We start from the raw sequence: 576716 nt of genomic DNA, 5'->3' as shown, positions 1-576716 counted from the left end.
AAGCCCTGGTCAAAACACCCAAAACATTCCGAGGATACACTAAACTGACCCTGATGAGCATTGTGTTCTGCTCAAAAAGCTCAATCAAGCTCAACTTGAACCGACACCCTGCTCCTGCCTCACTTGCGAAACACCAGCGGATCTTCTACAAACACAACATTCCTGTACATTTCAGACCCAGTAACACTCTGAGGCAGAGATTGGTCCACCCTACAGACAGGATACCCAGACACAAACAGGACAACGTAGTGTACGCAATTCTTGGGTTTCAGTCATGTGACTTTTCTTAGTGGAAAGTTTTACCGGAAGTGAAATAGCTGGCGGTCTAAACGGCTGCCGTAGTGCAAACAACTAGCGATAAGTTATCAGAGTACACTCGTAATCTAGAAGCCACTGCTGGCTTTAGATATATTCAGAAGATTGCTATGTGCAATGGAATCGACCCCTACAGTCTGGGAAAGAAGGATTTGTCATACGATCTCGAAAACGACCCTTCAGTCGAGTTCCCCGACATCTCGAACTATCTGGTGTTGCAGACGTCCTTCTACACTGCAAAACAGATGAAAGCGTGGAAGAGTACGGAGGCTTATGGCTTTTTTGTATGTGGCTGGGTAAAGGACCTCGCTATCAAGTCGCCGCCAAATGAATCCTGGATTGTTTTTGCCCATGGAAGTATGCTTTTTTAAGCATTTCGTTTGCGTCTTTACAACGAAGCGCTGCAAATTGAAGTGTAAACAAACAACAGTTGGCTTGATTCTCACTTGTGTTGGCTTTTATCTCTCAGGTAAATCGTTCACAAAGATCATCAGAAACCCCTTTAAAGACCTGGATCTTAGTTAAACAAGACGGAGAAGTGATCACGGCGCATTGTAACTGCACGGCTGGGGAAGAATTTTGTCGCAACCTTCATGCATATGGACTTTGTGAGGAGTAAACAAAGAAACAGCTGGGGACTTTAGCGCTTCGTGACTAAAAAAAGTACCGTAAAATAACGACATATAGCAAGAAAAGCACTTGGGAAACACTAAGGACAGAGCTGAGAGGGAAATACAAACCTTTCACCAAGTGATCACTGCAAACTCGAGCATGCTTCGACTCGGCTCCCTTCGATTTCACTGAGGTTCAAAAGCCACCTTTCTCAACGTCTTTTTGTGAAATCCTGTGTTCATTCACCCTTTTTTATTAGTTCATGGGGAACCCTGAAGAAACTTTTATCATCAGTTTCACAGTTTGATCGATTTGAACAACCTAAAGCAACGCAAGCGTAAGGCATTTTTCATGCGAGCAATCCACCTTCTCCGTACAAACGCTTTGTCAACTGAGCTTTGGTAGACCACCAGCTAAAGTTTTGAATAACTAATGAGGCGGATGTGACGTCATGTGAAACCCAAGAATTCAATGCAGTGAGGAATGCACAGACCTGTACACTGGGGAAGCAAAACAACCACTTCACAGGTGCATGGCTCAATGCAGGTGAGCCAGTTCCTCAGACAGGACTCTGCAGTCTATCTTCATTTCAATAGCAAAGGACACTCGTTTCAGGACTGCAATGTACGCCAGAGAAAACTGGTGGCTTGAAAGAGGAGTAAAAGAAGCCATCTTTGTCAACCTGGAATGACCATCACTGAACAGAGGAGGTGGTCTGAGACACCACTTATCAGCCACCTACAATGCAGTCCTTTGCACACTTCCCAGAAAACTGAATACACATCCACACCAAGGCTCAGCTGACTTCCATGACTCACATGATGGCAGAGAGCCAACAACCAACAGATCATCCTAACGACCCTCTAGGTTGCTAACACTGTTGACACCTGGCCCACAGGATGACTGACCCAGGTGACCTTAACGACTCTCCTTAGGGCTGCTTTTGGTCCACTAGAGGATAAATACCTGGAACTGCCCACTAGTCAGAAAGAACTGAAGAAGCCTTTCGGATGAGAGGTGAAACGTCTTCAAGAATTTCAAGCAAGTCCAGTTGCCTTCTTTAGCACCTACGGTTTACTATGACCTGGATGACTGAGAACCTTTATAGACAACGGTGTCAACCGTTCCGCTGCTGCACCATCTGAATAATAATAATAATAAGAAGAAGAAGACTTTATTTGGTCACACATAGACTCAAGCACAGCTTCTGCATTTAACCCATTTGAAGCAGTGAACACACACATACCCAGAGCAGTGGGTAGCTATCATAATACTACAGCACCCAGAGAGCAGTTGAGGGTTCGGTGCCTTGCTCAAAGGCACTTCAGCCATGATACAGAGGGAGGGGAAAGAGCTGTTCATTCACTCAACTCCCCTCACATTTTTCCTGCCCATCCTGGGAATCAAATCGGCGACCTTTTGGGCCCCAGGCTGCTTCTCTAACCTTCAGGCCATGGCTGCCCCAGTATTTTGGCTATACTACCACTGGTCAGTCTGATTCCTGCCTCAGGATTTCTGCAAGGGATGTCTAAAAAAAACCCTTAGAACAAAAGAGTTCTTCAAGGGTTCATTGGGTACTAAACATGAATGGGGGTTTATGACAGGAACCCCCTCTCCCATTCATTTTTATTACCCAATGAATGCTTAAAGAACCCTTGAAGAGCCTTTGGGGGGGGTATGATGGGAAAAACCACAAGTTGCTCTAGTGGTTAGCATATGTCCACATTTTGCTCATCCAGGAGATCATGAGGTCTACTCACAGATGGGTCATACATTACATTAATGACATTTAGCAGACGCTGTTATCAAGAGCGGGGCGGCACGGTGGTGTAGTGGTTAGCGCTGTCGCCTCACAGCAAGAAGGTCCTGGGTTCGAGCCCCGGGGCCGGCGAGGGCCTTTCTGTGTGGAGTTTGCATGTTCTCCCCGTGTCCACGTGGGTTTCCTCCGGGTGCTCCGGTTTCCCCCACAGTCCAAAGACATGCAGGTTAGGTTAACTGGTGACTCTAAATTGACCGTAGGTGTGAATGTGAGTGTGAATGGTTGTCTGTGTCTATGTGTCAGCCCTGTGATGACCTGGCGACTTGTCCAGGGTGTACCCCGCCTTTCGCCCGTAGTCAGCTGGGATAGGCTCCAGCTTGCCTGCGACCCTGTAGAAGGATAAAGCGGCTAGAGATAATGAGATGAGATGAATGTTATCAAGAGCGATGTACAACACACCCAGGACAGCCTGGGGAGCAGTTGGGGGTTAGGTGCCTTGCTCAAGGGCACTTCAGCCATTCCTGCTGGTCCAGGGAATCAAATCAGCAATGTTTTTGGTCCCAAAGCTGCTTCTCTAACCATTAGGCCATGGCTTCCCCCAAAGACCATCATAAAAATGGCTAGTGCCATCTGATGAGGCACGCTGATGGAAGCTAGGGCTATGGAAACGGAGATCCTGGTAAGTACTTGGATGGGAGACTTCCTGGGAAGACCAGGGCCTGGCACAGGAAGGATTCTATGATAGGAAAACATGCAAAGGGTTCTATATTGAACCTTTTAAGGGACAAGTGAAGACCTTTAATTCATAACATTTTAGTTCTAATAAGGAAAGAAGAGGAAGAGTAAGAAGGACTTGATGTGCAGAAAGGAGCAAAGAAAGAGAGTGAAGGAGGACAGAGATGGAAAATACAAAGAAGAGAAAAAGACACAAAAAGGAACATAATGAAGGAAGGAAGGAAGGAAGGAAGGAAGGAAGGAAGGAAGGGAAGCATGAAAATACTCCCTCTCCAAAAGGATTTGGTGCACAGGAGTGGGAGGAAAACAACTCAGAACCTCGCTATCAACACTTTTCCTCTGGTTTTATTTTTTACACACCAGAAAAGGAAAATAAAATGCCATCTAATACTGACAGCAATAACTATGGATTATCCAGTCCAGTGGAAATGATAATCAGTGCTCCAGCTGTAGTCCAGAGCAAGGAGGGATTGGAGGATACTTAACTTAGCATTAGCCTGATTAGCAAATGTTAATAAATTTCCCTAAAATCTCTTTTACAGGAAGAAGGAAGCTTTATGACCCTGGTGTGAGTCAGGTACATCTACACAGTGCTTGGGCCCCTAATAAGAAAAACTTCACCAAAATCAATAGGTTTACGTCACCTTCAGTGACTCAAGCCCAAATAATAACAATAATAAATACAGCAGCAAAGAGCAATCTGTGGGGCCCAAGCATTTTTTTTTTTGCAAATATTGTTTCATGCTAAAGAGACTTTAGAGTTTAGCACAATGATTTCAGATTAAGTTATGTAGCTAGTCTATTAATTTAGTAGGAAGGCTGCCATTATTTTTGAACAAGGGCAAGATTGCATCTGCATAATCCCTGATCAGACTGAATGCTGAGCTCATTTATCAACCGCACAGAGATCGACAACTGGGTGTGTCTGGAGAGATGCGAGCCAGGGATTAATACATACATCTGTTTGGTTTTGTAACGTTACCATGGTAACGATCAATAATGCCACCAGTAGTTCCACATGTGAGCAGATGTGTTGTGTAAACTCAACACTAACCCTGACACGCAGACCCTGACGACGGCTTCAATTAGTCCTGATTGAGGCGTTAAAGCGAAACGCAGTGACCTCGAGCCGAGTAAACAGAGGCGAGGGAAAGTCATTAGCTGAACTGTCAGGGTGTGTTTCCACACGACACACACACGGGAAAATGATGCGGTGAGCCACGATACACTGATGTGTAAACGAGGATCGCGTCTTCATTACACAGAATAAAACTAATCACATGACGAGGTAAAGATGAGATCAACCTGATAAGAGGAGCGGGAGGAGGCGGTCTCAGCTTCGGCCATAAACACCTATCACAGGGCCAGAGGGGATGTGATCCTGCTTACTAAAAAATAAAGGATAGATTCACAAAGAAAGAAAGAAAGAAAGAAAGAAAGAAAGAAAGAAAGAAAGAAAGAAAGAAAGAAAGAAAGATGGGAGGAAGACAAGAAGGACAAAAAAGTTGAAGAAAGAAAATGAAAAAGAAAGGAAGACAGGAAAGGAGGAGAGAAGAAGGAAAGAAGGGAGGAAGTAATCAAAGAAGAGGAATGAAAAGGAAGAGAAGAGAGAAAAAGGAATAAGGAAAAGCAAAGAAAGAAAGAAAAAGAAAGAAAGAACAGTAATGGGACACGAAAGGAGGAAGAGAAAGAGTATAAAGAAGGAATGAAAAACAAGTATGGAGGAAGAAGATTAGAGAAAAAGAAAGAAATGAAGGAATGAAAAAATGAATGAGAGAAAAGGCAGGAAAAAATGAGGGCAAGAAAGAAAGAGGGAAGAAGAGAAAAGGAAAACAAGAAAGGAAAAGAAGGCATCTAACAACACAGGATCAATATGGAGAAAAAGAAAGAAAGAAAGAAAGAAAGAAAGAAAGAAAGAAAGAAAGAAAAGCATGGAATGAGCAAAGGAAAGAAGAAGGATGGGAGGAAGAGAGGAAGAACAAGAAGAGACTTGAAGAAATGAAGACAGGAAAGGTCAAGAGGAAGGAAAGAAAAGTGAGGAAGTAATTCAAGAACAGGAATGAAATGGAATAGAAGAGAAAAAGGAGAAGAAAAACAAGAAAGAAAAACAAGAAAGAAAGAAAGAAAGAAAGAAAGAAAGAAAGAAAGAAAGAAAGAAAGAAAGAAAGAAAGAAATGGAATGAGCAAAGATGTAAAGAAAGATGGGAGGAAGAGAGGAAGGACAAAAATAGAGTTGAAGAAAGGAAGAACTAAAAAGGAAGCAGGAAGATAGGAAAGGAGGAGAGAAGAAAGAAAGAAGTGAGTAAGTAATCAAAGAAGAGGAATGAAAAGGATGAGAAGAGAGAAAAAAGGAGAAGAAAAACAAAAAATGAGAATAAGGAAAAGCAAAGAAAGAAAGAAAGAAAGAAAGAAAGAAAGAAAGAAAGAAAGAACAAGGAAGGGACATGAAAGGAGGTAAACAAAGTGTGTAAAAAAGGAATGAAAAACAAGTATGGAGGAAAAAGCTCTGAGAAACAGAAAGAAATAAAGGAGGATGGAAGGGAAAAAAGAAAGGAGAGAAAAGGCAGGACAAAATAAGGGCAAGACAGAAAGGGGAGGAGAAAGGAGGAAGAAGAGGAATGGGAAAAGGAAAACAAGCAAAGAAAGGAGAATTAAAAGAGAAAGAAAGAAAGAAAGAAAGAAAGAAAGAAAGAAAGAAAGAAAGAAAGAAAGAAGTGGGGAAAGCATGGAATGAGAAAAAGAAAGAAGTAAAGAAGGATGGAAGGAAGAGAGAACGGACAAAAAGAGAGTTGAAGAAAGAAAGAATGAAAAGTAAGAAAGGAAGATAGGAAAGGAGGAGAGGAAGGAAAGAAAAGAGGAAGTAATCAAAGAAGAGCAATAAAAAGGATGAGAAGAGAGAAAAAAGAAAGAATGAATCAGAAAGGAAGACAGGAGGAAATGAAGGATGGGTATTATTACAAAGGAAGAAAGGAAGGAAAGAAGGAAGAAGAACGACAGCGACTCAGCTTCATCTCACCACGCCGCGGTTGATTGTTTTCCTCCAACAGCACCACACGGTGTTTTATTTCTTCCATGACGTGCTCGGTGTGGTGATTTTTGTTGCACCGTCACTTAAACAGTGAACCATTCCATCGGTGAGCTTCCAGAAAGTTCTCCTCACACACTCCATCTCGGTATTAATCCCACAACCTCCTGTCCACATTTCACTTCAAATTTACATTCACTGTGTGACATCATACTCGCTCGGCACGTACGCTTATGGACAAAATCTGAACTATGATGGCAGAGTGATGGCTCCGCCCCTTCCACTGAGGAGTGTGTTGAGCACTTGACACTAATCACCCCAGGCGTCATCTTCTGTCTGTCCTTCAGTTTTTGACACAGGTGATGAGTCAGCAGATCTCACGACTAATTTCAGCTGACATTACACACTCTGCTCTCTCCACAGAGCGTCTCAGAGGAACTCGGCTTCAGAATTGCTGAATCAGAACTGAGCTCATATCGGTAACGTCTCTGTGTCCACATCAGCGCATTACTCTAACGTCTCTGTGTCCACATCAGCACTTTACCCTAACGTCTGTGTCCACATCAGCACTTTACCCTAACGTCTGTGTCCACATCAGCACTTTACCCTAACGTCTGTGTCCACATCAGCGCATTACTCTAACGTCTCTGTGTCCACATCAGCACTTTACCCTAACGTCTGTGTCCACATCAGCACTTTACCCTAACGTCTGTGTCCACATCAGCACTTTACCCTAACGTCTGTGTCCACATCAGCACTTTACCCTAACGTCTCTGTGTCCACATCAGCACTTTACCCTAACGTCTCTGTGTCCACATCAGCACTTTACCCTAACGTCTGTGTCCACATCAGCACTTTACCCTAACGTCTCTGTGTCCACATCAGCACTTTACTCTAACGTCTCTGTGTCCACATCAGCACTTTACCCTAACGTCTGTGTCCACATCAGCACTTTACCCTAACGTCTGTGTCCACATCAGCACTTTACCCTAACGTCTCTGTGTCCACATCAGCACTTTACCCTAACGTCTCTGTGTCCACATCAGCACTTTACCCTAACGTCTGTGTCCACATCAGCGCTTTACCCTAACGTCTGTGTCCACATCACCGCTTTACTCTCACGTCTGTGTCCACATCAGCACTTTACCCTAACGTCTGTGTCCACATCAGCACTTTACCCTAACGTCTGTGTCCACATCAGCACTTTACCCTAACGTCTGTGTCCACATCAGCACTTTACCCTAACGTCTCTGTGTCCACATCAGCACTTTACCCTAACGTCTCTGTGTCCACATCAGCACTTTACCCTAACGTCTGTGTCCACATCAGCACTTTACCCTAACGTCTCTGTGTCCACATCAGCGCATTACTCTAACGTCTGTGTCCACATCAGCACTTTACCCTAACGTCTGTGTCCACATCAGCACTTTACCCTAACGTCTGTGTCCACATCAGCACTTTACCCTAACGTCTGTGTCCACATCAGCATTTTACCCTAACGTCTGTGTCCACATCAGCACTTTACCCTAACGTCTGTGTCCACATCAGCACTTTACCCTAACGTCTCTGTGTCCACATCAGCACTTTACTGTAACGTCTGTGTCCACAACAGCGCTTTACTCTCACGTCTGTGTCCACATCAGCACTTTACCCTAACGTCTGTGTCCACATCAGCACTTTACCCTAACGTCTGTGTCCACATCAGCACTTTACCCTAACGTCTGTGTCCACATCAGCATTTTACCCTAACGTCTGTGTCCACATCAGCACTTTACCCTAACGTCTGTGTCCACATCAGCACTTTACCCTAACGTCTGTGTCCACATCAGCACTTTACCCTAACGTCTGTGTCCACATCAGCACTTTACCCTAACGTCTGTGTCCACATCAGCACTTTACCCTAACGTCTCTGTGTCCACATCAGCACTTTACCCTAACGTCTCTGTGTCCACATCTGCACTTTACCCTAACATCTCTGTGTCCACATCAGCACTTTACCCTAAGGTCTGTGTCCACATCAGCACTTTACCCTAACATCTCTGTGTCCACATCAGCACTTTACCCTAACATCTGTGTCCACATCAGCATTTTACCCTAACGTCTCTGTGTCCACATCAGCATTTTACCCTAACGTCTCTGTGTCCACATCAGCACTTTACCCTAACGTCTGTCTCCACATCAGCACTTTACCCTAACGTCTGTGTCCACATCAGCACTTTACCCTAACGTCTGTGTCCACATCAGCGCTTTACTCTCACGTCTGTGTCCACATCAGCACTTTACCCTAACGTCTGTGTCCACATCAGCGCTTTACTCTCACGTCTGTGTCCACATCAGCACTTTACCCTAACGTCTGTGTCCACATCAGCACTTTACCCTAACGTCTCTGTGTCCACATCAGCACTTTACCCTAACGTCTGTGTCCACATCAGCACTTTACCCTAACGTCTCTGTGTCCACATCAGCACTTTACCCTAACGTCTGTGTCCACATCAGCACTTTACCCTAACGTCTGTGTCCACATCAGCACTTTACCCTAACGTCTGTGTCCACATCAGCGCTTTACTCTCATGTCTGTGTCCACATCAGCACTTTACTCTAACGTCTGTGTCCACATCAGCACTTTACCCTAACGTCTGTGTCCACATCAGCACTTTACCCTAACGTCTCTGTGTCCACATCAGCACTTTACCCTAACGTCTGTGTCCACATCAGCACTTTACCCTAACGTCTGTGTCCACATCAGCACTTTACCCTAACGTCTGTGTCCACATCAGCACTTTACCCTAACGTCTGTGTCCACATCAGCACTTTATCCTAACGTCTGTGTCCACATCAGCACTTTACCCTAACGTCTGTGTCCACATCAGCACTTTACCCTAACGTCTGTGTCCACATCAGCACTTTACCCTAACGTCTGTGTCCACATCAGCACTTTACCCTAACGTCTCTGTGTCCACATCAGCACTTTACCCTAACGTCTGTGTCCACATCAGCACTTTACCCTAAGGTCTGTGTCCACAGCAGCACTTTACCTTAACATCTCTGTGTCCACATCAGCACTTTACCCTAACGTCTGTGTCCACATCAGCGCTTTAGTCTCATGACTGTGTCCACATCAGCGCTTTACTCTCACGGCTGTGTCCACATCAGCACTTTACCCTAACGTCTGTGTCCACATCAGCACTTTGCCCTAACGTCTGTGTCCACATCAGCACTTTATCCTAACGTCTGTGTCCACATCAGCACTTTACCCTAACGTCTGTGTCCACATCAGCACTTTACCCTAACGTCTGTGTCCACATCAGCACTTTACCCTAACGTCTCTGTGTCCACATCAGCACTTTACCCTAATGTCTGTGTCCACATCAGCACTTTACCCTAAGGTCTGTGTCCACAGCAGCACTTTACCTTAACATCTCTGTGTCCACATCAGCACTTTACTCTAACGTCTGTGTCCACGTCAGCGCTTTAGTCTCATGACTGTGTCCACATCAGCGCTTTACTCTCACGGCTGTGTCCACATCAGCGCTTTACCCTAACATCTCTGTGTCCACATCAGCACTTTACCCTAACGTCTGTGTCCACATCAGCACTTTACTCTAACATCTGTGTCCACATCAGCACTTTATCCTAACGTCTGTGTCCACATCAGCACTTTACCCTAACGTCTGTGTCCACATCAGCACTTTACCCTAACGTCTGTGTCCACATCAGCACTTTACCCTAACGTCTGTGTCCACATCAGCACTTTACCCTAACGTCTCTGTGTCCACATCAGCACTTTACCCTAACGTCTGTGTCCACATCAGCACTTTACCCTAAGGTCTGTGTCCACAGCAGCACTTTACCTTAACATCTCTGTGTCCACATCAGCACTTTACCCTAACGTCTGTGTCCACATCAGCGCTTTAGTCTCATGACTGTGTCCACATCAGCGCTTTACTCTCACGGCTGTGTCCACATCAGCACTTTACCCTAACGTCTGTGTCCACATCAGCACTTTGCCCTAACGTCTGTGTCCACATCAGCACTTTATCCTAACGTCTGTGTCCACATCAGCACTTTACCCTAACGTCTGTGTCCACATCAGCACTTTACCCTAACGTCTGTGTCCACATCAGCACTTTACCCTAACGTCTCTGTGTCCACATCAGCACTTTACCCTAATGTCTGTGTCCACATCAGCACTTTACCCTAAGGTCTGTGTCCACAGCAGCACTTTACCTTAACATCTCTGTGTCCACATCAGCACTTTACTCTAACGTCTGTGTCCACGTCAGCGCTTTAGTCTCATGACTGTGTCCACATCAGCGCTTTACTCTCACGGCTGTGTCCACATCAGCGCTTTACCCTAACATCTCTGTGTCCACATCAGCACTTTACCCTAACGTCTGTGTCCACATCAGCACTTTACTCTAACATCTGTGTCCACATCAGCACTTTACTCTAACGTCTGTGTCCACGTCAGCGCTTTAGTCTCATGACTGTGTCCATATCAGCGCTTTACTCTCACGGCTGTGACCACATCAGCGCTTTACTCTCACGTCTGTGTCCACATCAGCACTTTACTCTCACGTCTGTGTCCACATCAGCGCTTTACTCTAACGTCTGTGTCCACATCAGCGCTTTGCTCTCATGTCTGTGTCCACATCAGCGCTTTACTCTAACATCTGTGTCCACATCAGCACTTTACCCTAACATCTCTGTGTCCACATCAGCACTTTACCCTAACGTCTGTGTCCACATCAGCACTTTACCCTAACGTCTCTGTGTCCACATCAGCACTTTACCCTAACGTCTGTGTCCACATCAGCACTTTACCCTAACGTATGTGTCCATATCAGCGCTTTACTCTCACGGCTGTGTCCACATCAGCACTTTACTCTAAAGTCTGTGTCCATATCAGCGCTTTACTCTCACGGCTGTGACCACATCAGCGCTTTACTCTCACATCTGTGTCCACATCAGCGCTTTACTCTAACGTCTGTGTCCACATCAGCGCTTTGATCTCATGTCTGTGTCCACATCAGCGCTTTACTCTAACGTCTGTGTCCACATCAGCGCTTTGCTCTCATGTCTGTGTCCACATCAGCTCTTTGCTCTAACGTCTGTGTCCACATCAGCACTTTACTCTCATGTCTCTGTGTCCACATCAGCGCTTTGTTCTAACGTCTCTTTGTCCACATCAGTGCTTTGAACTAACATCTCTGTGTCCACATCAGTGCTTTGAACTAACATATGTGTCCACATCAGCACTTTACCCTCATGTCTCTGTGTCCACATCAGTGCTTTGAACTAACGTCTGTGTCCACATCAGCGCTTTACTCTCACATCTGTGTCCACATCAGTGCTTTACTCTCACGTCTGTGTCCACATCAGCGCTTTACTCTCACGTCTGTGTCCACATCAGCGCTTTACTCTCACGTCTGTGTCCACATCAGCGCTTTACTCTAACGTCTGTGTCCATATCAGCGCTTTACTCTCATGTCTGTGTCCACATCAGCGCTTTACTCTAACGTCTGTGTCCACATCAGCGCTTTACTCTCATGTCTGTGTCCACATCAGCGCTTTACTCTCACGTCTGTGTCCACATCAGCACTTTATCCTAATGTCTCTGTGTCCACATCAGCACTTTACCCTAACGTCTCTGTGTCCACATCAGCGCTTTACTCTCACGTCTGTGTCCACATCAGTGCTTTACTCTAACATCTCTGTGTCCACATCAGTGCTTTACTCTCATGTCTCTGTGTCCACATCAGTGCTTTACTCTAACATCTCTGTGTCCACATAAGTACATTATTCTAACTTCCCTGTGTCCACATCAGCACTTTACTCTAACATCTTTGTGTCCACATAAGCACATTATTCTAACTTCCCTGTGTCCACATCAGCACTTTACTCGAACATCTCTGTGTCCACATCAGCACTTTACTCTTATGTCTGTGTCCACGTCAGTGCTATACTCTAACATATCTGTGTCCACATAAGCGCATTATTCTAACTTCTCTGTGTACACATCAGCACTTTACTCTCATGTCTCTGTGTCCACATCAGTGCTTTGTTCTATCGTCTTTGTGTCCACATCAGTGTTTTGAACTAACGTCTCAGTGTCCACATCAGCGCTTTACTCTAACGTCTGTGTCCATATCAGAGCTTTGAACTAACATCTCTGTGTCCACATCAGCACTTTACTCTTATGTCTGTGTCCACATCAGTGCTATACTCTAACATATCTATGTCCACATAAGCGCATTATTCTAACTTCCCTGTGTCCACATCAGCACTTTACTCTAACATCTCTGTGTCCACATCAGCACTTTACTCTTATGTCTGTGTCCACGTCAGTGCTATACTCTAACATATCTGTGTCCACATAAGCGCATTATTCTAACTTCTCTGTGTACACATCAGCACTTTACTCTCATGTCTCTGTGTCCACATCAGTGCTTTGTTCTATCGTCTTTGTGTCCACATCAGTGTTTTGAACTAACGTCTCAGTGTCCACATCAGCGCTTTACTCTAACGTCTGTGTCCATATCAGAGCTTTGAACTAACATCTCTGTGTCCACATCAGCGCTTTGTTCTATCATCTCTGTGTGTACATCAGTGCTTTGAACTAACGTCTCTGTGTCCACATCAGCGCTTTACTCTAACGTGTCCACATCAGTGCTTTGAACTAATGTCTCTGTGTCCACATCAGTGCTTTGTTCTAACGTCTTTGTGTCCACGTCAGTGTTTTGAACTAACGTCTCAGTGTCCACATCAGCGCTTTACTCTAACGTCTGTGTCCATATCAGAGCTTTGAACTAACATCTCTGTGTCCACATCAGCGCTTTGAACTAACGTCTCTGTGTCCACATCAGCGCTTTGAAGTAATGTCTCTGTGTCCACATCAGCGCTTTACTCACACGTCTCTGTGTCCACATCAGTGCTTTGTTCTATCATCTCTGTGTCTACATCAGTGATTTGAACTAACGTCTCTGTGTCCACATCAGCACTTTACTCTAACATGTGTCCACATCAGTGCTTTGAACTAATGTATCTGTGTCCACATCAGTGCTTTGTTCTAACATCTATGTCCACATCAGCACTTTACTCTAATGTCTCTCTCTGTGTCCACATCAGCGCTTTACTCTCATGTCTCTGTGTCCACATCAGCGCTTTGTTCTAATGTCTCTGTGTCCACATCAGTGCTTTGAACTAACGTCTCTGTGTCCACATCAGTGCTTTGATCTAATGTCTCTGTGTCCACATCAGTGCTTTGAACTAATGTCTCTGTGTCCACATCAGTGCTTTGAACTAACGTCTCTGTGTCCACATCAGTGCTTTGAACTAACGTCTCTGTGTCCACATCAGTGCTTTGAACTAACATCTCTGTGTCCACATCAGCACTTTACTCTAACGTCTCTGTGTCCAGATCAGCGTTTTTTTCTAATGTCTCTGTGTCCACATCAGTGCTTTGAACTAACGTCTCTGTGTCCACATCAGTGCATTACTCTCACGTCTGTGTCCACATATGCGCTTTAGTCTAACATCTCTGTGTCCACATCAGCGCTTTGTTCTAACCTCTCTGTGTCCATATCAGTGCTTTACTCTCACCTCTCTGTGTCCACATCAGCACTTTGTTCTATCGTCTCTGTGTCCACATCAGTGCTTTGAACTAACGTCTGTGTCCACATCAGCACTTTACTCTAACATCTATGTGTCCACATCAGCGTTTGTTCTAACGTCTCTGTGTCCACATCAGCACTTTGAACTAATGTCTCTGTGTCCACATCAGTGCTTTGAACTAACGTCTCTGTGTCCACATCAGCGCTTATTTTTAACGTCTGTGTCCACACCAACGCTTTGTTTTAACGTCTCTGTGTCCACATCAGCACTTTGTTTTAACGTCTCTGTGTCCACACCAACGCTTTGTTTTAACGTCTCTGTGTCCACATCAGCGCTTTGAACTAATGTCTGTGTGTCCACATCAGCGCATTACTCTCACATCCCTGTGTCCACATCAGCGCTTTGTTCTAATGCCTCTATGTGCACATCAGCGCTTTACTCTAACGTCTCTGTGTCCAAATCAGCGCTTTACTCTAACATCTTTGTGTTCACATCAGCGCTTTACTCTCACGTCTCTGTGTCCACATCAGCGCTTTACTCTCATGTCTCTGTGTCCACATCAGCGCTTTGTTCTAACATCTCTGTGTCCACATCAGTGCTTTGAACTAACATCTCTGTGTCGACATCAGCACTTTACTCTAATGTCTGTGTCCTGATCAGCATTTTTTTCTAACGTCTCTGTGTCCACATCAGGGCTTTGAACTAACGTCCCTGTGTCCACATCAGTGCTTTGAACTAACATCTCTGTGTCCACATCAGTGCTTTGAACTAATGTCTCTGTGTCCACATCAGTGCTTTGAACTAACGTCTCTGTGTCCACATCAGCGCTTTACTCTAACATCTGTGTGTCCACATCAGCGCTTTACTCTAATGTCTTTGTGTCCACATCGGCACTTTACTCTAATGTCTCTGTGTCCACATCATCACTTTGTTCTAACATCACTGTGTCCACATCAGCACATTACTCTCACATCTCTGTATCCACATCAGCGCTTTGTTCTATCGTCTCTGTGTCCACACGTCTCTGTGTCCACATCAGGGCTTTGTTCTAACATCTCTGTGTCCACATGTCTCTGTGTCCACATTGGCACTTTACTTTAATGTCCCTGTGTCCACATCATTACTTTGTTCTAACATCACTGTGTCCACATCAGTGCATTACTCTCACGTCTCTGTGTCCACATCAGCGCTTTGTTCTATCGTCTCTGTGTCCAAATCAGTGCCTTGAACTACCGTCACTGTGTCCACATCAGTGCTTTGAACTAATGTCTCTGTGTCCACATCAGTGCTTTACTCTAACCTCTCTGTGTCCACATCAGCACTTTGAACTAACCTCTCTGTGTCCACATCAGCGCTTTACACTCACGTCTCTGTGTCCACATCAGTGCTTTGAACTAACGTCTCTGTGTCCACATCAGTGCTTTGAACTCACGTCTCTGTGTCCACATCAGTGCTTTAATCTCATGTCTCTGTGTCCACATCAGCGCTTTACTCTAACATCTCTGTGTCCACATCAGCTGTTTGTTCTATCGTCTCTGTATCCACATCAGTGCTTTGAACTAACGTCTCTGTGTCCACATCAGCGCTTTGTTCTAACATCTCTGTGTCCACATCAGCGCTTTAATCTCATGTCTCTGTGTCCACATCAGCGCTTTGTTCTAACATCTCTGTGTCCACATCAGTGCTTTACTCTAACGTCTGTGTCCACATCAGCGCTTTACTCTAACGTCTGTGTCCACATCAGTGCTTTGAACTAATGTCTCTGTGTCCACATCAGTGCTTTAATCTCATGTCTCTGTGTCCACATCAGTGCTTTGAACTAATGTCTCTGTGTCCACATCAGCGCTTTACTCTAACGTCTGTGTCCACATCAGCGCTTTGTTCTAACGTCTCTGTGTCCACATCAGCACTTTAATCTCACGTCTCTGTGTCCACATCAGCGCTTTAATCTCATGTCTCGGTGTCCACATCAGCGCTTTACTCTAACATCTCTGTGTCCACATCATTGCTTTACTCTAACGTCTCTGTGTCCACATCAGCACTTTACTCTAACGTCTCTGTGTCCAGATCAGCGTTTTTTTTCTAACGTCTCTGTGTCCACATCAGTGCTTTGAACTAACGTCTCTGTGTTCACATCAGCGCCTTGAACTAATGTCTCTGTGTCCACATCAGCGCTTTGTTCTAACCTCTCTGTGTCCACATCAGCGCTTTACTCTCACGTTTCTGTGTCCACATCAGTGGTTTGTTATATCGTCTCTGTGTCCACATCAGTGCTTTGAACTAATGTCTCTGTGTCCACATCAGCACTTTACTCTAACGTCTGTGTCCACATCAGTGCTTTGAACTAACGTCTCTTTGTCCACATCAGTGCTTTGTTCTAACATCTCTGTGTCCACATCAGCGCTTTAAACTCATGTCTCTGTGTCCACATCAGCGCTTTGTTCTAATGTCTCTGTGTCCACATCAGTGCTTTGAACTAACGTCTCTGTGTCCACATCAGCGCTTTGTTCTAACGTCTCTGTGTCCACATCAGCACTTTAATCTCATGTCTCTGTGTCCACATCAGCGCTTTAACCTCATGTCTCTGTGTCCACATCAGCACTTTACTCTAACGTCTCTGTGTCCAGATCAGCGTTTTTTTCTAACATCTCTGTGTCCACATCAGTGCTTTGAACTAACGTCTCTGTGTCCACATCGGCACTTTAATCTCATGTCTCTGTGTCCACATCAGCGCTTTAACCTCATGTCTCTGTGTCCACATCAGCACTTTACTCTAACGTCTCTGTGTCCAGATCAGCGTTTTTTTCTAACATCTCTGTGTCCACATCAGTGCTTTGAACTAACGTGTCTGTGTCCACATCGGCACTTTACTCTAATGTCTCTGTGTCCACATCAGCACATTGTTCTAACGTCTCTATGTCCACATCACTGCTTTACTCTAATGTCTCTGTGTCCACATCAGCGCTTTGTTCTAACGTCTCTGTGTCCATGCCAACTTTACTCTCCATTGTCAGCTACAATTACACTCACTACAAAAAAGAAAAAAAAAAAAACATGAAATGCACTTCTGTCTTTCTTGTCTCTTTCTTCCTTTCTGTCTTCTTTCTCTCTCTTTTCTGTCTTTGTTTTTTCCCTTTTCTGTGTTCTTGCTTCCTTTCTTCTCAGTGCCTGCTTCTCTTTCTTGCTTTCCTCCCTTTTTCCTTCATTTGTGCTGTCCATCTTTCCTCTTTTTATCCCTCATTTCTTCACCACATCCTTCTTTCCTGCTTTTGATGTTCCTATCATCCTTTTTCTCTCACTGACTTCCTGTCTTCATGCCTTATTTTTCTTTCTTTTTCTTTCTCTCTTTTCAAAGAAAGTCTAAAATCATTCCAAGATTAAATTATTAATTTTATAAATTAAAGGTAAATTAAATCTGCAGATCTATGCATATTTAATTAGGTGAAGCCTTATTTATATCAGTAAATGCAAACACTTTTAAAAATAGGAGCAATCCACTGCTATTCATTGTTTTTTTTTTCACCTGCTCTGTCTCTCATTATGATTTGTCATTTTCATCATTTATTTGTGGATTGAATCAATTTTCCTATATTTTTCTAATAACGCAATGCAATGATTTCATTTGCATCATTATAATTTCATCATTAATATTTATTAAAATATTTAAATGTTACATGAAGTCCTGTGAATTAACACATCATTTATAGTTCGGTTGTACGGTGATCTCTGATTGGTTGAGCAAGAGAACACCATGATATGATAATGACAGGGATATTATCTCACACACACAAACACAAAGGTATCTAAGTTCGATCTGCTGATAAAGCAGTGAGTGTGTGATAAACAACACTGCAGTCATGATGTGATAAAAACATAATGGAGAAATTGCTCAGCCATGGCAGTACAAAAATTTTGGCACCCTTATTTCTGAGAGTGTAGCTTCAGTCAGTTTCTGTTTTATTTATATAAGTGCGCAGAGTGAATTGTTCTCCGTCTCTGTAGGTGTGTGCACAAGCCATGCACCTGCTCTCTCTCTCTCACACACACACACGCCAGCTTAAAAGCAGCAGACACACTATTGAAAAGGTAAAAAATGATGCAATTTAAACTTGTGCATACATCGTTTTTAAATTCTTTAAATATCACGCATCACAATTATTGCCAAAAGTAATTACACCCCAAAACAAAGCCATATCAGTGTTATAGACTGTAATAATATGAAAAAACTCATATATAGACTACTTTTTTGTGTGCAAATGCAACAGTGAGTGATCCTGAAGACTAAATGAGGTTTAAAACACACAACATGTTTGTTTGTGTTCATCCCAACTGCAATTTGTTCTCATTTCTCTTTAAACACGCATCATTTTTGCACATTAGCTGTTTCTCGGCAGTATATCTGTGTGAAAAGTGTCTCAGATCTGTTTCAGAAGTCGCAAACTTCACATTTGTTTGGAAATTACAAAGATGCTCATCAAAAAAATAAATAAAATTAAAAAAGAAAAAAAGTCGCTCCTGTTGGTGCAGGCGCTTTCTCCGAGGTGCGCGCTCTCGCTCTTGCTCGTGCACGCGGTTGTCGCTGTCCGTTCAGCACCAGCGAGCAGCGCACTAACGCAATCTCCAAACAAACCGGTTTAAAACTCGCACTTTTCAGATTGCATCGATTTCATAAATGGGGATCAAAATAAGCAGCTGTGCATGTGAAATGCAAAAAAAAAAATCTTAATATGTTCAGGACTCCTGGACAATAAATTTCCCAACAAATGGGGGGAACAAAAAAAAAAAAGAAGTGTGGAAAAATGGACAGGGCCGTGGTGCTGATCAGGAACACCTGCGTGCGTGTGCGCTTCCAGCTGATTTATCCCTCTTATTTATTCATTTACATTCACGAGTAATAAAGAAGTGAGAACTCCTCCATGCGTCCTTGGAATTTATGAACATCCTGGCTAATGCTCCACATTCCTCACGAACCCTAAGGCTCTGTTTTCCTCCTTATTAACCATCTATAACTCTCTCTCTCTCTCTCTCTCTCTCTCTGGGATTAGGTTCATGTTCCATTACAGTCCATCCGGTTTCGGATTAAAGATGCTGTTTACCCTTTTTTGTCATTATTTTAGAACTCATTGCGACAACAACGATCACTTACACACCTGTAGTTTGGAGAGAGACCAGATGTGAAAATAAGATTAGCTTTAACCCCGAGGTGAGATTTTTGGTTGTTGTTGCTTTTTTAACTCCTACACCCTCATCATTCTGGCTGTTCTTTGTGGTTTCACTGCTCACTAGTGCAGGATGAAGCAGTGCGTCGTGTGAAATTCACCTCCAGCCTGCAGCACAGGCACATTTAGATGCTACATGTTGCATTTGTATGACTGCAAAAGTGTTTTTCGAGGTTGGTTCGTCTTTTTTTTTGGTCACACAGGAAAAGGCCTTGATGTGGCCTGAACTCCAGCAGCTGTGCTGATGTAAGAGTTAGCAGGGCGCGTTGAGTTTGAGATAGATAGATAGATAGATAGATAGATAGATAGATAGATAGATAGATAGATAGATAGATAGATAGATAGATAGATAGATAGATAGATAGATGTGTTGATTGAGAACTACAGGTGTTATGGGGCGTAAAGCCTGTAAGTTTATGGAGCACTAGCGCGCAGGTGAAGTGAACTCCGAGGGGAAGGAGAAGCGCGTGCAGCTCGGACTGACTCACCGATGGTGGTGATGACGGTGATGGCGAAGTAAAAAGATCCGGCGAATTTCCACTGCACTCCGGCCCGGTGCGGCTCGGCTTCCATGATGATGGTCTCGAGTTTCCGGTAGTCGTCCTCGCTGATGTTGTACTTGCCCTGCAGCCGCTTCTCCTCGGCCTGCAGCTGCTCCTTTTCGCGCATCTCGAAGTCCGACTCGAGCGCGTCGAACACGGCGGCGCCGACCAGCAGGTAGGTGAACGTGCAGACGATCAGGGACAGGGTCCGCACGTTCTGCCGCTTCATGGCGCCCCGGAGCCAGCCCGCGTGGGGCTCATGTCCCCGCGGATCCGCCGGGAGTGCGCGGCGGCAGCGGCACGGGCAGTGGCGACAGTGGCAGTCGGGAAAGCTTGGGCACGGGCGCTTGCAGTCGAGCGTCCCCGGGTCCCGGTCGTGGCTCAGGGAGAGGCACAGCAGGCTGCTGGAACGCCGCGAACGCGCGCCGTGCAAGCGCGGCACTCTGCGCAAGACGTGGCCGATGCAGGTCGCGCCGGCGCGCAGTGCCATCAACCAGCCGCGCGGATCCCACCGTCGCTCATGTCACCGATGATCGCGCGCGTCCTCGTGCTTTTGGATTTCCCTCGCTTTTGGGCAGCAGACACGGCGAACGCGCGCCACGAAAACATCTTCAGACATGTTCCCTCAAAGTTTTCGACCTGTTCATCGAGCCCGAAAAACGGCGTCACGAGACACAAATCCAGGAACGACCAAGAGGAACGACGGTGACGCGCGCGCTTATCTTATTCCCTCTGCTGCCTGAAGAAAAGAAAAGAAAAGAAAAACTCTTGGGGAAGATCTCCAGGTGAAGGGCTCCGTTTACCGGTCAGCCCGTCCGTCCGTGGCTCTCTCCTCCTCCTCCTGCTGCTGCTCGTGCTCCGGTCCGCCGCGGAGAAAAGCGGATACACGGTCCCCGGTGCGCGCCACTGAAAAGCGGCCACATCACCAAACCGACATCATGCGTCGCCGCTCCTCCGCGCGCGGTCTGTCTTCCACACCGGGGAGGGAGGGCGGGGGCCGGGGGTGGAGAGAGAGGGGGGACACACCGATTACACCTGAAACGTTCAACTGGTGCAGGAGAACCTTAAAGAGAAAGACGAGCTGCAACAACAGGTTGCTCCTGAGAATAAAAAAAAAAAATCCTCTCCCCCCCTCTCTCTCTCTCTCTCCCATATCAATCACCAATATTATCCTCTGAATAAATCACGTGACTAAAGACCAAATCTTAAAATCCTCACCAGTTTCACCTCAACACGAGCCTCTCTCTCTCTCTCTCTCTCTCTCAGGGTTGCCAGATTGTGCACTCTATGGACTTATTAAGCCATTTGAATTGATCTGGAGAGGGATTTAATCTTCAACACATCAGTAAAGTGAAATGTCTGCACTGTTCCTCTTAGGCAGAATAACATACCTCATCCAGGACGGTTTAAAAGGTTACAGCATCACTTTTCCTTCACAGTAATTTATCGAACAACATTGGAGAAAGGGGCGGCACGGTGGTGTAGTGGTTAGCGCTGTCGCCTCACAGCAAGAAGGTCCTGGGTTTGAGACCCAGGGCCACCGAGGGCCTTTCTGTGTGGAGTTTGCATGTTCTCCCCGTGTCCGCGTGGGTTTCCTCCGGGTGCTCCGGTTTCCCCCACAGTCCAAAGACATGCAGGTTAGGTTAACTGGTGACTCTAAATTGAGCGTAGGTGTGAATGTGAGTGTGAATGGTTGTCTGTGTCTATGTGTCAGCCCTGTGATGACCTGGCGACTTGTCCAGGGTGTACCCCGCCTTTCGCCCGTAGTCAGCTGGGATAGGCTCCAGCTTGCCTGCGACCCTGTAGAAGGATAAAGCGGCTACAGATAATGAGATGAGATGAACATTGGAGAGTGGATCGGTGTCTGAACCTGCTACTCAACCAACAGGGAACGGGTTCTCAAACCGGTTCCATTCAGGATTCTTTGGTGTTAGTGAACTGACCTAGCCTGGGCCCGCCCATCCTAAGCATGACGCAATATGCGGGCCTGTTGCGAGATTAGTCTGGCCAGGCAAGCTATCTCCAGCTCTTCCAAGCTCCCGAAAAATCGGGAACCAATCAACTTTGAGCATCTCCAACGGCCCTGGGTAGAGGCGTGTTCAAGGCACTGACGTAGTAGAACTGCGACCGGAAGCCATAGATTGTTTACAGAATCTATGCCGGAAGCGCTTCATTCACGCTTCCGCATCTATTACGCATAGATGCTGTATTGAAAGCATTCAACGGGAAGTTCTCATTGAAAACGGAGCGACGAGCAGCCCTGGAGGTATTTATCTTCTTCCTGTTACTCAAGCAGTTTCCGTCGCGTCACATACGTCAGAGGAAAGAGTGATGTGATTGGTTTAAGCTTCGTCACAGCCTTTTCTGGCTTCGACCAGTAGCAAACTGAGGCATTTCAGGGAGGCGGGTCAACCACGGGCTCTGGGAAACGGTTGGGCTTAATATCTTGGCCAGACCAATAGCTCGGAGAGCTTTGAAGTCGCGTTAGCCAGGCTAGAACCGACCCATGTTTTCACCAGTTTTAATCAAGAATGCGTCATGACCGGAGGGCGTGGCACAATTCATAACAGGAGTAAAGAGTAAGAGCAAGATGGCGGTGCACACTGATTACCTCTGAGTTGTGGTTTTGTTGTTGCAGATATTTGTTTTTGGTCCTTTTTTTTTCTGAAGATGTATCATTTTCCGCTGCGTTCTGCTTCCTCTTCAAACTAATGGCGTGCCCACTGATGTCATCACGGTTCACGGTTTTGTTACAACTTTTCACTTTCCGTCAAAATGCTCCGAATGGTTCAAAATTTGGTGCACAGACAAGAACAGAACCCGTTCCCTGTTGGTCAAAATTTGTATCAGATGTGCTGATGTGGTTCCAGAAAAATTAGATGAACTTCACATGTGAATAACGTGTTGGTGTGTTTTCTTTCAGTGATGACTTTAAGTCTACAAGGTGTGTCAGAAAAGAAAGAGAACTGGGGTCACAAAAAACTGTCAAATTCCAACTACAAACTACAAGTTTTCCCCTTTGAAATAACCCCCTTGAGTCTAAAGCAGGGCGGCACGGTGGTGTAGTGGTTAGCGCTGTCGCCTCACAGCAAGAAGGTCCGGGTTCGAGCCCTGTGGCCGGCGAGGGCCTTTCTGTGTGGAGTTTGCATGTTCTCCCCGTGTCCGCGTGGGTTTCCTCCGGGTGCTCCGGTTTCCCCCACAGTCCAAAGACATGCAGGTTAGGTTAACTGGTGGCTCTAAATTGAGCGTAGGTGTGAATGTGAGTGTGAATGGTTGTCTGTGTCTATGTGTCAGCTCTGTGATGACCTGGCGACTTGTCCAGGGTGTACCCTGCCTTTCGCCCGTAGTCAGCTGGGATAGGCTCCAGCTTGCCTGCGACCCTGTAGAACAGGATAAAGCGGCTACAGATAATGAGATGAGATGAGATGAGATGAGTCTAAAGCACTTCCCCATCCTTCTCCGCCATGCCTCCATGCACTCCTGGAAGGATTCTCCTGGGATTCTCCACAGGTCCGTCATCACAGCCCTCTTGATGGCTTCACCATCCAGAAAACAGGTCCCCTTGATGACCCCCTTGAGCTTGGGGAAAAGGAAAAAAAAATCACAGGTTGGGTGAGTAGGGAGGTTGCTCCAGCACGGTGATGTTCTTCTCAGCAAGGAACTGCTGGATGCTCAGGACGTTATGAGCCGGCGAGTTGTCCTGCCACAACTCTCGCCTCTTCTCGTGCACTGAACAAAGCAAATGCCACAGGATCTCTTTGTAGACATGCTGGTTGATCGTCTGGCCCTGTGGCAAGAATGTTATGTGGACGATGCCCCTCACATCGAAGAAGCACACTAAGTCCTGTTACTTTTCTAACACACCTCGTATGGTGTCTGTTATTTTTATACCTGATGCAATAATTTCTTGAAGAATTCCCACAATACCGATAACTGCAACTATAACGATAACCGTAAATAAATCAGTCCCTTGCAGTTTATGGGGTTGATGGTCACACCAGGCTGATAACGAAGGCCAGAGGCGATTCTAGAGTCTGTTGTGGCCCCAAGCAAAAATTTCCAGGGGGCCCTTCTGACCAGTGTTCATTACCAATATGTTATAAATAATCTGACACCAACGAAAAATGTATGAAACCAAAGTTTTTTAAATTCCAAATGTGAAAATACAATGGTAAAGAACAATAAAAACAATAAAAAACAAAATAAATAAGCCATCGGGACCCGACTCTCAGGGGGCCCCTGGGCCAGGGGGCCCCAAGCAGTTGCCTGCCTTGCCTGTTCACAAGCTGCGCATCTGACGAAGGCCTTTGATTCTGTAAAACATTGTTTATAACCTGAAAAACTTTCCGTTAAATGCGTATATTATCAATCTGTATTTAAACTTTTTGAAACATAGGAAACAAAGGGTCATCTACAATGCCTTTGTAGGAGATTGGAAGGAGGTAAACCACAACACCACCCAGGGCAGTGTTAGTGGCCCATACCTCTTTAATATTTTTCTAAATGACCTAGAGATTAAAAATGGCTCCACTACTGTTTTGTATAAATATGCGGATGACTCCACTATTATTGCGCCCATGTGGCGGGAACTCACAGTTCCGGTGAGTGAGTAATGCAGTTTTTAGAATGGTCAAAAACCAATTCTATGATCTGTAATCACAGTAAATGTAAAGAGCTTACTTTTGTGAAAAAGAGCAATGTAGAGAACTTTGATAGGATAGCCGGAACACCTCAGGTGAAGGAACTTGTTTTGCTTGGTTTCACTTTCCAGTCAGACACCAGATTTACCACTCATATAAAGAATAAGTTATCAAAAGCTAACAAGTACCTACATGTACTTAGAACACTTAGAAAAGAAGGGCATAATCAAATGGGAATTGACTATTCAATACCATTGTACTCCTGAATATTTCATATGGGCTTGCAGTGTACGGGGCCGCAGAAGCCAAATTAACAACAGATCAGTGTTTTTTGGATCGATGTAAGAAATGTAGGTACATCTTAAATAGTATAGACGTTCATAAACTCCCAGAAAAAACAAGATAAGAAAATACACTGTAAAAAATGTCCGTAGAATTAACAGTGAATTTATGTAAAATCATGACATAAAAAAACTGTAAATACAAAAACAATGAAGCAGTGTGTAATTTACATCAATATACTGTAAAACTCCTAACCAAATACCACTGTTAATTTAACAGTAGGGCGGCACGGTGGTGTAGTGGTTAGCGCTGTCGCCTCACAGCAAGAAGGTCCTGGGTTCGAGCCCCGTGGCCGGCGAGGGCCTTTCTGTGCGGAGTTTGCATGTTCTCCCCGTGTCCGCGTGGGTTTCCTCTGGGTGCTCCGGTTTCCCCCACAGTCCAAAGACATGCAGGTTAGGTTAACTGGTGACTCTAAATTGACCGTAGGTGTGAATGTGAGTGTGAATGGTTGTCTGTGTCTATGTGTCAGCCCTGTGATGACCTGGCGACTTGTCCAGGGTGTACCCCGCCTTTCGCCCGTAGTCAGCTGGGATAGGCTCCAGCTCGCCTGCGACCCTGTAGAACAGGATAAAGCGGCTACAGATAATGAGATGAGATGAGATGAGAATTTAACAGTAAGAATATGTTGAATTGATCTCTTTTTTTTGTAGAATTTACAAATTGTTGTAGTTTAAACACAGACAAAGTGTAATACTAAAACAGAATGTGATAGTTAAAATTACATCATTGCCCTGTTAAAAATTTTTTAAAAATGTCAGTAGAGGCTCTCCGGCACATTTCGTTAAACTCTAAATCAAATAAAATATCTGTCTAGTAGATCATTGCTTGTAACCATCATTTTGGAGCCACAAAAACCAATAATCGAGAACACTCGCAATTCATTCCTAGATGCTTTTTTATTGTACAGTGAATATCCGTAAAATTAAATTAGTTATGTATTGATTATTGTACATTGAATACCTATTTACATTTAGTTATCATTAATTGCACATGGAATCCCAGTGAAATGTACAAGTTTTTCTGTAATGTTGTTTACATTTCATTGTATTTTTAACAGGATTATTCTGGCAACCACAGCTGCCAGTATTTTTCCGTAAAAACAACGGATTTTTTTTTTTTTTACAGGGTATACACAAATGCTACAGTTGTGGTCAGAAGTTTACATGCGGTGACATGAATGTCATCTTGAATATGAATGTCATGGCAATATTGAGGCTTTCAAAGATTTCTCAGAACTGTTCGTTTTCTGTGGCAGAATGATTGTACAGCATACATATTTTTAAAAAAAACATACGCTCACTTAGATTATTAATTCAGAGGTGCTGAAACTTCCAAAATGTATTTTATCTTGCCAAGACCGAGGTCTCTTAACTTCCTGTTCATGATTGACTACAGCTGGTAGCTTCTCTGTGCCTTCATAAAAAGGGTTTGTTTACAGCACTCATTGGATTGACCAAGACACAGTAAAATGGGAAAGTCCAAGGAGCTCAGTGCAGATCTGAGAAAGAGGATCGCAGATGTACACAACTCCAGAATGTCTCTTGGACCCATTTCTAAACCACTGCAAATTCCAAGATCAGTTCAAACAATTGTATGCAAGTTACTGTGAGGTGTAGTCACTTTGCCAAGCCTCTTTGCTTCGAGAAAACCCAAACTGTCACCCTCAGCTGAAAGGAAATTGGTTTGGATGGTCAGGAACAACCTGGGAACCACCATGGCGCAGCCCTGCCATGAACTGGAAGCTGATGGATCACTGTCTACAGTTCAGTGAGTTTTACATCACCATGGACTAAGAGGCTGCTATCCAAGAAATAACCCCCTGCTCCAAAATTAACACCTTCAAGCTTAACTCAAGTTTGAAGCTGACCACACGGACAAAGAAAAAGCCTTCTGGAGGAAAGCTGTATGGTCAGATGAGACAAAGATTGAGTTGTTTGGCCACAATGACCACCATGTACAGAGGAACACTGTACCAGCTGATGGTGGTGGTAGGATCATCATGCTCTGAGGCTGTTTTGCTGCCAGTGGAACTGGTTCATTTCACAAAGTGGATGGAATAATGAAGAAGGAGGACGACCTCAGAATTCTTCAGCATAAACCATCAGAAACTTGAACATGACTTGGGACTTACAACAGGACAATGAACCCAAACACGCATCAGAGCTGGTTGTGGAGGATAAAGCAGGCTAACATTAAGCTTAAAACAAGTCCTGACTTCAACCCTATTGAAAATATATGAACCGCGCTTATAAGTCGAGTCCATGCCATGAAAAATAACTGATTTAATTGAACTCTACCATGAAGAGTCGTGAAATATCCAGCCAGAATTCTGCCAGAAGCTTGTTCATGGGAAACAAAAATGTTTGGTCAAGGTGAATCTTGCAAAGAGACATTTTACCCAAATATTAGGTGTGCTGTATGTATAATTTTGACCCTGTGTTGATTTCAGAAAACCTAAAGAAAATTAAAACTTGTGCACCAAATTCTAGCGTTTATTTTTTTAATGAAAGCTGTATGCTGTACAATCATTCTGCTGCAGAAAAAGAACAGTTCAAAGAAATGACTGAAAGCCCAAATATTGCCATGGCATTCATATCCAAGATGACATTCATGTCACTGTATGTAAACTTCTGACCACAAATGTATGAGCTTAGAGAGTTATCCATTATACAATATAATGCCTAAGGTTAAAAACACCTGATATCAGTTAGAAGAAAGTGAATTAAGAAACATGCAGCATTTTATGAGCTCTTTTGTAAACCACCTAATTTTTTTTATTAGAAGTTGTATTTAATATATATATTTCATATCAATATAATTATTAGTTATTATTGATTTCATGTAGTATTCTATTACTTGTACTTTTGCATTTATATATTAGTTTGTACTTAGATTTTATATATATTTTTTTATTATATGGTATTTTCCTTCCCTTTTTATTTTTATATTCTCATTGTAACGTGTTTTTATCTTATGCAATAAAGACCTATTATTATTATTATTATTATTATTATACCTATAGCTCAGGCCTCCGTTTATCTGTATCAGTGAGATTGCTTCTAGAGCCATTTTTCCAGACCTAAACCTGATCCGATAAAACATCTGACCAATCAGGTCATTGATTACATGTGACGTCATCTGAGCACATGCTCATCTCATTATCTCTAGCCGCTTTATCCTGTTCTACAGGGTCGCAGGCAAGCTGGAGCCTATCCCAGCTGACTACGGGCGAAAGGCGGGGTACACCCTGGACAAGTCGCCAGGTCATCACAGGGCTGACACAAAGACACAGACAACCATTCACACTCACATTCACACCTACGCTCAATTTAGAGTCACCAGTTAACCTAACCTGCATGTCTTTGGACTGTGGGGGAAAACGGAGCACCCGGAGGAAACCCACGCGGACACGGGGAGAACATGCAAACTCTGCACAGAAAGGCCCTCGCCGGCCACGGGGCTTGAACCCGGACCTTCTTGCTGTGAGGCGACAGCGCTAACCACTACACCACCGTGCCGCCCTGAGCACACGCTATTTTTATTATTTATTTTTAATCTGTTGACAATATTAATACTTACTTGAGCAATAAAGCTAGTCTTTCCTTGCCGCTGATGGGTCTTCTGTATGTCAAGTCAAGTCAAGTTTATTTGTATAGCACTTTTAACAATAAACATTGTCGCAAAGCAGCTTTACAGAATTTGAATGACTTAAAATATGAGCTAATTTTATCCCTAATCTATCCCCAATGAGCAAGCCTGTGGCAACGGTGGCAAGAAAAAAATCCCTCAGACGACACGAGGAAGAAAACTCGAGAGGAACCAGACTCAAAAGGGAACCCATCCTCATCCGGGTAACAACAAACAATATGACTATAACATTAACAGTCCTAACAAAGTCAGCTTTGTTGATGCTATAAACCCCCCACCGACGGAAACCCGAGCGCAAAACCGTTCACGACAACCGCAGTCCCAAAATCAGCAAGTCAACTGCAGTCCCCAGCCACAAAAGCACCACTGCAAGAGTCCAGAGCGTCCTCCAGGCGCGACCCCCAACTGTCCACATGGAGCGATGTGATGAGACTCCAACCAGACACAGGGCACCAGGATGGACCAGGCAGGTCCGAAGAGCAGAAGAGACCAGCACCTCGATCCCAGGACCGACATGTAACTCAGAGGGACAGATTTGGGGGGGAGGTAGAAGAGAGAGAAAACAGGTTGTTAGGCATGCCCAATGTCACCTGAATAAGTAGGAACAGTATACATATACATCTAGTGTATGTGGCAGGTTGTTTTGTCAAATCTCTTTACGCCAAGTGGAGAATCTGCATAAACTGCACCATTCAAAAGTATTGGAAAAACTTATCTTCATGGGAAGACAGTTCCTGAACAAGATGGTGGAATTCTCACAGCTTCTCTCTGTGCTGCAGGATTTCATGCCCCCAGAGTCTCCTGTTCTTCTGCTTTCAGCTTTGACTTCTGTGCAAAATGAGACTCAAATGCAGCTCTTCCTTGCTGTCACGGTCAACCATTGTGTGCTGCTGAGTGCACTGGGTGTGTGTGCACACAAACAGCATGCAACCACGACTTTTTCCCACGAAAACCAACAACCACTCGTATTTATTTCCCTGAGTGTCAGGACCAACCGATATTATAGTGGGGATTATAGTTGTGGTGTGACTGCTCCAGACTGGAACTAAATTCAGGCAGAGGTATAGCCAGAGCTGTAGTGATAGCTATCGGTGTTGTGGGACCGGGCCCTTAGGGCATACATTGACTGTACCCATGACTAATTTCACACATTTTAAAGTAATGTTAGCAAATGAGATGAGCTTCTGAGCTAATGAACTAATCCAGTTTCACACTCTGGATAAGCGCTTTTCCTTTGTCTTTCTCGTGAAGCTCCAGTGTTTGCTCGTTCACCCGTGCAGTTTGAACGCCATCGTCACGAAGGCGTGAGGTTTGAACAGTCTCCTGGGTCTATCTGACTCTCTAGCAACATTGATTATCTGACCTTCACCTTTCCTAGAATCCATCCACACATCTCGTCACTTCCTCTGAGAGGTTCACGTCCACTTTTACACCCACACAGTGACAGCGTCTGCTTTTAATAAGAGATTTTACACAACAGTGCTGTTGAACTCTGGCTTGTGGTTGACTGATTTATTTCTAGTGCAGCTACAAATCACAGGTTTGCGCTATATGGATATAGTCTTATGGTATCTATAGCAACAGCTCCATCGGGTACTTTGTATCATTGATGGAAGGCGTCTCCAGTGTCAGCGCTTTGTAACAGTCAGAGGAAAAGCTGTGACTTTTTGTACATTTTCAGACACCTTCAGGACGGAGGGGTTTGCACTTTACAGTGGGGCTTGATACTTTGTGAACCCTTTAGAATTTTCTATATTTCTGCATAAATATGACCTAAAACATCATCAGATTTTCACACAAGTCCTAAAAGTAGATAAAGAGAACCCAGTTAAACAAATGAGACAAAAATATTATACTTGGTCATTTATTTATTGAGGAAAATGAGCCAATGTTACATATCTGTGAGTGGCAAAAGTATGTGAACCTTTGCTTTCAGTATCTGGTGTGACCCCCTTGTGCAGCAATAACTGCAACTAAACGTTTGCGGTAACTGTTGATCAGTCCTGCACACTGGCTTGGAGGAATTTTAGCCCATTCCTCCGTACAGAACAGCTTCAACTCTGGGATGCTGGTGGGTTTCCTCACATGAACTGATCGCTTCAGGTCCTTCCACAACATTTCCATTGGATTAAGGTCAGGACTTTGACTTGGCCATTCCAAAACATTAACTTTATTCTTCTTTAACCATTCTTTGATAGAACGACTTGTGTGCTTAGGGTCATTGTCTTGCTGCATGACCCACTTTCTTTTGAGATTCAGTTCACGGACAGATGTCCTGACATTTTCCTTTAGAATTCGCTGGTATAATTCAGAATTCATTGTTCCATCAATGATGGCAAGCCGTCCTGGCCCAGATGCAGCAAAACAGGTCCAAACCATGATACTACCACCACCATGTTTCACAGATGGGATAAGGTTCTTATGCTGGAATGCAGTGTTTTCCTTTCTCCAAACAAAACGCTTCTCATTTAAACCAAAAAGTTCTATTTTGGTCTCATCCATCCACAAAATATTTTCCCAATAGCCTTCTGGCTTGTCCACGTGATCTTTAGCAAACTGCAGATGAGCAGCAATGTTCTTTTTGGAGAGCAGTGGCTTTCTCCTTGCAACCCTGCCATGCACACCATTGTTGGTCAGTGTTCTCCTGATGGTGAACTCATGAACATTAACATTAGCCAATGTGAGAGAGGCCTTCAGTTGCTTAGAAGTTACCCTGGGGTCCTTTGTGACCTCACCGACTATTACATGCCTTGCTCTTGCAGTGATCTTTGTTGGTCGACCACTCCTGGGGAGGGTAACAATGGTCTTGAATTTCCTCCATTTGTACACAATCTGTCTGACTGTGGATTGGTGGAGTCCAAACTCTTTAGAGATGGTTTTGTAGCCTTTTCCAGCCTGATGAGCATCAACAACGCTTTTTCTGAGGTCCTCAGAAATCTCCTTTGTTCGTGCCATGATACACTTCCACAAACATGTGTTGTGAAGATCAGACTTTGATAGATCCCTGTTCTTTAAATAAAACAGGGCGCCCACTCACACCTGATCGTCATCCCATTGACTGAAAACACCTGACTCTAATTTCACCTTCAAATTAACTGCTAATCCTAGAGGCTCACATACTGTTGCCACTCACAGATATGTAATATTGGATCATTTTCTTCAATAAATAAATGACCAAGTATAATATTTTGTCTCATTTGTTTAACTGGGTTCTCTTTATCTACTTTTAGGACTTGTGTGAAAATCTGATGATGTTTTAGGTCATATTTATGCAGAAATATAGAAAATTCGAAAGGGTTCACAAACTTTCAAGCACCACTGTATGGTTTCTCAGTAACATTGCAAGTTGAGGGTTGGGTTTTTTTGCCATTAACTTCAAGAGAGAAGAAAGACAGTCTGGTGAGGGGACGGCTGTTTATAGCTGCTATAACGTAAGTGATATCAGGAATTAACGTTTTGTAAGCATCATTATATTCAACTATAAAGTGATAAAAAGAAATATGGCATCATTCTTGTTATTATACACTCACCATTTTATTAGGAACACCCCTACATCCACCTGTTGTTTGATGCAGTTCTCTAATCAGCTGATTCCTTGATGCATCAAATCACACACATACAGCTTCAGTTAATATTTACAATGTTCAAACATCAGAATGGGAAAAATTTAGCCTGGCAAGCCAGACTAAATGTGAATATTTAGTCTGGCCTCGATCCGTAGACATTTCTGAAGGGTGTGGGAGGAACAAACCGCTGTTTTTCAAACTGTCTCTGTGCGTATAGGCCAACGCTCTGACCAATCAGCGCAACAGTGACTGTGACGTAGTCAGAGCGATAGAAAGCAGTGGGGGAGGCCTTGAAATAAATAATTTTTCAAAATGCGTATTAATTAATAAACAGGTTCTAGATATTAAGAAGCTTGGAGATAATGACCACAAGTTTGGAGTCTGTACCACATACACATTTTTTTTTTCAAATGTTTTTCAAGGGTTTGCTTAAACTGTTTTTGAGAGTTTTTATTTAGTGGTGTTTGGTGAAATAATTTCCCTTAAATTTAAAATAACGGGAAAATAAGAAACAATCAAAAAGTAATGTTTCAAAGCTGTTTATTAATTCTTCGTACTGCACAAACTAGCCCCATCCTTTTGGCTACGAGTGGAGCCAGCTGGTAGATCAGACTTTTGCCATAGCCGGTCGGCAAAACAGCGAAAACGTCCTTCTTGAAAAGGAATGAGCGGAGAGCCTCTTCCTGCTCATGTTTCAACGAAAACTCCAAGTCTAATTCTTCTAAAACTGATTCCAAAGCGGAGTCAAACGCGCGCTGTTCACTAGCCGTAGCCATCTTTCCTGTTGCGCTTTCTCCAGCGTCGCGCAGCTTTGTCGTCACTCCTGCAAAAGCCCGCCCAAAGAATCCAAACAAAAACCTTGCGTTGTGATTGGCGGGCACGATTTGATGCCCGGGGTGTTTTTGTTTATATGGTGCGAGGCTAGACCCATTCGCTAGGCAAAAATATTTTTGGCCGCTAGGCGGGTGGGTCTAGTTTACTAGGCTAGGAAAAATTGTGATCTCACAGTGACGTGTGACTTTTTTTCACTGTGGCATGGGTGTTGGTTTGAGCCAGATGGACTGGTTTGAGTATTTCAGAAACTGCTGATCTCCTGGGGTTTTCACACACAACAGTCTGTAGAGTTTCCACAGAATGGTGTGAAAAACAAAAAACCACCATTGAGTGAGTAAGCGATAGTTCTGTGGGTGGAAACAAATGCCTTGTTGATAAGAGAGGTCAGAAGAAAATGGACAGATTCAAGGTGGTTTGAGCTTTTTGGCCAGGAAGGAACTCATAGTAACTCATATAATCACTCTTTACAACCATGGTGAGCAGAAAAGCATCTCAACATGCGACAGCAGAAGAGCACATTGGGTTCCACTCCTGCAGCCAAGAACAGGGACCTTAGAATCAACAACAAGTTCCTTTTAAAGTGGCCGGTGAGTATGTGTGGTACAATGAAACTTTGGTCAGCTTCCTCTCAGATGAAGGCATTTAATTAAAAAGGATAAAATAATAAGATAAATATGATTTTTAAAAAAATAAAAGACGTCTTCAAAAAGCTGACATTTTACTAGAGCCATGGCTACAATTATCAACAGTCCATAATTATCGACACCTTTTCAGATTTACCAATAAAAAACAATTTTACAAAGGTGAGTTTCAGTTCCAACAGTTATTATTGGTTAATTAATCAACCAGAAGACCCGCCTCACCCTTTGAGCTTGTCGTCTGATGGCACAGCTCGTTACCTGAGATGGAATTTTTTCAGCGTGATCAGCAATTTTTTGGAAAACCCAGATATTATCATCACAGGTAAGCATGGTGGAAAGATCATGGCCATGTTTTTACTGATCCTCTGTCCTCCACTCATTACCTGTATTAATGGCACCTGTTTGAACTCGTTATCAGTATAAAAGACACCTGTCCACAACCTCAAACAGTCACACTCCAAACTCCACTATGGCCAAGACCAAAGAGCTGTCAAAGGACACCAGAAACAAAATTGTAGACCTGCACCAGGCTGGGAAGACTGAATCTGCAATAGGTAAGCAGCTTGGTGTGAAGAAATCAACTGTGGGAGCAATTATTAGAAAATGGAAGACATACAAGGCCACTGATAATCTCCCTCGATCTGGGGCTCCATGCAAGATCTCACCCCGTGGGGTCAAAATGATCACAAGAACGGTGAGCAAAAATCCCAGAACCACACGGGGGGACCTAGTGAATGACCTGCAGAGAGCTGGGACCAAAGTAACAAAGGCTACCATCAGTAACACACTACGATGCCAGGGACTCAAATCCTCCAGTGCCAGACGTGTCCCCCTGCTTAAGCCAGTACATGTCCAGGCCCGTCTGAAGTTTGCTAGAGAGCATTTGGATGATTCAGAAGAGGATTGGGAGAATGTCATATGGTCAGATGAAACCAAAATAGAACTTTTTGGTAAAAACTCAACTTGTCGTGTTTGGAGGAGAAAGAATGCTGAGTTGCATCCAAAGAACACCATACCTACTGTGAAGCATGGGGGTGGAAACATCATGCTTTGGGGCTGTTTTTCTGCAAAGGGACCAGGACGACTGATCCGTGTAAAGGAAAGAATGAATGGGGCCATGTATCGTGAGATTTTGAGTGAAAACCTCCTTCCATCAGCAAGGGCACTGAAGATGAAACATGGCTGGGTCTTTCAGCATGACAATGATCCCAAACACACCGCCCGGGCAACGAAGGAGTGACTTCGTAAGAAACATTTCAATGTCCTGGAGTGGCCTAGCCAGTCTCCAGATCTCAACCCCATAGAAAATCTTTGGAGGGAGTTGAAAGTCTGTGTTGCCCAGCGACAGCCCCAAAACATCACTGCTCTAGAGGAGATCTGCATGGAGGAATGGGCCAAAACACCAGCAACAGTGTGTGAAAACCTTGTGAAGACTTACAGAAAACGTTTGACCTCTGTCATTGCCAACAAAGGGTATATAACAAAGTATTGAGATGAACTTTTGTTATTGACCAAATACTTATTTTCCACCATAATTTGCAAATAAATTCTTTAAAAATCAAACAATGTGATTTTCTCAATTTTTTTTCTCATTTTGTCTCTCATAGTTGAGGTATACCTATGATGAAAATTACAGGCCTCTCTCATCTTTTTAAGTGGGAGAACTTGCACAATTGGTGACTGACTAAATACTTTTTTGCCCCACTGTATCTCATATGCTGTGGAGAGATGAACTTCCACAAGGGGATAGTTTTCACAATGTTCTGTATGTCATCATTGGTATACGCATAACATTAATGATACTGAGCAGACGCTCTTATCCAGAGCGACATACAACATACCCAGAGCGGCCTGAGGAGCAGTTGGGGGCTAGGTGCCTTGCTCAAGGGCACTTCAGCCATTCCTGCTGGTCCAGGGAATCGAACTGGTGACCTTTTGGTCCCAAAGCTGCTTCTCTAACCATTAGGCCATGGCATGAATTGGTCTTCTCCCTCTTCCAAGTTACATATTCTCCATTCACCTTTCACTATACCTCTCAAACATTGAAACCAACACACTTGCATCATCTTTATCTGCCTTTCTTTTGGAAGCCAAACTTGTACTCCATACACCAGGCGAGATCTAACATGTGCATCCAATATCTTTCTTATTATTGACATGTTAACTTTGATGTCTGTAAACACCGATCTAAGCTCATTGAATGTTGCTGTTGCCTTTGATATTCATTGCTCTATTAGAGTATTTGAAGAACTAATGAACACAAACCCCACAGCCATGCTTTGAAATTTAGTGGAAAGCCAAAATTCCCAGAAGAGTGGAGATTGTTATTATTATTATCAGGAAAGGGGAATATATCTGGAATGAGATATATTCCCCTTTATGAGATAATGCTTTTGGCTGTATAGTGTACATCATAGGAGCAGCCTCTCAGATATTTTCTACACCACTCCGAATCTGTTCCAACAATGTCCAGTTCTTGTCCGAGAGAGCCAGATTGGTGGGAGTGTTTGGTAATGTTACTAGGTTTGTTGAATGTGTTGGAACAGGAAAAGGACCAAATGTTGCTGGATTTCAGCCCGCATGGATTCCATTTTGGTGCCACATACACTTTATTTTTGTTTTTCTTCATCTGATTTTAGACCTAAAACAGTGCTGTGAAAAAGTAATCCCCCCCAGGCTGATTTCTTCCATTTTTGCTTATTTGTCACATTTAAATGTTTTAAGTCATCCAACTAAGTATAATATAAGATAAAGATGATGTAAGCAAACACAAAATGCAGCTTTTAAATGATCATTCCATTTATTAAAAGTCAAGGGTTCATCAAAACCTGTAGGTCTTCAGCTTATTGGCTTAGCCTTTGACTGAAGCCTATAGAGGTGCCTGTCTGTATGTGTATGTTTAACCGAGTTCAAGCATGTTTAAGAATGTAATTGGTGTGCCAGCCTCAGGTAGCAATTCCACAGTCACAGCGTGGCACCATGGCATACTGACTATGTAAGTGTCATATTACATACGTAACCTCAGTTCGCAATGTAATCTTCAATGACAGAGCAGTCCAGACCGCTGTCCAAGAAAGGAACAGATTTTGCAATGTTGGTTTGAATTCTGCCATTTACGTAAAAGGCTGAGCTCAGACCTGCACAGGTCTCTAGTGATATTCTTTAAAAAAAAGGCTAAAGTCCTTCCCACACTATATGGTGCATAGGGCAACACCAATCTCTATTTCTGTAACCCTCAGCCTCTCGCATATCTACGGTTACACTGGGGGGCTAAGTCCTCTGGTAACCACAAGAATTTGACTCCCTACTCACATCTGTATCACAGTTTGCCTTGCCAGACAGTAGTAGGTACCATTTTTAATGATGGTCTTTGGTATGGCCAGACCGTGAGTAGAACTCACCATCTCCCAATCAAGAGGTGTACATGCTAACCACTAGGCCAACTCCCTGTTGTTATATTAGCATTTATTCATTTCACTGTCTCATGTTTTTCCATGAAAATCAATGGACAAATGTATATAGCGTCATATATATCACTCTATGGTGCGTTCCCTTCTTAATTCAGAGTCCTATGATCTCAATGCCTGCAAGGGGGTGATTCCGGGAATCACTGGTGGAAGGGTGAACACAGGCTAAAAGCCAGGTGGTCCAAATGCTCTGGTGATTCCTGTGGCCAATGTAGACATGTACCCCCATCCTCCTGGGAACCAACATTGGAGGTGCAGACCCCAATCAGCCCTAGTCATCCTGCTCCTTTGCTTGTCACCTGGATCCCTGGTGGGGAGCAAAGTGGTGCTGATGAGGACCGCGCACCCTCATCACCATCATCAACAACAAATCCTTTGCACAGGCTATGTCCTCTCCTCCTTTCATAAGTCTCTTTCTTCTTCCTGTGGTGTGTTACACTAAATGCAGGAGTTCATCAACTTTTGGGGCAAACAAATCCCAACAGACCCCCAGCCTTGACCACACTACATTCATTTTTTTTTAATCCAGATTCATAATGTAGGACAATTGTGTTGTATTTGAACATTTTCTCAAATGTCAGTAACATTGAGGGACTAGTCAGATACCTGACAACTTTTAGAAACCAGAGGAATATTCCTTGCACTGAGCTTACCAGTCCTGTGGAAAGCACAGGGTTGTGTTTCTTGACATAGCTTTATGAAGTCAGTTGTTTTTTGTTTTTTTTTTGAAAGGGCATGTCTTATTTACTCGGTCACAATCAGCTTCAATCCAGCCTCACACAGATATGAAGACCAAATGTCAATAAATATCAGTGCTCGCAAGATATTTTGGCTCATCCTTATTTACCTCCACACTTGTAAATCCATCTTCAAGAAACATTCCAGTACATTTTCATGTTTACTCTCTTGACTTCTGTTGTTCCACTCAGTTACAGTTCCACACACTTGATGTTTCCAGCAAGCTAGTGGAGGAAGATGGATGGAGAAACTTGTCCATTTTTATTGCTAAACTCCTACACCACTGCAGCATGTCAGGATAGCAATGGCAATAAAGATGAAAATAGCACATTTACTCAATGTAAATGTAGCTTGTTTGACTGTAACTCACAGTAACATTTCAGAACAATAACAAGCAAAGTCCTTATTCATTGTTAAAGCGATATTCATAATATTGGGCATTGTGAGTTTCTTTCATAACCCTATATGGGGTGTGCCACCATAAAATGAGTCTTGTGGAGCAAAATTTCATGCTGAGATATAGCGATTTGGAATGAGAGTACATCAAAAAGCAACCCATATATCATTACCAAAATATTATACTGTAAAACCTATAAATATGACTAAATTTGACAAGTATTTGGTTGCTATTCATTAATAGCTAGTAATGGCTCAATTGAACTGGAACTGTCATACAGAATCGGCAAAGTCTCTGCCGCCTTCAACTCTTTCAACAAAAGCTGGTACAGCTAGATGATCACAGGACAGCACGGTGATGTCGTGATTAGTAAAGTCACCTCACAGCAAGATGGTTCTGGGTTCAAGCCCAGTGGCTAACAGGGGCCTTTCTGTGTGGAGTTTGCATGTTGTCTGCATGGGTTTCCTCTGGGTGCTCCTGTTTCCCCCACAGTCCAAAGGTTAGGTTAACTGGTGGCTCTAAATTAACCATAGGTGTGAATGTGAGTGTGAATGGTTGTTTGTCTCTATATGTCAGCCCTGTGATGATTTGGCAACTTGTCCAGGGTGTACCCTGCCTCTTGCCCATAGTCAGCTGGGATAGGCTCCAGCTTGCCTACGACCCTGCACAGGATAAGTGGTTATGGATGGATAGAAGATGATCACAATAAAGACTAAGATCAGGATTTACAAAAGTGCGGTCCTTACCATTCTTCTCTACTCCACTGAAACTTGGCAAACTACAGGTCGACAAGAACAGCAGCTTGAAGTTTTCCATCAGTCATGTCTCTGTAAAATATTGATTCTTCTATTGAGTAAACAATATTGAAGTGCTACAGAGAACCAGTCAAAAGCCAATCCGAATCCACCTGGCAGTGAGACATTTGAGATGGCATGGGCATGTTGTCCGCATGGACAACTCACGCCTACCAAAGTATCTACTAGAGTGGATGCCACAGCACTGCTCAATTTGAGCACAGCGAGTCACTTGGTTGAAGTACATTGAGGAGGACTTGGAGTTAGTGACTGGCTGCACTGGCATCTGACATCCATCCATCCATAACCTCTTATCCTGTATAGGGTCACAGGCAAGCTGGAGCCTATCCCAGCTGATGAGAGGCAGGGTACATCCTGGACAAGTCACCAGGTCACCACAGGGCTGACACATAGAGACAAATAACCATTCACACTCACATTCACACCTACAGTCAATTTAGAGCCCCCAGTTAGCCTGGACTGTGGGGGGAGACTGAAGCACCTGGAGGAAACCCATGCAGACACTGGGAGAACATACAAACTCTGGGCCACTGGGCTCAAACCCAGAACCTTCTTGCTGTGAGGCAACAGTGCTAACCACTACACCACCATGCTGCCCTGGCATCCGACATGAGCAAGGCAAAGTGATGGCTCTGAACAAGAGAGCTTGGTTTGGAAGGCCATGCTGCAGAATGTGACCAGTTTCAATGGTGGTCAGCCATATCCAAAATGATGGATGACAGCTTCTCAAGTACAAGTAAGTATTCATTAATTTCACAAAGTTTCCAGCTGATTTTCTCCAAACTTGATTTTCTGTTAAGATGATGACATTTTCTTCAACATTTCTGTTAGTTTCTCTGGATTGGCTGCACCAAATTCCCCTTTATTTTAAAGAGAATTAAGTGTAGATTTAGAATAACACTTTTCAATTTTTGATGATGCCCCATTTATAAAATCAAGCAGCCCAAGTTTGGGATCTCCTGCTTTGGTTGGTGTTTGTATTTATACCCTGTGGCTTCTGTCTTTTTCTTATTTTTGAGATGAAGATGTCATCTTGCATGCATTTCTAAACCATGTTCGATAATCATTCCTAGTTTTGACCTCTGCCTGTTTAGCTCTTTTAATCCTGTGTGCTTGCTTGTCTGATATTTTCTGCTTTTTGAGAATATTTTCTTCGCATATCCCAGATTGGTAGAAATTTGCGGTTAGAGCACAAGGTCAGCTACACTCATGATACAGCACCCCCTGGAGTACAGAGGGTTAAGGACCTTGCTTAAGATGGTGTTGGGGCTTGAACTCCTGAGCTACTTATCAATAACTGTTGAGCCACTACTGGCCTATTCTTTCATCATTAGTAAACAACACATGCATTTGTTTCCTGTCTTTAAATAGCATATTTGTATGTGAGTCATTCTAGAACTCAGGCTACATTTCGTGTCTCCGAGATAAACCTTTTGTTATTTTCCACAAAAGAAACCTTTATTGAATCAGTTTTGAACAATAATGCAAATTGTGACAAACTTCCACCAATAGCTATGCTTGATCTACATTTTAGACCCAATTTATCCATAAAACATTAACTAAATGGCTCCCACCCCTCCCCCCACATTATTGGCTGTCTTTGACTCCTGATTAATTCATTCAACTCAAATAAACAGGAAGTGATTCAGTCTAACAATCTGTTTTTGGGGGCTTATTCTATTAACTGTTATAAAATCAATTGCATAGAAAATCTATTTTGTGTGTTCTGTGAAATTTCAGTAATAAAAATTGTTTGATCTATCCCAATGTTCTTGTCAACTCTGTTAACTCTGTTAAAAAATCCATAAAGACTTTTAATAATATGCATGACATCTGCACCGAGTGATGTCACTTCCTCTGGCAGGAAACTTCAGAAAGGCAGGGAGGTATGCTCTGTTTCTTCTCTCATTACTTTGAACAAAATGTTGAGGATTTTACACCAACAGTAGATTAACTATTCATCAACTCTGTTACTGTGATATTGGAGTGAATCTCTCACTCATTTAAAAAAAATGAATAAATAAATAATATTATTAAAATCCATAAAATTGTTTTTATACGTGCCACCTGGTAGCTAGTTTGAGGTTAGCATGTGGAGTTAGGATGCAAAACGTCAACTCTGTTATCGTCAATTCTGTTAATGGGTTGCCCAGTTTGACGACAACAGAGTTGACGATGGCCAACAGAGTCAACGCTTGAAATGCACCCGCAATTGTAGAACGGGCCATGGAGAGTAAAACTGAAGGTAATATCTGTGGTGAACGTGTGCAATAAATTTTGTAAAAGAGGCTGTTAAAGTAACAGTCGGAGTACACAGGAGTTTCACTCGCTACCTGTTCAAAGTTCTTCCTGAGATGTAGGAGGTGAAACCAGTTGATATTCATCATTCTTAGGTATTTGAAGCATTAGTTCTAAAAAAAAAAAAAAAAACTAAAATCACCTTCCAAAACATTGTGTTTACCTTGAAATTGCTCTACAGAGATTGTAGAAGTATTGATGTTTTGGTACTCAATGTTCCGAAAGAAACAAAAAGTCTATTTTGTTTTCTTTGTGTCTTTAAGTTATTCATTAAAATGCATAACTTGTCATTGATCTGAATCAAAATACTGCACTAACTTTATATAATCATGATGCCTTGGTGTCCAGAGTCAAATGTGCCAGCCAATCAGAGACAATCTGGAGCAAGACTTCAGTCTTTCACATCAGGGTTCAGCAAGATGGAAGAAACCGATGGTGGTTGGTGCTGACATCCAGAGGTGTATTCTCTGAGATCATCCATCTACAGTGTCTTGCAAAAGTATTCATCCCCCTTGGTGTTTGTCCTGTTTTGTCACATTTCAAGCTGGAATTAAAATGGATTTTTGGAGGGTTAGCACCATTTGATTTACACAACATGCCTACCACTTTAAAGGTGCACATTGTTTTTTTTTTAATTGTGTGACAATAATTAAATTTTTAAAAAAAATCTGGACTGTGCATAAGTATTCACCCCCTTTCATATGAAACCCCTAAATAAGAGCTGGTCCAACCAATTCACTTCATAAGTCACATAATTAGTTGATTAAGATCCACCTGTGTGCAGTCAAAGTGTCACATGATCTGTCACATGATGTCTGTGTAAATCAACCTGTTTTGGAAGGACTCTGACTCTGCAACACCACTAAGCAAGCAACATGAAAACCAAGGAGCCTCCAAACAGGTCAGAGACAAAGTTGTGGAGACGTATAGATCAGGGTTGGGTTATAAATAATATCCCAAACTTTGAATATCCCACAGAGCACCATTAAATCCATTATAGCAAAATGGAAAGAATATGGCACCACTACAAACCTGACAAGAGAAGGCCCGGCCCACCAAAACTCACAGACCGGGCAAGGAGGGCGTTAATCAGAGATGGAACAAAGACACCAAAGATAACACTGAAGGAGCTGCAAAGATCCACAGCAGAGATGGGAGTATCTGTCCATAGGACCACTTTAAGCCATACATTCCACAGAGTGCGGCTTTATGGAAGAGTGGCCAGAAAAAAACCATTGCTTAAAAAAATAAAAATAAGAAAACACATTTGGAGTTTGCCCAAAAGCATGTGGCAGACTCCCCAAACACATGGAAGAACATTCTCTGGTCAAATGGGTCTTTTTGGTCATCATGGGAAATGCCATCCTGAGAACACCATTCATACAGTGAAGCATGGTGGTGGCAGCATATATATATATATATATATATATATATATATATATATATATATATATATATATATATATATATAATCAGTCCTGTGCAAAAGTCTTAGCCGCATGTAAAGAAATGCAATCGAGCAAAAATGGCTTAAAAATAATGAAACGTTTCAACATTTAAAAAAATACTATAAACCATAATCAGTAAGCCAGAATAAATGCAACAAAGTCAATATTTGGTGTGAAATGACCCTTTGCTTTAAAAAAAATAGTAGTCTCATGGCCAATGAATACAGTTTTATGCGGAAATGAACTGTAGGTTTTACTGAGCATCCTGCAGAACCAGCCCCAGTTCTTCTGGACACTTTGACCGGCACACTCGCGTCTTCATTTTGCACCAAAACCCAGTAGCCTTCATTGTTTTCTTTTTTAATCTGAAAAGTGCTCTCTTATGGAATATGCTGCTCAGACACAAACTTTTTTTTTTTTTCTGTGATGAGTAATTTTGTGCTGGAAAAAAAACCCCAAATGTTTGGAACTCTAAAATGTTTTTGTAATGTTTTGAATTGATAACGTAGAAGTCATAAAATAGAAATCTATAACAAAGTTTGTATGAAAAAAATATGGGGGGCTAAGACTTTTGCACAGTACTGTGTATATGTGTGTGTGCTTGGTCTGATTTTCATTCTGATTTTAATTATATCAACTTTTTTTTTTAAAGCACAAGCCATATCATACTTTTATTTGAATTAGCTTCGTTATTTTGGCATGACCAGGTCCTGATCCATCTTTCTCTCGTCAAAAAAATAAAATGATAAATTTCCTTTTCATGTCACAGCATGACCCCTGGATCATAGATAAACTGACTCAGTGCATAATAACCAGGCAACAATCTTTAAAACATCAGGTGCCGTCATGATGCTGTCAGTTTAATGTGTTTATAATAACACAAGAGGTTCTGGATTTGTGGGGGGGGGGGGGATACTGGTGGAACGATGTGGAACGTTGGTTTGGATGGAGATGTAGTTGCTGAATGAGCCACGTCCACACACTGCGCTTGAACTGCAGTTATGTTTAGATTCATTTTCTCACATTTCAGTTCCTCCGCACCATTCGCCCACACACGCTATTTCTAGAAGTGTGAAAGAAAGAAAGAGAGAAAGAGAGAGAGAGAGAGAGAGAGAGAGAGGAGATTGGATATTGATGAAAGATTATTTCAGTCTGAGATTTTGCCATTCAGAGAGCAGTTCCCGGGTCAGGAGGTCGAAGTTGTGGAAAAGTGATGCTAACATTTTTACTATAGAACTGCTTGAATGAAATCAACCCCTTCTGACAGTTTGAATAAGAGGTCAGTTACAGGTGCATGATTCCTCAACAACAAAGCACAGGATATTGATTGATTCATGCTGTTCCACTTCCCTATATCGAGGTGCTGCAAGCTCAAATTTATAGGATCTGTCATGAGTTGACTTTTCTGTAATGCTAACAATGTGTAAGGGTTGAAGGGTGAAGGTCAGGGGTTAGGACCCGTTGCATTGCATCACCTGACTTGACCCATTACAGAATGGTGTGTGTGTGTTTATGCCGAGTGAGGTGTATGGGGTATCCAGGGAGGGATAGTACCTCCGGTCGGGAGGCTATTGAATCCCTTCAGGGCTGTTTGTCCACCATTGGTCCTCACCTGGCACCCAGCTCTCACCTGTGGCTCCCCATAACTGCCAACATGCAACAGTGGCCACACCCTGGGCAACAGCTTTGACAGGCTGACTAAACCAGTTGAGGGTAGCCAATGGAGGAAATCACAAGTTGTTTCAACAGGCAGGAAGGCGAAGGCCAGCAATGTGTCATGGAACGCAGAGAGCGAGAGCATGATGAGACACAAAGAACATCACGGTCATCCACTGCATTTGACTCCATCTTGACTTTGTCTTGCTACTGGACCAAGATGGTTTCTGGACAAGAGAGTGTGGGCGATGATCTGTGTAACTCCTCCACACTATAAACCAATTCATTAACTAATATGTATATATTCTATCCACATTCACTGGATATGAGCAATCGAGCGCTCTGATTGGCTACTCTACTACTAGGCTATCAGCTCATATACCGCGAGTAGAGGAAAAACAAAATGGCAGAGCGTGTTGCTGAACCAACCGAGGACGAAATAAAAACTCTACTTGAAAACAAAACCTCAAAAAAATTAAAAGAAACAGAAATAGTGGAAAGAATATAGCCTTTTGTCGTCAAAAACCCTAAAGAGAAGAAGACGAAGAAGACCTCCCAAAATAAAAAAGCAACAAAATATGGAATGAAAGTGTTTGATGGTAAGAATGTATATATTTTTTTATTTCTCAAGAATTATTTCCGGTGGCACGGTGGTGTAGTGGTTAGCACTGTCGCCTCACAGCAAGAAGGTCCTGGGTTCGAGCCCCGTGGCCGGCGAGGGCCTTTCTGTGCGGAGTTTGCATGTTCTCCCCGTGTCCACGTGGGTTTCCTCCGGGTGCTCCGGTTTCCCCCACAGTCCAAAGACATGCAGGTTAGGTTAACTGGTGACTCTAAATTGAGCGTAGGTGTGAATGTGAGTGTGAATGGTTGTCTGTGTCTATGTGTCAGCCCTGTGATGACCTGGCGACTTGTCCAGGGTGTACCCCGCCTTTCGCCCGTAGTCAGCTGGGATAGGCTCCAGCTTGCCTGCGACCCTGTAGAAGGATAAAGCGGCTAGAGATAATGAGATGAGAAGAATTATTTCTGCATTTTTCACAAACTGCTCCTGTCATTTCGCCAGTTTGTTTACATTCTAAGCGGAAATTATTTTGTCGGACATTTTGTATGAAGTTTTTATTTAGCGAATTTGCAAAAAAATAAAAAAGAGTCTGTTTCTCAAAATCCAGTGAATGTGGATAGAATAAAACAATTATTCCACTCAATCTCGGTGCTTTGCAACCAGCTCATGCATGACTCGATTTCATGGAATAAATTATATATATAAAATCTGCATGTCTTTGGACTGTCAGATGAAACCAGGGCACCCAGAGGAAACCCATGCAGGCTCGGAGACATGCAAACTCCACACGTACCTCTTTTCAACCAACAGGGAACAGGTTCTTGGAACACTTCCATTCAGGATTCCTTCAACAATGGTGCCAGCTGATGAACAAGCCCACATTTTTACCAGTTTTGATCAGAACCATTGTAATCAAGGATGCGTCATCAATGGAGGGCATTGCACAATTCACAACAGGAGTAAACAGTCGTCGCAAGATGGCGGTGTGTACTGATTACCTCTGAGCTTTTGTTCTGTTGTTGCAGATATTTGTGTTCAGTTCTTTTTTTTTTCTGAAGACGCATCTTTTTCATTGTGTTCGCCATTGTTCTTCTCTGCTTCCTTTCCAAACTAATGACATGCCCACTGGTGTTCTTATGGTTTGTGTTGGAAAAAGCACCAATATTTTGATTCCAGCTGGGATTCTTCTTGCTGTGAGGTGACAGTGATGACCACTACACCACCATGCTGCCTCGCTAAGCCATTACTTATCAAACAAATCCCTAAAGAACCATTGTACAATGATTATTATTTTTTAAGTGAATATGTTGACTGGCTCCATTCTTTAGACCACATCTATGGAAAATTGAAAATTCTCAAAGGCAGCATGAGAAATTCCCAAAAATTTAAATAACACTATGAACCCCTTAATTATTCAGTGAACACTGAAATACCCTTTTTAAACTACTAGTGTATGTATGAACAGGGATCCCATTTTTGGAAGCTAAAAATGCATAGTTACAAATCAAACCCTTAAAGAACCCTTTGTAAGAGTGTCTGGATTAACTGGGATTCCTTTTTATAGACCATGTCTGTGGAAAAGAGAAAATCCTGATGATATCACCAAATGGAATATTGTTAATCTTCTTCTTCTTTCAGTTGCTCCTGTTTGGGATCACCACAGTGGATCTGTTCCATATATTTGATTTGGCAAAGGTTTTACACCAGATACCCTTCCTGATGCAACCTTCCCCAATCTATCTGGGCTTGGGACTGGCACTAAGTATGCACTGTCTTGTGCAACCACAGTGGCTGGGTATTTTACCTAACCTGCATGTCTTTGGACTGTGGGGGAAACCAGAGCACCTGGAGGAAACCCACACAGACACAGGGAGAACATGCAAACTCCACACAGAAAGGCCCCATCGGCCATGAGATTCGAACCTAGAACCTTCTTGCCATGAAGCAACAGTGCTAACCACTACCTTCCAGCTGCTGCAAGTTGCAGTTATTTGTTGTGAAACCTAAAATCCTTGGGAACCTTTGGTTGATTGGTCCCTCTGGCGAAACCTTTCACTGTTCTCTCTACCAGAAGACCAAAACCTTCCAAGTAGAACCATTTTTGGAAGCTGTGAATCGTTTATCCAATAAACCTTTAAAGAACTAATTTTTCTACAACTGTATGTATGTGTATGAACTAGGGTTTTATTTTTGGAACCTAAGAACCCTTGATGAATGCTTTTTTTCTAAGAGTCTTTACTGAGCTCTCTTCTTTTTTTTTTTTTAGATCTAATCCATGGGAAGTCCAAATTCTGAGGATTTCACCAAAAGAACTTAAGAACTGTTTTTTTGGTTTGCCCCTCTGGGCAAACCCTGAAAGTTTCTCCCTATTCAAAAGCCTCCTACTTAGAACCCTTTGGGAAGCTAATAACCCATAATTATCCAATGAATCCTAAAATAACTCTTGACGAATCCCCTCATCTAGGAGTGTATGTATGAACTAGGACCCATTTTATAAACCACATCTACGACAAACTGAAAACTCTGAAGGTTTCACCAAAAATCCTTCCCATGGTTATGATCAGTAGATGGTTGTGGTCCTTTCTTTGGTGAAATTTAAAAATATTTAACAACTCCTCTTTAGTTTTTCCTTTTTGGAAAACCCTTAAAGGTACTTCTTATTAGAAGCCCCTCCAAGTACAAGCTTTACTGGAAGCTAAAAGCCCTTAAATATCCAATGAACCATTAAACAACTGCTTTTTCTCTGAGTGCATTTACAATTATTATTTTGGATAACATTTTTGGAAGCTTAATTATCCAGCAAACCCTTAAGAACCCTTGAAGAACCCTTTTTTTTAACTATATGTATTACCTGGGATGCATTTTTTTAAAGCTCAGAATTGCTAATTATCCATTGAAACCTTTCAGAACTTCTAAAGATTCCTTTTATTTTCCCTCAAAATATACAAAGGGATACCTTGCTTCACCCAAAATGGTAATTTTCCTCTATCTGCTGTGATCAATATATTGTCGTGGTCTTTTTTTTTGTGAGATTGAGAACTTAAGAACCCGTCTTTGGTGTGTCCCTCTTGGGAAACCCTTGAAGGTTTTGTCTATGAGAAGGCCTTTCCAAATAGAGCCCTTTCTTGAAGCTAGACCCCGAAGCTGTTTGTTTTCAGGATAATGGCTGGCTGATGAAATTATTGGCTGGCTAGCTGACTCAGCCAAAACCTTAATGGCTGCTGCAGCCACCAAAATGTTTATGGCTACAAATGGCTGATACTGGACGTCACTGTGTGGCATATATCTGGGCGAACAGATCAAACAAATGGGGGGAATAAATAGCAAATTACCACAGGTCCCCTGGTCTCTTACTTCATTGTAAATATAAATCTAGCAAGATTGTAGTTCAATGCTAATAATAAGCTAATCTGGATTGTTCGAGGAAGGCATCTAGCTATCTACTCTCACTAGCAATGACCAGTGAAGGACTGGCAGCTATCTTACTATGATGAAAGTAGAGTGGTGGAGTACGTTTTTTTTTTTTTATCAATCTCAAAGTATGTGAAACAAAAAAAAAAAAAACCTTTACACTTTCCCTCAGCAGCGGCAAAGAATGCAGCCATCTCGTCGATATCGGAGTCGATTGATGCTCTGGGTGAGTTCCCGGGTTCCCCAGTGTATCGTGGTAACGGTGTGAGGGGCGGGAAGCCAGACAGGTAGTCACAACGGCAAGCTTGTGGTGGCTCTCTGTGCTGTGATATCAGTTCTAAATCTCTACAGTGTATGCCTATACGTCTCTATTGTGTTACTACTAGTGTGTACAGTTGATCATGTTTGTGTCACTTTTCTTGTAGCTCATGATGTGGATAAACCCATTGTTTGATGTACACAATTCTTAGTGGCTCAGCCAAATTTTATTAGATAGCGGCTCAAATTGGCTTACAAAATTATTGGCTGGCGGCGGCTCAAATTCTAAATGGCGGTTTTAGCGGCGCCTGGCGGCGGCTTCGGGGTCTACTTGAAGCTAAGTCAAGTTTATTTTTCTAGCACTTTTAACAACAGATATTTTTGCAAGGCAGCTTTACAGAAATTTAAAGACTTTAAACATGAACTAATTTTACCTCCAGTGAGCAAGCCTGTGGTGATGGTGGTGAGGAAAAACTCCCTCAGACAACATGAGGAAGAAACCTTGAGAGGAATGAGACTTAAAAGGGAACCCATCCTCATCTGGGTGATAACAGACAATGTGATTATAAATAAGCTAAGCACCCTTAATTATCCAAGGAACCCTTAAAGAACTCTTGAAAGACACTGTTCTACGAGTCCATTGACCAGATTTATGGAAAAAGGAAAAAGCCAAGGATGCCACCACAAACTGTAATTTCTTATTGAAATTTGGAACCATTGACTCTTAAAGGTACTGACTGCAAAGTCATCTGAAATTTTTTATTGTGCGTGTAATTTTCCCATGTCCTGCAAGAACAATATCATGCAGACAAAATGTGATCATTTTGATGTGCTGAGGGTCGCTTTTCTCCATTTTTGGGACTGAATATCCTACCTTTTGGAGCCAAACAGTATGGCCCTACAGAAACAGGAAATAGCCGGACGCAAGGAGGTTTAACTAATTAGCATAAGTATGGAACTGCGTCACACCAAGATGGCGATGCGCAGAAAACATCATGACACTGCATCGACCTCGGAGAGTTTTGAGTCACAGGGATGTAATTTGTGGTTGATATTCGCAAATATATCTGTGAAACAAAAGACAAATATTGATTTTTTTTCTCTGTTTCTGCTTTTGTTCTAATTTCTTTCTCTGTAAGATCAGAACATTAGGTGTACAACTCCATACTTGCTACCGTGGAGTCAAGCCCATGCATTCTATGGTTAAGTGCTAGCTAGAATGATTTCGTTATCTGTCCAGAAAAATGACACGCCATTTAACCTTGCTCTATCTTGCAGTTGTACTCACCAGGCAGGATTTCCTTTTCTTTTCCGCTGGAGGGAGAGCCGAGTCCGCCATGTTCACCCACGCCGACTTGTTTTGGTTAAAAGTAGGTCAAACACGCCCCATGTTGGTCATGTGATGATGTCGCTCAGTTGCTTTGGCGAACTCCGGAATCATAAAATGCGGAACGCTTTTTATCTCGGCAATATATTTACACACAGGATACACGGTGTGTGTGCAGCAGTGAAACATCTCGAAACTCCAACAGCTATAGAAATAGAACATTTTACCCAGAATTCAACTTTGCAGTCAGAACTTTTAAATTTACAAAAAAAATTTCACATAATATATAAAACTGACGGTGCAATAACTTCACTGTTACTTTTTCCATAACTATTAGTCCATTTTTTATGTTAAAATTCACTACTCAAGCATGCGCTTTATGTATTTTGTGGACCGGTTCAGATACGTCACATCCATAACATGAAAATATCACTTCCATAACACCAGTTTTCCCAGAATAATTTATTCCAAAAATGACAAATATTTTTAAATCTACACTTTTTTTGTGTTCATTCGAATCTCTTTCCTAGTACATATGTAATGATTTCACCAACTGTCTTTGAAATTCACAGAGCTTGTAGAAAACCAGTCATCATCCATTAAGGTTTGTGTGTTTAATGTCACATCTACAACCCCGATTCCAAAAAAGTTGGGACAAAGTACAAATTGTAAATAAAAACGGAATGCAATGATGTGGAAGTTTCAAAATTCCATATTTTATTCAGAATAGAACATAGATGACATATCAAATGTTTAAACTGAGAAAATGCATCATTTAAAGAGAAAAATTAGGTGATTTTAAATTTCATGACAACAACACATCTCGAAAAAGTTGGGACAAGGCCATGTTTCCCACTGTGAGACATCCCCTTTTCTCTTTACAACAGTCTGTAAACGTCTGGGGACTGAGGAGACAAGTTGCTCAAGTTTAGGGATAGGAATGTTAACCCATTCTTGTCTAATGTAGGATTCTAGTTGCTCAACTGTCTTAGGTCTTTTTTGTCGTATCTTCCGTTTTATGATGCGCCAAATGTTTTCAATGGGTGAAAGATCTGGACTGCAGGCTGGCCAGTTCAGTACCCGGACCCTTCTTCTACACAGCCATGATGCTGTAATTGATGCAGTGTGTGGTTTGGCATTGTCATGTTGGAAAATGCAAGGTCTTCCCTGAAAGAGACGTCGTCTGGATGGGAGCATATGTTGCTCTAGAACCTGGATATACCTTTCAGCATTGATGGTGTCTTTCCAGATGTGTAAGCTGCCCATGCCACACGCACTAATGCAACCCCATACCATCAGAGATGCAGGCTTCTGAACTGAGCGCTGATAACAACTCGGGTCGTCCTTCTCCTCTTTAGTCTGAATGACACGGCGTCCCTGATTTCCATAAAGAACTTCAAATTTTGATTCATCTGACCACAGAACAGTTTTCCACTTTGCCACAGTCCATTTTAAATGAGCCTTGGCCCAGAGAAGACGTCTGCGCTTCTGGATCATGTTTAGATACGGCTTCTTCTTTGAACTATAGAGTTTTAGATGGCAAGGGCGGATGGCACGGTGAATTGTGTTCACAGAAAATGTTCTCTGGAAATATTCCTGAGCCCATTTTGTGATTTCCAATACAGAAGCATGCCTGTATGTGATGCAGTGCCGTCTAAGGGCCCGAAGATCACGGGCACCCAGTATGGTTTTCCGGCCTTGACCCTTACGCACAGAGATTCTTCCAGATTCTCTGAATCTTTTGATGATATTATGCACTGTAGATGATGATATGTTCAAACTCTTTGCAATTTGACACTGTCGAACTCCTTTCTGATATTGCTCCACTATTTGTCGGCGCAGAATTAGGGGGATTGGTGATCCTCTTCCCATCTTTACTTCTGAGAGCCGCTGCCACTCCAAGATGCTCTTTTTATACCCAGTCATGTTAATGACCTATTGCCAATTGACCTAATGAGTTGCAATTTGGTCCTCCAGCTGTTCCTTTTTTGTACCTTTAACTTTTCCAGCCTCTTATTGCCCCTGTCCCAACTTTTTTGAGATGTGTTGCTGTCATGAAATTTCAAATGAGCCAATATTTGGCATGAAATTTCAAAATGTCTCACTTTCGACATTTGATATGTTGTCTATGTTCTATTGTGAATACAATATCAGTTTTTGAGATTTGTAAATTATTGCATTCCGTTTTTATTTACAATTTGTACTTTGTCCCAACTTTTTTGGAATCGGGGTTGTATAATGCTGGAAAAAATGCTATGTATTTTAGTTAATGTACATAATTAAATGAATTTTGAGGATTTGTCTCTATTCTGCTGCAGAGGTTTCATTAAAAGTTGTGCAAATTATATCATTAATACAAATCATATCCAAGCTCGAAGGCATTTTCTTGGCCAGTACGAGTCCAAATGTCACTTCATTGTGCTTGATTACAGCTGCAAAATCTTTTTTTTTTTTAAACAAAATAATTCTACCACAGGTTAGTTTCATAAATTTTCCAAATTAGTTTAATGGTAAGAACGTCATGTGTTGGAGGTGTTAAGAAGCTTCATCTGTAAGGGCTTTATGTTAATAAACTAATCTCCCGTTTCCTCATTTTCCCTTCAAACCCAACAAGTTACACATCTTTCTTCCAAAGTCACAACACTTTTTAATCTCTTAAAACTTAACATGGGCTTTATTTATGTTATGTTGTCACGGTGACCCAGACACAAGGATATTTTACACATTTGCCTGAGAAGTCGACAAAGCTGTAGGTGTGTGGATAAAAATTTTGTCATGAATTATGTAAAAGCCACCTCTGGATACCAAAAACTGACTGCATTTCAAAGATAACATCTGTGATTAAGGGCCCAGTCCCATAACACTGATAACTATAACTATACCTCTAAGTACAGCTCTGATTATCCCTCTGCCTGAATTTAGTTCCAGTCTGGAGCAGTCACACCACAACTATAATCCTCACTATAATCCCGTTTGGTCCTGACACTCAGGGAAATAAATGTGCGCAACTTAGCAATAGTCATGGAAGTTTTTCCAAGTAGTAGCACATTATTCTGGGTCATACTGTACAGCTTGAACTTCAAAACAACCCATGCGCACACGCTGATGGTTGATAAAATACGGATAGATCACGGATTACAGAAATATAATAAAAAAGGATACAAAATACGGAGTGGTTATGGATTTTAATATCATGGATGCTAATAATTTACGGATTGGTAATTGGATTTCAGTATAGTACAGATCAGTTACCGATTTCATACGGATGATGCATCACAGATAAAAAATGAAGAAGTCTAAAACAAATGTTTGGACTGCTGAAGTTCATCATTAAAATATCTCCTCTCATCTCATTATCTGTAGCCGCTTTATCCTTCTACAGGGTCGCAGGCAAGCTGGAGCCTATCCCAGCTGACTACGGGCGAAAGGCGGGGTACACCCTGGACAAGTCGCCAGGTCATCACAGGGCTGACACATAGACACAGACAACCATTCACACTCACATTCACACCTACGCTCAATTTAGAGTCACCAGTTAACCTAACCTGCATGTCTTTGGACTGTGGGGGAAACCGGAGCACCCGGAGGAAACCCACGCGGACACGGGGAGAACATGCAAACTCCGCACAGAAAGGCCCTCGCCGGCCACGGGGCTCGAACCCGGACCTTCTTGCTGTGAGGCGACAGCACTAACCACTACACCACCGTGCCACCCCATTAAAATATCTTCCCTGCATTTATATGTTTACTTTATCCATCCATCCATCCATCCATTATCTGGAGCCGCTTATCCTGTACAGGGTCGCAGGCAAGCTGGAGCCTATCCCAGCTGACTATGGGCGAGAGGCGGGGTACACCCTGGACAAGTTGCCAGATCATTGCAGGGCTGACACACATGTTTACTTTATTAATTTATTATTGATATTTCATGGAAAATCACATATCCATGAATAAAAGAGCCGTGCTTTGTATTTTTTTTCCCGTGAATCTGTATTCCGTGACTTCATGATGCAAAAAGGATGTACAAAGATGCCCAAGGAAAAATAGCACATGCTCAGGCAACATCACATGTAAACAATGACCTAATTGGTCAGATATTTTATCAGATCAGGTCCAGGCCTGGAAAAATGGCTCCAGAAGCAATCTCACCGATACAGATAAACCCAGCCCTGGGCTATAGGGATCATTATTGGTCTGGTGTGAGCACCAACCACGTAAACTGCAGGGGACCCATTTATTTATAGTTATCCTTAACTCGTAACTGCTGCCTCCCATGTTGAACTGTGGCATTGGAGAGACCTCTCCAGGGCACATGCCTGGGCAAAGTGTATGGTGATCCTGTGGTGTCCACTTGACAGAATCCCCCTCTCGACCTCACCAATGTGGTCCAAAGGAGAGCAGAGCAATACGTTTGGCATCAGCTTGGCTGCAAGAGCCGCTGGAAGGAGGTCAGTGGTGACGGTCTAACCACCTTAGAGGCCCCACTTGAGGTTTACACCTGAAGCCTTTTCCATGACTGGATATAGCTGCAAGGCAGCAGAGGTTTGAAATCAGAGTTTACCTTCTCCTAGATGGACTGCCTTCCCAGGTTAATGAGCTCCACCTACCCAAAGCAACTGGTTTTCAAGCACCAGAGACCCGCCCTCACCCCTTCTCCTGTCAGTAGAAGCAGTTCTGCCAGGTTTAGAGACCAAGTCATACAAGCAGGCCAGGAGTTAGACTAGGTTGTCAGAGGCTATTTGAGGTGAATGCCACGTGGGAGCACTTTATAGGCAGTGGGATCTTGTCCTCACTTCCACCCCTGGCTATGACAACCTTGGAACCTTATAATTATCCTTATTATTGTAGTTATAGTTATCGGTATTGTGGGATCGGGCCTTAAATGTGAAATGTTGCTTTTGTTTTCCCTTTGGACTATATCCTGACAGGAAACTAAGTCTTTATAAAACCAGATGCAAACTGGATTTTTATTACTGTAGGTAAGAAAGGCTAACATTTATAAACATCTGTTATTTTGGTTTAAACGTTATATGCACAGAAGCACATAAAGAGACAGACGACATAATGTACACAATGTAAGCCAAGAGTCTCCTGAATAATCCCATAACAGATTTGTGGTGTTAAAATATTTAATTCACTTATACTGATTCAAAATGTGCATCAAGTCCATTTGCATTCCGTTGGAGGAATGTAATGCCAGTGTCCTGATAAAATGGATGAAATTGTGGCCACATTTAAAATGAGGGAACGAATTGTTAAAGTGTTCCCACAATTTAACTAAAACAAAGGAACGAGTAAGAAAAACATAGTCAAGATATATACTCCTCCTCCTGAACCTCATGCCAAGATGGCATTGAGCCCACCAGTGCCACCAAACTCCGCCATCTCTCACAGTCTTGGCTGAGTGCCGGGATGTCCTCCAGTCTCAAATTAATCTTCTGGAGGTCTTGACAAACAAAATTGTTCCAACAGATGCATGATCCACTGTGAGAGCATCTCCATCCCACCGCTGGCGAATCAAACTCGCAAATGATTCTTGTGGGATAGTCGTCTGTGCAATGTAGGACATGTCCGAGCCAATGAACATGATGCTGTGTGATGGTGCGGAGGATATTTGACTGGTTAGTCCTCTAGCGAGGCTCCTCATTGGAGACACAGTCGTACCAATGCACCCCCTCAATGGTCCTGAGAGCACAAGTCTCAAAGCCGAGAACATGGGTGGCCAAGGTCTTGCTGAGAGACCAGGTCTCAGTGCCATAGAGCAGCACAGACAAAATCGCAGCATTGGTGCATTGGGAGAGGTAACATTGTCTCCAGAGTGGTCTCCAAAGGCTTCTCATGATGCCTGCTGCCAGTCCACATTGCCTATTAATTCCAGTGAGAAGGCTGCCATTGTTGATGACTTCTGATCCAAGGTAAACAAATGACATGATGAACTCAACGTGATCGGTGCCAATGACGATGGGTGGTGGGTCAAGACCGTCACCTATATGCATTAGCTTGGTCTTGGGCCAGTTAACACACAGCTCAAGCCTGGATGCCTCCTCATCAAAAGCATGAAGTACTGCTGCCAACAAGCAGCAGAACAACACTGTGTCATTGGCATAATCCAAGTCTGTCAAGAGGTCAAGATATATACATCTTTCTTTATATATGTCTGTTTCTTTTTTTTACATGATTGTTTGCTTCTTAAATGTAGCCACTGGGATTTTTGCCCATTCCTCAAGGCAAAACTGCTCCAACTCCTTCAAGTTGGATGGGTTCCACTGGTGGACAGCAATCTTCAAGTATGACCACAGATTCTCAGTTGGATTGAGGTCTGGGCTTAGACTAGGCCATTCCAACACATTTAAATGTTTCCCTTTAAACCACTCCAGTGTGGCTTTAGCAGTATGTTTAGGGTCATTGTCCTGCCGGAATGTGAACCTTCATCCCAGTCTCAAACCTCTGGCCGACTCAAACAGGTTTTCCTCCAGAATTGCCCTGTATTTAGTGCCATCCATCTTTCCTTCAGTCCTGACCAGCTTTCCTGTCCCTGCAGATGAAAAATACCCCCACAGCATGATGCTACCACCACCATGCTTCACTGTAGGAATGTTGTTCTCAGGGTGTTGGGTTTGTGCCACATATGGCATTTCCCATGATGGACAAAAAGTTAAATTTTAGTCTCATTTGACCAGAGAATCTTCTTCTGTGTGTTTGGGGAGTCTAACACATGCTGCTGGGCAAACTCCAAACATGTTTTCTTAAGCAATTACTTTTTTCTGGCCACTCTTCCATAAAGCCCCGCTCTGTGAAGTGTATGGCTTATTGTGGTCCTATGGACAAATACTCCAGTTTCTGCTGTGGAACTCTGCAGCTCCTTCAGGATTACCTTTGGTCTCTGTGCTGCCTCTCTGATTAATGCCCTCCTTGCCTGGTCTGTGAGTTATGGTGGGTGGCCATCTCTTGGCAGGTTTGTTGTGGTACCATGTTCTTCCCATTTGATAATGGATTTGATGGTGCTCTGGGGGCTCATCAAAGATTTGGATATTTTTTTTTTATAACCCAACCCTGACTTGAAATCCTCAACAACTTTGTCCCTGACTTGTTTGGAGAGCTCCTTAGTGTTCATGGTATTGTTTGGTTAGTGGTGTCTCTTGTTTAATGGTGTTGTAGCCTCTGGAGCCTTTCAGAAAAGGTGTATATATACACTGACAGATCAGTGGTGGCTGGTAGTCTTTCAAACAGGGGAGGCTGGTCGGTTACGATATTTCCAGATTTAAAAAGAAAAAACACATCAATTTTGCCCATACTCTTGCCTCTGATCTGGGTGATTGTTGGCAGGGTCACAAACTGTGAAATAATAGGTTCTTTTGGCCCATTAGCCGACTGTCCAATATACATGATGGTGGTGTTGGGGGGGTATATTTTAACATTTTATATTTTAAAATTGTGGCATGTTGTTTAAAAATTGATCATTATTGAAAGCAGCTCTTTGTCAGGAACCTCAGCAGTAACAGCAGAGTGTTCTGGAATAGGCACAAGCACTGACCTTGGGGAGCCAAACATGGAGCTGGATGCCACACATTTCATTCAATGACACTTTCCCTATATTTTACTTATTTTGACTGAGAAATGTTTTATTGACAATTTTGATAACCCTTCACTTTTAATCCAGGTCTGTAGTGTGAAATGTTCTCGGCTGCGTTTTTGTTTAAAAATGTTTTCCAAATTGTAGCTGTGTTTAATTCATATCCAGAAAAATATATATTCCAATATAATATACTCAGCATAAACATTTTAAATAGATTCTATATTTTTGGTCCATCCATGACATATTACTAAAGTAGCCTATTTACTGTTGTTGATGTGGGTCACTTGCTGTTAGCCAATTCACTTTCTCGTACCAGGAGAACTGAAAGGAACGAGTATTATTCCCTACCTTTTTCACCAAGTCAATTTGAGGCGTTGGTCTACCCTGCTCTTTAATTTTAATTTTTTCCTCAAAAGGAAGACTGGCAAATGGCTTCGCCAAAATTAAATCAGCAATGCTTGGCATCCGTGCGCAGCTTTCTTGCTAGCTGACTAGCCCCCTCAAGTTCAAGTTCAGTTACTCAAATTAATGAAATTTCTGGAACTAAGATAGCAAACTTGACAACACTATATTTACACTTTATTTACAGTGAAAATATATACAAACTAAAAAAGCTGGTAGAAACCGTATGTAATGAATGAAATTGAAATGTAAGCTGAGCTCTTACAATACACCACAGCACTTGCGAATCCGCATGGGACTGAACTGAAATTCACCGCTGCCTGTCTATAGTTGAAACGAGCTGTCAATCAAAGAAAATATCTGGCCGCTTTCACCAATCACCAGTCTCCTCGCAGAAACTGCCATGTCCCTCCCACTGTGAGGCTGGGAGTCCGGTGGGTGGGCGTTTTCGCAGAATTTGTCCAATAACTGTCTTGCATTTTGAGATTGAAAAGCACAGAGCTCTCAAATGCCATTGAAGTCCACCGAGGCTGGGCTGCATTGTGTTGTCACGAGGGGGAAAAACTCACGCACACATTAGGTGAACTGGGGAAAGTTATAACGGAATGATTTCGCACTGTAGTTGGGTTGAGCACATATATTTCTATGATTCTGGATCTGAAATAGCAATGTTATAAGGTCGGCTATAACATAAGCCTAGCGCAATTCATCCTACACGATGTTCGTCATTTTTAGAGGAGGCTGAGCCTCCCTCGTTGTCTTAGAGCAATCGCCCGTGTGACAGATCATGTGACACTTATGGTAATGATACACGGGGCAACTTTTTGGGCAATGTTGCCGAGCAATGTTGCTGGGCAATTGCGGTTTGACTCTTTTCTATTGAGATTGGGCAACATTGTTTCTTTCTGAATGGTTTTGATAATCTCTGGCAACTTTTTGAGATAAGCCAATCAGAATGCGAGTATCGAGTCATGTGACCTCCGGTGAGGTTCGGATCAGAAATTTCAAACAAATATGGCGGCCGCTCAGTGTCAGTGGAGTGAAGAGATGGAGAGACTCCTCATCTGTTTTTACGCCGGTAAGTTGTTATTTTAATATTCTATATGGAGGAATTTACCTCACCAAAGCTCTAAAAAACAACAGACAGCTTGATTAAATGGTCACAGCAAAAATTAAGACATCAATTTTTTTTAGCTAACTGTAAACTGCCGTTGCTAACTGTTGTTGCCCATTGTTAGTTGCCCTGAAAAGTTGCCCTGTGTCTCACCTAGTTGCCTGTTGCCAGCAACACTGCCCAAAATGTTGCCCCGTGTATCATCACCATTAGATTGCACACAGGTGGACTTTATTTCACTAATTATGTGACTTCTGAAGGTAATTGGTTGCACCAGAACTTTTTAGGGGCTTCATAGCAAAGGAGGTGAATACATATGCACACACCAATTTTCAGTTTTTTGTTTTTAATTTTTTTTTTCTCATTTCACTTCACCAACTTAAACAATTTGTGCAGATCCATTACATAAAATTCAGATTAAAAAAAAAAATTAATTACAAGTTGTAATGTAACAAAATAAAGCCAAGGGGGTGAATACTTTTGCAAGGCACTGTATTTACTGACTAAAGTTAGTGTCACCTTGCATATTCCATTCTGGTGCTCTTTCACCTGGGCTCAGTCTCACACACTGAGTTCCTGTAGCTCTTACTGCAGTCCATCATTTATTCCTCTATATGCTTATATAGCAGCAAACAAATAGCAGTTTGAAAACGTTCCAGAACAATTGGCTTTGTTTGCTAATTTAAACAACAGTGTAGCACTGTGCTTGTTAGCTGCTAGAAGCTGGCTGGGAAATATCTAACAAGCGAGATGTTTTGTGTTTCTGAGGTAATTTATTAGTTTGAATCACCACAAACAAAATATTCACCGATATTTACATGGCAAAACCCGACCACTAGTCTGAATCCAGTAAAGGAGTTGGACGCTTATTCCCTCCATGCAGTGAGGGAGGATATAACGAGGAAGGTCTCTCAGCTTTAATGACATCGCTACAACAAAATGATAAGATATGTATCAATGCAATGTAATACACACGTTCTACCAGGACCATCTAATATGGCTGCTGTTAGAGCAAAGTCAGAAACAGACCCTTTCTTCTCTCAATACAAAAACAATTATGCGACGTATCATCGTGTTTGGATTGACTTATTGAGTCTATAAATAAAAATTACAGAAGCGTGGCTCATGCACCAGGTCAATATGGTTGTTGCACACAGATAATATTGTGGAGCTTCAGATACTGGGTCATTTTTGCAGCTTGAGCCTTCCGTTAACAGAAAAAGACTGGTGAAGTAGGACATGGTTATTGATGCAAGATTTGCTTTGGTGTTAAATTGTATGTTATGCATGTGTAACCTGCAAAGAAAGTGAAAATATACTAATGGGGAAGCCATGGCCTAATGCTTCGAGAAGCAGTTTTGGGACCAAAAGGTCACTGGTTCGATTCCCTGGACCAGCACGAATGGCTGAAGTGCCCTTGAGCAAGGAGCCTAACCCCCAACTGCTCCCCAGGCTGCTTTGGATATGCTGTACATCGCTCTGGGTAAGAGCGTCTGCTAAATGCCTGTAATGTAATGTAAGCTACAGTATATAACAAAATACATGTGGACACCTGGCCATCACACCCAGATGTGGTTCTTCTCCAAACTGTTACTACAAAGTCTGAAGGACACAATTATCCTTCAGTAGAATGTCTTTGTATGCTGTAGTTTGAGAGTTTCTCTTCAAATCAAGTTTATTTGTATAGCGCTTTTAACAATAAACATTGTCGCAAAGCAGCTTTACAGAATTTGAACGACTTAAAACATGAGCTAATTTTATCCCTAATCTATCCCCAATGAGCAAGCCTGTGGCGACGGTGGCAAGGAAAAACTCCCTCAGACGGCATGAGGAAGAAACCTCGAGAGGAACCAGACTCAAAAGGGAACCCATCCTCATTTGGGCAACAACAGACAGCCTGACTATAATATTAACAGTTTTAACAGGTATAACCCTCAACTGTCCTCATGGGGCCGTCCTTCACAGGAGCGGTGCGATAAAACTCCGACCAGACACAGGGCACCAGGATGGATCAAGCAGGTCCGAGGGGCAGAAGAGGCCAGCATCTCAATCCCAGGATCAACATGCAACTCAGAGGGGGGGGGAGAGAGAGAAAGAAAACACAGGTTGTTGGGTATGCCCTAAAAATGATAAAAATGACTCTTCAGTGAAACTAAGATGTCCAACCCTTTTCCATCATGGCAATGCGCCTGTGTACAAAGCACAGAGCTCCATGAGGACATGGTGCAATAAGGTTGAAGTGGAAGAACTTGATTGTCCTGCACAGATCCCTGACTGAACTCACCCCCACTGAACTGGAACACTGACTGCACCCCAGGCCTCCTCGCCTAACATCAGCGCCTGACCTCATGAAGAAGAAGAAACCTTTATTTGTCACATGCACACTTCAAGCACAGTGAAATTCGTCCTCTGCATTTAACCCATCTGAAGCAGTGAACACACACACCCAGAGCAGTGGGCAGCCACACTACAGTGCCCAGGGGTTAAGTACTTTGCTCAAGTAAATATCTTCAGCCCAAGGCCACCCCACGTTAACCTAACTGCATGTCTTTTGAACTGTGGGGGAAACCAGAGCACCCGGAGGAAACCCACACAGGCACGGGGAGAACATGCAAACTCCACACAGAAAGGCCCTCACCGGCCGCTGGGTTAGAACCCAGAACCTTCTTGCTGTGAGGCGACCATGCTAACCACTACGCCACCGTGCCTCCGTGAGTGCTCTTGTGCTCCCTGTGAATGAGTTGCTGCTATAGTAACAATAACAGAAGGGAACTGCCAGGGCCTTCTAGGCCTTCAGAGAAGCCCAAACATATCAGCATTTCAAATGTTATATTTAATTTCTTTCATTCTTTCATAATTTCATTTTAATTCTTCTCTTCTAATTCGGCCTCATTTTCTGTCAAATTTGCTTCAGAAATGAAAGGGTTACTGTCCTGGAAACATTAAAATTGAGTTATCCAGTGAAATTGTTTTGTTTGTTGTCTCGAGGCTGAGAAGAGTTTAGAGCTGCTCACTCACTGGTTAGGACTTCATTGCCGGGACAGAAGGTCATGGCAGTGTACGTTTATGTAGGAAGTGACAGATGACTGATTAACCAATCAGATTTTGATTTATAGTGGTAGGGACCAAAAAATTATCGCCCTCAGCATTCTTGAAAGCCAGCACTAGCTTAACCACGAGTTGGCGCTATTGAGAGCAGGTAGCACAGGCTAACGACCAAGAAACTAGGATTTCTGTCTCCAGACTCTTCTTCTACACCCATATAGCAATGTCATAATTTTATATGAATAAAGTGTTTCCCCAAATCCCTCCATTGTAAAATATGTTAATTTGTTGGGTTCCACTATTGTATGTTAATGGTTCTACTGTTGTTTCTGATGGGGCATTAATTACTGTAACACACCTGTGGACATTATTGTGATTGGGAAGTCTGGAAAAGGGTAAGCTGGCTTCGTGAATCCCGCATGGACATTATTCATTAATACAGTATTTTTTTTCCCCCCAAGATATGTTGCGGTGGTGTAGTGGTTAGTGCTGTCGCCTCACAGCAAGAAGGTCCGGGTTCGAGCCCCGTGGCCGGCGAGGGCCTTTCTGGTGGAGTTTGCATGTTTTCCCCATGGGTTTCCTCCGGGTGCTCCGGTTTCCCCCACAGTCCAAAGACATGCAGGTTAGGTTAACTGGTGACTCTAAGGTGGGGTTTACATTAGACCGTATCAGTGGATCATCAGATTAACGTTTTTAAAACGATTCGCGTGCACACAGCAACACGGATACGCTCGGCTCCGCAGGCATCCTGCGCTCCAAATCACTCCGCCCTGAACAGCGAGTGCCCTCTGGAGGGTGCGCACTCCGGCCCTGCACAGCTCACAGAGCGCGCGAGTGAAGCGCACGAGCAGTGATTCGGGACTGAGCCGCTGTGTGTGTGATCCCAGCGCAGATCACTTACCATTTGCAAGTGGAAGGATGGCAAGCCTAAAGACAATCATAACTACACAATGGGCAGTATTTGCATCAGTATTTGCAGTATTTTCATACTTTTATACTCTTTAATGAAAGGTGATACAAGGCGGAAGTCCGCGCCGTTTTTCAGCAGTCGTGTCACATGACCAACGCCAGCGAATCAGGAAGGTGGATGTCACCGTGACGTTGTCCAATGACAATGCCAGCTAGAGCTCAGCACAGCGTATCTGCGTATTCTCAATGTTTACACAGCACCGGACCAGACACGATCTAGATTGAATACGTGGACCCTGGCGGATTCCCGTTTCCCGGCGTTTTAATGTAAACGGACAGTGCATCCGCGAAGAAAACGAGACAGATACGGTCTAATGTAAACTTGGCCTAAATTGAGCGTAGGTGTGAATACGAGTGTGAATGGTTGTCTGTGTCTATGTGTCAGCCCTGTGATGACCTGGCGACTTGTCCAGGGTGTACCCCGCCTTTCGCCCGTAGTCAGCTTGCCTGCGACCCTGTAGAACAGGATAAAGCGGCTACAGATAATGAGATGAGATGTTTGTTTTTTGATGTAAGAATATTTTGACACACATCCGCTGTTTGTACCGGATCAAATATGTAAATTAGAGTCGTAAAATTCCATGTGAAAAGTCGAGTGTTTATCTGAGTAGCCCTTTGGCTGGGTGCTAACTGGTGTATGATGTTGTCGGGATGCCAGAATTCTTTCCCCTGTTTCCGTGCATTGATTGCCCTATCATTCATTGTTCTCCAGAATAAATGGTGACAGATCGACTCTTCGCCTGGTCGTCATCAACTATTAGCCACACAGAGACTTTTAGTTGTTATTAGAGTAACTGACTGGTTCTAGTTGGTTACACACACTCGCCCCAATATTTTTCACTCAGACTTAAATATTCATTTCCCTGTGTAATTTACTGAGTTACTTTTAAAATCAACATCGACAGGTACACACAACGGTGCAACCTAGCAGCCTGATGCTAGTCCATTACAAAATCCTTTGCCCTGTTGCTTTTTTTTTTTTGGTCTGGCAAAGTTTTGGCTGAACTGAAGTCCCAGCTCTAATAGTAACGGTTCACCACCGAATGATAACATATTAGAACAAGTGTATTAATATAAACCTGTGATTTGCAACTGTTGTAGAAAATCAATCAACACTTTCTGACAACATGCCAGAATTTAACAGCGCTTAAACAGTATAAATATATAACGTTATGTCATTAACCTATTGCTGTTTCTGTTTAGATAGCTTGCTCGTTTTTAATAGGAACATGAATCATTTTCTACTGGCTCTGGCATGAAAAAATGGTGTGCACTTGATGCTGGTACAGAAGCTTGAATTAATTATCCTCTTTTAAACACTTCAGTGAATCTCTCAGGGGTGTTACCTGTCCTCCGATGAGACCTCATCCTTCTCCAGCGGTGTCTAACTCTGACAGAGCAGTTGGTCATTATTTTATGTAAAATGACACCAGAAGGCCGCTTTGTGGATCACAGTGTTTCTACATGTAGCTTTATGGATCATTAGAAGATTATTCACTATTCCACGTCCTTAATCATATTTAGCAGAAGAGTTACTTCCTTAATTCATTTTGTCACTGATCATGACTGAAATGGAGAGATATTTAACTGATCGTAAAAACACTTTTACGAGTTTATGCTTTGCCATTTCTCAGTAACATAAGCTTTGATAGAGAGAAAAAGAGAGGATGATGAGGGAACAGCTGTTTATAGCTGCTATAATGTAAGTGAGAACAGGAACTACTAACTTGCGTCGTGGTCGTTCAATAACTGGTCATAAATGTAACTACGAACAGATAATAAATATGATGTCATTGGCAATTTGCTGTGAAATACAATGAGACCGTCAGTGACGGTGTAGCTCACTCCAGCCCTGTCTAGTCCAGAAGCAACGATCTAATGATCTAAAGTGGGCCACCTTGTCCAATAAATGTTGTAAGCTATATCCACCCTAGGAATATTGACCTATTTGCCAGAAAGAATCCAAAACGGCGAGGAACTGACCGAGAAGAAGCAATTTTTGTTGAACTGCTCATTAAGACTTAATTAGTCCATAACTTCATTAATAATTGTAATTCAGCAAATCTGGGTCCAAGATATATGTGTCCCAGGCAGACCTACCTTCCAGCCAAAAAGAATACAAATCGGTGAAGAATTGAGAGAAGAAGCGATTTTCCGGAAATGTGGATGACACCAGACGGACGATGGACAACACATGATGGCATAAACCCATCACCTGTTGGCCAGATGAGCTAATCATCATCATCAGCTGTCCATCGCTAGCAATGATGACTGCTTCAATAAGATGCTCAGAAATGCAGATGGGCCATGAGCATACCTGTCAACTTTGAGGTTTGAAAAAAAGGGATATTTCCCAGATTTTTAACTCAAAATAAGGGAAAATTTCGGAAAGTCATACCCTTCACCAAAAGTGGGTGTGTAGTTGAATGGGGGGCAATTTTCTATCTAGTATTTGTGATTTCCTGTACTCTGGTGCATGTTGCTGATAGCCAAGACACAAACTCAATATGCTTATGGTTTATAGAGTGCATTTGTGAATAAACTATACATTTATTTTTATTTGCTTTCAGTGGTACCAGTTATTTCCCAAATTAAGGGCTAAAATACGTATCTTATGTTAAAATAAGAAAGGTCATTATATAACCAGTCAATAAATTCAATTCCATTGCAATTTATTATGGTTTTACCATAGTCATGGCCTCGGAACACTAGATAGATAGATAGATAGATAGATAGATAGATAGATAGATAGATAGATAGATAGATAGATAGATAGATAGATAGATAGATAGATAGATAGATAGATAGATGTAATAAAGAGAGAGTAATATAAGATATTAAACCAAGAGTGATTTAAAATGGGTAAGTTTCAGATAGAAAATAAAATAGACAATGAGTGGATAAAACAGTTAATACACCAATTAGTTTACACTAGGCTATTTATGAGGTCTTAGCCAGGACATACTTAATGTAAACATGTGTAGCTTACCTTTGATGATTTGGGAGGCTTTCGTTTTCCCCATGGAAAATTTCTTTGCGATGGAAGAGTCTGGGAACATTCCAGCCACGCACTTGTTGAAATCATCAAAGAAAGAGAGGCTAATGTTTTTCTTAGCTATTAGCATCGCCATCTTCACCTCAGACCTAATCAGTGTTGCCAGATACTGCTGACGTTTTCCAGCCCAAAATATGTTCAAAACCCGCCAAAATGCACTTGAAACCGCCCAACTTGGGCGGGAAACCGCCCAATCTGGCAACACTGGACCTAATCACTTGTTCAGCCTCGCCTCCGGACGTAGTTATGTAATTACTGATGCCTGAGAGGGCGGGGACATGAATTCACGGCCCGACTTCCTGCTGTAAACTCCTGTCAGAGGCGCGTCATGAATTCTGGACCTACCGACTTTTTTATATTGTGAAAATACGGGACTTTTATATAATGTGAAAATACGGGATATTTTCGGGAAAATAAAAAAACAGGAAGACAGCGGGAAATAAGTCAAAATAAGGGATTTCCCGGGAAAAACGGGAGGGTTGACAGGTATGGCCATGAGGCCCGCACTAGAGTGACAGAGTCGTCCACAGCGGCGGCACAAATGGCCCAGCCAAGCCGCCATGGAATGTCTGGCCTTGTGAGCTCTCGTATACTAGTCTCCTCTCCTAACAAAGTGCCTTGCACAGTAAGGTAAAACAAACAATGTTGTGCCCCCATCGTGTTGTCTCTCTGGACCTCCAGACCTGATGTCAAGTGGTGCACAAAAGTACCACAGACCTGACGGGTATGGAAGTCGCCCTGCAGTGACAACTGACTTACCGAGTGATGCCGTCCATTGGCCATTTGAGTGGCTCTTCTGTGTGCCATCTGTTGGTGTGCCATTGACCCTGTTGGGTTCATCTGCCACATCGCACTGAAAAGTGCCCTGCTGCCAGTGCCTTATTGGTGATGTACTATTTAACCCATAGCTGGAACCCAGGCAGGTGCTACCACTCCGGGTCAGAGTGGACCTGGGAACAATGGTGATTAAGGGGTAACTCCACTTTCTCCAATACTCATGATCCTAATTATGAGCTAATAAGAGCAGCAAAATGCTTTGGATTATAAGCTGTTTTCCCTTAAATGAACTGCAAACAAATTGCTAGATCTGAACAAGAAATATTAGCATGGCCCAACACTTAAAAAAAAAAAAATTTCTTGCTTCATTTTGTCATGTTATAACCTGGAGCCAAAGTGGACTTAAGTGAGATTTATACCTTTTGATTTACGCAATGTCTTACATTTGATTGTGAAAAGTATTTTATTGTGAAACACGTTTCTTTAAAAAACAAAGCAGGCATTTGGTAGATCTAGATCATGAAATTTCTGCACATACTTTTAGGGATAATTGCTCAAGCAATTACCACAGGTGGTGTAGTGGTTAGCACTGTTGCCTCACAGCAAGAAGGTTCTGGGTTTGAGCCCAGTGGCCGACGGGGGCCTTTCTGTGTGGAGTTTGCATGTTCTTCCTGTGTCTGTGTGGGTTTGCTCTAGTTTCCCCCACAGTTCAAAGACATATGGTTCGGTTAACATGGGGCAGCCTTGGGCTGAAGTGCCCTTGAGCAAGGTACCGAACCCCTAACTGCTCCCTGGGCACTGTAGTATGGCTGCCCACTGCTCTGGGTGTGTGCGCATGTGTTCACTGCTTCAGATGGGTTAAATGCAGTGGATGAATTTCACTGTGTGCTTGAGTGTGCATATGACAAAGGCTTCTTCTTCTTTTTCTCAAGCTCTGTCAGACTGGATGGAGAAGCTTGTTTGTGAACAGCAAATTATTTCCACATCGTTCTCAATCAGCTTGGGGTCTAGGGCTTTGACTGAGCCATTCTAACACGTTCAGGTTCTTGATTTTAGACCACTCCAGTGTAGCTTTGGTGGTACACTTTGGGTCATTGTATTGTTGGAAGCTGAAGTTCCACCCAAGTCTCAAACCTCTTACAGACTAGACCAGGATTTCTTCCAGAACTACCTTGTATTTGGCTCCATCCATTTTGCCCTCAATCTTGGCCACTTCCCCAGTCCCTGTTGATAAAAAAAGTATTCCAATAACATGATGCTACCACCACCGCGCTTCACTGCAGGAATGGTGTTCTCAGAGTGAAGAGCAGTGTTGAGTTTCTTAATGGGTTGAGTGAATACTGATGCAAGACACTGTAGCCTCATTGAAAGCCACTCTATGAAATATATATAATTTTTCCTGACAAATCCTGAAAATGTGATTTTTTTTTTCCCCATCCCTATTCATTCTCTGCCATTAAGAGTAAAAATGAAACCCTGAACTCGAGTTGTAAAAGTATGGCAGATATCAAATTATGCAGATGAATATTTCGCAATGTCGGAAAGTTGAGGAGGATTAAATGGAAATTATTAACTGAAATTGTCGTTCTTTCTCAGAGTTCATTTGCAGATATTACGCCAAGTTTTGAAAAGGGGAATTGCTTTTCAGGCAAAATAGTTAAATAAATAATGGCAGTGGTAATTTCATTTTTATCCTACTGAGAAAGAGCAGAAGCACGTTCATCATCCCCTGAGTTTGTGGCATGGAAGAAAATTAGATCCTTTACTCAAGACGTGTAAAAACATTACGCCAGTCATCAGAGTCATCGCAATATCTCTATAAATCAGAGCTGTCATTTCAAACACACCTCAGAGAGACACGGGGTGGGGTGGGGGGGTGAGTAAGTGTGTGTGTGTGTGTGTGTGTGTGTGTGTGTGTGTGAGAGAGAGAGAGAGAGAGAAAGTGAATCAGATTAACCTCCTTTTGTGTATTAATACTTATAATTTATTTATGCAGTGAACCAAATTCTCAGAGTCGTAGGATTTCCAGATGTGTTCAGGAAAATGATCTGATTTAAAGAGGAACGAAATGCACACAAACAACTCAGTCCAGTATGGCTGCCTTTCAGATCACATTACTGCCAGACCAGACTAGAGAACAAATAGGGCCGCCGTTATGATTAACAGTAACACCACTGGAGCAGTCCAACTGGGTTTATTTATAACGCCATAAACCTCAATCATACATGTCCATGTTTCAAAAATCATGTAGTCTGTAAAAACTGAAAACGAAACTGTCGGTAATGGCGTACCTCACTCTGGCCCCGTCTAGTCCAGAAGGAACAATCTAAAGTGGGCCACTTCACGCAATAAATGTTGCAAGCTACAGTGGTGCTTGAAAGTTTGTGAAACCTTTAGAATTTTCTATATTTCTGCATAAATATGACCTAAAACATCATCAGATTTTCACACAAGTCCTAAAAGTAGATAAAGAGAACCCAGTTAAACAAATGAGACAAAAATATTATACTTGGTCATTTATTTATTGAGGAAAATGACCCAATATTACATATCTGTGAGTGGCAAAAGTATGGGAACCTCTAGGATTAGCAGTTAACTTGAAGGTGAAATTAGAGTCAGGTGTTTTCAATCAATGGGATGACAATCAGGTGTGAGTGGGCACCCTGTTTTATTTAAAGAACAGGGATCTATCAAAGTCTGATCTTCACAACACACGTTTGTGGAAGTGTATCATGGCACAAACAAAGGAGATTTCTGAGGACCTCAGAAAAAGCGTTGTTGAGGCTCATCAGGCTGGAAAAGGTTACAAAACCATCTCTAAAGAGTTTGGACTCCATCAATCCACAGTCAGACAGATTGTGTACAAATGGAGGAAATTCAAGTCCATTGTTACCCTCCCCAGGAGTGGTCGACCAACAAAGATCACTCCAAGAGCAAGGCGTGTAATAGTCAACGAGGTCACAAAGGACCCCTGGGTAACTTCTAAGCAACTGAAGGCCTCTCTCACATTGGCTAATGTTAATGTTCATGAGTCCACCATCAGGAGAACACTGAACAACAATGGTGTGCATGGCAGGGTTGCAAGGAGAAAGCCACTGCTCTCCAAAAAGAACATTGCTGCTCATGTGCAGTTTGCTAAAGATCACGTGGACAAGCCAGAAGGCTATTGGAAAAATGTTTTGTGGACAGATGAGACAAAAATAGAACTTTTTGGTTTCAATGAGAAGCGTTATGTTTGGAGAAAGGAAAACACTGCATTCCAGCATAAGAACCTTATCCCATCTGTGAAACATGGTGGTGGTAGTATCATGGTTTGGGCCTGTTTTGCTGCATCTGGGCCAGGACGGCTTGCCATCATTGATGGAACAATGAATTCTGAATTATACCAGCGAATTCTAAAGGAAAATGTCAGAACATCTGTCCATGAACTGAATCTCAAGAGAAGGTGGGTCATGCAGCAAGACAACGACCCTAAGCACACAAGTCGTTCTACCAAAGAATGGTTAAAGAAGAATAAAGTTAATTTTTTGGAATGGCCAAGTCAAAGTCCTGACCTTAATCCAATCGAAATGTTGTGGAAGGACCTGAAGCAATCAGTTCATGTGAGGAAACCCACCAACATCCCAGAGCTGAAGCTGTTCTGTACGGAGGAACGGGCTAAAATTCCTCCAAGCCGGTGTGCAGGACTGATCAACAGTTACTGGAAATGTTTAGTTGCAGTTATTGCTGCACAAGGGGGTCACACCAGATACTGAAAGCAAAGGTTCACATACTTTTGCCACTCACAGATATGTAATATTGGATCATTTTCCTCAATAAATAAATGACCAAGTATAATATTTTTGTCTCATTTGTTTAACTGGGTTCTCTTTATCTACTTTTAGGACTTGCGTGAAAATCTGATGTTTTAGGTCATATTTATGCAGAAATATAGAAAATTCTAAAGGGTTCACAAACTTTCAAGCACCACTGTAGATACACGATATACAAGCTATACAGTGCCTTGCAAAAGTATTCATCCCCCTTGGTGTTTGTCCTGTTTTGTTGCATTACAAGCTGGAATTAAAATGGATTTTTGGAGGGTTAGCACCATTTGATTTGCACAACATGCCAAACACTTTAAAGGTGCACATTGTTTTATTTTGACACAAACAATAATTAAGATGAAAAAACAGAAATCTGGAGTGTGCATAAGTATTCACCCCCTTTCAAATGAAACCCCAAAATAAGAGCTGGTCCAACCAAGTCACTTCATAAGTCACATAATTAGTTGATTAAGATCCAGCTGTGTGCAATCAAAGTGTCACGTGATCTGTCACATGATGTCTGTATAAATCAACCTGTTCTGGAAGGACCCTGACTCTGCAACACTACTAAGCAAGCAACATGAAAACCAAGGAGCCTCCAAACAGGTCAGAGACAAAGTTGTGGAGAAGTATAGATCAGGGTTGGGTTATAAAAAAAATACCCCAAACTTTGAATATCCCACGGAGCTCCATTAAATCCATTATAGCAAAATGGAAAGAATATGGCACCACTACAAACCTGACAAGAGAAGGCCCCACCCACCAAAACTCTCAGACCGGGCAAGGAGGGCATTAATCAGAGATGCAACAAAGACACCAAAGATAACACTGAAGGAATTGCAAAGATCCACAGTGGAGATGGGAGTATCTGTCCATAGGACCACTTTAAGCCATACATTCCAACAGAGTGGGGCTTTATGTAAGAGTGGCCAGAAAAAAAGTCATTGCTTAAAAAATCATGTTTGGAGTTTGCCCAACAGCATGTGGCAGACTGCCCAAACACATGGAAGAAGATTCTCTGGTCAAATGAGACTAAAATTTAACTTTTTGGCCATCAGGGGAAATGCCATGTGTGGCACAAACCCAACACCCTGAGAACACCATTCCTACAGTGCAGCATGGTGGTGGCAGCATCATGTTGTGGGGATATTTTTTCATCTGCAGGGACAGGAAAGCTGGTCAGGACTGAAGGAAAGATGGATGGCACTAAATACAGGGCAAGTCTGGAGGAAAACCTGTTTGAGTCAGCCAAAGGTTTGAGACTGGGACGAAGGTTCACAGTCCAGCAGGACAATGACCCTAAACATACTGCTAAAGCCACACTGGAGTGGTTTAAAGGGAAACATTTAAATGTCTTGGAATGGCCTAATCAAAGCCCAGACCTCAATCCAATTGAGAGTCTGTGGCATAACTTGAAGATTGCTGTACACCAACGCAACCCATCTAATTTGAAGGAGTTGGAGCAGTTTTGCCTTGAGGAATGGGCAAAAATCCCAGTGGCTAGATGTGCTAAGCTAATAGAGACATACCCCAAGAGACTTGCAACTGTAATTGTAGCAAAAGGTGGCTCTATAAAGTATTGACTTTGGGGGGATGAATACTTATGCACACTCCAGATTTCTGTTTTTTCATCTTCATTATTGTTTGTCTCACAATAAAACAATGTGCACCTTTAAAGTGGTAGGCATGTTGTGTAAATCAAATCGTGCTAACCGTCCAAAAATCCATTTTAATTCCAGCTTGTAATGCAACAAAGCAGGACAAACACCAAGGGGGATGAATACTTTTGCAAGGCACTGTATATAGAAGCAATATCCGCCCTAGGAATACCGACCTATTTGCCAGAAAGAATCCAAAACGGTGAGGAATTGACCGAGAAGAAGCGATTTTTGTTGAACTGCTCATTAAGGTTTAATTAATCCATAACTTTATTAATAATTGTAATTAAGCAAATCTGGATAGAAGTTATATGCACCCTAGGTACCCCTACCTTCATGCCAGAAAGGATCAAAATCAGTGAAGAACTGAGGGAGAAGAAGCAATTTGTGTGGCAACTTCTCATTAGGGCTTAATTACTCCATATCTTCATTAACAATTGCAATTATGCAAATTTGAGTAGAAGCTATATGCACCCCAGGCAGACCTACCTTCCTGCCAAAAGGAATAAAAATCGGTGAAGAACTGAGAGAGAAGAAGCGATTTTCATGAAATGTAGACAATGGACAGACGACGGGCAACACACGAGGACATAAACTCATCACCTGTCGGCCGGACGACCCTTAACCCTCATTCTACCATGCTATTTTACACCTTAATCTTACCATGTGGGGTCCGTTTGGACCCCAATACTTTTCTTTAAAATGAAAGCTTATAAAGACAAAATCACCAGATAAGTTTTGTTCAGAACATCTTGTATTAATAACAGCAATACACTAAAGGGCCCAAGGCATAAAGAACACACTTAACCTTCATCCTACCAGCCAATTTTACATACACAAACTACCAGGCGGGGTCCGTATGGACCCCAGGAGGGAATACCTTGAAATCAATGCAGTAAGAACCAATTCAATGCAGCAAACAGACATAACTTTATTGAAGAACAAAATCCACTATGGCTGAATATCAATGATGTATTATAAATGCAATAACATTGCAATAATATTGCAATAACTAGCATACATGTAGCAAATTATAGCGCCACAAAAAAAATTGGCATTATATACATGATTTTTGCAGCTCATGCAGCTGTAAAACATTCTGGATTACAACTTAGGTCTTTTCTTACAGAATTTAAAACAAAAAAGTAATTGTAAAATAATTTAGGGCTTTTGCTTTGCAGCCTGTGCTTATTGCAGCAGTGGGGTCCACACGGACCCCAAGAAGGAATGCCTTGGTAGTTTCATTATGGAACATAAAAGAAATAAAAGAAGTTAACTTTCAGTGTGCTATTCAATTATAAAATGAAAGACAGATAAACTTTACTCTGGGGTCCGGTTGGACCCCAGTAACAAATTAATTATACCTTCACAATGCAAAAAGCTGATCATCCGGTGCTTTAGTGTTTTAATTAAGACATAAATTCCGACAAATTCATAAAACGGTGAGGCAGTGTGTCACATATTTTTAAAATGGCAAACAAACATATAGGTGCGGGGTCCAGATGGACCCCACTTGGTAGGATGAAGGTTAAAAATACAGTGAAAAAACAAAAACCGTGTAGGCACTTTATCATGGTCATAGTCCCAGTGGATCTGGAGTGTATCCTGGGAAAACTAGGAATTCACCCAAGATGGAATGGTCGTCTCTCACAGGGCACGCAATAAAACATCTGTCTGAAAAATGGAAGAGCAATTTACCAAAGTGTTACCGCCTCTGTCCTGAAGATGTCAGAAAACTTCAAGTCACAGCTTTACCTCTGACACTGGAGACTCCTTCCAGAAATGTTAAATAAAGAAAACTTCACCCTATCAACACTTAGGCATGTTTTTTGATCCATTTATGCGTAGCATCTGCTGTCCAAGTCCCTGTGAATGAGCTGTTACTATAGAAACAATATAACATAGTGCAGTAACAAAGTGCATTAATAGAAACCTGTGATTTTTGCAGGGCTGCTGCTATAAAAACCATTAATCACCTTTAAAGACCCACTGACAGTCATTTCGTATTCATTTTTAAACAAACAATATATGACTCCAAAGATAAATTCTGGTTTTAATTCTTGGTTTAACTGTCCGTTTTAAACATCTCATCTCTAGCCGCTTTATCCTTCTACAGGGTCGCAGGCGAGCTGGAGCCTATCCCAGCTGACTACGGGCGAAAGGCGGGGTACACCCTGGACAAGTCGCCAGGTCATCACAGGGCTGACACATAGACACAGACAACCATTCACACTCACATTCACACCTACGCTCAATTTAGAGTCACCAGTTAACCTAACCTGCATGTCTTTGGACTGTGGGGGAAACCGGAGCACCCGGAGGAAACCCATGCGGACACGGGGAGAACATGCAAACTCCGCACAGAAAGGCCCTCGCCGGCCCCGGGGCTCGAACCCAGGACCTTCTTGCTGTGAGGCGACAGCGCTAACCACTACACCACCGTGCCGCCCCGTTTTAAACATCAGAAGTAATTTTAAATTTCGCGCAGGGAGATTGACCTGGATATGAACTGGGCTCATTCAGAGGTGCCGGAAGTGACGTCACATCAGTGTGTCGTTTTTGTTTACAAGTCACTATGTTGGTTCAGTTCTCACAAGTCTTGTGATATTGAGCCGTGGTTTTGTTGTGATTTCCTTGCGTGAAAAAGTTAAATGGCGTCTAACCGAAAAGGGATTATATATGTGTGGCTTACGGGTGTTCTAACACCACGTCGGAAGGAGTGAAACTCCATTCCTTTCCTTGGAAAAAACACCTTGAAATAGCAAAAGAGTGGGAAAGAAACGTTTCCAAAACACGTGCGAACTGGAAGTCAACAAAATGGTCACGTCTCTGTTCAGCACATTTCGAGGAGCACTGTTTCACTTTGTCGTCCAGGACTCGAAGAACGTTTGATCCAACTTATCCACTGGTGTTGGAGGAGTCAGCTGTGCCGACGTTGTTTGACAGGCCCGGGCCGAATCTATCTGTCAAAAGAGAAACAGATGACAGCAGACCCCCCGAAGGGGCGGTCAAAAAGCGAAAGTCCGGTGGTGCCTTTGCCAAAAGAGAACGAGCCAGGGTACGTGGCCAGGGGCGGAGATAGGATTTTTGAACTGGGGGGGACTGCAGCAAATGATTCCATTTTGTGTGTAATATATATATATATATATATATATATATATATATATATATATATATATATATAATTTATATATATATACACACACTACCGTTCAAAAGTTTGGGGTCACTTTGAAATGTCCTTATTTTTGAAAGAAAAGCACTGTTCTTTTCAATGAAGATCACTTTAAACTAATCAGAAATGCACTCTATACATTGCTAATGTGGTAAATGACTATTCTAGCTGCAAATGTCTGGTTTTTGGTGCAATATCTCCATAGGTGTATAGAGGCCCATTTCCAGCAACTCTCACTCCAGTGTTCTAATGGTACAATGTGTTTGCTCATTGCCTCAGAAGGCTAATGGATGATTAGAAAACCCTTGTACAATCATGTTAGCACAGCTGAAAACAGTTGAGCTCTTTAGAGAAGCTATAAAACTGACCTTCCTTTGAGCAGATTGAGTTTCTGGAGCATCACATTTGTGGGGTCGATTAAATGCTCAAAATGGCCAGAAAAATGTCTCGACTATATTTTCTATTCATTTTACAACTTATGGTGGGAAATAAAAGTGTGACTTTTCATGGAAAACACAAAATTGTCTGGGTGACCCCAAACTTTTGAACGGTAGTGTGTATACATGTTATTTCACCTCCCTCGCTGCCATCACCAGGAACTACCTGCAGGCCAGGACAATGATAACATTTTAACATAGCCTATGGAAATCCAAAGTTTACACATTATCATCACGCACAGAAACTGCAAAACTAGTTTTAAAGCCGCTAAGTTCCAACTGTTAAACATAGCGAGAGGCTGGGCTACGTGTGTGTGTGTAAAGTGTAAACCAGTGCATCCTGACTTTCTAACTATGCCTGTGTGTTGCGTGAGCGGCAGTCAGTCAACAACTCTTCGCAAAGTTTCCTTATGAAACAATATGCTCGCTGAAATTATGGCAGGGAACGCCAGATTAAAGAAGGCATCAGAAAGGCTACCAGAAAGGCATCTCTACTCCGTACGATTTTACTTTCACTACGACATTACTTTGAACAGACTATCAAAAAATTGCAAGGTGATATGATAAAGTAAGGCACAGTTTACTTACAGTCATTGTTTTTTTTTAAACGATGCAATCGTTTTCTGCCTTTTGGCACCCTTCATCATGCCGTGTTGGGGTCCTGAACTAGGAGGAGCTGTCCCCGATATGCCTGTCAAACTTGTTGTGGGTAACCATAGCAACCAAGCTCGAGCTCGCAACCTGTGCAGTCTGCGCAGTTGCAACTATGTATGTATTTCGAGGACCACAATGGAAATAAGTATTTTTACTTTTTGTGTTATCCTCCTCAATATTTGTATTTGTTCACATGTTATGTATATGTTTCTATTGCGAAATAAATCAATCAAAAAAAAATGTACTGCTGTGCACCTCTGGTAATTAGTCTTTTGATTTTTCCGTGAGGTTTGCCTTATGCAAAGAAAGACAGCATAGACGTTTTTTCCTCCCTATAAGTGGGGGGGACCGAACGAGGTGAATTTAAATCTGGGTGGGACGAATCCCACCCGTCCCCCCCCTCTATCTGCGCCCGTGTACGTGGCTATGTGTTGTTATTCAATACATGTATGTTGTTTAAAATTTGTTGTAACGTCACAAATGCGTCTTATACCATTGCATATTACTTATCAATAGGCCAAAGCAGCTAATACCAGTAATGTACAACAACTGAAAGGCCAATACCTTGTTTCATATATTTAGTTAGGATAATATACATGATATATGTGTGGAGTGATAGATATAAGATGTCATCCGGCATGTTTTTTCCTATACCATAAAAGAAAAAAAATTACAACAAATTCCTTTCATCACCCCCTCCTCCGTGTCTTATTATAGAAATCGAAATACTGACAGACTATAATATAATCCAACTTTCTTCAAATTAGACGCTGCAAGAAATAGAAGACTCGGAACCCAATGTACATGTGCCAGATCATGCAGAGGAGGTTATACCAAATATTGAATCTGAGGTTTGTCACAGACCATGCAGACATTGTTTTCAACGTCTACATGCCATGAAATTGTTCAAATGTTCTTTTGTCTCTTTATGTTATTCTTATTTTTGTATTAATATTTTGTTGTTAACATGTATGTTGTAGGGCGGCACGGTGGTGTAGTGGTTAGCGCTGTCGCCTCACAGCAAGAAGGTCCGGGTTCGAGCCCCGTGGCCGGCGAGGGCCTTTCTGTGTGGAGTTTGCATGTTCTCCCCGTGTCCGCGTGGGTTTCCTCCGGGTGCTCCGGTTTCCCCCACAGTCCAAAGACATGCAGGTTAGGTTAACTGGTGACTCTAAATTGACCGTAGGTGTGAATGTGAGTGTGAATGGTTGTCTGTGTCTATGTGTCAGCCCTGTGATGACCTGGCGACTTGTCCAGGGTGTACCCCGCCTTTCGCCCGTAGTCAGCTGGGATAGGCTCCAGCTTGCCTGCGACCCTGTAGAAGGATAAAGCGGCTAGAGATAATGAGATGAGATGAGAGATGTATGTTGTACATGAAAGTGTTAAATAAAATTGAATTGAATTGTTGTTTTGTGGCATCTCTATTGCCTCATCAAAATACTTTTGAATTATTTCACATGCATGTAGCTTGTGAATTATTTTGATATATTGGCTGTTATATTTCAGAATTGTAGAGACTTTTTCACAGAAACTGCCAGCCAAACAGACCCCAAAATTGGACAAAGAAATAAGAAGACCAGAGTCCATCTATCTGGAAAATCAAAATGTAAATTTAAATTCATGAATCTAAATTATATGGTTGTGATGTCATACCAAAAATATTCCTAAAAAGAATTACTTTGTGATTTAGATTACTTGTGATTTGTTTTCATGCAATCCAGAACGACATACACTGATGTGACGTCACTCGCCCTAGCGGCAAAAACGGGCAAATGGCTCATGGCGCTTGTAGAAGCCGGGGCAAAAAACACAAAATCGGCTCTGAAATTCTTGATTTTCTACAAAGACGACCCTTTATTCAAGTTGAGTTTTGGATATTTTATTTCACAATACAGCAATAAAACAATAAATATACATATTACGTGGTGTAAAAAGTTGTGTCAGTGGGCAGGGGCGTGTTTAGCCTATTTTTGGGGGTGCTCAAGCACCCCCAAAAACGAGCTCAGCACCCCCTAGCTCAGCACCCTCAGAAACACTGCTTTTGGACGTAATTTTCAGAAATAAGTGCCCTTGCGCACTGCGCAATGAATGTGTGTGCGGGCGTGTGTGTGTTCTTGAATTCACCTGTTACGTGATAGTTCTATGACCAGTAAAATAGCTCTCCTCCTTGCGTCCCCTCTGATTGGGTTGCCTGTCCGTGCGAGTGCTTGCTACGACATGGTGTTTTTTTTAACTGGATTCCACGCCGATGAGGAACTCGAAGTAGCACCTGAGTATTACTGGCATAGCGAGATGTGAAGGTACGGACTGGAGTTACAATTGTTAAACACAACACAATAATATGCATAATGCAATATTGATGTTCCCTGGTCTATGAACAGAATGATAAAAACGACATTTATCATCCATATCGAGATACTTTTGTGCAGAGCTGTACAAGTGCTACGGTGCTAGACCACCGTGTGTTAGTCAATTTTATTTAATGTAACATAGCGTTTACTAATGTAAACTAATGTAAAATCATAATAATACACACTATTATTACACAATAACACATTAATTAACAATTACCACTGTTCAAAATGAATAGCTCCAACATTACAAATGCAGTAGTAGGTCTTGTTTAGTAAAAAATATAACGTAAATATTTGTGTCAGTGGTTGTAAATGTGTAGATATCATAGTTTATTGGGTCAGCTTCTGTTAAAACATTGCATAAGTCTAGTCTAGTCTTCTTGTCTAGTTAAGTCTAGTCTAAATGCGGAATAAACGTGGAAACACTGTCGTTCAAGCCAGGTGCCTCTGTCAGCTCTGGGGGCTAAGCACCCCCAAAGATCAGATGCTAGAATCGCCCCTGTCAGTGGGTCTTTAATGACCAATCAGAATCCAGAATCCAACAGCACTGTGGTGTAACTGGTGATTAATATAGCCTGTATTCATGTATCTGAATCTATTCTGCCTAAGTGTAAATATTAGCTTGGTTTAGCAGGTACGGGATGAGATCTGATGACTCAGCCAGTCGATGATGCCATCACATTCCTCTGAGGTGACTGTATATATAACCTCAGGTGACTGTGTATCAGAGGATAGTGTGCGGGTGGATAATTCTGTGTCACAGTCCAAGAGGCGATTACAGCATTAGTCATTAAAGCATTAGTCACCTGTAGGCCATTCCGAGTGCTGCATCAGAGGGACCTTTCAGTCCACGTCAACGGTGTAAATACAGAGTTACGGTTCATCAGGGCATGCAGTGTGGGATCTCTACACACGCATAATGACAAGATTACACAAACTCAAGACGCTATAAGTGTAGTCATTACAGGTCACGAGGTCACACAAGACTCCAGGGCTGCATCCAGGTAAAGTCTGATAGGCATTATGAAAGTTGTCACAGAATTTATCTTATCTTAAATCACACTCTGAGCCCTGTGATAGATTGGCGATCTGCCCAGATTGAACCCCGCCTCTCACCCGAAGACAGCCGGGATTGGCTGCTGACAGATGAGTGGTATAGATGAGGGATAGATATCACACACTGATGTGTTGAAATTCCCTAAAAGTGACCAAACTTGAGGAAAACTGTACTTATGCCTATCTGTCTCACTTGAGCCACACCCATCTATCTCACCCAAAGACACACCCATCTGTCTCAAAGACACACCCATTTGTCACTCAAAGACTCACTCACCTGTCTCACTCAAAAGCACACCCATCTGTCTCAGTCCAAAACACAGCTGTCTGCCTCACTCAAAGACACACCCATCTGCCCCACTCAAAAGCACACCCTTACGCCCCACTCAAAGATACACCCATACGCCCCACTCAAAGACACAGCCGTACGCCCCACTCAAAAGCACACCCTTACGCCCCACTCAAAGATACACCCAAATGCCCCACTCAAAGACACAGCCGTACGCCCCACTCAAAGACACACCCGTACGCCCCACTCAAAGACACACCCATACGCCCCACTCAAAGACACACCCGTACGCCCCACTCAAAGACACACCCGCACACCCCACTCAAAGACACATCCGCACGCCCCACTCAAAAGCACACCCATACCCCCCACTCAAAAGCACACCCGTACACCCCACTCAAAGACACACCCGTATGCCCCACTCAAAAGCACACCCACACGCCCCACTCAAAAGCACACCCGTACACCCCACTCAAAAGCACACCTGTACACCCCACTCAAAAGCACACCCGTACACCCCATTCAAAAGCACACCCGTACACCCCACTCAAAAGCACACCCGTACACCCCACTCAAAGACACACCCATACGCCCCACTCAAAAGCACACCTGCCTGCCCCACTCAAAAGCACACCCACACGCCCCACTCAAAAGCACACCCACACGCCCCACTCAAAAGCACACCCGTACACCCCACTCAAAAGCACACCCATACACCCCACTCAAAAGCACACCCATACACCCCACTCAAAGACACACCCATACGCCCCACTCAAAAGCACACCTCTCTGCCCCACTCAAAAGCACACCCACACGCCCCACTCAAAAGCACACCCACACACCCCACTCAAAAGCACACCCACACGCCCCACTCAAAAGCACACCCATACGCCCCACTCAAAAGCACACCCACACACCCCACTCAAAAGCACACCCACACGCCCCACTCAAAAGCACACCCATACACCCCACTCAAAGACACACCCATACGCCCCACTCAAAAGCACACCCACACGCCCCACTCAAAAGCACACCCACACGCCCCACTCAAAAGCACACCCACACGCCCCACTCAAAAGCACACCCACACGCCCCACTCAAAACACCCACACGCCCCACTCAAAAGCACACCCACACGCCCCACTCAAAAGCACACACACACGCCCCACTCAAAAGCACACCCACATGCCCCACTCAAAAGCACACCCACACGCCCCACTCAAAAGCACACTCGCACACCCCACTCAAAAGCACACCCGTACACCACACTCAAAGACACACCCATACGCCCCACTCAAAGACACACCCGTCTGCCCCACTCAAAAGCACACCCGCACGCCCCACTCAAAAGCACACCCGTACACCCCACTCAAAAGCACACCCGTACGCCCCACTCAAAAGCACACCCGTACACCCCACTCAAAAGCACACCCATACACCCCACTCAAAAGCACACCCGCACGCCCCACTCAAAAGCACACCCGTACACCCCACTCAAAAGCACACCCGTACACCCCACTCAAAAGCACACCCGTACGCCCCACTCAAAAGCACACCTGTCTGCCCCACTCAAAAGCACACCCGCACGCCCCACTCAAAGACACACCCATTCATCTCACTCAAACGCATGCTCATCTGTCACATTTGAAGCCCATCAGTCTGATTTTTCCACTGTCTCCTTTCATTCTTCTTCTTTTGGCTATGTTGAATATCAAACTGTGCACAATTAAACATTTCTCAGGATACACATGCAGCACAAGGCACCTTCTCTCCACATCTTTCATTAGCATGGACATGGCTGTCTCCATCAAGGCACTTCAATCCGGTTCTGAAGCCAGGCTAAGAGGCTGAATATAACCATCAGCTCTCTGATTAAAGATTCAATTTTCCTCGTGTAGGATAACTTCGAAATGATCTCGTACAACTGAAATAAAATGTCAGAATGAGATTCTGACGTTCAAAGGACAGAAAAAGTTACAAGGAACAAAAATACCTTTTCTATCTGTCACCAATTTATTCTCAAAGTCAGTTTCGTCAGTGGAAGTCGGGGTTTTGTTGCTCACAGCGTGCTGTTTAAACAGGAGACATGTGTAAACAGGAGAAAAAGGATGTGGGATTAGTGAAACAATAGAATCCTGACTGTAATTACTGCGGGGCAAACAAACAACAAGAAGCTCAACCATTTATTATATTCTCAGAAAAACATGCAGACTTTAATCCCACACTTCTGTCGCAGTAACAGGAAGAAGTAACATCAAACTCGAGGCCAAAAATAACCCTGGATCAGCCTGAAGTACGCCACAACCCGTTATCCAGTGCTTTGCATAAGTATTCGCCCCCTTTGAACTCTTCCACATTTTGTAGTGTTATAACCTAAAACTGAAATGGACTTCATTGGAATCTTTATCACTGAATTTACAGCAATATTATACATCATGTTGATATTTCTGCCTGTTCGCCACCATCTTTCCACTCCACATTACACGAGTTACAGCTGCACCTAAACATCACCGACACCTGAGCAATAAGGACAGAAAGCATGTCTAAGCTCATGGACTACATTTGATTTTTGGCTAAACTTTATGACATTCATTTCAAAACGCACTGTTGGCGTAATGAAAAAAAATACCGGAGTTAAGCCGTTTATGATTTCCTCAGAGATTTTATGATCACACTAAAACAGGGTGGGATGAAGTTGCCCTCTTCAGACAGAGCTCTGATTTCAACCATCCATTACATCCATAATGAACCTTAATAAAGGTCCAAACATGCTGATTTTGATTCTGGCCTGTGCTTTGAGTCTTATATTAGTATTTTAGAGCTTTTGATGAGCTCTGTGATATCACCTGACTCTGGCCTCTGATCAGTGTGGAGGATGGAGAAACACCACGGCTTTCAGATCATGATCAGAATCTACAAATTGTTCTTTTCGAAGGAAGACTGAAAATTGGCTTGAATTATAGCATTTAAATATTAAGGCCTAGTGTCAGAGGGGTTTTATTGTGTGTAAGATGCAAATCAGCTCATCACACGTAACTAATTTTGTGTGTTCCTCATCTCGATTTCTTTGAAGCAAAAGACAGCTGGAGCATGAAAAATGAGTTTTTAATTAATTCAAAGCACCAGCTTTTGCAGCTATCGACTGTGTGCTAAGATATAATACGTATATTGAGAGGGGTGTTAAGACACGCCCACCCATAACATTCAAAGAGACACCTACCTGCCCCTCTTAGACACACCCATCTGATCAAATGGTGCGTCACTGTTTGTTCATTTACTCAAAGCTTCACCCATCTCTCACACTAAGGCCAAGTTTACATTAGACCGTATCTGTCTCGTTTTCTTCGCGGATGCACTGTCCGTTTACATTAAACCGCCTGGAAATGCCGGGAAACGGGAATCCGCCAGGGTCCACGTATTCAATACAGATTGTGTCTGGTCCGGTGCTGTGTAAACATTGAGAATACGCGGATACGCTGTGCTGAGCTCTAGCTGGCGTCTCATTGGACAACGTCACTGACATCCACCTTCCTGATTCGCTGGCGTTGGTCATGTGACGCGACTGCTGAAAAACGGCGCGGACTTCCGCCTTGTATCACCTTTCATTAAAGAGTATAAAAGTATGAAAATACTGCAAATACTGATGCAAATACTGCCCATTGTGTAGTTATGATTGTCTTTAGGCTTGCCATCCTTCCACTTGCAAGTGGTAAGTGATATGCGCTGGGATCACACACAGCGGCTCAGTCCCGAATCACTGCTCGTGTGCTTCACTCGCGCGCTCTGTGAGCTGCGCAGGGCCGGAGTGCGCACCCTCCAGAGGGCACTCGCTGTTCAGGGCGGAGTGATTTGGAGCGCAGCCGCTGAGGAGGAAGCGATGAGCCGCACTGACACATTTCAACTTACGTGCCGAATTAGTCATGTGATTAGCGTATCCGTGTATTGGCGTTGCTGTGTGCACGCTAATCATTTTTAAAAACGTTAATCTGATGATCCGCTGATACGGTCTAATGTAAACCCCACCTAAAAAGCACACCCATTAACTCCCATTCAGGCACATCCAGCTGTTCCACTCAGGTGGTGTTTACATTAGACCGTATCCGTCTCGTTTTCGTCGCGGATGCACTGTCCGTGCACATTAAAACGCCGGGAAACGACTCCACAGGCGGAACAACTCAAATCCGCCAGGGCCCACGTATTCAACCCAGTTCGTATCTGATCCGGTGCTGTGTAAACATTGAGATACGAGGATACGCTGTGCTGAGCTCTAGCTGACGTCGTCATTGGACAACGTCTCTGTGACATCCACCTTCCTGATTCGCTGGCGTTGTTCATGCCACGTTGGTTATGTGACGCGACTGCTGAAAAACGGCGCGGACTTCACTTCCTGCTATTGTTTCCGCCTTGTATCACCTTTTTGTTTTTCATTAAAGAGTATAAAAGTATGAATATAATGCTTTGCTTTGTCATTCTTAATGTTGTTCATGGTAAGATGCAAATACTGCCCATTGTGTAGTTATGATTGTCTTTAGGCTTGCCATCCTTCCACTTGCAAGTGGTGAGTGACTTGCGCATGCCCGATATGCACTGGGATCACACACACAGCGGCTCAGTCCCGAATCACTGCTCGTGCGCTTCACTCGCGCGCTCTGTGAGCTGTGCAGGGCCGGAGTGCGCACCCTCCAGAGGGCACTCGCTGTTCAGGGCGGAGTGATTTGGAGCGCAGCCACTGAGGAGGAAGCGCTGAGCCGCACTGACACATTTCAACTTACGTGCCATCTAATTAGTCATGTGATTAGCGTATCCATGTATTGGCATTGCTGTGTGCACGCGAATCGTGTATTGGCGTTGCTGTGTGCACGCGAATCGTTTTAAAAACGTTAATCTGATGATCCGCTGATACGGTCTAATGTAAACACCACCTCAGACATGCCTATCTCTCCCACTCAAAGACACACCCATCTGTCTCACTCAAAGACACACCCATGTGTCTCACTCAAAGCCACACCCATCTGTCTTACTCAAAGACATACCCATCTGCCCCACTCAAAGTTACACCCATCTGTTCAAAGGCACACCCATCTGTTCAAAGACATGCCCATCTGTCCAACTCACAGATAAGTCAATCCATCTCAAAGACACACCCATGTCTTACTTAAAGACACACCCATCTGTTCAAAGACATGCCCATCTGTCCAACTCACAGATAAGTCAATCCATCTCAAAGACACACCCATGTCTTACTTAAAGACACACCCATCTGTTCAAAGACAAGCCCGTCTGCCCCATTCAAAGACACATCCATCTGTTCAAAGGCATACCCATCTGTCTTACTCAAAGGCACACCCATCTGTTCAAAGGCACACCCATCAGTCTTACTCAAAGACACACCCATCTCCCCCACTCAAAGACACCCATGTGTTCAAAGACACACCCATCTGTTCAAAGACATGCCCATCTGCCCCATTCAAAGACACACCCATCTGTTCAAATGTACATCCATCAGTCTTACTCAAAGACACACCCATCTCCCCCACTCAAAGACAAGCTCATCTGCTCAAAGACACACCCATCTGTTCAAAGGCACATCCATCAGTCTTACTCAAAGACACACCCACCCACCCCACTCAAAGACACACCCATCTGTTCAAAGACATGCCCAACTGCCCCATTCAAAGACACGTCCATCTGTTCAAAGACACCCATCTGTCTTACTCAAAGACACACCCATCTGTTCAAAGGCACATCTATCAGTCTTACTCAAAGACACACTCAACTGTCCCACTCAAGGACACACCCCTCTGTTCAAAGACACACCCATGTGCCCCACTCAAAGACACACCCATCTGTTCAAAAACACCCATCTGCCCCATTCAAAGGCACACCCATCTGTTCAAAGGCACACCCATCTGTCTTACTCAAAGACACACCCATCTGTTCATCTGGCCCACTCAAAGATATGTCCATCCATCTCATTCAAAGACAGATCCATTTCTCAGACACACCCCTCTATTCAAAGACACACCCATCTGCATCACTCAGACACACCCATCTGTTCAAAGACAAACCCATCTGCCTCACTCAACAAGGCCCACCTATCTCAGACACACCCATCTATTCAAAGACACACCCATCTCTATCACTCTATCACTCAAAGACACACCCATCTGTCTCAGACACACCCATCAGCCTCACTCAAATACACACCCATCTGTTTAGACACCTATTTGTCTCAGACACACACATTTGTCACACTGAAAGACAGACTCATCTGTTCAAAGACATACCCATCTGCCTCACTCAACTATACACCCATCCTTCTTACTTAGACACACCCATCTGTCCACTTAAAGACACATCCATCTTACTCAAAGACACACCTATCTGCCTCACTCAACTATACACCCATCCTTCTTACTCAGACACACCCATCTGTCCACTTAAAGACACACCCATCCATCTTACTCAAAGACACACCTATCTGCCTCACTCAAATATACACCCATCCTTCTTACTCAGACACACCCATCTGTCCACTTAGACACACCCATCCTTCTTACTCAAAGACACACCCATCCTTCTTACTCAAAGACACACCTATCTGTCCACTTAAAGGCACACCCATCCTTCTTAGTCAAAGACACACCCACCTGTCCACTTAAAGACACACCCATCTGTCCACTTGAAGGCACACCCACCCTTCTTACTCAGACACACCCATCTGTCCACTTGAAGACACGCCCATCCTTCTTACTCAGACACACCCATCTGTCTTACTCAAAGACACACCCATCTGCCTCACTCAACTGTACACCCATTCTTCTTACTCAGACACACCCATCTGTCCACTCAAAGACACATCCATCTGTCTTAGTCAAAGCCACACCCATCCATCTTACTCAAAGACACACCATGTGTTTCAGATCAGAAAGACAGAGTAAGAGTGCCGAGTTAAGCTCCATGTTTGTGTTGAAGAGATCACTTGCTAACACACACTCGTCCACTCAGAGACTAAACTCTATAAACCCGTCTCTAGTATCTGACATTCCTTTATTTTCATCACTTTGTAGCTCAAGTGTAAAACTCAACACGCATATACAATACAGATTAAAAATTTCCACAAAATGAGCTTCAGATCGTTTTATCTGAGCGAGTCCTGTTGATGAAAGGCAAACTGGAAAGTGAAATCTCAGTATACTTGGTGTAAAGGTGAAAATATTTCACTTCATTTCACTTTTCATTCAGTTCCTTTAATCTGGCGTCTCGTATCTCTCTCTTACTAAGTGCTAACTCTCTTAGCACATCTCCACTTCACTGTGGGAATGAAACCTCGCCATGCAGAAAGAGAGAGAGAGAATATGGAACAATAGATGAATTAAAGAAATGGACTGAGAGCCAATAATCCATTGCCACAGGCTATAAAGAGAAACTTTCATGTCTTTTTCTTTTTCTCTCTCTCTCTCTCGTAGCTAATTCAGAACAACCGGCTGTAGCTCTATCAGAGAAATAAAAGAGTGAATTTAGGTTTTGCTGAACCTCATCTTTTACACCTCAGAGCTGCTCAGATAAGGCAGCATGTCGGTTTTGTAGCACCACATCATATTTATTTTGTGGAATCTAAAATTGGCCATGAAATGCTTGTAATTGTAATAAGCAGGTCACTAGCATTAGCAAGCCAGCAGTAGTGACAGCTGGAGTCTGATCTACAGTGCTGAGCGTAAATGAGTACACCCCCTTTGAAAAGTAACATTTTAAACAATATCTCAGTGAACACAAACAATTTCCAAAATGTTGACAAGACAAAGTTTAATAGAACATCTGTTTAACTTATAACGTGAAAGTAAGGTTAATAATATAAACTTAGATTACACATTTTTCAGTTTTACTCAAATTAGGGTGGTGCAAAAATGAGTACACCCCACAACAAAAACTACTACATCTAGTACTTTGTATGGCCGCCATGATTTTTAATGACAGCACCAAGTCTTCTAGGCATGGAATGAACAAGTTGGCAACATTTTGCAACATCAATCTTTTTCCATTCTTCAACAACGACCTCTTTTAGTGACTGGATGCTGGATGGAGAGCGATGCTCAACTTGTCTCTTCAGAATTCCCCATAGGTGTTCGATTGGGTTCAGATCAGAAGACGTACTTGGCCACTGAATCACTTTCACCCTGTTCTTCTTCAGAAATCCAACAGTGGCCTTAGATGTGTGTTTAGTCATGTTGGAAAAGTGCACAACGACCAAGGGCACGGAGTGATGGTAGCATCTTCTCTTTCAGTATAGAGCAATACGTCTGTGAATTCACGATGCCATCAATGAAATGCAGCTCCCCGACACCAGCAGCACTCATGCAGCCTCACATAAGGACGCTGCCACCACCATGTTTCACTGTAGGCACCAGGCATTTTTCTTTGTATTCCTCACCTTTGCGACGCCATACAGTTTTGAAGCCATCAGTTCCAAAAACATTTATCTTGGTCTCATCACTCCAGAGTATAGAGTCCCAGTAGTCTTCATCTTTGTCAGCATGGGCCCTGGCAAACTCTAGGCGGGCTTTTTTGTGCCTGGGCTTTAGGAGAGGCTTCTTTCGTGGACGGCATCCATGCATGCCATTCCTCTGCAGTGTCACGTATTCCCGTATTGTGTCATGGGAAATAGTCACCCCGGTTTGGCTTTCTACTTCTTTAGATAACTGCAGTGAACTTGCATGCCGATTTTCTTCAACCCTTCTCATCAGAAGACGTTCCTGTTGAGGTGTTAACTTCCGTGGACGACCTGGACGTCTCTGTGAGATGGTTGCAGTTCCATCTTTCTTAAATTTTTGTACCACTTTTGCTACAGTATTCTGACTGATAAGTAAAGCTTTGCTGATCTTCTTGTAGCCTTCACCTTTGTGGTGAAAAGAAATTATTTTCTTTGGGGAATTCTGAAGAGACAAGTTGAGCATCACTCTCCATCCAGCATCCAGTCACTAAAAGAGGTCGTTGTTGAGGAATGGAAAAAGATTGATGTTGCAAAATGTCGCCAACTTGTTCATTCCATGCCTAGAAGACTTAGTGCTGTTATTAAAAATCATGGAGGCCATACAAAGTACTAGATGTAGTAGTTTTTGTTGTGGGGTGTACTCATTTTTGCACCACCCTAATTTGAGTAAAACTGAAAAAATGTGTAATCTAAGTTTATATTATTAACCCTACTTTCCCGTTATAAGTTAAACAGATGTTCTATTAAACTTTGTCTTGTCAACATTTTGGAAATTGTTTGTGTTCATTGAGATATTGTTTAAAATGTTACTTTTCAAAGGGGGTGTACTCATTTACGCTCAGCACTGTAGATCATTGTCATGTTGAGTAACATATCATCAGAGATCGATGAGGTCTAAATCACCACAGGAACTAAATCACCTTCCACAGTGAGGTCTGACTGTAATCTTTAACCATCATTATCTACCTTACATCAGCTGATCTACTTAAAAGATTGAGGCTTATTTGTATGAACGTTTCTTTAAGAAAAAAATGGAAACATTCACAGGAGCGACTGGTGTAAATGAGCTAGCATGACTTACCCTCCATTCATGCTGATGTTTGGTGCAGTCAGTGTTCTAGTTCATCCCAAAGGTGTTCAGTGGGGTTGAGTTCAGTCAGGGCTCTGTGCAGAACACTCAAGTTCTTCACTCCAACCTTAACACACCATGTCTTCATGGAGCTCTGTGCTTTGTGCACAGGAGCATTGTCATATCCACTGAAAGGAAATTGTAAAGCTACAGCATACAGAGACATTCTATACAACTGTGTCCTTCAGACTTTGGAGAAGAACCACATATGGGTGTGATGGTCAGGTGTCCACATATTTTTGTCCCTATAATGCATATCTATCTCCACCCTTGTAAAATTTGGGAATATTGGTGCTACAAATGCACTCCAGATCCAAAATAATTTCCTGAAGCATGACTGAAAAAGTGCGAACACAAAACTCCTTACTGTTCAGCTGAGGAGCTGAGGAGATCACGTGTATGTTCTCATGACGACACGACAGACTCCATTGTTAAAAATTTCGATAAAGTTTCATAAAATCAAGTGATGACCTTCTCCATGATGATGATAAGTGCTGTGATGAGGACCTGAGAGCCACGAGGTCAAATCTGTAAATGATCATCATGATTTGGATTTAAAATGCTCATCGTTCTCCGTGCAGAAAGCTCTTCTAGAGCAGGATGTGTTGTCTGCTTTGCATAATTTCTTCTTAAAATAATGTAAAAGAAGGGGAGAGGTGGAGGTCAGAGGTGTTCGTTTCGACAGTCCTGTACAATAACAAGGCTATGTTCGATTGTCCTCCTGTCCAAATGATCTGAAGTCAGACTGAACTTTACATCAGTGCATATATTATTTAAAGATACGCAATCTACTGCATGTGGAATCATCTTTAGAGGAGTCAGATTTATCACACTGATTTGCGGTTTGCATCTCTCTTTGGTTTTTATTTTAATTCTTTGTAAAATGATGTCACTATTTCCTGTGGATTTAAAGCATCTTCTTCTGACCAGCAGATATTTGAGGTGTACACTTTTTCTCACCATCACCCACCTCTGAAAAGTGCAGAAACGCAGAAGAAAAGGATGACCAGGAAAAAAAATAATGAATGGAAGTGTGTTGGAAGAAATCCATATGCAAAGGAAGAATTTCAGAAGGAGAGAACAAAAGTACATGCCACAGACAAAACTCCAGAAGCATAGAAAGAAATCTAGATGCAAAGAGAAAATTGTTGATGGAGAAGAACTACTGTACAGGAGCAGAGAAACTGTTCCAGCAGCAACAAGAGTATTTCAGAAGCATAGAAAAAAATCCAGAAGCAAAGAAAGACATCTAGAACAAGAGGGGGAAATCCAGAAGGAAAAGAAATAATTCCAGAAGAAAAGAAAAAATCCAGAAGCAAAAAGAATTCCATGAGAAAATGAAAATAATCCTGAAGCAAAGAAAGACATCTAGAACAAGGAGAGGAACAAATTCAGGAGCAAAGAAAGCATTCCAGAAGAAAAGAAAAATCCATAAGCAAAAAAGAAATCCTTAAGAAAAAGAAAAAATCCTGAAGCAAAAACAGAATTCTAGAAGAAGATGGGGGGATCCAGAAGCAAAAGATAGCCATCTAGAACAAGAGGAAGGGAATCCAGAAGCAAAGAAAGAATTCCAGAAGAAAAAAATCCAGCAACAACAAAAGAACTCTTGAAGAAGGGAAAAATCCAGAAGCAAATAAATACATCTAGAACAAGAGGAGGGGAATTGAGAAGCAAAGAAAGAATTCCAGAAGAAAAGAAAAAAAATCAGGAAGCTAAAAGAATTCTGGGGGGGGGCAGACGCAAAAGAAAGCCATCTAGAACAAGAAGAGGAAAAACTCTACAAGCAAAGAATTCCAGAAGAAAAAAATCTAGAAGCAAAGAAAGATCTCTAGAATGAAGGGGATCCAGGAGCAAAGAAAGAATTCCAGAAGAAACAAAAAAAAAATTCCCAGGATTTTTTTTTAATTCCAGAAACAAAATAATAATTCTAGAAGAGGGGGAAAATCCAGAAGCAAAGAAAGACATCTAGATCAAGAGGAGAGGAATCCAGAAACAAGATTATTCCAGAAGAAAATTAAAAAAAAATCCAGAAGCAAAGAAAGAAGTCTAGAAGAAGAAAACATTATTTATTTCCACATTTTTCTTTAACACACTTTTTTTATTTTCAGGTGTAATTTTTTCACTTGTAGGACATGTAACATGATTTTCTTTCACACAGATTATTCACATGACGTCTCGTGGAGTTTCAGTGTATAGCATATTGAAGTGACCGTTCACATCTTTAAACATATGATCGCATAATGCTCGCATAATTACATGTGAAATGTGAAATGCATGTGATTTATAAGGCTGGGAAATCTTCTCAAGAAAAAAAAAGACCTAGGACTTGACATGTCTCAGATGATGTCTGGTGAAAAAATTGGGGGGGAAAAACATCCAGAAGAAGAGGAGGAGGTTTTTCCCCGAGTAATACCTAAGATTAGCTCAGAGACTCAGCTGTAGGTGCAGATTGGATTCTCACTTGCTTTTCCCATCATATGAGTACACGTAAAACCCTCGGAGAGCATAATGTCCAAAATGGCTGATCTGGAGAGACACATTAGGTTATATAACACAACACGGTGATGTAACACTTTGAATATATTTTGCTCAAGAGTGTGTGAAGCTTCACGGCTGGAGAAATGTGTGTTCTGCTTTTCCTCTTCACAATTCTCACTGAGATCTTGTCCAGACATCAAACATCAAAGTAACAGGCTGAAACAGGATAATCTCATTCTGGCTCAAATGAAACAAAAGGCACAAAAATATACCCATAATGGCAGCATACACTTTTACACAACACCAGTGTTACAGAAAGGCTTTTTCTTTTTGAAAGAGAACGAGCTTCACTGCTAAAACGGCTATTAAATGGCCAGCTGTGGAAACTTTATATTCATTAGCACAGAATAACCCAGATTAATTATAAAAGTGAAAATACCATTAACTATGAGTCATTGGGCTCAGCTGCTTGTCTGTACAATCCAGAAAGAATGAGAGTTTGGTATATTTATCAAAGAAAAAGGGGGGGGGAGAGAGGGTTTTCAGTTTTGAAAAATAATAATAAATAAGTGAGGTCTCGGAATCACAGGACTGTAAAAAAAAAAAAATTAAAAATCATTAAATTTCACACATAGCACTGATTATACAGTGCATCCTCTAAAATCTTTACCAGTGTTTAAAAATCTTTCAGGGATCATTAACCAAAGGCTCATAAGTTCAAGTCCCATCACAACCAGAAAACCTTCCAACAAAACTTTCAGTACCTTCACACTGTGTTGGACTCCCAATCAGTAAATCGACAGCCTCCGAAATGGTAAGAAACATCCGACAAATCAACAAAAAATGTCAAGATATTAACAAACTCTCAATCATCAAGAAACTGGGAACTAATAGACAACCTCCTAACCATCCAGACACCAAGGACAAATTAACAAATCATTAATAAAGGCAAGAAATGTAGAACCTCATAAACATGAAGAGACCAAGGGCAAGTCAACAACCTCAAGAAATAAACAAATCAACAAATGTCAATACAAAAACAGCACCAAGAAACCATGAATCAACAATGTCTCAAACACCAAGAAACTGGCAATAAAGCAAGAAATTACAAAAAATATATATATATAATCAACAAATCAAAGATCAACAAACTGACAACCTTCCAAACACTAACAAACCAGGGACAAATAGACAAAAGTACTAAGACGTTGATAAACCAACAACCTCACAAACCCCAAAATATCACAAATCAACCACCTCTCAAATGTTGGAGAAACCAGGACAAGTCAACAAACTGACAAAAAAAATAAAAATCACCAAGAAATCAAGCAACTGGCAAGCTCACAACCGCTATGAAACCAGGGGTACCTGGTTCAACAGCCACCCAAACATAAAGACTCCAGGGGAAAATCAATACTTCGATGAAAAGTCGTGCAGAGCACGATACTTGCAAAAATCACAAAGAAACGGAAGTTATGGCCGATTAGGTGTTTTTACAAGATTTGACCTTGGTGACCCACCAAAAACTGATGATGTCTTTGTGTGACCCTAGTGAGTTGTCCTGTGCATTTTTTGTGAAGATTGGTCAAGAAATGATGACGCTAGAGCACCAACGAAAAACAAACAAATGGACAAACGGACAGATCTCCGATTTTCGCAAGTAACAAAGACCTCAAGAAATAAACAAACAAATCAACAAAATGACAAACATCAAGACAAAAATGATGAAATCAACAATCTCTCAAGCATCAAGAAACCAGCAATGAATCGAGAAATCACAAAAAAAATGAACAAATCATCTCATTATCTCTAGCCGCTTTATCCTTCTACAGGGTTGCAGGCAAGCTGGAGCCTATCCCAGCTGACTACGGGTGAAAGGCGGGGTACACCCTGGACAAGTCGCCAGGTCATCACAGGGCTGACACATAGACACAGACAACCATTCACACTCACATTCACACCTACGGTCAATTTAGAGTCACCAGTTAACCTAACCTGCATGTCTTTGGACTGTGGGGGAAACCGGAGCACCCGGAGGAAACCCACGCGGACACGGGGAGAACATGCAAACTCCGCACAGAAAGGCCCTCGCCGGCCCCGGGGCTCGAACCCAGGACCTTCTTGCTGTGAGGCGACAGCACTAACCACTACACCACCGTGCCGCCCATGAACAAATCAATGATCAACAAATTGACAAGCTTCCAAATGCGAACAAACTGGAGACGAAGACAAAACAACCAAAAATCAACACACTTCAACATTCACATCATAGACTGGTACCAAAATTCAAAAAAAGTGCTTATTTAAGGAGTTAAAGGCATTTTTGAGACAAAGTCGGCAAACAGTCTTATTTTGTCAATTTGGGTGTGCCGAATTCAAATCTGCAATATGCCGAGCTCTATCTGACCTCTGTTGACCTCTAGAGGTCATTGAACTTTGGGCCTGTAAACGTCTCAGCTGAACCCAGTTTCTCAGCTTTCTAAGGAATGAAATGTACTAAAATGATTAATGAAGTTAGCAAATGGCCTTGTTTGTTAAATGTTTGGGTGCTGAATTCATTTTTCATTTGTAAAACGACATATGACCTCTGATAACCTCAAGGTCATTAAACTTGGCCTATAGGCCTATGCATTTAACGGCATTTTTAAACTGACTTTACTCCCCCAAAAAGAATATGAACAGACAAAAAACAAATAGAAAGGAACAAATACAACATTAAATGGCAGTCCATGTACATGTGACTTACTTTTCACAATGATAATGCCGAGGCGATCACCTTACATAACATTGCATTACATTTAGCGGTTATTGTTTATACAAAGCTACTGAAAAAAGGACAGATTCAGCAGCATACAAAATGTGGGGGCGTACAGGGTATACAGGTTAATCAGGGTTAGTATATATGAGAGTTTTTTTCTTTGTTGTTTGTTTTTTGTAAAGGCTTTACCCCGTTTAAAACAAAAACAACAAAGAAAAAAACTCTCATATATACTTGTTTAAACTGAGAAAATGTATCATTTAAAGAGAAAAATTAGGTGATTTGAAATTTCATGACAACAACACATCTCAAAAAAGTTGGGACAAGGCCATGTTTCCCACTGTGAGACATCCCCTTTTCTCTTTACAACAGTCTGTAAACGTCTGGGGACTGAGGAGACAAGTTGCTCAAGTTTAGGGATAGGAATGTTAACCCATTCTTGTCTAATGTAGGATTCTAGTTGCTCAACTGTCTTAGGTCTTTTTTGTCGTATCTTCCGTTTTATGATGCGCCAAATGTTTTCTATGGGTGAAAGATCTGGACTGCAGGCTGGCCAGTTCAGTACCCGGACCCTTCTTCTACGCAGCCATGATGCTGTAATTGATGCAGTATGTGGTTTGGCATTGTCATGTTGGAAAATACAAGGTCTTCCCTGAAAGAGACGTCATCTGGATGGGGGCATATGTTGCTCTAGAACCTGGATATACCTTTCAGCATTGATGGTGTCTTTCCAGATGTGTATGCTGCCCATGCCACACGCACTAATGCAACCCCATACCATCAGAGATGCAGGCTTCTGAACTGAGCGCTGAGAACAACTCGGGCCGTCCTTCTGCTCTTTAGTCCGAATGACATGGTGTCCCTGATTTCCATAAAGAACTTCAAATTTTGATTCGTCTGACCACAGAACAGTTTTCCACTTTGCCACAGTCCATTTTAAATGAGCCTTGGCCCAGAGAAGACGTCTGCGCTTCTGGATCATGTTTAGATACGGCTTCTTCTTTGAACTATAGAGTTTTAGCTGGCAACGGCAGATGGCACGGTGAATTGTGTTCACAGATAATGTTCTCTGGAAATATTCCTGAGCCCATTTTGTGATTTCCAAGACAGAAGCATGCCTGTATGTGATGCAGTGCCGTCTAAGGGCCCGAGGATCACGGGCACCCAGTATGGTTTTCCGGCCTTGACCCTTACGCACAGAGATTCTTCCAGATTCTCTGAATCTTTTGATGATATTATGCACTGTAGATGATGATATGTTCAAACTCTTTGCAATGTTACACTGCCGAACTCCTTTCTGATATTGCTCCACTATTTGTCGGCGCAGAATTAGGGGGATTGGTGATCCTCTTCCCATCTTTACTTCTGAGAGCCGCTGCCACTCCAAGATGCTCTTTTTATACCCAGTCATGTTAATGACCTATTGCCAATTGACCTAATGAGTTGCAGTTTGGTCCTCCAGCTGTTCCTTTTTTGTACCTTTAACTTTTCCAGCCTCTTATTGCCCCTGTCCCAACTTTTTTGAGATGTGTTGCTGTCATGAAATTTCAAATGAGCCAATATTTGGCATGAAATTTCAAAATGTCTCACTTTCGACATTTGATATGTTGTCTATGTTCTATTGTGAATACAATATCAGTTTTTGAGATTTGTAAATTATTGCATTCCATTTTTATTTACAATTTGTTCTTTGTCCCAACTTTTTTGGAATTAGGGTTGTACTTGGAAGGCTGTTCCATAACTGTGGGATTTATAAGAAAAGGCTCCACCCCCTGATGTAGCCTTCACTATACGAGGTACCAGCAGATAGCCTGCACCTTTTGATCTAAGTAGGCATGGCGGGTCATAAAAGACCAGAAGTTTGCTCAGGTACTGTGGTGCGAGACCATTCAGTGCTTTAAAAGTCAATAGTAGTATTTTATAATCAAAACGAAATTTGATTGGGAGCCAATGCAGTGTGGATAAGACGGGGTGATGTGATCATATCTTCTAGTTCTAGTAAGGACTCTCACTGCCGCATTTTGAACTAACTGGAGCTTGTTTATGCACTTATTGGAACATCCAGACAGTAAGGCATTACAATAATCCAACCTGGAGGTAACAAAAGCATGAACGAGTTTTTTCTGCATCCTGTAGTGACATATTTCTTATCTTAGCAATATTTCTGAGATGAAAGAAAGCTATCCGGGTAATGTTATCGATATGAGTTTCAAATGAAAGACTGGAATCAATAATCACCCCGAGGTCTTTTACTGCTGCACGTGAAGAAACAGAAAGGCCATCCAGAGTTACTGTGTAATCAGAAAACCTACTTTTAGCAGCATGTGGTCCGAGTACAAGTACCTCAGTCTTGTTAGAGTTAAACAGAAGGAAGTTAATAAGCATCCAGTGTCTAATGTCCTTCACACATTCCTCAGTTTTATTAAGCTGGTGTCTCTCAAGTGGCTTTGCAGAAACATACAACTTTGTGTCATCAGCATAACAATGGAAACTAATACCATGCTTACGAATAATATCACCCAAAAAAGAAAAAAGCAGTGGGCCTAAGACGGAACCTTGTGGAACACCAAACTTTACCTTAGTGTGCATAGAAAAATCACCATTTATATATCAACAAACTAATAGCAGTCTGTTAACTAAGACCTAAACCAGGAGAGGGCCGTTCACTTAACTCCCACAACATTTTCTAGTCTATCCAGGAGAATGGAATGATCAGTGGTGTCAAAAGCTGCAGTAAAGTCGAGCAACACAAGCCGCAAGACACAGCCCTGATCAGATGCCAACAGTAGGTCGATTCAGTTTTGGTCAAAATGCTCTGAATGGTTAAAAATTTGACGTGCAAAAAAGAACAGAACCCATTCCCTGTTGGTCGAAAAGGGGTATGAAATAAACTTTCTCTCTCTCTGCCTGAGGGGAGTGATGTGAAGCTTTGCTAAAATCACAGCAGGAGCTGTAATCAACTGCCTGAGCACTCAATCCTGTGCATTATTCATCCTGCATGCAGAGATTTACTCAGGTATTTATTCTCATACATCACCGGTGCTGTCTCTCTCACATGGACTGAACCTAACACTTAGATCTAATTTCTAACAAGAACAACAAATCTGATTACTGTAAAATTTTCCATTTACTTTAAACATAGCTGAACATCCACGACATACTGTTCAAGTTTTGCTCTTTGAGCTTTGTCCTGAAGATAAATGGAAAATTCCAGGATTCAGTTTACAGCTTAGCAAGCATTTCCCTAGAACAGTCCAAGTGGATAATCCAATTGTTTTTTGTTGTTGCTGCTGTTGTTTTTTTGTCCAATAAGGAACAGATTTGAGTTTAAACTCAATACAAGTCACATATCATTTGTGTAAATGAAGTAGCAGCACAGGAGTTAGATTTGTAACTAGAACAAGCTGAATAATGTTGAGTCCTGATTCTGAATGCAAGGACACAGTGCTAGGTATTTTTAACATTATGCTAACATTCAATTTGTTGACCAACCTTTTGCCAACCAACAATTTGTCAACCAGTACAGCTCATGATGTCCAGTTGCTAAGTGCTAACTTCCAACTCCATCAACAGAACATATTCAGAAAACTATGAAAGAAGTAACAGAAATAAATAAAACAGAAATGCTAAAAAAACAAAAGAGGAAGTAGAAACAGTACTCTGAAGCTAAGTACTGTTTTTACACAATATACAGTGCCTTGAAAAAGTATTCATACCCCTTGAACTTTTTCACATTTTTCCACCTTACAACCACGAACTGAAACCTTTTTTATTGAGATTTTATGTGATAGACCAACACAGAGTAGCACATAATTGTGAAGTGAAATGAAAATGATAAATGGTTTTCAAAATTTTAAACAAATAAAAATCTGAAAAATGTGATGTGCATTAGTATTCAGCCCCCCGTGTCAATACTTTGTAGAGCCACCTTTTGCTGCAATTACAGCTGCAAGTCTTTTGTGGTATGTCTCTACCAGCTTTGCACATCTAGACACTGACATTTTTGCCCATTCTTCTTTGCAAAATAGCTCAAGCTCAGCCAGATTGGATGGAGAGCGTCTGTGAACAGCAATTTTCAAGTCTTGCCACAGATGCTCAATGGGATTTAGGTCTGGACTTTGACTGGGCCATTCTAACACATGAATATTCTTTGATCTAAACCATTCCACTGTTGCTCTGGCTGTATGTTTAGGGTCATTGTCTTGCTGGAAGGTGAATCTCCTTCCCAGTCTCAAGTCTTTTGCAGCCTCCAACAGGTTTTCTTCCAGGATTGCCCTGTATTTAGCTCTATCCATCTTCCCATCAACTCTGACCAGCTTCCCTGTCCCTGCTGAAGAAAAGCATCCCCATAGCATGATGCTGCCACCACCATGTTTCACAGTGGGGATGGTGTGTGCAGGGTGATGAGCAGTGTTAGTTTTCCACCACACATAGCGCTTTGCATTTAGGCCAAAAAGTTCAACTTTGGTCTCATCTGACCAAAGCACCTTCTTCCACATGTTTGCTGTGTCCCCTACATGGCTTCTTATGCCTGTCTTTCAACAATGGCTTTCTTCTTGCCACTCCTCCAAAAAGGCCAGATTTGTGGAGTGTACGACTTATAGTTGTCCTGTGCACAGATTCTCCCACCTGAGCTGTGGATTTCTGCAGCTCCTCCAGAGTGTTCATGGGCCTCTTGGCTGCTTCTCTGACCAGTGCTCTCCTTGCTCGCTCTGTCAGTTTAGGTGGACGGCCATGTCTTGGTAGGTTTGCAGTTGTGCCATAGTTTTTTCCATTTTTGAATGATGGATTGAACAGTGCTTCTTGAGATGTTCAGAGCTTGGGATATTTTTTTATAACCTAACCCTGCTTTAAACTTCTCCAGAACTTTATCCCTGACCTGTCTGGTGAGTCCTTTGGTCTTCATGATGCTGTTTGTTCTTTAGTGTTCTCTAACAAACCACTGAGGCCTTCACCAGGGGCGCAGTTGGGACCCTTGGGGGGGGTGTCCCCCCCAGAGTCATGGGGACGTCAATCCGTCCCCCCCGCTTTTACAGGGCAAAAAACCCTTAAACCACGTCTTGTGTTGTTGTTCAGGGCAGAGAGGGTAAAAGCGGAGCGAGGGGTGCAAATGTTCGTTACGTTGCGTGTTGTATTTTTGCAAGGGGATCCCCTTATATGCAGACCAGAGTCGAGCTCTCACTCTGACATAGTATGTCAAATTAGTTAGGCATCAACCATCTCTGGTTCAGGGGTCCTGAAGGAGCTGCCTCATTGGTGCCTGTGACAGTGATAGCGGTAACCATAGTGACCACTAATCTATCTGACTGACTGACCAACTTTAATGATTATGCCTATTCTCAGTAGTAGCCTAACAACTGCGTGTGAACTATGAAGCCAACGAAAAAACAAAAAGCTATTACAGCGTTTTTTCAAAAACCAAATCATGTAAGTAGGCTATCCAATCCCTTACATGTTGTCTGTTGACCGTATACAGTTCCCATACTGTGTCAGAGCCATGTTCGTTTGTAATGGGGAGCAGCTAACAGGCTATGGTAATGTAAAATGATCTTCTTTAGTGTATGTGTATCCATATTATGCTAATGTTAAAGGTCCCATGGCATGAAATTTTCACTTTCTGAGGTTTTTTAACGTTAAAATGAGTTCCTCTGACCTTCTTAAGTCACCCCAGTGGCTAGAAATTTCATAATGTGTAAACCAAACTATGCCCAACATTTGAGAATGGCGCGTCAAAACGGCGCGTTGATAAACTCTTCCCTTTACTACGTCAGCAAGGGAGATGATCCCCATGCCCCCCCTCTGGATTCCCACCCACTGTATGGATTGCCCGCCCAGCTCAAAAGTTGCCACCAAACATGGAAATTGCGCTGTACATGGATGTGACAACACAGAAAAGAGTCTGTTTTTACTGCCGACGGGAGAGCCCCTGAAGACGCAGTGGCTTAATTTTATTTACTTCAATAATACGCCGTCGAGTCTACCTAAGACGGTGTATGTTTGTCGGAAGCATTTTCCTGATGAATGTTTCCACAACTTGGGACAGTACAGGGCAGGTTTTGCACATCAACTGTCACTGAAGCCTGGGTCCGTACCAAGCATCCCTGCCGCATCAGCCTCAAACACCGAACAAGTAAGTGTATAACTGTTAAGTCATTTTGCCGTGTTTTAAAATCGGTGCCACGTTAGCCTTGCAATGGCTACATTAGCTGTGCAGCTAACCGCTTCCTGCAGTTAGCCAGGTACTCTGCGCTACAAAACTAAAGAGCATGCAGCATGCTCTGTTATAATAGCCAATCAAAACAGTTTTTACAAAGACACCCACATTCTTTTTTTTTAAGTCACTCGTTCATTTTATTTGTTTGTTTGTTCAGTAAAAACCCAAACATTTGTTGAATTTATTTTATTTCCTCGCGTTGCACCTTAATGACGTCAGCGCGCGGTATTTTTCCCTTCGCGGTTTGTTCCTTCTCTCTCGCCATAGTAAGACACCCACATCCGCTTGTTCTGACCCACTGGAGGTAGCGTCACAGTGCTGTTAGCCAATCAGAGGTAACACGTTTACATGTCATGAATATTAATGATAAGACCCGCCCCCACCCTCTACCCTTCCCCGCCTCCTGCTTCTCATTAGCAAAACGACGCACTGGGAAAAGCGCTGAAATGGGGCTTTCTCCCAGGAGGCTATATCTACGTGCCGAGGGTTCATTTCGAGAAAGGCTGCGGATATAACATCCGGAAACCTCCACGAGCCCGTTTAAAGCATCAACAAACCACCATGCCATGGGACCTTTAAAATTGTCAATGTCAATGTGTTAAGGCAGGTTTCACGCAGATTAATTTAGCTCTTCCTGACATAATTCCAGCAAGTGATGCGCCGTTTCGGTAGTCAACGTTGCTGGAAAGTGAGGCAAAGAATGCGAAGAGACGTCCAGGGCTGCTGCTCCCACACGCAACAGGCAGGCAGTAAAGTTAGGGTGCAGAACTGAGGCAGAACGCAGTTTTAGTGGGTTACGGAGATTGAAAACATGGTTGCGGTCAACCATGAGCCAAAAAAGACTGAATGGAGTTGCGGTGTGCCATACCCACCAGGAGAGGCAGGACAATTTGAACAGACAAGAAATTACCCAGCAGTATGTTCAGGGAAATGAAAGGAGGAGAGAGGTTTTTGGGTCCTTTGCATAAGATAATCTGTTTCTGGACAGTAAATTTGTTGTAAAGTTTGCACTTGAGGGAATCAATTTAAAACGGTCATGCGGACTACCTTTTTAGGCTACTATTTTATTTTATGTAAAAGTGCTGTTAAAGTGCTTGCAAGGCACGCTAAGTGGGAAACAAATAATTTCAATTTTATTTTATTTTTTTGTTCATAGGGCTTTTTCTGTTTTCTCAAAGAATTAGTCTGGTGAAATATTTAAATAAAACATTTTGCAGAAGGCATGAGGTTTTGGGTGGTAATTGATTGGCACACTAGACAAATGAAATATCTATCATGTATGGGTAGTGTTGATCAGGTAAGCCTTTGATAGTCATTGTTGCACCATAGTTTCAAATAAATATCTAATTTTTATTGTTTTTATTGCAAACCACTGGCCCAAATGACACAAAATAACTAATAGAGCACCAGTTAAGGTTAAAGTTAAAGTAATTAAATACTAGGCCTAAGTTAAATGTTAAAATAATTAAGTACTAGCCTAATTGAGGTACAGTTGAAATGCTGACAGCTTGTTCCCCCCAGTTCTAAAATCCTATCTGCGCCCCTGGCCTTCACAGAACAAGTGTATTTATGCTGAGAGTAAATTACACACAGTAGGACTCTATTAATTAATTAGATGACTTCTGAAGGCAATTGATTGCACTGGATTGTATTTAGAGGTATCAGAGTACAGGGGGATGAATACTAATGCACACCACATTTTTCAGATTTTTATTTGTTTAAAATTTTGAAGCCCATTTATCATTTTCGTTTCACTTCACAATTACGTGCTACTCTGTGTTGGTCTATCACATAAAATCTCAATAAAAGACGTTTAAGTTCGTGGTTGTAAGGTGGAAAAATGTGAAAAAGTTCAAGGGGTATGAATACTTTTTCAAGGCACTGTATGAGTATACCTAAAGGAAATACTCGTCTCTGATTGGCTGAGAGGTAAAGCTCTTGATCAACAGTGTATATTTATGGTTTGTGATTGTGCCATAAGAGGTTAATGCAGGTAAATGGTTTAATTAAAACCAGAAAGTGAGGCAATCCCATTGGAGTATTAGTTACACAGGTTCCATTTTGGACACCACAAGGGTTCTTTGGTTTGTCTTTCTGGGGAAACATGTGGAAATGTTCTGTATAAAAACCAAGAGTGTTTCTATTTCAGATAAGTTTTACTTCATTAGGAACACTATACTAATAAACCATGAGTTGGCCTAGTGGTTAGCGTGTCTGCCTCTTGATCACAAGTTCTACTCGTGGTCGAGTTGTACCAAAGACCATCATAAAAATGGTACCTACTGCAGTCTGGCAAGGCACGCTGTAATACAGATGTGAGTGGGGAGTCCGGCTTGCTCCTGGAGCGCACTGCTTAATTTGAGGGGGAGCAAGCCGGAGCGCGCTGCTTAATTTGAGGGGGAGCAAGCCAGAGCGCGCTCCGGAACCTCGGCCGGAGCACTCCGGGAGCAAGCCGGAGCGCGCTGCTTAATTTGAGGGGGAGCAAGCCGGAGCACGCTGCTTAATTTGAGGGGGAGCAAGCCAGAGCGCGCTCCGGAACCTCGGCCGGAGCACTCCGGGAGCAAGCCGGAGCGCGCTGCTTAATTTGAGGGGGAGCAAGCCGGAGCGCGCTGCTTAATTTGAGGGGGAGCAAGCCGGAGCGCGCTGCTTAATTTGAGGGGGAGCAAGCCGGAGCGCGCTCCGGCAGCTATTTACACTGGATCCGGTGTAAATAGCTGCCGGATCATAATTACAGTAAACTAGTAAATACAGTAAAGAAAAAACTTGAGACTGAAAGGTTTTAACAGTCATCCAAATGACTGAACGTAAACATTGCTACAGTAACATACCAGCTACTATGTTGTTGACATTAGCTAGTGCTAACAGCTAGCTGCTAGTGCACTGCTACAACTACACCGACCCTAATAATACAGTTCTTGGTCATTGCCTGGTAACAGCAAATTTATAACGGGCCATGTCTCAACAGACTAAGAAGTTATTTCAGTGACATTTAATAACATTTTGTTTATCCTGAGGACCGAAAGTAAATGAAAATGTGAACAAACCTTAGCTGTAATAAGATGGCGACCACCGGCTCCAGGGACGATCTGCTGATGTAGGCATGGTACCCAGCCTGGCACAAAATATTTGTAGGCATTCAAACTCTTATACGCTTTCAGATCAATACCTGTGTATGGCGACGGGTTTTTAACGACATAGGTATACAGATCCTGTGGGCCGAAGTCAGGTAAAGACGAGGGCTTCGTGTACTTCCGTACGTCAGTGAACAATCCTGGTGGAAGCAGGTAAACGTCGTTCTCTAAGCCTGCTAACCTCAATTTTTGCAAATACCTCTCCCTCTGCTCGACCTGTAAATGCCCTACGTCGCTGGATAGTGAAGGTGTTTTCTGCATCTCGCTCCTTTTTCTTTTATGTTTTTCGTTTGTCGCCTTCCTCGCATTCAAACCGATTCGAGCCGTGCCGTCCAAAATGGCAGCCTAACGATGCATCACATGACTTGGTCACATGGGTGAAAAACCTCAATAGGCGAGAGGCTGAGGGCTATGGACCCTTTTCACGTGACATCACGACAAACGCGGCCGCCATTTTGGACATGTACTACCAGTAGTTTACCACAGCCAGCATTGAGGAACGGCAGCAAAAAAAGTGTTTATTTTCAGCAAGACTTCCATCATGCCACTATATTGTTGTGCACCTGGATGCAGTAACCATCAACACACAAGGCAAGGGTTATCATTTTATCGGATCCCGACGGAGAAGATGGATAGCGGCCATTAACAGATTGGCAGCCCTCGGCATACCAGCGCTTGTGTAGTGACCACTTTGTTGGAGGTAAGACGAATAAAATTAGCCAGAAAAGGCATTACATTGCTGTTAACATTCTGTGGCGGCGAGTGTGTAACCAAATAGGCTAAAATAACCCATTGTAACCTCTTTGTTCTTCTGTAGTAGCTATTAGCTAACGACATTAGCTAGTGTTATGTTCCTTTGCTGTTGGTAGACTGTAGGACAGATCAGAGGCAGTGTCCTACAAACAGTGCTTAATTTGAGGGGGAGCAAGCCGGAGCGCGCTCCGGAACCTCGGGCGTTGGCTCCGGCAGCTATTTACACTGGATCCGGTGATCCGACACCTCTCTTGACTATGTAACAAAAAAAAAAAAACAACCCAAATAATTAAATAAAAAAAATGCAAGTTTATTTAGTGTTAATGTCTGATTTTGATATCTGTCTTGTTGGTGATTTCTCTCATGAAACGACATCCACAAAATATCTGCAGATGAACTTAATTTGCAGTGTTATTACAAAACATGCCCAGAAGCGCAGCGCAGCGCCCCGCCCCGCCCCCTTTTTTTCCGCACCGGAGCCGCTCATCCTCTGCGCTCCGGGAGCTCCCACTTTACAAATTAAGCACTGCCTACAAATAAGTGTTCAAAACAAGAGGAACATGTATTTGTCTCTTAAATCCAGGCCGTTCCCTGTAATCTGTAACAACGGTTGGAGAAAGTAATGGCAAATAGTGAGTGCACAAGCCGTAGAAGGTAAACTGTGCACACCGCCAGGGCAGTGTGATGGTATGTCTACTTTTAGATTGTGTTAGCTTATCAATGAACACACTCGTCACTCGATGAGTTTCACGTCTTTACGACGGATACTTAAATGTGTGTTAGGTATTATTGTTGCAGTCTAAGCAGTCATTGTAGTGGCTAGATGAGCGAGAACTGAAAGGGTCTGTGCCATAAACCGTTATTTCTGTACGGCATTGCTAATGTGTCGTTACTGTTGTTATTTCTCCCTCTGCTCGCCCTGTAAATGCCCTACGTCGCTGGATAGCGAAGGTGTTTTCTGCATCTCGCTCCTTTTTCTTGTATGTTCTCCGTTTGTCGCCTTCCTCGCATTCAAACCAGTTCGAGCCGAAGTCCGCTACATGTCCAAAATGGTGGTCGCGTTTACGAAGGTCACGTGACTGAAAAGGGTCTATAGATAGTTTTCACTGACGTCACGGCATTCTGGGGAACGCCCCCCAGCTGCCATCTTGGAGGGCAAACAAAATGGACCATCGCCACTACTGGCTACATTATCTCGGACGAATTTATGAAGTTATATCGTCAGTTTTCTAAAATAAAGATCAATGTCGGCAAAATCAAGCAAACAGAAGTATATAGATACATTAGACGACATCTCACGACAACGGTATGCAGCCAAACTGGCCTTGATTGGGGGAACGAAGTGGACAAAGATGCATTTTCAAGTGACTATGCAGGGCTGTCAAAGCCTGAAACTGCCAAAGCCTGCTCCAAAGCCTGAAACTGACTTCATCAAACTTTAAAGGCTGTCTGATATATACAACTTTATATATTCACAGCGCGCCTTTTGGCGGATGCCGCCTGAATCGCTCAGATCCGGGGTTTTTTTTTAGGGGGGGCGTTGGAGTGTCTGATTGTAATTTCAAAGTAAATTCTGTATTAAAATTACTAAATAAGCAAATCCGTTACAGTCCATGAAACAGGAAGTATAAGGATAAGAAAAAAACAGTTTAAATCGGGAAGCTGCGCACATTTGCGCAGTCCTGCACACCACTCGGGCTGCACAAATGTGCACAGCTTCCCGATTTAAACTGTTTTTTTCTTATCCTTATACTTCCTGTTTCATGGACTGTAACGGATTTGCTTATTTAGTAATTTTAATACAGAATTTACTTTGAAATTATAATCAGACACTCCAACGCCCCCCCTAAAAAAACCCCGGATCTGCGCGATTCAGGCGGCATCCGCCAAAAGGTGCGCTGTTTGCATCCCAAACACAAATTAAATCATACAGAATAGGCCTAAAATGTTTTTCAAAAATGACCCTTGCGTGAGTGAAGTGACAAGTTTCAAATAGAAACGTGACAAACGAGCGATATTAAGTGTACATTACAATGTAAACGTACACTCAGCGGTTCCAGTTAGGCATTCTCCAGAGATCGTTCACATGATGTTTTGGTTTCCAAAAACAAACTTAAACACAATTGATTGTTTATTTAAACAACTTACCACTTATAAAATGATCGGAGCAGACTTTGCTGTGTTTGGAAGGCTGATAATCCTTGCGGTTGATTTTCGCAAGCCATAGATTTCTCCTTTGTATGCTGAGTTTGTTTGCTCGCCTTCATGCTCCCGTACAGTGGGAATTCCATAAAAGCTCCGCTTGACTTCATCATCTGACCTATTACGACAGCCGTGAATACAACAAGTTTGCACCATTGCTAGCTTTAAATAGTAGTAATGTAACTATAAATGTAAATAATATATAAATGAATGTAACTCGCGTGCTACAATGTGTGCTCAGTGACCCGTACGGTAAGCTTGCCCTCCAAGATGGCCGCCACCAGGGAATCCCCGACTCTGTGACGTCATGTGAAAACTATCTATAGAAGTGAAGATCAGCGCTGCTCAATGTGTCTTAAGCAGGCCCGTTTCAAGCTATTTGGGGGCCCTAGGCAAAGGGGGATCTGGGGCCCATAATTATCCCCCCCTCAACGAAAGGCCCATGGAAGCAAAAACAATACAGAGACACAAGCGAAGCAAACTTGCCATGTCGTAGCCATTAGCCGTGCTGATCACAGCAGGGCTTCCTTGCAGAAAGTTCGGGTTTCTTAGCTGAATTACTGCATTAATATCCGACCAAGGTCACAAACGTAGCCTGTTTATGTAAAAAAGAGCTTTCTTGTGAGCCATCCCCTGTCCTACTCCATTCATGCTCACGACACACTAGCTACTTCTGATGAAAGCCATGCAGCTCGCTGAAACTAACTCTGACTATGACATTTTGATAAACACAATAAGTTAATCTGGGAGAAGTTGACAGTCTTTCACCTATTTGTGTGGCACATATTAGAATTTTTAGCCAGTCCTTGCAAGTTTGTAAGCCTGTTGTGCATGATGTTTACATCACTGTTATAAACACTGTCTACAAGATAACTACCATTAATGTAAGCTAGCTACCAAATTTGCTTGTTGACCCGCTAGGTATTAATGAGTGTGTACATTCTCACTTACCAGTGTCTTGTTTTTTTCTGTCTTCCTCTTCCCTTTTCTTCTTTCTCTTCTGGCTCCCTGAGGGGTAATTTCGCTTCATATTTGATTTTGTTTTTTTTTTTGCCACGGAGCTCTGCAACCACTTGACTGGATGGAGATGGGCATTGAGGAGTTGACAACAGACTGTCATTGCACTTTTTGGCCAAAGCATGTAGGGAGGCGCTGTTGTGCATTAGGGGGCCCCCTCTTGGAACTAGGGTATTTCAACAAGTGTCATTAGGCGCTGCGCTGCCGCGCTCAAAAAGTTGTCATTGCTATTGAATACATAACCAGTCGTTCGGCAGCGGGGGCCCTTCGAGGGCTGGGGCCCTAGGCAATTGCCAAGTCTGCCTACCTTGTTGCAACGGGTCTGGTCTTAAGGGCCTGGTTAGTACTGGGACGGGAGACCGCCTAGGGAGACCAGGTCCTGGCACAGGAAGGACTTTGACTTTTTTTGACTATACTAATACTGCGTAGGGCCTCTATTCACTCTCAGAACAACCTCAATTCTTCGTGGCATGGATTCCACAAGATCTTGGAAACATTCCTTTGTAATTCTGGTCCATGCTGATTGCATCACATAATTCCTGCAGATTTTTCAGGTGCACTTTCATGCTCTGAATCTGCTGTCCTTCCACCTCCCAAAGGTGTTCTGTTGGATTTAGATCCGGTGACTGAAGGCCACTGAACTCACTGTTATGCTCATGAAACTAGGATGACATGACTTTTGCTTTGTGACATGGTGCATTATCATACTGGAAGTAGCCATTAGAAGATGGTAAGTTGTGATCATGAAGGGATGCATATGATCAGCAAATAATACTCAAATAGACTGTGGTGTTCAAGCCATGATGACTGGTATTAACAGGCCCAAAGTGTGCCAAGAAAAAAACAAAAAACACATTCCCCACACCATTACACCACCTCCACCAGCCTGGATTGCTGACCCAAGGCAGGTTGCTTGGTCCATTGAGTCACCAAATTCTGACCCTACCATTTATGAACCTCAGCAGAAATCAAGATTCATCAGACTAAGGTACATTTCTCCAGTCTTCAACTGGAGTTTTGGTGAGCCTGTGAGCCCACTCCAGCCTCAGCTTTCTGTTCTTGACTGACAGAAGTGGAACCCAACATGGTCTTCTGCTGTTGTAGTCTATCTGCCACAAGGTTCAACATAGAGTATTGTGCATTCTGAGATACGTTTCTGCTCACCACAGTTGTACAGAGTGGTTATCTGAGTTACTCCAGCCTTTGGGTCAGTTCAAACCAGTTTGGCCATTCTCCACTGACCTCTCTCATCAACAAGGTGTTTCCGCTACCCACTGGACGTTTTTTCCTTTATTGCACCCTTCTGAAGAAACTCGAGAGACTGTTGCATGTGAAAGTCCCAGGAAATCAGTAGTTATAGAAATACTCAAACCAGCCCATCTGGTCCTCAGTCACAATCACTGAGATTTTTCCCCATTCTGATGGTTGATGTGAACATGATCTGAAGCTGCTGCACCACATCTGCATGATTTTATCCACTGCACTGCTACCACACAATTGGCTGATTAGATAATTGCATGAATTAATTCCTAATAAAGTGCTGAGTGTAAATGATGCAATTTTGTCCATTTTTATATGCTAATAAGCCAAATTATTTAGTACATGAAGCTAGCAGCTATGTGTAGAATAAAGTGTAAAGCTCCCACGGGCAAGTCTACATGAGACGAGACCGTCAATGATGGCATTACTCACTCCGGCCCCGTCTAGTCCAGAAGGAACGATCTAAAGTGGGCCACCTTGTGCAATAAATGTTGCAAGCTATATACACTATATACAAGCTATCTATAGAAGCTATATCCACCCTAGGAATACCAATCTATTTGCCAGAAAGGATCCAAAATGGCGAGGAATTGACCGAGAAGAAGTGATTTTTGTTGAACTACTCATTAAGGCTTAATTAGTCCATAACTTCATTAATAATTGTAATGAAGCAAATTTGGGTAGAAGGTAATATGCACCCCAGGGAGACCTACCTCAGGGATCAAAATGGGAATTTGGAAGCACTGGTCCATTTGGACCAGTGCTTCTCAGAGGTACTGGTCCAAATGGAGTAGCACTGGTCCGTATTTATAATTACAAATTTCAAGCTGATTTTATTCATATAATACAACCATATTATACATGAGTGATCGATTTCAACTGTCTATAAACTTCTTCCTCAGTCATCTCATTATCATCACAATCTTCGAAACCCTCCTCCAGATCATCATCATCATCTATCGGGTCATACACTACATCATGCTGCGCCTCCTCGTCATCTTCATCTTCCACCTCCTCATTCTGTCTCTCCTGGGGCTCTACATCTCCTGCCACATACTCCCTCTCATCACCTGCAGGCTGCTCTGGCTCATCATCACCCTCCTCCATACTTGTTGAGCGATATCAGTTTGCTTTGATAGCTGTCAGAAATGTCAAGCCAAGGACTTTTAAACTTCACGGGGGTCTAATCTATCTGACCAATAGCAGATCAAGTTACATTTGTCTTCACGGGCAGCAACGAAAATGAACGGGAAGAAACAAAACTTCGCGCAGCCATGCTGCATGTAGCAGTGTATACTGCGCACGTAAACAATATGGCGACGCCCGCGTCTATGCCAACTTGACAAATGTCTCACAAAATCTATTGAAATTATTGTAAAAAATGGTAAAATAGACCAAGTTCTGCTTAAAATGGGCGAGAATCGTTGATAGAAACCATCGAGGCAGTGAGTAGTTTGATATATATAGCGTGGCGAGCCAGTCGCCCACTCAGTCGAGTACATGTCACTAGTCGCCCGTACCCTTTCCAACTCGCATTGGCGAGTGGGCAACCGCCCGTTTCGATCCCTGCTACCTTCCTGCCAAAAAGAATAAAAATCCATGAAGAACTGAGGGAGAAGAAGCGATTTGTGTGAAATGTGGATGATGCCGGACGGACAACACGAGGGCGTAAACTCATCCCCTGTCAGCCGGATGAGCTAATAATGAAAACCTCAATCTGATTAATGATGACTTCAGCACGGATTTTGCTTTTCCAACACACATAATTTAAGGCTTGACATCTGTCTTGTTGAAGATAAACCAAATATGTTGAATGGGGTAAAACAAGACCTAGAATCATCCACATCTCGACCCCATGCAAGTATCACAGAGACAGTCATGGAGACACTCACAAAGACCTCACCAAAGTCCCAATCTCAGTCTCGCTCTTCTGACTTTATTGTACCATCTCCGTCTCCCCCCTGCATGGATTTCCCTAAAAGTATGCAGAGACTGCTGCCAATGGCTGCACTCTTTTTCCAGCCCAAATCATTTGCGACAAGCAGTGTACCCAGTTCATCGAAAATCAACCAACAGACTGAACTGTGTTCACCCAGGACTTTCAGCTGGCTACCAATCTTTTTCACCATCATCTAAAAAATACATGACATCTCCAATCCTTCCCCCTCCCAACCTCATGGAACATACAGAGAGTCTTGTATGATGTGCTGTGGGTCCCTGCATTGGGTGTAGTTTTGAAAACAAGCTGGGACCCAGTATGCCTATGCCATTCTCTATTCCTGTGTTGATAAGAAATAGAAAACATAGAGCATATTTAACCCAGGGGGTAAACCAGTCTAGTCTCCTTCCTGTTTCAAAACAACATCAGAGTGCCCAAGTGGATATTACTTCTAGACTTTCTGTAAAGCTAGCTCTTCTGAACGTTAGATCACTTTCAAACAAGTCATTTTTAATTAATGATCTTATCTGCAAACACAATCTTGATTTTTTGCTTCTAACTGAAACTTGGCTGGATCAAGCAAATAGTGCTACCACCCTTATTGAAGCAGCTCCCCCAAATTTTAATTTCATGAGTGCTACCTGACATGGGAAAGGTGGAGGGATCGCAAATATATTCAAAGCCTCTTTTCAATGTAAACAGTCCTCACTTGGTGATTTTACATCCTTTGAACACTTATATGCACTTGTTACATGCTCTCCTAACATATTGTTATTAACTATTTACAGGCCTCCGATACATTCAGCCAAAGTTTTTTCTGGAAGAGTTTGGTGAACTGTTGTCAGTCATTTGCTTAGAGTTTGACTGTCTTATTATATCTGGGGATTTTAACTTGCATGTAGATAATCTTGAAAACACTTATGCCAGAGAACTACTTGCACTTATTGACAACTTCAACCTAGTACAACATGTACAGGGGCCGACCCACTCTCGTGGTCATACCCTTGACCTCGTCATCACAAAGGGTCTTACTGTTTCTACTACTGTTGTTGACCTGGCCTTATCTGATAATTTCTGTTTTCTCTCTGATGTTTCTATGTCCCCTCACATTCAGAACAGCTCAATGACTATGGGTAGGAGAGTCATAAACGACATGTGTGTTCTCTTTGAGCAAGCTCTCTCTCGGATCTCAACCAAAATGTCAGACTCTGTAGATGATTTACTGGAAATTTTTAATTTAAACATGACCCAAATTATGGATGATATTGCTCCAACATCAACAGGAATATGAACAATGCCCGTGTGCTATTTTCAGCAGTAGAGAAGCTAACTAATCCCCCACCACAATTAGTACCTGAACTTCTCTCAGTTAATAAATGCAATGAGTTTGCATCCTTCTTCAAAGGTAAAATTGATAAAATACGGCAGAATATTGCTCATAATGTATCTTAGTTGCAAATAATTGAAAAGCTGCAATCACCAGTGACACAGACAGACAACTTCAACACAACGTCAGAATTTTGTTTAATTGATTACGAGACTCTTGAAAAAACTGTACAAAATCTCAGTTCCTCAACATCTGAATTGGACATTCTGCCCACCAACTTTTTTTTAAAAGTCTGTTCTTCACCTCATAATTACAGATGTGCTTCAGATCATAAATACATCCCTAGAGACTGGCATTGTTCCTGTGTCCCTGAAAAAAGCCATTGTAAAGCCCCTACTTAAAAAGAATAATCTGGATGCTTCAGTATTAAACAACTACAGGCCAATATCAAATCTACCATTCATCGGGAAAATCCTTGAAAAAATTGTCTTCAATCAATTAACTGCCTTCTTGAGATCAAACAGCTGTTTTGATAACTTTCAGTCAGGATTTCGTGCCAATCACAGCACTGAAACAGCGCTGATTAAAGTTATAAATGACATACATCTTAATACTGATGCAGGCAAAACATCGGTCCTGGTGTTACTGAACCTCAGTGCAGCTTTTGATACTGTTGATCACAACATACTGCTATATCGACTTGAACACTGGGTTGGGTTGACTGGTAAAGTTATCGATTGGTTAAAATCATACTTAAAAGATATAAGCTTCTTTGTTACCATGGGAAATTGTACCTCAACATCAAATGTCCTTGACCTGTGGTGTCCCCCAGGGGTTGATTCTTGGACCATTACTATTCAACCTTTATATGCTCCCACTTGGACAAATTATCAAGAACAACTCAATTTTGTATCACTGCTATGCAGATGACACCCAAATTTATTTTGCTCTATCACCTAATGATTATGACCCCCTTGAATGTCTCTACCAGTGTATCGACCAAATCAACAACTGGATGTCACAAAATTTTCTTCAGCTGAACACAGATAAAACAGAAATAATTCTATTTTGGAAAAAAGATGAAAGACTCAGGATTACCACTATTCTTGACACAAAGGGGATTAAAACAAAAGATACGGTTAAAAATCTTGGTGTTTTCATTGACAGCGAGCTAAACTTTGACAGTCACATGAAAGCAATCACTAAATCGGCATTTTATCACCTCAGAAACATTTCCAAACTAAGAGGACTTATGTCAAAAAATGATCTGGAAAAACTTATACATGCCTTCATCTCTAGTAGGGTTGACTACTGCAATAGCCTTTTCACAGGCCTGCCAAAAAAGACCATCAAACGACTTCAGCTGATTCAAAATGCAGCGGCTAGGGTTCTCACACGAACAAAAAGAACAGAGCACATTACTCCAATTCTAAGGTCCCTTCACTGGCTTCCAGTAAGCTACAGAATTGACTTTAAAGCATTGCTGCTGGTGTACAAATCTCTAAATGGTGCAGGGTCCAATTACCTCTCTGATATGTTACAGCGGCCTAACCCAACCAGATCTACCAGATCGCAGCAGCAAAATTTACTGGTAAAACCTGTTGTTAAAACAAAGTGTGGTGAAGCAGCTTTTAGCTACTATGCAGTACAGCTATGGAACCAACTGCCAGAGGACATCAAAAATGCTCCTGCTGTTGGCAGCTTCAAATCTAGACTAAAGACCAAGCTGTTCTCAGATGCTTTCTGCTAACTGATAAATATCATCTTTACATGTTTTAAACTTTCTTAACTTTTACAGTCTTTGCATGTTTTAAACTTTACTTAACTTTTATTCTATTTTATTCTGCTGTTTTTTTACTGAACTTTTACTTCATTTTATTATTTTATTTCTATTATTGTTTAATTCTTATTTTTTCCCCATTTATTTTATGTAATTTTATTTTCTATTGTTTACTGTTTTGCTTTTACTTCTGTAAAGCACATTGAACTGCCACTGTGTATGAAATGCGCTATAGAAATAAACTTGCCTTGCCTAGAAATTCTAAACTGGGCTACAGATACAAATTTTAAGAAAATCTACCCTTAAGTTCAACCAAGGAGCGATATTCTGCCATTTCCCTACACAGTGCGGTCTATTATTTAGTGTTTTTCAAGTTTGTATTTATTAAGCACATTGCAGCCCCAGTTATTTCCTCATCACTAAACAATAACCAGTTCTAGCGTGTGTGTGAGTGAATGATCTAGTTTGATCATCCTCTACCAAGCTGCATGCCAAAATCGTCCCACACTGCTCTCAAACTGTTTCAAGTTGTTAAGTAACCTGAAATAGGCCTGCGTATCTTCCATGACACACTGTTCTATATAAAAACGAACATCACGTAGCTGAAAACACCTACAGTGACAGCCAGTTTCAAACAAGAAACATTTAGTCCAAGGCGAGTTCTTCATCGCTTCTGCTGATTGGTTTAAACCTCATCGACAACACAAGACTCGTTCGGGTCACATGACAACCACTGGAGAATGGAGGTGCGAACCAGTGTGAAAGCTCTGGGAGGAAAGATGACGCATGAAAGAGCTGTAAATAGAGGATCAAAAGTGCCCAGATTTGCATTAAACCAACACTCGGTGTGAATTGTACCTTAAAATATCAGCTGTGAAATCATGCTGATGGTACACTGACTTGTAATAAAGAGAATGGCTCGTCTTCCATTGAGTCCACACCCGGTTCAACTCTTGTAGCACTATGCAACTCTGGCAGCGCATCCCTGAGTCCTCTCACAAGAACTGCATAATGCTTTACAGCACCCGAGCCAGCTTCCAAAATAAAATAAACAGTTTTCCATAAAAAAAAAGGTAAATCGGTATTCTCAGTATGGACATCATGGCAGACCAAAGAAGACACTGTTGGAGGAAGCCAGGAAGAGAAAATGAGAGTGACCAAGCAAGAGACTGGACAAGAGTAAATCTTGGACTGGAATTTATTCCTTGCCGAGAGCTAAAAGTCTGTGGGACAAACGGCAAGCTGGGCTTCTTTCTGTTGAACTCTTAAGTAATACTGACCGTGAGTTGGCCTAGCGGTTAGCATGTCCACCTCTCGACCGGGAGATCGCAAGTTCTACTTGCAGTCTGGTCACGCCAAAGACCATCATAAAAATGGTATCTACTGCCATCTGGCAAGGCACGCTGCAATACAGATGCAAGTAGGGAAGTCAAACTCTCGTGGTTACCACCAGAGGATCCGCCCCCCGTAACCCTAGCTGTATAGGCGAGAGGCCGAGGGCTATGGAAACGGAGATCGGCACCGCACCCATATGCCTCAAAGAGCTGGTTAGTACTGGGACAGGAGAGTGCCTGGGAAGACCAGATCCTGGTGTGGAAGGGACTTCGACTTTTTGAGTAAGTAATATTACACTAGCTACCTTGCTATGTGTTTTGTTGTTGCACTTGCTTGATGTTTGGTGGTTATCAATCAATCAATCAATCAATCAATCAACTTTATTAAAGTGTCAAACTTATAGCTGGCCACAAGTAGCCTATTAATTGGGGACACTAGCTATAAATAAATAAATATGAATACAATCTGAAATATATATGTCTATCTTTACTTACTTATGGTCCCCATCAATACTAACGACGGGGGGTTCTGTGTCGTCGGGTGTGCCGCTCCTCAGCTCACCGTTGAAGTCTCTGCTCGCACAGAAGCTTGCCATTGGCTATGTGGTGCCTCCAGGCAGGACGGTTGGCCATTAGGTTATGTCAATCGTTCCCCAGGTCAAAGATCTTGACGTCCTCCTTAATACAGTCCTTCCACCTTTTCTTTGGTCGGCCACGCGGTCTATTTCCATGAGCTAACTCACTGAAGAGGAGCTGCTTTGGCAGTTGATAGTCTGGCATCCTACAAACGTGGCCGAGCCACCTTAAGCAATTGCCGCGGATCATGGTCTCTATGGTTGTGGAGCTAGCCCTTCTCAGCACTTCGACGTTGGTCACCTTGCACCACCACTTGATCTTAAGGATTTGTCTTAGTGATCTTTGATGGATATGTCTATCTATAATCTTAAATATTAATGATAAATCTTAAATGTATACTATAAAACTTAGAAAGTAAGTCCTAACTTTGACATGCAGAGCGTGAAGCACAGCTGCCTTGCACACCAGATGTAAGATCCTTCTTTCTTATGCGTGACTTAAAGGGAGCTACAGAATTTGCTTTTCTCTCATTACTACCTAGTTTTGACCACAAATATGGGCCAAAGTATCTAAGTGAATGTTTCCCATGTTCAATGTTCCACTATTATTGGCACCCATGCATTTAATACTCTGTACAACCACCCTTTGCCAGTAAAACAGCCCCGAGTTTCTCCTGTAACATTTTATAAGGTTGGAGATCCAGAGCAGGACATCTGAGCCCATTCCTCTTTACACACTCTCTCCAGATCATCCAGGGTCCTCGACCCTCTCTTGTGCTCTCTCCTCTTCAGCTCAGCCCACAGATTTTCACTGGGGTTCAGCTCAGAGGACTGAAATGGCCAGGGCAGAAGCTCGATTCTGTGATTCTCAATAAACTATTGTGTTGATTTGGACATTGGATCATTGTCCTGCTGGACAATCCAACGACAGCCCAGTTTTAGTTTCCTGGCAGAGGAGCCAGATTCTGATTTAAAATGTCCTGGTGTTTCATGGAGTCCATGATGCCATGGACCCTAACAAGGTTTCCAGGGTCTTTGGAGGAAAAACAGCCCCAAAACATCACAAAACTTCCACCATATTTTACAGTTGGGATTAGTTTTTTTTTTTCATTATTGCCATCCTTCTTTTAACACTAAACCTACCACAAGTGTTTAGTGCCAGAAAGCTCAATTTTTGTTCCATCAGACCAGAGAACACGGTTCCAGTCAAAGTTGTCGTAGCATTTCACAAATTTCAGGTGCTTACGTTTGTGGTTAACTGACAGAAAAGGCTTTTTTCTCTCAGACTTTCCAAATAATCTGTTGGCAAGGGGGTGCAGTCTGATGGTGGTTTTGGAGACTCGGAAACCCCAAGATTTTTTTTTGTGTGTGTAATTCATCAACAGTGATCCTTGGGGATTTTTTTTGGCCTCTCTTACAGAAACAATGGGTTGTAGGATTTGGTGTAGAGCCTTGAGGGATCCTACTTATAGAAACACTTATTTGCAGGGTCCAATATAGAAGCTTTAAGGATCTGACTGATTGTATAGTGTTATGACCAGGCTCAAGGAAGTTAAAATAAAGGACGACAGTCCAATACAAAAAGACAGTTTTGTGCACAGGTAACTTGTCTATAGGTGCTTCAAATATCGACCTCCAAACTGCTCAACAAAGGAAGTGGGCATGTCCTCCAAATTGTGCTTACTCAAAAAGCCCCACTTATCCAATCAGGACTAATCAATCAATATTGCTTGTAAAACGTCAGCAAACAAATACAATTTAAGTCAATAACAAATCAAAAGACAAATAAATCAAAACCAAGTCATGTTTCAATTTGAATAAAGTCAGAGCCCAACAATGCCAATTCAAATCTAATTTGAATAGCTCACTTTCCATGAACAACAGGAGCTTGCTGTTGGTTAAGCTAATTAAAAAAAAAACAAAAAACCTAGCAATTAGAGCAGACGAGTCCCAATTCTGTTAGGACCCATCTCAAGGACGTAACAAAAAAGGAGGATGCATGCTTAATAATTCAAAAACTTAATGCTCTGTTAAAGAAACCTAAACAAACAAGGATGAGGGCATGATCAAAAATGATAAGGAATACAAAATTGTCAGTGGTAAGTCATCAGTAAAAGTCAGTGATGATGAGCACGTTTGGAACTAATGCAAGAAAAGAGGGTAAAAAAAGAAAAATAGAATATGGAGGAATACTGGCTGAGATTTTTAAAGAAGTAGGAACAGGTGAGGCAGATTTTCAGCTGACAAAATATGAGGGATCAAGTTAATGGGAAAGAATGCAATCTGTGCAATCAAACGCAGACGAGCCCATCGGGTGTCGTGTTTGGACACAGGGGCAGCATGGTGGTGCAGTTTTTTGTGTTTGATAAAAAGTTAATTATTCGTTGTGCTGCTGGACTGTTTCAGTGGAGTCTCTCATTTTCATTCAGCAAGCAGGGCTACATCAGAAGAGCCAACATACTGGTCTCCTGTGATCAGAAAACAGAGGACAGGAGACAAGATGATGAACAGAAACCAGCTGATTTGCCTGCTGCACCAAGTACACCATTGGCACCATGAACAAGAACTTTTTCCAGCATCTATGCTGGAGTACCAAAAGGTAGAGTTCAACGGTTAACAATGCTTGTTTTAGATTGGCACCAACAAGACCCACTATCTGGCGTCACCCAGAAAAGGATGGTTCCTCACAAGGTTTCTTACTCTTGTCGTTTGAGGGATTTTGGAGGGTGGAGCTTCCTTCTTGAATGCTTGGATCCTGCTTCCTCGTGAAGCATATTTGTACAATGTGCAACAATTATGATGATTTGGGGTGCAAATTAGAGCAAACCAAAGTTTGGAGTTAAAATTGTAGGTAGGGGATATTCCTTAGCCACTGCATCATGGGTTGTAAAACATCATGAAAATGGTGCAAAGAAATATGGCCTCAACTTTTGAAAAATAGAACTGGTGCATATACCTCACAGCAAGAAGGTTCCGAGTTTGAACTCCATGGCCGACGGGGACCTTTCTGTGTGGAGGTTGCATGTTCTCCCCGTGTATGTGTGGCTTTCCTCTGGGTGCTCCAGTATCCCCCTCAAAGCCAGTGCATACTTGGTGCTGTTCAGAAGCCCAGATAGATTGCATCAGGAAGGGCATCTGGTGTAAAAACCTATGCCAAATCATATGTGGATCATAAGGATCTGCTGTGGTGACCCCTAACAGGAGCAGCCAGAAGAAGAGGGTTTGGTATAGAGCTTTTTGGGGTTCTGCTTATAGAAACACCCAGTCACATAGAACCCTTTTGGATTTAGATTTTTCTTTCCAAGTGTGAACATGTGTGAGAAAAAAGTCTAGCATCCTAATGTGTTCTACAAGTGTGTGCCTTTCAGGAAACCCCTAAATGTTCTACTTAGGACCTTCAAAGGAACAAATCCATTACATTACAGGCATCTAGCAGATGCTCTTATCCAGAGCAATGTACAACAGGACCCTGACATACCCAGGGAGCAGTTGGGGGTTAGGTGCCTTGCTCAAGGGCACTTCCTGCTGGTCCAGGGAATCAAACCAGCAACCTTTTGGTCCCAAAGCTGCTTCTCTAACCACTAGACTATTAGAGAGAGTTACAAGTCGAACTCCTTCAGGAACTGGTAAATACCTGGTGTGCTATTTTTTTTTTCACACTTCAAGCTCTGGGTTGTTTCATGATCATATTGTACACTGTGATAAAAATTTATTGCTGTTCTGAACAGGCGGCATGAAAATAGATTTTTTTTCCCCTCACCCAAACATTCCTGTTAATTTTAGAAAGAACTCCAAGAAAACCAGACTTTCTGCAAAGATTATGTTTATGATTTATAATCCATGCGACAGCCATCGATCAAATATATTACATACCAACAGTGAAGTGAGACACAGGATATGAGATTCGTAATAATGAAGCAGCTCGAGAAAGGGAAAAAAAATAAAGAAAGAACAGAGTCAAACCGAAAAACAAAGTCATTAAAAAACAGTGTGATAAAGAGCTCAAGATAGGCAAGAGATTTTAGATTTTATAACCGTGTCAAACGACTAAACCTGTGAAGACCTGAGGAAATGAGAACATAAATATATCACATCACAATCAGCAGCACATTAGATTTACACACTTATCAAAGGTTCTACTGTAACAGCACTGGGCTTTTACTCACCTACACACCAACCACTATTCTCTACTAGACTCTATCACGCTGTCTCGCGTGGTTCTGCACAGAACCTTCTGGGTTGTAGATTTAGAAATGCTCAGTTGTAGGGTTCTGCATTGAAGCTCTATGGGTTCTAGGCTTTAAAAGAATTGTACGGTTTTGCATAGAACATTTTGCAGTTCTAGATTTGGACACAGTTGTAGGGTTTCTTATAGAACTTTGAGGTGTTCTAGATTGAGGAATGCTCAGTTGTAGGATTACACGTAGGATCTTTAGGACTTCTAGATTTATAAATGCTTTATTGTAGGGTTTCACATAAAAACGTTAGAACTGCTCAGTTGTATGGTTCTGGCTATGGAAACTTTTACGGTTTCTAGATTTAGAATCACTCAATTGTAGGGTTCCATACAGAGTATTGAGGCATTCGAAATTTAGAAACAGTGGCTTAAAGACTTCCGCAAGGAACTTTTAAAGGTTCTAGACTCAGAACTGCTCAGTTGTATGGTTCCATCTATGGAACACTTTACAGTTTCTAGATTTAGAAATACTCAATTGTAGGGTTGCATGTAGAATATTTAGGCATTCTAGATTTAGAAACAATCAGTGAAAGGCTTCTGCAAAGAACGTTTAAGGGTTCTAGACTCAGAACTTCTCAGTTGTATGGTTCCGGCTATGGAACCTTTCATGGTTTCCAGATTTAGAATCACTTAATTGTAGGGTTCCATACAGAATATATTGAGGCATTCTAAATTTAGAAACAGTCAGTTAAAGGCTTCTGCAAAGAACTTTTAATGATTCTAGACTCAGAACTGCTCAGTTGTATGGATCCAGATATAGAACATTTTGTGGTTTCTAGATTTAGAAATACTCAATTGTAGGCTTGCATATAGAATATTTAGGCATTCTAGATTTAGAAACAATCAATCAGTGAAAGGCTTCTGCAAAGAACGTTTAAGGGTTCTAGACTCAGAACTTCTCAGTTGTATGGTTCCGGCTATGGAACCTTTCATGGTTTCCAGATTTAGAATCACTTAATTGTAGGGTTCCATACAGAATATATTGAGGCATTCTAAATTTAGAAACAGTCAGTTAAAGGCTTCTGCAAAGAACTTTTAATGATTCTAGACTCAGAACTGCTCAGTTGTATGGATCCAGATATGGAATATTTTACGGTTTCTAGATTTAGAAATACTCAATTGTAGGCTTGCATATAGAATATTTAGGCATTCTAGATTTAGAAACAATCAATCAGTGAAAGGCTTCTGCAAAGAACGTTTAAGGGTTCTAGACTTAGAACTTCTCAGTTGTATGGATCCAGCTATGGAAATTTTTTACAGTTTCTACATTTAGAATCACTCAATTGTAGCATTCCATACGGAATATTTAGGTATTCTAGATTTAGAAACAATCAGTTAAAGGCTTCTGCAAAGAACCTTTAAGGGTTCTAGACTCAGAACTGCTCAGTTGTATGGATCCGGCTATGGAACCTTTTACGGTTTCTAGATTTAGAATCACTCAATTGTAGGGTTCCATACAGAATGTTTCTAAATCTAGAATGCCTAAGTAATCAGTGAAAGACTTCTGTAAATAACCTTTAAGGGTTCTAGACTCAGAAATGTTCAGCTGTAGGGTTCCACATAGAACTTATTACTGCCTCTAGATTGAGAAATGTTCAGGGTTCTGCCTGGAGCCTTTATAGCTTCTGCATGTTGAAATTTGCACATAGAACCTTTAGGGGATCTTGATTTAGAAACAGTTGAAAAAAGACCTTGGCTGCATTCCTGATACATTTGTACACTGCTGCAACAACCGGCTTCGCTTCTGACAGCCAAATACGTTCCATTTTCCCGAGGGAATTCTTCTTCTTTGGTTATTCTGAGGCTCCAGCTGAATTATGGGATATCGTAGTGTAGTGTGGTACATTTGTATGTAATGGATGTAGTAGATCATCCAGGTACCGGTCGACTGCTATTAAATGCCTACTGAGAATTCGGACACCGTACACAGTACTCCTTGTGTACTAATGGTACAGAAGTAGTGTGGGTATTTAGATGCAGCCTTTGAGTAATCACGCAATGAATCCCAGGAGTCAGGGGTAAATATGATGTGCCATTACATTATTAAGAAACTTTATTAATAAAGACCAGTAATGATTCAGATCTAGAGAGTAGAATTTTATATTTCAAACAAAATGGTTCTTGAGTAGCCACCCAGGATCATGCTCTGTCCAAAAAGGTCAGTGTGCCCCAGAGTCCCCAAGCTCAGGCAGCTGCCTCGACTGGTTCTTGTGCTCGGATGTGGACGCTGGGCAAGCAGAACCACGTGGGAGGAAGGTCTCGGCTCGTGCTGTCGTCCTGGAACTTAATATTCAGGTAGAAATCCCCAGTGTAAAGGAACAGCAATGCTCCAGCACAGATCGAGTTCCCCGCTGGACTCACCTGCACACGAGACGAAAGGAACAAGATACAGGAGGCGTGAATGTTGGTGAGTGAAGGTTCTGGACCAGTCAGTCTTAGTGAAGAAGGCATGGTCTATGTGCCGGTCAGTTTTGGTGAAGGAGGCATGGCCAATGTACCGGTTAGTCTTACTGAAGGAGGTGTGGCCTATGTACCTTTCAGTTTCAGTGAAGGACGTGTGGCCGATGTACCTGTTAGTCTTAGCAGAGGCATGGCCTCGGTATCTACCAGTGTTTGTGAAGGAGGCATGGGCTATTTACATGTCAGTCTCACTGAAGGAGGTGTGGCCCATGTACCTCTCAGTCTTAGTTAAGCAGGCGTGGCCTATTTACCTGTCAGTCTCAGTGAAAGAGGTGTGTCCTGTCTACCTTTCAGTCTCAGTAAAGATGGCATGGCCCAAGTACCTGCCACACTCAGTGAAGGAGGCATGGCCTAAGTTCCTGTCAGTCTTAGTGAAGGAGGCATGGCCTACATACCGGTACCTGTGAGTCCCAGTTAAAAAGGCGTGACCTATGTACCCATCGGTTTCAGTGAAGGCATGGCCTATTTGTCAGTCAGTCCTAGTGAAGCAGGCATGGCCTATGTACCTGTCAGTCCTAGTGAAGCAGACACGACCTATGTACGTGTCACTCCTACTGAAGGAGGCATGGCCTATGTACCGGTCAGTCCTAATGAAGGAGGCATGGCCTATGTACCTGTCAGTCCTAGTGAAGCAGACACGGCCTATGTACCTGTCAGTCCTACTGAAGGAGGCATGGCCTATGTACCGGTCAGTCCTAGTGAAGGGGGTGTAGCCTATGTACCTGTCAGCCTCAGTGAAGGGGGTGGCCTATTTACCTGTCAGTCTCAGTGAACGGGGGGTGGCCTATGTACCGGTCAGTCTCAGTCAAGGGGGCATGGCCTATTTACCTGTCAGTCTCAGTGAAGGGGGTGCAGCTTGTGTACCTGCCACCATCAGTGAAGGAGGCTTGGCCTCTGTGTCCGTCAGCCCCTTAACAGATCTGCACTTCATATTTGATCCCATTTTTTTCCCAGTTTAACTGTGCTTCCTGTTCGTGCTGTTTTGTTTTTACACATGCTGTGTTTTAAATGCACCAAAAGGTGCTGCAGAAATAAAATTATTATGATTATAATTAAACACAACACTCACAATCACAGCATTAACTCAACCGAGTGCAGGCCAGTTGCCAAATATCACGTTCTCTTGCCAGAAGGCTCGTGCATGCTTATTTAATTCTGCTGCATGAATACAAACTCTAATGAGACACACCCGACCCGGCTCATTACACAGAGATAACGGCCATAATCGGAGGCCTTAATCTCGAACCGGGTGTGCGAGAGCGGTTGGCTGGTTCAGTACTCGGTCCCACATCAGATGGAGAGTCAGAGCACAGTGGAGTTTAACGTTCTCCTGGCACAGGCCCCATTCAGGCCATTAAAGGTTTAATGATGATGATGAGCTGATGATGCAGGAGCTGCAGTTCAGTGATTTCAAGTTCTTGGCTAAGTTTCAATCACAGAATTAGTGGATTCTTTTAATATGTGGCAAAATTGGATCCAGAATTTTAAAAACAGAGGCAGGGGTAATATATGACTAAATATAAAACATGACTAAATGGGATATAAACATAGAATGGTGACTAAGCTGTACCTGTATTAATATACATTTAGCAGACTAATTTCACACAATACTTCTAGCATATTCTAAACTTGCTTAGCAACCTGGATGCTGATTGGTCAGAAGGTGTTGGTTAATTTTCTGTCGTCGCATCTCTAACATCAGTGCAGCTCCACACTAGAGCCCTGCACTCCCGCGGGAGTCCCGCGGGACCCGCCGCAAAGCAGTGTGGCGCGGGACAAATTTTGAAAGCTCATTGGGGGCGCAGGCGGGAGCGTGAGTGCACAATGTGGGCGTGAGCGGTGATAGGCTGCAGTCCCGCTAACTAAAAACGTGTTTAAAATAAAATTTATAAATTATTAATTTATGTCCATCATATAGAATTTGTGCTGGATATTTTATTTGGCATTAATAAAAACATTTTAAGATGCCTAAATTTGCAGAGAGAGTCAGATTGCCATTGATCACCCTAACGGGAAATCCTTTGAGCACTCTAATGACTCGCCGTTCACACCCAGCCTCCAGTGATCCACACTAACATGATGCCTCAATGACACCTTAGATGAGCTGGTCATCAGAATTCTGATTCTGATCCAGGAGAGGATAAATATCTCTCGTTCGTTTCCGATTCCTTTCCTCTTCCGTGTTTGAGATCTCCGATCATGGCAGAAGAGCAGAGCTCTACGCACCACGGGAGAGCGCATACTTAAATGATTAGCCTACTTAAATAATTATTATTATTAGGTCTACATGTTGCCATTTCAACATTCCGAATTCAGAAACAAGGTAAATAATAACAAACGTGAACGTGAGCTGTAGATATTTATGCTCAAATTCACTCAAAGTAGGGGGCGGGGCACCATCACGCTGTGTCAAGACAAGAACTTTCGTGAGAAATAACGCGAACGTCTGCATCATGCGGGATTTGCGGGTGGGAGCGGGACAAAATATGGCAGGCGCGGGCGGGAGCGGGACTGAAAATCATAATTCTTTGCGGGAGCGGGCAGGAGCGGGACTGCACAATGCGGGCGCGGGCGGGAGCGGGACTGAAAAATCCGACCCGCGCAGACCTCTACTCCACATGTTTATATGAATGAAAGCGCTCATTCTAATACAGTACGGTACTGATTACGCATATTGATAATGTTGATTATTTTTCCTACAACAGTACACCCTGACATTTTTATGCTTCTACATATCATCTTTGTTGCATTATGATTATGAAGGTGTGGTATTCGATCTAACTGTAGGTCTTTTGTGTGTGTGTGTGTGTATACACGTACCGAGTCGATGTAGAAGGAGTTGGAGCCAATGAAGGTGACGGCGTCCTGCAGCTCATAGTTCTGCGTGCCGTTCTGATAATCCTGAAACGGCACCACCGAGAGAGAGAACGGTCCCACGGCGCTCTTACTGCGATTGGTCAGCTTAACTTCCAGCGGCACGGCGTCACCCACCGTACACTCAGCAACCACATCACAATCACACGCCTTACCATTCACCGCTATATCTGTGCCGAGAGAGAGAGAGAGACAGCAGAGAGATGAGAAAACACAGAGAGATGAGAGAACACAGATGAAGGAACACAGAGAGAGACACAGCAGAGAGAGATGAGAGAACAGAGAGACGAGAAAACACAGATGAGAGAGAGAACACAGATGACAGAACACAGAGAGAGAGAGAGATGAGAGAACAGACACAGCAGAAAGAGATGAGCGAACACAGAACAGAAAGAGCAAGAAAGAGAGAACAGAAAGTGAGAGAGAACAGGAAGAGAGAACAGAGCGAGAGAGGCAGACAGACAGACAGAGAACAGAGAGAGACAGAGAGACACAGAACAAAGAGAGAACAGAGAGCGAGAAACAGAGAGAGAACAGATACAGTAAGAAACAGAGAGAGACACAGAACAGAGAAACAGGAACACAGAGAGAGAGAGAGAGAGGAATGACGATAAAGATTGAGACTGTGATTAAAATCAGCCAGGATGTTCACCTTCTCTGACACACACTGAGAAATGACATCAGTTTCAAGTGATGCTGAGGGTGTTAATGAAAGTGATAGTGTGTATACACACACACACACACACACACACACACACACACACACACACACACAGTCTGTTTATAGTGAGCTCATGTCTCTCTGTTACACCGAATCCTGCAGCCTGATCTGTCACATGAGTCTCATCTCCAGAATGATGCCTGCTGGGAAATCGAGTCCCCCAGGGCCTGGGGCAATGACAGAGAAATGACAGCCTGCCCCAGTAGACTACAGCTCACTGCAGGACAAGTTATACACACACACACACACACACCTTTCACAGGGGAAGCTTTGATTCTGAATGTCTTCCATTTGCTCAGCACCTTAAGTATTCGTCTTAATGGATGGAAGTTCTTAAAGCTCAGCTGTCAACCTATACATCCAGAAATCATGAATACAGTCCTCACAGATAATGTCCGAGCATCAGCAACCCCAATAACACACCTCGACATACAAATGACTCAGTCAACGCCTGGGATTATAAAACACGGCAGCATTCGTCATCTCCTCCTTCGACTCGGATGGGGCGTTCAATCACTTCAACCTAAATTGCATACAACACATACTCTACTCTTCTGTCCATATATACTCCAAAACACAAACAAAAACACACACACACACTTTCCTACTCAGTACAGCCTAATCAGATGAGACACTGTGCTGTGCGGTTATATTTAGTTTTTCTGTTGCTAAGTGATGTTCAAATAAGAAACCCGAGTAGAGCGAGACTAGATGTGATCTATTTTTACAGACAGAAAAATGCTGAACAAGGTGAAAAATAAAGACAACTTGTTGACAATATTGCCTTTTAAATATAGTTCGGAAACCATGAGAAGAATAGTTAGGAGAGGAAGCACTTTGGGAATTCTTTTGAATGATCTGGATTATCTGAATCAGCGACACGGTCTCCAACCATAAACCCACCTGAAAAGTGGACTTTAATAGTAATTTAACCATTATGAAAACTAGGACATTGTTGCCAACAATTCTGCCAGCCAGGAAGTTAATACCAACAATACTGCCAAGCAGGAGGTAAGTACCAACAATACTGCCAAGCCAGAAGTAAATACCAACGATATAGCCAAGTAGGAAGTTAATACCAACAATAATGCCAAGTAGGAAGTTAATGCCAACGATAATGCCAAGCAGGAGGTAAATACCAATGATACTGCCAAGCAGGAGGTAAATACCAACGATACTGCCAACCAGGAGGTAAATACCAGCGACACTGCCAACCAGGACTTGAATACCAGCGATACTGCCAACCAGGAAGTAAATACCAACAATACTGCTAAGCAGAAACTAAATATTAATGATCCCGCCAAGCAGGAAGTTAATGCCAACAATACTGCCAAGCAGGAGGTAAATACCAACGATACTGCCAAGCAGGAAGTAAATACCAATGATACTGCCAACCAGGAAGTAAATCCCAATGATACTGCCAACCAGGACTTAAATACCAGCGATACTGCCAACCAGGAAGTAAATACCAACAATACTGCTAAGCAGGAAGTAAATGCCAACAATACTGCTAAGCAGGAAGTAAATGCCAACAATACTGCCAAGCAGGAGGTAAATACCAATGATCCCGCCAAGCAGGAAGTAAATCCCAGTGATACTGCCAACCAGGACTTAAATCCCAGTGATACTGCCAACCAGGAATTAAATACCAACAATACTGCTAAGCAGAAACTAAATATTAATGATCCCGCCAAGCAGGAAGTTAATATCAATGATACTGCCAAGCAGGAGGTAAATACCAATGATACTGCCAAGCAGGAGGTAAATCCCAATGATACTGCCAACCAGGAAGTAAATCCCAACAATACCGCTAAGCAGGAAGTAAATACTAATGATCCCGCTAAGCAGGAAGTTAATGCCAATGATACCGCCAAGCAGGAAGCAAATACCAACAGTAATGCCAACCCAAAAATGGATTGCAACCATAACACAAATTAGAAAGTGTACTCAAATGGTCCAATCAAACCTTCACAAAAACCAACCAACAGTGGACTGCAAGAATACTGAAAACCAGAAAACGGACTCAAACAGTAAAGAGGTTGACTGGAAGGTAAAACCCACCCCGCCGCTGCCTCTGCTGTGTGTCACACTGCCCAGTGATGGTGGAACAGAAAAATCACCTCTTCTGTCCTTCCACTAATGAAACAGGAAGGCACAAAGCTCACATGATCAGATCAGCTACGGGTCACTGTTTCTTCAGGTGCTTATCTGAAACCTTTTATTTTCAGCTCATGCACAGCTGCACGTGACCGAGATATCGAACATCCGTGTCTTTAAAAATAAATCAGCATTTACTCTGTGCGTAAAAATAGAATGTTCCTGATGCACTTCTAAGAATCCACCCCCTGAGCGTCTCCTCTTCAGTGCACATGCTGGAGAAATTCACCTGGCTGTGACACGCCCGTCTGTCCCTGCAGATATTCCGAGTGTGCGCTCTTGATATGCTTAATGAGGGCTATTGTGCAGAGTGGATTCAGAGCAAAGCTCCTCAGAAGGGGTTGGAGGAAAGCTAATGGGGAACGACAGTGGAGCTAAACACGCTGTGAGCACAGAATGGCCCCTGGATACTGTAAAGTGTGCTGGGTGCGGAAGGCATCCATGATGGGTGTATGTGCACACACAGGTGGTAAACACGTGCACATGCTACGAACATGGACATACCTTAAAAAAAAAAAAAGACAGACAGTCTCTAAGGAAGATTAATATGATCCATGGCAGCTGTAACTCTGCAGCAGGTGTGTGTGTGTGTGTGTGTGAGAGAGAGAGAGAGCGAGATCCAGAAAGAGCAGGTGTATGAGTCAGAGTGTGTTGTCCTCAGGGTGTAAGTAAACACACTCATCTCTCTCTTGCTTGGACAGCACCATGATTGCTGGGGATGACCATCGTGTCAAGCTGCACACACTGACAGTACAAGTCCACGACGTTCACTCACCTGATTGTCCGCTGAATGACACGGTCATGCCACACACACACACACACACACACACCCAGTGCCACTCTTCCCAGACAGCATATAGGGCCAAGAATCTGTTTCCGTCAAACTTTCCACACATGTAATTTAGGGACTCTTGATATCCAGGCACAAGTTACTGAAACACAGCGACAGATGGGTGACCGTATACACTCACTGGCCACTTCATTAGGAACATACATCTGTTATTTTACGCGGTTCGCTCATCAGCCGATCCGTCGGATACAAATCAAGAGCTTCAGTTAATGTTCAAACATCAGAATGGGAAAAACTGTGGTCTCACAGAGAAGTGTGACTTTCTTTCGCTGTGGTATGGGTGTTGGTTTGAGTATTTCAGAACCTCGTGATCTCCTGGGGTTTTCACACACAACAGTCTCTAGAGTTTACACAGAATGGTGCGAAAGACAAAAAACATCGAGTGAGTGAGCGAGCTCAACAGTTCTGTAGGTGGAAACAAACGAGAGGTCAGAGGAAAATGGCCAGATTCAAGGTGGTTTGAGCTTTTTTGGCCAGGAAGGAACTCATATAATCAATCACTCTTTACAACCGTGGTGAGCAGAAAAGCATCTCATCAACATGCAACAGCAGAACACCACAATAGGTTCCACTCCTGCAAGCAAGAACAGGGATCTTAGAATCAGGGCTTTGAACCAGAATTTTTTTCCTATTGGTTCGTTCCGAACAGAAACGGAATTTTAACGTTTCCGGTTTTGGGTTCCACCATTAAATAGATGTTCCCGAACAAAAAAATTTCGTTCCCGGAACGGTTAATTACGTTCCCTGTCAGCTGTTTAACAAATGGCTATAAAATTATGTCTCTGTCTCATCCAGCTTAAGCCAAATGTAGGCTAATTCTATTACAACCTTCATTAAATAAGACAAGAAATGATTCAAAACAATTATTATTTCAAATGTTGGCGATTTGGATTCTCAGTATGTCTTCCCATCTACACAAACAGAAAAAGTGCCAAAAATGAAAGAGAATTCGTTTAGTGTGTTACCAAAGGCTAGTCAGGCCCTGTGCATTGATAGGCTAACAGAGGTTAACGTCATTTAATGTTCGCGAGCCTCTCATTAACGTGGACAAATATATTGAGATCGTGTTTGAAATTGACGTTTTCGAATAATGATAGACTGCAATATTTACCTCTTATTTAAGATGTGGAGACGTGATAGTAGTCCACCCTCCCGCTCTCTACATTCAGTCAGCGAACGTCACACAGGAAGTGAACCCCAGCGGGTCATAGAAACTTGCGCAGAAGAATGACTTTTTTATTTGTAGGCTACGGAAACTTTGAGGAATTAAATAAAAACCGGTATTAACCGGTTACCATTATTTTTAATAAGCGTTTCTGTTCCGGAACATAAAAAATAATAAAGTTTCTGGTTTCGTTTCTGTTCCATGTGAAATAGAAAAAGTTCCCGGTTTTCGTTTTCGTTCCTTGAACCGGTTCAAAGCCCTGCTCAGAATCAACAACAAGTTCTGATTCTTAGGATAGATTCTAAGGAGCTCGTTGGAGACTTCCTAAGGGTTTTTCTGCAAGGGTTCTCCCCAGGAGGCAACCGTCTCTTTAGTTCCTCTGGCGTTTCTACACGATATTGTGTATTGGTGTAAGACAGATATTGATGGAAAGGCTGTTGGATAAGACACACTTCTATTAATTATCTACATTCCCTTGAAGGCCCCGATGAAAAACTAAAAAAGTAAACTTGAGGCACCAAATGCATCTCGTCTCGACAGTTAAGGGAAGATTTTTTTCACTGATGCTAATACAGTATGTAGCACATGAGCTTATTTATCAAACCCTTTGCTTTTGCGTCGCTGAGCGCCTCTCTAGTGTGAGACAGGAGACCCTGAGGGTTCTCCACTGATCCATTACTGAGATGAGGAGACACACAGCTTCAAGGGCTCTTCTGCGAGCATGAGAGCGAATACAGGACGCCACCAGCAACCAGATTTACAACAGAGAAAGGGGCTTTTTTGAGCACTTATCCGAAGGCGGTTATTAGGAACGCGGCTCAAGGTTGGCTTTTTTTTGTATCCGTGTTCAAAAATAAACTGAAGAATTTGCTTATCATTACTGGAAATATGGGTTTGTAGAGCGTGGGCAGGTTGAGGTAAATGACTGGTCTGTATATAGTGCAGAAAGACTTGAAAGAAGAGTTTTGCATATAACCACAGCCTGGAAATAAAGCTGCCTAAATCCATGATAAACTCAAAGGACTCAGTCTTAAAATTAGTGAGTCAGGCTGTACAGGCGTGGAGTAGTAATACCACGTTTTTCAAGATTTGCTTCCTTTTATGTCCTAAAAACAAGACGACAAATATTCCACCACTGACCAACGCAATACAAGCATGTCCCTAACTCGTCGTTTGACGGGACCCAAATTGGGTTAATAATGCCATGTCGAGAACAATTTTCTGGAATTTTCAAATGGTCAAGACAGAGCGAGCAGAAAAGCCTCAAGTAACTGGTGTCTTATAATAATAATTAAAAAATAAAACAAATTAGTATTTACAGAAAGAAAAGATTAGATGAAATTCTTACATACTGTAATTATATTCACAGTTAACATTAAGCTACCTCATAGCTACATAACGTTACTTTGGTACTTCCAGCTAGTCAACTATGACCTATTATCATGTGACCCGTACAGACCCACACACTTAATAAAACCATTGGGAAAAGTCACATGATTGGGCAGATACAGATTTTTCAATTTGGTCCAGTAAAAGCTGCATGCGACCCCGGACCCTTTTCCCTCGCTTCCTTCCGCCGTTTTCATTTTGCTCTGAATTGTTACTCTGAAAAATGAGCAACACATCTGAGCACAGTGAAAGTGAGTTTTATTATCCAGATGATTTATCACACACAGACCTCATTGAACAAGCTGAAATTGTTGAAGAAAATGAAAAAAAGGCAAAGAAATTCACTTGTTTATATAAGGACAAGAAGAAAACACTGTAAAAAAAAAAAAACCTAAGTACGACATGAACGTTTTCAAAAGATTTCTTGCCAAAGTTAAGGAGGAGACATGACAGTCATCGTCTCTGAGGAGCTCGACAGCTCACTATGTAGTTTCCATTTACAAGCAAAGAAAAAGGGAAATTTAGACCGTCTTCCTGTCCGCGAAGTATTCAACACTACCTTGACAACAACAACAGTAAGATAACACTGTTGTTCATTGTTTTCCACCGTGTATGTTAATTTCAAAAGGTCGTATGATAAAATGCTTATTAACGGAGTTAGGTCGGGCTGGACGGGAAAATATTTGGCTCTCGGTCATTTGATGTGTTCGGTCCACGACCTCGAGCCGAATATTTTCCCGTCCAGCCCGCCCACTCAGTCAATAAGTGCGTAGTATTTCTGAGTTATCAGCAAGCTCTTCACTTGATATTTTTCATGCAGGATTTCAATATGATATCCAGCTATATTTTAATCAAGCAAAGGTGTTGTTGTAAAGAAAATGTGTTGCCTTAAGTTTCTTCTGTGTTTATATGAAAAAGGCTGCTGATGTAATAAATATACGGCGGCACGGTAGTGTGTGGTTAGCAGTGTCACCTTACAGCAAGAAGGTTCTGGGTTCGAGCCCAGCAGCCAGTGAGGGCCTTTCTGTGTGGAGTTTGTATGTCTGTGTGGGTTTCCTCCGGGTGCTCCGGCTTCCCCCACAGTTCAAAGTTCAAAGACATGCAGTTAGGTTAACATGGGGCAGCCTTGGGCTGAAATGCCCTTGAGCAAGGTACCTAACCCCTGACTGCTCCCCGGGCGCTGTAGTACGGCTGCCCACTGCTCTGGGTGTGTGCGCGCGTGCTCACTGCTTCAGATGGGTTAAATGCCATCTGATGCTTAAAGTGTGCATGTGACAAATAGAAGAAGATTTCTTCTTCTATACTGTAACCATAACGACATGGAGGTTCAGAGCCCAGCAATGTCATCAGTCATCATTTTTATCCACAAGCTGGGTTAAAAACCCAACCAGCATGCTGGTTCAACACCCTAACCTGACCTTGCTGGGTTAAAGCAACCCATACTGGGTCAGTCCATATGGGACCAAGATCCGGCTTTCCAAATTTACCCCAGATATATTTTTAGAATGCATGAAGATTGAGAACATTTTGAGTAACACCCATCCGCTTCAGTGATGACGCACCGTGCCCCAACTTGACCTCTGACCTTTGCTGCCTTCCAAGTTATGGGACATGCAAAGCAGTAAGAGTTTCCATTTGACGCTTTGTAAAGAAAAACACCGAGTGGAATTCAGGTTGAACCTCAGCTACGCCTTGTGCCGTCTGTTCCCAAATGAATAATACGCCATATTGTGCGTGAGTGTGAAGAGCAGGAGTTCTCCTGTCTTTCTTTGCCATGTTGAGTCATGCAGTTTCCATCCATGTTATTGAATTTCAAGCCAGAGTGAGTGAAGAAGAAAGGCAGAGTTTGGCTAAGCCTGGCTGTTTTGCTGCCTTGTGCAAGTTGGCATGGCCTCACTCCACTGAGACAGTGACAGCGATGAATAGAAGGATTTAATTTGAGCATCTTGTTGCGGTTGATATTGGAATTATCTTTCCTCTAATCTCCGAGCTCCGAATTAAACGCTGCTATTCCTCAGGTCCTGAACTGGGATCACACTCAGCCTGGTTTGGATCCCTCAGGACACGACTCGCTTTTGCTCTGCACCACAAGGCTTCTCTGAATAATCAAGAAAAAAAAAAAACATCAGCAGAGGATAGGCATTTTTCCCTCCTTCACCTCATCCCTGGATAATTGAAGTGTCTGTCAGAAACAGAAGAGGTTCTTGACAGGCCTTCTACTGAGCAAATAATTTGAAAGTGCACTGGATAGACTATTAGAAGACAAATAATTGGATTTGAAATATAGGTGCCCTTGCAATTCTTGCACACTCACCTGCATAACTCAACTAATTTAACTCATCTAATGCACTCTAAAAGGTGATTGTAAAGAGTAGTGCCGTTTTTCATGTTAACGCAAAAAAATCCTGACCTTGCAAAACTACTGATGTTAGTTATTCAGAAAGGGCAAAGTGGAAAAGACTCAGGGTTACTCACCTCATGAGCCCGGGAAGACAAATTATTAGCTACAAGTTTCATCCATACACTTGTGGACATTATTATCACAAATGTCTCAAGTTTGCATTTTATTAAGTATCTAGTGCTTACAGGCAACAGAGCTGATATTCTAGTGACTGTACCATCATACTCTTACATTCTGCTCTTGTCACTCAAGACCCCAGGGCTAAGATGATGTATTTACATTTATTAATTTGGTGGATGCTGTTATCAGAACCTGAGCCGGGCTTGAGGCGAACCATGTTTGGTTGACTTGGCCAGAATTGCAGCAGTAGGGTGGCCAGTTCCTTTCTGCACACTCACACTCATGGGCAATTTAGAGTAGCCAGTTAAACTAACTGCATGTCTTTGAACTGTGGGGGGAAACCGGCGCACCCGGAGGAAACCCACACAGACACAGGGAGAAGATGCAAACGCCACATGGAAAGGAGTTGGCCACTGGACTCAAACCCAGAACCTTCTTGCTATGAGGTGACAGTGCTAACCACTACACCACTATACTGCCCATTATCCAAAGTAACTTACCTCTAAACAAAGGCTACAATGCTCAGCAAATGGCCTAATAAGCAAGTGGTTGTGCTAGAATTTGAACATGTCTTAAAACACTTACAGTAAGTACCACTGCCCCGAACCACAAATCCAAGTTTTCAAAGCACATCCAGGTCTTCAGTGATGTGCCACATCTATAACCCATATAGGCCGTCCATGTAACATTTTGGACCAGCAAAATGACTTTGTAAGTAACTTCATAGTAGCAGCTAGAATGAGACAAAAGAAGTCTAAAGAGTGAAGAACAAAGTTCATTCATTCTTCTTTAGGAAGTTTGGACAAGGTCACATGACTGAAATGACTTGCTTGTTCATGTTCTGCAAAATTTAACCAGCTAAGCTCATCACAAAATAGTGCAGGCAGGTACAAACAAAATTAGGAATGGGTGGGAATGGTCAGAATTCCTTCAGTAATTACATTACAGGCATTTAGCGGACATTCTTATCCAGAGTGACATACAACGTACCCAGAGAAGCCTGGGGAGCAGTTGGGGGTTAGGTGCCTTGCTCAAGGGCACTTCAGCCATTCCTATGAGTCCAGGGAATCAAACCAGTGCCCTTTTGGTCCTAAAGCTGCTTCTCGAACCATTAGACCATGGCTTTCCATGAAATGGGGTGGGGGGGGGTGGGGGGTCAGAATGCCTTTTGGAGCAGACAGATAGTGGTCAAAAGTCACTTGGGGAATGGATGAAAGTGGCCAGAATCCCTGTGGGAGCAGGTGAGAATGGTCAGAATTCCTTTGGCAATGGGCAGAATTCTTCGAGCAGGTGGTCAGAATACCTTTGGGAGCAGGTGGGAACAATCAGAACTCCTTTAGGAGCAGACAGACAGTGGTCAGAGTCCCTTGGAAAGTGTCTGAGAGTGGTCAGAATTCCTGTGGGAGCAGGTGGGAGTGATCAGAATTCCTTTGGGATGGAGGGGGGGGGGTTAGTCATAATTCCTTTGAATGTGGGTGGGAACGGTCAGAATTCCTTTGGCAATTGGCACAATTCTTTGAGCAGGTGGTCAGAATACCTTTGGGAGCACATGGGAACAGGTCAGAATTCCTTCTGAAGCAGACAGATAGTTGTCAGAATCCCTTGGGTAACAGGGTGAGAGAGATCAGAAATCCTTTGGGATTGGGTGGGTGGGTTTAGTCACAATTCCTTTGAATTTAAGTGGGAATGGTCAGAATTATTCCGGCAATGGGTAGATAGTGGTCAGAATTCCTTTGGAAGGTAGTTACAATTCCTTTGGGACTAGGTGGGTTTTAGCATAATTTTCTGAATGTGGGTGGGAATGATTAGAATTCCTTCATAAATCTGCAGAGTGTGGTCAGAATTCCTTTGGGACTAGGTGGAGAGTGTCAGAATTCCTATGGGAGGTGGTGGGTGGTTATAATTCCTTTGGGACTAAAAGTGTAAAGAAGTGCATGAAGTATATGTTTTCAGACACGAATCACATCTACATTTGGGTTCAAGCTAAATGTTTCGCTGAACTATTCCTTCAATATGTAAAGTATAATTGCTAAGGAGGAAAAACTCACCTTGCAAGGTTTTCTAGGCGAGAACGTCTCATCTTGTCAACACACACACAAACTCTGTCAGGTACAAGGAATATTCTAGACAACAGTTTTCTCCAAACTGTCATTACTTCATTATTATCCCATCAGACTAAGCCCTTCACTGGGGTAGATGTGGAGATTATAATAGCTATAATACGGCTATAGTGTGTTCTGTATAAGCACAGCCTGCAGAACTGAAACTTAATTACAGACTCTTTGTTTCCCCAGCAGGAGAGCAGAACCAATGCACCATCTCTCTGTCTATCCGTCTACTGCTCTCTTTCGCTCTCTGTGTTTCTCTCAGTGAGATAGCAAGGCCTTAAATACTGTCTGCTGGGAATGGAGGGTGGAGGAGTGAGTGAGCTAAATGTCAGAAGTAATGGGAAAATAGAGGAGAGGAACAAGAGGTAATCGAAGGACAGGACAGAGATGGAAGGAGATGAGAATTCTGGTTAGGAAAAATATTCAGGACAAAGAAATGGAAGCTGGAAAGCAGAGGAAGTGAGAGGAAAGCATGCACATGACTGAAGGTGAAAAGATCAGAGGTCAGGAAGGTGCCAGAAAAGCGTGGTGGAAAAGTTAAAAGCTGCTGAGGAGACAGAATGAGGTTTCAAGGGGAAAGGATTGGAAAGAGGATTTGAGATGAGACATTTATGAGGTCATCAGATAGTCATACTACTGATCAATCCCACAGCACCCATCTGCCTCTCTCTCAGGTACTCTCTCTGAGATGTTAACATAACCGCTACACAGTTCACATAGACATGGAGACTAGGAATTAGAAGGAGTGGGAGGAGAAGAAGCAAGACGAGAATGGTGGAAAAGGTGAAGATGAAAAGGAGAACAAGACAAAGATGAAGAGGAGAAGAAGATGAACAAGTATCGATAAAGGAGAAGAAGCAGATGCATAATTATAACAAGATGATGGCAAATAGAAGAAGAAAGAGAATGATAAAGAAAGAAAAGGGTGAGAATGATGAGGCCAAAGATAAGCAAAAGACCTAAAGGCCCAAAAGAACTAAAACAGGATGATGAAGGTAAAGATCAAAGCTAATGACCAGAGACCATGAGAAGGAAGGAACAGCATATAATCTGAAGATGAGAAATGGAAGTTCTAGGACTGGCAGGAGGCCACTGTCAATTACTTTGAATAAACACATTCAGCAAATAAAGGCATGTGTGTAAACAAACAAACGAGAGGAAAACAACAGGCTGAACAACCACTTAGACACCAAGCATTTTAATGTGACTTGCGTTTTTATTGCCATTGGCCGCTCTCCTTTCCATCATCTCACAAGTGCCATGCTAAATTTGATAATTTCTCTATTACACACATGGATTCCTCCGTTACCCAAACTGCACTGTGAAGTGCTAATGGCCAGGCACCGCTCGGTCTACAGTGTCCACGCTCGTAGCCAAATCAATGCATCGCCATTTGTGTGGAGCCCAATTAAGGTGAAGTGCTGAGGCGATGGACATGCGCCCTCCCTGAGGAACTGGCCTCCAGGAGCCGAGCTCTGCTAATCCGGTTTGCTGATCATCCATTGATTAAAGATTTTGAGGGGGATTGATCTGCTTTCTTCACGCTCAATTAGTTTAGTCCTGCCAAGGATTTGTGTGTGGCAGTGAGACATGATAGTGTGAGGGAGCTAAATGAGACCAGGAACAAAGCAGAGCATCATGTAGACCTGCTGTGCCAAGCAGATTTTTGAGTTTACCCCCTCCCCCAAAACAAGTGGTTCAGTTCCTGATTGGCAAGAAAATGACTTGAGTAAATGGTTCGACGTATGGGGTTGTCAGTACTTCAGGTCCTGGTCTTGATGTTCAGGAACTGAATATATGTCTTTTTGAGTAAGCCTTGCAACTTTTTCGCCAGTTTAAGAGCCAAGCCATTACATAATCAGAAGTGATCTGTGATTGGCTGAAGAGAGCAACTGGACTTGCTTGAAGATTCTTGAAGACGTTTCGCCTCTCGTCTGAAAGGTTTCCTCAGTTCTGTCTGACTAATAGGGAGTATCAAGTATTTATCCTCTCATGGATCATCATAGAATCCGAATCAGAATGCTGATGGCTGCATTGTAGGTGGCTGATGAAAGATGTCTTAGACCCCACCTCTGTTCAGTGATGGTCGTTCCAGGTTGACAAAAATGAACGATCCTCTCTGGCTAAGATGTCTGCCAGTTTTCTGGAAGTCCTCTCATACTCCCGCACCAGTCGAAGGGAACTCATCCCAAAGTGCATAGAAACATATCTGTGAAGATACTCAGTCATCCAGGTATGACCTGGATGACTGAGTATCTGGATGACCTGGATGACTGAGTATCTTCACAGATATGTTTCTACGCACTTTGGGATGAGATCTTTTCGACTGGTGCGGGAGTACGAGAGGACTTCCAGAAAACTGGCAGACATCTTAGCCAGAGAGGATCGTTCATTTTTGTCAACCTGGAACGACCATCACTGAACAGAGGTGGGGTCTAAGACATCTTTTATCAGCCACCTACAATGCAGCCATCAGCATTCTGATTCGGATTCTATGATGATCCATGAGAGGATAAATACTTGATGCTCCCTATTAGTCAGACAGAACTGAGGAAGCCTTTCAGACGAGAGGCGAAACGTCTTCAAGAATCTTCAAGCAAGTCCAGTTGCTCTCTTCTACCAACCACAGATTACTATGTACCTGGATGACCGAGTATCTTCACAGATATATAATCAGAAGTGCTAATACATGACCCAAAAGTAGAACTCATGCAGAATTAAAGCTGCACTTCTGTCTTCAAGAATATTTCCAGATCCTGCTTGACTGGTGAAATGGTTCCAAGTTAGGAAGCAGCACCTTAAAAACAGAAAACCCTAATAAAGATACAAGCGTGTGCACACATTCTCCGCCATCCAAAACAACGCATCAAAGATCTAATTCTCAACTTAGCATACGATTCAGCTCATTAGGTCTTGTTAATCTCTGACCACGACTATTCTGTCTCTTATTAAAAGACTGTGATGATTTTTACCTTCTACAGATTGGAAAACAAGCTCCTCCCTTTCCATCACGCCACATCAGATTTAGCGCAGGCCTCAACAGATAATCTGTGCCGCGTTCACGCATGTCGTTAAACGGCAGCTTTGTTAACCAGCAGCTGGAACGGACGCCATGTATCATTAGAGCTAATTGGGGACAGTTTTGTACAGGCTGCCAATTCAGCGCTCATTTACAACCGCAAAACAGCTGAACACTGTCATCCATCACAGGCTCACATCTAACACACACCAACGTTTAAATCCCTGTTAGCACTGGAACACAGTGTGCATGCGTGTGTTTGTCGCAGAGCAGAATCTGTGACACAAAACCAAAAAAAACCCTCAAATTAAACTTGTGCTATGCTGTATATTAATACAACTTCCTGTTTTTCTGTATGTTCTTTGTGCAAATAGCTGTTTATGTGCTTTAACCTGTAGTACACTGTATATCTTTGCCTGTCTCACTGTCCATATTTATCTATACGCCTGTTTATTTGTTTGTCTGTCTGTATGTCTGTCTGCTCACCTACGACCTCAGAGAAGAAGCAATTACTGCTGCCCATCAATCTAGAGAGGGTCATAAGACCGTCTCCAAACAATTTGAAATCCACCAGAGAAGGACTGTTTACAAATAGCAATGACAGGCCATTTTTTTTTGAAGTATTTGTCATCGTGTTGTGTAATGTATCAAATTACCGTATTTTCCGGACTATACGTCGCTCCGGAGTTTAAGTCGCATCAGCCAAAAAATGCATTATGAAGACGAAAAAAACATATATACGTCGCACCGGACTATAAGTCGCACTTTTTTGAAGGGTTATTCTATCCATAGAATCTGTGATTGTATCTGATAAGCGGCGCGTGGTTACTGCACGACTGCATTGTTTATTTAATAAACGAACAGCTGAGCAGTGATAACGCGCCCTTTGCCCTGTAAGTAGCCTAGTCTGATTATTTTAAATATCTACTACTATCTTTAATACTATCACTATCATTATTACTAATAGCCTATATTATTATTATTATAACTAATATTAGTAGCCTATTACTGATGCATTAATCAGTTTGCTTTTAGAATATTTTTACCGGTAGGGCTTATTATCGCCCCATGGCTCTTTCATCTGTGTTATTAAAGCTGTAGTCATCATCGAGGAGTGTCATTCTTCATTTTTGTCGAATTTTATTTCATTAAATCAGAGGTCAAGTAGGCTATAGGTATATCATCTCCAAAGACAACCGTCTAGTGAAAAAAAAACAACAACCGCTTTTAAATCCCCTACTTAAATCCTTAAAAAGAGTAATTTAACTCATGTCTTGTGTGATCTGATCTCCAGTGGTGAAATAAACCGGTTGTGATATAAGTAGTCTGTTATTTTAGAAGATAAATTTAATATATAGCCTAATAAAAATATTTTATAACATATCACGACATATTACTGTCTGTAACTGTTCGTCACTAAAGTGTTTTCTAAGATCATAATGTCTGATATTATTTTTTTTTTTACACACAATAAGCGCGTGTGCGTAAAGTTATAGTAAACCACCCCCCACCTTTTTTTTTTTTTTGAGTCGCCGGACCCACCCACCTCCTGCGTTCCGGGACCTCCCACTTCACAAATTAAGCACTGCCTAAAATCACTACATAACTTATTTAAATAACTATAGGCCTATCATTAATAATAAAACACAGGTCAATCAAGTTTATCAAGCTGGCGATTTCACTCCAAATCAGCAAATCCATTGAATTCCTCATCCTCGGTGTCGCTTCTGAACAACTCTGCCAACTCCAGCGGCAGACGAAGCGCCGTTTCCTCTTCTTCTGCGTGGCTGTCGTCAGACTCAGCATCAGCTCCAGTTATTCCACGGTGAAAAAAAAACAAAAACAAAACATATATACGTCGCACCGGAGTATAAGTCGCATGGCTAGCCGAACCATGAAAAAAAGTGCGACTTATAGTCCGAAAAATACGGTAAAGAGCGTGAAGAGCTGAAGTGAAAACTTGTTAAATTTTGTAAATGTGTCTAAAAAACCAAAGTTATGAACATTTGAAAATCCAGTGTTTTGTAAAATTTCCATTTCTGTCTGTTGCTCCAGTCACAAACCAGCAACCATTTTCCAATGGTTTAATTTTCCATTCATAAGAGGGAAAAAAAAACAAAAAACAAACTCAATCAAATTAATAGGCCAAAAAGCCAAAAATAAAGTGATTTAGAGTTTTGAGTATCAGGGTAAGAATTACAGATAAAGGCTTCTTCTGGTAGATCACAATTCTGCATCGAGAAGACTTAAAAGCAATACATCACTGAAATTGGTCCATCCTTTGGGTTTAAACATAAAAGCCAGAATTTAGCGGGTACAGTGGTGCTTGAAAGTTTGTGAACCCTTTAGAATTTTCTATATTTCTGCATAAATATGACCTAAAACATCATCAGATTTTCACAAGTCCTAAAAGTAGATAAAAAGAACCCAGTGAAACAAATGAGACAAAAATATTATACTTGGTCATTTATTTATTGAGGAAAATCATCCAATATTACATATCCGTGAGTGGCAAAAGTATGTGAACCTTTGCTTTCAGTATCTGGTGTGACCCCCTTGTGCAGCAATAACTGCAACTAAACATTTGCGGTAACTGTTGATCAGTCCTGCACACCGGCTTGGAGGAATTTTAGCCCATTCCTCCGTACAGAACAGCTTCAACTCTGGGATGTAGGTGGGTGATGTTCTTTTTGGAAAGCAGTGGCTTTCTCTTTGCAACTCTGACATGCACACCATTGTTGTTCAGTGTTCTCCTGATGGTGGATTCATGAACATTAACATTAGCCAATGTGAGAGAGGCCTTCAGTTGCTTAGAAGTTACCCTGGGGTCCTCTGTGACCTCGCCGACTATTACACGCCTTGCTCTTGGAGTGATCGTTGTTGGTCGACCACTCCTGGGGAGGGTAACAATGGACTTGAATTTCCTCCATTTGTACACAATCTGTCTGACTGTGGATTGGTGGAGTCCAAACTCTTTAGAGATGGTTTTGTATCCTTTTCCAGTCTGATGAGCATCAACAACGCTTTTTCTGAGGTCCTCAGAAATCTCCTTTGTGCGTGCTGTGATACACTTCCACAAACATGTGTTGTGAAGATCAGACTTTGATAGATCCCTGTTCTTTAAATAAAACAGGGTGCCCACTCACACCTGATTGTCATCCCATTGACTGAAAACACCTGACTCTAATTTCACCTTCAAATTAACTGCTAATCCTAGAGGTTCACATACTTTTGCCACTCACAGATATGTAATATTGGGTTATTTTCCTCAATAAATAAATGACCAAGTATAATATTTTTGTCTCATTTGTTTCACTGGGTTCTCTTTATCTACTTTTAGGACTTGTGTGAAAATCTGACGTTTTAGGTCATATTTATGCAGAAATGTAGTAAATTCTAAAGGGTTCACAAACTTTCAAGTACGACTGCATGTTCACTTTAAACTGTGGACACCGAGCATGACTAATGACGGTGATATAATAGGGTCAAACTTTTGTTTATTCTCTTCAAAACACCATCACTGATATTTAGACACCATTTTTTCTCCATGAAAAAAAAATGAGGAAAATCATTTATTTTTAGGAAGGATACAAAATTTCCCTTGGTGATCCGATCCTTCGCAGGCACTAGACAGCAAAGTGTTTGGGCGATTTTATTGGAAAAACAAGTCAACATAAGAGATTCGACCACTAGGTGGGAATCACGAGTTTCAAGCTGATTGAACTAATAGTGATCGAGCTGGAAGCAACACCACCACACATGGACCGGTGACCAGTGAATATCGCTAAAAAACCCCAAAATGGTGGCACCTGTGAGTTTGGTGTATTGCATTACACAACGTTTAAACCCCCCCCCCAAAAAAAAAACGCTTCAAGTAAAAGCTCATCCCAACGCCGCACAAAATTAACAATATATTGCGTAAAATGTTATTTATTCTTGAATCGACACTAGTTTTATGTAAACAATTTTAAATGTCTTTAAAGGCCAAACGAAAGCATGCTGTTCTCCACAACAAACGTATGGGAGGTTCATCAATGCAACAGCACCCCATCAAGCCTATTACAAATATAGAACCTTCAAGACAGTTGCCAATTTTCCCAAGAGTAGGCATGCCAGGAAATTCAGTCCAAGGTCTGTACAAGGACTGTGTAATGCTCAGAGATATGAAGAAAAAACCCAAGAGCTACATGTGACCTTCAGGCTACTATAGGCAACTGAATTTCTTGGCATGCCCATTCTTGGGAAGATTGGCAACTGTCTTGAAGGTTCTATATTTGTAATAGGCTTGATGGGGTGCCTTTGCTTTGATGATCTTCCCATAGGTCTGTACAAGGACTGTGTAATGCTCAGAGATCTGAAGAAAAAAACCAAGAGCTACATGTGACCTTCAGGCCACTGTAGGCACATTTGTGGCAGATCACAGAATCCAGGGACACATGTCGGCCCGGGGGCATTTTGAGTTATTGACAGATTCAGAAAGTACAGTTTCTAAGCTTTCCAATGATGCCTTCCATGTGGAGATCTGACAATATTTGAAGAATGTGTGGCCTTTTGAAAGTGTATACTTCTTAAAACAGAAAAGGGAGAAAATCGCCCTCAGTCACAACCGGCCGTATGGTACGCACTCCTACGGCTGGTCTACATGCAAAAAACGCAAGAAACACACGGAGAGCGCGCAAGAAACACACGAAGAGCGCGCAAGAAACGCATGAGAGCGCGCGTGTGATGCGCTGATTTTCGAGCCGCAGACCGGCTGCAGAGGTTCGTTGTCATGTCAAACAAACTCTACGGGCGCTTACGTTTTTTTCAGGTTGCAAGACAAACTTACGGCCAACGCGCATCTTTCTCCATGAACAACAACAACAACAAAAAAAAAAACGCAGCGATTTGGGAAACGCCAAAAATCACACGGCCAAAAAATCGTACGTCCGGTTGTGACCTAGGCTTAACCAAACCACAACACTCTCCGTTACATGCAAAAATAACCACACAGCCTTAGATTAATAAACTTACCCCATCAGAAAGAGAAACGGCGCCTTGCACACACCAATGCCTCCGATGGAATGTAATCCTAGAACGGGCCGTGTATCATCCGATCATTCAAGTATTCCATTCAATCTGGAAAACGAGGTTGCGTTTTTTTTTTTTTGCTAGAAATGGTTATCTCCAATGTAAATATCGCGTGTCTGTTTGCTTCGCGGTGTTTCAGCTCCTCTGCGCTCTGTTTAGCTTCCTCATTCCATAGTGAAATCACACGCCTGTATGCAGTTAAGTAGCCACGACCTCAGCTCAGATCATACAGCTGATTCGCGAAAAAAAAACCCCAAAAGACTTAAATCATCATGTGAATGGCCCATATGGTAATTTACCCACACCCCCCAGCAGGCTACAGTCCTGACAACAACGAGACAATTTGCAACAAAAAATGTATGCTTTTCCAACAAAACAATCTATTATCTGAAATACTGATTGCATTCTTCAAGATCTCAACTTGCACATGATGGAAAAAAACAAAAATCACAAATTTCGAAAAAAAAATGCTTCTTTTGCAATTATCTCGGATTCGTTTCGGCCGACATGCGTCCCTGGATTCGGTGAGGGGTCACATTTATGTTTATGACACCACAATTCGAAAAAACACTGACCAACTACTGCTTTCATGGACCGTACCAGTCAAAAGTTTGGACACACCTTCTAATTCAGTGGCTTTTATTTATGTTTATTAATTAAAGGTCATTTCATGTCTTAAAGTAATGATGAATGTCGTTTCTCTTTACTTGGTTGAACGGTTCTTGACATGATACTGTATGGATTGCTACAGCTGTGGATGGAAAGGGCCATTTTATTTTTACTATTATTTACTGTTTGATCTCAAACACATTAAGGAGGTAAGAAACTCGTCCACTAATTACCTTTTGACAAGGCACCAGTTAATTGAAAAGCGTTCCGGGTGACGACCTCAATGAAGCTGGGTAAGAGAATGCCAATCGTGTGCAAAGCACCATCAAGGGAAACGTTGGATACTTTATTTCAAACATTTATTTTTGTTGTTTAACACCTTTTTGTTGACCACATAATTCCATACATGTTATTTCAGAGTTTTGATGTCTTCAGTATTGTTCTACAATGTGGAAAATAGTCAAAACACACAAAATCCTATGAATGAATAGTGTAGGGGTGTACAAACTTTTACTATAGTCCCATAGGACTGGGCGATCGAGCTGAAAAACGCATCACCATAAAATGTTTCACTTCAGTCAACAGTGATCATTTTTAATTACCTATTTTTAATAATTTCCAGGAGAAATAAAGGTCGAATTTAAAAGGCTTTATTCTGAATTGAAGGCCTTTATTTATTTAATTAGTTAGTTTTGGGAACAATTTCCTCATCATCTGTAAAACTGCACTGATTTTCTCACTTCATGCTGTTTTGGCGGTTGGGTCACGTGTGAATGGTGCAACCGAACAGTAAACCTGTAACTCGTGGATTCCACTGTGGCAGATGGCAGCCGCTCTAGACAATGCTTGCATTTCCACCAGACGTGCCGTAGCACATTTCAGAAGCGTCCCAGAAGTGACTTTCCACTCCGCTTTGCTAAAAATAAACACCTAGTCTATTTTTGGCAGAAGTGACATTCAGGACGCACAGAGCAGAAAGTGGTAGAAGCGCAAAATTCAAGAAAAATGACTAAATCAGGCACACAAAATGCTCTACTTCCGAAAGGCTCCTGGTGGGGTTTGAAGCCATGCGCAGGACAGGACAAAACCACACCGCAGGTGGAATCCAGGGGTTAAATGATTGGCTGTTTGCGTGTCACTCATAGCACGGTCCATTATCAAGGGATATGATGGGTTGTTTATGAGCCAGGACGGAGCACGATTGGGCTCTGTCATGCAACTGACCTTTGGCTATCCGTAACATTCTTTCCTGGTGGCTTGGATTTAATGCATTTGAGTGAAGCAATCAAACAAACATTCTATTGTACAATTTTCTTATCGCTATTAAAGAAGTGTAGTGCGGTACATATTTTATCACCCAGGCGTACTTTCATGGAAGGGTGGCTTGGAAAAAGCTCCTTCTCACCAAAAGAATATGGAGCATGACTTAGTTTTGTAAAAATACCTCTGAACAAGCCACTAAAGTTCTGGAACCGTATCCTTCAGGCTGATGAGACCAAGGTGGAGATGTTTGGTCATCACGCACAGTGACGGGTTTAGCAAAAACCAAACAGAGCTCATCACCACACACACCTCATACCACTGGTCAAGCTTAGGGGTAGAGGGCTGATGATCTGGGCTTGGTCTGTAGCTACAGGGGCATGGTCACTCTTAGGGGAGTGACCACTCTCAGACATGGGGTGACCCTCTAGGGAGCGGTCGCACTCAGGGAAGTGGTCACTCTCGGACATGTAGTGACCCATAGGGGAGGGGGTCACACTCAGGGAAGAGGTTAATTTTAGGGGCCTGGTCACTTTCAGACGTGTGGTGACCCTTGCTGGGTGTGACGACCCTCAGAGGAGGGGTCACTTTCGACATGTGGTGGCCTTCGGTGGAGGGGTCACTTTCAGGGCCATGGTCACTCTCAGACGTGTGGTGACCCTTGAGGAGGGGCCACTTTCAGGGGAGTGGTCACCCTTGGGGGCATGGTCACTCTCAGATGTGTGGTGACCCTTGCTGGGTGTGTTGGCCTTCGTGGGAGGGGTCACAGTCAGGGAAGGGGTCAATTTCAGGGGCGTGATCACTCTTGGGGGCAGGGTCAGTCGGTTTAGAAATAATCCTTCCCCGTGAGAGATTAAATGCCATTCTTTGTAGGGTTAATAACTCCTACGGCATTCACGCAGAGGAAATTAATCACACCCCGCTCATTAGTGCAGCAGTGTAGAGATTTACACTTCATTATCATCATTACAGAGCAGCGATGGAGCTCATACGCTGACATCATGTCGCTTAATGTAGCTCTTCAGCGTGATGCCTCTCACTGTATAAAGTACAACACACACACGCGCGCACACAGTCATGCTGTGTTCAGCAGGCTGTAGTAGACTCTGTGTGCTAAGTGAAAGATCGTCATTAGCTGTTATGCTAAAGCGCTAATCACTCAGGGCTGCTAATTAAACCACACTGAGGATCGTTCAGATCTGTACAGCGCCTGCTGCACCTTCATATGTACAGCTATACAGCAGGATTGAGCTTCTGGAAGGGTGTGTTTTAAAGCAGCGATGATGGTGACTGTTCCACCGAACATACACTGAGCGAATGGAAAAATAAACAGAGCACATCGGCAGGGCTGTCATAGCCATTGTCCACACACACGCACACAAAAACAAACACTAATCATTGGGCCATCGCTTCTTTGCCTTTGGAAATCAACATGTGCAAATTTAATGAGGTAAAGCATTTAAGATGATCACTACAGAGACAGAGGCTGGGTGTGTATGTGTAAGAGAGAGAGACAGAGCACAGGTGTGTGTGTGGTGAGGTGAAGAGGTGAATCATCATCATCCACATGTACGGTTTATCTGGCAGGATTCCTGCTGTATGTGTGTGTGTGTGTGTACCGGAGGAATCCCCTCCCTCGGTGGGCGACATCACTGTCACTGCCGTTACATAAAACCACACAACATATCCCACAATCCCTCACAAGCTGAGGCTCAGTCGAGGCTCGGGGGCGGCCATGCTTTGCAGAGTTATGCAACACACACACACCCCTATGGAAAGGGGCTCTATCTCCATGAATACAGTTTATTCCTGGCGAGAGTGTGACGGAGTGTGAATGTGGAAAATCAGAGGAGTGTTCGAATCCTCACGGCAGGAAATAAACACCTGTAACCGTTACCACGTTGCCGTGGAATAAGAGGCAGAAAACACTTTGGAACTAGGGCGTAATTTTGGGTAGGGACACTAGGGACGTGTCCCTACCAATATTCAGCCGCTACTGTGTAATCACGATCAATAAAACCGATGTCCTAACCTGAGCAATGATTATATGGCACACAAAGGGTTAAATGTATGACACTGCTAATAATCCCCCCTCTAACGTAGATATCATTCTCTGATTAGCTACCTGTTTCTCGCTAACTTACATGCTTGGCTATCCCAGCTGTCACTCCATCTGCTGTAAAAGCAGCACACTTCCCACAGCAGCCGTGACTACCCGCCCCGTATCTCACACGTACACACCTGACCTACCCCACGCACCCCCCACTCTCCGTCAGCCTACAAATTGAGCTGGACTTCGATGTCCATGCATGCCTGCCCTACGACTCGCATGCTGACTTGAGTATCATGGATGACGGCCCCCGTCCCAAGAAACGAGACATTCGTTCATTCTTCTTCAAAGTCAAGAATGTAAGTGCAGGGTTTCCGTCGAGCTTTAAAAACTCGACAAAATCCTTTTGATGTATGGAAACCCTTCATAAAAGTATTGCTGCGGCTCCTTAGGCAGGTTTAGCAACGTGACCGGATGCATCAGAGCTAGGCTACTGCATAGCTGCAGAGAAAAGGAACGCTGGAGCAATGTAACTTGGTGTTAGATAATATCCTCGATGAATGAATGTTAAATTTATAGACCTAATGGTTTTACAGAATGTAAGTAGTCAGATGTAGGCTACTGCATGGCCATGCAGATGTGCAACTTGCATTTCAGAATCAACAGCGCGACAGCCGCTGAGTCTGCTGCGTTCACCGTTTTACAGAGACCTCTTTCTACTACTACTAGGCTAGGCTAGATACAACAAATCCATGGTCCTTTACTGCCACCTACAGACAAATATTAAAGCTCTGCCTTGGATCACTTTTGTGTCCCCACCAATGTCAAAATCAAAGTTACTCCCTTGCTTTGGAACATGCTGCTAATCACCTTTTACATGCTAACAGTGACTCGGCTTTGCACCGTTGATTATTTTCCTATGACCACATGCAGCATCAGGACTTTTCCATCACTGTATGACAAACAAAGGACCTCGACAGGAAACAGTAAAAGCGACTCTTGCACTAAGGTACAAGGTAACTTGACATTTTCCCCTGGAACGCAAGTCCATCTGAATCTCCACCTGCTCCACTGTTTGAAGCGCATGTTCCTCATCAAGGTCTTCCCAAATCATCAGAGACCCACTCGCAGCAGGTTTCTCCACCTTTTTCTCCTGAAGTGGGTTCGGTAGATTCCTGCAGGACTGATCATGCAGCCAATCCATCACAAGACAAATGAAAAACACTACGCCTACAGCAAACTCCAAAAGAGAATCCAACACACACACTCACTGAAGTCACACACAGTTAGTTGACCAACAATGTGAATGCTGTTCTCCACTCTGGGGTTTTATTCCTCTGATTTCTGTGAAATGGACGATGAGGGCAGACAGAGAAGACAAATAAAAGTGTGAAGTGGAATGGGACTAGAGATTTAATGGGTCCTGAGTTTGCCAACAGTGATCAGAGCACAGCCTCAGATCATCTCTCCGAGACCAAGAGGACTAACTGGACATCTACAAGAGCAATGGGTGATTGATTTCATCAGGAATGAATGAATCAATCAATCTCTTAAAGCAAGAATCTTCTCTGTTCCAACAGCAGGTGAACCTACGAGAAGATAAACTTCATACACAAGTTCATTTCATCTCATTATCTCTAGTCGCTTTATCCTGTTCTACAGGGTCGCAGGCGAGCTGGAGCCTATCCCAGCTGACTACGGATGAAAGGCGGGGTACACCCTGGACAAGTCGCCAGGTCATCACAGGGCTGACACATAGACACAGACAACCATTCACACTCACATTCACACCTACGCTCAATTTAGAGTCACCAGTTAACCTAACCTGCATGTCTTTGGACTGTGGGGGAAACCGGAGCACCTGGAGAAAACCCACGCAGACACAGGGAGAACATGCAAACTCCACACAGAAAGGCCCTCGCCAGCCATGGGGCTCGAACCCGGACCTTCTTGCTGTGAGGCGACAGTGCTAACCACTACACCACCGCATACACAAGCTAATCAAAAGAATTTTAATTTTGAACCGTTTCGCCATTTCGACAACGTGCGTCCAGTCACCGGGAAAACACCGGCAGTGACGTCATTGGTGTGAAATATTGGGAATTATTATACAAACAGGACACTTTTTCAATGGAATAAAAACATGTATTCTATTCCCTTGTAGCAGGTTTCATTAATTTGTTTTGATGGCATGCAATATCGTTAGCATATCGCTTATCCTATGTGTATCACGTCACTCTACCAAATAGAGAATGAGCGTTGAATACAGGTTACGATATTGCATGGTTGTCAAGACATGACGTCACACATCGGAGATGTAAAACTCCCGCGCTAGCAAGTGAGCAACTGGGACAATTTGTAAACAAAACATGGCTGCCAGGTTCGCGTCGTTAAATACGAAAGATTTTGAGAGAATTTTGAAAGAGAACGATGCGTTGAACACCCGAAAGGAATATGTATGTATAATAATAATAACAACATTGGCTGGCTTTTTTTCATGGTCCATCAGATATATTCCATTCAGCTACTCGTCTTCGACTTCTTCAGTATCATGCTAGCTGAATGGAATAATATCGGCCAACCGATATGATTTAAACATGTTGCTCAGATCCGTGATGTAGTTCGTATGAAAAACGCGAGTTTTTCAACACGAGAAATCTTCAAACCAACGTGCGAGTTTCTTTTTATTATATTGACACATTCACAAACAAAAAGTCCCAAAACAATTCATCGATTTCCTCAAGAGTGACATATCAAGATTTGTGTCACGGTTTTGGGTTTCCATGTATGAAAAATATGAGTGGTGTATTTCCCAATAAAACACTTGCGTCCATATGATATTATATAAAACACGGTAAAGTCACAAATCCAGATTGGAGGTTCTCAGACCAATGTCCTGTTTGATTCATTTCAAATGAACCATCTTCTCATTCATACAAATCACTCTATTCATCTTTATACATGTGAGAGTATAGATCCTACCTCTGTTTATTTCCAATTAAAAAACAAAACAAAACCCGAGTTTCAGTTCTGGCTCAGCTCAAATGAAAGAAGAATGGAATAACGAGTGAGAATGCCGTTTATTCCTTGGACAGATGATCCACCAACCCAGAGTTCAACAAGCTTCACTGGTACAAAATACTAGCCTGGCTAACGCGACTTCAAAGCTCTCCGAGCATTTGGTCTGGCCAAGCTATTAAGCCCAACCGTTTCCCAGAGCCCGTGGTTGACCCGCCTCCCTGAAATGCCTCAGTTTGCTACTGGTCGAAGCCAGAAAAGGCTGTGACGAAGCTTAAACCAATCACATCACTCTTTCCTCTGACGTATGCGACGCGACGGGGCTAACTGGTAGATTAAACTCTTCCCGAAGCCGGTCGGGAGCGAGGCGTAAACATCCTTCCTTTCTATAAATACCTCCAGGGCTGCTCTTTGCTCCGTTTTCAATGAGAACTTCCCGTTGAATGCTTTCAATACAGCATCTACCGCTGTGTTAAAGGCTCGCCGCTGCTCCATGTTTGTGATGTGAATGAAGCGCTTCCAGCATAGATTCTGTAAACAATCTATGGCTTCCGGTCGCAGTTCTACTACGTCACTGCCTTGAACACGCCTCTACCCAGGGCCATTGGAGATGCTCAAAGTTGATTGGTTCCCGATTTTTCGGGAGCTTGGAAATGCTGTAGATAGCCTGCCTGGCCAGACTAAGCTCGGAACAGGCCCTCGTGTTGCGTCACGCTTAGGATGGGCGGGCCCAGGCTAACAAAATACCAGAACATCAAGGGAGCAGGAGCTCCTCTGGCCTGCCGTCAAACCAACCAGACGACCAAAACATCAAACAGAACTGAAATGTGACGATGTGAGAGAGGACCAACCTCCACGACAAACTCTTTACAACAGGAACATCAACAAAGGACTAAATTTTTGTTCCCTGATGGAAGATCGACCCAAAACATCGATCAGAACTGAATTCGCATGATAAATGAGGGAGGAGATACAATTCTAGTCAGGAGGAAATGTGTTAAGTTGAATTAATTACCAATTTGTTCACAAAAAAATTGACAATACAATGACCAAGGGTTGTGCAGAACGTCTAGTTCTTTCAAATAAAACAAATCAGAAATCAAATCCACTCAAACAGTTCTTGAGCACAAATCCAAAATCTTAGAGCACGAGTTCTAAAGTCTTGAAGTTCTTTAGACTCCAAGTTCTTTAGCACAAGATCCAGCAACACTTAATCTTTATTATGAACACTTCCTGATCATGTTTAAAGATGTTTGATGGCACCAAAGAATCGGATTTTCAGTCCACGTTTCAGGGATCAACAACTGATCCTTCACATGCACAGCAGCAGAAATTCCGGCTTCCAGTCTCTCAGCGATCGTAATAAACCCCTTCCTATATCAAGATGAGTATTTTTATTTTTTTTTTATTGTGACCATAATCCAGAGTTGTGCTAAGAGACTTTAGAACTTGTACTAAAAGGCTTTGGATTTGTGCCAAAAGGCTTTTGTGCTAAATAACCAGATACCCAAGTTCAAGTTTTATTGGTCACATATAATTACAAGTAATTACAGTGAAATTCTTATGTACCTTAGGTCATTGCGAGTGTAAAAGATAAATTAAAAACTATAGAAATAAAGGGGAAGGGGGGAAAAACTATATTAATGAGTGGAAGCATAGCAGAGATGTGATGATTGTGCGGTTACAAGTCCTTAAAGTCCAAAGTGCAGTAGTGTATCTTGTTATCATTGTGAACAGTTCAATAGTCTGATGGCCTGAGGGAAGAAGCTCCTCCTCATTCTCTCAGTGTTGGCCTTCAGCTGTCGGTAGCGTCTCCCTGAAGGCAGCAGGGAGAACAGTCTATTATTTGGGTGGCTGGGGTCGCTGGCGATCTTCCTGGCTCTGTCCCTGCACCGGTTGGAATAAATGTCCTGTAGGTTAGGGAGGGTGGTCCTGATGATTCTCTCAGCAGAGCGAACCACCCTCCTGAGAGCCAGCTGATCTCTCCTGGTGGTGCTTCCCATCCAGTTAGTGATGCTCCCACTCAGGACACTCTCAATAGTGCAGGAGTAAAAGTTCCTTAGTACCTTGAGTGGGAGTTTGAAGTCCTTCAGTCTCCTTAAGAAGTAGAGGCGCTGGCGGCCTTTCTTAACCAGACTGTTGGTATGACAGGACCAAGGGAGGTCCTGTGAGATGTGGACACCCAGGTATTTGAAATTGAGAACTGAGGGAGGAGACGTGATTTAACTGAAAATAAACAAAGCTGAGCCCTGCGATAGCCTGGCGACTTGTCCAGGGTGTACCCTGCCTTTCGCCCATAGTCAGCTGGGATAGGCTCCAGCTTGCCTGCGACCCTGTAGAACAGGATAAGCGGCTACAGACAGTGGATGGATGGATAAACAAAGCTGTAAACAAATGGTTTCCAACAAGAAAATCAACAAACAACTGACCAAAGTTTGTTCCTCATGGAAAGATCGACCAGAACTGAAATTTCACACACTTGTGAAATTGAGGAATTTCACAAGTGTGTGATGAATAAAGTTGTGCTAAATCGGATGAGAAATCAGACAGGAGATACAATTCTAGTGAGAGGCCTGGAAAATGCGTTGATTTGGCCTAATTAGTAACTCTTTAGCGAAACATTTGACAAAACAACGACAAAGTTTTGCACGGAGTGATGAGTTCTTTCAAACAAAAACAGTCGGAATGGAAATCCATGGAGAACTGATGGAGGAGATACAATTTAACTCAATTGTGGATGACGGACGCCATGCCATAACAACCGGCCTTATGGTCAGATGAGCTAAAAAGCAGTTCCTCTGGTTTACATTATTAAAAGATTCTACCTATTATTGGAAGATCATGTTCAAATGGATGAAATGATGGTGTAATCATGTGTGGCTGGGAGTCCAAGAGCTTACCCCTGGCCTCGCTCTCTGGACGGGAAGGACGGACTTGTTTCTTTCACGTATTCGGACGGAATATAGCGGTGCTGCTGTGCTCCGATATTCCTGACACTGAGAATCGGTTTTCTCTACAGTGAAGGAGCTTTGTGGCTCTTGAGGAAACATGGAGTAACCATCGATCTCCCAGATTGGTAGCAAATAGCAACAAATAAATCGAGGCATAATGATGAATTTGTTCTTTCATTGATCTTCAGTAAGGGCTTTATCGTGATCAGGGTGTCTATCCGGAGCCTATCTCGGGGGAAACATCCTGGGTGGGACGCTAGTCAATTTTCTAGCACACCATGCACTTTAGTATCTCTGATCCACCTACCAAGAGGAAGCTGAAAAACCTGGAGGAAACCTTTGTGGACCGAATCATTACCGCAAGCTGAGAATCAAACCAGGAACCGTCTGACTTTTATTGATAAGGATGATCTTAACATGCACCAGCTAACTATCTAATATTAAGACAGTCTTTTAATCAGTAGCGTGATACTTATACACTCACCGGCCACTTTAATAGGAACTTGTTTTTGATTCTAAGATCCCTGTTTTTGGTTGCGGGAGTGGAACCCAATGTGTTCTTCTGTTTTCTGTTGCATGCTGAGATGCTTTTCTGCTCACCACAGTTGTAAAGAGTGATTATACGAGTTACTATGAGTTCCTTCCTGGCCAAAAAGCTCAAACCACCTTGAATCTGGCCATTTTCCTCTGACCCCCATCAACAAGGCGTTTGTTTCCACCCACAGAACTGTCACTCACTCACACTCTCACTTGGTGTTCATCACACCATTCTGTGTAAACTCAAGAGACTGCTGTGTGTGAAAACCCCAGGAGATCAGCAGTTTCTGAAATACTCAAACCAGCAATACTCATCTGGCTCAAACCAACACCCATGCCACAGTGAAAGAAAGTCACACCACTGTGAGATTGCAATTTTTCCTGTTCTGATGTTTGAAGAGAGTGTAGATGAACGGTTTTGCAGCCATCACAGCAGTTGTGACACGCCCACGAGAGGAGAGACAAACTCGGAGTGACGTCGAACATGAGCACAACATGGAGCCTTCATGTATTTTCTGTCTCGCTGCATGTAGCTCATTCCCCTCTCGCATGTTCATTTCCACTCTCTCGCTCTCTTTCTCAACCTGCAAACAAAATAAAGCTGCGACAAAAGAGTCCAATTTATTTCCTTTGTTGAGCGAGACAGATGGAAACTGAGGGAGAAAGCGAGAGGGGACTGATTACAGGGCTGTATTTATAACCTGCACTAATTACATGCCTTCCTTCCATATCAGAGATGAATTCACTTCATTTCAGACATCAGAACAAGCAAACAGCCAGAGACGATCTTACTGTTGCCTCAGGGTGCGAGGACGCTGCAACAGTGTGTGTGTGTAAGAGAGAGAGAGACACACACACACACAGTGTGGCATGCTTAAGTAGGGGTTGTCAGGAGTAAACGTTAGCCTAAAGGAAGAGGGGGAAGTTTGTCTGGTACAACAAGAGCTGGTCGTGAGAACATGAGACAGATGCTTGCGGCGATTAACTGCTATTAAAAAAAAAAAAAAGCTAGGAAACGTGTGTGCGTTTGTGTTTTAGGGGTTTGGAGAGACAATTTTTAGACGTAGGCCCTGTTTTTATTTTTCGAGTAACAGATATTCATGGACCAACAACTTTTGAGCTGAAATTACGCATCAATATCCAACAGTGAAACTGATCACCATCAGAAAGCGCGCTCTATTTATCATCGTTTGTTTGAAGTACAGCTAAGCATGAAACGTGCGTTTAAGTTACACAATACCCTAATGTTCCCTCATGAAACAGAATTGATGGTCTTCTATATACTGTTAAGTCCTTGATTTCGTTTCCCCCCTCACATTTTCTAGTTTACAACCTGGAACTGAAATGGATTACACAAAATAGCTCATAATATTCAATTCGGGGGATACAGAACAATACAGCCAGATAATATAGCACTTTAGTATCAACACTGCTTGAAATAGGGGTACAGAAGGAGTCCAGTTCTGTCCCCCAAGGTACAATCTACACTAATGTATCCCCTAGGGCTCATTACTGGACTTCCATCCATCCACCCTTTGTAGCTGATTTATCCTGTTCTCCAGGGTTGCAGGCAAGCTGGAGCCTATCCCAGCTGACTATAGGTGAGAGGCGGGGTACACCCTGGACAAGTCACCAGGTCATCGCAGGGCATGGTCAATTTAGAGTCACCAGTTAACCTAACCTGCATGTCTTTGGACTGTGGGGGAAACCGGAGCACCCGGAGGAAACCCACGCAGACACGGGGAGAACATGCAAACTCCACACAGAAAGGCCCTCGCCAGCCCCTGGGCTCGAACCCAGGACCTTCTTGCTGTGAGGCGACAGTGCTAACCACTACACCACCGTGCTGCCCCATTACTGGACTTGACGGTAACTATTATTATTATTGGTGGGTTCTTACCTGAACTGATAATAGCATCATCAGTTTTTTTTTTTTGGCTATTAGACACAAAGTACGCCACCACACTTACTGGAGCAGTTGGGGGTTAGATGCCTTGTTCAAGGGCACCTGAGCCAATCCTGCTAGTTCAGGGAATCAAACCAGCAACCTTTTAGTCCCAAAGCTGTTTCTCTAACCATTTGGCCATGGATTCACTCAAGGGCCAAAAAGTTACATGCATGTTCCCAAACAGTATATAAAATGAATAAATAAGTACCTTAGAGGGTACTGCCCCAGTGACGAGCCATTGTACCCCTAAGGGTACAATAATGTACCTTCTTTTCTGAGAGTGAATACAGAGGTGATTATAGGAAATTGCATGCTGATTGTTTGAGAAATTTGGACTATTTCTCGATAATCACCTCAAGTGACTCAGCAAAATGGTGGCCAATTGCTTCGTCACCATAAGTGAGGAAGAATTAGATTATAAAAGAAAATACTGTTCCTAAAACATCTTAAATACCGAAAACTACTCAAAGGGAAGGTGGAAATGTGATTTCTCTCATTCATCTCATTATCTCTAGCCGCTTTATCCTTCTACAGGGTCGCAGGCAAGCTGGAGCCTATCCCAGCTGACTACGGGCGAAAGGCGGGGTACACCCTGGACAAGTCTCCAGGTCATCACAGGGCTGACACATAGACACAGACAACCATTCACACTCACATTCATACCTACGGTCAATTGAGAGTCACCAGTTAACCTAACCTGCATGTCTTTGGACTGTGGGGAAACCGGAGCACCCGGAGGAAACCCACGCGGACACAGGGAGAACATGCAAACTCCGCACAGAAAGGCCCTCGCCGGCCACGGGGCTCGAACCCGGACCTTCTTGCTGTGAGGTGACAGCGCTAACCACTACACCACTGTGCCACCCCGGAAATGTGATTTATTTTATCAATTTCAAAACAAAGCATTTTATGTGACTTGGCGTAGATAAGTGACAAGTCTACACCACGCCGTTATTACATTTGCAGGAAGGTTTTGAAGATTGAAATAAATTAATTTTTTTAATATGATTCGTCTCAGTTACCATCACCGATATTCGCCTCACCTTCAGCAAATAATTGTCAAATATTGCGAAAAAAATATTTAACTAAAATTAACATAAATATCACGAAACTCCTTAAATTAGTTCTTATGCAACAAGTTGCTGTGAAAAAGTTATAGAAGAGCATCAGAGCTCATCAAATATACAGCTTTGTTACAAATCCAAAAAGATCCATTTTGGTCTCATCAGACCACAGAACTCTTTTACACACATTTTCTGAGTCTCCAACATGCCTTTTGACAAACTTGACAAATGGGACTGAAATGGGATAATGGTTTTATTAATGAAGTTTTGCCAGTGCTTATATGAGCCTATTGTGTAACCCTGCCCTCAAACTGCACACAAGACAGACAGTAAATTAAGGAAAAGCATTAGATGTGACATTTTCATAAATTTAAATTTTCATGTGCTGTTGGAAAAGATATTACCATCGATACTATAATAATGGTTTGGTTTTATTCATTTTAAACAGGTTCCGGGTGACCTGCCCAGCCATATACAGGCAACTTCACCCTGTTTAACCTCAATCACACTTGTGTACTTTGACACACCCATTGGCAGATAGGTTAACAAAGCAAATCCAAGCGTGCTCGTAGCCTGCAGGGGTCATTAACCCTGCTGGTCCAATCAGTGTCCACTAATTAACAGTGCATGTCCAATGACAACACTGTAACTTCCGCCATAGCCAATTAAATCCTACAATCTGGGTGATGGCTATGATTCGAGATGGCTGAATAAAAAATTAATAAATGGCTGTGGTGAGCAAGTTGGGGAACTGAGCCCCAGTGCTGGTGATGACTCGTGAATGTTTCCACTCTATGCACCAACAGCATCTTGGTCAAGATGACCAAGTCAAGTCAATCACTAGGTTCAAGCAGCTTTATGGAGGTCTCAATGTGGGGCAGTGGTGGCTCAATGGTTAATGCTTTGGGTTCCTGATCAGAAGGTCAGGGCCCCAGCTTCAACCTGGTACAGTAGGGCTGTTGAGCAAGGCCCTTAACCTTCTTTGCTCCATGGGCGTCATGTCATGGCTGACCCTAACTTCCTAAGAATCTGGAATCATCATCATCTTCCAGCTTGTCCCACTTGTGTATGGGGTCACTGCCATCTGGACCTTGACCTGTCATTCAGCGGAGCATAGTTTTACACCGGATGCCTCCTAAGAATCTGGAATATGCAAAGAAAATAATTTCACTATAACATATAATACAAATATAAGCTACAACATACTGTACAAGTCTTCTTCAAATGAACAAGCCACAGGTGATGGTAGCAAGGAGCAACTCCCTGAGATGACATGACAAAGAGACTTTGAATGGAGCCAAAACTCAATGGGAATCCATCCTCTTCTGGGCAGTATCCAGATGAGATTATGAAGCAAAAGGTAATAGAAGTGATAATCTTTCAGGTAAGTCCTTAATGTAGGTCTGAAGCCAGTAGTCCTCAATCTCCAGGATGCTGTACAGTGCAGTGGACAGTACTGTACCCCAGAAAGTACCAGGTAATGAGCTTTATTAGGTTTGATACAAGTTGGATAAGAAATTTTTTTTTTGCAGCATCAGGGTTTTGAGTCCAAGTCCTTACAACTTACAAGCTTAAACTGCTTAGTGATACACACCATACCATGCAGACATGCATGAAACCAAAGATACTGGGTTAACCCCAGTTTGTTAATGTGAACCATTTCTTCCATGAAAAAAAGTCAGAAAACTTCACTCTGAACAAGCCTTAGATATCATTAGACACTGAAGTATCTTCCATCAGTATGTCCTTGCAGTAAGGGATTTGATGTCTATCATGCCATGTCATGTATTTATCCTTTGTTTCACCAGGATAACTTCTACCAGGGGTTGAAGCCTCAACTTGACAATCTGGTACTGTTGGGCCTTTGAGCAAGTACTTCGAGTACTGTTGGGCCCTTAACAGCTGTATGAAAGGTGGCTTCATCTATTGGGCAGCATGATGAGGTACAAGACCCATTTGCAAATCTCCTCAAGGATGTATGTCACGGTGTCCAGGTTGAGCCACATCTTCAGACTTTGACAGCAGAACTTCTTACCAGCAGTGCCAACCCTTCTGATGAAGCTCGACTGGATGTCAGTGCGAGTGGTTTTTGGCAAAAAGGAGCAACATTTTCAACCCTTTCGCAAAGAGCCACCTGAACCAGAAATTGGATCTGGCTTTCATAAGCAACAAGAAAGAGAAGAAGCAACAGTACAATCAATGCATGATAGAAGTCAAGCATGGTTCCTTTAGTCCTTTGATCTTCATACTGTATGGGGGAAATGGCAGAGAAGCTGAGTGCTTTATTACGGAACTTGCATCAAAATTGTCAGAGAAGAAACAGCTGGAATATAGTGTAGTAATGCATGGGTGAAGAGCAACGTCATCATTTAACTTACTCAGATCAGCAGTGTTACGTTTGAGATGTTCTGGGATAATCAAACAAGATATGAACTTTGACATTAGCAGTGCGGAAATCTCAAACACAATTGGTAAAATCGGAGTAGACATTTATTTGTACTATGAATATGTATTTTTACCCAAGTTCTGGGTCGCATTTTAATAGATCATCATCATAATCATATATAGTACTTATTTTAGGTTTTATAGATTATATTTGATCACAAGAGTGTTTTTTCCATCATGGTGCAAATATGAATTCTAGCTCAATATGTAGATGACTTGTAGTCGCATTTTTGCTAAGGTTAAACAAACTGATAATTTGTGCCCATCTTTGAAGCTCTTCATCTTTGTTTAGGGAACACCAGAGCCAAATCAGAGAGGATCTTATTCTGGAGTGTGAAACCCAAGGGGATTTTATTTATTTACTTGTTCTTGTTAAGCTTTTCCGGTATTAGTATCTGCCTGAGAGGAGGAACTCGGACTGGTTCTGTAACTTGCACATGAGTTCCAAGGCCATAATGTAGGTATAAAAAGAAGTAAAGGCAGCTGGCCTAAATCTCTAGGAGACCTATGGTATATGCTGTACATCAACATACCTCACGTACATACCACAAGTTTGTCCAATTTCCTGATAAACTTAATCAGGTATGCTGCAGCATTTTGTACTACCAGGGTTCTGAGTGTGCACATCTCTGTATTTAAATCAGGTAGGTATAGGAAGCCTGTTTCAGGGGAAGAAAATCTAGCTTACAATTTACAGTGAAGTACATCTGAACTTTGTAAAGAATTTAAATGAAGTACTATATGCCAAGGTAATGCTTTATAATTAACACCAACAAATGAGTTCGAAAAGTTAGAGGATCCAAAATTAGAGGTCTGGGAAATTAGAGTTCTGGCTGCTGTGCCGATTGTAAATGGAGGTTCTAGGTCTTTATGAGACTGGGAATTGTTCAGGATCCCCTGGGGTCATGACTTCTGGGTAGCGAGACTTAAAGATGCCACGTCCTTCAGCTGAGGTATTTATCAATTCAACAAGAATACAACTTATAAAGCCATTCAATGGAAGACATCTTCAGGACAGGAACTCACTTGTTGCAAGGACATTCCACAACATTAAATCAAAGTCCTTCCCATACCACAAGACACCTGTGGCACCAATCTCTATTTCTACAGCCCTCAGCCTCTCGACTATTACATAGCTAGAGTTACAATGGGGGGCTGGTCCTCTGGTAACTGCGAGAGTTTGACTCCCCACTCACAGCTATATTGCGGCACTTCGTCAGATGGCAGTAGGTACCATTTTTATGATGGTCTTTGGTATGACCCGATCACGAGTAGAACACCAGTTCTAGTTCTAGTGAGTAATGGCTCGGACACACTAAACACTAGGCCAGCTCATGGCTCCACAACATTAAGATGTGTCAATCTTGAATTATTTTAATAGGAATAAATAAAACACTTTAGGACAGTACAACACTAAAAGCAACCCATCTTCATCACACCACCCTTATACTGATTATTTCCTTACAACAGCATGACACATCGAGAGTTTTAATCTTTACTTAAGTTAGGAAATGCCTAGTATTCATCATCATCATCTTCAGGTTGCGGTCCATGTGGACCCTGTTGATCCACGTCATATTAATTGGAGCACAGTTTTATGTTGGATGCCCTTCCTGCTGCAACCCTCTCATTTCTGGGCTAAGGAAACACCCATTTACACACACACATTCACACCTACGGACAATTTAGAGCAGCCAGTTAAGCTAACTGCATGTCTTTGGACTGTGGGGGAAACCGGAGCACCCAGAGGAAACCCATGCAGGCATGGGGAGAACATGCAAACTTCACATAGAAAGGCCCCCGTCGGCCGCTGGGCTCAAACCCAGAACCTTCCTGCTGTGAGGTGACAGTACTAACCACTACACCACCGTACCACTCCAAGAAATGTCTAGTATTACCTTAATTAATTCCATTATCCTTTACTGTCAAATTTTATTAAAGTTGATCAACGTTTCAACATAATGGATCATACGGTATCATAAGAAGGTATAAATGAGGATTGACGATATAGAGTGTCTTAATGAGACACACTTATTGGTTCCAAACTTCGGAGCCTGGCTTGTGGACTGTTGTTGAGGTTAAAAAAAAAAAGACAAAAGAAATCCCATCCATCAGCAACACTGAGGTCAAAGCAAGCCCTAGTTTAGCCCAGCAGGTGAGCCGTTAACATCTAAACCCTGTCGAGATCAGTGAATGTGAATGCAGGCATCTCAGAGAAGAGAGGCAGAGTGGGTCAGAACACAGGAGCTGGAGGTTAAACTCGTAAATGTGATATAGATTAAAAATTTCTGGGATTTACACACACTGTGAGGTCACAGCGAGGGTCTAGCACACCGACCATAATAAAACCTCAGGTCATGTGGTGAACAGTTTCATCCTTGTCAGAGAGAGAACTGGTAATGGTTTGCATTAAACCGATGTGACTGATCTGAGCCAGACACCATTAGACATAAAAGCAGAGTTTAACCAGAACTGCCAAAATTATCAGCATGAGCAGACGTACCAGCAGACAGGATCAGTGCAGACAGAAGTGGAGTCTGAGTCGACAGACAGAAAACAAAACTCAATACACAGGAAGGAGGAATCTGAGAAACAATAAGAAAAGAAATTAGGTCACTTTGGGAAGTTGAGAAAGTAGAATACTTTAGGACACGAGAGCGAGAGAACGACAAAAGGGACTACAAGAAGTTAGGAAAACAGGAGACTAGAGCAAAGAAGTAGAAGAACTCTGAAACAACGACAGCGAGAAGAAACTAGAGGACTTGGAAATCTGTGACATAATGAAAGCAGGAGGAGAACTCTATAGGAGGACTAGTAGAATGAGGGAACGAGGAGAAAATAATAATGAGGTAAAAATAAGAAACTGCACAACTGGAGACCTCGGAAAATTCAGAGACTAAGTAATTGCAGGAACCAGAAATCTGGAAAAATATGGATTTCTGCATGATTCTGTAAGGAACTTGGGTAAATGAGTGTCAAAGCAGTGGCTGTTTCCATTAACCTGCTGAATGCACAATTTGAAACTGTGAACTTAAAAAAAAAAAAAGTAAAGGAAACGTGATGTTGAAAAAATTCTCAAAAATATCGCAAAATAAAAAAAGTCTTACTCGCTTGAGGTGGTTTTTCAGATGATTTTGCAAAATTGAAACGCAAACCATTTTTCACATTAAAGTCACATGTATGACAGGAAGCACAAATGGAAATGGTACCTTTCTGAAAAACTAGAGACCTGTGCAGGTCTGAGCTCAGTCTTTTATGTTGATACCAGGATTCAAACCGAGGTTGCAAAACCTGTTCCTTTTCTGGACAGCGCTCTAGACCGCTTGGCCACGGAGGATTACATTGCAAACTGAGGTTATGTAACGTGACACACAGTCATTACGCAGTGGTACCATACCACGACTGTGGAATCGCGACCCGAGGCTGGCACGCCAATTAAGTTCTTAAACACACTCGAACTCGGTTAAACATACACATACAGACAGGTGCCTCTATAGGCTTCAGCCAAAGGCTGAGCCAAAAAAAAAAAAAAGGAGAAATCCCAGCTTTACTTGCATAACACCAAACATGCACAAATGGATTTTGTTGAACATTTTTATATCATTTCTACTGTGCGTAAAACTGGAATGGAAACCCGAATACAGTAGTGACTAATTACATTACATGGCATTTAGCAGATGCTCTTTTCCAGAGCAACATACAAGTGAAAAAGTCAGGTACAAGAAGTGCTGAACTTCTAGACAAGAAAGTTCTCATGCCAACTGAACAAGTGACAGCAATAACTAGTGCAATATGCTTTTGAAGTACCAATACTCTCTGGTTACTCCTTCCAGGTTACCTGATCTGGTAATGTATCAGCACCACACCCACTTACCACTGGCATCCCTCAAGTTTCAGTCCTTAGTCTAAGGAGTCCTTAGTCTAATCTTTCATCTCAGGAGTCCTTGGTCTAATCTTTGGTCTAACCTTTAGTCTCAGGAGTCCTAGGCCTGACTATAGTCCTAGGCCAATGTTTGGTCTAAGAAGTCATATCTGTGATGATACTCAGTCATCCAGGTACACAGTAATCTGTGGTTGGTAGAAGAGAGCAACTGGACTTGCTTGAAAAGTCTTGAAGACGTTTCGCCTCTCGTCCGAAAGGCATCCTCAGTTCTGTCTAATAGGGAGTATCAAGTATTTATCCTCTCATGGATCATCATAGAATCCGAATCAGAATGCTGATGGCTGCATTGTAGGTGGCTGATAAAAGATGTCATAGACACCCACCTCTGTTCAGTGATGGTCATTCCAGGTTGACAAAAATGAACGATCCTCTCTGGCTAAGATGTCTGCCAGTTTTCTGGAAGTCCTCTCATACTCCCGCACCAGTCGAAGGGAACTCATCCCAAAGTGCATAGAAACATATCTGTGAAGATACTCAGTCATCCAGGTACATAGTAATCTGTGGTTGGTAGAAGAGAGCAACTGGACTTGCTTGAAAAGTCTTGAAGACGTTTCGCCTCTCGTCCGAAAGGCATGCTCAGTTCTGTCTGTCTAATAGGGAGTATCAAGTATTTATCATCTCATGGATCATCATAGACCATCACTGAACAGAGGTGGGTGTCTATGACATCTATCAGCCACCTACAATGCAGCCATCAGCATTCTGATTCGGATTCTATGATGATCCATGAGAGGATAAATACTTGATACTCCCTATTAGACAGACAGAACTGAGGATGCCTTTTGGACGAGAGGCGAAACGTCTTCAAGACTTTAAGCAAATCCAGTTGCTCTCTTCTACCAACCACAGATTCTAAGAAGTCATTGGTCTAACCTTTGGTCTCAGGAGCCCTAGGCCTAATCTTTGGTCTAAGGACTCGTTGGTCTAACCTTTGGTCTAAGGAGTCGTTGGTCTAACCATTGGTCTAAGGAGTCGTTGGTCTAACCATTGGTCTAAGGAGTCGTTGGTCTAACCATTGGTCTAAGGAGTCCTAGGCCTAATCTTTGGTCTAAGGAGTCCTAGGCCTAATCTTTGGTCTAAGGAGTCCTCGGCCTAATCTTTGGTCTAAGGAGTCCGAGGCCTAATCTTTGGTCTAAGGAGTCGTTAGTCTAAGGAGTCATTGGTCTAACCTTTGGTCTCAGGAGTCCGAGGCCTAATCTTTGGTCTAAGGAGTCGTTGGTCTAACCATTGGTCTAAGGAGTCCTAGGCCTAATCTTTGGTCTAAGGAGTCGTTAGTCTAAGGAGTCATTGGTCTAACCTTTGGTCTCAGGAGTCCGAGGCCTAACCTTTGGTCTAAGGAGTCATTGGTCTAACCATTGGTCTAAGGAGTCCTAGGCCTAATCTTTGGTCTAAGGAGTTGTTAGTCTAAGGAGTCACTGGTCTAACCTTTGGTCTAAGGAGTAGCTGGTCTAACCATTGGTCTCAGGAGTCCTAGACCTAATCTTTAGTCTAAGGAGTCGTTAGTCTAAGGAGTCATTGGTCTAACCTTTGGTCTCAGGAGTCCGAGGCCTAATCTTTGGTCTAAGGAGTCGTTGGTCTAACCTTTGGTCTAAGGAGTCATTGGTCTAACCATTGGTCTAAGGAGTCTTAGGCCTAATCTTTGGTCTAAGGAGTGGTTAGTCTAAGGAGTCACTGGTCTAACCTTTGGTCTAAGGAGTCCTTGGTCTAACCTTTGGTTTAAGGAGTCCTTGGTCTAACCTTTGGTCTCAGGAGTCCTTGGTCGAAGAGACGTCTCACTCTCTAAAAGAGTGTGAAACAAATAAGGGAAAAGATAAGGGGGCGTAACCAGGGCAGTAAACAAAGCCTTTGTCACAAAAAACCCCCACCAAGACTACTATTCTAGCAGTATGAAACAGTTATAATGTCCTAGCTGTGTTTTTACAATTAGAACTAATCTAGTGCCTCCTAGTGGGTGGAGTCCAGAGTCTTACATAATTTCTGAAACTACAGCAAAGCTCACTTATTCAGTGTGTGCGCACGCGCGCGCTCCTTCTACGAGAAACAAGAGAATCTACTGCTTCAACATCAAAGTCCGAAATGTCCACTGATCACTTTATGAGAGCTTTTTCTTCTGCATCTTTATGTGTGAGGAGAGAAAGAAAGCAAACTGTGCATCTGTAATGTTGATGTGTTTATGCCTGCTTTTAGTGCTAATGGCACACTAAATGCTCGGTGAAGAAAGATTTGTACTCGTACCAGAGCAGGACAGGCAACACGGCACGAATCAAAGCCCGACTGTGGAATAATTACAATAATGTAACGCATTAAAGGAGCCTTGGCTGGTCCAGTTCATGTTAAACTCAACTCCTCACCGAAACGAGCAATAATGTGCGATGAAATGCTTAGAAATGGGAATTTCACTCTTGACAGGAATACAAAGGCAGGGAGAAAAAAAAATATATTGTCGACTGTAAAGAGAGTACTCAGTAGGAGACGGAGTGCTGGGTTAGACATGCTAATGCACATTAGCAGCTTTAAAGAAAGCAACAAGAGACTGGAAATGGAATAAACTCAAAAATAGCAATGATATTAACAAACAGCTTCTCAAAGCAGACGAGGAAAAAAGAGCAGAAATTCACTCATCATAAAACAAGCCGTGAAACATCAGCATTTCAGAATAATACAACTCTATGATTATCATATCAGAGAAACAGATGATGATGATGATGATGATGATGATGGATCATAAAAAAAGGCGGCAAAATTACAAAGATAAACAAAGAGAAACAGGAAAAGCAGATGAAACCCAGAGGGAAAGGAAGAGAGGATGATGTTCGGGTCTTGTGCTGTGTCTCTGGTCTGTTGAGGCCAGTCGATGCTCTGCCGTTTGACTTTAAAGTCTTTTCATTAACTGAGTGACATCGCAGAATTAAAGAGCACCGTCTCTAACTGAAGTGGGAGCAGCGGCCGATGGAGGAGCGCGAACCACCGAGTGTGGGCTCATTAGGCGAATCTAAACAACACGTCAAAGCAGTGTGAGAGTCAGTGTAGGAAAACAGAACATACACACTGGAATAACACAAACTCCGTCAGAGTGACAGGCGCCGGACTGTTTCTACGGGGAAGTTTTCTGTAAAGAGATGATTTATTGATCGACTGATTTGTTTATTTGTGGAAGGAGTCTCCAGTGTCAAAGCTGTAACTTTAGGTGTTCTGACAACTTCAGGACTGACGAGCTTACACTCTCGAGAGATGAAAGTGGAGCAAAAAAAAAAACCCTGAACTTTTGAAAGTCAAACTAAGATATGGGGGGGAGCAACGTCCCCTGAAAATATTTTAATAACATAACACGCAAACCCCTGCATTCTAGTACTTATTTTCACTAAAACAAGTTATAACTTTTAAGCCTTTTTCTTTCATGTACATTAAAGATTAACATGTCAAAAATATCAAATTTAATTCCCAGAGTTAATGAGTAATTTTCAGGAGTGCATTTAGAAAGCGCGGTGATTTTCCTGCTACACAGTTCATTACTTTGAGAAAATCAGACAGTTGAAGGTAAACTCAGCAAAATCTCAAACCAGTCCTGTTAAAAAGTAAAGGTCTGTTATGCCGCTTTTCCACTACCAACGCGGCTGAGTTGGGCTGAGCCATGCGGTGCTGAGTTGGGCCGAGTCGAGCTGAGCGGGGCTGTTGGAGTTGCATTTCGACTACAACCGCGCTGGCTGGAAGTGGGTGGACACATTGGGTGGAGTTAGCGAAAGTGGGTGGACGTCACGTGATGTCGTTAGGCGGCGCAAACAGTGACATCAGTGACCTTTTAAGCGGTAGTCTCACAACCCGAATAGTAAACAATAAACATGGAGGACATGGAGTCGTTAGTGTTGCTGGTCTTGGTGCTGTGGCTTGTTGTCACCGACAACGCCAACAGATACTGGCAAGAGCGTATAGATGAGGCGAGGCGCATAAGGCTTCAGAAATTCTCGTAATTCGTAATTCTCCTTCTTCCGGGTTTACGGTGTTTACAGATCCCAGCGTGCTCGCGGGGCGTGTGTGGGCATGTGAGGACACTCCTTCTCACCAATCAGTGCACAGGGGAGTGTCTGCTCACGCCCCCAGCCTCACTCGGCTCGGTTTGGCTCGCGTCAGCCCTACTCCAAAACCGTGCGAGTTTTGGGGGCTGAGCAGGGCTGAAGCGAGCTGAGTGAGGCTAGGGGCGTGAGCTGTTCTTAGATAGTCGAAACGCGAGCCGTGTCGGGCTGAAGTGAACTGAAGCGAGCTGAAGTGAGCTGAAAAAGGGTAGTGGAAAAGGGCCATTAGAGTTTCTAAAGCTTTCAGGTTTCGATGTCGGGGACGCTGAGCCTTGTTTATCAATCTTTTAGTCGAGCTGTGCGTTTGCAGAAGCTAAAGTGAACTAAACATTTCCGATTCATATTTATGCGAGTTGAAGCCGATTGTTTACATTAGTTCGTATTGTCTGTAAATTTAAACACGCCAATGAATACCAAATTTCTCATGTAAATCATGGGCGTGGCTAGGATTTTTCAGGGTGGGGTCACACACTGACTGGCAGTCTGAGTGCATTATGTAACAAAAAATAATTCCCATTGCTAGTTTTAGGCAGCTTAGAAACCGGCTCTTCCATTATTGCTGTTTCTTCCACGTTTTCTTGATGCTGTGTTCTAGAAACGGCACTAAAACTTAACTTCAAAGCCAAAAAATGCAACTTTGATGGAAAAATATATATATAATAAATTGCTTACTTCTCTTCACGTCGAAAGAAGGAGGAAAGTTTTGCTTGTTTTGACATGGCGAATTATTAACAAGAGGAAATACTCGTAATTCGCAGCTAAAAAGACTGCAGCTACACCGGCAGCTTGAACACGCTTTCTAGTGCGATCGTGTTGCGCTTGCGCAGAACCGTGCCAGTCCTGCACGCGCGCACCTAACGAGCTCCAGCACGCGCGCCATTAACAAAGAACATCTGTCTTTAATCAGTGAACTGTGTTTGAGCCGTGCCCATGCAAGGACGATGCGAAGTATTACGCCGCGTCTAGGAACGCGAAAAATCCGAAAAATAAATTTCTCCATTCGGGAAACCAGAGATTTTCAAGAGTTTTGTCAAATATCCAGATTTCCGGGTAAATCTGGAAGACTTTCATCCCTGACTCTCACAAGCTGCGGTTGTTTTAGACTATTAACACAGAGAGAGAGAGAGTGTGTGTGTGTGTGTGTGGGGAGAGAGAGAGAAAGAAAGTGAGGGGGATAGATAGATTAGATAAATAGAGGGAGAGACATCGAGAGATAAATAGATGGGGCACAGAGAGAAAGTGTGTGTGGGAAAGACAGATAGAGAGAGAGGGGGAGAAAGATAGAGAGATAAATAGATGGGCAGAGAGATGGCGAGAGAAAATGCAAGAGAGAATGAGAAAGTGAGGGGATAGATAGATAGATAGATAGATAGATAGATAGATAGATAGATAGATAGATAGATAGATAGATAGATAGATAGATAGATAGATAGATAGATAGATAGTGAGGGGGAGAGAGATGGGTGGAGATAGAGCAATAAATAGATGGGGCAGAGAGAGAAAATGTGAGAGAGAAAGTGAGGGGAAGGGAGAGAGAGAGAGAGAGGAGTGTGTGGGGGGAGTGAGGGGGAGAGCCAGACATAGATAGATAGATAGATAGATAGATAGATAGATAGATAGATAGATAGATAGATAGATAGATAGATAGATAGGAGTGTGGAGAGACAGAATGTGAGAGAGAAAGTGAGGGGGAGAGAGAGGTATGTGTGGGGGAAAATGAGGAAAGTGAGGGGGAGAGACAGACAGACAGATAGATGGATGGAGAGAGAGAAAGTAGAGAGAGAGAGAGAGAGAGAGAGAGAGAGGGAGGGGTGTGTGGGGGGGAAGTGAGGGGGAGAGCCAGACAGACAGACAGACAGACAGACAGACAGACAGACAGACAGACAGACAGACAGACAGACAGACAGATAGATAGATAGATAGATAGAAAGTGAGGGGGACAGACAGAAAGAGGGTGGGGAAAGACAGATAGATAGAGGGGCAGGGGGAGAGACAGAGAGAGAGAGAAAGTGTGGGGGATCAATCGATAGATAGATAGGGCAGAGACAGAGAGACACAGGCTGGTGAAGGAACGACCGTTTATCGCTGCTATAACGCAAGTAAGAACAGGAGCCTCCTCACTGTGGAGACGTTAAACAGGTTTTAAAAATAAGGCATGTTGCTTGTTAGTCCATAATAACGTATAATCCTCTGCAGACGGCTGCGGGGCGGAGACACGGTGATCAGCTTCACTCTGCTTCCTCACACCAACCGCTCACTCATTCTTTTTCTCCAACAGCACGACACACACTGTTTTATTCCTGATCCTTATAACAGCCATACAAGCTGTGTCGGACTTGCAGTAAATTCTCTCTCGCGAGTTAGCAAGATCAATCTACGAGGGTACTTCAAGAAGTTCTCAGCCTCACCCGGAAACAAGGGGCGTACCTCCCGTTTTGGGGCGTAACCGTCTACTATGAAGCCTTACATCACAGTCCCCAAAAACTCAAATGAAAGACACAATCGGAGAAAAAGCAGAGTGATGTTATGCGATTAACTGCAACTGGAACCTGCTGAGTGACTCGCGCTCAGATTGGTCCCGCCATATGACGGCCAACTGGAGGCGTGTCCAGAACCCATACACACACACACAGCGTCTCAAATCAAATTCTCAACCCGATGGCGTGATTGTCCCGAGCGAGTGGACCGATCCGTTCCGACACTTGATCACGTGTTGTGGTGTGAGACGTACACATGTACATGGATGCTCTGGTGCACCTGGCCACGCCCTCTGCTGAATGAGGCGTGCTGGAGCAGGTTCCACAGAACAAGCCGCCGCTCACGGACGTCTCCGTGCAGATAAAATCACCATCTCGGACTTTCTCAGGGAGTTTCTCTCCGCCACCCTCGGCTCGTCGGCGGTCTGGACATTTCGGATCGGCTGCAGGACGAGTTGCTGAGAGGAAACCGACCCCAGTGACCTCCAGCTTTAATCACAGAGCCAAATGCATATTCAAATAAACCCCTTCCCGTTGGAATAAAGATGGCCTGGTGTGTGCCGTGGGGAACACACACGCGGTTTGTACAGATGCATTAACAGGAAATAAGAAAGCAGCTGCTGATGTGTGTGTGTGTGTGTGTGTGTGTGTGTGTGTGTGTGTGTGTGTGTGTGTGTGTGCGTGTGTGTTTTTTTCCTAGAATTACAGAATATTAATTCTCCTCTACAGACTTATAATTTATCCATTTATAAAATATGACAAGCAAACAAACATGACCTTTTGGACTGATGGTTTTTTGGGGTGTGCTGCAGATAATTACCACAGGGTGTGTGTGTGTGTGTGTGTGTGTGTGTGTGTGTGTATTCCATCAGTGAGTCTGAGACTCTGAAGTTGATGGAAAGTGAACCGTTGGCCACCTTTCCGTCGCTCAGCCGTGTTCCTCTCACATACACCCTGTACTTCCTGTGTGCCTTTTGGTTCGCTCAGTAACTCATCATTACCACGGTGATCGGTGATAAAGGTCACTCACGCAGATCTGATCTCAACAGCTCCTTTAGAACAGACTCCATCGCGAATACTCGCTCATGAACTCCATCACTCCGTCAGGAAGAAAGAGAAGGAAGAGTTCCAGAATAACAGGAAAGGACAGAAAGATGAAAGGAAAGAGAAAGCAGACGTCTGAGTTCAGCGAAAGAGAACAGTGCAGGAAGAAAAGAGAAAAAAAAGAAGGAAGGTGAGATTAAAACTCGCTTTGGTTCTCATGGAGGAGGTTGTGGTTCTCTCTCTTTCTCCCTCTCTCTCTCTCTCTCTCTGAATAATTCAGGTGTTGTGCACGTGAAAGAAAGGACCAGAAATAGTTGAGGCCCTGCTAAAACCAGCACACAGACGCCTAAATTTACTCCACACAGCTCCATTATTTATAGAGCGCAGCTCATCACAGGGATACACAGCGCTGGGGAAGGGTGTTAAACCCAAATCACACAACTGTACAGGGTTTAAAGAAAGAGAGAGAGAGAGAGAGATAGACTGTGTGTGTCTCTGTGTGTGAGTGAGAGAGAGAGACAGATTGAGTGAATGAGAGAGCGAGAGAGAGAGAGAGAGAGAGAGAGAGAGAGAGAGAGAGAGGAGGGGGGCAGTGTGAGTGAGTAAGAAAGAGAGACCGTGAAAGAGAGAAAGAGACAGACAGTGAGAGACAGCGAGAAAGAGGGGCAGAGAGACTGACAGTGATAGAGAGAGAAAGGCAGAGAAGCAAAGAGAGACAGACAGCGAGAGAGAGGGACAGAGAGACAGACAGACAGACAGACAGACAGTGAGAGAGAGGGGTGAGAGACAGACAGACAGCAAGCGAGAGAGAGGGGGAGAGAGACAGACAGTGAGAGAGAGAGACCAACCTTAGAAACAGAGAGAGACAGATAGACTGTGTGTGTGCGCGTGTGTGAGAGAGAGAGAGAGACCGACCTTAGAGAAAAGGGAGAGAGACAAAGAGACAGATAGACACCGTGTGTGTGTGTGTGTGTGTGTGTGTGTGTGTGTGAGTGAGAGACAGAGACAGACACAGACAGACAGAGCGAGAGAGGGGCAGAGAGAGAGAGAGAGAGAGAGAGAGAGAGAGACACACACACAGACAGACAGAGCCAGATAGACAGACAGCGAGCAAGAGAAAGGGGCAGACAGACAGAGAGAGAGACAGAGAGTGAGAGAGAGGCAGAGAGAGACAGATAGAGAGACACAGTGAGACCAAGAGACAGACAGTGAGAGAGAGAGCGAGAGGCAGAGAGAGACAGAGAGATAGACACAGTGAGAGCAAGAGACAGAGAGTGAGAGAGACAGACAGTGAGAGAGAGAGAGAGACAGATAGACAGACACAGTGAGAGCAAGAGACAGACAGTGAGAGAGAGAGGCAGAGAGAGAGATAGACACAGTGAGAGCAAGAGACAGAGAGAGAGAGGCAGAGAGAGAGATAGACACAGTGAGAGCGAGAGACAGACAGTGAGAGAGAGAGGCAGAGAGAGAGATAGACACAGTGAGAGCGAGAGACAGTGAGAGAGAGAGGCAGAGAGAGAGATAGACACAGTGAGAGCGAGAGACAGACAGTGAGAGAGAGAGACAGACAGTGACAGCAAGAGACAGACAGTGAGAGAGGCAGAGAGAGAGATAGACACAGTGAGAGCGAGAGACAGAGACAGTGAGAGAGAGAGACAGACAGTGAGAGCAAGAGACAGAGACAGAGAGAGAGAGACAGTGAGAGCAAGAGACAGACAGTGAGAGAGGCAGAGAGAGAGATAGACACAGTGAGAGCGAGAGACAGAGACAGTGAGAGAGAGAGACGGACAGTGAGAGCAAGAGACAGAGACAGAGAGAGAGAGACAGTGAGAGCAAGAGACAGACAGTGAGAGAGAGAGAGACCTTAAAAACAAAACAAATCTCAGTCAGTACTGAAGAAACACAGTAAATAAAATCATCTCTGTAAATGTGTCACTCGTCCACTCCGTTTTTATGTTTCTCTGTTTATTTATACTCAGAGTTGCTCAGATTCACGCAGACCGACACTAAACCTAAATGAAAGATTAAGTAAAAGCAATAAACAAATAAATCCATACATTTAGTTTTGCTCCTCCGTTACTATAATATACAGTAATAATACAGTAATAATACTCTTATTACCGTGTAGATCAATTTGTTAGTGTGTATGTACAATACAAACGTGGAGATATTTTTGTTTTATTGTTTCTCTTATTATATCTAAGTTCAGTGATCATCTTTTCAATTTTTGCCACCCACTCTCTCCCCCCCCCCCCCCCCATCATGTGCACCCCGGAGACTGAGGGTTAGAGCAGGTGCTTCCTCCGAGATGCTCCTGCTTCTGCTCCAGCTCAAGGCAGCCGGATTCTCTTCGACATACACGAGCTCACAGACACCCACAATCGACTCGTCTCTCTGTGATTGACAGAGGAAAGACAGTAAGCCCCTCCCACCCACCCACCCAGTTTTGCCCTTTTGGATGACTGTGGTATCGTCAGGATTCAGACGTGCTGATGAGGTGAACGCTGTTCTGGAGCCCAGCCCACGTGAGACGGTTTAAACTGTAAACTCTCGAGTTCACCATTTAACAAAGTTGACGTATTTTGAAAATATTCATCGTGGAGATACGATACCAGATTTCAACAGCACTTCTTACATTTGAATACTGGATTCTGATTGGTCAGTTACAGCATTGTACAACGGACAGCGTCATGAGTGGACGCGATGAAATCACTTTGTGCCAACTTACTGATTTCTTCAGGAAGCATTCATGGAATAAGTGGGTGATTGAAGACCCGCCCACTTCGCATCAGGGTCCTGGATCACCTTGTTGGGGTTCATTTCAGAATAACGACGAGCTTGCTGTACCTGATGAATTTTTGGGCCATAATTTTGATTGAAGGCCACAGATTAAGGGCGTATTCACAACTACGTTGTTTGGTCCGGACCAAACGACCAAGCGAACCAAATTTCCCTTGGTCCGGACCTTTTGGGTTGGTCTGAATACAAACCACCGAACTCTGGTCCGGACCAAACAAGCGGACCGAGACCGAGCTGCAAGGTCTGACTCGGTCCGGACCAAAGGAACCCTGGTGCGGATCTTTTGGAGGTGTGAAAGCAGACCGGACCTAATCCGACAGTTTTGCTTTTTTGTACCTCGGGAGCTTCCGTCGTTTGTCGAGCATTATGGGAAACAGAGTCTTGACACTCCACCGCAAAGTGCAAACACTGTTTCGGTTGTCAAGGGAACCTTACAACAGTCGTTCAGTCGTTCAGACCAGTGGTAGGCTAGACTACAGAGTACAAAAAATGAGTAGGGGTCAAACGTGGGCCGAGGAAGAAACGCGCACCCTTGTGGATATATGGGCAGATGTCCACATATCTGAGCTTTTGGAGAGAACACACAAAGATGCCGACGTGTTTGCTGTATTCAGTGAGAAAATGAAGGAGAAGGGGTTCACGCGCTCCCCAGAACAATGTCGGCTAAAAGTGAAGAAACTCCGTCAGACCTACATTAAAATCAGGGACATTCTTTCAAAAAGTGGCGGCACTAGCGACTTGCGTGAAGAGCCAGAACTGTCACAACATGATGTGCGCTCATCAGCGCTATCCTCCGTGACTACTTTTGAACTTAACGCTTTGTGCGCGTGTCGTCTCTGACCAATAGCTGAACGACCTCAGGGCGCGCGGCTTTGTTGACAGATTTTGGTCCGCTTACTAAAATGTACAGTGTGAAAGCGAACCGCACCAAAATGGAAAAAATAAAAAAAAACATTTGGTTCGGACCAAACCAAGTGAGCTATCAAACTATCCTGGTCTGAATACACCCTAAGAGGAGTTTCCCACAGGACGTTCACTGAAATACGGCTATTACATAACGCAGAGATTTGATCGGTCACCAGGACTGAAACTGACTGGTTCTTTGAGAGTCTCCTTACGCCATACTCGGGACGTGGAGAACCAAGACCGCGACATAAATCTCTATGTGTCACTCGTGAGGAAATCGATGAGCGAGTCGTTTTGATAAATTTGGGGACTTTTTTGTTTGTGAATGTGTCGATATAATACAAAAAAAATCACACGTTGGCTTGAAGATATGAAGTTTATCTTCTCGTGTTGAAAACCTCGCGTTTTTCATACGAAATACATCATGCATCTGAGTGACATAGTTCCTGATTCTTTCACTCCGATGACGTCCAGACGCATGCTGTCAAAATGGCAAACAGGTTCAAAATTAAAACGATTTTGATTAACTCGTGTTTTGTTTTGGGTTTTTTTTGGGCATGGACGCAGGGGCGCCGCTAGAAATCTTGGGCCCTATGAAAGATTACAATTTAGGGCCCCCCCCGGTAAAATTTTCAAGCTCAAGCAACTGAATTTGAAGTCTGTTTTTGGCTGGCACTTTTACTTTACTATGCATGTGATCGGCTACCTAGCAAGTTTAGGTGATACAATTATTTGGTATATGAACATTTTAAATGCAGAACTGTCAGGATTAGACTGAATAGACTGTTGCCTTAAAATGAAAATTCCATGATAATGATATGATATATATATATATATATATATATATATATATATATAATCATCTCATTATCTGTAGCCGCTTTATCCTGTTCTACAGGGTCGCAGGCAAGCTGGAGCCTATCCCAGCTGACTACGGGCGAAAGGCGGGGTACACCCTGGACAAGTCGCCAGGTCATTGCAGGGCTGACACATAGACACAGACAACCATTCACACTCACATTCACACCTACGGTCAATTTAGAGTCACCAGTTAACCTAACCTGCATGTCTTTGGACTGTGGGGGAAACCGGAGCACCCGGAGGAAACCCACGCGGACATGGGGAGAACAGTGCTAACCACTACATCACCGTGCCACCCATATTTTATATATATATATATATATATATATATATATATATATATATATATATATATATAAGTGCTGTCAAGCGATTAAAATATTTAATCGCGATTAATGTCGCGACTGTCATAGTTAACTCGCGATTAACCGCAATTTAATCGCACATTTTTGTCACATAAACATTGTAATTCTCTTATCAGCATAAAAAAGTGAATGGGCTTGCTTTGTGCCAATGTTTTTTTTATTGCAAAGCATAACACGTCTTGACACAGCCACTGCAACGTGAAACCTAAGCCGAGCACCGGTGCTAGTAAAAGAACCAGGAGTGAAGTGATCTACTGCTTGAGTTAGTCTACAACTCACAGTGACAGTAGGCTTGACATGCTTGATTATAATATAAAGTACACTATTATATTAACTTGAAGTTGTTCGTTGATAAATATTGCATTGAATCTGATCTTTACTGTTTCAGCTCACTTAACACATTTTGTACTTTTACACTTTCTGCCTGTTGATGCGTCGCGCTGTCCAATCAGAGGCGGCCAAATTTGCATATTACAGGAAGGATTTCTGGGATAGCATTGAGTTTACAGTTCAGAGGGATCTGGCTTCTTTAGACGCTGTCTTCTTAAAACTGAATAAATATTTAAAAAGAGCCAAATGAGCCAGTCTTTCGAACGGCTCTTTTCAAAGAACGGATCACAAAGATGCGGATCCCATCAAAGAGCCATAAATCCCATCTCTACTAGTGTGCCCTGCTCGCGCTGGTTCTTTGGGGGGGAGGAGGGCAGAGGACTCTGGCTGTGCGGGGCGTGGCATTACAGTCTAGCTGCTATTGGTTTTCTGTTCCAAGTTCCTGGCAGTTTCAAAAGCTTATGAAAAACCTACATCATGTCACAGAGCGTTAATCTTGCAATAAAAAAATTATCGCCGTTAAAATTGAGTCAAGTTAATGCGTTAATAACGCGACATTTTTGACAGCACTAATATATATATATTTTTTCCTTTCTTTTATGAGCCACTATTATTAGGCCACTCAGTAGCTTATGGAGTTCATTCAATCCAAATGTTTGTGTTGAGAGAAACTGCATGCATCACTGTATCAGTATGGATTTATAACATTCTGTATGCACATTATGGAGACTCCACAGCCCTCCAGCAAACATCATCAATAATCAGGATTACAAAATGTATTCCTTTGTTTCCTCCATTTATTGACTTATTGTATGTGATCAAATGTACGCCTTGATGAATAACTACACTAGTTTTTTGATACAATTACAGAGTGCACTGCAAGAAATCCACTAAGTGTTTTTGGTTTCTTTTAGGCATCACACATTTATTAGAAAACACAGCAAATGTTCAAATATTCAAGTTAAATACTTAGCAACAGTATCAATAAATCCACACATGAACAATAGCGACGATATCTCTGACCACAGCTAATGCGCAAAATATTAAAGTTAAATACTTAACAATATCAACAAATCCACACATGAACAATGGCAAAACACCTAGACTTAATTATACAATAAAGATACCTATGAAAAAAGGTGATTTTTTTTTTCACACACAGTGTGATATCCGGACTTCATAATTCATCACACCTGCTCCGGCTTAGCAACTTCTAGAATGTTCACCTCTGTTGCGCACATAGAAAAACTTACAGCTGATCTAAGCTGCGCTAATAGCGGCGCTGTGCACACACGGAGCTACACATTTCACGTGTCCTGCGCCCAGAATCAGAAAAAAGGGTGGAGGGGTGAAATGACAATATCATAAATAATTCAAGAAAAATGTTATAGCAAATCATAACCATGTATAATTTGCATATTTTAACAAACACTTACACAAGGCAATACTATTAAAATAATATTAATATCCCTCACAGGCCCCCCCGTCAGTGCCAGGCCCTTAGAATCATCCTAACTTTACCCCCCCCCAGCGGCGCCCCTGCATGGACGTGTCCATATAATATAAAGAACATTACACTGTGGTGCGAAGATATGAAGCTTGTTGAATATTTCACTTGTTCACTTCACACGCTCATGAATATATCCATTCACCACTCAAAGATGCACTTCATATCTTCACACCACCGTGCAAGATCATATTTTATATATATATATATATATATATATATATATATATATATATATATATATATGCATGCATACACAGTTCTGGTCAGAAGTTTACATCCAGTGACATGAACGTCATGGCAATATTTGGGCTTTCAGTCATTTCTTTGAACTCTTCTTTTTCTGCGGCAGAATGATTGTACGGCATACAGCTTTAATTAAAAAAATAAACGCTAGAATTTGGTGCACAAGTTTTCATTTTATTTAGGTTTTCTGAAATCAACACAGGGTCAAAATTATACATACAGCACACCTAATATTTGGGTAAAATGTCTCTTCGCAAGATTCACCTTGACCAAACATTTTTGTTTCCCATGAACAAGCTTCTGGCAGAATTCTGGCTGGATATTTCACGACTCTTCATGGTAGAATTCAATTAAATTAGGGTTTTTTTTTTCTTGGCATGGACTCGACTTATAAGCACGGTCCATATATTTTCAATAGGGTTGAAGTCAGGACTTGTTTTAAGCTTAATGTTAGCCTGCTTTATCCTCCACAACCAGCTCTGATGCGTGTTTGGGTTCATTGTCCTGTTGTAACTCCCAAGTCGTGTTCAAGTTTCTGATGGTTTATGTTGAAGAATTCTGAGGTCGTCCTCCTTCTTCATTATTCCATCCACTTTGTGCAATGAACCAGTTCCACTGGCAGCAAAACAGCCCCAGAGCATGATGATCCTACCACCACCACCAGCTGGTACAGTGTCCCTCTGTACATGGTGGTCATTGTGGCCAAACAACTCAATCTTTGTCTCATCTGACCATACAGCTTTCCTCCAGAAGGCTTTTTCTTTGTCCGTGTGGTCAGCTTCAAACTTTACTTAAGCTCGAAGGTATCAATTTTTAGAGCAGGGGGTTATTTCTTGGACAGCAGCCTCTTAGTCCATGGTGATCTGAACTGTAGACAGTGATCCATCAGCTTCCAGTTCATGGCAGGGCTGCGCCATGGTGGTTCCCAGGTTATTCTTGACCATCCGAACCAATTTCCTTTCAGCTGAGGGTGACAGTTTGGGTTTTCTCGAAGCAAAGAGGCTTGGCAAAGTGACTACACCTCACAGTAACTTGCATACAATTGTTTGAACTGATCTTGGAATTTGCATTTGTTTAGAAATGTCTCCAAGAGACATTCCGGGGTTGTGTACATCTGCGATCCTCTTTCTCAGATCTGCACTGAGCTCCTTGGACTTTCCCATTTTACTGTGTGTTGGTCGATCCAATGAGTGCTGTAAACAAACCCTTTTCATGAAGGCACAGAGACGCTACCAGCTGTAGTCAATCATGATCACTAACAGGAAGTTAAGAGACCCCGGCCTTGGCAAGATAAGAGACATTTTGGAAGTTTCAGCACCTCTGAATTAATAATCTAAGTGAGCGTATGTATAATTTTGACCCTAACTTGATTTCAGAAAACCCAAAGAAAATTAAAACTTGCGCACCAAATTCTAGCGTTTATTTTTTAATTAAAGCTGTATGCTGTATAATCATTCTGCCGCAGAAAAAGAACAGTTCAAAGAAATGACTGAAAGCCCAAATATTGCCATGACGTTCATGTCACTGGATGTAAACTTCTGACAACATTTTTTTTTTTTAAAAGCACTGCCTAAAAGTGTAGTCCTGATGAGTGTAAAATGTGTTAGTAAATAATCCTATGCTAGTTTTTAAAAAGCAAATTAAAAATAAGTGCTGGATAAAACCCATCTATCTTATGGAAATAAAGATACAAATTTTGTTGTCCAAAGATCAAGTGTTTGAGATACGTTGCCTTGGGCTTACGATCGCGTTCCCTGTGGTGGTTCACGTGTCATCCGTACGTACATCCAGACATCATACAGTCGCAAAAGGCATTAAAAAAAAAAATCAGGTTGATGCATTACCATATTCTCTTAAATACAGAGCTTTGCTCTGCAGGCTTCGTGCGCAGAAAGCTCCACTACGAGACTAGCGCAGTATTGCATCAGTATAACGCAAGCGCTAAAAGTGCTAGATTTGTAGTGTGCGCCAAAGCAAGGTTTCAGATCAAGCGGGGGGGGGGGAAAAAAGGTATGGTGAAGCTTACTTTATTCCCCAACCCTTTCTTACTGAGGTAAAATGCAGGACAATGGTGTTATAATTGTCCAGTGTTTTGCCCCTGGGAAATGGAGTGACCTGGGTACAGGATTAAAGTGTGACGCTGATGCATTACCAGCCAAAGTATGACTGGATAAGCCATCGGTGTAGATTAACATGAACACAGATCATTTTCAGACCACACGATTACACAGTGAGTCACCAGCAATGGACCGACAACAAATATTTCCTTCATCGGTAGCAATTTTTAGTCAGTGGTTTAAAAAAAGCTGTGAAGTGTTTTTCTGAGTCATATACGTAGTTTAGCCCATTTCTATAAACTATAAACAGAGAGAGAGAGAGAGAGAGAGAGAAAATAAATCACTGTCTCGGTTTCAACTGGAGCACCCAAATCATCCTGTCCCAGAAACAATGAAACCAAGACCCATATACCACACAAACACTAAGATGTCGCCTACACGCTGCCGGCTCCCGAGCGGTGCGGCATTAAAGCGTTCACCCCGTCATAGAGAGATGGTGTTCGAATCTGTGGTCATGCTGTCTGAGTGGGAGGGACAGGTTTCTCTCACTTCACTATCAGGCATGGTGATGCTGGTGAACCGTGGACAATGTATGTGGAAGAGGGCAAACAGCGCCGTCTTCCGAGTGCCGTCAGCTGCCTGTGATAAAGCACCATGATCTAGTATCTACTTCACATATCTTGGAGAAAGCATGTGTTCACTTTCACCCTCCGCAGTTTTGGAATTGCTACTGCAAGATCCTTGCGGAAGAACGTTTCGTAACGCGGGTCGACTCGTTCTTAACAGCGCAGGTTGATTTTGAAGCCTGAGAGGCGAGTAACAGACATTCAGCAAGAATTTAGGGTTGCATTCCAAACCACATTTGATGCACCAACAAGAATGCCTAAAAAGTATAGGCACCATTTCCACTAGCTAGAGTAGGCAACGTTAGCAAAACCAAGCTAGATTTTGCAAATATCCAACTGAAAAATCACACCCCCTCCGTATAAAGCCACAACTCTAAACTAGAGATCTGAGCAGGGCTGAGCTCAGCCTTTTACACTGATGCCAGGATTCGAACCGACGTTGCAAAATCTGTTTCTTTCCTGGACAGCGCTCTAGACCACTTGGCCACGGAGGATTACATCACAAACTGAGGTTATAATGTGGCACGTACATAGTCAGTACGCAGTAGCACCACACGGCGACTGCGGAATTGCTACCTGCAGCTGGTACGCCAATTACATTCTGAAACACGCTTGAACTCGGTTAAACATACGCATACAGACAGGCGCCTCTTTCGGCTTCAGCCAAAGGCCGAGCCAAAAAACCGCATGCGCACTGCCTGACTACTGCTGGAGGACGAGTCCACTGTTAGGGGGAGGAGTGTCGCACATCATTGTCATATCCAACTACCTCATGGAAGAAAACACCTAACATTATCACAATGACTGTAAACAATGAACATGGCTATTGTTAGTGCTCACAGCTGTCGACTAGCTCGCTAGCTTTAGCAATATGTCGGACTCGCCTTGCGGAAGACTCCGGTCAGGCGTAATGAGTGTGTGGGCAGATTGCACATAGGTAGATAGGCAGGCAGGCCATCGAATCATTTCACTCAGACCGAAAGAAGTGATTGGACGAGCTTTTTACTGTATTGCAATTTTTTTGTCTTTTTATTGTCAGAGCATCTGATTTGCTGTCAGGATGAAATGCAAGAAAAAAGGATTAGAAAATAAATTGCCAACCCTAGCCTTAAAAAAAAAAAAAAAAGACGACTTGTATGTGGATTGGGATAGAGCCAAAACTGGAAGGTATGTTCGCCATCATTATGAACCCACAGTGCAGTTTTGGGTGCAGCCGTGGCCTGAAGGTGAGAGAACCTTCGACCCAAATTTGATTCTCAGGACAGGTGGGGAAAAATGTGAGGGGAGTCGAGTGAATGAAGAACACTTTCCACTCCTTCTGTATCCTGGTTGAAGTACCCTTGACGTTAGTGGAAATGGTGCCTATACTATTTAGGCATTCTTGTTCGTGCATCAAATGTGGTTTGGAATGCAACTCCAAGTTCTTGCTGAATGTCTATTACTCACCTCTCAGGCTCGCACCCTTCGAAATCAACCTGCGCTGTGCAGAACGAGTCGACCCGCATTACGAAACGTTCTTCCGCAAGGATCTTGCAGGAGCAATCCCAAAACTGCAGCGGGTGAAAGCAAACACATGCTTTCTCCAAGATATGTGAAGTAGACACTACATCATGGTCAATTGCTGCTTTATCACAGGCATTTGATGACACTCGGAAGACACCGCCATTTGCCCTCTTCCACATACATGAGCTCACAGATGTCCACGATTCACCAGCATCACCATGCCTGATGGTGAAGCGAGACAAACCTGTCCGCTCAGGCGGCATGGCCACGGACTCAGTGAAAGTGCTGTTTGCCCTCTTCCACATACATTAGGTGCCTTGAACAAGATACCTAACCCCCAGCTGTTCCCTGGGCGCTGTAGCATAGCTGCCCACTGCTGCATGACTTAACTTTCACATATACTGAAGCAAATACCAGATAGCCATTTTCGGGACGGGGGGATGCATCAAACTATGAAAAAACATCCCCAAATCTTGAAAAAACCTCTCCCTTCCTTTCTTCATCCATTGCGCACACTCAAAACATGATGTTCTCTCCTGCCATTGTTAGCGAATCCCCTGGTCCACTCACTCACTCCCACACTCCATCAGTCACTCCTTCCCTCTCTCACTCCCCCCCTCCTCCGCTTATTCATGCCATCAAACGCTGAGTCAGAAATAAAACAAGTTTACTTCATCGCAACATCAAACGCATCACTAGATAACAAAGGACTTGAAGATTAAGTGTGAAAACACCACCAACGCTAATATTCAACAAAAAGACCTTTCTCCAAAAGGCTTTCTATTTAGACTCCATTACAAAACCCAAGGCGAAAAGAAAAAAAAATTCACACCAAACTCCTACTCGGAGCAAAATGACGGCGGCATCGCAGGGAAATCACGCCACTATAGCGCTACCATCACAGGTATCATGTCTCACTTCCTCTCTGCGCTAAATAAATCCTGGCTTTTACAGCACCTTTATTTTTTTCCTTGCGTGTTTGTTTATATGTTTAAGTAGGCTAATAAATCAGCCGTGCAGGAATTGTGTGTGAGCACCAGGTGATTTCACTATTGCAGGCGGATTGGCAAGATATTGGTACAAAATGGCCCAAACTCCCCCCTCCTCTCTCACACACAGTCTGACTCTCATTACAGCTAATTGCGCTGCTTCTGCCCAGGAGTTCTGATTAGCCAAAACAACAGCAGCAGAGAGATTACGGGTTTGTGCAGATGTCCCCTCTCTCCAGGCAGTCACATCCTTCTGCCTTGATACATCTCTCATCCCAGCTGCCTTTTTCTCTCATTTTCTCTCTCTCTTTTAAGAGGGGGTAAGAGTCAAATCCTCTTTCACTTTCTCTCATTCATCGGGTGTTTCAAAAGCAATAAATGACCCAAACAGAAAAGAAGAGAACAAGTTCCTGTTGGTTTTCCACGAACTGGACACTGTTGATTTGTACCCAAGGACTGCTACATCATAAAAGAGACACAATCTTCACATATCCCCCTGAACATCCTTTCAACTCGTTCAGTACTGTTTGTCTTTACTCTTCTACACCTGCATTGCAATCTTCTACATGCAGTGGAAGATCTATCATGGTGGAAGCTGGAGCCAATCCCAGCTGACTTCAGCTGAGAGCCGGGGTTCACCCTGGCTGGCTCGCCAATCTATAGTAGGGTTAACGGAGACAAACAGCCACCACCTCACCTCACATTCCTACCTACGGACAATTTAGAGCAGCCAGTTGACTGAATCCACATGTCTTTGGCCTGTAGGAAGAAACTGGAACACCTGGATGAAGCCCACACACAGGAACAAGAACAACAAGCAAACTCCACACAGAAAGACCCCAGTCAACCGTGAGGTTTGCAATAAATGTGGTGGGACTGGTAAGACTGTCCTTAAGAGCAGCAAAGATTGGTCAGAATATCAAGGTCTGGAAAAATTCACCACTTCTTCGTTTTCCGGTTGCTCCTGTTAGGGGTCACCACAGCAGAGCATCCTTACCAATTTTACAATCTGCATATTTGATCTGGCGTATCTTTTTACACCAGACGCCCTTCCTTTTACAACGCAACCCTCCCCGATCTATCCGGGCTTGGGACTGGCACTAAGTATGCACTGGCTTGTGCAACCCCAGTGGCTGGGTATTTTACCTAATCTACATGTCTTTAAAGTATGGGAAGAAACTGGAGCACCCGGAGGAAACCTACATAGACGTGTGGAGAACCTGCAAACTCCGCACAGCAAGTCCTCCATCAACCATGAGGTTCGGACCCAGAACCTTCTTGCTGTGAGGCGACAGTGTTAACCACGACACCACCGTGCAGCCACAAAGTATAATGCATCATACAAATAAGCTTCACCAGGAAGCAGGATCCAAGCATTCAAGAAGGAAGCTCCACCCTCCAAAATCCCTCAAAACAACAAGAGTAAGAAACCTTGTGAGTGATAACAGATAGTGGGTCTTGTTGGTGCCAATCTAAAACGAGCATTATTAACCATTCAAATCTACGTTTTGGTACTCCAGCATAGATGCTGGAAAAAGTTCTTGCTCGTGGTGCCAATGGTGTACTTGATGCAGCAGGCAAAAAGGCAATCGGGTGGTTTCTGTTGGTCTACTTGTCTCCTGTCCTCCGTTTTCTGATCACAGGAGACCAGTATGTTGGCTCTTCTGATGTAGGCCTGTTTGCTTAATGAAAACGAGAGGCTCCACTGAAATGGTCCAGCAGCACAATGAATAATTAACTTATCATTGGAATGGTCGTGGAGCCAAGTGTCTCTGCGCATTAGCATCCATGTGTGTGTTTGTACTTCTGACAGCACTGACCTGCTTTGAGAGTGCTCGGGTCCTCATGGTCATGCTTATATAATGTTGATGCATAACGAGCATCGTCATGAGGGGATGAATCAGACGAGTGTGTGTGCGCGTGCATGCTCTTTTGCTAATTAGAAGAACCCCTGAGCAAGGCTTTGCATGGAGTGATCATCACCAAAGGTGTGTGTGTGTTTGTGTGGGTGCACTGTGAAGTTATCAAAACCCACCTTTGTTAATGACTAAGGCTTCTTGCCAGTCTTGTCCTGAGTGCAGCACAACAGACGAGGCTAAGCATTGTTAAGGGGGTTAGTCTGAAGTGCTAGCAGTGATGCTCTTTTAATTAGCAGCTAGCACTAGCACTGCTGTGTGGTTAATTAGAGGGTAGTGCTAGCAATGCCACTCCATTAATTACCAGCTAGCATTAGTTCCAAGGGGAAAGGAAGTGGACACTGAAATGGACAGACAGACAGAGTACTGGGAGTAGAGCCAGAGAACTAAAGAGGTGAAAAGGTTAGTCCAGGTTACCTCAGGTGCACCTGATTCAGCTACAAGTAAAACCATCCACAAGCTGAGACCATCTTTCTGGAAAATACCAGACTGCACTACAGCAGTGGCAGGATGCCATCTTGGCTACATAAAACAGCTGCAAGAAGCAGTGCCAGGCTACGTGCTGAAGTACTGTAGTGTCCAGCTCATCAGTATGCGCATATGAAGGTTTCGATTTGTAAAGCAGGCAAGAACAAGACGACTTCAAAAGATGCAAAACAGATGTGTTCAACCTGAAGAGTTGAACAGAAGTATTATCCTCGAGTTGTGTTCACCAGGAGTTGTTACTTCAGTAAAATATTCTCGTACTGAGATAAAAGCCCGTAATTACACTGCCAAGTGTTCCAAACACACACACACTCTGAAAGGTTTACTTTTCATGGTCATTTCCAATACAGGGCAACTGATGAATGTAAAAATATCTATATTATTTTTATTCTTGCACCATTTTCTTCCAGTCTACCAATTCCCACTCCGACCCAGTACTTCCCAAAGGAGCGATAAATCTGTAAGACTTGATACTCAAGTAAGCGCCAACTTTTTCTGACTTGTAAGGTTGAGAAGAGACTTGATCTGTTCATGACTCACTGTGGCAGATTTCAGCATCTGTTCTGTTCTCGAGACCTTTCGCTCGGCTCCCCGTTGTTCGCCCAAGTTGGCTACTTTTGCATTCTTGTGCTTGGACAGATGGAAATGCGCGTTGATATTTCACAAGTCAAGTATAAGAATTTGCAAGCTACCCACCATGTTACAACCACAGTGGGCACTTGTACATGGAACCTCATGCTTGGTCATAAGCAGTCTTTTTGTATTAACATATGCATCCAATATGGTTCCCTGACGAAACGTGTAAAGAGAGGACAATACACGGTGGCACAAAGATATGAAATTTATCTTCGAGTGGGGAATGTATACCGTACAGTGCCTTGAAAAAGTATTCATACCCCTTGAACTTTTTCACATTTTTCCACCTTACAACCACGAACTTTAAAGTTTTTTATTGAGATTTTATGTGATAGACCAAGACAGAGTAGCACATAATTGTGAAGTGAAATGAAAAATGGTTTTCAAAATTTTAAACAAATAATCTGAAAAATGTGGTGTGCATTAGTATTCAGCCCCCTGTACTCTGATACCTCTAAATACAATCCAGTGCAATCAATTGCCTTCAGAAGTCATCTAATTAGTTAATAGAGTCCTACTGTGTGTAATTTACTCTCAGCATAAATACACTTGTTCTGTGAAGGCCTCAGTGGTTTGTTAGAGAACACTGAAGAACAAACAGCATCATGAAGACCAAAGAACTCACCAGACAGGTCAGGGATAAAGTTCTGGAGAAGTTTAAAGCAGGGTTAGGTTATAAAAAAATATCCCAGGCTCTGAACATCTCAAGAAGCACTGTTCAATCCATCATTCAAAAATGGAAAAAGTATGGCACAACTGCAAACCTACCAAGACATGGCCGTCCACCTAAACTGACAGAGCGAGCAAGGAGAGCACTGGTCAGAGAAGCAGCCAAGAGGCCCATGATCACTCTGGAGGAGCTGCAGAAATCCACAGCTCAGGTGGGAGAATCTGTGCACAGGACAACTCTAAGTCGCACACGCCACAAATCTGGCCTTTTTGGAAGAGTGGCAAGAAGAAAGCAATTATTGAAAGACAGGCATAAGAAGCCGTGTAGGGGACACAGCAAACATGTGGAAGAAGGTGCTTTGGTCAGATGAGACCAAAGTTGAACTTTTTGGCCTAAATGCAAAGCGCTACGTGTGGCGGAAAACTAACACTGCTCATCACCCTGCACACACCATCCCCACTGTGAAACATGGTTGTGGCAGCATCATGCTATGGGGATGCTTTTCTTCAGCAGGGACAGGGAAGCTGGTCAGAGTTGATGGGAAGATGGATGGAGCTAAATACAGGGCAATCCTGGAAGAAAACCTGTTGGAGGCTGCAAAAGACTTGAGACTGGGAAGGAGATTCACCTTCCAGCAAGACAATGACCCTAAACGTACAGCCAGAGCTACAATGGAATGGTTTAGATCAAAGAATATTCATGTGTTAGAATGGCCCAGTCAAAGTCCAGACCTAAATCCCATTGAGCATCTGTGGCAAGACTTGAAAATTGCTGTTCACAGACGCTCTCCATCCAATCTGGCTGAGCTTGAGCTATTTTGCAAAGAAGGATGGGCAAAAATTTCAGTGTCTAGATGTGCAAAGCTGGTAGAGACATACCACAAAAGACTTGCAGCTGTAATTGCAGCAAAAGGTGGCTCTACAAAGTATTGACGCAGGGGGGCTGAATACTAATGCACATCACATTTTTTTTTCAGATTTTTATTTGTTTAAAATTTTGAAACCCATTTATCATTTTCGTTTCACTTCACAATTATGTGCTACTCTGTGTTGGTCTATCACATAAAATCTCAATAAAAAACTTTTAAATTCGTGGTTGTAAGGTGGAAAAATGTGAAAAAGTTCAAGGGGTATGAATACTTTTTCAAGGCACTGTATATCATGAGTGAGCGTTTTGAATGAGTGATATATTTTTATTATATGGATGCATCCACAAAAAAACCCTCAAATTAATCCAAAGAATTTTCATTTTGAACTGGTTCGCCATTTTGACAATGTGCAGCTAGCCCGCAGGAAAACATTGGAAGTGACGTCATCGGAGTGAAATATTGGGAATTATTATACATACAGGATATGTTTTTCGATGGAATAAAACATGTTCTATTCCTTTCTAGCAGGTTTCATTCATTTGGTTTGATAGCATGCAATATTGCTTGCGTATCGCTTATCCTACATGTATTATGTCACTCTACCCAATGGAGAATGAGCGTTGAATATGGTTTACGATACTGCATGGTTGTCAAGACAACATGTCATACGTTGGAGCTGACGTGAATATCCAATGAGAAACTTTTCTGCTGGCATGTGCAGAAGCATGTCTGTGTTCGCCGGGAGAGAAAAAGATGCTTTAAACACCTGACAGGCTACCAAAACTTCATTAGATATTCTTCACGCATATTTACAAGAGAAAAACATACCAATGGACATTAAAAAAAAAACTGGAAAAGAGACACATCAGACACGTAAAACTTCCGCACTAGCGAGCGACTGTGACAATTTGTAAACAAACATGGCCGTCAGGTTTGCTTCATTAAATACGGACGATTTTGTGAGAATTTTGGCTGCCAGGTCGCTCCGCTGTGTGTAGCCGTCGATGTTGATTTTAAAAGTAACTAAGTAAATTACAGAGGGAAATGAATACTTAAGTCTGAGTGAAAAATACTGTCACGAGCGTGCAGCGTGGAAGAAGAGTCCGGGGGACAGAAATCTTAGTTTCTCGCTTGTTAGCCTGTGCTACTTGCACTCAACAGCACTGACCACTTTATTAGCATTCGCTAACACTACCGATGAACGCGACACCGGCCGGAAGGTGACTTCACTGCTGCGCTGATGGCGCTGACTCGCAGTTAAGCTCACGTTGGCCTTCGAGAAGGCCAAGGGCGATACATTTTTGGTCTCTCCCACTATAAATCAAAATCTGATTGGTTAAATCAGTCATCTGTCACTTCCGACATAAACGTACACTGCCATGGCCTTCTGTCCCGGCAATGAAGTCCTAACCAATGAGTGAGCACCTCTTCTCAGCCGAGACACAACAAACAAAAACAAACAATCTCATCGGAGAACTTGATTTTCATGTTTTCAGGACAGTAACCCTTTCATTTCTGAAGCACATTTGATAGAAAATGAGGCCGAATTAGAATTACAAGAGAATAATTATAACGAAATTATGAAAGAAATTAAATATAACATTTGAAATGCTGATATGTTTGGGCCTTCTCTGAAGGCCTCGAAGTCCCTGATGGTAACCCTCTGGTGTGTTATTGTTGTAGTAGTAGTAACTAGACAGGGACACTCTAACGAGTGCAAACCCCGCCTTTTCCCTATTAAAATACATTGGGCAAAAATTTCGAAGTTCTGCCATGACCTTGACCTTTGACCTCCAAAATTTAATGGTTTCCTTCCTGGGTGATTGGCAACACATGTACAAAATTTGGTCCAAATCGATCCATTGGTTCTTGAGATATCTTGCAGAGACACAGACAGACAGACACACACACACACACAGACTGACGCAGGTGAAAATAATAACCCCTCCGACTACTGTCGGCGGGGTTAATAATAATAATAATGGGTGGCATGGTGGTGTAGTGGTTAGCGCTGTCACCTCACAGCAAGAAGGTCCTGGGTTCGAGCCCCGTGGCCGGCGAGGGCCTTTCTGTGTGGAGTTTGCATGTTCTCCCCGTGTCCGTGTGGGTTTCCTCCGGGTGCTCCGGTTTCCCCCACAGTCCAAAGACATGCAGGTTAGGTTAACTGGCGACTCTAAATTGAGCGTAGGTGTGAATGTGAGTGTGAATGGTTGTCTGTGTCTATGTGTCAGCCCTGTGATGACCTGGCGACTTGTCCAGGGTGTACCCCGCCTTTCGCCCGTAGTCAGCTGGGATAGGCTCCAGCTTGCCTGCGACCCTGTAGAACAGGATAAAGCGGCTACAGATAATGAGATGAGAATAATAATAATAATGACTTTTTTCATGGTATATCATATGCTCCATTCAGCTACTCGTCTTCGACTCATTCAGTATCATGCGAGCTGAATGGAATATATCTGATATACCACTCAACACCAACCAGTATTATTTAAATATGCATGTCACTCAGATACGAGTTTTTCAACACGAGAAGATAAACTTCATATCTTCAAGCCAATGTGTGATTTTCTTCATATTATATCGACACATTCACAAACAAAAAGTCCCCAAATTTATCAAAACAACTCGCTCATCAATTTCCTCACGAGTGACAGAGATTTATGTCACAGTTTTGGTTCTCCACATCCCGGATGGAGCTCGTGTAAAAAATACGAGTGGTGTATTTCCCAGTAACACACTCATGTCTATGTAATACATTGAGTCGTGAGCTTGTACAAGGAATATTATCCATTGTTGGACACATTTCAAAAGTTGAGATGATTTTTAGATGATCTCGATTAAATTCCTTTGTTCTCCAAAGGTTTTGACACTTTCGACAACGTTCGGTAAGAACCTCATGACAGCCTTGTGAGGTTTGGAGGCAATTAAATGAGGGACCTGATCTGTGTTCCCTTTCACTTCATAAATCTGTCCAATCCAATCAAATGAAAGCCCAATTATTCTGCTGAGTCATCCAAGCGTTTCAGCATGCTCATTTTCCCAGTGGTGTGGTGAGGATTGAGAGGATGAGAAAAATGCTCCAAATCCAAGTCACGCTAGCTACGTTTGCTCTGTTTTTATTACCACGTGTCGCCATGTTTCTCCTGTCCATAAAACGTCATGTCATATCAAACAACGTACTGAACATGCGCAGAAGTCAATCCGATTCCTCTTGAATGGATTATCAGCGGTCTACACCACCTCTTTCAATCCGATTGGGTATTTCTTTTAAAATCAACATGCTTGAGTCCAATTATTAGGGTCCATGCAAACGTAGCTACCGAGTACAGATTCCACTTTTCCTTTCCTTTCACACCCGTACACGTCAGGATGGAAACATTTAAAGTGCTGATGACACGTTTTGGACATCTTTGGCAATGTTTTAGAACATAAAAAGTAATTCCCGATGATCCATATATTAATTCACGAAGGCGCCTATTTTACAAGTTATGATAAAAAACGCGGCTATTTGGGCAAATTTGACGGGGCTGCAGCACCCAGGAGACGAAAGAGGAGGAGGAGCTATATGACGTCAGTGAAAGAATCTTCCTCCTAACTTACCAGTTTGTTGTTGATGCGACAGGTGTTCAGTTTATCATTATTAGTATTATTATTATACATTATAATAATATACATATATATATATATATATTAGTTATTATGCCTTCGCGTTGTGTTGCCGGCTTTTGCTCCAAAACCCACAAGGATGGGGTAAGTTTATTCAAGTTTCCCAGAGATCCCGAGCTGCATGCGAAGTGGGTGAAGCAAGTCAGGCGCACTCGTGACAAGTGGGAGCCCTCACCAACATCCGTCCTGTGCTCTGAACACTTCGATTTGGATTGTTTTGACACCCTTCCCAGCTTAAAGGAATCTCTTGGGTGTTCAGTTCAGCACAAACGTGTGTTGCTACCATCAGCAGTGCCTACAGTATTCCGGAGGGGGTCTACTAGTAGCTATGCCGGATCCAGCAGTCGCCTGGGACAAGGCGACTCCTCCAAAGACAGTCCAACTGTCAGAACGTGTTGAGAAACGACATAAGATAAAGGTACGTAGCACTATAGAGTGCTCCGACATGATGCTAAAAATAGTAACCATGCGGTCAGCGCGGCCATCTTGGAAGTGACTCGCTCCAGAGCGCTCATACGCTACGTTCACACTGCAAGGCTTAATGCTCAATTCCGATTTTTTTGTGAAATCCGATTTTTTTGTGAGGTCGTTCACATTAACAAATATATGCGACTTGTATGTGATCCTCAGTATGAACGAAAAGCGACCTAAAAGTGTTCCGCATGCGCATTGCAGGATACGACGACGTCACACGCAGTGAGCATGGCCAGTGTTTACGGAAGTAAAACCGCCCGGTTGCGGTATGACCCATCCAATCTAGCTTGAATAGCTGTATCCCCCCAAATGGAAATCAGCTCCCTAACCTCTGCGTCCTTCCATTGAGAAGATTCAGAACCTTCACAGCCCGAAGCGTCCCTCGCATTGATGTCATGCGCAGGGGCGCAGATACGTTTTTTGAACTGGGGGGGACAAAAAACTGGGGGGGGGGGGGGGGGGGGGCAAAGCTGCCAGCAAACCAACCCCAACCCCGATATGCCTGTCAAACTTGTTGTTAGTAACCATAGCAACCAAGCTCGAGCTCGCAACCTGTGCAGTCTGCGCAGCTCAACCAACCGAATATCAGTCTTTGTTTTGTTTTATGTGAGTTGTTGCAACTATGTATGTACTGCTGTGCACCTCAATAAACCGAATGGTAATTAGTCTTTTGATTTTTCCGTGAGGTTTGCCTTATGCAAAGAAAGACAGCATAGACGTTTTTTCCTCCCTATAAGTGGGGGGGACCGAACGAGGTGAATTTAAATCTGGGTGGGACGAGTCCCCCCCTCTATCTGCGCCCGTGATTATGTGCCATGTTGTTGTAACTTTTTTTGAGAGACCCGCCGCCTACTTCAGCGCAGAATAGTGACGTTTGTGGCTTGTTGATGACGTGTAAGTCGGATGAATGCGACCTGGCGGTTCAGACTGAAGTCGCATATGAAAAGAGCGGACAGGAATCGGAATTAGCACCACATATCCAAACGGCCTGGGTCGGATTTGAAAAAATCGGATCTGTGTCGTTCATATTGTCAATAAAAGATCGGATACAGGTCACATATGGGCGAAAAGATCGGATTTGAGTCACTTCAGCCTGCAGTGTGAACGTAGCCATAGAGTACACATCATAGAGTACACATTCATGATAATCATAAATGTAATCATAAAGTCGGCGTGATATCAGTCATGTATTTGCTTGTGAAAGCTTGTTTCTCAAACAAGACACAAGGTCATCAGCCCTTTCAAGGGGCAAAGGCGTGATTTCTGTTCCACCGACACATCATCAGAGAGTTCTACCATGACTCGGAGGCAGCAGTCCACCATGTGCCATCTTGGATCAGCATTTGTGTGACTGCCCACACATCCCAGAGAGCAGCGAGAAAGGTCCTGCCATGTGAAGGACAGTTGGCTGGCTCTCTACACACCATGGCCTCTGTTGGCCTTGCAGGGCTACACAATCTACAAGAGAGTCTTGGCTTACTGCAGAGTAACAGTGCCATCCAATCAAAAGCAGTGCAATTTTTAACAGCATTTCTGTCCATCTCTTTCTGTCCATCAATTTCAGAGACAGTTTTGAGAGGTGGTGGTTCTGAATGCAGAACGTTTACGCTTCGTGTCATACGGTACCACCAGTTCGACGTTGATTTGGACATCATCTCACTGCAATGGATAGGACCGGGACAGCCAAGTTTTGGGCTGAAATATCCTTCGCAAAGTTCATGATGCCATTAGTCTTCACAAGAGCCACAAAACAGTCCCAGGGCACCAGAGATCTACCGGCAGATGTTACAACCCCGATTCCAAAAAAGTTGGGACTAAGTACAAATTGTAAATAAAAACGGAATGCAATAATTTACAAATCTCAAAAACTGATATTGTATTCACAATAGAACATAGACAACATATCAAATGTCGAAAATGAAACATTTTGAAATTTCATGCCAAATATTGGCTCATTTGAAATTTCATGACAGCAACACATCTCAAAAAAAGTTGGGACAGGGGCAATAAGAGGCTGGAAAAGTTAAAGGTACAAAAAAGGAACAGCTGGAGGACCAAATTGCAACTCATTAGGTCAATTGGCAATAGGTCATTAACATGACTGGGTATAAAAAGAGCATCTTGGAGTGGCAGCGGCTCTCAGAAGTAAAGATGGGAAGAGGATCACCAATCCCCCTAATTCTGCGCCGACAAATAGTGGAGCAATATCAGAAAGGAGTTCGACAGTGTCAAATTGCAAAGAGTTTGAACATATCATCATCTACAGTGCATAATATCATCAAAACATTCAGAGAATCTGGAAGAATCTCTGTGCGTAAGGGTCAAGGCCGGAAAACCATACTGGGTGCCCATGATCTTCGGGCCCTTAGACGGCACTGCATCACATACAGGCATGCTTCTGTATTGGAAATCACAAAATGGGCTCAGGAATATTTCCAGAGAACATTATCTGTGCACACAATTCACCGTGCCATCCGCCGTTGCCAGCTAAAACTCTATAGTTCAAAGAAGAAGCCGTATCTAAACATGATCCAGAAGCGCAGACGTCTTCTCTGGGCCAAGGCTCATTTAAAATGGACTGTGGCAAAGTGGAAAACTGTTCTGTGGTCAGACAAATCAAAATTTGAAGTTCTTTATGGAAATCAGGGACGCTGTGTCATTCGGACTAAAGAGGAGAAGGACGACCCAAGTTGTCATCAGCGCTCAGTTCAGAAGCCTGCATCTCTGATGGTATGGGGTTGCATTAGTGCGTGTGGCATGGGCAGCTTACACATCTGGAAAGACACCGTCAATGCTGAAAGGTATATCCAGGTTCTAGAGCAACATATGCTCCCATCCAGACGACGTCTCTTTCAGGGAAGACCTTGCATTTTCCAACGTGACAATGCCAAACCACATACTGCATCAATTACAGCATCATGGCTGCGTAGAAGAAGGGTCCGGGTACTGAACTGGCCAGCCTGCAGTCCAGATCTTTCACTCATAGAAAACATTTGGCGCATCATAAAACAGAAGATACGACAAAAAAGACCTAAGACAGTTGAGCAGCTAGAATCCTACATTAGACAAGAATGGGTTAACATTCCTGTCCCTAAACTTGAGCAACTTGTCTCCTCAGTCCCCAGACGTTTACAGACTGTTGTAAAGAGAAAAGGGGATGTCTCACAGTGGGAAACATGGCCTTGTCCCAACTTTTTTGAGATGTGTTGTTGTCATGAAATTTAAAATCACCTAATTTTTCTCTTTAAATGATACATTTTCTCAGTTTAAACATTTGATATGTCATCTATGTTCTATTCTGAATAAAATATGGAATTTTGAAACTTCCACATCATTGCATTCCGTTTTTATTTACAATTTGTACTTTGTCCCAACTTTTTTTGGAATCGGGGTTGTATAGTCACAGTTGCTACATGCCCCAATACACAATCCTCCTTGCTCTTCTTTTCCTACAAGTTATGACATTGGAAAAATCCCCAAAGCTGGGGGTTCCTGTTTTAGAAGTCATGTATTTCGTAAACTGCAAGCTCCACGGCCAATCTAACAGCCTTATTCTGATCGTGACTCAGTAAAGATTACTCGCCCCAACGTTATTCAATTCAAGTCGATAATATTCATCCGAACGGACGATTTTTTTCAACTAAGAAGAAAACTTGCAGTCTGCTCCGTCGGATGCATTTCGGAAACCACATGATGCATTGCTGCACACTGGTCGAAAGGTGAGCGATGTTGAATTCGTCTGCAAGAAACCCATGTTTTAAATGCACCAATGTTTTAAATGTGTACTGTCAAAACGAGGAACAAAAACGGGACTAAAGGCTCACACCGTGTCATGGTATGAAAGGGTTGGAAATTAAACTAGTACGCAATGTCTGTAGGTAAACCAGAACGGCACGTAAGGTTCACGAACACCGTTTTGAGCTTCGGCCAATCAGCACGCAGGAATGCAATCGTGTGATTTTCAATCATGGTGGCGCTGGCGGAGTAGATGAACTTTTTGGCTCGATTCAGAAAATCAAATATTGATTTGAAGTTGCTGACATGTTGATTCGGGAAACCTTTATTGTTTCGTGATCAAACGGAGACGGACAGATTGTATGTGGAGCGGAAAGTTCATGAATTACAGCTTTGGGGATTTTTCCGTGTCATAACTTGTAGGAAAAGAAGACCGAGGAGGATTGTGTATTGGGGCATGTAGCGACTGTGCTTATAGTGGGCCATCACATGCTCGGTCTTCGAGGTCGTGCCCTGTTGCTGATGAAGCGCATAACCAAAATGTTTGGTTTCAGCCGATCATGATACTCAATGCTGATTGTAATTCTAATGACACTTGAATTTAAATATTATGAGACTCTCTGATCCAAGTTTCTTTTTGGCAATGCTTCAAAGCAGCTTGATTTCATGAATGTGGTGTTTCATAGATTTTCAACCCTGACAACCAGAAGAATGAAAATAACGCAATGGTCAAATTTAAAGGACATGGGACATAGATTTTTTTCTGGGTATAATTATGTATAAAGGACATAAGAAATGCCATCTAAATCACTGCAGGGCGTCAAAAATGTGAAAATCATCACATTATTCAACTTTTTTATACATCAGCGTAAAACAATGATTCGTTAATTAGCTAAGCGGTCACGTGACCCGTGACGTCACAAAAACTTTCCAAGGAGCCAGCGCTTGGGAATCTAATGTAAACAGGTTACCGAAATGGACACCATCGACAGTGACATTCCCGATGTTTCACAGAGATCGGAAGTTCGACCCTATCAATTCGAACCGATAGCTGGAAATTCACATGAGCATGGATCTTGTCTTTACTCTGACGGGTCAGATGATTCTGAGAGTGAGAGTTCATTCAATCCCCGTGAAACTGAAAGCGGTCGGCTCGATAACACTTCCTGGTAAGTTAAAAACAATTCTGCTCAAAGGCTAATGATCTGTTGAAAGAAGTATTATTTTTGTATCATACATTGAAAGTTCATCATAGATCTAGCTAAAGTCCGTTGCAAGCTAGTTTTTTTTTTGCTGATATTTTTCGAGATTGATTGAGATACAATGCTTCCAGAGTCCGAGATGAAAACATTCAAAATGGAGAAACGAGTCAGAATTATGATAATCAATAATTGATACACCCAAAATTATAATACTAATCCTTACCGCATGAGGCCCATGGTAAAACCACACTTCCAGGAGGGGCTGCCGTCTGCCTCCCAAGCCGGCCGAGAGTGCTCCTCGTCGGGCACGGCCAGGCGGGCGAATGCCCTGGTCCGTCCGCCCTGTCTAAAAAATAATGGTACAACTCCGAGTGAAGGTATCAATGCGCTGTCGAAGCGCGCAGAAGGTGTTAGTACGCCTGTCATTATAGTGCCGACTTTCCATAGCATAGAAAATCGCTATGTTTCAATTTGTGTAACTGAACTTGTTTCATGTCACTGGTCATATAAACCTATGTAAACAGGAAAAACGTGGAAGAGTTTGGTCGCATCTAACTACAGCCCCAAAAAATACCATTGGCCATGCTGAGCCTAGCTACATTGCTAACAGGAGTGACAGCGCGTCTGACTGACTGGGAGGTCGCAATACACCATGATGTTCAATGTACGTTAAACACTCTAAAAACGAAACAATTTTCTTGTCATCCAAGACACAAAAACTATTTTGTCGCATTCGTCATCATCACGATTCACACTTCTCCATATTCATCTACCCGCTTGTGCTGTACCCGAAAGTTTTTGTGACGTATGATCACGTGACAGCGGCTCTTCCGGTTGTAAAATATGCATATCGGAGCTCGAGCAGAAATGCCATATAATCATCACGAATAGAACGATTTTGCTGAATTTAATAGATAATTTTGTATTTGTTGATGCAATTATTTCATATTTTTAATGGAAAGAAACTGATATAGCGTGCATTTATGTTTCATGTCCCATGTCCTTTAAACACTGATCTTTCCACTTTTCCCATCCTCCCTACTAGGTGGGTTTCTATTCCAGGGTTATGCAAAACAGAAGCAATGTTTAAAAAAAAAAAAAAGTCAATAACACACAATTGGGAACGATCTGGGTTTCCATTGAGTGATGTTATGCGATCAAAGCCAAGTTTTCTCCTCTTGTGATAGACCTTTGGATCTCTGAGAACTGATGTTTGGCACGGGACGTCGATTGCGTCCACCGAAATAGTTGTGATAGAGCTGAATCAAAAGTGCGAAAAATGTTTTCCCATTTCAATTTTGCAAAATACCGCCTTGTCAACTCCTCTGGAACTGCAAATGTAAACATTATGATATTTGAGAGTTTTCTTTTTTAAATTCAAGTGTTTCCATTCCATTTATTTTTCCCTCCCGAATTTATTCCTGAACAATTCCCACCCGGCAGATAGACACAACAGCTACCAACCAAGGAGGGACGGCAAAGGTGGCCTTTCTCCTGACCGCACCTTTTTGAACTGCTGCTCATGCAACGTAAAGAGATGGCGTAACACACTTGGAAGAAAGCACTATCCGCCCACTTCAAGATAAACAAAACCCAAAAAGTAAACTCCTTTATACTGACCGATAATATCTATACAAGACATGTTGAGTGTTCACTTCTATTATATTTGTACCTGTAAGCTGTGTAAAGATTTTATTTTAACCCTCTGGGGTCTGAGGGTATTTTCTGGCACTCTATGTTGGTATGTTCTGATTTTGTCATCAATTTCAATTAATCTAAGCAGTATTTTCAGTCATATGACTTTTTTTTGTGTGTTCAGCATACATTCAGCTACAATATTATCTCTGGAGTCTGTATGTCGTGATTGTACTTCAAAAAAAAAAAAAGAAGCTGTTGTAAAAAGCAGTTTTAGAACTGTGCTGGAATGTGTGAAAAAGCATGACCTTACCCATTGTGATGAACCGTTTTGGTCACCTGAGGTGATTCTGTTCAGTCTTAGGAATGTATCGAGCACAAAAACTTAAATTTGCTCCACTGATTTGGACAATTAACTATCCATCCATCCATCCATCCATCCATCCATATCTATTCCAAAAAAGTTGGGACAAAGTACAAATTGTAAATAAAAACCGAATGCAATAATTTACAAATCTCAAAAACTGATATTGTATTCACAATAGAACACAGATAACATATCAAATGTCAAAAGTGAGACATTTTGAAATTTCATGCCAAATATTGGCTCATTTGAAATTTCATGACAGCAACACATCTCAAAAAAGTTGGGACAGGGGCAATAAGAGGCTGGAAAAGTTAAAGATACAAAAAAGGAACAGCTGGAGGACCAAATTGCAACTCATTAGGTCAATTGGCAATAGGTCATTAACATGACTGGGTATAAAAAGAGCATCTTGGAGTGGCAGCGGCTCTCAGAAGTAAAGATGGGAAGAGGATCACCAATCCCCCTAATTCTGCGCCGACAAATAGTGGAGCAATATCAGAAAGGAGTTCGACAGTGTAAAATTGCAAAGAGTTTGAACATATCATCTACAGTGCATAATATCATCAAAAGATTCAGAGAATCTGGAAGAATCTCTGTGCGTAAGGGTCAAGGCCGGAAAACCATACTGGGTGCCCGTGATCTTCGGGCCCTTAGACGGCACTGCATCACATACAGGCATGCTTCTGTATTGGAAATCACAAAATGGGCTCAGGAATATTTCCAGAGAACATTATCTGTGAACACAATTCACCGTGCCATCCGCCGTTGCCAGCTAAAACTCTATAGTTCAAAGAAGCAGCCGTATCTAAACATGATCCAGAAGCGCAGACGTCTTCTCTGGGCCAAGGCTCATTTAAAATGGACTGTGGCAAAGTGGAAAACTGTTCTGTGGTCAGACGAATCAAAATTTGAAGTTCTTTATGGAAATCAGGGACGCCGTGTCATTCGGACTAAAGAGGAGAAGGACGACCCAAGTTGTTATCAGCGCTCAGTTCAGAAGCCTGCATCTCTGATGGTATGGGGTTGCATTAGTGCGTGTGGCATGGGCAGCTTACACATCTGGAAAGACACCATCAATGCTGAAAGGTATATCCAGGTTCTAGAGCAACATATGCTCCCATCCAGACGACGTCTCTTTCAGGGAAGACCTTGCATTTTCCAACATGACAATGCCAAACCACATACTGCATCAATTACAGCATCATGGCTGTGTAGAAGAAGGGTCCGGGTACTGAACTGGCCAGCCTGCAGTCCAGATCTTTCACCCATAGAAAACATTTGGCGCATCATAAAACGGAAGATACGACAAAAAAGACCTAAGACAGTTGAGCAACTAGAATCCTACATTAGACAAGAATGGGTTAACATTCCTCTCCCTAAACTTGAGCAACTTGTCTCCTCAGTCCCCAGACGTTTACAGACTGTTGTAAAGAGAAAAGGGGATGTCTCACAGTGGGAAACATGGCCTTGTCCCAACTTTTTTGAGATGCGTTGTTGTCATGAAATTTAAAATCACCTAATTTTTCTCTTTAAATGATACATTTTCTCAGTTTAAACATTTGATATGTCATCTATGTTCTATTCTGAATAAAATATGGAATTTTGAAACTTCCACATCATTGCATTCCGTTTTTATTTACAATTTGTACTTTGTCCCAACTTTTTTGGAATCGGGGTTGTGTCCTATTGTTTTTGGATAAAGGGTTGGGAGTGGGAGGGGTATTCAATGAGAAGAGTAAAAAATTCCATTCCATTCAATGAGAACAATGAAAACCTCTCCCAGTGCCAACTCTTAATCCCATCAAATCAAGTGACCAAAAAGGTTCATTACAATGTTTTTTTTTCCACAGATTCCAACACTGCTCTAAAACTGCTTTTTACAACATCATTTATCTGTTTTTTTTTAAAGTATGATCATGATATACACGCTAGAGATATTATTGTAGCTGAACTTGTGCTGAATACAAAAAAAAAAAGTCATATGACTTTGAAAATACTGCTTAGATTTGTTGAAATTGACAAAATCAGAGCATACCAAAATCATTAGAGTGCCAGAAAAAAACGAAGAAGAAAAGAGAGCAAACAATTGGCGGTGCGTGTTTTATGTACTCAATAAGCATGCAAAGATTATGCACTACACCGCACGCACATCAACCAATATGTTCGTAAGAAATAGAACAGATATTTACACTTACTCGAGTTGATCTTCAGCTGGATTGAGTCGAAATTCAAAAAGGCACCACTCATTCATCAGTGTCACAGTTCTCAAGACTGAATTGAATGGCTGTCCTGAATCATCCGAAGCATGTAAAATCCACATGCCACAAGTTTTAGCTCCAAACAGGTAGCCTAAACTGTGGCTGAAAGATTTTATCCTGTTTACGGTGGGCGTTACCACCACAAAAGAGAAACCAATCGAAACCAAAAGAGTGAAAGTGACCATCATGCCGTTACCATGTGAACAGTCTTTTATGAATGCGTAAGTGGGCTCTCAGTGCTCCAACTCCGATGTGACTGAGTAAGGTGACAAGTTTTACTTTTCATCTAATTTAGGTAATTTAAAACAACATAATATTTGGCAGTGGGCACATAGGAAAGTGTAAAGTTTGTCAATATGTTTATCATGCTTGTATGACAAAAAACTCCAAGATATTTATCTAAACACACGACCTACTCATGCTAAACCTGCCGAGCTTTGCCAGTGAAGCTCTTGACCCCAGAGGGTTAAAAGAAAAACAACGTCCCTGGGCGCTGAACATCTCGCTCTCTCCGAGGTTGAAATATCGCACTCCGAGGACAAATTGTGACATGACTTACCCATCACATGACTAACCCAGTCTAGAAGCTTCTTCAATCTGACAATTCCTAGTTATTCGACTTGTATATTTACGTATACAAGATGCACCATATTGCCAAAAGTATTTGCTCACCTGCCTTGTGAGCTTAAGTGACATCCCATTCCTAATCCATAGGGTTCAATATGACGTCGGTCCACCCTTTGCAGCTAGAACAGCTTCAACTCTTCTGGGAAGGCTGTCCACAAGGTTTAGGAGTGTGTTTATGGGAATTTTTGACCATTCTTCCAGAAGCACATTTGTGAGGTCACACACTGATGTTGGACGAGAAGGCCTGGCTCTCAGTCTCTGCTCTAATTCATCCCAAAGGTGTTCTATCGGGTTGAGGTCAGGACTCTGTGCAGGCCAGTCAAGTTCATCCACACCAGACTCTGTCATCCATGTCTTTATGGACCTTGCTTTGTGCACTGGTACACCGTCATGTTGGAAGAGGAAGGGGCCGGCTTCAAACTGTAAAAACAGTCTGCATGCCTAGGTGCTTGATTTTATACACCTGTGGCCATGGAAGTGATCGGAACACCTGATTGCGATAAGTTGGATGGGTGAGCAAATACTTTTGGCAATATAGTGTACTTTTGATCTTGAAAAAATTTTTACATCGACGGATCTGTTGGTCAAATTAAGGTTTTGGTTCGCTACCAAAACAATTTAAAAAACCTCTTTATTAATAGAGTACCTCAGCAGTTCAGGTGGGACTACGGAGTTATGCGACGTATTTAAAGGGCTGATGACACGAACGTGACTCTATGCAATTTCTTAAATAAACTATACAACATGGCAAACATGTTAGATTTCTGTTATAATTACGTGAAAAGAAGCTGTTGTTACGCGAATATCCAACTTTTAATTGCACAGCGCAAGAAAACTGGGTCCGTGGCTCGCGGCCATGTTGTGACGTCAGCGGGAGAACACGCTGCGGTTCACTGGCTGTTCTACTCTGGTTCTACTCAATGGAAATGACGCATGAAAACGCCGGTGAACTCTCTAGTGCTAGCTCTTCCTCTTCTGGGAGTCTAGAATTGTGTTGATCTCTTCCGAATAGAATCTATGATGGCCTACCCTCTTTACCCTTTGCCTCTCGTTGCTAGGCGGCAGTTACATGAAAGCCGCAAGCTTTCACAAGCAAACACATGACTGATATCACGCCGACTTTATGATTACATTTATGATTATCATGTAGAATCTATAGCTCTACGTACCTTTATCTTATGTCATTTCACAACACATGTTCTGACAGGAGGACTGTCTTTGGATCCGGCATAGCTACGGGTAGACCCCCTCCGGAATACTGGCAGTGTTGCCAGATTGGGAGGTTTCCCGCCCAGTTGGGCGGTTTCAAGTGCATTTTGGTGGGTTTTGAACATATTTTGGGCTGGAAAACGTCTGCAGTATCTGGCAACAGATACTGCTGACGTTTTCCAGCCCAAAATATGTTCAAAACCCACCAAAATGCACTTGAAACCTCCCAATCTGGCAACACTGTGTCGGCACTGCTGATAGTAGTAACACATGTTTGTGCTGAACTGAACACCCAAGAGATTCTTTTAAGCTGGGAAGGGTGTCAAAACAATCCAAATCGAAGTGTTCAGAGCACAGGACGGATGTTGGTGAGGGCTCCCACTTGTCACGAGTGCGCCTGACTTGCCTCACCCACTTCGCATACAGCCCGGGATCTCTGGGAAACTTGAATAAACTTACCCCATCCTTGTGGGTTTTGGAGCAAAAGCCGGCAACACAACGCGAAGGCATAATAACTATACATATATACATACATACATACATATATATGTATAATAATGTCTAATAAAAATACTAATAATGATAAACTGAACACCTGTCGCATCAACAACAAACTGGTAAGTTAGGAGGAAGGTTCTTTCGCTGACGTCATATAGCCCCTCCTCCTCCTCTTTCGTCTCCTGGGTGCTGCAGCCCCGTCAAATTTGCCCAAATAGCCACATTTTTTATCATAACTTGTAAAATAGGCGCCTTCGTGAATTAATATATGGATCATCGGGAATTACTTTTTATGTTATAAAACATCCCCAAAGATGTCAAAAACGTGTCATCAGCCCTTTAAAGTCAGGTTCCGTTCTAATGACAAAGTTGGCGAATTTAAATCCCAGAACTACTGGATTTTTTGAGCAGAACCCGCAACTCCAAATCACTCTGTAAATGTAAATTTTCCATTTAAATGTAAACTTGCACTGTTTGTACTGTAATAGACACCAAGGAGAACCCAAACACGCTGCCAGAGCAGCCTGGTCATCATATTTCTGCTGCCACTGTTTCAGTAATCTCATCCCTCCATCACCTTCCACACCACCTCAATATAACGGGCCTTTTCACAAAGCGATTACCGGAACCACTAGAGATGTGATTCTTGTTCCGAGGCAGTTCATTTTTCTTTGTGTTTTGAAATGTAGCTTGCGAACGTGCCATCAGATTTTATACGGTGTGTAATTTGTCTCCATCTATTTAAAGACAGCCAAGGACAAAGGCAATATGATATATATAACACATACACGCGTTGAAAATCTGTGTCAGCATTCAGAAATAAATGATCAGACTCGATACAACCAAGCATCTACTCGACTAATGTGTGGTGAAAGGGGAACTGAAGGCAAATTTATCATCAAAATTCTCTCATTTTATTAAATATCGGAATGCATTTCTGACAGCTATCTTGTCGCTGCTATAGCAAGTTATGAGTGTTTGAAATATGCTATGGAATATATCAGTCCGTATGTCAAAGCAACGGCCGTAAACGAGATTCGCTGAGACCTGTGCGAGACATCGTAGGACGGAAGTAAAACATGCAGCGGAAATCAAAGCGACCAACATCTGCCAACGTTGTCAATGTGCCCTCTTTTGAATGCTGACGTAATCAAGCCGCAAGTTCGATAAGGACGGACTCGTCCTTATCCTGTCGTCTTTCCAACTCTTCTCTACTCCACGTTGGTTCGAAGTCGTATGGAATAATCTCCACCACTGATGAAGCTAGCAAATCTCGAACTTGTCCGAAATCGATCCCTACTCACTATCGGTGGCGGCTGCTGGTTTTTAAAACAGGGGAAGCCCATTTTACGCATTCATCGTAAAACCTGTAGGCCAGATATCAAAGCATAGGAAGGTGTGCCCCATTAGCACAGTGAACTAGACAACCCCACCTAGTGGCAGAAAGTATTTTTGCTTGTACATTTCATGTTATAGTCTGGCTTGCCAGGCTAGTGCCTCATATCCTTAATCAAAAATATCAAACATCCAAAAATCACTGGCTATTCAACGAAGAGCCTTGAACATCATACCCTGATATGCAACACAGAGTCTTTAACACAACACCCAGCTGTGCAACACATCCTTGAACATCTTCTGCAACACAGTCTGGACATTCATAACCAGCTAGGCTATGCAACACACAGAACCTTGAATATTATACCCAGGTATAACCTATAACACAGAGCCCACCATTCTCTTAACATTACTGAACAATATACACACTTCACATTCATGAACATGAACACTATTTATACACAAATTCCGCCCTCTGCTCCTTTTCCAGAAAATGGTCTGTGACCCTGTCATACCAGCTGGTTGTGCTTTCCAGAGACTTCACCAATTTCTGTTAGCAGCTAGCACTGCAGATCCCAATAAGGCTCAAGCTAGCCTACAACCAGATTGAACTACAAATGAAATAAACAAGTGAATTCACGAATGATCAAACTGATAGAATGGATGAAAGTTAACGGAGCACAACGAGTAATATTTACATTTATTTACAGAGTAATGTACAGAGACATCAATGAGAAGAACCGTTTATATGAAAAGAAATTCGGACAGCACTTTGGCACACGACTACACTTTCTCGACATCCGCTAGGGACTGACTGATCATACTTCCGTGTTCCTCGCCGAAGTACCGCCTTCCTCGTGTCTTTCAAACACTACCTCCAATAATCCTTCATCAGCCCGGCTTCTTGTCCCTCCCACTGTCTCGTTTAGTCCCAGAGAAGCCCGGCTTCCCTGGAAGTGACGATTTTGTTGATTTTAACCAATAACAACTAGCCGAAATTGGCTGTTCAGAGCCGTCTCGTAGACTGCAACGGATACCCGGCTGCCAGTCAGTGTTGCCAGATACTGCTGACGTTTTCCATCCCAAAATATGTTCAAAACCCGCCAAAATGCACTTAAAACCGCCCAATCTGGCAACACTGCTTCCAGTCCATAGAGCCCATTGAAATAAGAAAGGTTACAGCCTGGCAGCAAAGGTGATTCTCGTAGCGAACTGCAAGTTCGTCAGACATCACTCAAATAAGTTACAGGATAGTTATGAACATAAATACAATCTTGGGCATATATTATGTGATGCAAGTTATTGTTTTAATGAGAATTCAACATCGTAGTCACCGCAGTTTGGGGAGAGAATTTTAGGGGAAGCTCGGCTTCCCTTGTTGTCTCTGAGAAATCGCCCCTGCTCACTATTATAGGGCACTATATCCTTATAATCCTTAGTGAGGATAATGTGGGAAATGCGCTCAGTATAATATGCATTTATCACAAAAATACACGCACGTATTTATTATTCTGAAAACCCACCAGCCGAATGATCGGGCACGTTTTAATTGTGCGACAGTCATGACGTAAATACCAGCGCGACGGACTCGTCCTTATCCTGTCGCCTTTCCAACTCTTCTCTACTCCACATTGGTTCGAAGTCGTATGGAATAATCTCCACCACTGATGAAGCTGGCAAATCTCGAAATTAATCTAAATTTGAATGATATGGCGATCTGGCCGCTGGGGAAGCAGTTTTCAAAATGGCGGCGCTGACATTTCACATGTGAAGTCTGGTGAAGATCGCGCGGACAAGCGACGCCTGCCGTGGACCAAGCGAACTACATTCAACATGGCTAAAAAACGAAAAGGCCGATAAGTATAATATAACGTGCCAAAACAGGTCACAATATAAGGTTAATAAAACCGAAAACGTAATTGAAAGATTACGTTTCTCCTCTTTAAAAGAGAGAGAGAGAGGATATTTCACCTTACAACATGAAAGACAAATGCTTTGACACTGTGCTATGACTCCTACTGAAGGATAAATAAGCTTGGTTGTGCTGCTGAAGGTCAAAGTTCATCCGTGGTTTCTGAGTCCTCGCTTGTTGAGGCTTCAAATCGCCTCGTTCCCCTTGAGGCGCCACAAACTCTCACTCCTCATTACGGAAATGTCACTCTATCGAGTGGTTAATAATAGTGAATGGCATAATCGATTCAACTGGTGCGTATCTGCCATTCTGCATTGCCGTAACGTGCTCAGTGTACACGAGCTTTAATAATAACACCAATAACTGCACAAAACAAGCAGCTCAGCTGGTCGACGCTGTTATATCCTGGTGCAGGATTGTATGGAAAAGAAAACTGGGTTAAGGGGAAAAGGAGCATACAGCAGTGACATTTCAATTAAGAAGAAGAGGGAGAGTGTTAGCGAACAGTTAGCGAACAGTGCTACAGGCCTAAGTGTGTAATCATCATTTTCATTAATCAGGCACCAGACAGAACACTACAACTCAGAAACAAACCTGTCTGAATGCAAGGAACTGTGTGTGGTGGTGGTGTCAAGTAGTGATCCAAAAACAAGTACTGGGCTTTCAGTGATTTTTGTGTGGCAGAATGATTGTACAACATACATTTTTAGTAGAAAAAAAACAATAATTTGCTTAACGTATTTTGGGTTGTGGCAAATCAACATACGGTACACTGTCAAAAATATCCAGTGGTGCTTGAAAGTTTGCGAACCCTTTAGAATTATCTATATTTCTGCATAAATATGACCTAAAACATCATCAGATTTTCACACAAGTCCTAAAAGTAGATAAAGAGAACCCAGTTAAACAAATGAGACAAAAATATTATACTTGGTCATTTATTTATTGAGGAAAATGACCCAATATTCCATATCTGTGAGTGGCAAAAGTACGTGAACCTCTAGGATTAGCAGTTAATTTGAAGGTGAAATTAGAGTCAGGTGTTTTCAATCAATGGGATGACAATCAGGTGTGAGTGGGCACCCTGTTTTATTTAAAGAACAGGGATATATCAAAGTCTGATCTTCACAACACATGTTTGTGGAAGTGTATCATGGCACGAACAAAGGAGATTTCTGAGGGCCTCAGAAAAAGCGTTGTTGATGCTCATCAGGCTGGAATCCAATTCCACCAATCCACAGTCAGACAATGGAGGAAATTCAAGTCCATTGTTACCCTCCCCAGGAGTGGTCGACCAACAAAGATCACTCCAAAAGCAAGGTGTGGAATAGTCGGCGAGGTCACAAAGGACCCCAGGGTAACTTCTAAGCAACTGAAGGCCTCTCTCACATTAGCCAATGTTAATGTTCATGAGTCCACCATCAGGAGAACACTGAACAACAATGGTGTGCATGGCAGGGTTACAAGGAGAAAGCCACTGCTCTCCAAAAAGAACATTGCTGCTCGTCTGCAGTTTGCTAAAGATCACGTGGACAAGCCAGAAGGCTATTGGAAAAATGTTTTGTGGACAGATGAGACCAAAATAGAACTTTTTGGTTTAAATGAGAAGTGTTATGTTTGGAGAAAGGAAAACACTGCATTCCAGCATAAGAACCCTATCCCATCTGTGAAACATGGTGGTGGTGGTATCATGGTTTGGGCCTGTTTTGCTGCATCTGGGCCAGGATGGCTTGCCATCATTGATGGAACAATGAATTCTGAATTATACCAGCGAATTCTAAAGGAAAATGTCAGGACATCTGTCCATGAACTGAATCTCAAGAGAAGGTGGGTCATGCAGCAAGACAACGACCCTAAGCACACAAGTCGTTCTACCAAAGAATGGTTAAAGAAGAATAAAGTTAATGTTTTGGAATGGCCAAGTCAAAGTCCTGACCTTAATCCAATGGAAATGTTGTGGAAGGACCTGAAGCGAGCAGTTCATGTGAGGAAACCCACCAACATCCCAGAGTTGAAGCTGTTCTGTACGGAGGAACGGGCTAAAATTCCTCCAAGCCGGTGTGCAGGACTGATCAACAGTTACCGCAAACGTTTAGTTGCAGTTATTGCTGCACAAGGGGGTCACACCAGATACTGAAAGCAAAGGTTCACATACTTTTGCCACTCACAGATATGTAACATTGGCTCATTTTCCTCAATAAATAAATGACCAAGTATAATATTTTTGTCTCATTTGTTTAACTGGGTTCTCTTTATCTACTTTTAGGACTTGTGTGAAAATCTGATGATGTTTTAGGTCATATTTATGCAGAAATATAGAAAATTCTAAAGGGTTCACAAACTTTCAAGCACCACTGTATATACGCACACTTAGATCATGAATTCAATGGTGCTGAAAGCGCCAAAATGTCTTTTTAAAGTGACACAGGTCAATGTATTAAAAAGATGAATAGTACCCTGTGGAGCTAGAATAACCCCGAAGTACTTGAATCGCACGCTGTATTGCCCGCTGCCTCATGCCTGTGTAGGAAAACGAGCTTGAAAAAAACAAAAAAAAAACAAACACGTGCTAATGTTTACACTTGGATACGGAAACAGCCAAAGTTTATCCTCATTATAATATTATAATGAGCGAGGTCGCAACAAACATGGTGGAACCAGCAGCCTCCGACACAGAAGCGAGCGCTCAAGAGCCTTCAAGCTCACAGGCGCGTTTAGATTTGGAACATTTCAATTCTCGATTTTTATTTAACAAAAAATTTCAAAATATTTCAATTTGTCTTGATCTAGGAGTCTTCGTTTGATCTGGGCAAGCCGCCATGTTTGCTGTGGCTCCGCGGTCATGACCTCTGACCCACGCATGAACTCACGGGACTTTTCCGAACTGGCTGCTGAGCGAGCGGTTTGTAAACAGACTAACACGTGGTTAGGACGCCCCGCATTAGGAAATGAAATGTACTGAAACGTGACGATGCATGTCAGCTACGGGGATGGGTATCAGCTCAAAGAATTCAGAGTACTGACTGCAAAGTCATCTGAAATTGTAACTTTCTTTTTTTTTTGTGCGTGGCATTTTCCTATGTCCCGCAAGAACAAGATCATGCGGATGAGACGTGATCATTTTGATGTCCTGAAGGTTTTGGGACCATTTTCCTCCCTCTTGAGGTAAACAGTATGGCCCTACAGAAACAGGAAACAGCCGAACGCAAGGAGCTTTAACTAATTAGCATAATTATGGAACTGATGGTGACTCGTGGAAAACATCGTGACACTGCATCGACCTCGGAGAGTTTTGAGTCGCAGGGATGCAATTTGTGGCTGATATTTTCGAATAGATCCGGGAAACAAAAGACGAATATTTATATCTTTTCTCTGTTACGGCTTTTTTGTCATCGTTTCTTTCTCTGTAAGATCAAAACATCAGGTGTATAACTCCATACTCCGACTCACCAATCCAAGACAAGCGCAGCAATTTCTTCATCAGATTTCGCGCCCGTTTCATCCTTCAGTCGATTCTCGCGGTTAATCTGTCCAGTCACGAAAATTCTCGCAGACAACCTTCTGGTTTCTGTTGCTTTTCTGGCATGCTTTCTAGCTTATTCGCTTTCGTATTTCCCTTTTCTTTTCTGCTGGCAGGAAAGCGGAGCGAACCATGTTTGCCTACGCCGACTTGTTTTGGTTCAAAGTAGGTCAAACACGCCCCATGGTGGTCACGTGATATTGTTGCTCACGTGCTTCGGCGCTCTCCGGGATCATAAAATGCGGGACGCATTTTATCTTGGCAAAAATATTTACAAAAATAAATACACGGTGTAGTGGTTAGCGCTGTCGCCTCACAGCAAGAAGGTCCGGGTTCGAGCCCCGTGGCCGGCGAAGGCCTTTCTGTGCGGAGTTTGCATGTTCTCCCCGTGTCAGCGTGGGTTTCCTCCGGGTGCTCCGGTTTCCCCCACAGTCCAAAGACATGCAGGTTAGGTTAACTGGTGACTCTAAATTGAGCGTAGGTGTGAATGTGAGTGTGAATGGTTGTCTGTGTCTATGTGTCAGCCCTGTGATGACCTGGCGACTTGTCCAGGGTGTACCCCGCCTTTTGCCCATAGTCAGCTGGGATAGGCTCCAGCTTGCCTGCGACCCTGTAGAACAGGATAAAGCGGCTAGAGATAATGAGATGAGATGAGAATACACGGTGCGTGTGCGCAGCAGCAAAACATCTCAAAACTTCGATAGCAAGAAAAATTAAACATTTTTGCCCAGAATTCAGCTTCACAGCCAGAACCTTTAACTTCCTGTTAGTGATCATGATTGACGATGGCATAAACGTACAGCTCCTGGTCCATCCTGATGCCCTGCATTTAGCTGGCGTTATCATCTCTTTGCTCCTGTAGAGGATGGTCCCATATGGACCGCCTAAAGGTACACTTCGAAGATGGCTTTGGACAAACAGTTTTACCGTGATTGCTTTAGGGCTGCAGTTACCATGAACGATTTTGCACACAAGTCTCCATCAGTGAACAGTTGATAACTTCAACCAAAGAGACTTCACTATAATCACGTTGATCATCCAGATGAGGATGGGTTCCCGTTTGAGTCTGGTTCCTCTCAAGGTTTCTTCCTCATGTATTTCTCAAGGGCTATATAAATCAAATTGACCTGACCTGACCTTGTAGCTTCTCTGTGCACAACATAAAAAGCTTTTGTTTGACAGGCATTGGGTTGACCAACACACAGTACAATGGGAAAGTCCAAGGAGCTCAGTGCGGATCTGAGAAAGAGGATCAGATTTACACACTCAGGAATGTCTCTTGGAACCGTTTCTAAACAAGTGCAGGTTCCAACATCAGGTCAAACAATTGGATGTACCGGTACGAACAAGCTATTAGGAGGTGGAGCCACTTTGCTGGAAGAAGATCCAAACTGTGATCCTTGACTGAGAGAAAATTAGTTTGGATGATCAGGAACAACCCAGGAACCACCAAGGCATAGACCTGCCATGAATTGGAAGCTGTTGGAGCACCAGTGCCACTGCTTACAGTCATGCAAGTTTCATATCTCCATGGATTGAGAGGATGCTGTCCAAGAAAGAAGCCCCTGCTCCAAAATCGACACCTTCAAGTTTCACATGGACAAAGAAAAAGCCTTCTGGAGGAAAGTTTTATGGTCAGATGACAAAGATTCGCATACTAACAACCTGTTGGAAATTTGTCTACGCCCCCTGCCCCACACACACTCCCCCCCCCCCCCCCCTTTTTTTTTTAACTAAACCTTGGTCTTGGATTACATCTGCTCTGAATGTTTTGTTTTACCTTTTATACCCCTTGTACATTCCTGAGTTGACAAGTGTGTTTAAAAAGACAGAAACTGCTGAATTGTGCAGGTTAGTGGTACAAATAAAACAGATTTAGAACTCACTGACTTAAGGCATGATATAATCCTTTCCATTCCTGTGTAAAAGAAGATAAACACATCTCATAGTGAGGAGAGACAGGTTAACTTTCCTGTCCTGGATGTGTTGCCATGACTATGTCAAGAGAAGGTAAAAGCTCGGGAACCAATAAAAGTACGAGCAGAAACTTCCTAATGACTTGCGTAGGGCTTTAGTAAAGGGGTGGATTGGGTGTGTGACTAACGGACATAAAGAAACGAGACCGTCAATGACTGCGTAGCTCACTCCAGCCCCGTCCATTCAGTCCAGAAGGAACGATCGAAACTGAACCACCTTGCGCGATAAATGTTGCAAGCTACATGTAGAAGCAATATCCGCCCTAGGAATACCGACCTATTTACCAGAAAGAATCCAAAATGGCGAGGAACTGACAGAGAAGAAGCGATTTTTGTTGAACTGCAAGACATTACGGCTTAATTAGTCCATAACGTCGTTAATAATTGTAATGAAGCAAATCTGGGTAGAAGTTATATGCACCCTAGGTACCCCTACCTTCATGCCAGAAAGAATCAAAACCGGTCAAGGATTGAGAGAGAAGAAGCGATGTGTGTGGAAACTGCTCGTTAGGGCTTAATTGCTCCATATCTTCATTATTAATTGCAATTATGCAAATTTGGGTAGAAGCTATACGCAGCCCAGGCAGACCTACCTTCCTGCCAAAAAGAATAAAAATCGGTTTAGAATTGAGAGAGAAGAAGCGATTTCCGTGAAACGTGGACGCCGCCGGATGGACAACACATGACGGCGTAAACTCATCACCTGTCGTCTGGATGAACTAATAATAATAATAATAGAAATTATTACGAAAAATATGTTAACGAGCAAAAGGAGAGTCACGACTAGATTTGGGTGCAGTTTACAAATATCTAATAACTTGGTGCCGTGACCCGGATCTTGAATCCCGTTATATAAAATACACACAAGTCTATATGCATATGCAGTATGTCTTCATTATTATTCAAATGATCGAAGAATAAAGTGGGCGTGTCCATTTTGACTGACTGTGTACTTCTCCTTCTATAATATTGTCCTTATTTATCATTAATATAAGCAAAACTGAAAACTCTGACGCTCTCTCTCGCTCACACACACACACACACACACACACACTTATTAGCCAATGGCAAAGACAGTCTGTCACCACGGCAACAAGTCCCCTCCAAATCCAAAATGCCACACAGTCTATTTTTAGACTGTTTTTCTTTCAAGTGGATATAAAAGAAATGTGAATTCCTGAAGAGCAATGTGTGTGTCAGATGTGATTGTTAAAAATTACAACCTGTGCACATGTGTGCACACACACACACCTTGAAGGAGGATTGTTTCTCCGAGTGTGACTGTCTTTCCCACTGAGAACTGCGACAAGTGACAAAACACTTCATCGCTAATTGGAGTGGAACAACGCAACAAATTCACTGTTTCACAACTGTACAACCTAATGCCAGGTTTTTATCCGTAATGGTACCAGCTTTCAACGCCATCCTTTTTTTTTTAGGACAGTAGATTTTATGCTGCTTATCCATGAACACGCCACATCACTGTCGATTTCTCATTGAAACTAAAACTGGACGGAAATCGTATTTTAATCCGTAAACTGTTGAAAAGTTTTGCGTCGGTCTCAGCTTTGAGTATCAGAACAACATAGAAATACCTCCCCCCCAAGTTTATAAAGTAGGCCAATCTGCACCACAACTGGAAATAACATTTTCAGCGACATCATTACCTGATTGGTCAGAAGGTGTTGGTGCTTTGTCTAACATGTTATCGTTTCTCCAGAAGCAGTTCGTACACAGGGACTTGTAGGAATTTCAAACGCGTGACTGCCGATAAAGGAAAGGACATGATCGTTTCAGAATTTGAGGCCACTGTAAGAATGTCAGAGGTCGAGCTGGAACTGCATCTTCCGATACAAGAAAGTCAAGATGAGTACAAAGGAATTTATGTGTAGCAGTTTTTTTTTTTTTTACAAGTTAATTCAGTCCTGGGTCAGTGATCCATTGAGGTCAGTCCTGCTTGAATACCTTTTATGTCGAGGTTTCGTCACAGTGGTTTTTTTACGTGGCGGGTCGCTGGCCCTACGCACAACCCCACAGACACTTGTATACTGCCCCCAGGTGGCCCTCTCCAGGTGGCTCGCAAAAGCGTGGATACCGAAACACAGCCACTTGGCCTGACGATCAACTGGCAAAAGACCAAGCTCCAGAGCCTAAGGGACTTTGAGCCTCCCCCAGCATGCCCGGTGATCAAGGGCCATACAGTGGAAGTAGTGGACAGGTTCTGCTATCTTGGTAACACAATTACCTCGGACTGCAGGAGTACAGTAACCACGAGTTGGCCTAGTGGTTAGCGTGTCCGCCTCTCGATTGAGAGATCGCGAGTTCTACTCATGGTCGGGCCATACCAAAGACCATCATAAAAATGGTACCTACTGCTGTCTGGCAAGGCACGCTGCAAGATGCGAGTGGGGAGTCAAACTCTTGCGGTTACCAGAGGACTAGCCCCCCACTGTAACCCTAGCTATGTAATAGGCGAAAGGCTGAAGGAAACGGAGATCGGCACCGCCCTATGCGCCACATGGCGTAGGAAAGACTTTGATTTGATTGACTGCAGTACAGTGGACATTCAGATCTGAATTGGGCGTGCTGCAGCAGCCATGGCCAGCCTACAGAATATCTGGTCAGACAAACACCTCTTAACCACCAACAGCCTGGTCCAACCAATCCTACTGTATGGAGCCAAGTGCTGGACCCTGACAGAGACACAGAAACAGCACCTCGATGCCTTCGACAACAAGTGTATTCATAGGATTTTTGGTCTCCACTGGCAAGACTTTGTCTCAAACAATCACCCTGCATCAGCGTGCCATCCAACCACCCATCACTAGCAAAATTCTGGCAGCCCGTCTCCGCATATTTGGTCATCTAGCCAGACTGTCACCACCACTGGAACCAGCCAGGCTACTTCTAGAACCAGCCCCTGAATGGAAGAGACCCAGGAGCAGACCACGGAATAAGTGGACCGACCAGCTGTCGTCTGACCTGAGGGGACCCGAGTCTCGATCTAACATGAGCCTGGGAGGCGGCCCAGAACAGGACAGACTGGAGAACCTTGTGCCGAGGCGCCACGCTCCTGCAGGAGCAAGCAGACTAGTGAGTGAATGTTTTACAAGAGGTTAAAGGTCAAAGGTCAGGTTGTATCATATTTGGGAGGACAGGATCGTGGCTGTTTATAATGTGTGTCGCTTTTATCAAAAAAAAAAAGAAACATTTCAACTAGAGCTGCTCTTGTGCTTCAAAAACAAAAATAAGTGCAAGAACAAATTAAAGCCGCAAGCGGCCTTGACGGGCCCTCGCGCCAGCGGCCAAGGGGGGCGGGGGCATGCGTCCCCGCGAAATACCTTCCACAGCTTCTTCGGCAAGAGACATTACTCCCACAATGGCGACAAAGCACAGAATTGGACACATGGCAACAATAGGGTCTCGCACTGTACGGTGCTCGGGCCCTAATAATAATAATAATAATAATAATAATAATAATAATCCTTCAAAAACAATAGGGTCTCGCACTGTACGGTGCTCGGGCCCTAATAATAATAATAATAACTAGAAACTATATGCCAAGCAGGCACCTTAATGCGAGAGGCAAAAATCACAACACGTTAGGGGGCGCTATAGAGGCCCTGAGGCCCGCCTGGATCTGGGCTTCTGGTTCTCAGTAGCGGTGGCAGTCTAAGAAAAAGGAGCCAAATTTCGTGCGTTGTCGACCATGGCAAGCGCCCCAATAAGGGTCTTGTAAAGAGTTTGCTTGCCAAGTTTGACAAATCAGAAGCTGCAATATCATTTTTGCCATAACCAGCACCCCCAGGGGCGAAAGTGCACAAAATTTGGCGTATATGTCAGGTGAGCTATGAAGAGTTTGCGTATGAAGTTTGATGACAATTGAGTAAATAGAACATGAGATATAGATTTTTGAAGAATAAATTTTTTGGTTTTTCCCATGTCAGTAGGTGGCGCTATGCTGTACATGAGCGATTATGAGTTGGAAAAATAAGTGTCTACAACAGCAACGTACTATCACAAGGTAGTGGTGTGAAGGAAAAGCATTATGGAATTATTTACCAAAAACCCGTTTTGGAGCAATTGCGTCGGCCAAAAACAGCGCCCCCCATGGACAAAAATTCCCAAAATGTGGTATACATGACATGGGAGGTAGTAAGAGGGTGGCCGTGAAGTTTGACCAAATTTGAGGAAAGATTGGATTTTTTGCCCAAAAATAGCGCCCCCAGTGGCGAAATATCACATAAATTGGGTAACATGTCAGAAGCCCAATGAGTGATTTGCGTGTGAAGTATGAGCAGGTTTGAGCAATCAGAAGATTTGTTATGAATTTTTAAGCATGTAAAATTTTGCATCGAAAATTGATTGACGTATAACTTCTGAACGGTTTATCCTACGTGAAACGTATTTAGTAACTTTTGTCAGTCATGTCTGTAGATGATGTGTATCAATTTTGGTGACATTCCTATGAACGGTCTAGGAGGAGTTGCGCCCTCTTCGTGGCCATGCATTTCGCACAAAAGTGAAATTACCTCACTTCCTGTTGGTCGTGGCTAATGCATTGGCATTACATTTTTGTCCAGCTTAGTGAGATACATATGCGTACCAAATGGCATGCCACTACTACAAACTACATGGCAACCAGGCACCTTAATGCGGGAGGCCAAAATCACAACGACTTAGGGGGCGCTATAGAGGCCCTGAGCCCCGGCCAAGTTTGGGATTTTGGTTCTGAGTAGCGGTGGCAATTCTCGGAACTGGTGCCAAATTTCGTGCGTTTTCGCCCATGGCAAGCGCCCCGAAAATGGCCCAACAGCGGAGAAAAATAAAGAAGAAGAAGAAGAAGATTAAAGCCGCAAGCGGCCTCGACGGGCCCTCGCGCCAGCGGCCAAGGGGGGCGGGGGCATGCGTCCCCGCGAAAGACCTTCCACAGCTTCTTCGGCAAGAGACATTACTCCCACAATGGCGACAAAGCACAGAATTGGACACAGAGTACACGGTGCGCTGAGATGTTGTCATGGACAGAAGATTTTATGCCATGGCTTCCCAACCAAATTAATGTATTTACCTCATCAGTCACCAAGCTATAGCTACATAGGATTGTCTTCTGTTAGACATCTATTAGTCTGTATGTAACGCTACAACACTTGCTCCCGACTGCCTACCCATTCCCCACAAGTCATGTGTGTTTGAGGCAACCAAAACAACATACTCCTGGTGCCTCATGATTGTAAAGACCTCTCCTGCAACTGCTACAGCGCAATGAGCGCCCCCAGTGGTGAAAGTTCACCAAATTTGGTATACATGTCAAGGGACCTATGAAGAGTTGTTTTGTCAAGTTTGATCAAGTTTGACCAATCAGAAGCCGAGATATAAATTGTTGCCTGAAAACAGCGCCCCCAGTGGCAAAAGTTCAGAAAATTTGGCACATATGTCAGGTGACCTGTTAAGAGTGTGCGTATCAAGTTTGATCAAGATTGAGAAAATAGAAGATGAGATATTGATTTTTGAAGAATAAATTTTTTGGTTTTTCCCATGTCAGTAGGTGGCGCTATGCTGTACATGAGCGATTATGAGTTGGAAAAATAAGTGTCTACAACAGCAACGTACTATCACAAGGTAGTGGTGTGAAGGAGAAGCATTATGGAATTATTTACCAAAAACCCGTTTTGGAGCAATTGCGTCGGCCAAAAACAGCGCCCCCCATGGACGAAAATTCCCAAAATGTGGTATACATGACATGGGAGGTAGTAAGAGGGTGGCCGTGAAGTTTGACCAAATTTGAGGAAAGATTGGATTTTTTGCCCAAAAATAGCGCCCCCCCAGTGGCGAAATATCACAGAAATTGGGTAACATGTCAGATGCCCAATGAGTGATTTGCGTGTGAAGTATGAGCAGTTTTGAGCAATTTGAAGATTTGTTATGAATTTTTAAGCATGTAAAATTTTGCATTGAAAATTGATTGACGTATAACTTCTGAACGCTGTATGCTACGTGAAACGTATTTAGGAACTTTTGTCAGCCATGTCTGTAGATGATGTGTATCAATTTTGGTGACATTCCTATGAACGGTCTAGGAGGAGTTGCGCCGTCTTCGTGGCCATGCATTTCGCACAAAAGTGAAATTACCTCACTTCCTGTTGGGCGTGGCTAATGCATTGGCATTACATTTTTGTCCGGCTTAGTGAGATACATATGCGTACCAAATGGCATGCCACTACTACAAACTACATGGCAACCAGGCACCTTAATGCGGGAGGCCAAAATCACAACGAGTTAGGGGGCGCTATAGAGGCCCTGAGGCCCGCCTGGATCTGGGCTTCTGGTTCTCAGTAGCGGTGGCAGTCTAAGAGAAAGGAGCCAAATTTCGTGCGATGTCGACCATGGCAAGCGCCCCAATAAGGGTCTTGTAAAGAGTTTGCTTGCCAAGTTTGACAAATCAGAAGTTGCAATATCATTTTTGCCATAACCAGCACCCCCAGGGGCGAAAGTGCACAAAATTTGGCGTATATGTCAGGTGAGCTATGAAGAGTATGCGTATGAAGTTTGATGACAATTGAGTAAATAGAAGATGAGACATAGATTTTTGAAGAATAAATTTTTTGGTTTTTCCCATGTCAGTAGGTGGCGCTATGCTGTACATGAGCGATTATGAGATGGAAAAATAAGTGTCCACAACAGCAACGTACTATCACAAGGTAGTGGTGTGAAGGAAAAGCATTATGGAATTATTCACCAAAAACCCGTTTTGGAGAAATTGCGTCGGCCAAAAACAGCGCCCCCCATGGACGAAAATTCCCAAAATGTGGTATACATGACATGGGAGGTAGTAAGAGGGTGGCCGTGAAGTTTGACCAAATTTGAGGAAAGATTGGATTTTTTGCCCAAAAATAGCGCCCCCAGTGGCGAAATATCACAGAAATTGGGTAACATGTCAGATGCCCAATGAGTGATTTGCGTGTGAAGTATGAGCAGTTTTGAGCAATTTGAAGATATGTTATGAATTTTTAAGCATGTAAAATTTTGCATTGAAAATTGATTGACGTATAACTTCTGAACGGTTTATTCTACGTGAAACGTATTTAGGAACTTTTGTCAGCCGTGTCTGTAGATGATGTGTATCAATTTTGGTGACATTCCTATGAACGGTCTAGGAGGAGTTGCGCCGTCTTCGTGGCCATGCATTTCGCACAAAAGTGAAATTACCTCACTTCCTGTAGGGCGTGGCTAATGCATAGGCATTACATTTTTGTCCGGCTTAGTGAGATACATATGCGTACCAAATGGCATGCCACTACTACAAACTACATGGCAACCAGGCACCTTAATGCGGGAGGCCAAAATCACAATGAGTTAGGGGGCGCTAAAGAGGCCCTGAGGCCCGCCTGGATCTGGGCTTCTGGTTCTCAGTAGCGGTGGGAGTCTAAGAAAAAGGAGCCAAATTTCGTGTGATGTTGACCATGGCAAGCGCCCCAAAAAGGGTCTTGTAAAGAGTTTGCTTGCCAAGTTTGACAAATCAGAAGCTGCAATATCATTTCTGCCATAACCAGCACCCCCAGGGGCGAAAGTGCACAAAATTTGGCGTACATGTCAGGTGAGCTATGAAGAGTTTGTGTATGAAGTTTGATGACAATTGAGTAAACAGAAGATGAGATATAGATTTTTGAAGAATAAATTTTTTGGTTTTTCCCATGTCAGTAGGTGGCGCTATGCTGTACATGAGTGATTATGAGATGGAAAAATAAGTGTCTACAACAGCAACATACTATCACAAGGTAGTGGTGTGAAGGAAAAGCATTATGGAATAATTGACCAAAAACCCGTTTTGGAGAAATTGCGTCGGCCAAAAACAGCGCCCCCCATGGACGAAAATTCCCAAAATGTGGTATACATGACATGGGAGGTAGTAAGAGGCTGGCCGTGAAGTTTGACCAAATTTGAGGAAAGATTGGATTTTTTGCCCAAAAATAGCGCCCCCAGTGGCGAAATATCACAGAAATTGGGTAACATGTCAGAAGCCCAATGAGTGATTAGCGTGTGAAGTATGAGCAGTGTTGAGCAATTAGAAGATTTGTTATGAATTTTTTAGCATGTAAAATTTTGAAGTGAAAATTGATTGACGTATAACTTCTGAACGGTTTATCCTACGTGAAACGTATTTAGTAACTTTTGTCAGCCATGTCTGTAGATGATGTCTATCAATTTTGGTGACATTCCTATGAACGGTCTAGGAGGAGTTGCGCCATCTTCGTGGCCATGCATTTCACACAAAAGTGAAATTACTTCACTTCCTGTTGGGCGTGGCTAATGCATTGGCATTACATTTTTGTCCGGCTTAGTGAGATACATATGCATACCAAATGGCATGCCACTACTACAAACTAAATGGCAACCAGGCACCTTAATGCGGGATGCCAAAATCACAGCGACTTAGGGGGCGCTATAGAGGCCCTGAGCCCCGGCCAAGTGTGGGCTTTTGGTTCTGAGTAGCGGTGGCAATTCTCGGAAGTGGCGCCAAATTTCGCGCGTTTTCGCCCATGGCAAGCGCCCCGAAAATGGCCCAACAGCGGAGAAAAATAAAGAAGAATAATAATAGTGAACTCTTACAAGAACAATAGGGCCTTCGCCCTATAGGGCTTGGGCCCTAAATAGTGAACTCTTACAAGATCAATAGGGCCTTCGCCCATTCGGGCTCGGGCCCTAATAATCAGTTGCGTCATTCCAGTGTGTTTTTGTCGTTAAGCTGCTAGTTATTTGTGTCACAGTGTGCATTTGCAGGTGTACATGTCAGGTAAATTCAGCTAAAGTGTGTGTTTGTGTGGTTTATCGAGTATGCAGGCAGACCTGTTGCAACAAGGTAGGCAGACTTGGCAATTGCCTAGGGCCCCAGCCCTCGAAGGGCCTCCGCTGCCGAACGACTGGTTATGTATTCAATAGCAATGACAACTTTTTGAGTGTGGCAGCGCAGCGCCTAATGACACTTGTTGAAATACCCTAGTTCCAAGGGGGGGGCCCCCTAATGCACAACAGCGCCTCCCTACATGCTTTGGTCAAAAAGTGCAATGACAGTCTGTTGTCAACCCCTCGATGCCCATCTCCGTCCAGTCAAGTGGTTGCAGAGCTCCGTGGCAAAAAAAAAAAAAAAAAAAATCAAATATGAAGCGAAATTACCCCTCAGGGAGCCAGAAGAGAAAGAAGAAAAGGGAAGAGGAAGACAGAAAAAAAACAAGACACTGGTAAGTGAGAACGTACACACTCATTAATACCAAGCGGGTCGACAAGCAAATTTGGTAGCTAGCTTACGTTAATGGAAGTTATCTTGTAGACAGTGTTTATAACAGTGATGTAAATGTTGTCATGCACAACAGGCTTACAAACTTGCAAGGACTGGCTAAAAATTCTAATATGTGCTGAATTTGCTGAAGCCAAAGCCCGCAAGCAGCAGCTTTAGACATTTTGCCCATGATTCTAGTTGTGTATTCTTAAATTTTTGTGTGTTTTTCTATACTTTTTGCACTTTCCTGTGTGTGCTGGTTCTTATTAAGATTCTTATTCATGTTTGTAATCATTTAATCACCATTTGAAGTTTTTTCTACTTGTGTATATACTGTAAATATTTAGTGTTGTGTTATTTGCACATTTTATATTACTTTGTCTTATTTTCATATTTGATTTTATATATATATATATATATATATATATATATATATATATATATATATATATTTTTTTGTCTATGCTTGTGTTTAACTGGGTTTGATAATTATTTATAATAATGTAAAGAGTTCATTTATTAAGTAAAAATCATAAGAATGATTACAATATGTGTGATGTTTATTTATTAAGTCTTCAGTGGGTAGGCGGCCATAAGGCCTTTCGTCGAGGGGGGGGATAATTATGGGCCCCAGATCCCCCTTTGCCTAGGGCCCCCAAATAGCTTGAAACGGGCCTGTATGCAGGCAGAAGCGCTGCAGGTATCCATAGGCATTTCAGATACGTGATCAAGAGTAGCCAGTTTGGGAGTCTCCATGGTTATTGGTGTGTGTGTGGGATTTGCTATGCCTCTCCAAATGGGCTGGTTCAAGAGGTGTGGTTGTGCCCCGAGCATGGCTAAGCAGTGTTTATGCTTGCGTATAACTGACTCATAGCCAGTGCGGTGTAAGGTGGTGTATTTATACACACATGCTGGACATAAAATTTTGGTCATGACAAATCCTGGAAACAGGGTAAGTTCCCGCCCCCAAAATCACTGTAACCAATCAGACTGTAGTTCCTGTCCAGAATCAGAGTGCAGTTCCTGTCCCCAACACCACTGTATCCAATCACACTGCAACTCCTTTCCCTACATTATTTGATTCCAAACCCAAATGTCTTCAGTATACAGCAAATAAAAAAAAAATAAGCAGCCCTTCCTGTTCCAATACTTTTGGAGGGGGATATTTTGTTTATTTCCTGTAGTGGTGTGATTGATCACTGCTCCGAAACACTCAAATACATCTTCCCATCCACAATATGCATAATGGACACGGAGTAGTTTGTCCCATGTCACTTTCTGCCCGTCTCTTTCAGCGCGCGCGCGCACACACACGGGCAGGGGGAGTAATTACTGCCTGAACTATATGCAGTGTTTTATTCATAGCCTTGCTATCTGTTCCAGAAGTGTATTTCACCAGATGACAAGACTTCCATCTCATCCACTCAAATCTCACACATCACACACATCTCTCTCTCTCTCTCTCTCTCATACACACACACACACGCCTCTCTCTCGCTCTCTCTCTCACACACACACACGCCTCTCTCTCGCTCTCTCTCTCTCTCTCTCTCACACACACACACACACACGTTACATCATCAGTGCATTTTCTGCAAACACTGTGCTGAGCAAAATACTGCAGAGTCCGATATCATTCATATTGCATGTGGTGTACGTGTGCGTGCGTGCGTGTAAGCATAATGACTCACAGTAATGCCATGAAATATGATGACTCAATATGAGAGAAGCTTAAAAAAAGCACAATAAAAAGACTTCTCACAGAAAGAAACAGCTGAACAGACCCATCGCATTGTTGAGTAAACTCCATCCTTAACGTTTATTTATTTAATTTGGTTCGGGTTTTAAAGACCAAGTGTGTAAATGATGAAAGACGCACCTGCGTGTTACAGAAGGACAACAGCCACACACCAAATCAGCTCAGTGGTCTGCTAATGATCATCACTTAATCCCTCTTTTTACTGTTCTTAATAATGACATCTTGAAAAAGAAGGTGTGGCCTCTGGACCCGTCAGTCCCAGTGAAGGAGGTGTGGCCTCTGGACCCGTCAGTCCCGGTGAAGGAGGTGTGGCCTCTGGACCCGTCAGTCCCAGTGAAGGAGGTGTGGCCTCTGTACCTGTCGGTCTCGGTGAAGGAGGTGGGGCCTCTGTACCTGTCAGTCTCAGTGAAGGAGGTGTGGCCTCTGTATCTGCCAGTTACAGTGAAGGCGTGGCCCCTGTACCTGTCAGTCCCAGTGAAGGAGGTGTGGCCTCTGTATCTGCCAGTTATAGTGAAGGCGTGGCCCCTGTACCTGTCAGTCCCAGTGAAGGAGGTGTGGCCTCTGGACCCATCAGTCCCGGTGAAGGAGGTGTGGCCTCTGTACCTGTCGGTCTCGGTGAAGGAGGTGTGGCCTCTGAATCTGCCAGTTACAGCAAAGAAGGTGTGGCCCCTATACCTGTCAGTCTCAGTGAAGGTGTGGCCTCTGTATCTGCCAGTTACAGTGAAGGCGTGGCCCCTATACCTGTCAGTCCCAGTGAAGGAGGTGTGGCTTCTGTATCTGCCAGTTACAGCAAAGGAGGTGTGGCCTCTGTACCTGTCAGTCTCAGTGAAAGAGGTGTGGCCTCTGTACTCCTCAGTCTCAGTGAAGGAGGTGTGGCCTCTGTACTCCTCAATCTCAGTGAAGGAGGTGTGGCCTCTGTACCTGTCAGTCTCAGTGAAGGAGGTGTGGCCTCTGTACCTGTCAGTCTCAGTGAAGGAGGTGGGGCCTCTGTACTCCTCAGTCTCAGTGAAGGAGGTGGGGCCTCTGTACCTGTCAGTCTCAGTGAAGGAGGTGTGGCCTCTGTACCTGTCAGTCTCAGTGAAAGAGGTGTGGCCTCTGTACCTGTCAGTTTCAGTGAAGGAGGTGTGGCCTCTGTACCTGTCAGTTTCAGTGAAGGAGGTGTGGCCTCTGTACCTGTCAGTCTCAGTGAAGGTGTGGCCTCTGTACCTGTCAGTTTCAGTGAAGGAGGTGTGGCCTCTGTACTCATCATTCTCAGTGAAGGAGGTGTGGCCTCTGTACCTGTCAGTCTCAGTGAAGGAGGTGTGGCCTCTGTACCTGTCAGTTTCAGTGAAGGAGGTGTGGCCTCTGTACTCATCATTCTCAGTGAAAGAGGTGTGGCCTCTGTACCTGTCAGTCTCAGTGAAGGAGGTGTGGCCTCTGTACCTGTCAGTCCCAGTGAAGGAGGTGTGGCCTTTGTACCCGTCAGTCGCAGTGAAGGAGGTGTGGCCTCTGTATCTGCCAGTTACAGCAAAGAAGGTGTGGCCTCTGTACCTGTCAGTCTCAGTGAAGGTGTGGCCTCTGTACCTGTCACTCCCAGTGAAGGAGGTGTGGCCTCTGTATCTGCCAGTTACAGCAAAGAAGGTGTGGCCTCTGTACCTGTCAGTCTCAGTGAAGGTGTGGCCTCTGTACCTGTCAGTCCCAGTGAAGGAGTGGCCTCTGTACCTGTCAGTCCCAGTGAAGGAGGCGTGGCCTCTGTATCTGCCAGTTACAGCAAAGAAGGTGTGGCCTCTGTCCCTGTCAGTCTCAGTGAAGGAGGTGTGGCCTCTGTACCTGTCAGTCCCAGTGAAGGAGGTGTGGCCTCTGTATCTGCCAGTTACAGCAAAGAAGGTGTGGCCTCTGTCCCTGTCAGTCTCAGTGAAGGAGGTGTGGCCTCTGTACCTGTCAGTCCCAGTGAAGGAGGTGTGGCCTCTGTATCTGCCAGTTACAGCAAAGAAGGTGTGGCCTCTGTCCCTGTCAATCCCAGTGAAGGAGGTGTGGCCTCTGTACTGGTCAGTCTCCGTCAAGTGGATTTTGGGTGACGAGATCTACTAGACTACTGTTCACTAACTTGCTCGTCAGGCGGTCATATGTGAGAAAGCTTTACATCGCGATCTGCACACAGACAAAGATAAACGCATCAGTTAACGAATAGGGAATTAAATTACACTTAGAAACAAAAACTTCCTTCAGAATGCGGTCCGCTACACTTCTCCGAGCCTCCACTGAACAGAGCTCCCCCGTGACCCCGCCTTCACCTCAAACCCAAATCAGGACTTCAGAGGGCTGCTGCATTCCAGATGAGATGGAGTTTATCTCTGAATTGTGCAAACGCTGCATACCTAGGGGCCTGGGTCCTGATTGGAACACAATGAGAGTAGGTATGAGATGGTGTGTGTGTGTGTGTGTGTGAGAAAAGGAGAAGCAGACACACATTGTTGCTTGACCAAGTTAAAAGCACAGTGTCACTCTGTGAGTCACCATTACACGTTCAAACAGAACGAAGTGAAGGATGAAATTAAACGGGCCTGAGTGGCTCCACGCCTGTGTTTCTGCACCGTTTATCCCCACCACGGCGCTCGGCTCTGACCGGTTCTGTGACTAAGCTCTCATCGCTAGTGTGTGTGGTTGAGCATCGATGTTTAAGTGTCTCTGAGTACGCTGCTGTACATGGTGTGTGACGGTGTAACAAAACTGTGGGTCAGAAAGATGCACACGAGGCCGGACCCGTGTACACACAGACCCCCATACACACTCCACAGCGAGCGCCCGTACCACTGGAGCACGGATTCAGCTAGCAAAGCCCGATTAATCCGACTGGAGAGTGTGTGTGTCTGAGAGAGAGAGAGAGAGGGAGGTGTGTGTGTGTGAGAAAATCACGGTGGGGCTAATATCGTTTGGTAATGTGATGTTTATGGTTTGATGAGACAGTATGATGTTAGACACTCCCCAGATGTTCTTTACGAGCTAATATGCTAACCACCTGTTTTCAGAGCACTCACACACACTCAATGCTGATAAACATATACACGCCACTGTGACACACACAGCTGATACACATATACACTACATTGAAAACACACACACGGCTGATTAACATACACTCCACGACAACAAACGCAGCCAAAACACACAGCTGATACTCATACACTCCGTGTGCGCGCGCTTATTGAGCTGTGGCTCGTTCAAATTCTTAATAAGGAAAGGTCAGATGATGCAGATTTCAAATCTGTATAAATTCTCTGACTCCTCAGACTTGTCCCTAAAATCAACAGCCATGGGCTCCTCTAAGCAACTCCCTCGCATTCTGAATAATAAAATAATTGATGCTTACAAAGCAGGAGAAGGCTACAAGAACGTAGCAAAGTGTTTTCAGGTAGCTGTTTCCTCAGATCGTAATGTTATTAAGAAATGGCAGTTAACAGAAACAGTGGAGATCAAGGTGAGGTCTGGAAGATGAAGAAAACTTTCTGAAAGAACTGCTCGTTGGATTGCTTGAAAGGCGAATAAAAACCCCTGTTTGACTGCAAAAGACCTTCAGAAAGATTTAGCAGACCCTGGAGTGGTGGTGCACTGTTCTACTATGCAGCAACACCTGAACAAATATGACCTTCATGGAAGAGTCATCAGAAGAAAACCGTTCCTGCGTCCGAGCCACAAAATTCAGCGTCTGAAGTTTGCAAATGAACATCTAAATAAGCCTGATGCATTTTGGAAACAAGTCCTGTGGACTGATGAAATCAAAATAGAACTTTTTGGCCACAATGTGCAAAGGTATGTTTGGAGAAAAAAGGGGGCCAAATTCCAGGAAAAGAACACCTCTCCAACTCTGAAGCATGGGTGTGGATCGATCACGCTTTGGGGTTGTGTTGCAGCCAGTGGCACAGGGCACATTTCATTGGTCGAGGGAAGCATGGATTCGAATAAATACCAGCAACTTCTGGAAGCAAACATCACACCATCTGTAAAAAAGTTGATGTTAAAAACAGGACGGGTCCTGCAATAAGACGATGATCCAAAACACACCGCAAAATCTGCAATGGAATCCCTCAAGAGGCCCAAGCTGAAGGTTTTGCCCTGGCCCTCACAGTCCCCTGACCTAAACATCATTGAAAATCTGTGGATAGATCTCAAAAGAGCAGTGCATGCAAGACAGCCCAAGAAACTTGTAGAACTGGAAGCCTTTTGCAAGGACGAATGTGTGAAAATCCCCCAGGTAAGAACTGAAAGATTATTAGCCGGCTACAAAAAGTGTTTACAAGCTGTGATACTTGCCAAAGGGGGTGTTACTAGGTACTAACCATGCAGGGTGCCCAAACTTTTGCTTCGGGCCCTTTTCCTTTTTTGTCATTTTTAAAATGTAAAAGATGAAAATAAAAAAAAAGGTTTTGCTTAAAATATAAAGGAAATGAGTCATCTTTAACTTTATGCCCTTTTGGAGATCATTTCATCTTCAACTTGCTTAACTGTTCACAGCAACAGCAATTTTGACCAGGGGTGCCCAAACTTTTGCAGACCACTGTGCGTGTGTACAGTGCCTTGCAAAAGTATTCATACCCCTTGAACTTTTTCACCACCTTACAGCCACGAAATTAAAAGTTTTTTATTGAGATTTTATGTGATAGACCAACACAGAGTAGCACATAATTGTGAAGTGAAACGAAAATGACAAATGGTCTTCAAAATTTTAAACAAATAAAAATCTGAAAAATGTGATGTGCATTAGTATTCAGCCCCCGTACTCTGATACCTCTAAATACAATCCAGTGCAATCAATTGCCTTCAGAAGTCATCTAATTAGTTAATAGAGTCCTACTGTGTGTAATTTACTCTCAGCATAAATACACTTGTTCTGTGAAGGCCTCAGTGGTTTGTTAGAGAACACTGAAGAACAAACAGCATCATGAAGACCAAAGAACTCACCAGACAGGTCAGGGATAAAGTTCTGGAGAAGTTTAAAGCAGGGTTAGGTTATAAAAGAATATCCCAAGCTCTGAACATCTCAAGATGTTCAATCCATCATTCAAAAATGGAAAAAGTATGGCACAACTGCAAACCTACCAAGACATGGCCGTCCACCTAAACTGACAGAGCGAGCAAGGAGAGCACTGGTCAGAGAAGCAGCCAAGAGGCCCATGATCACTCTGGAGGAGCTGCAGAAATCCACAGCTCAGGTGGGAGAATCTGTGCACAGGACAACTATAAGTCATACACGCAATAGTATTGCGTGTGGTGGTGGCAGCATCATGCTATGGGGATGCTTTTCTTCAGCAGGGACAGGGAAGCTGGTCAGAGTTGATGGGAAGATGGATGGAGCTAAATACAGGGCAATCCTGGAAGAAAACCTGTTGGAGGCTGCAAAAGACTTGAGACTGGGAAGGAGATTCACACACACAAATCTGGCCTTTTTGGAAGAGTGGCAAGAAGAAAGCCATTGTTGAATCTGGCCTTTTTGGAAGAGTGGCAAGAAGAAAGCCATTGTTGAAAGACAGGCATAAGAAGCCATGTAGGGGGGACAGCAAACATGTGGAAGAAGGTGCTTTGGTCAGACGAAACCAAAGTTGAACTTTGTGGCCTAAATGCAAAGCGCTATGTGTGGCGGAAAACTAACACTGCTCATCACCCTGCACACACCATCCCCACTGTGAAACATGGTGGTGGCAGCATCATGCTATGGGGATGCTTTTCTTCAGCAGGGACAGGGAAGCTGGTCAGAGTTGATGGGAAGATGGATGGAGCTAAATACAGGGCAATCCTGGAAGAAAACCTGTTGGAGGCTGCAAAAGACTTGAGACTGGGAAGGAGATTCACCTTCCAGCAAGACAATGACCCTAAACATACAGCCAGAGCTACAATGGAATGGTTTAGATCAAAGAATATTCATGTGTTAGAATGGCCCAGTCAAAGTCCAGACCTAAATCCCATTGAGCATCTGTGGCAAGACTTGAAAATTGCTGTTCACAGACGCTCTCCATCCAATCTGGCTGAGCTTGAGCTATTTTGCAAAGAAGAATGGGCAAAAATTTCAGTGTCTAGATGTGCAAAGCTGGTAGAGACATACCACAAAAGACTTGCAGCTGGAATTGCAGCAAAAGGTGGCTCTACAAAGTATTGACGCAGGGGGGCTGAATACTAATGCACATCAGATGTTTTCAGATTTTTATTTGTTTAAAATTTTTGAAGCCCATTTATCCTTTTCGTTTCACTTCACAATTATGTGCTACTCTGTGTTGGTCCATCACATAAAATCTCAATAAAAAACTTTTAATTAACTAAAATTAATTAATTAACTTTCCCTTCCGTCTCTCACCGTCTCCCTGTCTCTCCACCCCATCTCTCTCAGTCTCCCTGTCTCTCCACCCCATCTCTCTCAGTCTCCCTGTCTCTCCACCCCATCTCTCTCAGTCTCCCTGTCTCTCCTTCCCATCTCTCACCGTCTCCCTGTCTCTCCTTCCCATCTCTCACCATCTCCCTGTCCACCCATCTCTGTCTCCCTGCCTATCCCTCTCTCCACCCCATCTCGGTCTCTCCCTCCTGTCTCTCAGTCCCTCTCCACCCCATCTCTCCGTCTCTCCCTCCCTCCACCCCATCTCCGTCTCTCCCTCCAGTCTCGCTCGCTCTCTCTCTCCACCCCATCTCTCCGTCTCCCTCTCCCATCTCTGTCTCCCTGTCTCTCCTTCCCATCTCTCACCGTCTCCCTGCCTATCCCTCTCTCCACCACATCTCGGTCTCTCTCTCCTGTCTCTCAGTCCTTCTCCACCCCATCTCTCCGTCTCTCCCTCCCTCCACCCCATCTCCGTCTCTCCCTCCAGTCTCGCTCTCTCTCTCTCCACCCCATCTCTCCATCTCCCCCTCCCATCTCTGTCTCCCTGTCTCTCCCTTCAGTCTCTCCATGTTTCTCTCCCGTGTCTCTCTCTCTCTCCACCATCTCTCTCTCTGCGTGTTCTCTTTCCCCTTTCTCTTCTGCGTGTTTTATTTAGAGCGTGTTTTGCTTTGCTTTTCTCCTGCCAGCCACGTCTGTCACACACTAATTCAATTTACAACCTGGCCCAGGGCCGATCTGCTCACCTGCTTCCTCTCTGCGTCTGTGTGCACGCGAGTTGTATGAAGGCTGGCAGTCATTGAAACCATGTCAGAGGTGATGCAGAGTTTAAAGAAAACACAAAGTGGTTTAAACTGCACGCAGCGTGTGAGACTTACAGGTACACTCTCCGCTTCATTAGTCTCTCTCACACACACACACACACACACACACACACACACACAATGATAAATGTCAGTTTGTCATGTAAATGACAAAGCTTGAACTACTAACAATGAAAAACGAACCCTTGAGGAAATATTTTATATAGGTGTCTCATTAATGTCCCTTGGAATTCAGAAAATAAAATGCTTTAAAATACACAGCTTGTCATGTGACTGATGAACCCCAAAGTGTAAACTCCTCGGTCCTGAACATGATGTGAACTTACAACTCTCCCTCCGACACTGGAGACTCCTTCTGTAAATGTTAGATACGCACGTGTGTCATCCAGAAACCTCACCATATCAACGATTACGTGTGTTTTTAATCTGCGTGTGTGGGTCATCTGTTCACGTCCCTGTGTAGGAGCCGTTACCATAGAAATGACAATGCATTAAGACCGTGGGCATTAATTAAAGCTACTCTACTGTCAGGGAATTAATCAACACTTTCTGACCAATCAGAATCCCGTGTGTGTGTCCAAGCAGTTGACCTTTGTGAGCAAGGATAGTTGGCCCTGTGAATTGTGGCACCCGTTCCCTTATTAGAGAGAGAGAAAGAAAAATGGACAGTTACAGACCAGACAGGTAGGAGACAAAACACACACAGCTCTAGATTATCTCACCTGCTTGATCTGTCAGAAAGCCAGACACACACACACACGTGCTTCTGAGTAAAGTACATTGAATTACACCACTATTACCTCTTTAATCCTGCAGATGAGGAACAGAACATCTTCCTTACATCATCCTGAGTGCTAAAAAAGGAAATCAAAGTGCTCATCGGTCCCACTGCATGTCTGTAATCGCGACATTCACAATGACGTCGTCACGGTCACATAGCGGACAAGCGCCTTTAAACTACCCAGAGATTTCAGATGCAGCATTAAGGAAGAGCAGTGTGTCCATCTGCATATGATTTGTCCAGACCATGCGAATTCATTCAGAGGCCTGACTTTGGGGGAAAGAAATAAAAATGAGGACGGAGATAAAATACACGCTGCAGTCTGACCTTCCATTATGCTATTATTATAACATGAAGCATCAGGAACATCTGTGTCTCAGTGTACTAAACGCATCCAGGGCCAGTGAGTGGATCAAGATTACTACAAATTATACAATAATAAACAAGACTCTTGGCAAAATTTAACCAATAAACTTGTAGCGCTCTCAGCTCTGTAACAAATCCGAGCTCTATCTTTGTAGCATTATCACCTCTAACAAAGATCAGCTCTGTCACAAATATCCGCTCGACCTATGTAACATGATCAGTTCTGTAACATTATGAACTACATAAAGATCTCAACTCTAACATTATCACTTCTATCACCTTTGGAACAAATATCAGGTCTAACACCCTCACCCCCGTAACCATCCTCCCCCTCTAATCACCCTCACCCCCGTAACCATCCTCCCCCTCTAATCACCCTCACCCCCGTAACCATCCTCCCCCTCTGTAACCACCCTCACGCCTGGACCCACCCTCCCTCCCCTCTGTAATCACCCTCACCCCCCATAATCATCCTCCCCCTCTAATCACCCTCACCCCGTAACCATCCTCCCCCTCTGTAATCACCCTCACCCCGTAACCATCCTCCCCCTCTGTAACCACCCTCACGCCTGGACCCACCCTCCCTCCCCTCTGTAATCACCCTCACCCCCCGTAATCATCCTCCCCCTCTAATCACCCTCACCCCGTAACCATCCTCCCCCTCTGTAATCACCCTCACCCCGTAACCATCCTCCCCCTCTGTAATCACCCTCACCCCGTAACCATCCTCCCCCTCTGTAATCACCCTCACCCCGTAACCATCCTCCCCCTCTGTAACCACCCTCACGCCTGGACCCACCCTCCCTCCCCTCTGTAATCACCCTCACCCCGTAACCATCCTCCCCCTCTGTAACCACCCTCACGCCTGGACCCACCCTCCCTCCCCTCTGTAATCACCCTCACCCCCCGTAACCATCCCCCCCCTATAATCACCCTCACCCCGTAACCATCCTCCCCCTCTGTAATCACCCTCACCCGGTAACCATCCTCCCCCTCTGTAATCACCCTCACCCCCGTAACCATCCTCCCCCTCTAAACACCCTCACCCCCGTAACCATCCTCCCCCTCTAATCACCCTCACCCCCGTAACCATCCTCCCCCTCTGTAACCACCCTCACGCCTGGACCCACCCTCCCTCCCCTCTGTAATCACCCTCACCCCCCATAATCATCCTCCCCCTCTAATCACCCTCACCCCGTAACCATCCTCCCCCTCTGTAACCACCCTCACGCCTGGACCCACCCTCCCTCCCCTCTGTAATCACCCTCACCCCCCGTAATCATCCTCCCCCCGTAACCATCCTCCCCCTCTGTAATCACCCTCACCCCGTAACCATCCTACCCCTCTGTAATCACCCTCACCCCGTAACCATCCTCCCCCTCTGTAATCACCCTCACCCCGTAACCATCCTCCCCCTCTGTAATCACCCTCACCCCGTAACCATCCTCCCCCTCTGTAACCACCCTCACGCCTGGACCCACCCTCCCTCCCCTCTGTAATCACCCTCACCCCGTAACCATCCTCCCCCTCTGTAACCACCCTCACGCCTGGACCCACCCTCCCTCCCCTCTGTAATCACCCTCACCCCCCGTAACCATCCCCCCCCTATAATCACCCTCACCCCGTAACCATCCTCCCCCTCTGTAATCACCCTCACCCGGTAACCATCCTCCCCCTCTGTAATCACCCTCACCCCGTAACCATCCTCCCCCTCTGTAATCACCCTCACCCCGTAACCATCCTCCCCCTCTGTAACCACACTCACGCCTGGACCCACCCACCCTCCCCTCTGTAATCACCCTCACCCCGTAACCATCCTCCCCCTCTGTAATCACCCTCACCCGGTAACCACCCTCACCCTGTAACCATCCTCCCCCTCTGTAATCACCCTCACCCCGTAACCATCCTCCCCCTCTGTAATCACCCTCACCCCGTAACCATCCTCCCCCTCTGTAACCACCCTCACACCTGGACCCACCCTCCCTCCCCTCTGTAATCACCCTCACCCCCCGTAATCATCCTCCCCCTCTGTAATCACCCTCACCCTGTAACCATCCTCCCCCTCTGTAATCACCCTCACCCCGTAACCATCCTCCCCCTCTGTAATCACCCTCACCCCGTAACCATCCTCCCCCTCTGTAACCACCCTCATGCCTGGACCCACCCTCCCTCCCCTCTGTAATCACCCTCACCCCGTAACCATCCTCCCCCTCTGTAACCACCCTCACGCCTGGACCCACCCTCCCTCCCCTCTGTAATCACCCTCACCCCCCGTAACCATCCCCCCCCTTTAATCACCCTCACCCCGTAATCATCCTCCCCCTCTGTAACCACACTCACGCCTGGACCCACCCACCCTCCCCTCTGTAATCACCCTCACCCCGTAACCATCCCCCCCCTTTAATCACCCTCACCCCGTAACCATCCTCCCCCTCTGTAATCACCCTCACCCCGTAACCATCCTCCCCCTCTGTAACCACCCTCACGCCTGGACCCACCCTCCCTCCCCTCTGTAATCACCCTCACCCCCCGTAATCATCCTCCCCCTCTAATCACCCTCACCCCGTAACCATCCTCCCCCTCTGTAATCACCCTCACCCCGTAACCATCCTCCCCCTCTGTAATCACCCTCACCCCGTAACCATCCTCCCCCTCTGTAATCACCCTCACCCCGTAACCATCCTCCCCCTCTGTAATCACCCTCACCCCGTAACCATCCTCCCCCTCTGTAACCACCCTCACGCCTGGACCCACCCTCCCTCCCCTCTGTAATCACCCTCACCCCGTAACCATCCTCCCCCTCTGTAACCACCCTCACGCCTGGACCCACCCTCCCTCCCCTCTGTAATCACCCTCACCCCCCGTAACCATCCCCCCCCTATAATCACCCTCACCCCGTAACCATCCTCCCCCTCTGTAATCACCCTCACCCGGTAACCATCCTCCCCCTCTGTAATCACCCTCACCCCCGTAACCATCCTCCCCCTCTAAACACCCTCACCCCCGTAACCATCCTCCCCCTCTAATCACCCTCACCCCCGTAACCATCCTCCCCCTCTGTAACCACCCTCACGCCTGGACCCACCCTCCCTCCCCTCTGTAATCACCCTCACCCCCATAATCATCCTCCCCCTCTAATCACCCTCACCCCGTAACCATCCTCCCCCTCTGTAATCACCCTCACCCCGTAACCATCCTCCCCCTCTGTAACCACCCTCACGCCTGGACCCACCCTCCCTCCCCTCTGTAATCACCCTCACCCCCCGTAATCATCCTCCCCCTCTAATCACCCTCACCCCGTAACCATCCTCCCCCTCTGTAATCACCCTCACCCCGTAACCATCCTCCCCCTCTGTAATCACCCTCACCCCGTAACCATCCTCCCCCTCTGTAATCACCCTCACCCCGTAACCATCCTCCCCCTCTGTAATCACCCTCACCCCGTAACCATCCTCCCCCTCTGTAACCACCCTCACGCCTGGACCCACCCTCCCTCCCCTCTGTAATCACCCTCACCCCGTAACCATCCTCCCCCTCTGTAACCACCCTCACGCCTGGACCCACCCTCCCTCCCCTCTGTAATCACCCTCACCCCCCGTAACCATCCCCCCCCTATAATCACCCTCACCCCGTAACCATCCTCCCCCTCTGTAATCACCCTCACCCGGTAACCATCCTCCCCCTCTGTAATCACCCTCACCCCGTAACCATCCTCCCCCTCTGTAATCACCCTCACCCCGTAACCATCCTCCCCCTCTGTAACCACACTCACGCCTGGACCCACCCACCCTCCCCTCTGTAATCACCCTCACCCCGTAACCATCCTCCCCCTCTGTAATCACCCTCACCCGGTAACCACCCTCACCCTGTAACCATCCTCCCCCTCTGTAATCACCCTCACCCCGTAACCATCCTCCCCCTCTGTAATCACCCTCACCCCGTAACCATCCTCCCCCTCTGTAACCACCCTCACACCTGGACCCACCCTCCCTCCCCTCTGTAATCACCCTCACCCCCCGTAATCATCCTCCCCCTCTGTAATCACCCTCACCCTGTAACCATCCTCCCCCTCTGTAATCACCCTCACCCCGTAACCATCCTCCCCCTCTGTAATCACCCTCACCCCGTAACCATCCTCCCCCTCTGTAACCACCCTCATGCCTGGACCCACCCTCCCTCCCCTCTGTAATCACCCTCACCCCGTAACCATCCTCCCCCTCTGTAACCACCCTCACGCCTGGACCCACCCTCCCTCCCCTCTGTAATCACCCTCACCCCCCGTAACCATCCCCCCCCTTTAATCACCCTCACCCCGTAATCATCCTCCCCCTCTGTAACCACACTCACGCCTGGACCCACCCACCCTCCCCTCTGTAATCACCCTCACCCCGTAACCATCCTCCCCCTCTGTAATCACCCTCACCCGGTAACCACCCTCACCCTGTAACCATCCTCCCCCTCTGTAATCACCCTCACCCTGTAACCATCCTCCCCCTCTGTAATCACCCTCACCCCGTAACCATCCTCCCCCTCTGTAATCACCCTCACCCCGTAACCATCCTCCCCCTCTGTAACCACCCTCATGCCTGGACCCACCCTCCCTCCCCTCTGTAATCACCCTCACCCCGTAACCATCCTCCCCCTCTGTAACCACCCTCACGCCTGGACCCACCCTCCCTCCCCTCTGTAATCACCCTCACCCCCCGTAACCATCCCCCCCCTTTAATCACCCTCACCCCGTAATCATCCTCCCCCTCTGTAACCACCCTCACGCCTGGACCCACCCTCCCTCCCCTCTGTAATCACCCTCACCCTGTAACCATCCTCCCCCTCTGTAATCACCCTCACCCCGTAACCATCCTCCCCCTCTGTAATCACCCTCACCCCGTAACCATCCTCCCCCTCTGTAACCACCCTCACACCTGGACCCACCCTCCCTCCCCTCTGTAATCACCCTCACCCCCCGTAATCATCCTCCCCCTCTAATCACCCTCACCCCGTAACCATCCTCCCCCTCTGTAACCACCCTCACGCCTGGACCCACCCTCCCTCCCCTCTGTAACCACCCTCACGCCTGGACCCACCCTCCCTCCCCTCTGTAACCACCCTCACCCCGTAACCATCCTCCCCCTCTGTAACCACCCTCACGCCTGGACCCACCCTCCCTCCCCTCTGTAATCACCCTCACCCCCCGTAACCATCCCCCCCCTTTAATCACCCTCACCCCGTAATCATCCTCCCCCTCTGTAACCACCCTCACGCCTGGACCCACCCTCCCTCCCCTCTGTAATCACCCTCACCCCCCGTAACCATCCCCCCCCTTTAATCACCCTCACCCCGTAATCATCCTCCCCCTCTGTAATCACCCTCACCCCGTAACCATCCTCCCCCTCTGTAATCACCCTCACCCCGTAACCATCCTCCCCCTCTGTAACCACACTCAAGCCTGGACCCACCCACCCTCCCCTCTGTAATCACCCTCACCCCGTAACCATCCTCCCCCTCTGTAATCACCCTCACCCGGTAACCATCCTCCCCCTCTGTAATCACCCTCACCCTGTAACCATCCTCCCCCTCTGTAATCACCCTCACCCCGTAACCATCCTCCCCCTCTGTAATCACCCTCACCCCGTAACCATCCTCCCACTCTGTAACCACCCTCACACCTGGACCCACCCTCCCTCCCCTCTGTAATCACCCTCACCCCCCGTAATCATCCTCCCCCTCTGTAACCACCCTCACGCCTGGACCCACCCTCCCTCCCCTCTGTAATCACCCTCACCCCCCGTAACCATCCCCCCCCTTTAATCACCCTCACCCCGTAACCATCCTCCCCTCTGTAACCACCCTCACGCCTGGACCCACCCACCCTCCCCTCTGTAATCACCCTCACCCCGTAACCATCCTCCCCCTTTGTAATCACCCTCACCCGGTAACCATCCTCCCCCTCTGTAATCACCCTCACCCCGTAACCATCCTCCCCCTCTGTAATCACCCTCACCCCGTAACCATCCTCCCCCTCTGTAATCACCCTCACCCCGTAACCATCCTCCCCCTCTGTAATCACCCTCACCCCGTAACCATCCTCCCCCTCTGTAATCACCCTCACCCCGTAACCATCCTCCCCCTCTGTAATCACCCTCACCCCGTAACCATCCTCCCCCTCTGTAACCACCCTCACACCTGGACCCACCCTCCCTCCCCTCTGTAATCACCCTCACCCCCCGTAATCATCCTCCCCCTCTAATCACCCTCACCCCGTAACCATCCTCCCCCTCTGTAACCACCCTCACGCCTGGACCCACCCACCCTCCCCTCTGTAATCACCCTCACCCCGTAACCATCCTCCCCCTCTGTAACCACCCTCACGCCTGGACCCACCCACCCTCCCCTCTGTAATCACCCTCACCCCGTAACCATCCTCCCCCTCTGTAATCACCCTCACCCCGTAACCATCCTCCCCCTCTGTAATCACCCTCACCCCGTAACCATCCTCCCCCTCTGTAATCACCCTCACCCCGTAACCATCCTCCCCCTCTGTAATCACCCTCACGCCTGGACCCACCCTCCCTCCCCTCTGTAATCACCCTCACCCCATAACCATCCTCCCCTCTGTAACCACCCTCACGCCTGGACCCACCCTCCCTCCCCTCTGTAATCACCCTCACCCCGTAACCATCCTCCCCCTCTGTAATCACCCTCACCCCGTAACCATCCTCCCCCTCTGTAATCACCCTCACCCCGTAACCATCCTCCCCCTCTGTAATCACCCTCACCCCGTAACCATCCTCCCCCTCTGTAATCACCCTCACCCCGTAACCATCCTCCCCCTCTGTAATCACCCTCACCCCGTAACCATCCTCCCCCTCTGTAATCACCCTCACCCCGTAACCATCCTCCCCCTCTGTAACCACACTCACGCCTGGACCCACCCACCCTCCCCTCTGTAATCACCCTCACCCCGTAACCATCCCCCCCCTTTAATCACCCTCACCCCGTAACCATCCTCCCCCTCTGTAATCACCCTCACCCCGTAACCATCCTCCCCCTCTGTAATCACCCTCACCCCGTAACCATCCTCCCCCTCTGTAACCACCCTCACCCCGTAACCATCCTCCCCCTCTGTAACCACCCTCACCCCGTAACCATCCTCCCCCTCTGTAATCACCCTCACCCCGTAACCATCCTCCCCCTCTGTAATCACCCTCACCCCGTAACCATCCTCCCCCTCTGTAATCACCCTCACCCCGTAACCATCCTCCCCCTCTGTAATCACCCTCACCCCGTAACCATCCTCCCCCTCTGTAATCACCCTCACCCCGTAACCATCCTCCCACTCTGTAATCACCCTCACGCCTGGACCCACCCTCCCTCCCCTCTGTAATCACCCTCACCCCATAACCATCCTCCCCTCTGTAACCACCCTCACGCCTGGACCCACCCTCCCTCCCCTCTGTAATCACCCTCACCCCGTAACCATCCTCCCCCTCTGTAATCACCCTCACCCGGTAACCATCCTCCCCCTCTGTAATCACCCTCACCCCGTAACCATCCTCCCCCTCTGTAATCACCCTCACCCCGTAACCATCCTCCCCCTCTGTAACCACACTCACGCCTGGACCCACCCACCCTCCCCTCTGTAATCACCCTCACCCCGTAACCATCCTCCCCCTCTGTAATCACCCTCACCCGGTAACCATCCTCCCCCTCTGTAATCACCCTCACCCTGTAACCATCCTCCCCCTCTGTAATCACCCTCACCCCGTAACCATCCTCCCCTCTGTAACCATCCTCCCCTCTGTAACCACCCTCACGCCTGGACCCACCCTCCCCTCTGTAACCACCCTCACCCCCGTAACCATCCTCACGCCTGGACCCACCCTCATGCCTGTAACCACCCTCCCCTCCGTAACCACCCTCACCCCCATAACCACTCTCACACCCCCCTGTAACCACCCTCACCCCCATAACTACCTTCACGCCTGGAACCACCCTCCCCTCTGTAACCACCTTCACCCCCGTAACCACATTCAGAGGGGAGGGTGGTTACAGAGACGAAGGTGGTTACAGAGGGGTGGCTACAGAGGGAAGGGGGGTTACAGGAGTGAGGTGTAACCACCCTCACCCCCGTAACCACCTTCTCCCCTTACAGAGGGGGAGGGTGGTTACGAGGGTGAGGTGTAACCACCCTCACCCCTGTAACCACTCTCCTGCCTGTAACCACCCTCACCCCCGTAACCACCCTCCACTCTGTAACTACCTTCAACCCCTGTAACCACCCTCCCCTCTGTAACTACCTTCACCCCGTAACCACCCTCCTGCCTGTAACCACCCTCCCCCTCTGTAACTATCTTCACCCCCGTAACCATCCTCACGCCTGGACCCACCCTCCCCTCCCCTCTGTAACCACCCTCACCCCCGTAACCATCCTCCCCTCTGTAACCACCCTCACGCCTGGACCCACCCTCCCCTCTGTAACCACCCTCAACCCCATAACCACCCTCCCCCTCTGTAACCATCTTCACCCCCGTAACCATCCTCACGCCTGGACCCACCCTCCCCTCTGTAACCACCCTCACCCCCGTAACCATCCTCCCCTCTGTAACCACCCTCATGCCCGGACCCACCCTCCGCTCTGTAACTACCCTCACGCCTGGACCCACTCTCACCTCTGTAACCACCCTCACCCCCATAACCATCCTCCCCTCCGTAACCACCCTCACGCCCGGAACCACCCTCCCCTCCCCTCCGTAACCACCCTCACGCCCGGAACCACCCTCCCCTCCGTAACCACCCTCACGCCCGGACCCACCCTCCCCTCCCCTCTGTAACCACCCTCACGCCCGGACCCAGCCTCCCCTCCCCTCCGTAACCACCCTCACGCCCGGACCCAGCCTCCCCTCCCCTCCGTAACCACCCTCACGCCCGGACCCAGCCTCCCCTCCGTAACCACCCTCACCCCCAGACCCAGCCTCCCCTCCATAACCACCCTCACCCCCATAACCATTCTCATACCCCCCTGTAACCACCCTCACCCCCATAACTACCTTCACACCTGTAACCACCCTCACCCCCGTAACCACATTCAGAGGGGAGGGTGGTTACAGAGGTGAAGGTGGTTACAGAGGGTTGGCTACAGAGGGGAGGGGGGTTACAGGGGTGAGGTGTGACCACCCTCACCCCCATAACCACCTTCTCCCCTCTGTAACTACCTTCAAACCCTGTAACCACCCTCCCCTCTGTAACTACCTTCACCCCCGTAACCACCCTCCCCTCTGTAACTACCTTCACCCCCGTAACCACCCTCCCCTCTGTAACTACCTTCACCCCCGTAACCACCCTCACCCCTGTAACTACCCTCCCCTCTGTAACTACCTTCACCCCCCGTAACCACTTTTCACCCCCTGGAACCACCCTCAACCCTGTAACAAATATCAGCTCAACACAACTTAGTCTCATAACAGAACTCAGCCTTTGTAACAAATCTCAGCACGCTCATGAAACCCTGCTCTGTACCCCATCTTGGCACAGCAGCGGGATGCAGCTCCATAAACCTCGGTATTGTAACAGCACTCAAAGGCAATGATTGTGAGAGAGGAAAATTAAAGGAAGTGGGAGAACGCTGCAGAACGTTCTCTAATGGACTTTTAATGATGCTGTGTTAATGAGCTGCTCTGATGATGCTGTTTGTATTCGGAGACATTTTCCAGCACAAGTCAATACTTTATACACACGCAGAAAATCTAAGAAGGGACAGTGACACACTTCTGTGAGAACTTGTCACTAAGCAGTGTGCAACAGAAAGAAGAAGCAAAATATAAGCAGGAGTTGCGATGCTGTGTGTGTCCACTGTAACACAGATGCCACCTGTCGAGTATCAGCTGATCACCACTGAATCTGGGAATCAAATATTTATAAGATTTTCACTGTGCATCCAAACACACCCCAACTGTGTCTGTGTGCGCGCGCGTGATAGAGATGTGTGCCTATAGATAAAGAACGACAGAAGAAAGAGGGGAAAAGTACAAATGCATTTAAAAAAAAAAGAAGGTGGAAGGTAAAACGAACAGCGGAATCCCACCATCATTATAACTAACAAGCTGAAATGGCTTAGCATGAGGCACAGATGTAGGCGGTTTCTGCAAGCTCCGCCTCCACGTTCACTTCATCTCACTCAGGGAGATCAGCTTCCTCATCTGTTCCATCTTTAACCACTTTGCTCAGATTAATTAGGGAAATTGGGAAGGAGGAGGGGTGTGATGCTAAACGATCCTGGCGCTTTTGCTGCATGAGGGATGCAAAACGAGCACGCGCGTCTCCGGTGAGACGGAGAGTCAACGCCGCTCACCATCAGCTGTGAAAGTGAGCAGCACAAGGAGACGCATCTTCACGACACGCCGCTTATCTCAAGGAGCAAATTTTATTCGTTAACTAAAAGTCGAAGTGTCGCAGACGAGCCATCAGGAGACGGTTTTAAATTGACAAAAACATTGATTAATTTGACAAATTAAAACATGAAACTGAAAGCAGGATGTTGCGCACGAATAAACAAATACGAAATGACACGACGCGCTGGATCAAGTGCTATTTTATCAGTTGATGAATAATGAGCGCTAATTAAAGCAAAGATTAAAATCAATGATGAATACAGCCCAAAACAGCTTCGATTCAAATGTCTAATGATTTGTCTTGATGTCCTGAGGAGGTCGTGTCCACCTGCAGGAAATCTACAGCCATCAGGTTTTCGTTTGAGAGAACAGTTTGGAGTAAATGTGTTAAACAATAAGCACATAAGAAATCAGATGAGAATCACATCCAGTGAATGGAAAGTGTGTTGAAGTGCATGAGTATGCCTGATGGGAGTCTCGAACCTCATTTATCTCTGGATATTTCACGTGTCTCGAGGACTAGGGTGATATCCAAAAGGCATTGTTCACATCTGTGGGTGTAAACATACGCAGATTTAAATATTATCTGCTCAAAACCACAATGGGAGGTCGGAGACGCATTTGAACCACAATTAAAAGAAAAAAAAAATACATACAGTGGAACTTGAAAGTTTGTGAACCCTTTAGAATTTTCTATATTTCTGCATAAATATGACCCAAAACATCATCAGATTTTCACACAAGTCCTAAAAATAGATAAAGAGAACGCAGTTAAACAAATGAGACAAAAATATTATACTTGGTCATTTATTTATTGAGGAAAATGATCCAATATTACATAGCTGTGAGTGGCAAAAGTATGTGAACCTCTAGGATTAGCAGTTAATTTGAAGGTGAAATTAGAGTCAGGTGTTTTCAATCAATGGGATGACAATCAGGTGTGAGTGGGCACCCTGTTTTATTTAAAGAACAGGGATCTATCAAAGTCTGATCTTCACAACACATGTTTGTGGAAGTGCATCATGGCACGAACAAAGGAGATTTCTGAGGACCTCAGCAAAAGCGTTGTTGATGCTCATCAGGCTGGAAAAGGTTACAAAACCATCTCTAAAAAGTTTGGACTCCATCAATCCACAATCACAGATTGTGTACAAATGGAGGAAATTCAAGACCATTGTTACCCTCCCCAGGAGTGGTCGACCAACAAAGATCACTCCAAGAGCAAGGCGTGGAATAGTCGGCGAGGTCACAAAGGACCGCAGGGTAAATTCTAAGCAACTGAAGGCCTCTCTCACATTGGCTAATGTTCAGGAGTCCACCATCAGGAGAACACTGAACAACAATGGTGTGCATGGCAGGGTTACAAGGAGAAAGCCACTGCTCTCCAAAAAGAACATTGCTGCTTGTCTGCAGTTTGCTAAAAATCACGTGGACAAGCCAGAAGGCTATTGGAAAAATGTTTCGTGGATGGATGAGACCAAAATAGAACTTTTTGGTTTAAATGAGAAGCGTTATGTTTGGAGAAAGGAAAGCATTGCATTTCAGCATAAGAACCTTATCCCATCTGTGAAACATGGTGGTGGTAGTATCATGGTTTGGGCCTGTTTTGCTGCATCTGGGCCAGGACGGCTTGCCATCATTGATGGAACAATAAATTCTGAATTATACCAGCGAATTCTAAAGGAAAATGTCAGGACATCTGTCCATCAACTGAATCTCAAGAGAAGGTGGGTCACGCAGCAAGACAACGACCCTAAGCACACAAGTCGTTCTACCAAAGAATGGTTAAAGAAGAATAAAATTAATGTTTTGGAACGGCCAAGTCAAAGTCCTGACCTTAATCCAATCGAAATGTTGTGGAAGGACCTGAAGCGAGCAGTTCATGTGAGGAAACCCACTAACATCCCAGAGTTGAAGCTGTTCTGTACGGAGGAACGGGCTAAAATTCCTCCAAGCCGGTGTGCAGGACTGATCAACAGTTACCGCAAAAGTTGCAGTTATTGCTGCACAAGGGGGTCACATCAGATACTGAAACCAAAGGTCCAAATACTTTTGCCACTCACAGATATGTAATATTGGATCATTTTCCTCAATAAATAAATGACCAAGTATAATATTTTTGTCTCATTTGTTTAACTGGGTTCTCTTTATCTACTTTTAGGACTTGTGTGAAAATCTGATGATGTTTTAGATCATATTTATGCAGAAATATAGAAAATTCTAAAGGGTTCACAAACTTTCAAGCACCATTGTATAGTCACATTTTTTAAAATTCCCAGAATAATCCGTGTGTAATCAATCATTATTCTTGGTAGGAAGAAAAAAAAAAAAAACAGCTTCTACATCTACCATGGATTAGGTATGAGCAATATAACCATATAATATCCATTCAGGACACTTTTTCGATGGAATAAAAATGTGTGTTCTATTCCCTTCTAGCAGGTTCCATTCATTTGGTCTGATAGCATGCAATATTGTTAGCATATCGCTTATCCTACGTGTATTACGTCACTCTACCCAATGGAGAAGGAGTGCTGAATGTAAAACTTCTGTTCTAGCGAGCAACTGGGACAATTTGTAAACAAACATGGCCGCCAGGTTCGCTTTGTTAAATACAGAAGATTGAGAGAATTTTGAAAGAGAAAGCTGCATAGAACACCCGAAAGGAATGTATAATAATGGCTTTTTTTTTTCATGGTCTATCAGATAGATTCCATTCAGCTACTTGTCTTTGACTTATTCAGTATCATGCAAGCTGAAGGGAATACACAGTTAGGTTCATATATATTTGGACACTGACAGAAATTTTCTTTTTTTTTACCTGTTTACTGAAACATATTCAAGTTATAGTTATATAATGGACATGGACATAAAGTCCAGACTTTCAGCTTTCATTTGAGGGTATCCACATTAAAATTGGATGAAGGGTTTAGGAGTTTCAGCTCCTTAACATGTGCCACCCTGTTTTTAAATGGATCAAAAGTAATTGGACAATTGACTCAAAGACTATTTCATGGGCAGGTGTGGGCAATTCCTTCATTATGTCATTCTCAATTAAGCAGATAAAAGGCCTGGAGTTGATTTGAGGTGTGGTGCTTGCATTTGGAAGATTTTGCTGTGAAGAAAACATGCGGTCAAAGGAGCTCTCCATGCAGGTGAAACACGCCATCCTTAAGCTGCGAAAACAGAAAAAACCCATCTGAGAAATTGCTACAATATTAGGAGTGGCAAAATCTACAGTTTGGTACATCCTGAGAGAGAGAGAGAGAGAGAGAAAGAAAGAAAGAAAGAAAGAAAGAACTGGTGAACTCATCAATGCAAAAAGACCCGGACGCCCACAGAAGACAACAGTGGTGGATGATCGCAGAATAATTTCCATGGTGAAGAGAAACCCCTTCACAACAGCCAACCAAGTGAACAACACTCTCCAGGAGGTAGGCGTATCAATATCCAAATCTACCATAAAGAGAAGACTGCATGAAAGTAAATACAGAGGGTTCACTGCACGGTGCAAGCCACTCATAAGCCTCAAGAATAAAAAGGCTAGATTGGACTTTGCTAAAAAAACATTTAAAATAGCCAGCATAGTTCTGGAAGAACATTCTTTGGACAGATGAAACCAAGATCAACCTCTACCAGAATGATGGAAAGAAAAAAGTATGGCAAAGGCATGGTACAGCTCATGATCCAAAGCATACCACATCATCTGTAAAACACGGCGGAGGCAGTGTGATGGCTTGGGCATGCATGGCTGCCAGTGGCACTGGGTCACTAGTGTTTATTGATGATGTGACACAGGACAGAAGCAGCCGGATGAATTCTGAGGTATTCAGAGACATACTGTGTGCTCAAATGCAGCCAAACTGATTGGTCGGCGTTTCATAATACAGATGGACAATGACCCAAAATATAAAGCCAAAGCAACCCAGGAGTTTATTAAAGCAAAGAAGTGGAATATTCTTGAATGGCCAAGTCAGTCACCTGATCTCAACCCAATTGAGCATGCATTTCACTTGTTAAAGACTAAACTTCAGACAGAAAGGCCCACAAACAGACAAACTGAAAACCGCTGCAGTAAAGGCCTGGCAGAGCATTAAAAAGGAGGAAACACAGCGTCTGGTGATGTCCATGAGTTCAAGACTTCAGGCAGTCATTGCCGACAAAGGGTTTTCAACCAAGTATTAGAAACGAACATTTTATTTACAATTATTTAATTTGTCCAATTACTTTTGAGCCCCTGAAATGAAGGGATTGTGTTTAAAAAATGCTTTAGTTCCTCACATTTTTATGCAATCATTTTGTTCAACCCACTGAATTAAAGCTGAAAGTCTGAACTTCAACTGCATCTGGATTGTTTTGTTCAAAATTCATTGTGGTAATGTACAGAACCAAAATTAGAAAAATGTTGTCTCTGTCCAAATATTTATGGACCTAACTGTATACCACGAAAAAAAAGCCAGCCAATATTATTTAAATATCAAAGTCATGATAAATTACATCACGATACACTTTTCTACGATATCCCAGGCATCTCCTTTTTGGATTTTTTTTAAATCGACAAAACATATTTGTCGGCAATAAATAAAAGTATCATTGAAAATGCTTTTTAAAGTTTATTTTTCAACCCATCATGATGTTTCACAGTTTGTTAGGAAACCAATACATCACAAATAAGCGTGTAATGATTCACCCAATTTAATTCGATTCAAAGTTTTTGGGTTCATGTTTTGATTTTCTCATGATCGTTTCAAAAAAAAAATATCCAACAATAATATCAACTGTGAGCTACTGCTGACTTACGTATCCCCCCACTTTCACTTGCATCAGAACACAAGCGATCGAAGGAATAGGACACTTACTATGAATGTTGACTACAACAAATCATGAACCCTGAAACAAATAAGTAAAGAGCAGTCTCTCTCCCCAGGGACTTCACATAGCATCCTGGCAAACTGTCATTTTGCTTCTTGAAATACCATCAAAATCCACCCTAGATGGCTCGTAAATACGTTCAGTCGGGAAACAGGAAGTCGATGCGACAGACCTGAAAACGGTAAACATGGTATAAAACCCCAAGCTGAAGTTTGGTACCAAGTGGCTATGATTTGTGGTTGCTGAGAAAAAGGGTGTTTCGGACGGACAGAAATACGGAGATCTGGACAGATGGATCAACGGAGGTAAAAAACACTTCTTCAGTGTGGGGGTAAAATTATTTATACACGTGTAAAGGTTGGAGTAAAATATAATAGCCTATTAATTCAAATACTCATCTCATTAGCTGTAGCCGCTTTATCCTGTTCTACAGGGTCGCAGGCGAGCTGGAGCCTATCCCAGCTGACTACGGGCAAAAGGCGGGGTACACCCTGGACAAGTCGCCAGGTCATCACAGGGCTGACACATAGACACAGACAACCATTCACACTCACATTCACACCTACAGTCAATTTAGAGTCACCAGTTAACCTAACCTGCATGTCTTTGGACTGTGGGGGAAACCGGAGCACCCGGAGGAAACCCACGCGGACACGGGGAGAACATGCAAACTCCGCACAGAAAGGCCCTCGCCGGCCACGGGGCTCGAACCCGGACCTTCTTGCTGTGAGGCGACAGCGCTAACCACTACACCAACGTGCCACCCTAATTCAAATATCAATCAAAGATCGATTCAATTTTATTTATACGGTGCCTTCAACAATAGTCAAAAAAATACCTTTACAGAAATCCAGATGCACAATTAGGTCTCAAGGCAGAGGCGACAGTACTGAGGAACATCTCCCTGAGACGACTCCCTGAGAAGAACCAGAGGAGTCAAGAGGCCTGGGTGATACTGGATGGTGGGATTCGAACAGTACTGATTGTGTTCTAGTGCGAAGATTCCTGAGATGAGCACAGGACAGTCTTTATGATTGTGGCAGCAGCTCGACAATATCCAGGCGATTAGCCATGAAACCTCATCAGGACGCAATTCAGATACGAGATCTCTGGGGCACTTGGGGTCTGTCCTGGAACATCAAGTTCTCCTGAACCTTGAAGTGGTTTCATGAAACCAGAATTCCATCCTATCCTTCTGTACTGCTGCTTTTTTGTTGTGACTGAACTTCTCTCTTGTCTTTCTGTCAGGCTTCATTTCATTCTCTCTTTGCATCAGCCAGAGTGACATGATCTCATAATCTTGTCACTTTCGGCTCAACATCTACCTCTGCAGCATTTTCATATTGTTCTATCAAACCGCTACCATGAAAAAAGTTCTGATTCAATTATAATTCAGCAGATGATACGGACAAGCACCACTACAAACTTGCTGCATTTTTAATAATAAAACAAACAAATACTTTAAAAAAAAAAAAAGCAACAATCACTCTTCTTCTTCTTATCTCTACTTTGTCCATATTTTTAACACCCTGCTGTAAATCGGAGCCGGAGTAGACAGGGAGGCTCCAGACGTATGCGATGTGCCATGATGGACAGCACCTGGGTGAAAACTCTGAAAAACAAGCAGATAAATCAGCCCGAGCCAAGTCGCCAAGCTCCGCCCACTCCAGCCATCAATCAGAATGATAGGCATCTCCTGACACCGCCCTGATTTGTGCAATATGGTGCCGTACTGGGAGAGGTTCTGAAGAGAGAGAGAGATGAAGTATGTGGGCAGTATTTTATCACCACACGGCGACAACCAGCCCACATCACTTTCTAAAAATATCCGCGAGTTCTCTTTAGGTGAACGGTGTTGACAGAATCTCTGTTCCTGCAACCAAGCTGGATGATATAATCCTTCAGCTTTAGGAGAATGTGCCAGATATCTTCCACGGAACAGGCTGATATGGAACTCCAGACGATATCAGAACTCGCACCATCATCTTGCAAGAAGAACCAGAACGTCAAGGATGTAGTAGCTCTTCTGGCCTGCCATCAAAACAACCATGACGACCAAACCATCAAACAGAACTGAAATGTGGCAACGTGAGAGAGGACCAACCTCCACAACAGATTGTTGACAACAGGAAAATCAACAAAGGACTAAATTTTGTTCCCCGAGGGAAGATCGACCCAAAACATCGATCAGAACTGAATTCGCATGATAAATGAGAGAGGACCTCAAGCTGACCTAGTTACTAAATTGTTCGCAAAAAAGTTGACAATACAATGGCCAAGTTTTGAGCAGAAGGGCAAGTTCTTTCAAATAAAACAAAACAAAACTAAAATCCTTTGAGAATCCAGGGAGGAGACACCATTTAATTGAAAACAAAGTTGTAAACAAATTGCTGACAGCAAGAAAATCAACAAACAACCAAGTTTTGTTCCCCGAGGGAAGATCTACCTAAAACATCGATCAGAACTGGAATCAGATGAGAAATTCTAGCAAGAGGCCTAGAAAATTTGTTAATTCGGCCTAACTCGTTAGCCAAAAAATTTGACAAAACAACGACTAAGTTTTGTGCGGAGTGATGAGTTCTTTCAAACAAAACAATCGGAACGGAAATCCGTGGAGAACTGACGGAGGAGATACGATTTGACTGAATTGTTGGTGACAGATGCCATGCCGTGGCAACAGCTCATCGGTCTTATGGCCAGATGAGCTAACCAGAAATGGAACATGTTAAGTCCAGACACAGATGAAACAACCTGGCGAGGTGTGTGTACGATTCTGGACCAGTCATTCAGTCGGTATCATTTACACCATTCAGTTCATGCCAGTTATCGTCATTACGAAACACCGACCCGGAGAGTCTCCTTGAACCTGAATTTCTAGCAACACGTGCAACCGCAAAACTGATTAGCTAACTCTTATGAAAGCTAGCATTTAGCAAAATTTACAACAACCTAACAAGTCAAAACAAACTGCCGAAATTTATACCAATTCTGAATACCGATTGGTCAGAAAGTGTTGATTCATTTTCCGTAGTATGTTACCGTTTCGTTATTGACATGAGTTCTGGAGTCTGGAAGTTTCTCAATAACCAGCTGGGGAATTTGATAAATATGTACAGAAATAAATTCTGAAAAATCCTGAAATTAGACCAGTTTTCCCCTTGGCGGTGGTGGTGTTTATAAACTGAAGTCACATTACCGAGTCAAAGCTTTTCAAAGAAGTTTTCAACTGACCTTTGGTGACTTTAATGACTGACTGTTTTTAGAAGTCAGAAACTTGTAATTACTGTTATTTTGGCATGATGGGAACACACACCTGCCAGTGATCTAAATCACAACTGGAGTAAGGGAGGATAATGATGTACTGCATGTACCAGGCGGTGATGGACCACGTCTATCACCAAGCAAAACCAACTTGCACCAATGCCACCATGATGCAGGAACAGGGCAGCTCTGAAAGGGTCAAATTCCAGTCCCTTGCTCTCATGTATCAAATTCAGTACGACTCGCATTACAGCACACTGTATTTGCATAACGTCGGAGCTGACACTTTTGCCTCGAGCATCTTTCTCATTAGCCGACTGCAGGGATGAGTTTCCCCTCGAGCAAAGTGTGGTTAAGTAAGCCCCTTAAAGGCATCATGGCACAGAACAGCATCCAGTCAACACATGGTGCTCAGAATCAACCGTTTTCAAACACAGCTGTGGTATTAAACTCAGATTTACCCTGATACAAACATCGTGTTACTTTTGCCATCCTGAATCCCACAAGGTTCTGTTTCTGCCAAGTGGACCACAAGCTCCTCGTTTCTTCTTCCAAAGCTAGTACCAGCCTGTCTAATACTGACAGATAAATTACACTGTTAAAGTTACACTGATTTCATTCATAAATTCATTCATTAATCTTCACTAAGCACTTCGGAGATGTAGGGGGTTGAATCTGAAGACTATCCTGGTAACTGAGGTGTAAGGTTGGAACACAGCCATTCACACAGACTTGTATGGTGGATGTCTAACAAAATCTAAATCTAATAATACAAAGAATAAAATGTGCTGGATGGGGACACTAATTTAGAGTCAACAATAAATAAAATTTTATTGTATGCAGAGTTCCCCCCCCCCAAAGTTGTCCAGTCGAGATCCAGGGTAGGACCAGACAAGGAACAGGATTTGAGTGATGTTTAGTTAAATGAACTGAATGGACTGTTCATTTACAGCTACTGAACGCCCCATCCATGCACTTCACCGTGCCATCTGCCTGCCTTGGCATCAATACGACACAACCCGCCTCTTCATATGGACAGTGCTATCAAACGCATCAAAAAAAAGAAAAAAGGATGCACTTTCAATGCTCGATCCTTCTATGCATCTCTGTCAGAGTGCTTTGTTTCCATTTGCCAACCTTTCTCCTCCCCCTCCCCATCCCTCCATCCCTCATGACCAAACATTTGTCTTTCCGTCCATCGGGGTGAGCCGAGTTCAGTTACAGTGTGTCCTCTGAGGCAGCCTGTTGATTTAATGGGTGAAGTCATCCTCATCTTTGTCCCTCTCTTTCTGAGGACGCTTGGCTAAACATTCGAAATTCTTCCAAAAGATCGCCCTGATCTAATCGGTATGAACAGTGCAGATGGGTACGATTTCAGAGGGATGTAGATTTCAGAATCAGAGTGCTTGAAGCAATTGCAGAGATGGAGTTATGTTTACTTTGAGCTTGTTCATTCAAATAAGTCATATGTAGAAGATGTAAGACCTGCTCTTTCAACCTGCTGTTCTCGCTCTCCTTCCTGTGCACTTCTCACCTGTTCATCTACAGATTGCAAACCATGGAACATATGGAATAAGATACAACCCCAATTCCAAAAAAGTTGGGACAAAGTAGAAATTGTAAATAAAAACGGAATGCAATAATTTACAAATCTCAAAAACTGATATTGTATTCACAATAGAACATAGACAACATATCAAATGTCGAAAGTGAGACATTTTGAAATTTCATGCCAAATATTGGCTCATTTGAAATTTCATGACAGCAACACATCTCAAAAAAGTTGGGACAGGGGCAATAAGAGGCTGGAAAAGTTAAAGGTACAAAAAAGGAACAGCTGGAGGACCAAATTGCAACTCATTAGGTCAATTGGCAATAGGTCATTCACATGACTGGGTATAAAAAGAGCATCTTGGAGTAGCAGCGGCTCTCAGAAGTAAAGATGGGAAGAGGATCACCGATCCCCCTAATTCTGCGCCGACAAATAGTGGAGCAATATCAGAAAGGAGTTCGACAGTGTAAAATTGCCAGGAGTTTGAACATATCATCATCTACAGTGCATAATATCATCAAAAGATTCAGAGAATCTGGAAGAATCTCTGTGTGTAAGGGTCAAGGCCGGAAAACCATACTGGGTGCCCGTGATCTTCGGGCCCTTAGACGGCACTGCATCACATACAGGCATGCTTCTGTATTGGAAATCACAAAATGGGCTCAGGAATATTTCCAGAGAACATTATCTGTGAACACAATTCACCGTGCCATCCGCCGTTGCCAGCTAAAACTCTATAGTTCAAAGAAGAAGCCGTATCTAAACACGATCCAGAAGCGCAGACGTCTTCTCTGGGCCAAGGCTCATTTAAAATGGACTGTGGCAAAGTAGAAAACTGTTCTGTGGTCAGACGAATCAAAATTTGAAGTTCTTTATGGAAATCAGGGACGCCGTGTCATTCGGACTAAAGAGGAGAAGGACGACCCAAGTTGTTATCAGCGCTCAGTTCAGAAGCCTGCATCTCTGATGGTATGGGGTTGCATTAGTGTGTGTGGCATGGGCAGCTTACACATCTGGAAAGACACCATCAATGCTGAAAGGTATATCCAGGTTCTAGAGCAACATATGCTCCCATCCAGACGACGTCTCTTTCAGGGAAGACCTTGCATTTTCCAACATGACAATGCCAAACCACATACTGCATCAATTACAGCATCATGGCTGCGTAGAAGAAGGGTCCGGGTACTGAACTGGCCAGCCTGCAATCCAGATCTTTCACCCATAGAAAACATTTGGCGCATCATAAAACGGAAGATACGACAAAAAAGACCCAAGACAGGTGAGCAACTAGAATCCTACATTAGACAAGAATGGGTTAACATTCCTATCCCTAAACTTGATCAGCTTGTCTCCTCAGTCCCCAGACGTTTACAGACTGTTGTAAAGAGAAAAGGGGATGTCTCACAGTGGGAAACATGGCCTTGTCCCAACTTTTTTGAGATGTGTTGTTGTCATGAAATTTCAAATCACCTAATTTTTCTCTTTAAATGATACATTTTCTCAGTTTAAACATTTGATGTGTCATCTATGTTCTATTCTGAATAAAATATGGAATTTTGAAACTTCCACATCATTGCATTCCGTTTTTATTTACAATTTGTACTTTGTCCCAACTTTTTTGGAATCGGGGTTGTAAAATAATAAGAATTATTGGTGGGCGAGCCTGTAATTTGGAGCTCTTTTACTATTTTGAACTCTCCCTAGAAGGTAAACCCTTGTCCTTTAGGTCTGATATACAAACTTAAAGCACAGTCTAAAAGTATTATCCAACTCCAAACCAGAACATCAAGGACGTAGTAGCTCATCTGGCCTGCTATCAAAACAACCATGATGACCAAAACATCAAACAGAACTGAAATGTGACAATGTGAGAGAGGACCAACCTCCACAACAAACTCTAACAACAGGAAAATCAACAAAGGACTAAATTTTGTTCCCTGAGGGAAGATCGACCCAAAACATCGATCAGAACTGAAATCAGATGAAAAATCAGAGAGGAGAACCAATTCTAGTGAGAGGCCTGGAAAATTTGTTAATTTGGCCAAATTACGAACTCGTTAGCAAAAAAAAATTACAAAACAACCACCAAGTTGTGCACGTAGTGATAAGTTCTTTCAAACAAAACAATCGGAACAGAAATCCATGGAAAACCGACAGAGGAGATACAATTGAACTGAATTGTGGACGACAGATGGACTACAGAAGCCACGCCATGGCAACCGGCCTTATGGGCAGATAAGATAATCAGAGTGGTAATCAAAGGTAAAAATACCTTTCCCAAGCCCATGTAGAAATCACAAAACTCACCCATGGAGCATGGAGAACACGGGGTCAGTGCAAGTTTAAACTCAGTATCCAGGTTTTTTTTGGGGGTCCAAATCTCCAGAACACACCCTTTCTGCAAAGCTAAAACTCTGTCCTTTGGGTCAGTTTTGCAGCTTACATTTACAAAACGACAACAACGATGCAACCCAAAACACAGGGCACGTTTGATTCACTTCCTGCAGTTGAGCCACTTCAGGGTTGAATTCATAAGGAAGCAGACCGAGATCACTTCCCTTTAATGATCTCGGAAAGCCTATTTTGGCCCGCACCCAAGGCTTTTATATTCTCACCTGCCTAAAGATCTGCACCAAGGGTGAAAACACATCATGGTTACTTTTAGTCAGATTAAATGCATAATGCATACGTTAAAGTCCTCCAGGCTATCCACAAAGGGACTGCTGATGAACACTTGGAGGTTTCCAGAAAGAATTCATCTCGGGTTCTTCAGCTGATCCTTTCAGAGAAAGCCTGGCATTCTGTAGGTTTATCCTATTTTCACCAGGTATAGATATTCTGGGGAAGCAATGATCAAATGGTTAGCGAAACAGCTTTGGGACCAAAAGGTTGCTGGGCAGTACAGTGGTGTAGTGGTTAGCATGGTCGCCTCACAGCAAGAAGATTCTGGGTCTGAGCCCAGTGGCAGGTGGGGGCCTTTCTGTGTGGAGTTTGCATGTTCTCCCCGTGTCTGCGTGGGTTTCCTCCACAGTTCAAAAGACATGCGGTTAGGTTGATATGGGACGGCCTTGGGCTGAGGTGCCCTTGAGCGAGGCACCTAAATCCCAACTGCTCCCCGGGCGCTGTTAGCATGGCTGCCCACTGCTCCGGGTACGTGTGTGTGCTCATTGCTCACGTGTGTGCACGTGTGTGTTCACTACTTCAGATGGGTTAAATGCAGAGAGGAATTTCACAAGTGTGTGATGAATAAAGTTGTTGTAGTTCTTCGATTCCCTGAACCAGCAGGACTGGCTGAAGTGCCCTTGAGCAAGGCACCTAACCCCCAGCTCAGGCAAGTATGGTGGTGTACCTTGTGTCTGATTAGTCAAAGAGAAACTGATGATGAGATTATCAGTTTGAGCAGGTAACCTGGCCATAATAATAAAAACAGATATTCGCCAATCCCCTCCCACTAGGTCTGATTTATGATGTGAATGCTACTGACCACGGAGGCTTGAGGTACTTCCTTTGAAACCACCACATTGCCTCCTCACTGCTACCCATGCTGCTTGAAATGTCAGTGTAACTCACTTGGAGGAAAGTGCTATCTGGGCTCTCGGATGTCCTCACAGATGCCAAGTAACAGGAACACCTTTCTTAAAAGAAAACTTTTTAAAGATTCTCCCAAAGAAGTTGCAGCAAGTGGAACCATTTATCTGCCATCCCAAAGCCCTTAGTTGTGTCTAGGAACCGATCTACACTTCCCCAGCTGATACCAGTTTGGACCAATGGCTTTGTTGGAGCCATATACAGTCCTTCCCTCCACTAGCCTGGGGTGGTGCCTTGAGCAAGCACTAGCAGTCCCTTGCTCCGGGTTACAACCAAAGACTGGACTCTGTAGACTGGGCGGAGGAGACCACCACCTGGCAGTTCAACGGGCAGGAAGGCAGACCCAGCAAAGCATTTGTGGAGCGCAATCAGGGCACTGTGCAACACATAGAACACTGCTGGCCATCCACTGCATCCCAATCTAGCTCCAGCCGTCTTAATTCTGTCTTGCCCCTAGACCCAGTTAGGTCGGGACAAGAGTGAGAGTGAGTGGAGCTATGCAACTGTCCCTCTCCCTCACGCTAATCCAAGTCATGTGCAAGTCATGACTTTACATTCAACCAAACTGAAGTCAAGTCAAATTTATTTGTATAGCACTTTTAACAATCAACATTGTTGCAAAGCAGCTTTACAGAATTTGAACGACTTAAAACATGAGCGAATTTTATCCCTAATCTACCCCCAACGAGCACGCCTGTGGTGACGGTGCCAAGGAAAAACTCCCTCAGACGACATGAGGAAGAAACCTCGAGAGGAACCAGACTCAAAAGGGAACCCATCCTCATTTGGGAAACAACAGACAGCATGACTAACATTAACAGTTTTAACATGAAGTCAGTTTCGTTGATGTTATAACTCTTCATTGATGGAAACTTGAGTGCAAAACTGTTTATGACAACTGCAGTCCTAAAGTTAGCAAATCAACTGTAGTCCTCAGCCATAAAGGCATTACTGTAAGTGTCCAGAGCGTCCTCCAGGTGTGACTTTCAACTGTCCACATGGGGCCATCCTCCACAGGAGCAATGCGATGAGACTCCAGCCAGACACAGGGCACCAGGATGGATCAGGCAGGTCCAAGGAGCAGAAGAGGTTCAGCGTCTCGATCTCAGGATTGACATGTAACTCAGAGGGACAGATTTTTTTTTTTTTTTGGGGGGGGTGGGGTGGAACACACATTGTTAGGTATGCCCAATGTCACCTGAATAAGTAGGAACAGTATGTATATTGCACTGAGTACAAGCAGGGACTCCGGCAACTAACTATGACAGCATAACTAAAAGGGGAGAGCCAGAAGGTAACACAGGCATGAGGGAGCCCCGGGACATAAAGCAGCCAGGCACTACACCGTCAACAAACTTGAGTGAGCAAGCGAGTGGGGACTGACAGCATCCATACATCCCAGTTTACCAAAATACTCGATGTCTGAGGATCCTCCAGATCTACACCTTTACCTCATAAAACACCATTAACGAAAGGCTTGACTAAAAAGATACGTTTCAGCCTAGACTTAAACGCTGACACCGTGTCTGATTCCTCAACATTACTTGGAAGGCTGTTCCATAACTGTGGGGCTTTGTCAGAAAAGGCTCTGCCCCCTGATGTAGCCTCACTATACAAGGTACCAGCAGATAGCCTGCACCTTTTGATCCAAGTAGGCATGGCGGGTCATAGAGGACCAGAAGTTCACTCAGGTACTGTGGTGTGAGACCATTCAGTGCTTTAAAAGGTCAATAGTAATATTTTATAATCAAAACGAAATTCGACTGGGAGCCAATGCAGTGTGGATAAGACAGGGGTGATGTGGTCATATTTTCTCGTTCTAGTAAGGACTCTTGCTGCTGCATTTTGAACTGGAGCTTGTCTATGCACTTATTGGAACATCCAGACAGTAAGGCATTATAATAATCCAACCTGGAGGTAACGAAAGCATGAACTAGTTTTTCTGTGTCATGTAGTGACATTAAATTTCTTATCTTAGCAATATTTCTGAGATGAAAGAAAGCTATCCGGGTGATGTTATCAATGTGAGTTTCAAATGAAAGACTGGGGTCAATAATCACCCCGAGGTCTTTTACTGATGTATGTGAAGAAACAGAAAGGCCATCCAGAGTTACTGTGTAATCAGACAACCTACATCTAGCTGCACGTGGTCCGAGTACAAGTACTTCAGTCTTGTCAGAGTTAAGCAGAAGGAAGTTAATAAGCATGTCTAATGTCTAATAAGCATGTCTAATGTCCTTCACACATTCCTCAATTCTATTAAGCTGGTGTCTCTCATCAGGTTTTGCAGAAACATACAACTGTGTGTCATCAGCATAACAGTGGAAACTAATACAATATTTACGAATAATATCACCCAGAGGTAACATATAAAGAAAAAAGCAGTGGACCCAAGACAAAACCTTGTGGAACACCAAACTTTACCTCAGTATGTCGAGAAATATCACCATACTGATAGCGATCAGTTAAATAAGACCTGAGCCAGGAGAGGGCCATTCCCTTAACTCCCACAGCGTTTTCTAGTCTATCCAGGAGAATGGAATGATCCATGGTATCAAATGCTGCACTAAGGTCAAGCAACACAAGTAGCGAGACACAGCCCTGATCAGACGCCAACAGTAGGTCATTTACTACTTTAACCAGAGCTGTCTCTGTGCTATGATGAGGTCTAAATCCTGACAGATACATTTCATGGATGTTATTCCTATGTAAATATGAGCATAACTGCTGTGCCACAGCTTTTTCAAGGATCTTGGAGATAAAGGGGAGGTTTGATATTGGCCGATAATTGGACAGCTGACAGGGATCAAGGTCAGATTTTTTTTAATCAGGGGTTTGATAACTGCTAGTTTAAAGGATTTGGGTACATAGCCAATCCTAAGAGAAGAATTTATTATTTTTAGAAGCAGTTCAATTACTTCAGGTATTATCTGTTTAAATAGACGTGTAGGTAAGGGATCTAGTACACAAGTTGAGGCTTTTGATGCCGAGATTAATGAAAGTAATTCAGTTTTTCGAAGGGGAGTAAAACATTCTAATTGCTCATCTGATAGTTATATCGTTAACTACAGGGTCACTTACATTGTCTGACCTTAAATTAGTAGTTTGAATTTTTTGTCGGATATTCTCATATCATCTGTAGCCGCTTTATCCTGTTCTACAGGGTCACAGGCAAGCTGGAGCCTATCCCAGCTGATTACGGGCAAAAGGCGGGGTACACCCTGGACAAGTCGCCAGGTCATCACAGGGCTGACACAGACACAGACACCCATTCACACTCGCATTCCCACCTACGGTCAATTTAGAGTTACCAGTTAACCTAACCTGCATGTCTTTGGACTGTGGAGGAAACCGGAGCACCCGGAGGAAACCCACGCGGACACGGGGAGAACATGCAAACTCCGCACAGAAAGGCCCTCGCCGGCCACGGGGCTCGAACCTGGACCTTCTTGCTGTGAGGCGACAGCGCGAACCACTACACCACCGTGCTGGCAAGGCAAGCTATCTCCAGCTCTTCCAAGCTCCCGAAAAATCGGGAGCCAATCAACTTTGAGCATCTCCAACGGCCCTGGGTAGAGGCGTGTTCAAGGCAGTGACGTAGTAGAACTGCGACCGGAAGCCATAGATTGTTTACAGAATCTATGCCGGACGCACTTCATTCACTAGAAACATTACGAACATGGAGCAGCGGCAAGCCTTTGACACAGCGATAGATGCTGTATTGAAAGCATTCAACGGGAAGTTCTCATTGAAAATGGAGCAAAGAGCAGCCCTGGAGGTATTTATCTTCTTCCTGTTACTCAAGCAATTTCCGTCGCGTCACATACGTCAGAGAAAAGAGTGATGTGATTGGTTTAAGCTTCGTCACAGCCTTTTCTGGCTTCGACCAGTAGCAAACCGAGGCATTTCAGGGAGGCGGGTCAACCGCGCCTTTGGGAAACGGTTGGTTGGGCTTAATATCTTTGCCAGACCAATGCTCACAGAGCTTTGAAGTCGCGTTAGCCAGACTAAACATACCTCACACACTGGCCTAACGAAAATAATAATTGTTGGGGCGTCTGCTGATTTGTTAGCTATAAATTTAGGTCTAATTACTTCTGACAGTCTGCAAGCATTGCACCGTCGGGTCTTCAAGTCTGGCTGAAGCAGAGGAGCGGGCTTTCCGGGCTTTATTTTTAAACATGCTCCATTTCTATATGTCCAGGTTTGAACTAAGTCATTTTGGCAAGATTTAATTTAATACAAAACAGAAATGGTCAGACACAAGCACGCCAAGCACATGGGAATGGATTTTGCCAATTTTGACAGCGCATGTTTTTTTAATGCCGCACCGTAGACAGCGAACGTTTAAACATGATCAAACATAGGAAATGAACGACACACAGCATGGCTCAAAAACAAAAAAGTGAAATAAACCCTGCTGATAGTTGATGGTGTTGCAACACAGTGTTATAACCCGATCTCTACCCAACCACCCGTCATTTTAATTCTCCTCAGATCAGCACCGACCTCACATTTGGCCTTGCGAGAGTTCAGCTGACGGAAATTAATCCATGTACATGAAACAAGACTATGATCTTGTTCCTCATCTTCATCCTGGTGCGATGAGGAAATGTTTTGAACAATATGTGACCCCTCACCGAATCCAGGGACACATGTCGGCCGAAACGAATCCGAGATAATTGCAAAAGAAGCATTTTTTTTTTCGAAATTTGTGATTTTTGTTTTTTTCCATCATGTGCAAGTTGAGATCTTGAAGAATGCAATCAGTATTTCAGATAATAGGTTGTTTTGTTGGAAAAGCTTTCATTTTTTGTTGCAAATTGTCTCGTTTTTGTCAGGACTGTAGCCTGCTGGGGGGTGTGGGTAAATTACCATATGGGCCATTCACATGATTTAAGTCTTTTTTTTTTTTTTTTTCCGCGAATCAGCTGTATGATACGAGCTGAGCGCATGGCTACTTAACTGCATACAGGCGTGTGATTTCACTATGGAATGAGTTACTAAACAGAGCGCAGAGGAGCTGACACACCGCGAAGCAAACAGACACACGGTATTTACATCGGTGATAACCATTTCTAGCAAAAAAAAAAAAAAAACACGCAACCTCGTTTTCCAGATTGAATGGAATACTTGAATGATCGGATGATACACGGACCGTTCTAGGATTACATTCCATCGGAGGCATTGGTGTGTGCAAGGCGCCGTTTCTCTTTCTGATGGGGTGAGTTTATTAATCTAAGGCTGTGTGGTTATTTTTGCATGTAACGGAGAGTGTTGTGGTTTGGTTAAGCCTAGGTCACAACCGGACGTACGATTTTTTGGCCGTGTGATTTTTGGCGTTTCCCAAATCACTGCGTTTTTTTTTTTCATGGAGAAAGACACGCGTTGGCCGCAAGTTTGTCTTGCAACCTGAAAAAAACGCAAGCGCCCGTAGAGTTTGTTTGACATGACAAAGAACCTCTGCGGCCGGTCTGCGGCTCGAAAATCAGCACGTCACACGCGCGCTCTGTGTGTTTCTTGCGTTTTTTGCATGTAGACTGGCCGTAGGAGCGCGTACTGTACGGCCGGTTGTGACCGAGGCTTTACATGAAACTAGTGTTGTGTTAGTTGTGTCATCATCGTGCTATCTTTCTTTCTTACGGTGTGAGTAATTTTTCAACCACAAAACGTTAAAGTATACTTTAGGACTATTTTTGTACTTCATAATTGTTTGGGCATACTTTGCATGGAAGGAAAATTGACGTGGTGATCTTTGTTTACATGAAAGTAGTATCGTGCTAGCTCATAGGGGGTGGGGCTTTCCTTAATGTTATGCAGATGAGCAGCATTATGTGCCCGCCCTGCACCCAGAGTAGCTGAGATGGAAAACTTTGAGGGCGATTTTCTCCCTTTCCTGTTTTAAGAAGTATACACTTTCAAAAGGCCACACATTCTTCAAATATTGTCAGATCTCCACATGGAAGGCATCATTGGAAAGCTTAGAAACTGTACTTTCTGAATCTGTCAATAACTCAAAATGCCCCCGGGCAGACATGTGTCCCTGGATTCTGTGATCTGACACATATGTCTGGATACACTCCCTGTACCTGATTCCAAGTGCCAGCATGTTGTTGAAGGAGGTTGTTCCTTTCGTCAACCATTTTTCATTCTCTCTCTCTCACGTTCTCAGAGTCTCATTTGGAAACTGAAGTTGACAAATGGGGTTTACATTATAAAATAACCCGCACACACAGTCAGGTAATTCTCCTATAAGTCATTTTCACTCACAGCTTTAAAATATTCATGTGGGCTTACTTAAAATGAAACCATTCATGAGGTTCCATTGTCACGAAAGTACATTGTGTTTCAGCGGTGGAACGGTCGCCTCCCCCTCCCATTACACACCCCGCCTCCACTTTAAAAGCCTGCGGAAGGGCTGATCATTGACAGAACTTGTGCTAAGACCCAAGACTAATGGTTTTGAAATTCAATTTGACTAACGCCAGCTGGGTTCATCTGCCGCTGTCACTCATCTCACACAATTAAAGCTCATCAGCATTATTTCTGAGACTGTTAAAGCTCTCAGTCTCCTCTTGTTTTTCGAGCGTTTTCTTGTTTCGCTTTCTTTCCCTCTCCCCTCGATTATTCATGCTGCTTCGGGAGGATGATGAAAGAGGCTCGCATCTCAAGGCTGGCCCGTCGTTTGTCTCTCGTAATTAGCTAAAGCGGTAAGAAAAGCAATAGCGCTGAGGATATACATGCTATCCCGGTACGCCGTAATGCATGACACATCCGAACACACGGTGCCATCAGTGAAGAGTCATTTTTCACGAACATGAACACACGTGTGACGAATACACGCAAAGACAAGCGTGTGATCATTGATTTCCGTCCAGCTTTCTGGAAGGTGGTTTTTATTTGAACGTTTATGGTTTCCGACATCTTCAGTCAAGGGGACTTTGTCTTTGTGGTTTCTCAGGAACACAACATGCTGCACTTTTCTTGTCTTATTAACTTGGAGAGAGAAGAAAAAGAGATGCCGGTGAGGGAATGACTGTTTAAATCTGCTATAACAAGTAGAAACGTGTCTCACCACATAGAGCGTAATTTAAAAAAAAAAAAAAAAATGATGCGTCGTTTAAAAATTGCAATAGTTGGCAAATTTTTGTAGCCTAAGAAGTAGTAGTATCAATACGCAGGTGATTACAGAAAATCGCGAGAGATTCGGACTTTTTCTCGAGAATCACCTCGAGCGACTCGGCAAAATGGCGGCCGATCGCGCCGTCCCCGGAAGTCAGGAAGAATTACAAACGATGAAAGAAAATGCTGCTCCTAAAAGCACTAAAGATGCGACGAAGTTTGGTCTAAAATTATTCAAAAGGAAGGTGGAATTGTGATTTATTTTATTTATTTCAAAACAAAGTATTTTATGTGAGTCGGCGTAGAGAAGTGACAAGTCTGTGCCGCGCTGTGATTACAATTGCGTGAAGCTTTTGAAAACTGAAATAAAATCACCTGTGTAATTCGACTAAAAAAAAAAAAAAAAAAAAAAACACAATTACGCATCTCCGTCTCAGTGAATATCGGTGAGTAACCTCCTGGGAACTGAGAAAAAAAAATGTCTCTCTCAATTTCTCTTTTGTTGTGATTTCCTTACTAGGAATTTCCCAGCAACCCTCCTAGTCACATGATATATCATTGGAAAGCCCATGATGTACTCTTTACCACACACCAATAGCTTGAAAGAGTAAAGGCCAATTTATGCTGATAACCCAGTCCTCGCAGATAGCGTCGCAGACAGTGTCTGCGTAGCCCCCCCACCTTCGCAGACGCTCTGCGCGCACCTCCCAAAAATTGTGACCACCGCAGAAGCTTCTCAGACAGCGTCGCAGACAAGAGGGCTCTGATTGGTCCACTCTACATCCGCTGTACACGCACTTCCGCTTCCCTACTTTCCCGGTTTGGTTTGTTTTCACGACCGCCATTTTTAAAAACACGAGCGAAGATGGAGCAGCACGAAGAGCGGCTGATCGAGGAAGTGAGGAAGTACGGACATTTATACGACTCCAGTTCTAGTCATTATAAGTAACCGGAGGATAAACACTCCACTAACCACACCCACCAACTACTCCTAGCGATTTCGCGACTTCGCGCCCCCTTGCGTTGTGGCGGTGAATAACATCGCGCACGCCTATTACTCCCCGCTCAACGATAAATTACAACTGTCTGCGAAAAGCTATCTGCGAAAGCCTTGTCGCAAGAGCATGCAGAGGCCCTAAGAGGGTGTGCACGTAAAACACGTCAACTACAAAGGACACAAGTCTATGGGTTGGTTCTCAGGAGGATATTCTATCCACATCACCGGATATGAGCAATCGCGCGCTCTGATTGGCTACTCTACTACTAGGCTATCAGCTCATATACCGTGAGTAGAGAAAAACAAAATGGCGGAGCGTGTTGCTGAACCAACCGAGGAGGAAATAAAAACTCTACTCGAAAACAAAACCCTAAAAAATACAAAAAAAAAGGCAACAAAATATGGAATGAAAGTATTTGATGGTAAGAACGTGTCTTTTTTTGAATTATTTTTCAAGAATTTACATTCAAAGCGGAAATTATTTTGCCGGATGTTTAGTATCAAGTTATTTGTCGAATTTGCAAAAAAATAAAAACGCTCCGTTTCTCAAAATCCAGTGAATGTGGATAGAATAAAACAGTTATTCCACTCACTCAATCTCGTCATGCATGGATGACAGACGACTCGTCGGCTCGATCTCGTGGAATAACTTGATCACCATCCGTACAGGACACTTTTTCGATGGAATAAAAACCTTCTAGCGGGTTTCATTTGTCTGGTTTGATAGCATGCGATATTGTTAGCGTTTCGCTTATCCGACATGTATGACGTCACTCTACCCAGTGGAGAATGAGCGTTGAATATGGTTTACGACATTGCATGGTTGTCAAGGCAACATGACGTCACGCATCGGCGACGTAAAACTTCGATAATTTGTAAATAAGCAAAACAAACATGGCTGCCAGGTTTGGTTTGTTAAATACACAAGATTTTGAGAAAATTTTCAAAGACAAAGACGCGTTGAACACCCGAAAGGAATGTGCATGTATTATAATAATAATATTGGCTGGCTTTTTTCATGGTATATCAGATATATTCCATTCAGCTCCTCGTCTTCAACTCGTTCAGTATCATGCTAGCTGAATGGAATATAATCTGATATACCACGAAAAAAAGCCAGCCGATATTATTTACGATTATTAATTATTCACCGATATTCACGAATAATTGCTAATTAAAAAAAAAAAAAAAAGACTCCATGACGTGCTGACACAGGAAAACCGGCTGCGTCACGTCATTCCTTTGCGTCTCGTGTAACGTCATACACTGTAAAGTCAGAGCTTATGAGATGCTGATCTGATTACAACTTCCACAAAGACATGAAGTCAGAAGCTCCTTTTCACTGTAATTCTGATGTGCCAGAAGTATATTTGCATCAAGACACCTTGCAGCTCTTGCGTTGCACCAACCATCATTTCAAGATAACCAACAGAGTCCGACCGGTTCTATCGTTTGCGCTGCATTGTACGACCTCTACCTCCACAGGAACAGGAACGACCATACGAGTTTAAAAAAAAAAAAAGCAGGGGCGGCACGGTGGTGTAGTGGTTAGCGCTGTCGCCTCACAGCAAGAAGGTCCGGGTTCGAGCCCCGTGGCCGGCGAGGGCCTTTCTGTGTGGAGTTTGCATGTTCTCCCCGTGTCCGCGTGGGTTTCCTCCGGGTGCTCCGGTTTCCCCCACAGTCCAAAGACATGCAGGTTAGGTTAACTGGTGACTCTAAATTGAGCGTAGGTGTGAATGTGAGTGTGAATGGTTGTCTGTGTCTATGTGTCAGCCCTGTGATGACCTGGCGACTTGTCCAGGGTGTACCCCGCCTTTCGCCCGTAGTCAGCTGGGATAGGCTCCAGCTTGCCTGCGACCCTGTAGAACAGGGGTGTCAAACCTGATCCATAAAGGGCCTTGTGGCTGCAGGTTTTCATTCCAGCCATGCAGCAGCACACCTGACTTGGCTCATTCAATCAACTGAACTGTCTTCACACAGTCAAATACTTGCAGCCACACCCACCCTTGATTAAAGGGTGGGTGTGTCAGTTGATTGAATAAGCCAAATCAGGGTGCTGCTGCATGGCTGGAATGAAAACCTGCAGCCACACGGCCCTTTATGGATCAGGTTTGACACCCCTGCTGTAGAAGGATAAAGCGGCTAGAGATAATGAGATGAGAAAAAACAAAGCAAAGTCATGACTCGGAGCTGACTGAGGACCTTCATATGCAGGATTTACAAAGCAGAGGCTGCAAACCTCATTCGCGTGGCACTAAACAAAGACATGCTGGGCAAACAAAAGCCCTCTGTTGTCCAATAATTTTGACACACATGCAGTTTTCGCAGAGAAAGAACGGGTCATCGACGTGACATCCGAGAGGAGCCGGGTTTCCAAGCAATCAGATCGGACCGAATTCCCAATACTGAAGCATAAGTGCAACTGCAAAGAAGGAAGAAAGGATGACGAAGTGAGGCCTCGAAGTTGAGGCCTCTGTAAACACCGATTTGATCGCGGATTCGTTCGAGGTAGATAAAATCGAGACGGATAAACGAAGAGACATTTTCCAGCATACTGATCGAACCTGGGAGTGATGTGCGTTCACAGGTTTTATATCACGGCATGATTAAAACTTGTCGTTCTGTTTCACCAGACTCTCCGATACGCTCGTTTTGAATATCACACAGCAAGCTGAAGACAATCAGACAGAAAGAGGAATTATTTCTGATGAACTCGGCAAGAACAGCTCGCTAAAAGCGTTCTGTAATCTCGGTTCCTGTGGCATGATAATGCACTGCTTTTAAGAAATAAAGCTCCTATTGTGATGAGCGACAAGACAAAGGAATCAGTACGCTTTTATTTCTTATTAAATGTTAATCATGCGCGTTCTTCAAATTCAAAGTAAAAAAAAAAAAAAGCAATGGAATTATATTCAGCAGTGGTGTGCTGATTAGAGAACCCCCCTGCCCCTGCTGAGACCTTACAGAAATGAAGAAAAACTGACATTGTTTAAAAAAAAAAAATCAATGCAAGTCAGGAGGTGGATAATTAGCATCAGGGAAATACGTGCTCAAACCAGCTGGTGTCCGTGTACAGTGTGCAGAGATGGAGCAGGTAGCGATGAAGCTTCAAATCAAGGAATGTAGCATGTCATGTGTCAAACATTCATTTTTCATGGCGATCATTCCATATTTCTCTATCCCTGGCCACAAATTCCAGATCCCCAATGAGTCTCAATCCAACTCTTCGTCTTTCGGTTGCCCCCGTACATTCGGGGTCACCACAGTGGATTTGTTCCACATATTTGATTTGGCATAGGTTTTACACCGGATGCCCTTCCTGACGCAACCCTCCCCGATCTATCCAGACACTCTCTTGTGCATCCCCAGTGGCTGGGTATTTTACCTAAACTGTAAGTCTTTGGACTGTGGGGGAAACCTTGGCCATCAGCTTCGAACACAGAACCTTCTTGCTGTGAGGTGACGGTGCTAACCACAACACCACCGTGTCGCCCCAGCCTCAATCCAACCCCAAGATAGAATATCTCCAGCACATTCTAGGTCGGGCGGCACGGTGGTGTAGTGGTTAGCGCTGTCGCCTCACAGCAAGAAGGTCCGGGTTCGAGCCCCGTGGCCGGCGAGGGCCTTTCTGTGCGGAGTTTGCATGTTCTCCCCGTGTCCGCGTGGGTTTCCTCCGGGTGCTCCGGTTTCCCCCACAGTCCAAAGACATGCAGGTTAGGTTAACTGGTGACTCTAAATTGACCGTAGGTGTGAATGTGAGTGTGAATGGTTGTCTGTGTCTATGTGTCAGCCCTGTCATGACCTGGCGACTTGTCCAGGGTGTACCCCGCCTCTCGCCCGTAGTCAGCTGGGATAGGCTCCAGCTTGCCTGCGACCCTGTAGAACAGGATAAAGCAGCTACAGATAATGAGATGAGACATTCTAGGTCTTCCCCTGGTCTGATCAAGCTCTACCAAGAACCCACCCACCAGGACATATCCTTGTAACTTAAGGTGCCCAAATCACCCCAACTGACTCCTCTTGACTCCAGAGGAGCATAAGGTACAACCCCAAATCGGAAAAAGTTGGGATGGTATGGAAAATACTTTGACTTGTATTTCACCGTAGACAGAATGAACCCAAGATTTTTCATGGTTTGGCTGATCTTTATTTCATTTGTTAATATCTCTCCATTCCTGCATTTCAGGCCTGCAACACATTCCAAAAAAAATTTGGGATGGGAGCGATTTCAGGCTCGTAATGAGGTAAAACTAATTGAAATGGGTGATGTCAACAGGTGACATTTGGGTTTGAGATCAAGCAGAAGGTTTGATACTGACCGAGTCAATCACCAAAACTTTAACCCAACTGAGCAGAATTTCACCTCCTGAACAGGAGACCGAAGGGAGAAACCCCAAAACAAAGAGGCTGCTCTACAAGTCTGGAAAAGCATCACAAAGGAAGACAGTTTGGTGATGTCAGTGGGTCGCTGGTTTGATGGAGTCCTTACAAACAAGGGACATGCAATAAATATTAAGTGTTATTTGCTTTAATCTATTTTACTCCAATACGTTTTGCTCAATTAAAATGTGTGTGGTCTTCCACCAAAAGTTGCCATGTCCCAAGTTGCTTAACACACCTCGATGCAAGTATCAGGAAATGAAAGCTGATTTTCTTATCCGCATTATCATTTTAGGTTCATCTATTGCTCTCAAACCAAAAGGTCTTCAACGTAGAGCAAAAACAAAAGAACTGGCCTTTCTGTTCCAATACTTTTGAAGGAGACTATGTATTTAAAAAAAAAAAAACAGTGGTGGGTTTCCCAAAAGCCTCTTAACGTTAAGAGCGTCTTAAGAGAGCGAGCGTTCATTGTGTTGCTCGCGCTACCATTTAACGATGATCTTTGTGCTGCGAACTCGGGCCTGTCCTTTCTGTTCCAATACTTTTGAAGGCGACTGTGTGTAACAAAACAGCAGTGGTGGGTTTCCCCAAAAGCCTATTAACGCCAAGAGCGTCTTAATTAGGAGAGACAGCGTTCATTCTGCTGCTCGCTCTACCATTTAACGATGATCTTTGTGCTGCGATGCTTTTGGGACACTTGGGCCTGACCTTTCTGTTCCAATACTTTTGGAAGGAGACTGTATCTAGCAAAGCGGCAGCGGTGGGTTTCCCCAAAAGCCTCTAAAAGCTAAGTGTGTCTTAATTAGGAGAGAGCGCGTTTGTTGTGCTGCTCAATCTACCGTTTAACGATGACCTTTGTGCTGCAATGCTTTTGGAAAACTCAAGCCTGACCTTTCTGTTCCAATACTTTTGGAAGGGAGTGTGTATGTGTACAGTTTGGATGAGGGAAAGTGTTTATTTATTTACTTTTAAACTGAAAAATGGATGTCCTTTGTATAATCCCTGATTTCACATAAATTAGAATATACATGCTTGTTATAATATTCATTTTAAAAAATGCCGGGGGGGGGGAATGGCAATAAAAAGAAAAAACGCTGGAGCTTCACAGACCCTGGAAATCACCTCTGACCGTGGTCCAATCAAATGTGTAGTCTGTAGCAGAGTTGTAGTCAGTCGCGTGATGTGATGTGGTGCAACAGTGTTGACATCACTCACCCCACTGTAGCGGTGCGAGCTGTAGGTGCTCCAGGACGAGCTGGGTGAGGACGCCCTCCACGCTCGCTTCGCCCTGCCTCTTCAGAGACGGGTACACACACGAACAGTTAAGGAACGCACCAGAATATACACTGGAAAAAAAAATGAGTGAGTAACTCCAACACAGCTGAGGAGAGAGGAGTGGAGGGATTTAATAGAATGGTGTGTGTGTGAGAGAGACAGAATTGTCATTCAGGGAATGGCAAACAAACACAAGGCAAGGCCATCTGTCCTAAACACCTTAATCCACTCAGAGCAGAGTCCAAGTCCATAACAAAACATAACACACACAGCTCCCGGAGTGTGTGTTCTCATCACAAAGTCTATTCAGGCTGAGAGCGGCAGGACACGGCAGATCGCTGACTGACTGAATGAACAGCAAGAAGCCGATCTGGGATTTAAACTCCTGGCGTGATTCAATTCGATTCCTTTCATTTCACGTTGATTCAAACTAACAGAATTAAAACGCGATCCGCTCCTTGTGCTAGTGCCTTGGATCTCTGACGTTTATCTCCAAAGAGTGTGATCCCATGGCGTTCCATGACAATGGAAGCAGCTCGCATGCAGGGTGTCCCAAGGAACTCCGCTTGGACCAATTCTCTTCCTCGTCCTCACTGGCTGTTATTAAAACCCCACCCCTCCGGGTTTCACTCAACTTATCAATACTCAGGCCGATTGGTGTCCCGTGTCCTCTGTTAGCCTTGATGACGTCCTTCATGGCTGGAAACTGGTGAGTGGTGTGAATTGGGTCTATGACCGTAAAACTCTACTACTAATACAAATACGAATCCTACTGCCTGAACCCACGTGAGAACTAACTCGCCTGGTGGACGTCCAACAATCCCTCAGTGTTAAACGCAAGTGGAAATGGAAAGGTACGATGTGTCATTCATTAATAAATAAACTATCAAGTCAAGTCCCTTCCCACGCCGCACCGATCTCCGTTTCCGTAGCCCTCGGCCTCTCGCCTATTACAACCCCAAATCCAAAAAAGTTGGGACAAAGTACAAATTGTAAATAAAAACGGAATGCAATAATTTACAAATCTCAAAAACTGATATTGTATTCACAATAGAACATAGACAACATATCAAATGTCGAAAGTGAGACATTTTGAAATTTCATGCCAAATATTGACTCATTTGAAATTTCATGACAGCAACACATCTCAAAAAAGTTGGGACAGGGGCAATAAGAGGCTGGAAAAGTTCAAGGTACAAAAAAGGAACAGCTGGAGGACCAAATTGCAACTCATTAGGTCAATTGGCAATAGGTCATTAACATGACTGGGTATAAAAAGAGCATCTTGGAGTGGCGGCGGCTCTCAGAAGTAAAGATGGGAAGAGGATCACCAATCCCCCTAATTCTGCGCCGACAAATAGTGGAGCAATATCAGAAAGGAGTTCGACAGTGTAAAACTGCAAAGAGTTTGAACATATCATCATCTACAGAGCATAATATCATCAAAAGATTCAGAGAATCTGGAAGAATCTCTGTGCGTAAGGGTCAAGGCCGGAAAACCATACCGGGTGCCCGTGATCTTCGGGCCCTTAGACGGCACTGCATCACATACAGGCATGCTTCTGTATTGGAAATCACAAAATGGGCTCAGGAATATTTCCAGAGAACATTATCTGTGAACACAATTCACCGTGCCATCCGCCGTTGCCAGCTAAAACTCTATAGTTCAAAGAAAAAGCCGTATCTAAACACGATCCAGAAGCGCAGACGTCTTCTCTGGGCCAAGGCTCATTTAAAATGGACTGTGGCAAAGTGGAAAACTGTTCTGTGGTCAGACGAATCAAAATTTGAAGTTCTTTATGGAAATCAGGGACGCCGTGTCATTCGGACTAAAGAGGAGAAGGACGACCCGAGTTGTTATCAGCGCTCAGTTCAGAAGCCTGCATCTCTGATGGTATGGGGTTGCATTAGTGCGTGTGGCATGGGCAGCTTACACATCTGGAAAGACGACACCAATGCTGAAAGGTATATCCAGGTTCTAGAGCAACATATGCTCCCATCCAGACGACGTCTCTTTCAGGGAAGACCTTGCATTTTCCAACATGACAATGCCAAACCACATACTGCATCAATTACAGCATCATGGCTGCGTAGAAGAAGGGTCCGGGTACTGAACTGGCCAGCCTGCAGTCCAGATCTTTCACCCATAGAAAACATTTGGCGCATCATAAAATGGAAGATACGACAAAAATGACCTAAGGCAGTTGAGCAACTAGAATCCTACATTAGACAAGAATGGGTTAACATTCCTATCCCTAAACTTGAGCAACTTGTCTCCTCAGTCCCCAGACGTTTACAGACTGTTGTAAAGAGAAAAGGGGATGTCTCACAGTGGGAAACATGGCCTTGTCCCAACTTTTTTGAGATGTGTTGTTGTCATGAAATTTCAAATCACCTAATTTTTCTCTTTAAATGATACATTTTCTCAGTTTAAACATTTGATATGTCATCTATGTTCTATTCTGAATAAAATATGGAATTTTGAAACTTCCACATCATTGCATTCCGTTTTTATTTACAATTTGTATTTTGTCCCAACTTTTTTGGAATCGGGGTTGTACATAGCTCGGGTTACAGTGGGGGGGGGGCCTCTGGTAACCAAGAGTTTGACTCGCCATTCGCATCTGTATTGCAGCGCGTCTTGCCAGATGGCAATAGGTACCATTTTTATGATGGTCTTTGGTATGACCCGACCGCAAGTAGAACTTGCGATCTCCCGATCGAGAGGCCAACTCGCGGTAAGTAAACTATCTGCTGTGAAATCGTTGTGGTATAAGTGGAATAAACACTAGGGGCCATGCGGTCATGGGAAAATAACGAATGTGAGGGTGGGAACAGGAACGCTACACTCCGTGTGTGAGAGAGAGAGGGATATAATGTACTCAGGGCATGGTGTGAACTCGGACTCACTCTCCCACAGGGAGCAGTCAGACAGGACACTCATCCTTCTTTTGCTTGACTACTTCTCTCGTCTTTCATCCTGTCCGTCACGCTGTCTAACCCTCAGCCCGTCTTCTCCTCATGGCAAACAGTCTGCAATTTTTATTCAGTCCATCCATTACTCCTCCTTCATCTTCTCCATCACTTAGTCCTCTCTTTCGCTTCCTTCCTTCCCTTTTCCATCCGTCTTTTCCTCCTAGTGTGTTTACTTGTTTATTACTCACTCTTTGCCCTCTTCTTTCTTCCTCCTTTATTTAATTCCCTCTTGATCACCAACTTTCCAACTCTCTTTTCTTGACGCCGCTCTCTCCATCCTTCTTTGTCCATCACGCCACTCGTTCTCTCCATCACTTACCTACAGTATTCATACCCCCTTCACTCCTCTCCCTCCCCCCTCCCGAGTTGCTCCCTGTGCACTCCATTTAGCAGTTTATTATTTTCTAAGTGCCTCTCTGCCCACACGCTGCCACACAGCTCACATCCACAAACTCGCGAACCTGAGAGTAGCCGATAAACGTCGTCCTTAAGTGCCAATAAAGCGCTGAAATATGAAGACGACGGATTTTTCAGCGATTTTTCTCCGCGTTTAGTCCACTACCCTGAGCCGAACTCTCACAGTCCAGCACAGCTTTCACTCCATAGTGCAGCTCTCGCTCACGAGAGCAGCGTCCGTACAAACGCAACTTTACTGTCATAATCACAGCTATGAAAGTCCAAATGTTCGCAAGCTGATTGAATGCTGACGTTCCTCAACATGGTGGAACGCTAATGGAACGCTAATGGAACGTTTCTCCTGTAGATTCCACATCTCCAAAAGCAGATCGTTAAAATGAGATCGGGGTTCTGTGTTGGTGTAGAACAGCGCTCAGTAACTCGTCATCCGTCTTGAAGTAAACTGATAAACTACTGCGTGGTGATGTGACACTGATGTATTTCCTGAACCTGATGTCGACGCCAGTACCTGTTCAGTTCCACTGCTGCCCAATGAGACAGGAAACGTCACAGGATGTGGTTACTATGGCAGCGGTTCGAGAACAGAGCACTGCATTGAACTCTAAAGCTCTGTTCTGTTCCCTTACATCACACTTCTCTAACGTTCCACTCGGTTCGAATTCATCTTGATGTGACCGGGCATCATTATTATTATTATTATTATTATTATTATTACTACTACAACCTGAAACGCACATCTGCACAAACAGCAGCACATCCATCACACACTCATCTCCCTAACACTGATAACTGAGCTGTTATTAACACCTGGGTAATCTATCACACACACACACACACACACACACACACACACACACACACACACACACACACACACACAGAGAGAGAGAGAGAGAGAGGGGGCAGAGAGAGAGAGAGAGAGAGAGATGGGGGAGAGAGAAAGAGATGGGAAGGGGCAGAGAGAGAGGGCAGAGAGAGAGAGAGAGAGAGGGCAGAGAGAGATGGGGAGAGAGAAAGAGATGGGAAGGGGCAGAGAAAGAGGGCAGAGAGAGAGAGAGAGGGCAGAGAGAGATGGGGGAGAGAGAAAGAGATGGGAAGGGGCAGAGAGAGAGGGCAGAGAGAGAGAGAGAGAGGGCAGAGAGAGATGGGGGAGAGAGAAAGAGATGGGAAGGGGCAGAGAGAGAGAGGGCAGAGAGAGAGAGAGAGGGCAGAGAGAGATGGGGGAGAGAGAAAGAGATGCGAAGGGGCAGAGAGAGAGAGAGAGAGGGCAGAGAGAGAGAGAATGAAATAGAGACAAAAAAGCCAAATGAAAATGAGAAAGAAAAACAATAAAAAGAAAGCAAGAAAGAACAAAATAATAAAAACGGTGGAAATGAAAGAAAAATAATGAAAGATGAAAAAGAAAAAAGGTTAAAAAGGAGTAAAGAAAGAAAACAAAGTCTGAAATAAATACAAAAACGCACGAGCATCTCACAGTCACTCAATGGTGATCTCTCTCTCTCTCTCGGTCACTCTCAGTCTCTCACCGTCTCTTTCAGTCCCTCGCTCTCTCTCTGTCTTGCTCACACGCTCTCAGCGTCTGTCTCTCAGTCTCTCTCTCTGTCTCGCTCACGCACTGTGTCTGTCTCTCTCTCACGCGCTCAGTGTTTCTCTCAGTCTCTCTATCTCGCTCACATGCTCAGTGTTTCTCTCTCAGTCTATCTCGCTCACGCTCAGTGTCTCTCTCTGTCTCGCTCATGCGCTCAGTGTCTCTCTCTCAGTCTCTCTCAGTCTCGCTCACACGCTCAGTGTCTGTCTGTCTCTCTCTGTCTCGCTCACGCGCTCAGTGTCTCTCTCTCTCTCTCTCTCTCTGTCTCGCTCACGCACTCAGTGTCTCTCTCAGTCTCTCTCAGTCTCGCTCACGCGCTCAGTGTCTCTCTCATTCTCTCTCTCTGTCTCGCTCATGCGCTCAGTGTCTCTCTCAGTCTCGCTCACACGCTGTGTCTGTCTCTCTGTCTCGCTCACAGGCTGTCTCTGTCTCTCTCAATCTCGCTCAGTGTCTCTCTGTCTCTCTCTCTCTGTCTTGCTCACGCGCTCAGTGTCTGTGTCTCTCTCTCTATCTCGCTCACGCACTCAGTGTCTCTCAGTCTCTCAGTCTTGCTCACGTGCTCAGTGTCTCTCATTCTCTCTCTGTCTCGCTCACGCACTCAGTGTCTCTCTGTCTCTCTCTCTCTCAGTCTCGCTCACACGCTGTGTCTCTCTGTCTCTCTCAATCTCGCTCAGTGTCTCTCTGTCTCTCTCTCTCTATCTCGCTCACACACTCAGTGTCTCTCTCAGTCTCACTCACGTGCTCAGTGTCTCTGTCTGTCTCTCTGTCTCGCTCACGCGCTCAGTGTCTCTCTCTCTCTCTCTGTCTCGCTCATGCGCTCAGTGTCTCAGTCTCGCTCACGCGCTCAGTGTCTCTCTCAGTCTCTCTCTGTCTCGCTCACGCGCTCAGTGTCTGTCTCTCTCTCTCAGTCTCGCTCACACGCTGTGTCTCTCTGTCTCTCTCAATCTCGCTCAGTGTCTCTCTCAGTCTCTCTCTATCTTGCTCACGCACTCAGTGTCTCTCTCAGTCTCGCTCACACGCTCAGTGTCTCAGTCTCTCTCTGTCTCGCTCAGTGTCTCAGTCTCTCTCCCTCAGTCTCGCTCACGCGCTCAGTGTCTCTCTCAGTCTCTGTCTCGCTCACGCGCTCAGTGTCTCTCTCAGTCTCTCTCTCTCCCTCAGTCTTGCTCACGCGCTTAGTGTCTCTCTCATTTTCTCTCTCTCACGTGCTCAGTGTCTCTCTCAGTCTCTCTCTCTGTCTCGCTCACGTGCTCAGTGTCTCTCAGTCTCTCTCTCTCCCTCAGTCTCGCTCACACGCTCAGGGTCTCTCTCTTTCTCTCAGTCTCGCTCACACACTCAGTGTCTCTCTCTCTCTCTCTCTCAGTCTCTCTCTGTCTCACTCCCTCACTCTCAGTCTCACTCCCTCAGCCTCTCCCCCAGCCTCTCCCCTGCTCTCCCTCAGCCTCTCCCCCAGCCTCTCCCCTGCTCTCCCTCAGCCTCTCCCCCAGCCTCTCCCCTGCTCTCCCTCAGCCTCTAAAGAACTCAGCAACTGGATAAAGATACAAATTCCACAAGGATCAATCAGCTGTCATCTATCACTCACTTTCCTTCCACCAAAATTACACAACCAGTAAAGGCCCAGGCCTCCCATCGCATCGTATTACACCCCTCCCCCCGACTGGCTGACAGTCAGTGCTGTGGTTGAGCAGTATACTGGCACGCATACCTGTATCAAGAGACCAACAGATGAGCTTCAAGTAAAATATACACATTTTTGGTCTGTGTGTCCGTCTGTCTGTGTGTGTGTGTGTGTGTGTGTGTGTGTGTGTGTGTGTGTGGACACAGTGTCAGAACAAAGAGGGCACTGAGCTGACAAGAGAAAAGTTCAAAGGTCACTCCACAGGAACAAGGGGTCTGTCTGAACTTCAGTGGAGATGCCTCGATCCATCATTATGGGCTATGATACACCTTACACACACACACACACACACACACACCTCCATATGTCTGTACATGGCAGCTCAGCACAGCAGCAGATGCTAAAGGCAGATGTCAGATCTTCACCCTCAGAGAATATACACATCACACACACTGACATGACACGTACACACACACACACCTCAAAACATTTGAACGTCACAGAGTTAAATAAATAAATAAATAAATAAATAAACAACATTCTGAATGGTTAAATAAGGTTTTACTGAAACAGACTTTAAGAGCTTCACAGATTTAAATAAAGATTGAAGAATGAAAGGTCAAGAATTAAATCGAGATTTTATATTTAAAGAATTATATAATGTCATGAAAGCAGAGCTGATATGGGCTGGACAGAGAATAGATGGGTTTGAAGCCGACACATACACAGAATGGAGTTAAAACAGAACCGAGTAGAGTTTTTACAGAGTTAAAGAGAGGGAAGTGTTAAATAGAGCAGTGGTAGCTATGGTTGTGAAGGATAAGACTGGTATTTCTATTATAGATAAATCAGGTTGAATGGGTTTTAAAGAGATTTAAAGCAGATATAGTTGTGGATGTCAAGGAGAGAACCAAATTAAACAGAATGAAAGTAGAATTCAAGAGAATTAAAGCAGACAGTTGAGTTACAGCAGTTATGGTCACGACTGAAAATGGCTGATATTTCTACAAAGATATATACATTAAATCAAGCTGAAAAAAGTTGCATGAAGTTTAAATAGAGTTAAATCTGATAAGGCTGCAGTGGTGAAAGAGATGACTATTTCTACAAATAAATAAATAAGACAAGTTGAATAGAGTTTAAAAAGAATTAAAGCAGATGTAGTTGTGGTTGTGAATGATATAATTGATAATTTCTCTAAATAAATATCATAAATAGGGTTGAATAAAGTTTAAACAGAGTTAAAGCAGCATTTGTGGATATGACCGATATTTTTATAGACAGATTTATGGAGTAGAGTTCAGTAGAATTTAAACTGCATTCAAGCAGTGTTTGTGAAAGATATGACTAATATTTCTAGAGATAAATTGATGAATAGAGTTCAGTAGCATTTAAACAGAATTAAAGCAGTGTGTGAACAATATGACTAATATTTCTATCGATAAATTTGCATTGAGAGTTGAACAGAATTTAAACAGAATTAAAGCAATGCTTGTGAAGGATATCACCAATATTTCTAGAGATAAATTTATGATGTGCAGTACAGTTGAAACAGAATTAAAGCAACATTTCTGAAGGATATGACCAATATTTCTAGAGATAAATTCATGAACAGAGTTTAGTAGAATTGAAATAGAATTAAACCAGTGTTTGTGAAGGATATGATATTTCAACGGATAAATTTGTATACAGAATTGAGTAGAATTTAAACCGAATTAAATCAGTGTTTGTGAAGGATATGACCGATATTTCTATCGATAAATTCATGAATAGAGTTGAGTACAATTTAAATAGAAGTAAAGCAGTGTTTGTGAAGGATGTAATCGATATTTCTATTGATAAATTCATGGAGTGGGGTATAATTTAAATAGAATTAAAGCGGTGTTTGTGAAGGATGTGACCGATATTTCTAGAGATAAATTCATTAACAGAGTTGAATAGACTTTAACCAGAATTAAAGCAGCATTTGTGAAGAACATGGTCGATATTTCTATCAATAAATTCATGAATAGAGTTGAGTACAATTTAAATAGAATTAAAGCAGTGTTTGCGAAGGATATGTTTGATATTTCTAGAGATAACTTCATGAAGAGAGTCGAGTAGAATTTAAGCAGAATGAAAAACAGCATTCGTGAAGGGCGTGACTGATATTTCTATCGATAAATTCATGAACAGAGTTGTGTAGAATTTAAATAGAATTAAATCAGTGTTTGTGAAGGATGTGATTGATATTTCTAGAGATAAATTCATGAATAGAGTTGAATAGACTTTAAAAAGAATTAAAGCAGTGTTTGTGAAGGATATGATGGTCCAGCGCAGCTGCAGTGTGCTGTTGATGTGTCCTCCCTGAACCTGCTGCTTCTCCTCCTCCCGCTCATACACACTGCTCTGGTGCACGGCATCACGGGACGGCATCGGCAGGCTCTCAAAGTCAAACTTATCCACCCGAATGGCCATCCTGTACACACACAAAATCCAAAATGGCTTCCTTTTCACTGTTTGCTCCCTACATAGGGTATAATATAAAAGAGATGTACACTCCACCTAGTGCACTACAGGCAGAACTACGTTTAAAGGAACAGTCCACCGTACTTCCATAATGAAATATGCTGTTATCTGAATTGAGACGAGCTGCTCCGTACCTCTCCGAGCTTTGCGCGACCTCCCAGTCAGTCAGGCGCGCTGTCACTCCTGTTAGCAATGTAGCTAGGCTCAGTATGGCCAATGGTATTTTTTGGGGCTGTAGTTAGATGCGACCAAACTCTTCCGCGTTTTTCCTGTTTACATAGGTTTATATGACCAGTGATATGAAACAAGTTCAGTTACACAAATTGAAACATGGTGATTTTCTATGCTATGGAAAGTGCGCACTATAATGACAGGCGTACTAACACCTTCTGCGCGCTTCGGCAGCGCATTGATATCTGAGCTCCGTATCAATGCGCTGTCGAAGGTGTTAGTATGCCTGTCATTATAGTGCCGACTTTCCATAGCATAGAAAATCACTACGTTTCAATTTGTGTAACTGAACTTTGTTTCATGTCACTGGTCATATAAACCTATATAAACAGGAAAAACGCGGAAGAGTTTGGTCGCATCTAACTACAGCCCCAAAAAATACCATTGGCCATGCTGAGCCTAGCTACATTGCTAACAGGAGTGACAGCGCGTCTGACTGACTGGGAGGTCGCGCAAAGCTCGGAGAGGTACGGAGCAGCTCGTCTCAATTCAGATAAGAGCATATTTCATTATGGAAGTACGGTAGACTGTTCCTTTAAGATGCAGCCACTGAAAATACACTTGAAGATTAAAATTTAAAAACCTGTTATTATTTTTAGATTTATTCGTGTTTTAATAAAGGTGTCCATGATTTCCTGACCGGGTCTTCATCCTGTTCTTGTTTACTGCACTCCAAACACAAACAGGGTTAGATCACACAGGGTGCACACAGGTTCATCTGTCCATGTATGATGTAACCCCAGGATGGTGTATGATTTATGAGTTAGAAGGTTGGGTTTTTTTGTTTCCCCATAATTCACTTTGTGGAATTACTGAAGCACACAAAGTTGTGAGAGTCACACTGTGCACTTTTCCACCCACACGTGTGTGCATCCATGTGCAGAACAAGCTGCTACCATCCATATGCTTGCTCTGACTCAGTGACCTTCAGAGGGATGTGTGCGTGTGTACAGATAGACTGACCACATGCACGTGATGAGGTAAATTATTGACCATCCCTCCTCATGGACACTGTTCAGCAGTACACTTTCTTTCTGTGGAACTTTGAACTGTGAGTCTGACAACAAGCAACAAGGTGAGATTTCCTCAGTGTTTATACTGATAGTGTAGCGATGGTGTCGGTAGTGACATCCGGCTCATGGTACGATTTGTTCTTTTCGACTGATTCAAAAACTGGCCCAATGATGCACGCAGACTGAACTCATAAATAGAACAATTGGCTCGCTCAGTCAACTGATGTCATAGCTGTGGGCAACGTTCTAAAAGTACTATAACAATTACTGCAGCTACTGATACTACTATGATGACTACTACTATAAAAAAAAAAATAAATAAATAAAAACTCTACCACTACTACAACCACGAGTTGGCCTAGTGGTTAGCGTGTCCGCGTCTCGATCGGGAGATCTACTCGTGGTTGGGTTGTACCAAAGACCATCATAAAAATGGTACCCACTGCCATCTGGCAAGGCACGCTGCAATACAGATGTGAGTGGGGAGTCAAACTCTTGTGGTTACCAGAGGACCCACCCCCCCACTGTAACCCTAAATGGTATAGGTGAGAGGCCGAGAACTACTGAAACACAAATCAGCGCCGCCCGATGTGCCTTAAGGGCCTGGTTAGTACTGGGATGGGAGACTGTCTGGGAAGACCAGGTCCTGGCATGGGAAGGATTTATGACTTATGATGACCACCACTACAACTATCACTACAACAGCTAATAGTACCATTACAGCCAATTCTATTACTACACCTAAAACAGTTAAGAGTACTACAACAACAACAGTACTACTACAACTAATTCTATCACTACACCTACAACAATAGTACTATTACTACTACAACTAATTCTAACATGACCCCTACAACACAGCTAATAGTACTTCAACTAATTTTAACACTATACCTACAACAGTTAATACTACTACTACTAATTCTACCACTACAACTACTTCAATAGTACTACTACAACTAATTCTAACATGACAACTACAAACACCTAATAGTACTACAGCTAATTCTACCGCTGCAACCTTCAATCGTACTACAACTACAACCCCGATTCCAAAAAAGTTGGGACAAAGTACAAATTATAAATAAAAACAGAATGCAATGATGTGGAAGTTTCAAAATTCCATATTTTATTCAGAATAGAACATAGATGACATATCAAATGTTTAAACTGAGAAAATGTATCATTTAAAGAGAAAAATTAGGTGATTTTAAATTTCATAACAACAACACATCTCAAAAAAGTTGGGACAAGGCCATGTTTCCCACTGTGAGACATCCCCTTTTCTCTTTACAACAGTCTGTAAACGTCTGGGGACTGAGGAGACAAGTTGCTCAAGTTTAGGGACAGGAATGTTAACCCATTCTTGTCTAATGTAGGATTCTAGTTGCTCAACCGTCTTGGGTCTTTTTTGTCGCATCTTCCGTTTTATGATGCGCCAAATGTTTTCTATGGGTGAAAGATCTGGACTGCAGGCTGGCCAGTTCAGTACCCGGACCCTTCTTCTACACAGCCATGATGCTGTAATTGATGCAGTATGTGGTTTGGCATTGTCATGTTGGAAAATGCAAGGTCTTCCCTGAAAGAGACGTCGTCTAGATGGGAGCATATGTTGCTCTAGAACCTGGATATACCTTTCAGCATTGATGGTGTCTTTCCAGATGTGTAAGCTGCCCATGCCACACGCACTAATGCAACCCCATACCATCAGAGATGCAGGCTTCTGAACTGAGCGCTGATAACAACTCGGGTCGTCCTTCTCCTCTTTAGTCCGAATGACACGGCGTCCCTGATTTCCATAAAGAACTTCAAATTTTGATTCGTCTGACCACAGAACAGTTTTCCACTTTGCCACAGTCCATTTTAAATGAGCCTTGGCCCAGAGAAGACGTCTGCGCTTCTGGATCATGTTTAGATACGGCTTCTTCTTTGAACTATAGAGTTTTAGCTGGCAACGGCGGATGGCACGGTGAATTGTGTTCACAGATAATGTTCTCTGGAAATATTCCTGAGCCCATTTTGTGATTTCCAATACAGAAGCATGCCTGTATGTGATGCAGTGCCGTCTAAGGGCCCGAAGATCACGGGCACCCGGTATGGTTTTCCGGCCTTGACCCTTACGCACAGAGATTCTTCCAGATTCTCCGAATCTTTTGATGATATTATGCACTGTAGATGATGGTATGTTCAAACTCTTTGCAATTTTACACTGTCGAACTCCTTTCTGATATTGCTCCACTATTTGTCGGCGCAGAATTAGGGGGATTGGTGATCCTGTTCCCATCTTTACTTCTGAGAGCCGCTGCCACTCCAAGATGCTCTTTTTATACCCAGTCATGTTAATGACCTATTGCCAATTGACCTAATGAGTTGCAATTTGGTCCTCCAGCTGTTCCTTTTTTGTACCTTTAACTTTTCCAGCCTCTTATTGCCCCTGTCCCAACTTTTTTGAGATGTGTTGCTGTCATGAAATTTCAAATGAGCCAATATTTGGCATGAAATTTCAAAATGTCTCACTTTCGACATTTGATATGTTGTCTATGTTCTATTGCGAATACAATATCAGTTTGAGATTTGTAAATTATTGCATTCCGTTTTTATTTACAATTTGTACTTTGTCCCAACTTTTTTGGAATTGGGGTTGTACTACAACTAATTACACCATGACACCTACAACAGTTAATAGTACTACTACAACTAATTCTACGACTACAGTTAATACTACTACTACTAATTCTAACAACTAATTCTACTACAGCCAATTTTAACACTACACCTACATCAGTTAATAGTACAACAACTAATTATACGACAACACTTAATAGTACTACTAATTCTACCGCTACAACAGTCAATAGTACTAAGATGAGATAAGACAGCCTTTTATTATCCCACAAGGGGAAATTTACATTGCTAGAGCAGCAAAAAATAGAAAGAAAAGGCAATGAAGGAGTAGTACAAAAAGTACTAAGTATACAAAAAAAGGTAGATATAAAAAGAAATAAACTACGAATTTGAAGATAAAATTAACAAAATGGCATAAATTAACAGGTTTGCAAATATACAGTTAGGCCACACCAATTCGATTAGTTGGTTCTCGGAATCGCCGCTTGAAGAAAATGCAAAATGGAAAAAAAAAAAAAAATCGAAAATCAAACTCCCACCAACAGAAAAACATCATGGCTGATGGTTCAAAATACCGAAGACTGCAGGTTGATGTCACGTGACGTCGAAAACCAATCAAATCGCCCCTTTTACTTTTGATAAAGACTTGTGGAAGAAACATGCCTGTGGAGGGGAATCCTGCAAAGCCTGTTTGTAATTGTTAGGATATTCAGCAAACAGAAGCGTAAAATCTTTGACAGGTGTGTCGAAATTCAAGAGGGGGAAACTTTGCACAGTTGTACTCAAGATGCCGTGAGCTTGTTACCCTGTGTGGCAGCGGGGGCGTGGTCAAGCACCGGTCTGTGACAGGAGGGCGGAGTCAGGGAAGGTAAGTGGCAGAATCACTACACCTGATGTCAATTAACCTGTGTTCGTGTGTCTTCCCAGTGACCGCGCCCTATTTCAAGAGGGAGAGCAGAGAGCAAAGGAGCTCTTCCCGGAACCAGACGCCGAGTGTGTGTGTCTGTAAAATTATTCAAAGTTGTTAGACTGAAAAGTGTGACAATAAAACGGTTTATCAACCTGAGCTCTGTCCTGCTGTCTTCTGTGCTCCGCCCATACATAAGAACTGCCACAGTGGTGCCGAAACCCGGGATCTGGAGGGCAGAACGCCGAACCGCCCCCCATGGAGTCTTCCCCGTTTGCCGACCTGGTCCACGCCCTCGCCACGGCCCAGCAAAGCCAGCACCAGGCGCTCGTTACGCTCCGTAAGGAGCAGGAGCAGCGCTTCGAGGCCCTGGTGTTGGCCCAGCAAGAGGACCGACAGGCGTTCCGGCACCTCCTCGCGTCGGCGGGGACAATCGACGCTTCCACCGCGGGCCCGTCCCCCCTCACCCTGACGTCAGGTGTAGTGATTCTGCCACTTACCTTCCCTGACTCCGTCCTCCTGTCACAGACCTGCGCTTGACCACACCCCCGCTGCCACACCCTGCGATGTGCCAACTTGGACAACAACTATGTTGAGGTGGGTTTGATTGATATATTTCACTGATTGATGTGAGGGGCAAACAAAAAAATCATTCCAAGTACTTAGCCATCAGAAGTAGCCTACTCCTGGTCAAATCTTGTTTTTTTCTGCGCATTGTACTGTAGATGTTCAACTGACTGTAATTCAATCGTTTATTTAGCCCATCTGTTTACTGGTTTGCCTGATAAAAGACGTGCAGCCAGAGCTCGCCCTTAATGCATATGGGTGGAAATAAGATAAGCTATTAAAAGAGCCATATGAAATGTGTAACAGTAATGGATCGTCTTTGTTTTGTTTCTCCATTATGAAAGCCCACTATTTCCACCGCTAATTTTACCATCAGAGCATTTTTTTTTGGTACTTTATTCAAATTTTGGTACTCTGGCCCCCTTTTTTAAGCCATTCGTACAAAATCGTGGGGTAACGTTTGACAGTGGGCTTAAATTTGATAAACAGATTAGTTCTGTTGTTAGAACGAGCTTTTTTCAACTTCGTCTCTTGGCCAAAGCGAAGCCGTTTCTCAGTCGGCAGGATCTCGAGAAGGCGATTCATGCATTTATCAGTTCGAGACTGGACTATTGTAATGCCCTGTATGTTGGCCTCAGCCAGTCTTCAATTTTACAGAACGCTGCGGCCCGATTTTTAACAAGCACGTCGAGACGTGAACACGTTACTCCTGTGTTGTCGTCACTCCACTGGCTTCCAGTCCGTTTTAGAATTGATTTTAAACTTCTGTTTGTTTTTAATGCCATCAATGGCCTGGCTCCCTCTTACTTGTCTGAGATTTTAACTATTCGTGATCATGGTAGGGCCCTGCGTTCTTCGGGTCAGCTTCTGTTAGAAGTTCCAAGGTCGAGATATAAACAGTGGGGTGATCGTTCTTTTGCTGTCGCTGCTCCCAGACTGTGGAACAATCTACCCCCCGACATTCGCACCACTATTGATCCCGGCCTTTTTAAATCAAAGTTCAAGACCTACTTTTTTAGATTGGCGTTCAATCCTGACTAGGGGAGTCTTGTTTTTGAGGGGTGCTTCGTTTCGTTTGTTTTATTTCATGTACTTCTGAAAGGCTTTTGGTAATCTGCAGCACGGTGGCACCTTCCGCAGTCAAAACCTGTGTTTTTATGTGTTTTGGTGTTCTGTTTTATGGCTTCGATGTAAAGCACTCTGGGTACCTTTTGGTTATTGTAAAGGGCTATATAAATAAAATTTGATTGATTTTTATTTCGTGCGCTCGCTTCATTTTTCCTGAAAAAATCCGAGAACCAACTCTTTAAATTGGTGTGGCCTTAGCATAAGTGTATTACGCAGGTGGTATTGCGCAAGCAAGTGGGTATATTGCACAGGAGCCATTTTATCAGTGTGTAGCTAGCAGTTCGCTGCAAAGTACTGATGCTGATAGTCCGTGAACACAGTATACCGGGGCGATTTCTCAGAGACAAGGGAAGCCGAGCTTCCCCTAAAATTCTCTCCCCAAACTGCGGCGTCTATGACGTTGAATTCTCATTAAAACAATAACTTGCATAACATAATATATGCCCAAGATTGTATTTATGTTCATAACTATCCTGTAACTTATTTGAGTGATGTCTGACGAACTTGCAGTTCGCTACGAGAATCACCTTTGCTGCCAGGCTGTAACCTTTCTTATTTCAATGGGCTCTATGGACTGGCAGCAGTGTTGCCAGATTGGGCGGTTTTAAGTGCATTTTGGCGGGTTTTGAACATATTTTGGGATGGAAAACGTCAGCAGTATCTGGCAACACTGACTGGCAGCCGGGTATCCGTTGCAGTCTACGAGACGGCTCTGAACAGCCAATTTCGGTTAGTTGTTATTGGTTAAAATCAACAAAATCGTCACTTCCAGGGAAGCCGGGCTTCTCTGGGACTAAACGAGACAGTGGGAGGGACAAGAAGCCGGGCTGATAAAGGATTATTGGAGGTAGTGTTTGAAAGACATGAGGAGGGCGGTACTTCGGCGAGGAACACGGAAGTATGATCAGTCAGTCCCTAGCGGATGTCGAGAAAGTGTAGTCGTGTGCCAAAGTGCTGTCCGAATTTCTTTTCATATAAACGGTTCTTCTCATTGATGTCTCTGTACATTACTCTGTAAATAAATGTAAATATTACTCGTTGTGCTCCGTTAACTTTCATCCATTCTATCAGTTTGATCATTCGTGAATTCACTCGTTTATTTCATTTGTAGTTCAATCTGGTTGTAGGCTAGCTTGAGCCTTATTGGGATCTGCAGTGCTAGCTGCTAACAGAAATTGGTGAAGTCTCTGGAAAGCACAACCAGCTGGTATGACAGGGTCACAGACCATTTTCTGGAAAAGGAGCGGAGGGCAGAATTTGTGTATAAATAGTGTTCATGTTCATGAATCTGAAGTGTGTATATTGTTCAGTAATGTTAAGAGAATGGTGGGCTCTGCGTTATAGGTTACACCTGGGTATGATATTCAAGGTTCTGTGTGTTGCATAGCCTACCTGGTTATGAATTTCCAGACTGTGTTGCAGAAGATGTTCAAGGATGTGTTGCACAGCTGGGTGTTGTGTTAAAGACTCTGTGTTGCATATCAGGGTATGATGTTCAAGGCTCTTCGTTGAATAGCCAGTGATTTTTGGATGTTTGATATTTTTGATTAAGGATACGAGACACTAGCCTGGCAAGCCAGACTATAACATGAAATGTACAAGCAAAAATACTTTCTGCCACTAGGTAGGGTTGTCTAGTTCACTATGCTAATGGGGCACACCTTTCTATGCTTTGATATCCGGCCTACAGGTTTTACGATGAACGCGTAAAATGGGCTTCCCCTGTTTTAAAAACCAGCAGCCGCCACTGCAGTATACGTTCAGAAGGGTCTCTACACGACACCTACAACAACAACAGCTAATCCTATTACTACAACTAGTCCGACCACTGCAAGTACTCCAGCTACACCTGTACAACGCCTACCACCTCGTCTTCTCTTCCCCTCCCCCGATTTCCGTGCAGCCTGAAGAGCATATGCATGTCCCCGCGTGTCTGATGACGGTCACCTGTTCTGATTGGTGGGCGAGTTTGGGAGTTAAACCAGTGCATTAGAGTGAGATCGATCTCTCTGTGCCTGTGGTATTACAGTGAGAGATGGGGGTCAGGAAGCAGGGTGCATTTTCATTTGGTCTCTTTCTCCCTCACACACACACACACACACACAGCATCATCTTTGGGTATTTTTACACCGCTGTATCCGTCTCTCTCCCGCTTGTTGCGCTCTTTTCATGAACCGTCTCAAACCAAGACAAGCTGTGAAGCCGATAGTGTGCTCATTATCGATATACAATGCGATTAAATAGCAATCCTGGTGTTCTAACACACCCGGGTAAAACAGGTATTATAGTCCATGTAATTGCGGCCAATTTCCATAAACGATGTCTGTACACTCCAGGAAATACACGACCTGATCAAACAATTCAGATAATTATCCTATTTCAGTCCAAACGCTTTCCTGCTTGTGTGTTTTCAATACAGGGAATTCAACCGCAGGTGCAGCAGAATACAAAACCATCTCGTCGCGGTGAATCTGGTTTTCCAGCTGATCACCGAATAATCCGATATCAACATCGGACATGTTGGACGGTGTGACGAGGGAAAATCTTACAAGACCAGGGCTTTGAACCGGTTCAAGGAACGAAAACTTTTTCTATTTCACATGGAACAGAAACGAAACAAGAAACTTTATTATTTTTTATGTTCCGGAACAGAAACGCTTATTAAAAATAATGGTAACCGGTTAATACCGGTTTTTATTTCGTTCCTCAAAGTCTCCGTAGCCTACAAATAAAAAAGTCATTCTTCTCCTGCGCAAGTTTCTATGACCCGCTGGGGTTCACTTCCTGTGTGACGTTCGCTGACTGAATGGAGAGAGCGGGAGGGTGGACTACTATCACGTCTCCACATCTTAAATAAGAGGTAAACATTGCAGTCTATCGTTATTCAAAAACGTCAGTTTCAAACACGATATCAATATATTTGTCCACGTTAATGAGAGGCTCGCGAACATTAAATGACGTTAACCTCTGCTAGCCTATCAATGCATAGGGCCTGACTAGCCTTTGGTAACACACTAAACGAATTATCTTTCATTTTTGGCACTTTTTCTGTTTGTGTAGATGGGAAGACATACTGAGAATCCAAATCGCCAACATTTGAAATAATAATTGTTTTGAATTATTTCTTGTCTTATTTAATGAAGGTTGTAATAGAATTACAGTGGGGCAAAAAAGTATTTAGTCAGTCTCCAATTGTGCAAGTTCTCCCACTTAAAAAGATGAGAGAGGCCTGTAATTTTCATCATAGGTATACTTCAACTATGAGAGACAGAATGAGAAAAAAAAATCCAGAAAATCACACTGTCTGATTTTTAAAGAATTTATTTGCAAATTATGGTGGAAAATAAGTATTTGGTCAATAACAAAAGTTAATCTCAATACTTTGTTATATACCCTTTGTTGGCAATGACAGAGGTCAAACGTTTTCTGTAAGTCTTCACAAGGTTTTCACACACTGTTGCTGGTATTTTGGCCCATTCCTCCATGCAGATCTCCTCTAGAGCAGTGATGTTTTGGGGCTGTCGCTGGGCAACACGGACTTTCAACTCCCTCCAAAGATTTTCTATGGGGTTGAGATCTGGAGACTGGCTAGGCCACTCCAGGACCTTGAAATGCTTCTTACGAAGCCACTCCTTCGTTGCCCAGGCGGTGTGTTTGGGATCATTCCCATGCTGAAAGACCCAGCCACGTTTCATCTTCAATGCCCTTGCTGATGGAAGGAGGTTTTCACTCAAAATCTCACAATACATGGCCCCATTCATTCTTTCCTTTACACGGATCAGTCGTCCTGGTCCCTTTGCAGAAAAACAGCCCCAAAGCATGATGTTTCCACCCCCATGCTTCACAGTAGGTATGGTGCTCTTTGGATGCAACTCAGCATTCTTTCTCCTCCAAACACAACAAGTTGAGTTTTTACCAAAAAATTCTAGTTTGGTTTCATCTGACCAAATGACATTCTCCCAATCCTCTTCTGGATCATCCAAATGCTCTCTAGCAAACTTCAGACGGGCCTGGACATGTACTGGCTTAAGCAGGGGGACACGTCTGGCACTGCAGGATTTGAGTCCCTGGTGGCGTAGTGTGTTACTGATGGTAGCCTTTGTTACTTTGGTCCCAGCTCTCTGCAGGTCATTCACTAGGTCCCCCCGTGTGGTTCTGGGATTTTTGCTCACCGTTCTTGTGATCATTTTGACCCCACGGGGTGAGATCTTGCGTGGAGCCCCAGATCGAGGGAGATTATCAGTGGTCTTGCATGTCTTCCATTTTCTAATAATTGCTCCCACAGTTGATTTCTTCACACCAAGCTGCTTACCTATTGCAGATTCAGTCTTCCCAGCCTGGTGCAGGTCTACAATTTTGTTTCTGGTGTCCTTTGACAGCTCTTTGGTCTTGGCCATAGTGGAGTTTGGAGTGTGTCTTTTATACTGATAAGTTCAAACAGGTGCCATTAATACAGGTAACGAGTGGAGGACAGAGGAGCCTCTTAAAGAAGAAGTTGTTACAGGTCTGTGAGAGCCAGAAATCTTGCTTGTTTGTAGGTGACCAAATACTTATTTTACTGAGGAATTTACCAATTAATTCATTAAAAATCCTACAATGTGATTTCCTGGATTCTTTCCCCCCATTCTGTCTCTCATAGTTGAAGTGTACCTATGATGAAAATTACAGGCCTCTCTCATCTTTTTAAGTGGGAGAACTTGCACAATTGGTGGCTGACTAAATACTTTTTTGCCCCACTGTAGCCTACATTTGGCTTAAGCTGGATGAGACAGAGACATAATTTTATAGCCATTTGTTAAACAGCTGACAGGGAACGTAATTAACCATTCCGGGAACGAAATTTTTTTGTTCTAACCGGTTCGGGAACGTCTATTTAATGGTGGAACCCAAAACCGGAAACGTTAAAATACCGTTTCTGTTCGGAACGAACCAATAGGAAAAAAATTCTGGTTCAAAGCCCTGTACAAGACTGATGAAAATGGGGGGGGGGGGGGGGGGGAGTTAAGACATTCCTAGCTTTAAAACACAAGGATTGGGTGAGTGAGTGCAGTGAGAGGAGGTCTGAGTGACGCGATCATGAGAGGAGCGAGAGAAACCACCGTGGGCTCCGACAGCAGCGTTTATGCGTGCGAGAGCTGGTTACAGCCCTTTCCTTTTGTAACCTTTAAGACAGTCGAGAGTGAGCAAGAGGGTACAAAAGCTCAACCAGTCCTGTACGGCTAATTAAAGCTCCATCACACACACACACACACACACACCCTGCAGCTACAGGTCTGTGTTATCTTTCATTACGAGAGAGAGAGAGATTGGAAAACAAAAGGTAGTGCTCTTTGCACAGCTGATTACACTCGGAGAGGACGAAAGACAGGCAGACAGACAATCAAAAAAGAGAAATTAAAAATATAGAGGACGCAGCGAGAGAGGGAGAAAAAGAAGGAGTGGGGGAGAGAAAGATAGAAAGAGTGAGGGAGAAGGAGAACAAGTGGCAGAAAGGAAAGGCACATGTACAGTAAAACGAAGGGGAACAAAGAGAGGAAATGGTTGCGTAGAGAAAGAGATAAAAGGACAGAAGGAAAAAGAAAAAGAACATGTGGGGAAGACAAAACCCAAGGAATCAAGAGGGGGAAAGGGAGAGACAAACAGCAAGAAAAAGACAGAAAGAGTGAATAAGGAGAAAGAGACAGAAAGAGAGCGAGGGAACGAGAGAGATAAAGAGAAAAGGAGAAAGAAAGATAGACAGATGATAGAAATTAAGGAGAAGAGGCAGATAAACAGATCAAAGGAAAATAGAAAAAACGGAGTCGAGAAAGACGGGTGTAAATAAAAAGACGAGTGTGAGAAAGACAGCGAAAGGAAGCGGCTATTTTTAGCTCGCGTGCTGCAGCTGATGATTGAATCTGGAGAAAAGCGCAGCTCTATTTTTAGCTCGACTCGGTCTGACCCCTGAGGCTTCACACACACACGCACTACTGCAGCACAACGAGCACGCACACACTACGGCAGCGCAACACACACGCTATTAATGCATTTTCTGCATTAAAGCTTCATCTATTAATATTCAGCAATGCCTCATGGGAAACCACTCACACACACACACTCACTGAAAACACCTTAATGGACCACTAACACGGCGCATGTTCACATCCTCCTCCACAAACATGTGCGCGCTGAGCCGCAGTGGGCGTGGCTCTGAGGTCAGAACCGAACTCAAAGACACGCCTATCTCAGGTCTTTTCAAGTTGTAGATTAAACACCGCAAATAATATCCGACCACTTGTAGATATATATTTAACACGGCACTGCGCTCACTGGGAAGCGTTCTGTATTGTATCATTTCAGGACGACTGAACGGCCAGACAGAGCTTCCTGCTGGAGCTCCTGAATTAACTGTTTCCATGGCAACACCATAATAAACACAAAGATGATCACTAATTAGCCAAACCGAATTTCATTACTCGATGTTTCAGACTTTAAACACTGCAGATCTTCAGAGTGGTGATCCCCATGAGGAAAAGTTCTGTGCAGTGTGTGTGTGTACCTCTGACACTCGCTGGAGTGGAGCACCAGCTCCTGGTTCCTGGAGGCGAGTGTGAGTTCATGCTCAGTGGGGTTAAACACATCCAGCAGCAAGTGGCACTGACGTGTACTGCAGACACACACACACACACAAAGAATGCATGATTAAATCACCAGACAGCACGATGTCTTAAGACTTACAGATAGGGGTATCTGACTCTGACAGGTGGGCGTGTCTGACACAGAGATGGACATGTCTGATTCCAAGACAGGTAGGTTTTGCTGTGACAGGTGGGCGTGTCCAACTCTGACAGGCGGGGAGTCTGACACTGACAGGCAGGCGTGTCTGACTCAAAGACGGACAGGTTTGACTCTGACCAGAGGGCGTGTCTGACTCAAACAAACATGGACAGGTCTGGCTCTGACCAGAGGGCTTGTCTGACTCAAAAATGGACTTGTCTGGCTCTGACTGGTGGGCATTTCTTACCCAAACATGGACTTGTCTAGCTCTGACTAGCAGGTGTGTCTGACTCAAACATGGGCAGGTCTGGCTCTGACCAGAGGGTGTGTCTGGTTCAAAGATGGGCAGGTCTGGCTCTGACTGGCAGGGGTGTCTGGCTCAAAGATGGGCAGGTCTGGCTCTGACTGGCGGGGGTGTCTGGCTCAAAGATGGGCAGGTCCGGCTCTGACTGGCGGGGGTGTCTGGCTCAAAGATGGACAGGTCTGGCTCTGAACAGAGGGTGTGTCTGGCTCAAAGATGGGCAGGTCTGGCTCTGACTGGCAGGGGTGTCTGGCTTAAAGATAGGCAGGTCTGGCTCTGACTGGCGGGGGTGTCTGGCTCAAAGATGGGCAGGTCTGGCTCTGACTGGCAGGTGTGTCTGGTTCAAAGATGGGCAGGTCTGGCTCTGACTGGCAGGTGTGTCTGGCTCAAAGATGGGCAGGTCTGGCTCTGACTGGCAGGTGTGTCTGGCTCAAAGATGGGCAGGTCTGGCTCTGACTGGCAGGTGTGTCTGGCTCAAAGATGGGCAGGTCTGGCTCTGACTAGTGGGTGTGTCTGACAAAAGCAGGCAGGTTTAACCGACACTGACAGGCAGGTGTGTCCAACTTTGACAGGCGGGTGTGTCTGGCTCAAAGACGGGCAGGTCTGGCTCTGACTGGCAGGTGTGTCTGGCTCAAAGATGGGCAGGTCTGGCTCTGACTAGTGGGTGTGTCTGACAAAAGCAGGCAGGTTTAACCGACACTGACAGGCAGGTGTGTCCAACTTTGACAGGCGGGTGTGTCTGGCTCAAAGACGGGCAGGTCTGGCTCTGACTGGCAGGTGTGTCTGGCTCAAAGATGGGCAGGTCTGGCTCTGACTAGTGGGTGTGTCTGACAAAAGCAGCCAGGTTTGACCCACACTGACAGGCAGGTGTGTCCAACTTTGACAGGCGGGTGTGTCTGGTTCAAAGATGGACAGGTCTGGCTCTGATCAGCGGGTGTGTCTGGTTCAAAGATGGGCAGGTCTGGCTCTGACTGACGGGGGTGTCTGGCTCAAAGATGGGCAGGTCTGGCTCTGACTGGCAAGTGTGTCTGGCTCAAAGATGGGCAGGTCTGGCTCTGACTGGCGGGTGTGTCTGGCTCAAAGATGGGCAGGTCTGGCTCTGACTGGCGGGTGTGTCTGGCTCAAAGATGGGCAGGTCTGGCTCTGACTGGCGGGGGTGTCTGGCTCAAAGATGGGCAGGTCTGGCTCCGACTGGCGGGGGTGTCTGGCTCAAAGATGGGCAGGTCTGGCTCCGACTGGCGGGTGTGTCTGGCTCAAAGATGGGCAGGTCTGGCTCTGACTGGTGGGTGTGTCTGGCTCAAAGATGGGCAGGTCTGGCTCTGACTGGCGGGGGTGTCTGGCTCAAAGATGGGCAGGTCTGGCTCTGACTGGCGGGTGTGTCTGGTTCAAAGATGGGCAGGTCTGGCTCTGACTGGTGGGTGTGTCTGGCTCAAAGATGGGCAGGTCTGGCTCTGACTGGCGGGGGTGTCTGGCTCAAAGATGGGCAGGTCTGGCTCTGACTGGCGGGGGTGTCTGGCTCAAAGATGGGCAGGTCTGGCTCCGACTGGCGGGTGTGTCTGGCTCAAAGATGGGCAGGTCTGGCTCTGACTGGCGGGGGTGTCTGGCTCAAAGATGGGCAGGTCTGGCTCCGACTGGCGGGTGTGTCTGGCTCAAAGATGGGCAGGTCTGGCTCTGACTGGTGGGTGTGTCTGGCTCAAAGATGGGCAGGTCTGGCTCTGACTGGCGGGGGTGTCTGGCTCAAAGATGGGCAGGTCTGGCTCTGACTGGCGGGGGTGTCTGGCTCAAAGATGGGCAGGTCTGGCTCCGACTGGCGGGTGTGTCTGGCTCAAAGATGGGCAGGTCTGGCTCTGACTGGTGGGTGTGTCTGGCTCAAAGATGGGCAGGTCTGGCTCTGACTGGCGGGTGTGTCTGGTTCAAAGATGGGCAGGTCTGGCTCTGACTGGTGGGTGTGTCTGGCTCAAAGATGGGCAGGTCTGGCTCTGACTGGCGGGGGTGTCTGGCTCAAAGATGGGCAGGTCTGGCTCTGACTGGCGGGGGTGTCTGGCTCAAAGATGGGCAGGTCTGGCTCTGACTGGCGGGGGTGTCTGGCTCAAAGATGGGCAGGTCTGGCTCTGACTGGCGGGGGTGTCTGGCTCAAAGATGGGCAGGTCTGGCTCTGACTGGCGGGGGTGTCTGGCTCAAAGATGGGCAGGTCTGACTCTGACTGGTAGGTGTGTCTGACAAAAGCAGGCAGGTTTAACCGACACTGACAGGCAGGTGTGTCCAACTTTGACAGGCAGGCGTGTCTGACTCAAAGACAGACAGGTCCGACTAGGACTGGCGGGCATGTCTGACTCAAACAGATGAAATAACAGTATAAAAACATTCCTGTATTCAAAAAAGCTGACTATATCCTCTTCAGTAAGTATATAAAACCCCAATCGCAAATATATTTGAAATATGAGGCCAAAAGAAAACATCGTACAACAAACGTACAATAACTCACAGATTTGTCTTTTCTGTCTGAGCTGCTGATCAATGAGAACATTAATCATGTGCAGAGCTGCTGCCAATTTCAAATGGCACTGAGAAAGCAAGAACCAGAGCCAGAGAGAAGCAGCACTTACTCCACACTGAGCTCCACTCTCTCTCCGTCCTCCTCCCTCTCACATAACACATTCCTGCATTAACCTTTGTGTGTGTGTGTTCAACTTGTTTCGTATTAATAGCCTCTGTTGGGGGGTTGAGTTATGAAACCTACTACGTGATATTTAATTTTGCTGATATTTCAGGTTTACTAATGAGGTAGGAGAGAGAACGCACACTGCAGCAGAACAACAATGCTAGCATTCGCGGATGGAAATGAACATATTTTTTGTTCTTTGCCCAAGTATCTTCAGCATCGTGTTGAGTAATACAGTGGTGTAAATTCTTGATTCAAAGTCCAAGAGTGCAATGCAGCTATACAACGCAGAGACTCAGCTCAGCTGGTTCGTGAGGTACGAGCTGATGAGAGCGATGGTGTTGACGGCGGTGTTAGCATCAACGTTTTGAAGCTTAGTCAGTTTGACCTGTTTGAGCAGTGTCCAGATAAAGGGGTGAGAGAGCTGGACAGACTGAGGCACTAAATCTCTGCAGCATTACCGTAAACTGATCACCAAATGTGTCATGAGTCATAAACACTCGTGAAAGTATCTTTTCCTGACATGCGAGTCGCTAATTTATTAGGGTCGCCCATGTCATGCCACGCCACATTGGCCAGTCAGTGGTGGCCTTTTGATGGACAGGGTAGATAGAGGGGTGCCAAAATATTCTGCAGAGCAACCCACCGCTTAGAAAATCATCCTGAGATGTAATTACTCATGATAGTGTATGATTTTTAACACCACTCTGAGCCACTACTTTCACATTTATGTGCACTTTAAAGGGAAAAAAATGAAACGAAATTGGCCTGATCTCTGGCTCCACTGTCCACGCGTCTGTGAATAAACTCCTGATTTCTGCTCATTTCCATGTTGGTGAAAAGTGGCGCCTTTCTCTCTCTGACATGAGGACGAGGAGTGATGAGCATGCAGAGGGTTGTGTGGTCTGGACATTAAATTATTCAGCACGGCCCACAGAGCTGCAGGGACGAGCCTGAATTCACAAGCCCTCTGATGATGCTCTCTGGCGTAGCTTTGTACTGATCAGGCTCAGTGAAGGAGGCGTGGCCTTTGCACTCGTCCCAGTGAAGGAGGCGTGGCCTTTGCACTCGTCCCAGTGAAGGAGGCGTGGCCTTTGCACTCGTCCCAGTGAAGGAGGCGTGGCCTTTGCACTCGTCCCAGTGAAGGAGGCGTGGCCTTTGCACTCGTCCCAGTGAAGGAGGCGTGGCCTTTGCACTCGTCCCAGTGAAGGAGGCATGGCCTTTGCACTAATCATTTTCAGTGAAGGTGTGACTTTTGTACTTAACAGGCTCAGTGAAGGAGGCGCGGCTTTTGTACTTGTCTCAGTGAAGGGGGCGTGGCTTTTGTACAAATTCTCAGTGAAGGGGGCGTGGCTTTTGTACTAATTCTCAGTGAAAGTGTGGCTTTTGTACATCTCAGTGAAGGGGGCGTGGCTTTTGTACTAATTCTCAGTGAAAGTGTGGCTTTTGTACGTCTCAGTGAAGGGGGCGTGGCTTTTGTACTAATTCTCAGTGAAAGTGTGGCTTTTGTACGTCTCAGTGAAGGGGGCGTGGCTTTTGTACTAATTCTCAGTGCAAGTGTGGCTTTTGTACGTCTCAGTGAAGGGGGCGTGGCTTTTGTACTAATTCTCAGTGAAAGTGTGGCTTTTGTACGTCTCAGTGAAGGGGGCGTGGCTTTTGTACTAATTCTCAGTGAAAGTGTGGCTTTTGTACAATTATTCTCAGTGAAGGCATGGCTTTTGCACTTGTCTCAGTGAAGCAGGCGTGGCTTTTGCACTAATCCTTCTCAATGAAGGCGTGGTCTTTGTGCTCGTCAGTCTCACTGAAGGCGTGGTCTTTGTACTTCTCATTCTCAGTAAAGAAGGTGGGGCTTTTGTACTAATCAATCACTCAGTGAAGGAGGCGTGGCTTTTGTACTAATCAGTCAAACTGAAAAAGGTGTAGCCTTTCTACTAATCACTCAGTGAAGGAGGCGTGGCCTTTGCGCTAATCAGTCTCACTGGAGAAGGCGTGGCCTCTGTGCTAATCATTCTCAGTGAAGGAGGCGTGGTCTTTGTACTAATCACTCAGGAAAGGAGGCATGGCCTTTGTACTATTCACTCTCAGTGAAGGAGGCGTGGCCTTTGTACTAATCATTCTCAGTGAAGGAGGCGTGGTCTTTGTACTAATTATTCTCAGTGAAGGAGGCGTGGTCTCTGTACTAATCACTCTCAGTAAAGGAGACGTTGCATTTGTACTAATCACTATCAGTGAATGATGAGTGGTCTTTGTACTAATCACTCTCAGTGAAGGAGGCGTGGCTTTTGTACTAATCACTCTCAGTGAAGGAGGCGTGGCCTTTGTGCTAATCAGTCTCACTGGAGAAAGCATGGTCTTTGTGCTAATCATTCTCAGTGAAGGAGGTGTGGCCTTTGTACTAATCACTCTCAGTGAAGGAGGCGTGGCCTTTGTACTAATCATTCTCAGTGAAGGAGGCGTGGCCTTTGTGCTAATCAGTCTCACTGGAGAAAGCATGGTCTTTGTGCTAATCATTCTCAGTGAAGGAGGCGTGGCCTTTGTACTAATCACTCTCAGTGAAGGAGGCGTGGCCTTTGTGCTAATCAGTCTCACTGGGGAAGGCATGGTCTTTGTGCTAATCATTCTCAGTGAAGGAGGCGTGGTCTTTGTACTAATCATTCTCAGTGAAGGAGGCGTGGTCTTTGGTACTGTAGAGGAAAATCTAATTTTTAGATTTAGTCTCATGCTTTTACTGATCTTTAGAAAAGTAAGCTTTAAAAGACACTGGGTAGGGGAAGAATATAACTTTTAGAGAACTCGTGTCTCTTAGATGCGTGGAAGGTCAGACACTGTGCCTCATGGTTATGGAAGATGAACGCTGTTGATGTTCTATTTTCCAGGTGAGTAAAACATGCGTATTTGCCGAGACAGTGTTTTGTGATGGAGAGGGTGACGAGGTTGGACACCCCGACACTAAGAAGATATCTGTTGTGTTATTGTTATTTTGACAAGTACCTAACGACGGATGTGGGAAGGCAGGGCGCGCTATCCCGGGAGAAAATTATTTCATTCAAGAAAGCCCCCTTACAAGTGGTATACTTTGAATTCATCTTTTCAATAAATTCATATTTCTGTTCGTTTCTTCCGAACAGTCTGGAGATTTAATACACTTTTCCACCACAGTACTGATCTAAAAGGTGCGGCAATTTAGAAGCGAACGGGGAGGACGTGATGAGACGTGATGAGACGTGATGACGGGGGGGCGTGATGAGACGTGATGACGGGGGGGCGTGATGAGACGTGATGACGGGGGGGCGTGATGAGACGTGATGACGGGGGGCGTGATGAGACGTGATGACGGGGGGGCGTGATGAGACGTGATGACGGGGGGGCGTGATGAGACGTGATGACGGGGGGGCGTGATGAGACGTGATGACGGGGGGGCGTGATGAGACGTGATGACGGGGGGGCGTGATGAGACGTGATGACGGGGGGACGTGATGAGACGTGATGACGGGGGGACGTGATGAGACGTGATGACGGGGGGACGTGATGAGACGTGAAGACGGGGGGACGTGATGAGACGTGATGACGGGGGGACGTGATGAGACGTGATGACGGGGGGACGTGATGAGACGTGATGACGGGGGGACGTGATGAGACGTGATGACGGGGGGACGTGATGAGACGTGATGACGGGGGGACGTGATGAGACGTGATGACGGGGGGGACGTGATGAGACGTGATGACGGGGGGGACATGCTGAGAAGCGAACGGGGCGGACGTGATGACGGGGCGGACGTGATGAGAAGCGAACGGGGTGGATGTGATGACGGGGCGGACGTGATGAGAAGCGAACGGGGCGGATGCGATGACAAGCGAAGGGGGCGGATACGATGACGGGGCGGATGTGATGAGAAGCGAACGGGGAGGATGTGATGACGGGGCGGATGTGATGAGAAGCGAACGGGGCGGATGTGATGACGGGGCGGATGTGATGAGAAGTGAAGAGAAGCGAACGGGGCGGATGTGATGACGGGGCAGATGCGATGAGAAGCGAACGGGGCGGATGTGATGACGGGGCGGATGTGATGAGAAGTGAAGAGAAGCGAACGGGGAGGATGTGATGACGGGGCGGATGTGATGAGAAGCGAACGGGGCGGATGTGATGACGGGGCGGATGTGATGAGAAGTGAAGAGAAGCGAACGGGGCGGATGTGATGACGGGGCAGATGCGATGAGAAGCGAACGGGGCGGATGCGATGACAGGGCGGATGCGATGAGAAGCGAAGGGGGCGGATGCGATGACAGGGCGGATGTGATGACGGCGGATGTGATGAGAAGCGAAGGGGCGGATGCGATGACGGCGGATGTGATGAGAAGCGAACGGGGCGGATGTGATGGCGGCGGATGTGATGAGAAGCGAACGGGGCGGATGTGATGACGGCGGATGTGATGAGAAGCGAACGGGGGGGATGTGATGACGGCGGATGTGATGAGAAGCGAACGGGGCGGATGCGATGAGAGGGCGGATGTGATGAGAAGCGAACGGGGAGGATGCGATGAGAGGGCGGATGTGATGAGAAGCGAACGGGGAGGATGCGATGAGAGGGCGGATGTGATGAGAAGCGAACGGGGCGGATGCGATGAGGGCGGATGTGATGAGAAGCGAACGGGGGGGATGTGATGACGGCGGATGTGATGAGAAGCGAACGGGGCGGATGCGATGAGAGGGCGGATGTGATGAGAAGCGAACGGGGAGGATGCGATGAGAGGGCGGATGTGATGAGAAGCGAACGGGGAGGATGCGATGAGAGGGCGGATGTGATGAGAAGCGAACGGGGCGGATGCGATGAGAGGGCGGATGTGATGAGAAGCGAACGGGGCGGATGTGATGAGAAGCGAACGGGGCGGATGTGATGACGGGGCGGATGTGATGACGGGGCGGATGTGATGACGGGGCGGATGTGATGACGGGGCGGATGTGATGAGAAGGCAAAGGGGCGGATGTGATGACGGGGCGGATGTGATGAGAAGGCAAAGGGGCGGATGTGATGACGGGGCGGATGTGATGAGAAGGCAAAGGGGCGGATGTGATGACGGGGCGGATGTGATGAGAAGCAAACGGGGCGGATGTGATGACGGGGCAGATGTGATGACGGGGCAGATGTGATGAGAAGCGAACGGGGCGGATGTGATGAGAAGCGGACGGGGCGGATGTGACGACGGGGCGGATGTGATGACGGGGCGGATGTGATGACGGGGCGGATGTGATGAGAAGCAAACGGGGCGGATGTGATGACGGCGGATGTGCAGAGAAGCTAACAGGGCGGATGTGATGAGAAGCTAACGGGGCGGATGTGATGAGAAGCGAGCGGGGCGGATGTGATGAGAAGCGAGCGGGGCGGATGTGATGACGGGGCGGATGTGATGAGAAGCGAGCGGGGCGGATGTGATGACGGGGCGGATGTGATGAGAAGCGAACGGGGCGGATGTGATGACGGGGCGGATGTGATGAGAAGCGAACGGGGCGGATGTGATGACGGGGCGGATGTGATGAGATGTGATGACGGGGCGGATGTGATGACGGGGCGGATGTGATGAGATGTGATGACGGGGCGGATGTGATGAGAAGCGAACGGGGCGGATGTGATGACGGGGCAGATGTGATGAGAAGCGAACGAGGCGGATGTGATGACAGGGCGGATGTGATGAGAAGCGAACAGGGCGGATGTGATGACAGGGCGGATGTGATGAGAAGCGAACGGGGCGGATGTGATGACGGGGTGGATGTGATGAGGAGCGAACGGGGCGGATGTGATGAGGAGCGAACAGGGCGGATGTGATGACAGGGCGGATGTGATGAGGAGCGAACAGGGCGGATGTGATGATGGGGCGGATGTGATGAGAAGCCAACGGGGCGGATGTGATGAGAAGCCAACGGGGCGGATGTGATGAGAAGCCAACGGGGCGGATGTGATGAGAAGCCAACGGGGCGGATGTGATGAGAAGCGAACGGGGCGGATGTGATGAGAAGCGAGCGGGGCGGATGTGATGACGGGGCGGATGTGATGAGAAGCGAGCGGGGCGGATGTGATGACGGGGCGGATGTGATGAGAAGCGAACGGGGCGGATGTGATGACGGGGCGGATGTGATGAGAAGCGAACGGGGCGGATGTGATGACGGGGCGGAAGTGATGACGGGGCGGATGTGATGAGAAGCGAACGGGGCGGATGTGATGACGGGGCGGATGTGATGAGAAGCGAACGGGGCGGATGTGATGACGGGGCGGATGTGATGAGATGTGATGACGGGGCGGATGTGATGACGGGGCGGATGTGATGAGATGTGATGACGGGGCGGATGTGATGAGAAGCGAACGGGGCGGATGTGATGACGGGGCAGATGTGATGAGAAGCGAACGAGGCGGATGTGATGACAGGGCGGATGTGATGAGAAGCGAACAGGGCGGATGTGATGACAGGGCGGATGTGATGAGAAGCGAACGGGGCGGATGTGATGACGGGGTGGATGTGATGAGGAGCGAACGGGGCGGATGTGATGAGGAGCGAACAGGGCGGATGTGATGACAGGGCGGATGTGATGAGGAGCGAACAGGGCGGATGTGATGATGGGGCGGATGTGATGAGAAGCCAACGGGGCGGATGTGATGAGAAGCCAACGGGGCGGATGTGATGAGAAGCCAACGGGGCGGATGTGATGAGAAGCCAACGGGGCGGATGTGATGAGAAGCGAACGGGGCGGATGTGATGAGAAGCGAGCGGGGCGGATGTGATGACGGGGCGGATGTGATGAGAAGCGAGCGGGGCGGATGTGATGACGGGGCGGATGTGATGAGAAGCGAACGGGGCGGATGTGATGACGGGGCGGATGTGATGAGAAGCGAACGGGGCGGATGTGATGACGGGGCGGAAGTGATGACGGGGCGGAAGTGATGAGAAGCGAACGGGGGCGGATGTGATGATGGGGCGGATGTGATGACGGGGCGGATGTGATGACGGGGCGGATGTGATGACGGGGCGGATGTGATCAGAAGCGAAGGGGCGGATGTGATGAGAGGGCGGATGTGATGAGAGGGCGGATGTGATGAGAAGCGAAGGGGGCGGATGTGATGAGAGGGCGGATGTGATGAGAAGCGAAGGGGGCGGATGTGATGAGAGGGCGGATGTGATGAGAAGCGAAGGGGGCGGATGTGATGAGAGGGCGGATGTGATGAGAAGCGAAGGGGCGGATGTGATGAGAGGGTGGATGTGATGACGGGGCGGATGTGATCAGAAGCGAAGGGGGCGGATGTGATGAGAGGGTGGATGTGATGACGGGGCGGATGTGATCAGAAGCGAAGGGGCGGATGTGATGAGAGGGCGGATGTGATGAGAAGCGAAGGGGGCGGATGTGATGAGAGGGCGGATGTGATGAGAAGCGAAGGGGGCGGATGTGATGAGAGGGCGGATGTGATGAGAAGCGAAGGGGGCGGATGTGATGAGAGGGTGGATGTGATGACGGGGCGGATGTGATGAGAAGTGAATTTGGCTTGATTTAGTGAAGCTGCTTCATCAGCACCATCACTGCAGAGCCTTCAATCACACCAAGTCCTTCAGATCCACTGTCTGTAGAATAGACCGTGTGTGTGTGTGTGTGTGTGTGTGTGTGTGTGTGTGTGTGTGTACCTGGTAGCTGGGAGCGTGCTGACCCTGGTGAAGAACACAGAGGGCTCCACATCCACTCTGATGCCCAGACTGAGCTCTCTGTAGTAACCATCCACATGACCCGGACCTCCACTGTACCGGAAACACAGCACACACTCCAGAGTCTACGGGGGTGGGGGGAGAGATAGAGAGAGACACTGACTTTTATGTGCTCTTTTATTCACAACTGTGATGGTTAAAAGAACATTTACATATTTACAGCATGAAAAAGGATTATATTAAAAGGTCACTAATCACCCGTGAAAATAGTTTGTTATCGTCCACTATGGAGAACAGTCCTTTGTTTGCACAAAGGAAGAGAGAGAGCGAGAGAGATACAGACAAAAACAGACAGAGAGAGAGAGACAAAGACAGAGAGAGAGAGACAAAGAGGGAGTAACAGACAGATTGAGAGAGTGTGTGAGACAGAAAGACAGATAGAGAGATAGAGAGACAAAGCAGGAGGAACAGAGAGAGAGAGGAACAGACAGATTGAGAAAAAGAGTGAGAGATAAACACACATTGAGAGAAAGACAAACAGATTGAGAGAGAGACACACACAGAGAAAGAGAGATTTTAATCATTGTGAAATCACTATGGTAACACATCAGCCCATTGTGGATCAGTTTCCTGGACCGGCACACCCTGAAGGTGTTTTCTTTATTGCAGCGCTTCCTCGCTGCACTGATTTGTCCCGATCTGCGTATCTGAGGTGACCCTGTGCTCTGGTACTTTAAAAAGCATTAAATGGTGCTTTATGGATAAAGAGGAGTCTCAGAGAAAAATCAATACTCAAACAGTTTTTCATCAAGTTTTCCCCCGACGTATCCCGTGAGATTTAAATCCGCTGAGTAAGCAGCTGTCGCGTTTAATGATGGCTGAGGTGAAGGATAAAAGATCCTTAATAGGAGCTACAGAAAGGCCGTGGTTCCTCACACAGGCAGCTAAACTGTTTACCGCTGCCCTCTTACTGCAGATCAAAGCCCCTCTGCTCAGACTTATCTTTAATTTAGCACACACCGAGAAAGATGAAAGACGACAGAGGATAGGAGAGGAGAAGAGGCTGGGGGGAGAGAGAGAGAGAGAGAGAAGGAGCTGGAGTGCTCTTCAGACACACACTGTCCCTAATGAGAGACTTTTACACCGCACACACGAGAAACCACACCTGCCAGACTTTGATGTCAGTAACAATACAGAACACAACCTTCTGTTTCTACACAGAAATGCGGAAGTAGAAGAAAAAAAAAAAAGGCAGACTTCCTGTGTGAGGGTTCTCCTCTCCTCGACGGTTATATTTAACATTATTATTAAAAATAAATATATAATTCCGCAAAGGCAGCACGGTGGTGCAGTACTCATCGCTGTCGCCTCACAGCAAGAAGGTTCTGGGTTCGAACCTCTTGGTTGACTGTTGGCTTTCTGTGTGGAGTTTGCATGTTCTCTCCTCATGCCTGTGTGGGTTTCCTCTGGGTTCTCCGGTTTCCTCCCACAGGCCAAAGGCCTACTGGCTGCTCTAAATCCCCCGTCGGTGTGTACGTGAGTGTGAATGGCTGTCTGTCTGTCTGGCCCTGCGATAGATTGGTGACCTGCCCAGGGTGAACCCCGCCTCTCACCTGAAGTCAGCTGGGATTGGCTCTGACGCTATGGATACAAGTTAATGTGTCCACATAATCATAATAATAATAATAATAATAATAATAATAATGTCTGAGGCCTATTCCACTCACAGTGATGTTTAATATTAAAAAGAAAAAAAACAGTTCTACTGGAGCTGAATGCTGGGACCACTTCCAGAGTTTGTTCAAATAAATAAATAAATAAATAAATAAGCAAGCCATTTGTTTTTTTAAACAAACAAAAACAAACAAGTTAAATATTCTTAAATAAATCATTCATCTGTGAGTACTCAATTAAAAATTCTGTAGTTTAATAATCCAATACTTTCTGGAGTACGTTTTTTTTTGTTTGTTTGATTTTACATTAACAGCCGCCAAGGACCACTTCTGACATTTACAAAAAAAAAAGTGCTCTTTTTCTCCAGGACAGTTATATTTACTCTCAATCAATCAATCAATCAATCAAATAGAATAACATACAGTTCTCATATCTCATTATCTCTAGCCGCTTTATCCTGTTCTACAGGGTCGCAGGCGAGCTGGAGCCTATCCCAGCTGACTATGGATGAAAGGCGGGGTACACCCTGGACAAGTCGCCAGGTCATCACAGGGCTGACACATAGACACAGACAACCATTCACACTCACATTCACACCTACGCTCAATTTAGAGTCACCAGTTAACCTAACCTGCATGACTTTGGACTGTGGGGGAAACCGGAGCACCCGGAGGAAACCCACGCAGACACGGGGAGAACATGCAAACTCCGCACAGAAAGGCCCTCGCCGGCCCCGGGGCTCGAACCCAGGACCTTCTTGCTGTGAGGTGACAGCGCTAACCACTACACCACCGTGCCGCTCCATAGTTAAATCATCTTAAATAAATAAATTATTCATGTCTGAGCACTCACACTTGGAAGATATATGGTTCCCCAGTAAATATACTCAGTCAATAAACTATACGGTTTTGAATGGTGATGTTGGTTTTAATCTGAAATAAAATGACGAAAGAAATAATCCAGATAAAACTAAACCTTTGATGTGAATACTATCTTCAGAATTTGGCAAAAATTCTGCAAATTTGTGGAAAAATGGCGGCTTGATCTGGGACATGATAAACGGTCGACTACATCGCGTTCCCTTTAAAGGCTGTAGTCCACTGAAAAGTCTACAGTTATCACTAATTGTATTTTAAGTTGTAACTTTATCCACCTAAGGATTGGTGCGCTCACAGAATAATCATAACCGTAATAAAACATCATGCAAAACATTTCATCGCTGTCATAACTCCGTTTTCCGCAAACCCAAAACCAACAGCCAAGGACCACTTCCAACATTTACAAGAAGTTATAAAATTAAAAAAAAGGAAATTAAATATAATATAACATAACTGTGCACTCTTTCTCCAGACAGTGATCTCATCTCATCCCATCATCTCTAGCCGCTTTATCCTGTTCTACAGGGTCGCAGGCAAGCTGGAGCCTATCCCAGCTGACTACGGGCGAAAGGCGGGGTACACCCTGGACAAGTCGCCAGGTCATCACAGGGCTGACACATAGACACAGACAACCATTCACACTCACATTCACACCTACGCTCAATTTAGAGTCACCAGTTAACCTAACCTGCATGTCTTTGGACTGTGGGGGAAACCGGAGCACCCGGAGGAAACCCACACGGACACGCGGAGAACATGCAAACTCCACACAGAAAGGCCCTTGCCGGCCACGGGGCTCGAACCCAGGACCTTCTTGCTGTGAGGCGACAGCGCTAACCACTACACCACCGTGCCGCCCTCCAGACAGTGATATTTAATCTTAATAAATAAAGAAAGAAATAAAAGTTCTCCAGGTGAATGCTGTATGTGGTACAGGAGCACATGTAGGAAGTGAGGAGTGACCAGCTTCAGTCAGCTCTTCTGCCCTTCGGCAATCTGGCATTCAGCTTTGTACTTTCTGCCAGCCTGTAGTCACTGCAACAGTGTACAAATGAAGACGTGTGTGTGTGTTTTCTCTGTCTCTAGAAACCATGTCTGAATTCTCTCAGTGGAACGCTGCAGGCAGGTAGCAGGCTGAAATTATTAAAAGGTGCAAGGTGCAGAAGGAAAACGAGCAAGAGCGTGAGAATGTGTATGTAGAAACCAAATTGGACAACTGGGAGAAACAGCACAAGCGCACACACACACACCTAACCTCTGCTGTGATGCTGCTACAACTTTTTTCCCCTCCTCACACACCTGTCTCTCAGATGCAGGAGACAGTCAGTCAGTCTCTCTCTCACACGCATGCACACACACACACCCCTGCGGTGTAAACCTCTCACACACTGAGTGACTGCTGATCGGTTTCTCCATTGACCTCTCACTCATCTCTGCTCCACTCCTCACCTCCTCCTGCTCTTCTCTCTCACTCAGCACCAAGAGAAAGGAGGCGAGTCACACAGTAAAATAAGAATGCTCGAGTATGTGAGGACTGAATATGTGACCCCTTACCGAATCCAGGGACGCATGTCGGCCGAAACGAATCTGAGATAATCGCAAAAGAAGCATTTTTTTTTTCGAAATTTGTGATTGTTTTTTTCCATCATGTGCAAATTGAGATCTTGAAGAATGCAATCAGTATTTCAGATAATAGATTGCTTTGTTGGAAAAGCATACATTTTTTGTTGCAAATTGTCTCGTTTTTGTCAGGACTGTAGCCTGCTGGGGGGTGTGGGTAAATTACCATATAGGCCATTCACATGATGATTTAAGTCTTTTGGGTTTTTTTTTCCCAATCAGCTGTATGATACGAGCTGAGCGCATGGCTACTTAACTGCATACAGGCGTGTGATTTCACTATGGAATGAGGAAGCTAAACAGAGCGCAGAGGAGCTGAAACACCGCGAAGCAAACAGACACACGGTATTTACATCGGAGATAACCTCGTTTTCCAGATTGAATGGAATACTTGAATGATCGGATGATACACGGCCCGTTCTAGGATTACATTCCATCGGAGGCATTGGTGTGTGCAAGGCGCCGTTTCTCTTTCTGATGGGGTAAGTTTATTAATCTAAGGCTGTGTGGTTATTTTTGCATGTAACGGAGAGTGTTGTGGTTTGGTTAAGCCTAGGTCACAACCGGACGTACGATTTTTTGGCCGTGTGATTTTTGGCGTTTCCCAAATCGCTGCGTTTTTTTTTTTTTGTTCATGGAGAAAGACGCGCGTTGGCCGTAAGTTTGTCTTGCAACCTGAAAAAAACGTAAGCGCCCGTAGAGTTTGTTTGACATGACAAAGAACCTCTGCGGCCGGTCTGCGGCTCAAAAATCAGCACATCTCACGCGCGCTGTCCGTGCGTTTCTTGCGTTTTTTGCGTGTAGACCGGCCGTAGGAGCACGGTACGGCCGGTTGTGACCGAGGCTTTACATGAAACTAGCGTTGTGTTGGTTGTGTCATCATCGTGCTATCTATCTTTCTTACGGTGTGAGTAATTTTTCAACCACAAAACGTTAAAGTATACTTTAGGACTTATTTTTGTACTTCATAATTGTGTTGGGCATACTTTGCATGGAAGGAAAATTGACGTGGTGATCTTTGTTTACATGAAAGTAGTATCGTGCTAGCTCGTAGGGGGTAGGGCTTTCCTTAATGTCATGCAAATGAGCAGCATTATGTGCCCGCCCTGCACCCAGAGTAGCTGAGATGGAAAACTTTGAGGGCGATTTTCTCCCTTTCCTGTTTTAAGAGGTATACACTTTCAAAAGGCCACACATTCTTCAAATATTGTCAGATCTCCACATGGAAGGCATCATTGGAAAGCTTAGAAACTGTACTTTCTGAATCTGTCAATAACTCAAAATGCCCCCGGGCCGACATGTGTCCCTGGATTCCGTTTTCTGACACATATAGTCATAAAGTGCAGAGCAGAAAGAACGAGTAGATTAGCATAAAGTTTTGCAGGATGAATTCGAGTAGACTCGTGTACAGACCAGTAGATGAGCAGAGAGTGATGTGAAATGGGGTGGAGCTGGATGAACCAGAGTAAAGAAGAGTATTGTAGAGACCCCTTTGGTGTTTATAAACAAAACTTGGTCACTAAAAAAAACCCCGGCATCAAGCAACCTGACATTACTTGGTGATAATCTGGCTGACGTTATCCAGTAGGCTCTCTGCTTGGTACGATGGATTAAAGACAGAGTGCCATTCAGCTAAACTAACATTTTCAAATGGTGCAACTTTTGTCCTGTCAGTGGAAAATTTACGCTACCGTAAGTGGTGGTCGAGCCTGGAACAACCAGACATACTACATATATAGCTAATGGAAGTTTTGTGATTATTACAACATTGTTGTTTAAATGCAACAGAATGTTTTATGGTCATTTTACATCCTCAAGGATACCATCATCGCAATGAAAGCCTATGCGGTGCACAAACAGCAGTTTAGGTAGTGCGATACATTTGAGTATAGAAGGATAAAGTCGAGTCTTTAATGGGACGAAGTCAAGCCTAGAGGAGGACAAAGTCTCTGGCGGGACAAAGTCGAGCCTAGAGAAGGACAAAGTCAAGCCTAGAGAAGGACAAAGTCGAGCCTAGAGAAGGACAAAGTCGAGCCTCTGGTGGGATGAAGTTGAACCTAGAGAAGGACAAGTTGAGCGTATGGCAGGACAAAGTTGAGCCTATAGAAGGATAAAGTCGAGTCTCTGGCGGGACAAAGTTGAGCCTAGAGAAGGATAAGTTGAGGATATGGCAGGACAAAGTCGAGCCTATAGAAGGATAAAGTCGAGCCTATAGAAGTATAAAGTCAAGTCTCCGGTGGGACAAAGCCAAGCCTAGAAAAGGACAAAACCGAGTCTTTGGTGGGACAAAGTCGAGCCTAGAGAAGGACAAAGTCGAGCCTCTGGTGGGATGAAGTCGAACCTAGAGAAGGATAAGTTGAGCGTATGGCAGGACAAAGTTGAGCCTATAGAAGGATAAAGTCGAGTCTCTGGCGGGACAAAGCCGAGCCTAGAGAAGGACAAAGCCGAGTCTCTGGTGGGACGAAGTTGAGCCTAGAGAAGGATAAGTTGAGGATATGGCAGGACAAAGTCGAGCCTATAGAAGGATAAAGTTGAGCCTAGAGAAGGATAAGTTGAGGATATGGCAGGACATAGTCGAGCCTATAGAAGGATAAAGTCGAGCCTATAGAAGTATAAAGTCAAGTCTCCGGCGGGACAAAGCCAAGCCTAGAGAAGGACAAAACCGAGTCTTTGGCGGGACAAAGTCGAGCCTATGGAAGGACAAAGCAAAGTCTCTGGCAGCACAAAGTCAAGCCTATAGAAAGATAAAGTCGAGTCTCTGGTGGGACAAAGCTGACCCTAGAAAAGGACAAAGCCGAGCCTCTGGCGGGACAAAGTCGAGCCGAGAGAAGGATAAAATCAAGTCTACGGTGGGACATAGTTGAATCCACAGCGGGACAAAAGTAGAGTCTATAGCAGGACGAAGCTGGGTCTATAGCAAGATAAAGTCAATTCTTCAGCGGGTCAAAGTTGAGTCTGTAGCAGGATAAAGTCAAGTTTCCGGGTCGAGGGTACACTGCATTTGGCCGCCACTCCTCACTGGTCAGTGTTTTCCTACATTTCTGAAACTTTGTTGTTTTGTGGATCTGTGTTTTATTCATCACTCTCTACGAGTTTGCGAATGTTTGTACCTAATTTTCCCCCTGCTCTACTGACACTGGTGTCAATCCTACTGACATTTCTTTTAGATTAACGCCACTACTGCTTTTATAAAAGTTTCCCCCTCTGTTTGCTAATGCTAACCGGCTCTGCTTTCTACAAGTCCTCTCCCTGGTTACCTTTCTCCCCCTTGGCTCAGTTGGCAGGTGAGTTTCCGCTCTCTTCCTCACTGTTTCTCTGGAGTTTCCGGCTGGTGGGTTCACTTTCCCACCTCTCAAATACTGATCAGGTGTTGGGCTAACACACTATTTTGGCTAACATGGCTTTCTATGAAAGTCGTGTTGTTAGTTTTGGGATGTAACTTCCATGATGTAATCTGCTGGAGGTATGTTATGGGCCCGTATACATAGCAGTGTGTACACTTTGGGACTGGTTTATTTGTTCATCGCCATTGGCCTGGTTTATCCTCCAACTCCGGTGTGAGAGCTAAACTGCCATGCTCAGCTTGACCCATCTGTATACTCCTACTGCACGTTGCTCAGAATTACACAACACCCACAGTGCATCCATCAGTCTTCCAGATGCTAATGTAACAGGGATCTTCTATCCCATCCATTTGGTCCTTTTGATCAAATCGCTCACGACGCACTGACTCCATCAGGACTCTTAATATAAACCCCGAGTCCTGAATATCCATGGACAGTTTTCACTTTAACCATGTTGGGGAAGTCGTGGCACAGCTTTGGGACCAAAAGATCACTGGTTCGAGTCCCTGGAGCTGCAGGGATGGCTGCAGTGCCCTTGAGCAACTATAGCCCCCTGGAGTTCCTCAGGCCAGGACTCTGCCATCTATCTTCATCTTAACAAAGGACACTCATTTCAGGATTGCAACGTACGCATTTTAGCCAGAGAGGATCGTTGGTATGAGCGAGGAGTTAAAGAAGCCATTTCTGTCGACCTGGAACGGCCATCACTGAACAGAGGTGGTGGTCGAAGACACCATTTATCAGCCACCTACAATGCAGTCCTTGGCACACTTCCCAGACAACTGAATGCACACCAAACCCCAGCTGTTTTCAGTGACTCACAGGAGGACAGAGAGAACCAACAACCCATTGATCACCCCAACGACTCTCGAGGCCGTTCACACCCAGCCCCCAGTGACCCACACCAACAGGATGACTCAACGACACCTTAGGATTGATTTTCATCCATGAGAGGATAAATACCTGACAGTCCCTATTAGTCAGACAGAACTGAAGAAGCCTTTTGGATGAGAGGTGAAACATCTTCAAGAATCTTCAAGCAAGTCCAGTTGCTCTCTTTTACCACCCCAACCCCCTGGCGATTACCCCCTGGTTATAGTTTTATAGTTTAAAACTTCTTGTTCTTATCTACCGTCCACTCAAACTACTTCCAAGCTTTTGTTCCTGTTCTGACCGAGCTGCTCATGTTAACCAGGATCTTCAAATCTGCTTTCACATTCAGCAGCATGTTGACTTCCCCACTCATGTACATGGTCATACCTTTGATCTAGTATGTACCTCAGGGCTCGATGTCCCAGTCTCTGGATCTCTGTCTGGCATCTCTGATCATCATCTCATTCAAATCTGTTTTCCTTATCAGTCATCATACATAGACAAGATAAAACTAAAATCACCAATCTAGAATCTCAAGTCTATCGATCGGAATACTCTCTCATCTGCTCTCTCTGCCTCCTCTCTCTCCCCAGTGCTTGATGTATCCTCCCCCTCCGAGATTCTCACTGTGTACAACTCTTTGCTTCTTCAGTTTTAAATATGCTTGCTCTCAAGAAAATTCAGGTTGTGCCTTCTTCTCGCTCCCCCACTTGGTTCACGCCGGAGCGCCGGATAATGAAAGCAGCAGGTCGGCATCTGGAGACCTTTCCAAAAGAACTGGTCCTGTTGTGCACTCAAGCTTACTCTGATCATATTCAGAAATGCAAAACTGCCTTAAATGCTGCCCATGCATCTTACCTGTCCTCTGCTATGTCACGCCACCAGTAGGCCAAGATGACTTTTTCTATTATTAACAACATTATTCAGCCATCTCTTCCTGGTTTGAGTGGCGATGCAGTATTATGCGATTCGTCCCTACAGTTGTTCCATGATAAAATCATCCCCATTTACATCTCTTCCTCTCCTGAAATTCGTGTAGATTGCTCTGTCCGGTTGATATCTTCTTTCACTCTTGCAACTCCTCCATCTGTTGCTGAGCCAGTTAAAAACTCAAACTCGTCTTACTGTCAATTAGACCCTGCTCCCAACCCGTCATAAAAAACCTGATATCCATTATTGCTAAGCCCATCTCTCATCTGATTAACGGATTCCTTATCTCTGGTATTGCTTTAAAAACCGCAGCAGTCATTCCAGTACTTAAAAAAAAAAAAAGAAAAAAAAATATGGCCTTGATCCAATTGATTTTAGTAAATACATACCGATCTCTAATCTACCATGCACGGCAACATGTCCTGAAAGGGTTGCTGAGTGTAACAGGATAAAGAAAGTATAGAAGGATAAAGTAGAGTACAGGAGGATAGAGTAGAACATAACAGGATAGAGTACAGCAGGAAAAAAGTCGAGCGTAGGAGGATAAAGTAAAGTACAGGAGGATGGAGTCGAAAAGATCGAAAAGAGAGCATTGCAGAATAGAGTACAGCAAGAGAAAGTCGAGTGTAGGAGGATAAAGTAGAACATAACAGGATAAAGTACAGCAGGAGAAAGTCGAGTGTAGGAGGATAAAGTACAGCGTAGGAGGATAAAGTAGTGTACAGGAGGATAGAGTAGAGCGTTGCAGCATAAAGTACAGTAGGATAAAGAAGAGCGTAGTAGGATAATGAAGAGTACAGGAGGATGGTGTAGAACATAGCAGGATAAAGTAGAGTAAGCTAAAGTAGAGCACAGTAGGATAATGAAGAGTGCAGGAAGATAGAGCAGAACATAGCAGGGTAAAGTAGAGCGTAGTAGGATAAAGAAGAGTACAGGAGGATGGTGTAGAACAAAGCAGGATAAAGTAGAGCATCGCAAGGTAGAGTAAGCTAAAGTAGAGCATAGTAGGATAAAGAAGAGTACAGGAGGACAGAGTAGAACATAGCTGGGTAAAGTACAGTAGGATAAAGAAGAGTACAGGAGGATGGTGTAGAACATAGCAGGATAAAGTAGAGCAGGCTAAAGTAGAGCACAGTAGGATAATGAGTACAGGAGGACAGTAGAACATAGCAGGGTAAAGTACAGTAGGATGAAGAGTACAGGAGGATAGAACAGAAAATAGCAGGGTAAAGTAGAGCATTGCAGGGTAAAGTAGAGCATTGCAGGGTAAAGTAGAGTAAGCTAAAGTAGAGCACAGTAGGATAAAGAAGAGTACAGGAAGATAGAGCAGAACATAGCAGGGTAAAGTAGAGCATCGCAGGGTAAAGCAGAGCATCGCAGGGTAAAGTAGAGTAAGCTCAAGTAGAGCATAGTAGGATAAAGAAGAGTACAGGAAGATAGAGCAGAACATAGCAGGGTAAAGTAGAGCATCGCAGGGTAAAGTAGAGCATCGCAGGGTAAAGTAGAGCATCGCAGGGTAAAGTAGAGTAAGCTAAAGTAGAGCACAGTAGGATAAAGAAGAGTACAGGAAGATAGAGCAGAACATAACAGGGTAAAGTAGAGCATCGCAGGGTAAAGTACAGTAGGATAAAGAAGAGTACAGGAGGATGGTGTAGGGCATAGCAGGGTAAAGTAGAGTAAGCTAAAGTAGAGCACAGTAGGATAAAGAAGAGTACAGGAAGATAGAGCAGAACATAGCAGGGTAAAGTAGAGCATCGCAGGGTAAAGTAGAGTAAGCTAAAGTAGAGCATAGTAGGATAATGAAGAGTACAGGAGGACAGAGTAGAGCATCGCAGGGTAAAGTAGAGCATCGCAGGGTAAAGTACAGTAGGATAAAGAAGAGTACAGGAGGATGCTGTAGAACAAAGCAGGGTAGAGTAAGCTAAAGTAGAGCATAGTAGGATAAAGAAGAGTACAGGAAGATAGAGCAGAACATAGCGGGGTAAAGTAGAGCATCGCAGGGTAAAGTACAGTAGGATAAAATCAAGTGTCGCAGGATAAAGTCGCGTATAGAAGGATAAAGTTGACGAAGGTTAATCAGGCTCCAGCACCTCCATCATTTCTCCACACCGGGGAGAGCGCTCACATCTCTCTATAAAGGGTGTAACTCCACTGCTCTCACACATTACCCTCAGCGTGTTTTACAAGCTCATCTGCACTGGGGTCAAGCACTCAGTCTCTCTCACACACACACACACACACACACACACACACACACACACAGAGAGAGTAAATACAAGAATAGAATCCTAAGCGGCAATTGTGTGCATGTGTAGTTTATTATGCTCATTCGGTGAACATGAACATAAAACTGTCCAATACACACCGTAGGTACAACACACACACACACACACACAAACACACACACAGACGGTTCTTCAGGGCAGCCTCTCCAGATGGTCACTCATTAGAGAACAGGACACCTTGGCAGCAGGGTGATGAGTACAGTGTGCGCGCGCATAGCAGGGTTATAAAGACCGAACATCTGCATAATTATAATGGTTATAATCTTCTTAAGTATAATAATAATAATAATAATAATAATAATAATAATAATATTCTGGTCGATGTTACTATTGTTACTGTTGGCACTCTTCTTTTCTATTCTATTAAGGCCCTGTCCACACGGCAACGGATTCAGGTGAATCTGATAAAATTGTTTATCGTTTCGGCCTGGTGTCCACACGGCACCGGCGTTTTGGGTGCCCCACAACGATATTTTTTGAGAACGGGTTCCAGAGTGGAAAAATCTGGCAACGGCGCCGTTGCGAAGTCGTCTGGATGAGTAGAACGGATTTGTTTACGATGACGTTACAACCACATGACTAGAACAAGCAGCGCTCTCGCTGTTTTGTATGAACCACTGCATTGCATTCACTTTTGTATACAGCTTTTCTTTTAAATAAACAAGTAACTGAACCATTTCTTGAATTTCTTTCTTTTATTGCTTAAGACTGCTTTTCAAAATGTTCACACACAATAAGAAAATTAAGTTAAATAAAACTATGCACACTAATAAAACTAATTTGTACACACAGAAGGCACGATTTCCTCGCGTAGTCGCAGCCATCTTCTTCTTGTTGTTGTGTGCTTGTTCCTGTGAGTGCTTCACGCCGGGTAGAAGAAGGGGTTTATGCGCATGCGTCTACTTCTTCTATTGTTCTGGTGTCTCCGATGGGACCGTCTTACAGCGCTCTTAGAGGTGTGGCATGTGTATTACATCGTTTTCAGCAAGCGTTGCGTTGCCATATGAACCTGATATTTTACTGATCCGTTGCCCATGTGGACGCAATGTTTTTTTAAATAAAATCTCGTTGCCGTTGTCGTGTGGATGTAGCCTAAATTATGAAGTATGTTAGTCGACAACCCCAAATCAGAAGTCGTCGGTATGGAAGATACGAATATAAAAAGAAAGCAGTGATTTCTAAATGTACTTTGACTTGTATTTCGTTGCGGACAGAATAAACCCAAGATATTTCACGTTTTGTTGGTCAACTTCATTTCATTTTTTTAATACAGGGAGTGCAGAATTATTAGGCAAGTTGTATTTTTGAGGATTAGTTTTATTATTGAAAAACAACTATGTTCTTGATGAACCCAAAAGACTCATAAATATCAAAGCTGAGTATTTTTGGAAGTTGGAGTAGGGCTTTCTTAGTTTTAGCTATCTTAGGAGGATATCTGTGTGTGCAGGTGACTATAACTGTGCATAATTATTAGGCAACTTAACAAAAAACAAACATATACCCATTTCACTCATTTATTTTCACCAGGGAAACCAATATAACAACTCAACATTCACTAATATACATTGCTGGCATTCAAAAACAAAAGAAAAAAAACAAATCAGTGACTAATATAGCCGCCTTTCTTTACAAGGACACTCAAAAGCCTGCCATCCATGGATTCGGTCAGTGTTTTGATCTGTTTGCGATCAACATTGCGTGCAGCAGCAACCACAGCCTCCCAGACACTGTTCAGAGATGTGTACTGTTTCCCCTCCTTGTAGATCTCACATTTGATGAGGGACCACAGGTTTTCTATGGGGTTCAGATCAGGTGAACAAGGAGGCCACGTCATTAATCTTTCTTCCTTTAGACCCTTTCTGGCCAGCCATGCTGTGGAGTACTTGGATGCGTGTGATGGAGCATTGTCCTGCATGAAAATCATGTTTTTCTTGAAGGATGCTGACTTCTTCCTGTACCACTGCTTGAAGAAGGTGTCTTCCAAAAACTGACAATAGGACTGGGAGTTGAGCTTGACGCCATCCTCAACCCGAAAAGGTCCCACAAGCTCATCTTTGATGATACCAGCCCATACCAGTACCCCACCTCCACCTTGCTGGCGTCTGAGTCGGACTGGAGCTCTCTGCCCTTTGCTGATCCAGCCACGAGCCCATCCATCTGGCCCATCAAGACTCACTCTCATTTCATCTGTCCATAAGACCTTAGAAAAATCAGTCTTGTGATACTTCTTGGCCCAGTCTTGACGTTTCATCTTGTGTGTCTTGTTCAGTGGTGGTCGTTTTTCAGCCTTTGTTACCTTGGCCGTGTCCCTGAGTATTGCACACCTTGTGCTTTTTGACACTCCAGTGATGTTGCAGCTCTGAAATATGGCAAAACTGGTGGCGAGTGGCATCTTGGCAGCTTCACGCTTGACTTTCCTCAGTTCACGGGCAGTTAGTTTGCGCCTTTTTTTTTTCAACGCGCTTCTTGCGACCCTGTTGACTATTTTGAATGAAGCGCTTGATTGTTCGATGGTCACGCTTCAAAAGCTGGGCAATTTTAAGAGTGCTCCATCCCTTTGCAATATATGTCACTATTTTTGACTTTTCTGAGTCCGTCAAATCCCTCTTCTGACCCATTTTGCCAAAGGAAAGGAAGTTGCCTAATAATTTTGCACACCTGATATAGGGTGTTGATGTCATTAGACCACACCCCTTTTCATTACAGAGATGCACATCACCTGGTATGCTTAATTGGTAGGAGGCTTTCAAGCCTATGCAGCTTGGAGTAGGCCAACATGCATAGAGGGTAATGTGGTCAACATACTCATTTGCCTAATAATTCTGCACTCCCTGTATACAGCCATTCCTGCATTTCAGGCCTGTAACACATTCCAACAAAGTTGCTACAGGGGCAATTTAGGCCTGGTAACGAGGTAAAACAATGAAATAATGATGTGACTTGAAGCAGGCGATGTCACCAGGTGACCGTAACCATGATTTGGTACAAAATCAGTATCCAGTAAAGGCCTAATCTTTGAGGAGCAAATACGAGCCGAGGATCTCCAGTTTGTCAACAAATGCATGAGAAAATGATTGAAATCTTTATAAACAAAGTTCCTGAAAGAAAGATGGGAAAGGATTTGGATTTTTCACCCTCTACGGTGCATTAAACGATTCAAGGAATCTGGAGGACTTTTGGTGTGTAAAGGGCAAAGGGCTCAAGCCTAATCTGAACCCCCGTGATCTCTGATCCCTCACTGCATCAAGAACCGTCATTCACATCTACAGCTGATAGAGCCGCATGGGCTCGGGATCACTTTGGTAAACCTTTATCAAGCTACAATATGGAGTTACATCCACAAACACCAGTTGAAACTTGACTGTGCAAAAAGGAAGCCTTATGTTAACTGTGTCCAGAAGTAGCACTGTCGATTTCTCTGGGCTCGGAGGCGTCTGGGATGGACCATCACACAGTAGGACCGTGTTTTGTGGTCAGACGATTCAGTATTCCAGGTCTTTTTTTTTTTTTTTGGAAGAAATGGACCATCCAGACTGTTACCAGGAACAAGTCCAAAAGAGGTTGGGTCAGTGCCCTTGGTAAAGGTAACTTACACTTCTGTGATGGAGCATTAATGCAGAAAAGTACACAGATTTTGGAGCAACATCTGCTGCCTCCTTCAAGGCGACATCTTTTCCAGGGAGATTTCAACAAGACCACATTCTGCACAAAGGCGTGGGTGCGGAAGAAGAGGGCGTGTCCCCTCGGTCCCCAAGAGAGAATGCGTGGAGAATTTAGAAATGAAAAATATGACAGTGACGACCCTGAACTGTTTCACACCTGAAGAACTGCTTACAGGAAGAACGGGACAAAAAGAACACCTGAAACACTTGGCGTCTTCAGTCCGTAAACATCTTTTAAGTGTCAAGAGGAGGAACGGAAACATTATAAAAAGGCTTTACTGTTCCAACTTTTTTGAAATGCGTTACAAGAAATCAAATGTGTTTACTGTCAAAAATAAATAAAAGTTCATGAGGTAAAGCGGGTGGCATGGTGGTGTAGTGGTTAGCGCTGTCGCCTCACAGCAAGAAGGTCCGGGTTCGAGCCCCGTGGCCAGCGAGGGCCTTTCTGTGCGGAGTTTGCATGTTGTCCGCGTGGGTTTCCTCCGGGTGCTCCGGTTTCCCCCACAGTCCAAAGACATGCAGGTTAGGTTAACTGGTGACTCTAAATTGACCGTAGGTGTGAATGTGAGTGTGAATGGTTGTCTGTGTCTATGTGTCAGCCCTGTGATGACCTGGCGACTTGTCCAGGGTGTACCCCGCCTTTCACCCGTAGTCAGCTGGGATAGGCTCCAGCTTGCCTGCGACCCTGTAGAAGGATAACGCGGCTACAGATAATGAGATGAGATTATTTACAAATCATTGTTTTCAGTTTTAGATTAAATTTCAGTCTTAACTTTTTCTGATTCGGGGTTGATCGTGCACCAAGTGAGAGTCTACTCTGTGTGTTTGCTTCCAGCTCTGGCAGCTCATCTGTGAGATGATGTACTGTGGTTATTCTCTGGCCCCCCGAGTATACACTAAGGACTTCCTGAAGAGAGAGAGACACACACACAGAGCAGTTGCGTGGTTTTACGCTTCACTGAATGCCAAAAGATCTCCACCGCAGGAGCAGTGGAGCGTAAAATGACGCTTTTAGTGGACTGATAGATGTGTGTGTGTGCATTTAGTGTCTTTAACTGCTCTGTACTTTATTAATTACATCAGAGGTTTATCACAGTGTAATGTGTATAAACCGAGTTCTCTATCACACTCCTGTAACACTGGCTGATGCCTCAGTGTTTAAAAAAAAAAAATTCAAATCCAAGTTCAAGAACAGAATTGGGCGTAAAAATATTTTTTGAACGACTAAAAATAATCTCCATCCAAGGTGAAATAACTGTTTCGAGAAAGCTTGGCTTTCACTCCTTGCGCGCGTGTTCGGTGTGTATTGGGACACTGTTTTTCACGTCTGCTGATCAGGTTGTAACTTTTTGCTCTAATTTCACTTGGTTTTAAAGCTCATAGGCAACGGTTTTAATTTTATGCACGTTTGAAACTTGTGTTAAAAAACCCTCTGTAATTTTCTTCTGGTCCCAAGAAGTATTATTAATAAGTAATAATTAAAATAAGCTAGCGCGGATCGGGGCGAATTTCTGTTCGGCGGTTTTCGTGACCACTCGGCGCGTGACGTCATTTAAGACAAACAAACCGCTTGAGTTGAGTCCACTTCCGGTTACTTACATTGCCGTTCGGCTTGAGTGCAGACGTGCGTTCGGGAATTTCCAAAGAAAAAACGCCGTGCCTTATTGTAGTGCAGTGAACTGTAACAACGGGACCGGTTCAGGAAGAAGTTTTTACCTTTTTCCAAGAGAGGAGAAGAGGCGGAGAGAGTGGACTGGATTTTTCCGAAAAAGGAGAAGAGGCAGAGCGAGAAGGTTGGCTTTTTCCAGAAGAGGAGAAGAGGCAGAGCGAGAGTGTTGGCTTTTTACAAAAAAGGAGAAGAGGCAGAGCGAGAGGGTTGTCTTTTTCCGAAAAAGGACAAGAGGCAGAGCGAGAGGGTTGGCTTTTTACGAAAAAGGAGAAGAGGCAGAGCAAGAGTGTTGGCTTTTTACGAAAAAGGAGAAGAGGCAGAGCGAGAGGGTTGTCTTTTTACGAAAAAGGAGAAGAGGCAGAGCGAGAGGGTTGTCTTTTTACGAAAAAGGACAAGAGGCAGAGCGAGAGGGTTGTCTTTTTATGAAAAAGGACAAGAGGCAGAGCGAGAGGGTTGTCTTTTTACGAAAAAGGACAAGAGGCAGAGTGAGAGGGTTGTCTTTTTACGAAAAAGGACAAGAGGCAGAGCGAGAGGGTTGTCTTTTTACGAAAAAGGACAAGAGGCAGAGCGAGAGTGTTGTCTTTTTACGAAAAAGGACAAGAGGCAGAGCGAGAGTGTTGGCTTTTTACGAAAAAGGAGAAGAGGCAGAGCGAGAGGGTTGGCTTTTTACGAAAAAGGACAAGAGGCAGAGCGAGAGTGTTGGCTTTTTACGAAAAAGGACAAGAGGCAGAGCGAGTGGGTTGGCTTTTTACGAAAAAGGACAAGAGGCAGAGTGAGAGGGTTGGCTTTTTACGAAAAAGGACAAGAGGCAGAGCGAGAGGGTTGGCTTTTTACGAAAAAGGAGAAGAGGCAGAGCAAGAGGGTTGGCTTTTTCAGAAAGAGAAGGTGAGGTGGAGAGAGTGGATTGTGCACGTGAAGCCAGAGGGTTGTTTTTCCGAAAGAGGAGATGAAGCGGAGAGTGTGGATTGTGCGTGTGAAACAAAACCAAGCAGTCAAAGAAGAAACGGAGCAGCAACGCTCAAGCAAAAAGGAGAAGATTGGAGGTAAACATTTTTACTTTTGCTTGCAATTGACAAGTCAAGAATCCTGAGGGATCCTGTACAATCATTGTGGAAATGAGACAAAGGGATATTTCCTCGCTTAGAGTCGGCTATAAATAGTATAATGCCGCGGATGGCAGGCTAATGTGGCCTACCGGCGCGCTGTCAAGTAATCGTTCCCTATATCCACTAGGGAGGGCGGCTTAATTATTCTTCAAAAGGGCTCTTATTTAGTATTAGGACGAAAGTAGGAATTTATCATAACTACCAGGATAAATTGTTTGGGCGCGAGTCTTGTTGAGGTCCAGGGTCACCGCGATCAGAGTCGGCTGAGTCGCTGTCCGATTCCGAGGCTGCACAGTCAAACCAGTGAGCCACATTAACAGATTGCTTCGCAACTAGCCTGGGCCCGCCCATCCTAAGCGTGACGCAACACGAGGGCCTGTTGCAAGCTTAGTCTGGCCAGGCAAGCTACCTCCAGCTCTTCCAAGCTCCGGAAAAATCGGGAGCCAATCAACTTTGAGCATCTCCAACGGCCCTGGGTAGAGGCGTGTTCAAGGCAGTGACGTAGTAGAACTGCGACCGGAAGCCATAGATTGTTTACAGAATCATGCTGTATTGAAAGCATTCAACGGGAAGTTCTCATTGGAAACGGAGCAAAGAGCAGCCCTGGAGGTATTTATTGAAAGGAAGGATGTTTTCGCCTTGCTCCCGACCGGCTTCGGTAAGAGTTCAATCTACCAGTTAGCCCCGTCGTGTCGCATACGTCAGAGGAAAGAGTGATGTGATTGGTTTAAGCTTCGTCACAGCCTTTTCTGGCTTCGACCAGTAGCAAACTGAGGCATTTCAGGGAGGCGGGTCAACCACGGGCTCTGGGAAACGGTTGGGCTGAATATCTTGGCCAGACCAAATGCTCGGAGAGCTTTGAAGTCGCGTTAGCCAGGCTACTTCGCAACGGCCATAGGTTCATACATATATGGCTTCACCTCTCGATATTCAATTTGAAGAGTTCCTACTTCAAAATCACCATCGCTTTCAGACATTTTACACAACCTCTCACAACCAAAGTCTGTACACGTGTGCTCGGGTCACAGGTAAACACAGAGCTGCTCCCGGTCTGTTTGGCTTAAATGACGTCACGACGACGCCCCCTGGCGGTGAAAGTGCGCATAAGTGAGATGAAGAAAAACCTTCGGAAATTGGGCAAAACAGTCTATTTTAGCCGTTTTATTCAATTTTAGGGTGCAAATTAGACACCAGGAAGATTGAATTCGCTTTTTGGGTCGTTCTTCTAGACAAAGTTGATAGTCTACATTTCACCTCCGACCGCTGCCTATGACCTTTAATTCGGAGGTGCTTTAATATAATCGTGCTCCTGAATGCCCCGTCCACTCCCAGGTATTAATTATTATTATTATTATTCATAAAGCGATTAAAACAGGAAATTTTGAAATTACAGTGCTATGAAACATCATTATACAAGATGCTCAAAACATTAAAAAAAAAAAAATTAAGCAGACTTTAGCTTAAAAAAAAGCTGCAACATCAGTCCGTTGGGTCATTTCCCCAGGCGCGGCTGTACTGGATTAGCCACATACGTGGATGGATGGATGGATGGATGGATGGATGGATGGATGAGGAGACGAAAACAACGGTGGCGCTGCATGACGTAGGATTCCGCACGTCTTCCTCATTCCGTCCTGGATCTGAGACGTTTGTCTGAGTGGCTTCATCAAATAACGCGAGAAAACTTTACTCCTGGAAAAAGCAGCAAATTGTGCAGTGAGCAGATCGTGGATTTGTGGAGGATTTGGATGGAAAAAAAAATCATCAAGAGGAAGTGAGACACGAGGCAGGAACGATAACTGAAGCCAGACGCGATCCCCACTTTGTTTCACCACAAAACACCGGCAGCACACCGTGTCACGCATCAAACGGATGCAAGATAAGCAGGTCAATATAATTTTTTAAATAAAAACAGGCAATAAACTCGCTACTACTTTATTTTGATTCCTTTTCAAATCCTGCATTGCCATAATTTTTGTGGAGAAATGCAAACAAATTGACTGAGACCATAATACGCCAGACCAGAATATTCTACGATACTCTAGTATAGCATGCACTTGTACACCTCCACTGCTTTTACGCAGTTTACGAGTTTGAATCCTGACCAAGCCTCAGCCTTCCCTGGAGCAAAATTGGCCGTGCTCTCGGGGTGGGAGGGGCATACACTCTGTCACCTGTCAATCACAGCGATACGAGCTAATCGTAGGCGTCTGTGGTTCATGTATGCAGAAGAGGGCGGATAGCGCTTGTGTGCTACGCTGCCCCGTGATGCAGCATGAGCATTAAATGTTGCAAAAAAAGAGTTTGTTTTTTTTTAAGGTGATCAATGAATTTCAGCAGAATTTACATCACAAAATGACATCCAAATTACAGAGTGTACCTAACTTCAAAAGCGAAACGTCTCCTTCAGCGACAGCGTGCATCAGCTTCAACACACATCTCATCATCTTACACGATTTGATGGGATTCATTACATCATGCTAAACGACTTCCTTTACGCGTATCGATGCAGATACACACTGTCTGTACACTGTGTTTTGCGATTTATATTATTTTCACTTCTAATTTGAGTTTGTTTCTGTTTCAGGTTCATTCATTAGTGCTCGTTTTGACTTTCAGAAACTTTTTAATGGAAATTTTATCCAGTTTTAAGATAACTGTAGGGCGAGAGGACTGAAGCTTTTAAATCCCCACTGAACATCATTAAAACTCAACCAGCCGCTGTTTTGGTGCGAAACCAAAATTAAAGTCCAGCAAAAGCCGCGAGAGAAAATTAGACATGATTTACATTTTTTATTTCATTACTGTGAGAGTAATTTTTTTTAAACTGACTTTTTCTCTAGTTTTATTATTATATATGCATTTATTTACGGATTAAATTTTACTTTTATTCTTCATTAATTATAATAACCCTGCTTCTTATGCACACGCACACACAGGAATCAGTTGAATTACCTGGTCTTAGCATTAATGAGCTATAAACATTCCACAGATCTATAAAAAGGAGGCGGTCACTGGACATGCCAGTCTCAGGGAAGGAGGCGTGGTCACTGCATGCTCAGAAGAAGACACGTTCCTACCGTGAGTCTCTTAGCGTGAGTTTTATTTGTTTTCTTTAATTTATATACAACCCCGATTCTAAAAAAGTTGGGACAAAGTACAAATTGTAAATAAAAACAGAATGCAATAATTTACAAATCTCAAAAACTGATATTGTATTCACAATAGAACATAGACAACATATCAAATGTCGAAAGTGAGACATTTTGAAATTTCATGACAGCAACACATCTCAAAAAAGTTGGGACAGGGGCAATAAGAGGCTGGAAAAGTTGAAGGTACAAAAAAGGAACAGCTGGAGGACCAAATTGCAACTCATTAGGTCAATTGGCAATAGGTCATTAACATGACTGGGTATAAAAAGAGCATCTTGGAGTGGCAGCGGCTCTCAGAAGTAAAGATGGGAAGAGGATCACCAATCCCCCTAATTCTGCGCCGACAAACAGTGGAGCAATATCAGAAAGGAGTTCGACAGTGTAAAATTGCAAAGAGTTTGAACATATCATCATCTACAGTGCATAATATCATCAAAAGATTCAGAGAATCTGGAAGAATCTCTGTGCCTAAGGGTCAAGGCCGGAAAACCATACTGGGTGCCCGTGATCTTCGGGCCCTTAGACGGCACTGCATCACATACAGGCATGCTTCTGTATTGGAAATCACAAAATGGGCTCAGGAATATTTCCAGAGAACATTATCTGTGAACGCAATTCACCGTGCCATCCGCCGTTGCCAGCTAAAACTCTATAGTTCAAAGAAGAAGCCGTATCTAAACATGATCCAGAAGCGCAGGCGTCTTCTCTGGGCCAAGGCTCATTTAAAATGGACTGTGGCAAAGTGGAAAACTGTTCTGTGGTCAGACGAATAAAAATGTGAAGTTCTTTATGGAAATCAGGGACGCCGTGTCATTCGGACTAAAGAGGAGAAGGACGACCCAAGTTGTTATCAGCGCTCAGTTCAGAAGCCTGCATCTCTGATGGTATGGGGTTGCATTAGTGCGTGTAGCATGGGCAGCGTACACATCTGGAAAGACACCATCAGTGCTGAAAGGTATATCCAGGTTCTAGAGCAACATATGCTCCCATCCAGACGACGTCTCTTTCAGGGAAGACCTTGCATTTTCCAACATGACAATGCCAAACCACATACTGCATCAATTACAGCATCATGGCTGCGTAGAAGAAGGGTCCGGGTACTGAACTGGCCAGCCTGCAGTCCAGATCTTTCACCCATAGAAAACATTTGGCGCATCATAAAACGGAAGATACGACAAAAAAGACCTAAGACAGTTGAGCAACTAGAATCCTACATTAGACAAGAATGGGTTAACATTCCTATCCCTAAACTTGAGCAACTTGTCTCCTCAGTCCCCAGACGTTTACAGACTGTTGTAAAGAGAAAAGGGGATGTCTCACAGTGGGAAACATGGCCTTGTCCCAACTTTGAGATGTGTTGTCATGAAATTTAAAAATCACCTAATTTTTCTCTTTAAATGATACATTTTCTCAGTTTAAACATTTGATATGTCATCTATGTTCTATTCTGAATAAAATATGGAATTTTGAAACTTCCACATCATTGCATTCCGTTTTTATTTACAATTTGTACTTTGTCCCAACTTTTTTGGAATCGGGGTTGTATTTGTCCTGTCTCTCTCTCTATTTTCATCTGTATTCCTTCTTTCACATCCTTTATATCTCTCTCTCTCTCTCCTTCCCTCTCCGTGTCATTCCCTCCCTCCTCTGAGTGTGCGCTTTATCTGGCCCAGCATCTGTGTGTGAAGCTGCTCTCCAACCACTACAGGCTAAAAATAGCACAAAGCTAATACAATCCTCTCACTCTCTTGTTCTTCTCCTCACTGTGTAAATGATCCAGTGATGCTCCAGCTGTTCGCCTCAGGAGCATGCTGACCCATCAATATGCGCGGGTGCGTGTGTGTGTTTGTGTGTGGAGAGCAAGAGTTCAGGTGCAGACAGATTAACATTATGAAAAGGAATTGACTCCGCAATAATATGAATAATAATGTATTAATCCCAAGTGAGTACACAAGTCTCTCTCTCTCTCTCTATCTCTCTCATATGACAGGACCACCCTTGAGTCTCTACACCGTAATGACGCACACATCTCCACTTCACTTCACGCCAGCGTGTGCCGCAGTCAGTCTTCGGCCCATTCATGCTCATCACACGACGGGCTTGTTTGTAATTTACTCGACATGCTCGAGACGACAGTAAACAAACCAATCTCTCGAATAAATCACATCTGGATACAGAGCGAACTCGTGTCAGCAGCATGACTACAGAACTTACAGAACCTCCAGTTCCACACAAACAACTAACATCACTCTGTAAGCACAGAATTACTACAACATTGTCAATCCAAGGCTTATAATCACAAAATTATTCATCTGAATTCTACGATATATTATCCAACTGAGAGAACGTGCTACAAATCGTATCTAGAATGTTCTGGAGAGTCTCTGAAGCTTCTAACATGTTTGAGAGAGAGAGTCTGCCCTTTGCAAATGTTTAGGAGTGTGCAACCGGCTTCCAGAAAGTTCACATACTGGGGTTGCCTAACGTTCTAGAAAGCATGCCTAGCTTCTTTAACCTTGTGCATCAGGGGTCTAGAACGTTCTAGACATGTCTGGTATGTGTGTCTGGTTCATCTTTGTTTATCGGAGGGGTCTAAAATGGATCTAGAATAGTCAAGTGTGTATAAGGGTTTCTGGTATGTTCACCTGGTGGTGCCAGAGTGTATCAGGGGTCTAGAATGTTCTAGATAGTTCAGGTACGTGTGTGATTCCATTTTTTTTTTTTTATATCAGGAGTCCAAGATTGGTCTAGAATATTTTAGAGAGGGTGACTGGGTTTCTGGTATCATCTTCTGGTCTGGCCATTGTGAATCGGGGTCTAGAATATTCTAGAGATTTCTGGTAGGTGTGTCTGGTTCAGTTTTGTGTAATCAAGGGGTCTAAAATGGATCTCGAATAGTCAAGAGAGCATATATGGGTTTCTGGTATGCTTATCTAGTACTGCCATAGTGCATCAGGGGTCTGGAATATTCTAGAGATTTCAGGTATGCGTGTCTGATTCAAACTTTTGTATCAGGAGTCTAAGCCTGGTCAAGAATATTTTAGAGAGGGTGTGTAGGTTTCTGGTATGGCCAGTGTACATCAGGGGTCTGGAATATTCTAGAGATTTCAGGTATGAGAGTCCAATTTTGACATTGTGTATCAGAGGTCTAAAATAGCTCTGAAGTATTCTAGTGTGTGTTTCTGGGTGTCCGGTATCTTCATCTGGTGCTGACATTGTGCATCAGGGGCTGAGAATATTCTAGGTATTTCTCGTGTGTGTGTGTGTGTCTCTCTCTCTCTCTCTCTGGTTCATCTTTGTGTAATCGGGGCTAAAATGGATCTAGAATAGTCAAAGTGTATATGGGTTTCTGATTTTGCCATAGTGCATCAGGGGTCTGGAATATTCTCGATATTTCAGGTGTGCGTGTCTGGTTGTGACATTGTGCATCAGGGATCTCGAACATTCTAGATATTTCAGGTGTGTGTCTGGTTGTGACATTGTGCATCAGGGGTCTAGAATATTCTAGATATTTCAGGTGTGTGTGTCTGGTTGTGACATTGTGCATCAGGGATCTCGAACATTCTAGATATTTCAGGTGTGTGTGTCTGGTTGTGACATTGTGCATCAGGGATCTCGAACATTCTAGATATTTCAGGTGTGTGTCTGGTTGTGACATTGTGCATCAGGGATCTCGAACATTCTAGATATTTCAGGTGTGTGTCTGGTTGTGACATTGTGCATCAGGGGCCTAGAATATTCTAGATATTTCAGGTGTGTGTGTCTGGTTGTGACATTGTGCATCAGGGATCTAGCCTGGGAAATCCCATGCTGCTTTGCACAATTGTTCCAATCTGAAAAGACAGCATGGAAACTATGGTCTAAAGGCTCGCCTGAGTCAGGGAGCCAATCAGAGAGTGGGGAGGGGTGGAAAGACGGTGACGCGTACTACTCGACAAATGGAAGCTTGTAGTTTATCTGGGACTGTTTACGGATCACATTTAACATGGCGGCGAGCGATACAAACCAAACTTTCGATCAAGCTTTAGACACTGTTCTGAATAGTTTAGAGCAGAAATCGTTCGGTGCCATTGTTTTCCTATTTTTGTTTTGCCTTCTCTTTCCTTCTCTTCTTCGCCGCTCTAACTACGTCACCGGGTCCAACTGCCATGATTGGCCATGGGCTACGTATACGCCAAATGACAGACATTTGCAACGTCCAATAAACGGCCGTTGACAATCGTAAACCACACCTCCCCTACGAGAAATTCAATAGGTGGATTCCAGACCATATTTCACTTGTGATATGGTCTGGTGTTAACCAGACTATCAAGGATCTAGAATATTCTAGATATTTCAGGTGTGTGTGTGTGTGTGTGTCTGGTTGTGACATTGCGCATCAGGGATCTAGAATATTCTAGATATTTCAGGTCTGCGTGTCTGATTCAAACTTTTGTATCAGGAGTCTAAGATTTGTTGAGAATCTTTTAGAGGGGGTTTCTGGTACTGCCATTGGACATCAGGGGTCGAGACCATTCTAGAGATTTCAGGTATGCGAGTCTGATTTTGACACCATGTATCAGGGGTCTAAAATAGGCCTAAAGCATTCTAGAGCGTGTTTCTGGATTTCAGGCATGCTCATTTGGTGCTGACCTTGTGCATCAGGGGTCGAGAATATTCTAGATATTTCTGGTGTGTGTGTGTGTGTGTGTGTGTGTGTGTGTGTGTGTCTGGTTTAACTCCGTTCTATCAGGGGTCTAAAATACTTTATGGAGCATATATGGGTTTCCAGTTTGGGCTTGTGGTTTTGACCTTGCGCAACAGCAGTCTCAAATACCCTAAAGAGTGTGCCTGGGTGTTTAGTATGGGATCGAAAACGTTCTAGAAAGTCCAATTCAATACCGATCGAGCATTTTCAGGCCAACATCAATCCAGTACTGTGTACCAGGTTAGTGGATTCACGATCAGAAGAGAATTTTAATCCACTGAGACTGAGCTCCACCAACTCACCCTAATTGCACCACGACAGTGACGTCTCTGTCCTCACTGTCTTACCGTCACTGGTGTTTAGTGGTAAACATTATGTAGCATTTCCCAGAAAGGCTCATGATTGGTCGAGACATTCTGGAAAATAAGTACAGGTCACTTTGAAGACAAAGACATGCTGATGGAGGAAAATGTTCATGTCTGACCAATCAGCCAGAGGAAGGGAAAAAAAAAAGAAAGGGATGAGGGCAGTGCGGACAAGTACAGCCCTGCTGACTGAGACAGTCTGGTGTGTGTGTGTGTGTGTGTGTGTGTAGGGACTGGGGGGGGACAAGACGTCCTGTTCGTCTATTACACAGCCTTAAAATGACCCAACTCCTCCTCTCTCACCTTTGCCCTCCTTTCATCTCTCTTATCTCATCTGTCCATCTCTCCGTTGTCTCATCTGTTCATCTCTCATACACTACTCCTTTATTCTCAGTATGACTTCATCTTCTCCACCCCAGCCTCCCTTTCTCTGTTCTCAGCTATCCATCTCTCTCACTTTTAATCCCTTTCTCATCTGTCCGTCTTTTTTCTCATCTTCATTTTATCAGTCGTACTAAACGCATTCGTCCTTTCCTTTTTTCTTTCTACTCCTGCTTGTCCATTAGTCTGTCTCTCATATCCCACTGTCCTTTATCTCTCCATCTCAACCTTCATTTTCTTTTGTATCGTCATCTTTTTCTTTCCTCCTCCTCCTCTCTCTGTTCTCTCTCACCATTTTCAGAGTCGATCGGTTCCTTCCTTGTTCCATTAGTCTTTTCTTCCTGTCTAATTCTCGCTCTCTTTCTCGTACACAATATACACTCCCTGGCCACTTTATTAGGAACACCCCTACACCCACCTGCTGTTTGATGCAGTTCTGTAATCAGCCGATCCCTCGGCAGCAGCACGACGCATCAAATCACGCAGAGACAAATCAAGAGCTTCAGTTCATGTTCAAACATCAGAATGGGAAAAATTGTGATCTCACAGTGAAGTGTGACTTTCTGTCACTGTGGCCTGGGTGTTGGTTTGAGTATTTCAGAAGCTGATGATCTCCTGGGGTTTTCACACACAAACAGTCTCTAGAGTTTACACAGAATGGTGCGAAAAACAAAAAACACTGAGTGAACAAGCGACAGTTCTGTGGGTGGAAACAAACGCCTTGTTGAGAAGAGAGAGTCAGAGGAAAACTGACAGATTGATTTGAGCTTTTTGTTTTTGCCAGGAAAGATATAGTAACTCATATAATCACTCTTTACAACCGTGGTGAGCAGAAAATCATCTCAGCATGCAACAGAAGAACACATTGGGTTCCACTCCTGCAGCCAAGAACAGGGATCTTGGAATCAACAATAAGTTCCTATTAAAGTGGCCGGTGAGTGTATATCGGGGCAAGGATCAGTGGAGGAATAGGACCTTTACTGGTTGGCCCAACACCACTCAGGCATCCCAGACTCAACTCTCTATATCTATTACCATGCGAAGCACAAAATACGGCCAATATACCAGCATTAGGCCACGTCATCCATCCTCTCACATGGTGAAGACCATCTACAGTGCCTCCTAGTGGCACTGCTGAAGGAGGAAGAAGAAGAGAAGAAGCAGGAGGAGGAGAAATTGAAGGAGCAGGAAGAGGAGGAGAAGGAGCAGGAGGAGAAGGAAGAGGAGAAGAAGGAAGAGGAGAAGGAAGAGGAGAAGGAAGAGGAGAAGGAGGAGAAGAAAAAGAAGAGGAGAAGGAGAAGGAGAAGGAAGAGGAGAAGAGAAAGAGGAGCAGAAGTAGGAGGAGAAGAAGGAGAAGAAAAAGAAGAGGAAGGAGAAGAAAAAGAAGAGTGGAAGAAGAAAAAGAAGAGTAGGATGAGGAGAAAGAGAAGGAGGAGGAGTAAGAAGGAGAAAAAAATGGAAGAAGAAAAAGAAGAGAAAGGAGAAGAAAAAGAAGAGAAAGGAGAAGAAAAAGAAGAAAGGAAGGAGAAGAAAAAGAGTGGAAGGAGAAGAAAAAGAAGAATAGGAGGAGGAGAAAGAGAAGGAGAAGAAAGAAGGAGAAGAAAAAGAAGAGAAGAAAATGAAGAGAAGGAGAAGAAAAAGAAAAAGAAGAAAGAAAAGGAGAAGTAGAAGGAAGAGGAGAAGTAGAAGGAGGAGAAGGAGAAGCAGAAGGAGCACAAGGAGAAGTAGAAGGAAGAGGAGAAAGAGGACAAGAGAGGAGGAGAAGAAGAGGACAAGAAAGGAGGAGAGAGAGGAGAAGAAGGAAGAAGAGAAGGAGGAGAAGAAGGAAGAAGAGAAGGAGGAGAAGTAGAAAGAAGAGGAGAAGGAGAAGTAGAAGGAGGAGGAGAAGTAGAAGGAGCACAAGGAGAAGGAGAAGTAGAAGGAAGAGGAGAAAGAGGGCAAGAAGAAAGAGGAGAAGGAGGAGAAGGAAGAGGAGAAGAAGGAAGAGGAGAAGGAGGACAAGAAGAAAAAGGAGTAGAAGGAAGAGGAGAAGAAGTAGAAGGAAGAGAAGGAGAAGTAGAAGGAAGAGAAGGAGAAGAGAAGGAAGAGAAGGAGAAGTAGAAGGAAGAGAAGGAGAAGAGAAGGAAGAGAAGAAGGAAGAGGAGAAAGAGGACAAGGAGGAGGAGGAGAAGAAGAAAGTAGAAGGAGGAGGAACCTAAGAATCAAGAACAAGTTCCTATTAAAGTGGCCAGTGAGTGGATATATTTATGTTCAAGTTTACAACATGCATATTCGCATTAGTGCTTTAGAACACTGAAGAAGGTTGAACAGAGGTTTCTAAACCTTGAGCAGAAAGTTCCCGGCACTGCCGGACGGTTCTGACGGTGATCATCATGAAAGGCTGGATGAACAAATGTTCTTTCAGAAACCAACAATAACCACAGATCCCGCCCACTCAGGATGATGGACAGATGAGCACATTGTGAAATAACCTCGCCCGTCCAGTCAGCGAATCGATGAGCTCTTGAGCGACCATCTCAGGCCATTTTCCTTGACCACGCCCCCCCCCCCAAAAAAAGAGCCAAAGAGCTCTGACTGGACAGGGACGTTCATTTCCTGGTTTTCATCATGATTGTTTTCCCTCCTCGTTCCGAAACGTCGCATTTGTATTTCAAGGTGGAATGAAATCCTGTATTTGAAATTATTAACGGCAAACACTATTTTCTGTCGTGGTCCATCGTACGGCGCGGTTTCTTTCTTCTTTTCCCCTGATGATCATGACGTTTAATGAAATGCACCGAGAGAGGAACTGGAGTGCAGGAGTGGTGAACTGGGGCGTGTCCTACCTTCACGTGGTTGTATTCGTTCTTGTTGGCGTCGGAGTTGACCTGCTTGTTTTCTGGGCGGGGCTTCAAGACCTGTCTCAAAGGGCTGGAGATGGGCAGTCCAGTCACGCTGATACCATCTAAACACACACACACACACACCTGGAATGAATATGGATGAACAAACGTTTCAGGAGACTCAAAAGAGGTCACATCTGAGCTGTGAGCTTTCACACAGACTTCATTCACATTCCTGAGGTGTCGACTGTTGACAAGTGGATAATCTGCATTTGCATACACACAGACACGCAGTGAAATGACGCAGGGGCACTGACGTCAGTGGGGAGGAAACGAGCAGCAGTACGCAACACCTCAGCACACACACTGGCTCGCTCGCTCACTCCGCAAATCCTCAGAACCCAATGAACACAGTTACAACCCGGGTTTTTGCTCCCTATTTCTTGGGCTGATAACTCACGAACCACAGACGTGAGATTGCTGAGGCTGTGAGGTAAACACTTAAATCTAAGCTCGGTCGAAAACCAGGACAGATTTCCATCATTTCTGAGATTTCAATTGCATGGTTCTTTTTTTTCCCTTGAGTTAAGGAGCCGTTTTATGCATTATATAAAACAGAACTTCACAGCGAGTTGAAGAAGATCTTAGACATGTAAATCGGCTTTCCTTAACGGCGTTCAATTGAGCCTGACTCGGTGTTTAATTTCATTTTCAAATGACTTCGTTTAAAAATCTGCCTTAATGAAGTGGGTCTGAAATGTGCTACGAATAAAAGTCAACGTCTCTGAAGTTCTGTACTGCCGTTTGAGTCGATAAACGTCCGTCCGTCTGGCTTTCATTACGGAGAAATTACCAGAACGTCAAGGGCAGAGGAGCTCATCTGGCCTGCCGTCAAAACCACCCTGATGACCAAACCATCAGACAGAACTGAAATGTGACGGTGTCAGAGAGGACCAACCTCCACGACAAACGGTTCACGACAGGAACGTCAACAAAGGACTAAATTTTGTCCCCCGAGCGAAGATCGACCCAAAACGTCAATCGGAACTGAACTCGCATGATAAATGAGACAGGAGATACGATTAGAGTTGCGAAGTCGACCTAATGGCTAATTTGTTCGCAAAAATTTGACAATGCAAGTGTTGCGCAGAAGGTCGAGTTCTTTCAAACAAAACAATCAGAACTGAAATCCACTGAGAATTGACGGAGGAGATACGATTTAACTTGAGGTAAACAAATTGTTTACAACAGGAAAAAAAAAACCCAACAAACTACCAAGTTTTGTTCCTCAAGAGAAGATCGACCCGAAACATCGATCAAAATCGGATGCGAAATCAGAAAGGAGACACAATTCTAGTGAGAGGCCTGGAAAATGAGTTAATTGGTAACTTGTTAGCAAAAAATTTGACAAAACAACGACCAAGTTTTGTGCGGCGCGATGAGTTCTTTCAAACTAAACAAACAATCAGAACGGAAATCCGCGGAGAACTGATGGACGAGATACGATTTAACTGAACTGCGGACGACGGATGGACGCCACGCCGTGGCAACAGGCCGTATAGCCAGATGAGCCAACAACCATTTAGAAAAAGTACATTTTCTCAGAGGGCGGCACGGTGGTGTAGTGGTTAGCGCTGTCGCCTCACAGCAAGAAGGTCCAGGTTCGAGCCCCGTGGCCGACGAGGGCCTTTCTGTGTGGAGTTTGCATGTTCTCCCCGTGTCCGCGTGGGTTTCCTCCGGGTGCTCCGGTTTCCCCCACAGTCCAAAGACATGCAGGTTAGGTTAACTGGTGACTCTAAATTGAGTGTAGGTGTGAATGTGAATGGTTGTCTGTGTCTATGTGTCAGCCCTGTGATGACCTGGCGACTTGTCCAGGGTGTACCCCGCCTTTCGCCCGTAGTCAGCTGGGATAGGCTCCAGCTTGCCTGCAACCCTGTAGGACAGGATAAAGCGGCTACAGATAATGAGAGATGAGACATTTTCTCAGATGTTTGCGTACGACTCCGAGTACAGTATATGCAGACGACAGGATCGGTTCTTTCTTCCTTAGTTTTCAAACTGCACAAGTCGATTTCTTGCGATTTGGCCTGGTTGGAGTTGGTCTTGCTCTTCTGTCAATCAACTCTGAAGAGTCCTTTCAAAAAGTGCACATTAAAATGGTAGAAAAGCCCAAACAGCACATTTCAATGGCAGTTTTTTGGACTCGTTATTCAACTGGAAATGCATTTTGGAATTGATCATTCAATATGCAAAGTGGGAACTCAATCTTCAACTCAGAATCAATTACTTGGATTAAACCTTTGAATGAAAATTTAATGAATTGCATTCCATATTGCCATGGTTTTGTTTAAGCCTCTTTGTCTCCTCGCCCGGGACGGAGTCCACCAGGGTGTCGGGTTTCTTGTTTTTTTTTGTTAACGATATTATGGAAAAACGGCTGGATCAATCTTCATGAAACTTTCATAGACGGGCATACAGTACAATACGCGATAAAACAAACCCAGATTGGGCACCGACACTCAGATCAGGACATGATCATTAGGATCAAGACGAAAACCCATCTCACAGATTCGAGAAGCAACAGAATAAATGAAAGATCTACCAAGAAAGCCGGATTAGAAACAATGCAAGAAACCTTAGCGAGTTTGGATACGCAAGGAGAACAATGCAGGTCAACACTGCCAGGCGAGATATTAGCGACGTCGTTCCAATAACCCAGCAACTTTGTAATTTATAAGCCTTCATTTGTGCGTTGGGTGTCCACGAGGTTTGTAGACCAAGAGTTCACACTGATATCAGGGTATTCAATCGGCAGTAATGAGGCGAAATCCTTTGTATAACCGGATGGCTTTAATGTCTACGGGTTAAAGACACTTTCAACTTTTTCTCTGAATCTCAACTTGGCAGAGGACTCCAGAGAATCATAATATTTCAAGAAAGTCAGAGATGCATCACAGTTATCGTTCGCACAAGATTTTGGATTTGTACATCATCCAACATGGCGGCGGATGCATACGTCACACTGTTTTGTCACGTGGTTGCACACGAAGAATTGAGAAAGCAATCTGTCAGTCCTCACAAGGCAGGTCTTCAGTTAAGATGCCACTTCCGCGTTCAATAACCGGTCAGTTTTGGCGGAACAATTTTGGTGTGCGAGTTCGAGAACCTCAAGTACTGGTGTGCGCCCAACCTCTAAAGGCGACCCGAAACGTTAATCTTAATACAGTGGGGCAAAAAAGTATTTAGTCAGTCACCAATTGTGCAAGTTCTCCCACTTAAAAAGATGAGAGAGGCCTGTAATTTTCATCACAGGTACACTTCAACTATGAGAGACAGAATAAGAAAAAAAAATAATCCAGAAAATCACATTGTATGATTTTTAAAGAATTTATTTGCAAATTATGGTGGAAAATAAGTATTTGGTCAATAACAAAAGTTCATCTCAATACTTTCTTCACAAGGTTTTCACACACTGTTGCTGGTATTTTGGCCCATTCCTCCATGCAGATCTCCTCTAGAGCAGTGATGTTTTGGGGCTGTCGCTGGGCAACACGGACTTTCAACTCCCTCCAAAGATTTTCTATGGGGTTGAGATCTGGAGACTGGCTAGGCCACTCCAGGACCTTGAAATGCTTCTTACAAAGCCACTCCTTCGTTGCCCGGGCGGTGTGTTTGGGATCACTGTCATGCTGAAAGACCCAGCCACGTTTCATCTTCAATGCCCTTGCTGATGGAAGGAGGTTTTCACTCAAAATCTCACAATACATGGCCCCATTCATTCTTTCCTTTACACGGATCAGTCGTCCTGGTCCCTTTGCAGAAAAACAGCCCCAAAACATGTTTCCACCCCCATGCTTCACAGTAGGTATGGTGTTCTTTGGACGCAACTCAGCATTCTTTCTCCTCCAAACACGACAAGTTGAGTTTTTACCAAAAAGTTCTATTTTGGTTTCATCTGACCATATATGACATTCTCCCAATCCTCTTCTGGATCATCCAAATGCTCTCTAGCAAACTTCAGACGGGCCTGGACATGTACTGGCTTAAGCAGGGGGACACATCTGGCACTGCAGGATTTGAGTCCCTGGCGGCGTAGTGCGTTACTGATGGTAGCCTTTGTTACTTTGGTCCCAGCTCTCTGCAGGTCATTCACTAGGTCCCCCCGTGTGGTTCTGGGATTTTTGCTCACCGTTCTTGTGATCATTTTGACCCCACGGGGTGAGATCTTGCGTGGAGCCCCAGATCAAGGGAGATCATCAGTGGTCTTGTATGTCTTCCATTTTCTAATAATTGCTCCCACAGTTGATTTCTTCACACCAAGCTGCTTACCTATTGCAGATTCAGTCTTCCCAGCCTGGTGCAGGTCTACAATTTTGTTTCTGGTGTCCTTTGACAGCTCTTTGGTCTTGGCCATAGTGGAGTTTGGAGTGTGACTGTTTGAGGTTGTGGACAGGTGTCTTCTATACTGATAACGAGTTCAAACAGGTGCCATTAATACAGGTAACAAGTGGAGGACAGAGGAGCCTCTTAAAGAAGAAGTTACAAGTCTGTGAGAGCCAGAAATCTTGCTTGTTTGTAGGTGACCAAATACTTATTTTACAGAGGAATTTACCAATTAATTCATTAAAAATCCTACAATGTGATTTCCTGGATTCTTTCCCTCCCATTCTGTCTTTCATAGTTGAGGTAGACCTATGATGAAAATTACAGGCCTCTCTCATCTTTTTAAGTGGGAGAACTTGCACAATTGGTGGCTGACTTTTTTGCCCCACTGTAATTTACCCTATGAGCGAGTCTGATGTACCAGAACCGGACACATGCAAGGGCCGAAGTATACCTCTGCAGACGCACATGTCCGTGTTGCACAAAGCCACATCCATGGAGGTATACTTCAGCCCTTCAGCCCTCATCTATTCATGAATATCGGTGGTGTCTCGGAGAACCTGCACTGCCAATTTCATCGTACTTAGACGGATTGGATGGAACGGATTTATTTTGATCAAATCACTGCCCGAGGAAGTGGCGTTCCAAATATTAACTGAAGACCTGCCTTGACGAGAGGACTGACTGATTGCAATTCAATTTGGACACCAAAAGAGCGTAGGGACACTCAGTGCAATAGACTCTGGCACTGTTTCACTGTTTACGCATTACCTTTGGGCGGCATGGTGGTGTAGTGGTTAGCACTGTCGCCTCACAGCAAGAAGGTTCTGGGTTCGAGCCCAGCAGCCACCAAGGGCCTTTCTGTGTGGAGTTTGCACATTCTCCCCATGTCTGCGTGGGTTTCCTCCGGATGCTCCGGTTTCCCCCACAGTCCAAAGACATGCAGTTAGGTTGATATGGGACGGCCTTGGGCTGGGGTGCCCTTGAGCAAAGCACCTAACTCCCAACTGCTCCCCAGGCGCTGTTAGCATGTGATGAATAAACTTCTTGTTCTTCTTTAGAATAAAAAGTCCAAAAAAAAAAATGGCAATATCAAATGCGATTCATTAAACGTTCATTCAAAAATTTTAATCAAAACCGAGTAGAGGATTGCATTTTCACTTTGCGTATTGGTTTATCAATTCCAAAAATGCATTTCCTTTTGAATGATGAGTCCAAACAGCTTACACTGTTGACGCAGTCCTTTCATAAATCACTTCCTCCGAGAAACTGAAATGTTTCCAAACATCTGACATTTTTCACGACTGATCTACTCAGACAGTTTGCAAGTGTCCGATATGGGCAAGAAAAGAAACAACTGGGTTTTTTAATCACTTCCCAATCATCAATATCATGAAAATCTTTTGCGAAGTGTTCGATTCGATGCTTGCATACAGAGCAATTTAATAGTTTCCCCAGTCAAAAATGTTGAGCTTTTCTCCTTCATCCCAAAACTGAAAGTGTCAGTGCATCTCTACAGTAATGGATACATGCTTCAGTTAATCCGTATCCATTAGGGATGCACCAGCACTTTGTTTGGACACACCTAATTCAATGGGTCGTCTTTATTTTTATTAATTAAAATAGTTCGTCAGTCTGTCTGCTCACCTACGACCCTCAGAAAAGAAGCGATTCTTGCCGCTCATCAATCTAGAGAGGGTCGTAAGGCCGTCTCCAAACGAGTTAAACTCCACCAGTCTACAGTGAGAAGGATTGTTTACGAATATGGAGCTTTCAAACCAGTTGCCAATCTTCCCAGAAATAGGCATCCCAGTAAAATTCACTTCAAGGTCAGACTGTGTAATGGTCAGAGGGATAAAGGGAAAAAAAAAAACTAAGAGCAACATCATGTGACCTTCAGGCCACTGTAAGCGCATGTGTGTTCATGACAACACAGTTAGAGAAGCACTGAACAACTACTGCTTTCATATACACTAACAGTCAAAAGTATGGGCACACCTTTAATTCAGTGGGGGTTTTTTTCTTCATTTTTATGAAAGTAAGACGGCCTTTTGATTTCATAAAACCGGTAAAATGTGGTGATTGTGACGCATGTTTATTTCTATAATATCTCAAAATATCAGGCCATTCTGTGGCTGGGAAGTTATTTCATTTGAGAGGATTAAAGCAAATAACGTGCATGAAATCGCTCGCTTCGTGCAGTCAAGCAGACAGAGGAAGTCCATGTGTGCATGCACAGGTTTACCTTTGAGCGTGCACTGACGGTTCCATCATTCTGTCGCTAAACGAACATCTGATCACACCGAGGTGCTCGCTGAGCGCCGATATTTATTAGTTTGGTCCTGCGTTTCCTTTCCTTCGCATAACACATAAGGCCTTTTCTTCTCGCTTTCTTTCCGTTACTGTAGTCGGTCTTTCATGTTTCATTTGCGCGCACACTCACGTCCTCCATTTTTCTCTCCTGTTTCAAATTTGTATCCCACAATGCCTTGCGCGAACAGGGAAAGCCCACCATGTGATGTGATGCATCTTGTATTGCGTCATGGTGAAGCAGGAAAGAATAGCAGAGAATTTAGGGTCACATGGCCCTAAATTCATTAATTGTTCTACAACCCAGATTCCAAAAAAGTTGGGACAAAGTACAAATTGTCAATAAAAACGGAATGCAATGATGTGGAAGTTTCAAAATTCCATATTTTATTCAGAATAGAACATAGATGACATATCAAATGTTTAAACTGAGAAAATGCATCATTTAAAGAGAAAAATTAGGTGATTTTAAATTTCATGACAATAACACATCTCAAAAAAGTTGGGACAAGGCCTTGTTTACCACTGTGAGACATCCCCTTTTCTCTTTACAACAGTCTGTAAACGTCTGGGGACTGAGGAGACGAGTTGCTCAAGTTTAGGGATAGGAATGTTAACCCATTCTTGTCTAATGTAGGATTCTAGTTGCTCAACTGTCTTAGGTCTTATGTAGTGGAAGTTCATTATGTCTGACTGTTTAAGTATTTTTAAGTGCGTTTCTTAGACAAGGGTTTTAAGATCGTTACCTTGTTGACAGTTTCAGCGTGAAACTTCCGTCTTCCTCAGAACTGTCCAGTTCTGAGGACGGAAGTTTCACGCTGAAACTGTCAACAAGGTAACGATCTTAAAATCCTTGTCTAAGAAATGAACTTAATGTCTTAGGTCTTTTTTGTCGTATCTTCCGTTTTATGATGCGCCAAATGTTTTCTATGGGTGAAAGATCTGGACTGCAGGCTGGCCAGTTCAGTACCCGGACCCTTCTTCTACGCAGCCATGATGCTGTAATTGATGCAGTACATGGTTTGGCATTGTCATGTTGGAAAATGCAAGGTCTTCCCTGAAAGAGACGTCATCTGGATGGGAGCATATGTTGCTCTAGAACCCGGATATACCTTTCAGCATTGATAGTGTCTTTCCAGATGTGTAAGCTGCCCATGCCACACGCACTAATGCAACCCCATACCATCAGAGATGCAGGCTTCTGAACTGAGCGCTGATAACAACTTGGGTCGTCCTTCTCCTCTTTGGTCCGAATGACACGGCGTCCCTGATTTCCATAAAGAACTTCAAATTTTGATTCGTCTGACCACAGAACAGTTTTCCACTTTGCCACAGTCCATTTTAAATGAGCCTCGGCCCAGAGAAGGCGTCTGCGCTTCTGGATCATGTTTAGATACGGCTTCTTCTTTGAACTATAGAGTTTTAGCTGGCAACGGCGGATGGCACGGTGAATTGTGTTCACAGATAATGTTCTCTGGAAATATTCCTGAGCCCATTTTGTGATTTCCAATACAGAAGCATGCCTGTATGTGATGCAGTGCCGTCTAAGGGCCCGAAGATCACGGGCACCCAGTATGGTTTTCCAGCCTTGACCCTTATGCACAGATTCTTCCAGATTCTCTGAATCTTTTAATGATATTATGCACTGTAGATGATGATATGTTCAAACTCTTTGCAATTTTACACTGTCGAACACCTTTCTGATATTGCTCCACTATTTGTCGGCGCAGAATTAGGGGGATTGGTGATCCTCTTCCCATCTTTACTTCTGAGAGCCGCTGCCACTCCAAGATGCTCTTTTTATACCCAGTCATGTTAATGACCTATTGCCAATTGACCTAATGAGTTGCAATTTGGTCCTCCAGCTGTTCCTTTTTTGTACCTTTAACTTTTCCAGCCTCTTATTGCCCCTGTCCCAACTTTGAGATGTGTTGCTGTCATGAAATTTCAAATGAGCCAATATTTGGCATGAAATTTCAAAATGTCTCACTTTCGACATTTGAAATGTTGTCTATGTTCTATTGTGAATACAATATCAGTTTTTGAGATTTGTAAATTATTGCATTCCGTTTTTATTTGCAATCTGTACTTTGTCCCAACTTTTTTGGAATCGCGGTTGTATTTTAAAAAAACTAATACAATTGGAAGTCTGTGATTCGAATTTAGTCGCTTTCCGTCCACTAAACAAAAATAACTGGGTGTCGGGGAAAATTTGTTTTATGACCTACACTTGAAAAATCTGAAAGGGAGTCTATCTTTAATTAAAGGTCACTTCATGTCTTAAAGTAATGATGGATGTCGTCTCTCTTTACTTAGTTATTCGGTTCTTTATGTAATATGGATAACTACAGTTGTGGTGTAGAATAGGGTTGTTTACTGTATTTTTATCATTTGCTGTTTGATCTAACGCTTTAAGAAGGTAAGAAACTCGTCCGCTAATTACCTTCTGACGAGGCAACCTGTTAATTGAAAAGCATTCCAGGTGACTACCTCATGAAGCTGGTTAACATAATGACAAATAGTGTGCAAAGCGCCATCAAGGTAAACGCTGGATATTTTGAAGAACCTAAAATATCAAACTTTTTTTTTTATTTGCCACATAATTCCAGATGTTATTTCAATGTAGAAAATACAGAAAAACCTACGAATGAGTAGAGTAGGGGTGTACAAATTTTTGACCAGTCCTGTATATTGATCGATTGTATTTTACGTCGATGAACTCAACATCCTCTGTTTAAGCTCCGACAGAAAGCTTTTAGACGTACTACCGCAAATGTTCCCCTCCTGGACAACAAGCACATAAAATCTTATCAACTGTGTGTTTTAAAAAACAAACAAAAAACAGAAAAGCGGAGGAGATGAAGAGAAATATCCACTCAAAGACGGGCAAAATTGAGAATATGAGGGAAGTTATGGACGGAAAAAAGGCAGAGTTGAGAAAGTAGTAAGAAACAGCAACGTAAAGGAGATAGAGTTGATAAAAACAGAGTTAGACAGTATACAGAGAGAGAGAGAGAGAGAGAGAGAGAGAGAGAGAGCACAGTGAGTGATGAGATCAGAAGTGAGTGGAGGGAACAGTGTGTATTAAAAACACACATAACTCTCAGAGAAGCAGAACAGATGAGCCCATTCGTTACACCATCACTCCTCCCATCTTCTTCCATCCCTCGCTCAAAACTGGCCCGCCGTTTGTTTTATTGCTGAGGCTCGTCTTTCTTTATAGTATTGCCAAAGCAATTACACATCTTGGTCTGTCTCTCAATATCTGTCCATCAGCTTCAGAAATAGAAAAATCCATTAAGAACCGGGGGAGCTCATCAGAAGAAAATGGTAAATAACACACACAGCAGCTGGAAGCTCCATTATGGTGTGCAGCTTCATGAAATACAGCACAGTGGACTACACACACCACTTTTACTTCTATAGGAGACCTCAGTAAACTTCGAACTGGAGTCTACAAAAGCCGGTCCAGCTGCACAAATGGAAAAGCAAACGTCAACACAAACTGTACACAAAACCATATAAAGAACATGCACAGCTGTCAACACACATGTACTGTGTGCACACAAACCTCGCACGCTCTACACGCTGATACACAGTGTACACAGGACACACACATTAATCCTGTGTGAAGAATCATCCCACCATTCAGAGGTCGACAAGCTCCTGCTCCCACCATTCAGAGGTCGACAAGCTCCTGCTCCCACCATTCAGAGGTCGAGAAGCTCCTGCTCCCACCATTCAGAGGTCGAGAAGCTCCTGCTCCCACCATTCAGAGGTCGAGAAGCTCCTGCTCCCACCATTCAGAGGTCGACAAGCTCCTGCTCCCACCATTCAGAGGTCGACAAGCTCCTGCTCCCACCATTCTGAGGTCGACAAGCTCCTGCTCCCACCATTCTGAGGTCGACAAGCTCCTGCTCCCACCATTCTGAGGTCGACAAGCTCCTGCTCCCACCATTCTGAGGTCGACAAGCTCCTGCTCCCACCATTCTGAGGTCGACAAGCTCCTGCTCCCACCATTCAGAGGTCGACAAGCTCCTGCTCCCACCATTCAGAGGTCGACAAGCTCCTGCTCCCACCATTCAGAGGTCTTCAAGCTCCTGCTCCCACCATTCAGAGGTCTTCAAGCTCCTGCTCCCACCATTCAGAGGTCTTCAAGCTCCTGCTCCCACCATTCTGAGGTCAACAAGCTCCTGCTCCCACCATTCTGAGGTCAACAAGCTCCTGCTCCCACCATTCTGAGGTCAACAAGCTCCTACTCCCACCATTCTGAGGTCTTCAAGCTCCTACTCCCACCATTCGGAGGTCTACAAGCTACTACTCCCACCATTTGGAGGTCTAGAAGCACCTACTGCCACCATTCGGAGGTCTAGAAGCACCTACTGCCACCATTCTGAGGTCTAGAAGCTCCTACTCCCAACATTCCCAAGTCTAACTTCTACTCCGACCACTGTGAGGTCTACAAAGTCCTCCTCCTCTGCTGAGATTTACAAGCTCCTACTCCTCACATCCCGATGTCTCTAAGCTCCAATTCCCAACATGCTGAGACCTGCAAGCTCCTACTCATCATATCCTGAGGTCTACACTTTCATAATCTCATCATTCTGAAGTCTACAAGCTCCTATTCCCACCATTCCGAGGCCGAGAAGTTCCTCCTCCAACCATTCTGTGGTCTACTAGCTCCTATTCCCATTATTCCGAGGTCGAAAGCTCCTGCTCTCATCATTCTGAAGTCTACAAGCTCTTACTGTCACCATTCTGATATCCACAAGTTCCTATTCCTGACGTCCTGAGGTCTGCACGGCCTTCACTCATCACGAGACTCACAAAATATTCTGGCACAAACAGAGAAACGCACAGGGTAAGGCAGGAGGAAAACAGTGTTTTGTGCGTGTTTGAGACTGGGCGTGATCCTCAAGATCACGGTGATGGAACGTGTGCTAACGGAGCAAATAAAAGCTTTCTTTGACTGTGTTCCCTCGAGTGCAGCTCTCACGGTTTCCCTGACCGCTCTCATTGGTTCCTTCACTGCTGCACACACAACACATACAGTACTTTCTAACATGATCTCACTCACACTCTGAGCTCTTCTCATCTGTACACACACTTTTCTCTATACACACACAGATGAACCCTCGACACACTCACTAAGTTCTGTGAGATAAAGGGGCTGCTGCTGTTGCTTTTGTTCTCATCTTTTAGAACAAATGAACGTAATTCTATCACCAGACAGTGCGTCACCCACTCTGCCGCTCGTCATTAGCAATGACCCAAGCTACATTCATCATTACCGTTTGCTGTGGTGTCACTGGTATGAGCCACTACAAACAGCAGCACGAAAACACTCAAGCAAAGGACGATGATGCGGCTCAAGGACAACATCGCTGTTGTCGAGGTTGTAATTTTATTTGGTTCTGAAACCTGCATTCGTTTTATACATTAAAGTAGACATTAAATCCGAGTTTCCTCTTGAAATGTGGATCAGCAGTGCACGCCAGCAAATATAAAAAAATAAATAAATGGGTTTATGGAAAAACAAACCTCAGATCAGAACACTACTCTCAAAGATAAAACCAGTTATCACTATACTATTCGAGAAAACACACACCCAACACCAGCATATTACTCGAGAATGTCCAAACCAAAGATCAGTCCAGCATGTGAGAAAATACACTTCAAGAAGATACAACCCCAAGATCACAAATGTATCCTCAACGATACTAATCAAGAAGGAACAGAATGTTCTTCTAGATCATTTCAAACAAAAATACACACCCACAATCAGAACAATCTTCGAAAAGATACAATCCCAAGATCAGAACAGGATCCGGGAACATATTAATCAGAATCAGAAACACTTTAATTGCCAGGTATGTGGACACACGAGGAATTTGACTCCGGTTCACTTAGCTCTCATAGTACAAAACAGATAAAGTGTATACACAAAAACAAACAAGCAAACAACAAAAATAGGTGCATAGTGCAAAGTAATCCAGGTAAGTCAAGTATGGAATAATTAAATAAATATAAAGTATACAGTGTGCACAGAATGACGGTATAAGTGTTCAGATATTTTACAAGTGATATTACTGATATATGAATCTGGATTTTAGCTGTTCATCACAGACAGCCTGAGGGAAGAAACTGTTCTTGTGTCTGGTTGTTTTTGCATACAGTGATCGATATCGCCTCCCTGAGGGGAGAAGATTAAACAGTTTGTGACCAGGGTGTGATGGGTCCGCAGAGGTGTTACCTGCCCGTTTCCTGACTCTAGACAAGTACAAGTCTTGGATGGAGGGCAGGTTGACACCAATAATTTTCTCTGCAGACCTTATTGTCCGTTGCAGTCTGTTCTTCTCCTGTTTGGTGACCGATCCAAACCAAACAGTGATGGAAGAGCAAAGAACAGACTGAATGATGGCAGAGTAGAATTGCGTCAGCAGCTCCTTAGGCAGGTTGAGCTTCCTGAGCTGGCGCAGAAAGTACAACCTTTGCTGAGCCTTTTTCATGATAGTGACTGTGTTTGTCTCCCACTTCAAGTCCTGAGAGATTGTGGAACCCAGAAACCTGAAGCTTTCAACGGCAGTCACAGTGTTGTTGGTGATGGGCAGCAGAGTGGGGGGGGGCTCCTCCTAAAGTCCACGGTCATCTCCACGGTTTTGAGCATGTTCGGCTCCAGATTGTTCTAACCGCACCACCAGACCAGCCGTTCAACCTCCCGTCTGTATGCAGACTCGTCACCGTCCCGGATGAGGCCGATGACCGTTGTGTCATCTGCAAATTTCAGGAGTTTAACAGACGGGTCTCTTGAGGTGCAGTTGTTGGTATAAAGGGAGAAGAGCAGTGGGGAGAGCACACACCCTTGGGGGGCGCCAGTGCTGACAGTCCGAGTGCTGGATATGATGCTCCCCATCCTCACCTGCTGCTTCCTGTCAGTCAGGAAGTTTGTAATCCACTGACAAGTGGAGGAGAGCACAGTGAGCTGGGTGAGCTTGGTGTGGAGGATGTCTGGAACAATGGTGTTGAATGCCGAACTGAAGTCCGCGAACAGAATCCTGGCGTACGTCCCTGCAGAGTCAAGGTGTTGCAGGATGTAGTGCAGTCCCATATTGACTGCATCATCCGCTGACCTGTTTGTCCGGTAGGCAAACTGCAGGGGGTCCAGCAGGGGGTCTGTGATGTCCTTCAGGTGTGACAACACCAGTCTCTCGAAGGACTTCATGACTACAGATGCGAGAGCTACAGGCCTGTAGTCATTCAGTCCTGTGATGGTGGTTTTCTTGGGAACCGGGATTATTGTGGAGCGTTTGAAGCATGAGGAGACTTCACACAGCTCCAGGGATCTACTGAAGATCTGGGTGAAGATGGGGGCCAGCTGATCAGCACAGACCTTCAGACAGGCGGGTGACACACCATCTGGGCCAGGTGCCTTCCTGATCTTCTGTCTGCGAAAAAGCTGACAAACATCCTCTTCACAGATCTTGAGTGCTGGTGTGGGGTCAGAGGCGAGAGGAGGCAGAATAGGAGGGGGTGTGAATGGGTCTTTAATGTCTTGGGGGGGCGGGGAGAAGGCTCTTCTAAAATCATTCAAACCAAAAAAAACACACCCGTGATCAGAACAAACCTTCAAAAATATACTGTACAAGCCCAAGATCAGGACATTATCCAAGAAGATACCAACTACAGAACAGAAGGCTCTTTCAGAACATTTACACTACAGTACTCGAGAACATAATGTGACCACTCGTCGAGAGGATACAACCCCAAGATCATGTCATTATCCAGGAAGATATTGTACAAACCAAAGAACAAGAACGCTCTTCTAGAACAGTGTATGACTACAGAAAATGCACACTCGTATCCAGAACGTTCTTCTAGAGCATGTACACCAAAGAACAGTGCTGTAATTCAGAAAACACAATAATCAGAACATTCTTCTACAACATGTAACCCATAGATCACAACCATATCCTAGAAGATACACACCAAATAACAATGCTCTTCTAGAACTTTCACACCAAATAACAGTGTGGTACATCGGAACTGTCTTCAAAAATATAACTGAGAGATCACAACCACATCCCAGAGGATACTAAGCAAAGAACAAAATGCTCCAGGAAAAAAATTTACAAGATCACCGTGGAACTCTAGAAAATACAAGCTCACAATCTGAACACTTTTCTAGAGGATACAACCCCAAGATCACATCATTATCCAGGAAGATGCGAACCAAAAATACAGAACGCTCTTCTAGAACAGTGTACTACGATAGAAAATGCAAACTAATATCCAGAACGCTCTTCTAGAGCATTTACACCAAACAACAATGTAGTGATTCAGAAAACACACAATAATTAGAACATTCTTCTACAACATGTAACCCACAGACCACAACCATATCCTAGAAGACAAACCAAATAACAGTGCAGTACATCGTCGCATTCTTCTGAAAGATATAACCCAGAGATCACAACCATATCCTAAAAGATATTAGCCAAAAGAACAGAATGCTCTTCTAGAGCTTATACACCAAATAACAGTGTAGTACATTATAACAGTCCTCTAAAAGACATAACCCATATAGTAGAGCAGGTTAAGCAAACCATCGTGAACTTTGTGATACAAGCATGAAATTTGGCATGACTGTTGCTTATAGGCCACTTTTTCAGAAAAAAGTGCTAGCCACGAAAAAAATTCAATATGGCGGACATTTTTCAAGATGGCCGCCAGACGCATCCTCGTTTCATGTTTTTGTTAAGAAAACACAGAGCAAATTGTTATATAAACATGAAATTTGGCAATAATGTTCTGTGTAGGTCATGTTATCAGTTAAAAGTGCTAGCCCTCCAGAAAATTCAATATGGCGGCCATTTTTCAAGATGGCCACCAGACGCGTACCCATTTTGTGGCTTTGTTAAAAAGCCACAGTGCATATTGTCATATGAACCTGACATTTGGCAATAATGTTTTGTGTAGGTCGTGTTTTCAGTTGAAAGTGCTAACAGACCAAAACATTCAATATGGCAGCCATTTTTCAAGATGGCTGCCAGACGCACATCCCCGTTGTGTGGTTGTGCTCATGTGTGCCCCTAAAATGGACTGCTATTGCCGGGATGGCAATGAGCTCTCATTGCTTACAAAATATCTCAAATGGCTTGCGAACCGCACAGCCTCTGACAGTCAAGTGTCCACCCTAGCCTTCCAGAGCCGGCAGGGGTGATTTTGCAGATAGAGGTGGTGCGAAAGGCGGGTATCTGGCGCCTCAAAACCAGTTGCTCTTGGCAGAAGAAACTGAGTAATGGCACTAACTGGAAGGGGATGAGGAAGACGAGTAATGGCACTTACTGGAACAGGACTATGAGGACGCCGAGTAATGGCACATCTTCTGGCAGTTCATAGGGCGTAAGAAGAGAGTGTATGTCGCTCACTACCAGGGCACACTGGTGGACAGACACTGCTGTGAAACTCAGCATGGGGTTCAATGTCAGCTAAACATTGAGTTAGTATCCCAAATGCAAGTGCTCGAAGGCTGGAATAGGGTGTACTCCACTGTGCAGTTGCCCTTGTGAGATTTTTAAGCAAGGAACAGTGACTGAACTTTGGGCCTAGCCATGCTGGCGATGGCAAAGTAATCCAAATTCAAATGGTCTACCAAACTTCACTTTGGACAGTGGTACATATCTATTCATAAATCAGAGCTGGCAAGCCATTTTTATGGTAGGGGGCATTGTCTACCTAAAACTGTGTAATTTGATGCTGGGGGAGGGGGGGTAGCAGCTCAGGGATAAAAGATAGATCTCAGCAATGGATATTTTTGTCGATGTCATAGATTTGACCAAGTTATTTTTCACTGTTGAGCATTAGCACTATTTTCGTTCACTTGTTTTTCTCTGAAAGGCCTATGAGCATGCTGGAAAATCATGTGACCAATTCATTTGGGACTATTTGATGGAAGGATCAATCAGCAAGAAACAACTCTTGGAGCTTAGGAAAGATATGGGAATTTTCCCAAAAAAGCATTGGAATGCAAGGGTTTCACAAGATGATCCACTGTGAAAAACAGGCTTTTCATCATGCCAGATTGGCTAATTGTGCAATCATTCTGTTTTTCTGCATGTAATTCAGTATTATAATGGCAACAAATCAAAAATGTTTTATTAAATTCATCTTTTGTACTTTGACACCAGAACAAGACCACTAACGGGGGATTTTTTGGCGACCAACTTGGAAAAAATGGCCGCCATATTGAATTTTTTTGGGGGCTAGCACTTTTAGCTGATAACATGACCTACACAGAACATTACTGCCAAATTTCATGTTCATATCATAATTTGCACTGTGTTTTTTTAGAGCAATTCCAGCGTTATGGACGTGACACTTGAACTCAAAATGGCAACAAATGACCCAGTGCATGTTTTATTGTCTCCCAGTATTTAAACAGGTGTTGCATATTTTAAGGCTGTACCATACTGGAGAAGTGATAGAACAAGAACAATTCCCATAGTACATCTAGGGCATGCCAGAAAACGCCAATAAAAGATGTGTTATGGATGTGACAGAAAAAGTATCACTTTTCTTGGGTGACTGTACATTTTTATCAAACTCTGTGAAATTGTAAACCTAATGTCGAAATGGAGAGATCCATTTGATAGAGGGGTCCAAGGTGAATATTAAAAAATCTTTGTTTAAAATATTTTGTATTTCATGCAGAGTTTCGGAAGGAAAAGTCAGCGTTATGGATGTGACGAAATTCCGTTATGGATGTGACGCGTCTGAAATAGACATGGCATATGTTTAGAAAATCAGCAATTTAACCACCATAACCCTTTGAAAAACTCTCTAAATATCAGCTAAAACTATCAAAGTTCTTAAATAATATTTAGGATGGCTATTGTTTTGCTGTTTTGTGGATTTTTGCATACATTTCTGTGGCTTGTGGCAATAATATAGAATTGTACATGATCAAAGTTGATTTTAGCTTGGGTTTTACATTATAAGAAAGAAAGACTGACATATTAAGGCGAAGGGAACAATTCTTGTGACAAATTGGTTCAACTTATTCACATCTGTAAAATACAGGCCTAGGTGATATCTCTGGGAGTGGTTTTGATGTATTACATGTTGCTTTATTTTTGCATGGTGAGGTTGACATTTACATGGAATTGCCCTTTAGCAAAACCACAAAACAGGGACACGTCTGGTGGCCATCTTGAAAAAATAGCCGCCATATTGAATTTTTTTTCGTGGCTAGCACTTTTTTCTGAAAAAGTGGCCTATCAGCAACCATCATGCCAAGTTTCATGCTTATATCACAAAGTGCACGATTTGGAGCAAAATCTGCCTTAACCTGCTCCACTATAGATCCCAACCATATCCCAGAGAATACGAAGCAAAGAACAGAACGCTCCTTTAAAAAATTTCCAACAAAGACCACCACAGTACTCTAGAAAATACAAGCGCATAATATGAACACTCTTTTAGAGGATACAAGCCCACAATCCTGTCATTATCCAGGAAGATACTAACCAAAGAACAGAAGGCTCTTCTAGAACAGTGTACTACTATAGAATAATATCCAGAACACTCTTCGAGAGCATTTACACCAAAGAACAGTGCAGTAATTCAGAAAACGCACAACAATAATCAGAACATTCTTCTACAACATGTAACCCATCGATCACAACCGTATCCTAGAGGATCCTAAGCAAAGAACAGAACTCTCCCGTATGACATTTACACCAAAGGTCAGTGAAGTATCTAGAAAATCAACACCAATATCCAGAATACTCTTGTAGCGGGTACAATCCCAAGATCAATACGGTATTCTAGAAGGTACGAAAGAACAGAACACTAAAATGGTATACTCTTGCCCCTAATCTAGATGATACAAATCCATTACATTACATTGCAGACATTTAGCAGACACTCTTATCCAGAACAACGTACCCAGACCAGCCTGGGGAGCAGCTGGGGGTTAGGTGCCTTGCTCAAGGGCACTTCAGCCATTCATGCTGGTCCAGGGAATTGAACCAGCCATGTTTTGGTCCGAAAGCTGCTTCTCGAACCAATAAAATCCAGATCATCATAAAGCCAAAGCGATGAAATTACTCTCGAAGAAAAAACTGATGTCAGTACAAACCTGAGATCAGCGTAGTACTCAAGACAAATATAATTTGCATAACAAATCAGAAATATATCAAGATCAATACAGACCAGAAAATGCAAACCTGAGATTAAAAAAAACCCCTCAATATAACAAATTAAGCATATAAAAATACAAGTTTAAATAACTGAATCTACAATTCACAGACCAAATGTAAAAACACTACTCGTGAAGATTTACTCCAAGATCGCTTAAGTGTTCCAGAAAATACAAACTAGAGATCAGATCACTGCTGTAGAATATTCCAACAGGAAGATCAGTATTGTATCAGTAAAGATACACCCTTAAGATCAACAAAACAGTATTCTAGAAGAGAACAGCAAGAGAACCAAAACACTACTGTGGCATATTCCATAGATCAGCGTTGTTCTCCAGAAAAATCAAAACCAAATTTTAGAACATTACACTCGAAGAACATTTTTCTAGTTTAAAAAAATAAACCCTACTGATTATTATAGCATTCCAGAAAACACAAAGATTCGAAAACTACACCAGATCTTGAATCCAAGTATTCAAGATCGGTACTGTTCACTCTTACAATAAACATGTTTTTAGAAGATTTAAAATCAAAAGGATGTACCCTCAGAAATAGAAAATAAATATGAGAATATTTCTCGGGGAAAGAAAGAAAAACCTTGTTTCCTGAAGATAAAACCATATATATATCACTCTAGAAAGAAAACTAGGAAATTTAAACCAAAGACCATATTACTCCAAAAAGCTTGGTATTCTAGAGCATTCATTCAAACCCATGGTCTGTATAGGACAACCCCACCCCCGATCAAAGACTCGGGATTCAAGTGCAGTCTTTTCTCAAAAACATTTGGGTGTAGGTCAAATCCTGAGTCACCCATAAGTCATGTTTATGAGTTATGCGCTATATATTACCATCTCCGGGGCGGCACGGCGGTGCAGTGGTTAGCGCTGTCGCCTCACAGCAAGAAGGTCCGGGTTCGAGCCCCGTGGCCGGCGAGGGCCTTTCTGTGCGGAGTTTGCATGTTCTCCCCGTGTCCACGTGGGTTTCCTCCGGGTGCTCCGGTTTCCCCCACAGTCCAAAGACATGCAGGCTAGGTTAACTGGTGACTCTAAATTGACCGTAGGTGTGAATGTGAGTGTGAATGGTTGTCTGTGTCTATGTGTCAGCCCTGTGATGACCTGGCGACTTGTCCAGGGTGTACCCCGCCTTTCGCCCGTAGTCAGCTGGGATAGGCTCCAGCTTGCCTGCGACCCTGTAGAAGGATAAAGCGGCTAGAGATAATGAGATGAGATGAGATATTACCATCTCCGATATAATTAGTACTAGGGACGCGTACCTAAACCCACGTTCAGGTCCGGATTCGAATCCAGAGGTTTAGGTTCAGGTCCGGACCTGAACCCATGACATATTTGAATAATGTTATAACAGCATAACGCGAGCAACTTGGCAAATGTCTTGCAATGTTAGAAGCACCTCCAGCAGTGTGGATAACGCTCTCGCAAAGTTTACACTTTGCCTGGTTCTGTGGGAGTTTTGTTACATGGTCCCATACCCTGCTGCTAGTACGCCACGGCATTGTGTAAACCAGGGAGGTCAAACAAGCATGACCCCGTCTGCTGCCGAAAAAACACAAAAAGACCTCTAAATGTCCAATATGGCGCCCACTGGCAGCCACGCGGTGTTTAGCCAATCACATCGCTAGCTTCCTTTGACGTCATCCAAATCTCGCGAGCAGTTGCGACAACTTGCGAGACTTCGGGAATTCAACAATGGCCGCCATATACAGCGATGCATGAGAACGTTTTCGTCTTTTTCCAGCGCAAATTTCACGATCTATGGAAGGTTTAAGATGGTCTAGAACGAAAAGGATATATGTGAGTGCTAGATTTTTTTTACAAGTCCAGTACCGAATCACTGGGGTTTCGGTTTTTTTGGACCTGAACCGAAACGTTTTTACAAGTCCAGCGTACCGGTACGCATCCCTGACTAGTACTGTATTATGCTCAACTGGTGGTTAATGATGAACGAAGGACAGGATCGAGAAGAATGATCACACGCTGCTAAAAATGGATAACGCCCAGAAGTGCGAGTTTGATCTTCCTGTCTTGACCAGCATTAATCGTATGACTTTCGGATTCTCTGCTCATCACTAATCAGCTTTAAACCCGAGAGACTGTGCTCACCAAAGCAGGAAGCTCTTTTAAGCTGGAACAAACCCTGCGTGGCTCATAAGTGCACTTCCATACTGCAGGAGTAAATAAAATGATCAAAGTAACAAAACTGTATGACTTACAACATGCATAATGCATGGATCAGGCCTCCCGTAAGAGCGTGATGCACAATAATCTAATATCACTCAGTGGGATCTGACACAAATACAGATCAGAGGCACGCAGAGTTATTCAGCCGCAGTCTCTATGACGTCTGCTGTCGAGGGCATTGGGTTTATTAGCCTGTTAAAGAATGATATCATCAGAGCCGAAGCTATTTCTAGCATACAAGGAAAGGATCAATGAGAAAGGAGAAAAAAAAAAAAAAGTCATCGCACTGTCCTGCTGCACAATCAGCTTTATCCCTTAAACTCTGTACAGGTCAGAACTTAAGGCACCGTTTCAAACGTCTAATTACAGAACTGAAACACGATAAATTACTCTTCCAACACGTGAAATAATGTTGAAAGTCATCTTTATACATACACAGTCAGTCTCTTGCAAAAGTATTCATCCCCCTTAGTGCTTGTCCGGTTTTGTCGCATTACAAGCTGGAATTAAAATGGATTTTTGGAGGGTTAGAATCATTTGATTTACCACTTTAAAGGTGCACGTTGTTGTTTGATTGTGTCACAAACAATAATTAAATCTGGAGTGGGCATAGGTTCACCTATTCACCCCCCCAAAAGTCAATACTTTTGTCGAGCCACCTTTTGCTGCAATTACAGCTGCAAGTCTCTTGGAGTATGTCTCGATTAGCTTAGCACATCTGGCCACTGGGATTTTTGCCCATTCCTCAAGGCAAAACTGCTCCAACTCCTTCAAGTTAGATGGGTTGCGTTGGTGTACAGCAATCTTCAAATTATGCCACAGATTCTCAATTGGATTGAGGTCTGGGCTTTGACAAGGCCATTTAAATGTTTGGCTTTAAACCACTCCAGTGCAGCTTTAGCAGTATGTTTAGGGTCATTGTCCTGCTGGAACGTGAACCTTCGTCCCAGTCTCAAACCTCTGGCTGACTCAAACAGGTTTTCCTCCAGAATTGCCCTGTATTTAGTGCCATCCATCTTTCCTTCAGTCCTGACCAGCTTTCCTGTCCCTGCAGATGAAAAACATCCCCACGGCATGATGCTGCCACCACCATGCCTTATTGTAGGGATGGTGTTCTCAGGGTGTTGGGTTTGTGCCACACATGGCATTTCCCATGATGGCCAAAAAGATCAATTTTAGTCTCATTTGACCAGAGAATCTTCTTCCATGTGTTTGGGGAGTCTGCCATATGCTGTTGGGCAAACTTCAAACGTGATTTCTTAAGCAATTACTTTTTTCTGGCCACTCTTCCATAAAGCCCCGCCCACTCTGTGGAGTGTACGGCTTAAAGTGGTCCTATGGACAGATACTCCCATCTCCGCTGTGGCTCTTTGCATCTCCTTCAGTGTTATCTTTGGTGTCTTTGTTGCATCTCTGATTAATGCCCTCCTTGCCCGGTCTGTGAGTTTTGGTGGGCGGCCTTCTCTTGTCAGGTTTGTAGTGGTGCTATACTCTTTCCATTTTGCTATAATGGCCTCTGTGGGATATTCAAAGTTTGGGATATTATTTATAACCCAACCCTGATCTATACTTCTCCACAATTTTGTCTCTGACCTGTTTGGAGGCTCCTTGGTTTTCATGTTGCTTGCTTAGTAGTGTTGCAGAGTCAGGGTCCTTCCAGAACAGGTTGATTTATACAGACATCATGTGACACTTTCAGATCCACATGTGTGCAATCAACTAATGATGTGACTTATGAAGTGAATTGGTTGGAACAGCTCTTATTTAGGGGTTTCATACGAAAGGGGGTGAATACCTATGCACACCCCAGATTTCTATGACTCGACTTCCCCGAAATCAAGTCGTACATGAGCTGATAGCTGATGAGGCGCGTAGCTCCGAGTTGTCTATAAGCCATGTACGACGAGATTGAGTGGAATAACTGTTTTATTCTATCCACAGTCACCGGATTTTGAGAAAAACAGGCATTTTTATTTTTCGCAAATTCAATAAGTCATAAAAACTTTACACAAAACGTCTGACAAAATCATTTCCGCTTAGAATGTAAACAAACCGGCGAAATGACGGTCACAATTTGTGAAAAATGCGATAATTCTTTACGTTCTTACCATCAAATATTTTTATTCCATATTTTGTTGCTTTTTTTGTATTTTGGGGGGTTTTGTTCTCGAGTAGAGTTTTTATTTCGTCCTCGGTTAGTTCAGCAACACACTCCGCCATTTTTTTCTCTACTCACGGTATATAAGCTGATTGGCTACTCTACTACTAGGCTATCAGAGCATGCAATTGCTCATATCCAGTGAATGTGGATAGAATAATTCATGTTATTCTGAGCTCTCAAAAGTGTTTAATAAATTACTCCACTGTTTGTCATCAGACGTCATCCCACATACGGGGCAGACTTTTAGAGCTCCACTTCCACCTGTGCCTTGTTACTTGACTTGCTTTATGCGGCTAATAAACTTTATTCCCAGTCCTCTGTTGGTTTTCAGTGCTGCGTATTATGTGTTATATATTTCAGCTCTGAGCCATGGATTCCAGTGTGTACTCCTGTTCCTCGCATTAGAGAGACTTAGAGCATATACTTAACTCAAGGGCGTGGATCTAACTTAAAGACTGGGTTTACAGCTTCCAAAGTGTGCATGTGTCTTCTCAATATTAATAGGAGAGTGCATCTCTAATGTTCTGGAAAAGGGGTCTTCAATCTTATCCAGAAAGGGCTGCAGGTTTCGTGTGGTTACAGCCAAACTGGAAATACACTTGATAGTTGGTTCCAGATCAGGATTAACTGATTAACCGAGTGAAATCAGGTATGGCTTGGTCTGCTTGGTTGGAATGAAAGCCTGAAGCCACACTGTCCCTTTCTGGATAAGACTGAAGACTCCTGTTTGAGAATGAGCATTCAAGTTTCAGATTGTTTATCCAGTTTGTAGATTATTCTCAGAGGAGCGTATTTGTTTGCTCGAGTTGAGGGTCCGCCTTCTTGATTGTGCGTCCAGCCTCTAGACTGTGCTCCTGGAACAGTCTGTGGGATAGGCATGTGTGCGCACACACTCTAGAATGTGTACCTAGCTTCCAGGTCAGATTGTCCAATGAGAGTGCATCTGGAACACTCCAAAGTGACCAAGTTTCTGGATTCTCAAGAGTTCCAGGAAAGTGTATTTAGATTGCTCGAGAGAAGTTTCTGGCTTCTAGATTGTGTTCTTGGCTTCCTGATTCTTGATCTCGTCATCTCTGGGTGCTCGTGTTGTGACCAGCTGGTTTTTGGCACAGTGTTCTTCATCAACTTTACTGCGTTTTATAATTTTAAAGTCAGCATTTCATGTTCTTTCATGTCCCCTCTTTTAACGTCACTGAACACACTGCTGCGGAGTTGAACTGCAAATATTTCTATTACTTTATCAATTTTCAGCTCCATGAGCCATGGATGTACGAAAAACCGTTTTGGATTTCTTCCAACCTTTGGCTGGGGAAACTAAGGACAATCTTGGTTACTCGAGGGACTCCCTATTAAACCCCTGAAGCCTGGAAACTGACCTGATGAATAATATATGGAATATTCCGGCAGAGTTACTCTCCCAAACTCCAAATAACAAGCAAGGTGACATGCATTGGAGGGGACAAACCCAGAAATGGGATCGGGACAAACACTGATCGCTGTCCTCTGTCATCCTCAACAAATATCCACTCCTGAGAAATCACAGAGATGAACATCAATCAAATGTCAGCTACATGCCTGAATATAGAAACACCTCCATCCTCCATGGCGTTCAGTGAAACATGGCTTTACAAGCGCATCGATGATTACGCAGGATGATCCTTTTTGATGGCTTTGGCATCCCATTAAGACTCTGAGACAAAGTCCTGATAAATTGAGATGGAGTTTGTTTTTATATCAGTTCCATAGCCATAATTCATGAGAGTCTGTGGAATACTGACAGAGCTCCTGGCTGTCACTTCATCCTCTTTATCCACCAAGAGAGTTTCCCCAAGTTTATCCATCCATCCATCCATCCATCCATCCATCCATCCATCTTTTACCGTTTATCTGGATCCGGGTCGCGGGGGTAGCAGCCTAAGCAGAGCAGCCCAGACTTCCCTCTTCCCGGCCACCTCGACCAGCTCTTCCGTGGGAATACTGAGGCGTTCCCAGGCCAGCCGAGAGATGTAATCTCCCAGCATGTCCTGGGTCTGCCCTGGGGGTCTCCTCCTGGTGGGGCATGCCCAGAAAACCTCCATTGGGAGGCGTCCAGGGGGCATCCTAACAAGGTGCCCAAACCACCTCAACTGACTCCTTTCGATGTGGAGGAGCAGCGGTTCTACTCCAAGTCTCTCCCGAATGACCAAGCTTCTCACCCTGTCTCTAAGGGAGAGCCCAGCCACCCTGCGGAGAAAACTCATTTCTACCGCTTGTATCCGTGATCTCATTCTTTCGGTCACTACCCATAGCTCATGACCATAGATGAGAGTGGGAACGTAGATGGACCAATAAATTGAGAGCTTTGCCTTTTGGCTCAGCTCTCTCTTTACCACAACAGACCGGTTTAGTGTCCGCATCACTGCTGACGCTGCCCGATCCATCTGTCCAACTCCTGCTCCCCCTCACTCGTGAACAAAACCCTGAAATACTTAAACTCCTCCACTTTAGGTCGCAACTCCCCCTTGACCCGGAGTAGGCACCCCCACTCATTTCCAGCTGAGTGCCATGGCCACGGACTTGAAGGTGCTGATCCTCATCCCAGCCGCTTCGTACTCTGCTGCAAACCGTTTATATATAACGTTTTTTATTCTCGTTTACACCATCCCAAAGCCAAGGCGAACACCACCTCCAAACACCTCATGAACACTGTAAATCAACCAGAATTGATTTCACCCGACTCCCCCAAATTTCTTTTGGGATATTTTAACCACTATGAAAATTCCATGTAAAAACCACTGAAACGATTCCAGAAATTCATCACACGTGCTGACAGGGCTCTCGACAAGTGGTATGGTTCTGTTCCAGGGGCCGACAAATATCTGCCCCTCCCTCCTCTTGGGACTGCTGATCTTCAACCCATTCTACTTGCTCCAGAATACAAACCAGTTCTCCAGAGAGCAGAGAAAGTGCTCAAGTCTATAAACCTGGTTTGAATACACAGCTGGGATGCGTTTTAAAACCAGAGCTTACACTAAATGAACAGGTTAGCACTGTCTCGTCCTCAAACTGTTCCAAAACCATTCTCAACAAAACAAAAAAAAAGAATACACAGGTCCTGTTTGTGCATTTTTACTACACCTGCCTTCAGAATCGCCCTTGGAGATAAATACATCAGAAACGTATTTTAATTGGATTGAATCATCTTGCTTCTGGAATGTGTGCCTGGCTAACAGGATGTGTTCCTGGTTTCTTGTGTGTTCACTTCATTTTGTGGATTGTGTCCTGGGTTTCTGTGTTGTGTGAGGAGAGTTCATCGAGATAACTGTCTGGCTTCTCAACTGTATTCTAGGCCCTAGACTGCGCTTGGAGAATGGATCGAGAATGCTTTACATAAGTGTACAGCTTCTAGATTGCATTCCTGGCTTCAAGATTGTGTTTTTGGCTTTTCATTTTTTGTGCCTGGCTTCTAGAATGTTGTCTGTCGTGTGTGTGTGTGTACTGACCATCATTGAGGTCCTGGAGCAGGTTCTCCTGACCAGAGAAGTCCAGCCTGACTTGGATGTTGACGGTAACCGTGATGGCTTGACCTGGCTTCAGAGGGAGACGAGAGACAGCGTCCTCCATGTCCCAGCTCACAAACTCCCCAAACAACTTTTCTACACACACACACACACACACGGAGAGAGAACACAGCATTGAGAACAGAACAGGATTTCACTAAAATTGCAGACGCAAATAGTTTGACAGTTTCAGCTTAAAAAATAAATAAATAAAAAGATAAAATAAAAAGCTGTTCACACTCCGATCCGAGATCAGTATTTACTGCTCTGTGGAAGAATCTTGTTTTATTTCTTCAAGCGCTTTCAAAAAACCCGACACAAAAAACAGTACTGATAACTTTTAGAGAAAAAAAGGATTATTTATTGTTAATTCAATGCATTACTATGAGATGTACTTGTTAGTTTAATACCTTACATTATTCAGTTTAATCTGTAAACTCAAAACTAAAATTTATAAACTGACCGACGCGCAGGCCACACCCTCCTCCTTCACCGAGACTGACCGACGCACAGGCCACACCCTCCTCCTTCACCGAGACTGACCGACGCGCAGGCCACCCCCTCCTCCTTCACCGAGACTGACCGACGCGCAGGCCACACCCTCCTCCTTCACCGAGACTGACCGACGCACAGGCCACACCCTCCTCCTTCACCGAGACTGACCGACGCGCAGGCCACCCCCTCCTCCTTCACCGAGACTGACCGACGCGCAGGCCACACCCTCCTCCTTCACCGAGACTGACCGACACGCAGGCCACACCCTCCTCCTTCACCGAGACTGACCGACGCGCAGGCCACACCCTCCTCCTTCACCGAGACTGACCGACGCGCAGGCCGCCCCCTCCTCCTTCACCGAGACTGACCGACGCGCAGGCCGCCCCCTCCTCCTTCACCGAGACTGACCGACACGCAGGCCGCCCCCTCCTGCTTCACCGAGACTGACTGATACACCAACATGCCATTTTATAACTACAGTTGAAAGTGATGAGCATCTCTGAATAACTTGGAGAAGGAAACTTTGCCGGAAGTCAGCGTCTCTCTCTCTCTCTCTCTCTCTCTCTCTCTCTCTCTCTCACACACAGTTATATTTCAGTGACAGAGGGGTGGTTATATATCAGGCAGCAGAAACATTGCAGCTTGGGAATGGAGCAGAAATATCTGCTGTCACAGCATAACCTGGAGACGGGTAATAAAAACTAAGAAATGCAGCCAGGAGAGAAGGTAAAGACACACACACACGAGGATGTGACAGAACATCAATGTATAATTGATCTTAACAGCGATCCAGTTCTTTGTCTGAGAACTTTACGTAGACAAGTCTTCCATCATCTCATCACTGTACGTTTTGCAGAGCTTTCAGTAATGACGACATCTCTGCTCACTCACTCTCTCGCTCGCTCTCTCACACACACACACACACACACACACACACACACAACTGTCTCAGAAACATTACGGCGAAGTGAGATGAGTGAATAAATGACATTGCCATAAAGACTCTGCGTGTGATTTAAACATTACGTTTCATTTAACGGCTCATATAAGAGCTTCATAAATCAGCTGGCTGACTAAATCGCAATTTAGCCGTAATGTTGCTCCAAATGTCTTACCTGAGGCAAATTCACCTCCCAAACCCTGGCTGCTTAAATAGAAATAAAATAAAATAAAAGGAAGTTGCTCATCACACGGAGCAACAAACTACAGTCACGTTCAGGGTAGTACGCCTGACATAAAACACCAGCAAGTGGGAATATTATCATGAAACTAAAATAATAATAAACAGTAAAATGCTTGCACTGGCTGTGGCACGCTGACGGAGTTCACCAAGTCAAGAAAATAAAACGGAGACCATCACAAGCATGAGCGCTCGTCTGCTAAAACGCAACACACCGGTTCAACAAGGGTTCATTTCCTCAAGAGGTTCTCCTTAGAACCGTCTCGGATAGCGAAATAAATTACTTAAATTAACCTTCATTTAACAAGATTTTATTTTACTGAAGCTAGCACACCGATAAACCGAAGGGGAAATCCGCCATCAAAGACTTCCCCATGTTCTATTCCACTGTGCTCTCGCTTATTCCATTCATCAAAAGGTTGTGTTCACTGTTGCTGCTTGGTTACTACAAATTTCAAGATTTACACTTTTTTTTTTTTTTTTTCCTGAGTCTCATGACGACTCGGTTTGTAGAATCAGTGCCGCTGAACTATAAATACTGACACTGGAGCACCAAATCAAAATCAATGGCTCTGTCAAACCATTGAAAACAGAAAAGACAGACATTTAAAAAAAAAAAAATGAAAAAAGAGAGAGAGCAAGCGTGCGAGAGAGAGAGGGAGTGGGATCAGTGCTATTTTTTTCAGCTCAGGGATGCGAACATACTGTATAACATACTGTTCTCTGAAGAACCTACTCAAACGTGTTTGCCAAAACACACACACACTCCTAAACTTTTATACATTTATAACACGAAAACCACTGAGAGGTGAAGTGAAGAACATTGGTTGATTATCTCATGTTCTTCCCATGTCACCCCTCTAGTTGCTGACTTGCACTGGCTCCCTTTCGCAGCTCGTATCAAATTTAAGACCTTGGTGCTAGCTTACTAGGCTCTCAAGGGGTTAGGGCTGGCATACCTCCAGAGACTGATCCACCCCTACACTCTGCTACTACTGGTTACCTGGCCCCTCCTTCTCTCCGCTCCTGCCCAGCCTACTCCCTGTCCTGGTTCCCCGTTGGTGGAATGACCTTCCCGTTGAGGTCAGAACTCCCGACTCCCTGACAGCCTTCAAGCGCAGACTGAAGACTCACCTCTCCCCTGGTTCCCTGCTCACTGTGTTTCGGTCTAGACCAACCCAGGCTGTGTACGGTCTACCCTGGGGTTAGCCGTTTGAGTTCTCTATTTAGTTGCACTTTATATGGTTGGTTTGTTTCCTTGGCTGTTTGAGTATTGCTACTTCAACAGAATATTACACGAGGTATCACGGTCACTTGTTCAGTTGGCACTAGAACTTTCTTGTTGAGAAGCTCAGCACTTCGTGTACCTGACATCTGCACTTCTTGTACGCCGCTCTGGATAAGAACGTCTGCTAAATGCCATGTAATGTAACGTCATTACAATGACACCTGTCAAGGGGTGGGATATATTAGGCAGCAAGAGAACAATCGGTACTCCAAGTTGATGTGTTGGAAGCAGGAAAAACGGGCAAGCAACCATTGGGTCAGATCATGTCCAAAACGCTTGTATGTCTTGATGGGTGTCCCTGGTACGCAGTCGTTAGTACCGGCCAAAATGGCCCAAGGAAGGATGACAGGTGAACCGGTGACCGGGTCATGGACACCCAAGGCTCACTGATACGCATGGGGAGTGAAGGTTAGCCTGTCTGGTCCAATCCCACAGAAGAGTTACTATGAAAGAAAGGTGTCGGAACACACCTTTCTGTGTATGCAGCTGACCGGTCAGAGTGCCCATACTGACCCCTGTCCATCATCAAATGCACCAACAATGAGCAGGTGAGCATCAGACCTGGACCAGGGAGCAATGGAAGAAGGTGAACTGGTCTGGTGAACCACGTTTTCTTTGACATCATGTGGACACCCAGATGCCTGTGGGTCACTTACATGGGGAAGAGATGGCACCAGGATGCACTATGAGAAGAAAGCAAACTGGTGTAGGCAGTGTGATGCTCTGGGCAATGTTCCGCTGGGAAACCTCAGGTCCTGGGGTTCACGTGGAGGTTACCTTAACACGGATCACCTACCTAAACAGTGTTTCAGATCAAGTTCACCCCTTCATGGCAACTGCATCCCCTAATGCCAGTGGCCTCTTTCAGGAGGATAATGAACCCTGACACACGGAACATCACAAAGAGTTCAAGGTGTTGACTTGACCTCCAAATTCTCCAGATCTCAATCCAATCGAGCATCTTTGGGACGTTCTGGAGAAACAGAGCTGATCCATGGAGGCTCCACCTCACAACTTACAGGATTTCAAGAATCTCCTGCTTGCTTATGTCTTGGTGCCAGATACAGAACCACACATGCCTTCAGAGGTCTTATACTAGTGCATCTCAAAAAATTAGAATATTGTGAAAAAGTTCAATATTTTCCATCAGTTATTTAAGAAAGTGAAAATGTTATACATTATAGACTCATTACACAAACTAAAATGTTTCAAGCATTTTTCTATTTTAATCGGTATGGCATACAGTATAAAAACAACAAAAAAACCCTCAATATTAGAATATTTCATTTCGAGTTTGTGTAAAACAGTATGAACGCAGTGTATCTCTCGGTCTAGTTCAGTACACACAACCACAATCATGGGGAAGACTGCTGACTTGACTGTTGTCCAGAAGATGACCACTGATGCCCTCCACAAGGAGAGTAAGCCACAAAAGGTCATTGCTGAAAAGGGTGGCTGGAAAAGGTGCACAAGCAACAGGGATGGCCGCAGTCTTGAGAGGATTGTCAAGAAAAGTTGATTCAAGAACTTGGGAGAGCTTCATGAGGAGTGGACTGAGGCTGGTGTCAGTGTATCAAGACCCATCACGAACAGACATCTTCAAGAAAGGGGATACAACTTTCGCATTCCTAATATCAAGCTACTCCTGAGCCAGAGACAATGTCAGAAGTGTCTTATCTGGGCTAAGGAGAGAAAGAAATGGACTGTTGCTCAGTGGTCCAAAGTCCTCTTTTCAGATGAAAGTACATTTTGCATTTAATTTGGAAATCACGGTTCTAGAGTCTGGAGGAAGAGTGGAGAGGCACAGAATCCAAGGTGTTTGAAGCCCAGTGTGAAGTTTCCACAGTCTGTGATGATTTGGGGTGCCATGTCATCTGCTGGTGTTGGTCCACTGTATTTTATCAAGTCCAAAGTCAACACAGCCATCTACCAGGAGATTTTAGAGCGCTTCATGCTTCCGTCTGCTGACGAGCTTTTTGGAGATGCTGATTTCCTTTTCCAGCAGGACTTGGCACCTACCCACAGTGCCAAAACTACTACCAAATGGTTTGCTGACCATGATATTACTGCGTTTGACTGGCCAGTCAACTTGCCTGACCTGAACCCCATAGAGAACCTATGGGGTATTGTCAAGAGGGAGATGAGAAACACCCGACCCAAAAATACAGATACGCTGAAGGCCGCTATCAAAGCAACCTGGGCTTCAATAACACCTCAGCAGTGCCACAGACTGATCACCTCCATGCCACACCGCATTGATACAGTAATTCATGGTAAAGGAGCCCCAACCAAGTATTGAGTGTATAAATGAATATACTTTTCAGAAGTTGGACATTTTCTGTATTGTAAATCCTTTTTTTTTTTTTTATTGATCTTTGGGAATATTCTAATAATTCGAGATACTGGATTTCTGATTTTCATGAGCTATAAGCCACAATCATCAAAATTAAAGCAAAAAAGGCTTTAAATATTTCACTTTACATGTAATGAATATATATGAAAGTTTACCTTTTTGAATTAAATTGTGAAAAAAGAGGAACTTTTTCATGGTATTCTAATTTTTTGAGATGCACGAGTAGAGTCCAGGCCTCGATGGGTCACAGCTGTTTCATGTACACATTGCATGCTCACATTTGCGTTAGCAGATTAGCAATGCTCACTGGACTAGCTACATTGACTCTTGCTTCCTGTCTGGATATAAGGTGCATTGCATCTTTTTTCTTTTCATGAACTGTGCCCCGAGAATGCTCAGTAGCCGAAAGGGCCAAAACTCTGCAGCATAAGAGACGGCCTACGGTCTGTCATATGGTCAGTTTCCACCAGTTCAAGGAAAAAAGGCTGCCGAGAGTCTGTTTATACATTTCTCTACAGTGTACTTTTTTTGAACTCTCGTCTCTCAGAGCCTGGAAATGCCATTGCAGTCTGTCGGCTGAATAATTTACACTCGCTGTGTGTGTGCGCACGCACGCGTGTGAGATAACTCCAAATAAAAATTAGCTTTATTCACAGAAACCAAGCAACACAAACAGGAAATGAAGCATACAATGCAAAATAAGCAATTTAATTAAAAGCGCTGCTGTGTCCTCGATGAATCTGACAATGACTCAATTCCCGCTGCGTTCTGACTGGGAAGCTGGAGCTGCGTTTTATTCTGGATCAGCTGCCTGAGTAGTCTCATTCGTAAAGCTTTCAAGGTAGATAACCTGACTTGTTCCGTTGCAACACAGAGTACGGCACGTACATTTTTGTATGATTGGAAGGGATTAAAGGGGACGTATGACGACAATCTCACGGTTTCAGTGCTCGTGCACATACAGCACATGTAAAGAAATGCTGGAGACCAAAAATGGCTCCGTCTCGGGTCCAGTGAGTGCAGTTTTATGCGGAAATGAGCTGTAGGTTTTACTGAGCATCTTCCAGAACCAGCCACAGTTCTTCTAGACACTTTGACTGTCACACTCGCGTCTTCCTTTGGCACCAAAACCCAGCAGCCTTCATTATGTTTTCTTTTTTCATCTGAAAAGTGCTCTCTTATGGAATATGCTGCTTAGATACAAACCTTTTTTTCTGTAACATTTAATTTCGTGCTGGAAAACAAACGTTTGGACTCTAAAATCTTTCTGTAATGTTTTGACTCGATAATGTAGAAGTAATAAAATAGAAATCTAAAAGTTCGTACGAGGGGGAAGGCCCGTTTCTTTTGTGCTGCCTAGATCAGAAAACACGATTCAACAAGCTGTTCGGATTTGACTTTCCTCGTTACCAAGAAAAAGCAGCTCATTAGAATTACATCAACCCCTCCCCTCCCCCATCTGAGGATCTCTACCCGTGGCTTGAGAGAACTGCCTTTGTCAAAGTGTGCCATATTTTTCCTCTCACAAGTTCCAGGCTCGTTAACATTACATCAATATGAATTATTATTATTATGAATACCATCAACTTCTCCTATCATCTTACGACCCGCCATCTCTATCTCCTGCCATGCTGAGATGCACTGTCTTGTTCTCCTGTCATCTTGAGGCTCACCATCTCCATCTCCTGCCATCCTGAGACCGATTGTCCTCTTATCCTGGCATCTTGAGACCCACCATATCTCCTGCCATCCTGAAATGCACCGTCTTATTCTCCTGGCGTCTTGAGGCCCACCATCTCCTGCCATGCTGAGACTCATCATCTGTCATCCTGAGATGCACCATCTCATTCTCCTGCCATCTCGAGGCCCACCATCTCAGTCTCCTGCCATCCTGAAACCGATAGTCTTATTCTCCTACCATCTTGAGGCCCACCATCTCCGTCTCCTGCCATCCTGAGACTGATCGTCCTCTTATCCTGGCATCTTGAAGCCCACCATATCTCCTGCCATGCTGAGACTCGTCTCCTTCTTCTGCCATCCTGAGATGCGCCATCTCATTCTCCTGCCATCTCAAGGCCCACCATCCTGAGACTGATCGTCCCCTTATACCGGCATCTTGAAGCCCACCATATCTCCTGCCATGCTGAGACTCATTGTCTTCTCCTTCTGCCATCCTGAGATGGTGCATCTCAGGATGGCGCATCTCATTCTCCTACCATCTCAAGGCCCACCATCTTCATTTCCTGCCATCCTGAGACCGATCGTCTTCTTATCCCGACATCTTGAAGCCCACCATATCTCCTGCCATGCTGAGACTCATCATCTCCTCCTTCTGCCATCCTGAGATGGTGCATCTCAGGATGGCACATCTCATTCTCCTGCCATCTCAAGGCCCACCATCCTGAGACTGATCGTCCCCTTATACCGGCATCTTGAAGCCCACCATATCTCCTGCCATGCTGAGACTCATCGTCTTCTCCTTCTGCCATCCTGAGATGGTGCATCTCAGGATGGCGCATCTCATTCTCCTGCCATCTCAAGGCCCACCATCTTCATTTCCTGCCATCCTGAGACCGATCGTCTTATTATCCCGGCATCTTGAAGCCCACCATATCTCCTGCCATGCTGAGACTCATCATCTCCTCCTTCTGTCATCCTGAGATGGTGCATCTCAGGACGGCGCATCTCCTTCTCCTGCCATCTCAAGGCCCACCATCTCCGTTTCCTGCTATCCTGAGACCGATCGTCTTCTTATCCCGGCATCTTCAGACCCACCATCTCCTTCTATAATCTTATAAGGCCCATCATTTCTATCTCTTGCCATCTTGAAGTCCAGCATTCTCCACCTCCTGCCATCTTGAGGCCCACCATCTCTGCTTCCTGCTGTCTCTATGAACACCATCACCATCTCTTTCCTCTACCATGTGAAGGCCCAGCATGTCCACCTCCTGTCATCCTGAGACCCTCCCTATCCTTCTCCTCCCCGTGTTCTAATGTCACCTCTGTATGGACTTTTTATACATGTGTTGCTTTGCTCTGAGGTCTGTGTTGGAATAAAGTGTAAATTAAAAAAAAAAAAATACATTAAAAATTACATCAAAGCGAAATAAGCACAGGAACTGCTTTGTCATCAGCTGCACAGAGCAGCACACGTTGTTACATCGTCCTCTGAGGCTGGGGGTCATGAGAGTGAGTAGACTGTATATTTTTGATGGTAACGTCCCAGCTACATTAGGCAAAAACCTGTTTGCGTCTCTAACCACTTTTTGTCTGACTGCTTTTCCAACGCAGGACCGGCAACGAAATTGCCCCTAAAAGAGGAATCAGTACGAACGGTCCATGGCAAAACTGTAGACAAGGGAAATGTAAGTGTTTAAAAAATAATTATGCAGGGTGTTCCTTGGGATATTTAGCACTAATTAACGCTAACAGCCGAGGTAATCTATGTATGCTAATTTTCTCGAAAGATATTGGCTTCACTTCCTGCAGGATCCACAATACCGTTAAGACTATTAGTTGGTTTGTTGGTTGAAGATTAACTTGATCTTCTCACGTTTTTAAATAACTTGAGATGCTTTTGTAAAAAGTTTGTGATTCCATTTTAATAATAATAATAAATAAACTCTGTTCTTTTTTTCCCCCCCTCATGCTATTTGGATAGCATGGTATGGAGAACAGGCTGATTTTGTGGCTATGTATTTCAATTTAAATACGCAAACAGCTTTACTCTGATTGGCTAACATCCAAGTCTGCCAGCCACACCCAGAGTGATGCTACTTACATATTTAAATTTAAAGGCACAGCCACAAAAGTCAGCCTGTCTGATCCATACCATGCTAAAATGACATGAGAAAGAAAGAAGACGGAAAAAAAAAAGAACCAAGGCATCGCAAACTTGACATCTCAAGGAATAATATAAAATAATTGAAGAGGGGTATAGTACACTTGCTGGCCACTTTAATAGGAACTTGTTGTTGATTCTAAGGGTGTATTCACACCTACGTTGTTTGGTCCGGACCTTTTGGGTTGGTCTGAATACAAACCACCGAACTCTGGTCCGGACCAAACAAGCGGACCGAGACCGAGCTGCAAGGTCGGACTCGGTCCGGACCAAAGGAACCCTGGTGCGGATCTTTTGGAGGTGTGAAAGCAGACCGGACCTAATCCAACAGTTTTGCTTTTTTGTACCTCGGGAGCTTCCGTCGTTTGTCGGGCATTATGGGAAACAGAGTCTTGACACTTCACCGCAAAGTGCAAACACTGTTTCGGTTGTCAAGGGAACCTTACAACAATCGTTCAGTCATTCAGACCAGTGGCAGGCTAGACTACGGAGTACAAAAAAACGAGCAGGGGGCAAACGTGGGCCGAGGAAGAAACGCGCACCCTTGTGGATATATGGGCAGATGTCTGAGCTTTTGGAGAGAACACACAAAAATGGCGACGTGTTTGCTGTATTCAGTGAGAAAATGAAGGAGAAGGGGTTCACGCGCTCCCCAGAACAATGTCGGCTAAAAGTGAAGAAACTCCGTCAGACCTACATTAAAATCAGGGACATTCTTTCAAAAAGTGGCAGCACTAGCGACGCAAAAAAGAAATTCATCTATTGCGTGAAGAGCCAGAACTGTCACAACATGATGTGCGCTCATCAGCGCTATCCTCCGTCGCCGCCTTGCCCTTTGTCGTCGTCGTTGATAAATTACTTGTACAACAGCATAGTAATCGCACAATTGTGAAAACAGTAAAAACGGGAAAAAACATATAGCTTTGATGACATTAAAAAGAACAACAGCACGGAAAGCCTCCATGACTACTTTTGAACTTAACGCTTTGTGCGCGTGTCGTCTCTGACCAATAGCTGAACGACCTCAGGTCGCGTGGCTTTGTTGACAGATTTTGGTCCGCTTACTAAAATGTCCAGTGTGAAAGCGAACCGCACCAAAATGAAAAAAAAAAAAAAATTTGGTTCGGACCAAAGCAAGTGAACTATCGAACTATCCTGGTCTGAATACACCCTAAGATCCCTGTTCTTGGCTGCAGGAGTGGAACCCAATGCGTTCTGTTCTGCTGTTGCACGCTGAGATGCTTTTCTGCTCACCACGGTTGTAAAGAGTGATTATATGAGTTACTGTATCCTTCTCGGCAAAAAAGCTCAAACCAATCTGTCCATTTTCCTCGGACCTCTCATCAACAAGGCGTTTGTTTCCACCCACAGAACTGTCGCTCATTCACTCGCTCGATGATTTTTTTTTCGCACCATTCAACGTAAACTCGACAGACTGTCATGTGAGAAAACCCATCAGCAGGAGATCAGCAGTTTCAAACCAGTCCATCTGGCTCAAACCAGCACCCATGCCCCAGTGAAAGAAAGTCACATTTCACTGCGAGATCACAATTTTTCCCGTTCTGATGTTCGACGTGAACGCAAACTGAAGCTCTTGATTTCCAGCTGTATGATTTGATGCATTGTGCTGCCGTCAAGGGATCGGCTGATTCGAGAACTGCATCAAACGGCAGGTGGGTGTGTGTGTGTTCCTAATAAAGTAAACAGCGTGTGTCTCATTTTTAAGATGGAGCTGAATTTTAACGAGGATTTGGCTTCGGATTCTGAACCTTTTGGTTTGGTCACTTGAATTAGCTACAAATATACGGGTCCGTCTCAGAAACTGGTCTCTCCTTTGGGACATTATGGTCAAAAAATAAATTTAATTTTATTATTTTTTTTGCATTTACCTAATACTCAATGTTTCTTTTGTCATGTTTAATAAGAATAAAGATAGCATCTTGCTTTATCTGGCCTCCACTGTGGAAAATTTTTTGATTACAATTCAAATGCTTTTGTAAAATTGATTTCCATATAAAATAACTCCATCATGAAGAATTAAAGCCCCTCCTTCACAGAGGAGTGAAAATATTGAATAAATTTCCTCTTTTTGATAACTTGGGTTAAAAATGCCAAGTTATGATGACTGAATTGATTATTCACTTAAATATGAATAATATGATACATTTTGGGGATTTGATACGGCGAAATAGGAGACAGTGGAAAAATCAAGAACACACCGGAAAGATGAGAATAACGGCGGCGGTAAAAGAACAGCGACTGTACCGGCTGAAGGTCGCGCGGGTCTCTGCTGCGGCGCGTGAGCAACGGGACATCACTACCGCACCGGACGGAGCGCGAGGCGGGGGCGGGGCAAAATGACTGGCTGTAGATTCTATCAAAAGTTCGATCTAAATTGACCATGGTTGCAAAATATTGGCCAAAAATACGCAAACCCTACGAAATATGAAAGTAAGATGAAAAAGAAACATTCTATTGCCTTATACTGCAAGACTAAAACAAAATAAAACCGTCAAAACTCACCTTTTCAGTGATAACGTCCGAACAGATCACCCGCGTAACAGAAAGACCGCAAATGGAAGCACGATCAGCTTCTAACTGTTGGAGTGGAAAATTCCATTCTACACATGCAAATTGTTAACGTGTGTCCTTCCCCGCACACAAATAACACGCTACGGTAAAAAATAGACCACGACTCATTTTATAGCTCAGAAATTCATACAAGACCAGCTACCATCGTAACATATTCTGTAAGAAACATATTCTATACCTAACTTTCAGCTTTCGTTTTAAAAAACAAAATCGCACATTTATAACTAAATGTTTATATGGCGTAGTGATTTTAAGTTACTACTTTTGGTGAGGTCGTGACCTTGACCCTGAGGCTTTCCGTTTAGATCAAAACACGCGATCGTATTGGTTTTGGGTTTGCGGAAAATGGAGTTACGACGGTGATGAAATATTTTGCATGATATTTTATTACGGTTATGATTATTCTGTGAGCGCACCAATCCTTAGGTGTATAAAGTTGCAACTTAAAATACGATTAGTGATAACTGTAGACTTTTCAGTGGACTACAACCTTTAAGGGAACGCGATGTCATCAACCGTTTATCATGTCCCAGATCAAGCCGCCATTTTTCCACAAATTTGCAGAATGTTTGCCAAATTCTGAAAAGAGTATTCACATCAAAGATTTAGTTTTATCTGGATTATTCCTTTCATCATTTTATTTCAAATTAAAACCAACATCACCATTCAAAACCATATAGTTTATTGACTGAGTATATTTAGTGGGCTACCCCCACAGCACCCAGTTTCTGAGACAGACCCATATATGTCGAAGAAGAAAGAAAAAAAAAATAACATGGAATATTTTTGTTCATGTTAATTTTTTATACAACCCCGATTCCAAAAAAGTTGGGACAAAGTACAAATTGTAAATAAAAATGGAATACAATGATGTGGAAGTTTCAAAATTCCATATTTTATTCAGAATAGAACATAGATGACAGATCAAATGTTTAAACTGAGAAAATGTATCATTTAAAGAGAAAAATTAGGTGATTTTAAATTTCATGACAACAACGCATCTCAAAAAAGTTGGGACAAGGCCATGTTTCCCACTGTGAGACATCCCCTTTTCTCTTTACAACAGTCTGTAAACGTCTGGGGACTGAGGAGACAAGTTGCTCAAGTTTAGGGATAGGAATGTTAACCCATTCTTGTCTAATGTAGGATTCTAGTTGCTCAACTGTCTTAGGTCTTTTTTGTCGTATCTTCCGTTTTATGATGCGCCAAATGTTTTCTATGGGTGAAAGATCTGGACTGCAGGCTGGCCAGTTCAGTACCCGGACCCTTCTTCTACGCAGCCATGATGCTGTAACTGATGCAGTATGTGGTTTGGCATTGTCATGTTGGAAAATGCAAGGTCTTCCCTGAAAGAGACGTCGTCTGGATGGGAGAATATGTTGCTCTAGAACCTGGATATACCTTTCAGCACTGATGGTGTCTTTCCAGATGTGTAAGCTGCCCATGCCACATGCACTAATGCAACCCCATACCATCAGAGATGCAGGCTTCTGAACTGAGCGCTGATGACAACTTGGGTCGTCCTTCTCCTCTTTAGTCCGAATGACACGGCGTCCCTGATTTCCGTAAAGAACTTTAAATTTTGATTCGTCTGACCACAGAACAGTTTTCCACTTTGCCACAGTCCATTTTAAATGAGCCTTGGCCCAGAGAAGACGTCTGCGCTTCTGGATCATGTTTAGATACGGCTTCTTCTTTGAACTATAGGGTTTTAGCTGGCAACGGCGGATGGCACGGTGAATTGTGTTCACAGATAATGTTCTCTGGAAATATTCCTGAGCCCATTTTGTGATTTCCAATACAGAAGCATGCCTGTATGTGATGCAGTGCCATCTAAGGGCCCGAAGATCACGGGCACCCAGTATGGTTTTCCAGCCTTGACCCTTACGCACAGAGATTCTTCCAGATTCTCTGAATCTTTTGATGATATTATGCACTGTAGATGATATGTTCATATTCTGCAATTTTACACTGTCGAACTCCTTTCTGATATTGCTCCACTATTTGTCGGTGCAAAATTAGGGGGATTGGTGATCCTCTTCCCATCTTTACTTCTGAGAGCTGCTGCCACTCCAAGATGCTCTTTTTATACCCAGTCATGTTAATGACCTATTGCCAATTGACCTAATGACTTGCAGTTTGGTCAGGCCCGGCGCCAGGAACAGTTTACTAAGGAGGCAATTAGAAATCGCAAGGGGGCAAATATTTTTCATATAGTGTGTAGTAGTGATGGCGGTCTGACAACGTGTTTCAAACAATTAACTGCGCCAACCACAAAACCACGGCCCCGAAGATTGCTTTAGTCCGGGAAAATCATGTGACATGACCAGGGCAGTTGCGCTTTATCAACCCCCGTGCCCACCTGTTAACCCTCCCCTCCAATTTTCTCACAGACATGCGGTACAACCGGAAAGATGCCAAACATAAAACAACACACACAAACCTACAGGCAAGTCCTTTACATTTAAAATACATACAAATAGCTCCGCGGCATGAAAACAAAACGTCAATGCAAGTCTAAGGTACTTGGCTCGGCGGCCAAAATCATAATTTAAAAAAAATCAACAGACCCCGCGGCTGCACCAGTAATAGCCTTCCTGACTCGCACCGAGTCAACGCTAACCACTTAATCCGCGATCCCAGTTTAGGCGTGTAGGGGACTAAACACTCTGAAGTGATGAATTTTCACCCCCGCTGCATGGGGGGTGACGTCAACGACACATATTCTTACGCCATTTGCGCACAAAGCGGACCATATATGAACACATACACCAACATAAACGGAGATAAACTTAGCCTACAAAGAAAGAAAATGGATTCACAATACTGTGATTGAATTCATTTAATTCGGTGGGGGGGAAGACTACTCCCGTAAACTTGACTGCATATTACAGGATATTGCAGGGACAGTGCACTTGTGTCATAACAACCAATCAGATTTGGGGGCGTCGTGGCTCAGGTGGATAAGGCGCCATACCATAAATCCGGGGACCCAGGTTCGATTCCGGCCCGAGGTCATTTCCCGATCCCTCCCCGTCTCTCTCTCCCGCTCATTTCCTGTCTCTACACTGTCCTATCCAATAATAAAGGTGAAAAAAAAGCCCCCCCAAAAAAACCCAATCAGATTTGTTCTACCGTGCCAGTTTTAGTAGTGATTTATGTGAAATGTATTTTTTTGCAATGCGCAACCACTTAATATTTCGTATTTGAAAATGCAAATTATTAATACGTCTATAATACATTATATTTTCATAAGAAAACAATTAAGTGATCTGAGTCTCCGTTGAGGGGGCGGGGCTGTAGCCATGAGGGGGCGACGCCCCCTTTCGCCCCCCCACGGCGCCGGGTCCGAGTTTGGTCCTCCAGCTGTTCCTTTTTTGTACCTTTAACTTTTCCAGCCTCTTATTGCCCCTGTCCCAACTTTTTTGAGATGTGTTGCTGTCCTGAAATTTCAAATGAGCCAATATTTGGCATGAAATTTCAAAATGTCTCACTTTCGACATTTGATACATTGTCTATGTTCTATTGTGAATAGAAATATTGCGAAGCCCTCCTGACTCAGTGTCTAAGAGTTTAACTGAGGAAGAGCAGTGAGGTTCAAGCCATTCGGGCTTTGCTTTTATATTAAAATAATGAAAAATGCATGAGCGTGACATGCACTGTGCTTTTTGCGACAGTGTGTTTGGTGCCCTGCAGTCGCGAGTTATAATAAGACGAGCGCGGATCAGCCGTACCCTGTACCGGGGAACAATAAAATCCACCTCAATCCTCTACACGCTCCCACTGCCGTCTGACAAAGGGCAAGATGTCTGATGATAAAAGGAGAGGAGAAAAAAAAAAAAGGGTCAAAGCCACTGTCACAATTGGATTTAATTAAAAAAAAAAAAAGAGAACTTTCAACAATCAGACTCGGAGAAAATGGAAAGGTGGGAAATACAAATTAAAGCTCGAGAAATTTTCAAGAAATCAATTTAACGACTGAGAAATCCATTGATGGTGTCAAGACGTAAAATATGAACGCAGTTCATTCCTACAGCAATGAAAACATGGCTCAATAATCCACGTTCAAGATATTACGCCACAAATACACACTGAAAAACGCAGAATATGATCCAGAACGTAACAGCAAGCGAGTAATAAAGGCTTCGGGCTACCAGTTTAGCATCATGATACAGCTGCTGACACTCTTGACTTGTTAATACATGCTCAGTGTTGCTGTTTCTCGCTGAAATCTAGTTAGCAATTGATGCTAACTGGAATTACTTTGAAATATGTATTGTAAAAACTTTTTTTTTTTTAATTTTAACACCACATCTGAGGTAAATGTTGATATTGCTGTGTCATTTTCATCATCACTCTGCCTTGCCATTGCCTATATAAATGAATACGGCTAAAAACAAGCCAGCTTGTGCGGCAAAAAAAAAAAAAAAAAATCCTTAACAGTTCATGTTAACCTACTGCCTAGCAATAGTGATCTCAACACGAACTCCAATCGTCACGTTTAATTCCTACAACTAGACGGTACGGTGGTGTCGTGGTTAGCACGGTCGCCTCATAGCAATTAGGTTCTGGGTTCGAGCCCAGCAGCCGGCGAGGGCCTTTCTGTGTGGAGTTTGCATGTTCTCGCCGTGTCTGCGTGGGTTTCCTCCGGGTGCTCCGGTTTCCCCCACAGTCCAAAGGTTAACGTGGGGCGGCCTTGGGCTGAGGTGCCCTTGAGCAAGGTACCGAACCCCTGACTGCTCCCCGGGCGCTCTGGTGTGGCTGCCCACTGCTCTGGGTGTGTGCGCGCGCGTGTGTTCACTGCTTCAGATGGGTTAAATGCAGAGAATGAATCTCACTGTGCTTGAAGTGTGCATGTGACAAATAAAGGTTTCTTCTTCTTCTTGACACGACTAGCAGTTGATGCTAAGCGTCATTTTAGGTGGGGTTTACATTAGACCGTATCAGCGGATCATCAGATTAACGTTTTTAAAATGATTAGTGTGCACACAGCAACGCCAATACACGGATACGCTCGGCTCCGCAGGCATCCTGCGCTCCAAATCACTCCGCCCTGAACAGCGAGTGCCCTCTGGAGGGTGTGCACTCCGGCCCTGCGCAGCTCACAGAGCGCGCGAGTGAAGCGCACGAGCAGTGATTCGGGACTGAGCCGCTGTGCGTGTGATCCCAGCGCATATCACTTACCACTTGCAAGTGGAAGGATGGCAAGCCTAAAGACAATCATAACTACACAATGGGCAGTATTTGCATCAGTATTTGCAGTATTTTCATACTTTTATACTCTTTAATGAAAGGTGATACAAGGCGGAAGTCCGCGCCGTTTTTCAGCAGTCGCGTCACATGACCAACGCCAGCGAATCAGGAAGGTGGATGTCACAGTGACGTTGTCCAATGACGACGCCAGCTAGAGCTCAGCACAGCGTATCCGCGTATTCTCAATGTTTACACAGCACCGGACCAGACACGATCTGGATTGAATACGTGGACCCTGGCGGATTCCCGTTTCCCGGCGTTTTAATGTAAACGGACAGTGCATCCGCGAAGAAAACGAGACAGATACGGTCTAATGTAAACTTGGCCTTAGTTGTCAAAATTGACGCTAACTGTAATTACTGTGAAATATGCATTGTAAAAAGGTTTTTTTTTTTTAAATAATTGAGACACATCTGAGGTAAATATTGATATTCCTATGTCAATTTCATCGCCACTCTGCCTTTCCAAGATCTATAGAAAGGAGGACAGCTAAAAACAAGCCAAGTTACATCACAAAAAAAAAAAAAAAAAACCTGCAGAGCCCATTTTTTTAACCGGTTGCCTAGCAACAGTGATCTCAACACGAACTCTAAATGTCACATTTAATTTCCACAACTAAACACGACCAGCGGTTGATGTTAAGTGTCATTTTAAGCGTTGTCGAAATTACTGATGCTAACTGTAATTACTGTGAAATATGTATTGTAAAGTTTTTTGGGGTTGTTTTTTTGATAATGTAACACCACATCTGAGGTAAATGTTGATATTCCTGATATTTCTATGTCATTTTCATCGTCCCTCTGCCGTTCCAATGTCCATATAAACGAGTACGGCTAAAAACAAGCCAGTTTTCAAGGGAAAATAAATAAATGAATTATAAATAAAAAAATAAAAACCTTCAGAGCCAACGTTAACTTGTTGCCTAGCAACAGCGATCTGAACACCAACCCTAATGGTCATGTTTAATTCCTACAATGAGACACGACTAGTGGTAGATGCTAATTGTGTCATTTTAGTTGCAGAAATTATCGATGTTAACTGTAATTACTGTCAAATAGGCATTGTAAAAATGTTTTTTTTTTCCATAATTTAACACCAGATCTGAGGTAAACGTTAATATTCCTGTCATTTTCATCGTCACTCTGCCTTTCCGGTGACTGTATAACACCATATCTGAGGTAAATGTTGATATTCCTGATATTTCTACGTCTTTTTATCGTCACTCTGCCTTTCCAGTGTTTGTATAAAACAAGTCCGGCTTTATATACTAGTGCATCTCAAAAAATTAGAATACCATGAAAAAGTTCCTTTGTTTTCATAATTTAATTCAAAAAGGTAAACTCACATATTCTATATTCATGACATGTAAAGTGAAATATATTTAAAGCCTTTTTTGTTTTAATTTTGATGATTATGACTTATAGCTCATGAAAATCAGGAATCAAGTATCTCAAATTATTAGAATATTCCCCAAGATCAATAAAAAAAAAAAAAAGGATTTACAATACAGAAATGTCCAACTTCTGAAAAGTATATTCATTTATACACTCAATACTTGGTTGGGGCTCCTTTACCATGAATTACTGTATCAATGCGGTGTGGCATGGAGGTGATCAGTCTGTGGCACTGCTGAGGTGTTATTGAAGCCCAGGTTGCTTTGATAGTGGCCTTCAGCGTATCTGTATTTTTTGGTTGGGTGTTTCTCATCTTCCTCTTGACAATACCCCATAGATTCTCTATGGGGTTCAGGTCAGGCAAGTTGGCTGGCCAATCAAACACAGTAATATCATGGTCAGCAAACCATTTGGTAGTAGTTTTGGCACTGTGGGTAGGTGCTAAGTCCTGCTGGAAAAGGAAATCAGCATCTCCAAAAAGCTCGTCAGCAGACGGAAGCATGAAGTGCTCTAAAATCTCCTGGTAGATGGCTGCATTGACTTTGGACTTGATAAAATACAGTGGGCCAACACCAGCAGATGACATGGCACCCCAAATCATCACAGACTCTGGAAACTTCACACTGGGCTTCAAACACCTTGGATTCTGTGCCTCTCCACTCTTCCTCCAGACTCTAGAACCGTGATTTCCAAATTAAATGCAAAATGTACTTTCATCTGAAAAGAGGACTTTGGACCACTGAGCAACAGTCCATTTCTTTCTCTCCTTAGCCCAGATAAGACACTTCTGACATCGTTTCTGGCTCAGGAGTAGCTTGATATTAGGAATGCGAAAGTTGTATTCCCTTTCTTGAAGATGCCTGTTCGTGATGGGTCTTGATACACTGACACCAGCCTCAGTCCACTCCTTGTGAAGCTCTCCCAAGTTCTTGAATCAACTTTTCTTGACAATCCTCTCAAGACTGCGGCCATCCCTGTCGCTTGTGCACCTTTTCCAGCCACCCTTTTCAGCAATGACCTTGTGTGGCTTACCCTCCTTGTGGAGGGCGTCAGTGATCATCTTTACTTAAGATCATCTTCAATACGGTTGCATTACATTTAGTGGTTATTGTTTATACAAAGCTACTGAAAAAAGGACAGATTCAGCAGCATACAAAATGTGGGGGCATACAGGGTAATCAGGGTTAGTATATATGAGAGTTTTTTTCTTTGTTGTTTGTTTTTTGTAAAAGGCTTTACCCCGTTTAAAACAAAACAAAAAACAAAGAAAAAAAACTCTCATATATACTAACCCTGATTAACCTGTATACCCTGTATGCCCCCACATTTTGTATGCTGCTGAATCTGTCCTTTTTTCAGTAGCTTTGTATAAACAATAACCGCTAAATGTAATGCAATGTTATGTAAGGTGATCGCCGAGGCATTCTCATTGTGAAAAGTAAGTCACATGTACATGGACTGGCATTTAATGTTGCATTTGTTCCTTTCTATTTGTTTTTTGTCTGTTCGTATTCTTTTTGGGGGAGTAAAGTCAGTTTAAAAATGCCGTTAAATGCATAGGCCTATAGGCCAAGTTTAATGACCTTGAGGTTATCAGAGGTCATATGTCGTTTTACAAATGAAAAATGAATTCAGCACCCAAACATTTAACAAACAAGGCCATTTGCTAACTTCATTAATCATTTTAGTACATTTCATTCCTTAGAAAGCTGAGAAACTGGGTTCAGCTGAGACGTTTACAGGCCCAAAGTTCAATGACCTCTAGAGGTCAGATAGAGCTCGGCATATTGCAGATTTGAATTCGGCACAAATAAGACTGTTTGCCGACTTTGTCTCAAAAATGCCTTTAACTCCTTAAATAAGCACTTTTTTGAATTTTGGTACCAGTCTAAAAAGTGTTCGCCTGCCAAAACGCCTCATCTTCATTGATAACCCATCGCAAAGCATCATGAACTGTAGTGTGATTGTAGCCTTAGATTGACATCATGTTGTACGACTCGAGTCCGGTCTCAAGATCACTTTTCGAAGGTCTCGGAATCAATCGCACTTTTAGTTGGTCTTGGCTCGGACTTAGAGACTCGGGATTTTATTTCAAGACCGGTCAAGACCACAACCGTGGGGATTTTACTAAATTGTCTGATTTATTTGTTAACATCGTTACTGTGATTGGATGGAAAATTTCCTGCTTCAAATGCAACCAGTAACGTGACTCGTTACTAATTTGAAATTTTTCTTCCTGTTAATGGCCATCACCCCTCCCACACCCCTTCCTGGTCTTGACTTGATCTGAACCCCTCAAAGCCTTGGTCTTGATGCACTTTGGTCGGTCTTGATTTCGGCGGTCCTGACTACTACAACACTAGATTTACGTTTTTAAGAAAAGGTTAATAAAGGTGAGAAGGTCAGGGTAAATTTTTTTTCTTCCTCCCCATGAGAAAACGCCAAGAGGTTTAACTGGCTACACAACCTACAGTCATGTGGGGATTAAACAAAAACACATTCATGTTTTTATCAGGCTTTCTTAGCTTGATCATAAATGAGGAAATAAAGGGGGGAAAAAAGTTACAGACTGTTACAGAGGAGGCTAAAAACAGAAGGCAGTGGAGTGCATAAGGTTTATAAAGATAGAGCCGAAGAGACGAGACGAGCCAAATCCACATTTCACCGCCGCTGGTGATTCTCAGTTGCTAAGAAACGCACAGAGCCACGTCTGCTGTCTCACACATGATAAAGCAACTTTCACTTACGGTAAGTGCTAGAAAATGAAAACCACTCCATTTTAATGTCAGATTGCCCTAATGAGACGAGATTTATTTGATTAAATCATCAGAGTTCTTCTCTCACTCGCGACAGCTTTAACAGAGGCTATAAAACATTTATGAGATATTTATGAGATCCAGAATTAGAAGAAACAAACACTGGGATTACAAGATTGTAAACCAATACGACTATATTTTTCCTCCCAACAGACTAAATTGAGATGCTCTGTACAATAAATAGCAGGTGGCAGTTAAAACACAGCGACTGTCACGCACTTGAACACGCAGTAAAATGGATATTGTACTCAAGACAATATTTACAGTCATTAATAACCCCAACAGCTCCTGAAGGGATCCATATAAAAAAAAAAAAAAAAAAAACGCACCACACGTCTACATACACGTTCACGGCCAGAAATAACGGCCTGCGTTCCACGGTAACGAGAAACCGCAATGAGGAAACTCCTCTGTTCTGAACACGTCAAGTCACAGATCTGTAATGTAACTGGTACTGGAGACTCCTTCCATTAAAAAATAAAAAATAAATTACACAAACATCTGACAGAAAAATTCACTACCACAATCCTGCGACTGCGCACGATTATTAATCCGGGTTTTATTATTAGTCGAATATCCCATACGCGCCCCTGTGAATGAGCCGTTCCGATAGAAACGAGCGCGTTAATATAAACCTGTGAATCGTTTTGGGAAACCAATCAACATGATCTGAGAAGTCCAGAGCACTGTGGTGTTATTTCTCTCAGAAATGCAAATGCTAAATTTCTGGCACCCCGTTTCAACATATTATAAAAGAATCTCTTACGCAGACATGAGTGCGTTACTGGGAAATACACCACTCTTATTTTTCAGCCGAGCTCTGTCCGGGACACGGAGAACCAAAACCGTGGTATAAATCTCTATACATGTCACTCGTGAGGAAATTGATAATTGTTTTGATAAACCTGGGTACTTTGTTTGCAAATACGTCGATATAATAAAAAGAAAAATCACACGTCGGCTTGAAGAGGTTGAAAAACTTGCATTTTTCATACCAAATACGTCACGGATCTGAGCGACACATTATTTCAATAATATTGGCTGGCTTTTTTTCGTGGTATATTCCATTCAGCAACTCGTTCAATATCATGCTAGCTGAATGGAATATAATCGGATATACCATGAAAAAAAAAAATCAGCCAGTATTATTCATACAGTACACATTCCTTTCGGGTGTTCAACGCGTCTTTCTCTTTCAAAATTCTCTCAAAATCTTCCGTATTTAACGACGCAAACCTGGCGGCCATGTTTGTTTACAAATTCTCACAGTCGCTCGCTTGCATGGAAGTTTTACGTCTTGTTGTCTTGACAACCATGCGATATCATAACCCATATTCAACCCTCATTCTCCATTGGGTAGAGTGACGTAATACATGTCGGATAAGCGATATGCTAAGAACATCGCATGCTATCAAACCAAATGAATGAAACCTGCTCAAAGGGAACAGAACACATTTTTATTCCATTTAAAGAGTGTCTAATAAAAGTATGTATAATAAATATATATATGTTATTTACCAGCTGGGAGGTCCGTATGGTGAAATACCGTGACCGAGGACTTGAAAGTACTGAGCGAGGCCCTCTGGGCCGAGGTCACGGTATTTCACCATACGGACCGACCTTAAGCTGGTAAATAATATATTTATTTTTTTCTTTACCAAATTCTAACAGAAAACGAGAGCGCCCGAAAGGGAAAACCGAGCTGAGCCGCCATTTTGAATCCTCATTCACGGCTGAAATGCAAATTGCTTCCTCCTCGGTATACAAGTGCACTTCCATAACAGGAAAGAAAAAAAAAACACTACATTACATTTTGCCGCCTATGTAGTCCCCTATTTATACAAATAGGAGTCATTCAGGATTCAGCCATGTTTTTGCTCGGCGTTAGCAGCAGTTACAGGTTTTTAGCTTTCTCCTGAAATATTTTATTTTATTTCTTCTTCCTCAGGGTAGTAAAACTCACTTTTGCTGTGAACACTGTCGTTATCGCTATCCATGCTGTAAAATTAATGCTATTCTCCTGAGAAATGCTGACAAACATTTCTAAGATTTTTGATAATGTTATTAAAAAAAAAAGATAAAATGTTGACAAAAAAATGCTACTACGTTTGTTGTGAACGAGCGAGGTCCGTAATCGGGGTCTGTATCATAGGATACGAACCCGCTCGCCAGCCAATCAGAGCGCAGGATTTGATGGAAACCGCACCGCGAAAAAAATCAATGAAGTTTATCTTCTCGTTTCGAAAATATTTTCGGTTCTTCGCTTCACTCTCACGAATATGTTCACCACTCGAATATAAACTTCATATCTTCATGCAACCGTGTAATATCCTTTCTATACACTACCGTTCAAAAGTTTGGGGTCACCCAGACAATTTTGTGTTTTCCATGAAAAGTCACACTTTTATTGACCACCCTAAGTTGTAAAATGAATAGAAAATATAGTCAAGACATTTTTCTGGCCATTTTGAGCATTTAATCGACCCCACAAATGTAATGCTCCAGAAACTCAGGCCAAGTTTACATTAGACCGTATGTGTCTCATTTTCTTCGCGGGTGCACTGTCCGTTTACATTAAAACGCCTGGAAACGGGAATCCGCTAGGGTCCACGTAGTCAATCCAGATCGTGTCTGGTCCGGTGCTGTGTAAACATTGAGAATACGCGGATACGCTGTGCTGAGCTCTAGCTGGCGTCGTCATTGGACAACGTCACTGTGACATCCACCTTCCTGATTCGCTGGCGTTGGTCATGTGACGCGACTGCTGAAAAACGGCGCGGACTTCCGCCTTGTATCACCTTTCATTAAAGAGTATAAAAGTATGAAAATACTGCAAATACTGATGCAAATACTGCCCATTGTGTAGTTATGATTGTCTTTAGGCTTGCCATCCTTCCACTTGCAAGTGGTAAGTGATATGCGCTGGGATCACACACACAGCGGCTCAGTCCCGAATCACTGCTCGTGCGCTTCACTCGCGCGCTCTGTGAGCTGCGCAGGGCCGGAGTGCGCACCCTCCAGAGGGCACTCGCTGTTCAGGGCGGAGTGATTTGGAGCGCAGGATGCCTGCGGAGCCGAGCGTATCCGTGTATTGGCGTTGCTGTGTGCACACTAATCGTTTTAAAAACGTTAATCTGATGATCCGCTGATACGGTCTAATGTAAACCCCACCTCAATCTGCTCAAAGGAAGGTCAGTTTTATAGCTTCTCTAAAGAGCTAAACTGTTTTCAGCTGTGCTAACATGATTGTACAAGGGTTTTCTAATCATCCATTAGCCTTCTGAGGCAATGAGCAAACACATTGTACCATTAGAACACTGGAGTGATAGTTGCTGGAAATGGGCCTCTATACACCTATGGAGATATTGCACCAAAAACCAGACATTTGCAGCTAGAATAGTCATTTAGCACATTAGCAATGTATAGAGTGGATTTCTGATTAGTTTAAAGTGATCTTCATTGAAAAGAACAGTGCTTTTCTTTCAAAAATAAGGACATTTCAAAGCGACCCCAAAACTTTTGAACGGTAGTGTACATTATAGCACCTAATGTATAACAGGTTAGTACAGTTTGGGTTTGTAACTGCTCACTAATTATGTTTGGTTTTTTTTTTTCCCCTGCCATCTGTAAAATGACCAGTTATAATTTAAATCATAAACAGGGTCTCAACATGGAGATTCTCACCCATGTTTATCTCACACACACACACCATAGTGCGTTTCTTTAACTGACAGACTGACCACCTGTTAGCATCAAGATACAGAGCTGATGCTTACGACTGCTACTGAGAAGCACCATCAGGAATCATCGGGCGGTGAGAATCTCACACACGCTTGTGACTGGTACCCTGAGACGGAAAATAAACAGATGCTGCAGATTTAGTCTCTACAACGCTGCATGTGAAAGCAATAAAATAAATAAACAGAAAAATCAGAACCGCACAGTCAGTCATCGGGCTTATCTGAACGTGTGGGCTGAATATTCATGTTTCAATATGTTCAGCAATAAAACGACGCCTGTTGGCTCATCTTACACACATTAGAGATGGTGACACACACACACACACACACACACGAAAGTGACTGCACTGCCCCCTGTATACAGTCTGAGGAACTGCAGGCACGCTAGTCCTCACTGTCCATATGCGTTCCACTAAAACTCCCAACTCTGTTCATCAAAATCAGTTCAGTACCCAAAAACAAAGTCGCTGCCTTTAACCCAAGTTAAGATGGAGTTTAAAAACATTCAATTCCAAAAACAAAAGAAACAAACTCTTCAATCTGCCAGAAACTGAGATGAGTGAGAAACTTTGACAGTTTGCAAATCACCTGCAAGATTTGAGTCAGCACAGCCATTAATCACGACTAATCATCTGATGATCTGCGCTAATTTTAGCTCCGCCCATATCTCCTAGCTCGACTCACATGTTAAGATATTAGTGCAAAAAGACTTAATCACCAAATCTACACTTCCCTTGAGTACCTGAGTAAGACAGACAGCCAAATCTATCACATGACAGAAAACAGCGACAACGCGGCGCATTATGGGTAATTTGCAACACTCTGTCCGGAACATCCACTCGTCCACTTTAGAGTGAATCGGCTGTTTTGTCATCATGTTCGAATTCTCAACTGTCAAGTTTTATTCATGTTGTCATGCACTGGAAAATTGTAGCAAATGAAGCTGGACCCAACATCGACCCACTTGGACCATCACGATTGGAACCAGAGAGATACAAATCACCTTAATCAGCCCAGGATCATGAACATTAGGCAAGATAACATTAACAAATAACCGACGCACATTTATGGAGCGTCCAAGTAGTTCCCTTCCGTGGACTACCACCTTGCTGTGGTGGAGGGCCTTGTGTGTCTTGATCCCGAGAGCTATGCTGGCAGGAGCTATCGTTCCTGGTAGGGGCACCCAAGCCAGACAGGTTGAAGGGAAAAGGCCAGATGAAGAATAGTCCAAGCTTACCCCAGTCCATGACGGTGGGCTAGGACACACCATGGCTGGGTATTATGGTGGCAGCCCCTCCACCTGGTTATTCTGCATCAGGTTAACACCCCGGCCCTTCCCTGTTATGACATCCAACCGGACTGACCTTCAACAGAATCGACCCTTGGGTCTCAACAACGGACCACGGATCTACAACACACCATCCCGCATTGCAACTTGGAACATTCTCAGCCTTATCCATACTGGTGCTTGTACAGCGCCATGCTCGTTGGCGCTGCACAGACGACTTCCCCACACGAGCCATTTACGAATTTGATCCACCAGCGGTGGGATGGAGAAGCCCTCGCAGCCGACCACGCACCTGTTGGAACTATTTCATTCATCAAGACCTGCAGCGAATTAATTTGAGCCTGGAAGACATCCCGGCACTCAGCCATGACCCTGAGAGATGGTGGAGTTCGGCGGCACTGATGGGCTCAATGCCATGCTGGCATGAGGTTTAGGAAGGGAGGGATCCAAGTAGTGTCCAAACTGTATCAACAGCTATCTGCCCTTATCCCCTAGTGAGTCTTCTACATAGTGAACAATCCGAACACAGCTCTGATCTTTCATTGGGTCCTTCAAGTCTCGGTAAAAGGATTCAGCCTTTCTAACCAGAGACGCATCAACAATTATTTGACATTTCTCATTTTAAGCAAATAAACCTAAATGTGGACCATCATCTAAAGTCCTTCCTGTAACCAGTTCTACTTCAGATACGTGTGTGTGTGTTATGACGTGAAAGCTCTAATCAGTCATTCGGGCTGCATTTACTTTCCAAACCAACTGCTGACTTCTGGTACAGATTGGATATTGTTGCATGCAATAAACAGCTTGGATCGGATCCATCACTCACAGGGACTCAACTCGAGCTTGGGAGTCAAGTTTAATTTCGAAACACTGGGGATAAGATGTATGGTCCCTGGTTCCTGATTATTCACTCTCATCCAACCCCCATCCTTCTGGAAACCGTGATCTGATACCTGGGACCAGAGCAGGACAAGGACACACTTGGTCCTGGATCCAATGCTACCATAAATCCAAGACGAAAATAACCGCTGTAGAGCTTTTCTGGTAAAGAATTTGAGACACACCCATCAGACATGGGCCGGATCTTATGTATATGTAATCAAGTGGAACAAAAAAAAAAAAAAAAACGATCTAAATACTGGAATTGTGCATCAAGGTCCTCATGTAAAGTCAATTTTGGACACTTCTGCTGATGACACATGGACACCTGAATCCGCCTTCTGTTTAAAAGGTTTAATAACCCCAAGAATACGCTTTCCTTTTCTCCGATGCTAAATAACCAAGTACCCATCCATTCCTAGCCGATATCAAGGCCGTTCATTTTGACTGGCTTGTCTTCAGTTTTATTAACACTGATGAATCGTGTTTCACGGCCTGATTAAGAACCCGTAGCTAGCTAATAACAGATGCCGGCTAAATCTCACCTGGTAAGGGATTTTCGTTTGGCGTCTATCTGCCACTCTGTTTTCGTTCCAGGCTTCAGCAGCCACAAAGTCAAATGAAGCGTGTAGCAACAGCAATCTTGGCTAATTAGCAGTCACGGTAGGGGGTGAAGAGGCGTTCAAAGCCCTCTCCAGCCCAGACACACTGCTTTCATCTGCACGGTCACTACAGGTGAACGTTATATAAGAGCTGAAAAACATGGTGCACAGTTTCAAAGCACAAAAAAGAAAATGCAACTGACCCAGAGAGATTATTTAGGCTTGGAACAGAACAAGTGGAGAATATGCAAAGGGTTAATATTAGCGAACATTTTGGTTCATTTGAGTGAATTTTCATAATAATACATCTCATGATGTAATACGCGGGCGTGTAGTGTAGTGGGTGGTGTAGTGGTTAGCACTGTCGCCTCACAGCAAGAAGGTCCGGGTTCGAGCCCCGTGGCCGGCGAGGGCCTTTCTGTGCGGAGTTTGCATGTTCTCCCCGTGTCCGCGTGGGTTTCCTCCGGGTGCTCCGGTTTCCCCCCCAGTCCAAAGACATGCAGGTTAGGTTAACTGGTGACTCTAAATTGACCGTAGGTGTGAATGTGAGGGTGAATGGTTGTCTGTGTCTATGTGTCAGCCCTGTGATGACCTGGCGACTTGTCCAGGGTGTACCCCGCCTTTCGCCCGTAGTCAGCTGGGATAGGCTCCAGCTTGCCTGCGACCCTGTAGAAGGATAAAGCGGCTAGAGATGAGATGAGAAATGAGATGATGTAATACATCATAATACACCAAGATGCAATCTATTGAAGAGTTCATTACATCGAACATAAATGGTGAGACAGCGGCGAGATGTAACCTAACCGTCACTAAGACTTGAAAAGTGCATTTACATTCGGGGATCCTTCACGGAGGCTCGTAACTGGTTGGGCGAAGGGTTCATGAATATTCAGTACATGTTTGGCGATGGTTCGACGACGCATTCGGGGTTGTTGAAATGTATTGCGCAAGGCATCAGGGATCATTCTTCTACCAGAGGTCGATATGTACAAAACCCTCACGCGTGCCTCCGAGGAAAAATGCCAGGTCTCCTCAAAAGAACAAGTATTCACCTGCCAAAACGCCTCATCTTCATTGATAACCCATCGCAAAGCATCACGAACTGTAGTGTGATTGTAGCCTTAGATTGAAATCATGTTGTAGGACTCGAGTCCGGTCTCAAGATCACTTTTTGAAGGTCTCGGAATCAATCGCACTTTTAGTTGGTCTTGGCTCGGACTTAGAGACTCGGGATTTTATTTCAAGACCGGTCAAGACCACAACTGTGGGGATTTTACCAAATTGTCTGATTTATTTGTTAACATCGTTACTGTGATTGGATGGAAAATTTCCTGCTTCAAATGCAACCAGTAACGTGACTCGTTACTAATTTGAAATTTTTCTTCCTGTTAATGGCCATCACCCCTCCCACGCCCCTTCCTGGTCTTGACTTGATCTGAACCCCTCAAAGCCTTGGTCTTGATGCACTTTGGTCGGTCTTTATTTCGGCGGTCCTGACTACTACAACACTAGATTCATGTTTTTAAGAAAAGGTTAATAAAAGGTGAGAAGATCAGGGTAAATTTTTTTTTCCTCCCCATGAGAAAACACCAAGAGGTTTAACTGGCTACACAACCTACAGTCATGTGAGAATTAAACAAAAACACATTCATGTTTTATAAGGCTTTCTTAGCTTGATCATAAATGAGGAAATAAAGGGGGGAAAAAAAAAAGTTACAGACTAAAAACAGAAGGCAGTGGAGTGCATAAGGTTTATAAAGATAGAGCCGAAGAGACGAGACATAACGAACCAAAACTAATGCACGACTTTAATTCAGTCAAAAACTCACAATAGCAACCTTTGGGCTGTAATCCAAGTCCAAAAGTTACATCAATATGGACATGGGGAAAGTTCCTTGTATTCAGATTCAGGTTACGCACACGTTCAAGTAGATTTTCTTTCCCCACGTTCATATATTATTAAAAATCACCAGTGTATAATTAACGCTTCAAGCTAGCCAGATTTTTCTTCTGGAGTTTTTTTCCAACAGCGTGAAGACTTTTAAACAAAGAAACAAAAGTGAAACAGAAAATGCAGACTGAAGGACATTTTTCCTTAGCTGTTGTATGGGGGCTGCCATGCTGTAGCCATAGTACCCACAATTCCCTGCTTCATTTTATGGCCCATCTTCTCCCCCTTCACTGTTACAGCATTGAACACACCAATCCCTGTACTCGATGCCATGTTCCATCTCCGCCCATTCTTCTGACTCCCTGTAATGGTATTGGATACGGAGATGATACCGGATACCAAATACAGTGACGTCACGACTGTGCTTTTGGCGAAATCGAAATTCTTTCTCTCTGGCGGTGGATCTCCACGCGTGAAAGAGCCGTCGTTGCATCGGTGCTACAGAAGAACAAAGGACAAAGAATGAGCTATTGATACCGGACCTAAAAGCAAAAGGAACAGAACTGTTTTCTCCCAGGACCTGCGTTCCGCGCTGTCTTCGGATAACAGACGGCGCGCTTTCAGTCGCCAAGCAAGAGCGATCTCAAGTAAGGCTGGCGTCTGGGCAGTTGTTCGTCTTAGTTGCGGCTAGTTAACGTGGACAGCGTTGTTTATTTGAATTCATTCATGGTTTAAACGTACGCATTTTGATTCACATGAAAGTCTGTTGTTTGATTTGCTTTGTTTACTCTTCGTATTCGTTAGATCGTGCATGCGTTCTCTCTCTCTCTTTAACTCCCTCCATCGCACTACACCCCTCAACATTGGGATTTCAGGAGTAGCTAAGGGTTGAGTAGAAGTTTGGGTTTCAGGCCTAGAACAAAGGCTCGCGCATTACATTCACATACTACACCCATCTCGCCCGCGCGTGCACACAGCCTCATTCCTCACTCCCCTCCTCCTTGTTGTGCACCTGCGCACGTCCTCTCTCCCGAGCTCCTCCACATCTCGTTAGTGCGCAGCTGCGCACACACCTACACCCACACAAACTCGTGATTTCCCCATCACATTTTAACATCCACTCTCCCCGACACTGAACACTTGCATACAGCCTAGTACTTCTGATTACCATTAGTGCCTTAATCATCATCATATGAACTGTTTACAACTGGTTATTCTTCTACTTACTACTGATCTATACATTACTGATTATTACCTGTATACATTCTATTAGGGATGTTAACCAATGACCGTTTGACTGAATCAATGTCAACCGGTTAATTTTTTTTTGGTTGTCGGTTAAAAAAAAAAAAAAGTCAATCGTTTTGAAGCTGCCGATTTTGGAGCAGAGAACCTGGAATTCTGTGGTGTAAACGCTTGGGGCATGCCATGCGGTGTAAGGACGACAGCTGACAAATCAGAAACACCCATTCAGTCATGTCCCGCCCTCCCGCCCCAGTTGAAGACAGCTGCCACTCGGCGAAAGAAAAGTCTCAGTGTTGGATTACATTTTACTACGATGTTAACTAGGTACGGAACATCAAGGAAATTCTTGACTATCAAAGAAACAAGAACACGGCGCATGAATGAAGTCGACGGTTGATTAGTCTGGTGAATATTAATGTCAACATAATAATAATAATAATAATAATAATAATACACAAGATCTGAACTAAAACCTGGTTACTCACTGATGTTACTTAGCATCAGACAGTTGCTATATTAGCTTAGCGGCTAATCAGCTCAGCTATAGCTATCCCATTCCCAATGGCTGTGCACAATTAGCAGCCATGTAACCGTAATATCAGTAGCTGGAAAACAATTGCAGTATGAGGTCTCTGTGGCTCACTTCGAAGAAAAGTGCCTAGTCCGTAGCAGTATGCAATATCAACACACAGCCTACTGCAGTTAACTGGAAACACCAGGGGCCGTATCGTTAAAACGTCCCAACTTCAATGAAAAGTTAAGATGGGACAAGTGTATGATAGGATTGTTTTCAATAGGCTACTCAATCCAAGCACCGGTAGTGACTGAGCTAAAGCTTGCTGCTTAGAAAATGACGGCAATTTATTGAGAAAATGTTCACACTGATATTTTTAATGCCAAGTTGCAACTTAAAAGTGCGTGCCCCTTGCTGACACGGCCATTTGTCCTCCGCTCCAATACAAACCCCTCGACATCAGTGCCGCGTTTGACTAAATCTTTCACGCTGTAGAAAAGGTAATGTGAGTGGAGGGCAGCGACTGGGACTGAATGTGCGGATGCTCGCGGTTAGATTTAGAATAGAGTCTAATAATTCCAATTCTAGAATTTTAAACTCATAGGTTAACCGACTTTAACCGGCTAATGAGGCTCGGTGGTCGGTCAAGATTTTTAGTTTTCGCCATCCCTACATTCTATCACCGTTTATATTGAATTATTCCTTGGCCGCTATTGTTGCTATATCCGATCAGTATTAGTTTGCTAATTCATGTCAGCTATTTCAATAAATGGTATCTGTGGAATAAAACTGTCCTGTCTATTGCTACAACATCCACTGAATGCCAACCTCTGCCAAACAAGTATTCTAATTGCCTTCACCCATTTGGTTGTTATATGAATGCTATAGATCTAGAGTAAACGTAGTACATTAGAGCTACAATACTCACTAAAGCTATAGCAACATAACCACAAAGTTATTCCAGTGATTTTAATAGTTTAGCTATAAACTATTAGACACTTGAATTTATGATTAATGAATTTATGAGACTGATCCCTTTTTACACGAGACTGATTCAATAAGCCTATTGCACCTACACTGTCATGTGTATACACTACCGTTCAAAAGTTTGGGGTCGCTTTGAAATGTCCTTATTTTTGAAAGAAAAGCACTGTTCTTTTCAATGAAGATCACTTTAAACTAATCAGAAATCCACTCTATACATTGCTAATGTGGTAAATGACTATTCTAGCTGCAAATGTCTGGTTTTTGGTGCAATATCTCCATAGGTGTATAGAGGCCCATTTCCAGCAACTCTCACTCCAGTGTTCTAATGGTACAATGTGTTTGCTCATTGCCTCAGAAGGCTAATGGATGATTAGAAAACCCTTGTACAATCATGTTAGCACAGCTGAAAACAGTTTAGCTCTTTAGAGAAGCTATAAAACTGACCTTCCTTTGAGCAGATTGAGTTTCTGGAGCATCACATTTGTGGGGTCGATTAAATGCTCAAAATGGCCAGAAAAATGTCTTGACTATATTTTCTATTCATTTTACAACTTATGGCGGTAAATAAAAGTGTGACTTTTCATGGAAAACACAAAATTGTCTGGGTGACCCCAAACTTTTGAACGGTAGTGTATTTCGTATGAAAAATGTGAGTTTTTCAACATAAGATAAATTTCATGTCTTCAACCCAACGTGTGATTTTCATTTTATTATATCGACACATTCACAAACAAAAAGTCCCCAAATTGATCAAAACAATTCACCAGTTTCCTCACGAGTGACAGAGATTTGTGTCACAATTTTGGTTCTCCATGTCCCGGATGGAGCTCATATGAAAAATACGAGTGGTGTATTTCCCAGTAACACACTCGTGTCTATGTAATAGAACATAACATAAAAAGCAAGTGACAACTTGGGGGGGGGAATAAATAAATAAAAAGGCTAATAAAAAGGATACATCAATGAGAAGCTTGTGAGCACTGAAATGAGTTGAACAGAAGTCCAGTATATTGCCAATATATTTCTGCATGAACAGTCCGAGTTGTAATTATTAAAATTACTGTCTGGGTTCAACAGAATGGCTTCCACACTCATTAATAAGCAGCTCATAAAATAGCACTTGATCCAGCAGGGTTCATGAAATCAATCAATCAATGTGTGCACTGGACATTATCCATTTTATCCTTTTGATTCATTATTTTATTAGAAGTGAGTAAATTAATGCCAATATTTTGGCTAATTCGCTGTTCTCTCCTGTCAAGAAAACCTGCCCACGGTTTGAAGACGACAATCGAGCGAGGACCTGCTACGTTTCTAGCTCACTAAGAATGAAAAATATCGAATAGAAAAAAACAGACAGAAGAAGAAAGAGAAAGGAAATGTTATCATGAAGACACGGCCAAGTTTCACAATTAGCTCAAAAAGAAAGAAGCTTTAAATAGACGGAACATCAAATCACACAGAGACGCAATAAAACAGACTGCGATTCAGCAAACCAACGCAAACGAAAATAAACCGATTCACAGAGAGACGCATCATTCATCAAACTCGCACTCGTTTTACTTGTTTATTAAATGACGGCGTGATGCCATGCGGCGCACAGCCATCAGTGCTCCGCTGTAGTGTGTGAGAGACGACTGGCTGGTGTGGAGACGCACCGAGCTGCACATCGCTCAGCACCATGGACAGGGAAAGAGTGCCATCACAACTGACAATCGTCAAACTGACAACACGGAGGACGTCAAATCACAGACTGTGGCAAGCATGGGTCAGGTCAGAAATACAGAGTGCACGAAAGGTAGACAGGAAAGCAAACAAATGAACAGAGGATGGAGAGACAAGCAGACAGGCAGGATGGATAGACAAGCAGGATGGATAGACAAGCAGACAGGCAGGATGGATACATGCACAGGATGGATAGACAAGCAGACAGGCCGGATGGATAGACACGCAGGATGGATAGACAAGCAGACAGGCCGGATGGATAGACACGCAGGATGGACAGACACGCAGGATGGATAGACACGCAGACAGGCAGGATGGATAGACAAGCAGGATGGATAGACACGCAGACAAGCAGGATGGATACACGCACAGGATGGATAGACACGCAGACAGGCAGGATGGATAGACAAGCAGACAGACAGGATGGATAGACACGCAGACAAGCAGGATGGATACACACAGGATGGATAGACACGCAGACAGGCAGGATGGATAGACAAGCAGGATGGATAGACAGACAGGCAGGATGGATAGACAAGCAGGATGGATAGACATGCAGACAAGCAGGATGGATACACGCACAGGATGGCTAGACACGCAGACAGGCAGGATGGCTAGACAAGCAGGATGGATACACGCGCAGACAGGCAGGATGGATAGACAAGCAGACAGGCAGGATGGATAGACAAGCAGACAGGCAGGATGGATAGACAAGCAGACAGGCAGGATGGATAGACAAGCAGACAGGCAGGATGGACAGACAAGCAGACAGGCAGGATGGATAGGCAGGACAGATAGAGACATGACAGACAGGATGGTTAGACATGACAGACACGACAGACAGACAGGATGGTTAGACAGGATGGATAGACACGCAGGATGGAGAGACAAGCAGGATGGAGAGACACGCAGACAAGCAGGATGGATACATGCACAGGATGGATAGACACGCAGACAGGCAGGATGGATAGACACGCAGACAGGCAGGATGGATAGACACGCAGGACGGACAGACATGCAGGACGGATAGACACGCAGACAGGCAGGATGGATAGACAAGCAGACAGGCAGGATGGAGAGACAGGAGAGATAGAGACATGACAGACAGGATGGTTAGACACGACAGACAGACACGCAGGATGGAGAGACAAGCAGACAGGCAGGATGGAGAGACAAGCAGGATGGATAGACATGCAGACAGGCAGGATGGAGAGACAGGCAGGATGGAGACATGACAGACAGGATGGCTAAACAAGCAGACAGGCAGGATGGATAGACACGACGGACAGACAGACAACAGACAGACAGGATGGATAGACACAATGGACGGACAGAGAATGGACAGATAGGATGGTTAGACAGGGACAGACAGACAGGATGGATAGACAAAGACAGGATGGTTAAACAAGCAGGATGGATAGACATGATAGATGGATGGACAGACAGACAGACAGACAGGATGGATAGACAATGGACAGACAGACATGACAGGATGGTTAGACAGAAAGGAAGGACAGAGTCGATAAAGCCCAGATGCATGAACAGTTCATTAAAGCTATGTTACTCTTCTCCACTCGGAGTTCATTTCACATGGGCGTGGCCTGTCTGACCTTCCCAAAGTTCTGATGAGAGGTGTTAGAATGGAGTTATAACATTTACACACCCACACACACCAGCAGCTTACATTAGGCACTGAGGAATTCCCCGGAGCTGATCTGATTCCAGTGCTGAAGAAGCTGACAAAACACACCAAACATGACTTTGAGTTTTAAAATAAATAAATAAATAAATAAATAAAAACCCACATTGAATTTTTCACAAGAACGTTAAAGTCGCAAAAACGCCTGTATTAATGTTCGTAAATAAGGAGCAGACTGAGTGATGCGCACAGATCCACCACCTCTTGCTGCTTTCGGTCTTTCTTCTCTAGAAAATAAACCCTAATGGGATTCCATGTGGACTCTGTGTGCGCGCGTGTGTGTGTGTGTGTGTGTGTGTGTGTGAGAGAGAGAGAGAACACTCGCACTTAAACATGAGCATTTCACAGCATCCCGAAACATCGCAGCATTTCCTGCTGAGTGCCAAGTGCTCGCCTGACCGTGGAGGCCCGAGCAGTCACGCTGCACTCCACACCCAGAACGCGGCGAGAGGAAGGAAACGGAGTAATGGCAGCACTGCACGGGTCACTGATCATCTCCCGGAGGAGCTGGGCTGTGGCTAGCAGAGACGCTCGACTACAGGACCTGCTCTGCTTCACCGTCCTGCTCTTATCTTACACACGGATTCCACACGCATACATGTCAACCTTTGGTCAATCAAACCTGTATAACCAACCTCCAAAATCCGTATTTCCCTTATAAAATCCGTACAAGATGCAAATTAAAATTTACCTAAAATTTGAATGATAATTAATGATATATCCCAGTTACTTTTTATTCAATATTAATAACAAACCTTCAGAATGAATACAAAGCTCCAATGTTTGACAAAAACACAAAGTGTCACTCTAATGTTCTGAATTGTACTCCATGACAGCTTTAGTGCTCTGCACCAATACCTCACGAGGCTGCATGTCACAGCAAGTGTCTGTGTTGATCTTGCCGGAGTGCCCATTCAGAATCTTTTCAGTCGCTAGTGAAAGTCGCTCAGGTGGAAATACGCGTTTCAAACAAAATGTTACTTCCCGGTTGGCAGGATTCTCGCAATGCGGTGTGCGCATGATCAGAAGTGGAACGAAGTCTTGCTACCACAAGATAACGCGCGATTTCATAAGACTCTTTACTGGCTGTCTGTGGTCTACAGTACATTTGTAAATCTTATGCGCTCTTTTATCATCGTGGGAATTGATTATAGCTCTAAATAAATATTGAAGGTTTTTTTTTAAAGAATCCGTATAACTTTATTTATAGGCCCGTATACTACGTTTATTGAATCAAATCCGTATAAAATACGGACATTCCGTATAGGTTGACATGTATGCGCACGGTGGGAATAATCATGAGAACACAGGAGCGTGAGAACGGAGGTCAGCAACCTCAGGATGTGTGATCATGTACAGGAACACTGTTAATGGACCAGTGTTGTGAGCCAAGTGTGCACAGAGACATGCTGGTCATTCATCTCCACCTTTCTTTATGGACATTCATGTCCATAAAGAAAGGAACCTACACACACACACACACACACACGGCCATGCCAGTAAAGCTTGCTGAATTGAATTGAGAGCAAGTGTGTGTGTGTGTGTGTGTGTGTGTGTGTGTGTGTGTGTGTGTGTGTGTGTGTGTGTGTGTCAGTATGTTTGACATTTTCCTGTGTGAGAAGAACAAGACTCAGATATTTTTCCCTCCATCTCCCTGTTTCTTTTTCATTAGCAGTGCCAACAGGTCAGGAGAGAAATGTGACATGACATTTATAGTCCAGTTCTACTCCGTGTGTGTGTACACACACACACCTTACAAACAGAATACAGTGTGTGTCCAGTAGGTTCTCATGCACTTGTTAATCCAGTCACTACAGCAGTGATGTTTTTATTAACCTGCTCTGGCTAGCCAACACAGCCAGCTAATAATAACAAATAAAACAAGCTAGACAAGTTGGATAATACAATAATTCCAAAAAAGTTGGAACGCTGTGTAAATTGTACATAAAGAAAAGTTAAATTTATATAGCGCCTTTCTCAAAACCCAAGGTCGCTTTACAAACAGGAAAAGGAAAAGAAAAAAAGTCCACCAAATAAAGGTCAGGATGTCATTCCAATGGTGTAGCAGCCACAGTCCCACCAAAACAAGTCCCACACCGCTAGCACAGCCGTCGCCGGGCAACACCACTTGGAACACCGCGCGATGGATCCACAAAGTGAGCACAGACGCACCGCCACAAACAGCACTGGTACGGTACGTCCCAAACCGCCTGCACAGCCGCCGAGCAACATTGCTCGGAACATCACGCCAAGCACTAAAGCACTGCTGCATAGAGCGCTGGACAACCAGGATGTTAAAATGAGCAACGAGCTCACTGCGGTCCACAGCTAGGCGCACAGGCATCACCCACGGCGAACCAAGGCCTGGAGGGAACCGACGCCCAAAACCGGGTCCAGAACTACACCACAACCAGCGGAATACGGTAAATGTGATAATTTGCATCCAAATCATGGAAATCCTATATTTCACTGAAAACAGTACAAAGACCACATATCAAATGCTGAAACTGAGAAATTGTTCTTTTGAAAAATAGATGCTCGTTTTGAATTTGATGTCAGCAACACATTGCAAAGAAGTCAGGACAGGAGCGTGCTTACCACTGTTTTGCATCACCTCTACTTTTAACAACACTCTAAACGTTTGGGAACTGAGGAGACCAATTGCTGTAGTTTGGAAAGAGAAATGTCTCTTCTTCACACATTCTCTGTGCCCATTCTTGCCTGATATATACTATAATTTCAGTTGCTCAACAGTTCGGGGTCTCTTGTCATATTTTGCGCTTCATAATGCACCAAATGTTTTAAATGGGAGACAGGTCTGGACTGCAAGCAGGCCAGTTTAGCACCCAGACTCTTTTATTCTGGAGCCATGCAGTTTTAATATGTGCAGAAAGTGGTTTGGCATTGTCTTGCTGAAAGAAGGAAGGCCTTCCCTGAAAAAGATTTCGTCTGATGGCAGCATATTGCTCTGAAACGGCTTTATATCATTCAGCGTTAATGATGCCTTCCCAGATGTACAAGCTACCCATGTCATGTGCACTAATGCACCCTCATACCATCACAGATGCTGGCTTTTGAACTGTGCGCTGATAACAAGCCGGATGGTCCCTCTCCTCTTTAGACTGGAGGACGTGGTGTCCATGATTTCTAAAAAGAATTTCTACTTTTGATTCGTCAGACCTCGGGACAGTTTTCCACTTCGCCTCAGTCCATCGTAAAAGAGCTCAGGCCCAGAGAAGGCGGCGGTGTTTCTGGATATTGTTTATATCTGGTTTTAACTTGCATTTGTGGATGCAGTAATGAACTGTTTTCACAGACGATGGTTTTCTGAAGTGTTCCTGAACCCATACAGTGATTTCCACTACAGACACGTGTCTGCTTTTAATGCAGTGTTACCTGAGGGCCTGAAGATCACAGGCATCCAGTGTCATTTTTCAGCCTTGTCTCTTGCATACAGAGATTTCTCCAGATTCTCTGAATCTTTTCATGATATTATGGACCATAGATGATGTGATCCACAAATTCTTTGCAGTTTTACATTGAGGACCGTTATTCTTAAATTGTTGCACTGTTTGCCCACGCAGTCTTTCACAGAGCGGTGAACCCCTCACCATCTTTACTTCTAAGAGACTCCACCTCTCTGGGCTGCTCTTTTTATACCCAGTTGTCTTATTGACCTGTTGCTAATTCACCAAATTAGTTTCTTTTCGCATTACACAACTTTTTCAGTCTTTTGTTGCCCCGTCCCAACTTTTCGGAGCATATATTTTTCAAACAACAATAAAAATTTCTTCATTTCAACATTTGATATATGTTGTCTTTGTATTATTTTCAGTGAAATACATGGTTTCCATGATTTGCAAATTATCACATTCTGTTTTTATTTGTGCTTTACACAGTGTCCCAACTTTTGGAATTGGGGTAATTCTTTGAGTAATGATAGACAATACGTACACCAGCTAATGTCAGAGAACCATTAAAGCACAGGTGAGGGGTGAGATGGACAAATAAAAAAAAAAATTCAAGAAAAGAAAAATAATTAAATATTTAAAGGACTAACAGACCTGATAACGTTGAGCCAATTGGTAGGTGAATATTGAATGATTGACGGTTTTAATGATGATAATCAGACAGTGACTAAATTAACAGTTCGTCAGCCATCAGTCTGAGCAGCAGATTGATTTCTCGTGAAAACGTGCTGGATGTGCTTTGCTGTGTTCAGTCAAGGGGAAGAACTCAATTCTCTTCTGCAGGGTTGACATGTCTGCTCTTTATTATAAAACTTATCTTCATGTTTTTTGTGTTCCATCTTATATTAACTTATTTTACTTTATGTTGCTTTATGCATACATTAAATTATGTTTCTGTACTTTAAATTATTTGACTTTACACTACCGTTCAAAAGTTTGGGGTCACCCAGACAATTTTGTGTTTTCCATGAAAAGTCACACTTTTATTCACCACCATAAGTTGTAAAATGAATAGAAAATATAGTCAAGACATTTTTCTGGCCATTTTGAACATTTAATCGACCCCACAAATGTGATGCTCCAGAAACTCAATCTGCTCAAAGGAAGGTCAGTTTTATAGCTTCTCTAAAGAGCTCAACTGTTTTCAGCTGTGCTAACATGATTGTACAAGGGTTTTCTAATCATCCATTAGCCTTCTGAGGCAATGAGCAAACACACTGTACCATTAGAACACTGGAGTGAGAGTTGCTGGAAATGGGCCTCTATACACCTATGGAGATATTGCACCAAAAACCAGACATTTGCAGCTAGAATAGTCATTTACCACATTAGCAATGTATAGAGTGGATTTCTGATTAGTTTAAAGTGATGTTCATTGAAAAGAACAGTGCTTTTCTTTCAAAAATAAGGACATTTCAAAGCGACCCCAAACTTTTGAACGGTAGTGTACATTACATTGTTACTTTACCTTATGTTTCTGTACTTTACATTATTTGACTTCACATTATGTTACATTATTTTACATGTCATTAGTTGACTTTATTTTCCATTATTTGCTTTAACTTGCATTATTTTAGCTTACGTTGTGTTTCTGTACTTTACTTAACATTGTTATTTGACATTTTTACCTTCTGTTATATTACTTTACCTTATATTACATTAGCTAACTTTATATTACTTTCCATTAGGTTACTTTAACTCACATTACATTATGTTTCCGTACTTTACATAACGTTATGTTTCTGTACTAAACATTACGTCATCTGAATTTACTTCACATTATGTTTCTTTAACTTGCATTACATTGGTACTTTATATTCTTTTACGGCATGTTCCTGTACTTTACATTACATTATGTTTCGTTACTTTACTTTTTTTTTTTTACCTTGCGTTATGTTACTTTACCTTAGATTACATTAGCTAACTTTATATTACTTTCCATTAGGTTACTTTAACTTACATTATATTGGTACTTGACATTGTTACGTTGTTTCTGTACTTAACATTACATTATTTGACTTTACTTCACATTGTTACTTTACCTTACATTATGTTACTTTAACTTGCATGACATTATTTGACTTTACATTACACTGGTACTTTACATTATGTTACGTCGTTTCTGTACTTTACGTTGTTACTTGACATTGTTTCTGTATTTAACATTACATTATTTGACATTAGCTAACTTTATATATTACTTTCCATTATGTTACTTTAACTTGCATTACTTGACTTTCCATTTCTTCACATTATTTTACCTTGCATTACATTACACGACTTTACATTATGTTATTTTACTTGACTTTGTCCTGCTCTCTCCATCCTGATGCCCGACTTCTAGCTGGAGTTCTCTTGTGGAGGATGGTCCCACCTGAACAGCCGAAAGATAGCCGTCTTCGAAGTGTTTGGACACTTAATACAAATACTTGTGCCATGATAGCTTTTGGACTGCAGTTGCCACGAAGAGTTTTGCACTCAAGTCTCCATCAGTAAGCAGCTGCATAACTTGAACAAAATTTACTTTATCATTTCCTGGTTAAACAATTACACTTTCTGCCTATACCTAGGCGTATCAGACTCTTGCTGGCCGTGCTGTGAAAATTCTCCATGCAGACGCTCATCCAAGTTTCAAAATCTGTCATTGCTTAACTCTTGAATATTTTCTATTGTGAATACGCTCATTAAAAAGCTTATAATCTCTGCTTTCCAAAGAAATGTATCTGGTTAAGATCTGTTCGGTACTTTGGGAGTAACGGCAAATTGAAGTCGGTACAACAGAGTAAAAACTCTGCTCGTGTGACGTCGGGAAACTGCCGGTGCTTTTCTTTTTGAGGTCACAGAAAAGCGCTCAGGCTCTCTCTTCTGATCAGTTTCCCTCTGGATTACTCGTGAATATCAATCAGATAACTTTTATAGGGATGTTCTCTCGCTCTCACTGTTTCTGATGATGGATTCAGCAAAATTTTCCATCGGCTAGTTTTAACGTTGTGCTTCACGGGAGACTTTGAAGTGAGTTTTCATAGCTTTACCTACTTTTTTTTTCAAATCAAACGGATTCACGTAAACAAATAACTATTTTAGAATATAACTAGAGTTGTTTTGACGAAAAACGCTGACATCTTGGAGATCAGAGTGAGATTTTAAAAAACCGAAAGTCAGAAACACGAGTGTCGATTTCAGTTCAGTTAATGTGAATTGATTACTGGATGTGGATTACACAGTTTTTTTCGAGGTTCGCCTTGAAAGCTGTGAATATTAATCGAAATAATCATTTATATTCTTTCATATAAACACTAGTAGGCCCAACTGAGAAATATAAAAGGTTTACAGAGCACAAAGAGGGGATTAGAAATATTCTTTTATTTTGATAAATGGTCGATGTAAATGACATTCAATGCTTATTTATGCCTATTTTATAATTAACATTGATTTCTCCTTCTTTGTGATGTATAAATGAGGGTTGAGATCAGATTTATCTTGCACAAATAAAGCCATTTGGTGAAACTCTGAAGAGAGTTTATCGATTTAACAGTTTTATGAAACCTAATTAGTATAATTAATACTAATTTGCATGATTTATATTTACTAATTTTTCAAACTTTGTACTCAGTATACAGCCATCTATGTTCCTGCCAATTTCCATGTAAATATCTTGAAAAATAGAAAAAGGTATCAAGAAAAAAAAACCTTTGATCTCATTGGTTCATGAGGCCCATGATGAACCATGTGACCCTCATACAGAATATTACGGCAGTTTTCTAAAAATTAAGCTGTTTTCTCAAATCTTTGATTCGTAATATCTCAAGAACGGATAAACATGTTAATTCTGTAAAAAGTATATTGTTCTGCATTCAGTGAGACCAGTTTCAAGCAATCTGGATTGAATTTTCATCCGATATGCCGACTATACAGCACACAGCTAGAGAAGGGAGTTATTTATAATCATGCTATCTATTCTCACCCAGATGAGAATGGGTTCCCTTTTGAGTCTGGTTCCTCTCAAGGTTTCTTCCTCATGTTGTCTCCGAGTTTTTCCCTCACCACCATCACCTCAGGCTTGCTCACTCGGAATAAATTCATAAATATGTTTAGAATTTATAAACGGAATGTACGTTTCTGTCTAGCTGCTTTGAGACAATATCTTCTGTTAAAAGGGCTTTACAAATAAGACGGATTTCATTTTACTTTACATTATTTTCCTTGACATTTTCATGACGTTACATTACGGAACTTTGTTACTTAACCGCTCATGACTTTGCAGTACATTACTTCACATGATCCAAGTTAGTTGTGATCCACTAACCTAATTAGATAAGCAGTGTTCCAACAATGCTGATATTTACAACAGCAGCACTGGGATATTTCACTGTGTGTGTGTGTGTGTGTGTGTGTGTGTGTGTGTGTGTGTGTGTGTGTGTGTGTGTGTGTGTGTGTGCGTGTGTGTGTGCGTGCGCACGTGCGTGCACAACCTCAAATTCCAATTGAAACGGCTACAATACTCACTTCGACTGTTGGTGCACTTTATTTCCTGTCCTTAGCTTACCTCACTTTACATCATGTTAAACGGCACTTTACTTCACTGTTATTTCACTTCACATTTTTGGTGGGTCATTTTACTTGTTAACAGTGTGTTACTTTGTCACTTCACTTTCTTACCGTACTTTACTTCACATTTTGGTGTCATTTTACTTTGTTACTTCAATTGACTTGGCTACTTTACAGTGTTCGTTAATTTGCGCCACTTCAGTTTGCGTCACTTCACTTTGTTACTGCAGGTCACTTCACGTCACTTCACTTTGTTACTGCAGGTCACTTCACTTCAGTTTGCGTCACTTTACTGTTACTGCAGGTCACTTCACTTCACTTTGTCACTTCACTTCACTTTGTTACTGTAGGTCACTTCACTTCAGTTTGCGTCACTTCACTTTGTTACTGTAGGTCACTTCACTTCAGTTTGCGTCACTTCACTTTGTTACTGCAGGTCACTTCACTTCAGTTTGCGTCACTTCACTTCAGTTTGCGTCACTTCACTTCAGTTTGCGTCACTTCACTTCAGTTTGTTACTGTAGGTCACTTCACTTTGCGTCACTTCACTTCAGTTTGTTACTGTAGGTCACTTCACTTCAGTTTGCGTCACTTCACTTCAGTTTGCGTCACTTCACTTTGTTACTGTAGGTCACTTCACTTCACTTTGTTACTGTAGGTCACTTCACTTCACTTTGTTACTGTAGGTCACTTCACTTCAGTTTGCGTCACTTCACTTTGTTACTGCAGGTCACTTCACTTCAGTTTGCGTCACTTCACTTTGTTACTGCAGGTCACTTCACTTCAGTTTGCGTCACTTCACTTCAGTTTGCGTCACTTCACTTCAGTTTGTTACTGTAGGTCACTTCACTTTGCGTCACTTCACTTCACTTTGCGTCACTTCACTTCAGTTTGCGTCACTTCACTTCAGTTTGCGTCACTTCACTTCAGTTTGTTACTGTAGGTCACTTCACTTTGCGTCACTTCACTTCACTTTGTTACTGCAGGTCACTTCACTTCAGTTTGCGTCACTTCACTTTGTTACTGTAGGTCACTTCACTTCACTTTGTTACTGCAGGTCACTTCACTTCAGTTTGCGTCACTTCACTTCAGTTTGTTACTGTAGGTCACTTCACTTTGCGTCACTTCACTTCACTTTGCGTCACTTCACTTCAGTTTGCGTCACTTCACTTCAGTTTGCGTCACTTCACTTCAGTTTGCGTCACTTCACTTCAGTTTGTTACTGTAGGTCACTTCACTTTGCGTCACTTCACTTCACTTTGTTACTGCAGGTCACTTCACTTCAGTTTGCGTCACTTCACTTTGTTACTGTAGGTCACTTCACTTCACTTTGTTACTGCAGGTCACTTCACTTCAGTTTGCGTCACTTCACTTTGTTACTGCAGGTCACTTCACTTCAGTTTGCGTCACTTCACTTTGTTACTGCAGGTCACTTCACTTCAGTTTGCGTCACTTCACTTTGTTACTGCAGGTCACTTCACTTCAGTTTGCGTCACTTCACTTTGTTACTGCAGGTCACTTCACTTCAGTTTGCGTCACTTCACTTCAGTTTGCGTCACTTCACTTCAGTTTGCGTCACTTCACTTTGTTACTGCAGGTCACTTCACTTCAGTTCGCGTCACTTCACTGTTACTGCAGGTCACTTCACTTCAGTTCGCGTCACTTCACTTTGTTACTGCAGGTCACTTCACTTCAGTTCGCGTCACTTCACTTTGTTACTGCAGGTCACTTCACTTCAGTTTGCGTCACTTCACTTTGTTACTGCAGGTCACTTCACTTCAGTTTGCGTCACTTCACTTCAGTTTGCGTCACTTCACTTCAGTTTGCGTCACTTCACTTCAGTTTGTTACTGCAGGTCACTTCACTTCAGTTTGCGTCACTTTACTGTTACTGCAGGTCACTTCACTTTGTCACTTCACTTCACTTTGTTACTGCAGGTCACTTCACTTCAGTTCGCGTCACTTCACTTTGTTACTGTAGGTCACTTCACTTCAGTTCGCGTCACTTCACTTTGTTACTGCAGGTCACTTCACTTCAGTTTGCGTCACTTTACTGTTACTGCAGGTCACTTCACTTTGTCACTTCACTTCACTTTGTTACTGCAGGTCACTTCACTTCAGTTCGCGTCACTTCACTTTGTTACTGCAGGTCACTTCACTTCAGTTCGCGTCACTTCACTTTGTTACTGCAGGTCACTTCACTTCAGTTTGCGTCACTTTACTGTTACTGCAGGTCACTTCACTTTGTCACTTCACTTCACTTTGTTACTGCAGGTCACTTCACTTCACTTTGTCACTTCACTTCACTTTGTTACTGTAGGTCACTTCACTTCAGTTCGCGTCACTTCACTTTGTTACTGCAGGTCACTTCACTTCAGTTCGCGTCACTTCACTTTGTTACTGCAGGTCACTTCACTTCAGTTTGCGTCACTTCACTTCACTTTGCGTCACTTCACTTCAGTTTGTTACTGTAGGTCACTTCACTTTGCGTCACTTCACTTCACTTTGCGTCACTTCACTTCACTTTGCGTCACTTCACTTCACTTTGCGTCACTTCACTTCACTTTGCGTCACTTCACTTCACTTTGCGTCACTTCACTTTGTTACTGTAGGTCACTTCAGTTTGCGTCACTTCACTTCACTTTGTTACTGTAGGTCACTTCAGTTTGCGTCACTTCACTTCAGTTTGTTACTGTAGGTCACTTCAGTTTGCGTCACTTCACTTCAGTTTGCGTCACTTCACTTCACTTTGCGTCACTTCACTTCACTTTGCGTCACTTCACTTCACGTCACTTCACTTCACTTTGTTACTGTAGGTCACTTCAGTTTGCGTCACTTCACTTCACTTTGTTACTGTAGGTCACTTCAGTTTGCGTCACTTCACTTCAGTTTGCGTCACTTCACTTCAGTTTGCGTCACTTCACTTCAGTTTGCGTCACTTCACTTCAGTTTGCGTCACTTCACTTCAGTTTGTTACTGTAGGTCACTTCACTTTGCGTCACTTCACTTCAGTTTGTTACTGTAGGTCACTTCACTTCACTTTGTTACTGCAGGTCACTTCACTTCGTTACTGCAGGTCACTTCACTTCAGTTTGCGTCACTTCACTTTGTTACTGCAGGTCACTTCAGTTTGCGTCACTTCACTTTGTTACTGTAGGTCACTTCACTTCACTTTGTTACTGCAGGTCACTTCACTTCGTTACTGCAGGTCACTTCACTTCAGTTTGCGTCACTTCACTTTGTTACTGCAGGTCACTTCAGTTTGCGTCACTTCACTTCACTTTGTTACTGTAGGTCACTTCAGTTTGCGTCACTTCACTTCACTTTGTTACTGTAGGTCACTTCAGTTTGCGTCACTTCACTTCGTTACTGTAGGTCACTTCAGTTTGCGTCACTTCACTTCAGTTTGCGTCACTTCACTTCAGTTTGCGTCACTTCACTTCAGTTTGCGTCACTTCACTTCAGTTTGTTACTGTACGTCACTTCACTTTGCGTCACTTCACTTCAGTTTGTTACTGTAGGTCACTTCACTTCAGTTTGCGTCACTTCACTTTGTTACTGCAGGTCACTTCACTTCAGTTTGTTACTGTACGTCACTTCACTTTGCGTCACTTCACTTCACTTTGTTACTGCAGGTCACTTCACTTCAGTTTGCGTCACTTCACTTTGTTACTGCAGGTCACTTCACTTCAGTTTGTTACTGTAGGTCACTTCACTTCAGTTTGCGTCACTTCACTTTGTTACTGCAGGTCACTTCACTTCAGTTTGTCACTTCACTTCAGTTTGTCACTTCACTTCAGTTTGTCACTTCACTTCAGTTCAGTTTGTTACTGTAGGTCACTTCACTTCGGTTTGCGTCACTTCACTGCGTTACTGTAGGTCACTTCACTGCGTTACTGTAGGTCACTTCACTTCAGTTTGTCACTTCACTTCACTGTTACTGCAGGTCACTTCACTTCAGTTCGCGTCACTTCACTTTGTTACTGCAGGTCACTTCACTTCACTTTGCGTCACTTCACTTCAGTTTGCGTCACTTCACTTCAGTTTGCGTCACTTCACTTCAGTTTGCGTCACTTCACTTCAGTTTGTTACTGTAGGTCACTTCACTTTGCGTCACTTCACTTCAGTTTGCGTCACTTCACTTCAGTTTGCGTCACTTCACTTCAGTTTGTTACTGTAGGTCACTTCACTTCAGTTTGCGTCACTTCACTTCAGTTTGCGTCACTTCACTTTGTTACTGTAGGTCACTTCACTTTGTTACTGCAGGTCACTTCACTTCAGTTTGTCACTTCACTTCAGTTTGTCACTTCACTTCAGTTCAGTTTGTTACTATAGGTCACTTCACTTCGGTTTGCGCCACTTCACTTCAGTTTGCGTCACTTCACTTTGTTACTGTAGGTCACTTCACTTCAGTTTGCGTCACTTCACTTTGTTACTGTAGGTCACTTCACTTCAGTTTGCGTCACTTCACTTCAGTTTGCGTCACTTCACTTCAGTTTGCGTCACTTCACTTTGTTACTGTAGGTCACTTCACTTCAGTTTGCGTCACTTCACTTCAGTTTGCGTCACTTCACTTCAGTTTGCGTCACTTCACTTCAGTTTGCGTCACTTCACTTCACTTTGCGTCACTTCACTTCACTTTGCGTCACTTCACTTTGTTACTGTAGGTCACTTCAGTTTGCGTCACTTCACTTCACTTTGTTACTGTAGGTCACTTCAGTTTGCGTCACTTCACTTCAGTTTGTTACTGTAGGTCACTTCAGTTTGCGTCACTTCACTTCACTTTGCGTCACTTCACTTTGCGTCACTTCACTTCACTTTGCGTCACTTCACTTCACGTCACTTCACTTCACTTTGTTACTGTAGGTCACTTCAGTTTGCGTCACTTCACTTCACTTTGTTACTGTAGGTCACTTCAGTTTGCGTCACTTCACTTCAGTTTGCGTCACTTCACTTCAGTTTGCGTCACTTCACTGTTACTGTAGGTCACTTCACTTCAGTTTGCGTCACTTCACTTTGTTACTGTAGGTCACTTCACTTCAGTTTGCGTCACTTCACTTTGTTACTGTAGGTCACTTCAGTTTGCGTCACTTCACTTCAGTTTCTTACTGTAGGTCACTTCACTTCAGTTTGTGTCACTTCACTTTGTTACTGTAGGTCACCTCACTTTACTATGTTACTTTGTCACTTCACATTTTGGAATGTTATTTCACTTTTGTTTGTTACTTTAGGTCACATTTTGGTACGTCATTTTACTTTGTTACTTTACAGTGTTGGCTAATTTATGTCACTTCAATTTACTTTGTTACTGCAGGTCACTTCACTTCAGTTTGTCACTTCACTTCAGTTTGTCACTTCACTTCAGTTCAGTTTGTTACTATAGGTCACTTCACTTCGGTTTGCGCCACTTCACTTCAGTTTGCGTCACTTCACTTTGTTACTGTAGGTCACTTCACTTCAGTTTGCGTCACTTCACTTTGTTACTGTAGGTCACTTCACTTCAGTTTGCGTCACTTCACTTCAGTTTGCGTCACTTCACTTCAGTTTGCGTCACTTCACTTCAGTTTGCGTCACTTCACTTCAGTTTGCGTCACTTCACTTCAGTTTGCGTCACTTCACTGTTACTGTAGGTCACTTCACTTCAGTTTGCGTCACTTCACTTTGTTACTGTAGGTCACTTCACTTCAGTTTGCGTCACTTCACTTTGTTACTGTAGGTCACTTCAGTTTGCGTCACTTCACTTCAGTTTCTTACTGTAGGTCACTTCACTTCAGTTTGTGTCACTTCACTTTGTTACTGTAGGTCACCTCACTTTACTATGTTACTTTGTCACTTCACATTTTGGAATGTTATTTCACTTTTGTTTGTTACTTTAGGTCACATTTTGGTACGTCATTTTACTTTGTTACTTTACAGTGTTGGCTAATTTATGTCACTTCAATTTACTTTGTTACTGTAGGTCACTTGACTTCACTTTAGTGACTTTACAGTTTTTATGACTTTATTTCACTTCACATTTTGGTTTGTCACTTTACTTTGTTACTTTACATTATGGTCACCATGTTACTTCATATCACTACTTCACTTTAATTTGTCACTTTTGCTTGTTACAATACTTTGTCACTTTATGTTTCTTCATTTTACTTTGTTACTTTATGTCACTCCTTCACTTTATATAACTTCACAGTGAACAGGTGTAAAAGGCCTGAGGCAGATGAAGACTTGGCCTGTTTTTCTCACACCCTCACTACAGTAACTTGAGTAGTTTGATGATTGATGTTTTCAACACAAGTTCTTAAAGAATCTGACCAGAGGACCTCAAGGGGAAAAGTCTGAATATATCGGATTCAAGTGATGAAATAAAAATTACACGATACAACCAAATCTCTCACAGCGTTTATCACCAGTGAGAATGAGTGGCCACTGCTGGGCATGCCCAGTCTTTATTTTATTGCAGGTTGCCATGGTTACAGTGTTAGCGCCAGGCTAGTGAGGGCCGGTCACACAAACAATACAGACAGCGACATAATCGCACATTTCACACCAAATCAGACATCTTCCTCCATGTTGCTAATGAGATCATTATTCTGACAGCAAACGAGTTCTTTTTAATTTTTCTTTCAAATTAAAAATAAAATGTTTATCATTCCAAAGACACGGTCCTTATTCTCCCCGCTCTGTAATCTGTGATTTATTAGAAGAAAATTGACTCATTAACAAGTCTAACAGGTACGGGCCAGCTGCTGATCCTCACATCAAAGCGCACAGGGCGCGCACGCACACACACCGGAGTAGTGACCCCAGTCAAAGCACTCGGTCACCTCACTTCTACTTAGTCTGGTTTCCAAGGCAACTTCAAAAGACCAAGGTGCAGTGTGTGTGGACGGTGTGTGTGTGTGATTAGAGTGAGCCTGGCGAGATCCGTAGCTCTAACGGATTTCATAAGAAATATTCAGTCTGGGATTACAAAACACACTCACAGGTGCAGGGGGACCAACATTTTTTATATATATATGCGTGCATGCGTGTACCTTTAGAAGAGAGTGTTCTAGAAGACAGCTCCAGTGTGTTTAAACTCTCAGAGCCAATGTTCTCCAGTGTGATGGTGATCTGCTGAGTTTCTCCATTAAACAGCTGCAGAGACACACTGCTGGACAGATCCTCAGCACCTACACGTGCACATCTGCACACACACATTTTTTTTATACAGCGGTGCTTGAAAGTTTGTGAACCCTTTAGAATTTTCTATATTTCTGCATAAATATGACCTAAAGCATCATCAGATTTTCACACAAGTCCTAAAAGTAGATAAAGAGAACCCAGTTAAACAAATGAGACGAAAATATTATACTTGGTCATTTGTTTATTGAGGAAAATGATCCAATATTACATATCTGTGAGTGGCAAAAGTATGTGAACCTGTAGGATTAGCAGTTAATTTGAAGGTGAAATTAGAGTCAGGTGTTTTCAATCAATGGGATGACAATCAGGTGTGAGTGGGCACCCTGTTTTATTTAAAGAACAGGGATCTATCAAAGTCTGACCTTCACAACACATGTTTGTGGAAGTGCATCATGGCACGAACAAAGGAGATTTCTGAGAACCTCAGAAAAAGCGTTGTTGATGCTCATCAGGCTGGAAAAGGTTACAAAACCATCTCTAAAGAGTTTGGACTCCACCAATCTACAGTCAGACAGATTGTGTACAAATGGAGGAAATTCAAGACCATTGTTACCCTCCCCAGGAGTGGTCGACCAACAAAGATCACTCCAAGAGCAAGGCGTGTAATAGCCGGCGAGGTCACAAAGGACCCCAGGGTAACTTCTAAGCAACTGAAGGCCTCTCTCACATTGGCTAAATGTTAATGTTCATGAGTCCACCATCAGGAGAACACTGAACAACAATGGTGTGCATGGCAGGGTTGCAAGGAGAAAGCCACTGCTCTCCAAAAAGAACATTGCTGCTTGTCTGCAGTTTGCTAAAGATCACGTGGACAAGCCAGAAGGCTATTGGAAAAATGTTTTGTAGATACAAGAGACCAAAATAGAACTTTTTGGTTTAAATGAAAAGCGTTATGTTTGGAGAAAGGAAAAACACTGCATTCTAGCATAAGAACCTTATCCCATCTGTGAAACATGGTGGTGGTAGTATCATGGTTTGGGCCTGTTTTGCTGCATCTGGGCCAGGACGGCTTGCCATCATTGATGGAACAATGAATTCTGAATTATACCAGCGAATTCTAAAGGAAAATGTCAGGACATCTGTCCATGAACTGAATCTCAAGAGAAGGTGGGTCATGTAGCAAGACAACGACCCTAAGCACACAAGTCGTTCTACCAAAGAATGGTTAAAGAAGAAGAAAGTGAATGTTTTGGAATGGCCAAATCAAAGTCCTGACCTTAATCCAATGGAAATGTTGTGGAAGGACCTGAAGCGAGCAGTTCATGTGAGGAAACCCACCAACATCCCAGAGCTGAAGCTGTTCTGTACGGAGGAACGGGCTAAAATTCCTCCAAGCCGGTGTGCAGGACTGATCAACAGTTACTGGAAACATTTAGTTGCAGTTATTGCTGCACAAGGGGGTCACACCAGATACTGAAAGCAAAAGTTCACATACTTTTGCCACTCACGGATATGTAATATTGGATCATTTTCCTCAATAAATAAATGACCAAGTATAATATTTTTGTCTCATTTGTTTAACTGGGTTCTCTTTATCTACTTTTAGGACTTGTGTGAAAATCTGATGTTTTAGGTCATATTTAGGCCACACCAATTCGATTAGTTGGTTCTCGGAATCGCCGCTTGAAAATGCAAAATGAAAAAAAAAAAAAATCTAAATCGACTGCAGGTTGAGGTCACGTGACGTCGAAAACCAATCAAATCGCCCCTTTTACTTTCGATAAAGACTTGTGGAAGAAACATGGCTGTGGAGGGGAGTCCTGTAAAGCCTGTTTGTGATTGTTAGGATATTCAGTGAACAGAAGTGTAAAATCTTTGACAGGTGTGTCGAAATTCAAGAGGGGGAAACTTTGCACAGTTGTACTCAAGATGCCGTGAGCTTGTTACCCTGCGATGTGCCAACTTGGACTACAACTCTGTGGAGGTGGGTTTGATTTATATATTTCATTGATTGATGTGAGGGGCAAACAAAAAATCATTCTAAGTATTTAGCCATCAGAAGTAGCCTACTCCTGGTCAAATCTTTTTTTTTCTGCGCATTGTACTGTAGATGTTCAACTGACTGTAATTCAATCGTTTATTTAGCCTATCTGTTAAGTGGTTTGCCTGATAAAAGATGTGCAGCCAGAGCTCGCCCTTAATGCATATGGGTGGAAATAAGATAAGCTATTAAAAGAGCCATATGAAATGTATAAAAATAATGTCTTTGTTTTGTTTCTCTATGATGAAAGCCCTCTATTTCCACCGCTAATTTTACCAATCAGGGCATTTTTTTTTATTTTCATTTCGCGCGCTCGCTTCATATTTTTCCTGAAAAAAAATCCAAGAACCAACTAATTAAATTGGTGTGGCCTTATGCAGAAATATAGAAAATTCTAAAGGGTTCACAAACTTTCACACACGTATATTTTATATATCTGTACACACACACACACACACACACACACACAGCTCTGTCCTCAAATGCTCCGTCCTACCCCAATGTCCCCTTCATTCAAATGTGAAGCATGAATAAAGAATTACTGACATTAAAATTAATATTAATCTAATCTAATATTAACGCTCATTTTATATAAGCCCTCAAATGACTTTGTCCTGAGCATCGGGCACCAGTTCCCGCCCCTGACATCACCACAGCCAATCAGAACACAGGACACTGATTTTTTTTTTTTAGGAGAACATGCAGGAGCTCAACATCAAATTGAACAACTTCCTGTCCTTTGTGTTCGAAGTTTCCAGAGGTGGAGATGTCAGGTTTTAATTATTCATCCGCATAACGAACACTAACACACACAGGACAAATCCATTAGTCTCTGTCTCTGTACATGAAGACACTGGCAGTAAAGTGTAGCGGGGATGAGGACACTCTTTCTACAGTTTCACTTGAGTCTGAAAACGTCCTACTGCAGAAACTAAAGCTCTCCTTGTTCTAGTCTTTGGTTGTATATTCAAGAAAACGCATGAAATGCACACCAAGTACAGCTGCTTCTGACATTACACAGAGAATAGCAGAGAAAAGAAATGGGGGAGAAGTAATCAGGAAAAAAAAAAAACAAAAGCAAGCAGAGACAAGAACTGTGAGACAAGAACAAGGTGAGACAGGAGGAGAGGAGGCGAGGCAAGAACAAGGTGAGGCAGGAGGAGAGGAGGCGAGGCAAGAACAAGGTGAGGCAGGAGGAGAGGAGGCGAGGCAAGAACAAGGTGAGGCAGGAGGAGAGGAGGCGAGGCAAGAACAAGGTGAGACAGGAGGAGAGGAGGCGAGGCAAGAACAAGGTGAGGCAGGAGGAGAGGAGGCGAGGCAAGAACAAGGTGAGGCAGGAGGAGAGGAGGCGAGGCAAGAACAAGGTGAGACAGGAGGAGAGGAGGCGAGGCAAGAACAAAGTGAAACGGGAGAGGAGGCGAGACAAGAACAAGCTGAGACAGGAGGAGAGGAAGCAAGGCAAGAACAAGGTGAAACGGGAGAGGAGGCGAGACAAGAACAAGGTGAGACAGGAGGAGAGGAGGCAAGGCAAGAACAAGGTGAAACGGGACAGGAGGCGAGACAAGAACAAGGTGAAACGGGAGGAGAGGAGGCGAGGCAAGAACAAGGTGAAACGGGAGAGGAGGCGAGACAAGAACAAGGTGAAACGGGAGGAGAGGAGGCGAGACAAGAACAAGGTGAGACAGGAGGAGAGGAGGCAAGGCAAGAACAAGGTGAAACGGGACAGGAGGCGAGACAAGAACAAGGTGAAACGGGAGGAGAGGAGGCGAGGCAAGAACAAGGTGAAACGGGAGAGGAGGCGAGACAAGAACAAGGTGAAACGGGAGGAGAGGAGGCGAGACAAGAACAAGGTGAGACAGGAGGAGAGGAGGCAAGGCAAGAACAAGGTGAAACGGGAGAGGAGGCGAGACAAGAACAAGGTGAGACAGGAGGAGAGGAGGCGAGGCAAGAACAAGCTGAGACAGGAGGAGAGGAGGCGAGGCAAGAACAAGGTGAAACGGGAGAGGAGGCGAGACAAGAACAAGGTGAGACAGGAGGAGAGGAGGCGAGGCAAGAACAAGGTGAAACGGGAGAGGAGGCGAGACAAGAACAAGGTGAGACAGGAGGAGAGGAAGCAAGGCAAGAACAAGGTGAAACGGGACAGGAGGCGAGACAAGAACAAGGTGAGACAGGAGGAGAGGAAGCAAGGCAAGAACAAGGTGAAACAGGAGAGGCGAAACAAGAAGGTGAGACGTACCGTGGTAGGGAGGTGGTGAGTTGGAGGCGAGGCAGTGACGGGACCACCTCCACCACACAACCACTGGACTTCACACCAACCAAACTATCCAACACACAGTCACTGCTCACACCAAACACCGACGTGTGGTAACCTATAAAACAAACACACACACACACACACACCCAATAAATAAATAAAAATAATAGATCATGAATATGAGAAAATCATAAATATGCTCAGGTGCAACTCCACACACTGGAGCTGAAGCTCTGTTTGTGTGTGTGTGTGTGTGGTGGGGGTGGGGGTGGGGGGTTGGACTCACCACTGACGGTGATGGTACCGGCGGTGCGTGGGACTCCCACCAGAGTGACGGGGTAGAGTCCGGACTCGGCGGGGAGAGACAGCGCAGCGGGCAGAGACTCAAAGTCCACACCGGACGTCAACAGACCCTGAAACACACCGGAGACACAACACAGGAAATCAACAAGCATTACAAACCATCAGTAAATAATTTCCACACGGCTTCCACTGTCCAGAGTGAAAATAAAACGGCAGCGGAACCGGACTGACCTGCGAGCACACTCGTGATGTGACGCTGGCGTGTGTGGGCGTGGCCTGTCTATACTGTACAGAGCTTCTAAAGCTACCTAGTTCCAAACAAATTAAATATCTGGGTACAAAAGAAAGAAAACAGAAATAAAAGGAAAAAAAACAGACAAGATGTAAAGAAAGAAGAAATGATAAAAGAAAAAGAAATAATAGATGGAGAAATGCAAATGAAAGATATTTGCATAATGTATGCAAAAGTTCAAAGAAGTGAAAAACAAGGGAAAGAAAACGAAAGATGGAAACTTGAGGATTTTGTTCCTCCTCCTCCCTCTTCTTCCTCTTCACTCGGATAATCAATCATCATAATCGCTCCATGATCAGTGCGAGATGAAAATCACTTCCAACACACACACTCCATTTTCCAGAAAAATTGCTGGTGTTCTCGGCAGCAGAGGGGAAAAAAGGGCCATTCATGAAGTGAAGAGAATAAGTGAAGATGAGGAGGAAAGGAGGGATAATGGATAGGAGGGAAAGTGAATGGAATAGATGGAGGGAGAGTGGATGGAGGAACAGCAGATAGAGGAACAGCAGATAGAGAGAGTGAATGAGGAACAGCAGATAGAGAGAGTGAATGAGGAACAGCAGATAGAGAGAGTGAATGAGGAACAGCAGATAGAGAGAGTGAATGAGGAACAGCAGATAGAGAGAGTGAATGAGAAACAGCAGATGGACAGAGTGGATGGAGGGAGAGCAGATGAAGAGAGATCGGATGGAGGAACAGCGGACGGAGGGAGAGTGGACGGATGAACAGCGGACAGAGGGAGAGCGGACAGAGAGAGATTGAGAGTGCGGATGGAGGGAGAGCGGATAGAGGGAGACAGAGAGAGCGGATGGAGGGAGAGCGGATAGAGGGAGAGCGGATGAGAGAGAGCGGATGGAAGGAACAGCGGATGGAGAGAGAGCGGATGGAAGGAACAGCGGATGGAGAGAGAGCGGATGGAAGGAACAGCGGATGGAGAGAGCGGGTGGAGGAACAGCAGATGAGAGAGGATGGAGGGAGAGCGGACGGAGGGAGAGAGCGGATGGAAAGAGGATGGAGGGAGAGCGCAGCTGGAGGGAGCGCGGCTGGAGGGAGAGGACGGAGCGCGGCTGGAGGGACAGCGGACGGAGGAACAGCGGATGAGAGAGAGCGGATGGAAAGAGGACGGAGGGAGAGAGCGGACGGAGGGAGAGAGCGGATGGAAAGAGGATGGAGGGAGAGCGGACGGAGGGAGAGCACGGCTGGAGGGAGAGCACGGCTGGAGGGAGAGCGGACGGAGAGCGGCTGGAGAGAGAGCGGATGGAGGAACAGCGGATGAGAGAGAGCGGATGGAAAGAGGACGGAGGGAGAGCGGACGGAAAGAGGATGGAGGGAGAGTGGACGGAGGGAGAGCGCAGCTGGAGGGAGAGCGGATGAGAGAGAGCGGACGGAGGGAGAGAACGGAGCGCGGCTTGAGGGAGAGCGGACGGAGGAACAGCGGATGAGAGAGAGCGGATGGAAAGAGGATGGAGGGAGAGCGGACGGAGGGAGGGACAGAGAGCGGATGGGAGAGCGGACGGAGGGAGGGACAGAGAGCGGATGGAGGAACAGCGGATGGAGAGAGAGCGGATGGAGGAACAGCGGATGGAGAGAGAGCGGATGGAGGAACAGCGGATGGAGAGAGAGCGGATGGAGAGAGAGCGGATGGAGGAACAGAACTATTTCCTGTTTTCACAAAGCCATCTCAGTTAGAAGACCAGTTCAATCATATTACACAAAATGAAATCATTAGTGTCTCCTCCTCTCCTCTCCTCCTCATCACTCCATTCTGCTGGGAGTCTGTACGACACTCCACAGGATGCGTGTCTGTATCTCCTGAAAGTGAGCGGCGTGAGATTAAAAAGCAGTACATCATTCACCTGCACTTCACTTCCTGTTCCTCAACTTCACAGAGGGAATAAAATGACATCATTCATGTCCTGTACCAGCACGTCACAGTCTTTTATTCGTCTTGCACCAGAAGCGAGAGAGCGTGCGTGTGCGCCGTTCCCACACCTGTGTGCTCTCTGTACAGATTAAACACGTCACTGGAGGAGATCGCTCATCTACTTCCTGCTATGAAAAGGTTAATCAGCTCATGTGCAAACGTCGACGCTCTGCATCTCTCAGACAAGCTGTCCAAACATGGACTTTCACCTGCGGCTGGACACACACACACACTGCCTCCTCCCCTCCCCCCTCTCTCCCATGTCTCAGAAATAATCACAGATTCTGAAACACAGCCAAAAAAATGGAGAGGAGAGCGGAGCACATCACTGCACTGGCACTGTGACGGAGAGAGAGAGAGAAACACACACACACACCTGCTCGCGGCACGCAGACGGGACGGGTTCTACTGAAGACACAGGGTTTAACAAGACACTGGAAGGAAGTGAGGACAAGAGAAAGTAAAGGGTACATGAGCAGCACCTATGACCTCTGTGTGTGTGTGTGTGTGTGTGTGTGTGTGTGTGTGTGTGTGTGTTTACACGACACATTACCATGTTCTCCACACGCAGTTCGAAGGGCATGGGGTTGTACACCATCAACTGCACCTCACACACGTCCCCCTGCACCCACTGGAAATCTGAAACACACAGAGGGGGAAGACGAGTGAGTGTGTGTGAGTGAGAGAGAGTCAGATTGATATAGAGAGAGAGAGATTGACAGTGTGTCAGAGGGAGAGATTGGGTGTGTCGGATTGAGAGAGAGAATGAGTAAGAGAGGATGAGAAGGTGAGATTGAAACAGGCCCGGCGCCATGGGGGGGCGAAAGGGGGCGTCGCCCCCTCGTGGCTACAGCCCCGCCCCCTCAACGGAGACTCAGATCACTTAATTGTTTTCTTATGAAAATATAATGTATTATAGACGTATTAATAATTTGCATTTTCAAATACGAAATATTAAGTGGTTGCGCATTGCACAAAAATACATTTCACATAAATGACTACTAAAACTGGCACGGTAGAACAAATCTGATTGGTTGTTATGATTCTTACGTTGCAATCGTAGAATTCAACTGTATTAAGGCAGGATTATTTCAAAAAGCCTGAATTTAATATTAACCCTGTTTTAGACATATGTATCAATCCTAACTACTGGGGACTAGTTATTGTGGGTGTGTGTGTGTGAAATGCTGACACAGCCGCGCACACACAGACCTGTGATAAGGACAAGGGGAGGGGTCGTGCGGGCGGGCGGGCGGGCGGGGGTTTTACATGCACACAAGTGCACGGTCTCTGCAATATCCTGCAATATGCAGTCAGTTTACGGGAGTAGTCTTTCCCCCACCGAATTAAATGAATTCAATCACAATATTGTGAATCCATTTTCTTTCTTTGTAGGCTAAGTTTATCTCCGTTTATGTTGGTGTATGTGTTCATATATGGTCCGCTTTGTGCGCAAATAGCGTAAGAATATGTGTCGTTGACGTCACCCCCCATGCAGCGGGGGTGAAAATTCATCACTTCAGAGTGTTTTGTCCCCTACACGCCTAAACTGGGATCGCGGATTAATTACTGGTGCGGCCGCGGGGTCTGTTGATTTTTTTAAATTATGATTTTGGCCGCCGAGCCAAGTACCTTAGACTTGCATTGACGTTTTGTTTTCATGCCGCGGAGCTATTTGTATGTATTTTAAATGTAAAGGACTTGCCTGTAGGTTTGTGTGTGTTGTTTTATGTTTGGCATCTTTCTGGTTGTAACGCGTGTCTGTGAGAAAATCGGAGGGGAGGGTTAACAGGTGGGGAGGGTTAACAGGTGGGCACGGGTGTTGATAAAGCGCAACTGCCCTGGTAATATGTCACATGATTTTCCCGTACTAAAGCAACCTTCGGGGCCGTGGTTTTGTGGTTGGCGCAGTTAATTGTTTGAAACACGTTGTCAGACCGCCATCACTACTACACACTATATGAAAAATATTTGCCCCCTTGCGATTTCTAATTGCCCCCTTAGTAAACTGTTCCTGGCGCCGGGCCTGGATTGAAAGAGATTTAGAGCGCATGAAAGAGAGAGAGCACAAGTAAGAGAGGATAGTAGAGAGAGAGAGCACAGGTAAGAGAGGATAGAAGAGAGAGAGCACAAGTAAGGGGGGGATAGAAGAGAGAGCACAAGTAAGAGGGGATAGAAGAGAGAGAGCACAAGTAAGGGGGGGATAGAAGAGAGAGCGCAAGTAAGGGGGGATAGAAGAGAGAGAGCACAAGTAAGGGGGGGATAGAAGAGAGAGCGCAAGTAAGGGGGGATAGAAGAGAGAGAGCACAAGTAAGGGGGGATAGAAGAGAGAGAGCACAAGTAAGGGGGGGATAGAAGAGAGAGCACAAGTAAGGGGGGGATAGAAGAGAGAGCGCAAGTAAGGGGGGATAGAAGAGAGAGAGCACAAGTAAGAGAGGATAGAAGAGAGAGAGCACAAGTAAGGGGGGGATAGAAGAGAGAGCACAAGTAAGAGGGGATAGAAGAGAGAGCGCGCAAGTAAGAGAGGATAGAAGAGAGAGAGCGCACAAGTAAGAGGGGATAGAAGAGAGAGCGCACAAGTAAGAGGGGATAGAAGAGAGAGAGAGCGCAAGTAAGAGAGGATAGAAGAGAGAGAGAGCGCAAGTAAGAGGGGATAGAAGAGAGAGAGCGCAAGTAAGAGGGGATAGAAGAGAGAGAGCGCAAGTAAGAGGGGATAGAAGAGAGCGCAAGTAAGAGGGGATAGAAGAGAGAGCACAAGTAAGAGAGGATATATGAGAGAGTGCGCGCAAGTAAAAGAGTATGAGACGGAGAAAGAGGGAGCGCACGAGCGAGTGAAAAGTGAGCATTTTGGAACCCGACCCAAGATAAACCCGCGTCCCCGCGGTATTTTAGCTCTCGCCCTCTGCCTCGCGCCCCTCCCCCGCTTGTGAGAGCAAAGCGCTCTAATCTCAGCCGGATTCACAGAACAGGTCCAGATCCAGTTAAGTGCGTGTGAGCAGCACTGTGGGGATCAGAACACACGCACAGCACGCTCAGCATTATGGGAAATGTGCTCAGGGATTACAGGAATCTCTCTACACCGCACACGAGCACATCACGATATAAACACACGGTTTCAACAAGAAAAAAAGGAAGAGAAACGAAAGAAACAGAAGAAAAAGATCAACAAAAGAAGGAATCACAGAGATGTTCTAACAAGAGCTCTGAGAGTCTTCAGGCCTTCCACTTCCACACACACACACGTCTATTTTAAAGGTCCCATGGCATGGTGGTTTGTTGATGTTTTAAACGGGCTCGTGGAGGTTTCCGGATGTTATATCCGCAGCCTTTCTCGAAATGAACCCTCGGCACGTAGATATAGCCTCCTGGGAGAAAGCCCCATTTCAGCGCTTTTCCCAGTGCGTCGTTTTGCTAATGAGAAGCAGGAGGCGGGGAAGGGTAGAGGCTGGGGGCGGGTCTTATCATTAATATTCATGACATGTAAACGTGTTACCTCTGATTGGCTAACAGCACTGTGACGCTACCTCCAGTGGGTCAGAACAAGCGGATGTGGGTGTCTTACTATGGCGAGAGAGAAGGAACAAACCGCGAAGGGAAAAATACCGCGCGCTGACGTCATTAAGGTGCGACGCGGGGAAATAAAATAAATTCAACAAATGTTTGGGTTTTACTGAACAAACAAACAAACAAATAAAATGAACGAGTGACTTAAAAAAAGAATGTGGGTGTCTTTGTAAAAACTGTTTTGATTGGCTATTATAACAGAGCATGCTGCATGCTTTTTGGTTTTGTAGCGCAGAGTACCTGGCTAACTGCAGGAAGCGGTTAGCTGCACAGCTAATGTAGCCATTGCAAGGCTAACGTGGCACCGATTTTAAAACACGGCAAAACGACTTAACAGTTATACACTTAGTTGTTCGGTGTTTGTGGCTGATGCGGCAGGGATGCTTGGGACGGACCCAGGCTTCAGTGACAGTTGATGTGCAAAACCTGCCCTGTACTGTCCCAAGTTGTGGAAACATTCATCAGGAAAATGCTTCCGACAAACATACACCGTCTTAGGTAGACTCGACGGCGTATTATTGGAGTAAATAAAATTAAGCCACTGCGTCTTCAGGGGCTCTCCCGTCGGCAGTAAAAACAGACTCTTTTCTGTGTTGTCACATCCATGTACAGCACAATTTCCATGTTTTGCTCGCTTAGGTGATGCCATGTTGTTGTGTCCTCTATGGTCTCCTCACTACAACTGGGCGGGGCAATCCATACAGTGGGTGGGAATCCAGGGGGGGGGCGTGGGGATCATCTCCCTTGCTGACGTAGTAAAGGGAAGAGCTTATCAACGCGCCGTTTTGACGCGCCATTCTCAGGCATAGTTTGGTTTACACATTATGAAATTTCTAGCCACTGGGGTGACTTAAGAAGGTCAGAGGAACTCATTTTAACGTTAAAAAACCTCAGAAAGTGAAAATTTCATGCCATGGGACCTTTAATAACTTTGCAGCAGCGACTGTTGAAATGTGAAGAAGGTGAATGAACCAGAGACTCCAGAGAGTTCGATACTGCAGCACGGCATCCACCAGGAACACAACAAGAACAAGCGGTTCATTTATTACAATAACGTACATGGACTCGTCAGAAACATTAAAAGGCAGCGTGAGTGACAATAACACACCACCACGAGGCGTCGCACAGAAACAATAAGAATTCTCCAGCTTGAGCTCCAACATGAGACGCCGTCAAAAGTGCTAGCATTAAAAAAAAAAAAAGTACGAGTGCATCAAATGTACTAGCATAAGAAATCGACTAGCGCAGGGGTTCAACTTTTTCTACTTTAAAGTGCTGATGACACGTTTTTGACATCTTTGGCGATGTTTTATAACATAAAAAGTAATTCCCGATGATCCATATATTAATTCACGAAGGCGCCTATTTTACAAGTTATGATGATAAACGCGGCTATTTGGGCAAATTTGACGGGGCTGCAGCACCCAGGAGACGAAAGCCGAGGAGGGGCTATATGACATCAGCGAAAGAACCTTCCTCCTCACTTACCAGTTTGTTGTTGATGCGGCAGGTGTTCAGTTTATCATTATTAGTATTTTTATTAGACATTATTATATATATATAGTTATTATGCCTTCGCGTTGTGTTGCCGGCTTTTGCTCCAAAACCTACAAGGATGGGGTAAGTTTATTCAAGTTTCCCAGAGATCCCGAGCTGCATGCGAAGTGGGTGAAGCAAGTCAGGCGCACTCGTGACAAGTGGGAGCCCTCGCCAACATCCGTCCTGTGCTCTGAACACTTCGATTTGGATTGTTTTGACACCCTTCCCAGCTTAAAGGAATCTCTTGGGTGTTCAGTTCAGCACAAACGTGTGTTACTACCATCAGCAGTGCCTACACAGTGTTGCCAGATTGGGCGGTTTCAAGTGCATTTTGGTGGGTTTTGAACACATTTTGGGCTGGAAAACGTCAGCAGTATCTGACAAATACTGCTGACGTTTTCCAGCCCAAAGTATATTCAAAACCCACCAAAATGCACTTGAAACCGCCCAACTGGGCGGGATTCCTCCCAATCTGGCAACACTGCCAGTATTCCAGAGGGGGTCTACTAGTAGCTATGCCGGATCCAAAGACAGTCCTCCTGTCAGAACATGTGTTGTGAAACGACATAAGATAAAGGTACGTAGAGCTATAGATTCTACATGATAATCATAAAGTCGGTGTGATATCAGTCATGTATTTGCTTGTGAAAGCTTGCGGCTTTCTTGTAACTGCCGCCTAGCAACGAGAGGCAAAGGGTAAAGAGGGTAGGCTATCATAGATTCTATTCGGAAGAGATCAACACAATTCTAGACTCCCAGAAGAGGAAGAGCTAGCACTAGAGAGTTCACCGGCGTTTTCATGCGCCATTTCCATTGAGTAGAACCAGAGTAGAACAGCCAGTGAACCGCAGCATGTTCTTCCGCTGACGTCACAACATGGCCGCGAGCCACGGACCCAGTTTTCTTGCGCTGTGCAATTAAAAGTTGGATATTCGCATAACAGCTTCTTTTCACGTAATTATAACAGAAATCTAACATGTTTGCCATGTTGTATAGTTTATTTAAGAAATTGCATACAGTCATGTTCGTGTCATCAGCACTTTAAGGCCCATCTATTCATACATGTAACAATTCGGGGCCCGTTAAAAAAAAATAATAATAAAAAAGAGCCCCAATTATTTTGTCTCATCTATTCTATTAGAATCTATTATACACTGCAAAAAATGGCCTTTCAAAAATAATAAAAGATTAAAACGAAGCATATTTGCTTGAATCAGGTGAATGAAATCTGCCAATGGAACGAGTCAAATTTGACTGGGTAAGATTTCTTAAAGTAAGATGAAAAATCTAACCTGTTTTTAGATGAAATAATTCCAAAATAAGATTGGCGAACTTATTATGCGAGATCTGATTAACTCAAAATAATCAAAATAGTTCTTAGAACAAGATCGTACTTCTTACATTTAGCCATTCGAGTCATTTTTATTCATTTCATTTTAAGCGTATTTCACTTAAATTCATGACACAGTCTCAGCAGTAAAAACTGAATTTAAGATAAATATACTAATATTAGGATTGTTAAATTCCACAACTAAGCATTGCTAGCTTAAAAGATTCTCCTTTTGTGACCTGTAATTAGTAAAATACTCTAGATATGAGACCAGAGACTATCTTGAATCAAGTTGACATGTGTAGCATTGCAACAAGTTTATTTTTTTCACCATTTCAACATCTCATTATCTGTAGCCGCTTTATCCTGTTCTACAGGGTCGCAGGCAAGCTGGAGCCTATCCCAGCTGACTACGGGTGAAAGGCGGGGTACACCCTGGACAAGTCGCCAGGTCATCACAGGGCTGACACATAGACACAGACAACCATTCACACTCACATTCACACCTACGGTCAATTTAGAGTCACCAGTTAACCTAACCTGCATGTCTTTGGACTGTGGGGGAAACCGGAGCACCCGGAGGAAACCCACGCGGACACGGGGAGAACATGCAAACTCCACACAGAAAGGCCCTCGCCGGCCACGGGGCTCGAACCCGGACCTTCTTGCTGTGAGGCGACAGTGCTAACCACTACACCACCGTGCCGCCACCCCCATTTCAACATACAAACATTAAAACATCTCTTAAGATTCCACTTCCCCAGGACCCAGTGCTAACACAACACCAAACCAACAGTGCATTTTGGGGGCACTGACTATTCATGTGTACGAGGGGTTTACAAGATCAGGCACAAAAAAAAAAAAAAAAAAAAAAACAAACACTGAACTTAACTCCCAGCATTCCAAAAAGACGTCACTAAAACGCCTCCACTCACTCATAGCCTTTTTGAAGGCACTTGTCTGGTCTAGAGTCTGTACAGCATCTAGAAGGAGCTCGCTCTGAATGACTGAGAAAACAGTTGCAGTAAACTAACGCCGCTTTTCCACTACAAACGCGGCTGAGTCGGGCTGAGCCGTGCCGTGCTGAGTCGAGCTGAGTGGGGCTGTTGGAGTTGCATTTCGACTACAACCACGCTGAACCGTGCTGGCTGGAAGTGGGTGGACACATTGGGTGGAGTTAGCGAAAGTGGGTGGACGTCACGTGATGTCGTTAGGCGGCGCAAACAGTGACATCAGTGATCTTTTAAGCGGTAGTCTCACGACCCGAATAGTAAACAATAAACATGGAGGACATGGAGTCGTTAGTGTTGCTGGTCTTGGTGCTGTGGCTTGTTGTCACCTACAACGCCAACAGATACTGGCAAGAGCGTATAGATGAGGCGAGGCGCATAAGGCTTCAGAAATTCTCGTAATTCGTAATTCTTCTTCTTCCGGGTTTACGGTGTTCACAGATCCCAGCGTGCTCGCGGGGCGTGTGGGCATGTGAGGACACTCCTCCTCACCAATCAGTGCACAGGGGAGTGTCTGCTCACGCCCCCAGCCTCACTCGGCTCGCTTTGGCTCGCTTCAGCCCCACTCTAAAATGGTGCGAGTTTTAGGGGCCAAGCAGGGCTGAAGCGAGCCGAGTCGTGCTGTTCTTTGGTAGTCGAAACGCGAGCCGTGTCGGGCTGAAGCGAGCTGAAAAAGGGTAGTGGAAAAGGGCCATTAGGATCTGTAAGGTGGAGTTGAATTGTAATGAAAGATTCAAAGATTTCAGTAACGTTCATTTATTCCCAAAACAAGCATACTTTTTTCTTGAAACAAGATGAACCGCATTTGACAAATGTCCAAAATGTACTTGTTTTATTTTCAAAGGTGCTCCAAAGAAGACTTTTTCAAGACATTTTGTCTATACAAGATTTTCAAGATGGACTGTCTAAAAACTAGCCTTTCTAGCTAAATGAGGTTTTGCTTGTTGGGCAATTATGTCTTATAATAAGGGTGGCTAGATGTTTTGACTTGAAAATAGACTAATAAACTTCCTAAGATTTTTATTTTTTGCAGTGTAAAAGTGTATGAACGGGACGCAAAAATCACACCATGTTACAGACGGGAGTCCAGGAATTCAATAAAAATACAATAAAAACAAATTGTTTAATTGTAGGGATTGTATTTAAAACTGTACAGATGTGCCAGAAGCCAAACCCAAACATGAGGGTCATTCTCAGTCAAAAGGGATTAATGATCCAAAAGTGGAGTTTGGTCCATTAACACAAGAACTTATTGCCATGTTTGTGTCCAGCAAACAAGCAAGTTATTAAAAGCAAGAAATGGATCTACTCGATGGGATTAGATCCTTACACACCAACAAAGAAGGATTTTTTCCTACGAGTTGGAAAACGATCCGTCCGTGGAGTTCCCCGACATCTCAAGCTGCCTGGTGCTGCAGACATCGTTCTACACGGACGAAAACCTGAAGAGCATGTAGGCGTACAGCTCCACAACACACAAATATGTGGATGGGTTAAAGATCTGGCGATCAGGACACAAGAGATACACGGCGGTAGACGGATCCAAGTGCAGGAAGAGTGTTTATTAACAGGCGTGATATTTACAAAAGCAGAACAGAAAGCAGTATTTAAACAGCGTTAGAAACAAACATAATAACGATGATACTTCGCAAAGCCTCGCCTGCTGTGTGACCACAACTTTTAGCTCATATATATATATATATATATATATATATATATATATATATACACACACATACATACATATATACACATACATACATATACACACACACACACACACACACATCAAAATGCCTCATTTTCATCAATAACCCATCGTAAAGCATCGCGCATTGTAGTGTGACTGTAGCTTAATGAGACGGATATGACGGATGGGCGGCACGGTGGTGTAGTGGTTAGCGCTGTCACCTCACAGCAAGAAGGTCCGGGTTCGAGCCCCGTGGCCGGCGAGGGCCTTTCTGTGCGGAGTTTGCATGTTCTCCCCGTGTCCGCGTGGGTTTCCTCCGGGTGCTCCGGTTTCCCCCACAGTCCAAAGACATGCAGGTTAGGTTAACTGGTGACTCTAAATTGACCGTAGGTGTGAATGCGAGTGTGAATGGTTGTCTGTGTCTATGTGTCAGCCCTGTGATGACCTGGCGACTTGTCCAGGGTGTACCCCGCCTTTCGCCCGTAGTCAGCTGGGATAGGCTCCAGCTTGCCTGCGACCCTGTAGAAGGATAAAGCGGCTAGAGATAATGAGATGACATTGGATGCAACCCGGCAATTGTACCTTACTATGGGTAAAAAATTAGCTTCAACTCAAGGGGGATCACTGCCCACTAGAAGAAGAAACCATTGTCACATGCACACTTCGAGCACAGTGAAATTGCTTGAATGGATGGTACAAATGGATGGATGAATGGATCAATAGCGCAGATGGACAACATCGATAGCACGGATGGATGGATCGATCGATAGCACGGATGGATGGATCGATAGCACGGATGGATGGATGGATGGATGGATGGTCAGCTTGGACGGATCAATCAATCGATAGCGCAGATGGATGGTCAGCTTGGATGGATGGACAGCATGGATGATAGACAGCACGGATAGATGATCAGCTTGGATGGATGGATGGACGGACAGCATGGCTGATAGACAGCACGGATGGATCGACAATGCAGATGGATGGATGGATAGATGGATGGTGTGACTGGGTTAAATGTGATGGCCATCTGATCACACCTCGTCAGCTGAGACGTGTTATTCAGCAGATCACAGAAGACTAGTCTCACCCTCCACCAAAGACGAGTGTGTGTGTGTGTGTGTGTGTGTATATATATATATATATATATATATATATATAAGCATAAGCTCTATGAAGGTTTATGAGCTGCTCTCCCACTCCAACAGTCATCAGTCTCAGTCTGGAAGAATAAATATAGCTACCCAGATGCTCCCGATTCACCTGGCAGGCTCTGTGTGCGCCGCTAAATTAGGGTCAAATCTGGGCTAAGGCCACGCTAAACTACTGCTGCACCAGCTGACCCACTTCACTTTTATTTCTAAATAAATGTTTAAATAGCACATAACTCTTTTTCAAGGCCTTCCTAACTGGGATTTAAAAAAAAGGGGGGGGGTAGAATCCATGGAGTTTCAGGGCACAGTACGTTCCTTACAGACTGTATAAAATACAAAGGGTAGATAAAACCGGTTAACTTGACAATTAAATTCTGGAAAAAAATTATTAATAATAATAACCACCAAAGGCCGAAATAAAACTCTGATGCAAACCCAAATAAACTCCCTCACCGGTATCCTGCATCGCCCTAAACCAATTTAGTATGCATGTACGTACACTACCGTTCACAAGTTTGGGGTCACCCAGACAATTTTGTGTTTTCCATGAAAAGTCACGCTTTTATATACCACCATAAGTTGTAAAATGAACAGAAAATATAGTCGAGACATTTTTCTGGCCATTTTGAGCATTTAATCGACCCCACAAATGTGATGCTCCAGAAACTCAATCTGCTCAAAGGAAGGTCAGTTTTATAGCTTCTCTAAAGAGCTCAACTGTTTTCAGCTGTGCTAACATGATTGTACAAGGGTTTTCTAATCATCCATTAGCCTTCTGAGGCAATGAGCAAACACATTGTACCATTAGAACACTGGAGTGAGAGTTGCTGGAAATGGGCCTCTATACACCTATGGAGATATTGCACCAAAAACCAGACATTTGCAGCTAGAATAGTCATTTACCACATTAGCAATGTATAGAGTGCATTTCTGATTAGTTTAAAGCGATCTTCGTTGAAAAGAACAGTGCTTTTCTTTCAAAAATAAGGACATTTCAAAGTGACCCCAAACTTTTGAACGGTAGTGCATGTATGTATGCAAGCAAATATTTACAGTGCCCTCCACAATTACATACATGTCAACCTATACGGAATGTCTGTATTTTATACGGATTTGATTCAATAAACGTAGTATACGGGCGTATAAATAAAGTTATACAGATTCTTTAAAAAAACTTCAATATTTATTTAGAGCTATAATCAATTCCCACGATAATAAGAGCGCGTATAACATTTACAAACGTACTGTACACCACAGACAGCCAGTAAAGAGTCTTATGAAATCGCGCGTTATCTTGTGGTAGCGAGACTTCGTTTCACTTTTGATCATGCGCACACCGCATTGCGAGAATCCCGCCAACCGTGAACTCATAGACATATAAACATAGACGCCGCCATATTGGATGTGGCAAAGTGGAGATTCTTCCACCGTCTCTGGTATAGCGTCTAGACAGTAGCCGAGAATAAAGATGCCTCATTCATGTGCTGCGTTTAACTGTACCAACAGGTTTACCATCCAAACGAGATCACATGGGATTACCTTTCACAGGTGAGACTGGAAAAATACTTTTCATTGTATTTGGTCATTATAACGTAATTTTACGAACAGATTTTCCTGACTTTGTGGCTAATATGAAGTCTCGCGCGTAATAGCCGTTCAGTGAAACCTGTCTCCAAACAACGAAGTATTTCCTTCGTAATTACGCTGATAACACTTCGTGTTTTTGTCAAACATTGGAGCTTTGTCTTCATTCTGAAGGTTTATTGTTATTAATACTGAATAAAAAGTAACTGGGATACATCATTGTTAATTATCATTCAAATTTTAGGTAAATTATTTTAATTTGCATCTTATACGGATTTTATAAGGGAAATACGGATTTTGGAGGTTGGTTATACAGGTTTGATTGACCAAAGGTTGACATGGATGCAATTATTGCCCCCTCCCAGTAAAGTCTAGTAAAAAGGGTTGGGGGAGGGGACCTTTTGGTTAAGTCGCTTCATCTCACACTGAAAGAAAAAAAAAATTGAAACATTTAATTGAAATAAATTTATTCAGAGAGGGGGAAAAAAAATCCATCATCAAGAAATAATTATTTTCCAAAACACTCCACCCCCCATGCATGCCACTATTATTGCCTCCCTGCATTTAATACTTCGTACACCCTTCCTTTTGTCAGTAAAACAGCCCCGAGTCTCTCCTGTAACATTTTATAAGGTTGGAGAGCCAGAGCAGGGCATCTGAGCCCGTTCCTCTTTACACACTCTCTCCAGATCATCCAGGGTCCTCGACCCTCTCTTGCGCTCTCTCCTCTTCAGCCCAGCCCACAGGGGTTCAGCTCAGGGGACTGAGATGTTCAGGGCAGAAGCTCGATTCTGTGATTCTCAGTGAAGCATGTGTGTGTTGATTTGGACATCGGCTCATTGTCCTGCTGGAAGATCCAATGACGACCCAGTTTTAGTTTCCTAAAATGCAGAAGCAGCCGGATTCTGATTGAAAATGTCCTGGTGTTCCATGATGCCATGAACCCTAACAAGGTTTCCAGGGTCTTTGGAGGAAAAACAGCCCCAAAACATCACAGAACTTCCATCAGTTGGGCTCGGGTTCTTTTCATTATAGCCATCCTTCTGTTTACGCCAAACCCACCGCGAGTGTTTATTGTGTGGGGCACGCCATTTTTGTTCCATCAGACCAGAGAAAACGGTTCCAGTCGAAGTTCTTGTAGTGTTTCCATTTGTCGTTAACGGACAGAAAAGGCTTTTTCCTTTCAGACCTTCTAAATAATCTGTTGGCACGGAGGTGGAGTCTGATGGTGGTTTTGGAGACTCGGAAACCCCAAGATTTTACTTTTTCTTGTGATTCATTAACAGTGATCCTTGGGGATTTTTTTTTTGCCTCTCTTACCCTCCTCACTGTGCATGGGGGTAAAATAAACTCAGCTCCTCTTCCAGGTGAGTCTGTACCAGTTCCAGTTGGTGTCCACTTTTTTATCATTGCCCTAACAGGACACTGGAAACGGACATTGTCGTGCGAGTCGCTATTTTTTTTATACCCGTTCCCTGACTTATGAAGGCCAACGCACTTCTCCCTCATTTGGTTTGTGTGTCTCATCTTTCCCATGTTGATATTGAAGGAACGTGGCCTCTGTGTCGCCTCATATGTGTTCCCCAGTTAACCGGGAAGTCATGAATTACAGCTTGAAAGTTCCTACACACTCCAATCAACTCACACACACTACAGTTTGAATGGGAACACGCTTCAGGGACGTTGTGTTCATTATGAAAATTTTCCTGACGAGGGATTTGTTTTTCTCTGAACAAATTTACTTCAATTAAAAAGGTTGGATTTTCTTCCCCCGCCCAGTGTTCGATGAAGCGGCTTCACCAAAAGGTGCATCTTATTCTAATCCATCCATTATCTGTCACCCACCGCTTATCCTGTGCAGGGTCGTGGGCGAGCTGGAGCCTGTCCCAGCTGACGACGGGCGAGAGATGGGGTACGCCCTGGACAAGTCGCCAAATCATTGCAGTTTATTCTAACCCTTTTTACTAAAAACTTTACAAGGGGTGCCAATAATTGTGGACAGCAATATTGGTGTATACATCAATAAAAACGCAGCTCGGAATCCTTAAAGAATCCTTTTAAGATCTCGGTGATGTACTAATATTACCATCCCTGACCCCTTGGCATCCCCCTTTCTCCCTCTCCGACAACCTATTTGGACACAAACTTCTTCTCGATGTTTTTCCACTTGTGATACAGGACACGAATCCGCACTCGTATAGAATCCTCCTCGGCCACGTTAATAGAAACTTCTTGTTGATTCGGAGATCCCCGTTCTTGGCTGCGGGAGTGGAACCCAATGTGCTTTTCTGCTCACCACGGTTGTAAAGAGTGATTATAGCCTTCCTGGCCAAAAAAAAAAAAAAAAACACCACCCTCGAACCTGTCCATTTTCTGATCGCGCTCATCAACAAGGCGTTCGTTTCCACCCGGAGAACTTTCGCTCCTTCACTCGGTGTTTTCTGCACCATTCTGTGTCGAGACCGTTGTGGGTGAAAGCCCCAGGAGATCAGCAGTTTCTGAAATACTCAAACCATCTGCACTGCAAAAAAATAAAAATCTTAGGAAGTGTATTGGTCTATTTTCAAGTCAAAACATCTAGCCACCCTTATTATAAGACATAATTGCCCAACAAGCAAAACCTCATTTAGCTAGAAAGGCTAGTTTTTAAGACAGTCCATCTTGAAAACCTTGTATAGACAAAACGTCTTGAAAAAGTCTTATTTGGAGCACCTTTGAAAATAAAACAAGTACATTTTGGACATTTGTCAAATGCGGTTCATCTTGTTTCAAGAAAAAAAAAAAAGTACGCTTGTTTTGGGAATAAATGAACTTTACTGAAATCTTTGAATCTTTCATTCCAATTCAACTCCACCTTACAGATCCTAAGTTTACTGCGACTGTTTACTCAGTCATTCAGAGTGAGCTCCTTCTAGATGCTGTACGGTACAGACTCTAGACCAGACAAGTGCCTTCAAAAAGGCTATGAGTGAGTGGAGGGCATTTTAGTGAGGTCTTTTTGGAATGCTGTGAGTTAAGTTCAGTGTTTTTTTTTTTTTTGTGCCTGATCTTGTAAACCCCTCGTACACATGAATAGTCAGTGCCCCCAAAATGCACTGTTGCTTTGGCGTTGTGTAAGCACTGCAAGTCAAAATGCGTAGACTTTTTTTTAAATTATTATTATTATTATTTTTGGTGCCTGAGGTCCTGGGGAAGTGGAATCTTAAGAGATGTTTTAATGTTTGAATGTTGAAATGGGAAAAAAAATAAACTTGTTGCAATGCTACACGTGTCGTCAACTTGATTCAAGATAGTCTCTGGTCTCATATCTAGAGTATTTTACTAATTACAGGTCACAAAAGGAGAATCTTTTAAGCTAGCAATGCTTAGTTGTAGAATTTAACAATCCTAATATTAGTATATTTATCTTAAATTCAGTTTTTACTGCTGAGACTTTGTCATGGCGGCACGGTGGTGTAGTGGTTAGCGCTGTCGCCTCACAGCAAGAAGGTCCGGGTTCGAGCCCCGTGGCCGGCGAGGGCCTTTCTGTGCGGAGTTTGCATGTTCTCCCCGTGTCCGCGTGGGTTTCCTCCAGGTGCTCCGGTTTCCCCCACAGTCCAAAGACATGCAGGTTAGGTTAACTGGTGACTCTAAATTGACCGTAGGTGTGAATGTGAGTGTGAATGGTTGTCTGTGTCTATGTGTCAGCCCTGTGATGACCTGGCGACTTGTCCAGGGTGTACCCCGCCTTTCACCCGTAGTCAGCTGGGATAGGCTCCAGCTTGCCTGCGACCCTGTAGAACAGGATAAAGCAGCTAGAGATAATGAGATGAGATGAGACTTTGTCATGAATTTAAGTGAAATACCCTTAAAATGAAATAAATAAAAATGACTTAAAGGGGTACCAAATATAATATATACAGTTGCTGATGTGACAAAGTAACGTATTCTTAAGTATTCTATCAAATTTATAGACTAGAAAACAACAAAATATCTTGGTAATTGTAAATATAATACTTTATACGCTAAACCGCACAAGAGTCGCCATTTTTAAAAGACCGTGACGTCAGCGCTACCCACTGCACTAGCGGAACTCTCCGAAATAGAGGAGAGAAGCGTGTAATCATGGCGTCGGGCGCATCAAGTGAAAGCGACAGCTCTGTCGAATCATACGAAGAGATCCCGCAAGCAGGCTATGGCTTAGAAGGGTACCGGTTTGAACCTAGGAGAGGTACTCTCGACTCCGGTGATGAAATAAGAGAAGAAAGCTCGGATGACGGCGAGGATGAGACTGATGCTGACCATGGGCATGACGAGCATGGGGCAGAGCGTCTGTGTGCAGGTGACACGGCGTGGTGCTCGTGCGGAAAATGTAACGTGGAGTTGCTCACGAGTCCAGCAGAATTTATTTGCTGCAATGAGATAGGCGCCACCCGTGGACTTGCGAAATCGTCGCAAGAGGCAGAAACAGGTATTTCACACGTGCTATTCCCAACCTCAATGAGCCAACACAACTAGGCACATACATACGTCACGCAGAGAAAATGAACGTGCATTCTGATTGGATAAAATTAATATCATGGCGGGCTGTTCAAACTGCGGAAATAGTTTGCTCGAGCTGCTTTCAAAACACTATAACTTTCCAACCTTAGAACAAAAAGCTTTTGTAAGTCTTGAATAAGGTGCGTTAATGTGTGTTTTATTGTTATATTTACTCTATATATTGCCCTCTGTTCCCCTTTAATGTATAGAACAGGGATGAGAGTGGGTGGTCACCAAAAAAGCAGAAAACAAGATGGCGCCCGAAGCCAGGGGTCTGGGAGGGATACCCCCCCAGGAAAATTTTGAAAAATAAGGCCTTACAAACCACTTTTCCTGCAATCTGAGCTGCAGTAGATAAAAAAAAAAATATATATGAGCAATTCCAGCGTTATGGACGTGACACTTGAACTCAAAATGGCAACAAATGACCCAGTGCATGTTTTATTGTCTCCCAGTATTTAAACAGGTGTTGCATATTTTAAGGCTGTACCATACTGGAGAAGTGATAGAACAAGAACAATTCCCATAGTACATCTAGGGCATGCCAGAAAACGCCAATAAAAGATGCGTTATGGATGTGACAGGAAAAGTATCACTTTTCTTGGGTGACTGTACATTTTTATCAAACTCTGTGAAATTGTAAACCTAATGTCGAAATGGAGAGATCCATTTGATAGGGGGGTCCAAGGTGAATATTAAAAAACCTTTGTTTAAAATATTTTGTATTTCATGCAGAGTTTCGGAAGGAAAAGTCAGCGTTATGGATGTGACGAAATTCCGTTATGGATGTGACGATATATCTGTTGTCTTTTTTTATATATGTACATGAAAATATGTTTCAAATCAATAGGAGTATTGTTTGAATTCAAAATAAAATATCACATTCTACATTCAAGGGTATGGTTATAATTCATGATCAACAAAAATGACAAACTAAATTCACATTAAACGCAAGTTTTATTAATTATCAAAATGTTCATATATTAAATAAAATTTCTTCGGGAGAAAAAGTCAGTCACCCTATGTCCTCATTAGCTGCATACGATTTCAAAGTCTTTTGAAATATTTAAGTTTTCAAAACGGTCAGCATTAATTCAGATTTACTGACCATCATATACATGTTCAGTGTATTAAATCAAATGAATGCTAAGTTTATGGGATAATGTCTATGTACACTTTATAGTTCACAGTCACTTCTCATTTTCATTTCATCATTTCGACGACTTCTTCAGCCTTTTGGCCAAAGACAAAAGCTCGTCAGTCCTCTCTCTGTTTTTTATACCAGCATCGACTTCACGTACCTTCGCTTCGTCTCGCTTGTCAATTGTATTCGGCATTTTGAGTAAAAAAAACGATACGAAAGAGAAACGTATTTTTGAAGCGCAGCGACGATGAACATATGCAAGTTTCGATAAAATAGAACGATGCGGGTACTTTTGTAAGAACTGTTATGATTGGCTTTTGTTCTCCCTCACACTCTTGTAAGAACTGTTATGATTGGCTATCATGCTCTCGCCAGCGATGTTTTGGCTGATTACATTGTAGATAACACGTATTCTACCGCGAGACTAAAGATGGCGAAAATGTAAACATGTAACATCATCGTCGTACGCTTGAGTATCACGAAGGAACATACCCCAACCCCCCCCTCAATGAAAAAAAAATCTCAACGGATTTGGCATAATATCGATTTTTGCTCAGAAAAAGCGGAAATCCGCCGAAAAGCGGAAAACTCTCATCCCTGATAGGAGTACGATCTTGTTCTAAGAACTATTTTGAGTTAATCAGATCTCACATACCAAGTTCCCCAATCTTATTTTGGAATTATTTCATCTAAAAACAGGTCAGATTTTTCATCGTACTTTAAGAAATCTTACCAAGTCAAATTTGACTCGTTCCATTGGCAGATTTTTTTCACCTGATTCAAGCAAATAGGCTTCGTTTTAATCTTTTCTTGCTTTTGAAAGGCCTTTTTTTTTTTTTTTGCAGTGTGGCTCAAACCAACACCCATGCTACAGTGAAAGAAAACCACACTTCGCTCTGAGATCACGATTTCTCCCGTTCTGATGTTCGAACGTCGTCAACGTTAACTGAAGCGCTTGATATATACATCTCCATACATCCTTTCATCTTGTTATCCACTCCTCAGATATTCATATCCTTCTCATCTACATACACCTCTTGATGAATTATTCATTGATGGATGACCAAGAAATCCAGTAGCCCAGAGCATAAAAAGGGATTAACCCCAAACCCCTACCTAAAGAAAATCTCTCATCTTACTCAAAAAACAAGACGCAAAATAAGTAAAAAAAGACTTCTCAAACTTCTCTGAAACAGATGAACTTCATATCAAATCACAACCGAACCCCTAAAACCATCTCCTGAGCGTTCTACTGCGTGTTAATTGCAACACGAAAGAACACCCTGCCAAGTCTGAAGACACCCTGAGCGCAGGAAGGAAACTTTAAAAATCACCTGTGTGAATAAGAGCAGGGTTTTAAGTGCTCGGTCGATTACGCCAGTTTCAATGCTTGGAGCTATCAGATTTAAAGATGCGCGTAGGGCTTTGCTAATCCTGGCCACGCCGAGTTTTTATATTCAGAGTGGAAAGAACAGCTTCCGTGCTGCAGCCCGTCCTCTTCGGGCCTTTCTCAATTATTCAGACCTGAAGCGAGCTCCATCACCTTCAAGCCATTCTTCATAATCAGGCAGGGGCGCGGAGCTCTCAGGAGCTTGTTTTTCTCACTGAATGATGTTTCCTGACAGACAAAGTGGTGAAGAGCAGCTCAGCAGGAGAATCCCACAAGGTTAATAAAGCTGGAGCAGAATCCACACTCTGGACCTTCATATCTCCTCGCAGGCAGTATTCTCAGCACGAAAAGGAGACAAAACACCACACACACACTAGCAGAACGCGGTGGGAGTAAATGCTTCAGCAGTTGTCAGATGTAGATGCTCATCCAGAGCAACATCAATCCAAAATTAGTTCTGACTTCACGCTTTAATCTTCGTGCTCAAAAGGCATGAGAGAACAAACTTGGCTTTGATAGAGGACTTTGTTAGCATGCTGATGTCCTACACGATTAGCGCATTACCAAACGCGTCCCTCTCCCCATGTAAATCCCTCCTGCTCAGCGAAGAACCCACAATCTGTGCACCGCTCTTGCATTAATGGAGTGGGTGTGTTGATCAGGCAGCCCATGACAGCTGTTTCTCTTTACAATCATCATTTCCCTTCACGTGTCTGGTGGTTTAAACGTTCGTCGCTGCATGTTCGAAAATAAGCAGCTGATAAATTCACAGCACAGGTTCGAGAACGAAACACACCATCTGTAATGTGGAAAGTATGAAAAATTTAAATAAATAAATAAAAGTCACCCTCCTATACCTCACACAACACCCCAATCCCGAAACAAGTCTACCTACCAATCTGTCCATCCATCCACCCATTTATCAGTCCATTCATCTATCCATGCATCCAGCCATCCACCCACCCATTTATTTATCCATCAATCCATTCATCTACCCACCAATCTGTCTATGCATCTGTCCACCTACCTATTCATCGATCCATTTATCCACCTACCAATCTATCCATGCATCCATCCATCCATCCACCTACCCATTTATTTATCAAATCCATTCATCTATCCATTGATCCGTCTATTCACCCAGCATTCACAACCACCTACCCATTTATTTATCCATCAATCCATTCATTCATCCACCAACCCAATTATTTATCAATCCACTCATCTATCCACCCATTTACCTACCTACCAATCTATCCATGCATCCATCCATCTACCCAATTATTTATCAATCCACTCATCTATCCACCCATTTACCTACCTACCAATCTATCCATGCATCCATCCATCCATCCATCCATCCACCTACCCATTTATTTATCTATCAAATCAATTGATCTATCCACCAATCTGTCCATGCATCCATCACATGCACCTACCCATTCATCGATCAATCCATTCATCCATCCACCTACCCATTTATCCATCCATCTATTTATCAATCCATTCATCTATCCACCCGTGTATCCACCTACAAATCTATCCATGCATCCATCCACCTACCCATCTATCTACCTACTAATCTATCCATGCATCCGTCCATCTACCCATTTATCTATCAATTGATCTATCCATCCATCAGTCGGTCTTTCTCTCAACCTACCAATCTAGCCATCCACCACCTACCAATCCATCTCCCCACCAACTAAAGACAAACAAACCTAACACCCAATCTACCCATCTGTCTATCTACCAATCTCCCAATCTATCCAACAACCAAGCAATGTACCAGTCTACCTAACCATCCATCCATCCTACAACCAAACTACCAAAGTACCAGTCTATCAAGCCATCTATTTAACTACCAGTCTATCCATCTATCAACCAATCTAACTACCAATCTACCAGTCTGTGTCTATACACCTCCATCTGCCTGCTTGTTTTTAAAGCCCCCCCCCATATATTCTTAGAAACAGCATGTATGTATCCGACACCCAGAGAGAGAGAGGAAAAAAAAAAAAGAGAATGAGATGGAGAGAAGAAAAGGAGAAGCCAAACGATCCAGAATGTGAAAAAGAATGAACATGGCAGAAAGAGATAATGGAACGCGAGAAAACAAAAAAGAGGAAAGCATCAAAAGGGAGGGAAATAAGCTATTGATAAGAAGGAGAAAAATAGAGAGAAAGTGTGTGTGTGTGTGTGTGTGTGTGTGTGTAGCCAGATGAGAGGCTAAGTAGAGCCCTGCATCCTATGGAGAAACAGAATGACAGCAAGACCGCAAGGGAGAGAGAAAAAAAAAAAAGCTGGGAGAACGCTGAGAAGTTGATGCAAAAAATAGCGAAAAAGAACGGAGAAAGAACAGAGAGACAAAGAAAAGAAAGAAAAATAAAGAGGGAGAGAGCAGGGCAGGCAGAGAGGTCCCAGCTAAGAGCAGAGTTGCCTCCTGTGGAGGAACAGAGAGTGAAAGCAGGAAAGACAAGAGACAAAGAGAGGAAAAATGAAGGAACGGGAGAACAGTGCCAGTTCAGACTCATTCCAGCCGAGAGTGGCTCAGCATGACAATTAGAGAAGATGACATTAAGATTCTAAAAGAAGACCCCGAGAGAACATCATCCAGAAAGGAAGTGAACAGTTTATTCTGCATTAAAGCCCCGATCAATCAAACAATCAGTGTGCGCATCGAGAAAACAAACTGATGTCCCCTCAGCCAGGACAGGGTCGTGGAAGGGAAAGCTGTGTTTAACCCCCCCCAACACGCACCTCGTTTATTTACTGAAACTCCTCGCACACACCGGTCGATTATTCTGCATGGACAAAGTGCTCAGTGTTTACAGGGAAATCATTCTGGGTGGTGAACGAAAAGTATTGGACGGATGGATGGAGTTTGGAATACATAGATTGTTTATTAGAACATTTATGTTATAGATGGATGGCTAGATGTTTGAGAGGTGATAAGTGAATAAAAAGTGCATTAAAAAGATGGATTGATGGATGGAGAAGCTGCTGAAGCAAAAGAAGAAGAAGAATCTGAAGCGATGAGGAACACACACTGGTTATCAGGTGATTAGCATACACCCATTACTGCTTCTGTAAATATATTTTGTCCCACTCTTTATGGAAAATACATACAATGAAAGCTAACTGGTTTGTCAGCTGGTTGGTTGGATGGATGGATAGACCGATAGAAAGAGACGGACGGACGGAGAACATACACACTGCTTATCAGGTGATCATCATTGGATTGTTGGATGGATGGATCTTGCGCTTTGATGACGTGTGCGTTCCAGTCTACCGGTCAGCCGACCGCAGTCAGACACGGAGCAATGTCCCACTGTGTTACTGGCTCGATGACCACGTCAAGTTCTTTTTCGTAACGAGTCTATCAGAGTACACGTCCTTTTAGTTTGCCTTACCCTTTTCATGTCCACTGCGAGCTCATTAGTGCCGTGCCTGGTTTTCTCTCCTCAGAGTTATGCAACAGTCACAGGGCCATCCAGCAGAACCACCAAAGTGGCAGCCGCCTCTGATATGGTTAAAGTTTTTGACTTTTATTTTTTTATATATATATAAAAGCAAAACCATCTTAGAAAAGCTGTGTTAACTGAGGTGCTCTGCTGCAGCAAGAATGCCAACTGGTATCTCCAACACACAAGTCATTGTTATTAAATCTCATCTGTCCTCTTTCAAAACCTAACTGAAAGTGTGTTTTGCACTACGTGCTAATGACCATGAAATCCAAGGTGTGAGAGATATTACATTACTGAAATTATTGAAGCTGCAACTTGAATTTGGTCACTAATCAATCATGCAACTCAGACTTAACCCAGAGTTTGTTGGCAGCACCAGACGCAAAGCAAAAACACCAAACCAGCAAGACCACAGTTCCCACTCGCATCAAGACCGTAACAAGACAGACCACAGTTTCCTACTAACCAGTGAGACCACAGTTCCCACTCCCGACAAGACCGAAACCAGTCAGACCACAGTTCCCACTCCCAATAAAGCCGTCACCAGACAGACCATAGTTCCCACTCCCAGCAAGACTGTAACCAGTCTGGTTACAGTTCCCGATCCCAGCAAGACCATAACCAGTCTGGCCACAGTTTCCACTCACAATAAGACTGAAGCCAGTCAGACCACAGTTCTCACTCGCAATAAGTCTGTAACCAGTCAGACCACAGTTCCCACTCACACCAAGGCCATAACCAGACAGACCACAGTTTCCCCCTCTCAATGCTACCATAACCAGTCAGTCAGACCACAGTTCCCACTTCCAGGAAGACCGAAACCAGTCAAACCACAGTTCCCGCTCCCAATAAAGCTGTAACCAGTCCGGCCACAGTTCCCGATCCCAGCAAGACCGTAACCAGTCCAACCACAGTTCTCACTCACAATAAGACCGAAACCAGTCAGACCACAGTTCCCACTCCCACTAAAGCCATAACCAGTCAGACCACAGTTCCCACTCCCAGTAAGACTGTAACCAAATCAGACCACAGATCCCACTCTGAACAAAACTGAAACCAGTCAGACTACAGTTCCGACTCTCAACAAGCCTGTAACCAGTCAGACCGCAGTTCCAGCTCCCAATAAAGCTGTAACCAGTCCGGCCACAGTTCCCGATCCCAGCAAGACTGTAACCAGTCCAGCCACAGTTCCCACTGACAATAAGACCGAAATCAGTCAGACCGCAGTTCCCACTCCCACTAAAGCCATAACCAGTCAGACCACAGTTCCCACTCCCAGTAAGACTGTAACCAAATCAGACCACAGATCCCACTCTGAACAAAACTGAAACCAGTCAGACTACAGTTCCGACTCTCAACAAGCCTGTAACCAGTCAGACCGCAGTTCCAGCTCCCAATAAAGCTGTAACCAGTCCGGCCACAGTTCCCGATCCCAGCAAGACTGTAACCAGTCCAGCCACAGTTCCCACTGACAATAAGACCGAAATCAGTCAGACCGCAGTTCCCACTCCCACTAAAGCCATAACCAGTCAGACCACAGTTCCCACTCCCAGTAAGACTAACCAAATCAGACCACAGATCCCACTCTGAACAAGACTATAACCAGTCAGACCACAGTTCCCACTCTCAACGAGTCTGTAACCAGTCAGACCACAGTTCCCACTCCGAATAAGACCGTAACCAATCAGACCACAGATCCCACTCTGAACAAGACTGTAACCAGTCAGACCACAGTTCTCACTCTCAGTGAGTCTGTAACCAGTCAGACCACAGATCCCACTCCCAGTAAGACTAACTAATCAGACCACAGATCCCACTCTGAACAAGACTATAACCAGTCAGACCACAGTCCCCACTCAACGAGTCTGGAACCAGTCAGACCACAGTTCCCACTCCCAATAAGACTGTAACCAATCAGACCACAGATCCCACTCTGAACAAGACTGTAACCAGTCAGACCACGACTCTCCACTCCCAGTAAGACCATAACCAGGTCAGACCACAGTTCCCACTCTCAATGAGTTTGTAACCAGTCAGACCACAGTTCCCACTCCCAATAAGACCGTAACCAGTCAGACCACAGATCCCACCCTTAACGAGTCTGTAACCAGTCAGACCACGACTCTCCACTCCCAGTAAGACCATAACCAGGTCAGACCACAGTTCCCACTCTCAAAAAAAAAAATGTGAAATGCAAATCATGCGTTAGTTTCTGAAAGGTGCGTGTATAGTTTTCTGCTGTTGATTGATTGTGAAATGTCTTTAATAAAGTTGACTCTGAGTAGACGGGGATTATCCTGGACCGTATCCTGACCGACAGCAGGTTGGATTGAATCTGCTGTTTAAAGAGGCCAGTCTCTGGTTAAAAGACCTTTTTCAGCCCGAGCCTGTGCATTACACCTGGACCGCGTCCCAGCATGCCTGTGGTGAGCCACACTTCACTCCAGACATATCGACTTCTCTCAGTGACTCGTCAATCTTGGCTCAATCCACCCAAGAGGCTAAGAGTTCGCCTGCGCTCCAGGGATCCACTCTGAGAGAAAACACACACGACCAAAAAAAAAAATCCCTCAGCACCTACCATGAGTGTGTGCGCATATATTTCATCAGCATGCTGGCTAAAGTGATAAATCAGTTACACAGTGATGTGATCAGACTCTCACCTGAGAGGAGAAACACAGAACCAGCCATGAGCTCTACAGCCAGAACATCACCACACCTGGCTAAAGATATAAATCCCATAACGAAGATCAACCGGACGACGGAGTCAATCACGAGCTTCCACCAAAACGAAAGAACGTGTCTGCTGTTGAACAAAAATCTTCTCGAAAACTCGAATCAGACTCATTTTTAAATCCTTCACGCTGCAGTTTTAACTTCAACACTGTACCTTCACCTCATAAATATCCATTTTCTTTTAAATTCTCTCTAACTGTATTTCGTTTTCCCCTTCTTTCTCTCTTTTTGATTTCAGTCTCTTTCGATCGTCTTTCATTTATCTTTCTTTAATGTATTCTTTTATGGAATCGGTCTCTTCCTTTCACCTTATTTTGTTTCTTTCCTTGCATTATTTTTTGCTCTTTATTTCTTTCAATTTTGTTTTTTTTCTTTCAGTTTAGTTTCTCTTTCTTTACATTTTGTTTTTCTTTCAAATTTCATTTTTTTCTCTTTCAATTTCCCTCTCTCCTCTTTCCAAATTTATCTTGTTCCTCTCCTTCTTTCAATTTCTTTGTTTTTCTTTCTCTCGTTTTCTTCTTGCCAATTTGGTTTCTTTCATTCAGTTTTCTCTCCTTTCATCGTTTTTCTTTCCTTCAATCTTAGTTTTTCTATTTTCTTGCTTTCAGGGATGGCAACAGGAAAATTTTATTTCAGCTGAAACTCCGAACGGGGGGTTCAGGGGGGCGGAGCCTTTTTAGCCTCTTCTACCTATTTTCTAGCCATTTTACATGTATATTGTGTGAAAAATACATGATAAAAATAAGTAAGTATCTAAAGTTTAATAGAAAAAAGACAACTTACTCTGACTGCCCCAGGCATATTTACGAAGTGCAATAACATCCGCGTCTTTCTGGACCTTAGAAGCATGGTCAATTAATGCCACACAGCCACGGGATCCGTAGTTGATCACATCGTTACAATAAATGCAAAATGCTTTGCCAGGCAAATCGCACTTCTTGATAAACTGTTCAAGCGTCTCGCTGATCTCCTCAATCTTTTTTCCAAGTTTCACTTTCGTAGTAACTGTCCGCTGTGGCCAGTCCCAACGAAATTTGTTCTTGACATTTTTGTCCATTTCAGCCACCGATGCTTCTTGATCTCGTGATAAAAACTTCATATTTCCGCGGAAAACAATGCTCTCAAAACCTCGTGCAAGACATTTAGCTAAAGGCAAAATGGCGGCCAGTGAAATGAAACATGCTTTCGCATTGGTTGAATCCTTCACTTCGCAACCAATCACAGACTCGTTTGCTTATTTTCATTGTTACACTCGATATAGAAGCTTCCGTTGTTCGCGAGACATGTGGTTTCGATACGATTTGACACTAATCTCAGTAGCAGCAATAAAAGTTAGGTACCTAACCCCCCCTAAAACTTTTCTCTACGGATTTAGACGTTCCACAAAAATGATAAAATTGAAATTCAAAAAGGCGGATTTCCGCCGTTCGGCGGAAAATTGCCATCCCTGCTGCTTTTCGATTTTCTTTTGCATCTTTTCTCTCTTTCAGCTGTGTGCACAGAATACACTAGCGTTCAAAAGTTTGGGGTCGCTTTGAAATGTCCTTATTTTTGAAAGAAAAGCACTGTTCTTTTCAATGAAGATCACTTTAAACTAATCAGAAATCCACTCTATACACTGCTAATGTGGTAAATGACTATTCTAGCTGCAAATGTCTGGTTTTTGGTGCAATATCTCCATAGGTGTATAGAGGCCCATTTCCAGCAACTATCACTCCAGTGTTCTAATGGTACAATGTGTTTGCTCATTGCCTCAGAAGGCTAATGGATGATTAGAAAACCCTTGTACAATCATGTTAGCACAGCTGAAAACAGTTGAGCTCTTTAGAGAAGCTATAAAACTGACCTTCCTTTGAGCAGATTGAGGCTACATCCACATGACAACGGCAACGAGATGGTATTTAAAAATATATCGCGTCCAAATGGGCAACGATCAGTAAAATATCAGGTCCATATGGCAATGCAACGCTTGCTGAAAACGATGCAATACACATGCCGCACCTCTAGGGGCGCTGTAAGACGGTCCCTTCGGAGACACCAGAACAATAGAAGTAGTAAGGACGCATGCGCATAAACTATTATGCGCGAGACTTCATATTAGCCACAAAGTCAGGAAAATCTGTTCGTAAAATTACATTATAATGACCAAATACAATGAAAAGTATTTTTCCAGTCTCACCTGTGAAAGGTAATCCCATGTGATCTCGTTTGGACGGTAAACCTGTTGGTACAGTTAAACGCAGCTAATCTTTATTCTCCGCTTTGACCTCTCCAATATGGCGGCGAGGATGACGTATGATTCTACGCGGAAGGCGGCGTCTTTAATGGTCCGGAATAAATTGAATGCTACACGTTGATGGATTAATTTGCTCTTCTACGCCCTTTTTGAGGAATGTATTGTAGGACTTAAACCAACATCTGAAGAGGTGAGATCGCTCCTTTTTTTTCCCTATTTTTGCTGGCGGGATTGACTCTGCCCTAAGGGCTATTCTCTCTCTCTCTCACTTTGCACAATTACACAATAAATATTCACAGTGAAAATATTTTGTAAGCGCGTTTCATGAACCAAGTTATAGGATTTGTTGACAACTCGCATCGAGTTCGTTACACTTCTACCCGGCGTGAAGCACTCAGTCATGTGGTTGTGACGTCATCGTAAACAAATCCGTTCTACTCATCCAGACGACTTCACAACGGCAACGTTGCCAGATCTTTCCACTCTGGAACCCGTTCTCAAAAAGATTGCGTTTTGGGCACCCAAAACTCCGGTGCCGTGTGGACGCCAGGCCTAAACGATAAGCAATTGTATCGGAGTCACCTGAATCCGTTGCCGTGTGGACAGGGCCTGAGTTTCTGGAGCATCACATTTGTGGGGTCGATTAAATGCTCAAAATGGCCAGAAAAATGTCTCGACTATATTTTCTATTCGTTTTACAACTTATGGTGGGAAATAAGTGTGTGACTTTTCATGGAAAACACAAAATTGGCTGGGTGACCCCAAACTTTTGAACGGTAGTGTACGCATGTGTAAAATTGAGTTCTGTAGTGACCTGCTTATTTAGCTAATCTTCATTTAAAAGCAGAAGAAAACAAAGGAGAGAGAAAAAGAAAAGGGGAGAAAAACTTGACACGTATCCACACTTGAAAAACTGAAGTGAAATAAAAACAAACTCTCACACGGGTGTGTGCCTGAGGCTGATCTGGATGAAATTCCTTGTTTACCAGCAGATACACACACACACACACACACACACACACACGAGTCTAAATAATGAACCTGATCAGTGTGGTGTGATGTATTTGCTGCTGAGTTCTGAAGGCAAGACTGTATCAACATCCGTGTGTGTGTGTGTGTGTGTGTGTGTATATAAATTGAGGCAGTGAATCAGACACGGCTGACACGCTGTCACCAATTCCCACTTTGATGATTTAAACACGGAGAGGTTTTAGCGCTGGCCGCTGGGCATGGAGACACCACACGAACGGCATTATGGGAAAAGTGACAAGAAGGAGGAGGACGACAAACAAACAAACTAAATAAATTAAAAAAAAAAAAAAAGAGCTGCCACATGACAAAACAAACCCCATCTAATAGTGTTTTCATGTCTTTTATATAAAATATCCAAACACTACATCGTGACTGGTCACATCTAAAGAAGCTTCGCTAGCTAGCTTCATCGGTGTCCACAACAAAAGGTCAGACAATTGTCAGCCAGCCAGCCATCGAGCGCTCGTGTACATGTCTGATGAGCTTTCTCCACTGATCTCGTTGATCCTTGAAATTACGAAGCTCCTCTCTTGGTAAATTTGTGTCTCGTTCCGTCTGCTCAAGATGATGTTGCTGGGCGACCCCTGCCACAAAAGCTTCGTCTGCATTCTCGAAGGGTTGCTATGCTTGATGGAGTTCCTCGTTTGTCAGGTGGTCTTGCCAAGTCATGTCTAATGCGACACGCAGTAATCGGGTACAGCGACCATCCAGTTGTTTCTCCAATGTCTTCGTTGAAGTCCAACGTCCTGCTCCGTAGAATAAAACGCTTTCCAGTGATGCTCTGAAGACATGAACTTTAAGCTGCTTGCTGAGATTTGACTTCCAGATTGTCTCATCTCATCTCATTATCTGTAGCCGCTTTATCCTGTTCTACAGGGTCGCAGGCAAGCTGGAGCCTATCCCAGCTGACTACGGGTGAAAGGCGGGGTACACCCTGGACAAGTCGCCAGGTCATCACAGGGCTGACACATAGACACAGACAACCGTTCACACTCACATTCACACCTACGGTCAATTTAGAGTCACCAGTTAACCTAACCTGCATGTCTTTGGACTGTGGGGGAAACCGGAGCACCCGGAGGAAACCCACGCGGACACGGGGAGAACATGCAAACTCCACACAGAAAGGCCCTCGCCGGCCACGGGGCTCGAACCCGGACCTTCTTGCTGTGAGGCGACAGCGCTAACCACTACACCACCGTGCCGCCACTTCCAGATTGTCTTTAATTTATTAAACCCTGCCCATGCCTTTGCTTTTCTGATATTCAGATCCCTCACTTTGTTGAAAATCTTCCATCTGCTTCAGCTTGCTGTTACCCTGAGTGGTAAGAACCGCTTGCTGATTGAATGCCATGAACTCGGTCTTACTTGCATTGACATCTTTTGCAGCTGATTCCACTCTAGTCAGAAGACCGAGCTTTTCCGAGGTGGTCTAATATATCAGTACGATATCGTCTGCGAAGTCAGTATCAGTAAATTGGACGATGGAAACTAAAACTATGAACTGACGCTGTGTAAGGAGGCGACGTATCCAATCACAAAACCTGTTTTGCTTTTTTTTTTTTTTATATATATCTTACAAGTCTCTGAAATTTTATGTTTTAAAAAAAAACAACGCCAACAACGCTGGCTCATAAATAAAAATCACAATCTGTGTCAGAGAAGGCGGAGTTTAGTACAACTTACACCACAGGGCTGTTGATTGGTCAGAAGGCAGTGATCAGTTTTCTAGTTCTGACCATCGTGCAGATGCATATCGCAGGCGTATCTTAATGCACTCGTTTTAATGTGCTATTGTTTCTATAGCAACAACTATTCAACACCCGTGGAAGGAGTCTCCAGTGTCGGTCTCTTGTGCTTTCTCAGGAACAAGAGATGACAAGCTGGTGAGGGAACGACTGTTTATAGCTGCGATAGCGCAAGTGAGAACAGGAACTCGTTTGGTTCAAGGACTTGAATTCTTTTCTTCATTTGTTCACTTCTTTATTCTTTCATTCTTCTTTCTTCCTTGTATTCATTTTCCTTATCAGCATTTTAAAAACTCAATTTGATCAACTAAAGAATGGAAAGAAACATGGCTGCTAGAAGACACATTATTCTCCCAACCTCAACTGGCTCGCCGTGGAGATTCCCGCTAATTAGCTCCATCTGTTACAAACAGACAACGCAATCTTCAATCTTCATGGAGACATACTGGACTTTCCTCTAAAGTTCAAGACATTGCTCAAGATCATGACTGCTGGAATTGCTCTTCGGCATTAAATGGAGAAGTGCGTCTCCAGAGAGTCCCCGTGACCAGTGAAAGCTCTGCCAGAAGAAGAACTACTCTCCAGCCAAAACTACAGAAGCTAAGCAGGGAATTCACTCATGGTCGCCATCGCACAGCAAACGCACAAAGTGTGTGTGAATACAGCCTCCGAGATCGATGCCGTGCTCGCTTGGCAGCGGGAGCCGAGATGAGCAAGAAGCTGGCAGCCTGAAATTGCACAACTTTATTTCTTTTGAAAGAGCCTCGGTAAGTTCATGCAGAACAGCCATCTGTCCACGACGCACGGCTGCCAAAATCCTCAGAGCTCGCCGGATCCAAAAATAAATACAGCGAAATAAATATCCAACTCGATGGGAATTTAGGAAAAACAGAAAACCAGGGATGGCGGAATGATCAAACAGGACCAAAACTTCTGAAGGACATCAGTGACAGGTACTTAAAAGTCAAAGTCGGAGGGCTACGGCAAGGAAACGTCCATGGTTGAAGGCTCTCCCAGTGTGAAGAAAAGGACATTTTTGAGGTGAACTACTTTGGAATTATGCCCTTGACACACATCCAATTTTATTGTGCATGTGCTTCAATGAGGAGATTTTATCCCCCTTATAAATCAACTGCACTTTCAGGGCAACTCAAACGAGACCGTCAACGATGGCGTAGCTCACTCCGGCCCCATCAAGTCCAGAAGGAACGATCTAAAGTGGGCCAGCTTGCACAGTTCTACTCTCAACCATTCCAGCTCAAATATTTGCCAGAAAGGGTCCAAAACGGCAAGGAATTGACAGGGAAGAAGCGATTTTTGTTGAACTGCTCATTAAGACTTCATCAGTCCATAACTTCATTAATAATGGTCATTAAGCAAATCTGTGTAGAAGTTATATGCAGCCCAGGCAGACCTACCTTCCTGCCAAAAAGAAGAAAAAATTGTGAAGAATTGAGAGAGAAGCAGCGATTTTCATGAAATGTGGATGACGCCGGACAGAAGACGGACAAAACACGAGGGCATAAGCTCATCGCTTGGCGACCGGATAAGCGAAAATAACCACTCTTTACACCCAAGCAGAAAAGTAACTCGAACCACACAGTACAATGGTTCTTGGAAGTTTGTGAACCCTTTAGAAATGTTCTATATATTTCTGCATAAATATGATCTACTGTAAAACATCAGATTTTCACCCAAGTCCTAAAAGTAGATAAAGAGAACCCAGATAAACAAATGAGACAAAAATATTACACTTGGTCATTTATTTATTGAGGAAAATGATCCAATATTACGTATCCATGAGTGGCAAAAGTATGTGAACCTTTGCTTTCAGTATCTGGTGTGACCCCCTTGTGCAGCAATAACTGCAACTAAACGTTTGCGGTAACTGTTGATCAGTCCTGCACACCGGCTTGGAGGAATTTTAGCCCGTTCCTCCGTACAGAACAGCTTCAACTCTGGGATGTTGGTGGGTTTCCTCACATGAACTGCTCGCTTCAGGTCCTTCCACAACATTTCCATTGGATTAAGGTCAGGACTTTGACTTGGCCATTCCAAAACATCAACTTTATTCTTCTTTAACCATTCTTTGGTAGAACGACTTGTGTGCTTAGGGTCGTTGTCTTGCTGCATGACCCACCTTCTCTTGAGATTCAGTTCATGGACAGATGTCCTGACATTTTCCTTTAGAATTCGCTGGTATAATTCAGAATTCATTGTTCCATCAATGATGGCAAGCCATCCTGGCCCAGATGCAGCATAACAGGCCCAAACCATGATACTACCACCACCATGTTTCACAGATGGGATAAGGTTCTTATGCTGGAATGCAGTGTTTTCCTTTCTCCAAACAGAAGGCTTCTCATTTAAACCAAAAAGTTCTATTTTGGTCTCATCCGTCCACAAAACGTTTTTCCAATAGCCTTCTGGCTTGTCCACGTGATCTTTAGCAAACTGCAGACGAGCAGCAATGTTCTTTTTGGAGAGCAGTGGCTTTCTCCTTGCAACCCTGTCATGCACACCATTGTTGTTCAGTGTTCTCCTGATGGTGGACTCATGAACATTAGCCAATGTGAGAGAGGCCTTCAGTTGCTTAGAAGTTACCCTGGGGTCCTTTGTGACCTCGCCGGCTATTACATGCCTTGCTCTTGGAGTGATCTTTGTTGGTTGACCACTCCTGGGGAGGGTAACAATGGTCTTGAATTTCCTCCATTTGTACACAATCTGTCTGACTGTGGATTGGTGGAGTCCAAACTCTTTAGAGATGGTTTTGTAACCTTTTCCAGCCTGATGAGCATCAACAACGCTTTTTCTGAGGTCCTCAGAAATCTCCTTTCTTCATGCCATGATACACTTCCGCAAACGTGTTGTGAAGATCAGACTTTGATAGATCCCTGTTCTTTAAATAAAACAGGGTGCCCACTCACACCTGATTGTCATCCCATTGATTGAAAACACCTGACTCTAATTTCACCTTCAAATTAACTGCTAATCCTACAGGTTCACATCCTTTTGCCACTCACAGATATGTAATATTGGATGATTTTCCTCAATAAATAAATGACCAGGGTGGCACGGTGGTGTAGTGGTTAGCGCTGTCGCCTCACAGCAAGAAGGTCCGGGTTCGAGCCCCGGGGCCGGCGAGGGCCTTTCTGTGCAGAGTTTGCATGTTCTCCCCGTGTCCGCGTGGGTTTCCTCCGGGTGCTCCGGTTTCCCCCACAGTCCAAAGACATGCAGGTTAGGTTAACTGGTGACTCTAAATTGACCATAGGTGTGAATGTGAGTGTGAATGGTTGTCTGTGTCTATGTGTCAGCCCTGTGATGACCTGGTGACTTGTCCAGGGTGTACCCCGCCTTTCGCCCGTAGTCAGCTGGGATAGGCTCCAGCTTGCCTGCGACCCTGTAGAACAGGATAAAGCAGCTACAGATGAGACGAGATGAAATAAATGACCAAGTATAATATTTTTGTCTCATTTGTTTAACTGGGTTTTCTTCATCTACTTTTAGGACTTGTGTGAAAATCTGATGTTTTAGGTCATATTTATGTAGAAATATAGAAAATTCTAAAGGGTTCACAAATGTTCAAGCACCACTCTCTCAAAGCCTGAGGAGGACAGGCTACAACAGCAAGAAACCATGTCAGGTTCCACGCCTCTCCACCAAGAACAGGAATCTGAAGGAAGAGAGTTATTTTTCGAAAAACTAACTAAAATTCAGTACGTTTTCTCCAGAAAGATCACGATCAACTTTGACAAAGTACACAATACAGCCAAACGTATTTAAAACACTTCAAACCCTGATCATCACGCTCGTATGTGGCTCTTCTCCAAACTGTTACGACAAAATCTGATGGACGCAACTGTATCGAACGTCTTTGTATGCTGTAGCTTTACAATTCCCCTTCACTGGAATTAACAGGTCCAAACCTGTTCCAGCATGACAATGCCCCGGTGCACAAAGCACAGAGCTCCATGAAGGCATGATGTGTTAAGGTTAGCGTGGAACAACTCGAGTGTCCTGTACAAAGCCCTGACTGAAGTCAATCCCACTGAACACCTCTGGGATGAGCTGGAGCTGATGAGGCCTCCTCGCGCAACACGAATTCCTGATCTCACTAATGCGCTTCCGGGTGAACGATCACAAATCCCAACAGCCACACCCTAAAATCTAGTGGAAAGCCTTCCCAGAAGAGAAAATTAGAGCTTATTATAACAGCAAAGGGGAAGAAACCTGGCATGAGATGTTCAACAAGGACATATGGGTGTGATGGTCTGGTGTCCACATATTGTTGACCATAGTGTGTCATTTGTTCTCTTCTCAGGTAAGCTGAACACGAAGTGAATAATCTTGCCCATCGTTCCCCTCCAATTATGCTTGCGCTGTGCAGCAAAGCCAGAAATTCAGTCCTGAATGTAACAGAAAAATCAAAGGCAAGGGTCGCCCTCTTGTTTAAGGTTTGGCATGCTCACCGTGACATTAAATTGGTCAGAACATCAAAAAGAATCTGGTTCATCTCTTTGTTCTGAAGTTCCGACTACACCCAACTGTACTGCAACAAAAGGCAAAAATCAGCACCTTCCTCTCGCTCAAGTGCCCATTTTCACTACATGAGACCATCACTCAGGAAGGCGTGAAAACTCAAACCTGGATTTGAGTAAAAATATACACCGGGCTAAAACAGAGGTAAATAAATACCTCAGTGTTTCATCTGGAATCATCATGTAAACATCCCAAGACTTGGGACAGCAGTGCTCTGGACCGGAACAATATTCCAGAAAACCCCAATGATTCCCAGAATACGTTATACCGCAGAGTTCTAATACAAATTTCCTGGAGACTTCTTGCAAGTCGAGCTGGGACGATCACATTCTAGAACAGGATGTCTCATCTCATTATCTCTAGCCGCTTTATCCTTCTACAGGGTCGCAGGCAAGCTGGAGCCTATCCCAGCTGACTACGGGCGAAAGGCGGGGTACACCCTGGACAAGTCGCCAGGTCATCACAGGGCTGACACATAGACACAGACAACCATTCACACTCACATTCACACCTACGCTCAATTTAGAGTCACCAGTTAACCTAACCTGCATGTCTTTGGACTGTGGGGGAAACCGGAGCACCCGGAGGAAACCCACGCGGACACGGGGAGAACATGCAAACTCCACACAGAAAGGCCCTCGCCGGCCCCGGGGCTCGAACCCAGGACCTTCTTGCTGTGAGGCGACAGCGCTAACCACTACACCACCGTGCCGCCCGAACAGGATGTCATTCTAAAAAAAAACACCCATGATTCTCAGAACCTACTAATGTGCAATCCAATAGAGTTAGACATGCAACCTCAATCGAATCTTCACATTAAAGCGTCAAAAGGCTTAAAAAACACTGGTGTTCTAGAACAAAACAGGGTTCCAGCACACGCCTCTACTATTCTCAGAATCCTTTGAACTGTGTCCTGCGACAATCTGCTTGTAAAACTACACAAGACTTGTGTTCTATTAGCGGTGGTGTTCGAGAACCAAGCACTGTTCTCAAACATGTCTGAGAGTCAGAGAACCATAGACATGTGGAATCTTCTCTTGAAGGTCTCCAGACTTGAAAGAGTGCGTGTTCTAGAACGGAACAGTGCTCTAGAACACATCTGCAATCCACTACAGTTCTACTGCACCCTGACTGGACACTTCTCAAAAACACTAATCAACAACACACCTGGAATGGTGGTGATCTAGAAGGGAACATGTTCATGTTAGAACTTTCTAGAGCATGTTCTGGAACACACCTATGAGTCTCAGAATGCTTTGAACTGCGGTATACGAGAGTTCTCCTGGAATCTTCTCTTAAACATTTCCAGACTGTGTGTGTGTTCTTGAACATATCTGCAATCCACTACAGTTCTACTGCACCCTGACTGGACACTTATCAAAAAACACCTGGAACGGTGGTGATCTAGAAGGGAACACATCCATGTTCGAACGTGTTCTTGAACACACCTACGATTCTCAGAACCCTTTAAACTGCAGTATACGAGGAGTTCTCCAGCAACCTTACTGGAATCTTCTCGTCACCATGAAAAGACGGTGCTCTAGAATAGAACAGTTCTAGAGCACATCTACGATTCCTGAGAACTGCCCGTCCAATACGGTTCAGAGTCCTCTCTCTACAGTAGCAGGAAGAAAGCTTGTGGAAGGAAGAGAGGCTGTTGAAATAAAGAGGCTTTATTGACGTACCGATCTTCTTGGAGCGCTCTTCTCCTCTGTTGTGGATGCTGATGGGAGAGTAGATGAAGGGGCTGGCGGAGCTGACGTTCGGCCCAAGCAGACCCTTCACTTTATGTGGACGAAGACTCGCAGGCAGGTTCAGCAGAGACACAGACCTAAAAGGAAGAAGAGAGAGGAATGTTAGTGCTAGAAGGATGCTTCGACATACATTTACTATGTGCCATTTGGTCGGTTTTAAATGGACCCTTGGTATGGTTCTGTCGACAGCAATTATACTCCGGTCCAAGATCATCCGAGTGAGGTGGTCTTGGTTTGCTTCCAAGTAATAAGTGATTCGACTCTGAATCGGAGCAATTCGACACCAAATTCACCTGCAATTCTCAGAACCCTTTGACAGCAGCAATGGAACCAAAAGAACCAATTTGACACCAACAGTGGTGAAAGCACCCTAAGAGAGTCATCTTTCCATCTCTCCACCAGGAGATGTCACGTGTTATATTTTTAACATGCACATTTGTTGGGGTACTTACAGTAGCGCTGGTACTCCAGCAGTTGTGGTGAAGTTACAACACAGTTAGCATCAGAAGTCAGTCTTTCAGCTTTCGCTACAGAGCCTGGTACATTTATAACAACCTATGACCACATTCGGAGGGATATTACAACCAACCAACCCACCCACCCACCCACCTACAGACCTTTTCTGGAGCATGCTGGCAAGCCTATGAGGAGATTTCTTTTGCTGTACTTGAATCATTTTTTAAAAGATCAGAAGATGTAAATCTTGCTTGAAAAAGCTCATTGTGTCACAAAGTTTTGCCAAGAAACAGTTAATGCTTTGCTGTTTATGCTTTGGTAATATAAAAGAAACAAAAGGTTTCAAACTTTGGGAAACGAGCTCATTTACTGACATTTCAACGAATTCACGTTGACATTCAAAATGTCACCTTGCAGTGAATTGGATATCAGTGAGCCACCTTTGGCGATGCTTCAAAACAGTGTGGTCAGCAAAAGTCAGACACTTGTGGAAAGAGAAAAGAGGAATGTATACTTTCATTTATCCACAGTGTGGGTGTTTAGTGCTTTCCTACAGCATGGGAGACCAGCATGGCCTCGGGCGTGAGCGCACAGCAGGGTTGGGAAGTTTCTAACAGTGCAGTCGAAGTGCTGACTCTGGAAGATGCTGAGAGAATCACTGATGAGCAGAATGGACAGTCATATCTGGCTGAGAAAGGAGGAGGCACGCTGCAGTTTAAGAGGACTTTAACTGACTTTTCAGTCAAAAGATTAAAAAGGCGAGTTTTAGCATCAGACTAACGAGGGCCTTTTACTGACTGACTGACGGCGGAGCTCTGGCAGGGGATCAAGACAGAATCGCAAGTTGGTAAAACGCTCCTGCCGCATCATCGCAATCTCTTGTGCGCTTTTACACAGGAAGCGGGAACAAGTTGCACCCACTATCGTTCATATTTACACGCTTGCTCTCAATCAGTGGCAAACCAGAGGTCAAACAGGTGTGCGTGCACAAATCAGTGATCAGAAGCTTGTTCTTAACTCGCTTTATTGTCCTCTCGCTGCTCGTTTTGGTTTAAACGTTGGGGGATTTGGTGGGAAATCAGACCTCGACTTCCAGAAAACGGATTCACTCCAAATGATGTGTCCTGTTGTTCAGGGAACGAAACAACTCTCTGAAATAAATTTTAAATCGAAAAAGCAAACAAACAATCTGCATCTCAGCACAACTGGATGAGGGTAAGAACTTCTTTCGCCCAGTTATCATTGCGATTGGTTTGGGAATCGCTCGACTCCATCGCTTGAAGGCAGAGAAGTAGTTTGATGAGGAAAAGCACTCAAGAAGGACCGATCGCGAAGCAGTCTTGTCTGGATGATAAAGGACCCAGAGGAATGCTACAGTGCATGCGTAAGCCCTCCTACTTGCCACAGACTGCGTTTAGATGGTAAACGGGAACAAGCTGTTCCAGAACAAGCTGCACCACCTCGTAAAGTAGAGCAGGTTGCACCCACTGGTATTAAATTGTTCCAGAACAAGTTGTGTTTAGACAGCCAGGCGGTTGCACCGGGGCAACTTGTTTCAGGAACAACTTGTTCTGGCACAAGTCCCCTTCTTGAGAAATCTTTCCCTCTTCAAAACAACGGTCTTCAATTATGCAATGGTTAAACAAGAGTGCTCCGAGAGCACAATATCCCCCACTGGCAACTAGGCCATAACTAGTAAAATGCGACTGAATTGAACCAAATTGCAATACGCGTATTACCGACATATAACAAAGAATCCGGGCAAGTTTCGTGAAATTCCTCCAAAAACTATGAGAGGAGTTGATTTCAGAAGGTGAGTACCCTTCCCGGGACGGACAGACATCACCACAACATAATCCCCCTTCGGGCCTTTCGGCCAGCAGAGGATAAAAAAGGAATACAGTAGCAAGATGTACAGCCAAAAATGCACCAATAAACCACCTTAGCTAACAAGATACTATTGTAGAGAAAGACACACCTCCGGAGGCAGGGCATATATGGTTATAGAGATTGTTTATTCGAAATATCAAAAAGTCTTGCCTTGCTATTGCATTACAGGTCATTCCAGGCATAGAACACACCCAGAGCAGCCTGGGGAGCAGTTGGGGGTTAGGTGCCTTGCTCAAGGACACTTCAGCCATTCCTGCTGGTCTAGGGAATTGAACTGGCAACCTTTTGGTCCCAAAGCTGCTTCTCTAACCATTAGGCCATGGCTTCCCCATACTTACATCGGGGAATTCAATTTTATACTTCCACTGAACAAGTATTGTAGTATTTGAGATTGGTTTTGATCGCGAGACCACTTTTTGAAGGTCTCTGTCTCGTCTTGAAATGGTCAATATCAAATCATCTCATCTCATTATCTGTAGCCGCTTTATCCTGTCCTACAGGGTTGCAGGCAAGCTGGAGCCTATCCCAGCTGACTACGGGCGAAAGGCGGGGTACACCCTGGACAAGTCGCCAGGTCATCACAGGGCTGACACATAGACACAGACAACCATTCACACCTACGGTCAATTTAGAGTCACCAGTTAACCTAACCTGCATGTCTTTGGACTGTGGGGGAAACCGGAGCACCCGGAGGAAACCCACGCGGAGAACATGCAAGCTCCGCACAGAAAGGCCCTCGCTGGCCACGGGGCTCGAACCCGGACCTTCTTGCTGTGAGGCGACAGCGCTAACCACGACACCACCGTGCCACCCCAATATCTATCAATCAAAAAAAAAAAACCCTGACAGTTGTGATAAACTATAAAATTAAAAAAAGGAATTTAAAAAACCTCAAACTCTGTATTCTTACACCAATTGTGAAATTTTTCACTAAAAAAAGTCTATGTCGCTTGTCTGCAAGCCACCAATAGAAGGACTCCAAATTCATGGGAATGCTACAGGTCCAGTCGTAGCGATGCCAAAACATGCTAATGGATAGTTCAAGTTTAAACTTACCTTTTTCCTTGCACAGGTTTCAAGGTGATTGTTGCTACATCATACAGAACATCCGGTTGGACGACAGTCAGTAACCCTACACCTACACCATGACCCGAATGAAATACTATCCATCCTCCAAAGTAAAGATGAACAGTTCTCGAAGTGAAAATACTTAAGTAATAAATCCAATAAACAAATGGAAATGTACTCAGACAAGCAGGTCAAAGGGAATTCCTTTCACAGGAGTCCAAATGTGTCAAAACGCTAATGCCAAAGCGAGCCGGGGCCGTTAACGGTGACATTTATTCTTCTAACAAGACAATGGCTTCTTAAACAGTGGGCAAAAGAAGGGATAATTCATTAAAAGTAATCGTGCATGCAGGGTTTCAGTCAAACTGCCATGTAAAAACTGTTCATCCATTTTTGGGGGAGAGGAAAGAGAGAGATGGAGCGCTAAGGAGGAGAAGAGGAAGACATGACGGGAGACGACACCGTCGGGGAGGAATGTTCAAATCACTTTCCTGCCGACAAATTGAGGAAATTTTTCAATTTCAGCACTCAACCTACGTAGCAGAGAAATGAAGGGGAAACGGAAAGCTTGATGAAAGAAAGGCGCCGTTATAATAAAGTGCATTTCTTTTATGCGCTAATCTGTTCTCTTTTTGGGAACTTGAAACCTTTTCAACATGTCACACAGACATTAAGGGGTTTTTTTTGTCGTCATTCTTTTCAGGAACTTTAGACCATGCACCAAAATCATTGCTACTTCAACAGGTCTCTGCAAATCGCGCCTCTCCTTGGTTCACCTCTGAGCTTAGGGCCATGAAGGCCAAGGGAAGGCGGCTGGAGCGCCTTTATAAGAAAACTGGCCTTACTATTCATCTTTCACTCTTCTCTGAACACATCACAAAGTATAAGGATGCTCTTAATGCTGCCCGATCCTCCTATTATGCTAACATCATTAAGAGTGGCAATCATAGACCCAAAACTCTGTTTAAAGGTCCCATGGCATGGTGGTTTGTTGATGCTTTAAACGGGCTCGTGGAGGCTTCCGGATGTTATATCCACAGCCTTTCTCGAAATGAACCCTCGGCACGTAGATATAGCCTCCTGGGAGAAAGCCCCATTTCAGCGCTTTTCCCAGTGCGTCGTTTTGCTAATGAGAAGCAGGAGGCGGGGAAGGGTAGAGGGTGGGGGCGGGCCATGGGGGGAGGGGCTTGATCAAGCTGCGTGCACACACATACTCGCTGCTATCAGCGCCTGTAGCCACGCTGCTAAGACAAAACCCCGTTCTCCCTCGGACTCCTTTCGTCAACTCAACGTGACACAGAGAACAGAGAGTGAGAGTGTTCGGAGTGGTAGTTTACGAACGTATAATAACCTAGGCTTGAACACACACTCCATAACCAAAGAGGATAGAAGCAGCAACTACAACAACATAGCGCTTATCCAACAGAAGACATGCATTGCGGAGCAATAGTCAAACATAAGCTCATAAGTTACAGTCAATTTCCAGACTAAACTCAGTTTAACAGAGCATGCTGCATGCTTTTTGGTTTTGTAGCGCAGAGTACCTGGCTAACTGCAGGAAGCGGTTAGCTGCACAGCTAATGGAGCCATTGCTAGGCTAACGCACCGATTTTAAAACACGGCAAAACGACTTAACAGTTATACACTTACTTGTTCGGTGTTTGTGGCTGATGCGGCAGGGATGCTTGGTACGGACCCAGGCTTCAGTGACAGTTGATGTGCAAAACCTGCCCTGTACTGTCCCAAGTTGTGGAAACATTCCTCAGGAAAATGCTTCCGACAAACATACACCATCTTAGGTAGACTCGACGGCGTATTATTGGAGTAAATAAAATTAAGCCACTGCGTCTTCAGGGGCTCTCCCGTCGGCAGTAAAAACAGACTCTTTTCTATGTTGTCACATCCATGTACAGCGCAATTTCCATGTTTCGCTCGCTTAGGTGATGCCATGTTGTTGTGTCCTCCCTCTATGGTCTCCTCACTACAACTGGGCGGGGCAATCCATACAGTGGGTGGGAATCCAGGGGGGGGGCGTGGGGATCATCTCCCTTGCTGACGTAGTAAAGGGAAGAGCTTATCAACGCGCCGTTTTGACGCGCCATTCTCAAATGTTGGGCATAGTTTGGTTTACACATTATGAAATTTCTAGCCACTGGGGTGACTTAAGAAGGTCAGAGGAACTCATTTTAACGTTAAAAAACCTCAGAAAGTGAAAATGTCATGCCATGGGACCTTTAATACAATAAATAAACTTCTTCAGCCTCCTTCCTCAACCATTCCTAGTTCTCCTGCTCAGCGTCAGGCTTTTTTTGGATTTTTTCAAGGATAAAACCGTCAGTAGCCCTTTTCTTTTGGAAACTGATGCCAATATGTTGGTCAATGCATTTATTTTTTTCTCGTCTTGATTATTGCAATTCTCTCTTTTATGGTCTCCCTGCCACATTGCTCAACCGCCTGCAGTCCATCCAAAACTCAGCAGCAAGAGTCCTCACACTCACCAAGCGCACTGCTCACATCACTCCTGTTTTACAGCAACTGCACTGGTTGCCAGTTATCTCTCGGATCAAATACAAAATCCTGCTTTTAACCTATAAAGCTCTTCATGGTTTCGCTCCTTCCCATCTCTGTGAGCTAATTCATTTGTACTGTCCCTCCCGCTCCCTCAGATCTTCTGTCTGTGGACTTCTGACTGTTCCACGTTTTAAACTGGCATCTATGGGTGGCAGATCATTTAGTGTTGCTGCTCCTAAACTTTGGAACTCGTTACCACAATCGCTTGGTGACTGTTCCACTCTCTCTTCCTTCAAAGCTAACTTGAAAACTTCTCTCTTTACCTCATACTATTCTTCCTATTTTTTTTTGGTGGTAATTCTTTTGTAAAGCGTCCTTGGGTTTGTGAAAGGCGCTATATAAATTGAACTTATTATTATTATTATTACTTATAATACACCATTTTACACAGGTCTGAGACCTGGCCCAATGGGTGTGGTCTAATATTCTAATAAGCTTGGTTGATTGATCGTTATCTGTCCGATTGTTTAACCTCCATGTCCCAACCACACAGAGTTACCCAGCAGCTATGTATGCCAGGTAAGGCTTTTTTTTTTCTTTGCAAGGTCACCTCAGATACACACTGGGTTGCTGAAACCCTTTTCACCAATTACTCATGAATCCTCCAACTCGTAAGCCTGTAGCTGTATCTTCACTGGATTGGGACGAGTCCTACCAACCTGACAATGGGCAGCTTGGTCAAGGGCACCGGGGCCAATTTGAGTCCATCTGGAAGGGTGATGACGTTCATCCCTCCAGGACACTTCGACGTGTAGTTCTCCAGACTCTGAGTCACCTCCTTCTTTTCTGTGGACAGCAGGACAAAAAAAAAAAACCAAGGACAAAAGGTTAGGACTGTAGACAAAGACAAACTGCCCAAGTAAATAAATCGGTGTGATGTTAGTCAGTCACGTGGTTCAGTTCATACCAAGATGGAAGAAAATGCAGAAAGGTTAACCGTTGCCTGATGTAAAGACTCTTGTCTCCGCGAGCCTACCACACAGATTTAATACTTGTCATTTTTAGGGCATACCTAACAACCTGTGTTTTCTTTCTCTCTCTCTCCCCCCCCCCCCCCCCCCAATCTGTCCCTCTGAGTTACATGTTGATCCTGGGATTGAGATGCTGGCCTCTTCTGCCCCTCGGACCTGCTTGATCCATCCTGGTGCCCTGTGTCTGGTCGGAGTTTTATCGCCCCACTCCTGTGAAGGACGGCCCCATGAGGACAGTTGAGGGTTATACCTGTTAAAACTGTTAATATTATAGTCAGGCTGTCTGTTGTTGCCCAAATGAGGATGGGTTCCCTTTTGAGTCTGGTTCCTCTCGAGGTTTCTTCCTCATGTCGTCTGAGGGAGTTTTTCCTTGCCACCGTCGCCACAGGCTTGCTCATTGGGGATAGATTAGGGATAAAATTAGCTCATGTTTTAAGTCGTTTAAATTCTGTAAAGCTGCTTTGCGACAATGTTTATTGTTAAAAGCGCTATACAAATAAACTTGATTTGATTTAACCGTTGCTGTTTTTCATTTTAGTGTGACCGCACTGATGATGAAACTCAACAGAATTAGAAATATGCATGAACTCTAAGTGGGAGGAAAAGGGACTGAGCATAGTAACCTCAGAAGAAGAGTGGGATGTGCAAGATCCCAACAGATTTTAGTTCATTTTCCTGATACGGAATCCATTCTAATCTTATGTCTAGATAACCTATTTCCAGCCCAATCTTTTGATTTTACTTCTTTTTACGTAAAAATGGCCTCTGAAGGCTTTAGACATCAAGTGGGAAGGCTGTGCTGCATCCGTGTTGGGTTTTAAGTCATCCCGAAACATCTTTTTAGGAGCATCACCGTTTTTGTTTTTACTTATTCTAGCTTTGTCTGGGTACAGCACACTCTGTAAAAGGATCTTTTATTAAAAACAGGACATACTGTCCTCCATCTTCTCACTATTAAAAAAAAAAACTTTCCACTGTCAGTCAGAGGTGGCAGAAATCCTGCCATACAAATGAAACGCTGAACTTCTTAAGAGCCTCTGGGGGAAATCAGTTTCCTCCTGCTCTCAAGAGGCCATCACCCATGGCGAGATAGGAATTTAATGAGGCAAATTATCGGAGCTGCAGTACATCATGAGCTAGACGGGTTTGATGGGGGTTGAGACAATCAAAAGCGCTTCGAGCTGTGCTGAGCGGAAGACCGCTGAGATCCAGCCTCGATTGTGACTCGAGAAGAAGATTCAGTGGGAGAGAGAGAGAGAGACGGTAGGAAGGTCAATGTCGTCTTCACGGAGATGGATCTGGTGTGAATGATAATTCAATTATACGAGTATAACTTGGTTAATTCAATTGATGTTAATCCATCACTTCCCGTCAAGTCCTTCACATCAGTGTAGCATCCAGTAGCTCATGTTTCTAGCTTCTCATCTGCATTCCCCTCCGAAAGTATTGGCTAGACAAGGCCAGGTTTTTTTTTTTTAGGGGGTCGGAGGGGGTTGTGATCAAAAGATGAACATTAGACAACAGATCAGAATGTCAGCACTCATTTCCTATTATTTACAGCTCAGAACATGGTACCTTTTGTTTGAACCCACTCATTTTTCAAGTGATGAATTGATCGATGGGCGTTTCCTGTTGCCCAGGTGCGCCCTGTTATATTGACTGCTTAAACAACCAATCGCGCCAAATGTCTACTCTTGGTTTGAGCCCTGGGTTTTGCCTCCAGAGACTGCATCTGCTGTTAAAAACGATAAACCAACATGAAGACCAGAGAGCTGTCTATGGGAGTATAGCAAGCCATCGCAAGCTAAGAATGGAGATTAAATCAGTCAGAGCCATTGCACAAGCATTGGGCATAGCCAGAATAACACTCTGGAATGTTCTGAAAGAGAAACCACTGGTGTACCAACAACCATACATGGAACAAGACGGCCAAGAAAACAGCAACATCTGATGACCGAAGCATTGTAAGAGCTGTGAAGAACAACCCAAAAACAGTCAGCAACATCAAGATCAACAACCTCCAACATGGCAGGGGTGAAGGTATCACCGTTCAAAAAAGACTTCGAGAAGAGAAATCTGGAAGCCATACAGTACCACAAGAAGCAAACCACTCATCAGCTGGAAGAATCAGAAGGCCAGATTCACAGAATTCACCAAGAAATACAGAGATTACCTACAAAAGTTCTGGAAGAAAGAATAACCTCTACTAAAGTGATGGGAAGGCCAACATGTAGAGAAAGAAAGGATCTGCTCATGATCCAAAACATACAAGCTCAATGGCCAAACATGGTGGAAATGGCGTCAAGGGCTTGCACGGCTCCTTCTGGAACAGACTCCCGAATCTTTCCTGATGATGGAACTCATGATGGTAGCAGCAGAGTACTGACATAGCTCCGATGTCTGTGCTAAAGAGGGGATCAGCCATTCAAAACGACATCCGGAAGTTTAAAAACAGAATTAAGACATATTGCTGAACAAACATGATCCTTTCTATTTCCCAGTTAAGAGAAGGGTAAGATCTTATGGCCTTTGACAGGATCTCCTCCTCCAACACTGGGGTACAGAGAGAGCGAGCGTGAGCTGGAGCTCAGCTGACACATGCCATTTACACAAAGCCTGATGAAACAAGAAGAAAAAGCTGTGCTGAATCAATAGATCTCGTTTCTGCATGCTTTGGCAAGGTGCAGTGACAGCGGGTTGGGAACAGGACAAAAGAGGATGTGATCTAACAGGGCACACGGTATTGATTCTCATTTTTCAAAGATTAAAGATGAAAAATATATCTTCTGCCAAAATGAGTCAGTGCTGTCAGAGGCTCGGCCAGGCTGGAAGATACGATGCCTGAAGGGGCTTTTCCATCAAATAACATTCATTTTACAAATGAGCTGACTGCCGGAGTGAGCAACACAAACAAGAATCAGTGTGCGAGAGTATTTCGGAGCTTAATGCAGGCAGGTCCATCAGAAAGCCATTCAGTTATTAAATGGCACTGTATACGACTGGAGATTAAATCTATATCAACAATTGCTGAGCCACACTGCGATCTCTGTTATAAAGCTCAGTGATTGTCCGACATCAGGGCTTACTGTGAAACGCACTGCTTGAGGTGAACTGGTGAACTCTTAAATCTCCAGCAGCACAATGAGTTTACAGTTTCATTTTTAACTGTTTGAGGGAGGGAGGGAGGGAGGGAGGGAGGGGAGGGGAGGGGAGGGGAGGAAGGAAGGAAGGAAGGAAGGAAGGAAGGAAAGGATGGAAAGGATGGAAAAAGAAGGGGAAGGAAAGCTGGCAAGGAAGGAAAGCAAGAGGGAGGGAAGTAGGGAAGGAAAGGAAAGCAAGAAAGCATGAAAAAGAAATTTGACAGAAAAAAAAGTATCCTGACAGCACAAATGACCAACATTAGTACTTTGCTCCAAAGCTGTTGTGATTATATCTTCGAGATATCTGCGATCAGAAGTAATTAGCTTTTCGCAGCATTGTGGGGCAATTTTGGCCCATTCCTGTTGGCACATCATCTTCAATTCTCCAAGGTTATGAGGGTCCATCTGATGCCTCGCAATTTCGAAATCCTCTAGAAACTTTCACCTGGATTCAAGTCAGTAGACTGAAATCGCGTCAGGCCGTGTCAGAAGAGAAGAAGAAACCTTTGTCACATGCACAATTCAAGCACAGTGAAATTCGTCCTCTGCATTTAACCCATCTGAAGCAGTGAACACACGCACACACTCAGAGCAGTGGGCAGCCACACCAGAGCGCCCGGGGAGCAGTCAGGGGTCAGGTACCTTGCTCAAGGGCACCTCAGCCCAAGGCTGCCCCACATCAACCAAACTGCATGTCTTTGGAATATGGGGGAAACCGGAGCACCCGGAGGAAACCCACACAGGCACGGGGACAACATGCAAACTCCGCACAGAAAGGCCCTCGCCGGCCACTGGGTTCGAACCTGGAACCTTCTTGCTGTGAGGCGACCGTGCTAACCACTACACCACCGTGTAAGGTCTTCTTAGGCTGCTTTAGCTAGAGGCTTGTGGTTCATGTCTTGTTGAAATGGCTGGTGAGATTAAGAATCTCCTCAAATATAACCCAGGACATTGCTCCATTCACATTTCCCTTGATGACATGTAACGCCCTGGTACCATTTGCACAGAAGCTGCATATCATGATGCTCCCAACACCATGCTTCACAACAGGTATGGTGCTCTTGGGATCATATGCACAACCTCCCTTTCTCCAAACATGACAAACCAAGTTTTTGCCAAAGAGTTCCATTTTTGTTTTGTCTACCCAAAATATACATAGTTCCAAAAGAGTTCTGATTGGCTAAATGACTTTCAATGCTCTTCTCCGTGCTTCTTTTTCTTTAACAGAGCAACTTTGAGGTGCAGGAATGGAGATCATTGTGGTGCAGCTCATTGCTTACTGCTTTCTGTGTAACTCTTGTGCCTGCTGCTTTCAAGTCACCCTGCAACTCTTTTCTAATGACTGCTGGCTTCTCACTTTCTTACCTTCTTCATAATTCATCTTGGCACATATTGCGACCTCCTAGGTGGTGCACCTGTCCAGGATCAAGTTTCAAGTTTTTGTTTGACCAGCAGTACACACATTCTGGTCCTTGACTTGTTCTTCAGGTTACTCTGGTGTAACATTTAAAAACACTTAAACACACTAGTGTTTAAGTGTTTAAAAAACTAGTGATATTACAAACAATATCACGGCACCAACTAAATCTACACTCAAATATCAAAATGCTATGTACTGCTACTTTAAGGTCCATTTTTAAATGTCTTCTGGCCTAGTACTTCTCTCACTTCTAGTGGTAGCTTGTTCCATGTCCAGAGCCCGTAGTACTGTTGACTGCCTTTAAATGACTTGATATTTGCCAGAGGAGAGCTAAGCTGATGGGGATCCCAGCCCAAGAGTAGCTTGACAGCAGTCCAGGTACGAACCTTTATAACAGGAGGTGACTTCCATTTAAACATGGCCGACATATAGGGTGGAGCTCTTTTATGGATTGCCTTAAAACACAGTGACTACTTGCTTACTTCAACCCTCTTACTCAGGGGCTCCACGCCCGCTCTCAGTAGGGACACGTCCCTGGAGTGTGTGGCCTGTGATGACCCTTGCAGCTCAGTTTAACAACCCATTCGGTTGTTGCGTTTGTGTTTTGTTACACTGCACAAGAGATGGTATCCAAGCAGTGGCACAGTAGTCCAAGTGTGAATATAACAAAAGTATGACGCATGGTTTGAAGTATTTCCTTGGTAACAAAGGCTTTTGCGCAGTTTAAGGCACCCAGGCCAACCAGAAGTTTGTGTGTGGCTTTCTCAGTGCGAGATGACCACTGAACATAGGGATCCAGAGTTACGCCCAGATATGTGGATGCAGTAGCCTGTTCGTAAACATTCACGCCGTCTGTTACCGTGATGGATTTTCCAGCATGTCTCAGTTTTTGGGGAGAGCCAAACAACATTGACTTCATTTTGTTTGGTTGGAGTGAGAGCTTGTTTCCAATTAATCAGTCAGTCAATCTGCAACCCTCTTCAGGTCCTCAGAGACAACGTTTCCACACTCGTTTACTGAGTGAGCCAAGTAATACAGAACAGTGTCATCTGCATACATATGAATATTGCACATTTTAAGGACTTGAGGCAAGTCATTATGTATAAAGACAGAATAGCAAAGGGCCCAATACGCTCCCTTGTGGCACCCCGCATATGAGCCGGGCTTGCTTAGAACATTGGTTTTGTACATTTACACACCAGGAGCATGTAAATAAGAAGGCCTGAACCATTTCATTGCTCCACTGTCAAAACCCAGCTTCCTCAGTTTGCCCAACAGAATGGGATGACTGACCGTGTCGAAGGCTTTTCCTAAATCAAGAAAGAGCAACCCTGACCTTGTGGCAACTGTATGCAGACTTGATGCCCTCCACAGTCTTCTGGATGGCAGTAGCTCTGCTGTTTTCTAAACCCACTTTGTTGGGCCATGAAAAGCCCACTACTGGCTATAAAGTTTCTCCAGCACTTTGGAAGTTGCACTCAGGATAGACACAGGACGGTAGTTGGCAACATTGTCTTAGTTACCAGACTTGTATATGGGTGAAATTTAGCAATCGGTTAGGATCTGATAGGTAGTTATGGCTCCATGAATTTTCCACCTGCATATTATTGATCGTGTTGTGTCAAGTCTTTGCTATGGCTCTGTAGCCATTTTCCATTCCAGTACTGTAATTCATAATGCTGTTTCTGAGAACTTTAGGAAGCTCCTTCACCATGATTGCTAGTTGCGGCATGAAATCTCAAATCAAGGTCACTGTATTTTACAATGATAGGATGAGTTCAATGATGTAAGGCTGAATGAATGAGTTATGTCTCGCTCAGGTTTGGAGAGTGAAGGTGTACAGTGCTGCTGAAACTCCGGTGCTCCCATTAGCCACTTTGTTTTCCTGTTCAGCAAGGTAAAGCTCTGATAACCGGCTCCATTAACCAGCACCTTATCGTTCAGCCAGAGCAGAGAAAACAACCCAAAACACAGAGCAGGCAATTATTTCCCTTTACCCAGCATGAGGCTGTACAGCCCTGAGCTGCCCACCTCAACACACATCACCCCCCCACACCCCACACCTTTCTCCTCGATTACACAGCTACCTGGGGCTTGCTCTAAAGCTCTTCTCAACTCTTTCTTTCCTGCACTCTGGAAAACAGCAGCAGCACAGTAATTGAGGTCATGTCCTCAGATGGTATTTGGAGCTCAGGTGAAGTCAATTAGGCAGAAAAAAAAAACCTCCGATAAAAATTGTCTCCCTCTTTCTGTAAGTGCTGAAGCACAGAGATCTTATTTTTCTTTCTTTCTTCTCAGAACGCAGCATCATGGGATTTCAAGTCCACCTTACCAAACTCAATACTGAAAAAAATATATATCTGGTCATAAAAGCAACAGTTAACTCGTTTGGTTTTTCCACACAATTTTCCCCTCAGCCAAGACATGTCAGGCATGCAGTGTGCGCTCAACACTGAAAAACAAAAAAAGTAAATACTGTGACAGACAGTAAGTGAAGAAAGGGAAAAAAAAGACAGGAAAGAAAAGAGAAAACCAGTCATGGATAGATGGATGGAAAAAAAAGAAAAGAGAAAACCAGTCATGGATGGAAAAAAAGAAAAGAGAAAACCAGTCATGGATGGAAAAAAAAAAAAAAGAGAGAAAACCAGTCATGGATGGAAAAAAAAAAGAAAACCAGTCATGGATTGGGGAAAAAAAAAAAAAAGAAAAACCAGTCATGGATGAGGAAAAAAAAAAAAAAAAAGAGAAAACCAGTCATGGATGGAAAAAAAAAAAAAAAGACAACCAGTCATGGATGGAAAAAGTCATGGATGGAAAAAAAAAGAAAAGAGAAAACCAGTCATGGATGGATGGATGAAAAAAAAGAAGAGAAAACCAGTAATGGATGGATGGAAAAAAGAAAAAAAACCAGTCATGGATGGATGGATGGATGGATGGATGGATGGATGGATGGAAAAAAAAGAAAAGAGAAAACCAGTCATGGATGGATGGATGAAAAAAAAGAAAAGAGAAAACCAGTAATGGATGGATGGAAAAAAGAAAAAAGAAAACCAGTCATGGATGGATGGATGGATGGAAAAAAAGAAAAGAGAAAACCAGCCATGGATGGATGGATGGAAAAAAAAGAAAAGAGAAAACCAGTCATGGATGGATGGATGGAAAAAAAGAAAAGAGAAAACCAGCCATGGATGGAAAAAAAAGAAAAGAGAAAACCAGTCATGGATGGATGGATGGATGGATGGATGGATGGATGGATGGATGGATGGATGGATGGATGGAAAAAAAGAAGAGAGAAAACCAGTCATGGATGGGAAAAAAGAGAAAACCAGTCATGGATGGAAAAAAGAGAAAACCAGTCATGGATGGATGGATAAAAAGAAAAGAGAAAACCAGTCATGGATGGATGGATAAAAAAGAAAAGAGAAAACCAGCCATGGATGGATGGCTGGAAAAAAAGAAAAGAGAAAACCAGCCATGGATGGATGGCTGGAAAAAAAGAAAAGAGAAAACCAGTCATGGATGGAAAAAAAAGAAAAAAGAAAACCAGTCATGGATGGATGGATGGATGGATGGATGGATGGATGGAAAAAAAAAGAAAAGAGAAAACCAGTCATGGATGGGAAAAAAAAAGAGAAAACCAGTCATGGATGGATGGATAAAAAAAGAAAAGAGAAAACCAGTCATAGATGGATGGATGGATGGATGGATGGAAAAAAAAGAAAAGAGAAAACCAGTCATGGATGGAAAGAAAAAGAATTTTTTTTAATCCAAAGAAAATTTTAAAGAAAACTCAAAGGAAGAAAGGATCATGAGATCAGTACAAGTCCAGAGTTAAAGTGATACAGAACTGAGTTTACTGTATTTTTATTCCCCCCCTTTTTTGCTTTTATGAAAAAAGTTTATGAAAAAAAAATTCTTGAACAAAAGTGATATAAAATGAAATAATGTTTGCCTTTTAGTTTATTTCAGTTTTGGAGGCAGGTTTATTTTGAAGTTTATTATAAACTGGAAATTCTGGTTTTATTTCTGTGTTTAAATTTACTTGAGTTAATAAAAAGACAAAACCATGACATTTAAAGCTTTGGATAGATTCGATTAAATCTGCGTTTTAAATTATTTTTGATAAAGGCTTATGGTACCAATTTGCAAATAGTGAATTAACGCATGTGTGTATTTTTCCATTTATAATATTTTAATAAGTAGTTTTTACTTTGAAATATTTTGCTTCCCAGACAAGAACACCTCCTGGCCAAAACAAAAGTCGCCATTTCGATTTCAATGAGCCTTTGACTGTATAATTACTGCAGTGATTAATGCGTTTCAGCTGGCAACGATTCTTTGAACCCTAACTGATGCAGTGAGTAGCTTCTCATTTCTTAAACAAACATGTCTGAAGACAAAGATGTTACTGTGTTTCAGAAGGTCAAATTATTGGCCTGGATCAAGCAAAAGAAAACTATGAAGATCGGAGCTGAAATGACGAATTGGGTTAAGAACTGTCCAGCACATTATTAAAACCTGGAAGGATCATGATGATCCGTCAACTTCATGGAAAAAACAGGTTTGGAAAAAATATCCTGACTGACTGATCAGAGATCACTTAAACGCTTGAAGTAAAATCAGAAAAACTCAACAGTAGATCTCACGGCTATGTTTAATCGTGAAATTAAGAGCATTTCCACACTCACAGTGAGACGAGAACTCACAGGATTGGGACAAAACAGGTGCGTGTCCATACGAAAACCACTTGTTCATGAAACTAATCATAAGAAAAGGATTCAATTTACTACAGAGCATAAAAGATTGGACTGTGGAGCAATGGAGAAAGGTTACGTGGTCCGAGACGTCCAGATTGACCCTATTCCTGAGTGATGGGTGCGTCATGAAGCGATGTCCCATCATGCATAGTGTCCACTGTACAAGCCTCTGGAGGCAGGGTTATGATCTGGGGTTGCTTCAGTTGGTCAGGTCGAGGCTCAGCAATTTTATGGGGCAATAAAACGAAGTCAGCTGATGACCTGAATGACCAATTTCACATCACATCAATGGATCTTTTCTTCCCTGATGGCACGGGCATACAATTAGGGCTCAGATTGTGAACGAGTGGTTCGGGAAGCATGAAGAATCATTTTCACACACGAATTAACCACCACAGAGTCCGGACCTTAACCCCACTGAGAACCTTCGGGATGCTGGAGAAGACTTTACGCAGTGATCCGACTCTCCAGTCATCAATACAAGAGCTCAGTGAAAAATTAACACAACTCTGGACTGAAATGAACATTGTGAAGTTGCATAAGGACGTCAAAACTATGCCAGAACAAATGCGCACCATAATCAAAACTAAAAGATGCGAAGTTTTATGGCCAGGCGATATAGGTTTCACGTCAAACTTTGCACTCAGGAGCTAGTAGTAGTTTCGTATGCTGTCACACCTCCAGATGAGCACCTCTAAGACGGTTGTTAAAGGTGTAACCTCCTTCATGTACAACCCCGATTCCAAAAAAGTTGGAACAAAGTACAAATTGCAAATAAAAACGGGATGCAATGATGTGGAAGTTTTAAAATTCCATATTTTATTCAGAATAGAACATAGATGACATATCAAATGTTTAAACGGAGAAAATGTATCATTTAAAGAGGAAAATTAGGTGAGTTTAAATTTCATGACAACACCACATCTCGAAAAAGTTGGGACAAGGCCATGTTTCCCACTGTGAGACATCCCCTTTTCTCTTTACAACAGTCTGTAAACGTCTGGGGACTGAGGAGACAAGTTGCTCAAGTTTAGGGATAGGAATGTTAACCCATTCTTGTCTAATGTAGGATTCTAGTTGCTCAACTGTCTTAGGGCTTTTTTGTCGTATCTTCCGTTTTATGATGTGCCAAATGTTTTCTATGGGTGAAAGATCTGGACTGCAGGCTGGCCAGTTCAGTACCCGGACCCTTCTTCTATGCAGCCATGATGCTGTAATTGATGCAGTATGTGGTTTGGCATTGTCATGTTGGAAAATGCAAGGTCTTCCCTGAAAGAGACGTCGTCTGGATGGGAGCATGTGTTGCTCTAGAACCTGGATATACCTTTCAGCATTGATGGTGTCTTTCCAGATGTGTAAGCTGCCCATGCCACACGCACTAATGCAACCCCATACCATCAGAGATGCAGGCTTCTGAACTGAGCGTTGATAACAACTTGGGTCGTCCTCTTTAGTCTGAATGACACGGCGTCCCTGATTTCCATAAAGAACTTCAAATTTTGATTCGTCTGACCACAGAACAGTTTTCCACTTTGCCACAGTCCATTTTAAATGAGCCTTGGCCCAGAGAAGACGTCTGCGCTTCTGGATCGTGTTTAGATACGGCTTCTTCTTTGAACTATAGAGTTTTAGCTGGCAACGGCGGATGGCACGGTGAATTGTGTTCACAGATAATGTTCTCTGGAAATATTCCTGAGCCCATTTTGTGATTTCCAATACAGAAGCATGCCTGTATGTGATGCAGTGCCGTCTAAGGGCCCGAAGATCACGGACACCCGGTATGGTTTTCCGGCCTTGACCCTTACGCACAGAGATTCTTCCAGATTCTCTGAATCTTTTGATGATATTATGCACTGTAGATGATGGTATGTTCAAACTCTTTGCAATTTTACACTGTCGAACTCCTTTCTGATATTGCTCCACTATTTGTCGGCGCAGAATTAGGGGGATTGGTGATCCTCTTCCCATCTTTACTTCTGAGAGCCGCTGCCACTCCAAGATGCTCTTTTTATACCCAGTCATGTTAATGACCTATTGCCAATTGACCTAATGAGTTGCAGTTTGGTCCTCCAGCTGTTCCTTTTTTGTACCTTTAACTTTTCCAGCCTCTTATTGCCCCTGTCCCAACTTTTTTGAGATGTGTTGCTGTCATGAAATTTCAAATGAGCCAATATTTGGCACGAAATTTCAAAATGTCTCACTTTCGACATTTGATATGTTGTCTATGTTCTATTGTGAATACAATATCAGTTTTTGAGATTTGTAAATTATTGCATTCCGTTTTTATTTACAATCTGTACTTTGTCCCAACTTTTTTGGAATCGGGGTTGTATATACGCGTGTGTGTTAATGGGTGAATAAAAGGCATCGAGTTAAATATTATTGTAGAAAGGGGCTTTAGAAGTTCAGTCCATTTACTTGCATTGGTTTACGGGGAAGATTTGCCACATCCAATATGGCGGACACTCCGACGTATCCCAGCAACGGGCCACCCAGCTCAATGCGGCGTCTATGTTTATATGTCTATGGTTGTGCATGGCTTTTCGTGAAGCATTGTGGGATACTTTGGGTGCACTATATAGGGTGTAAATAATCCTCGCTAAGGTTTCGGACAGCGCTACAAAATGGCGTCCTCGCTATATAGCGAGTACAGAGCGATTTCAGACACGGGTTACGTCGCTCTGGATAAGAGCATCCGCTAAATGAGCAAGGATGCACAAACTTATGACTGAATGGAATAGTCGAGAATGGTAAAAGCATGGCACGTGCACACCCGCACACTACTGTAATGCTATTTTACACTATTAACATCCCAATGGAGGGCCGTCTGATTTAAGAACATTAGCACCTAGCTACGATTTCCCAGACGTTTCAAAACAAGCCGGCGTTCGGCTCGCTCTTTTGAAATGACGCTTGACACAATTACTGTGGCGGAATAATCGTCAATTTACATTGCCAATTGCCATGATTACAACTTCTCTAATGCGTCTAAGCTGCGTTTTCCCTCATTCCGAGAGGAAAAAAAAAAAAAAAAAAAAGGCATTTCGAGAGAGACTCTCAAAACAATTTAACAGCCTTAGTGATGCCTCTTTACTGACACCCTTGGGGAGGATGGAGAGAGAGAGAGAGAGAGAGAGAGAGAGAGAGAGAGAGATGAAACATAAGGACGGCTCAGGATTCTCAGAAAAGACAGAGTGTCTGCTTATCTCTGAAAGAACGTGAGCAGAGACAACCGTCAGGACGAATTATGAATAATTTAGCGCCGAGCAGGAGACTGCGGCCTGGCAAATGACATCCCACGTGTCAGAAACAAAACCGACACTGGCGCGCAGATATAAAGCCCTCGGCCCATGCAGGAGCAGAGAGAGCTCGGGCCTGTAAATTGTTGTTTACAAGATCGCAGCAGGACGTGATGAGCAGGTATTACAGAAGCAGAAACACTCCGAACACCCGCCTGCCTCCTTCATGCACGACTTCAACCCGAGGAAACCGAGTGAGTGGGAAGGAGGAGAGGAAAAAAGGCAGAGGATTATAACTCTCCCCTACTGGGAGGCTCTACGGCGTTAACGTTAAGACAGAAATTCTGCTTCAGCTCGGCATCAGCCTGACGTCCACAGAGACGACGATTCCCAAACCGTCGCCGCCGCAAATAACACACAAAACGACTGCAAATGCAAACAAACAGGCGCTGGAGTTGGAGAATACAGCGTCAGATACTCAAGAGATGGAATAGATTTAGGAGCGAAATGGTATTTTATAAGTCATATTATAGCTGAAGACAGTTCTATGATGCATGATCGACACCACGATATAAAGGCTAGCAGCAAAACAGGAAAAAAGCTGCATCTGATAATACCTATTATTATACACCCAGGACACTTTTTCGATGGAATAAAAACGCGTCCTATTCCCTTCTAGCGGGTTTCATTCATCTGGTTTGATAGCATGCGATATTGTTAGCGTATCGCTTATCCTTTGTGTATTGCATCACTCTACCCAGTGGAGAATGAGCGTTGAATATGGTTTATGATATTGCATGGTTGTCGAGACATGACGTCACACATCGGAGACGCAAAACTTCCGTGCTAGTGAGTGACAATTTGGCTACGTTCACACTGCAGGCTGAAGTGACTCAAATCCGATCTTTTCGCCCATATGTGACCTGTATCCGATCTTTTATTGACAATATGAACGACACAGATCCGATTTTTTCAAATCCGACCCAGGCCGTTTGGATATGTGGTCCTAATTCCGATTCCTATCCGATCTTTTCATATGCGACTTCAGTCTGAACCGCCAGGTCGCATTCATCCGACTTACACGTCATCAACAAGCCACAAACGTCACTATTCTGCGCTGAAGTAGGCGGCGGGTCTCTCAAAAAAAGTTACAACAACATGGCGCATAATCACGGGCGCAGATAGAGGGGGGAACTCGTCCCACCCAGATTTAACCCTTTGGTGACTGACCCCTTGAAAATGGTTCCTCCAGGAACCATGACATTTCAGTTGTCAAGACAACGGAAAAACTAAAATACAAATACAAGAGCATTTTGTTTTGTGCACAAGAGCATTGTGACGTATCTTTCTGTTTTTGTATTTTAGTTTTTCCGTTGTCTAGACAACTGAAACGTCATCGTTCCTGGAGGAACCATTTTCAAGGGGTCAGTTACCAAAGGGTTAAATTCACCTCATTCGGTCCCCCCCACTTATAGGGAGGAAAAACGTCTATGCTGTCTTTCTTTGCATAAGGCAAACCTCACGGAAAAATCAAAAGACTAATTACCATTCGGTTTATTGAGGTGCACAGCAGTGTATACATAGTTGCAACAACTCATAAAACAAAGACTGATATTCGGTTGGTTGAGCTGCGCAGACTGCACAGGTTGCGAGCTTAAGCTTGGTTGCTATGGTAACCCACAACAAGTTTGACAGGCATATCGGGGTTGGGGTTGGTTTGCTGGCAGCTTTGTCCCCCCCCCAGTTCAAAAAACGTATCTGCGCCCCTGCGCATGACATCAATGCGAGGGACGCTTCGGGCTGTGAAGGTTCTGAATCTTCTCAATGGAAGGACGCAGAGGTTAGGGAGCTGATTTCCATTTCGGGGGATGCAGCTATTCAAGCTAGATTGGATGAGTCATACCGCAACCGGGCGGTTTTACTTCCGTAAACACTGGCCATGCTCACTGCATGTGACGTCGTCGTATCCTGCAGTGCGCATGCGGAACACTTTTAGGTCGCTTTTCATTCATACTGAGGATCACATACAAGTCGCATATATTGGTTAATGTGAACGACCTCATCTCATCTCATTATCTCTAGCCGCTTTATCCTTCTACAGGGTCGCAGGCAAGCTGGAGCCTATCCCAGCTGACTATGGGCGAAAGGCGGGGTACACCCTGGACAAGTCGCCAGGTCATCACAGGGCTGACACAGACACAGACAACCATTCACACTCACATTCACACCTACGGTCAATTTAGAGTCACCAGTTAACCTAACCTGCATGTCTTTGGACTGTGGGGGAAACCGGAGCACCCGGAGGAAACCCACGCGGACACGGGGAGAACATGCAAACTCCGCACAGAAAGGCCCTCGCCGGCCACGGGGCTCGAACCCGGACCTTCTTGCTGTGAGGCGACAGCGCTAACCACTACACCACCGTGCCGCCTGTGAACTACCTCACAAAAAAAATTGAGCATTAAGCCTTGCAGTGTGAACGTAGCGTTTGTAAACAAACATGGCCGTCAGGTTTGCTTGGTTAAATACAGAAGATTGAGAGAATTTTGAAAGATAAGAGACGTGTTGAACATCCGAAAGTAATGTGTACGTATAATAGGCTTTTTTTCCATGGTATATCAGATATATTCCATTCAGCTAGCATGATGTTGAAAAAGTCAAAGACTAGCTAGTAGCCAGTTTTCTCATCTTCCTTCCTTCCATCCATGGTTCTCACCTTCCTTCCATCCATGGTTCTCATCTTCCTTCCTTCCTTCCTTCCTTCCATCCATGGTTCTCATCTTCCTTCCTTCCTTCCATCCATGGTTCTCATCTTCCTTCCTTCCTTCCATCCATGGTTCTCACCTTCCTTCCTTCCATCCATGGTTCTCATCTTCCTTCCTTCCTTGGTTCTCATCTTCCTTCCTTCCATGGTTCTCATCTTCCTTCCTTCCTTCCATCCATGGTTCTCATCTTCCTTCCTTCCTTCCTTCCTTCCTTCCATCCATCCATGGTTCTCATCTTCCTTCCATCCATCCATGGTTCTCATCTTCCTTCCTTCCTTCCTTCCTTCCATCCATGGTTCTCATCTTCCTTCCTTCCTTCCTTCTATCCATCCATGGTTCTCATCTTCCTTCTATCCATCCATGGTTCTCATCTTCCTTCCATCCATCCATGGTTCTCATCTTCCTTCCTTCCATCCATGGTTCTCATCTTCCTTCCTTCCATGGTTCTCATCTTCCTTCCTTGGTTCTCATCTTCCTTCCTTCCTTCTATCCATCCATGGTTCTCATCTTCCTTCCTTCCTTCTATCCATCCATGGTTCTCATCTTCCTTCCTTCCACCCATGGTTCTCATCTTCCTTCCACCCATGGTTCTCATCTTCCTTCCTTCCTTCCACCCATGGTTCTCATCTTCCTTCCTTCCTTCCACCCATGGTTCTCATCTTCCTTCCATCCATCAATAAATATTAAAATATTTAATTCTTAAAGTCTGGAACAGATTCCTTTAAAATATTAAAATCATGCAAATATTTACACTAACAAATAAATGTAAAAAACTCAAATTTTACAAAAAAACTAAAAAAAGACTGACCATTTCACAAACTTAGAATAAAATCAGCTGCTTCCAATCAGAGTTTGTAAAATACTTCAAAAATGTGTGCTGTTTTTTTTTTAAATCCATTATGGCACGTGATCTCTCAGAGAAGCATCCAGTGACCAAACTTAACACAATATTTTTGGTTATGGTTATATGGGGGGGGGGGGGGGGGGGGGGGCACCTAAAGTATTGGTACCCTGCTCATCTCATTATCTCTAGCTGCTTTATCCTGTTCTACAGGGTCGCAGGCAAGCTGGAGCCTATCCCAGCTGACTACGGGCGAAAGGCGGGGTACACCCTGGACAAGTCGCCAGGTCATCACAGGGCTGACACATAGACACAGACAACCATTCACACTCACATTCACACCTACGGTCAATTTAGAGTCACCAGTTAACCTAACCTGCATGTCTTTGGACTGTGGGGGAAACCGGAGCACCCGGAGGAAACCCACGCGGACACGGGGAGAACATGCACACTCCGCACAGAAAGGCCCTCGCCGGCCACGGGGCTCGAACCCGGACCTTCTCGTTGTGAGGCAACAGTGCTAACCACTACACCACTGTGCCACCCAGACACCGTACTGTCCTGTTTAAAAAAAAAAATAAAAAATGCTGAAACAAACATCTCACCTTTCTCTGTGATTTCTACAGTTCTAACAGAAGGCAAATTCAAAAAAAAAAAAAAAAGTCAGAACGAAAGGGAAAAAGGTTGAAAGCCCTGGGGAGAAAGAAGAGCAATTACCATGGCAAGCTGTGTTGGATCAGCTCCTGTTCTCCCCCAGGACTCCGTCTGCTTTTTCAGGAGCAGAGGTGCGATTAGTGAAGGTGAGAAGCTGAGTTTAAAGCACTGCGTGTGTGTGTGTAGGGTTTTTAAGCACGCCACTCCAGTACATTGGATTTAAAGTGAAAGGTTAAAAAGTGTGTGTGCTTCGATGGTATTTATATCTATACGGAGTGAAGCCTATAGCAGTCTCGGCTGGTTTTCTACAGAGAGGTATAGCAGCCACTTAACCAGTGTGCGTGAGTGTGTGAAAGTGAAATTAGCTCAGGGCCAGAGGGATGACCCAGGTCAAGCATCTCATTGAGTGCCAAGTTGAGTGTTTAAACTGCCTTTCCTTCACACACACACACGAGAATTTTGTATGATGTCAGGATGAGAATAACTCTACATCTTCGAGAACTTGATCTCTCCGCCGTGTGTGAAACAGAGTTCTCCTTCTTTCTACATAAGTGGTACATTTAACAAGACGTACTCTTGATACTTTTATTCCAAACCCATCAAATTGGATCGAGAGCCATTTATGAGCTGATTACCGATTTAGCAATAAAGCGAGCAACAACAAGTCTCATTAAACTCCCATTAAAAATAAATTCTAGCTAACGGTATTGATAGATACTGTCTTAATACTTGTTGAAACTTTCAAATATTCAAACTAGCAAACTAATTGCTACCAGTGGAGATTTTTGGCATCATTATAACCCATAATCCTCTTTTAAATTTAATACAACAATGGGAATCTTCAAGAACGTTGAAATTTGATTCGGCTTCAATTCAGGGTGTGACTTGATTTAAAAAAAAAAAAAGTAATAAAGGTTTCATTTTGGAGTCCTGAACTACATTACAAATTTTACATTTACTGTTTTTAAAGTAGAATATTAACATTTTTCACCCATCATAAAGGAAAAAAAAAAAAAATCACATTTCATTTACAGCACTCAGAATAAAGGCTACTTTTCTACTTCCTGTCATTTTACTAGCAGGAAAAAAAAAATCTTTAGTTGCCTAATGTTGCTCCATCAAAACACATTTTCCTTAACATTTCAGCGAAATGTGCCTTGGATCACTTGAAGCATAGCCTAGGGGTCTGAGATCCCCCCCCCCCCCATTTCATTAATTCCAAAAAAGTTGGGACGCTGTGTAAACTATTAACAAAAACAGAACGTGATCATTTCCAAATCAAATCATGCAAACCCTATATTTCATTGAAAATAGTACAAAGACAAAATACCAAAATGCTCAAATTGAGAAATTTGATTGTTTTTTGAAAAATAGATGCTCATTTTGCAACGTTTCAAAAAAGTTGGGACAGGAGCGCGTTTACCACCGTGTTGCATCACTTCTACTTTTAACAACACTTTGTAAATGTTTGGGAACTGAGGAGACCAATTGCTGTAGTTTTGAAAGAGAAACGTTGTCCCATTCTTACCTGATATATAATTTCAGTTGCTCAACAGTTCCCGGGTCTCGTCATATTTTGCGCTTCATAATGCGCCCAATGTTTTAAATGGGAGACAGGTCTGGACTGCAGCAGGCCAGTTTAGCACCCAGACTCTTACTACAGAGCCATGCAGTTTTATGTGCAGAAAGCAGTTTGGGATTGTCTTGCTGAAAGAAGGAAGGCCTTCGCTGAAAAATATTTTGCCTGATGGCAGCATATTGTTCTGAAACGTCTTGATATCATTCAGCATTAATGATGCCTTCTCAGATGTGCAAGCTACCCATGTCATGTGCACCAATGCCCCCTCATACCATCACAGACGCTGGCTTTTGAATGGTGTGCTGATAAGCCAGATGGTCTCCTCTCCTCTTTAGCCTGGAGGACGTGGTGTCCATGATTTCTAAAAAGAATTTCTACTTTTGAGTCTTCAGACCTCGGGACAGTTTTCCACTTCGCCTCAGTCCATCGTAAAAGAGCTCAGGCCCAGAGAAGGCGGCGGTGTTTCTGGATATTGTTTATATCTGGTTTTAACTTGCATTTGTGGATGCAGCAATGAAGTGTTTTCACAGACGATGGTTTTCTGAAGTGTTCCTGAGCCCATACAGCGATTTTCACTACAGACACGTGTCTGCTTTTAATGCAGTGTCTCCTGAGGGCCTGAAGATCACAGGCATCCAATGTCAGTTTTCAGCCTTGTCTCTTGCATACAGAGATTTCTCCAGATTCTCTCAATCTTTTAATAATCACAGATGGTGTGATCCACAAATTCTGTGCAGTTTTACATTGAAGAACGTTATTCTTAAAAAACGTTGCACTGTTTGCCCACGCAGTCTTTCAGAGCGGTGAACCCCTCGCCATCTTTACTTCTGAGAGACTCCGCCTCTCTGGGATGCTCTTTTTGTACCCAATCAACTTACTGACCTGTTGCCAATTAACCCAATTTTTTCAACTTTTTCAGTCTTTTGTTGCCCCCGTCCCAACTTAATTTTTTTTTTTTTTGGGGGGGGGGGGGGGGGGGGATTGCTCAGTTTCAACATCTGATAAACTACAGTTGTACTTTGATAGAAACCCACCGTTATGCAAAAGTTATTATATTTAGGGGATCAACCACTGATGTGTTCCATCTGTGAAGTTAAGGAATAAAAGGTTCGAGGACTCCAAAAGGAATATAATTTGACACTGCGGTATTTCGGAAAATAAATCTGCACTGAAGGATTTATTTATTTGACAGTTTAAGAGAGCCGTAAAATGGTTTAACTGGGAAGGAAAGAAAAAAAAAAACCGCACAAGTGTGTTTAAAAGTGAAGCCACTGCAGGTCAAAAAACACCCCGACTGGATGGTTGCAGTATAATTTGTAGCCCTGCCCATCTCAAGGAGTTTCAATGACAAAACAGTCTTTACGCCATTGTTCTCATATAAACTGTCTTTCAAAATGTGCTGATATTGCACTTTTTTTTTTTAATTTTCCCACAGAAATTAGATTTTAAAAACATTATTCTACTGTAAAATAAGAAGGCAGGGATACACTTGAGAATGGCGTGATTGACAGATTTCACGGTTGTAGCCATCCAGCTACCTTCAGCGCAGAACCTATTGATTTATGATCGCAATATTATTTCCGTATTAATGACGGGCAGCCAGCCAGCTACAGAAATCTGCGCAAAAGCCAGTCAATGAAAACACACACACAAACATTCTATAAGTAGATGTCCCAAAGAATAAGCTTTTATCTCACTGTCCACTTCAGACTGCGGTCGAAACCAGCCTCTCCTCCTGAAACCACGGCTAATCTGTGGGCAAATGTCCAGTTAACGTCCAAGTGATAAATATCCTCATTAGACACATCCGTATTAATGAAATATCTCCAGCTGAAACTATTTAAGCTCTCTGGATAGACGCAAGATTGATTACCACCATGAACACTTTCTGCAATGCCCTGAAAGGGGCTGGGTCTAAAGGATTGGGGTGTACTCCACTTTGTCTCTCGTTTCTACTGTGCAGATGCTGGGTGCAAATTTACCAACGTTCAGGAGGTATCTCGGCTTCGTTTCTGTAGAATGGGAGTGAACGGAGCCACACTGGCCATGTTTTCTACAGTCGACGACTCAAGCCAAGTATCGATCAGAGAAAATTAAAACTGTGGGTTGGTGGATGGATGAGTGAGTAGGTATATATGCAAGTAAGCAAGCAAATATGCAAGTCTAAGTAAGTCAGTAAGTATTTGGGCAAGTATACATGCAAATAGGTACGTTAAGTAAGTAGGATGGTAGGCCATCCATCCATCCATTATCTGTAGCTGCTTATCCTGTTCTACAGGGTCGCAGGCAAGTTAGAGCCTATCCCAGCTGACTAGGGGCGAGAGGTGGGGTACACCCTGGACAAGTTGCCAGGTTATCGCAGGGCTGGATGGTAGGCCAGTCAGCACGCAAATAAGTGCACGTATGCAAGTCAGTCAATAAATAATCCACTCGAAGGGTACACTGTAGAGTGTGTACCTCCACCAAGCCACATACTGGAATATCCAGATGTTTACTAATCTGGGAGGTGGATCCATATGCCTACTGAATACACAGTTTTATACTGATTTTACAGGGGTTTGGTTATACATGAACCAATATTTACATGTATTAAACAATGTTATTTTTGGATCCAGATCATCATCATCAAAACTTTACATTTTTCCTTCTAGCATCAATAGAAAGCCACTGAGAAACTTGCAGTGAAATCCAACCAACACTTACCCTAGTACAGTTTTCTGGATCCAGAATCCAGAAGATCAAGATCATTTCAAAATTTAACCAATTCTAAGCTGGGTTAGGGCAAAGGCCTAAAGGTTAGAGAAGCAACTTTGGGACAAAAAAGGTTGCTGGTTCAATTCCCTGGACCAGCAGGATTGGCTGAAGCACCCTTGAGTAAGGCACCTAAACCCCTAAGAGTGGTGGCGTACCTCGTGTCTGATTAGCCGAAGAAAAACTGATAAATCAGGTCATCAGTTCAGGCAGTGCCCGGCCAAAACTCAAAACAGGACAAAGCTCCACACCAAATTTCATGAAAATCCAGCTACTACGTTTTGAGTTAACAAAAACAAGAGTACTCCAAGAGCACAATATCCCCCACCGGCAGCTATATCTACTGTAAGTGCTTAAAACACCCTCATGAAATTGTCAAAGTACAATTTTGGTAATCAAGGGCCATAAATCTGGTAAAATGTGACTGGACTGAACAAAATTGCAATGTGTATTACCGACATATAACAAAGAATACAGTCAAGTTTTGTGAAATTCCTCCAAAACTTGAGAGGAGCTGATTTCAGAAGGTGAGCACCCTTCCCGGGACAAACGGACGGACATCACCACGACAAACCCCTTCGGGCCTTTTGGCCAGCGGGGAATAAAAATGATCTGGATTCAAAATCTGGATTCTGATCAAGATAAAAAAAAAATAATAATAATTACTTGAACCTAGGATAATACTCAAGTCCACTGTACACCAAATTTCATCCAAGTCTGTTCACTACTTTTTGAGTTACGTTGGGAACAGCCCCCCAAAAAAAATCCTGGATCCGATGCATCACATATCTGGATTTGCATCAAAATTGTAGGTACACAGTCCGTCTAAGAACTACAACAGCCCGTCTCTTTAAGAAACTACATTTCCCATCAGCCCACTTCCGCGTTGACCTGCGTCACGCCGGGGCGGGATCACCAACATCACGTCCTCCATGAAAGCATAAATAATGGAACAAACTTCCGCTCTCTTTCCGTCGCGGGACCAGTGGTCTGCGTACACCAAGAGGCTGCTCACCCGAGCAAATTTAAAAAGACGTCTTTTTCTTTCTTTCTTGCAAGATCCACGAGTTAGCGCGATTTCTTTGTTTACCACTGGCCACGGTAGACTAAGATCGCGCGATTTTAAACTCTGAGTTACAACCGGTTTCATTCATTCAGTACGTACGACTGCAGCTCAAAGCAGTTAATTTATAATTAGGAGCGACCAGAATTCCTCCTGATTGAAACGCTGTGCACATTGTTTAATCAGAGACTTTCTTTTCATCACGAGCAACCACGAGCCGGACCAGGAAGTTCTCTGTGCTTTCTACAGAAGCGACTCACGTTCTTCACAACGGTGAAAAACTCCAAAGTCTCGGGACATCTTCTCATAATCTCGCGTAGAAGCGGGATACGGAAGTAAGACTTGGCATTTTTGGGCATAATTGAAGCTAGTCTTAGGAATTTGCCTTTATTGAAATAGTGTGAATTTAAACCCAGGTTTATTTGTTACACTGTTAAACATGCAGCGTGTTGATTTATTTTGTTCCATGTTCTCTCAATTGTTTAATGGATAGGCTGTGCATGCTTCTCTTTACTCCTACTAACATATTTAGTTGTCTTATTAAACATCTTGACCGCATCAAGATTTCAGTGGATTCAGTATTGTTATAAGCTAGTGAAATTAGCCTACGGCTAATTCTTTGTTCCATTAGCCTCCAGGGCTAACTGTATTGTCTCAAGGGATCACAAGGCCTCCACCACGTGGAGTTAGCTACACAGGCTAATCTAGGCCTACACAAATACGTGGCCACTCACAAAACACACCTTTAGCTAGCTCCCCTTTGTCTTAGCTTAGCCATACAAGGTTAATCTAGGCCTACCCGAACACGTGGTCAACTCCTCCCCCACAAAAACATGTGGAGTTGGCTACAAGAGCTAACCCTCTTGTAGGCCACACCCAAGGCCTCTCTCTCTCTCACACACACCTTAGATAGCAATCCATGCTAACTTTTGTTCTCCTCCAACCCCACGTGGTGACATACCCTCCTTAGCTAGCCACACACACACACACACACCCCTCACCGTTTGTATATATTCCATCTGCTAGTATCCATTTTTTATCTTTGTTATAATAAATGAATTTATTATTGAAACTGTTTTATTTGTGTTCCAATATCTTTGAAGTCCCCAATCTCCCAAAGAATTCAGAAAGGTGCATATAAAAGTTATGCAATACGGTAAGTGATCATAATAATTTGGAATATACCATAATTTGGCTGTTTGGTAATTTATTATTAAGCACCAAAATCAATGGTATGATTCACTTTAAATGATTCACTTTAAATGATTCAAATGAGACTGATTCAATTTAATTATTAACCTTCAGATTTAATGAGACTGATTTAATGAGATTGATCACTCAATTACCCAAATGCACCTACAAAATCTAAATCCATTGTTCCTTGGCCCATGGCTCACCTTTCCACCAAATTTCATCCAAATGCATTCAGTACTTGAGTTACTTTGGGAAGAAAAACAAACGGAGGCGAAAAAGACGGCAGAAATAAGAACCACCATCATCCTCCGTGACAAGATTATGAGTTTTCCCTCCATGATATTTTTAAGAAAGGGAGAAAAAGTTCACCATCCGTAGTTATGATTGGAAAACACGAGCCCTGATAATAAGTGCTAGTGTGTGTTCACAGCTGCTCATTGCTTTAGATAGTTGTCATGAGTTCAGACCGCCAACATAACTGATAAAGGCTTTTAATACGTCTATTAAATAGCTATTAAAAGTTTATCGTTTATGAAAATGCTGACTGGACTGGAGGCGTGAACATGCTGCAAAATCACTTGTATAATATTACGCAATCATTTTAATGAACTCTCTGATCATTTCTGAGATACTGAGGCATGATTTCCATCAAGTTTTCATTTTAACAAGAGTGCTCTGAGAGCACAATATCCCCCACTGGCAACTAGGCCAGAATTGTGGTAAAATGCGACTGAATTGAACGAAATTGAAATATGCGCATTACCGACATACAACAAAGAATCTTGTCAAGTTTCGTGAAATTCCTCCAAAAATTTGAGAAGAGGAGTTGATTTCAGAAAGCGAGTACCCTTTCCGGGACGGACATCACAATCACCCTTCGGGCCTTTCGGACAGCGGGGGAATAAAAATTGCGAGGGAAGTTGTTTGCAGAAAGCAAGCGCACGTTTGTTAATAAATCAGGGGCAAAACTGTGGTAAAATTTGCTCAAATTACAGAAAATTTCAATCTGCGTATACCGTCATACTGTATAATGAAGCTTTTTGCCAAGTTTGGTGAAATTCCTCCACAACTTGCAAGAGTTCATTTCAGAAGAACGTACACCCTCATGAAATTGTCAGTTATTTAATCAAGGGTCAAAACTCTGGGAAAATTTTCACAAACGAAATTCAATTGCAATCTGCGCATTACCGTCATATAACAAGGCTTTTTGCCAAGCTTCGAGAAATTCGTCCAAAAATTGTGAAAGTACAAGGTTATATCTGTGATGAATCTCAGGTCATCCAGGTACATAGCAATCTGTGGTTGGTTGAAGAGAGCAACTGGACTTGCTTGAAGATTCTTGAAAACGTTTCGCCTCTCATCCTAAAGGCATCCTCAGTTCTGTCTGACTAATAGGGAGTATCCAGTATTTATCCTCTCATGGATCATCATAGAATCCGAATCAGAATGCTGATGGCTGCATTGTAGGTGGCTGATAAAAGATGTCATAGACACCCACCTCTGTTCAATGATGGTCGTTCCAGGTTGACAAAAATGAACGATCCTCTCTGGCTAAGATGTCTGCCAGTTTTCTGAATCTTGCTTGAAGATTCGTTTTCTAGAATCTTCAAGCAAGTCCAGTTGCTCTCTTCAACCAACCACAGATTACTATGTACCTGGATGACTGAGGCCAAGTTTACATTAGACCGTATCGGTCTCGTTTTCTTCGCGGATGCACTGTCCGTTTACATAAAAACGCCTGGAAACGCCGGGAAACGGGAATCCGCCAGCGTCCACGTATTCAATCTAGATCGTGTCTGGTCCGGTGCTGTGTAAACATTGAGAATACGCGGATACGCTGTGCTGAGCTCTAGCTGGCGTCGTCACTGGACAACGTCACTGTGACATCCACCTTCCTGATTCGCTGGCGTTGGTCATGTGACGCGACTGCTGAAAAACAGCGCGGACTTCCGCCTTGTATCACCTTTCATTAAAGAGTATAAAAGTATGAAAATACTGATGCAAATACTGCCCATTGTGTAGTTATGCTTGTCTTTAGGCTTGCCATCCTTCCACTTGCAAGTGGTAAGTGATATGCGCTGGGATCACACACAGCGGCTCAGTCCCGAAAACACTGCTTGTGCACTTTACTCGCGCGCTCTGTGAGCTGCGCAGGGCCGGAGTGCGCACCCTCCAGAGGGCACTCGCTGTTCAGGGCGGAGTGATTTGGAGCGCAGGATGCCTGTGGAGCCGAGCGTATCCGTGTATTGGCGTTGCTATGTGCATGCGAATCGTGTATTGGTGTTGTTGTGTGCACACTAATCGTTTTAAAAACGTTAATCTGATGATCCGCTGATACGGTCTAATGTAAACCCCACCTGAGATTCGTCACAGCTATGTTTCTACGCACTTTGGGACAAGATCCCTTCGACTGGTGCGGGAGTATGAGAGGACTTCCAGAAAACTGGCAGACATCTTTGCCAGAGAGGATCGTTCATTTTTGTCAACCTGGAATGACCATTATTGAACAGGAGGTGGGTGTCTATGACATCTTTTATCAGCCACCTACAATGCAGCCATCAGCATTCTGATTCGGATTCTATGATGATCCATGAGAGGATAAATACTGGATACTCCCTATTAGCCAGACAGAACTGAGGATGCCTTTAGGATGAGAGGCGAAACGTCTTCAAGAATCTTCAAGCAAGTCCAGTTGCTCTCTTCAACCAACCACAAAGTACAAGGTTGTTAATCAAGGGCTGTAACTCTGGTAAAACGTGACTGAATTTAACGAAATTACAATATGCGTACTGCCGACATATCAAAGAATCCTGCCAAGTTTCATGCAATTCCTCCACAAACTGTGAGAGGAGTTGATTTCAGAAGGAAAAACGCACGCTCGTGAAATTGTCAGTACAAGTTTGTTAACCGAGGGCTGAAACAATGGTAAAATGCAGCCGAATTTCACGCTATTGCAATATGCGTAGTACTGATGGATAACGAAGAATCCTGCCAAGTTTCATGAAGTTCCTCCAAAAATTGAGAGAGGAGTTGATTTCAGAAGCTTCCCAGGACGGACGGACGGACGGACGGAGAGAGCCACGACATAATCCCCCTCTGGGCCTTTCGTTAGTATCAAGTGGCACACTTCTGCTCCTAAAGTTTATTTCAGGTGAAATTCATTCATTTGCATTAACTCCGCCTTATACTTTATGTTGCACTACCCCAGATTGCATATTCCTGAAAGGAAAAATGTGGCTAATATGTAACCATGTCAAAAAGACAAACTTCTCCGCAGACTATGAAAATAAACATCTAAAATTTAATATATTGGTTCGATATACATTTATTCGATTTAAAAAAAAAAAAGCTACGTAAAATAATTCCGTCTTTCAAGAGAGAATCGAAGTGAAACCAAGACGCATGAAATATGCTACTAAACTGAAAGAAAAAACCCACCCCATCCTTTGCAATTTACACATCCGATTCCACCAGAACTCTCAAAAGCACACGGTGCTCTCGTCTGAGCGTGTGGCCTCAAATTAAAGAGCTTCATTTGGCTTCGTTTCCACAACAGTTAACCCATTCCGACATGGTGCGCTTCCACCACCAGGCCTCACCGAACAGCTCGTTATTCAGCAGCCTGTGTTCCAGCAATCCCACATCATCTCTCTTCCGACTCTCTTCTGCCTGACACCCTGCACTCCTCCTTCCACCTGCTGTGTGTTATTTCAAATCTGCCTCCTCCCCCAGCTTGAAGTTTTCATCATTCTATCGCTCGTTATTTTCATGTGGCCACCTCTCGAGTTGGAGAGAAGCCTTCTCACCCAGAGTCTCGGTCTCTTGCCACAAAGACTGGAAAAAAAAAAAAAAAAAAAAAAAACATTTCAGATGCCCGACTCTGGCAAATGGTGCAGTCGGAGAGGATTTTAAATTGGGTCTATGTTCAGTGTACACACTGATTTATGAAACAGGAGGGTTGTGGGTTTTTTTTTTTAAACAAGCGAAACAGCACATCTTGTCTGTTTGGTGCATTTTGGCGTTCTGCACCAAGCGTGTCTTAATGAGAGAAGTGGGCTTGTGTGGCACTGCAGCATCAGGAGATCGAGGTGGAGGACGAGGGATTCAAATGCACTCCTTCTCTCAGCTAGATCCATCAGGGACCCAAAAATCCTTCCTAGAAATATCCGCTAACAAATGACGAGGCTTTATTGTAGTCAGGTTCATATATTTTCTCCCAAAGCATCACTGTACATTTCTATGCATTCTCACACTCCCCCCCCCCTTTGGATTTTTCCCTAAATTAGCCCCACCCACAAGACAGGTCGCACAGGTAGGGTGAAGGGAACGCCACCAGCCGATAGCATCTTTTCAAACTGCTCTTTACGCAACATTTATGATCCCGCGAAACCCGCTCAGATGAAAAAGTGCTATCCGCCCGCTTCTGCATGAGCTCACTGAAGACTGATTGCCTCGCGTTGCTGTAATAAATGGTTTGCATCCGACGTCACATCCACCTCATTAGATACGCAAGACATGAAGTGGTGGTCAGCTCAGCTCACTGTTCGCAAAGCGTTACTAATTGCCGCGGCGCCTTGCTCGTTGTTAAAATGCTCCAACGCTTGCCTTGTTCGAATCGGACAAACCGTGGAACCTCATAAGTTTCCCGTGAAGTCATGAAGGGTGAAAGAGCAAAGGATTTTCCCAAATGATGACGAGAAAGGTGGGTCTTGAACCTTTCGCTGCGATGGAAGACCGCTCGAGTTTGCAGTCAGTCATCGCTTCGGAAAGGTTTGTAAATTCCTCCGATTTTTTTCCGTTTGGATTCGCAAAATGACTTTTCTCACCATTTTCCGTTCATTTTGTGATGTTTTGAAGGTCACGAGACACTCAAATCCTCAGATGTGTGTTTTTGATCGTGGTCGCCATATTGGAAACCAATGCGTAGGTAATACACGTAATCCCCAGGTCGTCTTCTCTGTGCGCTCACGGAAGGCGGTCGCATTTCTCTGCTCTCCTCTCCTCTCCTTTTTTTCCTGCTTGTGCTTTGTTTAATCTTGTCTGCTTGTACTTTTTTTTTTTGAGAGACTCTCTTTGCATTGAATTTCTAAATTAAAAAAAAAAAAAAAGCGCATGGATTTGATAAACTGGTCTCCTAACGAAATTGACACAGTTTCTGGGTTCGGGGGAACCCACCTGTCCTGCCGGAACGTCTGTGGAGGACATTGGAGATATCTACCTATTTGGAACCATGATTACCAGACTTGCTGATTGGATTAGGCATTGCCCTGGTATATCGAGGAAATCAAACAATGGTGACAGCTGTTCAAAGCCCCACAAAGCTGCCCGATATGATTGGAGCGGTGGGCAAAGCTGTCAGCACTCAGACTGTGGAAGAACTTGAACCACAACATGGTGTCATCTTGGAGACGCTTTCGGCTTTGTAAGGAATAAGTATTTCGGAGGCCAAATGGAATTAGACAGATATGGACGAGTGGTGTGGACGTGTAAAGACTGCGTCTGTTTGAAAGACCAAACAATCTCTTATCGACATTCGGCTCCCTGAACAGCACCGGCCTCGATCAAGGCTGTTGCTGGGGCAACATTTCCCCCAGAAGGTCAGTGCTGGGGGAGACACTTGCATTCCTTCCCCAATTTTCTGCGGTCGCCGTTTTTCACCCCCAGTGTGACAAGCGGGTGCGTGACTAGCGCCGTTTGCATGGCTGCAGGAGCGGACGGCTGCTTGCTTGCGCTGGGTTACCTCTACCTCCTCCCCCCTTACCCCTCCCCCCCACCCCTGATTGCCCCCTCCTTCCCCCCTTCAGTCCCATGTTTTAAAGTGTACTTGTGTTATTGTGTGCTTGTGCGGAGGTTTTTAAATGCTCCCACACTGTACTCCTGATAGGAGCAGAGTTCTTTTTTTTTCCCTCGAGCTTTTCCTCATGTTACTACTGTGTTTCTTTTATCCCTGTCTTCCTGTCCTGTTCCCCCTCTGTAAGGACAGGTTGATGGTCAATTTCACTGGTAACCGTGACAATAAAGGGTTCATTCATTCAAAAAAAAAAAAAGCTTCTGTGGATCTTTGTGAATGATTTACCTGGGAAAGACGAGCAGGGAGGACTGAGAATTGAGCTGCTGTGGTTTGTTTACACCAATACTAAAACTTGTCGCAGTTGTGTGCTGGTGTGTTGATTAACGTTAGCTGCTTGCTACGTTCACCCGCTCCTCTCCTCAGTGCCACTGCTCGAATACCATTCAGATTATACGTTACACAAACAACACCGTCCACCTCTCGCACTCTACCACATCCGTGTCAATCAAAGTCAGATCGGTTTTTAAGGACCACACAAGAGACTGCAAGCAATGTTCCATTTTTCAGCCAGACTGCAATAAACTTGCATTACAAATGATTTCATCATTCGGTATGGTGATTTAAACTCGAGTGTGTGCACGCACATGGATGTAAGTAGTGAAATTTAAAATCATAAACAGTGCACACTTTCAGAGCACATTTTACCCAGAAGACATTGACTAACAATTTTCTTTGATTAAAGGAAAAATCTTAAATAATATCGGAACCAAAAAATTTATTCAAACTTAAAAAAGGCAAATTTATTTGATTAGCCATTACTAATTTGAATACATTTTAATAACATGCAGGGCTCGAAATTCGCGGTGGTCCGGTCGCCTGAGGCGACTTAGTCATTTGGCGGGTAATTCCTGTCACTAGCCAACCCAGCTGGCTAGTTGAAAATCAAAAATATATATATATGAAGCGAAGATTCAGACACACCGTCAACTAAAGCCGCCACATATTAAGCGTGTGCTGTGTTAATCGATGTGTTTATCGGCAAGACGGAAACTACCGAAGAATTCCGCATCATATCGTGTACGAGTCAGGCTGTCGGTTTTTTCACTACTGCGCATGCATATAACGCATCTCATTGAATATCGCGGTAATCACGTGTAGTATTGGACCAGGTGGGTGGAGCACAGAAGCACGGCAGGCCTGAACTGAGTTCTCAATCAACTATTTATTGCTAGCTTTTCAGCCTTTTATCACTTCCCAGCCCCCCCACACACAGTGTTCTGGTTGGGGAGAGAGAGCTCCCTTTCTCTGCTCTCCTCTCCTTTTAAAGGGTGCAGTCACTGGGAAAGACACACAAACACAGGTTAATCCCCATCAGGTACAATGATTCCACCACTTCCCTTCCCTGACTCCGCCCTCTATTCACAGACCAACACTGTGGCAGCAGGGGCGTGGCCAATCACGTTATCAAATTTCAATAGATGTGGTCGCATTATCACCCATTTAAAACACGTGTTTTTTGTTGTTGCTTACATTTACATCAGCTACGTTGCGATGTGGAATTTTCTGAAAGGTGTACAGAAACCGCCAGAGACAGGGACAAAGCAACCTCGGTCTGAAGAGGAGAAAAAGGCCGCCGATAAAGCGTATGAGAAGGAGAAACGACAAATGACTTATAAGCAAACGAGGGAGCAGGGTAGGCCTTGGCTGCGATACGATTTTTATGGAATAATTAATTTTTTTCAAGTTGATTCCTAGTCAAGATGAAGCTCCTAATGCTTTCTCTCTCATAAATGGTGAAATACAGAAAGCATGTTGGACATATTTTGGGTGCTATAGTCATAATAGTAAGTATATTTGTTTTCAATACTCATACACCAAGTTGCCAAGTTTTCCAATATATTATTATTTGTTGATATTATATTATGGTGCTCTGTGTTGTTCTCATTTATGTATTTAACAACAGTATCAAAATACTCGGGTCTTGAAATAAATGCACATTAGTCATGAACAATGGTAACTACTCTCTTTTGCATTATTTTTGACAGAAGTAAAATTCATACATGAACAAATTTTGGCGAGTTGATTTTCTGTTTGGCTAGTTACTTTGGAAGGTAACTAGTCCAGCTGGCTGGTGAAAAAAAAAAAAAATAATAAATATATTTTATATATATTTTATATATATATATATATATATATATATATATATATATATATATATATATATATATATATATATATATATAAAATTTCTAGCCCTGACGTATTAAATTTTAATATAACCAGGATCATAAATATAGAATTTCAACTTCAATTCATGGAGTTTAACAAAAATATTGCATTAACCATTTAGGAATTGCAACCAATTTATAACAGTCCATCCATTTGCACAAACTCAAAAATAATTGGACAGCTGTTTAATAGCCAATTATGAGCAGTTTCCTCCTCGTTTCAGGACAACAAAAGATCTGGATGGACGGCACGGTGGTATAGTGGTTAGCGCGGTCACCTCACAGCAACAGGGTTCTGGGTTCCAGCCCAGGGGCCAACAGGGACCTTTCTGTGTGGAGTTTGCATGTTCTCCCCATGTCTCCGTGGGGTTCCTCCAGGTGCTCCGGTTTCCCAACAGTCCAAAGACATGCAGGTTAGGTTAACGGTCTACTCCAAATTGTCCATTAGGTGCGAATGTGCGTGTGAATGGTTGAGAGGAGAAACCACTTGACAATCCAGTAGAAGGCAATGGGAAACCACGACTGGAATTCTTCCTTAGAAACTTGGCATCAGGCAGAACACTAAAGAGGAGGAGGTCTGGAGTTAATTCCAAGTGTTGACTTTGCATTTGGTAGCTGTACATGGGAAGTCTCAATATGCAGTCCAAAGAGGTGTTGATGCAAGTGATGAAAAACCAAAAAGAGATCCATCAGAGAGATAGTAGAATCTTTAGGAGGGGTCAAATCACCATATTTGCACATTCTTACAAAGGAGTGCACTGGCGAGCTCAGCAACATCAAAATGGCTGGAAAACCATGGATGATCATAGGATTATTTCCTTGGTGAAGAATAAACCAACCATTTGTAACACCTTGCCAAGTCAGGAACCTTCTCAAAGAGGTTTGTGCATCAAAGTCTCCAATCAAGAGACGCCTCCATGAACATAAATGCAGGAGGTTTAACTCAAGATCACACCACCAGTAACACCCGGGAACAGAATTAGACTTTGCTTGAAAGCCTGCCAAGTTCTGAAGCAAGATTCTTCAGAGAGAAGAAACCAAGATTAACGTGTACCAGAATGAAGGGAAGAGTATGGAGAAGGAAAGGAAGGGCTCATGATCCGAAGCATACCACATCATCTGTTAAACATGGTGGACATGAGCAAGTATGGCCACCAGTAGAACTGGGTCACTGGTATTTCTTAAATGATGGGACTCCTGATACAAGAAGCAGGATGAATTCTCAATTATATCGAGCTACACTTTCGGCTCAGATTCAAAACCAAGAATAGTACGTCACAGTACAGATGGATAATGACCCCAACACATACTGTGAAAGCAACCCAACAGCTTCTTCAGGCAAAGAAAGGTCGAGTTCTTCAATGGCCAAGACCGTGAACTCAACGGAGCAGGCTCTTCACTTCCTGAAGACAAAACTGAAGGCAGAAAGACGCAAAAACAAGCCACGACTGAAAGTGGCTGCAGTAAAGACCTGGCAGATCATCTCAAGGCAGAAACTCGGCATTTAGTGAGGTCCATGGGTTCCAGATATAAGGGAAAGGATTTGCATCCAAGTATTAAAAATGTTTGTATTGAAAATTGATTACTTTTGAGCCTGTGAAAATACCGGTACATGGACTATGTAAGGGCTGGGATATCTCCATCCATTTCCAAAAGGGTGAACGTGATCTTTGTTAATCTCCTTGAATTAAAACTAAGTCTACACTTCGATCACATATTGATGGCTTCGCTTCAAATCCATTAGAGAGGCAAAATTAATTTTTAAAAATATTCAAATTAGAAAAATTCTAACCACATCTTGCTGCTAAATCAGTTTCCGTCTGCACGAAACCTTCCTTCACTTGTGCCGCAAGTGGCCACGTGTGTGTACGGAGGTTAAATGAGTCAGAACTCTGAACTACATCCATTACTGCCTCCAGGAGTCCATTTACTCGGTACTTGATCAGGTAAGGGAGTGTGTAGTAAGAGGAGGGACTCAACAAGGGTGCATTACATGAGTAATGAAGCTAATTATCAAGCTACAGCTAGAACGATCTAGAACAGCTTTAAATCTCTCAATAGCAATGTGAACACTGCTAAACGGCCTCATACAAAAAAAAAAAAAAAGCCTTAATGTACAACAGCGGCGTGTGTTCAACTTCCAGCCAACAATAATGAATTCTCTGACGAGCAGAAACAAAACCAACCAAATGAATAAAACATTTTAAAAATGTGCGAGTTCATTACCATTATTTAACCAAGTTGCTAATTACACACAATTTACATTGCTAGACTGCCAAGAGATCATGATTGGGAACGTCCACAGTTTTGATGAGACACAAACACAAATTGAATTTAAGCGCAAATACAACCATCCATCCATTATCTGTAGCCGCTTTATCCTGTTCTACAGGGTCGCAGGCGAGCTGGAGCCTATCCCAGCTGACTACGGGCGAAAGGCGGGGTACACCCTGGACAAGTCGCCAGGTCATCACAGGGCTGACACAGACACCCATTCACACTCACATTCACACCTACGGTCAATTTAGAGTCACCAGTTAACCTAACCTGCATGTCTTTGGACTGTGGGGGAAACCGGAGCACCCGGAGGAAACCCACGCAGACACGGGGAGAACATGCAAACTCCACACAGAAAGGCCCTCGCTGGCTGCTGGGCTCGAACCCAGGACCTTCTTGCTAACCACTACACCACCGTGCCGCCCCAAATACAACCAATAAAAGAAAAGAAAGAAAAAAAAAAAAAAACCTGAGCAGCTACTCATGATGAAAATCTGCCTGGACTTTCATTTGTGGCAAAACAAACCCCAGCTTTTCTGGGCATTGACTAACTGACGTTAAAAGTAAGCGGCCTTTCAATTTGATAAAATCGATGAAATTTAGTTCTGTCTGAAATGTGCTCATTGTGATATAGGTTTATTTCTGTAACATCTCACAAAATATCAGGCCATTCTGTGGCTGGGAAGTTATTTAATTTGAGGCGATTCCCGAGCAAATAATGTGCATGAAATCGCTCGCTTTGTGCAGTCAAGCAGACAGAGGAAGTCCGTGTGTGTGCGCGCATGCGCAGGTTTACCTTTGAGCATGCGCTGACCGTTCCATCATTCTGCCGCTAAACGAACAGCTGATCACACCGAGGTGCTCGCTGACCGCCAATATTTATTAGTTTGGTCCTGCGTTTCCTTTCCTTCGTATACAACATAACGTCTTTTCTTCTCGCCTTCTTTCCGTTACTGCAGTCGGTCTTTCACATTTCATTTGCACACTCACGTCCTCCATTTTTCTCTCCTTTTTCAAATTTGTGCCCCACAATGCCTTGCGCGAACAGGGAAAGCCCACCACGTGATGCAGTATCTTGTATTGTGTCATGGTGAAGCAGGAAAAAAAAAAAAAAAATTGTGGAGAATTTAGGGCCACGTGGCTCTAAATTCATTAATTATTCCATTTTTTGTAAACTAATAAAATTGGAAGGCTGTGATTCAAATTCAGTAGCTTTCGGTCCACTAAACAGAAATAATTAGGGGTTGGGGAAAATTCTTTTTATGACCTACACTTGAAAAATCTGAAAGGCAGTACAGCTTTAATTCTACAGGTAATGGATTTGAAGTTAATCCATTGTAAAGGGGCAGTCTAAAATATTTAAACATGTTTCTAGACCTGGAATAATTCTACGATTTTGAAGATTCCGTAGGAAAAAAAAAAATTAATTTGCAAATCTTACAAAGTAGTTCCTTTTTCCCCCCCCCCTTTTTGGTTCACGTGTCGGGTTACATTTTTCTGGCCCTGAAATTAGCCCCACCTCCAGAATAAACCATGACCTTTTTCCTTAAAAGGCAACCCAAAGAAATTAGCCTTCACTTGGGGGAGAAAAAAAAAAAAAAAAAACCTCATTCACAATATTACAACTCAGGATAGTTATTCTCCCCCCTCCCTTTCTTTTTTTCCACATTTTTCTGGCCCTGAAATTAGCTCTACCTCCAAAAGTAAAGCTGGTCCTTTTGTTCTTTAAAAAGCAAAACCACAAGAACTACACAGTCTCTAAAAGCAGACGCAGCATCGGCTAGTAGGCCCGTTGAAGCGCAGTTCACCTCCCAAGAAACAGAGGGACTCTAAATATTATACACTGCACCTTTAATATTTTTAAAACACTAAAATTTTAAAAGCTACAACAAATAATTTAGTACAAGTACTCCTTTATCAATGACATATTATTGATGAATAAATCAGGTGATTATTTTCCTTTATGTTCGATGTTTTTACATTACGCGTTGAAATTCGATGCACTTTTCCTCGAATTTAATTGCAAAAATTTGTTAATTCTACACATCTCTGATGAAGAGAGAATGGTGAGATTATTTGAAACTGGATTCTGGGTAAGGAATGAATATGGCTTTAAGGTCATTTGGTTCAGAGGGATAATGAGGTATCTATATTCATGTGTTCAGGAACTTCGCCGCCTCATTCATCACTCTTACAGGTCAAGACACCAGCATCCAAATCCTTTTTATATATAAAATTCTGGAGTTAAAAACACAAAACAAAACAAGGTTTCAGACAGAAGCTTCAATAAATACTCACCAGTACCTGAGACTGATCACGAAACGAAGAATCTATTAAGTATTAATAATTCAGGGGCATTGTGGAGCATTTTATTAATCTGTTTATATTTCCTTGGTTTACGTCATTGTCCTGAAATCATAGCCATCGTGTATGCTCACGCACTTGGGCTACTAAACTTTAATAACATTAGCGGGTTGACGGTGCGCAACCTGCTGTACTTTGTCATCATTATGAAAAACAGAGGAGATCACTGCGATTTTCTTCATTATTGTCGCAACATGACTTTAGGATTGTCACGCAGTATCAGATGCCGGTATCGGAGCACTGTTTACAAGTACAAGTGAATCAGCACAGCATGGGCACCCATGCAGCCCTGGTATATTTTGATGTCGAGCCTCAGATCTGGACAGTGACCACAACATCCAACAATCCACAGCTGGCAGGACATCAGAAAAGAAATAATGCCACGGCTCACGCTGTCAGAAGGAAGCAACGACGGATGTCCGTTATCAAGCATATGGACAGGTACGTTCTGGCTTTATCTTTGTTGTCAACTGATGAAACCTGTCTGAGGAGTGGAGCCTTAAGGAGACAATTTTTATTTATTTCTACAGGACTGGACCAGTTTGAAGATTACAGGGGGCAGGTACAAATAAGCATGGGAGTGGGCAGGTATGATAAAAGCCTCCGTACCATATATTATAAATAAATTTCCATCTCTATGACTATTACCTGCCATCTGTTAGTGTTTACAGCGTCTCAGGCAACATTCTATAATCACGATATTATAAAATACCAATGCAGTCCAGTTCATATTTCTCTATCCCCAGCCACAGAGTCCAGTTCCTGCTGCAGGATCCCCAAACATAGGGCTGTCAAGTACTGAGACATTTCCTGCATTGACTTGGACTTGTCTCAGACTTGTTGGCATTTGCACTTGGACATGTCAGTCTTGGGCATTGGTCTCACTAAATATCATTTTGGTCTCATCTGAGAGTTTGACAAAAAGATAATGTCTTTTCACATGCATAAAAAAAAAGTTTGACAAGAAGCAATTCCTAGATCTTGGAATCAGCTGAAGTCAATGCACAAATTAAGCCAACTAAATTGAACAAGTGTCAAGGTATGGCCTTAAAAAGGATCTCCCATCTTGTCTCAGACTCATTTTCTTTGGGACTTGATCTCGGATAGTCCTGGCCTTGGCCTTGCCTCGAACCTGACAATGGTGGTCTCTGCTAGTCCTGGTCTTGGCCTTGCCTCGAACCCGACAATGGTGGTCTCGGCCAGTCCTGGTCTTGGCCAGTCCTGGTCTTGGCCTTGCCTCGAACCGTAGGTGTAAAAGGTAACTGGACTTGCTTGAAATTCTTGAAGATGTTACACCTCTCATCCAAAAGGCTTCTTCAGTTCTGTCAGACTAGTGGGGAGTTCCAGGTATTTATCCTCTGGTGGATCAAAAGTAACCCTAAGGAGAGTCGTTAAGGTCTCCTTAAGGTCAAGTCCAGTTGCCTTCTTTTAGCACCTACAGTTTACTATGAGCTGGATGACCGAGAACCTTCACAGACATCATTGCCTTGAACCTGACAATGGTGGTCTCGGCTAGTCCTGGTCTTGGACTTGCCTTGAGCCTGACAATAACCAGATGTTCCCAAGTCAACTGTGAGAAACCGAGATGTGTTCTAGAAAGTGGCTGCCATGTGGGTTCTGGGTCTGCTCTGGGATCTTTGTTCACAGTTGGGCATGCCTGATACTGCTCAAGCAGAGCCACCCATGTGCATTCTTTTTAGATGCTCAAATCATCCCAGCTAGTGCCTCTCAATTCAAAGTAGCATGTCTACTTTGAGACACTTCCAGGCTTGCCAAGCTACTCATGGCAAAGACAGTCACCATGGACCTTGATCTGCTTGTAGAATTTGTGCTTTTTTTTTTTTTTGTCGTCACCTGTGACAAAGATCCCAAGAGACTCCTCTGCCAGGAGCAACATCTCACCCCTCATCTGAAGAGAGCTTCCTACTCTTTTCTGGGAGAGAACCACGACCTCTGACGTCATACTCAGCAGCACATCCAGTGTGGATGGTGCCAAACGTTTAAGGACTTTAAGCCAAAGGGCTGGGAAGACCAGACCACCTTCTGTGCACTTCAACCTAAAAATTACTGCACACCAATGCAGTAATTATAGGAAGTGCTTTTAGAGTATTATTTCTTCATAGTACGTTATTGGGATATATATAGAAAAGGCAGTCAAGCAGGCAGGCAGTGTGTGAGAGAGGAAGCATGAAAAAGAAAAGAAAGCCTTCTTATCGGTCAATTCCAGTCCTCATCAGCAGCAGTGGTAAAGGTCTTGCACTAGTTTCTGGAAGGTTATCAGTTTAAATCTCAGGAATGCCCTTGAGCGAAACCCGTAACCCTAGACGACTCAGCTCTATGCTTCTTTCTTTTCTCCTTCAAGTCTTTAATCCGTTTCCCAACTCTTCTCTCTCCGTCACATGCTTTCTTCCATTCTCAAAACTGAGCAAAAATTTTATTATATATGAGAGACAGAGACACCTTGATGTTCTTGGGCTTATGGAAAGTCAAGTATTGCCTGTAGCAAGGAGGCTCCAGTGTGAGTGAGTATGTGGGTAAGGTTTACCGTGTCTATGTTAGGGATGTGCATTTCCATCTCTGAGGTCAGTGTGATACACAGCTCAATGCACTGCCAATGATCCAATACATTCAAGATACATATGAAGCAACTCCTAACGCAATACGATTCACTCCTACTGCGATGTGGTGTGATTCAACACAATGCGATTCAACACGACACAATGCAAAAGAATATGATGCAATGCAATTCAATATGCAGGCGGCACGGTGGTGTAGTGGTTAGCGCTGTCGCCTCACAGCAAGAAGGTCCGGGTTCGAGCCCCGTGGCCAGCGAGGGCCTTTCTGTGCGGAGTCTGCATGTTCTGTCCGCGTGGGTTTCCTCCGGGTGCTCCGGTTTCCCCACAGTCCAAAGACATGCAGGTTAGGTTAACTGGTGACTCTAAATTGACCGTAGGTGTGAATGTGAGTGTGAATGGTTGTCTGTGTCTATGTGTCAGCCCTGTGATGACCTGGCGACTTGTTCAGGGTGTACCTCGCCTTTCGCCCGTAGTCAGCTGGGATAGGCTCCAGCTTGCCTGCGACCCTGTAGAACAGGATAAAGCGGCTAGAGATGAGATTTTCAAATAGGTTATATATAGGTTTGAAAAATAATTTGAGTCTGAATTCCATTCCAAAAAAAAAAAAAAAAGAACACAAAGCTTGTCCACCATTATTAGATCGCAGCAATTTGCGAGTCAGCGGTGCTGCATGCGAGACATCATTTGCGCCACTGCCTTCTTGTGTGTCCACACAGAGACTCTACTATTCTCTGCAATGGCGTGCATTCTTGATACCAATTCTTTTGAAAAAGATGACGAAAGCTCTTCAAATTTGTCCTCGATCTTTGGTTGGTTGTCTGACAACGATTTAGAGCCTATAGCCACGGAGACAGAGGCGGACGGATACGCAAGCCAAGTCACTCGTGAAGAAGAGCAACAACTGCTCGAGCAGTTTCCTGGAACCCAGGAAATGAACACATTGTACAAAATTATAGTTTTTTTTTTTTACGGATTTGGTGTTCAACTGGGCAGCACGGTGGTGTAGTGGTTAGCGCTGTCGCCTCACAGCAAGAAGGTCCGGGTTCGAGCCCCGTGGCCGGCGAGGGCCTTTCTGTGTGGAGTTTGCATGTTCTCCCCGTGTCCGCGTGGGTTTCCTCCGGGTGCTCCGGTTTCCCCCACAGTCCAAAGACATGCAGGTTAGGTTAACTGGTGACTCTAAATTGACCGTAGGTGTGAATGTGAGTGTGAATGGTTGTCTGTGTCTATGTGTCAGCCCTGTGATGACCTGCTGACTTGTCCAGGGTGTACCCTGCCTTTCGCCCGTAGTCAGCTGGGACAGGCTCCAGCTCGCCTGTGACCCTGTAGAACAGGATAAAGCGGCTAGAGATGAGATGTTCAACTTTCAGTTATGATCAAGCAGTGTCTCTTTGTAATTGTAACCTCACTTGGTAGGCACAAGGCTAAACAATGGCAATAAATAGGCACTTTCACTTTCAGTGCTGGAGCCGGCGGTGCGTTGTGCCATATGCCTTGTGCGCAGTGAGTGCGTAACAGGCAGGAATTTGTTCAGGTTCACCTCCAAAACCAAGTTGCTCATAAAACTACAACCTTTCCTGGTTCTAACAGTACCAATTAGGACCTTGGAAACCCTTTCTATTTTGTGCTACAAAGTAGAGCTCCGTGTGTGTGGTCAGCACGCAATTACCATTATTGATTTATTTTTACTAAAAATCACCGTCTCTCTATAACCATCAAAGATTTTTTCTTCAAAATTCCAAAACCTAGGACCTCCTTACATTTCACTCATGTTGTGCAAGAATCCCTTTCAGAGCCTATAAATACAGAAAACGCCACAAGTTAGTTGAGAGAGATAACAGGATGGCGTGTCCATTCATTTGATATTGAAATCATGTTTTTAGATGCAATATAATGTCGCACGGGTTTCAGTGGACAAAAAAACAATGACAAGATTCAGAGAAACACAGGGACGTTTCTCACAGTGATCCTAAATTCATCTTGCAACGACCTTTTCCTTTGCACCAATTCCATGAGTACTGTAGGGACTTTGCCTTAAAATTTCAAAACAAGCTCAACTCACCTTAAAATCAGCTCTGTGTAAAGGGACACCATAAGTGTCAGGGAAGGATTGGAGACAGATGTATGTGCAGAAGATTTATAAAAGGTGACGAGCAAACAATCCGAATCGGCGAGCAGAGATCAAAAATGGCAAAGAAGCAAAAACGTCAGGAGATGGCACAAACAGATTAGCGCAGGCAAACACGGAAGCGCACAAAAAATAAAATAAAATCAGGAAAACAGGAGCTAAGGCTCGGTAATGTGTATGTACACTACCGTTCAAAAGTTTGGGGTCACCCAGACAATTTTGTGTTTTCCATGAAAAGTCACACTTTTATTTACCACCATAAGTTGTAAAATGAATAGAAAATATAGTCGAGACATTTTTGTGGCCATTTTGAGCATTTAATCGACCCCACAAATGTGATGCTCCAGAAACTCAATCTGCTCAAAGGAAGGTCAGTTTTATAGCTTCTCTAAAGAGCTCAACTGTTTTCAGCTGTGCTAACATGATTGTACAAGGGTTTTCTAATCATCCATTAGCCTTCTGAGGCAATGAGCAAACACATTGTACCATTAGAACACTGGAGTGATAGTTGCTGGAAATGGGCCTCTATACACCTATGGAGATATTGCACCAAAAACCAGACATTTGCAGCTAGAATAGTCATTTACCACATTAGCAATGTACAGACTGTATTTCTGATTAGTTTAAAAGTGATCTTCACTGAAAAGAACAGTGCTTTTCTTTCAAAAATAAGGACATTTCAAAGCGACCCCAAACTTTTGAACGCTAGTGTAATGTAGTGCAATACTTCGCAGTGTGTGTGTTTTCAGTGTCCTTATATAGGTGCACTGATTGCGCCTTTATCTTGTGCAGGTGTGTATAGTATGGAGAGTCCGCTCGGCATGCAAGCGTGGCTCCGAGACTGCACAAGAGTCTGACTTTTGCACAAGCCATGGTGCGCGGATGTGACAGGAAGATCATAGGTTTTGAAATTTAAAAAAAAAAAAAAAAATGTATATCTTATGGTTGCAGAGATACGGTGATTTTAGTAAAAAATAAAGAACGGTAATTGAGCGCGCTGACCCCCACACACACACTTCTACTTAACATTGTAGCACAAAATAGAAAGGGTCTACATGGTCCAAATTGGTACTGTGAGAACCAGAAAAGGTTCTAGTTTTATGAGAAACTTTAAGAGGCGAGCCCTCACAAATTCCTGGCTGTTGCGTGCTTGCTGCGCACAATGCATATGGCACAATGCACCACCCACTCCTGCCAGCTCCAGCACTAAAAGTCCCTAATTACTGCCACTGTTTAGCCCTGTATAAAACTTCAGAACTGCTATCAGTTAAAACGATAAAAGACTAAGGACAACTAATAAAGTCAAGCAACAGGCTAAACAAGCTCGACACTTCCTGTGCAGCAGTGAGCTCTTGGGACGGCACTTCCGATTTCTGTTTCCAGATCGTGGGAACTGCTCTGCGTCCCAGACGTCGCTCAAATCTTGCTGTGTGAATCTGCCCCACACGTTTATCCGTTTCAAAATGTATGGAGCAGACACCAAACCTTCCTGTCGGCTTGAAGTTACCTCTCTTTGTCCGTTCAAGTCGAACCCATTCATTCCGCAAGTATCCTGCCAACTTTGGGCTGTAATGGACCAAAATTCCACTTTGTTTTTTTTTTTTTTTTTTTTAAATCGGCTACACTTGAACAGCCTTGAACGAGACACCTCTTAGGAAACATGCTTTGATTTTAGGTTTTTTTGTGGAATTTAAAAAAAAAAAAAATTTGTTAAAAACATGCTACATTTTGCGACACAGACGAAGCCAGAAATGCTGCGAATGTTCAAGCATTGTACATATGTCACTTCCTTTGAATGAACAATAACTTACCAGGAACGCATGTGTGTAATGGCGAACTCAAAGAGCCAAACTTTACCAGCCAAGCACAACCCCGATTCCAAAAAAGTTGGGACAAAAGTACAAACTGTAAATAAAAATGGAATGCAAATGTGGAAGTTTCAAAATTCCATATTTTATTCAGAACAGAACATAGATGACATTTCTAATGTTTACACTGAGAAAATGTATCATTTAAAGAGAAAAATTAGGTGATTTTAAATTTCATGACAACAACACATCTCAAAAAAGTTGGGACAAGGCCATGTTTCCCACTGTGAGACATCCCCTTTTCTCTTTACAACAGTCTGTAAACGTCTGGGGACTGAGGAGACAAGTTGCTCAAGTTTAGGGATAGGAATGTTAACCCATTCTTGTCTAATGTAGGATTCTAGTTGCTCAACTGTCTTAGGTCTTTTTTGTCGTATCTTCCGTTTTATGATGCGCCAAATGTTTTCTATGGGTGAAAGATCTGGACTGCAGGCTGGCCAGTTCAGTACCCGGACCCTTCTTCTACGCAGCCATGATGCTGTAATTGATGCAGTATGTGGTTGGCATTGTCATGTTGGAAAATGCAAGGTCTTCCCTGAAAGAGACGTCATCTGGATGGGAGCATATGTTGCTCTAGAACCTGGATATACCTTTCAGCATTGATGGTGTCTTTCCAGATGTGTAAGCTGCCCATGCCACATGCACTAATGCAACCCCATACCATCAGAGATGCAGGCTTCTGAACTGAGCGCTGATGATAACTTGGGTCGTCCTTCTCCTCTTTAGTCCGAATGACACGGCGTCCCTGATTTCCATAAAGAACTTCAAATTTTGATTCGTCTGACCACAGAACAGTTTTCCACTTTGCCACAGTCCATTTTAAATGAGCCTTGGCCCAGAGAAGACGTCTGCACTTCTGGATCATGTTTAGATACGGCTTCTTCTTTGAACTATAGAGTTTTAGCTGGCAATGGCGGATGGCACGGTGAATTGTGTTCACAGATAATGTTCTCTGGAAATATTCCTGAGCCCATTTTGTGATTTCCAATACAGAAGCATGCCTGTATGTGATGCAGTGCCGTCTAAGGGCCCGAAGATCCCAGGCACCCAGTATGGTTTTCCGGCCTTGACCCTTATGCACAGAGATTCTCCAGATTCTCTGAATCTTTTGATGACATTATGCACTGTAGATGATGATATGTTCAAACTCTGCAGTTTTACACTGTCGAACTCCTTTCTGATATTGCTCCACTATTTGTCGGTGCAGAATTAGGGGGATTGGTGATCCTCTTCCCATCTTTACTTCTGAGAGCCGCTGCCACTCCAAGACGCTCTTTTTATACCCAGTCATGTTAATGACCTATTGCCAATTGACCTAATGAGTTGCAATTTGGTCCTCCAGCTGTTCCTTTTTTGTACCTTTAACTTTTCCAGCCTCTTATTGCCCCTGTCCCAACTTTTTTGAGATGTGTTGCTGTCATGAAATTTCAAATGAGCCGATATTTGGCAAGAAATTTCAAAATGTCTCACTTTCGACATTTGATATGTTGTCTATGTTCTATTGTGAATACAATATCAGTTTTAGAGATTTGTAAATTATTGCATTCCGTTTTTATTTACAATTTGTACTTTGTCCCAACTTTTTTCGAATCGGGGTTGTACAACATGTTCCCGGTCTCGTATTAAAATACAAATTAGACCGTAAACTATTTAACATGTCTAGTTTTATAACATTTCCAGGGGTGATGTCATTTTCATAAGACTAGCACTTTAAGGATGCTCAGGATTAACAATGAAGCTACAGCACAGTACAATGCGCTGTAAAGACTGCCACCAGACAGACGTGCTTTACACTTTCAGAGAGGCCAACCCAGCATTCAGCAGAAAGCCAAGGTGCTGTTTCTATATGAACCACAAATAATAAAATTAAACTTCTCAGGAAGGGAGGCGTGACATACTCTCGCTCCCATGTCAATTACAGCAACACGAGCCAATCATGGGCGTCCGTGAGCTTACGCATACAGAAGTGGGCAGATAGCGCTTTCCTACGAGTGTGTTATGCCGACCCCTAATGTTGCATGAGCAGCAGTTAAAAAAAAAATAATTGGTCAGCTGCCGTCACATGCCTCAGAGGAAGCACAGGATGACCTTCGCCCTCCCTGGTTGGTAGGCGTCTTGTGATGGAGAAGACTTGTCTTTCGGGTGGGAATTGGTTATATTGAAATTGGGGAGAAACTTGAGGGAAGGGGGCCCTTCACAAATGGATCTTTTATAACTACTTTCATAGTAAATAAAAGCAGGGCCATTTTAATTTTGAAAAATTCTGTTGGAGCTACACCTCCAGTTCACCCAAGACTTGGCAAAAACTGGCCAATGGCAGCAGTGGAGATCAGAGCAACCTTAAGAAACAGGTATGAGAGGAGAAATCAATATATATACACACATACACACAATGGATTTTACCAGTGCAAAGATGTTAGAGATGATGAGCCGTGATTTCATCCCAAATTCTATCAGTGAATCTGTATACATATAGTATGTGGGTGTTTTTGTGTGGATGTGCGAATGACTGCGTGAGTATTTGTGTGTAAAAGACAGACCTTGATCCGACAGGAAGTCCAGCATGGTCTGTAAGAGGAAGGAGAGGTGGCGGACACTGAGGGCGGGGTTCCCCATGCGCCGAGACGCATAAACCAGTTCATGCAGCAAACGCATCTGTACAGCTGCCCAGCCACGGTGAGTTCCTACACACACACAGGAAATGAGACAGACAGACAGAGATATTCTAGTCATTCTAATTGATATTAGTATTATATGCCATTGTTGCTCTTCCTGTGCTCCACAGCCATTGGTAATATTGTACTATATACAGTCATGCCAAAAAATGAACTAAACTCAGGTTCATTTGAATTGAGTTGTTTTAATAGGCTATGCGTGTTAAGACCGTGTGTGTGTTAGGGTGTAAATCTGCCATCATTCCACACCATCTGACTCTCATACACTATCATCTGCTCAGCATTAATGCACATCCCGCCTGTGCTGTTGCAGCTTATTAATTCGCTTCTGAATGCGTTCCAGCCAACAGTGCTAAAAATAACCTCATGGTCACACTGATCTCTGCAAAAACAATCATATCCAGATTAGATCATAAATACACCTGATAAAATAAATACAGAAATATTTCTGTTCTCTTCATCCTTCAAGAAATCCTGCCGAGAAAAAAACAGCGCATCTCATCTCATCATTATCTCTAGCCGCTTTATCCTGTTCTACAGGGTCGCAGGCAAGCTGGAGCCTATCCCAGCTGACTACGGGCGAAAGGCGGGGTACACCCTGGACAAGTCGCCAGGTCATCACAGGGCTGACACAGACAACCATTCACACTCACATTCACACCTACGGTCAATTTAGAGTCACCAGTTAACCTAACCTGCATGTCTTTGGACTGTGGGGGAAACCGGAGCACCCGGAGGAAACCCACGCGGACACGGGGAGAACATGCAAACTCCGCACAGAAAGGCCCTCGCTGGCCCCGGGGCTCGAACCCGGACCTTCTTGCTGTGAGGAGACAGCGCTAACCACTACACCACCGTGCTGCCCCACACAGCGCAGCTTTCTTTCCAAATTTTAGGTGGGGCCTCTGTGCCGGTCAGTCCCAGGGAAGATGGCATGGCCTTTGTGCCAATCAGTCCCAGGGAAGGAAGCGTGGCTTCTGAGGCCATCAGTCCTAGGGAAGGAAGCGTGGCCTTTGTGCCAGTCAGTCCCAGGGAAGGAAGCGTGGCTTCTGAGGCCATCAGTCCCCAGGGACAGCGGCATGGCCTGTGTATTTGGCAGTCCCAGGGAAGGAGGCATGGCTTCTGAGGCCATCAGTCCCAGAGAAGAAGAATGGTCTCCAAGGCCTTCAATCCCAGTGAAGTCATGGCCTGTGTGTCAGTCCCAGTGGAGGAGGCATGGCCTCCGAGGCCTGTCAGTCCCAGTGAAGGAGGTGAGGCCTCTGTCAGCCCACTCTTGCATTTAGAAAGCCTTCAAATACTATTTGATATTTCTCCCTCACTTTATCTTACAGGAATTAAATACATCAGCAACAAAGATGGACTACATATTTTTTAGGTTTTGGTTAAGTGTGGTTCGGGCAGACAGTGACTCAACTGTTTGGACAGCCAAAGCAAGTTTGTTCAACCACCTGCAGAGTGTCTTCCTTACACTTGTGGGATGGTGAGGCGAGGAAAGCCATTCTAAAGCTTCAAAGGAAACATGCTTTCGTGTGGAGTTTGAGAAGTTCCTTCTGGTCCATTTTTTCACTTCATAGGCAAGGATCACGGTTTTAAATCTGATGTGGGCAGTTCAAAAGAGCAAAGCAATGGGCCAAGGTAAAAGAACTTTTGAAACTCTGTGCAGCTACATTCCGGATCAGATGCATTTACATTTAAAAGTATGGCATTTGACAGACACCCTTATCCAAAGCAACTTACAGAAGTGGCTTCTGCAATGGTCTAATGACATGCAAGGAAAGACCTGCCAGGTGCATGTGGCAAAATTCCAATCTTGTGATGAGACTGCACAACCTAGTCAGGTTTACAAAATAAAGGTTTGGTTATCCAGAACTACACCAAGATTAAACTAAGGTTTTGTGCACTTTAAGATAGTATGATAGGAAAGTCCTCCAGGGAGATCGTAAGCTCTTGATGCATCTCCAGAAATATAGAGCATCTCTGCAGTGCATAAACTTTGGATCAAGTGACGAGATCACATCCACGATGAGCGGTCTACCAGACATACAAGCTGAAACATTATTGTCTGATGGAAGAAAGGAGAGTGTCATCAGGATAGAAGTGGTATGACAATACATGAGGAAATTACTTCACCGAGATGGTGTACATCAAGGGGAAATCTAAGAGGACCAAGCACAGGGCCTTGTGGGACACCAGTGGGGAGTCTGTATGGAGCAGATACAAGTTCATTCCATATCACCTGAAGTGACCATTCATCCATGAAAGAAATAAACCACCACCATGCTAGGCTGCCAAATGCAAGGTTTGAGAGGATGGACAAGAGAGTTTTGATCATGTGAAAAACAGTGCCGAGATGTTAAGAAGGATCAGAACGGATAATCGTCTGGCTGAGCAAGTGACATGAATAATCTTACCAATGGCCACAAAGGCTATTTCTGTAGAGTATGCTGCAATGAATCCAAGTCAAGTCAAGTTTATTTGTATAGCGCTTTTAACAATAAACATTGTCGCAAAGCAGCTTTACAGAATTTGAACAGCTTAAAACACGAGCTAATTTTATCCCTAATCTATCCCCAATGAGCAAGCCTGTGGCGATGGCAGCAAGGAAAAACTCCTTCAGATGACATGAGGAAGAAACCTCGAGAGGAACCAGACTCAAAAGGGAACCCATCCTCATTTGGGCAATCCAGTCTTATGATCCTACGTTCATATCACCTTCATGCTTGCATTTTTTTCTGAACCCAGGGCCACTTGAGTCCACTTGTGTTTAGTATGACTGGTGAAGTGTGAATGATGTTTTCAAGCCTAGAGATCCAATTCCTGGTCTTCTGGAACACAGTAGTCTGGGCTCCACATCAACCAAACCACAACATGGCCCACATTAGGTGTGGAAGCTATCCATGCTCAGGGCCATGTGCCAAGTAAAGCAATTGGTTCAACTTGTAACTTTCGAGATGACTGACTGATATATAAAGCTAGACCTTCATAACACTGAAGAACCTCTTGGGTGCAAGTCCTTGCACTTAGAGCAGGAAAAATAAAAAATTTAACCCTAACCACACTTCTTATACAAGATGTCCAGATTGATGTACAACATACCCAGAGCAACCTGGGGGGCAGTTGGGGGTTAGGTGCCCTGCTTAACAGCACTTCAGCCATTCCTGCTGGTCCAAGGAATTAAACCAGCAACCTTCTGGTCCCAAATCAGCTTCTTTAACCATTAGGCCATGGCTTTCCCCATGCCATGCATCCAAAACTTATTTTCCTTTGCTGCTTGAGTGTTAGTATCAAAGTAAAATAATAAATAAAATACAAAAGCAAACATTTTGCAAACCTGCAAGCACAAAAGTATGGAACTTTGCAAACAATCCACAGTTTATAAAGAAATCTATGCAAATCCAAACCTGTGATTATGAACCACACCCCAGACCAAGCCCAGAAGCATTCTTGTGTGAAAACATTGTTAAAGATCTTTCTCTCTACATTTTATTCTCTCGTCTTTAGCCTTCAATCTTCCATCCATTTTATTTTATGTCATCCCCTCCCTCTCTCTCTCTCCTCCTCAAACTCAAGCTAAATGTCTTCATTTGTATATCCTGGTGTGTGGTGCACTGTGTACTGATACATAAGCTGAATCTCATTAGCTTCAGCAAGACCATAAAGCCACCTTGGAGCTGCAAAGCTATCGCACTGCACCACATGGATCTAAAAAGACGCATCATCCAAACCAAACTGTGAACTCGTGCATTCATGTCACCTGCTCTCAAATCTCTTGTTCTTCCTTGAACAAATGAACAAAGTTCAAAGCAAAAATCACGCACCCACACACACCCCACCCACCCACCCACACACTCCATCCCTAATTCCATCTCTCTGTCACATAGATACATGCCTAAAAATTGCAACATGTAGGCTGAGCAGGCAGTTTCATCCTTCAGTGTCAAAGCCATTTGGACTTTCTATTTTAAAAAATAAAATAAAAAAAAAAAGCTCCCTTTTTCCACCCGCTGTGATGGTGGACTAAATTCAGTTCCAAATGCTTAAGTGCCAAGTGACAAATGCTGAATCAATACAGTGAAGGAATAGGAGGACTTGGGGTAAATACAAGGAAGGCACTGAAGTTTTGGCAGCGAATATTTCCAGCTTAATAGCAAAATATATCTTGTTGGCTTTTTGTCAGGAGAGTAAAATTGGTGAAACTGTTTCCCGACACAGCGGAGGAGCCAAAAAGCAGTGCAGGTTACCACTAGTTTGACAAGATTTTTTTTTTTTATTTCTTTTTCTGTGTGTTTGTGTAGTTTGATGTTTGAGTGTTTTCTCTGCCGGTGGTGGTGTAGCTCCGGACCTAGTTTTGGGCGTCGGTTTCCTCCAGGCCTTGGTTCGCCGTTGGCGATGCCTGCGCTCCCAGCTGTGGACTGCATTGAGCTCGTTGCTCATTTTACTTCATGGTTGTCCAGCGCTCTGTGCTTTAACGCTTGGCGTGATGTTCCGAGCGATGTTGCTCGGTGGTGTCACGGCAGCTGTGCAGGCGGTTTGGGACACACCAGAGCTCTGCGTGGTGGTGCTTCTGTGCTCGCTTTGTGGGTCCATGGCATGGTGTTCAAGCGATGTTGCGGACGGCGTCACGGTGGCAGTGCTGGAGATGTGGGACTTGTTTTCGTGCGCCTTTTGGTGGGACTGTGGCTGCTACACCACGGGAATTACATCCTGACCCCTACTTGGTGGACTTTTTATTTATTTTTTTATTATATTTTTCTTTCTTTCTTTGTCTACTATTTATCTGTTGCTGTATCTGTGTGTGTGTGTGTGTGTGTGTGTGTGTGTGTGTGTGTGTGTTGAACTTCCTGTAAAGCATCTTTGTGTACCACGAAAAAGCGCTATACAAAACAGATGTATTATTATTATTATTAAGATTTACCAAAAAAACGGGTGGGATGTGGCGGCACGGTAGTGGTTAGCGCGGTCACCTCACAATAAGAAGGTCTGGGTTCGAGCCCCGTGGCCGGCGAGGGCCTTTCTGTGTGGAGTTTGCATGTTCTCCCCGTGGGTTTCCTCCGGGTGCTCCGGTTTCCCCCACAGTCCAAAGACATGCAGGTTAGGTTAACTGGTGACTCTAAATTGAGCGTAGGTGTGAATGAGTGTGAATGGTTGTCTGTGTCTATGTGTCAGCCCTGTGATGACCTGGCAACTTGTCCAGGGTGTACCCCGCCTTTCGCCCGTAGTCAGCTGGGATAGGCTCCAGCTTGCCTGCGACCCTGTAGAAGGATAAAGTGGCTAGAGATAATGAGATGAGATGAGACGCGTGGCATGTAACGATGGCAACAGATTAGCTGGAACAACTCAAAAAGAACTGAAGTCAGCAACACAAAAAGGAAAAAAAAAAAAAAAAGAAGCATGGGCAGACTAAAGAAAATTAATGCAAATGTAAACAGCACATCAAGTGTAAAACACTAAATGCATTACGAATCATGAAAACCTGAGTTTCAAATGGTCTAAAAGCTTGGAAGGGACAATGACGCACTTTTATCGGTGCATTAGAACACTTCCATCGTTATGAATAAACGTTTGCCTATAAACAGGCATCTGATAAACCAAGAGAAAATGTCATAACGCAGCGACTGACAGTCATTTCGCACACTTAAACATTTTTGTGAACACCGTTTCAGATTTTCAGGTGAGCAGTGCAAATTGGATGTGGCACTAAAACATTCATTTCGACAGTGGCGCGAGGACTTAATTAGACCTGAGCTGCAAAAACACATTATTTAAAAAAAAAAAGTCAAGTATCTCTCACTCAGAATCGGCTAGAGAGACAGACAGCTAGACAGTTTAAAAAAAAAAAAAAAAGAGACAGTCACTTTGTCTAACTGAGTAATTGAAGTCAGGAGAATTCCCAGGCCAATTAAAAACCCATTTACTCCTCTATTTGTCCTTGTGGTTCTCAAGTGGCTTAAACGAAGAGAGAGATACAGATCAAGAGAGACGGACAAGCACAGGAACCCTGGGTTACACTTGATTCCACAAAATTCTTTACTAAATGCCAGCAGTGGGGTCACATGGTGATCCTGAAAGCCATTAAATGGGAGAAAATGTACTCCTCTAACCAGAGCTTTGCATCGAGGGTCTTTCTAAAAACAAGTACGGCATACGCCTGTCCTAAATTCTGCCAACTAAGGGGGGGAAAAAAAAAAAAAACCTCAATATAGAACATATTTTAGCTTATATACATATACACTGGGCGGCACGGTGGTGTAGTGGTTAGCGCTGTCGCCTCACAGCAAGAAGGTCCGGGTTCGAGCCCCTGGCTGGCGAGGGCCTTTCTGTGCGGAGTTTGCATGTTCTCCCCGTGGGTTTCCTCCGGGTGCTCCGGTTTCCCCCACAGTCCAAAGACATGCAGGTTAGGTTAACTGGTGACTCTAAATTGACCGTAGGTGTGAATGTGAGTGTGAGTGGTTGTCTGTGTCTATGTGTCAGCCCTGTGATGACCTGGCGACTTGTCCAGGGTGTACCCCGCCTTTCACCCGTAGTCAGCTGGGATAGGCTCCAGCTTGCCTGCGACCCTGTAGAACAGGATAAAGCGGCTAGAGATAATGAGATGAGATACATATACACTGATCAGCTAGAACATTAAAGCCACTGCAGGTGACGTGAATTACATCGATTATCTCATTACAATGGCACCTGTCAGTCAGAGGGAGAGATATATTAGGTAGCAAGAGAACAGCCAGTTCTTCAAGTTTGTGTTGAAAGCAGGAAAAAATGGGCAAGTGTCAGGATTTGAGCGACTTCGGCAAGCGCCAAATTGTGATGGCTAGATGACTGGGTCAGAGCGTCTCCAGAACAGCAGGTCTTGTGGAGTGTTCCCGGTATGCAGTGGTTAGTTCTGACCAAAAGTGGTCCAAGGAAGGGCAACCAGTAAACCGGCAGCAGGGTCATAGGTGTCAAAGGCTCGTTGATTTGCATGGGGCATGAAGGCGAGCCCGTATGGTCCAATCCCACCGAAGTGCTACTGTAGCGCAAACTACTGAAAAAGTTCATGCTGGCTAAAACAGAAAGGTGTCACCATTAACTTTTTTCAGCTGTTTGTGCTACAGTAGTTGTTCTGTGGGACTGGACCATATGGGCTCGCCTTAGTGGAGACCATCACATTTGGTTCCTTTTCTGCAGGTAAAATCTGACCACCCGGTAAAAGATGACTCACGTCAGACCTTTTTCCATCTTTAAATGTGGTACAGTAACTGATAATATTCAAGTGAAAATCAAACAAAACACATTCAAAAGTAAATCATCAATGAAGTGATTGACTCCAACTAAAGATCGTCTGTTTCTGTAGGATTATCTTGATGGTTTCATCGGTCTGCTGAAGCCATGGTCCATAAAGAGCTTACAAAGCATATACATCAAAAGGTATCACTCAGGATAGGGGTACAAAAGAATTTCCATTTGATGTACCACGGAACACTATGAAGGTCATCGACAAGTTGAGAAAAGGAGGCACCACAGTGACGTTCCCCAAAACTGATGAAAGACCAAGAAGAAAAATAGAGGCTGCCAAGAGAGCTACAGGAACATCTGGCAAGTCATCTGCTCACACCCTGCATGTGACCCCTCACATTCCGTACATGTTTGGGCTATCGGGTAGGGTTTCGAAAAAGAATAACCGTAAAAAATAAATAAAAATACACACATCCAAGCTGACCTAAATCAAACCAAACCTTGTGGCAAAATCTGTTATGGTCTGATGAGGCCAAGATGGAGCACAAAGATAAGATAACATCACATCGCACCCAAAGAACACTATACCCATGGTAAAGCATGGTGGTGGCAGCATCATTAACTGGGACTGGAGCTTCAGTCAAGATAGGGAAAATCATGGATGGTTCTAAATACCAAACTACTTTGGCAGAAAAACTTGCAGGCCTCTGTTCAACAGGTGAAATGCAGAAGAAAAAAAAAAAGTTCACTTCAGAAGATCAGTGTTTTGGATTGACCCAGTCCGAGCTCAGACCCCTCACAATTTGGTAGACCTGGAGCATTTTTACAAGGAAGTGTGGAATAAAACTAAACAGTTAAATCATATGCACAAAGACTGAGTGCTCCCTTACAAACAAGGGGCTTTAAGAAAGTATTAAAGGGGTCATTTTCTTTCCCTTAAAACATTTGTATTTCACTCATTTTCCTGGTCATTTTAGCACATTAGAGATAGAAAAATATCTGATACGACTTCATTTATTTACATCACAAAAACCTGCAATTTCAACAGGGGTGCGTAAACTTGATATCCACTATAAAAAACAACATACAAACCATAGACCATATTGGTACAAGTTAAATAAATAAAATAAATAAATGCAGTACAGAACCACTGAGGAATTAAAAGTGATCTTCCTACTCAAAACTGATCTAAACTGTCCAGCTTCCTGTGATGTACAGACGAGCAACGAAGAGATCGATATTCCACCTCAGCAACTTTGGCGGAGATTTTCAGTGCCTCCGGGAGACGCATAGCCTTCAGACAAAATGCATAAACTTGACTAACAAAACGCAGAGCCCCATTGGGACACACTTAGGATCACAAGCGTAATGCCAAAACGACCCTGATTTCAGAGGTTAACCTTCTGTCTGCATTGCTCATACACCGGTTTTGTGAAATGCGTGAAAAAAAAAAAAAAAAATCAGCAGCAGCAGCTTTCTTTCACACATCAGTTTCAACATACAGTTCCTGTTCCAAGCAGTCGTCAACTCTCCACCCGATTACTGCAAATCCCTGCTTGATGGCCTGTATGCTTTCAACATTAAAACACTCCTGACGGTCCAAAACAAGGAGACGTCTTCTCTTTAGGCCCTGTCCACACGGCAACGGATTCAGGTGACTCCGATACAATTGCTTATCGTTTCGGCCTGGCGTCCACACGGCACCGGCGTTTTGGGTGCCCAAAACGCAAATCTTTTTGAGAACGGGTTCCAGAGTGGAAAGATCTGGCAACGTTGCCGTTGTGAAGTCGTCTGGATGAGTAGAACGGATTTGTTTACGATGACGTCACAACCACATGACTGAGTGCTTCACGCCGTGTAGAAGTGTAACGAACTCGATGCGAGTTGTCAACAAATCCTATAACTTGGTTCATGAAACACGCTTACAAAATATTTTCATTGTGAATATTTATTGTGTAATGGTGCCAAGTGAGAGAGAGAGAGACTCTGCCCTTAGGGCAGAGTCAATCCCGCCAGCAAAAATAGGGGAAAAAAAAAAAAAGGAGCGATCTCACCTCTTCAGATGTGGGTTTAAGTCCTACAATACATTCCTCAAAAAGGGCGTGGAAGAAATTAATCCATCAACGTGTATCATTCAATTTATTCCGGACCATTAAAGACGCCGCCTTCCGCGTAGAATCATACGTCATCCTCGCCGCCATATTGGATAGGTCAAAGCGGAGAATAAAGATTAGCTGCGTTTAACTGTACCAACAGGTTTACTGTCCAAACGAGATCATATGGGATTACCTTTCACAGGTGAGACTGGAAAAATACTTTTCATTGTATTTGGTCATTATAATGTAATTTTACGAACAGATTTTCCTGACTTTGTGGCTAATATGAAGTCTCGCACATAATAGTTTATGCGCATGCGTCCTTACTTCTTCTATTGTTCTGGTGTCTCCGAAGGGACCGTCTTACAGCGCCCCTAGAGGTGTGGCATGTGTATTGCATCGTTTTCAGCAAGCGTTGCGTTGCCATATGGACCTGATATTTTACTGATTGTTGCCCATTTGGACGCGATATATTTTTAAATAACATCTCGTTGCCGTTGTCGTGTGGATGTAGCCTTAGTCAACCGAATATTACGCCACTATCTTGCATATTAATCTTGATCATCAACATCTTAAATGGCATCCAAGAGGAGCTGACTTGTTTCATCTTCTTGTCCAGCTTCACTTTGTTTAATGGTTTGGTTAACAGGAAGCCATGGCCTCAATGTTAGAGAAGCAGCTTTGGGACCACAAGGTCACTGGTTTGATTCCCTGGATCAGCATGAATGGCTGAAGTGCCCTTGAGCAAGGCACCTAACCCCCAACTGCTCCCTGGACTGCCCAATGCTGTGGGTATATCAAGGTCTTGGGGTACATCACTCGAGTGTGTCTGCTCAATGCCTGTAATGTTTCCTGTGTTACCCACAATTCAATTTTATCTTCTGACTAGTGTTGTAGTCAAGACCATCTAAACCAAGACCAAAGTGTATCAAGACCAAGACTTTCAGGGGTTGAGATCAAGCCAAGGCCAAGGCAGGGTGAGACAGTCAAGACCAGGACCAGACCAATGGTGTGTGTGTGTGTGTGGGGGGGGTGGGGGGTGGGGGGTGGGGGGGGGGGGGGGGTGACGACCATTAACAGGAAGAAGGATTTCAAATTAGCAAAGAGTCACATTATTGGTCGAATTTGAAGCAGGAAATTTTACATCCCATCACAGTAACCATGTTAACAAGTGTTGCCAGACAGCACTCATTTTATACCTATATGTTGATAATGGCAATATTCCTCCATCATCAGCTGTCAGATTATAGTCCTACGAAAATCCATAACCCTGAGTTTGACATTTCAAAGTCATTCAAGGTCAAAGGTCATTGTGCCAAATGAAAGCCCATATGGCACTTCCTCCAAGTTGATAACGGTAAATATCTGTCTACCATCAACCGTTTAAGCTACAGCCCTCTGAAAATCCGTGACCTTGAGTTTGACCTTTCAAGGCCACTCAAGGTCAAAATCATGGTGCCAAATAAAAAGGCCATATGGGAGTTCCTATATGCTCATAATAGTAAACATTTGTCTAATCGGCAACCGTTTGAGTTATCATGGAACAGGTTATTTTGACCAAAAGGTTGACTTTTCCAGTGACCTCGACCTTCACCTTGACCCGATTACCCCCAAAATTTAAATGAGGTAATCTACAGACCACTGCCCACCTACCCTGAAAATCTGCAGTCAATCGGTGCAACCGTCTAGACGCTTGATTGTTAACAGACAGACACACAAACAGACCAACCGCACTAATTACAATACCTCGCCCCGTGGGCGAGGAAACAGACAATGCATAGGCAGTTTCGTCAAATCCCTGCAGTTGTGGTCTTGAAATAAAATCCCGAGTCCTCCATGTCTGACACAAGACCGAGTAAAAATGCGGTCAATTCTGAGAAGCCCAAGAGCTTCAAAAAGTGGTCTTGAGACCGGTCTCGAGTACTACACGCCTTCCGACAGTGGAGCAATCCACTTAAGTCTGACGTTAACCATTTCCAGGGCCAAATGCCCCTTCAGTGTTCCCAACGTAGAGACTTTGTAGCTAGATTTGGCAAATTTTAGACCCCTTTAGTGACTTTAAAAAAGGCTAACAACAAATCTAACGACTTTTCAGCACACATCAGTGAGAATCTTCAACTCAATACGGCTCTCCAGCTCATGTCACAGCTGCTGTTATACGAGTTTAGAAAGCAGGTTCACTCAATTCATGGTCCAACGCTTGACTTGTGCTTGCCACCAAATCACTGAGAACCCTAGTCCTGGCTCACCACTGTGTTTCACCCTCTTGCCCCTTTGTTCCTTGTTTGAAACTTTCTTTCTGGAGATATGACAAGTACCAAAAGCAAGGAAAGGTTTCCCTTCATGGCGTTTACATTTTTTTTTTTTTACTCGGATCTATTCAAACAACCAGGAATACAGCACTGCGGCATGTTGAGAAGACGAGGCTCGGCCCTGGAAATACGGTTATGTCACAGATGGGATTTCCTACTTGCTTTTGTCATTTCTACCTCTAGACAGCAATGCAGCGGCACTTTAGTGTTTTAGTCTGTTTCAGTCCAGCCCTTTCACTTCATCAGTACACTCTACTGAAACAAATCAGCTTCCAAAGCTTTAACTTTCTGGTGAAAAGCCACAGTCAACACATAGATCAACTGGCGGAGCAGAGTCCCGCTGCATTCTGGAACTCAGAGTCTGGCTTTTGGTCTACTTCAAAGTCACATTTATGAGGAATCCAACGTCGAACGTTGGTGGAAATGATGAGTGAGAAATTATCCTCGTTATACCTCTTGCTCTTTTGGAGCAAACAGTGAAATCAGACTGTTATCCCATCACTGAAATTTTTCCTCCCATTAAACAAAAGTGTAACTGCGCCCAACAATAACGTCTTCCTGTGATATTAACATGACCCCACATCAAACGTCTCACAGGAATAATGAAAAAATACAGGACCAGGCAACAAACTAGAGCTAGAAGGACTACATACAAATGTTTCCGGGTGGAGTTTTCCTTCAACAGGGCAGATGTGTTCTGCGATGGTAAAAGAAACTGTCCACCTTGTGCGTTTCTACTCCTCCTGTTCTTCAGTCTCTACCCTTACTTCTCATCAGTTGCTGTAATTAGCACCTTCCCTTTATCTCTTTCGAGTAAAGCGGCTTTCACGAGGATGTGGTGGCATCCGTCGGAAAACACACTGGTATTCCTTTCTGGTACGTCTTCAGGCGGAGATTAATGTTTTCTTTCCCCCATAACCAGGAAACGCACTGAAACATAAATGCTCATAAATGATTGCTGGAGGTTGCTGTTCTTCTTCATGGAGGTTTTCCTGTTTACTCAGTATGAGAACTGAAAACGGAACATGCTGGAAAGAAACTGAAACCTCCAGAACTAAAGATCTCTTTAACCCAGTGGTCTACACTATATAGTGTGCTGAACCCCAGATCTTCTCCTATTGGGCCTCACCTTTGGTGAAGTTCTTGATCCAGACCACAGAGTGTACTTATTACACATTTGCCATGTTTCGGTGGACTCAATCCAATGGCAAGAGGTGCGTTTTTAACGAAAGTTCTTGTGAAAGCAGCCTGCCAAATAAATAAATAAATAAATGGAAAAATAAACAAACGTGTGCACATGTTTCGGAAGAATGGCAAAGATGAGAGGCTTTCATGTTAAAAGGGTTTGCCTGAAACCAGTAAAACCATCCTTGTGTTCGTTCTCGCTTCAGACGATCTTGTCATGGAAAGACTTGTCCTAAAAACACGGCGTCCTCCAGCAAAAGCACGTCACGTGCAAACAGCTTCCAAATAAAATCAAGGACAACACGGAGACATGTTCGGCGTCTCTACACAAGGACGCTACCTGAAGGGCAGCAGCTTTTCTTAAACGATTTAACAAAAAACAACCTACACTTATTGGGATGTCAACCTAATCATAAATAACAGAATAAATCGCGTATGACTAATATTAGAAATAAAATCAAAAAGCGCTCATTTTAGGTGTCCATAAATCTCTGGCTTTGGACTGGGTTGGGGTTTTTTTTCCATTTAAAAAAAAAAAAGCCTCCCTGGGGGGTATGGTGCTGAAGAATAAACAATTTTTCATGCTAAGTGCTGTTGTACAACCACGTTTTGACATTCCTAGTGTCATGACTGTAATTGCCGACAGGAAGAGTCCGTTCTTAGTAAGCGATGCCTGGTGAGTACGGGCCCAATTCATCGGAAGCGTGAACAAAAGAACTAATTTTCATTCAACGTTAACGGTTATAACTCACCCGACATCTGTCTGTTATCCTTCATTCAACATCCATTATACGTCATTACATTAAACTCCCATTCTACTCACTTAACACCCGTTATACTGTATATGCACCATTCGACACCCGTTAGAATTCTTTTAAACGTCCATTCCACTCATTTACCAACTATTACACTTCATTCACTTCCTCTACCATCTATGAAACCTCACCCAGCTTCTGCTATACCTCATTCGATACTGCTTAATGCCTCAGTCGAAAACTATTACACTAAATTCAACTGCCACTATACCTCGTTCAACATCGATCATCTCATTCAACCTCATCCAGTATCTCTTACCTCGTTCAACATCGATGCCTTGTTCCACATCTCATATACACCTCACATAACTCATCCGGCATCTATTCCCTCATTTCAACAACATCTCTTACCTCGTCAGGCACCTACTATACCTAATCGGACATCTATTATCTCATTCAACATCTCTTGCACCTCATCTGGCACTTTTTACCTCATTCAACATGGACTATGCCTTGTTCAACAGCTCATTTACCTCATTCAACAGCTCTCAAACCTTGTCCGGCATCTACTCTCCCATTTCAACATCTCTTACCTCGTCCAGCATCTATTCTCTCATTCAACATCTCATGTACCTCAGTGAGCATCTCACATACCTCGTCCAGCATCTATTCTCTCATTTCGACAACATATCTTACCTAATCGTGCATCTACTATACATAATCTAACATCTATTACCTCATATACCTCATTAAACATGTCTCATACCTCATCCGGCATCTACTGTCTCATTCAACATCTCGTATATCTCATTGAGCATCTCACATACCTCATGGGGCATTTATCTCATTTCAACATCTCTTCCCTCGTCATGCATCTACTATACCTAATCTAACATTTATTACCTTATTCAACACCTCACATACTTCATTAAACATCTCATACCTCATCTGGCATCTACTCTCATTTCAACATCTCTTACCTCGTCCGACATCTACTATACCTCGTTCAACAATCAACGCTACCTAAACTGACATCTATTCTCTCATCCAACATCTCCTATACCTCACTCAACACCTCATTTCAACAACATCTCTTACCTCGTCCCGCATCTGCTATACCTCCCTCAGCATCTACTGTACCTAATCTGACATCTCTTCTCACTCATCATCTCATACCTCATCCGGCATCTACTCTCTCATTTCAACCTTTTACCTCGTCCGCAGCGCTCGAAACTAACGGTGTCCCGGTGTCCCGGGGACCATAAAAAATGTCATCGGGACACAAAATTATCATATCTGGGACAATCCCGGGACAATGGAAAAAAACAGATCTAGAGATGACAATTCCCCCGGGGGAAATCGTGAGAGTGATGCAGTGCGCGTAGCAGTCACAGTTGCCGGAGCTGAGCTGGACTGTATTTTTGTCTCTCTCTGCTCAGCGCGCGGGTGGGGGAGGGGCACACAAAAAGGGCAGCTTTCCGTCAGAGCGCTCCCTCCAAACAACGGGGGTTTACACGAAAACGGAAGGAGGTATTCACAAACTTATTTCACATTGAGTGCCACAAGGGTCTCCTGAACACACTGATGTACTTTTTTTTGTCTGTAGTGTAAAAATTGAGGACACTAGAGCGAGTTAAAAACGAGTGGCTTTTCTGATTTAACAGTCAAAGCGCAGCCACGTTTATAATGGCAGTCTATGGGGCTGCGCGCCTGTCCTCTCCTCACTTTCAGGCTTCTCATTCAAAAACTGCAAGTCCTATCGTGTAGGTAGACACATTGTGTGAATCAGGACAAGTGTGACTACTACTTTTGAGAAAATTGTGTGTGTAGAGTGAAAATTGGGACTGAAAACACAGTTTAAATGAGAAAGTTTGAGCTATTTTTCCAAGCTCTCTACACTGTAACTTAACGAGCTGCACTGGTGTGTAACGCAATAAACACCCATTATAAAGCCGCAATTTCTCCAGGAACCCACATGGTGTTTGAGCTGGGACTGATCCAAAAGTATAGAACCTAGCAAAAAGTTGAATGCCAGATCCACAGAGGAGAAGTTTCTCTACGTTTTAAAGTTTGAATCATGTCTCTAGGTGAAAGCATGCCAGAGCAGCGGATGTTTGAAAATGTGTGTAGTTTTTCAAATAATTCCATAGAAATGAATGGGAAATTTATCTAGGTCAAAGAAAATGAAATTAAGCACTGTAAATAATGTAAATGATTTCTATGACTAAAGGTTACAATAAAAAAAACTTGGATTACATTGCTTTGTTTGCACTTATATGATATGACACTTTTATCCGAAGTGACTTTACGTTTTTTTACAGTGTTACAGTCCCTGTAGCAATGTTGGGGTCGGTGCCTTGCTCAAGGGCATTGCATCTATTGATGGTATGGCTGATGGCTTTCAAAACATCTCTGAATGGGGCAACAGGTATATTACATAAAAATGGATAACAGTAATGGTGAAAATGATAAGTTGGGCTTATAAATGCCAACAGATATTCAAGGTACAAGTAGATGAAATGAACATAAAAGGGGTCTTATTTTCAACTAAAGTGTACTGCAGATGTAGGGAGTTGAAACATTTTCTGAATGAGCTAGTTGGCCCCTTTAAATAAACGGGTATCTATTCATACAGTGAGATCGCCAAAGTTTAATAAACTGAAAATGCAATAACTGTAATTTTGAAGTAGATGATGTATAGGACATGTGTCACTTGTGTTTTGTGACTTATTGTAAAAATGATATAAAGGGTTCAAAATCGCATAGTTACAAATATAATAGTAACTTCATATGATAATATTAACCACTGGTTATTTCAGAGAGGAAAAAAATGGGGACACTATTGCTTCCATTCGGGACAATACAACACAGAATTCGGGACCACTGGGGGACACAAAGAAAAAAAGTTAATTTCGAGCCCTGCTCGTCCGGCATCTACCATACCTAATCTGACCCCTATTCTTATTCAACATCTCATATACCTCACTCAACACCTCATTTCAACATCTCTTACCTCGTCCTGCATCTGTTATACCTCCCTCAGCATCTACTGTACCTAATCTGACATCTCTTCTCACTCATCATCTCCTCTCTCATTTCAACCTTTTACCTCGTCCGGCATCTACCATACCTAATCTGACCCCTATTCTCATTCAACATCTCATATACCTCACTCAACACCTCATTTCAACATCATCTCTTACCTCGTCCTGCATCTGCTATACCTCACCCAGCATCTACTGTACCTAATCTGACATCTCTTCTCAATCAACATCTCATACAACTCATCCGGCATCTACTCTCTCATTTCAACATCTTTTACCTCGTTAGGCATCTACTATACCTTATCTGACCTCTATTATCTTATTCAACATCTCTAACTTCGTTTGGCATCTATTATACCTCATTCGGCATCTCTTACCTCATTCAACATCTATTACACCTCATCTGCTATCTACAGTACCCCATTCAGTATCCATTACAGCACATTTAATATCATTCAAATCATTTTTTACACGGTTTAGATTGGCGGAGCGAACTGCAAATACCTGCCTTCAAATAATCGTCTGCTTACACAGTTACTTCGCACTTTTGAAATTTGAGTTCTAGGAGATGTAAATAAAACAGGGATTGCATCTGATTTCTTTGCGATCGTTTGACTCCTTGTGCAAACTTCATAATCAATATTTAAAAAAAAAAAAAAAAAAGATAAATTATTCAACTCTGTTTTCACAAAAGATCGTGATTTGTTAGTGCCTGGCAGGCAATTATTTGCCTCAAATACAATGGGGTTTTTTGGCATCGGCAAATAACTGCTAGTTCCTCACCACTAACAATCACGATATTTTGTTCAGCCTTGTACAATAATTGCTTATTATTTTTCACGGTCCAAATCCTGCGCTCTGATTGGCTGGCGAGCGGGTCCGTATCCTCCGGTTACGGACCTCTGGCGACTCGCTCGTTCACAACAACAAACATGGTAGCATTTTTTTGTCAACGTTTATCTTTTTTTATAAGATTTATTTATAAGATGATCAAAAAAATCTTATAAATTTTTGCCAGCATTTCTCAGGAGAATAGCATTAATTTTACATCATGGATAGCGATAATGACAGTCTTCACAGCGAAAGCGAGTTTTACTACCCTGAGGAAGAAGAAATAAAAGAAAACATTTCAGGAGAAAGCTAAAAACCTGTAATTTGCTAACACCGAGCAAAAACATGGCTGAATCCTGAATGACTCAATTTTGTATAAATAGGGGACTACATAAGCGGCAAAATGTAGTTTTTTTCCTGCCATGGAAGTGCACTTGTATACTGAGGAGGAAGTAATTTGCATTACAGCCGTGAATAAAGATTCAAAATGGCAGCTCGGCTCGGTTTTCCCTTTCGGGCGCTCTCGTTTTCTGTTAGAATTTGGTAAAGAAAAAAAGAAATATTAATTTACCAGCTTAAGGTCGGTCCATATGGTGAAATACCGTGACCTCGGCCTTGAATACTGACCTCGGCCCAGAGGGTCTCGCTCAGTACTTTCAAGACCTCGGTGATGGTATTTCACCATACGGACCTCCCAGCGGGTAAATATCATTTATTCCTCATTCAATATCTACGATACCTCATTCAGAGTCCACAATATTTAAGCATCTATTATACCTCATTTAGCATCTACAATACCTCAATGCCTACAATATCTCATCCAGCATCTATTACACCACATTTAATATCCATTATACCACATTCAAGATCTACCTCATTCAGCATCTACAATACCCCAGTCATCTACCATACCTCATTTCAACATCTACAATACCTCATCCAGCATCTATTACAGCACATTCAATATCTACAATACCTCATTCAACATCTACCTCATCCAGCATCTATTATACCAAATTTAATACCCATTATACCTCATTCAACATCTACCTCATTCAGCATCCATTATGCCACATTCAACATCTACCTCATTCAGCACCTACAATACCCCAGTCATCTTCCATACCTCTGTATGTAGTGAAAATTCATTATGTCTGATTATTATAACTATTCTTTAAGTTCGTTTCTTAAGACACGTTTACACGTGTCTTAAGAAACGAACTTAAAGAATCTTCCATACCTCATTCGGCATCTACCTCATTCAATATCTACAATACCTCAATCAACATCTACCTCATCCAGCATCTATTATAGCACATTTAATATCCATTATACCTCATTCAACATCTACAATACCTCATCCAGCATCCATCACATTTAATATCCATTAAACCTCATTCTAGATCTACCTCATCCAGCATCTATTATACCACATTCAACATCTACAATACCCCAGGTCATCTGCCATACCTCATTTGGCATCTACCTCATTCAAGGTCTACAATACCTCATCCAGCATCTATTATACCACATTCAATATCCATTATACCACATTAAACATCTACCTCATTCAGCATCTACAATACCTCATCCAGCATCCATTATACCACATTTAATATCCATTATACCTCATTCAACATCTACAATACTTCATCCAGCATACATTATACCACATTAAACATTTACCTCATTCAGCACCTACAATACCTCATCCAGCATCTATTATACCACATTTAATATCCATTATACCACATTAAACATCTACCTCATTCAGTATCTACAATACCTCATCCAGCATCCATCACATTTAATATCCATTAAACCTCATTCAAGATCTACCTCATCCAGCATCTATTATACCACATTCAACATCTACAATACCCCAGGTCATCTGCCATACCTCATTTGGCATCTACCTCATTCAATGTCTACAATACCTCATCCAGCATCTATTATACCACATTCAATATCCATTATACCACATTAAACATCTACCTCATTCAGCATCTACAATACCTCATCCAGCATCCATTATACCACATTTAATATCCATTATACCTCATTCAACATCTACAATACTTCATCCAGCATACATTATACCACATTAAACATTTACCTCATTCAGCACCTACAATACCTCATCCAGCATCTATTATACCACATTTAATATCCATTATACCACATTAAACATCTACCTCATTCAGTATCTACAATACCTCATCCAGCATCCATCACATTTAATATCCATTAAACCTCATTCAAGATCTACCTCATCCAGCATCTATTATACCACATTCAACATCTACAATACCCCAGGTCATCTGCCATACCTCATTTGGCATCTACCTCATTCAATGTCTACAATACCTCATCCAGCATCTATTATACCACATTCAATATCCATTATACCACATTAAACATCTACCTCATTCAGCATCTACAATACCTCATCCAGCATCCATTATACCACATTTAATATCCATTATACCTTATTCAACATCTACAATACTTCATCCAGCATACATTATACCACATTAAACATTTACCTCATTCAGCACCTACAATACCTCATCCAGCATCTATTATACCACATTTAATATCCATTATACCACATTAAACATCTACCTCATTCAGTATCTACAATACCTCATCCAGCATCCATTATACCACATTCAATATCCATTATACCACATTAAACATCTACCTCATTCAGTATCTACAATACCTCATCCAGCATCCATTATTCATTATACCTCATTCAGCATCTACAATACCTCATTCAATATCTACAATACCTCGTTCAACATCTATTATCCATCCATCCATCCATCCATCCATCCATTATCTGCAACTGCTTATCCTGTGCAGGGTCGCAGGCAAGCTGGAGCCTATCCCAGCTGACTATGGGCAAGAGGCAGGGTACACCCTGGACAAGTCACCACATTGTCACAGGGCAGCATCTATTATACCACATTTAATATCTACCTCATCCAGCATCTACAATACCGCATTTAGCATACATTATCTCATTCAAAATCTACTGTACCTCATTTAACACGTACTACACCTCATTCACTCTACCACAAGTAAACATCCTCACCACCCAGTCAAACCCATTTTTGTCAGTCTACAACGCTGGAAAAGAGCATCACCTGTGCAGATTTAAAAGCCCCCCAAAAGCAGTTTTTTTTTTCCTCCTGTTATGTGAACACAGGAAGTAAATAAATCAATAACCTGTTCACTACATTATCCTTGAAAAACTGAAAAAGCACGCAGGAAGCCATGTCTGATCAGGGATATTACTGAAGATAACAGGAATGATTCTGTAAGTCAGGGTGACTCGTGTAGGACTGTGTGAGGCTGAAGTACCTTTACTGAAGTCTTTAGGGTCGAGAGAGAGGCTGTAGCCGGGAAGTGTCTCCAGCAGTAACCTGTAACAAGCCTTCCAGCCAGGCTCGGGGATGGTCGGGGCCACACACTGCATGGCTGCTACGCGCTTAAAGAACGCTGACTTTCGGTGGAACCCGATCAGTTCATATAGCTCAGATAAGACACTGTAGCGCTGGATCTTCTCCTCTTCGGAAAGCTAAAGCGAGAACACACACACACACACACCAGCACATCCATTGCTTTGTTTCACACTGCATGCTTCTGAGGAAATATTTGTTAAAATTTAGTATTCATCAAATATGCATTTATTCAACAATAACCAGGTACTGCTAGCTCTTTCTGAGCAACTGTTGAACTTCTGCGTAAACTAATCCTTTAAGGACTGCATTCACGGTTGGATTTGCTGCCATCTTTCAGGTTTCTGCGTCCACCCAAGATAATGACCGTTTGACCTTTACTTGTTTGGTGAGATGTTAAAAATTCTGGCTTCAAATGTTAAAACTTCCAGGGGTATCGTGGCTCGGGTGGATGGGGCGCCATACCGTGGGTCCGGGGACCCGGGTTTGATTGCGGCCCGAGGTCGTTTCCCGATCCCTCCCCGTCTCTCCCTCCCGCTCATTTCCTGTCTCTACACTGTCCTATCCAATAAAGGTGCAAAAAGCCCCCAAAAAAATTCTTTAAAAAAAAAAAAAAAGTTAAAACTTCCTCACCTCGCCATTGAGATTCCCTTCCTACACATCTGGTAAAAGACTGTCTACTCTTCTTCTCTGTATAATAACTGACATCACAAATTCCTCATCGTTTCAGATCATCCTTCATCTTTCAAAACAGCTGCAATAACTCCAATTCAGAAGAAACTTTATTCAGACTGTTGGGGTGTGCAGGATCATCCTCTGAACCATTTCAAATCTACCTTTCCTCTCAAAAATACTTTGGGGGGGGGGGGGGGGGGGGACGCCAGTGCAGCTCAGGTTCATGGGCACCTTACTGACAATTATCTACTTCAATAATTTCAGTCTGGGTTTCATCCATTTCACGGTACAGAGACAGCCTTGGTCAAAAACACCAACAGCCTGCTGATGGTAGCGGACTCTGGGCTGTTAACCGAACTTGTGCTCCGAGCTCAGCCTTTGATACAAATTTCTCATAATATTCTCAGAGAGAGATTAGCATCGATTGGACTCATTGGCACTCCTCGTGCCTGGTTCAGATCAGATCACATCTCTCTGGTCACACTCACTCGGTTTGTCCAATTGAAAAGAAAATTAAAAAAAAAAAAAAGATTAAAATAAATCAGATTATAGCCTGCCTGGTTATTAGCGGTGTTCCCCAGGACTCTGTTTTAGGCCCCTTCTAGTTCTTATTTACCTTCTGCATTTCAGCCATATTTCAGGACATTCATTAGTTGTATATGCATTTTAAAGTTAACAGATGAAGAGCCATGCGACGATGGAAATGCTGTTAAATAAAGACATTTATTATTATTATTATTACTACCACCTTGCCCCGAGATGGAGTCCACCGGGGCAGAGGTACTGTTTTCAGTGTTTTATTGTAAACAATATTACGGGAAAACAGCTGGACCAATCTTCACAAAACGTTCAGGATAGATGGGCGTTGGTCTCAAATAGAACCTCCAACATTTTGGGGGTCATCCGGTTAAGGTCAAGGTTTTTCTGGCTACTGCCTCATATACAGTGTCATCGTGCTATAAGAATGTAACAATCTGGCAGTACGGTGTGTTCTGATTGGCTGAGAGCAGCAGAGAATCTGAACCATGTTTATTGGCCAAGTACGTTCACACACAAGGTCAAAATCAAGGTCACCAAAAAGGTCAAAATCGTTTTTTCGCGATATCGTCCTTCATGTTCATCATAAGTGATACCGGGCAAGGTTTGTTTTGCCTGGCAACACATTATTATTATTGATTCAGTTTCACGGTTACGCTGATGACATCCAGGTCTACCTATCTACCAAGCCCAAGTCCACTCTTGCACACGTCCCTCGCTGGCTGCACAGCGAAAATTCAAATCTTGGTTGTCGTCAAACTTAATGCTCATAAGACTGATGGTCTTCCAGGAGGTACTAAAACCATGTTGGCCAAATTTTGGAAAAAAAAAAGTTTCTCTGACTTCTGACTATTAACAATTCCAAAGTTCCTCCATCTACACATTTCCATCCAATGTTTGTCCTTCGGAGTTGAAGAGGACCATGACTTCAATTTGGTGGATGGCGTTTCCCGATGAGGGAATCCCCAATCCCAATGGAGACGGCATTTCCATCTACACAACAGTTCATCAACGAACCTTATGAATCATCCATGCCTGTATCTTACATTCAACAGCATTGCAATTCTTGTACACGCTCCAATTACACCTCGTATCGACGACTGTAACTCCATCCTCTCTGGTCTTCAGAAACTTTTCGGAATTCGGCTATCGGTATCATTATCGGAACCCTTTCCGCTGGACATATTCCTCCTGTCCTCCAGCAACTTCACTGGCTCCCTGTTTAAATACTGTATTGATTTCGAGATTCTGCTTCATAACCGAGCACCTCTGTATCGCTCTGATCTCCTGCACATCTGCAGATCCTCCTCCTCCTCCATCAATCTCACTAGAGATGAATCCGGCTGCCAGATATCACACTGCGGTGGCAAGTCGTAGTGACTCTGTGTGTCTGCTGCTGCCTGCTGACACTCCCGACAACAACACGGGGCGCTGGATTGATGACGTTAGGCAGTGGCAGTTACTAATGAAGGTGACTTACATGGATGGCGATCTGAATGTTAACACAATCGCCAGAAATGGAGAAATGTGAGGGGAAAAAATTCATTTTTTTTAATAATTTGAATGGTTAATGTTGTATATATTTTTAGGAAAATGGTGTACAAGTCCTACGGGCAGAAGAGCCAATAGCTGAGGTAAGAATATAGCTCCTCCCACATCCAACTAACAAAAATAATTATGTGATTGACAGAATTTGATACATCTTCTCCATGCTCTCACTGAAGGCGGTCGCGTTTCTCTGCTCTCCTCTCTTTTTTTTTTTTTCCTGCTTGTGCTCTTTGTTTCGTCGCGTCTGCCTATAATTTTTTTTTTTTGAGAGAGACTCTCTCCGCATTGAATTTCTAAACTAAAAAAAGCATGGATTTGATAAACTGGTCTCCTAACGAAATTGACAGTTTCTGGGTTCGGGGGAACCCACCTGTCCTGCCGGAACGTCTGTGGAGGACATTGGAGATATCTACCTATTCGGAACCATGATTGCCAGACTTTTGCTGATTGGATTAGGCATTGCCCTGGTATATCGAGGAAATCAGACAATGGTGACAGCTGTTCAAAGCCCCACAAAGCTGCCCGATATGACTGAAGTGGTGGGCAAAGCTGTCGGCACTCAGACTGTGGCAGAACTTGAACCACAACACGGTTGTCATCTGGGAGACGCTTTTGGCTTTGCAAGGAATAAGTATTTCGGAGACCAAATGGAATTGCATTGAACAGAAATGGACAAGTGGTATGGACGTGTAAAGACTGCGTCTGTTCGAAAAACCAAACAAACAATCTCTCTCTTATCGACATTCGGCTCCCTGAACAGCACCGGCCTCGATCAAGGCCATTGCTGGGGCAACATTTCCCCCAGAAGGTCACTGCTGGGAGATACTCTCGCATTCTTCGCATTCCTTCCCCAATTTTCCGCGGTCACCGTTTTTCACCCCCAGTGTGACAAGCGGTTGCGCGACCAGCACCCTCATGGCTGCAGGAGCGGACGGCTGCTTGCTTGCGCTGGGTTACCTCTACCTCCTCCCCTCCCATCCCATCCTACCCGCTTACCCCCACCCCTGATTGCCCCCTCCTTCCCCCCTTTCCCCCTCCCCTGATTGCCCCCTCCTTCCACCTTTCCCCCCTCCCCCGATTGCCCCCTCCTTCCCCCCTTCCCCCCCCCCCCCAAGTCCCATGTTTTAAAGTGTACTTGTGTTATTGTGTGCTTGTGCAGATGTTTTTAAATGCTCCCACACTGTAGTGGGGGGGGGGGGTGTCTTTTTTTCCTCATGTTACTACTGTGTTTTTCTTTTATCCCTGTCTTCCTGTCCTGTTCCCCCTCTGTAAGGACAGGTTGATGGTCAATTTCACTGGTAACAGTGATAATAAAGGGTTCATTCATTCATTGTTAGCAAAAAATAAAAATAAGCTGACAGGCAGTTGTTTAAAAGGGGCAGGTGTAGTGTGAGAGATACCTGGCCCAGGTTGATGTAGACTGCGTTCTGCAGGAACTCCGATGCCTCCATGGCTCTCTTCTGAATGGCCAAAACTCGAACCGCCTTCACACACGCCTCCAACTCGATCACCCCAGCGTTCTTATACTAAAACGAGAGAATCGGTACACTGTCTTGTGTGTATTCTGTAACGTCAAAATATTAAAAACTGCACGCTTCAGGAGACATTTTATTAATCCAAGACTTGACTTTCCAACTTTAATCCTACAGATGAGATTATTATGAATCTATCGACATCGTCAGGAGCCGAGAGCGCTGCTAACGTGTGGAACATCGCAATCGATGCTCTATCAATCATTCACACACACACTGGACTCGTCATTACAAGTACGTTTCGATTAATATTGCCAATTAACCGTCTGTCAAGAATGATCAGAATGCGATTTATTTATCTTTGCCCATTTGTGTCCAGTCACTTCGGATACAAAAATGTTCTAACTTGCGATGAGAGAGACCTGGAAGACCTACACACTTCACTTTTTTTTTTCTTTTTTTAAGTAGACGGCATTTAAGATACAGAGATGATCATATATTTAAATTCATTTGACTTAATGTTGTAAACACTTTCTGTCACAGCTCTGGAAGTGGATGGAACATTCTGGTCCCAACATCTCCACAAGCTCACCAATTTCTCAGGCAGAACCTAAAAATAAACAAACAAACAAACCCCACACGCACACAGTGTCCACCCAAATATGTGAGCACACTGCCCCCTGCTGGACACCATCAGAAATGCTGAGAAAGCAGAACCGACGAGTTTAAAGATCTGACGATTTTAAGAATTTCACAGGCAACGATTCATCAAAATTCATCGATATAACAGGACACAGATGTGTAATGTGTAAATAAATAAATAAAACTGATTTGTAAGCGATTTAACAGGAGAGCAGGACGATTTGCCAGTAACTCCGAAATAGAACAAAGTAAAAATTCTCCTTTTTAAGATGAGATAATACTTTAATGTCTGTTTACACAGTAATTTGTCTTGCATTGCACTTCTCCACAATCCACGCACAGTAAAAGACACAAACACAATTATGGCCTACAGAGTCCGGTCATGCATCTAGGTCCATAAGCTGTTAGGGCAGCACAGTCCAATAAATTAAACCTTAAATGTTCCTGGGGTGTGTAATATAATATTGAATGAAATATATGTATTCCATGGAGAGCCCTGCACTCCCACGGGAGTCCCGCGGGACCCGATGCAAAGCAGTGCGGTGCAGGACAAATTTTGAAAGCTCATTGAGGGCGCGGGCGGGAGTGCACAATGCGGGAGCGGGCGGGAGAGGTGATAAGCTGCAGTCCCGCTAACTAAAAATGTGTTTAAAATAAAATTTATAAATTATTATGTCTATTGTATATAATTTGTGCTGGATATTTTATTTGGCATTAATAAAAACATTTTAAGATGCCTAAATTTGCGGATGTGGTCTAATCTCGCGTACGTTTCCGATTCCTTTCCGCTCTTCTGTGTTTGAGATCTCCGATCATGGCAGAAGAGCAGAGCTCCTCTAGTGAAGCTCACAGTGCTTCAGAAGTAAGTGCTGCTTTAAAAAGAGGTACATTTACCGTTAAAAAGTCGAGTATTAGTCCTAAGTATTTTAAAAAGTATTAAAAAAAAGTATTAACTAGTATTAAAAGGGACTGTGTATCACACGGATTGTTCAATTTAAAGCTAGAAATAGACAGTGTATAATCTGAGGAGCTGGTTGTGGTTGCGCAGCACTTCATATGAGAGGAGAATGAAATCGCGGTTGGAATCATAACACCACAGACTCGGAAGTGGGAGTGCGCAAAGCGAGAGCTGTCAATCAAAGCGAGAGCTGTCAATCATGAGCGCATGCAGCACTCAACTTGGAATGTGTCAGCAGAATGTCAGAGTCTAAACAATAAACTTACAGTAAATGAAGGATCGGTCAGTGGAGAGCTCAGCTAAGCTCAGCATGTTTAATTCCCCAAGCAAATGACAAGAACTTTCATGAGAAATAACGCGAACGTCCGCATCATGCGGGATTTGTGGGCGGGAGCGGGACAAAATATGGCAGGCGCGGGCGGGAGTGGGACTGAAAATCATAATTCTTTGCGGGAGCGAGACTGCACAATGCGGGCACGGGCGGGAGTGGGACTGAAAAATTCTGTCCCACGCAGACCTCTAATTCCATGTAAATGTGTGTGAAGGCTATTTTGTTCTCCTTTGGTTGAGCAGTGATATAGAATGAGGGAGAAAAGAGTGTTTATATTTGTTTCTTCGGCAGCTAGGCATTCTGAAACGTCTTCCAGAAGGGAGGAGCTCGTACTCCTGATTCAGCACATGGGAAGGGTCCAGAGCAATCTTGTCTGCCATCCTGAGTGTGTGTTTAGTGCAACTGTCCAAGAAATTTCCCTCCAAAGTGTGGCCTACCAGTTTTGAGCAAATATTCAGAAGTCTGAGTATCCTGTTTTTTAGTTGGACTGAGAGGCCACAGAACCAGACTGCCCCCCCCATATTGTAAAATGCTTTGTATTGTGGCTGTGAAGAATTGATCCAAGATCTCCTTGCTGGCGCCAAAGGATCTCAGTCTTCTGAGAAAGTATATTCTCTGCTGAACTTTGTTGCAAATGAAGTCCACATGTTGTGACCAGGAGAAGACACTGTCCACATATACTCCTAGGTATTTAAAAAATGCCGACTGCGTTATGGGTTTGTCCTGAATTATGACTGGGGCTGGTATGTTGAACCGTGCCAAAAATGACCTCCTCCGTTTTGATGGGATTCAAAGTAGTCAGCGTCCGAGAATTAACAGGAAGCCAATTACCGTCTGGAAGCCGGAGGCTTTTTTTTTTTTAATTAAAAGCTTCCATACAGATTTTTTAATTTTTTTAATTCCGAACTCATTTACACTTTCTGATTGTTATTTAAAGCAGTGGTTCTCCGGGATCATGAAGCACAACCATGAGACGTGGGTTTGTTTTTTGTTATGTTCATTTATCTTGGTGGACATCAAAATTTTACAATTTTTTTTTTTTTTTTAAATGGAAGAAAAAGGTGACACCACTACAAACCTGACGAGAAGGCCCCGCCCACCAAAACTCTCAGATCGGGCAAGTCAGGCATTAATCAGAGATACGACAAAGATAATACTGGAGGAGCTGCGAAGATCCACAGCGGAGATGGGAGTATCTGTCCGTAGGACCACTTTAAGCCGTACACTCCACAGAGTGGGGCTTTATAGAAGAGTGGTCAGAAAAAAAAAAAAAAGTCATTGCTTAAAGAAAGAAAAGAAAACAGGTTTGGAGTTTGCCCAACAGCATGTGGCAGACTCCACAAACTCATGGGAAGAAGATTCTCTGGTCAAATTAGACCAACATTGATCTTTTTGGCCATCATGGGAAACACCACGTGTGGTGCAAACCCAACACCATGAGAACACCATTCCTACAGTGAAGCATGGTGGTGGCAGCATCATGCCGTGGGGATATTTTTCATCTGCAGGGACAGGAAAGCTGGTCAGGACTGAAGGAAAGATGGATGGCACTAAATACAGGGCAATTCTGGAGGAAAACCTGTTTGAGTCAGCAATGAAGGTTCACGCTTGAGCAGGACAACGACCCTAAACATACTGCTAAAGCTACACTGGAATGGTTTAAAGTGAAACATTTAAATGTCTTGGAATGGCCTAATCAAAGCCCAGACCTCAATCCAACTGAGAATCTGTGGTATGACCTGAAGATTGCTGTACACCAACGCAACCCATCTAACTTGAAGGAGTTGGAGCAGTTTTGCCTTGACAAATGGGTAAAAATCCCACTGGCTAGATGTGCTAAGCTAATACAGACATACCCCAAGAGATTGGTGCTGGCCTCTTCTGCCCCTCAGACCTGCTTGATCCATCCTGGTGCCCTGTGTCTGGTCGGAGTTTTATCGCATCGCTCCTGTGGAGGACGGCCCCATGAGGACAGTTGCAAGTCACACCTGGAGGACGCTCTGGACTCTTACAGTAATGCTTTTATGGCTGAGGACTACAGTTGACTTGCTAACTTTAGGACTGCAGTTGTCATGAACAGTTTTGCACTCAAGTTCCCATCAATGAAGAGTTTATAACATCAACGAAACTGACTTCATGTTAAAACCGTTAAATGTTATAGTCATGCTGTCTGTTGTTGCACAAATGAGGATGGGTTCCCTTTTGAGTCTGGTTCCTCTTGAGGTTTCTTCCTCATGTCGTCTGAGGGAGTTTTTCCTTGCCACCGTCGCCACAGGCTTGCTCATTGGGGATAGATTAGGGATAAAATTAGCTCATGTTTTAAGTCGTTCAAATTCTGTAAAGCTGCTTTGCAACAATGTTTATTGTTAAAAGCGCTATACAAATAAACTTGACTTGAGATTGCAGCAAAAGGTGGCTCGACAAAAGCATTGACTTTGGGGGGTGAATACCTATGCACACTCCAGATTTCTGTTTTTTCATCTTTATTGTTTGTGTCACAATAAAACCGTTTGCACCTTTAAAGTGTTAGGCATGTTGTGTAAATCAAATGCTGCTAACCCCCCAAAAATCCATTTTAATTCCAGGGTGTAACGCGACAAACACCGAGGGGGGTGAATACTTTTGCAAGACACTATATTAGAGTGCGTTTAGAGATCAATCCAAACCTCAATAACTCGCAAAAAAATTGACTTAAATCCATGTTCTGTTGGTGGAAAGTTTAGGAATAAAACACTCAAACAGAATTTAGTTACATTTGAATATCTGAATAAGTGGATAATGCTGGGTTTGGGTTTTTTTTTGTTGTTTCCCAGATAAATCTGTATTAAAAGGGGTGTAAAAGCTGGAGAACAAAAACGGTCAAGTCCAGTCTGCTTCTTGGAGGTGGAAAGTGTTCGAGAAGGTACGGAGGACGGTATGACGCTCCAGGAAAGAGATTATCGAGAGTTCATTTGCTCCTGAACGACTGAACCACTCGGACAGATTCGAGTCAACGTATTCCAGAGGATACAGGTGTAGAAGAGTGAAGACCAACGGCACCGAGTCTTTACAGGATGTTCAGTGTGTGAAGGAGAGTCCTGAGATGAACAACCAGACAGCGTTTATGAGAACAGCAGCAGCTCTTCGGTACAGATCTACAGTATCCCAGGGAGGCTTGGGATTCAAAAATGGTAGGGTTTTTGGGGGAAGTCTAACTCTTTAGGGTGTCCACGTTGGACCACTAGAAGGCTCCAAGCAGACGTGGTCCAAGGCTGGGCAAATATTTTTTCAGAACTGGAATATAATGGTGGAAAAAAAGAAAATAAATAAATAAAAATATGAGTTGAAAATGCAGCTTAGTTTTTGATCAAAGCTCTGAAGAGGAAAATTACTAAGAGGTTATCACACTGAACAATAAACCTGCAGATGCTACGAAGACAGCGGGAGAACGAATCCAATTTTTAATCCAGATAATGATAAGGAGTAAATGATAATAAACGGATGCTATTAAACTCCGAGAGAGAGAGCGCGGGAGCGTTAGGGAATTCAGTAATGAAGAGAAACTGGCTTTCGTCAGTCTGCTATCCTTCGTGTCTGCACTGGTTTACCTTGCCGTAATAAGAGATTGCCTCTTTGTACTTCTCGATGATGTCCTCTGGACTCAGACAGTTCTTGGCTCGGCCGATCTCGCTGCTAGTGTCGGCGCTGATGCCGCTGCTGGACGTCAGAGCACCTGCAGAACAAACAAACCCATACACACAGTGAGGGATGGGGAGAAGAGACGAGACAATGAGAAACGCAACCTCAAAAAGAGGCGGCGTTAAAGAAGAATAGAAAAATTAAAGCCGCAAGCGGCCTCGACGGGCCCTCGCGCCAGCGGCCAAGGGGGGCGGGGGCATGCGTCCCCGCGAAAAACCTTCCACAGCTTCTTCGGGAAGAGACATTACAACCACAATGGCGACAAAGCACAGAATTGGACACATGGCAACAATAGGGTCTCGCACTGTATGGTGCTCGGGGCCTAAGAATAATAATAATTAAAGCCGCAAGCGGCCTCGACGGGCAGTCGCGCCAGCGGCCAAGGGGGGCGGGGGCATGCGTCCCCGCGAAAAACCTTCCACAGCTTCTTCGGCAAGAGACATTACTCCCACAATGGCGACAAAGCACAGAATTGGACACATGGCAACAATAGGGTCTCGCACTGTACGGTGCTCGGGGGGCGCTGTAGAGGCCCTGAGGCCTGCCTGGATCTGGGCTTCTGGTTCTCAGTAGCGGCGGCAGTCTAAGAAAAAGGAGCCAAATTTCGTGCATTGTCGACCATGGCAAGCGCCCCAATAAGGGTCTTGTAAAGAGTTTGCTTGCCAAGTTTGACAAATCAGAAGCTGCAATATCATTTTTGCCATAACCAGCACCCCCAGGGGCTAAAGTGCACAAAATTTGGCGTATATGTCAGGTGAGCTATGAAGAGTTTGCGTATGAAGTTTGATGACAATTGAGTAAATAGAAGATGAGATATAGATTTTTGAAGAATAAATTTTTAGGTTTTTCCCATGTCAGTAGGTGGCGCTATGCTGTACATGAGTGATTATGAGTTGGAAAAATAAGTGTCTACAACAGCAACGTACTATCACAAGGTAGTGGCATGAAGGAAAAGCATTATGGAATTATTAACCAAAAACCCGTTTTGGAGCAATTGCGTCGGCCAAAAACAGCGCCCCCCATGGACGAAAATTCCCAAAATGTGGTAGACGTGACATGGGAGGTAGTAAGAGGGTGGCCATGAAGTTTGACCAAATTTGAGGAAAGATTGGATTTTTTGCCCAAAAATAGCGCCCCCAGTGGCAAAAGTGCACAAAATTTGGCGTATATGTCAGGTGAGCTATGAAGAGTTTGCCTATCAAGTTTGATGACAATTGAGTAAATAGAAGATGAGAAATAGATTTTTGAAGAATAAATGTTTTGGTTTTTCCCATGTCAGTAGGTGGCGCTATGCTGTACATGAGCGATTATGAGTTGGAAAAATAAGGGTCCACAACAGCAACGTACTATCACAAGGTAGTGGTGTGAAGGAAAAGCATTATGGAATTATTTACCAAAAACCCGTTTTGGAGCAATTGCGTCGGCCAAAAACAGCGCCCCCCATGGACGAAAATTGCCAAAATGTGGTATACATGACATGGGCGGTAGTAAGAGGGTGGCCGTGAAGTTTGACCAAATTTGAGGAAAGATTGGAATTTTTGCCCAAAAATAGCGCCCCCAGTGGTGAAATATCACAGAAATTGGGTAACATGTCAGAAGCCCAATGAGTGATTTGCGTGTGAAGTATGAGCAGTTTTGAGCAATCAGAAGATTTGTTATGAATTTTTAAGCATGTAAAATTTTGCATCGAAAATTGATTGACGTATAACTTCTGAACGGTTTATCCTACGTGAAACGTATTTAGTAACTTTTGTCAGCCATGTCTGTAGATGATGTGTATCAAATTTGGTGACATTCCTATGAACGGTCTAGGAGGAGTTGCGCCGTATTCGTGGCCATGCATTTCGCACAAAAGTGAAATTACCTCACTTCCTGTTGGGCGTGGCTAATGAATTGGCATTACATTTTTGTCCGGCTTAGTGAGATACATATGCGTACCAAATGGCATGCCACTACTACAAACTACACGGCACCCAGGCACCTTAATGCGGGAGGCCAAAATCACAACGACTTAGGGGGCGCTATAGAGGCCCTGAGCCCCGGCCAAGTTTGGGCTTTTGGTTCTGAGTAGCGGTGGCAATTCTCGGAACTGGTGCCAAATTTGGTGCGTTTTCGCCCATGGCAAGCGCCCCGAAAATGGCCCAACAGCGGAGAAAAATAAAGAAGAAGAAGAAGAAGAAGACGGAAGAATAATAATAGTGAACTCTTACAAGAACAATAGGGCCTTCGCCCTATAGGGCTCGGGCCCTAACAAGACAAAAGACATGAAGATTAAAAAAAAGAGCTCAAATACAAAACAGGAGACGTAGAAAAGACAAAGTGGAAAGTGGAGACAAGTACAGGTGATGAGAGAATTTCTGAGATGTGGGATACAAAAAAAAGGGACAAGACGAGAAGAGAGAGACACGGAGACAATAGGAGAACTAGAAAGGCACTTGTTAGAGTAGAGCTCGTACCTCGGCCAAGGCACATAACATCAAACTCCCATCACTTGAACTGAGGAGAATACTAAAAGCTGTCCACCAAACTTCATCCAAATCCGTTTGCTACTTTGGGAACAGACAAAGTCCTGGATCCGATATGTTACAGATCTGGATGCGCGTCAAAATGTAATTAATTGTTCCTTGGCGCATGGCTCACCTTTCCAAGTTTCATCCAAATCCGTTCACTACTTTTTGAGTTACGTTGGGAACAGACAAATAAAGTCCTGGATCCGATATGTCACAGATCTGGATTTGCGTCAAAATTTAATTAATTGTTCCTTGGCGCATGGCTCACCTTTCCACCAAGTTTCATCCAAATCCGTTCACTACCTTGAGTTACACTGGAAACAGACAAATAAAGTCCTGGATCCGATATATTACAGATCCGGATTCGCGTCAAAATTTAATTAATTGTTCCTTGGCACATGGCTCACCTTTCCACCAAGTTTCATCCAAATCTGTTCACTACTTTTTGAGTTACGTTGGGAACAAAAACAAAAGGCAGAAATATAACGTTCAACAAACTTGGCAGAGGTAATAAACGAGAGATGAGAAAGATATGAAAACAAAATAAAGGAGTCTTGAAGAACCAGAAACAGAATTAAAAGGAAAAAAAAATGGTGAGAATAACAAAAAACACAACAAGAGAAGACAAGAACAGAGATGAGCAGACAACAAGAGAGAAAGATGAAAAGTAGAAAGCTGAGAATAAGAGCAGAGGTGGGGGAGGAGGAGGAAAAATGGGACGGGACAAGAAGAAACGAGAACATCCGAAAAGAGAGAATAAAAGGAAGAAATGTGGAATGAAAAATAGACAAATAAGAAAGGGATAGGAGATAAGTAGTAGCTTGAAAAAAGACAGATAATTAAAAAAAAAAACATTAGAAGAGAGACTAATTTACACATCAGACCTGTGAAAAACCTGAGAAACCAAAGGAGGAACAATGGGACGTGTTCTCATACACCGCACATGCTCTATGAACACAGACATGCTTCGATCACATCAAATCACAGTGACATTAACACGATACAATCACAGCACAGCATTTCTCCAACACGGTGCGTGTGCTCAAGCTGGAACACGGAGATATAGGTGCAGAGACGCTGGTGTGCGCACACTGAAGAAAACGAGCAGCACTGTTGGTCTACATCCACACGACAACGAGTTTTTTTTTTTTAAATATCGTGTCCGAATGGGCAACGGATCAGTAAAATATCAGGTACATATGGCAACGCAACGCTTGCTGAAAACGATGCAATACACACGCCACACCTCTACATGCGCTGTAAGACGGTCCCATCGGAGACACCAGAACAATAGAAGTACACGCATGCGCATAAACCCCTTCTTCTGTAGCATCAGCCACAAAGTTTTGATTATTAGTCAGTAGCATAAAATAGTATCTATTGTCTAAGACACTTACTTATATTTCATATTAAAACGTCGATGTAAATTAATACATAGAAAGCCTGGCCAGGCGCTGAACGTTCTTCTGCCTTCACTTTAAGAGAAATTCAGGGCGAGCATGAGCCTAGGTTCTTCCCTGTCACTGTCACACGCGCACACCTTCTCACTTCCTGTCCTATGGATATAGTCCCTTTAAATCACGTGCTCATTTTTTGAATGGAGACGCGGAAAGAGGAATGAATGGGGGTAGATGGAAGCCGGTACGCCAACATTCTGATATCCTCCAGAATTCTTTAATGGTCCGGAATAAATTGAACACTACACGTTGATGGATTACTTTGTTCTTCTACGCCCTTTTTGAGGAATGTATTGTCGGACTTAAACCAACATCTGAAGAGGCGAGATCGCTCCTTTTTTTTTTTCCCCCTATTTTCGCTGGCGGGTTTGTCATGTAGTTGTGACGTCATCGTAAACAAATCTGTTCTACTCATCCAGACGACTTCGCAACGGCACCGTTGCCAGATTTTTCCACTCTGGAACCCGTTCTCAAAAGATTTCTTTGTGGGTCACCCAGAACGCCGGTGCCGTGTGGACGCCAGGCCAAAACGATAAACAATTTTATCAGATTCACCTGAATCCGTTGCCGTGTGGACAGGGCCTTAGAGAGGTGTGTGATCAGATTGCGCGCGTGTGTGCGTTTTAACAAACAGCTGTGCAATCAGAGAGTCATTCAATACAAAAGAAAAAAAATAAAATCACCTGACATGATTGCTCATACTGCTTACGAAAAGAATTTAAATTTTGATAAATAAGGAACTCACTCCAGGCTGTGCAGTTAGACGAAAACAATCCAAAAAGGAGTGGTGTGATGTAACAGGTCACGCAGCGGAGTGCCACCAACCACCCAAACTGCACCGTCTGGAGTGTGCTATTCCTCAAACGCCCAAGATTGCAATATTTAGTTTATTAACATCCAAAACGCACGTTTTAACGGCTTCGACTTCAATATGACGTCAGACCCCCAAGAGGACAAGCTCGTTCCTGTTCTCACTCATGTTATAGCTTCAGTAAACAGTCGTACAAGTCCCTCTGTAGGAGCCGTTACTATAGAAACCGTAACATGACTACAGCACGAAGCCATCGCTCATGTTCCAGCCGTGAGTCCTTTTGAAGGGATTTTTATAAAGCATGTCACATTTTAATAATGATTCAGGGCTCAGTGTAGTCGGAATGGGGGGGGGGGGAGCCGATAAACTTGAAAGGATCTTTTTCCCTGCGTTCATGTCCAGACACGCCCCCGAATACGTACATACGAATATGCACATGCCTTCGCGCCTTAGTGCTCCGACTGGGGTGCGAATACATTCGGGTGTAGCATCAAGTGAAATCCAATGCAACAGGAAACACCCTTTCTGTGCCAAGTGTCACTAAAGAGCGATCTAAAAGACGAGCAGTGACTGTTTTGCTTTTCAGTGTGTAACGTTTTCTCAAGGTAACTAATACAACCGGGGGAAATATATTTAAAAATTAAAAAATAAATAAAAAACCCACCACCACCACCACACAATACTATACAACCCCGATTCCAAAAAAGTTGGGACAAAGTACAAATTGTAAATAAAAACAGAATGCAATAATTTACAAATCTCAAAAACTGATATTGTATTCACAATAGAACAGACAACATATCAAATGTCGAAAGTGAGACATTTTGAAATTTCATGCCAAATATTGGCTCATTTGAAATTTCATGACAGCAACACATCTCAAAAAAGTTGGGACAGGGGCAATAAGAGGCTGGAAAAGTTAAAGGTACAAAAAAGGAACAGCTGGAGGACCAAATTGCAACTCATTAGGTCAATTGGCAATAGGTCATTAACATGACTGGGTATAAAAAGAGCATCTTGGAGTGGCAGCGGCTCTCAGAAGTAAAGATGGGAAGAGGATCACCAATCCCCCTAATTCTGTGCCGACAAAATAGTGGAGCAATATCAGAAAGGAGTTCGAGAGTGTAAAATTGCAAAGAGTTTGAACACATCATCTACAGTGCATAATATCATCAAAAGATTCAGAGAATCTGGAAGAATCTCTGTGCGTAAGGGTCAAGGCCGGAAAACCATACTGGGTGCCCGTGATCTTCGGGCCCTTAGACGGCACTGCATCACATACAGGCATGCTTCTGTATTGGAAATCACAAAATGGGCTCAGGAATATTTCCAGAGAACATTATCTGTGAACACAATTCACCGTGCCATCCGCCGTTGCCAGCTAAAACTCTATAGTTCAAAGAAGAAGCCGTATCTAAACATGATCCAGAAGCGCAGACGTCTTCTCTGGGCCAAGGCTCATTTAAAATGGACTGTGGCAAAGTGGAAAACTGTTCTGTGGTCAGACGAATCAAAATTTGAAGTTCTTTATGGAAATCAGGGATGCCGTGTCATTCGGACTAAAGAGGAGAAGGACGACCCAAGTTATCATCAGCGCTCAGTTCAGAAGCCTGCATCTCTGATGGTATGGGGTTGCATTAGTGCGTGTGGCATGGGCAGCTTACACATCTGGAAAGACACCATCAATGCTGAAAGGTATATCCAGGTTCTAGAGCAACATATGCGCTCATCCAGATGACGTCTCTTTCAGGGAAGACCTTGCGTTTTCCAACATGACAATGCCAAACCACACACTGCATCAATTACAGCATCATGGCTGCGTAGAAGAAGGGTCCGGGTACTGAACTGGCCAGCCTGCAGTCCAGATCTTTCACCCATAGAAAACATTTGGCGCATCATAAAACGGAAGATACGACAAAAAAGACCTAAGACAGTTGAGCAACTAGAATCCTACATTAGACAAGAATGGGTTAACATTCCCATCCCTAAACTTGAGCAACTTGTCTCCTCAGTCCCCAGACGTTTACAGACTGTTGTAAAGAGAAAAGGGGATGTCTCACAGTGGGAAACATGGCCTTGTCCCAACTTTGAGGTGTGTTGTCATGAAATTTAAAAATCACCTAATTTTTCTCTTTAAATGATACATTTTCTCAATTTAAAACATGTGATATGTCATCTATGTTCTATTCTGAATAAAATATGGAACTTTGAAACTTCCACATCATTGCATTCCATTTTTATTTACAATTTGTACTTTGTCCCAACTTTTTTTGGAATCGGGGTTGTATTTCTATTTCAAGTTGCCGCCATGGAATATTCTCCAAATAAATACATTTCCCACATCATAAATCCTCATACTGAAGAGAATATGGTAACGCATCGACCCCATTTTTGATGGCTTTTGCGACCGCACATACAAAAACACCCGTGTACCACCACAGGAAACCCAATCCTAAGTGCAAGGCAACGTATCGCAAACGCTTGACCGCCAGACAACGAAATTTGTAGCTTAATTTCCATAAGATAGATGGGTTTTTAAATCCACCGCTTATTTTTTTAAAACAACGTGGGATTATTCACGAACGTGCATCTTTTACAGAAAATATTCTTCATGACGGTTTCATATAAAACGAGTTAAAACGGTTTTATTCGTCCAAAAACACAAACGGCCAAAACACACGGCTTTCGCAAAGTCTGTGTGTTACTCAGAGTCCTGATACATGTCTGCGCCGTGATTGCGCTCTAATCAGGAACAGGTGCATGGGAATTCAGGTGGATTTTGTGTCCTTGCAAATATTGCAAAGGTTTTTTTCCTTCATTATTCAAATTGTGTGATAATACAAGACTCTTTTCGGGCTTTGACGAAGGAAGTGTTTTCGGAAACGCCATCTTTGGCTGACTGCGCTGCTTTTGTTCTTTCACAGACGTCATCATGTATCCTGCGTCCACACCCTCCATGCCATTTGTTCCGACTCGAGAGTCTTTGACACGAGGGCGCCATTTTCTTCCTGACTTTTCTTGCCTTTCCTCTTTACACCTCAGCCATTTGTTTTTGGCAGCTCTGTGGCTGAACAATTTCACGCATGGCATTTTTGCAGCGTCCCTGGTGCAGGCTGAGCTGCGTCACACTTGATCCCGGAGATTTTTTTCGCTTTCGGCTCACTCGGTAGAGGCTTCGACCCTGATTTCTGTAAATCGGATTTAAAACGAATTGAAACTGACGAACATTTGGCTCCGCTTCGGTTGAAGAGCGACAGCTGGAATATCCTGTCTACAAGAACGTACTGTAGATTTCAAACAAACAAAACAATGAGCCATTAAACATGATCAAGTGAAAGACTTGCATTATGAATGCAGAAACAAAATAAACTGAATACATTTTACTCAGCAAGATGCACACCGTATTTTCTGGACTCGGAGTCACACCTCTATCGAAATTCTGAACGTTATGGATACTGTAGTGTTCGCTAGCTGCTGGATAGACAACGCTTCATGTCTACAAGTGTGTGACCATTTGACGTGCTTGTGTTTATCAGTGTGTGGCAAATAGTCTGGAAAATATGGTGGTTTAGATCATATACAGTGAATATTAAAAATAATAATAATTCTACACACCCCGTTAAAATGATCGTTTTTTCTGATGTATCAAAAAAAAAAAAAAAAAAAACATTTCCACGGCGTTAGATATACCTTGACAGCTCTTTGCCATTCCAAACCCACATTAATGATGTTACCCGGTCGGCCTACTTCCATCTTCGCAATGTTAACCGCTTCCATCCGTCCCTTACTTCCAATAGTGCTGCCATCTCCCGCCTAGACTACTGTAACTCCCTCCTCTTCGGTCTCCCCCACAAGTCCGTCCATAAGCTCCAGCTGGTCCAGAACTCAGCCGCTCTGATTGTCTCCAGAACTCCATCCGTCAATCACATCACTCCTGTTCTCCGACAACTCCACTGGCTTCCTGTCAAATTTTGCAGAGACTTTAAAATCCTGCTCCACACTTTCAAGGCCATCCACAACCTCGCCCCCCCAATACCTCTCAGACCTTCTCCACATCAACACTCAGGTCAGCCTCCTCCATCAGCCCTCACTGTGCCCTCTGCCCACCACGGGGTCCAGAGCCTTCAGCCGCTCTGCCCCTCGCCTCTGGAACTCCCTCCCACCTGACATCAGGAACATGAACTCTATCAATCTTCAAAACCCGTTGAAAAACCCACCTTTTCAAACTCACTATGACTTGTCATCCGCTGCTGCTGCTTTCTGATTTGACTGCATTTATACTGTTGTCTTTTTTGCTCCTTTTATTGTTGTTTATGTGTATCGTGAGGCGACCTTGAGTGTCCTGAAAGGCGCCTTAAATAAAATGTATTATTTATACCATGGAGCACAGTGAAGACCGGCATCAAGAAGTGGAGAAAATATGGGACGACAGGGACATTGCCGAGAACTGGACGTCCCTCCAAAATTGATGGTAAGACAAGACGGAAACTGGTCAGGGAGGCTGCCGAGAGGCCTACAGCAACACTGAAGGAGCTGCAGGAGTTTCTGGCAAGTACTGGTTGTGTACTACATGTGACAACAATCTCTGGTATTCTCCATATGTCTGGACTATGAGGTCGGGTCAAAGAAAAACATCCAGGCCCGGCTAAATTTTGCAAATGTGTTCTGGTCTGATGAAACCAAGGTTGAACTTTTTGGCCACAATTCCAAAAAGTATGTTTGGCGCAAAAACACTGCGCATCACCAAAAGAACACCATACCCACGGTGAAGCATGGTGGTGGCAGCATCATGATTTGGGGTTGTTTTTCTTCAGCTAGAACAGGGGCTTTAGTCAAGGCGGAGGGAATTATCAACAGTTCTACCAGTAAATACCAGTCAATTTTGGCCTAAAACCTTCAGGTGTCTGCTAGAAAGATGAAGCTGAAGAGGAATTTCATCTTTCAGCACGACAATGACCCCAAAAAAGTTTTGGCCCAGACCTAAATCCGATTCCAAATCTGTGGGGTGACCTGAACAGGGCTGTGCGCAAGACACGCCCTCACAATCTGACAGATTTGAAGCGCTTTTGCAAGGAAGAGTGAGCAAATATTACTAAGTCTAGACGTGGCAGGCTGATAGACTCCGACCCAAAAAGACTGAACGCTGTCATTAAAGTAAAAGCTGCTTCAACAAAGTACTAGTTTAAGGGTGTGCACACTTGAGGCCAATTTATGCTGACAACCCAGTCCTCGCAGATAGCGTCTGCGTAGCCCCCCCACCTTTGCAGACGCTCTGCGCGCACCTCCCAAAAATTGTGACCACCGCAGAAGCCTCGCAGACAGCGTCGCAGACAAAAGGGCTCTGATTGGTCCACTCTACATCCGCTGTACACGCACTTCCGCTTCCCTACTTTCCCGGTTTGTTTTCACGACCGCCATTTTTAAAAACACGAGCGAAGATGGAGCAGCACGAAGAACGGTTGATCGAGGAAGTACGGACATCTATACGACTCCAGTTCTAGTCATTATAAGTAACCGGAGGATAAACACTTCACTAACCACACCCACCAACTACTCCTAGCGATTTCGCGACTTCGCGCCCCCTTGCGTTGTGGCGGTGAATAACGTCGCGCACGCCTATTACTCCCCGCTCAACGATAAATTACAACTGTCTGCGAAAAGCTATCTGCGAAAGCCTTGTCGCAAGAGCATGCAGAGGCCCTTAGGCAACCAGCTTACTGTACGTTCCCCCCCCAACAGACTTCTTTTTCAGTTGAACTGTACAGGTTATAGGTCACATTAAATGTGGGGAAAGTTCTGAAATTATTTAGCGTGGTCTCATTTTTGTTTTTACACATCAGAAAAACAATTTTAACGGGGGGTGTAGACTTTTTATATCCACTGTACAAGTATACACACACACACACACACACACACACAACTTTTCATGCAAAAGGAAGTGGAGAGGACGAGGACAGGCTCAGGCAACGGGACACGGGGGAGTTTTAGGGCTTCAGCATGCAGCAAAAGTGTACTGTACCTGGGTCAATGAGAACCTCCTGAGCTCCTGAACACACACACAAAGAGAGACATGGATAGAAACAGACAGCCTGGTTGGGTTCGTTCTGCACTCAGCCTTTCAGCACTGTGATACACAACTTCAGCAGCGTTCGGACAGATTTATAACATGTTTATCCTCCAAATTTATCAGGATTCAGACGTTATAAATGAGATCAACGTCCAGAATGAGGCTGAGGTGGACTTCTTGCTCAGTACGCATGAGCCTCATAGCTCCAGTGGGTTAGACGCTAAACATGTCTCGCCAGATCAAACCTACTGCTTTAAAATCTTCAAACTGTATGGCGAGGATAGTGTGCAAAAATCTTCAAATAACTTTTTACTGTTTACGCAATTAAAACAAGTGCCGAAACGTACCAGACCAGACTGTCGTTATAAACGTTCACCATGTTAGAACATTAATAGAAGATGTGAAAGCATTAAAACACACTTTGTTAGGGTGCTGCTATTTTAACACCAACAGTCGCAAGTGGAGTATTTTCATCCTTTTGTTTTCTCTCAAAACCAGCCAAAAGGAAAATGAGATTATATACACATCTTCCACTGTTACTCATTCAGAAACGATCACAGATTTCATCGAGTGAAAATTCTTCCGACTCCAAAAAGGAACGCTCTCGTTGGGGGAAAACCTGCCGAGGAGCCCCGCCTAACATGGTAAGACGCCATCTTGACAACACAAGCAAACAGAAACAAACCCCGAAACTGAGCGACACTGCTAATGAGAAAACAGCATTCCAGCTGGCAGAAAAAAAACTAAAAACATTTCCATTTTAACTCCTGTAATGATTTCACGATGCTTCGAATTATGTCTACAGTAATTAAAAAAAAAAAAAAAAAGACTTGTCTTTTGCATATTCATATACGTAAGGGCACGGAGAATTTTTTGGAATGCAGAAGAATTTATTATCCCCTCTCTGTAACTGTTGTTTAGACAGCAGAGCTTGCAATAAGTACACGATAGCAGAAACGCACATGACTTCACCATAGGTGGAAGTAACAGTTCTAATGCAGCGCAAAAAATCTAAAACGGGAAACAGCTGCTGGACAAGTAGATTTAACAAGAAACCAGAGCCCATTTTACAGACTGCTGAAAGATAGAGAAGAGAAGCAAATGAAGGAAGTACAAATCTTCATAAACTAAGAAAACGCCTATTAGTTTCATGAAAAGTTTTAATCATTTTTTTAAAAAAAGGGATTTTTATTTCATAGGATTTTTTTTTTTTTTCACGGTCCGGTTTCCATCAAATCCTGCGCTCTGATTGGCTGGCGAGCGAGTCTGTATCCTACAGTACGGACCTCTGGCGACTCTCTCGTTCACGACAAAAATTGCGACCGTTTGTTAACATTTATCTTTTTGATAACATTTATTTATAAGATTATCAAAACCCTTATGAATTTTTGCCAGCATTTCTCAGCATAACAGCATTAATTTTACAGCATGGATAGTGATAACGACAGTGTTCACAGTGAAAGCGAGTTTTACTACCCTGAGGAAGAAGAAATGAAAGAAAACATTTCAGGAGAAAGCTAAAAACCTCTAACTGTTGCCAACGCCGAGCAAAAACATGGCTGAATACTGAATGACTCCTATTTGTATAAATAGGGGACTACATAGGCGGCAAAATGTAGTTTTTTTCCTGCCATGGAAGTGCACTTGTATACCGAGGAGGAAGCCATTTGCCTTACAGCCGTGAATGAGGATTCAAAATGGCAGCTCGGCTCAGCGCAGCTCGGTTTTCCCTTTCGGGCGCTCTCGTTTTCTGTTAGAATTTAGTCAAGAAAAAAAAAAACGAAGAGAAGCAAATAGAGGAAGTACAAATCTTCATAAACTTTAAGAAACCGCCTATGAGTTTTATGAAAAAAGTTTTAATCACTTTTAATAAAAGGAATATTTTTTCCATCGGACAGTATATTTTCCTCCAACCTTTACAAGTGTGGGCAAAAAATATTATTGGTTACAAAGAAAATGAAACAAAAGGGTTTTGTTTTTTTAAACTTAATTTTTTTTTTTTTTTTGTTAAGTTGATCCAAAAAATAATAATTGGGGGTGGGGGGGAATAAAATCTCAAAATTATCATCGGAAAATCTAATCGTATCATGCCTAATATTTTGCTTTCAAGATTTACTCTGTCAAACTTGCATATTTAAAAAAAAAAAATCAATAAAAACGTGTCTTCCACATAAATCTACGAAGTTTTATTCCATGCTTTCGGACCGACAGTCCATCATAAAGGACAGAATGGTTCAATGTCAACAAAACTAGTTAGTTAATAATAAAACTAGTTTGTTGACCTTTCTAAAAACACATGATCCGTTCGGTCCCTCAGGGACCGTAGGTCCGAAAGCGTGGAATAAAACTTCATAAATTGATAGGGAAGACACGTTTTTAACTGACTTAATAGGATTCCCATATACAAAAAACTTGACAATTTAAAAATCATCAATATAAATAAACGTCATGCCCCTGCGCTTGAACAGACCAAAGAAGCGACAGCTCCGCCCTCTTGATTTCTACTGGCTCACAAAGTTAAACTGGTGGGACGCAAAAGTAGCCACCCATCAGAAGCGAAAACACATCGTTAACTTCCCGCACCCTTTCTTGGGCTGGAAACAACTCCAGAGCTATCCACCCTCTTCCACATACTCGAGCAGGGGAGAGAGAAAAAAGGTATGCCCCCTACCCCCATCGCCCAGTTCAGCTCTTTCGACTAGTGGTCCCAGATGGCTGTGTGATCATCTGGATTCGAACCTGTGATTCCTGTCCTCAGCCAATGAGAATGCAGAATGAGCCGTGCATACAGCCGATACAAAAGCAGCTCATGGATGAAAATACAACACTTGCGACATTTTTCAGTTAAAATACAGACAGACGTTACTTTATCAAAATCTATTTAAACACCACACCCCTCAGACAGGACCTTTAACTCTATTCCAAAATCCCGACCATCACAGGTTTGTGAAAAGGCTGAAGACGACAGATAAAGACAGACAGACAGACGCGAGGAGAAGCAGCCTGAGCATCAGTCAGATTCATGTGGTTAGAAAAGCAGTGCACACACGTTTTTAATATGAATCCATCAGGAACAGGATGGTGACAAAAACATCACTCTGGTTCAACTTTACCGATCATTTCCGGCTCACAGACAAGCTTCAGGAATTCAAATGGCATTAAAATGAAATTTAAAAAAAAAAAAAAAACCCTCACATCTTATACCACCCCGATTCCAAAAAAGTTGGGACAAAGTACAAATTGTAAATAAAAACGGAATGCAATGATGTGGAAGTTTCAAAATTCCATATTTTATTCAGAATAGAACATAGATGACATATCAAATGTTTAAACTGAGAAAATGTATCATTTAAAGAGAAAAATTAGGTGATTTTAAATTTCATGACAACAACACATCTCAAAAAAGTTGGGACAAGGCCATGTTTCCCACTGTGAGACATCCCCTTTTCTCTTTACAACAGTCTGTAAACGTCTGGGGACTGAGGAGACAAGTTGCTCAAGTTTAGGGATAGGAATGTTAACCCATTCTTGTCTAATGTAGGATTCTAGCTGCTCAACTGTCTTAGGTCTTTGTCGTATCTTCCGTTTTATGATGCGCCAAATGTTTTCTATGAGTGAAAGATCTGGACTGCAGGCTGGCCAGTTCAGTACCCGGACCCTTCTTCTACGCAGCCATGATGCTGTAATTGATGCAGTATGTGGTTTAGCATTGTCATGTTGGAAAATGCAAGGTCTTCCCTGAAAGAGACGTCGTCTGGATGGGAGCATATGTTGCTCTAGAACCTGGATAGACCTTTCAGCATTGATGGTGTCTTTCCAGATGTGTAAGCTGCCCATGCCACACGCACTAATGCAACCCCATACCATCAGAGATGCAGGCTTCTGAACTGAGCGCTGATGACAACTCGCCACACTTTGCCACAGTCCATTTTAAATGAGCCTTGGCCCAGAGAAGACGTCTGCGCTTCTGGATCATGTTTAGATACGGCTTCTTCTTTGAACTATAGAGTTTTAGCTGGCAACGGCGGATGGCACGGTGAATTGTGTTCACAGATAATGTTCTCTGGAAATATTCCTGAGCCCATTTTGTGATTTCCAATACAGAAGCATGCCTGTATGTGATGCAGTGCCGTCTAAGGGCCCGAAGATCACGGGCACCCAGTATGGTTTTCCGGCCTTGACCCTTACGCACAGAGATTCTTCCAGATTCTCTGAATCTTTTGATGATATTATGCACTGTAGATGATGATATGTTCAAACTCTTTGCAATTTTACACTGCCGAACTCCTTTCTGATATTGCTCCACTATTTGTCGGCGCAGAATTAGGGGGATTGGTGATCCTCTTCCCATCTTTACTTCTGAGAGCCGCTGCCACTCCAAGATGCTCTTTTTATACCCAGTCATGTTAATGACCTATTGCCAATTGACCTAATGAGTTGCAATTTGGTCCTCCAGCTGTTCCTTTTTTGTACCTTTAACTTTTCCAGCCTCTTATTGCCCCTGTCCCAACTTTTTTGAGATGTGTTGCTGTCATGAAATTTCCAATGAGCCAATATTTGGCATGAAATTTCAAAATGTCTCACTTTCGACATTTGATATGTTGTCTATGTTCTATTGTGAATACAATATCAGTTTTTGAGATTTGTAAATTATTGCATTCCATTTTTATTTACAATCTGTACTCTGTCCCAACTTTTTCGGAATCGAGGTTGTACATAATTTACTGTTTCATAATAATTAGGTTCATATCCACACATTTTAAAACGGCAATATATTTTGGACCTCTTTCCCAAGCCGATTACATAATATCACTTTCTCGGTTATATTTTCTGGGTTTTTTTTTTTAAAACAAATCTCCTGAATCAACAGGCTTCATTTATCAATCTTTTCATACACAAAAATTGCGTCAATGGATTTTCATGAATTCAGGCCAAACCGAACTAAAATTGTCCGTCAGCATCCCGAAACGCTGATTTTCTTCACCCCCACGTGCACCTGCTCATCACCTGTACAAGTACAAAGCATACTCCTGCAAGTACAGCTCATTTGCATTCCATGACACCCACAAAATTCCATAAAAGGTCAAGTGCACAGAGCTGGGAGAACAAAATGAACAGAGTAAAGGTTGAAAGACAAGTTATTTTGACTCACTCCTGCAAAAAAAAAAAAAAGTGAACAGTTATTCTGCCAAATCGAGTCATACAGGAGCTGATAGCGACGAGGCGCTGAGCACCAAGTTGTCTATGAGCCATGTACTATGAGATTGAGTAGAATAACTATTTTATTCTATCCACATTCACTGGATTGAGAAACGGAGCTTTTTTTTTTGCAAATTCGATAAATAAAAACTTCATACAAAACGTCCGACAAAATCATTACCGCTTAGAATGTAAGCAAACTGGTGAAATGACAGGAGCAATTTGTAAAAAAAAAAAAAAAGCAATATTCTTGAAAAAAAAAAAGATACGTTCTTACCATCAAATACTTTTACTCCATATTTTACTGCTTTTTTTTTGGGGGGGGGGGGGGGGGGGAGTTTGTTTTTGAGTTTTTATTTTGTCCTTGGTTGGTTCAGCAACACGCTCCAGCATTTTGTTTTTCTTTACTCATGATATACGAGCCGATATCCTAGTAGTAGAGCAGCCAATCAGAGTGCACAACTGCTCATATCCAGGGAACGTGGATAGAATAAAAATCAATGATATACAAATCAGAAGAAAAAGTGCAAAAATCTTCTGTTAGCTGAGGCATTTGTTGACAACCTGTTGTCCACCATTTCCTTCTTTGTCGTAATTGAACAATTCATCTTGCTTTGTCGAGAATATTCCATTTATTTATATCTGTATTTATCCTCTCAGGGCTTTCCTCAGAGAGAAAAAAATAAAAAATAAATAATTATACATATAGCAGCCTGGCCTGGAGGGCCCCAAAGGCTGCTGGGGTGGTCTGGAGGCATGCTCAAATGGTGCAATCTGGTGGCATCTAGGGACGATTTTAGCACAATTCATCATCATTAAAATTGCTGTTTTTTACCTTGACAAATGTACAAGGGGCGATATTAAAAGGGCAAAATCAGATTTGAATCGAAAACACTTCATAGCACATCTTCATTTTCCAATTCCATGATGCCAGGAACAGAATCAAGGTCAAATCACACAACAGCGCTATCTAGTGATGAACGCCGAGAACAAGATTTTATGTGCAGCTGTGAATGGCAGTCAGTGCACGCAGCAAAACCATTCATTTCACCTCTGGGTTGAGTATCAGGATAGTCTGGACAGATATTACAATAGCTTCCTGTTTCTATCCTTATTACTCATTTTCAGAGGGGAATAGGAGATATTTAGGTGCAGAAAGTACTCTGCATTCTTCAGTTTATGGTATTGATTTTTTTTTTTGTGCGCGTTTGCAAGTGACAGTGCGGCACTGACACTGCACAGTGCAACAGAGCGCCACGCATCTGCACTTTGGTGAAAGCCCTGATCTACTATAATTTATTCCTTTTTTTTGTTTTTAAACTTAACCTACATTTATCTATATTTTACTCTGTACTCCAGCTGCTGCAACTCCTTAATTTCTAAAACTAATAAAGGAATATCTTCATTTTATTTACAGATTTGTGTTGCCTCACATCCATTTTCTTGCTCTCTCTCTCGCTCGCTCACACTGTTTGTGTCTGTCTCTCTGTCCCTCCCTCCTTCTCTCTGTCTTTGCAGACTGTGGGTCTCGCCCCGTCTCTCGGCGTACCTCTCTTGCCCCATCCGTCTCTCGGCATCCGTCTCTCCCTCGGCGTCCGTCTCTCTCTCTCGCTTGCTCTTGCCCTGCCTCTGTGTTCGTCTCACACAGAGAGAGCGAGCGAGTCTCGCTCTGTCTCACGCTCTCCCTACATTTATCTATATTTTACTCTGTACTCAAGCTGCTGCAGCTCCTGAATTTCTGGAAGTAATAAAGGAATATCTTCATTTTATTTACAGATGCGTTGCCTCACATTCTTTCATTTTCATATTGTCTAATTAATCCCAATAAAGCACCTATTTTTCACTCAAGGTTTTGGGTGATGCTTTTAATCCCAGAACTCGTGATCTCACATAAAGACTCCAAAGCTCTTCTGTTCTACATGTCGCTCTGAATAAGGGAATAAACATCATAGAAACAAGTCATTTATAAACCTGAGCGTGTATTCCAGAGAGAAAAGTGCAGTAATCATGCAGATTACACGATCTGAAGGTGATCGAGTCGAGGTTTATAACTCTTAGTCCTCGTTTATGTAAATTCTCTCACACACACGAGCACCTTTTTCTCATTTATTGGATTTTTTTTTGAAGACCAAATGACGTGTAAACACTCAAGAGCACTTTATGAATTAATTAAATTTGCATTCAGCTTGATAAATAAGGCTCGCTGGATTAAATAAAATCGAACGTACTTTGGTGAAAGTGCCTTTATTCAGGACTGCACAGACGTCTGAGACGCAGGTCAAGAAAATCAGCGATGCAAAAGATACTACAGCTTCTAAGGATCAAAAATAAATAAAATCGTACAGAGTCCACTTTTGGTCTGATCAAAGTTTCTATAAGGTCCATCTCTCTGAGGCCGAGCCGAACATGTTTTGGACACTTTTCGGGCCACAAGGTTCAGAATCGGAATGTGAAATAAACAGCCGCCGGATCACGAGATAAAATCTGACAGAGTTTCATGTTCAAGCCGGTATATTCTCTGATCTTCGCCCGTGTTTAGTGATGGACCAGATGAACGCTGAAGCGACTGCGTTCGCGGTTTCACTAACCCGAGGTGTACTCGAGTCTCCGAGATGCGTTAAAAGGATTCAGTGTTATTTTAAGCCGTTTTTATTTTCCGTTCAGATTCCGCGAGCTTTCATTTCGCAGCAGGTTAAAAAGCAGGTGTCGTGCTGAGACCCAGGGTATCTGCACATTTCTGATAACCAAAAATAATACTTTTTAAGACCATTTTAAGACCTGTGAGAATAAAAAAAATAAGACCACTACCACAGGGAAAAAAATATTTTAAAAAAAAAATCAGACTCTAGGCTATTATGGTCAAAGCATATTTATATTTTAATCAGTGCATCTCCAGTTTACGAACAGAATCTTGTCTTTCCCACAAGTAAACGATTTTGCATATTCAGAATCAGGGAACACTGCCCTGAAGACGGTGCCCACGTCTTCATTCGAATTGTAGGAGTGGTGTCGGTCAATCGTTTGCAGAACCCGCAGTATTTCAGCCTTAAGTGTAGCGGTCGAGGCGAAAGTACCGAAGGCACTTGTGCTGGGAGAAGTAGGCACCGAAGGGAAAGTGGGCTTTGCGCAAACATCTGCATGGGAACTGTTGTTACCTGACTGGCGGCAAAGCGTTTATGCTTTTCCCCTTTCATGTGAGCGTCAAGGGCAGTAGAGCCCATTGTTCCCAACTTTATGTCTTTCTTGCAGAGTTTACACCGAGCTTCATTTTCGGACGTTGCTTTTGACAACCAACCGCTATATTTCTGGTCCTCAAGCCACTTGTCCCTAAACTTACACTTCCCCATCCTACATGTCTGCCACGCTAAAGAAACCACTTCTTCGTCTTTTCCCACAACACTATAAGGACAACACTGCCCCCTAAGTGTTGTGTGACGCCTGTACTTTTAGGTACAGAGCGGTCTTTTTGCCATCTTGTTACACGTTGACGTGCGCTGTTTGAACAACGTTAGCACGGAAAAAAAAAAAAGTACAAACAGATTTTTGTGCCCCGATGAAATTTAATGCCACCCATATGAAAATGAATGCCACACTTCGAAATATTAGCAAAATATAAGGCTATGTAAGGCCTTAAACGCCATATACTGTATATCAGACTTTTTCAGATTTTTTAAGGATCCGCGGACACCCTGGAGACCTCTATTCACATTCGAAGTCACTCGATCATCTATATTTTACACACGCGTGACTTCAAAAGACCTGAATTCTAATTCAGAGAGTTAAAGTTGAGGGCCTGAGCATGCTGGGATTCAAACCCACAACCCTCTGATCACCTGACCCAGCACATCCCTGGAGGTGAGAGCCACAGCGTTATGAAGGAAACCTGGATCAGGACTGAGGTGGTGATGCACTGACCTGGACGGTGTCTCTTGCCGCCATCTGTTGCCGTGGAAACGACAGGTTTGCGTGTGCTGCCCTTTCCAGCTGTGCCTCCTGGGTAATGGATTATCACAGAGGCTGAGCAGAGACCCTCCAGAGCAGCTGAGAGAGAGACAGACCAGAGTGTGAAAAAGAGAGAGAGACACACACACACGTTTAAAAAAAAAAAAGACAGCGCAAGAGACTGACAGACAAGTGTGTAAAAAAAAAAAAAGAAGAGCGAGTGTGAGAGACACACAAAGACAGAGACAACGGTGAAAAAGAGACAGAGACACACAGAAAGAAGTGTGAAAAAGACACCGACAGACAGAGAGAGAGAAGTGTGAAAGAGACACTGACAGACAGAGAGAGAGAGAGAGAGTGAAAAAGACACAGGCAGAGACACAGAGAGAGAGAAGTGTGAAAAAGACACAGGCAGAGAGAGAGAGAGAGAGAGAGAGAGAGAGAGAGAGAGAGAGAGAGAGAGAGAGAAGTGTGAAAAAGACACAGGCAGAGAGAGAAAAAAGACAGGCAGAGAGAGAGAAGTGTGAAAAAGACACCGGCAGAGAGAGAGAGAGAGAGTGAAAAAGACAGGCAGAGAGAGAGAAGTGTGAAAAAGACACAGGCAGAGACACACACAGAGAGAGAGAGAAGTGTGAAAAAGACACAGGCAGACAGAAAAAAAAAGACCGACAGACAGAGAAAGTGTGAAAAAGAGACAGACAGAGAAAGAGGCCAACACAGAGCGCGAGAGACACAGAGAGAAAGACACAGAGACAGTGTGAAAAAGAGACAAAGTATGAAAGAGAAAAACAGAAAAAAGTGTGAAAAAGAGACAGCGTGAAAAAAAGTGTGAAAGACAGACCAAAAAAAAAGTTAGACAGAGAGAAGTGTGAAAGAGAGACAGACAGACAAAGTGTGAAAAAGAGACAGACAGAGCGAGAGAGAGACACACACACACAATAAAAAGCAGAGTAAGTATGAAAGAGAGAAAAGAAACAGAAAAAAAAAAAGTGTATTTAAAAGACAGTGTGAAAAAGACAGACAAAAAAATAAATTAGTTAATTAAAAAAACCAAACAAAAAACAGACAGAGAGATCCGGAGAGACCGATGTTCATTTTGTTTCATTTAGTAAAAAACCTGATTGGACTCGGTTCGGTTCTTACCCCCCAGCCAGAGGAAGTCGTTGACGGAGCGCAGCAGCTCGACGGCCATGTGGTAGTGGACCAGAGCGTCCTGGATCATCCCCGCCTGCAGACACAGGTCCCCCACGTGCTTCCTCATCCGGCCCTGACAGCGCTTCTTATAGTGCCTGCCAGCAACAAGAACAACACCTTCACTCAGCCACTCCGCAAACACCACCACGGGTTAAATCACAAACAGCTCGGGAACACACAGCTGCCCAACAGCAACGTCTACACAAGTGTCTTTTCTCAGGGAAGATGAAGGACGAGACACCCACAGACTAAACCCTCGTCTTTCTCCGGCTTAGTCAAGGAAACGGAACGGATGAGGGACGGCTGGAGGATTAGCAGGACGGAGGAGGAGGAAACGAAATATGGTTATGAATGTAAAGACGGAAATCAGCTCACCTTTTCACTCCAGACAACAAACTCACACCACAGTGGGGACGAAAGCAAAGAAGAATGACAAATAAACAAACAAATTAAAAAAATAAAAATATTGGAAAGGAGGGGCTTGAAGAAAAAATAAAACACATTCCAGACTTGTGAACTTTATACACACACGAAGTGATAAACCTGAAACATTATTAATGCGCATTTGAGGAACCGAGGAACTCACCTGCTGTCCGTGTCCAAGCCAACAAAGTCCTTCTTCTCAAACGGGACGCACAGGAGCGGGATCTTATCCCCGGATTTATCCGTAGCCCGGTCCAGCCTTTTGGACTCGAGGACGATGAAGATGGACTGGATGAAATCCTCGATGGTCTTCTCAAGCTCAGGGCAGTTGTCATACCCAGGGAAGAAGGCCACGTCGGGTCGCTGGAGCTCTGTCGTGGCGTGTCCGCTCAGACCGAACGCGAGCAGGCGAGAGTCGTACAGCGCCGGTCCGAGTCGCTCCTTCATGGCGCGGAACCTCTCGGACGTGAGCGCCCATTCGCTCCCTGCCGCCGGACACCAGGCCACAGCCACCAGCCCCACGGCCCTGCGGTGCGACTGGAACTCACCCCACTCACCGTTCTCGGGGGCGTAATGGTGCCGGTAGCGCACAGACAGCGAGCGCTGGTTGTCTCCCACACTCACCTGGCACACGCTCGCCACACGCTTGTACACGCAGAAGAAATCGTCCTCGGGTACGGCGCCCAGCGGCTGCACCAACACCAGCACCGTCTGGTGATCTTCAGCGCACTGCAGGTAGTCCGGCACGCTCATGACGGAGAGTCTGAACTGGTGAAAACGAACACACATCACAAAATAAAGATCACAAGGCTTGATGATAAACTTTAAGAAAAAAAACATTTTTTTTTTAACCTGATCCGATTATGGTTCAGGACGAAATATTACCGGTGGGGGGGAAAGAAAAAAAAAAAAAACTAATCACGATCTTTGTGATGTATCATAAAACTGTATCGTGATATCATTCATCATGATACAGATCTGAGATCATTGTATCGTCCAGCCCTCGGGTCGATGATCCCTTTGCTTTGGTATTATTACATACCGGACTCTTGGGGCCTGTGCATGCTCTTGCGACAAGGCTTTCGCAGATAGCTTTTCGCAGACAGTTCTAGTTTATCATTGAGCGGGGAGTAATAGGCGTGCGCGATGTTATTCACCACCACAACGCAAGAGGGCGCGAAGTTGCGAAATCGCTAGGAGTAGTTGGTGGGTGTGGTTAGTGGAGTGTTTATCCTCCGGTTACTTATAATGACGAGAACTGGAGTCGTATAGATGTACGTACTTCCTCACTTCCTCGATCAACCGCTCTTCGTGCTGCTCCATCTTCGCTCGTGTTTTTAAAAATGGCGGTCGTGAAAACAAACCAAACCGGGAAAGTAGGGAAGCGGAAGTGCGTGTACAGCGGATGTAGAGTGGACCAATCAGAGCCCTCTTGTCTGCGAGGCTTCTGCGGTGGTCACAATTTTTGGGAGGTGCGCGCAGAGCGTCTGCGAAGGTGGGGGGGCTACGCAGACACTATCTGCGATGCCGCCTGCGAGGACTGGGTTGTCAGCATAAATTGGCCTTTACGGTCCTTAAAGTTGGGTTTGATTTTTAAGTCATATCCGGTACCAGTCAAAAGTTTGGGAACGCCCTCTAATTCAGTGGGTTTTCATTATTTTCAAATGTTCTGAATTGTAGATTAATACTAAAGTCATCGACATTATAAAGAAATATATATGGAATTATTTGATAAACAAAAAAAAAAAAAAAAGTGTGAATCAAACCAGAATGTTTTATATTTTAGATTCTTCAAAGTGGCAGCACGGTGGTGTAGTGGTTAGCACTGTCACCTCACAGCAAGAAGGTCTGGGTTCGAGCCCCGTGGCCGGCGAGGGCCTTTCTGTGCGGAGTTTGTATGTTCTCCCCGTGTCCGCGTGGGTTTCCTCTGGGTGCTCCGGTTTCCCCCACAGTCCAAAGACATGCAGGTTAGGTTAACTGGTGACTCTAAATTGAGCGTAGGTGTGAATGCGAGTGTGAATGGTTGTCTGTGTCTATGTGTCAGCCCTGTGATGACCTGGCGACTTGTCCAGGGTGTACCCCGCCTTTCGCCCGTAGTCAGCTGGGATAGGCTCCAGCTTGCCTGTGACCCTGTAGAACAGGATAAAGCGGCTACAGATAATGAGACGAGATGAGATTCTTCAAAGTAGGCACCTTTTGCTTCGATGACAGCTTTGCACACTCTTGGCATTTTCTCAGTCAGCTTTACGAGGTGGTCACCTGGAATGGCTTTCAGTTTACAGCTGTGCCTTGTCGAGAGTTCGTTTCTTGACCTCTTAATGTGTTTGAGACCATCAGTTGCATTGTGAAGAGGTAGAGCTGGTATGCAGTGCCTTGCAAACAAGTATTCATACCCCTTGAACCTTTTCACATTTTTCCACCTTACAACCACGAACTTAAACGTCTTTTATTGAGATTTTATGTGATAGACCAACACAGAGTAGCACAATTGTGAAGTGAAATGAAAATGAAAAATGGGCTTCAAAATGTTAAACAAATAAAAATCTGAAAAAAAATGTGGTGTGCATTAGTATTCATCCCCCTGTACTCTGATACCTCTAAATACAATCCAGTGCAATCAATTGCCTTCAGAAGTCGTCTAATTAGTTAATAGAGTCCTACTGTGTGTAATTTACTCTCAGCATAAATACACTTGTTCTGTGAAGGCCTCAGTGGTTTGTTAGAGAACACTGAAGAACAAACAGCATCATGAAGACCAAAGAACTCACCAGACAGGTCAGGGATAAAGTTCTGGAGAAGTTTAAAGCAGGGTTAGGTTATAAAAAAATATCCCAAGCTCTGAACATCTCAAGAAGCACTGTTCAATCCATCATTCAAAAATGGAAAAAGTATGGCACAACTGCAAACCTACCAAGGCATGGCCGTCCACCTAAACTGACAGAGCGAGCAAGGAGAGCACTGGTCAGAGAAGCAGCCAAGAGGCCCATGATCACTCTGGAGGAGCTGCAGAAATCCACAGCTCAGGTGGGAGAATCTGTGCACAGGACAACTATAAGTCGTACACGCCACAAATCTGGCCTTTTTGGAAGAGTGGCAAGAAGAAAGCCATTGTTGAAAGACAGGCATAAGAAGCCATGTAGGGGACACAGCAAACATGTGGAAGAAGGTGCTTTGGTCAGATGAGACCAAAGTTGAACTTTTCGGCCTAAATGCAAAGCGCTATGTGCGGCAGAAAACTAACACTGCTCATCACCCTGCACACACCATCCCCACTGTGAAACATGGTGGTGGCGGCATCATGCTATGGGGATGCTTTTCTTCAGCAGGGACAGGGAAGCTGGTCAGAGTTGATGGGAAGATGGATGGAGCTAAATACAGGGCAATCCTGGAAGAAAACCTGTTGGAGGCTGCAAAAGACTTGAGACTGGGAAGGAGATTCACCTTCCAGCAAGACAATGACCCTAAACATACAGCCAGAGCTACAATGGAATGGTTTAGATCAGGGCTTTTCAAAGTGTGGGGCGCGCCTCCCCTGGGGGGCACCAGAGCTCTTCAGGGGGGGTGCAACGTGAGGAAAAATAAACCAGAATAAGTTACTATTGCGGACATTTAGCGAACTTCAGCTAGCCTTTACCAGAGACAAAATGGATCGATTTTTAGTACCTAAAGCTACAGTGAGTGAGGAGACAGAGTCTGGGCCAAGCAAAAAAACAGACCCTCCAGGATGTTGCGATTTGCAACTTCAACGCAAATTCAACCAATCCCCGCGAATTCAGGGCGGTGTTGCAATTATATCCAATCACCGCAACTTTCCCACAAATTTGACCAGTCGGTGTCGTCTTGAGGTGATGTCGACAAACTACCTTCCGCCTTACTTCCGTGTATACGTACGTTCAAGAGAAGCAGCATGTGTGCAGTGTTGCCAGATTGGGCGGTTTTAAGTGCATTTTGGCGGGTTTTGAACATATTTTGGGCTGGAAAACGTCAGCAGTATCTGGCAACACTGCATGTGCGAGTCAGTGTTTATATAGACTTAAATTCTGTTACTGAAAGTGTGTGATGTTTACAGTGAAGGACTGTGCGCACTTTACATTTTTTTTACTTAATACAAGAAATTAATGGATGCCAACATTTTTGCCAAAATGGTATTTTATTTTCCATTGTTTAGGCAGCTTCAGCATCATACTGTGAGATTCTGTTCAAATTGCTTTTTTTTTTCTTCTATGAAGCCTGAGCCATTTATTTTATTAGTTTATAATTGTTTAATTTAGTCTTCAGGAGAGACTGCCTGCACACAGTACTAGTATTAATAGTTTTTTTTTTTCTTACATGAAAGCTGAGGCATTTATATTATATTTTAAGGTAACTTCATGTTGTGCTGTGAGGTTCTCTGCACTTTAACTTTTGAACCAACAGGTGCATTTGGATAAGTAAAGCCTATTTTTCTGCATTTTTGTAGTCCTGGTAATCTTTTATATTGGTAAAGTTGTTTATAGGACCATTTCTCAGTGTCTTTTTTTTTAATCAATAGTTTTTCAATAATAACTTAATATTTAACATATCACTCAATTTTAATCACAAAAAGAGAAAATCGCAACAATTTCTCGCAACTTTCACTTCCTCCCGCAATGTAATCGCAACAAAAACCTAAAAAACACCACAGCTTTCTGGAAAACCCCCGCAACATCAGACATTTTAGCCCGCAACAATCACAAAAAAGGCCCGCGGAATCCTGGGGGACTGGAAAAAGAAGGAAGTATGACCACGATTATTTAAAGTTTGGATTTGCATGGACTGGATCTGAAGATGCTCCACTGCCACAGTGTGGTGTCTGCCAATGTGGTGCTAGCTAACGATGCTATGAGATGTTTAAAATGTGTAAAACAAGATGTTTTAAAAAGCACAGATGTTTAAAATGTGAAAAATAAAAATGTGTACAACCATTTTTTAAAAATACGAATGGAACATTAAGTATAGCAACAACAAAAATTGTAAGGGGGGGCGCTGTTGTCTATTTGCTCTCCGGGGGGGGGGGGGGGGGGGGGGGGGGGGTGACTCTCCCATACTTTGAAAACCCCTGCTTTAGATCAAAGAATATTCATGTGTTAGAATGGCCCAGTCAAAGTCCAGACCTAAATCCCATTGAGCATCTGTGGCAAGACTTGAAAATTGCTGTTCACAGACGCCCTCCATCCAATCTGGCTGAGCTTGAGCTATTTTGCAAAGAAGGATGGGCAAAAATGTCAGTGTCTAGATGTGCAAAGCTGGTAGAGACATAACACAAAAGACTTGCAGCTGTAATTGCAGCAAACGGTGGCTCTACAAAGTATTGACGCAGGGGGGGCTGAATACTAATGCACACCACATTTTTCAGATGTTTATTTGTTTAAAATTTTGAAGCCCATTTATCATTTTCGTTTCACTTCACAATTATGTGCTACTCTGTGTTGGTCCATCACATAAAATCTCAAAAAAAATTTAAGTTCGTGGTTGTAAGGTGGAAAAATGTGAAAAAGTTCAAGGGGTATGAATACTTTTACAGTGAATGGCCCCATTTGAGTACTGCTCTAATCCATATTATGTCAAGAACTACTCAACTAAGTAAAGAAAAACGACAATCCATCATTACTTTAAGAAATGAAGGTCGGTCAGTCCGAAAAACTTCAAGAACTTTGCAAGTATCTCCAGGTGCGGTCACAAAGACCATCAAACATTATGATGAAACTGGCTCTCATCAGGACCGCCCCAGGAAAGGAAGACCTCGGGTTACCTCTGTTGCACAGGATAAGTTCATCAGAGTTACCGCAAGTTAACAGCACCCCAGAATGCTTCACAGAGTTCAAGTAGCACACACACTTCTCAACATCAACTGTTCAGAGAAGACTGGGTGAATCTGGACTTTACGGTCGAATTGCGGCAAAGAAGCCACTTCTAAGGAAGAACAACAAGAGGAAGAGAATAGCTTGGGCCAAGGAACGGACATTAGACCAGTGGAAATCTGTCCTTTGGTCTGATGAGTCCAAATTTGACATTTTTGGTTCCGATCGCCATGTCTTTGTAAGACGCAGAAAAGGTGAGCTACAGTGAAGCACGGAGGAGGAAGTGAGATGGTATGGGGATGCTTTGCTGTTGGCGATTTATTCAAAATCGAAGGCACACTTAACCAGCATGGCTACCACAGCATTCTGCAGCGACATGCCATCCCATCTGGTTTGCGCTTAGTGGGCCCATCATTTGTCTTTCGACAGGACCATGACCCAAAACACACCTCTAGGCTATGTAACCAAGAAAGAAGGTGATGGAGTGCTTCGTCAGATGACGTGGCCTCCACAATCAACCGATCTAAAGCCAGTTGAAATAGTTTGGGATGAGTTGGACCACAGAGCGAAGGCCAAGCAGCCAACGAGTGCTCAGCACCTCCAGGAACTCCTTCAAGAGTGTTTCAAGGGATGACCTCATGAAGCTGATCAAGAGAATGTCAAGAGTGTGCCAAGCTGTAATCGAAGCAAAAGGTGCCCACTTTGAAGAATCTAAAACATATATTTTGGTTTGATTATTAACATTTTAAAGTTTGCTACAGGGTGACCCAAAAAAAAAAAGTTTACACTTGGTTGATTGCTTGTATAAACACCAATTTAGGTCTCTTTAACTTTGTTCAATGCTCCAATGATTGCTGTTTAACTCCTAATTCCACTGCTATGCTCTTTTCACTCAACTACATGTGCTTTGTTTGAAAATGAAGAAAACTTCTGCTGTGCCTGAATTACTGCGTGCCGGACTGTCTCCTACAGAGATTGCAACACAGCTAGGAATATCAAGATGCGCAGTGTACAAAATTAAAAACAAGTTAGAACGCACTGGAACAGCCAAAAGAAAGCCTGGATCTGGTCGCCCTAGGTCTGTACGGACAAAACACATGATTAACAAGGTTAAACGACGAATCAAGTCCAATCCTCTCAGGTCCATGAGAAAAATGGCTTCTGAGCTTGATGTCAATCCTTCCTCAATGCAACGACTTGTCAAGAATGACCTTAACATGAAGTCCAGGGCCAGGGTGAAGGTTCCACTTCTTACTAAAGCTCAAAGAGAAGGTAGGGTGAAACAGTCCAAGGCATTGTTGAACAACATCAAGCATGCTGCACCAGGTCATGCGATCTTATTCTCAGATGAAAAGATCTTCACTGTCAATGCCATATCAAACCGAAGAAACAACCGATGGCTTGGAGTTGATCCCACAGATGTACCTGATGCTGTAAAGTATGCCAACACTACAAAGCACCCAGCTTCAGTCATAGTTTTTGGTCTCATCTCCTCAGATGGCAAGATGATGCCTCCAGTTTTCATTCCCTCAAGTGTATGCATCAACACTGAGGAATATCTGGACGTTCTGCAGAAAAAAAGTCAAGCCATGGATCCAGACCAACTACCCTGATGGGAATTGTATGTTCCAACAAGATGGTACCCCTGCTCACACTTCCAAGAGGACCCAAGAATGGTTGAATGCCAACCTGGAGGCATTCTGGCCCAAGGATATGTGGCCTCCCCAAAGTCCAGATCTTAATCCACTGGATTATAGGATCTGGGCAACTATGGAGGACAGTGCCTGTAAGAAGCCCCACCCTTCTGTACCAGCCTTGCAGAGGTCTGTTCTGAGATCTTGGAACTGGATGACAGCATCCTACATCAAGAAGACTTGTCAAGTTTTCCGTAGTCGTCTGGAGACTGTTATGGCAGTCGGAGGAGGACACATCGAGAAGTAGAATCTACAGTGTATGCTGTTTCTAATGATGGGCAATTCCATGTAAATGTCAACCTCACCATGCAAAAATAAAGCAACATGTAATACATCAAAACCACTCCCAGAGATATCACCTAGGCCTGTATTTTACAGATGTGAATAAGTTGAACCAATTTGTAACCAACCTAATAGGTCACTGTCAGTCTTTCTTATAATGTAAAACCCAAGCTAAAATCAACTTTGATCATGTACAATTCTATATTATTGCCACAAGCCACAGAAATGTATGCAAAAATCCACAAAACAGCAAAACAATAGCCATCCTAAATATTATTTAAGAACTTTGATAGTTTTAGCTGATATTTAGAGTTTTTCAAAGGGTTATGGTGGTTAAATTGCTGATTTTCTAAACATATGCCATGTCTATTTCAGACGCGTCACATCCGTAACGGAATTTCGTCACATCCATAACGCTGACTTTTCCTTCCGAAACTCTGCATGAAATACAAAATATTTTAAACAAAGATTTTTTTTAATATTCACCTTGGACCCCCCTATCAAATGGATATCTCCGTTTCGACATTAGGTTTACAATTTCACAGAGTTTGATAAAAATGTACAGTCACCCAAGAAAAGTGATACTTTTTCTGTCACATCCATAACGCATCTTTTATTGGCATTTTCTGGCATGCCCTAGATGTACTATGGGAATTGTTCTTGTTCTATCACTTCTCCAGTATGGTACAGCCTTAAAATATGCAACACCTGTTTAAATACTGGGGGACAATAAAACATGCACTGGGTCATTTGTTGCCATTTTGAGTTCAAGTGTCACGTCCATAACGCTGGAATTGCTCTGATGTAGCTATAGATTGTTAATCAAATTTGTATTAGAAGCTGAGATACATGGTGTTGGAAGTTTCATTTATGAAAGTGGAAACCTTTTTTTGGGTCACCAATGATTCCTGGTGTTGCTGCATAGTCTTGAGCAGGGGTGTAGTGGGCGTGGTACGTAGGGGTACGCCGTCCACCCACTTCTCCCGAGGTGACAATTCCCCTGCTGGAAATGGTGAGAGGATGCAGGGCGCGAAGCAATTCGGTCACGCATGTTTGCTGGCCGTGAATGTGTGACCTGCTATGACGCTACAATGATTATGTGTGTGCTTGAGACAGCAGCCCCTCCCCTCTCTGCTCCCTCACTGGCCCCAGTTGGCATGGCGACGGGCCTGAACAGGAGCGCTGACTCACACAAGATCTTGTCAGTTTTCTGCTGTTTTTTGCTCAGGAGCAGGCCCCGAACAACGACGAATAACTCGAAAACGAAAGCAGCTATTCACAAAATTCTTTCACAGTGAGCGCTACAAGGGTCTCCTGAATACACTGATGTAATTTTTTGTCTGTAGTGTTAAAAATGTGGACACTAGAGCGAGTTAAAAATGAGTGACTTTTCTGTCACGTTTATAATGGGTGTCAATGAGGCCTCTCGGCTGCACTCTCCTCAGTTTGAGGCTTCTCATTCAAAAACTGTAAATCCTATCGGTTAGGTAGACACATTGTGTGAATCAGGACAAGTGTGACTACTACTTTTGAGAAAATCATGTCTGAAGAGTGAAATTTGTGGCTGAAAACACAGTTTAAGCGAGAAAGTTTGAGCTATTTTTTCAAGCTCTGTACACTCTAAGTAAATGAGCTCCACTGGTGTGTAACGCAATAGACACCCATTATAAAGCCGGATTTTCTCCCGGAACCCACATGGTGTTTGAGCCGGGACTGATCCGAAAGTGTAGAACCTAGCAGAAAAGTTGAATGCCAGATCCACAGAGGAGAAGTTTTCCTACGTTTTAGAGTTTGAATCACGTCTCTAGGTGAAAGCATGCCAGAGCAGTGGATGTTTGAAAAAGTGATTTTTTTTCAATTAATTCCATAGAAATGAATGGGGTGGAGCCGGCCCCGCCTCCGCGGTGGGGAAATGGGGCGAGGGAGAGGAACAGAAGGAGAGAGGGGAGGCGTCCCGAATCGCGTACCCCCACTTTAAAAATCTCCACTACACCACTGGTCTTGAGTATTAATTTACAATGTAGGAAAAAATAAAAACGTAGAATTTCAAGGTGTTTCCAGACTTTTGACTGGTACTGTAGATTACTCTTAAAAAGCTTTAAAATGGTATTTATGAATGAATGAAATCTGAGGGCTGTCACAAATGGCCCCTTGCTTCCTTCATCAGTGCACTAAACACACACATTTACACTTAAATCCCTGTACAGAACCCTTCCTGTTATAATCAGATTGTTTTTATTCCTATAAATAATATATTTCAATACAATCTACAGCCACAATAACGCTAGCTATGCAATAACCTGCCGTATTAGCAAGGCCGTATGTCAAGATTCGGCTCAACATCCTACCTCAGTACACTCCATTCGGTACAAGAGTATAACACTGACTACGCCCTACGTAGTGCACTACTCCTAACAGAGCGCCGTTTGGGATTCGGCCCTAGCTATTCCCATAACGAGCAAAACAAACGCGCCGCTGTGAATAAACACTGACAATTCAACACAAATAAACAGCAGGCACGACTCCTTACACACTCCCCGAGTCAAATAACAAGAATAATCAGTAAAACAAAGCGGAATTTAGGAGAATATTTCACTTACAGAAGGAAGCGTCCGCTTTCCAAAACAAGCAGCTTTTCTTCGGTGGTTTTTCCGGACAGTAGATTGTTGCTATAGCAACAGCGCCATCTTGTGCTCATGGACCTGGCCTTCATTCATTCAAGTTAATTTGTTTGTTGTTTTATTTTTAGTTATTTAGTAAACGATTACGTAATTAAAGAGGTAAGTGATTACTTAATATCTATTTATTTATTTAAATTGATCAATAAATTCGTTCATTAGTTTGCTTTCCTTTTTTAAATGTATTTATTTGTTTTAATGAATTAATATTTTTGCTTTATTTTAAATGACTAATTTGTTTGTTTCTTTGCTTGTTTGTATGTTTTATTTTAGTTATTTTAATCAATTAATCACACAATAATTTGATTAATTAATTACTTTGTTTATTTGTTTGTTGCTTTTATTTTAGCCGTCGTTGTATTTTATATTTTCAGACAAGCAAAGAAATAAACGCATAATTAAATACTTACTTTACATGTTGCTTTTATATTTTCATTCGTGTACTTTTTGCCCTATTTCTACACACTGAAGTATATATTTTGCGTTTTGTGCTGCTGTTTTGTTCTTTCCGTCAGAAAGTTTGTTGTTTTGTCTAGTAGAGTGGGGTAATACGCCCCCCGGCCTGTTTTACCCAAAATAACCACCAGATGGCGCAAAGTTACATTTCTATTGTTGCTATGGACTGGCTTGACAACGGGGATATACAAATATCCACTGTGGATCGCATATCAGCAACGCAGCGGAGAGAAATCAAATTTCATGGTAAGTGATATAATTTTCAGATATCAGTAAAACTGTATTTAGATAGCTGCTATTTCGTCAGATATCACAGCTGTGTATGTGGTATGAGTAGACAAGTCAGTATGTTAAAAAAAATACATTAGGTATAAAAAGTTGAATCACATTTTGAAAGTAAAACCCTTTTTTGTAAAAGTGTAGTCTGTGGGGTAAAACGCTCCCTTAATGGCGGGGTAAATGGCCCCCAGGGGGCATCGTTTCCTTTTATCATAATTACATCTCACTTACCTGGTTGAGTAAAGCAAGTAATTTGAACTTAATATTAAAAATAATTGAAAATAAAATGCGAAATATAATAAAATAATACATTTATTCATTAATTCAGGGATATTTTCTTGTTTCTTTCACATTATAGGCTTAAGTAAACACTTTTGCTATCGGAACAGCTTTTTTTGAGTGAGGGGGCCGATTGCCCCACCTCAGGGGGCCTTTTACCCCACTGGGGGGTAAAAGGCCCTCTTGGCACAATGTTTGTTTTTGTTAAAAAAAAAAATTTAAATATTAACTTTAGGCAAACTTTAGGTGTTCATGTCACTGTTGTCAAAAACTATGATTAAAACTAAACACATGGTTCATTTCAACTTGGAGAAAAACTGAATTTTCCTTAAGGGGGGCTTTTTCCCCCACTCTACTCTATTTGTTTGTTTTTAATTAATTAAGTAAATGATTACGGAGTTAAGGAGTTAAGTGATTACTTAATTAATATCTATTTATTTATTTAAATTGATCAATTCATTCATTTGCTTGTCTGTTTTATTTTTTGTTTATTTGTTTTCATCAATTAACTGGCTAATTATTTCATTAATATTTTTTTATTTATTTTAATTGACTAATTTATTTGTTTGTTGTTTGTTTGTTTTATTTCAGTTATTTCAATCAATCAATAAATCAATTGGTTAATTGGTTAATTTCTTTGTTTGTTTAATTGTTTATTTGCTTTTATTTTAGTTGTCGTTGTATTTTATGCTTTCAAACAAGCAAACGAATAAACAAATGAATGCATAATTAAATACTTATTTTTACTGGCATGATACTTTTATATTTCCATTCCTATTTTTACACACTGAATATATATTTTGCATTTTGTACTGCTATTTTGTATTTTCTGTAAGAAAGAAAAAGAAATTTGATTGACTAATTAATCAATCGACTAATTAATTAATTGGTTAATTCCTTTATTTGTTTATTTATCTATTTTTGTTCTTTCTGTAAGAAAGAAAGAAAAGGTCGCAGTCCGCTAGATGGCGCAAACGTACACAAAGCATTGAAGCAGCAGAAGAAGAAGCGGTCACGTGATGCCCTGTGCCCAATAACTTCCGGCGTGTGAGCGGGGTGCAGGCATGTAGCGGCGGAGAGAGGAGAGAAGCGGAGCGGAGCGCAGTGTGCAGAGGGAGGATGTCTGTGCAGTTCGGGGCTGAGAGCGCAGCGAGCTCGGGGTTAGATCTTCATGCTCTCCACAGAGAGGAGCTGGGGAAGCAGGCTCTGGGGTACGGGGTGGAGGAGGAGCAGGAGGAGCCGGGGAGGGAAACCCAGCACAGGGATAAACCCAGAATCCTCCTGATGGGACTCAGGCGCAGCGGAAAGTCCTCCATCCAGAAGGTTCTCTTTACACCACATCACCTGCTTACATTCCTTTATTATTCATCACTTTTTAATCTTAATGAGAGACAGAGCTCCACCCATTACCTGCTTAGATTCCTTTTATTATTCATCACTTTTTAATCTTAATGAGGGAGAAAGAGCTCCGCCCATTACCTGCTTAGATTCCTTTTATTATTCATCACTTTTTAATCTTAATGAGAGAGAGAGCTCCGCCCATTACCTGCTTAGATTCCTTTTATTATTCATCACTTTTTAATCTTAATGAGGGAGAGAGAGAGCTCCGCCCATTACCTGCTTAGATTCCTTTTATTATTCATCACTTTTTAATCTTAATGAGGGAGAGAGAGAGCTCCGCCCATTACCTGCTTAGATTCCTTTTATTATTCATCACTTTTTAATCTTAATGAGGGAGAGAGAGAGCTCCGCCCATTACCTGCTTAGATTCCTTTTATTATTCATCACTTTTTAATCTTAATGAGGGAGAGAGAGCTCCGCCCATTACCTGCTTAGATTCCTTTTATTATTCATCACTTTTTAATCTTAATGAGGGAGAGAGAGAGCTCCGCCCATTACCTGCTTAGATTCCTTTTATTATTCATCACTTTTTAATCTTAATGAGGGAGAGAGAGAGCTCCGCCCATTACCTGCTTAGATTCCTTTTATTATTCATCACTTTTTAATCTTAATGAGAGAGAGAGCTCCGCCCATTACCTGCTTAGATTCCTTTTATTATTCATCACTTTTTAATCTTAATGAGGGAGAGAGCTCCGCCCATTACCTGCTTAGACTCCTTTTATTATTCATCACTTTTTAATCTTAATGAGAGAGACAGAGCTCCACCCATTACCTGCTTAGATTCCTTTTATTATTCATCACTTTTTAATCTTAATGAGAGAGCTCCACCCATTACCTGCTTAGATTCCTTTTATTATTCATCACTTTTTAATCTTAATGAGAGAGCTCCGCCCATTACCTGCTTAGATTCCTTTTATTATTCATCACTTTTTAATCTTAATGAGAGAGCTCCACCCATTACCTGCTTAGATTCCTTTTATTATTCATCACTTTTTAGTCTTAATGAGGGAGAGAGAGAGCTCCGCCCATTACCTGCTTAGATTCCTTTTATTATTCATCACTTTTTAATCTTAATGAGAGAGCTCCACCCATTACCTGCTTAGATTCCTTTTATTATTCATCACTTTTTAATCTTAATGAGGGAGAGAGAGAGCTCCGCCCATTACCTGCTTAGATTCCTTTTATTATTCATCACTTTTTAATCTTAATGAGGGAGAGAGAGAGCTCCGCCCATTACCTGCTTAGATTCCTTTTATTATTCATCACTTTTTAATCTTAATGAGAGAGACAGAGCTCCACCCATTACCTGCTTAGATTCCTTTTATTATTCATCACTTTTTAATCTTAATGAGAGAGCTCCACCCATTACCTGCTTAGATTCCTTTTATTATTCATCACTTTTTAATCTTAATGAGGGAGAGAGAGAGCTCCGCCCATTACCTGCTTAGATTCCTTTTATTATTAATCACTTTTTAATCTTAATGAGGGAGAGAGAGAGCTCCGCCCATTACCTGCTTAGATTCCTTTTATTATTCCTCACTTTTTAATCTTAATGAGAGAGCTCCGCCCATTACCTGCTTAGATTCCTTTTATTATTCATCACTTTTTGATCTTAATGAGAGAGACAGAGCTCCACCCATTACCTGCTTAGATTCCTTTTATTATTCATCACTTTTTAATCTTAATGAGGGAGAGAGAGAGCTCCGCCCATTACCTGCTTAGATTCCTTTTATTATTCATCACTTTTTAATCTTAATGAGAGAGCTCCGCCCATTACCTGCTTAGATTCCTTTTATTATTCATCACTTTTTGATCTTAATGAGAGAGACAGAGCTCCGCCCATTACCTGCTTAGATTCCTTTTATTATTCATCACTTTTTAATCTTAATGAGAGAGCTCCGCCCATTACCTGCTTAGATTCCTTTTATTATTCATCACTTTTTGATCTTAATGAGAGAGACAGAGCTCCACCCATTACCTGCTTAGATTCCTTTTATTATTCATCACTTTTTAATCTTAATGAGGGAGAGAGAGAGCTCCGCCCATTACCTGCTTAGATTCCTTTTATTATTCATCACTTTTTAATCTTAATGAGGGAGAGAGAGAGCTCCGCCCATTACCTGCTTAGATTCCTTTTATTATTCATCACTTTTTAATCTTAATGAGAGAGACAGAGCTCCACCCATTACCTGCTTAGATTCCTTTTATTATTCATCACTTTTTAATCTTAATGAGAGAGCTCCACCCATTACCTGCTTAGATTCCTTTTATTATTCATCACTTTTTAATCTTAATGAGGGAGAGAGAGAGCTCCGCCCATTACCTGCTTAGATTCCTTTTATTATTAATCACTTTTTAATCTTAATGAGGGAGAGAGAGAGCTCCGCCCATTACCTGCTTAGATTCCTTTTATTATTCCTCACTTTTTAATCTTAATGAGAGAGCTCTGCCCATTACCTGCTTAGATTCCTTTTATTATTTATTACTTTTTAATCTTAATGAGGGAGAGAGCTCCGCCCATTACCTGCTTAGATTCCTTTTATTATTCATCACTTTTTAATCTTAATGAGAGCTCCACCCATTACCTGCTTAGATTCCTTTTATTATTCATCACTTTTTAATCTTAATGAGGGAGAGAGCTCCGCCCATTACCTGCTTAGATTCCTTTTATTATTCATCACTTTTTAATCTTAATGAGGGAGAGAGAGAGCTCTGCCCATTACCTGCTTAGATTCCTTTTATTATTAATCACTTTTTAATCTTAATGAGGGAGAGAGAGAGCTCCACCCATTACCTGCTTAGATTCCTTTTATTATTCCTCACTTTTTAATCTTAATGAGAGAGCTCCACCCATTACCTGCTTAGATTCCTTTTATTATTCATCACTTTTTAATCTTAATGAGAGAGCTCTGCCCATTACCTGCTTAGATTCCTTTTATTATTTATTCCTTTTTAATCTTAATGAGGGAGAGAGCTCCGCCCATTACCTGCTTAGATTCCTTTTATTATTCATCACTTTTTAATCTTAATGAGAGAGACAGAGCTCCACCCATTACCTGCTTAGATTCCTTTTATTATTCATCACTTTTTAATCTTAATGAGAGCTCCACCCATTACCTGCTTAGATTCCTTTTATTATTCATCACTTTTTAATCTTAATGAGAGCTCCACCCATTACCTGCTTAGATTCCTTTTATTATTCATCACTTTTTAATCTTAATGAGAGAGCTCCGCCCATTACCTGCTTAGATTCCTTTTATTATTCATCACTTTTTGATCTTAATGAGAGAGCTCCGCCCATTACCTGCTTAGATTCCTTTTATTATTCATCACTTTTTAATCTTAATGAGAGAGCTCCACCCATTACCTGCTTAGATTCCTTTTATTATTCATCACTTTTTAATCTTAATGAGAGAGCTCCACCCATTACCTGCTTAGATTCCTTTTATTATTCATCACTTTTTAATCTTAATGAGAGCTCCACCCATTACCTGCTTAGATTCCTTTTATTATTCATCACTTTTTAATCTTAATGAGAGAGACAGAGCTCCACCCATTACCTGCTTAGATTCCTTTTATTATTCATCACTTTTTAATCTTAATGAGAGCTCCACCCATTACCTGCTTAGATTCCTTTTATTATTCATCACTTTTTAATCTTAATGAGAGCTCCACCCATTACCTGCTTAGATTCCTTTTATTATTCATCACTTTTTAATCTTAATGAGAGAGCTCCACCCATTACCTGCTTAGATTCCTTTTATTATTCATCACTTTTTAATCTTAATGAGAGAGACAGAGCTCCACCCATTACCTGCTTAGATTCCTTTTATTATTCATCACTTTTTAATCTTAATGAGAGAGACAGAGCTCCACCCATTACCTGCTTAGATTCCTTTTATTATTCATCACTTTTTAATCTTAATGAGAGAGCTCCACCCATTACCTGCTTAGATTCCTTTTATTATTCATCACTTTTTAATCTTAATGAGAGAGCTCCGCCCATTACCTGCTTAGATTCCTTTTATTATTCATCACTTTTTAATCTTAATGAGAGAGACAGAGCTCCGCCCATTACCTGCTTAGATTCCTTTTATTATTCATCACTTTTTAATCTTAATGAGGGAGAGGGAGAGCTCCGCCCATTACCTGCTTAGATTCCTTTTATTATTTATTACTTTTTAATCTTAATGAGGGAGAGAGAGAGCTCCGCCCATTACCTGCTTAGATTCCTTTTATTATTCATCACTTTTTAATCTTAATGAGAGAGACAGAGCTCCACCCATTACCTGCTTAGATTCCTTTTATTATTCATCACTTTTTAATCTTAATGAGAGAGCTCCGCCCATTACCTGCTTAGATTCCTTTTATTATTCATCACTTTTTAATCTTAATGAGAGAGCTCCGCCCATTACCTGCTTAGATTCCTTTTATTATTCATCACTTTTTAATCTTAATGAGGGAGAGAGAGAGCTCCGCCCATTACCTGCTTAGATTCCTTTTATTATTCATCACTCTTTAATCTTAATGAGGGAGAGAGCTCCGCCCATTACCTGCTTAGATTCCTTTTATTATTCATCACTTTTTAATCTTAATGAGAGAGCTCCACCCATTACCTGCTTAGATTCCTTTTATTATTCATCACTTTTTAATCTTAATGAGGGAGAGAGAGAGCTCCGCCCATTACCTGCTTAGATTCCTTTTATTATTCATCACTCTTTAATCTTAATGAGGGAGAGAGCTCCGCCCATTACCTGCTTAGATTCCTTTTATTATTCATCACTTTTTAATCTTAATGAGAGAGCTCCGCCCATTACCTGCTTAGATTCCTTTTATTATTCATCACTTTTTAATCTTAATGAGGGAGAGAGAGAGCTCCGCCCATTACCTGCTTAGATTCCTTTTATTATTCATCACTTTTTAATCTTAATGAGGGAGAGAGCTCCGCCCATTACCTGCTTAGATTCCTTTTATTATTCATCACTTTTTAATCTTAATGAGGGAGAGAGCTCCGCCCATTACCTGCTTAGATTCCTTTTATTATTAATCACTTTTTAATCTTAATGAGGGAGAGAGAGAGCTCCGCCCATTACCTGCTTAGATTCCTTTTATTATTAATCACTTTTTAATCTTAATGAGGGAGAGAGAGAGCTCCGCCCATTACCTGCTTAGATTCCTTTTATTATTCCTCACTTTTTAATCTTAATGAGAGAGCTCTGCCCATTACCTGCTTAGATTCCTTTTATTATTTATCACTTTTTGAT

General features: G+C 43.5%; 3 protein-coding genes across 5 annotated transcripts in view; 1 reads left to right on the top strand and 2 right to left on the bottom strand.

The window, feature by feature from the left end:
• The window catches only part of kcnk9 (potassium channel, subfamily K, member 9), a gene marked incomplete at its 5' end in the record, with an annotated part of 221842 nt that extends 196444 nt beyond the window's left edge, over positions 1 to 25398 (bottom strand). The window contains 3 exons of the mRNA XM_060904490.1: positions 19768 to 20338; positions 23459 to 23608; positions 25351 to 25398. Coding sequence (XP_060760473.1) covers positions 19768 to 20338; positions 23459 to 23608; positions 25351 to 25398 — 769 coding nt within the window. The remainder of the gene's footprint in view (positions 1 to 19767; positions 20339 to 23458; positions 23609 to 25350) is intronic.
• A 95026-nt stretch (positions 25399 to 120424) lies between these two features.
• Positions 120425 to 569006, bottom strand: trappc9 (trafficking protein particle complex subunit 9). Of its 3 annotated transcripts, none has more exons than XM_060915374.1 (22): positions 568960 to 569006; positions 558728 to 559332; positions 558091 to 558236; positions 556921 to 557046; positions 536871 to 536995; positions 531281 to 531406; positions 527023 to 527239; positions 506084 to 506227; positions 460600 to 460726; positions 453887 to 454032; positions 418071 to 418156; positions 415285 to 415411; positions 414981 to 415113; positions 410613 to 410764; positions 359726 to 359878; positions 332992 to 333110; positions 303520 to 303662; positions 292674 to 292781; positions 279462 to 279614; positions 270501 to 270592; positions 126136 to 126359; positions 120425 to 123216 (listed from the first exon to the last, which is right to left on the bottom strand). In XM_060915374.1, exons 2-22 carry the CDS (start codon positions 559315 to 559317, stop codon positions 123040 to 123042), a joined length of 3414 nt encoding a protein of 1137 aa, XP_060771357.1. In that variant the 5' UTR covers positions 559318 to 559332; positions 568960 to 569006; the 3' UTR covers positions 120425 to 123039. The 3 variants fall into 3 exon arrangements, with proteins under 3 accessions (XP_060771357.1, XP_060771358.1, XP_060771359.1); XM_060915375.1 differs by having other exon boundaries at positions 558728 to 559327; XM_060915376.1 differs by lacking the exon at positions 292674 to 292781.
• Positions 569007 to 571105: 2099 nt separating this feature from the next.
• rragcb (Ras-related GTP binding Cb) overlaps positions 571106 to 576716 on the top strand; it is a 14318-nt gene continuing 8707 nt past the window's right edge. The window contains exon 1 of the mRNA XM_060911476.1: positions 571106 to 571374. Within this exon, the coding sequence (XP_060767459.1) occupies positions 571171 to 571374 (204 nt within the window). The 5' untranslated portion in view covers positions 571106 to 571170. The remainder of the gene's footprint in view (positions 571375 to 576716) is intronic.

This window comes from Neoarius graeffei, chromosome 2, assembly GCF_027579695.1.
Source record: "Neoarius graeffei isolate fNeoGra1 chromosome 2, fNeoGra1.pri, whole genome shotgun sequence".
Classification (NCBI taxonomy): domain Eukaryota; kingdom Metazoa; phylum Chordata; class Actinopteri; order Siluriformes; family Ariidae; genus Neoarius; species Neoarius graeffei.
Note: the sequence above shows the minus strand (reverse complement) of the source record. Positions and strands in the feature narration are given on the sequence as shown.

Coding starts and splice junctions, on each gene's coding strand:
- trappc9 (XM_060915374.1), bottom strand. CDS start 559,317: ATGAGCGTGCCGGACTACCTGCAGTGCGCTGAAGATCACCAGACGGTG. Junction 410,765..414,980: donor CTCACCACCTCCCTACCACG/GTACGTCTCACC, acceptor GTGTGTGTGCAG/ATGTGCACGTGTAGGTGCTG. Junction 333,111..359,725: donor GCTCCAGGACCTCAATGATG/GTCAGTACACAC, acceptor GTGTGTGTTTAG/ATGGTATCAGCGTGACTGGA.